The sequence below is a fragment of the Pseudophryne corroboree genome, chromosome 7 (assembly GCF_028390025.1).
Source record: "Pseudophryne corroboree isolate aPseCor3 chromosome 7, aPseCor3.hap2, whole genome shotgun sequence".
Classification (NCBI taxonomy): Eukaryota; Metazoa; Chordata; class Amphibia; order Anura; family Myobatrachidae; genus Pseudophryne; species Pseudophryne corroboree.
The window spans coordinates 445295721-445835207 of record NC_086450.1 but is presented as its reverse complement, the minus strand read 5'-3'; the positions used below and the strand labels follow the sequence as shown (position 1 = coordinate 445835207).

Genomic DNA, 539487 nt, shown 5'->3' with positions numbered 1-539487 from the left:
CTAGCCCCAAATGTTTCATTTTTTCCCTAAAAACAGCGATCGGGGGAAAAGGGAGGGGGGGGGGCCGGATGCTGCAGCTATGTCCCACTGTCCCAAATACAAGTCCCTGCTGTTTGGGAGGTATGACACAGCGAAACTCGGACACAGACGTGGGGCAGCCGCGTGACTCGCATCACACGCAGCGCTGCAATGACGAAACTGCCAGCTCTGCATACATAAGGTTGACCCCTGCATACGCAGCCAGGCAACGTAATTTCTGATTCTGTGATCGCAGGACGCAGATTAGCATGCTGGACGGCCCCGACCAGCGCTTTGCGGCCCCCAGCATGCGATCGTCAGCAGCAGCAGATTCTGCTATTTAGCGGAATCTACTTCTGAAGCGGAATAAGGTCCTTAATTCATAATCAAAATCTAACTATACAACTCGTCCATTTTTTTTTTTCTACCCCTGGCTTACTATTATACTCACGGGGATGCAGTCAAAAAGGTGAAAAAAATAAGTCTTGTTGACAATTATGTCAACATTTTTAAACTGTTGACAGTTGTGTCGACATTTCCATAATATCAACATGTGAAATGTTGTCATTGTCAGAATGTCGACATAAGTGTTAAGCTGCAGACGTGAGGGTTAGGGATAGTAGAAAAATAAGATTTTACTTACCGGTAAATCTATTTCTCGTAGTCCGTAGAGGATGCTGGGACTCCGTAAGGACCATGGGGAATAGACGGGCCCCGCAGGAGATAGGGCACTTTAAGAAAGCTTTGGACTCTGGGTGTGCACTGGCTCCTCCATCTATGCCCCTCCTCCAGACCTCAGTTAGGGAAACTGTGCCCAGAGGAGATGGACAGTACGAGGAAGGATTTTTGTAAATCTAAGGGTGAGATCGATACCAGCCACACCAATCACACCGTATAACTTGTGATACACAACCCAGTCAACAGTATGAACAACAACATAGCCTCGGTTCAACCGATAAACTATAACATAACCCTTAAGTAAGCAAAAACTATATACAAGTCTTGCAGAAGAAGTCCACACTTGGGACGGGCGCCCAGCATCCTCTACGGACTACGAGAAATAGATTTACCGGTAAGTAAAATCTTATTTTCTCTAACGTCCTTGAGGATGCTGGGACTCCGTAAGGACCATGGGGATTATACCAAAGCTCCCAAACGGGCGGGAGAGTGCGGATGACTCTGCAGCACCGATTTAGCAAACAGGAGGTCCTCCTCAGCCAGGGTATCAAACTTATAGAACTTTGCAAAGGTGTTTGTCCCCGACCAAGTAGCTGCTCGGCACAACTGTAATGCCGAGACCCCTCGGGCAGCCGCCCAAGAAGAGCCCACTTTCCTAGTGGAATGGGCCTTAACCGATTTCGGTAACGGCAATCCTGCCGTAGAATGCGCCTGCTGAATCGTGTTACAGATCCAGCTTTGAAGCAGGAGCGCCAACCTTGTTGGCTGCATACAGAACAAACAGAGCTTCAGTCTTCCTGATTCTAGCCGTTCTGGTCACATAAATCTTCAAAGCCCTAACCACATCCAGGGACTCAGAATCCTCCAAGTCCCGTGTAGCCACAGGCACAACAATAGGTTGGTTCATATGAAAAGATGAGACCACTTTTGGCAGAAATTGAGGACGAGTCCTCAACTCTGCCCTATCCACGTGAAAAACCAAGTATGGGCTTTTATGTGATAAAGCCGCCAATTCTGAAACACGTCTAGCCGAAGCTAATGCCAACAACATGACCACTTTCCACGTGAGGTATTTCAACTCCACAGTTTTGAGTGGTTCAAACCAAGGTTACTTGAGGAAACGTAACACCACGTTAAGATCCCAAGGCGCCACCGGAGGCACAAAGGGAGGCTGAATATGCAGCACCCCCTTCACAAAAGTCTGTACTTCAGGAAGAGAGGCTAATTCTCTTTGAAAGAAAATTGATAAGGCCGAAATTTGGACCTTTATGAACCCTAATTTTAGGCCCAAAGTCACTCCTGTTTGAAGGAAATGAAGCAGACGGCCCAAATGGAACTCCTCCGTAGGAGCAGCTCTGGCCTCACACCAAGAAACATTTCCGCCATATACGGTGATAATGTTTTAACGTCATGTCTTTTCTAGCCTTGATCAGGGTAGGAATGACCTCCTTCGGAATCCCTTTTTCAGCTAGGATCCGGCGTTCAACCGCCATGCCGTCAAACGCAGCCGCGGTAAGTCTTGGAACAGACAGGGCCCCTGCCGCAGCAGGTCCTGCCTTAGAGGAAGAGGCCACGGATCTTCTGTGAGCAACTCTTGCAGCTCCGGATACCAAGTCCTCCGTGGCCAGTCTGGAACAATGAGGATTGTTCTGACCCTGCTTATTCTTATTATTCTCAACACTTTGGGTATGAGAGGAAGAGGAGGAAACACATAGACCGATCTGAACACCCAAGGTGTCACCAGAGCGTCTACCGCTACCGCCTGAGGGTCCCTTGACCTGGCGCAATACCGCCTTAGCTTTTTGTTGAGACGGGATGCCATCATGTCTATTTGAGGCAGTCCCCACCGATCCGTGATCTGTGCGAAGACTTCTTGATGAAGTCCCCACTCTCCCGGATGCAGGTCGTGCCTGCTGAGGAAGTCCGCCTCCCAGTTGTCCACCCCCGGGATGAACACTGCTGACAGCGCGCTTACATGGCCTTCCGCCCAGCGTAGGATCCTGGTCAGGACGTTGATGTGGAGACAAGTCTCTAGATTTGACCAGAGACCTTGGAAATTTCTTCCCAGTGTGACTGCTCCCCAGCCTCGGAGGCTTGCGTCCGTAGTCACCAGGACCCAGTCCTGAATGCCGAACCTGCGACCCTCCAGTAGGTGAGCACTGTGCAGCTACCACAGGAGAGATACCCTGGTCCTGGGAGACAGGGTGATCCTTTGATGCATTTGTAAATGGGACCCGGACCACTTGTCCAAGAGGTCCCATTGAAAAGTCCTCGCATGGAACCTGCCGAAAGGGATGGCCTCGTATGAAGCCACCATCTTCCCCAGGACCCGCGTGCAATGATGCACTGAAACCTGTTTTGGTTTTAATAGGGCCCTGACCAAGGCTATGAGCTCCTGAACCTTTTCGATCGGAAGAAAAACCTTTTTCTGGTCCGTGTTTAGAATCAGGCCCAAAAAGGTCAGACCCGTTGTAGGGACTAGCTGGGACTTCGGTATATTGAGAATCCAGCCGTGTATCTGCAACGTCTTCATGGACAGAGACACGCTGTCCAGCAACTTCTCCCGAGATCTCGCCTTTATGAGGAGATCGTCCAAGTATGGGATGATTGTGACACCCTGCCTGCGCAGGAGCACCATCATTTCCGCCATTACCTTGGTGAAAATCCTCGGGGCCGTGGAAAGCCCAAACGGCAACGTCTGAAATTGGTAGTGACAGTCCTGCACTGCAAATCTCAGGAACGCCTGATGAGGGGGGAATATCGGAACATGAAGGTATGCATCCTTTATGTCCAGGGACACCATCCAATCCCCCCACTCCAGGCTGGCGATGGCCGCCCTGAGTGATTCCATTTTGAACTTGAACCTCTTCAAGTACAGGTTCAGAGATTTTAGGTTTAAAATGGGTCTGACCGAACCGTCCGGTTTCGGGACCACAAACAGGGTTGAGTAATATCCCTCTCCTTGCTGGAGATGAGGAACTGTGACAATCACCTGTTGAATATACAATTTCTGGATTGCTGCCAACACTAGCTCCCTCTCTGACGGGGAAGCTGGCAGAGCCGATTTGAAAAACCGGCGAGGAGGCAAGTCTTCGAATTCCAGCCTGTATCCCTGCGAAACAATCTCTAATGCCCAGGGATCCACCTGCGAGTGAACCCAGACGTGGCTGAAAAACCGAAGACGAGCCCCCACTAGATCTGCCTCACCCCGGGAAGCCCCAGCGTCATGAGGTGGACTTTGCAGACGCAGGGGAGGACTTCTGCTCTTGTGAACTAGCTGTGTGCAGCTTCTTTCCCCTGCCTTTCCCTCTGGCAACAAAGGACGATCCCCGTACCTTTTTGATTTTATTGGAACGAAAGGACTGCATTTGATAATGAGGTGCCTTTTTGTATGCTGCGAGGGGACATAAGGTAAGAAATTCGACTTACCAGCCGTAGCAGTAGAGACAAGGTCCGAGAGGCCGTCTCCAAACAACTCCTCCCCTTTGTAAGGCAAGGACTCCATATGCCGCTTAGAATCGGCGTCCCCCGTCCACTGTCGGGTCCACAAGAGCCACCTAGCAGAAATAGACATAGCATTTATTCTGGAGCTTAATAAACAAATGTCTCTTTGAGCATCTCTCATATACAAGGCAGCATCTCTGATATGCTCTATGGTCATTAAAATGGCATCCCTATCTAAGGTGTCAATCTCCGTAGATAAGGAATCTGCCCATGCCACCACAGCACTACAAACCCAGGCCGACGCCATAGCCAGTCTAACAATAGTACCTGAATGAGTGTAAATGTCCTTCATGGTAATTTCCTGCCTGCGATCAGCAGGATCCTCGAGGGAAGCCGTATCCTGAGAAGGCAGTGCCGCCTTTTTGGACAAGCGTGTCAGCGCCTTGTCTACTTTAGGCGAAGATTCCCATCGTATCCTATCCGTTTGTGGAAAAGGATACGCCATAAGAATCCTTTTGGGAACTTGTGGTCTCCTATCCGGAGATTCCCAAGCCTTTTCACACAATTCACTCAGTTCAAATGAGGACGGAAAGGTGACCTCAGGCTTTTTCCCTTTATACATGTGTACCCTCGTGTCAGGGACAGGGGTTCCTCAGTAATATGCAAAAGCTCTTTAATGCCAATAATCATGTACCGAATACCTTTTGCCACCCTCGGCTGTAATTTTGCATCTTCATAATCGACACTAGAGTCAGTATCCGTGTCGGTATCTGTGTCATCGATCTGGGAAATGGTGCGCTTCTGAGACCCCGAAGGGCCTGGCGCCACAGGGACAGGCATGGACTGGCTACCTGACTGATCCCTAGCTTCAGCCTTGTCTAACCTTTTATGCAATAGATTGACATTTGCATTTAAGACCTTCAGCATATCCACCCATTCCGGTGTCGGCGTTGCCGACGGCGACATGACATTCAAGCACTCCCCCTCCACATTAAGCGAGCCTTCCTCGTCAAACATGTCGACACACGCGTACCGACACACTTCACACACACAGGGAACCTCTTTTCTGAAGACAGTATCCCCTTCAAGGCCCTTTGGAGAGACAGAGAGAGAGTATGCCAGCACACACCCCAGCGCAATGACCCTGGAGACCAACACAATGTTTTTCCCCCAGCCGCGATGTACAATATAATATCCACCAATTATGTCCCCCCCCCCCCCTCTCTTTCAAACACCCCTTCACCGTGTGTAAGCAGGGGAGAGTCCGGGGAGCTTCCTCTCAGCGGTGCTGTGGAGAGAAAATGGCGCTGGTGAGTGCTGAGGGAGAAGCCCCGCCCCCTCGGCGGCAGGCTTCTGTCCCGCTCAAACTTATTAAAATATGGCAGGGCTCTTTTATATACATGTACAGTGCCCACCTGTACATGTACATTGCCTTTTGCCATCTTAGAGGTGTTATATTGCTGCCCAGGGCGCCCCCCCCCTGCGGCCTGCACCCTTACAGTGACCGGAGTATGTGAGGTGTATGGGAGCAATGACGCATAGCTGCATTGCTGTGCATTACCTCAGTGAAGCTGAAGGCTTCTGCCGCCTGATGTCTTCTGACTTCGTTCTTCTAGCTCTGTGAGGAGAACGGCGGCGCGGCTCCGGGGGTGGACGCCCAGTAAGAACCTGCGTTCACCCCCTCTGGATCTAATGGTGTCCAGTAGCCGAGGAAGCAGAGCCTATCTTAGACAAGAAGGTCTGCCCCTCTCTCCTCAGTCCCTCGATGCAGGGAGCCTGTTGCCAGCAGTGCTCTCTGTGAAAAAGTAGAAAAAAATCCAAACAAAAATGCTTCTAGGTAGAGAACTCAGGAGAGCTCTCTGCAGTGCACCCATCCTGCTCTGGGCACAGTGTAAAACTGAGGTCTGGAGGAGGGGCATAGAGGGAGGAGCCAGTGCACACCCAGAGTCCAAAGCTTTCTTAAAGTGCCCATGTCTCCTGCGGAGCCCGTCTATTCCCCATGGTCCTTACGGAGTCCCAGCATCCTCAAGGACGTTAGAGAAAATAATAAGAATTTACTCACCGGTAATTCTATTTCTCGTAGTCCGTAGTGGATGCTGGGAACTCCGTAAGGACCATGGGGAATAGCGGGCTCCGAAGGAGGCCGGGCACTCTAGAAAGATTTATGACTACCTGGTGTGCACTGGCTCCTCCCACTATGACCCCCCTCCAAGCCTCAGTCAGGACACTGTGCCCGGACGAGCAGACATAATAAGGAAGGATTTAGAATCCCGGGTAAGACTCTTACCAGCCACACCAATCACACCGTACAACTCGTGATACTATATCCAGTTTGACAGTATGAAAACAACTGAGCCTCTCAACAGATGGCTCAACAATAACCCTTTAGTTAACAATAACTATTTACAAGTATTGCAGACAATCCGCACTTGGGATGGGCGCCCAGCATCCACTACGGACTACGAGAAATAGAATTACCGGTGAGTAAATTCTTATTTTCTCTAACGTCCTAGTGGATGCTGGGAACTCCGTAAGGACCATGGGGATTATACCAAAGCTCCCAAACGGGCGGGAGAGTGCGGATGACTCTGTAGCACCGAATGAGAGAACTCCAGGTCCTCCTCAGCCAGGGTATCAAATTTGTAGAATTTTGCAAATGTGTTTGCCCCTGACCAAGTAGCTGCTCGGCAAAGTTGTAAAGCCGAGACCCCTCGGGCAGCCGCCCAAGATGAGCCCACCTTCCTTGTGGAATGGGCATTTACAGATTTTGGCTGTGGCATGCCTGCCACAGAATGTGCAAGCTGAATTGTACTACAAATCCAGCGAGCAATAGACTGCTTAGAAGCAGGAGCACCCAGCTTGTTGGGTGCATACAGGATAAACAGCGAGTCAGATTTTCTGACTCCAGCCGTCCTGGAAACGGGCCCTGACAACGTCTAGCAACTTGGAGTCCTCCAAATCCTTAGTAGCCGCAGGCACCACAATAGGCTGGTTCAGGTGAAACGCTGACACCACCTTAGGGAGAAACTGGGGACGAGTCCTCAATTCCGCCCTGTCCGAATGGAAAATCAGATAAGGGCTTTTACAGGATAAAGCCGCCAATTCTGACACGCGCCTGGCCCAGGCCAGGGCCAACAGCATGACCACTTTCCATGTGAGATATTTTAACTCCACCGATTTAAGTGGTTCAACCAATGTGACTTTTGGAACCCAAAAACTACATTGAGATCCCAAAGTGCCACTGGAGGCACAAAAGGAGGCTGTATATGCAGTACCCCTTTTACAAACGTCTGAACTTCAGGGACTGAAGCTAGTTCTTTTTGGAAGAAAATTGACAGGGCCGAAATTTGAACCTTAATGGACCCCAATTTCAGGCCCATAGACACTCCTGTTTGCAGGAAATGTAGGAATCGACCTAGTTGAATTTCCTCCGTCGGGCCTTACTGGCCTCGCACCACGCAACATATTTTCGCCAAATGCGGTGATAATGTTTTGCGGTTACATCCTTCCTGGCTTTGATCAGGATAGGGATGACTTCATCCGGAATGCCTTTTTTCCTTCAGGATCCGGCGTTCAACCGCCATGCCGTCAAACGCAGCCGCGGTAAGTCTTGGAACAGACAGGGTCCTTGCTGGAGCAGGTCCCTTCTTAGAGGTAGAGGCCACGGATCCTCCGTGAGCATCTCTTGAAGTTCCGGTTACCAAGTCCTTCTTGGCCAATCCGGAGCCACGAATATAGTGCTTACTCCTCTCCATCTTATCAATCTCAGTACCTTGGGTATGAGAGGCAGAGGAGGGAACACATACACTGACTGGTACACCCACGGTGTTACCAGAACGTCTACAGCTATTGCCTGAGGGTCCCTTGACCTGGCGCAATACCTGTCGAGTTTTTTCCAACGGTTTATAATCATGTGGAAAACTTCTGGGTGAAGTCCCCACTCTCCCGGGAGGAGGTCGTGCTGAGGAAGTCTGCTTCCCAGTTGTCCACTCCCGGAATGAATACTGGTGACAGTGCTATCACATCATTTTCCGCCCAGCGAAGAATCCTTGCAGCTTCTGCCATTGCCCTCCTGCTTCTTGTGCCACCCTGTCTGTTTACGTGGGTGACTGCCGTGATGTTGTCCGACTGGATCAACACCGGCTGACCTTGAAGCAGAGGTCTTGCTAAGCTTAGAGCATTGTAAATGGCCCTTAGCTTCAGGATATTTATGTGAAGTGATGTCTCCAGACTTGACCATAAGCCCTGGATATACCTTCCCTGTGTGACTGCTCCCCAGCCTTGCAGGCTGGCATCCGTGGTCACCAGGACCCAGTCCTGAATGCCGAATCTGCGGCCCTCTAGAAGATGAGCACTCTGCAACCACCACAGGAGGGACACCCTTGTCCTTGGTGACAGGGTTATCCGCTGATGCATCTGAAGATGTGACCCGGACCATTTGTCCAGCAGGTCCCACTGGAAAGTTCTTGCGTGGAATCTGCCGAATGGGATTGCTTCGTAGGAAGCCACCATTTTACCCAGAACCCTTGTGCATTGATGCACTGAGACTTGGCTCGGTTTTAGGAGGTTCCTGACTAGCTCGGATAACTCCCTGGCTTTCTTCTCCGGGAGAAAAGCCTTTTTCTGGACTGTGTCCAGGATCATCCCTAGGAACAGAAGACAAGTCGTCGGAACCAGCTGCGATTTTGGAATATTGAGAATCCAATCGTGCTGCCGCAACACTACCTGAAATAGTGCTACACCGACCTCCAACTGTTCCCTGGATCTTACCCTTATCAGGGAATCGTCCAAGTAAAGGATAACTAAAATTCCCTTCCCTCGAAGGAATATCATCATTTCGGCCATTACCTTGGTAAAGACCCGGGGTGCCGTGGACCATACGGCAGCGTCTGAACTGATAGTGACAGTTCTGTACCATAAACCTGAGGTACCCTTGATGAGAAGGGTAAATTTTGACATGAAGGTAAGCATCCTTGATGTCCCGAGACATCATGTAGTCCCCTTCTTCCAGGTTCGCAATCACTGCTCTGAGTGACTTAATCTTGAATTTGAACCTCTGTATGTAAGTGTTCAAAGATTTTAGATTTAGAATCGGTCTCACCGAGCCGTCCGGCTTCGGTACCACAACGGTGTGGAATAATACCCCGTTCCCTGTTGCATGAGGGGTACCTTGTTATCACCTGCTGGGAATACAGCTTGTGAATGGCTTCCAAAACAGTCTCCCTGTCAGAAGGAGACATCGGTAAAGCCGACTTTAGGAAACGGCGAGGGGGAGACGTCTCGAATTCTAATTTGTACCCCTGAGATATCACCTGAAGGATCCAGGGGTCTACTTGCGAGTGAGCCCACTGCGCGCTGAAATTCATTGAGACGGGCCCCCCACCGTGCCTGATTCTGCTTGTAAAGCCCCAGCGTCATACTGAGGGCTTGGCAGAGGCGGGAGAGGGTTTCTGTTCCTGGGAACTGGCTGATATCTGCAGCCTTTTTCCTCTCCCTCTGTCACGGGGCAGAAATGAGGAATCTTTTGCCCGCTTGTCCACGAAAAGACTGCGCCTGATAATACGGCGTCTTCTCATGTTGAGAGGCGACCTGGGGTACAAACGTGGATTTCCCAGCTGTTGCCGTGGCCACCAGGTCTGAAAGACCGACCCCAAATAACTCCTCCCTTTAATAAGGCAATACTTCCAAATGCCGTTTGGAATACGCATCACCTGACCACTGACGTGTCCATAACCCTCTACTGGTAGAAATGGACAACGCACTTAGACTTGATGCCAGTCGGCAAATATTCCGCTGTGCATCACGCATATATAGAAATGCATCTTTTAAATGCTCTATAGGCAAAAATATACTGTCCCTATCTAGGGTATCAATATTTTCAGTCAGGGAATCCGACCACGCCAACCCAGCACTGCACATCCAGGCTGAGGCGATTGCTGGTCGCAGTATAACACCAGTATGTGTGTAAATACATTTTAGGATACCCTTCTGCTTTCTATCAGCAGGATCCTTAAGGGCGGCCATCTCAGGAGAGGGTAGAGCCCTTACAAGCGTGTGAGCGCTTTATCCACCCTAGGGGGTGTTTCCCAACGCACCCTAACCTCTGGCGGGAAAGGATATAATGCCAATAACATTTTAGAAATTATCAGTTGTTATCGGGGGAAAACCACGCATCATCACACACCTCATTTAATTTCTCAGATTCAGGAAAACTACAGGTAGTTTTTCCTCACCGAACATAATACCCCTTTTTGGTGGTACTCGTAAAAACATTTTTCATTGCCTCAATCATGTAACGTATGGCCCTACGGGAAGTCACATTTGTCTCTTCACCGTCGACACTGGAGTCAGTATCCGTGTCGGCGTCTATATCTGCCATCTGAGGTAACGGGCGCTTTAGAGCCCCTGACGGCCTATGAGACGTCTGGACAGGCACAAGCTGAGTAGCCGGCTGTCTCATGTCAACCACTGTCTTTTATACAGAGCTGACACTGTCATGTAATTCCTTCCAACAGTTCATCCACTCAGGTGTCGACCCCCTAGGGGGTGACATCACTATTACAGGCAATCTGCTCCGTCTCCACATCATTTTTCTCCTCATACATGTCGACACAAATGTACCGACATACAGCACACACACAGGGAATGCTCTGATAGAGGACAGGACCCCACTAGCCCTTTGGGGAGACAGAGGGAGAGTTTGCCAGCACACACCAGAGCGCCATATATATACAGGGATAACCTTATATAAGTGTTTTTCCCCTTATAGCTGCTGTATATTTAATACTGCGCGTAATTAGTGCCCCCCCTCTCTTTTATAACCCTTTCTGTAGTGTAGTGACTGCAGGGGAGAGACAGGGAGCTTCCCTCCAACGGAGCTGTGAGGGAAAATGGCGCCAGTGTGCTGAGGAGATAGGCTCCGCCCCCTTATCGGCGGCCTTATCTCCCGTTTTTCTATGTATTTTGGCAGGGGTTAAATGCATCCATATAGCCCAGGAGCTATATGTGATGCATTTATTTGCCATCCAAGGTGTTTATTATTGCGTCTCAGGGCGCTCCCCCCCAGCGCCCTGCACCCTCAGTGACCGGAGTGTGAAGTGTGCTGAGAGCAATGGCGCACAGCTGCAGTGCTGTGCGCTACCTTGTTGAAGACAGGACGTCTTCTGCCGCCGATTTTCCGGACCTCTTCTGCCTTCTGGCTCTGTAAGGGGGCCGGCGGCGCGGCTCTGGGACCCATCCAGGCTGGGCCTGTGACCGTCCCTCTGGAGCTAATGTCCAGTAGCCTAAGAAGCCCAATCCACTCTGCACGCAGGTGAGTTCGCTTCTTCTCCCCTTAGTCCCTCGATGCAGTGAGCCTGTTGCCAGCAGGTCTCACTGAAAATAAAAAACCTAAACTAAAACTTTCACTAAGAAGCTCAGGAGAGCCCCTAGTGTGCACCCTTCTCGTTCGGGCACAGAGATCTAACTGAGGCTTGGAGGAGGGTCATAGGGGGAGGAGCCAGTGCACACCAGATAGTCCTAAAGCTTTCTTTAGATGTGCCCAGTCTCCTGCGGAGCCGCTATTCCCCATGGTCCTTACGGAGTCCCCAGCATCCACTTAGGACGTTAGAGAAAATAAGAATTTACTTACCGATAATTCTATTTCTCATAGTCCGTAGTGGATGCTGGGGACTCCGAAAGGACCATGGGGAATAGCGGCACCGCAGGAGACTGGGCACAAAGTAAAAGCTTTAGGACTAGCTGGTGTGCACTGGCTCCTCCCCCTATGACCCTCCTCCAAGCCTCAGTTAGGATACTGTGCCCGGACGAGCGTACACAATAAGGAAGGATTTTGAATCCCGGGTAAGACTCATACCAGCCACATCAATCACACCGTACAACTTGTGATCTGAACCCAGTTAACAGCATGATAACAGAGCCTCTGAAAAGATGTCTCACAACAACAATAACCCGATTTTTGTAACAATAACTATGTACAAGTAATGCAGACAATCCGCACTTGGGATGGGCGCCCAGCATCCACTACGGACTATGAGAAATAGAATTATCGGTAAGTAAATTCTTATTTTCTCTAACGTCCTAGTGGATGCTGGGGACTCCAAAAGGACCATGGGGATTATACCAAAGCTCCCAAACGGGCGGGAGAGTGCGGATGACTCTGCAGCACCGAATGAGAGAACTCCAGGTCCTCCTCAGCCAGGGTATCAAATTTGTAGAATTTAGCAAACGTGTTTGCCCCTGACCAAGTAGCTGCTCGGCAAAGTTGTAAAGCCGAGACCCCTCGGGCAGCCGCCCAAGATGAGCCCACTTTCCGTGTGGAATGGGCTTTTACAGATTTTGGCTGTGGCAGGCCTGCCACAGAATGTGCAAGCTGAATTGTACTACAAATCCAACGAGCAATCGTCTGCTTAGAAGCAGGAGCACCCAGCTTGCTGGGTGCATACAGGATAAACAGCGAATCAGATTTTCTGACTCCAGCCGTCCTGGAAACATATATTTTCAGGGCCCTGACTACGTCCAGCAACTTGGAATCCTCCAAGTCCCTAGTAGCCGCAGGCACCACAATAGGCTGGTTTAAGTGAAATGCTGAAACCACCTTAGGAAGAAATTGAGGACGAGTCCTCAATTCTGCCCTGTCCGTATGAAAAATTAGGTAAGGGCTTTTATAGGATAAAGCCGCCAATTCTGAGACACGCCTGGCTGAAGCCAGGGCTAACAGCATTACCACTTTCCATGTGAGATATTTTAAGTCCACAGTGGTGAGTGGTTCAAACCAATGTGATTTTAGGAATCCCAAAACTACATTGAGATCCCAAGGTGCCACTGGAGGCACAAAAGGAGGCTGTATATGCAGTACTCCCTTGACAAACGTCTGAACTTCAGGAACAGAAGCCAGTTCTTTTTGGAAGAATATTGACAGGGCCGAAATTTGAACCTTAATGGACCCTAATTTGAGGCCCATAGACAGTCCTGTTTGCAGGAAATGCAGGAAACGACCCAGTTGAAATTCCTCTGTAGGGGCCTTCCTGGCCTCGCACCACGCAACATATTTACGCCAAATACGGTGAAAATGTTGTATGGTTACATCCTTCCTGGCTTTGATCAGGGTAGGGATGACTTCATCCGGAATGCCTTTTTCCTTCAGGATCCGGCGTTCAACCGCCATGCCGTCAAACGCAGCCGCGGTAAGTCTTGGAACAGACATGGTCCCTGCTGGAGCAGGTCCTTTCTTAGAGGTAGAGGCCACGGGTCTTCCGTGAGCATCTCTTGAATTTCCGGGTACCAAGTCCTTCTTGGCCAATCCGGAGCCACGAGTATAGTCTTTACTCCTCTCCTTCTTATGATTCTCAGTACTTTTGGTATGAGAGGAAGAGGAGGGAACACATACACTGACTGGTACTCCCACGGTGTTACCAGAGCGTCCACAGCTATTGCCTGAGGGTCCCTTGACCTGGCGCAATATCTGTCCAGTTTTTTGTTGAGGCGGGACGCCATCATGTCCACCTTTGGTTTTTCCCAACGGTTCACAATCATGTGGAAGACTTCTGGGTGAAGTCCCCACTCCCCCGGGTGAAGATCGTGTCTGCTGAGGAAGTCTGCTTCCCAGTTGTCCACTCCCGGAATGAACACTGCTGACAGTGCTATCACATGATTCTCCGCCCAGCGAAGAATCCTTGCCACTTCCATCATTGCCCTCCTGCTTCTTGTGCCGCCCTGTCTGTTTACGTGGGCGACTGCCGTGATGTTGTCCGACTGGATCAACACCGGCTGACCCTGAAGCAGAGGTCTTGCCTGACTTAGGGCATTGTAAATGGCCCTTAGTTCCAGGATATTTATGTGAAGTGACGTTTCCATGCTTGACCACAAGCCCTGGAAATTTCTTCCCTGTGTGACTGCTCCCCAGCCTCTCAGGCTGGCATCCGTGGTCACCAGGACCCAATCCTGAATGCCGAATCTGCGGCCCTCTAGGAGATGAGCACTCTGTAACCACCACAGGAGAGACACCCTTGTCCTTGGAGACAGGGTTATCCGCTGATGCATTTGAAGATGCGATCCGGACCATTTGTCCAGCAGATCCCACTGAAAAGTTCTTGCGTGGAATCTGCCGAATGGAATCGCTTCGTAAGAAGCCACCATCTTTCCCAGGACCCTTGTGCATTGATGTACTGACACTTGGCCTGGTCTTAGGAGGTTCCTGACTAGGTCGGATAACTCCTTGGCTTTCTCCTCCGGGAGAAACACCTTTTTCTGTACTGTGTCCAGAATCATCCCTAGGAACAGCAGACGTGTCGTCGGAATCAGCTGTGATTTTGGAATATTTAGAATCCATCCGTGCTGTCGTAGTACTACTTGAGATAGTGCTACTCCGACCTCTAACTGTTCTCTGGACCTTGCCCTTATCAGGAGATCGTCCAAGTAAGGGATAATTAAGACGCCTTTTCTTCGAAGAAGAATCATCATTTCGGCCATTACCTTGGTAAAGACCAGGGGTGCCGTGGACAATCCAAACGGCAGCGTCTGAAACTGATAGTGACAGTTCTGTACCACAAACCTGAGGTACCCTTGGTGAGAAGGGCAAATTGGGACATGGAGGTAAGCATCCTTGATGTCCAGAGACACCATATAGTCCCCTTCTTCCAGGTTCGCTATCACTGCTCTGAGTGACTCCATCTTGAACTTGAACCTTTTTATGCAAGTGTTCAAGGATTTCAGATTTAAAATGGGTCTCACCGAGCCGTCCGGCTTCGGTACCACAAACAGCGTGGAATAATACCCCTTTCCCTGTTGTAGGAGGGGTACCTTGATTATCACCTGCTGGGAATACAGCTTGTGAATGGCTTCCAATACCGCCTCCCTGTCGGGGGGAGACGTTGGTAAAGCAGACTTCAGGAACCGGCGAGGGGGAGACGTCTCGAATTCCAATTTGTACCCCTGAGATACTACCTGCAGGATCCAGGGGTCCACTTGCGAGTGTGCCAACTGCGCGCTGAAATTCTTGAGACGGGCCCCCACCGTGCCTGAGTCCGCTTGTAAGGCCCAGCGTCATGCTGAGGACTTGGCAGAAGCGGGGGAGGGCTTCTGTTCGTGGGAAGAGGCTGTTTGCTGCAGTCTTTTTCCCCTTCCTCTGCCCCGGGGCAGATATGAGTGGCCTTTTGCCCGCTTGCCCTTATGGGGACGAAAGGACTGAGCCTGAAAAGACGGTATCTTTTTCTGCTGCGAGGTGACTTGGGGTAAAAAGGTGGATTTTCCAGCCGTTGCCGTGGCCACCAGGTCCGATAGACCGACCCCAAATAACTCCTCCCCTTTATACGGCAATACTTCCATATGCCGTTTGGAATCCGCATCCCCTGACCACTGTCGCGTCCATAATCCTCTTCTGGCAGAAATGGACATCGCACTTACTCTTGATGCCAGAGTGCAAATATCCCTCTGTGCATCTCGCATATATAGAAATGCATCCTTTAAATGCTCTATAGTCAATAATATATTGTCCCTGTCCAGGGTATCAATATTTTCAGTCAGGGAATCCGACAAGCCACCCCAGCACTGCACATCCAGGCTGAGGCGATTGCTAGTCGCAGTATAATACCAGTATGTGTGTATATACTTTTAAGGATATTTTCCAGCTTCCTATCAGCTGGTTCCTTGAGGGCGGCCGTATCAGGGGACGGTAACGCCACTTGTTTTGATAAGCGTGTGAGCGCCTTATCTACGCTAGGGGGTGTTTCCCAACGCGCCCTAACCTCTGGTGGGAAAGGGTATAATGCCAATAATTTTTTAGAAATTAGCAGTTTTTTATCGGGGGAAACCCACGCTTCATCACACACCTCATTTAATTCATCTGATTCAGGAAAAACTACGGGTAGTTTTTTCACACCCCACATAATACCCTTTTTTGTGGTACTTGTAGTATCAGAAATGTTCAAAACCTCCTTCATTGCCGTGATCATGTAACGTGTGGCCCTACTTGAAAATACGTTTGTTTCCTCACCGTCGACACTGGAGTCAGTGTCCGTGTCAGTGTCTGTATCGACCTGAGGTAACGGGCGTTTTATAGCCCCTGACGGTGTTTGAGACGCCTGTACAGGTATTAACTGATTTGCCGGCTGTCTCATGTCGTCAACAGTCTTTTGTAAAGTGCCGACACTATCACGTAATTCTTTCCATGAGACCATCCAGTCAGGTGTCGACTCCCTAGGGGGTGACATCACTAACACAGACAATTGCTCCGCATCCACACCATTTTCCTCCTCATACATGTCGACACAGCGTACCGACACACAGCACACACACAGGGAATGCTCTGATAGAGGACAGGACCCCACTAGCCCTTTGGGGAGACAGAGGGAGAGTTTGCCAGCACACACCAGAGCGCTATATATATATATATATATACAGGGATAACCTTATATAAGTGTTTTTCCCTAATATAGCTGCTGTATATATTAATATGCCAATTTAGTGCCCCCCCTCTCTTGTTTTACCCTGTTTCTGTTGTGCAGGACTGCAGGGGAGAGTCAGGGAGCCTTCCTCCAACGGAGCTGTGAGGAAAAAATGGCGCTTGTGTGCTGAGGAGATAGGCTCCGCCCCTTTTTCGGCGGCCTTTCTCCCGCTTTTTTGTGGAAAACTGGCAGGGGTTAAATACATCCATATAGCCCAGGAGCTATATGTGATGTATTTTTAGCCATTTAAGGTATTTTCATTGCGTCCCAGGGCGCCCCCCCCAGCGCCCTGCACCCTCAGTGACCGGAGTGTGAAGTGTGCGGAGAGCAATGGCGCACAGCTGCGGTGCTGTGCGCTACCTTATTGAAGACAGGACGTCTTCTGCCGCCGATTTTCCGGACCTCTTCACTCTTCTGGCTCTGTAAGGGGGCCGGCGGCGCGGCTCCGGGACCCATCCATGGCTGGGCCTGTGATCGTCCCTCTGGAGCTAATGTCCAGTAGCCTAAGAAGCCCAATCCACTCTGCACGCAGGTGAGTTCGCTTCTTCTCCCCTTAGTCCCTCGATGCAGTGAGCCTGTTGCCAGCAGGTCTCACTGAAAATAAAAAACCTAAACTAAAACTTTCACTAAGAAGCTCAGGAGAGCCCCTAGTGTGCACCCTTCTCGTTCGGGCACAGAGATCTAACTGAGGCTTGGAGGAGGGTCATAGGGGGAGGAGCCAGTGCACACCAGCTAGTCCTAAAGCTTTTACTTTGTGCCCAGTCTCCCGCGGAGCCGCTATTCCCCATGGTCCTTTCGGAGTCCCCAGCATCCACTAGGACGTTAGAGAAACTACGGGTAGTTTTTTCTCTCCAAACATAATACCCTTTTTAGTGGTACCTGTACTTATATCAGAAATGTGTAACACCTCTTTCATTGCCTCAATCATGCAGTAAATGGCCTTAGTAGGCATTATGTTAGACTCATCGTCGTCGACACTGGTGTCAGTATCAGTGTCAACATCTGGGTCTGTTTGTGGTAGCGGGCGTTTTAGAGCCCCTGACGACCCATGCGACGCCTGGGCAGGCACGAGCTGAGAAGTCGGCTGTCCCACATTAGGCATGTCATCAATTTTCTTATATAAGGAGTCTATACGTGCACTCATTACTTTCCATAAGCCCATCCACTCAGGTGTCTGCCCCGCAGGGGGTGACATCCCTTCTAAAGGCATCTGCTCCACCTCCACATCATTATCCTCATCAAACATGTCGACACAGCTGTACCGACACACCGCACACACACAAGGAATGCTCCGAATGAGGACAGGACCCACAAAAGCCCTTTGGGGGGACAGAGTGAGAGTATGCCAGCACACACCAGAGCGCTATATAATGCAGGGACTAACTGAGTTATGTCCCCTATAGCTGCTTTTTATATTATATATATATATATATATTGCGCCTAAATTTAGTGCCCCCCCTCTCTGTTTTTACCCTGTTCTGAAGTGTAGACTGCAGGGGAGAGCCAGGGAGCTTCCTTCCAGCGGATCTGTGAAGGAGAAATGGCGCCAGTGTGTCTGAGGGAGATAGCTCCACCCCTTTTCCGCGGCCTATTCTCCCGCTTTTTCCTGGATTCTGGCAGGGGTATGTACCACATATATAGCCTCTGGGGCTATATATTGTGGTATTTTTGCCAGCCAAGGTGTTTTTATTGCTGCTCAGGGCGCCCCCCCCCCAGCGCCCTGCACCCTCAGTGACCGGAGTGTGAAGTGTGCATGAGGAGCAATGGCGCACAGCTGCAGTGCTGTGCGCTACCTTGGTGAAGACTGATGTCTTCTGCCGCCGTTTTTCCGGACCTCTTCTTGCTTCTGGCTCTGTAAGGGGGACGGCGGCGCGGCTCCGGGACCGAACACCAAGGACTGGGCCTGCGGTCGATCCCTCTGGAGCTAATGGTGTCCAGTAGCCTAAGAAGCCCAATCCGGCTGCAAGCAGGCGAGTTCGCTTCTTCTCCCCTTAGTCCCTCGCTGCAGTGAGCCTGTTGCCAGCAGGTCTCACTGAAAATAAAAAACCTAAATCTATACTTTCTTTCTAAGGGCTCAGGAGAGTCCCTAGTGTGCATCCAACCTCGGCCGGGCACGAAATCTAACTGAGGCTTGGAGGGGGGTCATAGTGGGAGGAGCCAGTGCACACCAGGTAGTCATAAATCTTTCTAGAGTGCCCGGCCTCCTTCGGAGCCCGCTATTCCCCATGGTCCTTACGGAGTTCCCAGCATCCACTAGGACGTTAGAGAAAAGAATTTACTCACCGGTAATTCTATTTCTCGTAGTCCGTAGTGGATGCTGGGTACTCCAAAAGGACCATGGGGAATAGCGGGCTCCGAAGGAGGCTGGGCACTCTAGAAAGATTTATGACTACCTGGTGTGCACTGGCTCCTCCCACCATGACCCTCCTCCAAGCCTCAGTTAGGACACTGTGCCCGGACGAGCGTACACAATAAGGAAGGATTTTGAATCCCGGGTAAGACTCATACCAGCCACACCAATCACACCGTATAACTCGTGATATTATACCCAGTTAACAGTATGAAACAATTGAGCCTCTCAACAGATGGCTCAACAATAACCCGATGTAGTTAACAATAACTATGTACAAGTATTGCAGATAAACCGCACTTGGGATGGGCGCCCAGCATCCACTACGGACTACGAGAAATAGAATTACCGGTGAGTAAATTCTTATTTTCTCTGACGTCCTAGTGGATGCTGGGAACTCCGAAAGAACCATGGGGATTATACCAAAGCTCCCAAACGGGCGGGAGAGTGCGGATGACTCTGCAACACCGAATGAGAGAACTCCAGGTCCTCCTTAGCCAGGGTATCAAATTTGTAGAATTTTGCAAACGTGTTTGCCCCTGACCAAGTAGCAGCTCGGCAAAGTTGTAAAGCCAAGACCCCTCGGGCAGCCGCCCAAAATGAGCCCACCTTCCTTGTGGAATGGGCATTGACAGATTTTAGCTGTGGCAGGCCTGCCACAGAATGTGCAAGCTGAATTGTACTACAAATCCAACGAGCAATAGTCTGCTTAGAAGCAGGAGCACCCAGCTTGTTGGGTGCATATAAAATAAACAGCGAGTCAGATTTTCTGACTCCCGCTGTCCTGGAAACATATATTTTCCGGGTCCTGACAACGTCTAGCAACTTGGAGTCCTCCAAGTCCTTAGTAGCCGCAGGCACCACAATAGGCTGGTTCAGGTGAAACGCTGACACCACCTTAGGGATAAACTGGGGACGAGTCCTCAATTCTGCCCTATCCATATGGAAAATCAGATAAGGGCTTTTACATGATAAAGCCGCCAATTCTGATACTCGCCTGGCCGAAGCCAAGGCCAATAACATGACCACTTTCCACGTGAGATATTTCAGATCCACGGTCTTTAGTGGCTCAAACCAATGTGATTTTAAGAAAACTCAACACCACGTTGAGATCCCAAGGTGCCACAGGAGGCACAAATGGGGGCTGAATATGCAGCACTCCTTTTACAAATGTCTGAACTTCAGGTACTGAAGCTAGTTCTTTTTGAAAGAAAATCGACAGAGCCGAGATCTGTACCTTAATGGAACCTAATTTTAGGCCCATATTCACTCCTGCTTGCAGGAAATGCAGAAATCGACCTAGTTGAAATTCCTCTGTTGGGGCCCTTTCGGCCTCACACCATGCAACATATTTCCGCCATATGCGGTGATAATGATTTGCTGTAACCTCTTTCCTGGCTTTAATAAGCGTAGGAATGACTTCTTCCGGGATGCCCTTTTCCTTTAGGATCCGGCGTTCAACCGCCATGCCGTCAAACGCAGCCGCGGTAAGTCTTGGAACAGACAGGGCCCTTGCTGTAGCAGGTCTTGTCTGAGCGGCAGAGGCCACGGGTCCTCTGAGATCATCTCTTGAAGTTCCGGGTACCACGCTCGTCTTGGCCAATCCGGAACCCCGAAAATTGTGTTTATTCCTCGCCTTCTTATTATTCTCAATACCTTTGGTATGAGAGGCAGAGGAGGGAACACATAAACTGACTGATACACCCACGGTGTCACTAGAGCGTCCACAGCTATCGCCTGAGGGTCTCTTGACCTGACGCAACACCTCTCTAGTTTTTTGTTTAGGCGGGACGCCATCATGTCCACCTGTGGACAATCCCACAGATTTACAATCATTTGTGATTTTCCGCCCATCAGAGAATTCTTGTGGCTTCTGCCATTGCCATCCTGCTTCTTGTGCCGCCCTGTCGATTCACATGGGCGACTGCCGTGACGTTGTCTGACTGGATCAGCACCGGCTGGTGTAGGAGCAGGGATTTTGCTTGACTTAGGGCATTGTACATGGCCCTTAGTTCCAGAATATTTATGTGAAGGGAAGTCTCCTGACTTGACTATAGTCCTTGGAAGTTTCTTCCCCTTGTGACTGCCCCCCAGCCTCGAAGGCTGGCATCCGTGGTCACCAGGACCCAGTCCTGTATGCCGAATCTGTGGCCCTCTAGAAGATGAGCACCGTGCAGCCACCACAGAAGAGACACCCTGGTTCTTGGAGACAGGGTTATTAAACGATGCATCTGAATATGCGATTCTGGCATGGAACCTGCCGAATGGAATTGCCTCGTAAGAAGCTACCATCTTTCCCAGGACCCGCGTGCAGTGATGCACCGATACCTGTTTTGGTTTCAGGAGGTCTCTGACTAGAGAAGACAACTCCCTGGCTTTCTCCTCCGGGAGAAACACTTTTTTTCTGGACTGTGTCCAGAATCATACCCAGGAACAGTATACGTGTAGTCGGAACCAGCTGTGACTTTGGGATATTCAGAATCCAGCCGTGCTGGCGCAGCACTTCCTGAGATAGTGCTACTCCCACCAACAACTGTTCCTTGGACCGTGCCTTTATTAGGAGATCGTCCAAGTACGGGATTTTTTTATTTTTATTAAAAACTCCCTTTTTTTGAAGGAGTATCATCATTTCGGCCATTACCTTGGTAAACACCCTCGGTGCCATGTACAGTCCAAACGGCCGTGTCTGGACTTGGTAATGGCAAACCTGTACCACAAATCTGAGGTACTCCTGGCGAGGATGGTAAATGGGGACAAGCAGGTTAGCATCCTTGATGTCCCGGGATACCATGTAATCCCCCTCGTCCAGGCTTGCAATAACCGCCCTGAGCGATTCCATCTTGAACTTGAATTTTTTTATGTATGTGTTCAAGGATTTTAAATATAAAATGGGTCACACCGAACCATGCGGTTTCGGTACCCCAAACCGTGTGGAATAGTAACCCCGTCCTTGTTGAAGTAGGGGCACCTTGAGTATTACCTGCTGGGAATACCGCTTATTAATCGCCTCTAGCACAGCCTCCCTGCCTGAGGGAGTTGTCGGCAAGGCATATTTGAGGAAACGGCGGGGGGGAGACATCTCGAATTCCAGCTTGTACCCCTGAAATACTACTTGAAAGAAACAGGGATCCACGTGTGAACGAGCCCACTAATTGCTGAAATTTTTGAGACGGCCCCCCACCGTACCTGGCTACACCTGTGGAGCCCCCGCGTCATGCTGTGGACTCACAGGAAGCGGGGGAAGAATTTTGATTCTGGGAACAGGCTGACTGGTGCAGCTTTTTCCCTCTTCCCTTGTCTCTGTACAGAAAGGAAGTGCCATTTGACCAGCTTGCTTTTCTGAAGCCGAAAGGACTGTACCTGATAATACAGTGCTTTCTTAGTCTGTGAGGAAACCTGAGGTAAAAATATTTCTTCCCAGCAGTTGCTGTGGATACGAGGTCTCAGAGACCATCCCCAAATAATTCCTCACCCTTATAAGGCTCTATGCGCCTTTTAAATCAGCATCACCTGTCCATTGATAGGTCTCTAATACCCTCCTGACAGAATGGACATTACATTCATTTTGGATGCCAGCCGGCAAAATATCCCTCTGTGCATCCCTCACATATAAGACGACGTCTTTAATATGTTCTCATATTAGCAAACTAGTATGCTTGACAGGGTCACCGACCACGCTGCAGCAGCACGATCTGCAGGTCTCAGTCTAGTACCTGAGTGTGTAAATACAGACTTCAGGATAGCCTCCTGCTTTTTATCAACAGGTACCTTCAAAGTGGCCGTTCCTAAAACAGCAGTGCCACCTTTTTCTGACAACCGTGTGAGCGCCTTATCCACCCTAGGGGATATCTCCCAGCGTAACTTATCCTCCTGGCGGGAAAGGGTACGCCATCAGTAACTTTTTAGAAATTACCAGTTTCTTAACGGGGGAACCCACGCTTTTCACACACTTCATTTATTCATCTGATGGGGGAACAAAACACTGCCTGTTTTTTCTCCCCAACCTAAAACCCATTTTTAGAGGTGCTTGGGTTAATGTCAGAAATGTATAACACATTTCTTATTGCCGGGATCAAGTCACGGATGTTCCTAGTGGATTGTGTATAGGTCTCAACCTTGTCGACACTGGAGTCAGATTCCTTGTCGACATCTGTGTCTGCCATCTGAGAGAGCGGGCGTTTTTGAGCCCCTGATGGCCTTTGAGACGCCTGGGCAGGCGCGGGCTGAGAAGCCGGCTGTCCCACAGCTGTTACGTCATCCACCCTTTTATGTAAGGAGTTGACACTGTCGGTTAATACCTTTCAGCTATCCATCCACTCTGGTGTCGGCCCCACAGGGGGCGACATCACATATATCGGCCTCTGCTCCGTCACCATATAAGCCTCCTCATTCAACATGTCGATACAGCCGTACCGACACACCGCAGACACACAGGGAATGCTCTAAACGAGGACAGGACCCACAAAAGCCCTTTGGGGGGACAGAGTGAGAGTATGCCAGCACACACCAGAGCGCTATATAATGCAGGGACTAACTGAGTTATGTCCCCTATAGCTGCTGTTTCTATATAATGTATACTGCGCCTAAATTTTAGTGCCACCCCCCTCTTTTTTAACCCTTTTCTGTAGTGTAGACTGCAGGGGAGAGCTAGGGAGCTTCCTTCCAGCAGAGCTGTGAGGGAAAAATGGCGCCAGTGTGCTGACGGAGATAGCTCCGCCCCTTTTCCGCGGCCTATTCTCCCGCTTTTTTATGGTATCTGGCAGGGGTATTTACCTCATATATAGCCCCTGGGGCTATATATTGAGGTATTTGTGCCAGCCAAGGTGTTTTTATTGCTGCCTCAGGGCGCCCCCCCCAGCGCCCTGCACCCTCAGTGACCGGAGTGTGAAGTGTGTGAGAGGAGCAATGGCGCACAGCTGCAGTGCTGTGCGCTACCTTGGTGAAGACTGATGTCTTCATGCCGCCGATTTTCCGGACCATCTTCTTGCTTCTGGCTCTGTAAGGGGGACGGCGGCGCGGCTCCGGGACCGAACATCAAGGCTGGGCCTGCGGTCGATCCCTCTGGAGCTAATGGTGTCCAGTAGCCTAAGAAGCCCAATCCGGCTGCAAGCAGGCGAGTTCGCTTCTTCTCCCCTTAGTCCCTCGCTGCAGTGAGCCTGTTGCCAGCAGGTCTCACTGAAAATAAAAAACCTAAGTCTATCTTTCTTTCTAAGAGCTCAGGAGAGCCCCTAGTGTGCATCCAACCTCGGCCGGGCACAAAATCTAACTGAGGCTTGGAGGAGGGTCATGGTGGGAGGAGCCAGTGCACACCAGGTAGTCATAAATCTTTCTAGAGTGCCCAGTCTCCTTCGGAGCCCGCTATTCCCCATGGTCCTTTCGGAGTTCCCAGCATCCACTAGGACGTCAGAGAAAATACTTTCCCGAACGCCGGAGGATAGGAGATCTGACCTGGAAGTCAGTCACATGACCGCTGGGACCTGGAAGATGTCGCTGGAACGGCTACAGTTGTCGGGAGAAGGTACGTCATTGCTGGGCCACTAGGGATGATACTGTAGGTCGACATTCTAACATGCTGACATTTCATCACTGTCTACATGACATGGGGCCTAATTCAAACCTGATCGTAGCAGCAAATTTTTTAGCAGATGGGCAAAACCATGTGCACTGCAGGTGTGGCAGATGTAACATGTGCAGAGAGTTAGATTTGGGTGGGTTATTTTGTTTCTGTGCAGGGTAAATACTGGCTGCTTTATTTTTACACTACAAATTATATTTCAGTTTGAACACCCCCCCACCCAAATCTAACTCTCTCTGCACATGTTACATCTGCCCCACCTGCAGTGCAGCATGGTTTTGCCCATCTGCTAACAAATTTGCTGCTACGATCAGGTCTGAATTAGGCCCATTATGACAATGTTGACCTCATGACAGCTGCCATCTCGTGCCCAACCACAGACAAGATATTCGGTAGTGTTAACTGCAAATATGGCAAGAATAGAGATTTTGTTCTAACAAGAGTAGTTATCTTTACACACTTTGTTCCCCAGATCTAATGGTGCCCATACACTTATGAGATAATCGGTGCTATCCTTCGATTTCGACCACATCTGTGAAAGGAATAGAAGGATTGTATGCACATTTTAGGTACCTTGAGACGCGATGCGCGAGCACGCCGGTCGAATATCGCGTCTCAAGATATTATGTGCTGCACTTAATATTTGTTGCATCGCAGTGCGATCGCATGTGGTTTTACACTCACATGAGATATATCACACTGCGATGGGCACCCGCCGGGCCGCTCTCACTCGGCGGTGACGTGCCCATCACGTGATTACCATGCGATGTATCGCATGGTAATCACTTTGGCAGTTCAGGTGCGATGCCCCACGATGCACCTGAACTGCCGGTGCGATGCCCCACGATGTCGCGTCGTGGGGCATCGCACAAGTGTATGGCCAGCATAAGATGTGAGTTGCCCAGAGGCTCCCAATTCTCTGCCCCCACCAAAAAAAAAAAAGATAAGACTCAAAACTACTGTATAACAAGACGGGACTGAATGTCAGGGGGTAAACTGATAATGACAAGCTTTTCAACATGCTGAGGTCCGTTGTGTTCCATAAACACGTTGGGTTGAAAATGTCACTACAAAGGTTGCCCCATAACATATAACATTGGAGAGCGTAGTCTTCACAAAATATTTTGTATACTTTATTAGTTCTTACAAAGAAAGTGTGTGAGGTCCTACACATCTGCAGAGGGATATTTACGCTACACACATACAGTGAGGTCCAACAGGCAGTTTCCTAGATACAATGACAATTAAGGCAGAGATTCCGGCATTACACCCGCATTGCTAGCCAGGTCACAATTTAGGGCAGGTTACGGCTAGAATAAATTCCATCATCCACTTTGCTAGTTACGGCTTCCTCTGTTTTAGCCTTTCCATGTAGACCTGCAGAGACTTCTGGATGGAATCCTTTGCGATGAAGCCAACAAAATTGCTGATATCCGCATCCCTCTGTTTGAGGAGTCGGTCTATGGTGGGTTTGCGCATCATGGACTTAGTGAGCTGACGGGCATGATCTGCAAGGAAGGGAAAAAAGGCAAAACTGAAATACTGCCCGCTACACAGCCATCTAAGGTGGTTCTCATGTTGGCTTTCTACAATGCAGCAGCCAGGAGTGTGGTTCCCGGTTTCTCCTGTAAGGGCACAACTGCCAGCAGGAAGGCACCGCACCCCCCCATGCAGGAAGGCACCGCAACCCCCCCCCCCCTCCATGCAGGAAGGCACCGCACCACAACCCCCATGCAGGAAGGCACCGCACCCCCCCCCCCCCCCATATGCAGGAAGGCACCGCCCCCCCCCCCCCATATGCAGGAAGGCACCGCCCCCCCCCCCATGCAGGTAGGCATGCACCCCCCCCCCCCCCCCCCCCGTGCAGGAACGCACCGCCGCCCCCCCCCCCCCCCCCCATGCAGGAAGGCACCGCAACCCCCCCCATGCAGGAAGGCACCGCAAACCCCCCCCATGCAGGAAGGCACCGCACCCTCCCCCCCCCCATGCAGGAAGGTACTGCCCCCCCCCCCCCCCATGCAGGTACTGCAAGCCCCCCCCCCCCCCCATGCAGGAAGGCACCGAACCACCCCACCCCCCCAATGCAGGAAGGCACCGCTCTCCCTATGCAGGAGGGCACAACAAGACATACTAAAACATAAAAAATGTCTTACTACTTGAAACCAAGCTATGGACGCTGGCTGAAGAATAAGGGAAGATGGAGCAAACACATATTTGGAGTTCTTGTATTCATATATTTTCGGTTGACACCATGATTCTTACACAGAGGGGTCACCGGGTGTGGCGACACCTGGTGCGCAACCTTCATATGCCAGCACGCCGGAGTCAAAAAAGGGGGCAAGGCTGCAAAGAAAGGGGGCGTGGCCTTGCGGGTCATCACTTCGGGGGCGTGCCCAGCATCTCCGGGCTGGGCTGCCCTCGGAGACTGTCTGCAGCGCTGTCGGCTCCTCTGCTATGACAGGAGCTGGGTGCTATAGCAGAATTTCACACTGCAGCACCTGGCTCCTGTCACTGCGGAGGAGCCCACAGATTGGTGTCACCCCCTTCTAAGGGTCACACCCCCCCGCACCCGCCTTGTGACGCCACTGCCCTTACGAAGTTTAATGTTCTAGGATTCATTAATGGAGAGTGCAATACTTACCTGAACACCGGCGCATCAGAACGCTCCGCCGGAACTGGCGTCACATGGAACCCAGAAAAAGGTGCTGGAGAAACGGCCGCCACCCGGACCAGGGTCAACACTATACCATGTTATATTGTGTTGACATGTCATCCGTGTAGACATGGTGAATGTCGACTAAGCAAGTTGATATTCTGACCATGTCGAGATGAGAACCCTGGACTTAACGACTAAACATACTACAAACCCACTAAAGTTCCACTAATTAGAACAAGACAGTGCTTGTGGCTATATGGCACACCGCATGACACGCCAAAGCCACCATGCTGCCACGTAGCCTTTACCTGGGACGGAAAGCCACTGGGTCATGACCGCAGCTGCTGTGCTCTGCACCTTGTCCTCCGGGACGAGCTGGTCCACAAGGCCGACTTTAAGCGCAGCTGGAGCTGAATACATCTGGCCCAACTGGAGGGACTGCTCAGTCACACGATGACCCACGACGTTTGCCATGGTGTCCCTGAACCTAAGGGGGAGACAGGTAAGGTCGTTCAAATAACACAAATCCCTGACAATTGTTCTAAACATACAATAACTCCGATAGGTGTTCACTTTAGGAGTAAAAGAAAGAACGACAATGACAAGAGCTTTATCCGGGCAGCGGGGGCACAGAGAAGGAAGGGGGGGGGGGGGTACATGTTACACAAGCCCAGGTGAGCCGGCAAGGTGCAGAAACATCCTCCAACCCACCAGTCGCACACACTTGTACTACTGGAGAGTACGCAGAGTGGGTCTCTGGCTACGCCCCCATCAGGGACAGGCCCTGCCTGGCAGTACTGTGTGTATAGCTGGTCTGTAACAGAGATGCCGCAGATAAAACAGGTGATTGTCAGCAAGCATTACCTGACTTCACAGCGGCTATATTTCTAACAATTAAACGAATAGCTCATAGCACTTGTTTTCTAAAGCTATTCACAATACATTGTAGACTGGGAATACCAGAACGGTTGACTGTCTGAAAGAGCACACCCGTAATTATATGAACAATGGGTAAGGCTGAATTCCAAGCACGTCTGCGCGGCTTACACTGTTCAGCTCCCTAAATCAGAAGACACAAGCAAGCAGAACTCTATAACGTGTTCATACATTACCATATGGGGGCCACTATGCCCAGCTGAGTCTCGTTCAGGCCAATGGCAAATTTTGGATCTTCAGCCATGATGCGGTAGTCACAACACACAGCCATGAGGCACCCTCCAGCAGGGCTGGACCCCTGTGGAGTAAAAGACACCGTTTATTTCCATCACACGGCACTTACAGTTAGGTTTACAAAGTAGCTAAACCGGACATCCATACTGAAAGCCGATCTTCTTGCTCCACTAGGAGACAGAGATAACCATGGGTATAGCCTGGAGAGGAAGGGTCTGGGCACCAAATAGTTAAGTTTTGTTTCCCAGCAGCCCAGGCTCTATCTCCTCTATGCCCTGCCCCCAGCCATTGACAGTCAGTTTTAAATTTGGTGCCAGCAGCAGCGGACACCGTTTTGAGGGGGCTGCTCTAGGTGGTCCCTTACTGTTGTATTCCTTTCTTTTTTTTTTTTTTAAAGTACACTTAGAGGTCTATTTACTAAGTCCTGGATGGAGATAAAGTACCAGCCAACCAGCTCCTAACTGTCGTTTTTCAAAACACAGCCTGTGACATGGCAGTTAGAAGCCGATTGGCTGCTACTTTATCTCCATCCACTTTATCTCTCTCCAAAGCTTAGTACATAGATCCCTTATTCTTAAGACAACCATTTGTAAAATACAAGTGGTATGCATACCTCCCAACTGTCCCGATTTTCGCGGGACAGTCCCATTTTTTTGGGTCTGTCCCGCTGTCCCTCCCGTGGGCCGTAGTGTCCCGCGGTGGGGGGGAGGGGGCAGTTGGGAGGCTCCTGATCTTTCGCTGCTCTGCTCAATTCAGAGCAGAGGTGAATAGACAGCGTCTATTCCAGTGAGGCAGAGGAGATGGGGGTATGGCGAGCAGCTCACGGAGCGCTGGCCGTGCCCCCACTGTGATGGAAATTGGAGGCATGGCTCGTGATCGCTTCATCCACTCCCCCTTTTCAATAGACCACGCCCCCTTTTCGGCGCCATGCGGCTTCGCCGCGCCCAGGAGTCCCAGCTTCCCAAATCCAAATGTTGTGAGGTATGGGTATGAGAAGTGTCATTTACCCTGCCTGAAATCCAGCTGAAGGCTGCACATTTTTGTTGGGTGTTGCAAGGCCGGCAAATGGTTGTAAACTAAAATTAACTCTTCGGTGCCGAGGCTCCTCCGACTCACCCCATACACATGGTTTCCAGTGTCCCCCCTGGATCCTGGATGACAGAGAAACAAGCTTTTACATTGCCTGTGCACCAACTGTCCCTAATTTACGAAATGCAGTCATTAAGTAGACAATAACGACATTTATAACGTCAACACATCCATGCTGACAGTTATGATGTAGACACTGTTGAAATGTCAATAAACAACATGACAACATTCTCAGAATGTCGCCATTAGGGTTAGGGGTACGACCTTTATACTCACTGGAACACCATTCCCTCAGATTACTTCACCGGAACAGACAGTCACGTGACTGTCGGGACACGAAAATGCCCCTGGAGTCACCAGGAGCAGGTAAGTCACCACTTGGGCCACCAGGGAGTATATGTTGACATTTAATCAGTATTGACATTCTGCGTGTCAACGTTATGGCCATGTTGACATCATTCCACACCCGGAACTTACACTGTATTTGTACAGCTACATCAAATTGCCAGGAGCAATGCAAAAAATCCCTCAAAAAGGCATGAAACAAAACATTCACACATAGTTGGGCCGAGACTCACATGAGCTAATCCGCGCTGCAGAATATGCAGACGGAACGTGACACAAATCTGGTCAGGTATCTACTGAGATATTTAATCACTGCAGCAAGGAAGAGACCATGACAAAATGGCGTGCAATCAATGAAACCCTTGCCAGTGGTATTAATCCATAGGGAATGCAAAGAAAGTATTCCGCTCAGGTGACAAAGCCCCTTGACTGATACAGGAGATTATAATTTGGAACGTCTAGACATTTAATGCATGGATATAATAAACCGCAAGTAAAAATAAAAAAAAACACACCCAGGCAAGAGGCACTTACATTAATAGCCGCAATTACCGCCATATTGGACCCGTATAGCTTCAGCCACATGTCCTGTACAGCCCTCCAGAAAGCAGAGTAATGCTCGGCACTCTTCCCACACATCTCTGTGATATCCAGCCCAGCAGAGAAGATTTTGGGAAATGCCTAGGCAAATAATATTTAAAAGAAAAATAAAATAACAAAAATCTATCAACAGCCAATTAATAAAAAATAAAATAATATGTTCAACAGAGACAGCTCAGTTAGCAAGTCTACTGATATATGTGCAATGTGTTTTTCGGATTTCTGCTAATGTGTACTTAAGAATACTGGATAAATATAGCAAGCAAAGAAAAAAGAAAACTCTGCTAGGGGCACTCTGCAGTATATGTACGGTAGTAGTGTACAGACGGAGCCTCGCTCACCTAGCCTTCTCAGGTGCACCAAGGCTTATTAGCATAAGCCTTTCATCTATTGTTCTCAGCTGCAATACAATACAGAGAGAGCAATACAGCAGGGAATTAAAGGCCCGTACACACTGGTCGATATATCGGCCGTTCTCTTGAACGGCTGATATATCGCGGGACCGTCGGCCAGTGTGTACGGCCGATACGTCTGTGAACTCCGTCGTTCACAGACGTATCGCGTCGGCCGCGCAGCACAGCCGACGGCCAATATATCTACCGATATATTGGCGCGTTACTGTGTGTGTACGGGGCGGTCGGCCGACCGCCCGTACATATGCTGCGGCGACGGCGGTGATTGACAGCTGAACTGGGCGGGCGTGTGTACACGACCACCCAGTTCATGACATCAGCCCCCGACGGATCGGGCAGTGTGTATGCTCAACGCACTGCCCGATCCGTCCATAGATGTATCTGCAGATCAATTGATCTGCAGATATATCTATTAGTGTGTACCCACCTTAAGTCAATAGAGCGGGGGATTAAAGCCCTCATTCCGAGTTGATCGCTCGCTAGCTACTTTTAGCAGCCGTGGAAACGCATAGTCGCCGCCCACGGGGGAGTGTATTTTTGCTTTGCAAATGTGCGAACGCCTGCGCAGCCGAGCGGGTACAAACATTTTGTGCAGAACAAGACCAGCCCTGTAGTTACTTATTCTGTGCGATGATTGCAGCGACGAAGATCCCGGAATTGACGTCAGATACCCGCCCTGCAAACGCCTGGACACTCCTGCGTTTTTCCAAACACTCCCTGAAAACGGTCAGTTGACACACAAACTCCCACTTCCTGTCAATCTGTTTGCGATCGGCTGTGCGAATGGAATAGTCGCTATAAGCAGTGCAAAACAACGAAGCACATTGTACCCATACGCCACGTGTGCGCATTGCGCCCCATACGCATGCGTAGTTTTGCCATTTTTTTAAATGATCGCTACGCAACGAACATAGTCAGCTAGCAATCAACCTTGGAGTGACCCCCTAAATCCGATTGCACTGGCTCAATGAATCCAATTAAAGGGATAGATGGGAATCTTTTATTTCAAATTCAAATAGAGAAAGAGATAGAGTTTTAACCATTGAAGAACGCGTCTCTAGCGCAATAAACAATGTTAGAAATGGTTTGGTTAATACCAGAAATTGATACGCATCGAATTATTCAAAAGAACCTGAAGATTTCTAGTATTAACCAAGACATTTCTAACTTAGGGAGGCAACCTATTAGGGGCGATGCAATTTTGGCCAATTATAACGTCCGGATATCGCGATTAATGACCGATGGTCATTATCACGGTAACCAGTTAGAGGCTGTTTTAATCAGCCGAAATTGGACCCACGATTGCACGAACACACATGGGATTGGGGATAAGTCCCCGATCCCACCCATGTGTTATCGTGGCTCCGACGGACCCTTACTGCCCGAGGCACCCAAAACATATTCCCTGATAAGTGCCGGCACTGTGAGAAAACGATGCCGCATTGGGGCTAATATCATCACCACGGCGATCCTATTAGCAGGAGGAAAGTACCACTGCTAAGAGGATACCGCCCATAGTTTACCGCGCTAGAGACACGTTTTCCGTTCTTAAAACTCTGACTCATATTTATACTATATGACATTAAAGTTAAGTTTTAAGATAATTACACTATTACATACAGCAAAGAGTCTTCTTTTTTCCCTTTGCGTTCTATATTCGATATCTGACTCAAGGGAGCACCACAAACTCTAAAATATGTAATTTAGGATAACATTCATGCTAGTTAATTATTCAATGATCTGATTAGTTCTAAACCTCCTTGTCCCTAACTCTTAAATTGAGTGATACCCCTTTTCCACTAGCTTTAAAAACAGGGTTAAATGTGCGGGGGCGTGCATTTACCCGTGTTTTTTCTTAGTGGAAACGGTCCCCACTACAAATTCCCAGATCAAGTGATCCGGGAATACTACCCGGGTAGCTTGCCGGGTTGAACACGTGTTCAACCCGGCAAGCTGTGTAGTGTGAACGGAAGCCGTGTCGATGCGACGCGGCTCCCGTTCACAGTGTATGGAAGGGCGGAGCTGGGAGATCATGTGATCTCCCAGCGCCGCCCCTGCCGCGTCAGCAGCAGCGTCACCAACCCGGCTATATGCCGGGTTGGTGAGCGCTGTGGGAAAGGGGGCTGTAGCACGGGTCGCAGCCGTGTCAGGCTCCCGGCTGCGACCCATGCTACAGATGAAAAGGGGTATTAGTGATACTGGGGACAGGTGGGATGGGGTGCTATCTTGTGAGGACTCCGCTCCCCTTTTATCTCAGTATCTATTATTGGATAAGGAAAAAAAAACAAAAGAATTCTTTAACACTGCACACAACGGGCCTAATTCAGCTTAAGTTATAGTTTTGCGAAAAATCACAAAACTACAACAACTCCTTCCACTAACATGCGGGGGCCCGCCCAGCACAGGGCAAAGCCGCCCCACATGCCGGGTCTCTCCTCCCGCTAAAATGCAAGCGATTTGCTAAACAGCACAGTGCTCGCATCTTTAGGGTAGCCCCCTGCCTTTGCAGCCTAGCTGCGAAGGCAGTCGCTGGGCCACCATATTTTGGGTCGCAGCTGCTGCGTGACGTCACACGCAAACGGTCCGGACACGCCTCTGTTGTCCGGACCACGACCCCCCCAATGCCGCAATGTCAGCTAAACTGCTCATCAACAGCGATTTCGCAATTTCAGCGATCGATGCTGAATCGGGCCCAACCTACATAAAAAATGTGTTCCCTAAAATAAAATGGCTGTATGAGGTATAAAGCTGGAGGCAAAAGTGCTATGGGGGTCATTCCGAGTTGATCGCTCGCTAGCAACTTTTTGCAGCGCTGCGATCAGGTTAAATGTCGGCAAAACTGCACATGCACCGCAATGTAGGGATGGACATCGATGGTCGATGTTTCCGAACCATCGATGTTTTCGTTTCGATGGTAGTGTTTTTAGCATTTAATGGTGCCCTCCCGATGTTTTTCACCATCGAATGATAGTCATTCGATGGTCTTCCGATGGTGGCTTGTTTTTTTTCTAATTCCAAATAGCTATGCCTCCCCTTGCTGCTGTGTCTATCAGGGAAACTTCCTAAGTATGTTGGAGGCTGTTTGTTTCAGACATGATCCTGCTCAGACAGTCCCCTCACCCCCTCCTCTCTCTAGGTTGCTGCTAGGCAACAGGGCCCACTGCAAGCTATGATTGGCTCTCACTGACTCAGAGATCCAAACAGATCCCAGACCTTACCCTGCAGCAGCAGAAGCCACAGACACTCGGAGCTCAGGAGGATTCAGAGGAGACAGAGTGACCTCACTGATCTTTATATCACCCCAGCTATACACCACCACTGATCAGGGGGAATAATTTAGGAGGGCTATGGACAAAGTCCTTGCTTGAGTATGTTTTGGACTGTTTGAAAAACCAAGAGAAAACACAAAAACCATGGAAAGAACATACAAACTCCACACCATAATCATCGGAATTGGTCCCATGTGAGACAGCAACGCAAACCGCGCACTGAGCAAGTTGCCATCCACATTATTGTAAGAAATTCCCAGCCGGTACGCCGTACCGCCGGGTCGTCCACAATACTGCATTCCGCTGGCTTCGTTCTGTGTGAGGGGAGGAGAGCGCAGCGCAGTGCCTCTCCTGCCCCTCAATTCTCTTGGATGCCCAGTCTCACTCTCCATCGGCGGCGGCGCGGTCAATCTGAATAAGGCACCGGTTTACTAGCCAATCACAGCTCATGGACCGGCAGCCGTGGCTCCTGATTGGCTGGCGGTCCGCAAACTCTGGCTAACGAACCGGCGCATCATTTCAGATTGACCCTGCCGCCGTTGGAGAGTGAGACCGGGCATCAAAGAGAATTGAGAGGCAAGAGAGACGCTATGCTACGCTCTCCTCCCCTCACATAGAAGAAACAGAGCCAGCGGTAAGGGGTGGGGGGCAATGAGCGCACAGTGGGACAATGTATATCTGCCACAGGGGGGGCATTGTATATCTGACACAATGGGGGCATTGTATATCTGGCACAGTGGGGGCATTGTATATCTGGCACAGTGGGGGCATTGTATATCTGGCACAGTGGGGGCAATGTATATCTGGCACAGTGGGGGCAATGTATATCTGGCACAGTGGGGGCAATGTATATCTGGCACAGTGGGGGCATTGCATATCTGGCACTGTGAGGGCATTGCATATCTGGCACTGTGGGGGCAATGCATATCTGGCACAGTGGGGGTAATGTATATCTGGCACAGTGGGGGTAATGTATATCTGGCACAGTGGGGGCATTGTATATCTGGCACAGTGGGGGCATTGCATATCTGGCACTGTGGGGGCATTGCATATCTGGCACTGTGGGGGCATTGCATATCTGGCACTGTGGGGGCAATGCATATCTGGCACAGTGGGGGTAATGTATATCTGGCACAGTGGGGGTAATGTATATCTGGCACAGTGGGGGCATTGTATATCTGGCACTGTGGGGGCATTGCATATCTGGCACTGTGGGGGCATTGCATATCTGGCACTGTGGGGGCATTGTATAGCTGGCACAGTGGGGGCAATGTATCTCTGGCACTGTGAGGGCATTGTATATCTGGCACAGTGGGGGCATTGTATATTTGGCACTGAGGGGGCAATGTTACTTCATCATTGGGCATTGTATGTGTATATTATATATGTATATTATACACACAATGTCCAGTGATAAAGTAATATGTTGCTCAGAGTCTGGTCCTGCCCCCGATCCCAATTCCCACATTGCAAACGAAAATGCAGGCTTTTGCGCATGAACTAGTCATATAAATAGTTTTCACCATCGAATACTTTTGATGTGATGGTTAGTAACCATTGCATCGAAAGTTTCAATGGTGGAACATTGCCATCATATGATGGTTTGCTTTCGATGTCCATCCCTACCGCAATGCGCAGGCGAGTCATACGGGTACAAAGCGGATCGTTGCTGGGCGATGGATTTAACGAATAATCCATTTGCACAGCTGATCGCAAGGCGATTGACAGGAAGAAGGCGTTTGTGGGTGTCAACTGACCGTTTTCTGGGAGTGATTGGAAAAACGCAGGCGTGTCCAAGCGTTTGCAGGGCGGGTGTCCGACGTCAATTCCGGGACCCGACAGGCTGAAGTGATCGCAGCGGCTGAGTAAGTCCAGACCTACTCAGATACTGCAAAAAAAAAATTGTGCCGTCAGCTGCAAAAGCGATCGCACACTTGCAAAGCGAAAATACGCTCCCCCATAAGCGGCGACTATCTGATCGCAGCACAGCAAAAAGTTGCTAGCAAGCGATCAACTTGGAATGACCCCCTATGTGACGTAACTTATGGTAGCAGAGCAAAAAATGCGGCACAGACATCTATCTATACAGTACATAGCAGTTGTTCCCAAAATCGCTCCTCAACAGTGCATGTTTTCCAGCTCTCCTCACAGAAACACAAGTGAAATAATTCGCTCCACCTGTGTCAGTGAGTAATGAGTGCACCTGATAGGTAACCTGGAAAACATGAGCTGTCGGGGGGTCTTTGAGGACAGCGTTTGGGAACCACTGATATATAGTATAGGTAGGCCCAAATCAAGCAGACTATACTTTGGTCACTATAGTGCAGTGCAGGTATAACATACAGAAGTCAGGATAAGGCCCCGGCAGCCGCGGTCTAGTTCCAGCTTCTCCAGGCTGATAGAGAACTCAGTCAGGAACTCCAGGCTCAGGCTGTTGACTGGAGGATTATTCATCTTCATGACAGCAACGCCTGTGACAGACAAAGCTGCATCATGTCTTCCTTATCAGTAACTTGAGGCCTTAGCTGTGGCCTTTGATCAAAAAGCATAGCCCCCTAGCAGAAACCTGAGCCAAATATACCAGGGCCAGCTGCTCTGTGGCCTCTATGCAGTGATCAGAGTGGAGCTGAACACCTAGCTTTAGGAAGGTGGTCACAGGGTCCATAGCCTCATGTTCTTGCATCTTATCAGTAAATGTGCTGTATTTCAGGTGTGCAAAAATGCATGTGGCTTTAGGAATGGAAATGTGCATCAACGCAAAATCTCTAAAGTATCGGAGGATCAAAACTGACAGGATTGTTTTCAAGGATAACAGCTCCGTCGCATGGTGCACAGCAACACAGTTTACGTCATTGTGTAGTGGGACCACGATGACGCGTTTCACACTGAATTGCATCATCAAAGCCACGTCCACTTCCGAAGCAAAATTAATTGGGACCCAGGAGGGTAAGCATCCCGAAACCCTAGTCTCATGGATGTTGCACTGAAGTGGGCAAGTCTAAAGAGCTATAGAGACACACAGGGTTTTCTTTCCATAGCTTACCGCTTGCTTCATCCAATTCCACAAGGATCTTATTGTTACTGAAAGGCCGCCGACTCTGATGGTGATGCCATAACGCCAGCCCGCCATTACGTGCATACAATGAGCCTGGCAAATACAATAACAGTAAAAGCCATTAAAAAAAAAAAAAAAACCCAAAAAAAACTCACATTCCATCACAAACCCTCCAAATACAAATATTATTAACATCTATATAACAACTGAGTATGGCATGTCCTGAGACTAAGCTGTTAATGGGGGTCGCGTCCCTGCTCCAAATGAACAGCTGCCACAGTGGGGGAAAGAGGAAAGGGAGTCGCGGCCGGGGTAACTGCAGGGGCAGGATGAAAGGAGACCAGTCGACTAGACATTCTAGTAGGGATGGCCATCGACATTTCAAAATTGATGGTTTATGACCAATGTTAAATACTTTCACCATATACGGGGGATAACCAGATGGTTTCCCTCCATCGTTGGTAAGACGCTATTGAATATTCTAATTTTTTTCTCTCCAGGGTGTTGGGTACACGGAGCATAGCTCTGCCCCCTGACACCCGTAAAGCCACGCTCCTGGACCCTGATTGGCCCGCTACATGTCCAATATTAAAGTAGGGCTGACCATCGATGGTTTCCCACCATCGAGGGTATCCATCAATGGTACCATCGATGGTTAACCCACCGATGGCCATCCCTACATTCCAGGTCCAATCTACTAGTTTATTTATAGAACGTCACCATATACCATTGTGCTTTACAATTGAGAACATAATAGTAATAAAACGAGACTGGGTAAAGATAGACACAGAGGTAAGAGGGCCCTGCTCGCTGGCTTAACTACTATCAAGGTAGACTGCTACAGTATTAGGAATAGTAACTTGTGGCCAGTGAAGCAAGCCACGTTGGCCAGAGCGTGGCGAGCGTACTTTTTACTGTCCTGAAGCAGTTTAGTTATGCTAACCCAGGGGGTCGCCATGTTCTGAACTTGAGCCAAGTCACTTTGGTGTGGTGATAGAAAATGCTATTTACCGAGAACGGTTCCAGTACACTTCACAATTTTTGAACGTTTGGATGATTTCCGACGGATCGTAACAACAATTTGTTGACATCGGCCAGTGTTTGTGAACTACCATGCACTCCCATGAGTCATCGCATCTTCTGATTGGTCGTGCACCCAGGTCAATCTGGTACCGTTAACATAAATGCACGTAAAGCTACGTCATATACGCACTATATACACATATTCCCAATATATCATTAACGACCAAACTACCGAATGACGCACGTATATCGTTCAGTCGTCTGTAAGATTGCAGTGTGTACGCCCTGTATCGTCTGCCCGGAAGTTCAACGGGAAATTGGGACGACTGTGGCGGCGTTTGCACATTGTTTTATTTGTACCCAGCTATACAGTATCTCCAGGTGAATAACTTTATGTTAGAACGTGGAAGTTCTACAGAGCAGTAAGTAATGGTAATTACAGTCACTCTGATACAGCATTATTTAGTACTGTACATTATAATAGGTTAGACACCAGCAGGGAACACTATACTGTCTATGTATGACACCACTAGGGTCCCCAGAGGGCACCATGTCCGCCTCCCTCAATGTGTGTGACAGTGGCAGGGCACTGAGGGCAGCCGCAGCACCCTGCCAGAGCCCGACACAGCGCGGCAGGGTTGCGCGGGAAAGCGCGCTGGCGGCGCCAGTCAGTGGCGCGGGGAAGCAGCCTCACGGCGCGCGGGCTGCTGGCGGCCGCCGGGGGCGGGAACAACTCACGCACCTGAGAGTAGCCGGGCGGGAGTGGAAGCCCTCAGCAGCACAGCCAGCGCCGCCGCCATCTTGTGTAGTGTGACCTTCGGCTTCTACCCGGGCCAGCAGCAGAAGCAGATGGGTGTTATGTACCGAGACAGAGTCAGCTGCTCTGTATGACTGCATGCTGGGCTGCAGGGTGACACCTGCTGGTGGCTGCGTGACATGTCAGGTCTGCTGTAGGCCATTGATTCAGAAAGCTCGTTCACTAGGTAAACAGTGGAGAAAAGGATAGTCACTAGGATAAATGGAGGCCTATAGTAACAGTGTACAACTGTACATGTATTATAATACCCTGATGCCAGGGATAGTACATATACACAAAGTGCTACTTTAAAATATCCGCCCAGCTGGGTGTCCTGACTGACACACTAAGTGGCCGATTGGTAAGTGTATAGGTGGGCTCGGACAGGTGTGTACCCAGCTTTAGGGGCTCGGACAGGTGTGCACCCAGCTTTAGGGGCTCGGACAGGTGTGCACCCAGCTTTAGGGGCTCGGACAGGTGTGTACCCAGCTTTAGGGGCTCGGACAGGTGTGCACCCAGCTTTAGGGGCTCGGACAGGTGTGCACCCAGCTTTAGGGGCTCGGACAGGTGTGCACCCAGCTTTAGGGGCTCGGACAGGTGTGTACCCAGCTTTAGGGGCTCGGACAGGTGTGTACCCAGCTTTAGGGGCTCGGACAGGTGTGCACCCAGCTTTAGGGGCTCGGACAGGTGTGCACCCAGCTTTAGGGGCTCGGACAGGTGTGCACCCAGCTTTAGGGGCTCGGACAGGTGTGCACCCAGCTTTAGGGGCTCGGACAGGTGTGCACCCAGCTTTAGGGGCTCAGACAGGTGTGCACTCAGACAGGTGCATACCTCCCAACTGTCCTGATTTCAGCAGGACAGTCCCACTATTTGGACGCTGTCCCACCATCTAACAATGCGGGGGGTGCCCAGCTGCTATGGGAGTGCTGGGCACGCCCCTAAAGGGACGATAACGGGGGTCGGAAAGCGAGCCTCTGCACCCTTTATCTGAAGCTACACCCCATTACCTGAGGCTCCACACCCTTTTTGAGCGCGGTCGTGAAGAACGAAACTTCAAGTTGGGAGGTATGCATGTGTGTACCCAGCTTTAGGGGCTCGGACAGGTGTGTACCCAGCTTTAGGGGCATATCCAATTGGCTGGCATATTTTTTTATTTTTCCTGCAGCTGTGAGGTTTTTCATAGTCAACTTTGAGCAACATAATTTCAATTGGCTTTACAATGGCTTTTCTCTCGCTTGTCGTGGTATATTTACTAAAGTGCATTGTTATTAGAAGTGGAGATCATGCCCATAGCAAACAGATTCTAGCTAGTATCTTTTAGAAGGCACTAGAGAAATGATAAGCAGAATCTGGTTGCTATGGGCAACATCTCCACTTCTATAAATCCGCTCTTTAGTAAATATACCCCGCCAAGAGCGGGTGCATTGTCAGGGGAAATAGGTAATTTAATACCCCTTTTCTCTAACGTCCTAGTGGATGCTGGGAACTCCGAAAGGACCATGGGGAATAGCGGGCTCCGAAGGAGGCTGGGCACTCTAGAAAGATTTAGGACTACCTGGTGTGCACTGGCTCCTCCCACTATGACCCTCCTCCAAGCCTCAGTTAGATTTTGTGCCCGGCCGAGGTTGGATGCACACTAGGGGCTCTCCTGAGCTCTTAGAAGAAAGATAGTCTTAGGTTTATTATTTTCAGTGAGACCTGCTGGCAACAGGCTCACTGCAGCGAGGGACTAAGGGGAGAAGAAGCGAACTCGCCTGCTTGCAGCCGGATTGGGCTTCTTAGGCTACTGGACACCATTAGCTCCAGAGGGATCGACCGCAGGCCCAGCCTTGATGTTCGGCCCCGGAGCCGCGCCGCCGTCCCCCTTACAGAGCCAGAAGCAAGAAGATGGTCCGGAAAATCGGCGGCATGAAGACATCAGTCTTCACCAAGGTAGCGCACAGCACTGCAGCTGTGCGCCATTGCTCCTCTCACACTTCACACTCCGGTCACTGAGGGTGCAGTGCGCTGGGGGGGGGGCGCCCTGAGGCAGCAATAAAAACACCTTGGCTGGCAAAAATACCTCAATATATAGCCCCAGGGGCTATATATGAGGTAAATACCCCTGCCAGATTCCATAAAAAAGCGGGAGAATAGGCCGCGGAAAAGGGGCGGAGCTATCTCCCTCAGCACACTGGGCGCCATTTTTCCCTCACAGTTCCGCTGGAAGGAAGCTCCCTGGCTCTCCCCTGCAGACTACTCTACAGAAAAGGGTAAAAAAGAGAGAGGGGGGGCATTTAATTTGGCGCAGTATATAGTTTATATTAAAAAGCAGCTATAAGGGACATAACTCAGTTAGTCCCTGCCTTATATAGCGCTCTGGTGTGTGCTGGCATACTCTCACTCTGTCCCCCCAAAGGGCTTTTGTGGGTCCTGTCCTCTATATTGAGCATTCCCTGTGTGTGTGGAGTGTGTCGGTACGGCTGTGTCGACATGTTTGATGAGGATAATGAGGTGGAGGCGGAGCAGATGCCTTTAGAAGGGATGTCACCCCCTGGGGGGCAGACACCTGAGTGGATGTGCTTATGGAAGGAAATGAGTGCACGTATAGACTCATTACATAAGAAATTTGACGACATGCCGACTGCGGGACAGCCGAGTTCTCAGCTCGTGCCTGTCCAGGTGTCTCAAAAGTCTTCAGGGGCTCTGAAACGCCCGCTATCTCAGATGGCACAAGTAGATGTCGACACGGATACTGACACCAGTGTCGACGACGAGGAGTCAAATTTAATGCCCATTAAGGCCATTCACTGCATGATTGAGGCAATGAAAGAGGTGTTAAATATCTCTGATTTACATCCAGGTACCACAAAAAAGGGTATTATGTTTGGGGAGAAAAAACTACCTGTAGTTTTTCCCCCGTCAGATGAATTAAATGAAGTGTGTGAAGAAGCGTGGGCTTCCCCTGATAAGAAATTGGTAATTCCTAAGAAGGTACTAATGGCGTTCCCTTTCCCGCCAGAGGATAGGTTACGTTGGGAAACACCTCCTAGAGTGGATAAAGCGCTCACACGTTTGTCTAAAAAGGTGGCACTACCGTCTCAGGATACGGCCGCCCTTAAGGAACCTGCTGATAGAAAGCAGGAGGCGATCCTGAAGTCTGTATATACACACAGGCATTATACTCAGACCAGCTATTGCGTCAGCATGGATGTGCAGTGCTGCCGCTGCGTGGTCGGATAAACTGTCAGAAAATATTGACACACTAGACAGAGACACGATTCTGCTAACAATTGACCATATCAAAGACTCAGTCTTATATATGAGAGATGCACAGAGGGAAGTCTGCCGGCTGGCATCTAAAATAAGTGCATTGTCCATCTCTGCTAGGAGATGCTTATGGACTCGCCAGTGGACTGGAGATGCAGATTCCAAAAGGCACATGGAAGTTTTGCCTTATAAGGGGGAGGAATTATTTGGGGATGGTCTCTCCGACCTAGTTTCCACAGCAACGTCTGGGAAGTCAGCATTTTTACCCCATGTCCCCTCACAGCCTAAGAAGGCGCCATTTTATCAGGTTCAGTCCTTTCGGACCCAGAAAAACAAGCGGGGAAAAGGAGGGTCTTTTCTCTCTAGAGGCAGAGGTAGGGGAAAAAGGCTGCAACAAACAGCAGGTTCCCAGGAGCAAAAGTCCTCCCCCGCTTCCTCTTCCAAGTCCGCCGCATGACGGTGGGGCTCCACAGGCGGAGCCAGGTACGGTAGGGGCCCGCCTCATGAATTTCAGCGATCAGTGGGCTCGCTCACAGGTGGATCCCTGGATCCTTCAAATAGTATCTCAGGGGTACAAGCTAGAATTCGAGGCGGCTCCACCCCACCGGTTCCTAAAATCTGCCTTGCCGATTGCTCCCTCAGACAGGGAGGCGGTGCTAGCAGCGATTCACAAGCTGTATTCCCAGCAGGTGATAATCAAGGTACCCCTACTTCAACAAGGCCGGGGTTACTATTCCACACTATTTGTGGTGCCGAAACCGGACGGTTCGGTGAGACCCATTTTAAATTTGAAATCCTTGAACATATACATAAAAAAATTCAAGTTCAAGATGGAATCGCTCAGGGCGGTTATTGCAAGCCTGGAGGAGGGGGATTACATGGTATCCCTGGACATCAAGGATGCTTACCTGCATGTCCCCATTTACCATCCTCACCAGGAGTACCTCAGATTTGTGGTACAGGATTGCCATTACCAATTCCAGACGCTGCCGTTTGGACTCTCCACGGCACCGAGGGTATTTACCAAGGTTATGGCGGAAATGATGATACTCCTTCGAAAAAAGGGAGTTTTAATTATCCCATACTTGGACGATCTCCTAATAAAGGCACGATCCAAGGAACAGTTGTTAGTGGGAGTAGCACTATCTCAGGAAGTGCTGCGCCAGCACGGCTGGATTCTGAATATCCCAAAGTCACAGCTGGTCCCGACGACACGTCTAATGTTCCTGGGAATGATTCTGGACACAGACCAGAAAAAAGTGTTTCTCCCGGAGGAGAAAGCCAGGGAGTTGTCTTCTCTAGTCAGAGACCTCCTAAAACCAAAAAACCAGGGTGTCTCTTCTGTGGTGGCTGCAGAGTGCTCATCTTTTGGAGGGCCGCAGATTCGGCATACAGGACTGGGTCCCGGTGACCACGGATGCCAGCCTACGAGGCTGGGGGGCAGTCACAAAGGGAAGAAACTTCCAAGGACTATGGTCAAGTCAGGAGACTTCCCTTCACATAAATATTCTGGAACTAAGGGCCATTTACAATGCCCTAAGTCAAGCAAAATCCCTGCTCCTACACCAGCCGGTGCTGATCCAGTCAGACAACATCACGGCAGTCGCCCATGTGAATCGACAGGGCGGCAATGGCAGAAGCCACAAGGATTCTCCGATGGGCGGAAAATCATGTACTAGCACTGTTGGCAGTGTTCATCCCGGGAGTGGACAACTGGGAAGCAGACTTTCTCAGCAGGCACGACCTCCACCCGGGAGAGTGGGGACTTCATCCAGAAGTCTTCCAAATGATTGTAAATCAGTGGGGTCGTCCACAGGTGGACATGATGGCGTCCCGCCTAAACAAAAAACTAGAGAGGTATTGCGTCAGGTCAAGAGACCCTCAGGCGACAGCTGTGGACGCTCTAGTGACACCGTGGGTGTACCAGTCAGTTTATGTGTTCCCTCCTCTACCTCTCATACCAAAGGTATTGAGAATAATAAGAAAGCGAGGTGTAAACACAATTCTCGTGGTTCCGGATTGGCCAAGAAGAGCGTGGTACCCGGAACTTCAAGAGATGATCTCAGAGGACCCGTGGTCTCTGCCGCTCAGACAAGACCTGCTACAGCAGGGGCCCTGTCTGTTCCAAGACTTACCGCGGCTGCGTTTGACGGCATGGCGGTTGAACGCCGGATCCTGAAGGAAAAGGGCATTCCGGAGGAAGTCATTCCTACTCTTATTAAAGCTAGAAAAGAGTTTACAGCAAATCATTATCACCGCATATGGCGGAAGTATGTTGCATGGTGTGAGGCCGAAAAGGCCCCAACAGAGGAATTTCAACTAGGTCGATTTCTGCATTTCCTGCAAGCAGGAGTTAATATGGGCCTAAAACTAGGCTCCATTAAAGTACAGATCTCGGCTCTGTCGATTTTCTTTCAAAAAGAACTAGCTTCAGTACCTGAAGTTCAGACATTTGTGAAAGGAGTGCTGCATATTCAGCCCCCATTTGTGCCTCCTGTGGCACCTTGGGATCTCAACGTGATGTTGAGTTTCTTAAAATCACATTGGTTTGAGCCACTAAAAACCGTGGATCTGAAATATCTCACGTGGAAAGTGGTCATGTTATTGGCTTTGGCTTCAGCCAGGCGTGTGTCAGAATTGGCGGCTTTATCATGTAAAAGCCCTTATCTGATTCTCCATATGGATAGGGCAGAATTGAGGACTCGTCCCCAATTTCTCCCAAAGGTGGTGTCAGCGTTTCACCTGAACCAGCCTATTGTGGTGCCTGCGGCTACTAGGGACTTGGAGGACTCCAAGTTGCTAGACGTTGTCAGGGCCCTGAAAATATATGTTTCCAGGACGGCTGGAGTCAGAAAATCTGATTCGCTGTTTATCCTGTATGCACCCAACAAGCTGGGTGCTCCTGCTTCTAAGCAGACTATTGCTTGCTGGATTTGTAGTACAATTCAGCTTGCTCATTCTGTGGCAGGCCTGCCACAGCCAAAATCTGTAAATGCCCATTCCACTAGGAAGGTGGGCTCATCTTGGGCGGCTGCCCGAGGGGTCTCGGCTTTACAACTTTGCCGAGCAGCTACTTGGTCAGGGGCAAACACGTTTGCAAAATTCTACAAATTTGATACCCTGGCTGAGGAGGACCTGGAGTTCTCTCATTCGGTGCTACAGAGTCATCCGCACTCTCCCGCCCGTTTGGGAGCTTTGGTATAATCCCCATGGTCCTTTCGGAGTTCCCAGCATCCACTAGGACGTTAGAGAAAATAAGAATTTACTCACCGGTAATTCTATTTCTCGTAGTCCGTAGTGGATGCTGGGCGCCCATCCCAAGTGCGGTTTATCTGCAATACTTGTACATAGTTATTGTTAACTAAATCAGGTTATTGTTGAGCCATCTGTTGAGAGGCTCAGTTGTTTCATACTGTTAACTGGGATTCATATCACGAGTTGTACGGTGTGATTGGTGTGGCTGGTATGAGTCTTACCCGGGATTCAAAATCCTTCCTTATTGTGTACGCTCGTCCGGGCACAGTGTCCTAACTGAGGCTTGGAGGAGGGTCATAGTGGGAGGAGCCAGTGCACACCAGGTAGTCCTAAATCTTTCTAGAGTGCCCAGCCTCCTTCGGAGCCCGCTATTCCCCATGGTCCTTTCGGAGTTCCCAGCATCCACTACTGACTACGAGAAATAGAATTACCGGTGAGTAAATTCTTATTTCTCTATCGTCCTAGTGGATGCTGGGGTTCCTGAAAGGACCATGGGGAATAGCGGCTCCGCAGGAGACAGGGCACAAAAAGTAAAGCTTTTCCAGATCAGGTGGTGTGCACTGGCTCCTCCCCCTATGACCCTCCTCCAGACTCCAGTTAGATTTTTGTGCCCGGCCGAGAAGGGTGCAATCTAGGTGGCTCTCCTAAAGAGCTGCTTAGAGAAAGTTTAGCTTAGGTTTTTTATTTTACAGTGAGTCCTGCTGGCAACAGGATCACTGCAACGAGGGACTGAGGGGAGAAGAAGTGAACTCACCTGCGTGCAGGATGGATTGGCTTCTTGGCTACTGGACATTAGCTCCAGAGGGACGATCACAGGTACAGCCTGGATGGTCACCGGAGCCGCGCCGCCGGCCCCCTTGCAGATGCTGAAGTTAGAAGAGGTCCAGAATCGGCGGCTGAAGACTCTGACAGTCTTCTAAAGGTAGCGCACAGCACTGCAGCTGTGCGCCATTTTCCTCTCAGCACACTTCACACGCTGTCACTGAGGGTGCAGGGCGCTGGGGGGGGGCGCCCTGGGAGGCAAATGTAAACCTATATACTGGCTAAAAATACCTCACATATAGCCCCCAGAGGCTATATGGAGATATTTAACCCCTGCCAAACTTCACTAAAGAGCGGGAGACGAGCCCGCCGTAAAAGGGGCGGGGCCTATCTCCTCAGCACACAGCGCCATTTTTTCTCTCACAGAAAGGCTGGAGAGAAGGCTCCCAGGCTCTCCCCTGCACTGCACTACAGAAACAGGGTTTAAACAGAGAGGGGGGGCACAAATTGGCGATATAAATATATATATAAAGATGCTATTAGGGAGAAACACTTATATAAGGTTGTCCCTATGTAATTATAGCGTTTTTTGGTGTGTGCTGGCAAACTCTCCCTCTGTCTCTCCAAAGGGCTAGTGGGGTCCTGTCCTCTGTCAGAGCATTCCAGGTGTGTGTGCTGTGTGTCGGTACGTGTGTGTCGACATGTATGAGGACGATGCTGGAGGAGGCGGAGAAATTGCCTGTAATGGTGATGTCACTCTCTAGGGAGTCGACACCGGAATGGATGGCTTATTTAGGGAATTACGTGAGAATGTCAACACGCTGCAAGGTCGGTTGACGACATGAGACGGCCGACAAACAATTAGTAACGGTCCAGGCGTCTCAGAAACACCGTCAGGGTTTTTTTATAAAAAACGCCCATTTACCTCAGTCGGTCGACACAGACACGGACACTGAATCCAGTGTCGACGGTGAATAAACAAACGTATTCCTCATTAGGGCCACACGTTAAGGGCAATGAAGGAGCTGTTACATATTTCTGATACTACAAGTACCACAAAAAAGGGTATTATGTGGAAGTGAAAAAACTACCTGTAGTTTTTCCTGAATCAGATAAAATAAAATGAAGTGTGTGATGATGCGTGGGTTTACCCCGATAGCAAATATTGGCGTTATACCTTTTCCCGCCAGAAGTTAGGGCGCGCTGGGAAACACCCATTAGGGTGGATAAGGCGCTCACACGCTTATCAAGTGGCGTTACCGTCTCCAAATACGGCCGCCCTCAAGGAGCCAGCTGATAGGCAGCTGGAAAAATATCCTAAAAAGTATATACACACAGACGGTGGTTATACTGCGACCAGCGATCGCCATCAGCCTGGAGATGCAGTGCTGGGTTGGCTTGGTCGAATTCCCTGACTAAAAATATTTTATTGATATAGAGCATTTAATAGGATGCATTCTATATATATGTATGCGAGATGCACAGAGGGATATTTGCACTCTGGCATCAAGATAAGTGCGTTGTCCATATCTCCCAGAAGATGTCATGGACACGACAGTGGTCAGGTGATACAGATCCCATACGGCACATGGAAGTATTGCCGTATAAAGGGAAGGAGTTATTTGGGGTCGGTCCGTCGGACCTGGGGGCCACGGCCACAGCTGGGAAATCCAACCTTTTTACCCCAAGTTACATCTCAGCAGAAAAAGACACTGTCTTTTCAGCCTCAATCCTTCCGTTCCCATGTGGGCAAGCGGGCAAAAGGCCAGTCATATCTGCCCAGACATAGAGGAAAGGGAAGTAGACTGCAGCAGGCAGCCCCTTCCCAGGAAAAGAAGCCCTCCACCAGTGGGGGGGTAGTCTCAAGAGTCTCAGCGCGCAGTGGGATCACTCGCAAGTTGACCCCTAGATCATACAAGTATTATCCCAGGGGTACAGATTGGAGAGTCGAGACATTTTTTCCTCGCAGGTTCCTGAAGCCTGCTTTACCAACGGCTCCCTCCGACAAGGAGGCAGTATTGGGAAAAAATTCACAAGCTGTATTTCCAGCAGGTGATAATCAAAGTACCCCTCCTACAACAAGGAAAAGGGTATTAGTCCTCCACACTATATTGTGGTACTGAAGCCAGACGGCTTGGTGAGACATAGTCTAAATCTGAAATCTTTGAACACTTACATAAAAAGGTTCAAATCAAGATGGAGTCACTCAGAGCAGTGATAGAGAACCGGAAAAAAGGGGACTATATGGTGTCCCTGGACATCAAGGATTACCTCCATGTCCAAATTTGCCCTTCTCAACAAGGGTACCTCTGGTTCGTGATACAGAACTGTCAATATCAGTTTCAGACGCTGCCGTTGAATTATCCACGGCACCCCGGGCCTTTACCAAGGTAATGGCCGAAAAGATGATTCTTAAAAGAAGAAAGGCATCTAAATTATCCCTTACTTGGACGATATCCTGAAAGGGACAAGTTTCCAGAGAACAGTTGGAGGTCGGAAAAGAACTATCTAAAGTAGTTCTACGACAGCACGAGTGGATTCTAAATATTCCAAAAATCGCAGCTGTTTTCCGATGATACGTCTGCTGTTCCTAGGAATGATTCTGGGCATAGTCCAGAAAGAGGTATTTCTCCTGGAGGGGAAAGCCAGGGAGTTATCCGACCTAGTCAGAAACCTCCTAAATCCAGGCCAAGTATCAGTGCATCAATGCACAGGAGTCCTGGGAAAAATGGTGGCTTCTTACGAAGCGATTCCATTCGGCAGATCTCACGCAAAAACTTTTCAGGGGGATTTGCTGGACGAATGGTCCGGATCGCATCTTCAGATGCATCAGCGGATAACCCTGTCTCCAAGGACAAGGGTGTCTCTTCTGTGGGGGCTGCAGAGTGCTCATCTTCTAGAGGGCAGCACATTCAGCATTCAGGACTGTGTTCTGGTGACCACGGATGCCAGCCTGAGAGGCTGGGGAACAGTCACACAAGGAAGAAATTTCCAAGGAAGTGTGGTCAAGTCTGGAGATTTCTCTCCACATGAATATACTGGAGCTAAGGGCAATTTACGATGCTCTGAGCCTAGGAAGACCTCTGCTTCAAAGTCAACCGGTGCTGATCCAGTAGGACATCATCATGGCAGTCGCCCACGTAAACAGACGGGGCGGCACAAGAAGCAGGAGGGCAATGACAGCAAGGATTCTTCGCTGGGCGAAAGATCATGTGATAACACTGTCAGCAGTGTTCATTCCGGGAGTGGACAACTAGGAAGATTTCCTCAGCATAAATGAATTCCACCCGGAAAAGTGGGAACTTCATCTGGAAGTTTCCACATGTTTGTAAACCGTTGGGAAAGACCAAAGGTGGTTATGATGGCGTCCCACATGAGGCGCCAGGTCTAGAGACCCTCAGGCAATAGCTGGGACGCTCTGGTAACACCGTGGGTGTACCAGTCGGTGTATGTGTTCCCTCCTCTGCCTTTCATACCCAGTGTATGGAGAATGATAGGAAGGAGAGGAGTAAGAACTATACTCGTGGTTCCGGTTTGGGCCAAGAAGAACTTGGTACCCGGAACTTCAAGAGATACTAGAAAGGATCTTGATTCAGCAAGAATCATGTCTGTTCCATGACTTACCGCAGCTGCGTTGACGCCAGGGCGGGTGAACGCCGGATCCTAAGGGAAAAAGGCATTCCGGAAGAGGTCATCCCTACCCTGGTCAGAGCCAGGAAGGAGGTGACCGCACAACATTATCACCGCTTAGGTGAAAATATGTTCCATGGTGTGAGGCCAGGAAGGCTCCACGGAAGAATTTCAACTAGGTTAATTCCTACATTTCCTGCAAGCAGGAGTGTATATGGGTCTCAAATTGGGGTCCATTAAGGTTCAAATTTCGACCGGTCGATTTTCTTCCAGAAAGAAATTGGCTTCAGTTCCTGAAGTCCAGAAGTTGTTAAGGGAGTACTGCATATACAACCCCTTTTTGATGTCTCCAGTGGCACTGGGCGATCTCAACGTAGTTTGGGATTCCTAAAATCACATTGTTTTAAACAACTCAAATCTGTGGATTTGATATATCTCACATGGAAAGTGACCATGCTGTTGGTCCTGGCCTCGGCCAGGCGAGTGTCAGAATTGGCGGCTTTATCTCACAAAGCCATATCTGATTGTCCATTCGGACAGAGCAAAGCTGTGGACTCGTCCCCAGTTTCTCCCTAAGGTGGTGTCAGCGTTTCACCTGAACCAGCTTATTGTGGTGCCTGCGGCTACTAGGGACTTGGAGGACTCCAAGTTGCTGGATGTTGTCAGGGCCCTGAAAATATAGTTTCCAGGTCGGCTGGAGTCAGGAAATCTGACTTGCTGTTTATCCTGTATGCACCCAACAAGCTGGGTGCTCCTGCTTCTAAGCAGACTATTGCTCGTTGGATTTGTAGTACAATTCAGCTTGCACATTCTGTGGCAGGCTTGCCACAGCAAAAAATATGTAAATGCCCATTCCACAAGGAAGGTGGGCTCATCTTGGGCGGCTGCCTGAGGGGTCTCGGCATTACAACTCTGCCGAGCAGCTACGTGGTCGGGGGAGAACACGTTTGTAAAATTTTACAAATTTGATACCCTGGCAAAAGAGGACCTGGAGTTCTCTCATTCGGTGCTGCAGAGTCATCCGCACTCTCCCGCCCGTTTGGGAGCTTTGGTATAATCCCCATGGTCCTTTCAGGAACCCCAGCATCCACTAGGACGATAGAGAAAATAAGAATTTACTTACCGATAATTCTATTTCTCGGAGTCCGTAGTGGATGCTGGGCGCCCATCCCAAGTGCGGATTATTCTGCAATACTTGTACATAGTTATTGTTACAAAAATCGGGTTATTGTTGTAGGAAGCCGTCTTTCAGAGGCTCCTTTTGTTATCATACTGTTAACTGAGTTTAGATCACAAGTTGTACGGTGTGATTGGTGTGGCTGGTATGAGTCTTACCCGGGATTCAAAATCCTCCCTTATTGTGTACGCTCGTCCGGGCACAGTACCTAACTGGAGTCTGGAGGAGGGTCATAGGGGGAGGAGCCAGTGCACACCACCTGATCTGGAAAAGCTTTACTTTTTGTGCCCTGTCTCCTGCGGAGCCGCTATTCCCCATGGTCCTTTCAGGAACCCCAGCATCCACTACGGACTCCGAGAAATAGAATTATCGGTAAGTAAATTCTTATTTTCTCTATCGTCCTAGTGGATGCTGGGGTTCCTGAAAGGACCATGGGGAATAGCGGCTCCGCAGGAGACAGGGCACAAAAAGTAAAGCTTTTCCAGATCAGGTGGTGTGCACTGGCTCCTCCCCCTATGACCCTCCTCCAGACTCCAGTTAGATTTTTGTGCCCGGCCGAGAAGGGTGCAATCTAGGTGGCTCTCCTAAAGAGCTGCTTAGAAAAAGTTTAGCTTAGGTTTTTTATTTTACAGTGAGTCCTGCTGGCAACAGGATCACTGCAACGAGGGACTGAGGGGAGAAGAAGTGAACTCACCTGCGTGCAGGATGGATTGGCTTCTTGGCTACTGGACATCAGCTCCAGAGGGACGATCACAGGTACAGCCTGGATGGTCACCGGAGCCGCGCCGCCGGCCCCCTTACAGATGCTGAAGTCAGAAGAGGTCCAGAATCGGCGGCTGAAGACTCCTGCAGTCTTCTAAAGGTAGCGCACAGCACTGCAGCTGTGCGCCATTTTCCTCTCAGCACACTTCACACGCAGTCACTGAGGGTGCAGGGCGCTGGGGGGGGGCGCCTTGGGAGGCAAATGTAACCTATATAAAGGCTAAAAATACCTCACATATAGCCCCCAGAGGCTATATGGAGATATTTAACCCCTGCCTGGATTCACTAAATAGCGGGAGACGAGCCCGCCGGAAAAGGGGCGGGGCCTATCTCCTCAGCACACGGCGCCATTTCCTCTCACAGCTCCGCTGGTCAGGACGGCTCCCAGGTCTCTCCCCTGCACTGCACTACAGAAACAGGGTAAAACAGAGAGGGGGGGCAAATTTATGGTGATATTTTGATATATATAAAGCAGCTATAAGGGAGCACTTATTATAAGGCTATCCCTGTTATATATAGCGCTTTTGGTGTGTGCTGGCAAACTCTCCCTCTGTCTCCCCAAAGGGCTAGTGGGTCCTGTCTTCGTTAGGAGCATTCCCTGTGTGTCTGCTGTGTGTCGGTACGTGTGTGTCGACATGTATGAGGACGATATTGGTGTGGAGGCGGAGCAATTGCCAAATATGAGGATGTCACCCCCTAGGGAGTCGACACCAGAATGGATGCCTTTATTTATGGAACTACGGGATAGTGTCAACACGCTAAAGCAGTCGTTTGACGACATGAGACGGCCGGACAATCAATTAGTGCCTGTCCAGGCGACTCAAACACCGTCAGGGGCTGTGAAACGCCCTTTGCCTCAGTCGGTCGACACAGACCCAGACACAGGCACTGACTCCAGTGGTGACGGTGACGAATCAACCGTATTTTCCAGTAGGGCCACACGTTATATGATTTTGGCAATGAAGGAGGCGTTACATTTAGCTGATACTACAGGTACCACTAAACAGGGTATTATGTGGGGTGTGAAAAAACTACCTATAGTTTTTCCTGAATCAGAAGAATTAAATGACGTGTGTAATGAAGCGTGGGTTGCCCCTGATAAAAAGCTGATAATTTCAAAGAAATTATTGGCATTATACCCTTTCCCGCCAGAGGTTAGGGAGCGCTGGGAAACACCTCCTAGGGTGGACAAGGCGCTAACACGCTTATCTAAACAAGTGGCGTTACCCTCTCCTGAGACGGCCGCACTTAAAGATCCATCAGATAGGAGGATGGAAAATATCCAAAAAAGTATATACACACATGCAGGTGTTATACTACGACCAGCTATAGCGACTGCCTGGATGTGCAGTGCTGGGGTAGTTTGGTCAGAGTCCCTGATTGAAAATATTGATACCCTGGACAGGGACAATATTTTACTGTCGTTAGAACAAATAAAGGATGCATTTCTTTATATGCGTGATGCACAGAGGGATATCTGCACACTGGCATCACGGGTAAGTGCTATGTCCATTTCGGCCAGAAGAGCTTTATGGACGCGACAGTGGACAGGCGATGCGGATTCAAAACGACATATGGAAGTTTTGCCGTATAAAGGGGAGGAGTTATTTGGAGTCGGTCTATCAGATTTGGTGGCCACGGCTACAGCCGGGAAATCCACCTTTCTACCTCAAGTCACTCCCCAACAGAAAAAGGCACCGATTTTTCAACCGCAGCCCTTTCGTTCCTTTAAAAATAAGAGAGCAAAGGGCTATTCATATCTGCCACGAGGCAGAGGTCGAGGGAAGAGACAGCAACAGGCAGCTCCTTCCCAGGAACAGAAGCCTTCCCCGGCTTCTACAAAAGCCTCAGCATGACGCTGGGGCTTCTCAAGCGGACTCGGGGACGGTGGGTGGTCGTCTCAAAAATTACAGCGCGCAGTGGGCTCACTCGCAGGTAGATCCCTGGATCCTGCAGATAATATCTCAGGGGTACAGGTTGGAATTAGAGACAGATCCACCTCGCCGTTTCCTGAAGTCTGCTTTACCAACGTCCCCCTCCGAAAGGGAGACGGTTTTGGAAGCCATTCACAAGCTGTACTCTCAGCAGGTGATAGTCAAGGTACCTCTTCTACAACAAGGGAAGGGGTATTATTCCACTCTTTTTGTGGTACCGAAGCCGGATGGCTCGGTAAGGCCTATTCTAAATCTGAAGTCCTTGAACCTGTACATAAAGAAGTTCAAGTTCAAGATGGAGTCACTCAGAGCAGTGATAGCGAACCTGGAAGAGGGGGACTTTATGGTATCCTTGGACATCAAGGATGCGTATCTCCACGTTCCAATTTACCCCTCACACCAGGGGTACCTCAGGTTCGTTGTACAAAACTGTCACTATCAGTTTCAGACGCTGCCGTTCGGATTGTCCACGGCACCTCGGGTCTTTACAAAGGTAATGGCCGAGATGATGATTCTTCTTCGAAGAAAAGGCGTATTAATTATCCCATACTTGGACGATCTCCTAATAAGGGCAAGGTCCAGAGAACAGCTAGAGATGGGATTAGCACTGTCGCAAGAAGTGCTAAAACAGCACGGGTGGATTCTGAATATTCCAAAATCCCAGTTAATGCCGACAACTCGTCTGCTGTTCCTAGGGATGATTCTGGACACGGTTCAGAAAAAGGTTTTTCTCCCGGAGGAAAAAGCCAAGGAGTTATCCGAGCTTGTCAGGAACCTCCTAAAACCAGGAAAGGTGTCTGTACATCAATGCACAGGAAGAAACTTCCAGGGAGTATGGACGAGCCTGGAAACGTCTCTTCACATAAACATTCTGGAACTAAGAGCAATATACAATGCTCTAAGCCAGGCAGAACCTCTGCTTCAGGGAAAACCGGTGTTGATCCAGTCGGACAACATCACGGCAGTCGCCCATGTGAACAGACAGGGCGGCACAAGAAGCAGGAGTGCAATGGCAGAAGCTGCAAGGATTCTTCGCTGGGCAGAGAATCATGTGATAGCACTGTCAGCAGTGTTCATCCCGGGAGTGGACAACTGGGAAGCAGACTTCCTCAGCAGACACGATCTTCACCCGGGAGAGTGGGGACTTCATCCAGAAGTCTTCCACTTGCTGGTAACCCGTTGGGAAAGACCAATGGTGGACAGGATGGCGTCTCGCCTCAACAAAAAACTGGACAGGTATTGCGCCAGGTCAAGAGATCCGCAGGCAATAGCTGTGGACGCGCTGGTAACGCCTTGGGTGTACCAGTCGGTGTATGTGTTTCCTCCTCTGCCTCTCATACCAAAAGTATTGAGAATTATACGGCAAAGAGGCGTAAGGACGATACTAGTGGTTCCGGATTGGCCAAGAAGGACTTGGTACCCGGAACTTCAAGAGATGATCACGGAAGATCCGTGGCCTCTACCTCTAAGGAGGGACTTGCTTCAGCAGGGTCCCTGTCTGTTTCAAGACTTACCGCGGCTGCGTTTGACGGCATGGCGGTTGAACGCCGGATCCTAAAGGAAAAAGGCATGCCGGAAGAAGTCATTCCTACTTTGATTAAAGCAAGGAAGGAAGTAACCGTGCAACATTATCACCGAATTTGGCGAAAATATGTTGCGTGGTGCGAAGATCGGAGTGCTCCGACGGAGGAATTTCAACTGGGTCGATTCCTACATTTCCTGCAATCAGGATTGTCTATGGGTCTCAAATTGGGATCTATTAAGGTTCAAATTTCGGCCCTGTCGATTTTCTTTCAAAAAGAATTGGCTTCAGTCCCTGAAGTCCAGACCTTTGTTAAGGGAGTGCTACATATACAGCCTCCTGTGGTGCCTCCAGTGGCACCGTGGGATCTCAATGTGGTTTTGGACTTTCTAAAATCTCATTGGTTTGAACCACTAAAGAAGGTGGATTTGAAATATCTCACATGGAAAGTGACCATGCTTCTAGCCCTGGCTTCGGCCAGGAGAGTGTCAGAACTGGCGGCTTTATCTTACAAAAGCCCATATCTGATTTTCCATTCGGACAGGGCAGAACTGCGGACTCGTCCGCATTTTCTCCCTAAGGTGGTGTCAGCATTTCATCTGAACCAGCCTATTGTAGTGCCTGCGGCTACAAGTGACTTGGAGGACTCCAAGTTACTGGACGTTGTCAGAGCATTAAAAATATATATTGCAAGGACAGCTGGAGTCAGAAAATCTGACTCGTTGTTTATATTGTATGCACCCAACAAGATGGGTGCTCCTGCGTCTAAGCAGACGATTGCTCGTTGGATCTGTAGCACAATCCAACTTGCACATTCTGTGGCAGGCCTGCCACAGCCTAAATCTGTAAAGGCCCACTCCACAAGGAAGGTGGGCTCATCTTGGGCGGCTGCCCGAGGGGTCTCGGCATTACAACTTTGCCGAGCAGCTACGTGGTCAGGGGAGAACACGTTTGTAAAATTTTACAAATTTGATACTCTGGCTAAGGAGGACCTGGAGTTCTCTCATTCGGTGCTGCAGAGTCATCCGCACTCTCCCGCCCGTTTGGGAGCTTTGGTATAATCCCCATGGTCCTTTCAGGAACCCCAGCATCCACTAGGACGATAGAGAAAATAAGATTTTACTTACCGATAAATCTATTTCTCGGAGTCCGTAGTGGATGCTGGGCGCCCATCCCAAGTGCGGATTATCTGCAATAATTGTACATAGTTATTGTTAACTAATTCGGGTTATTGTTGAAGGAAGCCATCTTTCAGAGGCTCCGCTGTTATCATACTGTTAACTGGGTTTAGATCACAAGTTGTACGGTGTGATTGGTGTGGCTGGTATGAGTCTTACCCGGGATTCAAAATCCTCCCTTATTGTGTACGCTCGTCCGGGCACAGTACCTAACTGGAGTCTGGAGGAGGGTCATAGGGGGAGGAGCCAGTGCACACCACCTGATCTGGAAAAGCTTTACTTTTTGTGCCCTGTCTCCTGCGGAGCCGCTATTCCCCATGGTCCTTTCAGGAACCCCAGCATCCACTACGGACTCCGAGAAATAGATTTATCGGTAAGTAAAATCTTATTTTCTCTAACGTCCTAAGTGGATGCTGGGACTCCGTAAGGACCATGGGGAACAGCGGCTCCGCAGGAGACTGGGCACAAAAGTAAAAGCTTGAACTAGCTGGTGTGCACTGGCTCCTCCCCCTATGACCCTCCTCCAAGCCTCAGTTAGATTTTTGTGCCCGAACGAGAAGGGTGCATGCTAGGTGGCTCTCCTGAGCTGCTTAGAGTAAAAGTTTATTTTAGGTTTTTTATTTTCAGTGAGTCCTGCTGGCAACAGGCTCACTGCATCGTGGGACTAAGGGGAGAAGAAACGAACTCGCCTGCGTGCAGAGTGGATTGGGTTTCTTAGGCTACTGGACATTAGCTCCAGAGGGACGATCACAGGTTCAGCCTGGATGGGTCCCGGAGCCACGCCGCCGGCCCCCTTACAGAGCCAGAAGAACGAAGAGGTCCAGTGAAATCGGCGGCAGAAGACGTTCCTGTCTTCAACTAAGGTAGCGCACAGCACTGCAGCTGTGCGCCATTGCTCTCAGCACACTTCACACTCCGGTCACTGAGGGTGCAGGGCGCTGGGGGGGAGCGCCCTGAGACGCAATAAAAACAGAAATACCTTAGGATGGCAAAAGAAATACATCACATATAGCTCCTGGGCTATATGGATGTATTTAACCCCTGCCAGTTTTCCAGAAAAAAGCGGGAGATAAGGCCGTCGTGAAGGGGCGGAGCCTATCTCCTCAGCACACAAGCGCCATTTTCCCTCACAGTTCCGCTGGAAGGACGGCTCCCTGACTCTCCCCTGCAGTCCCTACAGAATCAGGGTAAAAACGAGAGAGGGGGGGCACTATTGGCAGCTAAATTATAAACAGCAGCTATAAAAGGGAGTAACACTTATATAAGGTTATCCCTATATATATATATATATAGCGCTCTGGTGTGTGCTGGCAAACTCTCCCTCTGTCTCCCCAAAGGGCTTGTGGGGTCCTGTCCTCTATCAGAGCATTCCCTGTGTGTGTGCTGGGTGTCGGTACGATTGTGTCGACATGTATGAGGAGGAAAATGATGTGGAAGCAGAGCAATTGCCTGTATTAGTGATGTCACCCCCTAGGGAGTCGACACCTGACTGGATGGTTGTATTTAAAGAACTACGTGACAATGTCAGCACTTTACAAAAAACTGTTGACGACATGAGACAGCCGACAAATCAATTAGTGCCTGTCCAGGCGTCTCAGACACCGTCAGGGGCGATAAAACGCCCGTTACCTCAGTGGGTCGACACAGACCCAGACACGGATACTGAGTCCAGCGTCGACGGTGAGGAGACAAACGTAATGTCCAGTAGGGCCACACGTTACATGATCACGGCAATGAAGGAGGCATTGAACATTTCTGACACTACAAGTACCACAAAGAAGGGTATTATGTGGGGAGTGAAAAAACTACCAGTAGCTTTTCCTGAGTCAGATGAATTAAATGAGGTGTGTGATAAAGCGTGGGTTTCCCCCGATAAAAAAGTGCTAATTTCTAATAAATTATTGGCACTATACCCTTTCCCGCCAGAGGTTAGGGCGCGTTGGGAAACACCCCCTAGAGTAGATAAAGCGCTCACACGTTTATCTAAACAAGTAGCGTTACCGTCTCCTGATACGGCCGCCCTCAAAGAACCAGCGGATAGAAGGCTGGAAAATATCCTGAAGGGTATATACACACATACTGGTGTTATACTGCGACCAGCAATCGCATCAGCCTGGATGTGCAGTGCTGGAGTTGCGTGGTCGGATTCCCTGACTGAAAATATTGATACCCTGGATAGGGACAGTATATTACTAACTATAGAGCATTTGAAGGATGCATTACTATATATGCGTGATGCACAGAGGGATATTTGCACCCTGGCATCAAGAGTGAGTGCTATGTCCATTTCTGCCAGAAGAGCGTTATGGACGCGACAGTGGTCAGGGGATGCGGATTCCAAACGACATATGGAAGTATTGCCGTTTAAAGGGGAGGAGTTATTTGGGGCCGGTCTATCGGACCTGGTGGCCACGGCAACGGCCGGAAAGTCCACCTTTTTACCCCAGGTCACCTCTCAGCAGAAAAAGACACCGTCTTTTCAAACTCAGTCCTTTCGTTCCCATAAGTACAGGCGGGCAAAAGGCCACTCATTTCTGCCCCGGGGCAGAGGAAGAGGAAAAAGACTGCACCAGGCAGCCTCTTCCCAGGAGCAGAAGCCCTCCTCTGCTTCTGCCAAGTCTTCAGCATGACGCTGGGGCTTTACAAGCGGACTCGGACACGGTGGGGGCCCGTCTCAAAAATTTCAACGCGCAGTGGGCTCACTCGCAAGTGGACCCCTGGATTCTGCAGGTAGTATCACAGGGGTACAAACTGGAATTCGAGACGTCTCCCCCTCGCCGGTTCCTGAAGTCTGCTCTACCAAAGTCTCCCTCCGACAGGGAGGCAGTTTTGGAAGCCATTCACAAGCTGTATTCCCAGCAGGTGATAATCAAGGTACCTCTCCTACAACAGGGAAAGGGGTATTATTCCACGCTGTTTGTGGTACCGAAGCCGGACGGCTCGGTGAGACCAATTTTAAATCTAAAATCCTTGAACACTTACATAAAGAGGTTCAAATTCAAGATGGAGTCACTCAGAGCAGTGATAGCAAACCTGGAAGAAGGGGATTATATGGTGTCTCTGGACATCAAAGATGCTTATCTCCACGTCCCAATCTACCCTTCTCACCAAGGGTACCTCAGGTTTGTAGTACAAAACTGTCATTATCAGTTTCAGACGCTGCCGTTTGGATTGTCCACGGCACCTCGGGTCTTTACCAAGGTAATGGCCGAAATGATGATTCTTCTTCGAAGAAAAGGCGTTTTAATTATCCCTTACTTGGACGATCTCCTGATAAGGGCAAGGTCCAGGGAACAGTTAGAAGTCGGAGTAGCACTATCTCAGTTAGTGTTACGTCAGCACGGGTGGATTCTAAATATTCCAAAATCGCAGCTGATTCCAACGACACGTCTCCTGTTCCTAGGAATGATTCTGGACACAGTCCAGAAAAAGGTGTTTCTCCCAGAGGAGAAGGCCAGGGAGTTATCCGAGCTAGTCAGGAATCTCCTAAAACCAGGCCAGGTGTCAGTGCATCAGTGCACGAGGGTCCTGGGAAAAATGGTGGCTTCTTACGAAGCGATTCCATTCGGAAGATTCCATGCAAGAACGTTTCAGTGGGATCTTCTGGACAAATGGTCCGGATCGCATCTTCAGATGCATCAGCGGATAACCCTGTCGCCAAGGACAAGGGTGTCTCTTCTGTGGTGGCTGCAGAGTGCTCATCTACTAGAGGGACGCAGATTCGGCATTCAGGATTGGATCCTGGTGACCACAGATGCCAGCCTGAGAGGCTGGGGAGCAGTCACACAGGGACAAAATTTCCAGGGCTTGTGGTCAAGCATGGAAACATCTCTTCATATAAACATTCTGGAACTAAGGGCCATTTACAATGCCCTAAGTCAAGCAAAACCCCTGCTTCAGGGTCAGGCGGTATTGATCCAATCGGACAACATCACGTCAGTCGCCCACGTAAACAGACAGGGCGGCACGAGAAGCAGGAGGGCGATGGCAGAAGCTGCAAGGATTCTTCGCTGGGCGGAGAATCATGTGATAGCACTGTCAGCAGTGTTCATTCCGGGAGTGGACAACTGGGAAGCGGACTTCCTCAGCAGACACGACCTTCACCCGGGGGAGTGGGGACTTCATCCAGAAGTCTTCCAAGAGATGGTAAACCGTTGGGAAAAACCAAAGGTGGACATGATGGCGTCCCGTCTCAACAAAAAACTAGACAGATATTGCGCCAGGTCAAGGGACCCTCAGGCAATAGCGGTGGACGCTCTGGTAACACCATGGGTGTACCAGTCAGTGTATGTGTTCCCTCCTCTGCCTCTCATACCAAAAGTACTGAGAATCATAAAAAGGAGAGGAGTAAGAACTATACTCGTGGTTCCGGATTGGCCAAGAAGGACTTGGTACCCGGAACTTCAAGAGATGCTCACGGAGGACCCGTGGCCTCTACCTCTAAGAAAGGACCTGCTCCAGCAGGGACCTTGTCTGTTCCAAGACTTACCGCGGCTGCGTTTGACGGCATGGCGGTTGAACGCCGGATCCTGAAGGAAAAAGGCATTCCAGAAGAAGTCATCCCTACCCTGATAAAGGCCAGGAAGGATGTAACCGCGAAACATTATCACCGCATTTGGCGAAAATATGTTGCGTGGTGTGAGGCCAAAGAGGCCCCTACAGAGGAATTTCAACTGGGTCGCTTCCTACATTTCCTGCAAACAGGACTGTCTATGGGCCTAAAATTAGGGTCCATTAAGGTTCAAATTTCGGCCCTGTCGATTTTCTTCCAAAAAGAACTGGCTTCAGTGCCTGAAGTCCAGACGTTTGTCAAAGGGGTACTGCATATACAGCCTCCTTTTGTGCCCCCGGTGGCACCTTGGGATCTCAATGTGGTTTTGGGGTTCCTAAAATCACATTGGTTTGAATCACTCACCACTGTGAAATAAAAATATCTCACATGGAAGGTGGTAATGCTGTTAGCCCTGGCTTCAGCCAGGCGTGTCTCAGAATTGGCGGCTTTATCTTATAAAAGCCCTTACCTGATTTTTCACACGGATAGGGCAGAATTGAGGACTCGTCCTCAATTTCTCCCAAAGGTGGTTTCAGCGTTGCACGTGAACCAGCCTATTGTGGTGCGTGCGGCTACTAGGGACTTGGAGGACTCCAAGTTACTGGACGTAGTCAGGGCCCTGAAAATATATATTTCCAAGACGGCTGGAGTCAGGAAATCTGACTCGCTGTTTATCCTGTATGCACCCAACAAGCTGGGTGCTCCTGCTTCTAAGCAGACGATTGCTCGTTGGATTTGTAGTACAATTCAGCTTGCACATTCTGTGGCAGGCCTGCCACAGCCAAAATCTGTAAAAGCCCATTCCACAAGGAAGGTGGGCTCATCTTGGGCGGCTGCCCGAGGGGTCTCGGCTTTACAACTTTGCCGAGCAGCTACTTGGTCAGGGGCAAACACGTTTGCTAAATTCTACAAATTTGATACCCTGGCTGAGGAGGACCTGGAGTTCTCTCATTCGGTGCTGCAGAGTCATCCGCACTCTCCCGCCCGTTTGGGAGCTTTGGTATAATCCCCATGGTCCTTACGGAGTCCCAGCATCCACTTAGGACGTTAGAGAAAATAAGAATTTACTTACCGATAATTCTATTTCTCATAGTCCGTAGTGGATGCTGGGCGCCCATCCCAAGTGCGGATTGTCTGCAATACTTGTATATAGTTATTGTTACAAAATTCGGGTTATTATTGTTGTGAGCCATCTTTTCAGAGGCTCTTTCGTTTATCATACTGTTAACTGGGTTCAGATCACAGGTTGTACGGTGTGATTGGTGTGGCTGGTATGAGTCTTACCCGGGATTCAATATCCTTCCTTATTATGTACGCTCGTCCGGGCACAGTGTCCTAACTGAGGCTTGGAGGAGGGTCATAGGGGGAGGAGCCAGTGCACACCAGCTAGTTCAAGCTTTTACTTTTGTGCCCAGTCTCCTGCGGAGCCGCTGTTCCCCATGGTCCTTACGGAGTCCCAGCATCCACTACGGACTATGAGAAATAGAATTATCGGTAAGTAAATTCTTATTTTTCCATGCCACTAAAACCCGGCTTATTGCCTTGATTACCCGGGAGCTGCTCAGTGAATAGGGGTTAACCTGGGTCCAGTGTCCCGGGAATCCAACCTGGCTAGCTTGCAGGGTTGGTCCCAGTAAGGACCCAGGTCGCAGTGCAGTGTGTCGTGATCCTGACTGTATTTCTCATATTCTGTGGCTTACCTCAGCATATCCTGAAACCTGCATCTGTTTCAGCTCAGCATGAAGACTGCAAATCTGTGTTGCTTACCCTTGATTAGCTACCTAAGTAGGAATTCCTCTTAGTAATCGGTAATCAGCTGTGTGCAGCATTGATTCTTCACTGTGTTGGAGTTTAGGCCTAAAAGTCAGCATCCTCTGTACATTTTTAGAAGTTCAGGCTTCAGTGTTTTTCTGGCCTGCTAGGCCTCACTCCACATCAGAGCCTAACCTGGAGTACTGACGTGACAGGGTCTCACCATGAGCTATCCAATCCTGTGCCAGCCACGAGACTCCCTGAACCACCTGATTCTATTCACCATCAAAGATCAGAAGGTATAATTAGAGAGACCTGTGTTTCAGAAGCTGCCCGTTCCTTGAGTCACACAGCTCAGTGGGAATTTAGCTGAGCTCCCTAAGAGGTAACACTAATGACCTAAATTCCTGTAAACCTCTGCTCTTTTGCTACCCAGTCCGGATTACAATTGTGTTACCAGTTATATCCGGTACCAGCCTGGATTACAGTTGCGTTACCAGTTATACCGGTACCCAGCCCGGTTCACAGTGCGTTACCAGTTATACCGATACCCAGCTCGGTTAACAGTGCGCTACCAGTCATATTTCCGGTAACCAGCCTTGTTCAGGTATATCCGGTATCCAGCCTGGTTCTCAGTCTCACCAGTAACCATCCTGGTTCAGGCACGCCGGTAACCAGCCCGGTTGCAGTCTCACCGATAGCCAATCCGGTTCAACTTCTTCAGCTCGCCTCCCAGATCTGCATAACCCCAGAGTACCTATTTCATAGTTAACTTTGGGTACACAAACAGCTAGTCCTGTGACAGTATATCCAGTTCGTTCTCACCAATACATTCACCATCCTGCTCTCAACACCAAGTCTCTGGTGATCCAGTGGTCAGGATACGGCTCCCTCTGCCGAGGCCCGGGTTCGACTCCCGGTCAGGGATTGCTCCTTCATCTCACTGATTCCACCAGACCAGCCACATATACACATAGTCCTCCAGTTACCCGCACGGACTTCACATATACGCCAGGTTCACAAAACTACAGTCATGACACAGTGTAAACCAGGTCCTGCCGCCAGTCTGAAAGGGGTCTCAGCTGGGTCGCACCCAGGTTGGACCCGTGTACAAAATCCTGGGTGCGACCCGGCATTATAGTCTAAAAGGTGTAAAAGATAAAAATGTACTTCATTTAGAATCTCTGGGACCCCTGTCCCCTATGACTAATTAGGCAATTGGAAGTTTTCATTATCATAATTAGTCCAATAATTACATGTCATTATTGGGCCGAAAGTTTTAAAACTGCAGAATAATGCGATCAGATAGTCGCCGCCTATGGGGGAGTGTATTTTAGCTATGCAAGTATGCAAACGCTTTTGCAGCCGACGGCACAAAAAAGTTTTTTACAGTTTCTGAGTAGCTCCGGACTTACTCAGCCGCTGCGATCACTTCAGTCTTTTTGGTCCCGGAATTGACGTCAGACACCCGCCCTACAAACGCTTTGACACACCTGCCTTTTTCCAAACACTCCCAGAAAACGGTCAGTTGACACCCACAGACGCCCTCTTTCTGTCAATCACCTTGCGATCGGCTGTGCGAATGTATTCGTTAAGTCCATCGCCCAGCACCGATCCTCTTTGTACCCGTACGACGCGCCTGCGCAATGCGGTGCATACGCATGCACAGTTTTGCCGAGATTTAACCTGATTGCAGCGCTGCAAAAAGTTGCTAGCGAGCGATCAGCTCGGAATTTCCCCTATGTCCGCTATTGCAATTGTCAAATCTGGACAAATGTAAAAGACCTTCAGGGAACAATAACTCTTTAGTAAAAGTAAAAAAACAAAACAAACCAACAACATTCTGTTATATTGTATAGACACATACAGTATGTGGAAAAACATTTTATTAATGTAATATATGCCTGTTGTGCCCCCTGGTGGTCTATAGCATGCCTGCTTTAAATGAAGTAGGAGTACAATTTTCAGCATTCTGAGAAGGTCTTATTATTTTATTTATTTATTACCAGTTTCTCATATAGCGCAGCATATTCCGTTGGACTGTACAATTGGAACAACAGTAATATAACAAAACTGGGTAATAACAGACAGACCTAGAGGTAGGATGGCCCTGCTCGCAACCATACAATCTATAGGTCTTCCAGAATGACACAATTGGAGGAGACTGTTGGCTGTCCTGGTCTCTTGTAGAGCCAGCCAGTAAAGAAGCCTACACACGGTGCAATTTTACCTCCGATATGTACTATATAGTCCATATCGAAAGTAAATATAGTGCATATCGCACCATGTGTATGCACCTTGCGATACTATATAGTGGGTGCAGGCAGGGCCGATTCTGACTATACCGGAGGCTCATGCCTCCAGCGTCAATATAGTCCGTATCGGCCACTGCATGGGTCGCACCGTGTGTACACTGCGTTAGTTGGGGAATGAGCCAGTCCCTGGATAATACATCGGCTACAACAGAGAAGGAAGAGAGAATGTCGTGTGCTGCAGGGAAGCGCTACAGAAGTGTAGAAAGGCAGGGAGCTTGAGCTGACAAGCGTGTAGATGGGTCTTCAAAGCTATCAGGTTAAGTAAAGTAAGGCACCGTCCTCCCTACTAAATTAGGGATCCGATCATGATCCTGACACTGCTCGGAATGCTGGCGCTGGCATTCCAACAAAGTTCACAAACCCACCGCCGGGATTCCGATTGAGCGTATGCCACTACAGGTACGTGCGGTGAGCTAAATGGCTCAGGAGGCACTGGCTAGCACTAGAGCCAGATTTACATGCAATATATGAGCCAAAGGGTGGATGTGTGGGCATTATACACAGGTGCAGCAGTATATAATCCTGGAAATTTGGTGAGTTTTGATCAGAGATGTGCAGAAAAAACAGGCAGGTGAGGCACTGCCCCACCTGCCATAGACTTTTCTCTTACGTCCTAGAGGATGCTGGGGACTCCAAAAGGACCATGGGGTATAGACGGGATCCGCAGGAGACATGGGCACACTATAAGACTTTGAATGGGTGTGAACTGGCTCCTCCCTCTATGCCCCTTCTCCAGACCTCAGTTAGATTCTGTGCCCAGAGAGACTGGACACACACTAGGGGAGCTCTCCTGAGTTTCTCTGAAAATACTTTATGTTAGGTTTTTTATTTTCAGGGAGACCTGCTGGCTACAGGCTCCCTGCTTCGTGGGACTGAGGGGAGAGAAGTCAGACCTACTTCTTCTGAGTTAAGGGCTCTGCTTCTTAGGCTACTGGACACCATTAGCTCCAGAGGGTTCGATCACTTGGTGCACCTAGCTGCTTGTTCCCGGAGCCGCGCCGTCACCCCCCTCACAGAAGCCAGAAGAAAGAAGCCGGGTGAGTATAGAGAAGATCAGAAGACTTCAGTGACGGCAGAAGACTTCAGTAACGAGGTACCGCGCAGCGGTCACGCTGCTCGCCATGCTCCCACACACACTTCCAACGGCACTTGCAGGGCGCAGGGGGGGTGCCCTTGGCAGCATGTTACTGGAGGTTAACTGGCAAAAGCATATTTATTATATGTGCCTAGGCACTAAATTATAACCCCCGCCAGTATAAATATTAAGAATTTGAGCGGGACTACAGCGCGCCAGTGAGGGGGCGTGGCTTAGCCCTCACAGCTTTCCAGCTCCATTTTCTCTTCACAGGCGGCAGAGAACGCTGGCCCGGACCTCCACTCTCCTGAACAAGTAACAGGGAGCAAAACGGGGGGGGGGGGGGGGGGGTACAGAAATTTGGTGCTATTAACTCTTTTTATGAACAGCGCTGACATCTGAGATTTGATTTCAGTGCTGAAATAGGCGCTGGGGTGTGAGCTGGTGAACTCCCTCTGTGTTTCTCTAACAGGCTTCCCTGTGGGTCTGTCCCCTATAGCCAGTGTGTTTGTGTGTGTCGGTACGTGTGTGTCGACATGTCTGAGGCTGAGTGCTCCTCCCCGGAGGAAGTTGCTGGGGGCGCAGATAAGGAGTTGGGAGTGACTCTGTCGGAATGTGTTGAGTACATTGAATGTGGCATTGTTGACTAAAAGACTGGATAAATCCGATTCTCAGACACAAACGTGGAGAAAATCCATGGAGGACACTTTGTCGCAGGTACAGGCTCCCTCAGGGTCACAAAAGCGTTCATTTACCCAGATGGCGGATACGGATACCGACACGGACTCTGATTTCAGTGTCGACTATAGTGAGGCCAGTTTACATCCGAAATTGGTGAAGAGTATTCAGTACATGATTGTGGCAATTAAAGATGTTTCTCCTTCATCCACTAGGGGCCACTGGAGCGTAGTTACAATGGGGAAATAGTAGGCAGTAATTGGGAGCTGGCACTTTAAATTTCTAACACTGTGGCTAGCTCCTCCCCTACTATCTCCCCTCCAAGCCAGTCTTAGTTAGTGCCCGAGGGAGCTGGTTCACTTGGGTTTTAGCTGAAGAAATTTTTCTTTTCATTTTTCTTTCTAACACACACAGACTGGCAGCTCTGCCACTGCCAGTCTGCACCGCGGGAGCTGCCGGCGGGGTCCCATCGCAGCTGCTTGCGGCTCGGGATGGGCCCCGGCTGAGGGAGACACTGAGCTCTCCTGAGCTGGCCGGACACCGCTGCGTGCGGCGCGTGTCGGGGCCGCTCCACCAGCAGAAGATTCCGGCAGCATGGCAGCGGTAAGTCTTAAAAGGGGCCGGACACCGCCGCGTGTCGGGGCCGATCTGTCGAGCAGTGTAAAGTGCGGCACCTGACGGAACTACAGGACAGCGGTGAGTACAATCTCCTCCAGACTGATTTATTATTTTACACTGTCAGTTTTAGTGGTTTAATTATGCATTATGTGGTGGTTGGACGGATCCCCTATACTCCCCAGTCATAGACAGGCTGGAGGGTATCAAAGGCGCACTTTGTATTTTAAACATTAGTGGGAGCTTCAGCCCGCTCTGTAAGCAGGCTCAGCGCTCTCCGCTCCCCAGCTGCAGCATACAGGCAGCCGGGTGATACACGCTTCCCGCTTATTTTTACAGCAGCAGCGGGTTTAAATTTGAATTGAGCGTCGAAAGGGGAGGGGGCGGAGCTAACTCCCGCTCCGTACGGCGGGCTCAGCGATTTCCGCTCCCCGGCCGCAGCATACAGGCGGCCGGGGAGATACAGGGCGCTTCCCGCTTAGTGAACAGCAGCGGGTTTCATTTTGAATTTGGCGCCGAAGCGGGGGGGGGGGGGGCGGAGCTAACTCCCGCTCTGTACGGCGGGCCTCAGCGCTCTCCGCTCCCCGGCCGCTACAGCACCGCTTACAAGTCCTCCGCTCCCCGGGCCGCTACAGCACCGCTTACAAGTCCTCCGCTCCCCGGGCCGCTGCAATGAGGTTATTTTACAGGTAACAAGGTGGGGGTGAAGCTTATTCCCGCTTTGCTCAGCGGGCTCCCGGCGGCGGCTCGCAGCGCTCATTGTCAGGCAACAGATCCTGTCTCAGGGGGATTTTAGTTTTTTCTGTGCAGGGAGATGCTGACATATTTATTTTATCTCACCTTGGCTACATTCCTCCCTGCAGGGGAGTCCTCTGCCAGGCATTTCATAAAGGCTGTAGATCAGGGAGCCTGCTCTATAACAGGAGCTGGGGCTCAGCTCATTAATGATTGAAATCTGGTATGCAATATTTATTTACCCTACAGTATTTCACATAGACAGTATTTAGCTACCCTGTTGGGTTCACTGTATGAGTGTGTGTGTATGTATGTATATATATATATATATATATATATATATATATATATGCATACAATACCATATATGGGGGGTAAAACCACTTCCGCAATGTTTTATAATAACAAAATACTGAAAACATCTGGTGCACCTAAATTAGCGGTACACTACATACAGGGCGGGGTGTTGCCTTCCCTTTATTATTCCTTGGTGTCACTGGGTACTAATGATATTGGTAATTTGGGGAATGTGTATATATGAGACAGTGTGGCTCAGCACACTAATCCCCTAAACACCCAACCACAGAGGCCTGGGTTCAAGTATCTCCACAGATACTTTATGGCATCAGACAAATAGCGCTGCGGCTCAGTACGCTAGTAGCGGGTATCTGAACAGGGGGACCAGGGTCTGAATCCCAACAAAAAAAAAACAAAAAAAACTTTAAAGGGAGCTCCTATAGCCTAGTGGCTAAGACTCCTGTCCCACAACGCAGCGCTACTGGTTCAGGTCTCCGCTGCTCCAGAAAGTTTATTTGAATCGTGTCGGTCACTACACATTATAGTGCAGACCTTACATAGGGCTCTGTTTATTTAACCCACCTTTTCTCCTTTCGTTTGTCTCACCTGGGATAGTCAAATAATTCCCTCTTAGGTATGAAGTATGCGGTGGAGCCATCTGCTTAGCCCTCCACACACCTGCAGGACACTCCTGTTTGAACAGCTCAGATTATACAGGTTTCTAAATGAATCTTGATAACCTTCCAGGTTACACAACTCGGCGGTGGAAAGGCCTCTCTGGGAGGAGGCGAGAGATGTCCAGGATACGGAGGATGTCTGTTTTCGGTGCAGTCTGAACCAGTGTCTCAGAATATCCAGGTGCATTATACAGCAGTTCGTCTGATACTGCAGGTAAAGGAGGCGGACACGTCAGGTCCATCAGGGTTCGACGCCGATGACGAAATGGTCCAGTTTCGGATGGGCTGGGCAGGCTCCGGTAGGCGGCTTGCAGACACCCGAATACACAATTTCAGGTATAAAACAATGTTGGTTTTCCCATCCTTTCACTGCAGACGGAAGGAAATGGCATCAGAACCTCTCCAGGTATACCCCTCAATGTATCACCGGTCCAACACGCTGCCGTTTTCCTGAGGCAACATTGCTCAGGTATCCATCGAAGCATATACGGCAGCGGGGTTCTACCTTGTCCGGAGCAGGTAGGTTGTGGAACAATTGTCCTCTAGGTTACAGGATATTTCGCATCAGGATCAATTGATACTTTGGGACAGATCAGAATCACGATTCTGCTTTATGTTCTTTTGAGGTCTCCACATCTGCAGACTCGGAACCTGCATTTTCGCTTGGGCTGTCTTAACCCGACGACCTCTGGGGCTGCGACAGTGACAGGTGAACATGAAATCCTACGGGGCAGATGGTTCAGGGGAAGGAACTTTCTGCAGGATTTCTTGAACCATTGGAGGTAAGTCCACTTTTCTTTCTCCTACTACTGCCCCAGTTCCAAGACGGACCTTTACCGGTCTTTCCTTTAGATCTTTCCGTGCCCTTTCAAGCTTTCGACTCCACACGGGCGATATCTCCGTCGCCAGGGGATCTCAGGGTAACAGGCTGAAGCAGAGGTTCAGCATCCTCGGTCCAGTCTGATTTTAGGTCATCCTATACACCCACTACAGGTTAGACCTTCCTACCACCTGGAGGGTCCCAGGGTAGGCGCAGGTCGGTGGTCCTACGGGGAGTACTGAGAAGGCTTGGGCGGTTACAGACTAGATTTTGGAGTACAGCCGTCTCAGGAGTCCTTGGGCATGGGTCGGCCGATTTACGATGACAAGAGAGTCATACTGCAGGCGGCGCTCCATATGCTTCTAACCGCAAAGGGTGTTAATCCCTGTTTCTCTATCGTCCTAAGTGGATGCTGGGGTTCCTGAAAGGACCATGGGGAATAGCGGCTCCGCAGGAGACAGGGCACAAAAGTAAAGCTTTTACAGGTCAGGTGGTGTGTACTGGCTCCTCCCCCTATGACCCTCCTCCAGACTCCAGTTAGATTTTTGTGCCCGGCCGAGAAGGGTGCAATTCTAGGTGGCTCTCATAAAGAGCTGCTTCGAGAGTTTAGCTTAGGTTTTTTATTTTACAGTGATTCCTGCTGGCAACAGGATCACTGCAACGAGGGACAGAGGGGAGAAGAAGTGAACTCACCTGCGTGCAGGATGGATTGGCTTCTTGGCTACTGGACATGAAGCTCCAGAGGGACGATCACAGGTACAGCCTGGATGGTCACCGGAGCCACGCCGCCGGCCCCCTCACAGATGCTGAAGCAAGAAGAGGTCCAGAATCGGCGGCTGAAGACTCCTGCAGTCTTCTTAAGGTAGCGCACAGCACTGCAGCTGTGCGCCATTTTCCTCTCAGCACACTTCACACGGCAGTCACTGAGGGTGCAGGGCGCTGGGAGGGGGGCGCCCTGGGAGGCAAATGAAAACCTTTAAAAAGGCTAAAAATACCTCACATATAGCCCCAGAGGCTATATGGAGATATTTACCCCTGCCTAAATGTACTAAATAGCGGGAGACGAGCCCGCCGGAAAAGGGGCGGGGCCTATCTCCTCAGCACACGGCGCCATTTTCTGTCACAGCTCCGCTGGTCAGGAAGGCTCCCAGGTCTCTCCCCTGCACTGCACTACAGAAACAGGGTATAACAGAGAGGGGGGGCAAAATAAATGGCAATATATCAATATAAAAGCAGCTATAAGGGAGCACTTAATCATAAGGCTATCCCTGTCATATATAGCGCTTTTTGGTGTGTGCTGGCAGACTCTCCCTCTGTCTCCCCAAAGGGCTAGTGGGTCCTGTCTTCGTATAGAGCATTCCCTGTGTGTCTGCTGTGTGTCGGTACGTGTGTGTCGACATGTATGAGGACGTTATTGGTGTGGAGGCGGAGCAATTGCCAAATATGAGGATGTCACCTCCTAGGGGGTCGACACCAGAATGGATGCCTTTATTTGTGGAATTACGGGATAGCGTCAACTCGCTTAAGCAGTCGTTTGCCGACATGAGGCGGCCGGACACTCAATTAGTGCCTGTCCAGGCGCCTCAAACACCGTCAGGGGCTGTAAAACGCCCCTTGCCTCAGTCGGTCGACACAGACCCAGACACAGGCACTGATTCCGGTGGTGAAGGTGACGAATCAACCGTATTTTCCAGTAGGGCCACACGTTATATGATTTTGGCAATAAAGGAGATGTTACATTTAGCTGATACTACAGGTACCACTAAACAGGGTATTATGTGGGGTGTGAAAAAACTACCAGTAGTTTTTACCGAATCAGAAGAATTAAATGACGTGTGTGATGAAGCGTGGGGTGCCCCGATAAAAAACTGCTAATTTCAAAGAAGTTATTGGCTTTATACCCTTTCCCGCCAGAGGTTAGGGAGCGCTGGGAAACACCTCCTAGGGTGGACAAAGCGCTAACACGCTTATCAAAACAAGTGGCGTTACCCTCTCCTGAGACGGCCGCACTTAAAGATCCATCAGATAGGAGGATGGAAAATATCCAAAAAGGTATATACACACATGCAGGTGTTATACTACGACCAGCTATTGCGACTGCCTGGATGTGCAGTGCTGGGGTAGTTTGGTCAGAGTCCCTGATCGAAAATATTGATACCCTGGACGGGGACAATATTTTACTGTCGTTAGAACAAATAAAGGATGCATTTCTTTATATGCGTGATGCACAGAGAGATATCTGCACACTGGCATCACGGGTAAGTGCTATGTCCATTTCGGCCAGAAGAGCTTTATGGACACGACAGTGGACAGGCGATGCGTAGAGGAGTTATTTGGGGTCGGTCTATCGGATTTGGTGGCCACGGCTACGGCCGGGAAATCCACCTTTCTACCTCAAGTCACTCCCCAACAGAAAAAGGCACCGACTTTTCAACCGCAGCCTTTTCGTTCCTTTAAAAATAAGAGAGCAAAGGGCTATTCATATCTGCCACGAGGCAGAGGACGAGGGAAGAGACAGCAACAGGCAGCTCCTTCCCAGGAACAGAAGCCCTCCCCGGCTTCTACAAAAGCCTCAGCATGACGCTGGGGCTTCGCAAGCGGACTTGGGGGCGGTAGGCGGTCGTCTCAAAAATTACAGCGCGCAGTGGGCTCACTCGCAGGTAAATCCCTGGATCCTGCAGATAATATCTCAGGGGTACAGGTTGAAATTAGAGACAAAGCCACCTCGCCGTTTCCTGAAGTCGGCTTTACCAACGTCCCCCTCAGAAAGGGAGACGGTTTTGGAAGCCATTCACAAGCTGTATTCTCAGCAGGTGATAGTCAAGGTACCTCTTCTACAACAAGGGAAGGGGTATTATTCCACTCTTTTTGTGGTACCGAAGCCGGATGGCTCGGTAAGGCCTATTCTAAATCTGAAGTCCTTGAACCTGTACATAAAGAAGTTCAAGTTCAAGATGGAGTCACTCAGAGCAGTGATAGCGAACCTGGAAGAAGGGGACTTTATGGTATCCTTGGACATCAAGGATGCGTATCTCCACGTTCCAATTACCCCTCACACCAGGGGTACCTCAGGTTCGTTGTACAAAACTGTCACTATCAGTTTCAGACGCTGCCGTTTGGTTTGTCCACGGCACCTCGGGTCTTTACAAAGGTAATGGCCGAGATAATATTTCTTCTTCGAAGAAAAGGCGTATTAATTATCCCATACTTGGACGATCTCCTAATAAGGACAAGGTCCAGAGAACAGCTAGAGATGGGTTTAGCACTATCTCAAGAGGTGCTAAAGCAGCACGGATGGATTCTGAATATTCCAAAATCCCAATTAATGCCGACAACTCGTCTGCTGTTCCTGGGGATGATTCTGGACACAGTTCAGAAAAAGGTTTTTCTTCCCGAAGAAAAAGCCAAGGAGTTATCTGACCTGGTCAGGAACCTCCTAAAACCAGGAAAGGTGTCTGTACATCAATGCACAAGAGTCCTGGGAAAAAATGGTAGCTTCTTACGAAGCAATCCCTTTCGGCAGATTCCATGCAAAGGGATCTGTTGGACAAATGGTCAGGGTCGCATCTTCAGATGCACCTGCGGATAACCCTGTCGCCGAGGACAAGGGTATCCCTTCTGTGGTGGTTGCAGGAGGCTCATCTATTGGAGGGCCGCAGATTCGGCATGCAGGATTGGATCCTGGTGACCACGGATGCCAGCCTGAGAGGCTGGGGAGCAGTCACACAGGGAAGAAATTTCCAGGGAGTGTGGTCGAGCCTGAAAAAGTCTCTTCACATAAGCATTCTGGAACTAAGAGCAATCTACAATGCTCTAAGCCAGGCGGAACCTCTGCTTCAAGGAAGACCGGTGTTGATCCAGTCGGACAACATCACGGCAGTCGCCCATGTAAACAGACAGGGCGGCACAAGAAACAGAATGGCAGAAGCTGCCAGGATCCTTCGCTGGGCGGAGAATCACGTGATAGCATTGTCAGCAGTATTCATCCCGGGCGTGGACAACTGGGAAGCAGACTTCCTCAGCAGACACGACCTTCACCCGGGAGAGTGGGTACTTCATCCAGAAGTTTTCCACATGCTATTAAACCGTTGGGTAAAACCAATGGTGGACATGATGGCGTCTCGCCTCAACAAGACACTGGACAGTTATTGCGCCAGGTCAAGAGATCCGCAGGCAATAGCTGTGGACGCGTTGGTAACACCTTGGGTGTACCAGTCCGTATATGTGTTTCCTCCTCTGCCTCTCATACCAAAGGTATTGAGGATTATACGGCAAAGAGGAGTAAGACTAGTGGCTCCGGATTGGCCAAGAAGGACTTGGTACCCGGAACTTCAAGAGATGGTCACGGACGATCCGTGGCCTCTACTTCTGAGAAGGGACCTGCTTCAGCAGGGTCCTTGTCTTTTTCAAGACTTACCGCGGCTGCGTTTGACGGCATGGCGTTTGAATGCCAGATCCTAAAAGGAAAAGGCATTCCAGAAGAAGTCATTCCTACCTTGATAAAGGCAAGGAAGGAAGTCACCGCGAAGCATTATCGCCGTATTTGGCGAAAATATGTTGCGTGGTGCGAGCAGCGGAGTGCTCCGATGGAGGAATTTCAACTGGGTCGTTTTCCTTCATTTCCTGCAATCAGGATTGTCTATGGGTCTCAAATTGGGATCTATTAAGGTTCAAATTTCGGCCCTATCAATATTCTTCCAAAAAGAATTGGCCTCAGTCCCTGAGGTCCAGATTTTTATCAAAGGAGTACTGCATATACAGCCTCCTGTGGTGCCTAAGGTGGCACCGTGGGATCTAAATGTAGTTTTAGATTTCCTCAAATCCAATTGGTTTGAACCACTAAAGAATGTGGATTTGAAATATCTCACATGGAAAGTGACTATGTTACTGGCCCTGGCTTCGGCCGGGAGAGTATCTGAACTGGCGGCTTTGTTTTATAAAAGCCCTTATTTAATTTTCCATTCGACATAGGGCAGAGCTGCGGACGCGTCCGCATTTTCTCCCTAAGGTGGTATCAGCGTTTCACCTGAACCAGCCTATTGTAGTGCCTGCGGCTACAGACGACTTGAAGGACTCCAAGTTGTTGGACGTTGTCAGAGCCTTAAAAATATACATTTAAAGGACGGCTGGAGTCAGAAAATCTGACTCGCTGTTTATACTGTATGCACCCAACAAGTTGGGTGCACCTGCTTCTAAGCAGTCGATTGCTCGTTGGATTTGTAACAAAATTCAACTTGTACATTCTGTGGCAGGCCTGCCACAGCCTAAATCTGTTAAGGCCCATTCCGCAAGGAAGGTGGGCTCATCTTGGGCGGCTGCCCGAGGGGTCTCGGCATTACAACTCTGCCGAGCAGCTACGTGGTCAGGGGAGAACACGTTTGTAAATTTTTACAAATTTGATACCCTGGCAAAGGAGGACCTGGAGTTCTCTCATTCGGTGCTGCAGAGTCATCCGCACTCTCCCGCCCGTTTGGGAGCTTTGGTATAATCCCCATGGTCCTTTCAGGAACCCCAGCATCCACTTAGGACGATAGAGAAAATAAGAATTTACTTACCGATAATTCTATTTCTCGGAGTCCGTAGTGGATGCTGGGCGCCCATCCCAAGTGCGGATTATCTGCAATACTTGTACATAGTTATTGTTAACTAATTCGGGTTATTGTTTAGGAAGCCATCTTTCAGAGGCTCCTCTGTTATCATACTGTTAACTGGGTTTAGATCACAAGTTGTACGGTGTGATTGGTGTGGCTGGTATGAGTCTTACCCGGGATTCAAAATCCTCCCTTATTGTGTACGCTCGTCCGGGCACAGTACCTAACTGGAGTCTGGAGGAGGGTCATAGGGGGAGGAGCCAGTACACACCACCTGACCTGTAAAAGCTTTACTTTTGTGCCCTGTCTCCTGCGGAGCCGCTATTCCCCATGGTCCTTTCAGGAACCCCAGCATCCACTACGGACTCCGAGAAATAGAATTATCGGTAAGTAAATTCTTATTTTTTCACATATCATTTGAATCGGGACAGTTCTCAGGCCTTAGTTTTCTTTTCACGTTCCGAAGCCAGTTGGCTCGGCCAGGCCTATTTTGGCCTTAGAATCCTTTCAGTCTGTGATTGCTAGTTTTGAACAAGAAAGGGGGTTTTACGCGTCCCTTGTCTTCAGGGATGCCTGTTTACTCATTTCCGTTGGGTTTTTCCTCATCGGGCTTTTCTCAGATTCGCATTACAGGATACTCATTTTCACTGTCAGTCCTTTCCATTCAGTCTCTCTTCCGCTCCCACAGGGTTCAGGAAGATCACAGAATAACTCTTTTTCAAGGGCAGGAAGTGACGTTGGTTCCCTAATGGGACAATCTACTGCTACTATCCCACTCTGTACATTAGGTGGCTTCTGAATATCCGGAGGATCCAGGAGTTTCTGGTTCGACACGGATCCAATTTATGCTCCTCGTATACGTTTCTCAACACGGTCCGTCAGAGGATTTTTCCTTCCTCGGCACCAGGTACTCTATTTCTTAAGTCAGGTTGCGACGCAATGAGTGGTCACCTACATTCCCCTCTGAGCGAAGGACAACAATCTTCTTTCCAGGTGAAGCCGCCAGGTCAGACTCCCGGGTGAGGGGACATTTCCCGGAGTTTTGTCAGCTGGTCCGCTGTTGGCGGAGATTTCGGATCGACCTCAGGGCGTTCTGACTGACTCTTTAACCCTTTGCTACTCTCGGACATGAGCTCTGGCGGCAGTAGCCGAGGATGCCCTCAGGGCTCCTGGGAGTTTCGGGTTATTCTATCCTGCCTCTTTTTCTATTTCTACCTCACTTTCGGTAACACAGGACGGGAATATGCGCGCTAGTCCTCTCGGTGGCTCCGGTTGGGCCACGCATGACTTGGAGATACAGCTACACCTGTTGTCAGTACAGGAGCCTTGGCTCCTACCTCGACTAGACTGTCTACTTCAACAGGGTCCTTTTCTTTGTTCATCTTAAACTGGTTTCGTTTAACCGCGTGACTGTTCACGAGACCTCAGAAGGGAGGAGTTCCCTAGTTCGGTTATGCCTACTGGGCCCCGATTTCAGAAGTCTGTTACCTCTTCTCGCTTTTGCCACTTTTGGAAAATCTTATGGGACATAGTGAGGATAAAAGGGGTTTTCCCCTTCTTTCAGTTACCATTCAGCCGTCATCTTTGGTTTCTCTGGGAGGTTTTGCTCGGCTGCGCTTCAAACCACATTGACCTGAATTTTAGGTCTCTGCCCTTTCGGTTTTCTTCCAAAAGAGATTAGCCTGGCGGCCGTAAGTTCGGGCTCTCTTTCAGGAAGTACTCTATTGGCAACTCCCCCGGCTGAGCTTCGGCCTCAGCGGTCGTTTCTTCCAGAGGGAATGTCCGTTTTTCATATAAATCTGACACTAGTGTTTTTCGGTCCTCTTTGAATGTTGTCAGGGCTCGCCGACTCTCTCTACAGAGGTCTTAGGCTATTCGACGAAGTGTTTTCTTCTTTGTTCTGTACGATGCTCCCGTACTAATAGACGGGGTCCCAGCATACGCTGGGACGTTGGATACATCTGACCATCAGACAGTCTTCTTGGCGGTTGCTCGGGAGCCTCCGTTTTCCATTTCAGCGCACTTTACGCGCGTTGTGGGACCTTCGTGGGCGACTGCCCGTGGGGTCTCCATGAATACTTTATGTTGGGCGGCTACTTGGTCGGACCGACATTCGTTTTGTCAAATTCTACAAGCTTGACACTTTCACGGCCTCTGCATCACAGTTTGGCCGAGCGGTTTTCCAGGACTCTCAGCGCTCTCCCACCCGGTTTGGGAGCTCTGGGACGTCCCCATTGTAAATACGCTCCAGTGGCCCCTAGTGGATGAAGGAGAAATCAGGATTTTGGTACTTACCGATAAATCCCTTTCTCCGATTCCACAGGGGCCACTGGACGCCCGCCCAGCGCTGTTCCTCCTTGTTTTTTGCTTAACGGTTTGCAGATCACCATATGACTGCTTGTTGAGTTCAGGCTAGCCTGTTTTTTGGCAGGTTCTGTTCCAGGTTTGGTTTGTGTTATCCTGGTTTACAGGGCGTCATTAACCTCCTCTACCTTAAGGTTTGTTTATTCCAGCTCTCCTCGGGCACAGTTTTACGTAGACTGGCTTGGAGGGGAGATAGTAGGGGAGGAGCTAGCCACAGTGTTAGAATTTTAAAGTGCCAGCTCCCAATTACTGCCTACTATTTCCCCATTGTAACTACGCTCCAGTGGCCCCTGTGGAATCGGAGAAAGGGATTTATCGGTAAGTACCAAAATCCTGATTTTACATATTTCTGAAGTGCCTGCTGTTCCAGATACAAGGGTTTGTTTGTATAAGTGAAAGAAGCCTGAGGTGACGTTTCCCCCCTCTCATGAACTGAACGCTCTTTGAGAAAAAGCTTGGGAATCTCCTGATAAAAGATGGCAGATTCCCAAGAGAATTCTAATGGCTTATCCTTTCCCCTCTGATAATAGGGAGAAGTGGGAGTCATCTCCCAATGTGGACAAGGCTCTATCACGGCTGTCCAAGAAGGTGGCGCTTCCGTCTCCCGACACGGCTGCCCTTAAGGACCCTGCGGATCGTAAACAGGAAACGACCTTAAAGTCCATTTATGTCACCATGGGTGCACTGCTCAGACCTGCCGTGGCGTCGGCATGGGCGAGTAGTGCTATTGGTAAGTGGGATGATAATTTGGCATCTGACATGGATTCCCTGGATAGGGATAACATTCTTTTGACTCTCGGTTATATCAGGGACGCTGCAGCTTACCTAAAGGATGCGGCGAGGGATATTGGCCTCTTGGCAGTCTCGGCCAGGAGAGCGCTGTGGATTCATCAATGGAATGCTGATGCCGACTCTAAGAAGGCTATGGAAGTTCTCCCATATAAAGGTAGTGTCTTGTTTGGTGACGGCCTCGCTGACCTGGTATCTACGGCTACAGCGGGTAAGTCATCCTTTCTTCCTTATGTTCCTGCACAACAGAAAAAGACACCCCTTTATCAGATGCAGTCCTTTCGGCCTAATAAATACAAAAAAGGAAGAGGGTCGTCCTTCCTTGCCTCTAAAGGTAGAGGAAGGGGAAAAAGGTCGCCTGCAGTGCCAGGCTCCCAGGACCAGAAGTCCTCCCCGGCTTCTGCCAAGTTCACCGCATGACGCTGGGGCTCCCCTACGGGAGTCCGTACCGGTGGGGGCGCGTCTCCGACTCTTCAGTCAGGTCTGGTTTCACTCGGGCCTAGATCCTTGGGTGTTAGACATAGTGTCCCAAGGGTACAAGCTGGAGTTTCAGGAGGTGCCCCCCCACCGATTTTTCAAATCAGCCTTGCCAGTTTCTATCCCAGAAAGAGAAGTAGTGAGTGCTGCGATACAAAAGTTGTGTCAACAGAGTGTCATTGTCGCGGTACCCCCGTCTCAACGGGGAGAAGGGTTTTATTCGAGCCTCTTTGTCGTACCAAAGCCGGACGGCTCAGTCAGACCGATCCTGAACCTAAAATCCCTCAATCTGTATTTGAAAACTTTCAAGTTCATGATGGAATCTCTTCGAGCAGTGATCTCCAGTCTAGAAGGGGGGGATTTTATGGCGTCAGTCGACATAAAAGATGCCTATTTACATGTCCCAATATATCATCTACATCAAGCTTTCATGAGGTTTGCGGTGCAGGATTGTCATTACCAATTTCAGACATTGCCGTTTGGTCTTTCCACGGCCCCGAGGGTCTTCACCAAAGTAATGGCGGAAATGATGGTACAACTACGCAAGCAGGGTGTCACAATTATCCCGTACTTGGACGATCACCTGATAAAGGCGAGATCAAGGGAGCAGTTGCTAAGAAACGTGGCACTCTCCCTGACGATTCTGCAACAACATGGTTGGATTCTATATTTGCCAAAATCGCAGTTGATTCCGACAACTCGGCTGTCTTTCCTGGGCATGATTCTGGACACGGAACTGCAGAAAGTATTTCTCCCAGCGGAAAAGGCTCTGGAAATCCAGACTATGGTCAAGGAGATTCTGAAACCGGCAAGGGTTTCGATTCATCAATGCACTCGGGTGCTGGGCAAGATGGTGGCAGCTTACGAAGCCATTCCGTTTGACAGGTTTCATGCCCGGATATTTCAGTGGGACCTGTTGGACAAGTGGTCCGGGTCTCACCTGCACATGCATCGGAAAATAAGTCTATCTTCCAGGACCAGAATATCTCTCCTGTGGTGGCTTCAAAGTTCTCACCTCCTAGAGGGACGCAGGTTCGGGATCCAGGATTGGGTCCTGGTGACAACGGATGCAAGTCTCCGAGGCTGGGAAGCAGTCACACAAGGAAGAAGTTTCCAGGGAAATTGATCAAGCCAGGAAGCTTGTCTACACATAAACATTCAGAAATAAAGGGCCATTTACAACGGCCTTCTGCAAGCGGAACACTTTCTTCAAGGTCTGCCTGTCCTGATTCAGTCGGACAACGTAACGGCGGTGGCGTACATAAACCTCCAGGGCGGAAAAAAGAGCAGAGTGGCGATGGCGGAGGCCACAAAAGTTCTCCGCTGGGCAGAAAAGCACGTGAGCGCTCTGTCAGCGGTCTTCCTTCCGGGCGTGGACAACTGGGAAGCAGACTTCCTCAGCAGACACGATCTCCATCCGGGAGAGTGGGGTCTTTATCAAGAGGTCTTTACAGAAGTGACAAGTCGTTGGGGAATTCCTCAAATAGACATGATGGCGTCTCGCCTCAACAAGAAGCTTCCGAAGTATTGTTCCAGATCAAGGGACCCTCAAGCCAGTGTAGTGGACGCCCTGGTAACTCCGTGGGTGTTTCAGTCGGTATATGTGTTCCCTCCACTTCCACTCATTCCAAAGGTGTTGAGGATCATAAGAAGAACAAGGGTTCAGACGGTACTCATCGTTCCAGATTGGCTGCGGAGGGCCTGGTATCCGGATCTTCAAGAATTGCTCATAGAAGATCCTTGGCCTCTTCCTCTCAGAGAGGATCTGTTACTACAGGGGCCATGCGTCTTACAGGACTTTACCGCGGCTGCGTTTGTCGGCGTGGAGGTTGAACGCCAAATCCTAGCTAGAAAGGGTATTCCCGGGAAGTCATCCCCACTCTCCTTAAGGCTAGAAAGGAGGTCACGGCGAAGCATTATCACCGTATTTGGAGAAAGTATGTGTCTTGGTGTGAAGCCAAGAAAGTTTCAGCTGGGTCGTTTCCTCCATTTTTTGCAGGCAGGCGTGTATGCAGGCCTGAAATTGGGTTCCATAAAAGTGCAGATTTCGGCATTATCTATTTTCTTTCAAAAAGAATTGTCCGCCCTTCCAGAGGTTCAGACGTTCGTGAAGGGAGTGCTGCACATCAATCCTCCGTTTGTGCCTCCCGTGGCACCGTGGGATCTTGACGTGGTGTTGCAATTTCTTAGGTCTCACTGGTTTGAACCTTTGCGAAAGGTTGAGTTGAAATTTCTCACTTGGAAAGTGGTCATGCTTTTGGCCTTTGCGTCCGCACGTCGGGTGTCGGAATTGGTGGCTTTGTCTTACAAGAGCCCCTATTTGATTTTCCATGTGGATAGAGCGGAATTGAGAACTCGTCAACAATTTCTGCCGAAGGTGGTTTCTTCGTTTCACATAAATCAACCTATTGTGGTGCCTGTGGCTACGGATGCCGTGGCAATACCAAAATCTCTCGATGTTGTAAGAGCTTTGAAAATTTATGTCGCAAGAACGGCTCAAATTAGGAAATCAGAGGATCTGTTTGTCCTATATGCTCCCAACAAAATTGGGGCTCCTGCTTCCAAGCAGACTATTGCACGCTGGATCTGTAATACGATTCAGCATGCCCATTCTACGGCTGGATTGCCGTTGCCGAAGTCAGTGAAAGCCCATTCTACCAGGAAGGTGGGCTCATCTTGGGCGGCTGCCCGAGGAGTCTCGGCGCTTCAACTTTGCCGAGCGGCTATGTGGTCGGGTTCAAACACTTTTGCTAAGTTCTACAAGTTTGATACCCTGGCTGATGAGGACCTCATGTTTGCTCAATCGGTGCTGCAGAGTTGTCCGCACTCTCCCGCCCGGTCTGGAGCTTTGGTATAGACCCCATGGTCCTTTTGGAGTCCCCAGCATCCTCTAGGACATAAGAGAAAATAGGATTTTAATACCTACCGGTAAATCCTTTTCTCCTAGTCCGTAGAGGATGCTGGGCGCCCGTCCCAGTGCGGACTGTTACTTGCAGTTGTATTGTTAGTTGTTGTTTTCGGTTACACGAAGGTTGTGTATCGATTATATTCAGCTTGTTGCTGTTTTTAGTTCATACTGTTAACTGGTATTGCTTGTAATCCATGTTATACGGTGTTTTGTGGTGTGAGCTGGTGTGTTCTCACCCTTAGTTAATAAAAATCCTTTTCCTCAAAATATCCGTCTCCCTGGGCACAGTTCCTATAACTGAGGTCTGGAGGAGGGGCATAGAGGGAGGAGCCAGTTCACACCCATTCAAAGTCTTATAGTGTGCCCATGTCTCCTGCGGATCCTGTCTGTACCCCATTGTCCTTTGGAGTCCCCAGCATCCTCTACGGACTAGGAGAAAAGGATTTACCGGTAGGTATTAAAATCCTATTTTTACTCCACAGTTTTGGCTATAAAAATTATTAGAATAATACAAGGAAGATATTTTAAACATATTCTTTGTATTTTTCATAAACTTCATACAGTCAAAACTCTGGTGCAAACGTACGTATGACAGGAAAGGCTCTGCCTCACCCCACCACACCTCACTGCTATGTTATGGTTAGGGGGACTTTGATGGCTCTCCAGGAATCCTGGAAATGTAAGCAAGTCTCTCAGAGTCTACCCACCACCCATTTCCATGTGAAGTGGCCTTTCCTGGGTGGCTTGGTGATGCGATTCACACTGAATTGCATCATCATAGCCACTTACCCTCTTCACAATTCCCAGAATTGCAGCTTTGTGCTCTCTGACATGTATACCCCTGTGCATCTGGGAATGCAGACCCTTTCACTGACATGTCCATGAGACAGACTTTTTTTGCATTCAGTTCTAGCTGCCTCCTAGCCACCACCGATCACTTTTCCACCCCAGTCTGTCCCTATCGCAACTGCATTTTCTCTTACGTGCTAGAGGATGCTGGGGTCCACATTAGTACCATGGGGTATAGACGGGTCCCTTGGGAGCCATGGGCACTTTAAGAGGTTATTAGTGTGGGCTGGCTCCTCCCTCTATGCCCCTTCTACCAGACTCAGTTTAGAAAATGTGCCCGGTGGAGCCGGTCACAGCTAGGGGAGCTCCTAGGAGTTCTTTTAGTTTTATTGTTTTGTTAGGTACAGGGAGGCTGCTGGCAACAGCCTTCCTGCTTCGTGGGACTTAGGGGGGGGGAGTAGGATCCAACCCTTGAGGTTGATGGCCCCTATCTCCGCTGACTGGACACTGAGCTCCTGAGGGTGATGATCGTAAGCCTCCGAGGCGACCGCTCACTCCCCCAGCACTGCCGCCACCCCCTAACAGAGCTAAAAGATGGAGTGGTGAGTATGATACCGGTGACCCGATAAGCGGGTCACCGGCGAGAATGTCGGCATAAGGGTCGGAGCACAGCGCTGACAGGCTACGCTCCGTAGGGCTCAGCAGTACCATAGGTGCGGCGCTGTGAGGGGTGCCCTGGGCCAGCGCAATACCCTAACACTGGTCAAACTAGGCTAACAGGGGCTAATCCCACTGTTAGCTGCAGCAAACCTCAGGCCAGTATAAAATAATAAATGCGGGGAGATCCGTCATTACAAGGGGCGGGGCTTCTCAGAGCGGATCCAGCACTCACCAGCACCATTTTCTCCCTGCAGATCACAGCTACAGAGACGCTGACACGGAGCGCTGATCCTCCTCATAACTCCAGCTACCCTGTGTGGTACCAGGGGGTTATAGAATGGGAGGGAGTGTGTTATTTACTGTTTAACCTATTAAGGTTACTCAGTCAGCGCCAGGCTTTTATCATATAACTGCCTACTGGGGCGCTGTGTGTGCTGGTTCCTTATAATCTGTGTCTCTCTGAAGGTACTCTTGGGGAAATTGTGTCTGACATTTTGTGTGTGTGTGTGTGTGTGTGTGTGTTTATATATATCTCGCATTACCATGTCTAGGGACTCTGTTTCTTGTGCTGCAGAGTGTGTATCTTCTCCAGGGGAGTCTATTCCATAGGGTGGTCTTCTGTATGCCGGCGGTCGGGCTCCCGGCGCTCAGTATACCGGCGCCGGGAGCCCGACAGCCGGCATACCGACACTTATTTTCCCTCGTGGGGGTCCACGACCCCCATAGAGGGAGAATAAAATAGTGTGGCGCGCGTAGCGCGCCACCGTGCCCGTAGCGTGGCGAGCGCAGCGAGCCCGCAAGGGGCTCATTTTGCGCTCGCCACGCTGTCGGTAAGCCGGCGGTCGGGCGCCGGGATGCTGGTCGCCGGGAGCCCGACCGCTGGCCAGCCGTAGTGAACCCTATTCCATATACTCAGGTATGCAATATACTGTCTCAGCCCTCTGACTCCGAACCCCAATGGGTGGCTTCTCATAAGGGAATGATATCCCAGATTTCTCCGGCAGGGTCCACAGGATAACAATGGGATATGATGGATCGACAGCGGATTGCCACCAAATGATCACAAGCTTTCAGTCCTCCCAGGATGCAACGGGCTTGTCCATATATCCCCGTCCATTGGCTCAGACAAATCAGTTTTTTGTTTGGTGCGGCAGGAGCCGGACCATTGTCAGAGGGCTGCTGTTCTTGGCAGCCCTTAGCCTTCTTATTTTATTTTTATAGTCTTACTATTTTTTGAGCGATCTTTCTTAACAGCGTCTTATACGCATATTGGAAAGAGTCGCTTCAACAACTCCGCTGGGTCGCAACAACGCTTACCCATGCGTACAGTGCTGTCTCGACGGGCGTCTGTGTCGGATATATTAGCAGGTCCAGCAGACGTTACCAGGCTGTGGCCGGAGCATGGGGAGAAGGTAAGGCATCGGTTCCATGTAGTCTGGTAATACGGACACAGCCGCACTGTATTGGGAGGAGACTACCAAACAGTAGCTGACGCGCCACCATCACATGTGCTCCAGTGCTAGGCCTTAGGGATCATAAGGCACCAGGATTAGTATGAGGCTGTGATCCCTAGGGTTGATGTCAGCGGTGGGGAGTTAGACGCTCTCCTGGTCCCCCCTCCCCCCAGTTCATGACCAGTTTCCGTGAGTCTCCCGCCATGAACTTGTAAATACTAAATTGCTTTATAACAAATATTTCTCTGACGTCCTAAGTGGATGCTGGGACTCCGTAAGGACTGATAAAGCCTATATATTTATCCTATTTAAAACACTCTAAAAGGTTAGGAGACACAGTACGCAATTGGCGCAAAAAGTACCGCAAGGGTACGCCCTTAGCGTAGCAGACGCTGTGCACAGGGTGTGAACACAGGCGTCGCAGATACTTACAGAATTAAACTTTAATAACTATACCTTAAGGAATGTACTTATACTGTAAACCTTTGTATCAGTGATAATGTGTAGATGTAATGCAGTGTAACCTTGTCAGCTTAAAAGCTGTATGAGCGGCTGTGATGCTCAGAGAACCCTTTAGCAATATAATAAACACTCAAATACCGGTCTAAGGTTCTAACACCTTTAAGGGAGAGAATGAACGTTCAATTGCAAAAGAATACACAATACAAGTTATACACTACCAAAATAACATAAAATACCTAACCGAATTACTACACATAAAATACAATAACGACACGATTACATTTAAGGGGAAGGAGAGAGAGAATGGCTTACAACATTAATAAGAGACAAAATGTCTGCAGAGAATTTACACATGTGGGAATGATCGCTGCGCAGTTAGTCAATGCTGAGAACCTTTGTGTTGAGAAACTTGAGCTCACCCAGGCTGGCTGTCCCTATATACACAACACACAGCAACAACACAATGGTCCCTACAATACCGCATGGGACAGAAGCTAGACTCCATTTTGGGAAAAACTCCCATGATTCCAAAGTCTGTAACATATGGTTCAAAAGGGAATGCCAGCAGCCATTTTAGATTTGCAAGTCCAAACACATGGCATTCTTTGCTACACCATAATCACATAGCAGAAGACATAAGACTCCACTATATTCCAAAATGTCTAAGCTTCAATATAATGCATATGTGCTGATTTTACAATTCCAAACCATCTAAATCACCTTTCACAATTTCAAGCCAACACAGTATCTCCATAACCAGAGCATATGGTATGCTGACTATGCTATCCTTCCAGAATCAGCACCACATATCTCATGCTGTCCATATGAGCCATCACAAGGCCAGATTACCAGGTACCCACAAGTATCAGCCTGCTATTGCTACAAGCACATGACTACAGTAACAAAAGGAAGTATGTTTTGACTTCTAACCTTCAGCAAGATGCATCATGTAAAACTACTATAATCTGTTATAAATCACCATCCATAAATGTATACCAGAAATGCTATGCTACAGATTGTCTACTGTTCCAATTCATTACAGATTTCATAGAGTATCATCACAACCATACAACAATCACATAACTGCACAAGCATCATTAACCTTAAGCCATTTGTATCTCCAAACTAATGCCAATCATTTCACAACTACTTTACCACAAACACATATTTAACTATTCTATGCCATTAAGCCATGTGTATACAATACTTAGCCTTCGTAAGGAGATCAGTCCTGGTGACGAGCAAGCCATGCTTCTGGATGCTAGGTTGGTCCTGAGTGAGTGAGCCCTGTGATTTCCAGTGGATATATCATACCTGCGTTCCAGCTGTGGGGGTGTGTGATCCACAGGAAGTGTGTGTCTTTCACAGCATGTGGGCTAGCTGTATCAGTGAGCTGAGCTGACCATGTGATCTTGGTTATTCAAATGCTAATTAGCCAAGGCTACAGTATAGGGATGTTAATTAGGCTTCAGGTTTCAGAAGCCAATACCACAAGAAAAAGACTCTGTAACATATCCCCCTGTATTGGCAATAATCTGGCATTCGACAGATTAAACTGATTTACTGACATTATTGAGGGGAATATTAACTTCTAAAATACATTATTTCTCTGACGTCCTAGTGGATGCTGGGAACTCCGTAAGGACCATGGGGAATAGCGGCTCCGCAGGAGACTGGGCACAAAAAGTAAAAGCTTTAGACTAGCTGGTGTGCACTGGCTCCTCCCCCTATGACCCTCCTCCAAGCCTCAGTTAGATTTTTGTGCCCGAACGAGAAGGGTGCAAGCTAGGTGGCTCTCCTGAGCTGCTTAGAAGTAAAAGTTTAAATAGGTTTTTTATTTTCAGTGAGTCCTGCTGGCAACAGGCTCACTGCATCGTGGGACTAAGGGGAGAAGAAGCGAACTCACCTGACTGCAGAGTGGATTGGGCTTCTTGGCTACTGGACATTAGCTCCAGAGGGACGATCACAGGTTCAGCCTGGATGGGTCCCGGAGCCGCGCCGCCGGCCCCCTTACAGAGCCAGAAGAGCGAAGAGGTCCGGAGAAAGCGGCGGCAGAAGACGTTCCTGTCTTCAAATAAGGTAGCGCACAGCACTGCAGCTGTGCGCCATTGCTCTCAGCACACTTCACACTCCGGTCACTGAGGGTGCAGGGCGCTGGGGGGGAGCGCCCTGAGACGCAATAAAAATGATATAAAAACCTTATATGGCTAAATAAAATGCATCACATATAGCTCCTGGGCTATATGGATGCATTTATCCCCTGCCAGTTTCCTGAAAAAAGCGGGAGAAAAGGCCGCCGTGAAGGGGGCGGAGCCTTTCTCCTCAGCACACAAGCGCCATTTTCTTTCACAGCTCCGCTGGAAGGACGGCTCCCATTTTTTATAAAAAATTTTTTTTTCTTTTACACTGTTTGATTTACACTTTGTAATAGAGTTTCACTCAGAAAGAGAATATAAAGAAGGGCATAATTGGGTCCTTTTTTGGCACAAATTTTATGTTTAGGTACGGCTTTTGATTTGGCTTTGTAGAATCCTTTTTAGCTCTACAAGGACGTTCTACACATTATTGTATTTTCATTTTTTTCACGGTAACACTGAATGTACAAGAATTCTGGGAGGAGAAGAGTCTGAGGGTCTACAATTTCTGAAAGATACCTTTATGAGAGTCATCCTTCTTTGGGCAGTGTGAGTTCGGGTACGCAGTACGCGACACCCTAAAGAAACCTAGATGTGTGTGCAATTTGCACTCTTTATGTGAGTCTGAGGGTACGCTCCCAGTCAGACTGTTCTTCCTTTGAGCACTTCACAGTATTGTCACATTGTAAGGTGAATTGAACACTGGATGAAAGAAAGAAACAAAAGATACCTTTATGAGCACATACTATCTTTATCTTGTGTGAGTCTTGGTACGCTGGAGTTAAGGCTGCAATATAAAGACAATTAATATAGGACTCACTACAAATTAGACAATACTACACATTGGTGGTTGTCATTTTTTATTTGTTTTCACATTTTGGAGTCCACGGAATAGAGATCAAGTCCTTAGAAGATCTGAAAGAAGGATTCATCAGCATCTGAGGAGAAGAAATAGAACAAAGGGACGTGTGTATATATCTATATATGGTTATTGCGCTGAGTGTGCAGTAGGGGCCTAACATTCTTGTATTGTATTCTTTGCTTTAAATGTGGTGACATTTACCTGGGCCTTTTACACCTTAGCTGCATTGCGCCCAGCTAATTATCTCTCCAAAACCTATTTGAATCCCTGACTCTCCCCTGCAGACTACACTACAGAAACAGGGTAAAACAGAGAGGGGGGCACTATTGGCAGCTAATATATAAATACAGCAGCTATAACAGGGAGTAACACTTATATAAGGTTATCCCTGTATATATATATAGCGCTCTGGTGTGTGCTGGCAAACTCTCCCTCTGTCTCCCCAAAGGGCTAGTGTGGTCCTGTCCTCTATCAGAGCATTCCCTGTGTGTGTGCTGGGTGTCGGTACGATTGTGTCGACATGTATGAGGAGGAAAATGATGTGGAAGCAGAGCAATTGCCTGTGTTAGTGATGTCACCCCCTAGGGAGTCGACACCTGACTGGATGGTAGTAATTAAAGAATTACGTGACAATGTCAGCACTTTGCAAAAAACTGTTGACGACATGAGACAGCCGACAAATCAATTAGTGCCTGTTCAGGCGTCTCAGACACCGTCAGGGGCGCTAAAACGCCCGTTACCTCAGATGGTCGACACAGACCCTGACACGGATACCGAATCCAGTGTCGACGGTGACGAGACGAACGTAATGTCCAGTAGGGCCACACGTTACATGATCACGGCAATGAAGGAGGCATTGCACATTTCTGACACTACAAGTACCACAAAAAAGGGTATTATGTGGGGTGTGAAAAAACTACCAGTGGTTTTTCCTGAGTCAGATGAATTAAATGAGGTGTGTGATAAAGTGTGGGTTTCCCCCGATAAAAAACTGCTGATTTCTAATAAATTATTGGCACTATACCCTTTCCCGCCAGAGGTTAGGGCACGTTGGGAAACACCCCCTAGGGTAGATAAGGCGCTCACACGCTTATCAAAACAAGTGGCGTTACCGTCTCCTGATACGGCCGCTCTCAAGGAACCAGCTGATAGAAGGCTGGAAAATATCTTAAAAGGTATATACACACATACCGGTGTTATACTGCGACCAGCGATCGCCTCAGCCTGGATGTGCAGCGCTGGAGTGGCTTGGTCGGATTCCCTGACTGAAAATATTGATACCCTGGATAGGGACAGTATATTGTTAACTATAGAGCATTTAAAGGATGCATTACTATATATGCGAGATGCACAGAGGGATATTTGCACCCTGGCATCTAGAGTAAGTGCGATGTCCATTTCTGCCAGAAGAACGTTATGGACACGACAGTGGTCAGGTGATGCGGATTCCAAACGACATATGGAAGTATTGCCGTATAAAGGGGAGGAGTTATTTGGGGTCGGTCTATCGGACCTGGTGGCCACAGCAACGGCTGGAAAATCCACCTTTTTACCCCAGGTCACCTCTCAGCAGAAAAAGACACCGTCTTTTCAAACCCAGTCCTTTCGTCCCTATAAGGGCAAGAGAGAAAAAGGCCGCTCGTTCCTGCCCCGGGGCAGAGGAAGGGCAAAAAGACTGCACCATACAGCCTCTTCCCAGGAGCAGAAGCCCTCCCCCGCTTCTGCCAAGTCCTCAGCATGACGCTGGGGCTCTGCAAGCAGACTCGGGCACGGTGGGGGGCCGTCTCAAGAATTTCAGCGCACAGTGGGCTCACTCGCAAGTGGACCCCTGGATCCTGCAGGTAGTATCACAGGGGTACAAATTGGAATTCGAGACGTCTCCCCCTCGCCGGTTCCTGAAGTCTGCTCTACCAACGTCTCCCTCCGACAGGGAGGCAGTATTGGAAGCTATTCACAAGCTGTATTCCCAGCAGGTGATAATCAAGGTACCCCTCCTACAACAGGGAAAGGGGTATTATTCCACGCTGTTTGTGGTACCGAAGCCGGACGGCTCGGTGAGACCAATTTTAAATCTAAAATCTTTGAACACTTACATAAAAAGGTTCAAATTCAAGATGGAGTCACTCAGAGCAGTGATAGCGAACCTGGAAGAAGGGGACTATATGGTATCTCTAGACATCAAGGATGCTTATCTCCATGTCCCAATCTACCCTTCTCACCAAGGGTACCTCAGGTTTGTGATACAAAACTGTCATTATCAGTTTCAGACGCTGCCGTTTGGATTGTCCACGGCACCACGGGTCTTTACCAAGGTAATGGCCGAAATGATGATTCTTCTTCGAAGAAAAGGCGTATTAATTATCCCTTACTTGGACGATCTCCTGATAAGGGCAAGGTCCAGGGAACAGTTAGAGGTCGGAGTAGCACTATCTCAGGTAGTGCTACGTCAGCACGGGTGGATTCTAAATATCCCAAAATCACAGCTGATTCCAACAACACGTCTACTGTTCCTAGGGATGATTCTGGACACAGTCCAGAAAAAGGTGTTTCTCCCGGAGGAGAAGGCCAGGGAGTTATCCGAGCTAGTCAGGAACCTCCTAAAACCAGGACAAGTGTCAGTGCATCAGTGCACGAGAGTCCTGGGAAAAATGGTGGCTTATTACGAAGCGATTCCATTCGGAAGATTCCATGCAAGAACTTTTCAGTGGGATCTGCTGGACAAATGGTCCGGATCGCATCTTCAGATGCATCAGCGGATAACCCTATCTCCAAGGACAAGGGTATCTCTCCTGTGGTGGTTACAGAAGGCTCATCTTCTAGAGGGCCGCAGATTCGGCATTCAGGATTGGATGCTGGTAACCACGGATGCCAGCCTGAGAGGCTGGGGAGCAGTCACACAGGGAAGAAATTTCCAGGGCTTGTGGTCAAGCATGGAAACGTCTCTTCACATAAATATCCTAGAGCTAAGGGCCATTTACAATGCCCTAAGTCAAGCAAGGCCTCTGCTTCAGGGTCAACCGGTATTGATCCAGTCGGACAACATCACGGCTGTCGCCCACGTAAACAGACAGGGCGGCACAAGAAGCAGGAGGGCAATGGCAGAAGCTGCAAGGATTCTCCGCTGGGCGGAAAATCATGTGATAGCACTGTCAGCAGTGTTCATTCCGGGAGTGGACAACTGGGAAGCAGACTTCCTCAGCAGACACGACCTCCACCCGGGGGAGTGGGGACTTCATCCAGAAGTCTTCCAAGTGATTGTAAACCGTTGGGAAAAACCAAAGGTGGACATGATGGCGTCCCGTCTCAACAAGAAACTGGACAGATATTGCGCCAGGTCAAGGGACCCTCAGGCAATAGCGGTGGACGCTCTGGTAACTCCGTGGGTGTTCCAGTCGGTATATGTGTTCCCTCCTCTTCCTCTCATACCAAAAGTACTGAGAATCATAAGAAGGAGAGGAGTAAGAACGATACTCGTGGCTCCGGATTGGCCAAGAAGAACTTTGTACCCGGAGCTGCAAGAGATGCTCACGGAGGACCCGTGGCCTCTACCTCTAAGGAAGGACCTGCTCCAGCAGGGACCTTGTCTGTTCCAAGACTTACCGCGGCTGCGTTTGACGGCATGGCGGTTGAACGCCGGATCCTGAAGGAAAAAGGCATTCCAGATGAAGTCATCCCTACCCTGATCATGGCCAGGAAGGATGTAACTGCAAAACATTATCATCGCATTTGGCGAAAATATGTTGCGTGGTGTGAGGCCAAGAAGGCCCCAACGGAGGAATTTCAACTGGGTCGTTTCCTACATTTCCTGCAAGCAGGATTGTCTATGGGCCTAAAATTAGGATCCATTAAGGTTCAAATTTCGGCCCTGTCGATCTTCTTCCAGAAAGAACTGGCTTCAGTGCCTGAAGTTCAGACGTTTGTCAAAGGGGTACTGCATATACAGCCTCCTTTTGTGCCTCCAGTGGCACCTTGGGATCTCAATGTAGTTTTAGGGTTCCTAAAATCACATTGGTTTGAACCACTTGCCACAGTGGATTTGAAATATCTCACATGGAAAGTGGTAATGCTGTTGGCCCTGGCTTCAGCCAGGCGCGTATCAGAATTGGCGGCTTTATCCTATAAAAGCCCTTACCTGATATTTCATTCGGATAGGGCGGAATTGAGGACTCGTCCTCAATTTCTCCCTAAGGTGGTTTCAGCGTTTCACATGAATCAACCTATTGTGGTACCTGTGGCTACTAGGGACTTGGAGGACTCCAAGTTGCTGGACGTAGTCAGGGCCCTAAAAATATATGTTTCCAGGACGGCTGGAGTCAGAAAATCTGACTCGCTGTTTATACTGTATGCACCCAACAAGCTGGGTGCTCCTGCTTCTAAGCAGACGATTGCTCGTTGGATTTGTAGTACAATTCAACTTGCACATTCTGTGGCAGGCCTGCCACAGCCAAAATCTGTAAAAGCCCATTCCACACGGAAGGTGGGCTCATCTTGGGCGGCTGCCCGAGGGGTCTCGGCTTTACAACTTTGCCGAGCAGCTACTTGGTCAGGGGCAAACACGTTTGCTAAATTCTACAAATTTGATACCCTGGCTGAGGAGGACCTGGAGTTCTCTCATTCGGTGCTGCAGAGTCATCCGCACTCTCCCGCCCGTTTGGGAGCTTTGGTATAATCCCCATGGTCCTTACGGAGTCCCCAGCATCCACTAGGACGTCAGAGAAAATAAGAATTTACTTACCGATAATTCTATTTCTCGTAGTCCGTAGTGGATGCTGGGCGCCCATCCCAAGTGCGGATTGTCTGCAATACTTGTATATAGTTATTGTTACAAACAAATCGGGTTGTTTATTGTTGGAAGCCATCTTTTCAGAGGCTCCTACGGTTATCATACTGTTAACTGGGTTCAGATCACGAGTTGTACGGTGTGATTCGTGTGGCTGGTATGAGTCTTACCCGGGATTCAAGATCCTTCCTTATTATGTACGCTCGTCCGGGCACAGTATCTTAACTGAGGCTTGGAGGAGGGTCATAGGGGGAGGAGCCAGTGCACACCAGCTAGTCTAAAGCTTTTACTTTTTGTGCCCAGTCTCCTGCGGAGCCGCTATTCCCCATGGTCCTTACGGAGTTCCCAGCATCCACTACGGACTACGAGAAATAGAACTATCGGTAAGTAAATTCTTATTTTTGATTAAATATGTAGCGATCGAGTTGCATACTAGACGCGCACAAACTCTACCGTAAATGCACATACCGTGCGCCTGAGCGTGCACGCGACTGCGAATATGCGCACACACGGGAGGGCCTGTGCACGTGCAGCGGGCACACGCATGAGGTGCATATATGGCAATGTGCAGCGTGATATTTTTCTGACTTTGACAGTCCACCCTTTGGCAGTCACCAATAACTGCCACTTCCTAAAACAGTTCAAAAAGAGAAAAATATATGTCATATGTAAATACATTTCTATGATTGGGTAAGGGAGGAGAGAAGAAGGTAGGAAAAGGGTATGACCTAGTGGGATAGCAGAAGCATGTGTGTATGAATCCATGTTTGGGGGGTCATGTATCATCGTGCCGTACGTGTTTTAAATCAAGCTTCGAGGTATTGCGAAGTATACATTTGAATTCCTTCTTATCCCGTATTACGGGCCTGTGGATGGGCTGTCAAACTTTACCGAGCTGTTTTCGGCTTTTGGTTGCAACAAAATGGGGGAGCACATTTTAGTTGATGATACATGAATGGGGGGATATGTGAGTGCTGATATCTGTGCCTGTATTCCCTATCGACTATGTGTGTCATTACCTGAAGGTTGTAGAAATGAAGATAAGGAGCAATTATGGCAAATGCAGTCATAAACTATGTGAGTTTAATATACATTTGTTGATTGAAGTCTTGTCTGGTGTCTTGTCTTGATGTACATGTTGACTGTAGTCTCTTTGGGCTTTTGCCAAAATGCGAGCAAAAAGCTTTCTCAATGTCCATAGACTTACAATTTTTAAAAGTGTTGGGCTAGCGTAAAGTTAAAGTTACTAGGGATATGGGGGGTCTATGGCATTGTCCATAAAAGAAAATCTTTGTATAAATGTGGTCCTCAAATTCTTCTTCCAAGCGAGTCCTTGTACCTTGGAGGAAAACAAAGGAGAAACGGGTGAAAGAAACAGGTCGTGGAATCACCTTTTATCACAGCGTGGTTTCAATGGTTGGGTCGTAAATCAAATCAATTTTGTTATGCGATACAGTCATTACTTCAGGCGGTACTTTTCCAATATAACATAATCCCTCTGAGTTTGGGGCAAGCCGCTCATACGCCTTTCTCCCGCATATGAAATATGCATCATCGGGGAGAACATATGGGACTGAATATGTCATTACCATGTTACACATTTTCCATGTGGACTCTCCTAACCCTAATTCTCCCATCTGTCTAGTACACGTATCCGGTTATATGATATGTGCACAGTATCCTGGTGATACTTCTCCAACTCTCATGGTCCTACTTCCTAGGGTATACCTATATCGGAAATATTTTCCACTATCGGCTATGTGGCGTATGAGCTCTGTATCTGTAGGCATTCTATCGGCTCTATATGAAAAGGTCATGGTTTTGTTATTCCATGACACTTCCCAATTTCCCGGCTTTCGGGGATTGGAAATGTTAAAACACACTAAGGACCTATCCACATGGTATTGGTGGAGCTTCAAACTAGGAGGACTAGAGATATTAAACCTCTTGTCCACCGGTCTCCCACCACTTAACTCAAGTACCTCCCCTATCGTTAAAGGAAATGGTACTAGTCCTGGCTTGCTGTGACCTTGAGGTACTTGAGAGCATACCCAACAGTCTGTTTGGTTTAACACCTTACCCACTAATGAGTTATAGTCACCCAATGGATGCCGGTCCATGTTAATGTTAAAACTGGACTGACATTTCTTGATGCACCCATCCTCAACTAAGTTATCACAATACATACAGATGCAATTTTCTTCAGCTAACAATCCTTCACAATTCCTTCTATGGTCAATGCTACCAGATTGTTTTCTGATACTCGCCTTTGCTTGGTGATTATGTTGTTCTTGGAAATCTACGCCTCCATCTCTGTCATCAGAACCTTTCTGGATCCTTTCTCGACCTCACTGGTACTCTCACCGAAACAGACTGCTCTGGTCAACATCAGGGTCGACATGAAAACACGGATCACAGTCTCTTGAGGCGAGTCCATCTTACAGGAGGAGAAAGGAGAAATTTGTAATGGGGGTACAGAAAAACAGTTTGAGGGGGAGAGAAACTTGTTACGATAATTAGTTCTCTAGTCTTGTTGTTCTTCTTGTTCTGCTGTCATCTCAAAGGAGCTGTCTCTCAGTCTTCTAAACATTCTGGTGATACAATGGGGGTAATTCCAAGTTGATGGCAGCAGGAAATTTTTTAGCAGTTGGGCAAAACCATGTGCACTGCAGGGGGGGCAGATATAACATGTGCAGAGAGAGTTAGATTTGGGTGGGTTATTTTGTTTCTGTGCAGGGTAAATACTGGCTGCTTTATTTTTACACTGCAATTTAGATTGCAGATTGAACTCACCACACCAAAATCTAACTCTCTCTGCAAATGTTGTATCTGCCCCCCTGCAGTGCACATGGTTTTGCCCAACTGCTGAAAAATTTCCTGCTGCGATCAACTTGGAATTACCCCCAATATTTCTTCTAGCTCAGCGCTCTTTCTGTAAGGAGAATAAATCTTGCATTACCATTTGTCCAACTAATGTGTGACATACCATCTGTAACGTTATGAGAACATGAGAAAGAAGAGAGAGAGAGAAAAAAACAACAAGAGAGAGAGAACCGTTCATATATATATGCATCACATAAATGAACAATAAACAACAACAGAAAAAAAAACATTTTTCAAACATTTTTCAGGAGAGAGAAAAAACATTGTCAGATCTTCCGTTCACCATCAGGCTGTCACATCTACATGTCCAATGGTATCCTTGCATAGTCTCTCCCACCAGTATTTCCATACTCCGCCCTTTGTATCTGGCCAGGATACATCGATGCTGGTAGGTCATACTGGGGTTAGGTAGACTTCTGCAAGGACCAAATAGCTATGTGATATTTGGGTCCTGCCGATGAACGTCAGAGATGGGGAAAAGAACATTTACAGATAAATTACAACGTCTACCCGGCCGTCCTTGTGCCTGCAAGGAACTGACCTCCCATTTCATTAACTGTAACCTCAGGCTTACTATCAGTCCTAATGATCACCTTTCCTGATTGCATGTTACAGGTGCGGCCCAAACTCCTTCCTATGTGATCTCTGATTACAATTTGGTGTGTCATAACTTTGCTCATATCTTTGTCTAGGGGGTTTATATGAATGGGCAGTACGGATGGTGTAATGGTTAGCATTACTGCCTCACAGCACTGAGGTCATGGGTTCGATTCCCACCATGGCCCTAGCTGTGCGGAGTTTGTATATTCTCCCCGTACTTTGCGTGGGTTTCCTCCGGGTACTCCGGTTTCCTCCCACAATCCAAAAATATACTGGTAGGTTAATTGGCTCCCAACAAAATTAACCCTAGTGTGTGTGTGTGTGTGTGTGTGTGTGTGTGTGTGTGTGTGTGTGTGTGTGTACATGTGGTAGGGAATATAGATTGTAAGCTCCATTGGGGCAGGGACTGCTGTGAATGTACAAATATTCTCTGTAAAGCGCTGCGGAACATGTGTGCGCTATATAAATAACTGGTAATAAATAAATAAATAAATTTGGTCTACTTCTTGATCTACAATCTCTTGCAAAATGACCTTCCTTCTGGCAATTATAACACCTTTTCACCTTTGACTTACCCACAGGGATCTGGGGCTTCTTTGTTTCCCTGTGCTTGATGATGTTTTGCTCATGCCCAACAGCGGAGTTCCTTAATGCAGTTACTGAGTTATTTCTCCAGTTAGGTAGAGAGGCTTGTATACTCGTTCTTAATACTTCCTTTAAACCATTTATTAACGCATAAACTGCTACTTTCCTGTAGTGTACATTTGTTTTAATATATTGTGTTCACCCTGACAGGATTTTGTTCCATTATGCTATTTTGTGTTAACTCTTTGGTGTAAGATGCATTTGTCTGTGAGTAACATACAATACCGTACTTACCTGTTGACACGACCTCACCTGACCCTCCGTTAGGGGGTTCTGCTATTGCCTTTACCAACTTGGCCGTGTCCCTCTGGATGTCTCGTATGATGACTGCTGGGTAGAGTGTTGACATCGTGTTGGTTTCACCTTCTCGCTGGTAATCCTGAGGGGAGCTTAACATGGGGTGCGACTTGCACAGGTTAACATTTGTAATTTTGACACTTTCATTTTTATAAACATTATTACATTTGTTACTTTCATTCTTAATACAGTTACTAAGTGCATTTTTATCGTACACCATCGCGCCATTCTCTGCAGCCATAATCCTCTCCATTGCCATGTCTCTCTTCCCAAGATGAGAGTCAGATATGCAAGTTAAATTTCTTTGCATTTCACTTTCCTGTTGCCACGATTTTAAATAATCATAATGTCTAATACGCCTTTTTGAAGATTTAATCAGGCAAACTCTTCTCCTTAAATTCTGTAATACTTCTGCGTTAAAACTACCTACCCGGGGAAACTTTTCCCCGTCATGCACAGTCATCCTTTCCCATTCATTACACAACATTTCTGTGTGATGACCATATTTCTCACACATGATATACCTTGCCGACCCGATTGGTCGGTTTACCAAATCAACCTGAACCTGGGTTGATCGCCCCTTACCTGAGCAACTGGCCCCCATCTCTGCAGGTGCTGCTTTCACTACCTCTGACTTCAAATCAGGGTCTTCGGCAACCCTTACAGAAACCAAGATGCTCGGGGTAAGGCTGCGGTGGGGGTTTTGCAACGAGGTCCGCCCACTTAACTCCGCCCACGTTGGCCAGTACTGCAATCACTGACTCAGAGCTGCTGTACCCAACCTAGGGCCCCTATGAACCTTTATTTACTGGGGCGTGTTGGACCTTCCAGTCCCCAGCAAGTATCGGTTGTTGGAATGTCCCTGAGTGATCAGGCTACTTCCCTTAAAATAAAAAAAATTACACAAATCACGTTAACAATGTGCAAGTAGCGTTCTTATGAATATTCAAGACACGCTAATGCACACAATCACATGCGGTACAATTGTATCTGCACACAAGCAACTAATCTTATGTGCGGAACGATCAGTGGAATCGAAAATTTCGGCTGCGAATTCCTTCAGCAATGAGCTTCTTTGGCCTATATGGGTCTCGCACCAACCCTCTTCGGTTGTGCTCTCTACTTCTAGTCTGCTGTACCTGAACCTCTTGTTCTGTGACCTCCTGGTCTGTGACCTCCTGGTCTGTTATGTACAGCAGACTCTACTGCTCATTAATATGTCGAGACTAACAAGGGACGCCTCCCAAGCCACCCCACGATATCACTCTCGCTGGTGTACCTCTTTCTACTGGCCTATGGTTCCCACTTCCGTAATAAAAGAAAAATCTTATATATACACACTCTTACATTCGAACACTCTTATTTCTGTACAGAATTCCTTTCATTCGGTATTAGCCTAACCCAGAAGAATTGCAACAGAGAAAGTCTTTTTTTTTTCTTTTAACTTTAAACTTTTGGATTTGAGATAGATTTGTGTTATTTTCGCGTTATTTCCTTATCGCCTACTAAACAATACTGTCGTGCGGTTTGTATTATGTGGGTGTATCCGTACGCTCCGTTGCGTAATATACTCTCCGTGCGTCGACCCTTGTTGCGTACGCCCTGCCCTTGTAAGGACACGTGTACACAGACCAAGTACGTCCACAGTAACACACTACACGTTTATCAATGTGAATGATTTTTTTAACAGTAATCATTCACTGAACACCACCCAAATCTCCCTTGTTTTCTAGGCGAGACTGTGTGCGTGCCTTTTACAATTATTCCCTTAAATATTACTTTTTATCTTTTAACTATTAATAACAACAAATGTCTCAGCACGTTATCACTAGTATGTGGCAATCAGGAGAATGATATGTGAAAATACACAGATGAAAATGCAATTCTAAATTTAATCTAATAACATACATTGATGTAAGCATACGCATATAGATATTACATATATGTACCAATCACTATTCCTTATGTGAGACCTTATTCAGTGCTTTTTTTTTTTTAACTAACTCTGTAAAGGCGATTTCTTTCACTGCTGGGAGAGAAAAAAAAACCAAAACCCAAAGGTTAATTTGCACTTCAATGGCTATCCTACACCAAGCAGAGTTAAAGCTCTTGAAGAGAGACAGTGACAAAACAAAAACAAAAAAAAAACTACGTTTTATTTGTGTATTTTCTAAATCAAATATTTAATTTATTATTAACTTTTATTAAACTCTATCTGAACCACTTATGATTGACTATGATATAGATTAAATAAATGCATTAAAAACAAAAACTCATTAAATGACGATTTCTTTTTGACAATGGATAGCTGATTATTTCCTGAGTCAACTGAAAATCAACCGCTTAGGGGAATTTTTTTTTTCTTCCAAAATGGCCGCTGCTCCTCCCCCTTCCACCTCCATGAGGTTTACACAAAATGGGGGACAGACCTTTTGTCACAAAGAAAATCATCATGCCAGCTCCTTTTAGTTATCACGCTATGCAGAGCGATTAAAAATAATTTTTAAACCTATTTAAACAGATAAACAATCTAATCTTAATCAAACACGATATGATCCATTTGAACCTTGTTTTGCAACAATAAAAATACATTTTAGCATCTTAAATATTATGAGTAACGCCTTGTCCCTTAAAATTTCCTATCAGCGTCTTACTGATACCACAACAATACATTAACGTGGATGTTTGTTTTTTTTCGTCAGCATTTTGCGATGCGTCCATCATTAGCCGGTCAATTACAGCCGGGTTTGTAATGTACAGTGCATCATTAAGAACGTGATATCCCGGACGAGCCCCCAATTGATAAAGCCTATATATTTATCCTATTTAAAACACTCTAAAAGGTTAGGAGACACAGTACGCAATTGGCGCAAAAAGTACCGCAAGGGTACGCCCTTAGCGTAGCAGACGCTGTGCACAGGGTGTGAACACAGGCGTCGCAGATACTTACAGAATTAAACTTTAATAACTATACCTTAAGGAATGTACTTATACTGTAAACCTTTGTATCAGTGATAATGTGTAGATGTAATGCAGTGTAACCTTGTCAGCTTAAAAGCTGTATGAGCGGCTGTGATGCTCAGAGAACCCTTTAGCAATATAATAAACACTCAAATACCGATCTAAGGTTCTAACACCTTTAAGGGAGAGAATGAACGTTCAATTGCAAAAGAATACACAATACAAGTTATACACTACCAAAATAACATAAAATACCTAACCGAATTACTACACATAAAATACAATAACGACACGATTACATTTAAGGGGAAGGAGAGAGAGAATGGCTTACAACATTAATAAGAGACAAAATGTCTGCAGAGAATTTACACATGTGGGAATGATCGCTGCGCAGTTAGTCAATGCTGAGAACCTTTGTGTTGAGAAACTTGAGCTCACCCAGGCTGGCTGTCCCTATATACACAACACACAGCAACAACACAATGGTCCCTACAATACCGCATGGGACAGAAGCTAGACTCCATTTTGGGAAAAACTCCCATGATTCCAAAGTCTGTAACATATGGTTCAAAAGGGAATGCCAGCAGCCATTTTAGATTTGCAAGTCCAAACACATGGCACTCTTTGCTACACCATAATCACATAGCAGAAGACATAAGACTCCACTATATTCCAAAATGTCTAAGCTTCAATATAATGCATATGTGCTGATTTTACAATTCCAAACCATCTAAATCACCTTTCACAATTTCAAGCCAACACAGTATCTCCATAACCAGAGCATATGGTATGCTGACTATGCTATCCTTCCAGAATCAGCACCACATATCTCATGCTGTCCATATGAGCCATCACAAGGCCAGATTACCAGGTACCCACAAGTATCAGCCTGCTATTGCTACAAGCACATGACTACAGTAACAAAAGGAAGTATGTTTTGACTTCTAACCTTCAGCAAGATGCATCATGTAAAAACTACTATAATCTGTTATAAATCACCATCCATAAATGTATACCAGAAATGCTATGCTACAGATTGTCTACTGTTCCAATTCATTACAGATTTCATAGAGTATCATCACAACCATACAACAATCACATAACTGCACAAGCATCATTAACCTTAAGCCATTTGTATCTCCAAACTAACTATTCTATGCCAATCATTTCACAACTACTTTACCACAAACACATATTTAACTATTCTATGCCATTAAGCCATGTGTATACAATACTTAGCCTTCGTAAGGAGATCAGTCCTGGTGACGAGCAAGCCATGCTTCTGGATGCTAGGTTGGTCCTGAGTGAGTGAGCCCTGTGATTTCCAGTGGATATATCATACCTGCGTTCCAGCTGTGGGGGTGTGTGATCCACAGGAAGTGTGTGTCTTTCACAGCATGTGGGCTAGCTGTATCAGTGAGCTGAGCTGACCATGTGATCTTGGTTATTCAAATGCTAATTAGCCAAGGCTACAGTATAGGGATGTTAATTAGGCTTCAGGTTTCAGAAGCCAATACCACAAGAAAAAGACTCTGTAACATATCCCCCTGTATTGGCAATAATCTGGCATTCGACAGATTAAACTGATTTACTGACATTATTGAGGGGAATATTATCTTCTAAAATACATTATTTTGATTAAATATGTAGCGATCGAGTCGCATGCTAGACGCGCACAAACTCTACCGTAAATGCACATACCGTGCGCCTGAGCGTGCACGCGACTGCGAATATGCGCACACACGGGAGGGCCTGTGCACGTGCAGCGGGCACACGCATGAGGTGCATATATGGCAATGTGCAGCGTGATATTTTTCTGACTTTGACAGGACCATGGGGAATAGCGGCTCCGCAGGAGACTGGGCACAACTAAAGAAAGCTTTAGGACTACCTGGTGTGCACTGGCTCCTCCCACTATGACCCTCCTCCAGACCTCAGTTAGAATCTTGTGCCCGGCTGAGCTGGATGCACACTAGGGGCTCTCCTGAGCTCCTAGAAAGAAAGTATAATTTAGGTTTTTTATTTTACAGTGAGATCTGCTGGCAACAGACTCACTGCAGCGAGGGACTAAGGGGAGAAGAAGTGAACCTACCTAACTGGTGGTAGTTTGGGCTTCTTAGGCTACTGGACACCATTAGCTCCAGAGGGATCGACCACAGGACCCGACCTTGGTCTTCGTTCTCGGAGCCGCGCCGCCGGCCCCCTTACAGAGCCAGAAGCAAGAAGTGTTCCGGAAAATCGTCGGCAGAAGACTTCTGTCTTCAACAAGGTAGCGCACAGCACTGCAGCTGTGCGCCATTGCTCCTCATGCACACCTCACACTCCGGTCACTGATGGGTGCAGGGCGCTGGGGGGGGGCGCCCTGAGGGCAATATAAACACCTTGGCTGGCAAATCATCACAATATATAGTCCCAGGGCTATATATGTGATAAATTACCCCTGCCAGAATCCATGAAAAAAGCGGGAGAAAAGTCAGCCGAAAAAGGGGCGGGGCTATCTCCCTCAGCACACTGGCGCCATTTTTTCTTCACAGTGCAGCTGGAAGACAGCTCCCCAGGCTCTCCCCTGTAGTTTTCAGGCTCAAAGGGTTAAAAAGAGAGGGGGGGGGCACTAAATTTAGGCGCAATATGTGTATACAAGCAGCTATTGGGGGAAAAATCACTCAGTTATAGTGTTAATCCCTGCATTATATAGCGCTCTGGTGTGTGCTGGCATACTCTCTCTCTGTCTCCCCAAAGGACTTTGTGGGGTCCTGTCCTCAGTCAGAGCATTCCCTGTGTGTGTGCGGTGTGTCGGTACGGCTGTGTCGACATGTTGGATGAGGAAGGTTACGTGGATGCGGAGCAGAGGCCGATAAATGGGATGTCGCCCCCTGTGGGGCCGACACCAGAGTGGATGGATAGGTGGAAGGTATTAACCGACAATGTCAACTCCTTACATAAAAGGCTGGATGACGTAACAGCTGTGGGACAGCCGGCTTCTCAGCCCGCGCCTGCCCAGGCGTCTCAAAGGCCATCAGGGGCTCAAAAAAAAAACGCCCGTTACCTCAGATGGCAGACACAGATGTCGACACGGAGTCTGACTCCAGTGTCGACGAGGTTGAGACATATACACAATCCACTAGGAACATCCGTTGCATGATCTCGGCAATGAAAAATGTGTTACACATTTCTGACATTAACCCAGGTACCACATAAAAGGGGTTGTATGTTTGGGGAGAAAAAGCAGCCAGTGTTTTGTTCCCCCATCAGATGAGTGAATGAAGTGTGTAAAGAAGCGTGGGTTCCCCCGATAAGAAACTGGTAATTTCTAAAAAGTTACTGCTGGCGTACCCTTTCCCGCCAGAGGATAGGTCACGTTGGGAGATATCCCCTAGGGTGGATAAGGCGCTCACACGTTTGTCAAAAAAGGTGGCACTGCCGTCTGGGGATACGGCCACTTTGAAGGAACCTGTTGATAAAAAGCAGGAGGCTATCCTGAAGTCTGTATATACACACTCAGGTACTATACTGAGACCTGCATTTGCCTCAGCATAAATAGTGCTGCTGCAGCGTGGTCTGATACCCTGTCAGATAATATTAATACCCTAGACAGGGATAATATTTTGCTAACATAGAGCATATTAAAGACGTCGTCTTATATATGAAGGATGCACAGAGGGATATTTGCCGGCTGGCATCCAGAATTAATGCAATGTCCATTCTGCCAGGAGGGTATTAGAGACCCGGCAGTGGACAGGTGATGCTGTCTTTAAAAGGCACATGGAGATTCTGCCTTATAAGGGTGAGGAATTGTTTGGGGATGGTCTCTGGGACCTCGTATCCACAGCAACAGCTGGGAAGAAAATTTTTTACCTCAGGTTTCCTCACAGCCTAAGAAAGCACCGTATTTTCAGGTACAGTCCTTTCGGCTTCAGAAAAGCAAGCGGGTCAAAGGCGCTTCCTTTCTGCACAGAGACAAGGGAAGAAGGAAAAAGCTGCACCAGACAGCCAGTTCCCAGGATCAAAAATCTTCCCCCGCTTCCTCTGAGTCCACCGCATGACGCTGGGGCTCCACAGGTGGAGACAGGTGCGGTGGGGGCGCGTCTCGGGAACTTCAGGGACCAGTGGGCTTGCCCACAGGTGGATCCCTAGGTTCTGCAAGTAGTATCACAGGGATACAGGCTGGAGTTCGAGGCAACTCCCCCTCGCCGTTACCTCACATCAGCCTTGCCTGCTGCCCTTGGAGAAAGGGAGGTAGTACTGGCGGTAATTCACAAGCTGTACTTCCAGCAGGTGAAATCAAGGTACCCCTCCTTCAACAAGGCCGGGGTTACTATTCCAGAATGTTGTGGTACCGAAACCAGACGGTTCGGTGAGACCCATTCTAAAATTGAAATCCTTGAACACTTATATACGTAGGTTCAAGTTCAAAATGGAATCGCTCAGGGCGATTATTGCAAGCCTGGAGAATTTCATGGTATCACTGGACATCAAGGATGCTTACCTGCATGTCCCTATTTACCCTCTTCACCAGGAGTACCTCAAAATTGTGGTACAGGATTGTCATTACCAATTCCAGACGTTGCCGTTGGTCTGTCCCCGGCACTGAGGGTATTTACCAAGGTAATGGCCGAAATAATTATCCCGTACTTGGACGATCTCCTTATAAAGGCGAGGTCCAGGGAGCAGTTGTTCGTCAGAGTAGCACTATCTCGGGAAGTGCTACAACAGCACGGCTGGATTCTGAATATTCCAAAGTCGCAGCTGGTTCCTACGACGCGTCTACTGTTCCTGGGTATGGTTCTGGACACAGAACAGGAAAAAAGGGTTTCTCCCGGAGGAGAAGTCCAAGGAGTTGTCGTCTCTAGACAGAGACCTCCTAATACAAATACAGGTGTCGGTGCATCAATGCACGCGAGCCCTGGGAAAGATGGTAGCTTCTTACGAAGAAATTCCATTCGCCAGGTCCCATGCAAGGATCTTCCAGTGGGATCTGTTGGACAAGTGGTCCGGATCGCATCTTCAGATGCATCGGCGGATAACCCTGTCTCCAAGGGCCAGGGTGTCGCTGTTGTGGTGGCTGCAGAGTGCTCATCTTCTAGGGGGCCGCAGATTCGGCATACAGGACTGGGTCCTGGTGACCACGGATGCCAGCCTTCGAGGCTAGGGGGCAGTCACACAGGGAAGAAACTTCCAAGGACTATGGAAAAGTCAGGAGACTTCCCTACACATAAATATTCTGGAACTAAGGGCCATTTACAATGCCCTAAGTCAGGCTAGACCCCTGCTTCAACACCGGCCGGTGCTGATCCAGTCAGACAACATCAGGGCGGTCGCTCATGTAAACCGACAGGGCGGCACAAGAAGCAGGATGGCGATGGCAGAAGCCACAAGGATTCTCCGATGGGCGAAAAATCATGTGTTAGCACTGTCAGCAGTGTTCATTCCCGGAGTGGACAACTGGGAAGCAGACTTTCTCAGCAGACACGACCTCCACCCGGGAGAGTGTGGACTTCATCCAGAAGTCTTCCAAATGATTGTACACCGTTGGGAAAGGCCACAGGTGGACATGATGGCGTCCCGCCTCAACAAAAAGCTACAAAGATATTGCGCCAGGTCAAGGGACCCTCAGGCGATAGCTGTGGACGCTCTGGTAACACCGTGGGTGTACCAGTCGGTGTATGTGTTCCCTTCTCTGCCTCTCATACCCAGGGTAATGAGAATAATAAGAAGGAGAGGAGTAAGAACTATACTCATTGTTCCGGATTGGCCAAGAAGAGCTTGGTACCCAGAACTCCAAGAAATGATCTCCGAGGACCCATGGCCTCTGCCGCTCAGACAGGACCTGCTGCAGCAGGGGGCCTGTCTGATCCAAGACGTACCGCGGCTGCGTTTGACGGCATGGCGGTTGAACGCCGGATCCTGAAGGAAAAAGGGCTTTCCGGAGGAAGTTATCCCTACGCTAATTAAAGCTAGGAAAGAAGTGAACGCAAACCATTATCACCGCATATGGCGGAAATATGTTGCGTGCTGTGAGGCCAGGAAGGCCCCAACGGAGGAATTTCAGCTAGGTCGATTTCTGCACTTCCTACAGTCAGGGGTGACTATGGGCCTAAAATTGGGTTCCATTAAGGTCCAGATTTCAGCTCTATCGATTTTCTTCCAAAATGGTACTGACTTCACTGCCTGAAGTTCAGACTTTTGTTAAGGGAGTGCTGCATAGTCAGCCCCCGTTTGTGCCTCCAGTGGCACCGTGGGATTTCAACGTGGTGTTGGATTTCCTGAAGTCGCATTGGGTTGAGCCACTTAAATCCGTGGAGCTAAAATACCTCACGTGGAAAGTGGTCATGCTGTTGGCCTTGGCGTCGGCCAGGCGTGTATTAGAATTAGCGGCTTTATCATGCAAAAGCCCTTATCTAATTTTTTTATATGGATAGGGCGGAATTGAGGACTCGTTCCCAATTCCTTCCTAAGGTGGTATCAGTTTTCATGTGAACCAACCTATTGTGGTGCCTGCGGCTACTTGGGACTTGGAGGATTCCAAGTTAATGGACGTAGTCAGGGCCCTGAAAAATATATGTTTCCAGGACGGCTGGAGTCAGGAAAACTGACTCGCTATTTATCCTGTATGCACCCAACAAGCTGGGTGCTCCTGCTTCTAAGCAGACTATTGCTCGCTGGATCTGTAGCACGATTCAACTTGCACATTCTGCGGCTGGACTGCCGCACCCTAAATCTGTAAAAGCCCATTCCACGAGGAAAGTGGGCTCTTCTTGGGCGGCTGCCCGAGGGGTCTCGGCTTTACAAATTTGCCGAGCTGTTACTTGGTCGGGTTCAAACACTTTTGCAAGAGTCTACAAGTTTGATACCCTGGCTGAGGAGGACCTAGAGTTTGCTCATTCGGGGCTGCAGAGTCATCCGCACTCTCCCGCCCGTTTGGGAGCTTTAGTATAATCCCCATGGTCCTTACGGAGTCCCAGCATCCACTTAGGACGTCAGAGAAAATAAGATTTTACTCACCGGTAAATCTATTTCTCGTAGTCCGTAGTGGATGCTGGGCGCCCATCCCAAGTGCGGATTGTCTGCAATACTTGTATATAGTTATTGCCTAACTAAAGGGTTATTGTTGAGCCATCTGTTGAGAGGCTCAGTTATATTTCATACTGTTAACTGGGTATAGTATCACGAGTTATACGGTGTGATTGGTGTGGCTGGTATGAGTCTTACCCGGGATTCAAAATCCTTCCTTATTGTGTCAGCTCTTCCGGGCACAGTATCCTAACTGAGGTCTGGAGGATGGTCATAGTGGGAGGAGCCAGTGCACACCAGGTAGTCCTAAAGCTTTCTTTAGTTGTGCCCAGTCTCCTGCGGAGCCGCTATTCCCCATGGTCCTTAATGAGTCCCAGCATCCACTACGGACTACGAGAAATAGATTTACCGGTGAGTATAATCTTATTTTAAAATGCCCGCTCTAATATATACTGCAGACGCCAGGCGCATCTTATTACCATATACGATAAAAGTGCGCTGTACATCTCAAAACACTACATCCCTTAAGAGAAAAGAATACACCCACACATTATCTGAGTTCCAAAGCTCATTGATGTATATATTTGTTATTAAAAGGATATGTAATCAATATATCACAATGTACAGTATACATATAGTTACATGGTTACAATTTATACAGTAATCAGTTAACACAAAATACAGTTACAGGCCAGCATACAATACCATTCCCTCAATGCATCCTCCTCTTAATATATCTCTCTCAGCAAATAAATACAGGAACTGGTCTGGCAACATCTCCACCATCGTCTGGGACAAAACAACTGACTCCTGTGTGATCAGCAATGTGTTATCTAGTTTGGGGGAGTGCACACATCTAGTCTAAGGGAGTGAACTTTCTTATTCATGATGAGTCACTGGTCTGTTCGTATGCTAACCAGGTTCAGCCTTGAAGACATCAAAAGGGCTGGCCTGAGTTTCCTGTCCACCACCTGTTTGGGATGTCCATTGTCCTAATAAGAGTGATTTTAGCTTTCATACATTTAATGATAACTACTTGTTGCAGTGTCCTACAACTTAATATCAAGTATCAAATGAATCAACACATTAATCTGGTTGCTTTAATACCAAATATGACATGTCTATCTTGCTCCGCTCCAATAATACGCATACATGACGTTACTCCATTATATAATTTTAAATCATTATGATGTCTGGCGCTTGATATGTTATAATTATGTGCTGTATGAAATAAGTGTCGAATCCATCTCTGTGGCATGTCCGTGTAAATGCGTGTGTTACCATATATTGCTGTGCTCGCTGCGCGTATTTGCAAGCATAGCGACTCATAATGTGTGTAGTCTGTATGTTCTCTCTATGTAATATTTTTTACTTCGACAGTCCACCCTTTTGCAGTAAACAATAACTGCCATCAATTATTAACATAAGAAAAAAAATATTTCAGACAATAATCGGTGACCTAGACACAAGTATGTATTCATTTCGCAAATCAGATGTTTGACCATATTTGGGTAAGACAGGGAGGAGGACGAGACATCCTCTATATGCACTCTGTGGTCACGGGACCACTGGTTGGGTGTGGGACAACATTCAACCTATAGAGTATGCTGGTACAGTGCTTTGGCCTATAATGTCTGATTTGGACGAACATTTCACACATACATGTACCTACGTCTTTGTACACTGATGTTTGGATTCGATTGAGGTTCTGCTGGGTAAATGAAGAAGACAAACAAATCTTGAAAGTGACATATAAAATTTTCATGATCTACATATTCCTATCCGTTTCTGAACATTGTTTCCATTTCTGGAACGTATACTAGGTCTGTTTAATAATTGAACAAGGGTTATAAGTAGTGTCCTTCCTAAATAACATAAACCTTCGGAGTTCGGGGAGAGCCACTCAAACCTTTCTTCCACATATATTAATGAGCTCTTTATCTGCAATGTGTGAATAGCCATTGTCTGATTGTTCCCGATTACCTCAGAACTCCATAACAACTGGACCTTTGCTTTTTCTCTGGCTTTAACAAACTGATCGGCTAATCCTGGGATCCTATAAGGAAATCACTCCTTCCTCCAGAACCAGTTCCAGTCCCACACTCGACTCCTCATAAAAAAAACCTCGCAAAAATAGAATGTCCTGAAAAAAAATGTTTGTCAGCGGGAAAGAGAGAAAAGAGAAATAGAACAAAACAACTCTTGTTCATAACAAATCAATTACAATGACTGGTCTTTCTGCAATCCTTTAGTACGCTCAGGTAGTGTTCAACAGTGCCGCCTCTCAGTCTTCACGGAACAGAGTGGTGGTGATACTTTTGCGATCTCACTCCATTTACGAGTTCCTTCCGGACTACCGACCTTCCTGCAATGGGAATCGTGGACCCAAGTCTCTCAGCTACTTTCACTGGAATAGTGCTGTCAACAAAACTTGGTATGGTCCTTCCCACCTATTAGGCAACCTGAGCGTAAGAACAATCACACAGTCTCTTGGTTCACAATCAAGACAGTTAGTATTTGGCATACCAGCAATCAACAGTTTCAAGTTCTTTTGTCAAGTTCTCAAATGCTGGCTCATCTCAATAAGGTACTGTACTGTCACCTCATTGGTGTATTTCTGATCATTGTGCGGATCAATCATGACATGAGGTTGTCTTCCAAAAACAACAAAAAAAAACACAAATACCAAAACAAAAACAAATTTCGAAGAGGGTGATTTGTTAAGTGAAGATCTGGGAGTGGTTCCGATGCTACATAATACTAGTGGCAGTATCTATGATCACAATAGTACAATTTCAAGCTTTGCTCCTACTTCTAGGGGTACCATTATCTACACACAAATTTCCGCGCAATTTTTTTCTTTGCGGTAAACAGCAGCATCCGTGGTGGCAGGAAATGCCTCTACCCAGTTTGAGAAAACATCAGTGCACACCAATACATAACAATAATTCCTAAAGGGTGTTAACTGTACGAAGTCGTTGTGTGTTTGCAGTGTAGAGTACCATGAGCATAACTCAAAAAAAAAAGAAAAAAAAAACATCTCTAGAGGAGAGAAAGTAGGAGAAAATGAAAAAGAAAAATGTCAGGTTTGCCATTCACCAACAGTCATATCAGTGTCTATACAAAATTTCCCTTCACCAGTATTCTCATCCTTCCTCCACCCTTTGTGCATGACAATGCACACTGCAGTAATACTGGTGTTATCATGCTGTTGGGATATACTGGGTTTGGGCAGAAATTCTGAAAGACCTAGGCATGTGGAGTTTGAACTGTAATTGGGTCCATGTATTGTACCACCCTGTGTGAACGCAAAAGGTGAAGAGGAAACTGTGGAGAAACAGAATAGAGGTTGGTGACAGATGAGTTTGTAGAGGTGGAGAAGATTGACAACTGGATTGGGCACTATTGGGAAGTGATTCTCTACTTGGTCTACTCCCCTAAAAAAAAATCTGTGTTTGTCGTATCGCTATTGGGACTATCCCAGCCATCAATCCAGTGTCCTGTCAATCCTAAATTCATAGGGAACCCGGTATCTGTGAGATAATTTCCTCTACCTGTGATGGACATGCATCTAGAACAGGGAAATGTAACATTAGTCTTCGTGGGTGTCTAACATACTTTGTACTTCCAGAGCGGGAGCACATTATTTCTCTAACGTCCTAGAGGATGCTGGGACTCCGTAAGGACCATGGGGAATAGACGGACTCCGCAGAAGACATGGGCACTTTAAGAAAGACTTTGGATCTGGGTGTGCACTGGCTCCTCCCTCTATGCCCCTCCTCCAGACCTCAGTTTGATACTGTGCCCAGAGGAGATGGGTGCACTTCAGGGAGCTCTCCTGAGCTTCCTGACAGAAAGTATATTTGTTAGGTTTTTTATTTTCAGGGAGCCTGCTGGCAACAGACTCCCTGCATCGAGGGACTGAGGGGAGAGAAGCAGACCTACTTCTGTGAGTTTCAAGGCTCTGCTTCTTAGGCTACTGGACACCATTAGCTCCAGAGGGAGTCAGAACACAGGGAATGGTATTGGAGTTCGTCCCAGAGCCGCGTTCGTCCCAGAGCCGCGACGCCGTCCTCCTCACAGAGCTGGAAGATAGAAACCGGGTGAGTATGAGAAGAAAAAGAAGACTTCAGAGGCGGCAGAAGACTTCATGATCTTCACTGAGGTAAGATCATTGCTCCCACACACCTCACACACGGCAGTCACTGTAAGGGTGCAGGGCGCATGGGGGGCGCCCTGGGCAGCAATATAAACCTAATTTCTCTATCGTCCTAGTGGATGCTGGGGTTCCTGAAAGGACCAAGGGGAATAGCGGCTCCGCAGGAGACAGGGCACAAAAAGTAAAGCTTTTCCAGATCAGGTGGTGTGCACTGGCTCCTCCCCCTATGACCCTCCTCCAGACTCCAGTTAGATTTTTGTGCCCGGCCGAGAAGGGTGCAATTCTAGGTGGCTCTCATAAAGAGCTGCTTAGAGAAAGTTTAGCTTAGGTTTTTTATTTTACAGTGATTCCTGCTGGCAACAGGATCACTGCAACGAGGGACAGAGGGGAGAAGAAGTGAACTCACCTGCGTGCAGGATGGATTGGCTTCTTGGCTACTGGACATCAGCTCCAGAGGGACGATCACAGGTACAGCCTGGATGGTCACCGGAGCCGCGCCGCCGGCCCCCTTGCAGATGCTGAAGTAAGAAGAGGTCCAGAATCGGCGGCTGAAGACTCCTGCAGTCTTCTAAAGGTAGCGCACAGCACTGCAGCTGTGCGCCATTTTCCTCTCAGCACACTTCACACGCAGTCACTGAGGGTGCAGGGCGCTGGGGGGGGCGCCCTGGGAGGCAAATGTAAACCTATATAAAGGCTAAAAATACCTCACATATAGCCCCCAGAGGCTATATGGAGATATTTAACCCCTGCCTGTATTCACAAAATAGCGGGAGACGAGCCCGCCGGAAAAGGGGCGGGGCCTATCTCCTCAGCACACGGCGCCATTTCCTCTCACAGCTCCGCTGGTCAGGACGGCTCCCAGGTCTCTCCCCTGCACTGCACTACAGAAACAGGGTAAAACAGAGAGGGGGGGCAAATTTAATGGCAATATCTTGATATATATAAAGCAGCTATATGGGAGCACTTATTATAAGGCTATCCCTGTCATATATAGCGCTTTTTGGTGTGTGCTGGCAGACTCTCCCTCTGTCTCCCCAAAGGGCTAGTGGGTCCTGTCTTCGTTTAGAGCATTCCCTGTGTGTCTGCTGTGTGTCGGTACGTGTGTGTCGACATGTATGAGGACGATATTGGTGTGGAGGCGGAGCAATTGCCAAATATGGGGATGTCACCTCCTAGGGGGTCGACACCAGAATGGATGCCTTTATTTATGGAATTACGGGATAGTGTCAACACGCTAAAGCAGTCGTTTGACGACATGAGGCGGCCGGACAATCAATTAGTGCCTGTCCAGGCGCCTCAAACACCGTCAGGGGCTGTAAAACGCCCTTTGCCTCAGTCGGTCGACACAGACCCAGACACAGGCACTGATTCCAGTGGTGACGAATCAACCGTATTTTCCAGTAGGGCCACACGTTATATGATTTTGGCAATGAAGGAGGCGTTACATTTAGCTGATACTACAGGTACCACTAAACAGGGTATTATGTGGGGTGTGAAAAAACTACCTATAGTTTTTCCTGAATCAGAAGAATTAAATGACGTGTGTGATGAAGCGTGGGTTGCCCCTGATAAAAAGCTGATAATTTCAAAGAAATTATTGGCATTATACCCTTTCCCGCCAGAGGTTAGGGAGCGCTGGGAAACACCTCCTAGGGTGGACAAGGCGCTAACACGCTTATCAAAACAAGTGGCGTTACCTTCTCCTGAGACGGCCGCACTTAAAGATCCATCAGATAGGAGGATGGAAAATATCCAAAAAAGTATATACACACATGCAGGTGTTATACTACGACCAGCTATAGCGACTGCCTGGATGTGCAGTGCTGGGGTAGTTTGGTCAGAGTCCCTGATTGAAAATATTGATACCCTGGACAGGGACAATATTTTACTGTCGTTAGAACAAATAAAGGATGCATTTCTTTATATGCGTGATGCACAGAGGGATATCTGCACACTGGCATCACGGGTAAGTGCTATGTCCATTTCGGCCAGAAGAGCTTTATGGACGCGACAGTGGACAGGCGATGCGGATTCAAAACGGCATATGGAAGTTTTGCCGTATAAAGGGGAGGAGTTATTTGGAGTCGGTCTATCAGATTTGGTGGCCACGGCTACAGCCGGGAAATCCACCTTTCTACCTCAAGTCACTCCCCAACAGAAAAAGGCACCGACTTTTCAACCGCAGCCCTTTCGTTCCTTTAAAAATAAGAGAGCAAAGGGCTATTCATATCTGCCACGAGGCAGAGGTCGAGGGAAGAAACAGCAACAGGCAGCTCCTTCCCAGGAACAGAAGCCCTCCCCGGCTTCTACAAAAGCCTCAGCATGACGCTGGGGCTTCTCAAGCGGACTCGGGGACGGTGGGAGGTCGTCTCAAAAATTACAGCGCGCAGTGGGCTCACTCGCAGGTAGATCCCTGGATCCTGCAGATAATATCTCAGGGGTACAGGTTGGAATTAGAGACAGATCCACCTCGCCGTTTCCTGAAGTCTGCTTTACCAACGTCCCCTTCCGAAAGGGAGACGGTTTTGGAAGCCATTCACAAGCTGTACTCTCAGCAGGTGATAGTCAAGGTACCTCTTCTACAACAAGGGAAGGGGTATTATTCCACTCTATTTGTGGTACCGAAGCCGGATGGCTCGGTAAGGCCTATTCTAAATCTGAAGTCCTTGAACCTGTACATAAAGAAGTTCAAGTTCAAGATGGAGTCACTCAGAGCAGTGATAGCGAACCTGGAAGAAGGGGACTTTATGGTATCCTTGGACATCAAGGATGCGTATCTCCACGTTCCAATTTACCCCTCACACCAGGGGTACCTCAGGTTCGTTGTACAAAACTGTCACTATCAGTTTCAGACGCTGCCGTTTGGTTTGTCCACGGCACCTCGGGTCTTTACAAAGGTAATGGCCGAGATGATGATTCTTCTTCGAAGAAAAGGCGTATTAATTATCCCATACTTGGACGATCTCCTAATAAGGGCAAGGTCCAGAGAACAGCTAGAGATGGGATTAGCAATATCTCAAGAGGTGCTAAAGCAGCACGGATGGATTCTGAATATTCCAAAATCCAAATTAATGCCGACAACTCGTCTGCTGTTCCTAGGGATGATTCTGGACACGGTTCAGGAAAAGGTTTTTCTTCCCGAGGAAAAAGCCAAGGAGTTATCCGACCTGGTCAGGAATCTCCTAAAACCAGGAAAGGTGTCTGTGCATCAATGCACGCATCTTCAGATGCACCTGCGGATAACCCTGTCTCCAAGGACAAGGGTATCTCTTCTGTGGTGGTTGCAGAGGGCTCATCTATTGGAGGGCCGCAGATTCGGCATACAGGATTGGATCCTGGTGACCACGGACGCCAGCCTGAGAGGCTGGGGAGCAGTCACACAAGGAAGAAACTTCCAGGGAGTGTGGTCGAGCCTGGAAAAGTCTCTTCACATAAACATTCTGGAACTAAGAGCAATCTACAATGCTCTAAGCCAGGCGGAACCTCTGCTTCAAGGAAGACCGGTGTTGATCCAGTCGGACAACATCACGGCAGTCGCCCATGTAAACAGACAGGGCGGCACAAGAAGCAGGAGTGCAATGGCAGAAGCTGCCAGGATCCTTCGCTGGGCAGAGAATCATGTGATAGCACTGTCAGCAGTGTTCATCCCGGGAGTGGACAACTGGGAAGCAGACTTCCTCAGCAGACACGATCTTCACCCGGGAGAGTGGGGACTTCATCCAGAAGTTTTCCACATGCTAATAAACCGTTGGGAAAGACCAATGGTGGACATGATGGCGTCTCGCCTCAACAAAAAACTGGACAGGTATTGCGCCAGGTCAAGAGATCCGCAGGCAATAGCTGTGGACGCGCTGGTAACACCTTGGGTGTACCAGTCGGTGTATGTGTTTCCTCCTCTGCCTCTCATACCAAAGGTATTGAGAATCATACGGCAAAGCGGAGTAAGAACGATACTAGTGGCTCCGGATTGGCCAAGAAGGTCTTGGTACCCGGAACTTCAAGAGATGGTCACGGACGATCCGTGGCCTCTACCTCTAAGACAGGACCTGCTTCAGCAGGGACCGTGTCTATTCCAAGACTTACCGCGGCTGCGTTTGACGGCATGGCGGTTGAACGCCAGATCCTAAAAGGAAAAGGCATTCCAGAAGAAGTCATTCCTACCTTGATTAAGGCAAGAAAGGAAGTCACCGCGAAGCATTATCACCGCATTTGGCGGAAATATGTTGCGTGGTGCGAGGATCGGAGTGCTCCGACGGAGGAATTTCAACTGGGTCGTTTCCTACATTTCCTGCAATCAGGATTGTCTATGGGTCTCAAATTGGGATCTATTAAGGTTCAAATTTCGGCCCTGTCAATATTCTTCCAAAAAGAATTGGCCTCAGTTCCTGAGGTCCAGACTTTTGTCAAAGGAGTACTGCATATACAGCCTCCTGTGGTGCCTCCGGTGGCACCGTGGGATCTAAATGTAGTTTTAGATTTCCTCAGATCCCATTGGTTTGAACCACTAAAAAATGTGGATTTGAAATATCTCACATGGAAAGTGACTATGTTACTGGCCCTGGCGTCCGCCAGGAGAGTATCTGAACTGGCGGCTTTATCTTATAAAAGCCCTTATTTAATTTTCCATTCGGATAGGGCAGAGCTGCGGACGCGTCCGCATTTTCTCCCTAAGGTGGTATCAGCGTTTCACCTGAACCAGCCTATTGTAGTGCCTGCGGCTACAAGCGACTTGGAGGACTCCAAGTTGTTGGACGTTGTCAGAGCTTTAAAAATATACATTTCAAGGACGGCTGGAGTCAGAAAATCTGACTCGCTGTTTATACTGTATGCACCCAACAAGTTGGGTGCGCCTGCTTCTAAGCAGTCGATTGCTCGTTGGATTTGTAACACAATTCAACTTGCACATTCTGTGGCAGGCCTGCCACAGCCTAAATCTGTTAAGGCCCATTCCACAAGGAAGGTGGGCTCATCTTGGGCGGCTGCCCGAGGGGTCTCGGCATTACAACTCTGCCGAGCAGCTACGTGGTCAGGGGAGAACACGTTTGTAAAATTCTACAAATTTGATACCCTGGCAAAGGAGGACCTGGAGTTCTCTCATTCGGTGCTGCAGAGTCATCCGCACTCTCCCGCCCGTTTGGGAGCTTTGGTATAATCCCCATGGTCCTTTCAGGAACCCCAGCATCCACTAGGACGATAGAGAAAATAAGAATTTACTTACCGATAATTCTATTTCTCGGAGTCCGTAGTGGATGCTGGGCGCCCATCCCAAGTGCGGATTATCTGCAATACTTGTACATAGTTATTGTTAACTAATTCGGGTTATTGTTTAGGGAGCCATCTTTCAGAGGCTCTTCTGTTATCATACTGTTAACTGGGTTTAGATCACAAGTTGTACGGTGTGATTGGTGTGGCTGGTATGAGTCTTACCCGGGATTCAAAATCCTCCCTTATTGTGTACGCTCGTCCGGGCACAGTACCTAACTGGAGTCTGGAGGAGGGTCATAGGGGGAGGAGCCAGTGCACACCACCTGATCTGGAAAAGCTTTACTTTTTGTGCCCTGTCTCCTGCGGAGCCGCTATTCCCCTTGGTCCTTTCGGGAACCCCAGCATCCACTACGGACTCCGAGAAATAGAATTATCGGTAAGTAAATTCTTATTTTCTGGCAAAAGAGATATATATAAAGCTAGGCAGTGTATATATAAAGAGCCCCCGCCAGTTTTTATTATATTTAAGCGGGACAGAAGCGCGCCGCCGAGGGGGTGGGGCTTCTACCTCAGCACTCACCAGCGCCATTTTCTCCACAGCACAGCTGAGAGGAAGCTCCCCGGACTCTCCCCTGCTTATCCACGGTGAAAGGGGGTTTCAGAGAGGAGGGGGGGGGGCACATAATTGGCAGCACATAATAGTATTACAGCGCTACTGGTTAAACACATTGTGTGTTTTTCCTGGGGTATTAGCGCTGGGTGTGTGCTGGCATACTCTCTCTCTGTCTCTCCAAAGGGCCTTGTGGGGGAACTGTCTTCAGATAAGAGGATTCCCTGAGTGTGTGGTGTGTCGGTACGTGTGTGTCGACATGTCTGAGGTAAAAGGCTCTTCTAAGGAGGAGATGGAGCAAATGTGTGTGTGTGGTGTCTCTGGCGACAACGCCGACACCTGACTGGGTATGTGGAATTAAGTGCTGAGGTAAATTTATTGCACAAAAGATTAGAGAACACACAGGGAATCTACCCATGTCTGTCCCTATGTCGCAGGGACCTTCAGAGTCTCAAAACGCCCACTATCCAAAATAATAGACACTGATACCGACACGGAATCTGACTCCAGTGTCGACTACGATGATGCAAAGTTACAGCCAAAACTGGCAGAAAAGTATTCAATATATGATTATTGTAATAAAGGATGTTTTGCATATCACTGATGACCCATCTGTCCCTGACACGAGGGTACACATGTTAAGGGGAAGAAAGCTGAGATAACATTTCGCCCCTCTCATGAACCAAATGAATTGTGTGAAAAAGAGCGGGAATCTCCAGACAAGAAACTGCAGTTTCCCAAAAGAATTCTCATGGCGTATCCTTTCCCTGCTAGGGCCAGGATACGATGGGAATCCTCCCCTAAGGTGGACAAGGCGTTGACATGTTTACCCAAAAGGTAACGCTGACATACCAAGATACAGCTACCCTCAGGGATCCTGCAGATAGCATGCAGAAAAGTACTTTGAAGTCCATTTACACACATTCTGGTACACTACTCAGACCGGTGATTGTGTCGGCAGGGGTTTATAGCGCTGTAGCAGCGTGGACAGATACCTTATCAGCGGAGATTGAAACCCTAGATAAGGATACCATGTTATTGACCCTAGGATGTATAAAAGATGCTGTCTTATATATAAGACATGCTCAAAGAGACATTGGTCTACTGGGTTCTAGAGTCAACGCTATGTCGATTTCTGCTAGATGTGTCCTGTGGAACATGCAATGGACAGGTGATGCCGACTAAAAGAGGCATATGGAGGTTTTACCTTACAAGGCTGAGGAATTGGGTGGAGAAGGGCTCTCGGACCTGGTCTCCACAGCTATAACTGGTAAATCTGATCTTTTACCTTATATTCCCTCACAGCCTAAGAAAGCACGACATTATCAAATGCAGTCCTTTCGGTCACAGAAAAACAAGAAAGTACGAGGAGCGTCCTTTCTTACCAGAGGTAAGGGCGCAGGGCACAGCTAGTTCCCAAGAACAGAAGTCCTCCCCGGCCTCTACTAAATCACCGCATGACGCTGGGGCTCCGCTAAGGGAGTCCGCCCCAGTGGGAGCACGTCTTCGACTCTTCAGCCACATCTGAGTTCACTCACAGGTGGATCCCTGGGCAATAGAAATTGTTTCTCAGGGTTACAAGCTGGAATTCGAAGAGGTGCCTCCTCGCCGGTTTTTCTTATCGGCCCTACCGGCTTCTCCCCCAGAAAGGCAGATAATATTAAATACAATTCACACATTGTATCTCCAACAGGTGGTGCTCAAGGTTCCCCTCCTTCAACAAGGAAGGGGATATTACTCAACCTTGGCTGTAGTCCCGAAACCGGATGGTTCGGTCAGACCTATTTTAAAATTAAAATCTCTGAACCTATACTTGAAAAGGTTCAAATTCAAGGTGGAATCGCTCAGAGCGATCATCGCCAGCCTGGAAGGTGGGGATTTTATGGTGTATCTAGACATAAAGGCTGCATACCTTCATGTTCCCATTTATCCACCCCATCAGGCGTACCTGAGAATTACGGTACAGTATTGTCATTACCAATTTCAGGGTATGGTGCTCCTACGCAAGCAAGGAGTCACAATTATCCCATACTTGGAAGATCTCCTAATAAGGGCGAGATCACTTTCACTGAAGGTTTTACAGAAACACGGCTGGATTCTCAATATCCCGATGTCACAGTTGGTTCCTACGACTCGTCTGACCTTCTTGGGCATGATTCTGGATACAGACCAGAAAAGGGGTTTTCTTCCGATAGAAAAAACTCAGGAACTCATGACTTTAGTCAAGAACCTGTTGAAGCCAAAACAAGTATCAGTGCATCATTGCACTCAAGTCCTGGGAAAAATGGTGGCGACGTACGAAACCATTCCCTTCGGCAGGTTCCATTCAAGGACTTTCCAATGGGACCTATTGGACAAATGGTCCGGGTCGCATCTGCAAATGCATCAGTGGATCACCCTGTCCCCCAGGGCCAGGGTATCTCTCTTGTGGTGGCTGCAGAGTGCTCACCTGCTAGAGGGCCGCATGTTCGGCATTCAGGATCGTATCCTGGTGACCAAGGACGCGAGCCTCCGAGGTGGGGGAGCAGTCACACAGGGAAGAAATTTCCAAGGCCTTTGGTCAAGTCAAGAGACTGGTCTTCACATCAACATCCTGGAACTAAGGGCCATATACAACGCCCTACGTCAAGCGGAGACCTTACTTCGCCACCGACCAGTTCTGATCTAGTCAGGCAACGTCACCGAAGTAGCTCATGTAAACCGCCAGGGCGGAACAAGGAGCTGAGTGGCGATCGCGGAAGCCACCAGAATTTTTCGCTGTGCGGAGAATCATGTAAGCGCACTGTCAGCAGTGTTCATTCTGGAAGTGGACAACTGGGAAGCAGACTTCCTCAGCAGATACGACCTGCATCCGGGAGAGTGGGGACTTCATCAGGAAGTCTTCGCACAGATTGCAAGTCGGTGGGGACTGCCCCAAATAGACATGATGGCGTCCAGTCTCAACAAAAAGCTACAAAGGTATTGCGCCAGGTCAAGAGATCCTCAGGCGGTAGCTGTGGACGCCCTAGTGACACCGTGGGTGTTTCAGTCGTCTATGTATTCCCTCCTCTTCCTCTCATACCCAAGGTGTTGAGAATAATAAGAAAAAGAGGAGTGAGGACAATAATCATTGTTCCGGATTGGCCACGAAAGGCCTGGTATCCGGATCTGCAGGAAATGCTCACAGAAGATCTGTGGCCTCTTCCTCTAAGACAGGACCTGTTGCAACAGGGTCCCTGTCTGTTCCAAGACTTACCGCGGCTGCATTTGACGGCATGGCGGTTGAACGCCGGATCCTAGCGGAAAAAGGTATTCCGGATGAGGTCATTCTTACGCTAATAATGGCTAGGAAGGACGTGACATCTAAACATTATCACCGAATATGGCGAAAATATGTTTCTTGGTGTGAGGCCAGGAATGCTCCTACGGAAGAATTCCATCTAGGCCGTTTTCTTCACTTCCTACAAACTGGAGTGAATTTGGGCCTAAAATTAGGCTCCATTAAAGTTCAGATTTCGGCCTTATCCATTTTCTTTCAAAAGGAATTGGCCTCTCTACCTGAAGTACAGACTTTTGTGAAGGGAGTACTGCATATTCAGCCTCCTTTTGTACCTCCGGTGGCGCCTTGGGACCTTAACGTGGTATTAAGTTTCCTTAAGTCACATTGGTTTGAACCACTTAGAACAGTGGAGTTGAAATTTCTCACTTGGAAGGTGGTCATGTTATCCTTGGCTTCAGCTAGGCGAGTTTCGGAATTAGCGGCTTTGTCACATAAAAGCCCCTATCTGGTTTTCCATATGGATAGAGCGGAATTGCGGACCCGTCCTCAATTCCTACCTAAGGTGGTCTCATCCTTTCATATGAACCAACATATTGTCGTGCCTGTGGCTACACGTGACTTGGAGGATTCCGAGTCCCTTGATGTGGTCAGGGGTTTGAAAATTGACGTGGCCAGAACGGCTAGGATCAGAAAAATAGAAGCACTGTTTGTCCTGTATGCAGCCAACAAGGTTGGCGGCCCTGCTTCAAAGCAGACTATTGCTCGCTGGATCTGTAACACGATTCAGCAGGCGCATTCTACGGCAGGATTGCCGTTACCAAAATCGAGGCCCATTCCACTAGGAAGGTGGCCTCATCTTGGGCGGCTGCCCGAGGGGTCTCGGCACTACAGCTGTGCCGAGCTGCTACTTGGTCGGGGTCAAACACCTTTGCAAAGTTCTACAAGTTTGATACCCTGGCTGAGGAGGACCTCCTGTTTACTCGATCGGTGCTGCAGAGTCATCCGCACTCTCCCGCCCGTTTGGGAGCTTTGGTATAATCCCCATGGTCCTTACGGAGTCCCAGCATCCTCTAGGACGTTAGAGAAAATAAGATTTTAAACCTACTGGTAAATCTTTTTCTCGTAGTCCGTAGAGGATGCTGGGCGCCCGTCCCAAGTGCGGACTTCTTCTGCAAGACTTGTATATAGTTTTGCTTACATAAGGGTTATGTTATAGTTTTCATCGGTCTTGGACTGATGCGATGTTGTTTTCATACTGTTAACTGGTTAGTATATCACAAGTTATACGGTGTGATTGGTGTGGCTGGTATGAATCTTGCCCTTGGATTAACAAAAATCCTTTCCTCGTACTGTCCGTCTCCTCTGTGCACAGTTTCTCTAACTGAGGTCTGGAGGAGGGGCATAGAGGAAGGAGCCAGTGCACACCCAGATTCAAAGTCTTTCTTAAAGTGCCCATGTCTCCTGCGGAGCCCGTCTATTCCTCATGGTCCTTACGGAGTCCCAGCATCCTCTACGGACTACGAGAAAAAGATTTACCGGTAGGTTTAAAATCTTATTATGTATATCATATCTAACAAAGCTCCTGTTAAGTTAATCAGGGGGCATTTCTGCTAGGAAAAAGAAGCAAATGTTTAGAGGCCCCATCTTAACCCCAGCAAGTTTTGTCAAAGGGTAATGTTGCATTTATTTTGTTCTTCCCATTAGCCGAATCTGTGTTTTCTATATGGCTCGTGATTCCTTACTATTTGTCCCTTGGTCCCGTCTATGTGTTTAATAATGTGGCTTGTGTTTTCTGTCTAGGGGGTCTATATTGACTATGTGTCCTACTACTCCTACAATCGCTGGCAAAATGCCCTTCCTTCCTACAAGTGTAACATATTATTGACCATTAGGGATCTGGGGTTTGGACTGATGGGTCTTTCCTGTATGTGCCTGTATACTTACCGTCCTCAACCTCTCCACCTGTTGTTCTCTGCGCCTAGCACTATTCTTGGGATGTTCAATAGCACACTCTCTAAGATTAGCTACTGTGACCCCTTTCCAATTTGGCAAAGAAGTCTGCACCCTGACCCTCAATGCCTTATTGAGCCCGTCCATTAGCACAGAGACAGCCACCTCCCATTTTACCGAATTAGTGTTTACCAGTGATCTTATCCAGACGGAGAGTTTTCTATTACTGCAAAAGAAAAAATTTAACAAGCTTCTAGGTCATGCGAAGTATTCATTCAATCCTTCTCATCCCGTATTAAGGGTCTGTACATGGTCCAACAAACATTTCCAAACTCATCTTGACTAGGGGCATTACTAGGAAAGGAATGAATACTTCTTATATGGTAACTAAAAGAAATACCCGGGGGTTACCCTGTCTCTGTCCGCTTTCCTACTGGCAAATACTAAAGACAGGTTTTTCTCCATTTCTGACGTTACTTTCTTGATTTTTATTTTATTTTTGGGTTTACTATATATGTACACGAATGATACCATACTTACCAGTTCCACTGGTCTCAGGCACTTCCCCCACAGGCTACTGCTCTTCTTTTATCGGTTGGATACTCCTCTAAGTGCATGAGAAATGGCTGAAAACAATCAGGTCACCTTCTCCGCCTAATTAAAACTTCAACATTCATTAGTACATATATAGGTTACAGTCATATTTTTCATATTTTTATTATTTTCTATAGTTTGTATGCTGGCCGTAACTGCTTCCACATCTACATATGGCGGTGTACTTGCATTCTCTTTTTTCTTCCTACTTGTTTATTGTTGCTATAAGTTCAAACAGTTATTATATTTCCGTTCTTGTCTTATATGACTTTGGTTAGACATACCACCTGCAATATCTTAGGATCAAACTCACCAACCCCTCTTGCTGCCACAGGTTTAAACAATTTGTATGTCTGACCCTTTGTTTTCTGGATTTTATCAGACATATTTCTCTAACGTCCTAGTGGATGCTGGGGACTCCGTCAGGACCATGGGGAATAGCGGCTCCGCAGGAGACAGGGCACATCTAAAGAAAGCTTTTAGGATCACATGGTGTGTACTGGCTCCTCCCCCTATGACCCTCCTCCAAGCCTCAGTTAGGTTTTTGTGCCCGTCCGAGCAGGGTGCAATCTAGGTGGCTCTCCTAAAGAGCTGCTTAGAAAAAGTTTTTTTAGGTTTTAAATCTCAGTGAGTCCTGCTAGCAACAGGCTCACTGCATCGAGGGACTTAGGGGAGAGATTTTCAACTCACCTGCGTGCAGGATGGATTGGAGTCTTAGGCTACTGGACATAGCTTCAGAGGGAGTCGGAACACAGGTCATCCTGGGGTTCGTCCCGGAGCCGCGCCGCCGACCCCCCTTACAGATGCTGAAGATCGGAGGTCCGGAAACAGGCGGCAGAAGACTCTTCAGTCTTCATGAAGGTAGCGCACAGCACGGCAGCTGTGCGCCATTGTTGCTACACACTTCTCACTGACCAGTCACGGAGGGTGCAGGGCGCTGCTGGGGGCGCCCTGGGCAGCAATATTAAATACCTTTAGTGGCAAAGAATACATCACATATAGCCATTAAGGCTATATGTATGTATTTAACCCAGGCCAGATTTCTCAAAACCCGGGAGAAAAGCCCGCCGAAAAGGGGGCGGAGCTTATTCTCCTCAGCACTCAGCGCCATTTTCCTGCTCAGCTCCGCTGTGAGGAAGGCTCCCAGGACTCTCCCCTGCACTGCACTACAGAAACAGGGTAACAAAGAGAAGGGGGGCATAAATTGGCGATATTTATATATTAAAAGCGCTTATAACAAAAACAACACCTTTTAGGGTTGTTTATATACATTTATAGCGCTTTTGGTGTGTGCTGGCAAACTCTCCCTCTGTCTCCCCAAAGGGCTAAGGGGGTCCTGTCTTCGATTAGAGCATTCCCTGTGTGGCTGCTGTGTGTCGGTACGTGTGTGTCGACATGTATGAGGACGATGTTGGTGTGGAGGCAGAGCAATTGCCGGTAATGGTGATGTCACCCCCTAGGGAGTCGACACCGGAATGGATGGCTTTAGTTATGGAATTACGTGATAATGTTAGTACATTACAAAAGTCAGTAGACGAAATGAGACGGCCGGAAAACTAGTCAGTACCGGCTCAGGCGTCTCAGACACCGTCAGGGGCTGTAAAACGTCCCTTACCTCAGTCAGTCGACACGGGTACCGACACAGATGAATCTAGTGTCGACGGTGAAGAAACAAACGTATTTTCCAACAGGGCCACACGTTATATGATCACGGCAATGAAGGAGGCTTTGCAGATCTCTGATACTGCTGGTACCTCAAAAAGGGGTATTATGTGGGGGGTGAAAAAACTACCTGTAGCTTTTCCAGAATCAGAGGAATTGAATGACGTGTGTGATGAAGCGTGGGTTAACCCAGATAGAAAACTGCTAATTTCTAAGAAGTTATTGGCATTATACCCTTTCCCACCAGAGGTTAGGACGCGCTGGGAAACACCCCCTAGGGTGGATAAGGCGCTCACACGTTTATCAAAGCAAGTGGCGTTGCCGTCTCCTGATACGGCCGCCCTCAAGGATCCAGCGGATAGGAGGCTGGAAACTACCCTGAAAAGTATATACACTCATACTGGTGTTATACTGCGACCGGCAATAGCCTCAGCCTGGATGTGCAGTGCTGGGGTAGTGTGGTTGGATTCCCTGACTGAAAATATTGATACCCTGGATAGGGACAGTATTTTATTGACTCTAGAGCAATTAAAGGATGCGTTTCTTTATATGCGAGATGCTCAGAGGGATATTTGTACTCTAGCATCAAGAGTAAGTGCGATGTCCATATCTGCCAGAAGAAGTTTATGGACGCGACAGTGGTCAGGTGATGCGGATTCCAAAAGGCATATGGAAGTATTGCCATATAAAGGAGAGGAATTATTTGGGGTCGGTCTATCGGATCTGGTGGCCACGGCAACTGCCGGCAAATCCACTTTTTTACCTCAGACCCCCTCCCAACAGAAAAAGACACCGTCTTTTCAGCCGCAGTCCTTTCGCTCCTATAAAAACAAGCGAGCAAAAGGACAGTCTTATCTGCCGCGAGGCAGAGGAAAGGGTAAGAGAGGGCAGCAAGCAGCCCCTGCCCAGGACCAGAAGCCCGCCCCGGGTTCTACAAAGCCATCAGCATGACGCTGGGGCTTTACAAGCGGACTCAGGAGCGGTGGGGGGTCGACTAAAGATTTTCAGCAATCAGTGGGCTCGCTCACAGGTGGACCCGTGGATCCTGCAGATAGTATCTCAGGGTTACATGTTGGAGTTCGAAAGGTCTCCCCCTCGCCGGTTCCTAAAGTCTGCTTTACCAACGTCTCCCTCAGAAAGGACGACGGTATTGGAAGCCATTCACAAGCTGTATTCTCAGCAGGTGATAGTCAAGGTACCCCTCCTACAACAGGGAAAGGGGTATTATTCCACACTATTTGTGGTACCGAAGCCGGACGGTTCGGTAAGACCTATTCTAAATCTGAAATCCTTGAACCTGTACATACAGAAATTCAAGTTCAAGATGGAGTCACTCAGAGCAGTGATAGCGAATCTGGAAGAAGGGGACTTCATGGTGTCCCTGGACATAAAAGATGCTTATCTGCATGTCCCAATTTACCCCTCACACCAAGGGTATCTCAGGTTCGTGATACAAGACTGTCATTATCAGTTTCAAACGCTGCCGTTTGGTTTGTCCACGGCCCCTCGGGTCTTTACCAAGGTAATGACCGAAATGATGGTTCTTCTACGAAGAAAAGGCGTATTAATTATCCCTTACTTGGACGATCTCCTGATAAGGGCAAAGTCCAGAGAACAGCTGGAAGTCGGTGTAGCACTAACCCAAGTAGTGCTTCAGCAACACGGGTGGATTCTGAATCTTCCAAAATCTCAATTGACCCCGACAACACGTCTGCTGTTCCTGGGAATGATTCTGGACACGGTTCAGAAAAAGGTGTTTCTCCCGGAGGAGAAAGCAAGGGAGTTATCCGAACTGGTCAGGAACCTCCTAAAACCAGGAACTGTGTCAGTACATCAATGCACAAGAGTCCTGGGAAAGATAATGGCTTCTTACGAAGCAATTCCATTCGGCAGATTCCATGCACGAACATTTCAGTGGGATCTGCTGGACAAATGGTCCGGATCGCATCTGCACATGCATCAGCGGATAACACTGTCACCAAGAACAAGGTTGTCTCTCCTGTGGTGGTTGCAGAGTGCCCATCTGTTAGAGGGTCGCAGGTTCGGCATACAGGACTGGGTCCTGGTGACTACGGATGCCAGCCTACGGGGCTGGGGAGCAGTCACACAGGGAAGAAACTTCCAGGGTGTATGGTCAGACCTGGAGACGTCTCTTCACATAAATATACTGGAGCTAAGAGCGATATACAATGCTCTAAGCTTGGCAAAACCGCTGCTTCAGGGTCAGCCGGTGTTGATCCAGTCGGACAACATCACGGCAGTCGCCCACGTAAACAGACAAGGCGGCACGAGAAGCAGAAGAGCAATGACAGAAGCTGCAAGGATTCTTCGCTGGGCGGAAAATCATGTCATAGCACTGTCAGCAGTGTTCATCCCGGGAGTGGACAACTGGGAAGCAGACTTCCTCAGCAGACACGACCTTCACCCGGGAGAGTGGGGACTTCATCCGGAAGTTTTCCACATGATTGTGAACCGTTGGGAAAAACCAAAGGTGGATATGATGGCGTCTCGCCTCAACAAAAAACTGGACAGATATTGCGCCAGGTCAAGAGACCCTCAGGCAATAGCTGTGGACGCTCTGGTAACACCATGGGTGTACCAGTCAGTGTATGTGTTTCCTCCTCTGCCTCTCATACCAAAGGTACTGAGAATTATTCGGAAAAGGGGAGTAAGAACAATACTAGTGGCTCCGGATTGGCCAAGAAGAACTTGGTATCCGGAACTTCAAGAGATGCTCACGGAGGATCCGTGGCCTCTACCTCTAAGAAGGGATCTGCTTCAGCAGGGACCTTGTATGTTCCAAGACTTACCGCGACTGCGTTTGACGGCATGGCGGTTGAACGCCGGATTCTAAAAGAAAAGGGCATTCCAGAGGAAGTTATTCCTACCTTGATTAAGGCTAGGAAGGAAGTGACCGCACAACATTATCACCGCATTTGGAGAAAATATGTTGCGTGGTGTGAAGCCAAGAAGGCCCCAACGGAAGAATTTCAATTGGGTCGATTCTTACATTTCCTGCAGGCAGGATTGTCTATGGGCCTCAAATTGGGGTCTATTAAAGTTCAAATTTCGGCCTTATCAATCTTCTTCCAGAAGGAATTGGCTTCAGTGCCTGAAGTACAAACTGTTGTCAAGGGTGTACTACATATACAGCCCCCGATTGTGCCCCCAGTGGCACCGTGGGATCTAAACGTAGTTTTGGATTTTCTCAAATCTCATTGGTTTGAGCCTCTCAAATCTGTAGATTTGAAGTATCTTACATGGAAAGTAACCATGCTACTGGCCCTGGCTTCAGCCAGGAGAGTTTCAGAGTTGGCGGCTTTATCGTACAAAAGCCCATATCTGATTTTCCATTCGGACAGGGCAGAACTGCGGACACGTCCTCATTTTCTCCCTAAGGTGGTTTCGGCTTTTCACTTGAACCAGCCTATTGTGGTGCCTGCGGCTACTAGCGACTTGGAGGACTCCAAGTTACTGGACGTTGTCAGAGCATTAAAAATATATATTTCAAGGACAGCTGGAGTCAGAAAATCTGACTCGTTGTTTATATTGTATGCACCCAACAAGATGGGTGCTCCTGCGTCTAAGCAGACGATTGCGCGTTGGATCTGTAGCACAATCCAACTTGCACATTCTGTGGCAGGCCTGCCACAGCCTAAATCTGTAAAGGCCCACTCCACAAGGAAGGTGGGCTCATCTTGGGCGGCTGCCCGAGGGGTCTCGGCATTACAACTTTGCCGAGCAGCTACGTGGTCAGGGGAGAACACGTTTGTAAAATTTTACAAATTTGATACTCTGGCTAAGGAGGACCTGGAGTTCTCTCATTCGGTGCTGCAGAGTCATCCGCACTCTCCCGCCCGTTTGGGAGCTTTGGTATAATCCCCATGGTCCTGACGGAGTCCCCAGCATCCACTAGGACGTTAGAGAAAATAAAAATTTACTTACCGATAATTCTATTTCTCATAGTCCGTAGTGGATGCTGGGCGCCCATCCCAAGTGCGGATTGTCTGCAATACTTGTACATAGTTATTGTTACAAAAATCGGGTTATTATTATTGTTGTGAGCCATCTTTTCAGAGGCTACTTCGTTTGTTATCATACTGTTAACTGGGTTCAGATCACAAGTTGTACAGTGTGATTGGTGTGGCTGGTATGAGTCTTACCCGGGATTCAAGATCCTTCCTTATTGTGTACGCTCGTCCGGGCACAGTACCTAACTGAGGCTTGGAGGAGGGTCATAGGGGGAGGAGCCAGTACACACCATGTGATCCTAAAAGCTTTCTTTAGATGTGCCCTGTCTCCTGCGGAGCCGCTATTCCCCATGGTCCTGACGGAGTCCCCAGCATCCACTACGGACTATGAGAAATAGAATTATCGGTAAGTAAATTCTTATTTTTAATACCTACATTCTGCAGTACCTCTGGTTCAAAGCTGCCCACCCTAGGGAATGATACCCTATCTTTGTCAGTCATACGTACTCACTCATTGCAAAAATACTTCCGTGTGTGAACCATATTTCTATGATGTCCTAGTGGATGCTGGGAACTCCGTAAGGACCATGGGGAATAGACGGGCTCCACAGGAGACTGGGCACTCTAAAAGAAAGATTAGGTACTATCTGGTGTGCACTGGCTCCTCCCTCTATGCCCCTCCTCCAGACCTCAGTTAGAATCTGTGCCCGGCCAGAGCTGGGTGCTCCTAGTGGGCTCTCCTGAGCTTGCTAGAAAGAAAGTATTTGTTAGGTTTTTTATTTTCAGTGAGATCTGCTGGCAACAGACTCACTGCTACGAGGGACTGAGGGGAGAGAAGCAAACCTACCTGCGTGCAGCTAGCTTGTGCTTCTTAGGCTACTGGACACCATTAGCTCCAGAGGGTTCGAACACAGGGCCTGACCTCGATCGTCCGTTACCGGAGCCGCGCCGCCGTCCCCCTTGCAGAGCCAGAAGACAGAAGAAGGAGATAAAATCGGCGGCAGAAGACTCCGGTCTTTATTAAGGTAGCGCACTGCACTGCAGCTGTGCGCCATTGCTCCCACTGCACACCACACACTCCGGTCACTGTAGGGTGCAGGGCGCTGGGGGGGGGGGGCGCCCTGGGCAGCAATAAGTATATCTTTTGGCAATATATACACATAATACAGTCTGGAAAACTGTATATGTGTAAAACCCCCGCCATTTTTAGTCAGAAACAGGACAGAAGCCCGCCGCTGAGGGGGCCGGGCCTTCTTCCTCAGCACACCAGCGCCATTTTCTCTTCATAGCTCCGCTGGAAGGAAGCTCCCCAGGCTCTCCCCGGCAGTATCCTGGTACACAAAGGGTGAAAAGAGAGGGGGGGGGGGGGGGCACATAAATTTAGGCACAAAAATTTGTATATACAGCAGCTACTGGGTAAACACTGAGCTGTAGTGTAATCCCTGGGTTATATAGCACTGGGGTGTGTGCTGGCATACTCTCTCTCTGTCTCTCCAAAGGGCCTTGTGGGGGAACTGTCCTCAAATAGAGCATCCCCTGTGTGTGTGGTGTGTCGGTACGCGTGTGTCGACATGTCTGAGGTAAAAGGCTCCTCTAAGGAGGTGATAGAGTGGATATGTGTGTGAGAAGGTGTCTCCGTCGACAACGCCGACACCTGTTTGGATATGTGTAAGTGCTAAGGTGAATTTATTGCACAAAAGGTTAGGGAACAGACAGGAAATCTACCCATGTCTGTCCCTATGTCACAGAGACCTTCAGAGTCTCTCAATGCTCACTATCCATAATAACAAACACTGGTATCGACATGGAGTTTAACTCCACTGTCGACTATGATAATGCAAAGTTACAGCCAAGATGGCTATAAGGTATTCAATATATGATTATTGAAATAATAGATGATTTGCATATCACTGATGACTCATCTGTCCCTGACACGAGAGTACACATGTTTAAGGGGAAGAATGCTGTGGTAAATTTCCCTCCTCTCATGAGAAAAAAGAGCGGGAATCTCCAGACAAGAGACGGCAGCTTCCCACAAGAGAATTCTCAGGCTGTATCCTTTCCCCACTAGGGCCAGGATATGTTGAGAATCTTCCCCTGGGGTGTCCTGTTTGCACAGAAGGTAGCACTTGCTATTCTCAGGGATCCTGCAGATAGCATGCACATTATAGTATACTACCCAGACCGGCGATTGTGTCGGCATGGGTTTATAGCGCTGTGGCAGTGTGGACAGGTACCTTATCAGCAGAGATGAGACCCTAGTATGCAATATAAATATATTAAAGATGCTGTCTTAAGTGATAGATATATAGTTTTCTCTAACGTCCTAAGTGGATGCTGGGGACTCCGTCAGGACCATGGGGTTTAGCGGCTCCGCAGGAGACAGGGCACAATAATAAAAGCTTTAGGATCAGGTGGTGTGCACTGGCTCCTCCCCCTATGACCCTCCTCCAAGCCTCAGTTAGATTTTTGTGCCCGGCCGAGAAGGGTGCAATCTAGGTGGCTCTCCTGAGCTGCTTAGAATAAAAGTTTAAGTTAGGTTTTTTATTTTCAGTGAGTCCTGCTGGCAACAGGCTCACTGCTACGAGGGACTTAGGGGAGAGAAGTAAACTCACCTGCGTGCAGGATGGATTTGCTTCTTAGGCTACTGGACACCATTAGCTCCAGAGGGAGTCGGAACACAGGTCTCACCCTGGGGTTCGTCCCGGAGCCGTGCCGCCGACCCCCCTTGCAGATGCCGAAGTTGAAGAGGTCCAGAGGTCCAGAAACAGGCGGCAGAAGACTTTCAGTCTTCATAAGGTAGCGCACAGCACTGCAGCTGTGCGCCATTGTAGTCAGCACACTTCATACCAGCGGTCACTGAGGGTGCAGGGCGCTGGGGGGGGCGCCCTGGGCAGCAATGTATTATACCTTTTTTATGGCTAAAATACATCACATATAGCCCTTGAGGCTATATGGATGTATTTAACACCTGCCAGAACTCACAAACTCCGGGAGAAGAGCCCGCCGTTTTAGGGGGCGGGGCCTATTCTCCTCAGCACACGGTGCCATTTTCCTGCTCAGCTCTGCTGTGAGGAAGGCTCCCAGGCTCTCCCCTGCACTGCACTACAGAAACAGGGTTAAAACAGAGAGGGGGGGCACTTATTTGGCGATATGATTACATATGTGAAAATGCTATAAGGGAAAACACTTGTATAAGGGGTTGTCCCTGTATAATTATAGCGTTTTTGGTGTGTGCTGGCAAACTCTCCCTCTGTCTCCCCAAAGGGCTAGTGGGGTCCTGTCCTCTATCAGAGCATTCCCTGTGTGTGTGCTGTGTGTCGGTACGTGTGTGTCGACATGTAGGAGGACGATGTTGATGAGGAGGCGGAGCAAATTGCCTGTATTGGTGATGTCACTCTCTAGGGAGTCGACACCGGAATGGATGGCTTATTTAGGAATTACGTGATAATGTCAACACGATGCAAGGTCGGTTGACGACATGAGACGGCCGGCAAACAAATTAGTACCTGTCCAGGCGTCTCAGACACCGTCAGGGGCTTGTAAAAACGCCCATTTACCTCAGTTGGTCGACACAGACACGGACACTGACTTCAGTGTCGACGGTGAAGAAACAAACGTATTTTCCTTTAGGGCCACACGTTACATGTTAAGGGCAATGAAGGAGGTGTAACATATTTCTGATACTACAAGTACCACAAATAAGGGTATTATGTAGGGTGGGAATAATCTACTTGTAGTTTTTCCTGAATCAGATAAATTAAAGTGTGTGATGATACGTGGGTTTCCTCCGATAGAAAATTATTGGAGGTATACCTTTTCCCGCCAGAAGTGAGGGCGAGTTGGGAAACACACCTTAGGGTGGATAAGGCGCTCACACGCTTATAAAAACAAGTGGCGTTACCATCTCCAGATACGGCCGCCCTCAAAGAGCCAGCTGATAGGAAGCTGAAAAATATCCTAAAAAGTATATACACACATACTGGTGTTATACTACGACCAGCAATCGCCTCAGCCTGGATGTGCAGCGCTGGGGGGGCTTGGTCGGATTTCCTGACTGAAAATATTGATACCCTTGACAGGAACAATATTTTATTGACTATAGAGCATTTTAAGGGTGCATTTCTATATATGCGAGATGCGCAGAGGGATATTTGCATTCTGGCATCAAGAGTAGATGTGATGTCCATATCTGCCAGACGATGTTTATAGACACGACAGTGGTCAGGTGATGCAGATTCCAGACGGCACATGGAAGTATTGCCGTATAAAGGGGCGGTCCATCGGACCTGGTGGCCATGGCAACAGCTGGAAAATCCACTTTTGTTACCCCAAGTCACATCTCAGCAGAAAAGGACACAGTCTTTTCAGTCTCAGTCCTTTCGTACCCATAAAGGCAGGCGGGCGGGCAAAAGGCCAGTCATATCTGCCCAGGGTTAGAGGAAAGGGAAGAAGACTGCAGCAGGCAGCCCATTCCCAGGAACAGAAGTCCTCCACAGCTTCTGCCAAGTCCGCAGCATGACGCTGGGGCCATACAAGCGGACTCAGGTGCGGTGGGGGGTCATCTCAAGAGTTTCAGCACGCAGTGGGCTCACTCGCAAGTGGACTCCTGGATCCTACACGTAGTATCCCAGGTGTACATTGGAAATTCGAGACGTCTTCCCCTCACAAGTTCCTGAAGTCTGCTTTACCAACGTCTCCCTCCGACAGGGAGGCAGTATTGGGAAAAAATTCACAGGCTGTATTCCCAGCAGGTGATAATCAAAGTACCCCTCCTACAACAAGGGAAGGGGTATTATTCCACACTATATTGTGGTACTGAAGCCAAACGGCTCGGTGAGATCTAAAAGATTTGAACAATTACATACAAGGGTTCAAATCAAGATGGAGTCACTCAGAGCAGTGATAGCGAACCAGGACGATATGGTGTCACTGGATATCAGGGACGCTTACCTACATGTCCAAATTTTGCCCTTCTCACCAAGGGTATCTCAGGTTCGTGGTACAGAACTGTCACTATCAGTTCAGAAGCTGCCGTTTGGATTGTCCACGGCACCCCGGGTCTTTACCATGGTAATGGCCGAAATGATGATTCTTCCTAAAAGAAATATGGACGCTTTCCTGATAAGGGCAAGGTCCAGAGAACAGTTGGCGGTCGGAGTAGCACTATCTCAAGTAGTTCTACGACAGCACGAGTGGATTCTAAATATTCCAAAATCGCAGCTTTTTCTGACGACACGTCTAATGTTCCTAGGAATGATTCTGGACACAGTCCAGAAAAGGATGTTTTCTCCCGGAGAAGAAGGCCAGGGAGTTATCCGAGCTAGTCAGGAACCTCCTAAAACCAGGAAAAGTATCAGTGCATCATTGCACAAGGGTCCTGTGAAAAATGGTGGTTTCTTACAAAGCGATCCCATTCGGTAGATTTCACGCAAGAACCTTTCAGTGGAATCTGCTGGGAAAATGGTCCGGATCGCATCTTCAGATGCATCAGCGGATAACCCTGTCTCCAAGGACAAGGGTGTTTTCTTCTGCGGTGGCTGCAGAGTGCTCATCTATGAAAGGGCCGCAGATTCGACATTCAGGACTGGGTCCTGGTGACCACGGATGCCAGCCTGAGTGGCTGGGGAGCAGTCACACAAGGAAAAAAATTTCCAGGGAGTGTGATCAAGTCTGGAGACTTCTCTCCACATAAATATACTGGAGCTAAGGGCAATTTACAAGGCTCTAAGCTTAGCAAGACCTCTGCTTCAAGGTCAGCCGGTATTGATCCAGTGGGACAACATCACGGCAGTCGCCCACGTAAACAGACAGGGTGGCACATGAAGCAGGAGGGAAATGGCAGAAACTGCAAGGATTCTTCGCTGGGCGAAAAATCATGTGATAACACTCTCAGCAGTGTTAATTCCGGGAGTGGAAAACTGGGAAGCAGACTTCCTCAGCAGGCATAACCTCCACCCGGGAGAGTGGGGACTTCAGCGGGAAGTCTTCCACATGATTGTAAACCGTTGGGAAAAACCAAAGGTGGACATGATGGCGTCCCGCCTGAACAAAAAACTAGACAAATATTGCGCCAGGTCAAGGGACCCTCAGGCAATAGCGGTGGACGCTCTGGTAACACTGTGGGTGTACCAGTCAGGGTATGTGTTCCCTCATATGCATCTCATACCAAAAGTACTGAGAATCATAAGAAGGAGATGAGTAAGAACGATACTCGTGGTTCCGGATGGGTCAAGAAGGACTTGGTACCCGGAACTTCAAGAGATGCTCACGGAAGAACCGTGGCCTCTACCTTTAAGAAAGGACCTGCTCCAGCAGGGGCCTTGTCTGTTCCAAGACTTACCGCGGCTGCGTTTGACGGCATGGCAGTTGAACGCCGGATCCTGAAAGGGCATTCCAGATGAAGTCATCCCTACCCTGGTCGAAGCCAGGAAGGATGTAACCGCAAAACATTTTCACCGCATTTGGCGAAAATATGTTGCGTGGTGTGAGGCCAAGAAGGTCCCTACAGAGGAATTCCAACTGGGTCGTTTCCTACATTTCCTGAAAACAGGACTGTCTATGGGCCTAAAATTAGGGTCCATTAAGGTTCAAATTTCGACCCTGTCGAATTTCTTCCAGAAAGAACTGGCTTCAGTGCCTGAAGTTCAGACGTTTGTAAAAGGGGTACTGCATATACAGCCTCCTTTTGTGCCTCCAGTGGCACCTTGGGATCTCAATGTTGTTTTGAGTTTCCTAAAGTCACATTGGTTTGATCCACTCACCACTGTGGAATTAAAATATTTCACATGGAAGGTGAAGATTCTATTAGCCCTGGCTTCAGCCAGGCGTGTGTCAGAATGGGCGGCTTTATCATATAAAAGCCCTTACTTAATTTTTCATTCTGACAGGGCAGAATTGAGGACTCGTCCTCAATTTCTCCTTAAGGTGTTTTCTGTTTTTCACATGAACCAACCTATTGTGGTACCTGCGGCTACTAGGGACTTGGAGGACTCCAAGTTACTTGACGTTGTCAGGGCCCTGAAAATATATGTTTCCAGGACGACTGGAGTCAGAAAATCTGACTCGCTGTTTAGCCTGTATGCACCCAACAAGATGGGTGTTCCTGCTTCTAAGCAGACGATTGCTCGCTGGATTTGTAGTACAATTCAGCTTGCACATTCTGTGGCAGGCTTGCCACAGCCAAAATCAGTAAAAGCCCATTCCACAAGGAAGTGGGCTCATCTTGGGCGGCTGCCCGAGGGGTCTCGGCTTTACAACTTTGCCGAGCTGCTACTTGGTCAGGGGCACACCCTGACTGAGGAGGACCTGGAGTTCTCTCATTCGGTGCTGCAGAGTCATCCGCACTCTCCCGCCCGTTTGGGAGCTTTGGTATAATCCCCATGGTCCTGACGGAGTCCCCAGCATCCACTTAGGACGTTAGAGAAAATAAGAATTTACTTACCGATAATTCTATTTCTCGTAGTCCGTAGTGGATGCTGGGCGCCCATCCCAAGTGCGGATTGTCTGCAATACTTGTACATAGTTATTGTTACAAAAATCGGGTTATTCTTGTTGTGAGCCATCTTTTCAGAGGCTCCTTCGTTGTTATCATACTGTTAACTGGGTTCAGATCACAGGTTGTACGGTGTGATTGGTGTGGCTGGTATGAGTCTTACCCGGGATTCAATATCCTTCCTTATTATGCACGCTCGTCCGGGCACAGTATCCTAACTGAGGCTTGGAGGAGGGTCATAGGGGGAGGAGCCAGTGCACACCACCTGATCCTAAAGCTTTTATTATTGTGCCCTGTCTCCTGCGGAGCCGCTAAACCCCATGGTCCTGACGGAGTCCCCAGCATCCACTACGGACTACGAGAAATAGAATTATCGGTAAGTAAATTCTTATTATAAAGCATGCCCAAAGAGACATGAGTATACTGGGTCCTAGAGTCAAAGCTATGTCGATCTCTGCTTGACATGTCCTGTAGAATATGCATTGGACAGATGATGCCGACTTAAGAGGCATATGGAAGGCTGAGGATTGTGTGGAGAAGGGTTCTCGGGCCTGGTCTCCACAGCTATAGCTGGTAATTCTGCTAGTTTGCCTTATATTCCTGCACAGCCTAAGAAAGCACGACATTATTAAATGCAGCCTTTCGTATAAAGAAACAAGAAAGTCTGAGGGGCGTCCTTTCTTGTCAGAGCCGGGCAGCTAGTTCCCAGGAACAGAAGTCCTCCCCGGCCCCTACAAAAATCCACCAATGTCGCTGGGGCTCCACAGGCGGAGCTAGGCCCGGTGGGGACACGCCTTCGTAAGTTCAGCCACAAGTGGGTTCACTCCCTGTTCGATCCCTGGGCAATAGATATTGTGTCTCAGGGATACAAGCTGGACTGTGAGAAGATGCCCCCTCACCGACGGCCCTGCGGGCTTCCCCCCAAGAGAGGGAGCCAGTGTTATCTGCAATTCACAAATTGTATCTTTAACAGGTGGTGGTCAAGGGTCCCCTCCTTCAACAAGAGGGTGTTATTATTAGACCATGTTGTAATCCCGAAACCAGACGGTTCGGTCAGACCCATATTGAATTAAAAATCCCTGAACATATACCTGAGAAGGTTCAAGTTCAAGATGGAATCGCTAAGAGCGGTCAGTGCAAGCCTAAAAAGGGGGAGACTTTATTGTGAATCGGGACATAAGGGATGCATACCTTCAGGTCCCCATTTATCCACCTCATTAGGCGTACCTCAGAATTGCGGTACGGGATTGTCATTACCAATTTCAGATGTTGCCGTTTGGTCTCTCCACGGCCCCGAGAATATTCACCATGGTAATGGCGGATATGATTGTGCTCCTGCGGAAGCAAGGTGTCACTATTATCACGTACTTGGACGATCTCCTCATAAAAGCGAGATCAAGAGAGCAGTTGCTGAACAGCGTATCACTTTCTCTGGAAGTGTAACGGCAACACGGCTGGATTCTATATATTCCAAAGTCGCAGTTGTTTCCTACAGCTCATCTGCCTCTCCTAGGCACGATCCTAGACACAGACCAGAAAAGGGTTATCACCTGATAGAGAGAGCTCAGGAGCTCATGACACTGGTCAGGAATCTATTAAAACCAAAACAGGTGTCAGTGCATCACTGCACTCGAGTCCTGGGAAGGATGGTGGCATCATACGAGGCCATCCCCTTAGTCAGGTTCCATGCGAGGACCTTCCAATGGGACGTACTAGACAAGCGGTCCGGATCACCTCTTCAGAGGCATCGGTTAATCACCCTATCCCCCAGGGCCAGGGTGTCTCTCCTGTGGTGGCTGCAGCGTGCTCACCTTCTCGAGGGCCGCAGATTCGGCATTCAGGACTGGATCCTGGTGACCACGGATGCAAGCCTCCGAGGGTGGGGGGCAGTTACACAGGGAAGAAATTTCCAAGGTCTGTGGTCAAGTCAACTGACTTGCCTTTACATCAATATCCTGGAACTAAGGGCCATATACAACGCCCTAAGTCAAGCGGAGATCCTGCTTCGCGACCAACCGGTTCTGATCCAGTCAGACCGCAGGGGTTCATGTAAACCGCCAAGGCGGCACAAGGAGCAGGGTGGCGAGGGTAGAAGCCACCAGAATTCTTTGCTGGGCGGAGAATCAAGTAAGCGCACTGTCAGCAGTGTTCGCTCCGGGAGTGGACATCTGGGAAGCAGACTTCCTCAGCAGGCACGACCTCCACCCGGGAAAGTGGGGACTTCATCAGGAAGTCTTCACGCAGTTTGCAAATTGATGGGAACTGCCTAAGGTGGACTAGATGGCGTCCCACCTCAATAAAAAGCTAAAAAAGGTTTTACGCCGGGTCAAGGGACCCTCAGGTGATAGCTGTGGTCGCACTAGTAACACCGTGGGTGTTCCAGTCGGTCTCTGTATTCCCTCCTCTTCCTCTCATACCCAAGGGCTGAGAATTGTAATAAAAGGAGGAGTGAAAACAATATTCTTTGCTCCGAATTGGCCAAGAAGGACTCGGTACCCGGAGCTGCAGGAAATGCTCTCAGAGGACCCAGGGCTTCTGCCTCTCAGACAGGACATGTTGCAACAGGGGCCCTGTCTGTTCCAAAATTTACCGCGGCTGCATTTGACGGCATGGCGGTTGAACGCCGGATCCTAGCGGAAAAGGGCATTCCGGATGCAGTTATTCCTACGCTGATAAAGGCTAGGAAAGACGTGACAGCAAGACTTTTTCACTGTATATGGCGAAAATAGGTTGCTTGGTGTGAGGCCGGGAAGGCCCTACAGAGGAATTCCAGCGGGGTCGATTCCTGCACTTCCTACAGTCGGGAGTGACTATGGGCCTAAAATTAGGATCCATAAAGGTCAAGATTTCGGCCCTATACATTTTCTCTAAAAATGAACTGGCTTCACTGCCTGAAGTTCAGACGTTGTTCCGGGGGTGCTGCATATTCAGCCTCCTTTTGTGCCACCGGTGGCACCTTGGGATCTTAACGTTGTGTTGGATTTCCTGAAATCCCACTGGTTTGAGCCACTTAAGACCATGGAGCTAAAATATCTCACGTGGAAAGTGGTCATGCTATTGGCCTTAGCTTCGGCTAGGCATGTGTCAGTATTGGCGGTTTTGTCATGTAAAAACCCTTATCTGATCTTCCTTATGGACAGGGCAGAATTGAGGACTCGTCCCCAATTTCTTCCTAGGGTGGTATCATCGTTTCATTTGAACCAGCCTATTGTGGTGCCTGCGGCTACTAGGGACTTGGAAGATTCCAAGTTGCTGGACGTAGTCCGGGCTTTGAAAATGTATGTTTCAAGAAAGGCGGGAGTCAGAAAGTCTGACTCGCTGTTTATTCTGTATGCAGCCAACAAGGTTGGCGCTCCTGCTTCGAAGCAGACTATTGTTCGCTGGATCTATAGCACGATTCAGCTGGTTCACTCTGCGGCTGGATTGCCGCATCCAAAATGGTGAAAGCCCATTCCACAAGGAAGGTGGGCTCTTCTTGGGCGGCTGCCCGAGGGGTCTCGGCTTTACAGCTTTGCCGAGCTGCTACTTGGTCGGGGTCAAACAAGTTTGCTAAGTTCTACAAGTTTGATACCCTGGCTGAGGAGGACCTTGAGTTTGCTCATGCGGTGCTGCAGAGTCATCTGCACTCTCCCGCCCGTTTGGGAGCTTTGGTATAATCCCCATGGTCCTTACGGAGTTCCCAGCATCCACTAGGACGTCAGAGAAAATAAGAATTTACTCACCGGTAATTCTATTTCTCGTAGTCCGTAGTGGATGCTGGGCGCCCGTCCCAAGTGCGGACTCTCTGCAATACATGTATATAGTTATTGCTTAACTAAAGGGTTATTGTTATGAGCCATCTGTTACTGAGGCTCAGTTGTTGTTCATACTGTTAACTGGGTATGGTTATCACAAGTTGTACGGTGTGATTGGTGTGGCTGGTATGAGTCTTACCCTGGATTCCAAATCCTTTCCTTGTTGTGTCAGCTCTTCCGGGCACAGTTTCCTTAACTGAGGTCTGGAGGAGGGGCATAGGGGGAGGAGCCAGTGCACACCATATAGTACCTAATCTTTCTTTGAGTGCCCAGTCTCCTGCGGAGCCCGTCTATTCCCCATGGTCCTTACGGAGTTCCCAGCATCCACTACGGACTACGAGAAATAGAATTACCGGTGAGTAAATTCTTATTTTTTCACACATGATAAACCTTGCTGACCCTTTTGGTCTTTCTTCAGCCTGAACCCTGCACAAACGTCTCTCACTTGAGCAACTGGCTCCCATATTAGTGGGTGTTTTTAATAACTAAAAATTCCCACAAATACCAAAATACTCAATGCAAGTAGACGGTGGAAGTATCTCCAAGCGCCTTCCACTCGCTCTCGCCCACGCTGGCCAGTACTACGATACACTATTGATAGTGGATCGCGATGTACCCAACTTAGGGCTCCTATCAGACCTTACAGCACCGTGATTTCTCTCGGTGGAGGTTCTGTTGGAATATTTTCCTGAGAGAGGCAGCGAAAAATTCCTTTTTGGTATCTTTCTACTGGAATTTTTGTAGGGTGAAAAACAGAGAAATTGGATAACTATTCTTCACCCTTTCCAGTGGAAGCCCACCAGGGAGATTTCCCAACGTTATCAAAGAAAAACCCCTTTGTCTATACAATCACGTCTGCGTATGCTTTTCCACAGCGCATATGACACAATGGTATCACGTTGTGCTGTGCAGAACACACTGACATGCGATGCAGTCGCACAGCCTATAGATACTAGTTATCTATATGCCCTACGATTGCTGTAGACCACCTAGAAACACCTAGAAATCACCTAGTTGTATGCTACACCTAGACCACCTCAGATCACCTACACCACCTAGTTCTAATCACGCAAGGTAGCGAACCCTACGCCACTGGGCCTCTACTACCCCAGTGTTACCACTCCAGAATATCACCTAGACCACCTAGTTCCCGGGTTCAGCTCCACTCACTCTGCTTTCACTCACTCAAATACACCTTGTTTTACTGTACAGAAAATTGTTTTACTCCCTTTAGGTCAGTAGCTTTGTTCCAGAGGTGCTTACAGTTTTTAAACTAAATTTTAGCGTAACCTGCTTTTGAAATCAGATAGTTATGTGCTATTGTATTAAATGTCTACTATCCCACCTTAATTGAACAAACATTGTGTGCTTTGTACTTAGCGTCCGTATTCCTACACAACCTTGCGTAACCACGCGATCAGCGTGCCTTTTACACTACGAGCGCTCTACCACACAGTCTCTATAAATGTGAGCAATACTAACTATAATCACTCACAAGCACAATCCCACGCTTGTTCTGAGTAACCCTTTATGACTGGGCCAGACCTGCGTGTTGTGCTTTATACTTACTTCCTTAAATACTTTTATTTCAAATTTAACTATATAGCGACAAATGTATCCGATTTCACACAGATCTATAATGACTGCAATAATCTATAATTTAAATGATATGATTCAGATTGGATAGCTATCTTGCAGAACATACACTGATATAAATATACACATAATTATAATAATAATATTATATATATGTACCATTCACTGGCCTCCTATGAGACACCTTACCTCTAATTTGCATATCAAAGATATTTGCTTTTCAGTGCTAAAAAAAAAGTAGTTACACAGGTTAATTTGCATTTCAATGGCTATCCTCCCTAGTAAGCAGATTCTACAAGTCTTGGAAGAAAAAGAAAAAAAACAACCAAAACCAAAACTCTTTCTTTCCTTTTTCTATCTGTGTGCAATACCCCACTTGATGTAAAGTAATTACGCACAGACAAGAAGGAAAAAACAAACAAACAAACATTTATCTCACCATTTACTCTCACTAGGCCCAATTGAAACTATTTGTAATTGACTATGGCATGGGTTAAATAAATGCATTGGTAACTCATAAATGGTGCTATGAATGTGACAAAGGAAACTGATTGTTCTGAGTACACTGAAAATCAGCTATTTAGAAAGTGACCTTCCTAAAATGGCCACTGCTCCTCCCCCTTCCACATCCATGAGGTTTACAGAAGATGGTGGACAGGCCATGTGGTTAGGCCAAAATGGAGGACAAACCATGTGGCTTCTTTGTCACAAAGAAATCACAAATTATACAGGCACCAGAAGTTACTTTAGGCCTGAGTGGTTTTTTTTTTAAACTATATCAAGGCTATGCAGCAACTTTTAAATGTACTTTTAAATCTACTTAACAGCTAAACCAATCTGAATCAAACACAATATGACTTATTTGAACTTTGTTTTGCAACAATAAAAATACATTTTAGCATTTTAAATATTATGAAAAACACATTGTCCCTTGAATTTCATATCAGCGGCTTACTGATAACACAACAGAACACACGGATATGATTTCTCAGCGTCATGATGCGTCCACCATAAGCTGATCGACCACAGCGTTGCGTTTGTAATGTACAGTGCATCATTAAGACCGTGATATCCCGGACGAGCCCCCATCTGTAAATACCAAATTGCTTTCTAACAATTATTTAAAATGCCCGCTCTAATAAATACTGCAGACGCCAGGCGCATCTTATTACCATATACGATAAAAGTGCGCTATACATCTCAAAACACTACATCCCTTAAGAGAAAAGAATACACCCACACATTATCTGAGTTCCAAAGCTCATTGATGTATATATTTGTTATTAAAAGGATATGTATTCAATATATCACAATGTACAGTATACATATAGTTACATGGTTACAATTTATACAGTAATCAGTTAATACAAAATACATACAGTTACAGGCCAGCATACAATACCATTCCCTCAATGCATCCTCCTCTTAATATATCTCTCTCTCTCAGCAAATAAATACAGGAACTGGTCTGGCAACATCTCCACCATCGTCTGGGACAAAACAGCAACTGACTCCTGTGTGATCAGCAATGTGTTATTTAGTTTGGGGGAGTGCACACATCTAGTCTAAGGGAGTGAACTTTCTTATTTATGATGAGTCACTGGTCTGTTCGTATGCTAACCAGGTTCAGCCTTGAAGACATCAAAAGGGCTGGCCTGAGTTTCCTGTCCACCACCTGTTTGGGATGTCCATTGTCCTAATAAGAGTGATTTTAGCTTTCATACATTTAATCATAACTACTTGTTGCAATGTCTTACAACTTAATATCAAGTATCAAATGAATCTACACATTAATCTGGTTGCTTTAATACCAAATATGACATGTCTATCTTGCTCCGCTCCAATAATACGCATACATGACGTTACTCCATTATATAATTTTAAATCATTATGATGTCTGGCGCTTGATATGTTATAATTATGTGCTGTATGAAATAAGTGTCGAATCCATCTCTGTGGCATGTCCGTGTAAATGCGTGTGTTACCATATATTGCTGTGCTCGCTGCAGCGACTCATAATGTGTGTAGTCTGTATGTTCTCTCTATGTAATATTTTTGACTTCGACAAACTGTTGCCTAACTTCCATATCAGACGCTACCACGAGGGGTCTCGGTCGCAGCATAGGCGGCTGCGTCTGTGTTCACTAAGCGCTACCGCGAGGAGACCCGGTCGCAGTACGGGCGTCTGTATGACCTGTGCATCTGTGTCCACTTAAGAGTTCCCGGAGTGGTAGTGTACACTAGTAGCGTCTGGATCCTCTCAGCGTTCGCTAACGTATTGATCGATCTTGGAAGTGAGGTCTCCCTGTATCCCACTCTACTGAGTACGGGTTATACAGCACTAAATTTATATCTACTTTTGTCAGTATGAATAGTTAAATTTAGGTGCCTATTGCATATGACTCTGTGTACATTACTGTAGTTTTCTTCACATTGCGTCTGAATACTTTAATATCTGTATAAAACAGAATTCAGTAATATGTACTCCTACATACTTTAAAATGTGTTTGTAGTTGATTATGTGCTCATGTGACTAATATATAACATGTGACTGACTGCTAGTGTGATTGCTGACTTTAATATAGGTTTGTCAGTTGTTTCTTCTGATCCTCAATGCCGGTGCATGGGTAGGGTCAGATTGATATCACTTTAGACTGTTAAAGTGATTACAGTCACAAATTGTGTAGTACACTGTGAAAGTGCTGATTATTTATCATATCTAAGAGCGGCAAAGGTGACAAGGGTACACTCACAGTAACACCAACACTCATATCATGTTTGTCTTGCAAAACTGTATTATCCTCTCAGGATCTGGTACAGGATGGTTTATGTGCAAATTGTTTTGCGTTTCAGCAGATTACAAGGCAGATCCCTGTTCAAAGTCAGGTACAGATAGATCCACCTTGGGCGATGTTTGCACAGACCTTGTCCAGTATAGCTGAATGGGTAATCCCTACAGCTTCGCTACCAGGAATGGGGTACACTAATAACCCATACATGCAGCTCCCTACTTACGGTATATAATTTCTCTTACGTCCTAGAGGATGCTGGGGACTCCAAAAGGACCATGGGGGTATAGACGGGATACGCAGGAGCTTGGGCACACTGAAAATACTTTGGGTGTGAACTGGCTCCTCCCTCTATGCCCCTCCTCCAGACCTCAGTTAGACTTTGTGCCCAGGAGTGACTGGACACTCACTAGGGGAGCTCTACTGAGTTTCTCTAGAAAAGACTTTTGTTAGGTTTTTTATTTTCAGGGAGACCTGCTGGCTACAGGCTCCCTGCAGCGTGGGAGTGAGGGTAGAGAAGTCAGACCTACTTCTACTTAGTTAAGGGCTCTGCTTCTTAGGCTACTGGATACCATTAGCTCCAGAGGGTTCGGTCACTTGGTTCGCCTAGCTGCTTGTTCCCGGAGCCGCGCCGTCACCCCCCTCACAGAAGCCAGAAGAAAGAAGCCGGGTTAGTATGTGAAGATCCGAAGATATCAGACGGCAGAAGACTTCAGTAACGAGGTAGCAGCGCAGCGGTAGCGCTGCGCTCCATGCTCCCACACACTTCACCAACGACACTTGCGGGTGCAGGGCGCTGGGGGGGAAGCGCCCTGGGCAGCATGTTACTGGGTCTTTTTAAGGGCTGGCAGAAGGCATTTTCGGTGCCCGGGCACCGTTTTCCACACCCCCGCCAGCATTTCAAGTTTAAATTTTTGCGGGACTGAAGCGTGCCGGGAAGGGGCGGGGCTTAGCCGCACAGCTCACCAGTGCCATTTTCTCTCATCCACTGCCGCTGCATGAGACGCTGGCCCGGGACCTCCAAGCTCCATTCAAGTAAAGGGGAGCGGGGGGGGGGGGCGGGGCACAGATAATTGGTGCATATATATATATATATATATATATATAGTGGGGGGATAAGGGCACCGGCGACTTGTGTTGTTTTCTCTGACGTCCTAGTGGATGCTGGGGACTCCGTAAGGACCATGGGGAATAGACGGGCTCCGCAGGAGACTGGGCACTCTATAAGAAAGATTTGGTACTATCTGGTGTGCACTGGCTCCTCCCTCTATGCCCCTCCTCCAGACCTCAGTTAGATTTCTGTGCCCGGCCCGAGCTGGTTGCACACTAGGAGCTCTCCTGAGCTTCTAGAAAGAAAGTTTAAATTAGGTTTTTTATTTTACAGTGAGACCTGCTGGCAACAGGCTCACTGCATCGAGGGACTAAGGGGAGAAGAAGCGAACCTACCTGCTTGCAGCTAGCTTGGGCTTCTTAGGCTACTGGACACCATTAGCTCCAGAGGGATCGACCGCAGGACCTGTCCTTGGTGTTCGTTCCCGGAGCCGCGCCGCCGTCCCTCTTACAGAGCCAGAAGCATGAAGATGGTCCGGAAAATCGGCGGCAGAAGACTTCAGTCTTCACCAAGGTAGCGCACAGCACTGCAGCTGTGCGCCATTGCTCCTCATACACACTTCACACTCCGGTCACTGAGGGTGCAGGGCGCTGGGGGGGGGGCGCCCTGAGCAGCAATAATATCACCTTGGCTGGAAAAATAACCACAATATATAGCCCCAGAGGCTATATATGTGGTAATTACCCCTGCCAGAATACAGAAAAAAGCGGGAGAAAAGTCCGCCGAAAAAGGGGCGGAGCCATCTCCCTCAGCACACTGGCGCCATTATTCCCTCACAGTTCCGCTGGAAGGAAGCTCCCTGACTCTCCCCTGCAGTCTACACTACAGAAAGGGTAAAAAAGAGAGGGGGGCACTAAATTTGGGCGCAGTTTAATACAATAAGCAGCTATAAAGGGTCATAATTCAGTTAGTCCCTGCATTATTATAGCGCTCTGGTGTATGCTGGCATACTCTCTCTCTGTCTCCCCAAAGGGATTTTGTGGAGTCCTGTCTCCTTTAAGAGCATTCCCTGTGTGTGTGCGGTGTGTCGGTACGGCTGTGTCGACATGTTTGATGAGGAGACTTATGTGGAGGCGGAGCAGATGCCTATAAATGTGTTGTCACCCCCTGCGGGGCAGACACCTGAGTGGATGGACTTATGGAAGGAATTACGTGCAAGTGTCGACTCCTTACATAAAAAATTTGACGACATGCCAAATGCGGGACAGCCGGCTTCTCAGCTCGTGCCTGCCCAGACGATTCAAAGGCCGTCAGGGGCCCTGAAACGACCACTACCTCAGATGGCAGACACAGATGTCGACACGGATACTGATGCAAGTGTCGACGACGATGAGTCAAATTTAATGTCCACTAGGGCCATTTGTGGCATGATTGAGGCAATGAAAGAGGTATTACACCTTTCTGATATAAACCCAGGTACCTCAAAAAAGGGTATTATGTTTGGGGAGAAAAAACTACCAATAGTTTTTCCCCCGTCTGAGGAATTGAATGATGTGTGTGAAGAAGCGTGGGCTTTCCCCGATAAAAAATTGGTGATTTCAAAAAAATTACTAATGGCGTTCCCTTTCTCGCCAGAGGATAGGTCACGTTGGGAAACTCCCCCTAGGGTGGATAAAGCGCTCACACGTTTGTCTAAAAAGGTGGCACTACCGTCTTCGGATACGGCCGCCCTAAAGGAACCTGCTGATAGAAAGCAGGAGGCTATCCTAAAATCTATATACACACACACTGGTGTTATACTGAGACCAGCTATTGCTTCAGCCTGGATGTGCAGTGCTGCTGCTGCTTGGTCAGATTACCTGTCGGAAAATATTGACACCCTAGACAGAGACACTATATTGCTAACCATAGAGCATATAAAAGACTCAGTCTTATACATGAGAGATGCACAGAGGGAGATCTGCCGGCTGGCATCTAGAATAAGTGCATTGTCCATTTCTGCTAGGAGAGGCTTATGGACTCGGCAGTGGACAGGAGATGCAGATTCTAAAAGGCACATGGAAGTTTTGCCTTATAAGGGTGAGGAGTTATTCGGGGACGGTCTCTCAGACCTTGTTTCCACAGCAACAGCTGGGAAGTCTGCATTTTTGCCCCATGTCCCCTCACAGCCTAAGAAAGCACCGTATTACCAAGTACAGTCCTTTCGACCCCAGAAAAACAGGCGGGGAAAAGGCGGGTCCTTTCTGTCTAGAGGCAGAGGGAAAAAGCTGCAACACACAGCAGGTTCCCAGGACCAAAAGTCCTCCCCCGCTTCTTCCAAATCCGCCGCATGACGGTGGGGCTCCACAGGCGGAGCCAGGTACGGTGGGGGGCCGCCTCAAGAATTTCAGCGATCAGTGGGCTCGCTCACGGGTGGATCCCTGGATCCTTCAAGTAGTATCTCAGGGGTACAAGCTGGAATTCGAGGCGCCTCCCCCCCGCCGTTTCCTCAAATCGGCCTTACCGACGACTCCCTCGGGCAGGGAGGCTGTGCTAGAGGCCATTCACAAGCTGTATTCCCAGCAGGTGATAGTCAAGGTACCCCTACTTCAACAAGGCCGGGGCTACTATTCCACACTGTTTGTGGTACCGAAACCAGACGGTTCGGTGAGACCCATTTTAAATTTGAAATCCTTGAACGCTTACATAACAAAATTCAAGTTCAAGATGGAATCGCTCAGGGCGGTTATTGCAAGCCTGGACGAGGGGGATTACATGGTATCCCTGGACATCAAGGATGCTTACCTGCATGTCCCCATTTACCTTCCTCACCAGGAGTACCTCAGATTTGTGGTACAGGATTGCCATTACCAATTCCAGACACTACCGTTTGGACTGTCCACGGCACCGAGGGTGTTTACCAAAGTAATGGCAGAAATGATGATACTCCTTCGAAAAAAGGGAGTTTTAATTATCCCGTACTTGGACGATCTCCTTATAAAGGCGAGGTCCAGGGAGCAGTTACTGGTCGAAGTAGCACTATCTCGGGAAGTGCTACAACAGCATGGCTGGATTCTAAACATTCCAAAGTCACAACTGGTTCCTTCCACTCGCTTACTGTTCCTGGGGATGATTTTGGACACAGAACTGAAAAAAGTGTTTCTCCCTCAGGAGAAAGCCAAGGAGCTGTCATCTCTAGTCAGAGACCTCCTAAAACCGAAACGGGTATCGGTGCATCACTGCACACGAGTCCTGGGAAAAATGGTGGCTTCATACGAAGCAATTCCATTCGGCAGGTTCCATGCGAGGACCTTCCAGTGGGACCTCTTGGACAAGTGGTCGGGATCGCATCTTCAGATGCATCAACTGATAACCCTGTCTCCAAGGACCAGGGTGTCTCTACTGTGGTGGCTGCAGAGTGCTCATCTTCTAGAGGGCCGCAGTTTCGGCATACAGGACTGGGTCCTGGTGACCACGGATGCCAGCCTTCGAGGCTGGGGAGCAGTCACACAGGGAAGAAACTTCCAAGGACTATGGTCAAGTCAGGAGACTTCCCTACACATAAATATTCTGGAACTGAGGGCCATTTACAATGCCCTAAGTCAGGCAAAACCCCTGCTTCAAAACCAGCCCGTACTGATCCAGTCAGACATCACGGCAGTCGCCCATGTGAATCGACAGGGTGGCACAAGAAGCAGGATGGCGATGGCAGAAGCCACAAGGATTCTCCGATGGGCGGAAAATCACGTCTTAGCACTGTCAGCGGTGTTCATTCCGGGAGTGGACAACTGGGAAGCAGACTTCCTCAGCAGACACGACCTACACCCGGGAGAGTGGGGACTTCATCCAGAAGTCTTCCTACTGTTGGTAAACCGTTGGGAAAGGCCACAGGTGGACATGATGGCGTCCCGCCTCAACAAAAAGCTAAAGAGATATTGCGACAGGTCAAGGGACCCTCAGGCGATAGCTGTGGACGCTCTAGTGACACCGTGGGTGTACCAGTCGGTTTATGTGTTCCCTCCTCTGCCTCTCATACCAAAGGTACTGAGAATAATAAGAAGGCGAGGAGTAAGAACAATACTCGTGGTTCCGGATTGGCCAAGAAGGGCTTGGTACCCAGAACTTCAAGAAATGATATCAGAGGACCCATGGCCTCTACCGCTCAGACAGGATCTGCTACAGCAGGGGCCCTGTCTGTTTCAAGACTTACCGCGGCTGCGTTTGACGGCATGGCGGTTGAATTCCGGATCCTAAAGGAAAAGGGCATTCCGGAGGAAGTCATTCCTACGCTGATAAAAGCCAGGAAAGAAGTAACCGCGAACCATTATCACCGTATTTGGCGAAAATATGTTGCGTGGTGTGAGGCCAGGAAGGCCCCAACAGAGGAATTTCAGCTGGGTCGGTTTCTGCACTTCCTACAGTCGGGAGTGACTATGGGCCTAAAATTGGGTTCCATTAAGGTCCAGATTTCGGCCCTGTCGATTTTCTTCCAGAAAGAACTGGCTTCACTGCCTGAAGTTCAGACTTTTGTAAAGGGAGTGCTTCATATTCAGCCCCCTTTTGTGCCTCCCGTGGCACCTTGGGATCTCAATGTGGTGTTGAGTTTCCTAAAATCACATTGGTTTGAACCACTTAAAACTGTGGATCTGAAATATCTCACGTGGAAAGTGGTCATGTTATTGGCCTTGGCTTCGGCCAGGCGTGTGTCAGAATTGGCGGCTTTGTCTTGTAAAAGCCCTTATCTGATTTTCCATATGGATAGGGCAGAATTGAGGACTCGTCCCCAGTTTCTCCCTAAGGTGGTATCTGCTTTTCACTTGAACCAACCTATTGTGGTGCCTGCGGCTACTAGGGACTTGGAGGATTCCAAGTTACTGGATGTAGTCAGGGCCTTGAAACTTTATGTTTCCAGGACGGCTGGAGTCAGGAAGACTGACTCGCTTTTTGTCCTGTATGCACCCAACAAGATAGGTGCTCCTGCTTCTAAGCAGACTATTGCTCGCTGGATTTGTAGCACAATTCAGCTGGCGCATTCTGCGGCTGGATTGCCGCATCCTAAATCAGTGAAAGCCCATTCCACGAGGAAAGTGGGCTCATCTTGGGCGGCTGCCCGAGGGGTCTCGGCTTTACAACTTTGCCGAGCTGCAACTTGGTCAGGGGCAAACACGTTTGCTAAATTCTACAAATTTGATACCCTGGCTGAGGAGGACCTTGAGTTCTCTCATTCGGTGCTGCAGAGTCATCCGCACTCTCCTGCCCGTTTGGGAGCTTTGGTATAATCCCCATGGTCCTTACGGAGTCCCCAGCATCCACTAGGACGTCAGAGAAAATAAGATTTTACTCACCGGTAAATCTATTTCTCGTAGTCCGTAGTGGATGCTGGGCGCCCATCCCAAGTGCGGATTGTCTGCAATACATGTATATAGTTATTGCCTAACTAAAGGGTTATTGTTGAGCCATCTGTTGAGAGGCTCTGTTATATTTCATACTGTTAACTGGGTATAGTATCACGAGTTATACGGTGTGATTGGTGTGGCTGGTATGAGTCTTACCCGGGATTCAAAATCCTTCCTTATTGTGTCAGCTCTTCCGGGCACAGTATCCTAACTGAGGTCTGGAGGAGGGGCATAGAGGGAGGAGCCAGTGCACACCAGATAGTACCAAATCTTTCTTATAGAGTGCCCAGTCTCCTGCGGAGCCCGTCTATTCCCCATGGTCCTTACGGAGTCCCCAGCATCCACTACGGACTACGAGAAATAGATTTACCGGTGAGTAAAATCTTATTTAAAACATGATCATTAAAACTTAAAATTTATGAGCCAAAAAATATATAATATTACAAACAAGTTTTTTAATAATATATAAAAGTGGAATAAAACATACAAAGTTTCACAAACACTGGTAAAAGCATAAAGGTCTTTGTAAAAGGTAAGGAATTCTGACTTAACTTTAAGATAGGCAAGGGGGTCGCTGCAGGGACCCCCTTGCCTATCTTAAAGTTAAGTCAGAATTCCTTACCTTTTACAAAGACCTTTATGCTTTTACCAGTGTTTGTGAAACTTTTTATGTTTTATTCCACTTTTATATATTATTAAAAAACTTGTTTGTAATATTATATATTTTTTGGCTCATAAATTTTAAGTTTTAATGATCATGTTTTAAACAACACAAGTCGCCGGTACCCTTATCCCCCACTCTATACTCTTTTTAGCAGTACTGTACCAGTACTGCACTCTTAAGGGTTGACAGACACCTACAGTTAGGTTACGTGTGTGTGTTTTTAGTTCTTTAATTATTTTAAGTGATTTTTAATTCACTTCCCTTACTGAGACTATACCCCACAAGTGGCGCTGTATCATTTTTCTGCTACACATATATACACTGCTCAAAAAAATAAAGGGAACATTTAAACAACACATTGTAACTCCAAGTCAATCACACTTCCGTGAAATCAAACTGTCCACTTAGGAAGCAACACTTATTGACAATCAATTTCACATGCTGTTGTGCAAATGGAATAGACAACAGGTGGAAATTATAGGCAATTAGCAAGACACCCCCAATAAAGGAGTTGTTCTGCAGGTGGTGACCACAGACCACTTCTCAGCTCCTATGCTTTCTGTCTGATGTTTTGGTCACTTTTGAAAACTGGCTGTGCTTTCACTCTAGTGGTAGCATGAGATGGAGTCTAAAACTCACACAAGTGGCTCAGGTAGTACAGCTCATCCAGGATGGCACATCAATGCGAGCTGTGGCAAGAAGGTTTGTTGTGTCTGTCAGCATAGTGTCCAGAGCATGGAGGCGCTACCAGGAGACAGGCCAGTACATCAGGAGACGTGGAGGAGGCCGTAGGAGAGCAACAACCCAGCAGCAGGACCGCTTCCTCCGTCTTTGTGCAAGGAGGAACAGGAGGATCACTGCCAGAGCCCTGCAAAATTACCTCCAGCAAGCCACAAATGTGCATGTGTCTACTCAAATTATCAGAAACAGACTCCATGAGGGTGGTATGAGGGCCCGACGTCCACAGGTGGGGGTTGTGCTTACAGCCCAACACCGTGCAGGACGTTTGCCATTTGCCAGAGAACACCAATATTGGCAAATTCGCCATTGGCGCCCTGTGCTCTTCACAGATGAAAGCAGGTTCTCACTGAGCACATGTGACAGACGTGACAGAGTCTGGAGACGCCAAGGAGAACGTTCTGCTGCCTGCAACATCCTCCAGCATGACTGGTTTGGCAGTGGGTCAGTAATGGTGTGGGTGGCATTTCTTTGGGGGGCCGCACAGCCCTCCATGTGCTCGCCAGAGGTAGCCTGATGCCATTAGGTACCGAGATGAGATCCTCAGACCCCTTGTGAGACCATATGCTGGTGCGGTTGGCCCTGGGTTTCTCCTAATGCAAGACAATGCTAGACCTCATGTGGCTGGAGTGTGTCAGCAGTTCCTGCAAGACGAAGGCATTGATGCTATGGACTGGCCCGCCCATTCCCCAGACCTGAATCCAATTGAGCACATCTGGGACATCATGTCTCGCTCCATCCAATACGCCACGTTGCACCACAGACTGTCCAGGAGTTGGTGGATGCTTTAGTCCAGGTCTGGGAGGAGATCCCTCAGGAGATCATCCGCCACCTCATCAGGTTCATGCCCAGGCGTTGTAGGGAGGTCATACAGGCACGCGGAGGCCACAAACTACTGAGCCTCATTTTGACTTGTTTTAAGGACATTACATCAAAGTTTGATCAGCCTGTAGTGTGTTTTTCCACATTAATTTTGAGTGTGACTCCAAATCCAGACCTCCATGGGTTAATAAATTTGATTTCCATTGATCATTTTTGTGTGATTTCGCTGTCAGCACATTCAACTATGTAAAGAACAAAGTATTTAATAAGAATATTTCATTCATTCAGATCTAGGATGTGTTATTTTAGTGTTCCCTTTATTTTTTTGAGCAGTATATATATATATATATATATATATATATATATATTTATTGTAATTAACAGCAGCGCTTCTCCACATATATCGTTTGGTGGGATATATGGGCGCTGGGGTGTGAGCTGGCATACTCCCTCTGTGGTTTATCCGGGCTTCCTTGTGGGTCTGTCCCCTAGCTGAGACAGTGTGTGTGTGTTGGTGTGTCGGTACTCCGTGTCGGCATGTCTGAAGCTGAGTGTTACTCCCCGGAGGAGGTGGCTGGGGGCGCAGATACGGGTCTGGAGATGGCTCTGTCGGCACAGCCGACACCTGATTTGCTTACGATGTTAAGTGCACTTAATACAAATGTGGCCTCATTGTCTAAGAGATTGGTTAAATCGGAGTCTCAGACACAGGTGTGGAGGAAATCCATGGAGGATGCTTTGTCTCAGGTGCAGGCCCCGTCAGGGTTGCAAAAGCGTTCGTTTACCCAGATGGTAGATACGGATACCGACACGGATTCTGATTCCGATTGTCGACTTCACTGAGGCTACCTTACACCCAAGGCTAGTTAAGAGTATTCAGTACATGATTGTGGCTATTAAAGATGTTTTACATATCTCTGACGAACCTGCGGTGCAGGAAACAAGGATTTGTTTGTTTAAAGGGAAAAAACCTGAGGTGAAGTTTCCCCCCTCTCATGAAATGAATAATCTTTGTGAAAAGGCTTGGGAGTCGCCGGACAAGAGGTGGCAGATTCCCAAGAGAATTTTCATGGTGTATCCTTTCCCCTCTGATGACAGGGACAAATGGGAGTCGTCTCCGAATGTCGACAAGGCTCTATCCCGTTTGTCTAAGAAGGTGGCGCTTCCGTCTCCTGACACGGCAGCTCTCAGGGATCCGGCGGATCGCAAGCTGGAGACGTCTCTGAAGGCCATTTTCGCTAATATGGGTGCATTGCTCAGACCTGCTGTGGCGTCGGTATGGGTGAGTAGTGCTATTGCTAAATGGGCTGAGAATTTAGCTTCTGATATGGATACCCTTGATAAAGATAATGTTCTTTTGACTCTTGGTTATATCAAGGATGATGCAGATTACCTGAAGGATGCAGCAAGGGATGTTGGACTCTTGGGATCAAGAGCCAATGCCATGGCGATCTCGGCCAGGAGGGCGCTGTGGATCCATCAATGGAATGCTGATGCCGACTCCAAGAAAGCTATGGAAGCTCTCCCCTTCAAAGGTAGTGTCTTGTTTGGTGACGGCTTGGCTGACCTGGTGTCTACCGCGACTGCGGGTAAGTCATCTTTTCTTCCTTATGTTCCCACACAGCCGAAAAAGGCACCCCATCAGCAGATACAGTCCTTTCGTCCAAATAAATACAAGCGAGGAAAAGGCTCGTCCTTCCTCGCTTCAAAGGGTAGAGGACGGGGAAGAAAGTCGCCTGCAGTATCAGGCGCACAGGACCAAAAGTCCTCCCCCGCCTCTACCAAGTCCACCGCATGATGCTGGGGCTCCCCTGGGGGAGTCCGGATTCTATTCGAGCTTCTTTGTTGTACCGAAGCCGGACGGTTCGGTCAGACCTATTCTGAACCTAAAATCCCTCAATCCTTACTTGAAAGTTTTCAAGTTCAAGATGGAATCTCTTCGAGCTGTGATTTCCAGCCTAGAAGGGGGGGATTTTATGGCGTCAGTCGATATAAAGGATGCCTACTTACACGTCCCGATATATCCTCCGCATCAGGCTTTCCTCAGGTTTGCGATACAGGATTGTCATTACCAATTTCAGACGTTGCCGTTTGGGCTTTCCACGGCCCCGATGATGGTTCTCCTTCGCAAACAAGGGGATTCAATTATCCCGTACTTGCACGATCTCCTGATAAAGGCGAGGTCCAGGGAAAAATTGTTAAGAAATCTGGAATTGTCTCTGTCGGTTCTGCGACAACACGGTTGGGTTCTAAATTTACCAAAATCTCAGTTGATTCCGACCACTCGGCAGCCCTTTCTGGGCATGATTCTAGATACGGAGTTACAGAAAGTGTTTCTTCCGGAAGACAAAGCTCTAGAACTACAGAGCTTCTGAGGCCGACAAGTGTATCAATTCATCAGTGTACTCGGGTTCTGGGGAAAATGGTTGCGGCGTACGAAGCCATTCCGTTTGGCAGGTTTCATGCCCGGGTGTTTCAGTGGGATCTGCTGAGCAAGTGGTCCGGGGCTCACCTGCACATGCACCGGAAAATAAGTCTATCTTCCAGGGCCAGGATTTCTTTCCTGTGGTGGCTACAAAGTTCTCACCTTCTAGGAGGGCGCCGATTCGGAATCCAGGACTGGGTCCTACTGACAACAGATGCAAGTCTCCAAGGCTGGGCGCAGTTACCCAAGGAAGAAATTTCCAGGGGAAATGGTCAGACCAGGAATCTTGTCTCCACATAAATGTCCTCGAGTTAAGAGCCATTTACAACGGCCTGCTACAAGCAAAGAGCCTTCTTCAGGGTTGACCTGTCCTGATCCAGTCGGACAACATAACAGCGGTGGCGCATGTAAACCATCAAGGTGGAACAAGAAGCAGGGCGGCTATGGTGGAGGCCACAAGAATCCTTCGCTGGGCGGAACAGCACGTGAGCGCTCTGTCAGCAGTTTTCCTCCCGGGAGTGGACAACTGGGAAGCAGACTTCCTCAGCAGACACGATCTCCATCCGGGAGAGTGGGCTCTTCACCTAGAGGTATTTGCAGAAGTAACGAGGCGTTGGGGAATTCCTCTGATAGACATGATGGCGTCTCGCCTCAACAAGTAGCTTCCAAGGTATTGTTCCAGGTCAAGGGACCCTCAAGCCAGTGCAGTGGACGCCGTGGTGACTCCGTGGGTGTTTCAGTCGGTATATGTGTTCCCTCCGCTTCCTCTCATTCCAAAGGTGCTGGGAATCATACGACGAGCAAGGGTTCAGGCGATTCTCGTAGTTCCAGATTGGCCGCGCAGGGCCTGGTATCCGGATCTTCAGGAATTATTGGTGGAAGATCCTTGGCCGCTCCCTCTAAGAGAGGACCTGTTATTGCAGGGTCCATGCGTATTTCCAGACTTACCGTGGCTGCGTTTGACGGCATGGAAGTTGAGCGCCAAATTTTAGCTCGAAAAGGTATTCCTGGGGAGGTCGTCCCCACTCTCCTTAAGGCGAGGAAGGAGGTTACGGCGAAACATTATCACCGTATTTGGAGAAAGTATGTTTCATGGTGTGAGACCAAAACTGCTCCGGCGGAGGAATTTCACTTGGGTCGGTTCCTACATTTTTTGCAGGCAGGTGTCGATGCAGGCCTGAAACTGGGTTCCATCAAAGTGCAGATTTCGGCTTTATCTATTTTCTTTCAGAATGAATTGGCCGTCCTTCCAGAGGTTTAGACTTTTGTGAAGGGAGTGCTGCATATCCATCCTCCATTTGCACCGCCTGTGGCGCCGTGGGATCTTGAAGTGGTCTTGCAGTTTCTTATGTCTCCCTGGTTTGAAGCTTTGCGTAAGGTTGAGTTAAAATTTCTCACTTGGAAGGTAGTCATGCTTTTGGCTCTGGCGTCTGCCAGGCGAGTGTCAGAGTTGGCGGCCTTATCTCACAAGAGACCATATTTGATCTTCCATTCGGATAGAGCAGAATTGAGGACTCGTCAACACTTTCTGCCGAAGGTGGTTTCTTCCTATCACATTAACCAACCGATTGTGGTACCTGTGGCTACGGATGCTGTGGCTGTTCCAAAGTCTCTTGATGTTATAAGAGCTTTGAAGATTTACATCGCCAGAACGGCTCTTGCCGTTGCCGAAGTCAGTAAAGGCCCATTCTACCAAAAAAGTGGGCTCGCTTGGGCGGCTGCCCGAGGGGTCTCGGCACTTCAGGTTTGCCGAGCTGCTACTTGGTCGGGTTCAAACACCTTTGCTAAGTTTTACAAGTTTGATACCCTGGCTGGTGAGGACCTCATGTTTGCTCAATCGATGCTGCAGAGTCGTCCGCACTCTCCCGCCCGTTCTGGAGCTTTGGTATAGACCCCATGGTCCCTTTGGAGTCCCCAGCATCCTCTAGGACGTAAGAGAAAATAGGATTTTAGTACCTACCGGTAAATCCTTTTCTCCTAGTCCGTAGAGGATGCTGGGCGCCCTTCCCAGTGCGGACTGTTACTTGCAGGGTATTATTGCTGGTTAAATTTGTTTACACGCGGGTTGTGTATTAGTTGTTTTTAGCTTGTTGCTGTTGTTAATTCATACTGTTATCTGGTTTCCTGATACTCCGGTTGTACGGTATGTTGTGGTGTGGGCTGGTAGGTTTTCTCGCCCTTGGTTAAACAAAAATCCTTTCCTCGAAATGTCAGTCTCTCCTGGGCACAGTACCTATAACTGAGGTCTGGAGGAGGGGCATAGAAGGAGGAGCCAGTTCACACCTAATCAAAGTCTTTTCAGTGTGCCCAAGCTCCTGCAGATCCCGTCTATACCCCCATGGTCCTTTTGGAGTCCCAAGCATCCTCTACGGACTAGGAGAAAAGGATTTACCGGTAAGTACTAAAATCCTATATTCCCTCACCAGCTTCTCCTAAAAGACAAGCTGATAAACCAAGTGTAAGTAAACTGTCAACTTCACAGGCTACACAGGATGATTCATCGGACGATGAAAGCTCTATATACTCTACTTCGGCATACGAAGAACAAGTAGAAGGTCTCAGCTCAGTGGATATAGCTGAGCTAATTAGAGAAATAAAGGCCATTCTATCCTTAGAGGATTCAGCAGAGCCTGTGTTAAAAACCAAGGCACCTGTATTTAAATGGCCCAAAGGAGGTAAGACTGAGTTTCCAGGATCAGACCAGCTTACGGAAATCATGGAAGAGGCTTGGGCTACACCCAGTAAAAAATATAGAATTCCCAAAAAATGGGATTCCAATTATCCTTTTCCAGCTGGGGACTGTTTAAAATGGGAAATGGCTCCCAAAGTAGATAAGCATGTCATTCCATTAGTGCGAAAATCTATATTGCCTTTGCCATCAACGTCATTGGATGATGTCATGGATAGGAAAGTGGATGGTTTTCTGAAAACCATATTTTCTCTGTCTGGGGCAGTCATAAGGCTAGCCATGGCTTCAGCTTGGATGGCAAAAGCAGTTGCTGCCTGGATAGGTACTGGAAGACAGTCTTTCAGAACCTTCAAGGGAGCAAGAATCCTATGTAGCTCACATTTTCTGCCTGGATAGAGGTACTGGAAGACGGTCTTTCAGCACCTTCAAGGGAGCAAGAATCCTATATAGCTCACATAAAACAGGCTGCAATATTCTTGGAAGAAGCAGAATTAGATATGGGCACTATCGCCTCCAGGGCATCAGCTTCAACAATAGCTGCTCGCAGAGCACTTTGGTTACGTACATGAAAAGCTGATTCAGAATCTAAGAAGGTTCTGGAATCTTTGCCTTTTACAGGAAGCATTCTGTTTGGTAAAGAATTGGCAGATATTCTGGAGTCAGAAGCAGACTCCAAAAAGGTAACATTTCCTCCCACATATAACCCCAAATGTAGGGGTCCCGCTTTTCAGCCCTTTGGGTCACAAGGAAAAGTAAAAGGAAAAAGTGATTGTAAGCAGCCCCAATACAATAAATTTGGTAAGGCAAAAAAGCAATGAGCTACCAGAACGCCAGCCTCAAAACCAGAGAATAAGCCATCAGTTTGATGGTGTGGGCCTCCTCCTGGGGGACCCCATGGTAGGGGGCCGACATCTTCAGTTTGCACAGATATGGCAGCAGTCTACAACAGATGCCTGGGTGCAAGAAGTGGTATCTCTGGGTTATGTTTTTCCTTTCAAGAAACATCCTCCTCGAAGGTTCTTCTGCACCAGCCCATCTCGGATAGAGAGGAAGGCCAGGGCTTTGCAAGAAGCAGTTCAGAAATTGCTTCAGTCAGGAGTAATCACTCCAGTACCCCCTGCACAACAGGGACAGAGGTTTTACTCCAACCTGTTTTTGGTTCAGAAGCCAAATGGGTCATTCCGGCCAATTCTCAATCTCAAAATGCTGAACAAATACATTTGGGTATCTCGGTTTCACATGGAGACGTTACGCTCCATAGTTTTGGCCATGGAACCAGGGGATTATATGGTATCCCTGGATATTCAGGATGCTTACCTGCATGTTCCTAAAGCACTGTCCCATCAGTGCTATCTCAGGTTCGCTATCCTCCAGCAGCCTTTTCAGTTCCAGGCAATACCTTTGGGTTATCCACGGCACGCTGAGTGTTTACCAAAATCATGGTGGTTATGACAGTTTATCTTCGCAAGCAGGGGATAATAATTTTTCCATACCTCGTTGACCTGTTAATTCTAGCACAATCACAGGAAGGCTCCTGGACCATCTCCAACAGACAATAACATGTCTGCAGAGGCACGGATGGCTCATAAATTGGGCAAAATCGTCTCTAGTTCCGTCACAACGGATGACTCACTTGGGGGCTGTGTAAGGATGTGCCCTGTGGGCACATCCGCGCTGGGTGCGTGGCGGCGGCGGGTGTCCGGTGCAGGGATTACCCTTTTCCCTGCACCGGACCCCAGGCTGGAGGGTTTGAATGTTGGCGCCCTCCGGGAGCCAATCGCGGCTCCCGGAGCGGCAGCCAATCGTGGAGAGACGCGGCGAGCCAATCGGCGCTCGCCGCGTCATAGGCCCCGCCTCCGGCGTCTGACGTCAGACGCCGGGCGGGAGCCTGAAGAGGAGGCCGCGCCGAAGAGCGGCGAAGAGGAGGAGCCCGCGCGCAGGAGCGCGAAGAGGATCGGGTGGCTGAGGAGACATCGCGGGCGGGAGAAGAGGACAGCGCGCGCGCGGAAGAGCGCAAAGAAGGAGGGAGATGTCCAGCGGCGGCTGGACGCGGAGGAGAGACGGCGGCGCCGCTGGCCAGGACGGGTCAGCGGCAGAAGACTGTGCCGGAGGCCCCCGGGTTAGGTAAGGCCTCAGTGAGGCATCCTGCCCCCCTCCTCTTTTCCTCCCTCGACCACCAGGGACGGGCATTAGGCCCGAGGGCACGAGTCAGGCACTAGGCCTGTGGCACAGTTAGGAGATTGGGGCTAATATTTCTGATTAGGTGGTTCGGGCATTAGGCCCAAGCCACCCTATACCTGGGGCCCTGTTAGGCGGGCATTAGGCCCGAGGCGCAATCCAGGCACTAGGCCTGTGGGGACAATAGAGGGCGTTAGGCCCTAGCGTGTTGTTGGCCATTAGGGATACGATAAGGTGACCCTGGGCACAAGGCCCAGGTCACCCGACGGGCGGCAAGTAGGCGGGCGCTAGGCCCGTGGGCAAAGTCAGGCCTCCGGCCTGTGGGCAGTTAGGGGGCGCTAGGCCCAGCGAAGCAGTGTTTCCCTGACGGGAGTAAAGGTGGTACTGGGCGCTAGGCTCAGGCCACCCTGAGAGTACGGTAGGTGGGTGAGCTGTGCGGTCCCCACTACTGGGTGTTCTGGGTCGGGTAGATAAAAGGGACAGCACCGTTTTATGTTGTAACTCCGATAGTGTGATATGTGTTGTTACCGTGCAGGGCAAAGTGTATTTGTTGTTTAAGTTGTGCATAGTTGTGTCGCACCACCCACACGAGTTAGTTTGAGGGCTCTGTCTATGTAGCTAGTGTAGCGGACGCACACTAGGGTAGTTCTTGGCCCTGCACGGCTGTTTCCCTTTGCCTCCTTACAGGGACCTGTAAGTGGAGAAGATCGGAGTGCAAGACTTGTGACGGTGAGTAGCATCCGTGTACGTCTGTCCCTTGTTTGTCCCCGAGCGCCGGAGTTAGGATTGCTCACGGACGTGAGAATCCCTTTCATCACACTACGTGCGAAAGCGCGAGTGTGTGAAAGCTGGGTAGCTGAGGCTTTGTGCCGGTGATGACCATTCACCCAGCCGGTGAAGGTCGCAGCCACCCCTGGGGTATCCCCTGTTCCACCGGAAGCAGGGTCGATACCCCTTTAATGTAAACCCTTCTCTCCTCAGCTAGGTCGACGGTCAGCTCCAAGAGGGAATCGCCGTGTCCGGATCCGACTGAAGAATTCCAGGTCCGTTGAAGGTTCCGGTACCTGAAGGTGAGAGAGAGCGGCGCCTGGTGAGTACCGCGTCTACACCTGCACGGCAGCAGGCACCACCACACGCACCGCACCTCTCGCACTTGGCGTAGTCGGCAGGATAAAAGAGACCGGATCACGGACACGATGTGGAACGCCACCAAGAAGACCTCCCTGCAGACGGCTCCGGAGAAGACTCACCCCCGGATGTGTGTGGACCAGAGCGACTGGGTGACGGTGTCTGGGGCAGACATCCTGAAGATGGTGCAGCGGTCGGTCCAGCGTGGAAAAGAAGAGCGCCGGGAGAAGGGGCGCAAGAAAGCCGCTGTGACGCCCTGCAAGAGATGTCGGCAGACAGGGCACTTTGCCAGCGAGTGCACTTGGCGAGAGACGTCCCCAAAGAAGGTGGTCCAGGAAGCGGACCGAAGACGTCAGCAGGGCCAAGTGAAGAAGGAGTCCCGATGTTTGCTCTGCGGAAACTACGGGCATGAGCACAACAGTTGTCCTTGGGACGAAGAGTTGAGCGAAGACGAGGTTGATTCCCGGTGTGAAAGCTGTGGAGATCCCCGACATCGGCTCCTGGAATGTCCATGGACTGAAGACAGGACGGACTACGAGGCCACGGTGAAGCAGATGACGGAGTCTCGTCATCAGCTTTGGGACCGGGTGGCTGCAGAGCCTGTGTGTGCGCTCTGCGAGGCGAGAGGACATGCGCTTCCCGATTGTCCGTGGAATGAAGACCGGATGATTGCGGATGGTCACGCCCAGAGATGGGAGGAGGAAACCAGGGAAATGGAGCGGAAGACCCTGCTTGAAGGTAGTTCGCAGGTACCCATTTCCTCTGAGCCAGAACCAACGGGTGAAGATTCCCCAGTGAAGGAGGTGGACCAGGAACCCGTATTGGAGAAGGTGGCAGTGGCCCTCCCTTGTTGGAAGTGTCGGCGACCAGGACATGCGGCCAGTGAGTGCCCCTGGGAAGATGCTGCGGACCTACTCTGTCCCAAGAAAGTGACCCCAGTAAGGCAGAATCCTTTCCCGCATGAGGCGGAGGTGGACGACTGGGAGGTGAAGAGACCACGCTGCGAAGAAAAGCGTGAAGACCCAGTGACGGAGACGTCCGGAATCTACCCGCGATGGAACCGTCCACGTCCAGGACGTGCGGAACAGGAGTGTCCTGGGTACCAAAAGATGCCAGCGGAAGCGAAGGTGTACGCTGAGGAAGTCACGATGCCAGCGGAAGCGAAGGAGTACGCTGAGGAAGAAGAGATGCCAGCGGAAGCGAAGGAGTACGCTGAGGAAACAGAGGTGCCAGCGGAAAGGAAGAAGTACGCTGAGGAGGAAAATAATACCCCAGTCCAGATATCGGAGGAAGACTCGGACTACGGTGAGCTGTCCGCCGACGAATCCCTCCCAGAACAGATGGAGGATGACTCTGGCATCGGAAGCGCCGACGAGAGTGACTGGCAGGATCGGGTGGAGTCATGCTCCCAGTTGAATGCCCTCCGCGAAAAGGAGGAGATAGTCCTGGAGCAAGAGTACCTGCCGGGAGTGCCGAAATGGACCGACGTACGGGGACAGGACTGCGATGCCGTGGGAGGACCCGTTCCAGAGGAAGACACAGGACCTTTGGAGATGCCCCACGAGGAAATGCGACATGTGGTGGCTGTTGCCCGGGAGGAAACGGATGCCCCGGAGGATTCCGCTGTTGGGTGGTGGTCGATACCACACCCGGACGACAGGGACGAAGCCACAGACGGTATCGGAGGCCAAGAGTGGGTGACTGTTGTCCCCGTGGAGGAAGATTCCCCTTGGTGGCCAACGTCGAGTGGCCGTGAAGTGATGTCACTCCCCCAGAGGATCCGCCGACGGAGGTCAGGACGCAAGAGGAACCCGGAGCTGGAGGAGGAAGGATGTGGGGTCACAGCTGGTCCAGGCTGGGCCCCCGAATGCACCCTCGCCGGAAGGACCTTGGAATTCCCTGACCCGCGGACGATAGACGTCGTAAGGAACTTTGTAGGGACTACAAAGGAAAAAGGGGGGGGAAATGTAAGGATGTGCCCTGTGGGCACATCCGCGCTGGGTGCGTGGCGGCGGCGGGTGTCCGGTGCAGGGATTACCCTTTTCCCTGCACCGGACCCCAGGCTGGAGGGTTTGAATGTTGGCGCCCTCCGGGAGCCAATCGCGGCTCCCGGAGCGGCAGCCAATCGTGGAGAGACGCGGCGAGCCAATCGGCGCTCGCCGCGTCATAGGCCCCGCCTCCGGCGTCTGACGTCAGACGCCGGGCGGGAGCCTGAAGAGGAGGCCGCGCCGAAGAGCGGCGAAGAGGAGGAGCCCGCGCGCAGGAGCGCGAAGAGGATCGGGTGGCTGAGGAGACATCGCGGGCGGGAGAAGAGGACAGCGCGCGCGCGGAAGAGCGCAAAGAAGGAGGGAGATGTCCAGCGGCGGCTGGACGCGGAGGAGAGACGGCGGCGCCGCTGGCCAGGACGGGTCAGCGGCAGAAGACTGTGCCGGAGGCCCCCGGGTTAGGTAAGGCCTCAGTGAGGCATCCTGCCCCCCTCCTCTTTTCCTCCCTCGACCACCAGGGACGGGCATTAGGCCCGAGGGCACGAGTCAGGCACTAGGCCTGTGGCACAGTTAGGAGATTGGGGCTAATATTTCTGATTAGGTGGTTCGGGCATTAGGCCCAAGCCACCCTATACCTGGGGCCCTGTTAGGCGGGCATTAGGCCCGAGGCGCAATCCAGGCACTAGGCCTGTGGGGACAATAGAGGGCGTTAGGCCCTAGCGTGTTGTTGGCCATTAGGGATACGATAAGGTGACCCTGGGCACAAGGCCCAGGTCACCCGACGGGCGGCAAGTAGGCGGGCGCTAGGCCCGTGGGCAAAGTCAGGCCTCCGGCCTGTGGGCAGTTAGGGGGCGCTAGGCCCAGCGAAGCAGTGTTTCCCTGACGGGAGTAAAGGTGGTACTGGGCGCTAGGCTCAGGCCACCCTGAGAGTACGGTAGGTGGGTGAGCTGTGCGGTCCCCACTACTGGGTGTTCTGGGTCGGGTAGATAAAAGGGACAGCACCGTTTTATGTTGTAACTCCGATAGTGTGATATGTGTTGTTACCGTGCAGGGCAAAGTGTATTTGTTGTTTAAGTTGTGCATAGTTGTGTCGCACCACCCACACGAGTTAGTTTGAGGGCTCTGTCTATGTAGCTAGTGTAGCGGACGCACACTAGGGTAGTTCTTGGCCCTGCACGGCTGTTTCCCTTTGCCTCCTTACAGGGACCTGTAAGTGGAGAAGATCGGAGTGCAAGACTTGTGACGGTGAGTAGCATCCGTGTACGTCTGTCCCTTGTTTGTCCCCGAGCGCCGGAGTTAGGATTGCTCACGGACGTGAGAATCCCTTTCATCACACTACGTGCGAAAGCGCGAGTGTGTGAAAGCTGGGTAGCTGAGGCTTTGTGCCGGTGATGACCATTCACCCAGCCGGTGAAGGTCGCAGCCACCCCTGGGGTATCCCCTGTTCCACCGGAAGCAGGGTCGATACCCCTTTAATGTAAACCCTTCTCTCCTCAGCTAGGTCGACGGTCAGCTCCAAGAGGGAATCGCCGTGTCCGGATCCGACTGAAGAATTCCAGGTCCGTTGAAGGTTCCGGTACCTGAAGGTGAGAGAGAGCGGCGCCTGGTGAGTACCGCGTCTACACCTGCACGGCAGCAGGCACCACCACACGCACCGCACCTCTCGCAGCTGTACTGGATTCAAGTCTGCAGAAAATATTTTTACCTCGGGACAAGATAGCCATGGTACAGTCAAGGACTCAGGAGTTGTTACACAGTCAAACAATATCAATCCACGCAGCGATGCGACTAATGGGTTTGATGGTGTCAACATTCAACATGGTGGAGTATGCACAATTCCACTCAAGACCTCTGCAGCGTCTGATGGAATGGAATACATCAGACAATAAAGAAACAGACTATGGGACTTTCACACAAGGTAAGAAAGTCATTAGCCTGGTGGCTACAAACATCTCATCTAAACAAAGGGAGACCCTTTTGGATATCAGATTGGGAGATCCTGACAACAGATGCCAGTCTTCAGGGCTGGGGAGCAGTGTCCGGAAGGTTCCAGGGACAATGGACCGCAGAAGAAAGTTGCCTGCCAATAACAGAGTATAAATAGATTGTCTGCTAAAGGAGCGCCTCTATAAATAAAATACCACATGAAATATATGTATATAATTAATACATTTCTGAGTTACTGCGCTTGCCGACCAACTATGTGTAGTTGAAAAACAAAGAGAAAAAAATCCATAAAAAACGGCTGCGCTGTATATCAGAAATGAGAGATAAAAGAGAGAGCCAACATATAAAATTAGAATGTTTAATAACAATGATATTAAGATGATTCCAATATGGTAATACCAGTAAGCAACAACGTGAATAAAAAACCACACAACACTTGTCACAGAGTGTCAGAAAGAACTTGAAACCTTCCAATAAGTAATGACTGAGATGAAGACTGCAGTCTCTATCCACAGCTGCCGATGCTAGCTGCTGATCAGACGCTGGGGGATCAGTAAAACAAATGGAGTTCCAGAGCTGAATGTCTGTGCAACACCCGTACAATGCAGTAGTTAATACCTCTCCGATGGGCTGGTTAGTGAACCGGGCGTCCCCGGTCAGATGTCCTGCGTTGCCCACGCAAGCTGTGCAGCGGAGAGGAGATGCTGCGCCGTGTGCTGTTTAGCTGGCTGAAGCGCTGTGATCCGTAGCGGCTGCTACTGGCATGAAGGCATCAGAGGTGTAACCATCAGGGTGTATGGGAGATGCAGTAGTGGAGACACCTGTGCAAGGTGTGTGGAAAGGCAGGTCCTAACGCGTTTCGTCACGCTCCACGTGACTTTTTCAAAGGTGATTTCCTGCTTCCAGAATATGCAGTATTTAAGCTCTGAACTAATCAGAGTAAACAGCTGTCAAGAATCAGTATCTAATTACAATGGTGCTTAATAACGTTGGCTCTCTTTTCAGTATAGCAATACTTAATATTTGAACACGGCAGACATGACTTGCAATAAATTCCAAAATCATCTAAATCAGACAAAAAGGACCTCTTGTTCCCTTTATATGATTAGAATATTAGACCTTATAGGTGTGTCAGAGGGTACTATAATAGAAAAGTAGTCTCTGACATGAAGTTCAAGCATCCAATTAATAAGCCTCTGCATCCAATCTAATATACCTAATGATTCAGATAGTCAGATGTATTACAATAAATGCGACAAAAATAATTCAAAAACTGACTAAAAAAAATAATAATAATAAACAATATTAACAGTATGTGTATACCCCATCAGAAACGTAAATATAAAATAAAAAAATACAAGATTTACAATCTATCATCCTCTTTTGGATTAGAACATAGGAACCTCCAAATTCAGAGATTAGTGACTTAACAGAGTGCGCCACTGGGCAGGACAAGTGCTCAGTGTGCACATTTCCATCTTATGCTACGTTCTCATTTGTTAAACTATCGATTGAGCGAGGAACTGAGGAGACTAGAGAACTAGAGGGACCCGATGACTAGTATAACTAGTAAACAGCAATGTGTCTGTATACAAACTCCACCAATATATATATATATCGGGACTGGTCTCCTATTACCGGATATTATTTGATGACCATTATGTATAATAGTTAAAAGTATAAATAATATGAAATAATAATAATGAATTATAAGAAAAATGGACATATATAAAAAAATATACGAATAAATAAAAATTAAACACAAATGACTGCTAAAGCCAGTAAATAAGATGAACGTAATTGGATCAGGATAGATCAAATTCAATGCATTCATTCAATCCTTCGGGAGTAAGAGTTCTTAATTTATGAATCCAGTAGTTCTCTCTGAGACATAATTTCCTATATCTATCCCCTCCCCGTACTGTGGGTTTGATGGTTTCAATACCTATTAGTCGAACATCTTCTGGATTTTTTTGGTGTTTGTCAAGAAAGTGTCTCGAGACACTATGAAACAAGAAACCTTTCTGGATGTTGCGTCTATGTTCAAGAAATCTGATCTTTAATTTCCGTGTCGTTCTACCGACATATATTAAGTTGCATTTACAGACCAATATGTAAATAACAAAGGAACTGTTACAGTTGATATGTGAACATATCTCAAATTGTGAGGAATCAGTGGAAAAAAACCCATTTAGTGTTGTTCTGAATGTAAGAACAAGTTATGCATTGATTCGCACCACATTTGTAGCATCCTACTATTTTAGGTAACCATTGATCACTTTTAGCAAGAGCTACAGAAGTATTGGTATTTCTCTTATCTACAAAAAGACTAGGGGCAAGGTGTCGTTGCAAACTATTGGATTTCTTAAAGATAACTGATGGAGTATCTTTCAGTTGAGATCTGAGAACCTGATCTGTAAGAAGAATAGGATAATTATTGCGAATAATGTTCCTAATCTTAGACGAGGAACAATTGTTTTGGGACATAAAATGAGGTTGATCTGATTCAAATTTCAAAGGATGATTTTTAGATGCTAGAAGATCCTTTCTATCCAGAGCATCTACCTTCTCCCGTGCAGTTTTAATTAATTCTACTGGATAACCCCTGCTCTGAAAAGATCGTGAAAGTTCATCTGCTTGTAGCTGGTAGTCCAGTTTATCACTACAATTCCGCTTGATGCATCTCAGCTGTCCAAAAGGAATATTATTAAGCCAAGGTTTATGATGTGAACTATGGTAATGGATAAAGTTTAAAGTGTCCACCTCCTTACGAAACGTTTTAGTGGAGATTCTACCCTCAACTATATTCACGGAGATATCAAGAAAAGAAATAGATAATTGGTGCGCAGTGCCAGTGAACCGCAAATTGAAATTATTATCATTAAGTGAATTAATAATATGAGATGATTAAGAAATATCACCATCAAAAATGAAAAACAAGTCGTCTATATAACGGCCATAGTAGACGAGGTCCACGCCAAAGCTCCCCCCCCCAAACATGGGGGTCCTCAAAGGCGCCCATGTAGAGGTTTGCGAAGCTCGGCGCGAACCTCGTCCCCATGGCCGTTCCGAGGATCTGTAAATAATATGATTTATTAAAAACAAAATAATTATGCGAAAGTATGAATGCAATCGAGTCCAATAAGAATTTCTGTAGTTCTGAATCAATGGAATCTGTTTTCAAAAGAAAGTCAACAATAGTGGATATACCTTTATGGTGTGGAATATTGGAATAAAGTGCCTGTACATCACAGGTCATAAAGAAAAATGAACTCTTCCATTCAATATTTGCTATCGCATTCAGAAAAAAAGTGGTGTCTTTAATATGTGAACGTAAAGATGTAGCAAGTGGCTGCAAGAAATAATCAATGAAATGGGATAAATTAGAGGTGAGGGACCCAACACCAGAAATTATGGGACGACCAGGAGGTGCAGTGAGTGATTTATGAATCTTAGGTAAGTGATAATATGTGGGGGTGACCGGGTGGGTTGGGACTAAATATCTAAATTCTTCCTTAGTGATAATATCCCAATCTAGGGCCCCCTTGACTAACGTCATTAGATTTCTATGAAAATCCTGCGTAGGATTGGTGGGCAACTTAACATAAGTAATGCCGTCATCAAGCTGCCTATAGGCCTCAGATAGATAATCCTCAGTATTCTGAATAACAATGCCCCCCCCTTGTCCGCCGGCTTGATGACAAGGGAGGGGTCATTGGCAAGTTTCTGCAAAGCCAATCTCTCCTGGACAGAAAGATTATGTCTATACTTAAATTTCCTCATCTCCTTTTGACATAGATTATTAAAATCATCAATTGTCTTTCTATAAAATATGTCAATAGGAGGACTCCTATGATGTAAGGGAAAAAATTGAGATTTATTCCTGAATTTATAAGTACGATTATTAGTGCGTTCTTGATTATAAATCTGCACAGGAGAGATGGATGAATCATTTTCAAGAAGAAGAGATTCCAACATATTCAGGCTAGTTCTATCCTGATCATCCAGTAGGATGGGTGAGCCATCTTGTTTGCGTCTCGTGAGATTCTTAGTGGCAAAATATCTCTTGCGTGCTAGAGTTCGTATATAAGTATTAAGTTCCACAAATAAATTGAAGAAAGCAGGTGGTCTGGAAGGGGCAAATTTAAGGCCTTTAGCTAATAGTTTGGACTCAGGCTCACTGATTTGTGTTGAGGACAAATTATAAATGTTAGTTTGACTTACGGTCTCAGATCTCGCTTTTTTTCTTTGTAGCCTACTGCCTCCTCTGCATCCTCTATATTTTCTTCCCTTGCTCTTTTTGGAGAATATACTCTGAGTACCTCGTACCGATTTTGTATATGGTAAGGAAGTCTGTATTTTAGAAGCTTCTGTTCCTTCTCTAAAAAAAGATTAGAGTTGGTAGCCGACTTCCCATTTTTTAAGGGGGAATGTGTTTTTGTAAGAGTTTTAGGCTTAACCGATAAATCTATCAAGGAGTCTTTCTGTAAGGTCGTTTGTCTAAAGTCCTGTCTGGGTGCAGTGAAGGAGTTAAGGTGTCTCTCAGACTGATATTTCTGTTCTTTATAAGCCATTATATTATTATGGGAACTCTTATTTCTAAAGGGTCTCTGGTTAGAGATACTCCTTGGTCTCCCTCTATTGGATGAATGAAATTACTTATTATAACTACGAACTTTATCCTGATTGTAATAAATCTGTTAGAACTTCGGGCCATATATATGGCACTAATTCAGGCAAAGGACACTCTTCAAGGAAGACCAGTCCAGATCCGCTCAGACAATGTAACGGCGGTAGCGTACCTCAACCATCGGGGAGGAGCGCGCAGTCAAACAGCAATGAAGAAGATAAGTCACATACTAAAATGGGCAGAACTCCATCTTCCAGCATTGTCTGCAGTATTTGTTCCGGGAGTCCTAAACTGGGAAGCAGACTTTCTCAGTTGACACGCCATTCAAGCAAGCGAATGGGCTCTACATCCGGAAGTCTTTCAGACTCTAGTAGACAAGTGGGGTTTGCCAGAGATAGATCTCATGGCGTCCCGTCTGAACAACAAAGTACACGTCTACGGGTCAAGAACAAAGGATCCCGGAGCGATCTTTGTGGACGCCCTGTCAGTGAAATGGGATTTTCATCTGGCGTAACTGTTTCCTCCGATCATCCTGCTACCCAGGGTGGTGAGGAAGATAAAAGAAGCAGAGGGTGCCGTGATTCTAATAGCTCCGGCTTGGCCCAGAAGGCATTGGTTCACAGATCTGCAGAGAATGTCGATGGATGCTCCACTTCCCTCAACGTCTAGATCTACTAATGCAGGGTCTTTGTTACCACAGGCATCTGGATCGACTTTCGTTGACGGCGTGGCTCTTGAAACCTCTATCCTGAAGTCAAGAGGATTCTCACAACAGGTAGTTCAAACAATGCTCAGAGCAAGGAAACCCTCCTCAGCTCGCATTTATCACCGAATATGGCAGGCCTATATTCATTGGTGCAGTGAAAGTAATATGGAACCGAAATCTTTCCAAATTTCTAGGGTCTTAGATTTCCTTCAGGCAGGAATGGATAAAGGTTTGAAGGTGGCTTCCTTGAGAGTACAAGTATCAGCATTGATTGTATGATTCCAAAAGAAAATTGCCAATTTACAGAATTTTCATACTTTTTTTCCAGGGAATGCTGCGCATTCAACCTCCCTTTGTTCCTCCTACAGTGCCTTGGGACTTAAATTTAGTCCTGAAAGCCCTTCAAGTTGCTCCATTTGAACCACTTAATAAAGTGGATCTTAAATGGTTGACAGCTAAAGTTCTCTTTCTACTGACTATGGAATCAGCTAGAAGAGTATCAGATTTAGGAGCGCTGTCTTGTCGTTCTCCTTTTCTGATTTTTTATCCAGATAGAGCAGTTCTTAGAACTAGGTCTGGGTATCTTCCGAAGGTGGTGTCTAAATTCCACCTTAATGAAGAAATTGTAGTCCCGGCTTTTCAGGTATCGGGACTTTCTGCGGGAGATGCGCCGCTGGACATAGTCCGGGCATTAAGGATCTACGTGGATCCTACCAGTGCCATCAGAAAGACAGATTCTCTCTTCATTCTCTACGGATTTTACAAGAGAGGATGGCCTGCTACTAAACAGACGCTGGCAAGATGGCTTCAAATGACGATTTCAGAAGCATATTCTCGAGCTGATCTCCCTGTTCCGGATAATGTCTCTGCTCACTCTACTCGTAAGGTAGGTCCTTCATGGGCAGTACAAAATGGTGCTTCAGCAGAACAGATATGTAAGGCAGCCACATGGTCTTCCATTAACACATTCATTAGACATTATTCCTTGGATACTTTTGCCACTCATGACGCTGAATTCGGGTGAAAGGTTTTCCTGTCTAATCAGGAGCGTCCCCACCACTAAATTGCTTTGGGAAATCCCATTGTTATCCTGTGGATAACCTGTGGACCCTGCCGGAGAAATATACGTTATAGTAAGAACTTACCGTTGATAACGGTATTTCTCCTAAGTCCACAGGTTCCACAGGGATCAAACCCTGATGCACCTGATTTGAGGTTCTTTCTACTCACTAAACCTCTTCCTTCTTGTATGGAAGGGTGTGCATGTGTGTTCTTCTCACCTGATTAGGGCTCTACATGATGCTCTTGCCCAAATGCTTTGGAATACAACTGATTTGCCTGAGCCAGTGGGCGGGGATATATGGACGAGCCCGTTCCTTCCTGGGAGGACTGAAAGCTTGTGATCGTTTGGTGCCATTTCCACTGTCGCTCCATCTTATCCCATTGTTATCCTGTGGAACCTGTGGACTTAGGATATTGAGACTGAAACTCAGGTTTTGAAAAAAATGTGTAGAGGTTTTGTCGTATTCTGCTCCCGCTACCTCATCCAAAACCCCTGATATATACAGTTGTGCTCATAAGTTTACATACCCTAGCAGAATTTGAGATTTTCTGGCCATTTGTCAGAGAATATGAATGATAACTCACAAACTTTTCTTTCACTCATGGTTAGTGGTTGGGTGAAGCCATTTATCGTCAAACAACTGTGTTTACTCTTTTTAAAACATAATGACAACAGAAACTACCCAAATGACCCTGATCATAAGTTTACATACCCCAGTTCTTAATACCGTGTATTGCCCCCTTTAACATCAATGACAGCTTGAAGTCTTTTGTGGTAGTTGTGGATGAGGCTCTTTATTTTCTCAGATGGTAAAGCTGCCCATTCTTCTTGGCAAAAAGCCTCCAGTTCCTGTAAATTCTTGGGCTGTCTTGCATGAACTGCATGTTTGAGATCTCGCCAGAGTGGCTCAATGATATTGAGGTCAGGAGACTGAGATGGCCACTCCAGAACCTTCACTTTATTCTGCTGTAGCCAATGACAGGTTGACTTGGCCTTGTGTTTTGGATCATTGTCATGTTGGAACGTCCAAGTGCGTCCCATGTGCAGCTTCCGGGCTGATGAGTGCAAATTTTCCTCCAGTATTTTCTGATTTTGACCAAGTTTCCAGTGCCTTTGTAGCTCACACATCCCCAAAACATCAGCGATCCACCTCTGTGTTTCACAGTAGGAATGGTGTACCTTTCATCATAGGCCTTGCTGACTCCTCTCCAAATGTAACGTTTATGGTTGTGTCCAAAAAGTTACATTTTGGTCTCATCACTCCAAATGACTTTGTTCCAGAAGTTTTGAGGCTTGTCTTTGTGCTGTTTGGAGTATTGTAAGCGGGATGCTTTGTGGCATTTGCGTAGTAATGGCTTTCATCTGGCGACTCGACCATGCAGCCCATTTTACTTCAAATGCCTCCTTATTGTGCATCTTTAAACAACCACACCACTTTTTTTCAGAGAGTCCTGTATTTCAGCTGAAGTTATTTGTGGATTTTTTTTTGCATCCCGAACAATTTTCCTGGCAGTTGTGGCTGAAATTTTTGTTGGTCTACCTGACCGTGATTTAGTTTCCACAGAATCCCTCATTTTCCACTTCTTAATTAGAGTTTGAACACTGCTGATTGGCATTCTCAGTTGCTTGGATATCTTTTTATATCCCTTTCCTGTTTTATACAGTTCAATTACCTTTTCCCGCAGATCTTGACAATTCTTTTGCTTTCCCCATGACTCAGAATCCAGACACGTTAGTGCAGCACTGGATGAAAGATGCAAGGGTCTTTCAGGAGTCCAGAAACTCACTGACCTTTTATACACACACACTGATTACAAGCAAACAGATCACAGGTGAGGATGGTTACCTTTAGTAGCCATTCAAACCCGTTTGTGTCAACTTGTGTGCATGTTATCAGGCCAAAATCTCCAGGGTATGTAAACTTTTGATCAGGGTCATCTGGGTAGTTTCTGTTGTCATTATGATTTAAAAAGAGTAAACACAGTAGTTTTACAATAAATGGCAAAGCATCCCGCTTACAATACTCCAAACAGCACAGAGACAAGCCTCAAAACTTCTGGAACAAAGTCATTTGGAGTGATGAGACCAAAATTTAACTTTTTGGCCACAACCATAAACGTTACATTTGGAGAGGAGTCAGCAAGGCCTATGATGAAAGGTACACCATTCCTACTGTGAAACACGGAGGTAGATCGCTGATGTTTTGGGGATGTGTGAGCTACAAAGGCACTGGTAACTTGGTCAAAATTGATGGCAAGATGAATGCAGCATGTAATAAGAAAATACTGGAGGAAAATTTGCACTCATCAGCCCGGAAGCTGCGCTTAGGACGTACTTGGACGTTCCAACATGACAATGATCCAAAACACAAGGCCAAGTCGACCTGTCATTGGCTACAGCAGAATAAAGTGAAGGTTCTGGAGTGGCCATCTCAGTCTCTTGACCTCAATATCATTGAGCCACTCTGGGGAGATCTCAAACGTGCAGTTCATGCAAGACAGCCCAAGAATTTACAGGAACTGGAGGCTTTTTGCCAAGAAGAATGGGCAGCTTTACCATCTGAGAAAATAAAGAGCCTCATCCACAACTACCACAAAAGACTTCAAGCTGTCATTGATGTTAAAGGGGGCAATACACGGTATTAAGAACTGGGGTATGTAAACTTTTGATCAGGGTCATTTGGGTAGTTTCTGTTGTCATTATGATTTACAAAGAGTAAACACAGTTGTTTTACAATAAATGGCATCACCCAACCACTAACCACGAGTGAAAGAAAAGTTTGTGAGTTATCATTCATATTCTCTGACAAATGGCCATAAAATCACAAATTCTGCTAGGGTATGTAAACTTATGAGCACAACTGTATCCTAAGAAGCATGCTCTTGCCCAAATAATGCAAGTCGACACAGATACCAACTCTGATACAGGAGACAGTGAGGGGGATATCCTAGGGGGTGATGCATCCCTTGCTAAGGGGGTGCAACTCATGATCGAGGCTATTAGGGACATTTTACACATTACTGATAAGGTACCTGAGCAGGTAGAGGAGGCTTACTTTACTGACACTAAGAAATCCTCCCTTACATTCCCTGCGTCTAAGGAATTAAACGCATTGTTTGAAAAATCCTGGGAAAACCCAGAGAAAAAAATCCAGATCCCTAAAAGGGTTCTCTTTGCTTTTCCTTTCCCTGAGGAAGATAGAAAAAGTGGGAAAACCCGCCAGTAGTAAACGCTTCTGTTTCTAGGTTGTCTAAGAAAGTGGTTTTACCTGTCCCTGGGTCCACCGCTTTAAAAGAGCCGGCCGACCGCAAGATTGAGACTACACTCAAATCTTTATACACAGCAAATGGCGTAGCTTTAAGACCCACTTTTGCTTGTGCATGGATTTCTAAAGCCATAGTAAAGTGGTCAGGCACTTTACTAGAGGAGTTGGATTCTATGGATAGAAGTGACATTGAATTGTTTTTACGTCACATACAGGATTCTGCAGGTTTCATGGTGGAAGCCATGAAAGACCTTGGACATCTGAATGCGAGGGCTTCTTCCATAGCTGTCTCGGTACGCAGAGGACTCTGGCTGCGCCAATGGTCTGCGGATGCTGAATGCAAGAAGAGTGTGGAGAACCTACCCTTCACAGGTCAGGCTCTGTTTGGGGAAGCGTTAGATGCGTGGATCTCCACAGCAACTGCATGTACGTCAACTTTTCTTCCCTCTGCTACACCACCGACTAGGAAATCATATCCTAAGTCTGCGATGCAGTCCTTTCGGGCCACTAAAGTTAAAAAGTCCAAATCCCCCTCCACTTTCTTTAGAGGTGGTCGGGGGAAATCCCGAAAACCTGCACCCGCAGGCTCCCAGGGACAGAAACCTGGTTCTGTTTCATCAAAATCCTCAGCATGACGGTGGACCTCCCAGCCTGGAAATCGGGCAGGTGGGAGCAAGACTAAGAAATTTCAGTCATGTCTGGGCATCCTCATGCCTGGATCCTTGGGAACAAGATATTGTTACCATGGGGTACAGACTGGAGTTTCAAGAACTCCCACCTCACAGATTCTTCAAATCAGGCTTGCCAGCTTCGCTGTCAGAACGTGCTATCCTACGGGAAGCCATTCAAAAATTGCTAAGGTCAAATGTCATTGTTCCAGTTCCTCCTCTCCTACAACACAAGGGTTATTACTCAAACCTGTTTGTGGTGCTGAAACCGGACGGTTCGGTAAGACCGATATTAAAACTAAAGTCATTGAACCCCTACTTGAGGGAATTCAAATTCAAGATGGAATCTCTGAGAGCTGTGATCTCAGGTCTGGAGGAGGGGGAATTCCTGGTATCCCTGGATATCAAGGATGCGTACCTTCACATCCCGATCTGGCCGCCTCGCCAGGCTTATCTCAGATTTGCGCTACTGGACTGTCATTATCAGTTCCAGGCACTGCCATTTGACCTCTCCACGGCACCAAGAATGTTCACCAAGGTAATGGCGGAGATGATGCTACTCCTCCGCAAGCAGGGTGTGAACATAATTCCTTATCTGGACGAGCTACTAATAAAAGCATCTTCCAGGGAAAAGCTGTTACAGAGTATTGCTCTCTCAACTTAACTGCTCCAGGATCATGGATGGATCCTGAACCTTCCAAAGTCGAATTTGGAGCCGACAAGGAGGCTGTCCTTCCGGGGGATGATCCTCGACACGGAAGTTCAGAGGGTGTTTCTGCTAGAAGAGAAGGCATTTGTGATACAAGCAATGGTCCGGGATGTCTTGAAGCCAACCCGGGTATCGGTTCATCAGTGCATTCGCCTTCTGGGGAAGATGGTAGCCTCCGACGAGGCTCTACAGTACGGAAGGTTTCATGCACAGTCTTTTCAACTGGATCTCCTGGACAAATGGTTGGGATCTCATGTCCACATGCTCAGAGGATACGTCTGTCACCGAAGGCCAGAATCGCGCTCCTCTGGTGGCTGCAAACCTCTCACCTACTAGAGTGCCGCAGGTTCGGGATTCAGAATTGGATCCTTCTAACTAAGGATGCACGTCTCAGAGGTTGGGGGGCAGTCACTGATAATGTCGGTATTATCTTAGACCGCAAAGCTATACCCCTTTGTACACTATTACCGTTGAGCCGCTATGGCTGCTAGACCACGTGCATGTGCTACGCACTTTGTACGCTATTTGCGTACAGAGTCCTGCACGTGGTACGCACTTGGCATACACACGCTGCGCTGAGTGTACACACAGCGGGCGCGCACACAGTTGATAACCTTTAAACCTTGTTAATGATACAATGTAATGATATGCTTATACTTTAAACCTTTGGCAGCAATGTACTGTAACGATGTTAATACCTTTAAACCTTAAGTAGCGCTGGCGATACTAAGTATCCGCAGTGCATACACCTTAACAATGCTTATACACTTTATACAGAAAAATCTACTTTAAATCCCAGGCAGGAAAGTGAAAACACAACACCGTTTGTAGTTTAAACCACAGGGTTCTAAGGCCTCCGTGGATTGATTCCAAAAAAGATAAAACAGTACAATTTATACACTACAGACTAACAAGTAAATCTAAACAGAAATAATGGCTACAGATAATGTACGTACGTGAGAATATTCGCAAGCGCAACCCGAACTCGGTCCTCCGCTCGTCATGCAGATAGCGTTTAGAGTCATCTGACCGGCCAGGCAACAATGGTCCTTATATACACAACATGCATACACAATACAATGGTCACTGTAATCTCATTGTTCAGTGGACACAGAGATATGTCTCCACATTACAGCAAAAGTCATAGGTGGATTTGAAAAGGTGGGCTATGTCATTCTCAACTGCTCTTGTGGGTGGTATCCTTTGGATTCCCGCAGCATATGTAATTTACAGTAAATACAGTTAATGTTCATAATCTACTTTTGTACATAACTATACGCAGGAGCAAGCGATCTTTCTCTAACTAACACCGGAATGTTACCCTCAAAATGCCCTACAGCTGGATACTAGACATCACCTTCCAACCTTTATCTGACCCTTCCTATCATGCAAAGGCGAATCCCTTTGTCCAGGAACTGTTTAGACTAATAATACTCGCTGTCATGGTCTAGGGGAACTATATCTACAAAATACGCTATATGGGTTAATTATGCTATGTTCTAATAACACGCTACACGCTCACAAACTCCACCGTAAATACCCATATCATGCGCACGATCGCCGGAGCGATCTTACGCAACTTGCGGATATGTGCACGTACGGCGGACTGTGTGCACGAGCAGCGGGCATGTGCATGGGGTTAGTACAAGTCATATGCATTATGATATTTTTCGACTTTGACAGTCCACTCTTTGGCAATCAACAATAACTGCCACTATCTGAACATTTAAACAGAAAAATATACACTACAATATCTATAAATGATTGGGTGGTAGGAGGAGAGGAGTAGGCAGAAAATGTATGACCTAGTGGGATAGTAAAAGCATGTATGTATGAACTTCATGTCTGAGGGGCATGTATCATCGTGCCGTACATGTTCTAGATAAGCTTCGAGGTATTGCGAAGTATACATTAAATCCTTCTTACCCCGTATTAAGGGTCTGTAAGTGGGCCAACAAACACTACCGAGCTCTTTTCGGCTTCTTGTTCCAACAAATGGGGTGCACATTTAGTTGATGATACATGGAGGGGAAAAAACATGTGAGTGCTAATATATGTATCTATATCACCTGTCGACTATGTGTGTCACTACCTGAAGGTTGAAGAGATGAAGATAAGAAACATCACAAATACATTCACATAATAATGTGTGCAATCATCCTTGGGTGTAGGTTGAAGTCTTGTCCGGATGGGTGTATCCTTGCGGTGGGTGGTAATCAAAGTGTTTCAAGTGTCCATAAAAAGTCTTTAAAGTCTTTAAAGTGTCTATCAAAGTCTTTAGAATGTCCATCAAAGTCTGTAGAAATGTCCATCAAAGTCTGTAGAATGTCCATCAAAGTCTGTAGAATGTCCATCAAAGTCTTCCGAATGGATGTATTTTTGCTTGGGAGAAAAACAAAGGAGAAACGGGTGAAAGAAACGGACCGTGGAATCACGTCTTATCACAACATTGTCTCAATTGATGGGTCATAAATTAAACCAGTTTGTGTAACAATGCCCCCGCTCCTCAAACTCATCACTTTGGTACTGCGCTTGCACTGCATTAAAATCCGAACACATCTAAATATCAAACCAATCATTATGACAACTCCCAGGATACAAAGGAGAAACTTTCCTACATTCACGATAACATTTTGAGCCCATTCTCCTAAACCAGAGAACCAATTGCGTGGGTTCAACCATGAGACCCAGCCGGTCAGTTCATTACTCACAGCAGTAAGGGTAAGGTTGTGTCTCCTTCGGAACTCCCATTTCAACTGCAATATATCGTCCATCTTTTGATCTATGACCTCGGTGGGGTCATCAGTGCGGTTTGTAATATACGTGCAGCACTTCACACCATACTGAGTTGCTAGGGTGACACAATACCCGCCTGTCACCGCTGTGATGTAATTGAGAACCATCCTGTGCTGGATCAGTTCCGTTTTGTAAGCTTGCAATTCCCTCCCAGTATACCTGAAGGTGTCATCATACATCTCGGTGATATTGTCTATCAGGTTCGCTAGCTCATGAATATACCTAAAATTTATAATTCCTCTGGCGGTATGGGTGATATCTAACGCGAGTAGGAATTGAATCCCGGTGGATTCGTGGATCAAATCAGAGGCTGCGTGCTCTGTCCTATCTATAAGGTGTCTCTTAACGATGTGTTCATAGTGAGTGTAAGGAGCTTGAGCATTGCGGTGAACGTCTTTCATCTTATTATGGGTTATGGTCATTACTTCTGGTAACACTCTTCCAATGTAATACAATCCCTCTGAGTTTGGGGCAAGCCACTTATACGCCTTCCTCCCACATATGAAATATGCATCATCGGGGAGAACATATGGGACAGAATATGACATTACCATATTGCAAACCTTCCAGGTGAAAAATCCTACCCCTAACTCTCTCATCTGTTCAGTACACCTATCAGTCTGTATGATATGCGCACAGTACCCTGGAGATACTTCTCCAACCCGCATGGTCCTACTTCCTAGCGTATACCTGTACCGAAAATATCTCCCACCGTCGGCTATTTGGCGTATAAGTTCTGGGTCTACGGGCATTCAATCGGCTCTGTGTGAAAATGCCATGGTTTGGTTATTCCATGTCACTTCCCAATTTCCCGGCTTTCGGGGATTGGAAATGTTGAAACATACTAAGGACCTATCCACATGATATTGATGGAGCTTCAAACTAGGGCGCCTAGAAATATTAAATTTCTTGTCCACCGGTCTCCCGCCCCTTAATTCAAGTACCTCATCTATTGTTAAGGGATACGGTACTAGTCCTGACTTGCTCTGACCTTGAGGTACTTGTGAGCACACCCAGCATTCTGTTTGGTTTAAAACCTTACCCACTAATGAGTGATAGTCACTCAATGGATGACGGTCCATGTTGATATTAAGGCTGGACTGACATCTCTGGATGCACCCGTCCTCAACTATGTTTTCACAGTTTCTACAAACACATTTTTCCTCAGCCAATAACCCTTCACAGTGCCTCCTAGTTTCATGATTATCAGATTGTTTTCTGATACTCGCCTTTGCTCGGTGAATGTGTTGCTCTTGGAATTCTATCAATCCGTCCTTGCCATCAGAACCCATTCCAGATCCTTTCTCGACCTCTCTGGTACTCTCACCGAAACAGACTGCTCTGGTCAACAACAGGGTCAACAGGAAAACCCGGAATGCAGTCTCTTGGGATAAGTCCATCTTGCTAGGGGGGGAGAAAAAGGAGCAAGGAAGGGGGAAAGGAGGGTAATGGGCGATGGAGAAAATAATAAAAAGGAAAAAGAAATTTGGTGCGACAACCGCCTCTGGTCTTGTAGTTCTCTGTGCTCAGGTGCCGTGACAACAGTCCTGCCTCTCAACCTTCCCGGAACAGGCACTCCAGTGATACGATTTCCTCCACACTCTGCTCTTTGTCACGGGCTTTCTCTGGGTCAGCGACCTTCTTACAGTGGGACGAGTGGACCCAAGTCTCTCTCTCGGCAACCTTCAATGCTGTTGTGCTGGTCAGTAAGACTTGGTACGGTCCTTCCCACCGGTCAATAAGGCAACCTGAGCGTAGAAAATTTTGAATCATTACATAATCCCCAGGTTCAATGTCATGACAATTACTGTCTGGCAGGTCAGGAATCACCAGCTTTAGATTGCTGTTTTGACTCCTCAACTGCTTGCTCATCTTAACCAGGTATTTCACAGTCACTTCATTATTGCATTTCAAATCATCCTGGGGGTCAATCATTACATGGGGTTGTCGACCAAAAAGAATCTCAAATGGTGATAGGTTAAGAGGGGACCTGGGAGTGGTTCTGATGCTGTACAGTACAAGTGGCAAAGCTTCTGGCCACAACAATCCAGTTTCAGCCATCACTTTGCTCAACTTGTTCTTAATAGTGCTGTTTACTCTTTCCACTTTTGCACTCGCCTGTGGGCGGTACGGAGTATGCAGCTTACTATTAATTCCCATTAATTTGCACATAACCTGAAAGACTTCACCTGTAAAATGGGTACCCCTATCACTTTCAATTATCCTAGGGATACCATATCTGCACACAAATTCCTGCACGATCTTCTTTGCAGTAAATGTAGCAGTATTTGTGGCAGCGGGGAATGCTTCTACCCAATTTGAAAACACATCAATACAAACTAACACATACTTTAAATTTCTGCAGGGTGGCAATTGTATGAAATCAATTTGTATTACCTGAAAAGGGCCGTCTGTTGGCGGGATATGGGATGGTTCTGTTGGTATTGACTTTCCAATATTCTTCCTCAAGCAGGTAAGGCATGTCATTGCTCTCTTACCCGCATGAGAAGAGAATCCTGGCGCGCACCAGTAGGCTCTTACCAACTTGCACATACCCTCTTTGCCCAGATGAGTCAGACCATGTGCCGCCTCAGCTAAACTTGGAAGGTATGCTCTGGGAGCTACTGGCTTACCCTGTCCATCTGTCCAGAGTCCTGAGGACTCCTGGCCATACCCTTTTGACCTCCAGACTGCCTTTTCCTGTGGAGAACACAAATTTTGCATTTCACTCAATTTTTGTGTGTTGACGGTATTGAATACCATCAGTTGTGTGATGTCTGTCTGTATGGGGGTGCTGGCTGCTGATTTAGCAGCTTCGTCTGCCCGGCTGTTACCAAGTGACACTGGGTCTTGGCTGTAAGTGTGGGCTTTGCACTTGATAACAGCCACTCTGTCAGGTTCCTGTATCGCTGCTAGAAGTCTTTTGATGTGGGTCGCATGCGCCACGGGTGTGCCAGCTGCCGTCATGAAATTTCTGAGGCGCCATAGGGCCCCGAAATCCTGCACTACTCCAAAGGCATACCTAGAATCCGTGTAGATATTGGCTGACTTACCCTTAGCCAATTCACACGCTCTGGTTAGGGCGACCAGCTCAGCAACTTGTGCTGAGTGAGGTGGGCCCAGGGGTTCCGCTTCTATGGTACCTTTGTCATCTACGACTGCGTATCCAGTACACAAGTCTCTCGAGTCCGTCTGTCTGAGGCAACTACCGTCAGTGTAAAAAGTAAAATCTACGCCTTCCAGTGGGTTGTCACTGATGTCGGGCCTTGCAGTGAAAGTTTGGTTCAAATATTCCATACAATCATGTGTGTCAGTGTCTGTACTAAATCCTCCTTCACCATCACTCTCATCCCCCACCCTTTGTGCCTGTCCAGGCACACCTGGGAGATACGTTGCAGGATTTAGTGCGCTGCATCTCCTTATGGTGATGTTTACAGGGGCCATTAGTGCTAATTCCCACCTTGTAAACCGTGCTGATGAGACGTGTCTGGTTTGGGCAGAATTCAGTAAGGCTGACACTGCATGAGGTGTATGGATGGTCAGGTTGTGTCCTAACACTACATCTTCGCTTTTACTCACTAGCAATGCTATCGCTGCAACACTTCGCAAGCATGTGGGGAGAGACCGTGCCACGGTGTCCAATTGTGCACTGTAGTAAGCTACCGGCCTGCTGGCATCACCATGTCTCTGGGTTAAAACACCTGCCGCACACCCAGCACTCTCCGTACCGTATAATTCAAAGGGTTTCCCATAATCTGGCATACCTAATGCAGGTGCCTGTTTGAGTCTCTCAAATGCCAGTTCGGACTCATCTGTGTGCGAAATCCGATCTGGTTTGTTTGACGAGACCATCTCTTGCAAAGGTAAGGCTAGTATGGAGAACCCTGGGATCCAGTTTCGGCAGTATCCACACATTCCAAGGAAAGTGCGGATCTGCTGCTGGGTTTGTGGCAGAGTCATGTCGCGAATCGCCTGTATTCTATCAGCGGTGAGGTGTCTCAGTCCTTGTGTCAAGCAATGTCCCAAATATTTCACCTTGGTCTGGCACAACTGTAACTTATCCTTTGAAACCTTGTGTCCCGTATTAGAAAGGTGAAACAGAAGCTGTTTCGTGTCTTTCAAGGACGATTCGAGTGAATCAGAACACAGCAGTAAGTCATCTACATACTGTATTAATACTGTTCCGCTCTCAGGTTGAAAGGATTGTAAACAGTCATGCAAAGCCTGGGAGAAAATACTTGGGCTGTCAATGAAACCTTGGGGTAAGCGAGTCCAGGTGTACTGTACTCCTCTGTATGTAAATGCAAACAAGTATTGGCTGTCAGGGTGCAGAGGGACCGAAAAGAAAGCAGAACAGAGGTCAATGACAGTGAAAAACTTTGCAGTAGGAGGAATTTGCATGAGGATGACAGCTGGATTTGGCACTACGGGGAATTGGCTCTCAACTATCTTGTTTATCCCCCTTAGATCCTGCACTAGCCTGTAACCCCTCCCCCCACTCTTTTTCACAGGGAAGATGGGACTATTGGCAGTGCTGGACGTCCTAACTAGGATGCCCTGTTGTAGCAAGCGCTCTATGACTGGATACACTCCTATTTCGACCTCTGGCTTCAGAGGATACTATGGGATTTTTGGAGCTATCCTACCATCTTTTACTTGCACCACTACAGGAGCTACATTTGCCATCAATCCAGTGTCATGTCCATCTTTGGTCCAGAGGGACTCCGGTATCTGGGAGATAATTTCCTCTACCTTGGATGGACACCTGTCTATAACAGCAGAGTGTGACATTAACCTTTGTGGAGTGTCTAACATATCCTGCACTTCCTGAACGTGATTCTCGGGTATATCTAAGAAGACACCCTCAGGAGTACAATATATGACACACCCCATCTTGCACAATAAATCTCTCCCAAGTAGATTAGTCGGAGCCGATGCAGCCAGCAAAAAGGAGTGCTTAGTCTGCAAAGGCCCTATCGTAATCTCTGCTGGTTTACTTAAAGGATAGTGTTGCACTACTCCTGTTACCCCCATTGCTGAAATTGTTTTACCCGTGGTCTTCATACCTACCGTTGAATTTAACACTGACCTGGCCGCCCCTGTATCTACAAGGAAAGGTAGTGATCTACCAGCTACATCAACTGTAACCTCGGGTTCATTTCCAAGGCTAGCAATCAACTTCACTGGCTGCAAACTACAGGTGTGGCCTGACCCCTATTGTAAGTTGTGACCCTCCCGCAGCGCGGTGGCAGCTACAATATGTGAGGGGGGTAGCTGAAAATTTCCTGAGGTCTGCCAGTCCTTCCTAGGTGGGTACCTCCTTGTTTCCCCTGCATGTGGCTCATAATTCCTCCTATGCGGTCCCTGATCCCAATTACGTGTGTCATACTGTGAGTCATGTTCTGGTCTAGGGGGTCGATATACCTTATGTGGGTCTTTAAAATTACAGTTTCGTGCGTAATGTCCTTCCCTCTGACATTTAAAACATTTTACCACATACGACTTACCATCAGGGGTCTGGGGTTTAGGCTGATGTGGCTTCGTTGTCAGGGCTTTTATACTTACTGTCATCAGCTTATCCCCCTGTGACTCCCTGTGCCTAATGATGTTCAGATCATGCTCAATAGCGGACTCTCTTAATGCAGCCACCGAGATACCTCTCCAACTTGGTTGAGTGGTTTGTACCCTTGTTCTCAACATTTCCTTTAAACCGTCCATTAATACGGACACCGCTACCTCCCTATGATGCACATTTTCCTTAATGTCCGCAACCCCAGTATATCTAGCCATTTCCTGCAGTGCTCGATGGAAATAGTCAGAAGCAGTTTCACCTTCTTTTTGTCTAATGGAGAAGATTTTATTCCACTTGACAACAGTTGGGAAATATACTCCTAATTGCAGATTGATCTGTTTTACGTTCTCCTGATTGTATTCATCAGTGAGAGGTACCTCTGCATCTAATTTACAGTCAGCAATGAATTTCACAGGGTCAATATTAGAGGGAAAACATGCCCGTAGCACTGTCCGCCAATCTTTGTTATTGGGTTCGGTGGCGTTACCTAGTTCTCTAATAAACCTCTGACATGCGGCTAGATCTTTCCTGGGATCGGGAAATTCAGACATAATTGTCCTCAATTCTGTCCGGGACCAGGGGCAATGCATAGCAATGTTCCTGACGGGAGTGATTCCCAGAGTGTCAGTCTTCCCATTGGGGACTGCGATCACCCTGACAGGATTCAGTTCAATTACATCATTCTGGGTTGCTTCTACAATGTGAGGTGCAATTGTCTCTGCATAATGTACTGTACCGTACTTACCTGTGGACACGACCTCACCTGTCCCTCCGCTAGGGGCCTTTGCTACTGCTCTTACTGGTTGGGCCGTGCCCACTTGTGTGTCTTGTATGGTGGCTGCTAGAGAGAGTGCCGATATCGTGGTGGGCTCATCTTCTTGGTAGCAGTCCTGAGGGAAGTTTAAGATGGGATACAACTTGCATGGGTTAGTATTAATACATTTATTAAGTTCACTCTTATCATATATTAGTACGCCATTCTCTGTAGCCACTTTCTCTCCTGTAATGTACGGTGGTGGTGGTGCAGTTGCTATCAGTTTCCTGCTAGGGTTGGAACTAGCTGCTTGAGCTAATCCCCGTTGTATATCACCCTCCTGTTGCCGTAACTGTAAACAATCATAATGTCTAATCCTTTGTTTTCCGGATTTTATCAGACATATCCTTCTCCTTAAATTTTGCAACACCTCAGGACTAAAACTGCCTACCTTAGGGAACGGTTCCCTATCTTCCACAGTCATACGTTCCCATTCATTGCATAAGACCTCTGCGTGTGATCCATATTTCTCACACATTATGTACCTCGCCGATCCTTTGGGCCGCGGAATATCAACCTGAACCCTGGTTGATCGTCCCTTACTTGAGCAACTGGCCCCCATTCTTTGCAGGTATTGCCTTCTCAGCAAATTCCTACAAAAAACAAATTACTCAGAGGTTAAGGCGACGGTGAAAGTTCTCCGAGCGCTCTCACCCACTCACGCCCACGTTGGCCAATACACCTACACACTGTCCTCAGCGCTGGTCGTACCCAACCTAGGGCCCTGCGTAACCTCTATTTACTGAGAGTGTGTGGGAGTGACTTACCCTTCCCAGTAAATATCAGTCGGAGATTTCCTGAGTGACCAGCGAAACTCCCTTAAAATAAAAAAACTGTTACACAAATCACGTTGCGTGTACAATTACCGTCTATGATCCTGCAATTTTACGCAAATGGCGTAATGGGTATCAAGTTGAACTAACTAATGCACACACTAACGCGCGGTACAATCGCACGGCGTATAAGTAACTGTTACTTATCCGCTATACGACCAATGGAATCGTTTTTTCAGGCTGCGAAACCTCAGCCGGAGCGTATCTGAACGGGCCTATATGGGTACTACGCAAACCCCCGGGGCTGCGCTCTCACCGCTGACCTTTCTCAGGCCACGGTTTTCAGAGCTTCGCTTGACTTAGTCAGCGGATTTCTGACTTTGCTGACCTCTTGGTCTGCTGTTATACTAATTGCTCCTTTATACCTTAAACAATGTTAACGTGAGAAAGCCACTCCCACGCCACCAAGTGTCCACTCACCTGATGTAGTCTCCTACGGGATCCCGAATTCTGGGTTCACAAAACCTTTATTTGCACACTCACGCTCGTTCACTCATATACACTTTGATTTTTCTGTACAGAAAATTAACTTTCATTCAGATAAAACAGCCTAGTCCCAGAGGTGACACAATAAGAGAAGGTTCTTTTAAACTAAATATTGGAAACTGAACAAATTTGTGCTATTATCGGGTGGCTACCGTCTCGCCTAAACTGAAACAATGCTATTGTGTAATTTGTATTAAGTGGGCGTATCTGTACGCACGTTGCGTAAACACGCCACGTGTTTAGGCCTTTACGTTGCGTACGCAGTCTCGAACGCTGTCCGAGACACGTGTACACAGGCCGTACATCCGCAGTACTACAAATCCCACACTTCTATAAATGTAAGCGATATTTAACTATAATCGCTCACTTAACGCTACACACAGTTTCCACTGTATCAACCTTTACAACTAGGCCAGGCTGCGTGTGCGTTTTACACTTACTCCCTTAAATATTAACTCTATATGTTAACTAAATAGCAACAAATTTTCCAGTACAGGTCAAAATAAACCTAGTAATCAGTAATTACGGCAACAGTGTGAGCAGATATGCAAAGTACAAAATACAGGTGTGTGCGTGTGATGCTTGCGCATTTGGCGCCAAAACAGAAGTTTACTGATTTTAAAAAGAAAAATAGCTTTTGCGTTCTTACCTTACGGATCCCTCCAGCATTCCTTCAAACCATGCAGGGCAGATGCTTATCTAATCAGCACTTATTATATCCCCGACCATGAAAAGGCTACAGGGGATACTCCGCCCTTTGCTGATAGATAAAGTCTGCGAAAACTCTGCTAGGCTGCGGGTATGAGAAAGAACCGGACGAGCCCTCAATTGATAATGTCGGTATTATCTTAGACCGCAAAGCTATACCCCTTTGTACACTATTACCGTTGAGCCGCTATGGCTGCTAGACCACGTGCACGTGCTACGCATTTGTACGCTATTTGCGTACAGAGTCCTGCACGTGGTACGCACTTGGCGTACACACGCTGCGCTGAGTGTACGGAGTACACACAGCGGGCGCACACACAGTTGATAACCTTTAAACCTTGTTAATGATACAATGTAATGATATGCTTATACTTTAAACCTTTGGCAGCAATGTACTGTAACGATGTTAATACCTTTAAACCTTAAGTAGCGCTGGCGATACTAAGTATCCGCAATGCATACACCTTAACAATGCTTATACACTTTATACAGAAAAATGTACTTTAAATCCCAGGCAGGAAAGTGAAAACACAACACCGTTTGTAGTTTAAACCACAGGGTTCTAAGGCCTCCGTAGATTGATTCCAAAAAAGGTAAAACAGTACAATTTATACACTACAGACTAACAAGTAAATCTAAACAGAAATAATGGCTACAGAGAATGTACGTACGTGAGAATATTCGCAAGCGCAACCCGAACTCGGTCCTCCGCTCGTCATGCAGATAGCGTTTAGAGTCATCTGACCGGCCAGGCAACAATGGTCCTTATATACACAACATGCATACACAATACAATGGTCACTGTAATCTCATTGTTCAGTGGACACAGAGATATGTCTCCACATTACAGCAAAGGTCATAGGTGGATTTGAAAAGGTGGGCGATGTCATTCTCAACTGCTCTTGTGGGTGGTATCCTTTGGATTCCCGCCGCATATGTAATTTACAGTAAATACAGTTAATGTTCATAATCTACTTTTGTACATAACTATACGCAGGAGCAAGCGATCTTTCTCTAACTAACACCGGAATGTTACCCTCAAAATGCCCTACAGCTGGATACTAGACATCACCTTCCAACCTTTATGTGACCCTTCCTATCATGCAAAGGCGAATCCCTCTGTCCAGGAACTGTTTAAACTAATAATACTCGCTGTCATGGTCTAGGGGAACTATATCTACAAAATACGCTATATGGGTTAAATATGCTATGTTCTAATAACACGCTACACGCTCACAAACTCCACCGTAAATACCCATATCATGCGCACGATCGCCAGAGCGATCTTACGCAACTTGCGGATATGTGCACGTACGGCAGACTGTGTGCACGAGCAGCGGGCATGTGCATGGGGTTAGTACAAGTCATATGCATTATGATATTTTTTGACTTTGACATCACCCAAGGGGAAAACTTCCAAGGAAGGTGGTCAAATCTGGAATCTATCTTTCCAATAAACATTCTGGAACTAAGAGCCGTGTACAACGGTCTTCTACAAGCGGCACATCTTCTGAAAGATCAGGCCATTCAAGTTCAGTCAGACAATGTACGGTGGCGCTGTCAGCAATCTTCATTTCAGGAGTGGACAACTGGGAAGCGGGCTTTCTCAGCAGACACGATCTCCATCCGGGAGAGTGGGGCCTCTACCCAGAGGTGACAAGTTTTTGGGGCGTACCTCAAATAGACATGATGGCCTCATGCCTCAACAAGAAGCTTCGGAGGTATTGTTCCAGGTCGAGGGATCCACAGGCAGTGGCAGTGGACGCCCTGGTAACTCCGTGGGTGTTCAAGTCAGTGTATGTGTTCCCTCCACTTCCACTCATCCCAAGGATTCTCAAAATAATCAAAAGAACAAGAGTTCAGGCGATCCTCATTGCTCTGGACTGGCCAAGAAGGGCTTGGTACGCGGATCTTCTGGAGTTACTGCTGGAAGATCCGAGGCCTCTTCCTCTTTGCTTATCAAGACTTACCACGGTTACGTTTGATGGCATGGAGGTTGAACGTCAGATCTTAGCTTGGAAGGGCATTCCGAACAAAGTTATTCCTACCCTGATACAGGCTAGGAAAGGAGTAACTTCAAAACATTACCATCGGATTTCGAAAAAGTACGTGTCTTGGTGTGAATCCAAGAAGTTTCCTACGGTGGAGTTTCAACTTGGACGGTTTCTCCTCTTCCTGCAAGCAGGGGTGGATGTGGGCCTGCGCCTGGGCTCCATAAAAGTCCAGATTTCGGCCTTGTCCATTTTCTTCCAGAAACAATTGGCTGCCCTCCCTGAGGTTCAGACTTTCTTGAAAGGGGTTCTGCACATCCAACCTCCCTTTGTGCTTCCTATGGCACCTTGGGATCTTAACGTGGTACTGCAGTTCCTGTAATCGGATTGGTTCGAGCCTTTACAGGAGGTTGAGCTCAAGTTTCTTACTTGGAAGACTGTCACACTGTTGGCATTGGCATCTGCTAGACATGTGTCAGAATTGGGGGCATTGTCCTGCAAGTGCCCCTACTTGATTTCCCATGAAGATAGAGATGAGCTCAGGCTGTGTCGGCTTTTCATATCAACCAACCTATTGTGCCAGTGACTACTGACTCCTCAATTACCTCAAAGTCCTTGGATGTTGTATGGGCTTTGAAGATTTATGTGAAGAGAGCTTCTCGTCACAGAAAGTCGAACGCTCTGTTTATCCTTTATGATCCCAACAAGGTTGGGTGGACTGCTTCTAAGCAGATGATTTCTCACTGGATCAGGTTTACTATTCAGCATGCTTATTCTACAGCAGGATTGCCGTGTCCGAAATCCGTTAAGGCCCACTCTACTCGTAAAGTGGGTTCTTCCTGGTCGGCTGCTCAGGGTGTCTCGGCTTTACAGCTTTGCCGAGCAGCTACTTGGTCTGGGTCGAACATGTTTGCTAAGTTCTACAAGTTCGATACTTTGGCCTCTGAGGACCTAAAGTTTGGTCAATTGGTTCTGCGGGAGCCTCCGCGCTCTCCCTCCCGTACTGGGAGCTTTGGACAATCCCCATGGTACTAATGTGGACCCCAGCATCCTCTAGGACGTAAGAGAAAATAGGATTTTAATTACCTACCGGTAAATCCTTTTCTCGTAGTCCGTAGAGGATGCTGGGCGCCCGCCCAGCGCTTCGTTTTCCTGCAGTTGTTCCTTGCTTCAGTACTGCCTTGTTACTTGGCTGAGTACTGCATTGTTACTTGGTTAAGTACTGTTGTTCAGCCGTTGCCGACTTGTTTCAAACTGGTTGCTTGATTTTCTGTTGTTGTGTGTGAGCTGGTGTGAATCTCGCCACTATCTGTGTATTTCCTTCTCTCGAAGTATGTCCGTCTCCTCGGGCACAGTTTCTAGACTGAGTCTGGTAGGAGTGGCGTAGAGGGAGGAGCCAGCCCACACTATTAAACTCTTAAAGTGCCCATGGCTCCCAAAGGACCCGTCTATACCCCATGTTACTAATGTGGACCCCAGCATCCTCTAAGGACTACGAGAAAAGGATTTACCGGTAGCTAATTAAAATCCTGTTTTCGTTCCTTTCGACCTCAAGGGAAAGCAAAAGGGCAGGCATACCCGAGACAAGCTTGTGCTTCCAAAACCACTAAGACCAATGCAAAACAATCCTGGGCTGCCCGTCAGCCTGCTTCCAAACAAGACAAGCCTGCTGCATGACGGGGCGGACCTCCCCCTGGGGGATCCCAGGGTGGGAGGCCAACTTCTACAATTCACCCAGGTCTGGTTAAAGACCACTTCAGATGCATGGGTGCATGAAGTCGTCTCTCACGGATACGCAGTCTCTTTCAAGAGACGTCCCCCCTCGCCATTTCCGAACAACAGTTATCCCTTCAGACCCGTTTGAAAGCGCAAGCTCTACACCTGGTTGTGCTTTCCCTCCTGGATACAGGAGTGGTAGTGCCGGTACCTCTGTCCCAGAGAGGCAGAGGACACTACTCGACCCTGTTTCTAGTCCAGAAACCAAATGGGTCTTTCCGGCCTATACTTGACCTCAAATCACTGAACAAATTTGTGAGAGTGTCCAAGTTTAGTATGGAAACGCTGGGCTCAATTGTACTGGCCATGGAACCTGGAGACTATATGGTATCCCTGGATATACAGGATGCTTATCTGCATATACCTATTGCCATGTCGCATCAGCAATTTCTGCAGTTTGCTATTGGCAACCTTCATTATCAATTCCAGGCTCTGCCGTTTGGACTGGCCACAGCTCCTCGGATCTTCACCAAGGTTATGGCCGTGATGACGGCTTATCTCCGCCATCAGGGAATCAGGATCCTGCCGTATCTAGACAACTTGCTGATCCTGGTGAATTCCCAAGATGTCCTCCTCAGTCATCTACAACTGACGATACTCTTCCTACAAGCCCACGGGTGGCTCGTCAACTGGAAGAAGTCCCCGCTGGTCCCTGCTCGGAGCATGGTGCACCTGGGAGCACTACTGGATACACACAGCCAAAGACTGTTTCTTTCTCCAGAGTAAATCCTGAAACTCCAGGACTGGATAAGATACTTCCTCTCTCGCCCAAGAGTGTCGATACACTCAGCGATGCAAGTACTAGGCCTCATGGCGTCGGCATTCGACATGGTAGAGTATGCTCAATTTCATTCCCGCCCACTACAGAGGTTAATCCTTTCCAAGTGGGACGGCCTGCCTCATCGGATCAGGTCTCAAATGATCTCCTTGACTCTGGAGGTTTGTCTGTCACTGAACTGGTGTCTACAGGATTTCATTCCCGCCCACTACAGAGGTTAATCCTTTCCAAGTGGGACGGCCTGCCTCATCGGATCAGGTCTCAAATGATCTCCTTGACTCTGGAGGTTTGTCTGTCACTGAACTGGTGTCTACAGGACCAGCAGTTGACCAATGGCCGTCCCTTCTGGATTCCCAACTGGGTCCTACTGACAATGGTCGCCAGTCTGAGGGGTTGGGGTGCGGTGTTGAAGCAACACTCTCTCCAGGGTCAGCGGACCAAGGAGGAATCTCTCCTCCCGATAAACATTCTGGATTTGCGGGCAGTGTTCAATGCCTTGACTCTTGCCCTGCCTCTGATACAGAACAGGCCTGTTCAAGTACAATCAGACAACCACCATGGTGGCTTACATAAATCATCAAGGCGACACTCGAAGCCGCATGGCTATGATGGAGGTGTCAAAAATCCTCCGTTGGGCGGAATGCCATTTGCCAACAATATCGGCAGTGTTCATTCCGGGAGTCCTCAACTGGGAAGCGTATTTCCTCAGTCGTCAGGACGTGCACGCCGGGGAGTGGAGTCATCATCAGGAAGTCTTTCAACTCCTAGTGGACAAGTGGGGCCTACCAGATATAGATCTGATGGCGTCTCGACACAATCACAAAGTTCCGGTCTTCAGATCAAGAACCAGGGATCCTTAAGCAGCGTTCGTGGACGCACTGGCAATTCCATGGAACTTTCGGCTGCCCTACGTGTTCCCTCAAGTGTCACTCCTGTCCAGGGTACTACGGAAGTTCAAGCAAGAAAGAGGAATACTACTTCTAATCGCTCCAGCGTGGCCCAGACGGCACTGGTTGTCAGACCTGCAGGGTCTATCGATAGAGCGTCATCTTCTACTTCTTCAGTGCCCAGACCTTCTCGTTCAGGGCCCTTGTGTCTAACACCTGACCACACTGGCTTTGACGGCGTGGCTCTTGAAGCTTCACTCCTGTGGGCCAAAGGATTTTCTGAGGCGGTTATCCAAACTATGCTGAAGGCCCGCAAACCGGCTTCTGCTCGGATTTATTAAAGGGTCTGGAATTCTTACTTCACCTGGTGTGCTGCTAAGAATTACGATGCTTGCAAGTTTAGTCCATCCAGACTTCTGGCATTTTTGCAACAAGGCCTGGATTTAGGACTTCGTCTGGCCTCCCTCAAGGTTCACATTTCTGCCTTGTCGGTGTGGTTTCAGCGAAAAATTGCATCTATACCTGACGCTCATACATTCATTCAGGGCGTACTGCGGATTCAGCCTCCGTATGTCCCTCCTGTCGCTCCATGGGATTTGTCTGTTGTCCTGAGTGCCCTGCAAGAGTCTCCATTTTAACCTCTTGAGACAGTGGACCTTAAATGGCTCATGGTCAAGGTCTTGTTTCTACTGGCTATTGCCTCTGCTAGAAGGGTTTCAGACTTAGGTGCTTTGTCCTGTCATCCACCATTTCTGATATTTCATTGTGACCAGGCAGTCCTCCGAACTCGCCCAGGTTATTTGCCTAAGGTGGTATATTTTCACCTTAACCAAGAGATTGTGGTTACAGCCTTCATCTCTTCTGATTTGTCCTCCAAAGAGCGGTCCTTGGATGTGGTAAGGCCTCTCCGTATATATGTGGAGAGGACTGCCTCTATCAGGAGGTCAGATACCCTTTTTGTACTATTTGGTTTCCACAAACGTGGCTGGCCTGCGAATAAGCAAACCTTGGCCAGATGGATTAGAATGGTTATTGCACAAGCTTATGCGCAGACTAGACTCCCAGCTCCTGCTGCTATTAGAGCCCATTCTACTCGGTCTGTTGGACCTTCTTGGGCGGCCTGCCGTGGCGCGTTCGCAGAACAATTGTGCAAATGTGGTCCTCAGTGAACACATTCATTAGGTTCTATGCCTTTGATACTTCCGCCTCCCAGGATGCTTCCTTTGGACTCCGGGTTCTCATACTTGCTATGGCACATACCCTCCCATGAGGAACTGCTTTAGGACATCCCTGATGTATTCCCTATGGAACACAGTGTACCCCGCTGCAGAAAAGACTTACCATGGTTAAATCTCTTTCTGCGAGGTACACTGGGTTCCACAGGGCGCCCACCCTGACATACTTAGCTTATTTGGGTTTGTAAGGCATTAGCTGCTGGTCCCGTCTCCTGTAGTGAGAACGTGGTTCTATGTGACTAACACCTGCCTTCTCTCTTACCTGCTACTCCATGGGACTGGTTAACTAAAACTGAGCTCCAAGTGCTGGAGGCGTGGTTATATAGAGGAGGCCCTGCAATGCATCCTGGGACAGTTTAAAGCTTTAGCCTGTTGGTGCCTCTAGATCAAGATCTATCTCTACACCCCGATGTATTCCCTGTGGAACCCAGTATACCTTGCAGAAAGAGCTTTAACAATGGTAAGTCTACCATAAATCTCCTTTCAGTACAGGTGAGTCTCCCATATCCAAAAGTCTCATAAACAGGTGGGATGGGGCCCCAGTGCATTGCTTTGCCCAGGGGCCTACACTCCTGTTAAGATGGCCCCGGACCTGTCCCTGTCCCCTCTCATTCCTTCATCCTAATCCTCTCCAATCTTACCCTCTTTTCCCAATGTGGTGCGCTCAGATAGAGAATCATCTCTACTCGCTGAAGACCAGGAGAGGCGAGGTTACAAATTGTGGCAAAGACACAGATAATGATGTTAATGGAAAGCGATCTTTTATTATTATGCTATGTGGTTTTCCAGCAGATGGTACACATTATATATACAGTATTGAACAAGGTGGTACTCCAGCAGGTGGTATAGGTTTATACAAGAACTACGTATCAGAGAGTCGCCAAATATTAAGTACGTCTTAAAGTTACAGAAAATTTGGTGGCATTCCGCTACTTGACTGCAGATTGCTTGGAGTTATAGAGAGTCTGTATATAACGGAAGATGACAGCCGGTGGTATAGGCTTTGAACTGGATACATCACATGATGACAGCCGGTGGTATAGGCTTTGCATATAGCGTAGATTTACAGCAGATGTTTCAGTTTATGCTGGATCGCTTTCCTCTACGCGTCATCTACCATGGGGCGTATGCTCCTCCACGGCGTCTGTTCTTGTATGGTCTAAATTAGAATATTAAAAAAGAGAACAATGTTGGTAATAAGCTCTACAAATGGGTGATTGCTATTAGACAAATAATGAGAGAACATCTATAAAGGCACAATCATCATTTTTATCATATTCTCATTAGGACTTTCTATGATAAGGAATTGTAGCTGTCACTTTTTCATCTACCTTACAATGATGCAGCTACATGTGTACATTTTACTAAAACATATAAAAGGGAAATTCACTAGCGAAGCTCTGCGATTTTATATACTATATGCATTTTTCTACTGGCACCATGGGGAGTTTTTTTGGTTTTGTATGGGGGAAACATTTACTATAAAGAGGCGTCAGGGTTTGGGGCACATAAAACTCTTATTGGCAGACAAATAATCATGCAGATACTAATAAGCAGAGCTCATTTATTGATTGGTTCCCTTTCAACACTTAATATTACAAAGTCAGTGTTAGTAGGCCTTAGAGGATTTCACCACCACAGTGCAAGTAAAAAAACTAAATTGTCAATCGTCCATTCAAACACCATTGCCTGCTTACTGGCCTAGCCATCTGTATGCTCTCTGGCCAGGAGCAGTACTGCAGCTCAGCCTAGAGGGGGCAGACCAGCTAACTCTAGCTGTAACTTTATCTTGTTGTACCGGCTGCTGCCGCTAGAACACATGGTACAAAGCCTCCAGATGGGCAGAAGGGATGGATAATAAGTGCTACTGAGAACAGGACTCGGCAAGTTTATAGTTAATTAAAAAAAAAGCTTTTTGGGTAGGACCGACACTTACTATAAGGAAAAGCAAATACACATAAGGGTACTGCTACACAGGCGTACAGGGACACCAAGGGTACGTCATAGCTACTAATGGGGATACGATTGTCTAATAGCACTCAGGCATGCTTAGGGGGTCTATTCATTAAGCAGTGAAAAGTGTGGAGAAGTGAGCCAGTGGAGAAGTCGCCCATGGCAACCAATCAGCATTGACGTAACATTTATAATTTGCATACTATGCAATTGTACGGAGCAGCTGATTGGTTGCCATGGGCAACTTCTCCACAGGCTCACTTCTCCACACTTTTCACTGTTTCATGAATAGACTCCTTAATCACTTACATTTGCATTTTATTTTTTTCAGAACATATAATTTAGCATTTGCCAGTGAATAGTATGTAACAGTACACACAGATGTCAGGTTCTGAATGGCAAGTTTCTAGGGCTTTAAATACGTTGAAGTTCAAAATACGTTCATAAATGGGCAGTGGGTGTATGCTGACATAAAGCTGTTATGTCCATAGCGTAATACATGGATTGTTAATGTATATAAAGATGAAGCAGCTGGAAAGTTGTAGGTGACCATTACAGAGCCCCAGCTGTTCCTGCGCCTGTACCATCTGAAGCACAAAGAATGGCGGCTGTGCTACTCACCCCGCTGGTAAGAATTACACAAGTTTAGAAAACCCAAACACAAAATTTGCACACTCACGGTTAGTGACAAGAAAATGTCTCGCAGTCACATGACCGTAGCCCAACACAGAATTAATTGTGATATCTCCCTTCAGCTATCAATAGATGTTTACAGATGATAGCACACAGCACTGAGGTCGGCCTGGTGGGTAAGACAGCCCAAACCCCTATTCAGACAATTTGCCAGGTAAATGTATGGGAATGGTCATGTGACCAGTGTGTATGCAAATATCCTGTTTCTAGTAATAAAGCCATGTAATTGTATTCTTAGTTGTCCTAGCATACTTTTATAATGAACCAAAATGCAACATTTACTATTCAGCCAGCTTACCCATTGCGGCCCCTGCGTCGTGCAGTAAGGACATCTCTCAGGTCCTGGGAGGTGGCACAGCTTCGGAAGTTCTGCAAAGCAAAATATGGATATTAGATGTTCTGTTTGTACAGACAAAACAGACGAGACTAACACAAGCCCAATGGGTTCTTATGGCAGAAGAAAGCAGAAAGCCAAGATATATGAAGTATCAGAACTACAGAGGAATATCACACTTCAGCATCTGGAAAATGAGTGGGATTATTATAGGACTATATGTGGCCACGATTAGAATATTCCCAACAGCCATTACCTGGATCAGCATATCATGGGGGATGGGGAGGTGCTGACTCTAGATTGGTCTGCATGCATGCACGCACAATTTAGACATTTCGCTCACTTCACTGCTGAGTGAAGTGAGCGTCCCCCATCTCCCCCCTTGCTCAGCACACATCGTGCTGTGTGCTGAAGGGCAGAGATGTTTGCTAAGCGATCTGTGCTAGATCGCTCAGCACACATCTCTGGCACAGATCTGTAAGTGTGTATGGCCCATTAGGATAACAGTCTCTGTGTGGCCAGGGAAGAGATGGTAAGCTGCAGCTTCCCTGAAACCCCCTGAGCTTGAGATGAAGGTAGACTGCCATCCTGCAACTGCAGGTGAGCGATAATTTTAAGCACAACCTTCTTTACATGGCCGGGAGGTGGATCCTGGGGGGGAAGGGGGTGGTGTTTCCACAGCAGCGGAGAGGCTGACTGGGTGTGCAGAACCCGGCAGCTGACAGAAGATTACCTTCCAGCAGCCACCGGTGGACATTTCTGACACTGTTGCATCAGATGGAAGTCACAGCTCAGCAGATGTGACGACACCAGGCACGTCGTTACAGCCATGACAACAGAACACTAATGGGCCCTACACACCTGGCGATTGGCCACCGTGGTGCCCGACGGCCGATACGGCCGGCGGGCAACCCGGCAGTGGGGGAGGAGGTGACGGGGTTTAGTGAAGTTTCACAAGATTGTCCATATTGGCATGCATGTGTAAGTGATCCTGGCACCAATGATGAATGAGCGCGGGGCCGCGCATCGTTTATCATTGGTGCATACACACTGAAAGATATGAATGATATCTCATTCATTAATGAACGAGATCGTTCATATCTTTCAGTGTTATCACGTAGTGTGTACTGCCTATACGGCCTGCACTCAGATACATGACAATTGTTGAAAGAAAAAAATAAAATAACTTAAAAATCTTTATATAATTGAACATTTGTGAATGTGACATGAAACCCATTTATTTCTAAATTACTTTATGTGAAATGTCCTCCAGTGTTGCAAATATCATTACCTCAATGCCTCTGTACCGGCCATAGGCAATGGTACGGTTGTTTTGGCTATTGATGTTTTTCTTCCTTCTCAGGATGTCCCTGAGGTCCTTAATATGCCTGTAACATTAAGTAAAGAAAGTTAACCCAGTCAAGGGTTTTTTTCATACAAGACAAGTGACAAGAAAATGTCTCTCAATCACATTACTGTAGCCCAATCAGGTAACTAAAACTTTTAACTTTAGAATAGCTAATTTCAACACGCTGAAACAAGAACTAAATGACATAGATTGGGAAATTCTGTTTCATGGTAAGAATAGGACTGAAATGTGTGATGCTTTTAAAATTTTGCTCAATAAACACACTTATATGTTCATTCCCATGGGCAGCAAATGCAGGAGTATTAAATTAAAACCTTAATAACGCTAATATGGCTTAATAAGAAGGTTAGGGAAGAAATGGATAAAAAGAGGAGGGCTTTCAAAGCGTTTAAATCTGACGGGAAGACAGGGTCATTCCAGTACTACAACGAATGTAACAAAAAATGGAATAAAGGAATCAGATCAAATTAAGATAAATAAATCTCCAGGTCCGGATGAACTTCACCCAAGGGTTCTTATGGAGCTTAACTCAGAACTAGCAAGGCCTTTATAATTGATTTTTTTGTGTGATTCAATTACTTCAGGCATAATACCGAAGGACTGGTGAATAGCAAAGGTAGTCCCAGTATTCAAAAAGAGAATTAAATCTCATCCAGATCTATAGTGGGGAAATTACTGAAAGGTATAATAAGGGATAGCATTCAAGAATACTTATTAATAATAACCAGCATGGTTTTGTGAGGGACAGATCATGTCTAACTAACTTAATTAGATTCTATGAGAAAGTGAGCAAAATATTAATCAGGTAAAGCAGTGGATATGGTCTTGCAAAAACCTTCGACACAGTGCCACACATGATTTTCAAATTAAGAGACCTTGGTTTAGGAAACAATATTTGTACTTGGGTAAGTTATTGGCTGGATAACAGGGAACAGCGAGTGGTCAGGGCCGGTTCGAGCCCTCTCTGCGACCCGGGCAGGAAATGGGGGCGTGGCTTAATACAGGGGGCGTGGTCATTTACGCCCCCTGTACAGTAGCAGCGCCGCTTAAATGCTGAGTGGTGCGCGATGACGTCATCGCGCACAGCAAAAGGTCCTCTCCACGAAGGGAAACTAGACGCGTAGCGTCTAGTTCCCTTCGTGGAGAGGACCTTTGCTGTGCGGTGCGCGATGATGTCATCGCGCACCGCTCAGCAAAGGTCCTCTCCACGAAGGGAAACTAGGCGTCTAGTTCCCTTCACAGGGGACACAGCCGGGGGACGCAGCGGAGGGCACAGCAGTGGCGGATCTTGCCATGGTGCGGCGCCCTCCGGAAGGCGGCGCCCCCGGGCAAAAGTCCTGCTTGCCCGTGGCAAGATCCGCTACTGCGAGTGGTGGGTAACAGGATGTTTTCCGACTGGGCCCCAGTACTCTGTGGAATACTGGAATTCACTGCCTGAGAAGGTAGTAATGGTGGACTCAATCAATATGTTTACAAATGGTTTAGATAAATTCCTAACTGAAAGAAATATCCAAGGATATAGCATTTAAAGTGAGTGTATTTTAGAAAAAGCATGATTTATAGTGTTAGTTAGACTAATAACTTAACTCCTTCTGGGTCAGTATAGTAAAATAGTGTTAAACAGAGATAAGTGTAAGAATTATAAAAAAGGTTGAACTAGATGGACATTATGTCTTTTTTTCAACCTCAGTAACTATGATACTATGTTACTGAGGTAGACAGCATTTTCCAGCTTCACCAAAACATAGAATTAATGGTGACATACTGTAACCCCTCAGAGATTAAGAGACGCTTACAGCTGATGGCACAGAGCACTGAGGTCGGCCTGGTGGGTAAGACAGCCCAAGACCCTATTCACACAATTTAGGTCAGTGCTCTCTTGTGTTTGCCAGGTAATTGTATGGGGATTGTCATGTGACCAGTGTGTATGCAAATATCCTGTTTCTAGTAATAAAGCCCTGTAATTATATTCTTAGTTGTCCTAGCGTACTTTTATAATGAACTATAATACAACCTAAACTATTCAGCCAGCTTACCCATTATTGCCTTGGCTCCGGCGTGCGTTGATCACATCCCTCAGGTCCTGAGGGGCGGCACAGGGTCTGCGGTTCTGCAAAGCAAAATATGGATATTAGCTGTTCTGTTTGTAAGGACAAAATAGACAAGACTAACACAAGCACAACGGGTTCTTATGGGAGAAGAAAGCAGGAAGCCAGGATATATGTCAGAACTACACAGGAATGTCACACTTCAGCATCTGGACAATGGCCCTCATTCCGAGTTGTTCACTCGTTATTTTCCTTCGCATCGGTGCGATTTTACGCTAACTGCGCATGCCCAATGTTCGCACTGCGGCTGCGTCAAGTAAATTTGCTAAGAAGTTTGGTATTTTACTCACGGCATTACGAGGTTTTTTCTTCGTTCTGGTGATCGTAGTGTGATTGACAGGAAGTGGGTGTTTCTGGGTGGAAACTGGCCGTTTTATGGGTGTGTGTGAAAAAACGCTGCCGTTTCTGGGAAAAACGCGGGAGTGTCTGAAGAAACGGGGGAGTGTCTGGGCCAGGCCCGGCGCTACCCGCTCAGCGAAGGGATGCAGTGCAGGGAGGCGCTGGGATGGAGAGGCGCTCCCCCTGCTCTGCATTCCTTCCCTGCTGCGCCGTCCTGTCCCCACTGCTGCTGCTGCTGCCAGTGCTGTGTCTGTCACTGTATGACAGGCACTGGCAGCGGGCACCTGCAGCATGAAAAGCTTCCTCCCTCCCTTCCCCTCCCCTCTCCTGTGACAGCGCCGAGTACGGGACACAAGGGGGCGGAGCTACACTGGCCGGAAGGGGGCGGAGCTACACGGACCAGGCTGCTGTACAGAGGGAGACTGGCTTAGGTAAGTGGAGGGTGAGAGAGAACTTGAAGTGTGTATGTGACGTGTGTGTATATGGTGGGTGTATATATGTGTGAATTGTGTGTGTGTGTGTGTGTGTGTGTGTGAGGTATGTCTGTGCGCGCGCTTTATGGACGCTACTACTGGGGGGGCATTACATGTAAGAACGCTACTACTACTGGGAAGGGCATTACATATAAGGACGCTATTACTACAGGGGTGCACTACGTATAAGGACGCTACTACTACTGGCGGGGCATTACGTATAAGGACGCTACTACTACTGTGGGGGGCATTACGTATAAGAACGCTACTACTACTGGGGGGCATTACGTATAAGGACGCTACTACTACTGTGGGGGGCATTCCGTATAAGAACGCTACTACTACTGGGGGGCATTACGTATAAGGACGCTACTACTACTGTGGGGGGCATTACGTATAAGGACGCTATTACTACAGGGGTGCACTACGTATAAGGACGCTACTACTACTGGCGGGGCATTACGTATAAGGACGCTACTACTACTGTGGGGGGCATTACGTATAAGAACGCTACTACTATTGGGGGGCATTACGTATAAGGACGCTACTACTACTGTGGGGGGCATTACGTATAAGGACGCTACTACTACTGGGAGGGGCATTACATATAAGGACGCTATTACTACAGGGGTGCACTACGTATAAGGACGCTACTACTACTGGCGGGGCATTACGTATAAGGACGCTACTACTACTGTGGGGGGCATTACGTATAAGAACGCTACTACTATTGGGGGGCATTACGTATAAGGACGCTACTACTACTGTGGGGGGCATTACGTATAAGGACGCTACTACTACGGGTGGGGCATTACGTATAAGATTAATAAGATTGTACTACATTGTGGCGTAATTTTAAATGGGGGTACTACTGTGTGGCCATGCCCCTTACTTGTGAGACCACAACCCTTTTCCCGGCGCGCGCTAAAGGAATATTGGAGGGCGCAAATTTATAGTTTGCAGGGGGGCGCCGAACACCCTAGCACCGGCCCTGGTCTGGGCGAACGCTGTGTGTGTTTGTGACGTCAAACCAGGAACGAAACTGACTGAACTGATCGCAGTGGCAGAGTAAGTCTCGAGCTACTCAGAAACTGCTAAGAAATGTCTATTCGCAATTTTGCAAATCTTTCGTTCGCAATTCTGCTAAGCTAAGATTCACTCCCAGAGGGCGGCGGCTTAGCGTGTGCACTGCTGCGAAAAGCGGCTAGCGAGCGAACAACTCGGAATGAGGGCCAATGAGTGGGATTATTATAGGCCTATATGTGGCCTCGATTAGAATATTCCCAACAGCTATTACCTGGATCAGCATATCATATAATCCCATACTTATATGCTGGACTGTCTGATTACAGAGAGTGGCCTTACAGTAATCTGATCTCAATGACAACATATATCAGGCACCATGTAGGGTTACCAGACCGTTCCCCTTTTACACATTGTTTTTTTCAGTACCTCTCTGATAATGAATAAGGGGGGTCATTCCGAGTTGATCGCTAGCTGCTGTTGTTTGCAGCGATCAGGCTAAAAATCGGCATATATGCTCATGCACCGCAATGCGCAGGCGTGTCGTACAGGTACAATGAGGATCGTGGGTTTGCACAGAGTCTAACGAACATTCCTGTCGCACAGCTGAACGCAGGAAGATTGACATGACGTGGGCGTTTCTGGGTGGCAACTGACCGTTTTCAGGGAGTGTTTGGCAAAACGCAGTCGTGGCTGAAAAAAGGCAGTCCTGGCTGGGCGTTCGCTTGGCGGGTGTGTGACATCAAAAGCCGTCGTTACAATCAACGCACACGAAGAGTAACTACAGGGGCGGTCTTGTTTTGCACAAAAAGATTTTGCAGGCGCTCTGTTGCACAGGCGTTCACACTTCTGCAAAGAGAAAATACACTCCCCGGTGGGCGGTGACAATGCGTTTGCACGGCTGCTAAAAACTGCTAGCGAGCAATCAACTCGGAATGACCCCCAAGATCCAGTAATACTACACATGCTTCCATAGATGTACCAAGGGGAACAGTGTGACTTATCTCCGCATCAGGGATATATGTATTTACTATTGTCTTTCATTGCATAACAAATTTACAGCTATTACACATTGCAACAAAAGAAATACAATTCCTCATATAGCGTTTGTCAGTCCTACATATAGATAACAAACTACATTTTTCCAGTGTCCCTAGTGGATGAAGGAGAAAACGGAGATAAGGTGCAGAGATTCAAAAGCCTGATAACCAAACACTAAAGAGAACAGCATCAGTATGGGTCAGATCTGCTCAGTCTGTACATCTATGGGCTGCATGCCTATCACAGTATCTTATATCTAAAGGCCCATACACACTAGCCGATAAAATGAGCGTCGTCGCTCATTTTCCCCCTCCCTGAGCGACGACGCTCATTTTGTCAGCAAGTGTGTATGCCGCCAGTTACGACTGATGTGCGGCCCCGCGGCTCGGCAACGATCGTCGCTGTCAGCAGTGCATGCATGCTCTATCTGGACTGTCGTCCAGGAGCTGCATGCACGGCTGGTGGAGGCGTGACGTCACTGAGTGATATGAGCGGTCATATCACTCGGCGTGTACAGGCGGCCACCGACCAGCTGGCCCGATAGGGGAAACACTAGACGACATCGCTCACAGAGTGGCAGATCACAGTTGCTATAAACAATCTGTAAATAAATACCAATATAACTAAACATCTAAGAAGCATCTCCTGTTATTATGATTGGCGGTGTACAGAAGACAGTGTGCTTAAGGTAAGTATAGAATATCTCACCTCCGCTCGCAGTGGACGCCTCTTGGGCCCAGCACTGATCCCAGGTAGAGTGTTTTGCACCCGGTGGGCTGGTTGAGTGCGAGATGGACTCACTCCATTTGTTTTTTTCTCAGCAACTACGTGACAAATACAACCATCAAAAAAGTGTCTTTCCTTAGGATTCTGACAGCCTATAACATGCGTGATGGATGAAAGCAGTAACAGCTGGAGGTTATTGACATGTCACAGATATCCCATGTTTCATTCTTACAACAAAATGAGGCTTTGAAGACCCCCTTCAGTTACAGACTATGACCGCAATTTCAGCGTTGGGGGAGGCGCCGGTCAGCATGCTGGGTGGCCTTGCCCTGCGATGGGTGGCTCCCAGCATGCAATTCAAAGGACTGGAAATTTTGCTAGTTAGAGGAATTTGCAATCCTTACTGAATCAGGTCCATAATGCTAAAATACATCATGTATTAGGAAAGAAGAACACAAGTATACAATGGAGACTATCAGCATTGCCCTTGTGCGGAAAGACTGACAGTGGGGTAATACAGGCTGAAATATAAATACGTACCTCTGGCCACAGATTGCTGGGGCGCCATGTCACTTCTAAGTTCATCTGCAGCAAACAGAAAAGTAAATGAAGAAAATGCAATATAAATATACAGCATGCCGCTAATCAACAACTATTATTAATAGCACTAAATAGTTCTAAATGGTATGATGTAACGGCTAAATTCATCAGATGATTTTAGATAATTGAAAGAAAAATCCCCCATACAACATATAAATAAATAGGAAGCACAAGTAACCTTCCAAATAAAGAAGTAGAAATAATCAGCGTGCCCATGCACAGTGCCACACAGCTCGCCCACTAGTAGCGGGGAAAGATGTAACAACAAGGGCTCCCTCACCAGGTGATGGCAGATCTTCCAAGGATAAGAAATCCATCAGGTCACACAGCTCTTCCATGTTCTCTGATAATTTAGCCATGATGGCAGCAGCGCCTGTCAAGATGCTGCTCGAACTCAGAATGAAGACAACCGATGCAGCCGAGTAGTCTAAACCCTTCTGCTGATCTGTAACATCACAAAGGGCCTATGCCCACTACAGCCATCTATGACATCATAAAGGGCATTTGGAACACTGCAGAGCTAAGCAGCAGCCATCTTTGTGAGGCGCTGCTGCTGCTGACGTGCGCCCCCAGTGACAGTGTGTGAGGCCGCACATGTATAATCGGTTTCGAACTGGGGCATGTAGGGCCCACCAGGGGGAATGCAGTGGTAGGAGTCCATGTTAGGGGTGTGGCCAATCCACAGAGGGTGTGTGGCCTGCCACCTCATTGGTTTGACTAACCATTAGAGAGTGCAACGACTGGGCCCCTTCATAAATATATACAGTAAATGACTGCTGCATGCATGATAATGTACCAGATTAATAACAGATTAATAACAGCAATGCACTGCAGAAAATACACCCTAGTCCAGTATAAGGTAACATATGTATAATGTATAATTCAAGTGCACAGTCTAGAACCTGATCCTTAGAGCAGGAGGTGGGCCCCCAGGCAGTGGGGCCCACTGGTGGTTTCCCCTGTACTGCTGTGGGCCAGCCCAAGCCTGTGTATAATAACCTGTACTCATTGGAGTGGCCCTATAGAATGATATGGAATGTTTTAATTTTGTATCAGTGTCATCAGTAAATTACTTTCGCTTAACAAATATCATTGATGCTATATCCCATGGGGTTCCCTGCCAGCAGCCACATTAACCACGTGGAAGGTACATAAACCCTGGGCACGCTTTCACAGATGAACACATGGTTGGAACGTTAATTACTATATGATGAACATACAATACAACTGTATGTGACACATCTAGAAATTATAGGATATAATCCAAGATATTAACAAATGACTCTGCTGTGCCCCAATGTTTGCATCTTTTTGCCAAATCACATAGATGCAGTTTCCTAATATTGTTTAATTGAACAACTCATTAAAACTCCCATTACAATTTTATTAAAAACTAGTTGCCAGCGGTCAAAATTATGGAACAATATAACAGTAATGTCATCACCAATGCCTGTGCGCGCCTGAATAAAACAATTGACTTGCTCCATCAGACGCCATTTAGTGGACGCCAGCGCGCAAAACAATTATATTCCCCCCAACTTTAATTACTAGCACTAAATAAATCTAAATGGTATAACAGGTATAAATAAATAGGAAGCACAAGTAACCGTACAAATAAAAAAGTACAAATAATCAGAGCACACACACGTACAGTGCCACACAGCTCGCTCACTAGTAGTGGGGAAAGCTATAACAACAAGGGCTCGCTCACCAGGTGATGGTAGATCTTCCAATGTTAGAAAATCCATCAAGTCGCTCAGTTGTTCCATTGCTTGTGAAAACACAGCCATGATGGCAACAACACCTCCAGCAACGCTGTTCGAACTCAGAATAAGGACAACTGATGCAGCCGCGTAGTCTAAACCCTTCTGCTGATCTGTGACATCACAAAGGGCCTTTGCTCACTACAGCCATCTGTGACATCATAAAGGGCATTTGGAACACTGCAGAGCTAAGCAGCAGCCATCTTTGTGAGGTGCTGCTGCTGCTGATGTGCCCCCAGCGGCAGTGTTTATGGCCGCACACCCAACCTGACAACGTCACTAAACACCACGCACACCCACATGTAGGGCATACACACTGCCCGATATGTACCAGTGTGAGCCACATGTTGGTCCAATCCGCCAGATCGAGTGTGTAGCCAGCTTTACACACCAACTGCAAATCCTCTTTTCTACATAAAGAAGCATTTTACATCATCAGCAATCTGGAAGTACAGCAAACTAAAGACACTGCAAATACATCTTCACCAATGCCATTTTTTAATAACAAATAGATAAATACTTTGCAAGGTCCAATTAAATGTAATTTCCCAATATTAAAACCTCATCATAGCTGTTATTCCCTCTATTTACTTTTTCCTACGCTTGTAGTTGACAACTTCTGGCTCTCCGGGTGTTGTGGGACTACACGTACCACCATGCTTGCAGTCAGCTGGCCGATGTCAAAGTCAGAAAAATATCACGCTACACACTGCCATATATGCACCTCATGCGAGTGCCTGCTGCGAGTGCATGAGCTCTCCCGTGCGTGCGCATACTCGCTGTTGCGTGCACCCGCAGGCGCACGGGAAGCGCATTTACGGTAAAGTTTATGTGCGTCTAGCGGGCGACTCAATCGTTACATATTTTAACCATATAATGTATTTTGTAGATTATGGTCCCTTTGATAGAATCTGAAAGTTTAGTTAATGTAGCATGTTCATAGACAAACATTTTGTTTGATACGAAGGGTCAGACAGGGGTTATACAGTGGTGTTTAGTATCCATCGGAAGAGTATTTAATTAGCAATATTCCGGTGTTGGTTTGAAGCGGATTAATCGCTCATGCGAATAGTTATGGACATAAGAAGTTTATGAACATTTACTGTATTTGCACTTTATTATCCATGCGGCGGGAAACCTAGTTTCCCACCCACCTGAGCAGTTGGAAATAGTCACAGCCCACCTGTATGAATCAACCTATGACCTTTTGTTATAATGCGAAGACGAATTCCTGTGTCCAATGAACAATAAGAATATAGGGACCATTGTACTGTATTGTGTGTAGTGTATAAAAGGACAAGCCGATCTGGGCCAGCTCTCTATTCTCTTCAACGGTTCTCATTGCTGATAATCGGGAGCTGGATATCCAGAAGGCGCATGCGATTGTTTCCCTTTGTGCGTAAGTTTCTCTGCAATCATATTGTCTTTATTGTTATAAGCCATTCTCTCTCGTTCTCTCTCACTTTCTCTCTCTCTCTCCCCTTTCCCCCTTTAAAAGTAATTGTATCTTTATTGTATTTTATGTGTAGTTACTTGGTTAGATATTCTATGTTATTTTGGTAGTGTATAACTTGTATTGTATTATTCTTTTTGAACGTTCATTCATTTCCTTAAAAGGCGTTAGACCCTTAGACCGGTATTTGATTGTTTATTATATTGCTAAGGGGTTCTCTGATCGTCACATACGCTCATACAGCTTTTAAACTAACAAGGTTACACTGTGTTGCATTTACACCTTATCACCAAACAAGGGTTTACAGCATAAGTATATTGTGTATGGTATAGTTATAAAGGTTTAACACTGTGAGCGTCAGCGCCGTTTGTGATCTCCTCGTGGTCCCAAGCATCCGCTACGCTGATAGCGTATCATTACGTTAGTCGACAGCCTATAGCGTGCTTGCCTGTACGCTCTAAGCCGTGAGCGAACGTGCCGCTCGTGCGTCTCGACCACGGCTAAGCGTTAGATACGCAACGTGCGTACCCTTACGGTATTCCATACGCCAATAGCGTACTGTGTTCTTTAACCTTTTAGAGGGTTTTCAATAAGATAAATATTTGGCTTTATCAATTGGCGGCTCGTCCGTCCTTCACATATCTGCACTAGGTAATTTCAGCAGACATTATCGGTCAGCAAAGGGCGGGAGGTAATATTCCTCGTAGTGCTGCCCAGATAAGCGTCTGCTTCGCTTAGTAAAGGGTGCTGAAGGAATCCGGAACCGGAGGTAAGAACAATACGCTAGTGTCTTTTAAAAAAAAAACAAAAAACTTTTTTTCCCCTGTTCTGTCTTGCGTACGCACGCACGCATATATCTGCATTTCTTTTAATTCGTGTATTTTCACATATCACTCTCCTGTTTGCCATTTCACAATTGATAACGTGCTAAGAAAGATTTGTTGCTATTAGTAGTTAAAGAGTAAAAGTAATACATTAAGGGATAATTTGTAAAGCACGCACACGGCTTTGCCTAAAGATACAAGGAAAGACCTGTGTGGTGCTCGGTAGATGATTACAATTAAAGATCATCTACATTGATAAACGTGTTAACTGTATTTCTGTGGACATATCTGGCTGGCATACACGTGTCTCTAACAAAAGGGCGAGACAAGCGTATGCAAATCAAAGGCCGACGCACGCAGCGTATATTACGCAACGGAGCGTCCGGGTACGCCCACATAATTCAAATCACACGATAGTATTATTTTTAACAGGCGAAAAGGAGGCAACGCGATAAATAGCGCAAGTCAATTTTAGTGTCCAAAATTTTAAGCTAATAGATCCTTCTCCAATTTGCGACTCATCTGGTCTAGACTATTTACTGAATGAAAGGAATTTCTGTGCAGAAATAAAAATTAAAGTGTACATGTGGTGAGTGTTTGTATATATAAGTTTTTACAATTTTTGGGTTGAACCACAAGAAGTCGAGTTCTCGTGAGGTACATACATGTAAGTGACGTGCATGGTGGCTGGGGAGGCATCCCTTGTTAAACATTAAAAAAAAAGAGCATTAGAGTATAGCAGACCAGAAGGTCTACTGTAGAACAGACCAGGAGGTCATACAGACCAGGAGGTCTAGGTACAGCAGACTAAGAAGTCTGCTATAGATAGAAAAGAGCACAACCCAGGGGGTTAGTGCAAAACCCATATAGGCCATTGAAGCTCAGGCTGAAGGAATTCGCAGCCATAATTTTCAATTCCACTAGTCGCTCCGCACATAAGATTAGTTGCTTATGTGCCGAACGATTGTACCGCACGTAATTGTGTGCATTAGTTAGTAACCTGACCAGTACCATTTGCGTACGAAAGGGGTCATAAACGCTATTTGTACACTCTAACGTGATTTGTGTAATTTTTTTTATTTTAAGGGAGGTTCGCTGGTCACTCAGGAACTATCCAGCAACCAATAGTTACTGGAAAGGGTTAAGTGCTCTGCGGATCACACTCGCATGTTCCAGTAAATAGCGGTTCAGGTCGCAGGGGCCCTAGGTCGAGTACGCCAGCGCTAAAGTAGTGTGTGGGCGTATTGGTCGGCGTGGGCGAGTGAGTGGAGTACTCGGTAAACTGCCACCGTCGGCCTACCCCGAACATCTTGGTTTTGTAAGGGTTCGCTGAAGACCCTGATTTGAAGGTCAGAGGTAGTGAAAGCAACACCTGCAAGTATGGGGGCCAGTTGTTCAGGTAGGGGGCGATCAACCTCGGTTCGGGTTGATTCAGTAAACCGGCCAATCGGGTCGGCAAGGTATGTAATGTGTGAAAAATACGGTTCACACACAGAGGTTTTATGTGATGAATGGGAAAGAATGACTGTGCATGACGGGGAGAAGTTTCCCCGGGTAGGTAGCTTTAGCCCAGATGTGTTACAAAATCTTAGGAGAAGGATATGTCTCATTAAATCAACCAAGAGACGGATCAAACATTATGACTACTTACAGTTATGGCAACAGGAGGGTGAAATTCAGAGAGGATTGGCTCAGGCGGCTGGATCTAACCCTATCAGGAAACTGATAGCTACGGCACCACCGCCACCTTACATAACGGGAGAGAGTTGGTTGCAGAGAATGATGCACTAATGTGTAATAAACAGGCACTTAGTAACGGTATAAATGTTAAGGATAATATGAGTAAGATGAGTAATGCAAATATTAACCCGTGCAAGTTGTACCCTGTTTTAAACTTTCCCCAGGAGTGTGATCAAGAGGACGAGTCAACAACAATATCGGCACTCTCTCTAGCAGCCACCATATCAGAAACAGCAGTGGGCACGACCCAACCCGTAAGATTAGTATCCAAGGCCCCTAGCGGAGGGACAGGTGAGGTCGTATCAACGGGTAAGTACGGCACCATACACTATGCTGAAACCATTTCACCACAAGCTGTAGAATCTATTCAGAATGATGTTAGTAGACTTAACCCCGTTAGGGTAATAGCAGTGCCAAATGGGAAAACGGACACTTCAGGAGTCACTCCTGTCAGAAACATTGCCATGCACTGTCCATTTTCCCGAATGGAATTAAGAGCAATAGTGTCTGAATTCCCTGATCCTAGGAAGGATCTAGTTGCTAGCCAGAAATACATTAGAGATCTAGGGAATACTGTAGAGCCCAATAACAAAGACTGGCAGATATTGCTGAGGGCATGTTTACCCTCCAATGTCGACTCAGCACAATTCTTAGCTGACTGTAAATTAGATGAGGATGTACCCCTTACGGATGTGTACAACCAAGACAATGTAAAGAGAATAAATTTACAGTTAAAAGAGTATTTCCCAGCTGTTGTCAAATGGAACAAGATTTTCTCCATTAAACAAAAAGAGGCAGAAACAGCTACTGACTATTTTCACAGGGCAATACTGGAAATGGCCAGGTATACAGGCATAGAAGACATTAAGACAAATGCAAATCATAGAGAAGTAGCAGTCTCGGTGTTAATGGATGGTTTAAAAGAGGTGTTGAAGACAAGGGTACAGACCACGCAACCATGTTGGCGAGGTCTGTCGGTGGCTACTTTGAGAGAGGCTGCTATTGATCACGATCGAAATATCACCAGACACAGGGAGTCACAAAGTGATAAGTTAATGGCCGTAAGTATACAGGCCCTGACCACAAGGCCACCTTTGTATAAATCTCCAAACCCTGTGGGTAAGTCAAATGTGGTAACTTGTTATTCCTGTCATAAAGAGGGACATTTTGCACGAGACTGTAGAATGAAAAACACACAAAAATCATATCAACCCCCTAGACAACGACATGACACACGAAATTGGGATAAGGGACCGCAGAGACGGAGTCATGAGCCACATGCAGGGGAAACAAAAAGGTATCCCCCAAAAAGAGACTGGCAAGTCTCTGGTAGTTCCCATTTACCCCCTTCTCAAGTAGTTGCTGCCAGCGCGATTCAGGGAGGTCACCATAACCAATAGGGGTGTGGCCATACCTGTAATCTGCAGCCAGTGAAATTGATTGCAAGCCTTGGAAGTGAACCCGAGGTCACAATTGATGTAGCTGGTAAATCATTAAACTTCCTTGTAGATACGGGGGCGGCCAAATCAGTGATAAATTCGACAGTGGGCATGAGAACCACTGGTAAGACAATTCCAGCCATGGGAGTAACGGGAGTAGTCCAGCACTACCCTGTTAGCAAACCAGCAGAGATTACAATAGGGCCTTTGCATACCAAGCATTCCTTTTTGCTGGCGGCATCGGCACCGACTAATCTCCTGGGAAGAGATTTATTGTGTTAAATGGGGTGCGTCATTTATTGCACTCCTGAAGGTGTATTCTTAGACATACCTGAGAATCACGCTCAGGAAGTGCGAGACATGCTAGACTCCCCATCAAAATTAATGTCCCACACTGTTATGTTAAATAGGAATCCATCCCAGGTAGAAGAAATGACATCCCAAATACCAGAGTCACTGTGGACTAAAGATGGACAAGACACTGGATTAATGGCAAACGTAGCTCCAGTAGTTGTGCAAGTAAAAGATGGTAGGATAGCTCCAAAAATCCCGCAATACCCTCTGAAGCCAGAGGTGGAATTAGGAGTATACCCCGTAATAGAGCGCTTGCTACAACAGGGCATTCTGGTAAGAACATCCAGCACTGCCAATAGTCCCATCTTCCCTGTGAAAAAGAGTGGGGGGAGGGGTTACAGGCTAGTACAGGATCTAAGAGGGATTAACAAAATAGTTGAGAGTCAGTTCCCCGTAGTGCCAAATCCAGCTGTCATCCTTATGCAGATCCCTCCCACTGCGAAATTTTTCACTGTTATTGACCTCTGCTCCGCCTTTTTCTCGGTACCCCTGCATCCTGACAGCCAATATTTGTTTGCATTTACATACAGAGGAGTCCAATACACATGGACTCGATTACCGCAAGGTTTCATAGACAGTCCAAGTATATTTTCACAGGCTTTGCATGATTGTTTACAGTCTTTCCAACCAGAGAGTGGATCAATATTGATACAGTATGTGGACGATTTACTCCTGTGTTCAGATTCACTGGAAGCGTCCCTGAAAGATACGAAACAGCTCCTGTTTCATCTTTCAGACACAGGACACAAGGTTTCCAAAGACAAACTACAATTATGCCAGCCTAAAGTAAAATATCTGGGACACTGTCTAACACAAGGACTGAGACACCTGACCGCTGATAGAATTCAAGCAATTAGAGACATGACTCTGCCACAAACCCAACAACAGATCAGAACGTTTTTAGGAATGTGTGGGTATTGCCGTAACTGGATCCCAGGGTTTTCCATTCTAGCATTACCTTTGCAGGAGATGGTTTCATCAAACAAACCTGATCGGATTTCGCATACAGACGAATCCGAGATGGCATTTGAGAGACTCAAACAGTGCCTAACGCAGGCACCAGCATTAGGTATGCCAGACTATGGGAAACCCTTTGAGCTGTACGGAACAGAAAGTGCTGGTTGCGCGGCAGGCGTCCTAACCCAAAAGCACGGTGATGCCAGCAGGCCGGTAGCATACTATAGCGCTCAGCTAGATACGGTAGCGCGATCCCTCCCCACATGCTTGCGAAGTGTCGCTGCGATAGCATTGCTAGTTACAAAAAGCGAAGATGTAGTGCTAGGACACAACCTCACAATTCATACGCCACATGCAGTGTCAGCCTTGTTGAATTCTGCCCAAACCAGGCACGTCTCATCAGCGCGGTTTACAAGATGGGAATTGGCATTAATGGCCCCCGTAAACATCACCATAAGGAGATGCAGTGCATTAAATCCTGCAACATATCTCCCAGGTGTGCCTGGACAGGCACAAAGGGTGGAGGACGAGAGTGATGGGGAAGGAGGATTTAATACAAGGGATGACACACATGATTGTATGGAATATTTGACCCAAAATTTCACGGCAAGGCCTGACATCAGTGACAACCCACTGGAAGATGTAGATTTTACTTTCTACACTGACGGTAGTTGTCACAGACAGACGGACTCGGGAGACTTGTGTACTGGATACGCAGTCGTAGATGACCAAGGCACCATAGAAGCAGAACCGCTAGGCCCACCTCACTCAGCCCAGGTTGCTGAACTGGTTGCCCTAACCAGAGCATGTGAATTGGCTAAGGGAAAGTCAGCCAATATCTACACCGATTCTAGATACGCCTTCGGGGTAGTCCATGATTTCGGAGCCCTATGGCGCCTCAGAAATTTCATGACGGCAGCTGGTACACCGATAGCGCATGCAGCTCACATCAAAAGACTTCTAACAGCGATACAGGAACCCGACAGAGTGGCTGTTATCAAGTGTAAAGCACATACATATAGCCAAGACCCAGTATCACTTGGTAACAGCCGAGCAGACGAAGCTGCTAAGTTAGCAGCTGGTACCCCCAGACAGACAGACACCACACAATTGATGGTATTCAATACCATCAACACACAGAAGTTGTGTGAAATGCAAAATTTGTGTTCCAAACAGGAAAAGGCAGTTTGGAGGTCAAAAGGATATGTCCAGGAGTCCTCAGGACTCTGGACAGATGGACAGGGTAAACCAGTGGCACCCAGAGCATACCTTCCATGTTTAGCTGAAGCAGCACATGGGCTGACTCATCTGGGCAAGGAAGGAATGTGCAAGTTGGTAAGAGCATATTGGTGCGCCCCAGGATTCTCATCCCATGCAGGTAAGAGAGCAATGTCATGCCTTACCTGCTTGAGGAAGAACATCGGAAAGGCAATACCAACAGAACCATCTCATATCCCACCTACAGGCGGCCCTTTTCAGGTAATACAGATTGATTTTATACAATTACCCCCTTGTCGAAATTTGAAATATGTACTTGTTTGTATAGATGTGTTTTCAAATTGGGTCGAAGCATTTCCTGCGGCCACAAATACCGCTATGTTTACTGCTAAGAAAATTGTGCAGGAATTTGTGTGTAGATACGGTATCCCTAGAATAATTGAAAGTGATAGGGGTACCCAGTTTACAGGTGATGTCTTTCAAGGAATGTGTAAGTTGATGGGAATTGATAGTAAGCTGCACACTCCGTACCGCCCCCAGGCGAGTGCGAAAGTAGAAAGAGTGAACAGCACTATTAAAAATAAATTGAGCAAAATTATGGCAGAAACAGGATTAACATGGCCAGAAGCTTTACCCATTGTACTATACAGCATCAGAACCACTCCCAGGTCCCCTCTTAATCTGTCCCCCTTTGAAATTCTGTTTGGTCGACAACCGCATGTTATGATTAACCCTCAGGATGATTTCAAGTGTAACAATGAAGTGACTGTAAAATACCTGGTTAACATGAGTAAACAGCCAAGGAATCAGAATGACAATCTGAAGTTAGTGATTCCTGATTTGCCAGATAGTAATTGTCATGACATTGAACCTGGGGATTATGTAATGATACGGAATTTTCTACGCTCAGGTTGCCTTATTGACAGATGGGAAGGACCATACCAAGTCTTATTGATTAGCACGACAGCATTGAAGGTTGCAGAGAGAGAGACTTGGGTCCATTCGTCCCATTGTAAGAAGGTTGCTGATCCAGAGAGGTCCCGTGATAAAGAACAGACGGTAGAGGAAGTTGTATCACTGGAGTGTCTGTTTCAGGAGGACTGAGACGGCACCTGAGCATTGAAAATAATAAGATCAGAGGCAGTTGTCGATCCCCGGTTCCCTTTTATTGTTTTTCTCCACTTCCCATCCCATCTCCCTCAATTATTTCTTTCCCCCTTCTCATTCTTCTCCATTTCCTCCTATAAGATGGACTTGCCCCAAGAGAGTGTGATCCGGATTTTCCTGTTGACCATGATGTTGACCAGAGCAGTCTGTTCCGGCGAGAGTACCATGGAGGTCGAGAGAGGTTCTGGAATGGGCTCTGATGACAAAGATGGAGGCGTAGTTTTCCAAGAACAACATAATCAACAAGCAAAGGCGAGTATCAGAAAACGATCCGATAGCATTGACAATAGGAGAAATTGTGAAGGATTGTTAGCTGAAGAGAACTGTATCTGTAGACTCTGTGACAGTGTAGTTGAGGATGGGTGTATCAAGAAATGCCAATCCAGTTTTAATATCCACATGGACCGGCATCCATTGAGTGACTATCACTCCTTAGTGGGTAAAGTGTTAAATCAGACAGATTGTTGGGTATGCTCTCAAGTACCTCAAGGCCATAGCAAATCAGGATTAGTGCCCTTCCCGTTAACTATAGGGGAGGTACTTGAGCTAAGTGGTGGGAGACCGGTGGACAGGAGGTTTAATATCTCCAGTCCTTCTAGTTTGAAGCTCCACCAATATCATGTGGATAGATCCCTAGTATGTTTTAACATTTCCAATCCCCGAAAGCCGGGAAATTGGGAAGTGTCATGGAATAACCAAACCATGACCTTTTCATACAGAGCCGATAGAATGCCAACAGATACAGAACTTATACGCCACATAGCCGGTAGTGGAAAATATTTCCGATATAGGTATACCCTAGGAAGTAGGACCATGAGAGTTGGAGAGGTATCACCAGGATACTGTGCACACATCGTACAAACCGATACGTGTACTAAACAGATGGGAGAATTAGGGCTAGGAAATTTCATATGGAAAATGTGTAATATGGTAATGTCCTACTCCGTCCCATATGTTCTCCCCGATGATGCATATTTCATATGCGGGAGGAAGGCGTATAAGTAGCTTGCCCCAAACTCAGAAGGGTTGTGTTATATTGGAAAAGTACTGCCTGAGGTAATGACCGTATCCCACACTAAAATGAAGGATATTCACCGCAGTGCCCAAGCTCCTTATACTCACACTCATTATGAGCACATCGTTAAACGGCACCTGATAGAGAGAACAGAGCATCCGGCCTCTGACCTGATCAGTGAATCCACCGGGATTCAATTCCTAATCGCGTTAGATATCACTCGCACCGCCAGAGGAGTGATAAATTATAAATATACATCTGCGCTTGCAAATTTATTAGACAACATCACTGAAATGTATGATGACACATTCAGGTATACTGGAAGGGAGCTCCAAGCTTATAAAACAGAACTGGTTCAGCATAGGATGATTCTCAATTATCTCACAGCAGTGACGGGTGGGTATTGTGTTACCCTAGCGACTCAGTATGGAATAAAGTGCTGCACATATATCACAAACAGCACCGAGGACCCGGTCGAGGTCATAGACAAAAAGATGGATGACATTTTGCAATTAAAATGGGAGTTCCGAAGGAAACACAATCTCACCCTTGCCGCTGTGGGTAATGAGCTGACCAGTTGGGTGTCATGGTTGAAACCGCGAAATTGGTTCTCTGGTTGAGGAGAATGGACCCAAGGTATTATCATGGATGTAGGGAAATTCCTTTTGTGTGTTCTGGGTGTCATCATATTGGTCGGTCTGATATTTAGATGCGTTCGGGTTTTAACAAAGTGTAAACGTAGCGCCCGAGTGATGAGTTTAAGGAGTGAAGATACTGTAATAACAACGACTGATGTGATTTATGACCCAACGATAGAGACAATGTTGTGATGAAAATGTGATTCCACGGTCCGTTTCTTTCACCCGTTTCTCCTTTGTTTTCCTCCAAGGTAAAAAGACATCCGCCTGGAAGAAGAATTTGACAACCTTTTACACAGACAACTGATGGACTATGCCATAGACCCCCATATCCCTAGTCACGTTAATTTTACGCTAGCCCAACACTTTTTGTAAGTCTATGGACATTGATAAAGCTTTGCCTGCGTTTATTGGCAAAAGCACAAAGAGACTACAGTCAACATGTACATCGAGACAAGACAAGACAAGACAAGACACAAGACAAGACCTCAATCGGCAAATGTATATTAAACTCACATAGTTTATCACTGCATTTACCATAATTGTTTCTTATCTTCATCTCTACAACCTTCAGGTAATGACACACATAGTCGATAGGGAACACAGGCACAGATATCAGCATTCACATATCCCCCAATCATGTATCATCAACTAAAATGTGCTCCCCCATTTTGTTGCAACCAAAAGCCGAAGAGAGCTCGGTAAAGTTTGACAGCCCATCCACAGACCCGTACCACGGGATAAGAAGGAAATCAAATGTATACTTCGCAATACCTCGAAGCTTGATTTAAAACACGTACGGCACGATGATACATGACCCCCCAAACATGGATTCATACACACATGCTTCTGCTATCTCACTAGGTCATACCCTTTTCCTACCTTCTCCTCTCCTCCCCTACCCAATCACAGAAATGTATTTACACATGACATATATTTTTCTCTTTTTGAAATGTTTTAGAAAGTGGCAGTTATTGGTGACTGCCAAAGGGTGGACTGTCAAAGTCAGAAAAATATCACGCTACACACTGCCATATATGCACCTCATGCGAGTGCCTGCTGCGAGTGCATGAGCTCTCCCGTGCGTGCGCATACTCGCTGTTGCGTGCACCCGCAGGCGCACGGTATGCGCATTTACGGTAAAGTTTATGTGCGTCTAGCGGGCGACTCAATCGTTACATATTTTAACCATATAATGTATTTTGTAGATTATGGTCCCTTTGATAGAATCTGAAAGTTTAGTTAATGTAGCATGTTCATAGACAAAGAGATCCCTCTTTGTTTGATACGAAGGGTCAGACAGGGGTTATACAGTGGTGTTTAGTATCCATCGGAAGAGTATTTAATTAGCAATATTCCGGTGTTGGTTTGAAGCGGATTAATCGCTCATGCGAATAGTTATGGACATAAGAAGTTTATGAACATTTACTGTATTTGCACTTTATTATCCATGCGGCGGGAAACCTAGTTTCCCACCCACCTGAGCAGTCGGAAATAGTCACAGCCCACCTGTATGAATCAACCTATGACCTTTTGTTATAATGCGAAGACGAATTCCTGTGTCCAATGAACAATAAGAATATAGGGACCATTGTACTGTATTGTGTGTAGTGTATAAAAGGACAAGCCGATCTGGGCCAGCTCTCTATTCTCTTCAACGGTTCTCATTGCTGATAATCGGGAGCTGGATATCCAGAAGGCGCATGCGATTGTTTCCCTTTGTGCGTAAGTTTCTCTGCAATCATATTGTCTTTATTGTTATAAGCCATTCTCTCTCGTTCTCTCTCACTTTCTCTCTCTCTCTCCCCTTTCCCCCTTTAAAAGTAATTGTATCTTTATTGTATTTTATGTGTAGTTACTTGGTTAGATATTCTATGTTATTTTGGTAGTGTATAACTTGTATTGTATTATTCTTTTTGAACGTTCATTCATTTCCTTAAAAGGCGTTAGACCCTTAGACCGGTATTTGATTGTTTATTATATTGCTAAGGGGTTCTCTGAGCGTCACATACGCTCATACAGCTTTTAAACTAACAAGGTTACACTGTGTTGCATTTACACCTTATCACCAAACAAGGGTTTACAGCATAAGTATATTGTGTATGGTATAGTTATAAAGGTGTCACGATCCGGGTATCTGGGCGCCATTTCTTACCCATCAGATGCCTCCTAAGGCTGGCTCAGCGCTCCAGGACCGGATCCCATCTGTTATCCTAATGTTCACATTCCTGCATCCTCTCCTGTCTCTCTGAGACGCTGTCACAGTAACGCCTTATTACATCTGGCATGGCGTCTCCCGCGGCCTCCGCCGCCGTCCCTGAGCTTCTGCATGCAGAGTGTCAGAGTGGCGATTACGTCAGCCGCGGCCTCCGCTGTGTCCGCGTGGTTGGATGTGCACTTGTCAGCCTGGCGTCTCCTGTCTCCAGTGGCCGGCGCCGCCATTACTGTTTTCATTACCACATGGATTACAAACCAAACTTCCCTCCAAGTGTCTGCATGGGCACAGCCATCTTGGATTCTGTCAGCTGATCATTTCCTCCAATCTGTTGTCAGTATTGTTAATCTGCATAATTGCCTAGCCAATCCCTTCCTTGCTGCAGGTATAAATACACTGTGCCTGAGCAAGGAAGGCATCAGTGCTTTGGTTGTCAAACCTAGTTCCTGTTTGTCTCTCTCCTGTGATTGTCTTCCAGGTTCCAGCTCCTGTCTCAAGACTTCCACCATAGAGACCCGCACCAGCATTCCACCTGCGGTGTAGCCTGACTCTCCAATCCATTGTGGATTCATCTGTTTCCAGCTACAACATTACCTGCTTCCAGCCCAGCTTCCAGCAGAGTACAGCTTCTCTTAAAGGGCCGGTGTCCTTTCTACACTTTACCACTCTCCACCGGTATTATTATTTCTCCGCTCTCAAGTTCTACATTTCAGCTCATATTTCATCGCTCCCAAGTTCATTTATTATTTAACTGGTTCCAGCCAGTATCCACTCCGTGCTAACAACAGTCTGGTTCCAGCCAGTATCCACAGCAGCCGTTTTATCTTCAGCAACCCAGCTTTTCCTGGAACACCAGCTGGTACAATCCTGGGTTATCTCCATTGCTACAGTCGGGCCTGGTAAGGACTTTCCATCTAGAAGATTATAAGAACTATCTCACACTACCAGTGCCCTGTGGCTCCTGCCATCCTGTAGTACCCAGGAACTGTATTTATTCTTTGCTGACTTTTACGTTTTCTTTTACTGCTGCTGTGTTGCGGAGTTGTCATAATAAACATCATTGACTTTTATCCAAGTTGTCGTGGTCACGCCTTCGGGCAGTTATTATTCATGTTACTTACATGTCTAGGGGTCTGATACAACCTCCCAGGTTCCGGTACATCTCAGCCCCTACAACGGAGGCTGCCTCCCGTCAGCTCAGGCCCTCAGTTGTGACAGTAAGCACTGACCTAATGAATCCAGCCGGAGACCAGGATCAAGCGGCCAGGCCGATGCAAGAACTGGCAGCCCGACTAGAACATCAGGAGGCTGCACAGGGCCACATCATCCGCTGTCTCCAGGATTTCTCTACTCGGCTGGATGGGATTCAGACAACTCTCCGTGGATCAGGCGCGTCTGGTGCGTCAACCACAGTGACTCCAGCTATAACCCCACCCACCTTACCCATTTCTGCTCCACGTCTTCATCTTCCAACGCCAGCAAAATTTGACGGATCTCCAAGATTCTGCAGGGGATTTCTCAACCAGTGTGAGATTCAGTTTGAGCTACAACCTGGCAATTTTCCCAGTGACCGTACAAAAATTGCCTACATTATTTCTCCTCTCAGTGGCTCAGCCCTTGATTGGGCATCACCGTTATGGGAGAGGTCCGACACCCTGCTATCTTCCTACACTGCCTTCGTGTCAACATTCAGGCGCATCTTCGACGAGCCAGGCCGGGTAACCTCAGCTTCATCCGAGATTCTCAGTTTACGCCAGGGGTCACGTACTGTAGGACAATATCTGATACAGTTCCAGATCCTGGCATCCGAACTGGCATGGAACGACGAGGCCCTGTATGCTGCATTCTGGCATGGCTTATCTGAGCGTATTAAAGATGAGTTAGCTACCAGAGACTTACCCTCTAAGTTAGATGAGCTAATCTCACTCTGCACGAAAGTTGATTTACGTTTCAGAGAGAGAGCAACTGAGCGTGGAAGATCATCTGCTCCAAAATCTTCTGCTCCTCCTCCTTGCCAACTGTCACCAACTAAAGATGAGCCCATGCAAATTGGCCGTTCCCGTTTAACTCCTGCTGAGCGCCGAAGACGTCTCTCCGAGTCTCTCTGTCTTTATTGTGCAGCTCCGTCTCACACCATTAATGCCTGTCCCAAACGTCCGGGAAACTTCAAATCCTAGCTCGCCAAGGAGAGGGCCGGCTAGGAGTAATGATCTCCTCTCCATCTCCTCAAGATTGTAATCTCCCAGTCTCGCTTCAAGTTGCTCAACGTTATCGGAACGTCATTGCCCTCCTTGATTCCGGAGCAGCTGGGAACTTTATTACCGAAGCCTATGTTAAACGGTGGTCCCTACCCACCGAGAGACTTCCTTCGTCCATTTCTTTAACTGCCGTGGATGGCAGCAAAATTTTTGATGCAGTTATTTCTTTAAGGACTCTACCAGTTCGTCTGAGAGTGGGAGTTCTTCATTCCGAACTTATTTCTTTTTTAGTGATTCCAAGAGCCACACATCCTGTGGTCCTGGGCCTTCCATGGCTCCGTCTTCACAATCCTACAATTGATTGGACGACTACGCAAATCCTGGCATGGGGTTCCTCCTGTGCTGAGACATGTTTGTTTAAAGTATTGCCTGTCTGTTCTTCCTCCCCCAGGTCGTCTGATGTTCCACCTCCTCCATATCAAGATTTCACGGATGTGTTCAGTAAAGCTTCTGCTGATATCCTTCCTCCTCATAGAGAATGGGACTGCCCGATTGATCTCGTTCCAGGGAAGGTTCCACCTCGAGGCCGAACTTATCCGTTGTCTCTGCCTGAGACGCATTCTATGGAGGAATACATTAAAGAGAACCTAGCAAAGGGGTTCATTCGACCTTCTTCTTCCCCAGCCGGCGCAGGCTTCTTTTTTGTAAAAAAGAAAGATGGTGGTCTGCGGCCGTGCATCGACTACAGAGGTTTGAACGACATTACCATCAAGAACCGTTATCCTTTACCCCTGATTACTGAGCTCTTTGACAGAGTTAGCGGAGCTACCATCTTTACAAAGCTGGACTTGAGAGGTGCATACAATCTCATCCGGATCCGTGAGGGTGACGAGTGGAAGACCGCCTTTAACACCCGTGACGGACATTATGAGTACCTCGTCATGCCCTTCGGATTGAGCAATGCTCCAGCTGTCTTCCAGCATTTTGTCAATGAGATCTTCAGAGACATTCTATACCGTCATGTCGTGGTCTATCTAGACGATATCCTCATTTTTGCCAACGATTTAGAGGAACATCGTTTTTGGGTTAAAGAGGTTCTGTCCCGTCTCCGTGTCAATCATCTCTATTGCAAATTAGAGAAATGCGTCTTTGAAGTCAAGTCCATTCCGTTTCTAGGGTACATTGTGTCCGGTTCCGGACTAGAGATGGATCCTGAGAAACTACAAGCAATCCAAAATTGGCCGATACCCTTAACCCTCAAAGGGGTCCAGAGGTTCTTGGGGTTCGCCAACTATTACCGAAAGTTTATACGAGACTTTTCCACCATTGTGGCGCCTATTACTGCTTTCACTAAGAAGGGTGCTAACCCGTCCAAGTGGTCTGAAGAAGCCATGCAAGCATTTCATCTTTTAAAACAAAGGTTCATCTCTGCGCCTGTTCTGAAACAGCCTGACATCGACTCTCCTTTCAACTTAGAGGTGGTTGCCTCCTCCGTTGGAGTAGGAGCGGTGTTATCTCAGAGGGCTAAAGATGGCCATTTACACCCTTGCAGTTTCTTCTCCCGGAAGTTCTCCCCAGCTGAGCGCAACTATGCCATTGGCGACCAGGAGTTGCTAGCCATCAAGCTCGCTCTAGAAGAGTGGAGGTATCTGTTGGAGGGAGCTTCTCATTCAATCACCATACTTACAGACCACAAGAACCTTTTATATCTGAAAGGCGCACAATGTCTCAACCCTCGTCAGGCCAGATGGGCACTTTTCTTTTCCAGGTTCGACTTTAAACTCCAGTTCTGTCCGGGCTCTCAGAATCGCAAGGCCGATGCCCTTTCCCGCTCATGGGAGCAAGAAAATGAGTCAGAGTCTTCAGACAAGCATCCTATTATAAATCCGTTGGCATTCTCCACAGTAGGGATGGACTCTACGCCCCCATCAGGGAAAAGTTTTGTGAAACCGATGCTAAGGAAGAAGCTCATGCATTGGGCCCATGCTTCCCGTTTTGCCGGACATACAGGTATCCAAAAAACCCTGGAGTTTATCTCTAGGTCCTATTGGTGGCCAACACTGAAAAAGGACGTCTTGGAGTTTATTGCATCTTGCCCAAAGTGTGCCCAACATAAAGTATCCCGCCAGTCGCCTGCGGGGCAACTGGTTCCACTATCCGTTCCCCGTCGACCATGGACCCATTTGTCGATGGATTTCATTACAGACTTACCCATGTGCAACAAGTTCAATACCATCTGGGTGGTAGTTGACCGGTTCACCAAGATGGCACACTTCATTCCTCTCACCGGTCTTCCGTCAGCTTCCAAGTTGGCTCAAGTGTTCATACAAGAGATCTTCCGACTCCACGGTCTGCCTGAAGAAATTATCTCAGATCGAGGAGTTCAATTCACAGCCAAATTCTGGCGAAGTTTATGTCAAGTCCTCCAAGTCAAGCTAAAGTTTTCCACGGCTTACCATCCTCAGACCAATGGTCAAACCGAGAGGGTGAATCAGGACTTGGAGGCCTTCCTCCGCATCTATGTGTCCTCCTCTCAAGATGACTGGGTTCAATTACTTCCCTGGGCCGAGTTCTGTCATAACAACCAGTATCATTCTTCATCTGCTTCAACACCATTCTTCACTAACTTTGGATTCCACCCTAAAGTCCCTGAGTTCCAACCGCTTCCAGCAACTTCTGTTCCCGCAGTGGATATCACCTTGCATCAGTTTGCCAATATCTGGAAGAGCGTACGATCAGCTCTGCTCAAGGCATCGTTCAGGTACAAGAAGTTTGCGGATAAGAAGCGTCGAGCAGTTCCTGCTCTCAAGGTGGGTGATCGGGTATGGTTATCCACGAAGAATTTGAGGTTAAGAGTTCCCAGTATGAAGTTTGCACCTCGCTATATCGGTCCTTTCAAGATTGAACAAGTCATCAATCCTGTTGCTTACAGACTTCAGTTGCCTCCCTTCTTAAAAATACCCAGGACATTCCATGTTTCCCTGTTGAAACCGCTGATCTTGAATCGGTTTCATTCCTCACTTCCTCCAACTCTGAAAGTCCAAACTCAACGAGGCATTGAGTATGAAGTGGCCAAGATCCTGGACTCACGTCACCGTTACGGTCAACTACAGTATCTTATTGACTGGAAGGGTTACGGCCCTGAGGAACGTTCATGGACCAATGCTTCTGACGTCCATGCTCCTGCCTTGGTCCGGAGATTCCATTCCAAGTTTCCTCAAAAGCCAAAGAAGTGTCCTGGGGCCACTCCTAAAGGGGGGGGTGCTGTCACGATCCGGGTATCTGGACGCCATTTCTTACCCATCAGATGCCTCCTAAGGCTGGCTCAGCGCTCCAGGACCGGATCCCATCTGTTATCCTAATGTTCACATTCCTGCATCCTCTCCTGTCTCTCTGAGACGCTGTCACAGTAACGCCTTATTACATCTGGCATGGCGTCTCCCGCGGCCTCTGCCGCCGTCCCTGAGCTTCTGCATGCAGAGTGTCAGAGTGGCGATTACGTCAGCCGCGGCCTCCGCTGTGTCCGCGTGGTTGGATGTGCACTTGTCAGCCTGGCGTCTCCTGTCTCCAGTGGCCGGCGCCGCCATTACTGTTTTCATTACCACATGGATTACAAACCAAACTTCCCTCCAAGTGTCTGCATGGGCGCAGCCATCTTGGATTCTGTCAGCTGATCATTTCCTCCAATCTGTTGTCAGTATTGTTAATCTGCATAATTGCCTAGCCAATCCCTTCCTTGCTGCAGGTATAAATACACTGTGCCTGAGCAAGGAAGGCGTCAGTGCTTTGGTTGTCAAACCTAGTTCCTGTTTGTCTCTCTCCTGTGATTGTCTTCCAGGTTCCAGCTCCTGTCTCAAGACTTCCACCATAGAGACCCGCACCAGCATTCCACCTGCGGTGTAGCCTGACTCTCCAATCCATTGTGGATTCATCTGTTTCCAGCTACAACATTACCTGCTTCCAGCCCAGCTTCCAGCAGAGTACAGCTTCTCTTAAAGGGCCGGTGTCCTTTCTACACTTTACCACTCTCCACCGGTATTATTATTTCTCCGCTCTCAAGTTCTACATTTCAGATCATATTTCATCGCTCCCAAGTTCATTTATTATTTAACTGGTTCCAGCCAGTATCCACTCCGTGCTAACAACAGTCTGGTTCCAGCCAGTATCCACAGCAGCCATTTTATCTTCAGCAACCCAGCTTTTCCTGGAACACCAGCTGGTACAATCCTGGGTTATCTCCATTGCTACAGTCGGGCCTGGTAAGGACTTTCCATCTAGAAGATTATAAGAACTATCTCACACTACCAGTGCCCTGTGGCTCCTGCCATCCTGTAGTACCCAGGAACTGTATTTATTCTTTGCTGACTTTTACGTTTTCTTTTACTGCTGCTGTGTTGCGGAGTTGTCATAATAAACATCATTGACTTTTATCCAAGTTGTCGTGGTCACGCCTTCGGGCAGTTATTATTCATGTTACTTACATGTCTAGGGGTCTGATACAACCTCCCAGGTTCCGGTACATCTCAGCCCCTACAACTGAGGCTGCCTCCCGTCAGCTCAGGCCCTCAGTTGTGACAAAAGGTTTAACACTGTGAGCGTCAGCGCCGCTTGTGATCTACTCGTGGTCCCAAGCATCCGCTACGCTGATAGCGTATCATTACGTTAGTCGACAGCCTATAGCGTGCTTGCCTGTACGCTCTAAGCCATGAGTGAACGTGCCGCTCGTGCGTCTCGACCACGGCTAAGCGTTATATACGCAACGTGCGTACCCTTACGGTATTCCATACGCCAATAGCGTACTGTGTTCTTTAACCTTTTAGAGGGTTTTCAATAAGATAAATATTTGGCTTTATCACCGACTAGTCCTGAACTTGTAGCCATAGGCAGCCTGCATCATGAATACATAGCTAAGCACATATGGTACGCATCGGAAAGCTAGGTTTATAAATGTATTACTCCATCTAATAATGTTTTTGTTACTGGATTTTATATATACAATATATAATATATGCAGCACAACAGGTCCGGCTCTCCCATTGCTAAATGACGCTAAGCACAGAGTGCCCGTACATGATAAGATACAAGCTGGCGGGCGGTACGGCACGCCTGGTGGCTAACACAACGTGGCGGCAAGTTAGTGTGGCAACATTTCAATGCCTTTATTGCGGCATTTTCGTCAGGTCAATAGTGCATAAAAAGTCTTACCTTTTAAAAGACAGTGACACCCGGTGACCCGCCACGTCCGGGAGGTGGGTCAGATGCTCGCTCCAGGTGGCGCACAGACAGTGATGTTTCACACCCCTCCATCATAGTGGTGATCCCCATCACCATAGCAACTGGGTACACATAGCTAAAATAGCAGTACACACAAAAGTGTAGAAAATTCATACAAATACAAAACTAAACAATAATATTAATCTATACATCATACAGTAAACTCCTAAACAGCCTAAGTCATCCCCAAATCGCTGTTAGTATATAAGAGGATTTACAGTTATGCATTTATAAATTGTATTGTTGTTTTGTTAGCAATTTTAAGTCCTGCTTTCCCCATATAGAGTATCTCATTTCACTCCTCTTATTATTATTTTAGTGCCATTATTGTGAATTTTAGTGCTATTATTATAAGACCATGTATATTTTTTATCATATCAAATGAGTAAGCAGTCTACCTATATATGTATGTCACCAATGGTCGCTTAAAGGCATCTTATCAGCTTTTCCCAATAAATAAATATATATATATATATATATACATACACACACAGTATAAAGCACAGCACGGTCCTAGAACGGAGGTATATATCAGAGTACTCGTACAAAGGGGGTAATTCCAAGTTGATTGCAGCAGGAAATTTTTTAGCAGTTGGGCAAAACCATGTGCACTGCAGGGGGAGGCAGATATAACATGTGCAGAGAGAGAGAGATTTGGGTGTGGTGAGTTCAATCTGCAATCTAAATTGCAGTGTAAAACTAAAGCAGCCAGTATTTACCCTGCACAGAAACAAAATAACCCACCCTAATCTAACTTTCTCTGCAAATGTTATATCTGCCTCCCCTGCAGTGCACATGGTTTTACCCAACTGCTAAAAAATTTCCTGCTGCGATCACCTTGGAATTACCCCCAATATACACTTTTTCTTAACTAACGCTGTCTGTATTAAGACATGTAGAATACTGAAGTGTTTCTAAAGTCTCAGCACTGTATACAGGTACTTTACAAGGGAGACCTTGCCCTGCAGTCCCGTAGACCAGCCGCAACTATGCTTATAAGATGGCGCCCAACGTCTCAGTCAGGGAGTGAGGGAGAGTGTGAGGAAGCTCCAGGGCAGGAAAATCTGCAGTAGATGTCATCCTGGGCCGGGGATGGGCTACAGGTCAAGCGCCATCTCCCCTATGCTGGGCCTGACTGCCGGTATTACGGAGCCTTATTAACAGGGGCGTTAGTACACCCGACTTGTACTCCTATGCTCTGGCAGATATAGTGGGGTCCCTGCTCGGTGACGGTGTCCACGCCAGCGTCGCAGTCTAGTAACATAGTAACATAGTATCTGAGGTTGAGAAAAAGACAATTGTCTATCGAGTTCAACCTATTTGTGGTCTCCTATGCACAATGATTTGTCTAAAATGTTGTCTGATGCTGATGTCAGCCGTTGCATTTTATTCCTTTTTATAGTAACTATAGTGCGTGACTATGCACCATAAACCTGGATATCCTTATCCATTAGGAATTTATCTAACCCATTCTTAAAGGTGTTGACAGAGTCCGCCATTACAACTCCCTCAGGCAGGGAATTCCAAACACGTATTGTCCTTACCGTGAAAAAGCCTTTATGACGTATTGTGCGGAATCTCCTCTTCTCTAACCTGAGTGAGTGTCCACGAGTCCTATGTGTTGATCTGCCCAAAAACAGGTCCCGCGCAATCTCTGTGTATTGTTCCCTTATATATTTGTAGATGTTGATCATATCCCCTCTTAGTCTCCTCTTTTCCATTGTAAACATGCCTAGTCTTTCAAGCCTTTCCTTGTATTCCTATGTCTCCATGCCCTTTATTAGTTTGGTCGCCCTCCTCTGAACCTTATCTAGCTCCAGGATATCCTTTTTGTAGTACGGTGCCCAGAATTGTACACAGTATTCAAGGTGTGGCTTCACTAGGATTTATATAACGAGAGTATAATACCCTCGTCCCTTGCATCAATTTCCCGTTTTATGCATGCTAGTATCTTATTAGCCTTCTTTGCTGCAATCCTACTTTGGGAACTGCTGCTTAGTTTGCTATCTATGAGAACACCTAAGTCTATTTCCAGTACAGTATCCCCTAATTTTACCCCATTCAGTATGTAGGTGTTATTTTTGTTCTTGCTACCACAGTGCATTATCTTACACTTGTCTGTGTTGAAGCGCATTCTCCATTTGGCTGCCCATGCTTCTACTTTAACTAAGTCGTTCTGAAGAGACTCCTCCGTATTTATAGCCTTACACAATTTGGTATCATCTGCAAAAATTGACACCATGCTCTCTAGACCTACTGTTAGATCGTTAATGAAAATGTTGAACAATAGCGGTCCTAATACCGAGCCTTGTAGCACACCACTTAACACTTCAGTCCAATTTGAAAGAGATCCATTAACCACAACGCGCTGCTCCCTATTATCTAACCAATTCTTGACCCAAGTGCATATTGTGCTTCCTAGCCCTGATTCTTGTAGCTTGTAGATAAGTCTCATGTGTGGTACAGTATCGAACGCTTTGGCAAAGTCTAAAAAGATTACATCCACCTCTTTACCCTGATCTAGGTTTGCACTTACTGTTTCATAAAAACCAAGTAAGTTGGTTTGACAGGATCTGTCCTTCACGAATCCATGTTGATTCCTTTTAATCATTTTATTGGCTTCAAGGAACTTCTGAATACTATCCCTTAGAATACCTTCCAGTACTTTCCCCACTATAGATGTAAGACAAACTGGTCTATAGTTACCCGGTTCAGCTTTACTTCCTTTTTTGAATATAGGCACTACTTCCACTATGCACCAGTCTTTGGGAACCATACCTGATATAACTGAATCCTTAAAAATAAAAAATAGCGGTTTTGCAAATTCAGAGTGATGCTCCATTAGAACCCTTGGGTGAATTCCATCGGGCCCCGGTGACTTATTAATCTTTAAATGTTTTAATCGGTCACAGACTACCTCCTCACTTAAATAAGTACCTATCAGTGGGATATTCTCATTATTGAGATTGTGTGTTAGTCCCTGAATTGGGTCCTCTCTAGTAAATACTGTTGAAAAAAATTCATTAAGTATGTCCGCTATGTTATTATAATTTTTGATTAAGACTCCCGACTTGTCTTTTACAGGGCCTATACTCTCCTTCTTTAATCTCTTGCTATTAATGTATTTAAATAATTTTTTGGGATTTGATTTGCTTTCCTTTGCTACTAGTTTTTCTGTTTCTACTTTAGCCGCTCTTATTTCTTTTTTGCATTTTGTTACAGTCCTTATAGTGCTGAAATGATTCTGCATTCCCATCAGATTTGTATTTTTTTTAAATGCTCGCCTTTTCTAGCCCATAAATTCCTTTATTTTTTTATTAAGCCACATTGGTTTATTATTGTTAATCCTTTTTTTGCTGCTCGTAGGAACAAATTTGAGAGTATTTTTAGCTAGTAGTGATTTTAATACATCCCATTTCTCTGTAGTATTTTTTCCTAGAAACAAACCTTCCCAATCAATATCCTTTAAAGTTTCCCTCATAATTTCAAAGTTGGCTTTGCTAAAGTTTAGAGTCCTAGTTGAGCCAGTATAGGACTGTTTATGAAAACTTATATTGAATGTGACCTTATTGTGGTCGCTGTTTCCTATGGGCACCCCCACTTTAATATCTGATACCAATTCCCCATTGTTTGTTAATACCAGGTCTAAGATTGCATTGTACCAGGTGGGTTCCTCAATTAGTTGAACTAAGTAGTTATCATTAAGTGTGTTTAAAAACATATTGCCCCTAGCAGTATCACATGAATCGTTTTTCCAGTTTATCTCTGGATAGTTAAAATCTCCCATCACTACTATGTCTCCTACTCCTGCTGCTCTTTCAATTTGCTTCAGTAACAATTCCTTGTCAGATACATTAATACCAGGCGGCCTGTAGCATACCCCAAATACTAACTTTTTTATTCCCTTTTCGCCACATGCAATTTCTACCCATAGCGTCTCGACCCTATATCTACAGTCCTCTCCTGCAAATCCTCCCATATATCAGGTTTTAAAAATGGTTTTACGTAAAGACACACCCCTCCACCCCTTTTATTAAGTCTGTCTCTTCTAAACAGCGTATAGCCTTCTAGATTGACTGTCCAGTCATGAGATTCGTCCCACCAAGTTTCAGTAATGCCTATAATATCTTGTTTGCTTGCTGCAAGTATTTCTAGTTCGCCCTTTTTACCAGTAAGGCTTCTAGCGTTCACATACATACAACTAAGATAAGTATTTTCCCTTTACGTTAGGGACATCTTTCACCTTATGTAGCAACGATGACCTGTAATTGTTATTAGTCAGTGCTTTGGTAAAACCTCTTTTAGTACCCATGTTGATACCTTTACCGGCTGCTCTTACCCTCCCCCCAACTTCTCCCCCATTTCGTTTACTACCGCCATCCACACTATTCTCACTGCACACCCCGTAGTTTCTAGCTAAACCCTCCCCCCAGGCTCCTAGTTTAAAATCTCCTCCAACCTTCTAACCATCCTTCCCCCCAGCACCGCTGCCCCCTCCTCAGTCAGGTGCAATCCGTCACGACAAAAGAGATGGCGCCTGACTGAGAAGTCTGCCCTGTGTTCCAGGAACATGAACAGCTCTTTTCTGCACCAGTCTCTGAGCCACACATTTACCTCCCTAATCTCCCTCTGCCTCCCTGGACTAGCGCGTGGCACGGGTAATATTTCAGCGAATATTACCTTAGATGTCCTTTCCTTAAGTTTCTTGCCAAATTCCCTATAGGCTTTCTTAAGGACATCCCGTCTTCCGCTGACTTTGTCATTGGTGCCAACATGCACCAAGACCGCCGGGTCTTTCCCAGCCCCTCCCAACAATCTATCTACCCGGTCCGCGATGTGCCGCACCCGAGCACCCGGGAGACAACAGACTGTACGGCGATCACGGTCCCGGTAGCAGATTGCCCTATCTGCCTTCCTGATGATAGAGTCCCCTACCACCACCATCTGACTAGGTACCTCACTATCTTTTGTCCTAACTGCGCCAGAGGGTCCGCTCCTCTGGATGCTGGAGGAAACAGTCCCCTCCGGCACCGTCATTTCCTCACTATCATCCTCCGAATCCTCGTCCTGTCGTGCAAAGTTATTCGGGTTTGATAGTCCGGAGATGTCGAGCCTCCCCCTCTTTTTCTTCCTTCTAACTGTGACCCAGCTGGCTCCCTAATTTTCCTCTTCTACCGGTGACCCTTCCAGCAGCTCCTCCACCATTCTATCTAAATCTTGCTCGAGAGTGTGAATCGCCCTCAGTCGCGTAACGGTTTGCTCTAGATCCGTTACCTGGGCTTCCAGGGCAACCGTTCGCACACATCTCGTGCAGATGAAATCACACTGGGACAGTTGCTCCAGGAGTGCGTACATTTTGCACGACATGCACTGAGTGAGGTCCCCAATCACAGCCCCTCCCATATTGTTTGTAAGGTCTAACTCCCTGTTACTCTCAACAGAAAAGAAGCAAAAAAAAAAAGAATAAAGAAAAACAATCTGGGAGAAAACACTTACTTATACAATAATTAAGTTGGGTTTATACTTATCTGTCTTTGCGCGGCCCTTGATCCTTCGCTTTTATGCAGCCGTAGTCTCCAGTTCCTCCAGTGGCAGCAGTTGTAATGGATGCAGTCTCCATCCCCTTCTGTCCTTTCCTCTGATGACTGCAGCAGCCGACTTCCTCGTCCCCTTGTGCAGCTCAGTAGAGGGTTCTGACCCCACAGGCAGGTTGTGGTGAAATACAATATGCAGCAGCGTCCCTGAAGATTTCTAGCACACACACAAAAACACAGAAACAAACCAGAACAGGCACCCTACACACCAAAAAACTCTGCGCCTCACACACTCTCAAAACTCACCCCCTTGCTCACACACACACAGTAAACTCACCCCCTCACTCACATACTACTGAGAGCGGCAGCAGCTGTTAGACTTACTGCGCTCCGCTCTGACACCCCTTGCTGTGCTCCGCTCTGACACCCCTTGCTGTGCTCCGGTCTGACCGGCTCCCTATCCCTCAATCCAACGCCCTATACCTCTGTCCTCGATCCGGCACCCCCTCTGGCCCGATCCGGCAGCTTCTCTCCCTCACATACACTCACACACGCGATCGCACACGTGCCTGACCCCCGCACTGTCACTTCCGGTCTCAGCGTCTCCTCCGCCCTAGACATGCGATCGGAATGCGATTTAATGGCGGGTCCCACCTGGGGGACCCTCTTACCTCCTCCCCGTAGCAGCAGCGAACCAGGAGAGCGTCTGCGTCTGTGTGTCTAAAGCCGAAGAGTTCCCGCCGCAAGTAGCCGGGAACAGGCCGCGGGAGTATTCGACGCCGCTTGGGAGGCGATGGAGCTGCAGCGCTGAAGTGTCACCATGACATACAGCGCTGACAGCCCAGTTTTTAAGAAATTTTCTGTCAGAAAAAGCTTTTTCAGGGCTGCCAAGTGCAGCCCTCCTGTTACGGTGACCTGCTACTGCAGCTCCCCAACTGAAAAACTGAGCTCACAGTGCCTGGAGGCAGGGTTATAGAGGAGGCTGCAATAGGAGAGCCTAAAGCTTTAGCATGTTGGTGCCTCTGGATCAAGATCCACGCTACACCCGATTTTTCCCTGTGGAAACCAATGTACCCTGCTGCAGAAAAAGAGGATTTTGGTACTTACCAATACATCCATTTCTCTGAATCCACTCGAGGACACTGGAACAGCTTATACAGTAGGGGTGTGAAGCTTGCAAACCGAAGGTGTGGCACAAATTAAAAATTAAACATGGTCTGTACAGCCGGCTCCTCCTCCTTCACGCCCCTCATCCCTCAGTTTGGAAAATTTGACGGAGAGAATAGGACATGAGACTACAAACCAATGGCGAGGCTCCTACCCTAACAACAAAACAAACAGCATCCAAGAACTCTGTTAACAGAACTAACGATGTCTGCACGAGCTGTTTAATAAGAACCTTGAACACAGCAGGTTGACAGCACCGAGGCGGGCGTCCAGTGTCCCCTAGAGGATTCAGAGAAATGGATTTATCGTTAAGTACCAAAATCCTCTTTTCTCTTTCATCCACTAGGGGACACTGGAACAGCTTATACAGTAGGGGACGTCCCAAAGTTACACCCAAGGGTGGGAGTGCTGTCAGTGTCCTGCAAAACTAAGCGTCCAAACCTTGAATCTCCGGACTCAAACGTATTAAACTTGTAGAATCTCGTGAACGTGTGTGCTGATGACCACGTTGCCGCTCTGCAAAGCTGAGTAGTAGAGGCACCTCTGACCGCCGCCCATGAAGCACCCACTGATCCGGTGGTATGGGCACCAACCTGAACCGGAACCCATTTATGACAGAGTAAGTATGTTTGCCTAATGGTAGGCCTAATCCAACTGGCCTGAGTTTGTGGAGATGTTGGCCATCCCTTCTCTGGACCATCATCAAGAACAAACAAATGGTGCGACCTTCTGATGTACGACCTAACCTCTATGTATATCCGTAGAGCTATTACAATGTCCAAAGACACGTCCCCATCTGCAACTCCTTGAGACGATGGGACCACAATTGGCTGGTTCACATGAAAATCCCGAAATTACCCTAGGCTGAAACTCTGCTCTCGTACGGAGGTCTGCCCTATCTTCATGGAAAATTATAAAAGGACTCTAACACGATAAGGCTCCCCACTCAGAGACCCAGCTGGCCGAAGCCAAGGCAAGCAACCGCGTGACCGTCCAGGAGAGATATTTCAATTCTGGTCTCTACAAAGGCTCAAAAGTTGTTGGTTTTAAATATTCCAACACCAAGTTCAGGTCCCACGGCGCCGTGGGAGGGCGGAAAGGAGATTGTATCGTCAGAGCTCCCTGTAAGAAAGTCTAAACATCCTGTAAGGATGGTAGGCGCTGTTGAAATAGAATGGAGAGAGCCCAATTATGAAACTTCAAGAAACCTAAACGTAGGCCTCCATCCCAAACCGGCTTGGAGAAAATGAAAAAGTTGAGACAGATGGAATTCTTTCGAATCCACCCCCGTAACTGACACCAGTCCATATATCTCTTCCATATTCTTGAAGTAGTGCGTGGCCGTGACCGGTTTCCGAGCTGCTATCCTTGTAGGAATAGCCGCCTTTGGTATCTGTCTATTTCTCAAGATCCCGGTCTCAATAGTTTTGCCGTTAAACACAGCCTGTTCAGGTCTGGGCGGAGGAACGGCCCCTGTGACAGCAGGTCTTCTCTCTGAGGTAGCCTCCAGGGATCTTCCGCTAGTAGCTCCCTCAAGTCCGAGTACCAACTCCTGCGGGGCCAGTCTGGTGCAATGAGAATTGCCCACACTCTTTCCAGTTTCGCCTTCTTTAGTACTCTGGGTATGAGAGGAAACAGTGGAAAGATGTAAACTCTTTTGTAAGACCAAGGAAGTGACAATGCGTCTACTCCTTCCGCTGCTGGATCTCTCATTCTGGCCACATACCTGGGCAGCTGATAGTTGTTTTGAGGGGCCATCAGGTCCTCTTGAGGCAGGCCTCATCTCCTCACCACCATCTCGAAGACTTGTGGGTGTAGACACCATGCTCCTGGATGCATGCCCTGGCGACTGAGATCATTTGCTTCCCAGTTTGTCACTCCTGGAATGAACACCGCCGAGAGGACGATGTTGCGCCTTTTTGCCCACAACAAGATCCCTGTGGCTTCCTTTAATTCCATCCTGCTTTTTGTTCCTCATTGACGGTTATGTATGGCGTCGTTGTGACCTTGTCCGACTGTATCTTCCAGTGTTGACCCTTCACCAGGTCCTTGGCTAAGAGAAGAGCATTGTAAAGTGCTCTCAGTTCTAGAATGTTCTCTCCTTCTGCCCTTAAACTGATGCTCCTCCAGGATGGCACCGCAACCTGAGACTGGCATCCGTTGTGAGGATCCTCCAATCCCAAATGCCGAATCTCTTGCCTGCTGCGAGATTCTTGTGTAACAACCACCAAAGTAACGAGGTCCTGACCTGACCCATCATTTTCCTTATATCTTGGATCTTGTTTTCTGGGAGAAACACCCTCAATTGCCTTGTGTCTAGTATTAGACTTAGGAATTGAAGTCTCTGCACTGGGAACAAGGTGGATTTCTGGAATTTCCCAATCCAGCCGTGTTGAATAAGAAATTGATGTGTTGTCTGAGTATCCCTGACCAGCTGTTCCTGAGAATGGGCCTTGATCAGCAGATCGTCCTGGTAAGGTATGATCATAACTCCTAAGGCTCTCAATCTCGCGACTATTATCTATATAAAGCTCCGGTCTGGAATTGGACTCGAACCTAGGACCTTATGCTATGTGTACTCTAGCAGAGTCCACTGAGCCATAGCTCCTAATGATCTTTTTACAAATTCTCGGGCTGATGATAGGCCAAATGGCAAAGCTCTGTACTGGAAATTACTCCTTTCCAACGCGAATAATAAGTACGCTTGCTGAGGAGTTCAAATTTGTACATGAAGGTATGCATCCTCTAGGTCCATGGACACCTTTTGTTCCAAACCTGCTAAAACTGACTGGATTAACTCCATCTTGAATCTCTGGATAAAATCCCGTTCCTCTTTGAGAATCCGGAACTGGAAAAATTATATTTGTGTGCCCTAGCTTTTGTATTGCCATTTGTAGTGCTCCTGCCTTCAGCGGGCACCGAGGCAATCCTGTTGTAAAGAAACGACTGTGAGGGTGTCCTTGACAGTCTATTTCAAGTTTTTGACAGGATCTGAACCTTGCACCTTTTGTTGATGTAACTGAGGGATAAGTCCACTAGGCTATTCCCCAGCACATTCTTGTTACCCTGGGAAATAATCTAGTTGACCCAGACTACTGCCAAACGGCATATCTCTATGATCCTGGTAGGCAGACTGATTGATTCTTCCTCTGATTTGTGGACCAAGGAAAGCTTCCCCTCCCAGGGAAATCACTGTAACTATAGCCTTTTTACCGAAGCACAAACCTCCTTCTGTGAGAAGTAGTTCCTTGTGCGATTTCAATGTCAAATCCAAGTTACATACGACACCTCGCTTTCCAGTGTGTCCCCATTTGTAGTAAGTAAGATTACCCTGTTGCCAGACTAAACAGGGTTGAGCCCACCATCGTTGTGGGATCTTTTCCCCTCTTTGGAATCAGAAATACTGTTAGCCCCATAAACCTTTGAGCGATATGGCTGAGATGTGGGGATGCTAAAATCCTTAGTAGCCTTGCAAATATATGTGGTTAACTCTCAGATATGCACTGCTAGTCAACAATATATTTGGGAATTTGGAAGCATTTACTGGCTGCTTCTTGTCAATTAATGTTTCTAACGGCTCAACTTCCTTTATGAGAGCCACCTCCTCATCCCACTCCTACTGTAGGCTAGGGAGGGGTCTTTTCGCACATTTTGTTATACCTGTGCGGATGGAGTAGTCCTAATTATGAATTCCTCCCTGGTCCTGGATGGGCCCGTAGCCCATACTCAAATGTAGAAATATATGTCAGAGTATGTTTTCCTGACCTTGACGGACTACTGTCCCCTGGTTGTGTGCCCATTCTCAACTGTTGCACACCCCTGGGCTGGTAACCGTAGTGCTCGTTTTATTTGAGACACCAAAAGAAATCCTTGTGGTCCTGTTGACCTTAGATAAACATATACATACCACTCAGCTGGACTTCCACCATATTTAATTAGGAGAAAGGCTGATGTATTGGGAGCTCTGAAGAGTTTTCATACAGCTGGAAATATTCATTCTTCCTACTAAAAAAATAAATATTTAAATAATAAGATTTTACTCACCGGTAAATCTATTTCTCGTAGTCCGTAGTGGATGCTGGGGACTCTGTAAGGACCATGGGGAATAGACGGGCTCCGCAGGAGACATGGGCACTCTAAAGAAAGATTTAGTACTAGCTGGTGTGCACTGGCCCCTCCTCCAGACCTCAGTTAAGGAAACTGTGCCCGGAAGAGCTGACATTATAAAGAAAGGATTTTGGAATCCAGGGTAAGACTCATACCAGCCACACCAATCACACCGTACAACTTGTGATAACATATCCAGTTAACAGTATGAACAACAAACGAGCATCACTCAACGGATGCCACATAACATAACCCTTTATTAATTAAAGATATTTTTCACGTGTTCAATCCTGCGCTTTTTCACGTGAAAAATATCTTTAATTATTCAGTTTCTTTGAGTGTTGGATGAATACTCTGTTCACGTGTGTTTCTGCTGCATAACTCTGTTTTTAATTGCGCATATCTGTAACACCACAATATTTTTTACTTGGTCTAAATAACCCTTTATTAAGCAATAACTATATACACGTATTGCAGAAAGTCCGCACTTGGGACGGGCGCCCAGCATCCACTACGGACTACGAGAAATAGAATTACCGGTGAGTAAAATCTTATTTTCTCTAACGTCCTAGTGGATGCTGGGTACTCCGTAAGGACCATGGGGATTAACCAAAGCTCCCAAACGGGCGGGAGAGTGCGGATGACTCTGCAGCACGAATGTGCAAATACAAGGTCCTCCTCAGCCAGGGTATCAAACTTGTAGAATTTTGCAAATGTGTTTGAACCCGACCAAGTAGCCGCTGTAATGCCGAGACCCCTCGGGCAGCCGCCCAAGAAGAGCCCACCTTCCTTGTGGAATGGGCTTTTACAGATTTTGGATGCGGCAATCTCGCCGCAGAATGAGCCTGCTGAATCGTGCTACAGATCCAGCGAGCAATGGTTTGCTTTGAAGCAGGAGTACCCAACTTGTTGGATGCATACAGGATAAACAGCGAGTCAGTCTTCCTGACTCCAGCTGTCCTGGCTACATAGATCTTCAAAGCCCTGACTACATCAAGCAACTTGGAGTCCTCCAAGTCACGAGTAGCCGCAGGCACCACAATACGTTGGTTCAAATGAAAAGAGGACACCACCTTCGGCAGAAATTGCGGCCGAGTCCGCAATTCTGCCCTGTCCATATGGAAAACCAGATATGGGCCTTTACATGACAAAGCCGCCAATTCTGACACACGCCTAGCCGAAGCTAAGGCCAATAGCATGACCACTTTCCACGTGAGATACTTTAGCTCCACGGTCTTAAGTGGCTCAAACCAGTGAGATTTCAGGAAACTCAACACCACTTTAAGATCCCAAGGTGCCACTGGTGGCACAAAAGGGGGCTGAATATGCAGCACTCCCTTAACAAACGTCTGAACCTCAGGCAGTGAATCCAGTTCTTTTTAAAGAAAATGGATAGGACCGAAATCTGGACCTTTATGGACCCTAATTTTAGGCCCATAGTCACTCCAGACTGTAGGAAGTGCAGGAACCGGCCCAGCTGGAATTCCTCTGTAGAGGCATTCCTGGCCTCACACCAAGCAACATATTTTCGCCATATACGGTGATAATGCTTCACTGTCACGTCCTTCCTAGCTTTTATCAGTGTAGGAATAACTTCCTCCGAAATGCCTTTTTCCGCTAGGATCCTGCGTTTAACCACCATGCCGTCAAACGCAGCCGCGGTAAGTCTTGGAACAGACAGGGTCCCTGTTGCAACAGGTCCTGTCTGAGAGGTAGAGGCCACGGGTCCTCTGTGAGCATTTCTTGAAGTTCCGGGTACCAAGTCCTTCTTGGCCAATCTGGAACAATTAGTATTGTTCTCACTCCTCTTCGACTTACGATTCTCAGTACCTTGGGTATGAGAGGAAGAGGAGGAAACACATAGACCAACTGGAACACCCACGGTGTTACCAGTGCGTCCACAGCTATCGCCTGAGGGTCTCATGACCTGGCGCAATACCTTTGTAGTTTTTTGTTGAGACGGGACGCCATCATGTCTACCTGTGGCAGTTCCCATCGATTTGTAATCTGAGTGAAGACTTCGTGATGAAGTCCCCACTCTCCCGGGTGGAGGTCGTGTCTGCTGAGGAAGTCTGCTTCCCAGTTGTCCACTCCCGGAATGAACACTGCTGACAGTGCTTGCACGTGATTCTCCGCCCACCGAAGAATCCTGGTGGCTTTCCGCCATCGCGACTCTGCTTCTTGTGCCGCCCTGGCGGTTTACATGAGCCACTGCGGTGATGTTGTCTGACTTAATCAGCACCGGTTGGTTGCGAAGCAGGGGCTCCGCTTGACTCAGGGCGTTGTATATGGCCCTTAGTTCCAGGATATTTATGTGCAGACAAGCCTCCTGACTTGACCACAACCCTTGGAAGTTTCTTCCCTGAGTGACTGCCACCCAACCTCGGAGGCTCGCATCCGTGGTCACCAGGATCCAGTCCTGTATGCCGAACCTGCGGCCCTCGAGAAGGTGAGCACTCTGCAGCCACCACAGAAGAGACACCCTGGCCCTGGGGGACAGGGTGATCAGCCGATGCATCTGAAGATGCGATCCGGACCACTTGTCCAACAGATCCCATTGAAAGATCCTCGCATGGAACCTGCCGAAGGGAATGGCTTCGTACGATGCCACCATCTTTCCCAGGACTCGCGTGCAGTGATGCACCGACACCTGTTTCGGTTTTAAGAGGTCTCTGACTAGAGTCACTAGCTCTTGAGCCTTCTCCGCCGGGAGAAACACCTTCTTCTGGTCTGTGTCCAGAATCATGCCCAGAAAGGGCAGACGCGTCGTAGGAATCAGCTGCGACTTTGGGATATTCAGAATCCAGCCATGCTGCTGCAACACTTCCTGAGAGTGTGCTACGCTGATCTGCAACTGCTCTCTGGACCTCGCCTTTATGAGGAGATCGTCCAAGTATGGGATAACTGTGACTCCTTGCTTTCTCAGGATCACCATCATTTCTGCCATTACCTTGGTAAATATTCTCGGTGCCGTGAAGAGCCCAAATGGCAACGTCTGGAATTGGTAATGACAGTCCTGTACCACAAATCTGAGGTACTCCTGATGAGGTGGATAAATGGGGACATGCAAGTAAGCATCCTTGATGTCCAGAGACACCATAAAATCCCCCTCTTCCAGGCTTGCAATGACCGCTCTGAGTGATTCCATTTTGAACTTGAATCTTTTCAGATAAATGTTCAGGGACTTTAAATTCAATATGGGTCTGACCGAACCGTCCGGTTTCGGTACCACAAACATTGTGGAATAGTATCCCTTTCCCTGTTGAAGAAGGGGAACCTTTACCACCACCTGCTGGAGAAATAGCTTGTGAATTGCCGCTAACACTACTTCCCTTTCTATGGGGGAAGCTGGCAGGGCCGATTTGAGGTAACGGTGAGGGGGCATCACTTCGAATTCTAGCTTGTATCCCTGAGACACAATCTGTATAGCCCAGGGATCCACCTGTGAGCGAACCCACTGGTGGCTGAAATGTCGGAGACGCGCCCCCACAGCTCCTGGCTCCACCCGTGGAGCCCCAGCGTCATGCGGTGGATTTAGTGGAAGCCGGGGAGGACTTCTGTTCCTGGGAACTAGCTGTAAGGTGCACCTCTGACCTTCTTTCTTCTTTGTGAGCGAAAGGACTGCATTTGGTAATACGGTGCTTTCTTAGGTTGTGAGGGAATATATGGCAAAAAGTTTGACTTCCCAGCAGTAGCTGTGGAAACCAGGTCCGAGAGACCGTCTCCAAACAATTCCTCACCCTTGTAAGGTAACACCTCCATGTGTTTCTTGGAGTCGGCGTCACCTGTCCACTGCCGAGTCCACAGGACCCTCCTGGCAGAAATTGACATTGCATTAATTCTAGAGCCCAGTAGGCAAATGTCCCTCTGGGCATCCCTCATATATAGGACAGTGTCTTTTATATGCCCCAGGGTCAACATAATGGTATCCCTGTCTAAGGTATCCATTTCCTCAGACAGATTATATGTCCACGCTGCTACAGCACTACACATCCAAGCCGACGCAATTGCCGGCCTCAGTAGAGTACCTGAATGTGTATAAACAGATTTCAGGATACTTTCTTGCTTTCTATCTGTAGGATCCTTCAGGGCGGCCGTATCCTGTGACGGAAGGGCCACCTTCTTAGATAAGCGTGTGAGAGCTTTATCTACCCTAGGGGAGGATTCCCAGCGCATCCTGTCCATTGGCGGGAAGGGGTACGCCATAAGTAACCTTTTGGAAATCAGCACCTTCTTATCGGGGGAATCCCACGCTCTTTCACATAATTCATTCAACTCATGTGAAGGGGGAAAAGTCACCTCTTGCTTTTTCTCCCCATACATATAAACCCTCTTGTCAGGGACAGGGTCTACCTCTGAAATGTGCAAAACATCCTTCATTGCTATAATCATGTAGCGGATGGCTTTAGTCATTTTAGGTTGCAATTTTGCATCATCGTCATCGACACTGGAGTCAGAATCCGTGTCGATATCTGTGTCAACCATTTTGGATAGTGGGCGCTTTTGAGACCCTGAGGGCCTCTGCGCTGTAGGATCAGGCATGGTTTGAGACCCTGACTGCCCCAAGGTATCAGCTTTATCCAACCTTTTATGTAAGGAGTTTACATTATCATTTAACACCTTCCACATATCCATCCAATCAGGTGTCGGCACCGTCGGTGGCGGCACGTCATTCATCTGCACTTGCTCTGCCTCCACATAGCCCTCTTCGTCAAACATGTCGACACACGCGTACCGACACACCACACACACAGGGGAAGCTCTAAATGAGGACAGGACCCCCACAAGGTCTTTTGAACGACAGAGAGAGAGTATCCCAGCACACACCCCAGCGCTATATGACCCAGGAATCACACAGTAACTTAGTGTTTACCCAGTAGCTGCTGTATTATGATTAATGCGCCTAAATTTATGTGCCCCCCCTCTCTTTTTCACCCTCTCTATCGTGCTTCTGCAGGGGAGAGCTTCCTCTCAGCGGAGCTGTGGAGAGAAAATGGCGATGGTGAGTGCTGAGGAAGAAGGCCCCGCCCCCTCAGCGGCAGGCTTCTGTCCCGCGGTTTTGTGTAAAAAATAATGGCGGGGGCTCATGCATATAACAGTGTCCAACTGTATATATGCTGCTTTTGCCAGGAAGTACTTAATTGCTGCCCAGGGCGCCCGCCCCCTGCGCCCTACAGTGACCAGAGTGTGTGGGTTAGTGTGGGCGCAATGGCGCACAGCTGCAGTGCTGTGCGCTACCTCATATGAAGACAGGAGTCTTCTGCCGCCGATTTTGACGTCTTCTTGCTTCAACCCGCCGGCTTCTGGCTCTGCGAGGGGGACGGCGGCGCGGCTCCGGACGACAAGGTCAGGTCCTGTGTTCGATCCCTCTGGAGCTAATGGTGTCCAGTAGCCTAAGAAGCGCAACCTAGCCGCAGTTAGTAGGTTTGCTTCTCTCCCCTCAGTCCCACGTAGCAGGGAGTCTGTTGCCAGCAGATCTCTCTGAAAATAAAAAACCTGACAAAATACTTTATTAGCAAGCTCAGGAGAGCTCACTAAAATGCACCCAGCTCTGTCCGGGCACAGATTCTAACTGAGGTCTGGAGGAGGGGCATAGAGGGAAGAGCCAGTGCACACCAGTAGTAATAAATCTTTCTTAGAGTGCCCAGTCTCCTGCGGAGCCCGTCTATTCCCCATGGTCCTTACGGAGTCCCCAGCATCCACTAGGACGTTAGAGAAAATCAGCTATCACCCACAAACCACCAATTGTTGATACAGTTAAAGTTGAATGGGTTGATATTTTCTCACGCTCCCTCCTCCGCCGGACCTATCTGCAGCATCCGCTGGGGTTATTATGTATAAATAAATTTAGAATTTGATGGAAGTCCAAGGTAGACTGGAGTTATCTTGCAGGAAATATGTTTTAGTGTTCTTGGTTGGTGCTTTGTTGAAAACGCACCCCCACAGATCACTCTGCAGTGCTTTCTCCTTTTATAATAGGAACGAAAGACCATAAAGGATGATGGGAACAAGGTACACTGGATTCATCTGGCTGTATTCTTCTACATACTGAAGAGTAAAAATAAATAAATTAAACACCAGCCTCGTTGCAACCCTCGTATACCCAACTGTGATTCAGCACTGGGGTCGGGGTTGATATCCATTCGTTCCCTTTATTTTCACAGGATCTTTGTATTAGAAGTCCCTTAAAAATATAATGCATAAACTTGCTTATTTAAAACATATGGAAAATCCTTTGCATCAGAGAAATCAGAATTTTGGTACTTACCGATAAATCCCTTTCTCCGATTCCACAGGGGCCACTGGAGTGTAGTTACAATGGGGAGATAGTAGGTGGTATTGGTAGCTGGCACTTTAAAAATTCTCACACTGTGGCTAGCTCCTCCCCTACTATCTCCCCTCCAAGCCAGTCTACGTTAAACTGTGCCCGAGGAGAGCTGTAATAAACAAACAAACAAACCGTAAGGTAGAGGAGGTTAGCGATGCCCTGTAAACCAGGCGAACACAAACTAAACCTGGAACAGAACCTGACAAAAACCAGGCTAGCCTGAACCCAACAAGCAGTCATATGGTGATCTGCAATCGTTAATCAAACAAAAATCAGGAGAAACAGTGCTGGGCGGGCGTCCAGTGGCCCCTGTGGAATCGGAGAAAGGGATTTATCGGTAAGTACCAAAATCCTGATTTCTCCTTCATCCACTAGGGGCCACTGGAGTGTAGTTACAATGGGGACGTCCCAGAGCTCCCAAAAAACGGGTGGGAAAGCGCTGAGAGTCCTGTAAAAACTGCTCGGCCAAACAGTGATGCAGAGGCCGTAAAAGTGTCAAACTTGTAGAATTTGACAAAACGAATGTCGGTTTGACCAAGTAGCCGCCCGACAAAATATTCATGGAGACCCCGCGGGCGGCTGCCCATGAAGGTCTTACAATGCGCGTAAAGCGCGCTGAAATGGAAAACGGAGGCTCCCTAGTAACCGCCAAGAAGACTGTCTGATGATCAGATGTATCCAACTGTCCAGCATATGCTGGGACCCTGGCTATTTAGTACGGGAGCATCGTCCAGAGAAAAGAAGAAAAAAAACACTTCATCGAATAGCCTGAGACCTCTGTAGAGAGAGTTGACGAGCCCTGACAACATTCAGAGAGGATTGAAAACCACTAGTGTCAGATTTATATGAAAAATGGACATCCCCTCTGGAAGAAACGACCGCTGAGGCCGAAGCATAGCCAGGGTAGTTGCCAGTAGAGTACTCCCTGAACAAGAGGCCGAACTTACGGCCGCTAGGCTAATATCATTTGGAAGAAAAGCGAAAAAGGCAGAGACCTAAAATTCCGGTCAGTGTGGTTTGAAGCGCAGCGGAGCAAAAAAAACCTCCCAGAGAAACCAAAGATGAATGGTAACTGGAAGAAGGGGGAAAAACCCCTTTTATCTTCATTATGTCCCATAAAGTTTTCCCAAAGTGGCAAAAGCGAGAAGAGGTAACAGATTTCTGAAATCGGGGCCCAGTAGGCCTAACCGAACTAGGGAACTCCTCCCTTCTGAGGTCTCGTGAACAGTCACACGGGTAACCGAAACCAGTGTAAAATTGAACAAGGAGAAAAAAGGAGCCTGTTGAAGTAGACAGTCCAGTCGAGGTAGGAGCCAAGGCTCCTCTACTGACAACAGGCGTATCTGTATCTTCAAGTCATGCGTGGCCCAACCAGCGCCACCGAGAGGACTAGCACGCATAATCCCCTCCTGTGTTACTGAACATGAAGTAGAAATAGAAAAGGAGGCAGGATAGAATAACCAGAAAACTCCCCGGAGCCCTGAGGGCCTCCACGGCTACTGCCGTCCAAGAGTAATAAAGGGTTAAAGAGTCAGTCAGAACGCCCTGAGGTCGATCCGAAATCTCCGCCCACAGCGGACCAGCTGACAAAAACTCCGGGGCATGTTCCCTCACCCAGGAGTCTGACCTGGTGGCTTGATCTGGAAACAAGATTGTTGTCCCCCGCTCCGAGTGGAATGGAGGCGACCACTCATTGCGTCGCAACTTGACTGAAGAAATAGAGTCTCTGGTGCCGAGGAATGAAAAATCCTCTGACGGACCGTGTTGAGAAACGTCTATGCGGAGCATAAATTGGATCTGTGTCGAATCAGAAGCTCGTGGATCCTCCGGATATTCAGAAGCCACCTAATGTACAGAGTGGGATAGTAGCAGTAAATTGTCCCATTAGGGAACCAACGTCACCCACTGCCCTTGAAAAAGAGTTATTCTGTTATCTTCCTAAACTCTGTGGGAGCGGAAGAGAGAAGAGTAAAGGACTTACAGTGAAAATGAGAATCCTGTTAAGGGGGAATCTGAGAAAAGCCTGTCCAACGGAAATCAGTAAACAGGCATCTCTGAAGACAAGGGACACGTAAAACTCCCTTTCTTGTTTAAACTAGCAATCACAGACTAAAAGGATTGTAAGGCCAGAATAGGCCTGTCCGAGCCACTTGGCTTCGGAACGTGAAAAGAAAACAAAGGCCTGAGAACTGTCCTAATTCAAATGATATGTGAAAAACAGGGATCAACACCCTTTGCGGTTAGAAACCTATGGAGCGCAGCCTGCAGTATGACTCTCTTGTCATCGTAAATCAGCCGACCCATGCCGAGGGACTCCTGAGACGGTTGTAACCGCCCAAGCCTTCTCCCATCGACCTGCGCCTACCCTGGGACCCTGCAGGTGGTAGAAAAGTCTGTGTAATGGGTGTATAGGATGACATAAAATCAGACTGGACCGAGGATGTTGAACCTCTGCTTCAGCCTTTTTACCCTGAGAACCCCTGGGGACGAAGATATCACCCGTGTGGAGTCAAAAGCCTGAAAGGGCACGGAAAAATCTAAAGGGAAGACCAGTAAAGGTCTGTCTTGGAGCTGGGGCAGTAGTATGATAAATCAAAGTGGACCTACCTCCATTGGTTCAAGAAATCCTGCAGAAAGTTCCTTCCCCAGAACCATCTGCCCCGTAGGATTTCATGTTTACTTGTCACTGTCGCAGCCCCAGAGGTCGTCGGGTTAAGACAGCCCAAGCGAAGATGCAGGGTCCGAGTCTGTAGACATGGAGACCTCCAAGGAACATAAAGCAGAATCGTGATTCTGACCTGTATCAAAGTATCAATTGATCCTGATGCGAAGCATCCTGTAACCTAGAGGACAATTGTTCCCCAACCTACCTGCTCCGGACACGGTAGAACCATGCTGCCGCATATGTCGATGGATCCCTGAGCAAGGTTGCCTCAGGAAAACGGCGGCTTGATGGACCGGCGATACACCGAGGTGTATACCCTAGAGAGGTTCTGATACCATCTCCTGCCATCTGCGGGGAAAAGATAGGAAAACAAACCTTGTTTGATACCTGATATTGTGTATTCGGGTGTCTGTCGGCCGCCTACCGGAGCCCTCATCCGAAACTGAACCAGTCGCTGTCATTTTCGTCAATGGCGTGGAACCCTGATGGACTTGACGTGTCCTCCTCCTTTACCTGCAGTATCAGATGAACTGCTGTATTATGTACCTGTATATTCTGAGACACTGGTTCAGATCCACAGAAAACAGACATCAGTAATGCATGGAATGTTAGCAAAGTTTCTTTTTGGAAAGGTGTGTTTGGTCCCGCTGTGATTTGATCCTGTGACCTTGGAAACCAAAGTCCAAGGGCTTACCTGATGAGCTATTGTCTGGTTAATAGTGACATTACCTGCATCATTGATCAAACAGGGGTGTGCAGGTGCGTGGAGGGCGAAGCAGATGGCTCCGCCGCATACTTCACACCTCAGAGGGAATTCTTCGACGATCCCAGGAGAGACAAACGAAAGGAGAAAAGGTGGGTTAAATAAACAGAGCCCTACGTAAGGTCTGCACTATAATGTGTAGTGACCGATACGATTAAAATAAACTTTCTGGAGCAGCGGAGACCTGAACCAGTAACGCTGCGCTGTGGGACAGGAGTCTTAGCCCTAGGCTATAGGAGTTCTCCTTAAAGTTTTGTTTGGATTCAAACCCCTGTTCAGATACCCGCTACTAGCGTACTGAGCCGCAGCGCTATCTGTCTGATGCCTTACACGCATTCCACAATTACAAATAGCATTAGTAACTAGTGACACCAAGGAATAATAAAGGGAAGGCAACACCCCGCCCTGTATTTAGTGCACCGCTAATTAAGGTGCACCAGATGTTTCTCGGAGGTTCCGCTGGCTTTTCAAAATGGTGACCAGCCTGTGAGAAAGATGGGGGAAAATGTTATGTGCAAGATGTTATTAGAAAACATTGCGGAAGTTTTGTTTTATCCCCTATATCTGGTATTTTATGGATATATCTATATACATACCTACACGCACTTAAATATATATATCTATATATATACATGCACAAACATAACTATATATGTATATATACACACACACACACCGTAGGTAAATAAATACTGCACAGTAGATTCTTTTAATTATTATTGAGCTGAGTCCCAGCTACTGTAATAGAGCAGGTTCCCTGATTTGCAAGTAGGGAAATGCTGGGTAGAGGACTCTACTGCAGGAGGAATGTATCTATATTTCAGCAGCCTGAAGTATCGAAAAGTTACAAATCCCAGAGACAGGGTCTGTTGCCTAGCGACGGGGAGACCTGGGAGCCCGCTGAGTAAAGCGGGTTATCTGTTAATATACCTGGGACTTTATTTGTATTTGTCTCTGAGTATGCAAGATTAGCCCACTGGGCTATAGGAGACACTGCAAATATGAAGCCAGGTCTGTGCAGGGAGGAAATGGCCGCCAGAGTGAAACTCCTCTGGGCTATGCGATAAAATCTATATAGTGGATAACTGGATTAGTGCTGAGCCACTCTGACTATATCACATTCTCCCCAGCACCATGTGCATTAAACTCACATAAATGCCTATTACACTATAACAGTGGCCGGGGAGCGGAGAATGCTGAGCCCGCTGTACAGAGCGGGAGTTAGCTCCGCCCCCCGGCTATGGCGCCTTATTGCAAAACTAAGCGGGAAGCGAGCTGTACCCTCCGCTGGGCCTGCGAGTCACCGCCGGGGAGTGCTGAGCCCGCTATACAGCGCTAGTAGAGCCCTGTATCTGCTAGCCGCCGCCGGGGAGTGTTGCGCTGAGCCCGCTCTACAGAGCGGGACTTAGCTCCGCCCCCTCCGTACAAGGCGCCAAATTTAAACATTGCTTTGCGCTCGAGCGGGATCCCTGTGCCGGCTCTGTGAGTCGCGCTGAGTGGGGATGCGGGGAGCTGGGGGAGCGGAGGGTTATCAGAATGACACACACCCGTTTTTCAGTCAGGGTTGTATAAACACATACTCAGCCTCCCCCAATCATCCTGTCTGTTTCTCCATAAGGAGGACAGGTAAGGATACAATAAAATAAGAATTTACTTACCGATAATTCTATTTCTCGGAGTCCGTAGTGGATGCTGGGGTTCCTGAAAGGACCATGGGGAATAGCGGCTCCGCAGGAGACAGGGCACAAAAAAGTAAAGCTTTTACCAGATCAGGTGGTGTGCACTGGCTCCTCCCCCTATGACCCTCCTCCAGACTCCAGTTAGGTACTGTGCCCGGACGAGCGTACACAATAAGGGAGGCAATTTGAATCCCGGGTAAGACTCATACCAGCCACACCAATCACACCGTACAACTTGTGATCTAAACCCAGTTAACAGTATGATAACAGAAAGAGCCTCTTAAAGATGGCTCCTTAACAATATAACCCGAATTTGTTAACAATAACTATGTACAGTATTGCAGATAATCCGCACTTGGGATGGGCGCCCAGCATCCACTACGGACTCCGAGAAATAGAATTATCGGTAAGTAAATTCTTATTTTCTCTATCGTCCTAAGTGGATGCTGGGGTTCCTGAAAGGACCATGGGGATTATACCAAAGCTCCCAAACGGGCGGGAGAGTGCGGATGACTCTGCAGCACCGAATGAGAGAATTCCAAGTCCTCTTTTGCCAGGGTATCAAATTTGTAGAATTTTACAAACGTGTTTTCCCCCGACCACGTAGCTGCTCGGCAGAATTGTAATGCCGAGACCCCTCGGGCAGCCGCCCAAGATGAGCCCACCTTCCTTGTGGAATGGGCCTTAACAGATTTAGGCTGTGGCAGGCCTGCCACAGAATGAGCAAGTTGAATTGTGTTACAAATCCAACGAGCAATCGTCTGCTTAGAAGCAGGGGCACCCAACTTGTTGGGTGCATATAGTAACAACAGCGAGTCAGATTTTCTGACTTCAGCCGTCCTTGAAATGTATATTTTTAAGGCTCTGACAACGTCCAACAACTTGGAGTCCTCCAAGTCGCCAGTGGCCGCAGGCACCACAATAGGTTGGTTCAGGTGAAACGCTGATACCACCTTAGGGAGAAAATGCGGACGAGTCCTCAGTTCTGCCCTATCCGAATGGAAGATTAGATAAGGGCTTTTATAAGATAAAGCCGCCAATTCAGATACTCTCCTGGCGGAAGCCAGGGCCAGTAACATAGTCACTTTCCATGTGAGATATTTAAAATCCACCTTTTTCAATGGTTCAAACCAATGGGATTTGAGGAAATCTAAAACTACATTTAGATCCCACGGTGCCACCGGAGGCACCACAGGAGGCTGTATATGCAGTACTCCTTTAACAAAAGTCTGTACCTCAGGAACTGAGGCCAATTCTTTTTGGAAGAATATTGACAGGGCCGAAATTTGAACCTTAATAGATCTCAATTTGAGACCCATAGACAATCCTGATTGTAGGAAATGTAGGAAACGACCCAGTTGAAATTCCTCCGTCGGAACACTCCGATCCTCGCACCACGCGACATATTTTCGCCAAATGCGGTGATAATGTTTCGCGGTGACTTCCTTCCTTGCCTTAATCAAGGTAGGAATGACTTCTTCTGGAATGCCTTTCCCTTTTAGGATCTGGCGTTCAACCGCCATGCCGTCAAACGCAGCCGCGGTAAGTCTTGAAAGAGACAGGGACCCTGTTGTAGCAGGTCCCTTCTCAGAAGTAGAGGGCACGGGTCGTCCGTGACCAACTCTTGAAGTTCCGGGTACCAAGTCCTTCTTGGCCAATCCGGAGCCACTAGTATTGTTCTTACTCCTCCTCACCGTATAATCTTCAATACCTTTGGTATGAGAGGCAGAGGAGGAAACACATATACTGATTTATACACCCAAGGTGTTACCAGTGCGTCCACAGCTATTGCCTGTGGATCTCTTGACCTGGCGCAATACTTGTCCAGTTTCTTGTTGAGGCGAGACGCCATCATGTCTACCATTGGTCTTTCCCAACAGTTTATTAGCATGTGGAAGACTTCTGGATGAAGACCCCCCTCTCCCGGGTGAATATCGTGTCTGCTGAGGAAGTCTGCTTCCCAGTTGTCCACGCCCGGGAAGAACACTGCTGACAGTGCTATTACGTGATTCTCCGCCCAGCGAAGAATCTTGGCAGCTTCTGCCATTGCACTCCTGCTTCTTGTGCCGCCCTGTCTGTTTACATGGGCGACCGCCGTGATGTTGTCCGACTGAATCAACACCGGTTTTCCTTGCAGGAGTGGTTCCGCCTGGCTTAGAGCATTTTAGATTGCTCTTAGTACCAGAATGTTTATGTGAAGAGACTTTTCCAGGTTCGTCCATACCCCCTGGAAGTTTCTTCCTTGTGTGACTGCTCCCCAACCTCTCAGGCTGGCGTCCGTGGTCACCAGGATCAAATCCTGTATGCCGAATCTGCGGCCCTCCAATAGATGAGCCTTTTGCAACCACCACAGAAGATATACCCTTGTCCTTGGCGACAGGGTTATTCGCAGGTACATCTGAGGATGCGACCCTGACCATTTGTCCAACAGATCCCTTTGGAAAATTCTTGCATGGAATCTGCCGAATGGAATTGCTTCGTAAAAAGCCACCATTTTTCCCAGGACTCTTGTGCATTGATGTACAGACACCTTTCCTGGTTTTAGGAGGTTCCTGACAGGTCGGATAACTCCTTGGCTTTTTCCTCGGGAAGAAAAACCTTTTTCTGAACCGTGTCCAGAATCATCCCTAGGAACAGCAGACGTATCGTCGGAAAACAGCTGCGATTCTTGGAATATTTAGAATCCAGTCGTGCCGTCGAAGAACTACTTTAGATAGTGCTCTTCCGACCTCCAACTGTTCTCTGGAACTTGCCCTTTTTAGGTCGTGCAAGTAAGGGATAATTTAGATGCCTTTTTTCTTTGAAGAAACATCTTTTCGGCCATTACCTTGGTAAAAAGGCCCGGGGTGCCGTGGATAATTCAAACGGCATCGTCTGAAACTGATATTGACAGTTCTGTACCACGAACCAGAGGTACCCTTGATGAGAAGGACAAAATTTGGACATGGAGGTAATCCTTGATGTCCAGGGACATTCCGGTTCGCTATCACTGCTCTGAGTGACTTTATCTCGATTTGAACCTTTTATGTAAGTGTTCAAAACATTTTAGATTTAGACTATGTGTCACCAAGCCGTCTGGCTTCAGTACCACAATATAGTGTGGAAAAATAATACCCTTTTCCTTGTCGTAGGAGGGGTACTTTGATTATCACCTGCTGGATATACAGCTTGTGAATTGTTTCCAATGCTGCCTCCCTGTCGGAGGGAGCCGTTGGTAAAGCAGACTTCAGGAACCTGCGAGGAGAAGATGTCTCGACTCTCCAATCTTTACCCCTGGGATAATACTCGTACGATCTAGGGGTCAACTTGCGAGTGATCCCACTGCGTCCTGAGACTCTTGAGACTACCCCCCCACCTTGAGTCCGCTTGCACGGCCCCAGCGTCATGCTGAGGACTTGGCAGACGCGGTGGAGGACTTCTTTTCCTGGGAAAGGGCTGCCTGCTGCAGTCTACTTCCCTTACCTCTATGTCTGGGCAGATATGACTGGCCTTTTGCCTGCATGCCCTCATGGGAAAGGAAAGATTGAGGCTGAAAAGACGGTGTCTTTTTTAGCTGAGATGTAACTTGGGGTAAAAAAGGTTGGATTTCCCAGCTGTTGCTGTGGTCCCCAGGTCCGATGGACCGACCCCCAAATAACTCCTTCCCTTTATACAGCAATATTTCCATCTGCCGTATGGGATCTGTATCACCTGACCACTGTCGTGTCCCTGACATCTTCTGGGAGATATGGACAACGCACTTATCTTGATGCCAGAGAGCAAATATCCCTCTGTGCATCTCACATACATATATATAGAATGCATCCTATTAAATGCTCTACATGAATAAAATATTTTCAGTCAGGGAATCCGACCAAGCCAACCCAGCACTGCATCTCCAGGCTGATGGCGATCGCTGGTCGCAGTATAACCACCGTATGTGTGTATATACTTTTTAGGATATTTTTCCAGCTTCCTATCAGCTGGCTCCTTGAGGGCGGCCGTATCTGGAGACGGTAACGCCACTTGATAAGCGTGTGAGCGCCTTATCACCCTAAGGGGTGTTTCCCAACGTACCCTAATTTCTGGCGGGAAAGGGTATAACGCCAATATTTGCTATCGGGGTAACCCTACGCATCATCACACACTTCATTTTATTTTATCTGATTCAGGAAAAACTACAGGTAGTTTTTTCACTCCCACATAATACCCTTTCTTGTGGTACTTGTAGTATCAGAAACACGTAACACCTCCTTCATTGCCCTTAACGTGTGGCCCTAATGAGAAATACGTTTGTTTATTCACCGTCGACACTGTATTCAGTGTCCGTGTCTGTGTCGACCGACTGAGGTAAATGGGCGTTTTTAAAACCCCTGACGGTGTTTCTGAGACGCCTGAACCGGTCCTAATAGATTGTCGGCCGTCTCATGTCGTCAACCGACCTTGCAGCGTGTTGACATTCTCACGTAATTCTCTAAATAAGCCATCCATTCCGGTGTCGACTCCCTAGAGAGTGACATCACCATTACAGGCAATTTCTCCGCCTCCTCACCAACATCGTCCTCATACATGTCGACACACACGTACCGACACACAGCACACACACCGGGAATGCTCTGACAGAGGACAGGACCCACTAGCCCTTTGGGGAGACAGAGGGAGAGTCTGCCAGCACACACCAAAAACGCTATAATTATATAGGGACAACCTTATATAAGTGTTTCTCCCTTATAGCATCTTTTATATATATACAATATCGCCAAAATCAGTGCCCCCCCTCTCTGTTTTAACCCTGTTTCTGTAGTGCAGTGCAGGGGAGAGCCTGGGAGCCTTCTCTCCAGCTTTTCTGTGAGAGAAAATGGCGCTGTGTGCTGAGGAGATAGGCCCCGCCCCTTTTTCGGCGGGCTCGTCTCCCGCTATTTTTGAAGTTAGGCAGGGGTTAAATATCTCCATATAGCCTCTGTGGGCTATATGTGAGGTATTTTTTGCCTCTAATAAGGTTTTTATTTGCCTCTCAGAGCGCCCCCCCCAGCGCTCTGCACCCTCAGTGACTGTTGTGTGAAGTGTGCTGAGAGGAAAATGGCGCACAGCTGCAGTGCTGTGCGCTACCTTTATGAAGACTCAGGAGTCTTCAGCCGCCGATTTTGGACCTCTTCTCTCTTCAGCGTCTGCAAGGGGGCCGGCGGCGCGGCTCCGGTGACCATCCAGGCTGTACCTGTGATCGTCCCTCTGGAGCTAGTGTCCAGTAGCCAAGCAGCAAATCCACTCTGCACGCAGGTGAGTTCACTACTTCTCCCCTAAGTCCCTCGTTGCAGTGATCCTGTTGCCAGCAGGACTCACTGTAAAGTAAAAAACCTAAGCTAAACTTTCTCTAAGCAGCTCTTTAGGAGAGCCACCTAGATTGCACCCTTCTCGTTCGGGCACAAAATCTAACTGGAGTCTGGAGGAGGGTCATAGGGGGAGGAGCCAGTGCACACCACCTGATCTGGTAAAAGCTTTACTTTTTTGTGCCCTGTCTCCTGCGGAGCCGCTATTCCCCATGGTCCTTTCAGGAACCCCAGCATCCACTTAGGACGATAGAGAAAGTACATTACAGCCCCAGAGAGCCCTTCTGGAGTGGGTTGTACAACAATAAACAGTGCATTGCTCTAAAAACATACATAGCCACCACAAATAAAGTACACTTCACTCACCACTGTGTTCTTGGTGGATCGGCCCCGACACACGCCGCACGCAGCGGTGTCCGGCCGGAATCTTCTGATGTAGTGGTCCCGACACACGCCGCACGCAGCGGTGTCCGACCATTTTTGATACTCACCGCTGCCATGCTGCCGGAATCTTCTGCTGGATGGAGTGGCCGCGACACGCGCCGCACGCAGCGGTGTCCGCCAACTCAGGAGAGCTCAGTGTCTCCCTCAGCCGGGGCCCATCCCTAGCCGCACGCAGCTGCGATGGGACCCCGCCGGCAGCTCCCACGGTGCAGACTGGCAGTGGCAGAGCTGCCAGTCTGTGAGTGTGTGTAAGAAAAATAAGAAAAAAGAAGAAAATTCTTCAGCTAAACCCAAGTGAACCAGCTACCTCGGGCACTTAACGTAGACTGGCTTGGAAGGGAGATAGTAGGGGAGGAGCTAGCCACAGTGTGAGAATTTTTAAAGTGCCAGCTACCAATACCACCTACTATCTCCCCATTGTAACTACACTCCAGTGGCCCCTAGTGGATGAAGGAGAAACATACAAGTGACCAGAGGGAGTAAAACTCTGTTATAAACCCCCTCCCCCTGTTCTGCGCTGCCTGCCATGTGAGGTAATGGGAGCGCTCTCTGCCCTGTGTGGAGCGGAAGGCAGCAACGTGTGGCGCAGGTCTGCGGAGCTAGCCTCTGTACGCATACCCGGTTTACTTATAGGCTATAGCCTTTGTACTGAAGCTCTCAGTCTAAGCCGTGCCAGCATTTTATTAAAGTGGGTAAAGACCCCAGTATCTATTAATTAGGGCCCTCATTACCATCAGTACTCACAGTTAATTAGGGGCACCGGAAGGCAAAAAAGAAATCCGACCCTGATGCTTCGGATTTTTCTGAAGGAGAGATGCAGATCCCCTTTAGTAGGGATCAGTCTCTCTATTATCAAGACATTTGTCCCCCTTTGCATTAGGTTGACGCAACCTTAGGTATTTTCTTTTGTAATGGAGCAGGAGCTCCCTTCTGTGCTTGTACCTCCTAGGCACAATTTTTCAAACTGAGGGATGAGGGGCGTCAAGGGGGAGGAGCCGGCTGTTCAGACAATGTGTAATTTTTAGATTGTGCCACACCTCCAGTTTACAAGCTTCACACCCCTACTGTATAAGCTGTTCCAGTGTCCCCCTAGTGGATGAAAGAGAAAGTACTGTACCTATGGTAAATCATTTGATGGCCAGCCATACTTCAACTCACTGAGTGGGTTTAGTTTTGTTTTTTAAACTGCGTCTGCGGCTTCCACTGGTTCTTTTCCTCTGTTGTGGTACCTTGTATCTCTCCTCCTCTCCCCCTTATGTGCCACGTCTGAGAAGGGCAATAATTGCAAGCCTGCTAAGACTGGAGGTATTTCTGCAGTAACCATTAATAAATGTGTTTAATCCCATTGTAAGTCACTCAGGGGTAGTTGTTTGATGGTTTGCATTGCTATCATTATTTGCCTGGCTCCGCTTCTCCCATTTAGCATGGTGAACTAGGTCCTGACACCAGCAGGATGTATTACTCTTTGTTTTGCCAAAGAAGGAAAGTATTTACCTCTTGGCCGCTGTAGCTTCTATCATAGATTTAATTCCAGGTGAAGTGAGCGAATTGTCGTTTCTGCGGCGTTTAAACACTGGGAACGGCACCCCCTCTCACACCCTTCACCCGACTGGCCAAATCGCACAATAAAGTGTTTGCACTTATGTGGAAGATCGGGTTACTGTACAGTGCGGCATTTTCATTATAGCCAAATCTTTTAAACTCTTCAGGAATGAACGCAAAGGAGACTGAATGTTGGAAATTTTATAGGCTAATTGGAATAAGAGCAGCAGCAAAACATCTACATTAGATGAGCATTGGAAAAAAACACATTATGGACCTGGACTGCAACAAAATGACATTGACCTAAAATGAGCATTAATGTTACAATTTAGTAGTCTACACGCCATAGTCCTTTGTAGCCCCCTCTAGGAGAGGAACTCTCAATTTTATCCATACTCCAAGAGCAGGACATTTTCAGTCACAGAGAAGACAGACGTGCATTGCTCCCTTCCGACAGGAACACAAGGTATGCCAAGATTTATTACTGAAATTAATACTTGCGCATATAACAGCGCAAATGCGGATATCTGTATACAGTAAGGGTTAACAGATTTTGGGTTTTAAAATAAAACAGAAAATACACAGCAAAAAGCTTAGAACATGGGCCATATATTCTAATTCAAGTCTACAGTAGTTCTTATCCACAAACTGTGTGGCCAAAGCTTCCCAATCACGTATTTTGCCAGCAAGTGAACACAAGTTATCGTTTAGGAAGAGTCACAGCCAGTGGCTTACCTATGTAATAACACCTGCAGTAATCTATCCTAGTGGCTGTAGAACATAAGAACGTTCAGGTGCCAGGCTACCACATCCAAATCTCAGTGCAGTAAATTATGCTTCACATCAGCTATAACTGGATCATTTATTTTCCTATTAACATGTTCTATTAATCATTTTCTGTATCAGGAGGAGAAAGTATTGCATTTTATAATCTTGACCCTTGTGGCATACCAAGTAAAGCTTAGTTTGGGTACCTAGAACAGTGGACCTTACCGTTTTCATAGTGAGAACTAACAGGTCTGTTATAGGAGTCAGCACTACAACTTTGCCATGAAGGAACAATGAATGAATTACACAAAAGGGATTTGAATTGAAAGGAACTAAAGCTTGGCCAGTCCCGGAAAGTCCTTCATTTACAGAGCGGAGCCCCAGGTGGAAGAGCAGAAGGCAGCGTGCTGATGAGGTCTTGCTGGTCCGCCTGGTGTCGGACAAGGAAAGTTCCAGACGTTAAGGTGCCACATTACAAAGTTCTATGGATCCACGGACAGAAGAGTCCAAACTATTTCTTAGTTTCCCGTTGATCTCTTCTTTCCTGCACAGGAGAGAAAGAAGTCATCAGCCACCACTGTGTAACAAAGACATCTAGCAGTGTTTAGCCTAAGGAACTGGTTTCGCTCCTGTGGCACTACTGGTAAAAGGATACTCTAACAGCATCTGTGTCCATCTTTCAAACAGAGAAAGAACTACAAAATCCAGCATGCTGGAACTATTGATTATGTGGCACCCATAGTGCTCTTCTAGGTGCCCATCAGATGCTAACTTGTGCCACCTAACATGGCTGAATGCACTAAGCAACATGTGAGAGTCATACACTATAATGTACAAATACAGCCCAGCAGTTTACATAACCAGTAAGTAACAGATTGTCAGGACCGGTACGCAGACGTTAGCTTAGGAAATCTCCCTAGCAGAAAGCTGCAGCTGGTAGTAACAAGGGTCTGGGACCTGAGCTCAGGCATTCAGTCCCTGACGTTATTCTCTTCCAGAATGTCTGGTCTAGTAACAGAATCAGCATCTACACTGTATGTGCGATGGTTTTAGAACTGCTGCCTGTGTGGCTAAAGGTAAAATAAAAGTAGCCGATCTGATTGTGGTCAGCGTCTAAAACAGGCATGTCCAAACTGTGGCCCTCCAGCTGTTGAGAAACTACACATCCCAGCATGCCCCGACACAGCATTCTCTGACAGCAAAACTGAGTCAGGGCATGCAGGGAAGTGTAGTCTCTCAACAGCTGGAGGGCCGCAGTTTGGACATGCCTGGTCTAACAATACATACATCAATGTATGGTGTAAAGAGAGAGAATAATAAATTACTACTAAACAAAGACAGGCTCATGCACAGTTGGGCATAACCACTGTGGTTATTGCACCCCCTAAAAAATGTTTCTTATCGCACTGCGGTAGTGTTTCAGAGTTGATCGTAGCTGTGCTAAATTTAGCACGGCTAAGATCAGGCACACTGACATGCGGGGGGGGGGGGACGCCCCACATGTCACGCCCTACCTCGTCGCAGAAGTGCAAAAGCATCGCACAGTGGTGATGCTTTTGTACTGTAGGAGTAACTCCCAGCCAGCGCAGCTACTGCGCGCTGGCAGGAGCTACTAGTCGCTGCCTGGGTCGCAGTGGCTATGTGACGTCACGCAGCCGCCGCAGCCTGCCCCCCCCAACGGTCCGGCCAGGCCTGTGTTGCTCGGACCGCGCCCCCTAAACGGCAGACAAACGCCGTCCCCACCCCCTCCCGCCCAGCAACCGCCTCTTCCTGTCAATCAGGCAGAGGCGATCGCTAGCCTAAGACAGCCGTCGGCTTGTCACGAAAACGTACAGCAGCGATCGGGTCTGAACGACCCCCTTTGTATGCATACAAAATCGCAGTATGCAAGCTGACCGATTTAGCACTTATGACACGAAGATGGGGCTGAGACAGGGATCGGAAGGGACAGTCGGTGTACAGTAAAGATGCACTCATGTAAACACAGAGTACTAAAGAGGTGCTTACGTAGAGGTGGGATCAGTTGCAGGTACTCCACTAAGGCTGCATGTGATTGGCCGAATGCCTCTAAACTCCTCCCAGCTATGCTAACCTTCTCACAACGATAATTACACATCAATCTATTTGCAAGATTACTGTGAAATAAGTGGTCGGTTTGACGTAATAAAACATTTTTTCGTCAGTTTGTAATGGGGAACGCTACTAATAGGTTTATTATTTACTTAAAGTAGTTATGTATTTGTGCCTTGCTCAATCTTTTCTTGGACATGCTACCTGTGACTTTACTGCCTATACATCACACTGCCCGGCAAAGTACGGTTAATGCTTATGCATATTTTAGAGATTTTTAAGCATATCTTATTATCATTGCGTAGCCAATAACACCTGCAATTAGACGCAACTTGTGTGTCTACACTGAATTATGATTGGAGGGAAGATTTCATTCGATGTAACGTAGCGAGACCATGTTCTGTAAGAGACAAATAAAAACGGGCTACTCCTACCGTCAAGAACTAAACATTTTCTTTAGTTTGTTTAGGAATCCCTCCTTGTTCTCCCCTGCCTGCTCAGCCTCAGGACTGTCCTCAACAGCTGCAGATCTCTGCTGGGCGCTGCCTAGTGGGCACAAACAGCAAACAGTCACCATCCCAAGTCAATCTGTTCCACTGTACTAATTCACCCAAATTGTCTAGGGATATTCATCCTAAAATAGACCTGGCAATCAGGAATAAAAGCCCTTTATTCCTGCGGACCACACCCTGTATTTCTTTTAATGCGCCAATCCCGCAATGAATCTGAGATAATGGGAGGTCATTTCTACACCCGCCCAGTTTAAATCACTTTACAATATATGACACACGCGCTGATAGGGGAAACAGAAATAACGGCAAGTCCTTTTAAGTAGCGTCATTTGTATGTGTTACACATTTTCTGTACTTCCCCTTCGCAGAATATTCATACCGACAGTTATACTGGATTACAGAGCTTTACGCTACCTGTATTTGTGTTTGTAATCCCGTTCACTGTGCCGTCCACGTCAGTCTCCTCCTCTGCGAAGCTCAGCATCAGTGCCCGCTGACTGTCTGTCAGGTTCCTATGGGGAAGCGGAGAAGTGAGTGGTCCAGACGCCTCATGTCACAGCGCAGCGGGAACGGCAGTGACATCTCCCTAGCTCACTCACCTTGGAATCTTCAACTTGATATGGATGTAGTGGTCACCATAGCCGTAACTGTTCATTCTTGTGATGCCCTTGCCACTGATCCTAATGCTCTGATCTGGCTGTGTGCCAGCTGGTATCTGGGAAGAAGCAGAGCTGGGTGAGAAGGATACATGAACACACCAGACAGATGGGCAAAGGTGGATAGGCGGTGGAGGCTGAACACTTACGGCGACATTGATCGGTTCATACAGTCCTTGCGCCCGGGACGTCCCACCTAAGACTGCTTGCGTGATGGAAATATTCAGGTCCGAGTGGATATCTGCCCCATCACGCCTGAAGACGGGACTCCTCTGAACCTGTAAAGTAACGTCAGCATCGCAACATTTTACAATGGTGAGCTAATTTCAGAACCATTACCAAGGAGCTACCCAAATGCCATTCTAAAACCCTTGGACTGCACCACAAGTAACGTCAAGATGTAGCCAAGTTTAGGTCAACGTGGAGTAACACATACAAGTCTTCTCCTAAATCCCGGAAACATTCTATATTACAAACCATTTATACGTAGTCATTTATAAAATGAGAAATACGGACCTTATCTAAATATTGAATAGAACCGCATGATACATGAATTGGGCGCAATGTTAGTTTGCGTAACACAAAAGGAGATATTTTACTGGAAAGCCTTTCCGGGAAATCCAGAACTCCAGCACATCCCTTAATCAGGTGTGTGGGACTCTTTAAAAGGAAATGAAAATGAATTTGCAGACTGTGTATAATCCACTCACTTTTCCAGTACTACAACCCTGAACGGACAGAGTTAGGGCTCAGACACGTACACTGTTAGAGTGATGTGGGTGCCCTGATATCGGCAGAGTACTGTGTATTTGTGTGACTCTTCCCAAATATCGGTCATGTTGAATCGTCCGATGCAATATTTCTGGAGTTTCAATTCGGCCGCATCAGGCTGTGTATGCACTATTTCCTGTGTTCCTTCACATGGCACGAACGGGGAAATGTCGCAAGTGGAATATATACGTGCAAAGGAACCCACGAATCATGACTGTACACACGAGATATATCAGTGTGTATGGAAAGGATATCTGCTGGGTAACAGGCTGTCAGATAAAATCTCTGTTGGTCTGATAGTCATTTTCTCAGTATCTCCAGCATTAATGATTGTAAATACAAAAAGATTTAGAAATGATGAATTTATAGTTTTGCTTAATAAGATGTAATTTATGTATTGATACAATTGAAAGAAGGAAGCATGTCTGTATGCTAGAAGTCAGCACCAACGTACTGTCCCCCCTGCCATAAACTGTCTTTCCACTAATTACTTGTAGCTCAGAGACTGCAGCAAGATACAGGATTGAGCAAAGAAGAAAATCCCGCCAGTAGCGCCACCACCCATTCACCCAGGAATTCTACAGATGTGAAATTGGAGTTGAGAACAGAAGCGGATTAGAATTCTAACCTGATACAACACAGATACTTGAACTTTAGGCTATGGTGTTCATCAAAACACACCATATGCATTTCTGCTTTCCTCAATTCATACACTTGGCTTAAATATACGTTTAGTTGAATTTCACATATTTATTGTAGTGCTTAACTTATCAGCATAATAAATAAAAAAAGAAATCAGTGACTGATGCAAGACCCTGCAACATGAATCAGTTTTGCAGTGCACAGTGCTGCCCTCTGCTGGAGACAATCCAGAACACTTTCCAAAGCATCAAGAACTTAACTCTGTAACTAACCAGAGAAAGTCACCGACAATGGCGAAAAAGACAATAATAAAAGTCATCTGACTATACTAACCCGAAACGTGATGAAGATTTCCTTCTTTCCCACCGGCATCCGAACAGTCTGCCCATCTTCCACACCTGATGGAGACAAAGTAGATGTTCTTCCATTTCACACCAGAATAGATAATTGCCAATGGGCAACTGCCGGTATGTATGTTAGTAAATAACCACTATGCTGTGTATAAAACTGTAGTGAACACGGAGCGAGCCGTGTATGCACACTTACCAGCAGGCACCGGCACGGTTACAGACTTCCTCTGCTTCGTCTCTCCACTCCCATGGCAGGACATACAGGGATTGGTCATGGTGGAACCCCGCCCACCACAGCGCCGACACGTCGATCGCATTACAAAGGGGCCGGTGTTAATAGTCTCCTACAAAGATACAGTATGAACATATGGTTGGCCTGATACGCAACACATTATAATGGAGGCTGCGGCCTGAGAAAAGTGGGGATGATATTTGCTCCCCTTACCATGCCAGTGCTACTGCAGGTACGATACATTGTGTTGGAGGCTATGGCCTGAGAAGTGTGGATGATGTGTTACCCTTACCATGCCAGTGCCGTTGCAGTAGTGACAGCGCTGAAGTTTCGTGCCAGGCTCATTTCCTTTCCCATTGCACCTCTGACAGCTCTCTGTGATGTTAACCGACAGCTCTTTGTTCACCCCCTTGGCTGCCTGGGTAAACGTGAGGTCCATGATGTACTGAAGAGAAAAGTGAAAGCAGAGGATTGCTTATATCTGCAGAAGAATTGTTCCTCAGTTAAGATTATCCCTAGTGCTCCAGTTATGTCGCTGGTCCCATACATAATCTGCTTCCAGGGTGTGTAGCGGACAGAAACTCTTTACTTGTCGTGATAAGAGAACATTTACACACATGGAGTGGATGAGCAACAAACCCCTCACCTCTTGTGGCTGATCGAAGGCGCTACTGAAGTCGCCAAAGGGCGATCCTGAAAACTCCCCAAAGATCTTGCGGAATAGTTCTTCCGGATCGACGGTGGGACCACCTCTCCAATACTGCTGTCCACCTCCGCTGGCACCCGCTGCAAAATCAGCAGTGCCGTACGCGTCATACTGCTTGCGCTTCACTTCATCGCTGAGAACCTGAAAGCAGTCAGAGGTTTGTAAGCAGGATTACATACGTTTTACCGGTGGACGGGATGCCGGCTGTCAATATCCTAACAGCAGCATCCCGCTCGCCCACGAGTGGGAATAGCCCTGGTGCGCCGGGATTCCGTCTGTCGGGATTTCCCCGTCGGTATCCTGAACACCGGGATCCCAACAGCCAGCATTTTAACTGCAACCCTGTAAACAGAAGCTTGCAACATGGAGACCAGAAGCACTGCTTTTGGGTTAACACACAGTAGAGATCAACTAATTATTTCCAACACCAGACACATTTTTCCGTGCATGCAAGAACACACAGATTACGACGCACTTGTAGAATGCAGCACAAATACAGTGCTGCAAAAAGAAAATTACTTACAGCGCACGGCTACAGCATTAGGCAAATTTCCAGATTTAAAAGAACCGCTTATCTAAAGGAGATTACGGATTGTATACATAGTATGTATTAGGAAGTCATTTGGCCGGGTCACAAATCATTTTTGAGTATCGTAATCTTTATTGAGGGTTATTTCCAGCCAGTCCTTTTTTGGAAAGGGGGTTTATGTACTAACAGTAAATGTATATCTCAGTCTGTAATCAGATTCTGATGGGTTATGTTTCTCCCACTAGGAGGCATCAATTGCTCATCTCTCCTATGATCTCCCTGCGCCTCATCAGTTTACAAGTAGCCCAGAAAGGGGGCAATAAGACAGGCAGAACAGAGGGCATGCAATTGTGCGCGAGTTAGTCTTCAATGGCAAATGTGAAAGTCCTATACTGCCCATGTGTAATGGCTGCGGATGAAGACTCGCCCGGCAGTACCTTCTTACCAAATAATAGGCACTTTGTAATCTGGAAAAATTATGTGGGGACATTCAGGTATCAATTGACAACTTGGTCCAAAGTCACCCCCTCACATAGCTAGCACCCAAGGAAGACCTGCCAACTTGGTTAAGTGTGCCATCAAGTAGAGAGGAAACCAGCCCCCCTGTCTCTAGACTTGCCATCCTGCTACAATGGGACGCTGACTAGGAGCCTTTGCTTTTGGTCCAGCGTAATGCTTTATTAAAGGCAGTAGCTGCTGTCCCCTGCTCAGCAGCATGGAGTAATAACACACACAAGCAGAGGTGATATTGGTGCTAGACTCTTGTCCCAGGAAGTGGAAGGTGGACTGTCACATATCCATGCCATAAAGCTGCCAGATTATAAAGATGAAGGGTAATATGTTTTGGGGGTCAAATACAGAAGCATTGCGCCATAAATTAAAGTTATATGGGATACTGCACTCTCTGCTGTAATTTATATGGATATTACAAGCCACTAAACAGTTATGTGACAAAATAAAAAAGAAGGATGTAGGCCAAGGGCTTTAAATCACAGACATCCAACAAGACTGCTACCATCCGTAATAATGGAGGCGGTTATTCAGAGTTGTTAGCAAACCAAAACAGCAAGCAACTGGGCAAAACCATGTGCACTGCAAGTGGGGCAGATGTAACAGAGTTAGATTTAGGAGGGTTATATTGTTTCTGTGCAGGGTAAATACTGGCTGCTTTTTATTTTGACACTAAAATTTAGATTTCAGTTTGAACACAACCCACCCAAATATAACTCTCTCTGCACATGTTATATCATCTGCCCAGTTGCTTTTTTTTTTTTTGGGTTGCTAACAAACCTGAATAAGGCCCGGAGTGCAGTACTCATACTACACACGTCTCATAATGTACGATGAAACAACGACACCACAACTTTCCAATTACACCGATATCCATTGTAGTTTATACGTATCATATTACCACTTCTGTATATAAACCAGGGGTCATCAGGAGGGTGTAAACAGTTACCTCATATGCTTCTGCCAACTGAGAGAACTTCTCCTTGGCCTGAGGGTCCTCCTTGTTTGTGTCTGGATGGTATTTTTTGGCCAGCTGAAACAAAAACACTGATCATTTACTTACAAAATGGCAACAGTCTTATATACACTTAAGCTGGGTACACACTGGCAGATATATTGGGCATTCGAGCTAAGGGCCGATATATCACAAGCCTGTCAGTAGGTGACAGACATATCGCATTGGCTGTGCAGCGCAGCCAATGGCTGATATGCCCTTCTCAGAGGGCAGGTATTCTATATAGATTTGGCCTTTATAAAGGAGAAGCCCAGCACAGCTAGTTACCTACAGACCTATTTCCAATAAACTTTTTCTGCACAGAAGAGTCAGTCATTAGCACTGACCTGAAGGGTACAGAGATATGGTGGCAGGCAGGGATATGGATCCGGTCAGGGGCAGCTGGATGCTTTCTTCAGTAAGCCATTGCATACTTATAAGACTTAAACTACTGTGATTAATGATTTATAACTGCAGATTCTCCATGTTGTGTAACTACCACATTCACATGACACAATGAGCAGAGCGGATTTAGCAGACATTCTCCTACTCCCTACTCTGCCATGACATGGCACGGTGAGACCTGTGTCTGACAGTCATGCTTGTTTTCCCTCCAGAGAGATTTAGAAAAGGAGATGATTTGTAGAGGGACACAAGATGCATGCTGAATAAGATGCTTCATTTACGATTTAAAAGAAGAAGAAAAGAAAACCTAGGTGGGCGCTACTGCTTTAAATATTATTACACAAGTGGTTTGAACATTTCACTATGGGTAAAAATAAGATTTTACTCACCGGTAAATCTATTTCTCGTAGTCCGTAGTGGATGCTGGGGACTCCGTAAGGACCATGGGGAATAGACGGGCTCCGCAGGAGACTGGGCACTCTATAAGAAAGATTTGGTACTATCTGGTGTGCACTGGCTCCTCCCTCTATGCCCCTCCTCCAGACCTCAGTTAGGATACTGTGCCCGGAAGAGCTGACACAATAAGGAAGGATTTTTTTGAATCCCGGTTAAGACTCATACCAGCCACACCAATCACACCGTATAACTCGTGATACTATACCCAGTTAACAGTATGAAATATAACTGAGCCTCTCAACAGATGGCTCAATAATAACCCTTTAGTTAGGCAATAACTATATACAAGTATTGCAGACAATCCGCACTTGGGACGGGCGCCCAGCATCCACTACGGACTATGAGAAATAGATTTACCGGTGAGTAAAATCTTATTTTCTCTAACGTCCTAGTGGATGCTGGGGACTCCGTAAGGACCATGGGGATTATACCAAAGCTCCCAAACAGGCGGGAGAGTGCGGATGACTCTGCAGCACCGAATGAGAGAACTCAAGGTCCTCCTCAGCCAGAGTATCAAATTTGTAGAATTTTGCAAACGTGTTTGCCCCTGACCAAGTAGCAGCTCGGCAAAGTTGTAAAGCCGAGACCCCTCGGGCAGCCGCCCAAGATGAGCCCACCTTCCGCGTGGAATGGGCTTTTACAGATTTAGGCTGCGGTAAGCCTACCGCAGAATGCGCCAGCTGAATAGTGCTACAAATCCAGCGCGCAATAGACTGCTTAGAAGCAGGAGCACCTATCTTGTTGGGTGCGTACAGGACAAAAAGCGGGTCAGTCTTTCTGACTCCAGCCGTCCTGGAAACAAAGTTTCAGGGCCCTGACTACATCCAGTAACTTGGAATCCTCCAAGTCCCCAGTAGCCGCAGGCACCACAATAGGTTGGTTCAAGTGAAAAGCAGATACCACCTTAGGGAGAAACTGGGGACGAGTCCTCAATTCTGCCCTATCCATATGAAAAATCAGATAAGGGCTTTTACAAGACAAAGCCGCCAATTCTGACACACGCCTGGCCGAAGCCAAGGCCAATAACATGACCACTTTCCACGTGAGATATTTCAGATCCACAGTTTTAAGTGGTTCAAACCAATGTGATTTTAGGAAATTCAACACCACATTGAGATCCCAAGGTGCCACGGGAGGCACAAAAGGGGGCTGAATATGAAGCACTCCCTTTACAAAAGTCTGAACTTCAGGCAGTGAAGCCAGTTCTTTCTGGAAGAAAATCGACAGGGCCGAAATCTGGACTTTAATGGAACCCAATTTTAGGCCCATAGTCACTCCCGACTGCAGGAAGTGTAGAAAGCGACCCAGCTGAAATTCCTCTGTTGGGGCCTTCTGAGCCTCACACCACGCAACATATCTTCGCCAAATACGGTGATAATGGTTCGCGGTTACTTCTTTCCTGGCTTTTATTAGCGTAGGAATGACTTCCACCGGAATGCTCTTTTCCTTTAGGATCCGGAATTCAACTGCCATGCCGTCAAACGCAGCCGCGGTAAGTCTTGGAACAGACCGGGCCCCTGCTGCAGCAGATCCTGTCTGAGCGGTAGAGGCCATGGGTCCTCTGATATCATTTCCTGAAGTTCCGGGTACCAAGCCCTTCTTGGCCAATCCGGAACCACGAGTATCGTTCTTACTCCTCGCCTTCTTATTATTCTCAGTACCTTTGGTATGAGAGGCAGAGGAGGGAACACAAACCGACTGGTACACCCACGGTGTCACTAGAGCGTCCACAGCTATCGCCTGAGGGTCCCTTGACCTGGCGCAATATCTCTTTAGCTTTTTGTTGAGGCGGGACGCCATCATGTCCACCTGTGGCCTTTCCCAACGGTTTACCAACAGTAGGAAGACTTCTGGATGAAGTCCCCACTCTCCCGGGTGTAGGTCGTGTCTGCTGAGGAAGTCTGCTTCCCAGTTGTCCACTCCCGGAATGAACACTGCTGACAGTGCTAGTACGTGATTTTCCGCCCATCGGAGAATCCTTGTGGCTTCTGCCATTGCCATCCTGCTTCTTGTGCCGCCCTGTCGGTTCACATGGGCGACTGCCGTGATGTTGTCTGACTGGATCAGTACCGGCTGGTTTTGAAGCAGGGGTCTTGCCTGACTTAGGGCATTGTAAATGGCCCTTAGTTCCAGAATATTTATATGTAGGGAAGTCTCCTGACTTGACCATAGTCCTTGGAAGTTTCTTCCCTGTGTGACTGCTCCCCAGCCTCGAAGGCTGGCATCCGTGGTCACCAGGACCCAGTCCTGTATGCCAAATCTGCGGCCCTCTAGAAGATGAGCACTCTGCAGCCACCACAGTAGAGACACCCTGGTTCTTGGAAACAGGGTTATCATTGGATGCATCTGAAGATGCGATCCCGACCACTTGTCCAAGAGGTCCCACTGGAAGGTCCTCACATGGAACCTGCCGAATGGAATGGCTTCGTATGAAGCCACCATTTTTCCCAGGACTCGTGTGCAACGATGCACCGATACCCGTTTTGGTTTTAGGAGGTCTCTGACTAGAGATGACAGCTCCTTGGCTTTCTCCTGCGGGAGAAACACTTTTTTCAGTTCTGTGTCCAAAATCATCCCCAGGAACAGTAAGCGAGTGGAAGGAACCAGCTGTGACTTTGGAATGTTCAGAATCCAGCCATGCTGTTGTAGCACCTCCTGAGATAGTGCTACTCCGACCAGTAACTGCTCCCTGGACCTCGCCTTTATAAGGAGATCGTCCAAGTATGGGATAATTAAAACTCCCTTTTTTCGAAGGAGTATCATCATTTCTGCCATTACCTTGGTAAACACCCTCGGTGCCGTGGACAGTCCAAACGGTAGTGTCTGGAATTGGTAATGGCAATCCTGTACCACAAATCTGAGGTACTCCTGGTGAGGAAGGTAAATAGGGACATGCAGGTAAGCATCCTTGATGTCCAGGGATACCATGTAATCCCCCTCGTCCAGGCTTGCAATAACCGCCCTGAGCGATTCCATCTTGAACTTGAATTTTGTTATGTAAGTGTTCAAGGATTTCAAATTTAAAATGTTTCTCATCGAACCGTCTGGTTTCGGTACCACAAACAGTGTGGAATAGTAGCCCCGGCCTTGTTGAAGTAGGGGTACCTTGACTATCACCTGCTGGGAATACAGCTTGTGAATGGCCTCTAGCACAGCCTCCCTGCCCGATGGAGTTGTCGGTAAGGCTGATTTGAGGAAACGGCGGGGGGGCGGCGCCTCGAATTCCAGCTTGTACCCCTGAGATACTACTTGAAGGATCCAGGGATCCACCCGTGAGCGAGCCCACTGATCGCTGAAATTTTTGAGGCGGCCCCCCACCGTACCTGGCTCCGCCTGTGGAGCCCCACCGTCATGCGGCTGATTTGGAAGAAGCGGGGGAGGACTTTTGGTCCTGGGAACCGGCTGTGTGTTGCAGCTTTTTCCCCCTTCCTCTGCCTCTAGACAGAAAGGACCCGCCTTTTCCGCGCCTGTTTTTCTGGGGTCGAAAGGACTGTACTTGGTAATACGGTGCTTTCTTAGGCTGTGAGGGGACATGGGGCAAAAATGCAGACTCCCCAGCCGTTGCTGTGGAAACAAGGTCTGAGAGACCATCCCCGAATAACTCCTCACCCTTATAAGCCAAAACTTCCATGTGCCTTTTAGAATCTGCATCTCCTGTCCACTGCCGAGTCCATAAGCCTCTCCTAGCAGAGATGGACAAAGCACTTATTCTAGATGCCAGCCGGCAGATCTCCCTCTGTGCATCTCTCATGTATAAGACCGAGTCTTTTATATGCTCTATGGTTAGCAATATAGTGTCTCTGTCTAGGGTGTCAATATTTTCCGACAGGGAATCTGACCAAGCAGCACTGCACATCCAGGCTGAGGCAATAGCTGGTCTCAGTATAACACCAGTGTGTGTGTAAATAGATTTTAGGATAGCCTCCTGCTTTCTATCAGCAGGTTCCTTTAGGGCGGCCGTATCCGGAGACGGTAGTGCCACCTTTTTAGACAAACGTGTGAGCGCTTTATCCACCCTAGGGGGAGTTTCCCAACGTGACCTATCCTCTGACGAGAAAGGGAACGCCATTAGTAATTTTTTTGAAATCACCAATTTTTTATCGGGGAAAGCCCACGCTTCTTCACACACCTCATTCAATTCCTCAGATGGGGGAAAAACTATAGGTAGTTTTTTCTCCCCAAACATAATACCCTTCTTTGAGGTACCCGGGTTTATATCAGTAAGGTGTAATACCTCTTTCATTGCCTCAATCATGCCACAAATGGCCCTAGTGGACATTAAATTTGACTCATCGTCGTCGACACTTGCATCAGTATCCGTGTCGACATCTGTGTCTGCCATCTGAGGTAGTGGTCGTTTCAGGGCCCCTGACGGCCTTTGAATCATCTGGGCAGGCACGAGCTGAGAAGCCGGCTGTCCCGCATTTGGCATGTCGTCAAATTTTTTTTATGTAAGGAGTCGACACTTGCACGTAATTCCTTCCATAAATCCATCCACTCAGGTGTCTGCCCCGCAGGGGGTGACATCACATTAATAGGCATCTGCTCCGCCTCCACATAAGTCTCCTCATCAAACATGTCGACACAGCCGTACCGACACACCGCACACACACAGGGAATGCTCTTACAAGGAGACAGGACCCCACAAAAGCCCTTTGGGGAGACAGAGAGAAAGTATGCCAGCACACACCAGAGCGCTATAATAATACAGGGACTAACTGAATTATGACCCTTTATAGCTGCTTATTATATTAAACTGCGCCCAAATTTAGTGCCCCCCTCTCTTTTTTACCCTTTCCGTAGTGTAGACTGCAGGGGAGAGTCAGGGAGCTTCCTTCCAGCGGAACTGTGAGGGAATAATGGCGCCAGTGTGTTGAGGGAGAAGGCTCCGCCCCTTTTCCGGCGGCCTTTCTCCCGCTTTTTTCTGTAATTCTGGCAGGGGTAATTACCACATATATAGCCTCTGGGACTATATATTGTGGTTATTTTTGCCAGCCAAGGTGATATTATTGCTGCTCAGGGCGCCCCCCCCCAGCGCCCTGCACCCTCAGTGACCGGAGTGTGAAGTGTGTATGAGGAGCAATGGCGCACAGCTGCAGTGCTGTGCGCTACCTTGGTGAAGACTGATGTCTTCTGCCGCCGATTTTCCGGACCATCTTCAGGCTTCTGGCTCTGTAAGGGGGACGGCGGCGCGGCTCCGGGAACGAACACCAAGGACGAGTCATGCGGTCGATCCCTCTGGAGCTAATGGTGTCCAGTAGCCTAAGAAGCCCAAGCTAGCTGCAAGCAGGTAGGTTCGCTTCTTCTCCCCTTAGTCCCACGATGCAGTGAGCCTGTTGCCAGCAGGTCTCACTGTAAAATAAAAAACCTAATTTTAAACTTTCTTTCTAGCAGCTCAGGAGAGCTCCTAGTGTGCAACCAGCTCGGGCCGGGCACAGAAATCTAACTGAGGTCTGGAGGAGGGGCATAGAGGGAGGAGCCAGTGCACACCAGATAGTACCAAATCTTTCTTATAGAGTGCCCAGTCTCCTGCGGAGCCCGTCTATTCCCCATGGTCCTTATGGAGTCCCCAGCATCCACTAGGACGTTAGAGAAAATAAGAATTTACTTACCGATAATTCTATTTCTCATAGTCCGTAGTGGATGCTGGGAACTCCGTAAGGACCATGGGGAATAGCGGCTCCGCAGGAGACTGGGCACAAAAAGTAAAAGCTTTAGACTAGCTGGTGTGCACTGGCTCCTCCCCCTATGACCCTCCTCCAAGCCTCAGTTAAGATACTGTGCCCGGACGAGCGTACATAATAAGGAAGGATCTTGAATCCCGGGTAAGACTCATACCAGCCACACCAATCACACCGTACAACTCGTGATCTGAACCCAGTTAACAGTATGATAACCGTAGGAGCCTCTGAAAAGATGGCTTCCAACAATAAACAACCCGATTTGTTTGTAACAATAACTATATACAAGTATTGCAGACAATCCGCACTTGGGATGGGCGCCCAGCATCCACTACGGACTATGAGAAATAGAATTATCGGTAAGTAAATTCTTATTTTCTCTGACGTCCTAGTGGATGCTGGGAACTCCGTAAGGACCATGGGGATTATACCAAAGCTCCCAAACGGGCGGGAGAGTGCGGATGACTCTGCAGCACCGAATGAGAGAACTCCAGGTCCTCCTCAGCCAGGGTATCAAATTTGTAGAATTTAGCAAACGTGTTTGCCCCTGACCAAGTAGCTGCTCGGCAAAGCTGTAAAGCCGAGACCCCTCGGGCAGCCGCCCAAGATGAGCCCACCTTCCTTGTGGAATGGGCTTTTACAGATTTTGGCTGTGGCAGGCCTGCCACAGAATGTGCAAGTTGAATTGTACTACAAATCCAACGAGCAATCGTCTGCTTAGAAGCAGGAGCACCCAGCTTGTTGGGTGCATACAGTATAAACAGCGAGTCAGATTTTCTGACTCCAGCCGTCCTGGAAAATAAGATTTTACTTACCGATAAATCTATTTCTCGGAGTCCGTAGTGGATGCTGGGGTTCCTGAAAGGACCATGGGGAATAGCGGCTCCGCAGGAGACAGGGCACAAAAAGTAAAGCTTTTTCAGATCAGGTGGTGTGCACTGGCTCCTCCCCCTATGACCCTCCTCCAGACTCCAGTTAGGTACTGTGCCCGGACGAGCGTACACAATAAGGGAGGATTTTGAATCCCGGGTAAGACTCATACCAGCCACACCAATCACACCGTACAACTTGTGATCTAAACCCAGTTAACAGTATGATAACAGCGGAGCCTCTGAAAGATGGCTTCCTTCAACAATAACCCGAATTAGTTAACAATAACTATGTACAATTTATGCAGATAATCCGCACTTGGGATGGGCGCCCAGCATCCACTACGGACTCCGAGAAATAGATTTATCGGTAAGTAAAATCTTATTTTCTCTATCGTCCTAGTGGATGCTGGGGTTCCTGAAAGGACCATGGGGATTATACCAAAGCTCCCAAACGGGCGGGAGAGTGCGGATGACTCTGCAGCACCGAATGAGAGAACTCCAGGTCCTCCTTAGCCAGAGTATCAAATTTGTAAAATTTTACAAACGTGTTCTCCCCTGACCACGTAGCTGCTCGGCAAAGTTGTAATGCCGAGACCCCTCGGGCAGCCGCCCAAGATGAGCCCACCTTCCTTGTGGAGTGGGCCTTTACAGATTTAGGCTGTGGCAGGCCTGCCACAGAATGTGCAAGTTGGATTGTGCTACAGATCCAACGAGCAATCGTCTGCTTAGACGCAGGAGCACCCATCTTGTTGGGTGCATACAATATAAACAACGAGTCAGATTTTCTGACTCCAGCTGTCCTTGCAATATATATTTTTAATGCTCTGACAACGTCCAGTAACTTGGAGTCCTCCAAGTCACTTGTAGCCGCAGGCACTACAATAGGCTGGTTCAGATGAAATGCTGACACCACCTTAGGGAGAAAATGCGGACGAGTCCGCAGTTCTGCCCTGTCCGAATGGAAAATCAGATATGGGCTTTTGTAAGATAAAGCTGCCAATTCTGATACTCTCCTGGCAGAAGCCAGGGCTAGAAGCATGGTCACTTTCCAAGTGAGATATTTCAAATCCACCTTATTTAGTGGTTCAAACCAATGAGATTTTAGAAAGTCCAAAACCACATTGAGATCCCACGGTGCCACTGGAGGCACCACAGGAGGCTGTATATGCAGCACTCCCTTAACAAAGGTCTGGACTTCAGGGACTGAAGCCAATTCTTTTTGAAAGAAAATCGACAGGGCCGAAATGTGAACCTTAATAGATCCCAATTTGAGACCCATAGACAATCCTGATTGCAGGAAATGTAGGAATCGACCCAGTTGAAATTCCTCCGTCGGAGCACTCCGATCTTCGCACCACGCAACATATTTTCGCCAAATTCGGTGATAATGTTGCACGGTTACTTCCTTCCTTGCTTTAATCAAAGTAGGAATTACTTCTTCCGGCATGCCTTTTTCCTTTAGGATCCGGCGTTCAACCGCCATGCCGTCAAACGCAGCCGCGGTAAGTCTTGAAACAGACAGGGACCCTGCTGAAGCAAGTCCCTCCTTAGAGGTAGAGGCCACGGATCTTCCGTGATCATCTCTTGAAGTTCCGGGTACCAAGTCCTTCTTGGCCAATCCGGAACCACTAGTATCGTTCTTACGCCTCTTTGCCGTATAATTCTCAATACTTTTGGTATGAGAGGCAGAGGAGGAAACACATACACCGACTGGTACACCCAAGGCGTTACCAGCGCGTCCACAGCTATTGCCTGCGGATCTCTTGACCTGGCGCAATACCTGTCCAGTTTTTTGTTGAGGCGAGACGCCATCATGTCCACCATTGGTCTTTCCCAACGGGTTACCAGCATGTGGAAGACTTCTGGATGAAGTCCCCACTCTCCCGGGTGAAGATCGTGTCTGCTGAGGAAGTCTGCTTCCCAGTTGTCCACTCCCGGGATGAACACTGCTGACAGTGCTATCACATGATTCTCTGCCCAGCGAAGAATCCTTGCAGCTTCTGCCATTGCACTCCTGCTTCTTGTGCCGCCCTGTCTGTTCACATGGGCGACTGCCGTGATGTTGTCCGACTGGATCAATACCGGTTTTCCCTGAAGCAGAGGTTCTGCCTGGCTTAGAGCATTGTATATTGCTCTTAGTTCCAGAATGTTTATGTGAAGAGACGTTTCCAGGCTCGTCCATACTCCCTGGAAGTTTCTTCCTTGTGTGACTGCTCCCCAGCCTCTCAGGCTGGCGTCCGTGGTCACCAGGATCCAATCCTGTATGCCGAATCTGCGGCCCTCCAATAGATGAGGACTCTGCAACCACCACAGAAGAGACACCCTTGTCCTTGGAGACAGGGTTATCCGTAGGTGCATCTGAAGATGCGACCCTGACCATTTGTCCAACAGATCCCTTTGGAAAATTCTTGCGTGGAATCTGCCGAATGGAATTGCTTCGTAAGAAGCCACCATTTTTCCCAGGACTCTTGTGCATTGATGTACAGACACCTTTCCTGGTTTTAGGAGGTTCCTGACAAGGTCGGATAACTCCTTGGCTTTTTCCTCCGGGAGAAAAACCTTTTTCTGAACCGTGTCCAGAATCATCCCTAGGAACAGCAGACGAGTTGTCGGCATTAACTGGGATTTTGGAATATTCAGAATCCACCCGTGCTGTTTTAGCACTTCTTGAGACAGTGCTAATCCCATCTCTAGCTGTTCTCTGGACCTCGCCCTTATTAGGAGATCGTCCAAGTATGGGATAATTAATATGCCTTTTCTTCGAAGAAGAATCATCATCTCGGCCATTACCTTTGTAAAGATCCGAGGTGCCGTGGACAATCCGAACGGCAGCGTCTGAAACTGATAGTGACAGTTTTGTACAACGAACCTGAGGTACCCCTGGTGTGAGGGGTAAATTGGAACGTGGAGATACGCATCCTTGATGTCCAAGGATACCATAAAGTCCCCCTCTTCCAGGTTCGCTATCACTGCTCTGAGTGACTCCATCTTGAACTTGAACTTCTTTATGTACAGGTTCAAGGACTTCAGATTTAGAATAGGCCTTACCGAGCCATCCGGCTTCGGTACCACAAAAAAAGTGGAATAATACCCCTTCCCTTGTTGTAGAAGAGGTACCTTGACTATCACCTGCTGAGAGTACAGCTTGTGAATGGCTTCCAAAACCGTCTCCCTTTCGGAGGGGGACGTTGGTAAAGCAGACTTCAGGAAACGGCGAGGTGGATCTGTCTCTAATTCCAACCTGTACCCTTGAGATATTATCTGCAGGATCCAGGGATCTACCTGCGAGTGAGCCCACTGCGCGCTGTAATTTTTGAGACGACCGCCCACCGTCCCCGAGTCCGCTTGAGAAGCCCCAGCGTCATGCTGAGGCTTTTGTAGAAGCCGGGGAGGGCTTCTGTTCCTGGGAAGGAGCTGCGTGTTGCTGTCTCTTCCCTCGACCTCTGCCTCGTGGCAGATATGAATAGCCCTTTGCTCTCTTATTTTTAAAGGAACGAAAGGGCTGCGGTTGAAAAGTCGGTGCCTTTTTCTGTTGGGGAGTGACTTGAGGTAGAAAGGTGGATTTCCCGGCTGTAGCCGTGGCCACCAAATCTGATAGACCGACTCCAAATAACTCCTCCCCTTTATACGGCAAAACTTCCATATGCCGTTTTGAATCCGCATCGCCTGTCCACTGTCGCGTCCATAAAGCTCTTCTGGCCGAAATGGACATAGCACTTACCCGTGATGCCAGTGTGCAGATATCCCTCTGTGCATCACGCATATAAAGAAATGCATCCTTTATTTGTTCTAACGACAGTAAAATATTGTCCCTGTCCAGGGTATCAATATTTTCAATCAGGGACTCTGACCAAACTACCCCAGCACTGCCCATCCAGGCAGTCGCTACAGCTGGTCGTAGTATAACACCTGCATGTGTGTATATACTTTTTTGGATATTTTCCATCCTCCTATCTGATGGATCTTTAAGTGCGGCCGTCTCAGGAGAGGGTAACGCCACTTGTTTAGATAAGCGTGTTAGCGCCTTGTCCACCCTAGGAGGTGTTTCCCAGCGCTCCCTAACCTCTGGCGGGAAAGGGTATAATGCCAATAATTTCTTTGAAATTATCAGCTTTTTATCAGGGGCAACCCACGCTTCATTACACACGTCATTTAATTCTTCTGATTCAGGAAAAACTATAGGTAGTTTTTTCACACCCCACATAATACCCTGTTTAGTGGTACCTGTAGTATCAGCTAAATGTAACGCCTCCTTCATTGCCAAAATCATATAACGTGTGGCCCTACTGGAAAATACGGTTGAATCGTCACCGTCACCACTGGAGTCAGTGCCTGCGTCTGGGTCTGTGTCGACCGACTGAGGCAAAGGGCGTTTCACAGCCCCTGACGGTGTTTGAGTCGCCTGGACAGGCACTAATTGATTGTCCGGCCGCCTCATGTCGTCAAACGACTGCTTTAGCGTGTTGACACTATCCCGTAGTTCCATAAATAAAGGCATCCATTCTGGTGTCGACTCCCTAGGGGGTGACATCCTCATATTTGGCAATTGCTCCGCCTCCACACCAATATCGTCCTCATACATGTCGACACACACGTACCGACACACAGCAGACACACAGGGAATGCTCCTAACGAAGACAGGACCCACTAGCCCTTTGGGGAGACAGAGGGAGAGTTTGCCAGCACACACCAAAAGCGCTATATATATATCAGGGATAGCCTTATAATAAGTGCTCCCTTATAGCGGCTTTGTTATATCAAAATATCGCCATAAATTTGCCCCCCCCTCTCTGTTTTACCCTGTTTCTGTAGTGCAGTGCAGGGGAGAGACTTGGGAGCCGTCCTGACCAGCGGAGCTGTGAGAGGAAATGGCGCCGTGTGCTGAGGAGATAGGCCCCGCCCCTTTTCTGGCGGGCTCGTCTCCCGCTATTTAGAAAAATCAGGCAGGGGTTAAATATCTCCATATAGCCTCTAGGGGCTATATGTGAGGTATTTTTAGCCAAAATAGGTATTCATTTGCCTCCCAGGGCGCCCCCCTCCCAGCGCCCTGCACCCTCAGTGACTGCCGTGTGAAGTGTGCTGAGAGGAAAATGGCGCACAGCTGCAGTGCTGTGCGCTACCTTTAGAAGACTGCAGGAGTCTTCAGCCGCCGATTCTGGACCTCTTCTGACTTCAGCATCTGCAAGGGGGCCGGCGGCGCGGCTCCGGTGACCATCCAGGCTGTACCTGTGATCGTCCCTCTGGAGCTTGATGTCCAGTAGCCAAGAAGCCAATCCATCCTGCACGCAGGTGAGTTGACTCCTTCTCCCCTCAGTCCCTCGCTGCAGTGATCCTGTTGCCAGCAGGAATCACTGTAAAATAAAAAACCTAGCTAAACTTTTTCTAAGCAGCTCTTTAGGAGAGCCACCTAGATTGCACCCTTCTCGGCCGGGCACAAAAATCTAACTGGAGTCTGGAGGAGGGTCATAGGGGGAGGAGCCAGTGCACACCACCTGATCTGAAAAAGCTTTACTTTTTGTGCCCTGTCTCCTGCGGAGCCGCTATTCCCCATGGTCCTTTCAGGAACCCCAGCATCCACTAGGACGATAGAGAAACATATTTTCAGGGCCCTGACTACGTCCAGCAACTTGGAGTCCTCCAAGTCCCTAGTAGCCACAGGTACCACAATAGGTTGATTCATGTGAAACGCTGAAACCACCTTAGGGAGAAATTGAGGACGAGTCCTCAATTCCGCCCTATCCGAATGAAATATCAGGTAAGGGCTTTTATAGGATAAAGCCGCCAATTCTGATACGCGCCTGGCTGAAGCCAGGGCCAACAGCATTACCACTTTCCATGTGAGATATTTCAAATCCACTGTGGCAAGTGGTTCAAACCAATGTGATTTTAGGAACCCTAAAACTACATTGAGATCCCAAGGTGCCACTGGAGGCACAAAAGGAGGCTGTATATGCAGTACCCCTTTGACAAACGTCTGAACTTCAGGCACTGAAGCCAGTTCTTTCTGGAAGAAGATCGACAGGGCCGAGATTTGAACCTTAATGGATCCTAATTTTAGGCCCAAAGACAATCCTGCTTGCAGGAAATGTAGGAAACGACCCAGTTGAAATTCCTCCGTAGGGGCCTTCTTGGCCTCACACCACGCAACATATTTTCGCCAAATGCGATGATAATGTTTTGCAGTTACATCCTTCCTGGCCTTGATCAGGGTAGGGATGACTTCATCTGGAATGCCTTTTTCCTTAAGGATCCGGCGTTCAACCGCCATGCCGTCAAACGCAGCCGCGGTAAGTCTTGGAACAGACAAGGTCCCTGCTGGAGCAGGTCCTTCCTTAGAGGTAGAGGCCACGGGTCCTCCGTGAGCATCTCTTGCAGCTCCGGGTACCAAGTTCTTCTTGGCCAATCCGGAGCCACGAGTATCGTTCTTACTCCTCTCCTTCTTATGATTCTCAGTACTTTTGGTATGAGAGGAAGAGGAGGGAACACATATACCGACTGGAACACCCACGGAGTTACCAGAGCGTCCACCGCTATTGCCTGAGGGTCCCTTGACCTGGCGCAATATCTGTCCAGTTTCTTGTTGAGACGGGACGCCATCATGTCCACCTTTGGTTTTTCCCAACGGTTTACAATCACTTGGAAGACTTCTGGATGAAGTCCCCACTCCCCCGGGTGAAGGTCGTGTCTGCTGAGGAAGTCTGCTTCCCAGTTGTCCACTCCCGGAATGAACACTGCTGACAGTGCTATCACATGATTTTCCGCCCATCGGAGAATCCTTGCAGCTTCTGCCATTGCCCTCCTGCTTCTTGTGCCGCCCTGTCTGTTTACGTGGGCGACAGCCGTGATGTTGTCCGACTGGATCAATACCGGTTGACCCTGAAGCAGAGGCCTTCCTTGACTTAGGGCATTGTAAATGGCCCTTAGCTCTAGGATATTTATGTGAAGAGACGTTTCCATGCTTGACCACAAGCCCTGGAAATTTCTTCCCTGTGTGACTGCTCCCCAGCCTCTCAGGCTGGCATCCGTGGTTACCAGCATCCAATCCTGAATGCCGAATCTGCGGCCCTCTAGAAGATGATCCTTCTGTAACCACCACAGGAGAGATACCCTTGTCCTTGGAGATAGGGTTATCCGCTGATGCATCTGAAGATGCGATCCGGACCATTTGTCCAGCAGATCCCACTGAAAAGTTCTTGCATGGAATCTTCCGAATGGAATCGCTTCGTAAGAAGCCACCATTTTTCCCAGGACTCTCGTGCACTGATGCACTGACACTTGTCCTGGTTTTAGGAGGTTCCTGACTAGCTCGGATAACTCCCTGGCCTTCTCCTCCGGGAGAAACCCCTTTTTCTGGACTGTGTCCAGAATCATCCCTAGGAACAGTAGACGTGTTGTTGGAATCAGCTGTGATTTTGGGATATTTAGAATCCACCCGTGCTGACGTAGCACTACCTGAGATAGTGCTACTCCGACCTCTAACTGTTCCCTGGACCTTGCCCTTATCAGGAGATCGTCCAAGTAAGGGATAATTAATACGCCTTTTCTTCGAAGAAGAATCATCATTTCGGCCATTTCCTTGGTAAAGACCCGTGGTGCCGTGGACAATCCAAACGGCAGCGTCTGAAACTGATAATGACAGTTTTGTATCACAAACCTGAGGTACCCTTGGTGAGAAGGGTAGATTGGGACATGGAGATAAGCATCCTTGATGTCTAGAGATACCATATAGTCCCCTTCTTCCAGGTTCGCTATCACTGCTCTGAGTGACTCCATCTTGAATTTGAACCTTTTTATGTAAGTGTTCAAAGATTTTAGATTTAAAATTGGTCTCACCGAGCCGTCCGGCTTCGGTACCACAAACAGCGTGGAATAATACCCCTTTCCCTGTTGTAGGAGGGGTACCTTGATTATCACCTGCTGGGAATACAGCTTGTGAATAGCTTCCAATACTGCCTCCCTGTCGGAGGGAGACGTTGGTAGAGCAGACTTCAGGAACCGGCGAGGGGGAGACGTCTCGAATTCCAATTTGTACCCCTGTGATACTACCTGCAGGATCCAGGGGTCCACTTGCGAGTGAGCCCACTGCGCGCTGAAATTCTTGAGACGGCCCCCCACCGTGCCCGAGTCTGCTTGCAGAGCCCCAGCGTCATGCTGAGGACTTGGCAGAAGCGGGGGAGGGCTTCTGCTCCTGGGAAGAGGCTGCATGGTGCAGTCTTTTTCCCCTTCCTCTGCCCCGGGCAGGAACGAGCGGCCTTTTTCCCTCTTGCCCTTATAGGGACGAAAGGACTGGGTTTGAAAAGACGGTGTCTTTTTCTGCTGAGAGGTGACCTGGGGTAAAAAGGTGGATTTTCCAGCCGTTGCCGTGGCCACCAGGTCCGATAGACCGACCCCAAATAACTCCTCCCCTTTATACGGCAATACTTCCATATGTCGTTTGGAATCCGCATCACCTGACCACTGTCGCGTCCATAACGTTCTTCTGGCAGAAATGGACATCGCACTTACTCTAGATGCCAGGGTGCAAATATCCCTCTGTGCATCTCGCATATATAGTAATGCATCCTTTAAATGCTCTATAGTTAATAATAAGAATTTACTTACCGATAATTCTATTTCTCGGAGTCCGTAGTGGATGCTGGGGTTCCTGAAAGGACCATGGGGAATAGCGGCTCCGCAGGAGACAGGGCACAAAAAGTAAAGCTTTAGGATCAGGTGGTGTGCACTGGCTCCTCCCCCTATGACCCTCCTCCAAGTTAGATTTTGTGCCCGGCCGAGAAGGGTGCAATCTAGGTGGCTCTCCTAAAGAGCTGCTTAGGAAAGTTTAGCTTAGGTTTTTTATTTTACAGTGAGTCCTGCTGGCAACAGGATCACTGCAACGAGGGACTTAGGGGAGAAGAAGTGAACTCACCTGCGTGCAGGATGGATTGGCTTCTTGGCTACTGGACATCAGCTCCAGAGGGACGATCACAGGTACAGCCTGGATGGTCACCGGAGCCTTGCCGCCGGCCCCCTTGCAGATGCTGAAGTAAGAAGAGGTCCAGAATCGGCGGCAGAAGACTCCTCGGTCTTCTAAAGGTAGCGCACAGCACTGCAGCTGTGCGCCATTTTCCTCTCAGCACACTTCACACGGCAGTCACTGAGGGTGCAGGGCGCTGGGAGGGGGGCGCCCTGGGAGGCAAATGAATACCTATTTTGGCTAAAAATACCTCACATATAGCCTCCGGAGGCTATATGGAGATATTTAACCCCTGCCAGAATCCGTTAAGAGCGGGAGACGAGGCCGCCCGAAAAAGGGGCGGGGCCTATCTCCTCAGCACACAGCGCCATTTTCCCTCACAGAAAGGCTGGAGGGAAGGCTCCCAGGCTCTCCCCTGCACTGCACTACAGAAACAGGGTTAAAACAGAGAGGGGGGGCACTAATTTGGCGATATGCTTATATATATATTAAGATGCTATAAGGGAAAACACTTATATAAGGTTGTCCCTATATAATTATAGCGTTTTTGGTGTGTGCTGGCAAACTCTCCCTCTGTCTCTCCAAAGGGCTAGTGGGTCCTGTCCTCTATCAGAGCATTCCCTGTGTGTGTGCTGTGTGTCGGTACGTGTGTGTCGACAGGTAGGAGGACGATGTTGGTGAGGAGGCGGAGCAATTGCCTGTAATGGTGATGTCACTCTCTAGGGAGTCGACACCGGAATGGATGGCTTATTTAGGAAATTACGTGATAATGTCAACACGCTGCAAGGTCGGTTGACGACATGAGACGGCCGACAAACAATTAGTACGGTCCAGACGTCTCAAAAACACCGTCAAGGGTTTTTAAAACGCCCGTTTACTTTAGTCGGTCGACACAGACACAGACAGGGACACTGAATCCAGTGTCGACGGTGAATAAACAAACGTATTCCTTATTAGGGCCACACGTTAAAGGCAATGAAGGAGGTGTTACGTATTTCTGATACTACAAGTACCACAAAAGAGGGTATTATGTGGGATGTGAAAAAACTACCATAGTAGCCGCTATTCCCCATGGTCCTTTCAGGAACCCCAGCATCCACTAGGACGATAGAGAAATAAAGCTTAACTAAACTAATCAATATGTTAAGCCTCTGGACATCAAAAGAATCTATACACATATTAGTACTATGACCATTGTGCAACCAGTTCACATGAGGAGAGAACACGCCCCCCAGACATCCAAATAGCTTCCAATTATTAAGTCAGATCCCCCTCAGAATATTAGCAGGACAAGGCTCCACTTCAGACAACTGGACAATACCCTATAGCAGTGGTATCCAAACTTTTTTGAATCACGGCGCCCTAGAATATCCGAATTTTTTTCACGGCACCACTAGGCCAAAAATTTCTTATTGACAAATTTAGAAATAAATATTACATTAAGTAGATCGCGTTTATATGTCATCCTTAGGATCAGATGTGTGGTGAGGGACAAGATTTGCTTCTATTTGGCCATATATTTTATGACTGGCAGCCACCAGCGCTGGTTTTGCCTATTATATTGACCATGAATAATTTGAATTGGTCCTGGACCACCAACCCAGGACACCCCTGCAAGTGTCCCGAGGCACCCCAGGGAGCCACGGCACACAGTTTGGGAACCTCTGCCCTATAGAAAGGTTTCTGCATCAAGCCCTGTGTATCAGCAACCCAACCAAGCAGGAAAAACATTTTTGATTGCATGTGAATATATCTCTATTGCATTTCTCTTTTTTAGAACCTTCTGGAAAGTCCATTCATCAAGTTTTTAGACATCAGTAATTTATAATTGCAAAATGGTCAGGTCTAGTTTTACAAACACAAGCAATGTTACGGAAAACGCTAGTCATTTTGAAAGCTATACTCCGAAATCCTAAAATAAACAATTAAAACTGTGAAGTTTTGGGTTACAGATATGTAAGATGCCAGCTGGCTGCAACTACAGTTTCTTGTAATACCCAGAAAGACGTTTCCCACTTCAATCCTATTAATAATCACCTGGTAATACGCCTTCTTGATCTCTTTCTGGCTGGCGTTCCTCGGGACCCCCAAAACCTGGTAAAAGTCTGTCTTGCTGCAGACTGAGGAACTTGTGTGAAACTGTGAGACATGTCCCGCGTAGGCTACAGAAAAATGGCAGCAGACGATACACAGTGGTTACAGGACACCTGCTTCAATGATCAGTCAATAAAAGCCTACCCAGATAAATCAGGGAAATCCTGTTTACCAGGCCTGGCCAACCTGTGGCTCTCCAGCTGTTGTAAGACTACAAGTCCCAGCATGCTCTGACACAGTTTTGCTATTAGGGAATGCTAAAACTGTGGCACAGCATGCTGGGACTTGTAGTTTCACAACAGCTGGAAAGCCACAGGCTGGCCAGGCCTAGTTTAGACGTTTCCCGTAAAGATATACAGGTTCAGTCTCCCATATCCAGAATTACGAAATACGGAATATTCCTAAATACTGATTTTTTTTTTAGATTTTTTTTTTTTTTTTTAGCATGACTGAGATAGTGAAACCTTTGATTTCTGATGGTTTAATGTAGACCTACTTTGTTAACTGCACACATTAAAAATATTGTATAAAATTACCTTCAGGCTGTGTATAGAAGGGGATCCGGTCTGAAGATCGACAGTGTCTAGGTCGACAATGTTTAGGTTGACCACTATAGGTCGACATGGATGGAAGGTCAACAGGGTTTCTAGGTCGACAGGTCTAAAGGTCGACAGGTCTAAAGGTCGACATGAGTTTTTCACATTTTTTTATTTTTCAATACTTAACGATCCACGTGGACTACGATTGGAACGGTAAAGTGTGCCGAGCGAAGCAAAGGCACCATGCCCGAAGCATGGCGAGCGAAGCGAGCCATGCGAGGGGACGCGGTGCACTAATTTGGGATCCCGGTCACTCTACCAAGAAAACGACACACACACAAAAAAAAATCCTCATGTCGACCTTTAGACCTGTCGACCTAGCACATGTCGACCTTCCATCCATGTCGACCTAGTGACTGTCGACCTATAGTGGTCGACCTAGACACTGTCGATTTGATGAACCACACCCGTATAGAAGGTGTATATAAAGCATAAATGAATTCTGTGTATGTAGACAAACTTTGTTCAATGCACAAAATATTGTATAAATTGACCTTCAGGCTATGAGTGGAATTCAGTTGATTATCGCGCCCGATCTCATGTCTAACGTGACGGGAGATTGTGGGGGCGATATTCAATTGAGTCAATTAAGCTCAATTCAGCTCGCACCTGGGGAAGGGGGGTGCGAGCTGAAATGCAGACAGCCATTGAACTGCTCCATTTGGCACCGTCTGCTGGCTGCCAGCAGTGGAACAATTGAATTCCGCCCTGAGAGAGCTATTCAATTGTTTTGCCGATCGGGCGTGACTACATTACTTATCGCGTCCAAATACACAGGGGTTCAGAGGAGTGAAGCAGCTAAACCTGTGTTAAGTGCTGGGCGGCCAAAACAGCCAACTCTTCCGCTCGCCACCTCAGGGTGCAGAAAAATAACGCAATCGCGCCCAACTGGCACAACAACTGAATAGCTCCATCGTGCGACCATTACTTATGGGCACTCAAAACACCAGTTGCATTTCCCCTTTAGTTTCCACGTTTGTGGTGGAGTCAGGATGACTTCCCCACTCCCTAATGTTCTGTGGTAATAACCAGCGCATCACCGCCATGCCCACAACTGGAATTACGCCTTCAAGGCACGCCATTTAAGTCATGGCTTTGCACTACGTGAATAGTTACAAGCCAAATTGCTTGAGATGTTTTAATAGAGCGAATAATGGGCTTTATTGGGCACACATGAGTCCAAGAGATGCAGGATTTTTAGATGAAGCTGGACCTGTCCCTGCACACTGGCAGCTATGGAGAGATGGCCACATACATATATATATATATATTATACATACACACATACTCACACAACTACAATATAGCAGTGCACCCTTCCCTGCCAGCACTGGGCCCTTCAGCCCTGATGTAGAACTACAAGTCCCAGCATCACCAGATGGCGTGTCACTGTCAGCGAGCAGAATAACCTTGGAGCAGCCAGCACATGTTAACAGAGCCCAGGCACTCACCTCCTGCAGATACCCGGGGGGCGGCCGCCCGCAGGCTCAGCAGCAGCACCAAGGCTCCCTCCCCCCGGCGCCAGCAATGGGACGCCGGTGTGAGCTGACTCCGAGCCCCGCTCAGAGCAACGGAGAACCAGCGCGAGGAGCAGCGGGCCGCCATCTTGCCGGAGACACAGAGCCTGCGTCACTCACACCGGGGGAGAAAGGGGAGGGGGGAATGTCACTGGGACACCGGAAATCCGCCATCTTACGCCACCCAACGGCAATCCATGCCATAGTGGAAAACTAGTGGCCGCCATCTTTGTACTCCCTCCGCCATCTTACGCCACCCAGGCGCTCCATTACATAGTGGAAGGCTAGTGGCCGCCATCTTTGTACTCCCTCCGCCATCTTACGCCACCCAGGCTCCCCATGCCATAGTGGCCGCCATATTTGTACTCCCTTCCTGTGTGTGGACTGGCGAACAAACTAATGTAACTCGTGAACAAAATTAAAATTACACGTGATTTACAAGAAATCTGGCAATATTTTCTAAACTGCGCATGCGCTGCACCATGTATGTATGTATGTACACATTTGTGCAGACAGTACTCACTGTACGTGAAGTGTGCATTTATCGGTGTCAACTGTGTGACTACTTTGCACTGCAGACGCACATAACGTATCCGTTTCGTGGGAGCGCCGGAGGTGTGTAGCCGCCATACACTAAAGAGAACATTTTCGTGACCTCTATAAAATACAGAGAGCATTTTTGTGAACATCATATACCAAAGAGAGCATTTTCGCAACCGCCATACATATGAGAGCATTTTTGTAAACGCCATACAACACTAAGATAATTTTTTGTGACTGTCATACACTTAACAACCCCCCTCCCTCGGGGTGCCTAATCCCAACCCCCACTCCCCACAGCCTACCCCTCCCCTCCCGAAGCTTAACCCTAATCCCCCCCCCTCACCCTGATGTCGCCTACACCAACCCCACCCCCTGCAGTCAAATCCTACCCCTCCCGGCTATACTTACCTCTGGGATCCCAGCTGTCGGTAATCCGACATCGGGATGCTGACCTGGTTGGGACTCCGGGTCCAGTGATCTGACGGTGTCAGTATTTTGACGTCGGTATTTCACTGCTGGGATCTTGAATGTATACCGTCTAGGATTGCTGTAAGGATCCCACAGACTCAATGATTTCTTCTCATGATATTTTCCTAGTACATGACATTTTACAGCTAACTGTATGGGATAAATGTAGTAGGCTGCGACGGGAAGCAGTCACGATGCCGCTGGATAGGAGCCTGGCGGACAAAATACTGATGTCGGAATCTCGACTTGCAGCCACAATCCCGACGAGGGGGGGAATCCCGGCATCAAAATACAGAGCCAGGAATCCCGATCGTCCTCTCAGTGGGACACGCTCGCATCCTGCCGCTCAAGCCGGGTTAGGTTTAGTCAGAAGGGGAGGTTAGGGTTTGTGTGTAGGGACGGGAAGTTAGGGTTAGGTACCGGGGAGGGAGGGTTAGTTTTAGGCACTTAGAAGGAGAGGTACCGGTTAGGCAGCAAGCAGGGAGGGTTAGGTTTAGGCAGCGGGGAAGGGAGGGTTAGGCATCCACAAGGGAGGGTTAGGGAGGGGGCAGGGGAGGGTTATTGTCTTAACGAGAGAGAGAGAGAGAGAGAGAGAGAGAGTAGTGTGCATAAAAAAAAAAAGTGACCCGGTGCCCTCCAGGCAAAAACTTGCTAAAAATAGAGACTAGGATTGGCGGCACTCAAAAGGTCTTGACTTAAACGAAAAAAACATACTGTAGCAACAGTAGAAGTTACTAACGTTTCGGATGGATGAAATCCGTCATCATCTCTGATAACGGATTTAATAAATCCGAAACGTTAGTAACTTCTACTGTTGCCACAGTATGTTCTTTTCGTTTGAGCTAAGTCTTGGATGGTGATAAAATCCACGGTGATAAAGTACCAACCAATCAACAACTACCTGGCATGTCACAGGTTGCGTTTGAAAAATGACAGAAGCTGGTTGGCTGCTACTTTATCTCTGGACTTTATCTCCATCCAAGGCTTAGTAAATAGACCCCTTTGAGTGCAGCCAATCCGTCTCTCTCTCTCTCTCTCTTTATACACATATTATACACATATTATATATATATATATATATATATATAAAAAAAACACACACGCACACACACTCACTCTCTCTCTGTGTGTGTGTGTATGTGTGTGTGTATATATATATATATATATATATATATATATATATAAACACACTTTTATGTTTTCTATTTATTTATTAATATATAAACGACTGGAATAGTCATTACAGGTTACAGTTTATTATCAGGAGACATGCGTAGCAGATGTCAGAGTAGAATAGGACGGCAGCAGGGCAGAGCAATCCATTACCGATCAGATCGCTGGGCATCGCTGTCTCTTGGGCTGGGAGGGGCTCCAGAGACAGCAGCAGCAGCAGCAGCAGCAGCAGCAACGGAGTGAGAGTTTGAAGCAGAGCAGACAGCTCATCTGATTGAGAGGCAGGGAGACAGCCTACTGTAGCTCAGGGAGTGACAGCCAGTGAGGGTCAGAGTGACAGTCACTGGGAGGTAGGCAGCCTGCCACCGTCATGAATCGCTTCAAGACTTCCAAGTTCAAGAACTGCATCCCCAAAATCCCCAAAAAGGAGGTAAGAGGGTGAGAGGTGGGCAGTGGTGGAGGCAGTGCCTGCAGGAGAAGGAGAGCTGTATGCACCCTCAGGGGAAATGCTTATGGTGCAGGAAGGATTGCATAACCTGGGGCAGGGGAGGGTCGGTAGCACAGCCATGCTTTGTAGTGTGTCAGCAGGGCAGGGTTTACATGCTCTCCTGGTGGGGCAGAGTCACTTGTGCAGGCTCAGGCAGTTTAGTAGTGTGCTGTTGCCCAGCATAGGGCTGTAATACTCTGTCTCAGCCTTTGCACTGCTATACTGAGGGTGTATTATCTCCGCTCCTGGGTTCAGGTGCAATCACAGTGACTGATCTCTGGTTGATACATCTGTTCTCAAGCACAGCTGTCCGTTACCTGACCTGTGAGTGGCCCATGTGTGTGTAGGGGCAGAGGAAACCATTCCTATAAAGCAGCCGCAGCGCTTCTCGCTCCTTGTCCACCTGGTCGCCCGGGCCCCTCTCTCCTGGCAGGCCATTTGCGTTATTTATTTATTTATTAACAGTTTCTTATATAGCGCAGCATATTCCGTTGCGCTTTACAATTAGAACAACAGTAATAGAACAAAACTGGGTAAAAACAGACAGAGGTAGGAAGGCCCTGCTCGCAAGCTTACAATCTATAGATGTGTGACCCCCTCATTTGCAAAGCAGGACATATGTAATGAACATGATTTGCTATTAAATAAAGTGTTATGCTTTGCAGTACAAATGTAATGCTATATATAAAAGCAATACATGATATTAAAAAGGTAATAAAATAGAATGAATTGTGCATTTGTATTTCTTACATACTACAATTTAGGAAAAATGGAAATTGACACTAAAACTGTTGCACATCGGCCTTATACAGGGGTATAACTTTGTGACAAGGGTCCTGCTGTGGTGCGTGGGTTATAGATCCCTAGGGCCCTGCTCTCCCTGTGTCTATCACCTGGATGACCCTCCTTACCATTGCAGGACATTCTTCATTGACTCTTGGGGATGCAAGAACCACAGCTGTTTAGGATACTATGGGGTGTATCCAGGTTGTAGTTGTGTATTTGCAGTTGTCTCCTCTTGTACATTTACTTTACGGCATTTCGGTCCCCGATTTGCATCATTGCATATTCCAGCAACGTCCTATACCTGCCAGCTCTGTGTATCGCTGCTGCTGCTGCATACATGAATAAAAATACCACGGTATTGGGGTAAATAAATCCATAATAAGACGCTTAGAAGGTACAAGGAGCTATTTCTGGATGCCCATACATCAGTGCAGCTGTAACACAGGGACTGGGGCCGCCCACGCAATGAATGCCTTCTGTCAGTAAGCCCACATAAGAAACACACTGCCGTAGCTAGGTTTGTGCCCAAGCTGTGAGCACTGTTATACAGGGAGATCTGCAGATTTCCGCTGCCTGTCTGTCTGGACATGTCATAAGATGCTCATTTCCTCCTGCACTTCCTATGCTGCATAGCTCTCCTAGCTCTATAGACTGCCAGGGCACAACACTGATGACTGGCAAATGGAGCAGATCTAGGCTGTTGGTAAAGTCCTTCATGCACATATAGCTACATTCCTAATCATCAACCCAAACCAATGTTGCATTGTGGCTGCCTCACACAGGGCACTGTGGGTTTGATTCAGAGACGGACAGTATTGTACAGACGCTACGTCTTTGTAGGTAGCAGCTGTGCTGGGATATGTTAAAGAAGCAGGAGGTGTCTGTATAGAAAGACGCCCACTGCCTGCTTCTATAATCTGCTGCTACGTCCAAAGACACTTCATCTGATCACCTACATGAACATCGGACTTCTGAGTGATCCTCGGGTTACTCAGGATGACCAGGAAAGTCACGCTGCTGAAGCAGGTGAAGCTGTGTCCCAGGATGCAGCCACGGTCTTCAGCACGCCCAGAATACGGGACTGACGCTCCCACGTTTTCGGCAGTGCTGCTTCCAGATGCCAGCAGCGGCGTTTGGGGTACTGCGGGAGACATTGCAGCCCCAACTCTGCACATGAGCAGAACCAAAAACATTGGAGCTGTACGTACCCATCGGGTTTAGGTACATCCCTGAATCAGGCCTTGCCTACACATTGCAGTCTGACTTGAGCAATAGGCAGTACGTAACACTGTAGCGCCTGTAGGTTGTAAGCGTGGGGGCTTGGCCCTCTCACCCAGTTTTGGATTAATACCCAGGATGTATGGCTGGAACTGGTCTTGCAATTGCATTTAATAAATGGGGTCGCCTTAAGTGAAATTTCAACCTATATGGAGGTTTCTTTTCTTTTAAAAATAAATAAAACATGTTTAGGGATTTTCTGTTTTCTTGTGCAGAATTGATCCTGGGATTCTTATCCTCTCTGCAGCTATTTGCCAGGGCAGCCATCGAGGGGGGGACTTTGGGGACTGGTGTCCCGGCCCCGTACAGAGAGGGGGCCCAACCCTGGCTCCTCCCGCCAATACTTGGAGAGCTGCACCAGTCTGTCAATCAACAGCAGTCTGATGCGCAAGGAGGACTTCTTAAAACAATGACATCACATAGGGGTGGAGCAGTGTGGCAGAATTAGGTTGTTTGGGGAGAGGGAGGGGCCCTGCCTATTCTGTCAGTCCCGGGCCCCATAATTTCTGATGGCAGCCTGCTATTTACTATAAGGTATTGCTAGTAGAGTGTATGTAGTACTTACCACTCCTGCCATCTGTGGTGAGTCCTCTGTATACAGCTGGCTTCCACCTCCGCATAGTCATGCCAGCACATTACTCTATTTATACCCAATGGTGTTGGGTTTATGATGTGGTGGCTGTATAACTTGCCCACCGAAGATGGCAGTAGCTGCAGAAAGTGGAGGTGTTACAGACGCTGCATAGTCCCAAAATTGGTCCTCAGAGCCCCCTAACAGCCCAGGTTTTAAGGATATCCATGCTTGAGCATGGGTCATGTACGGTAGCGCAGCTGTCAGCAAATACACGCCCCAAAGACGCACATGACACACGTTTTCCGACCCAACCTGTAACTCCCTGTTACCACCTCCAAACTCCCACTTCCTGTCAGTCACTCTACTACAAAGTCCTCAGTGTGAGCGGGATTGCAGCGGCGCCCTCACGCATGCGCCTTGCGATCGCAGCACATGCGCAGTCTGATGATAATCGCTCCGTTCTGCGAACATCGGTCATTGCGTACAAACATGAATTTGGCCGTGACTTTGTAATAGGGAAGACTATTAGAAGATTAACCATCGATGGAGACATCGGTGCTTAGCATTGATGGAATGAGATCTCTAGAGAGTTTACCCATCGATGGACATCCCTGCTTGTCCAACAGAGCATGCGGAAGGCCAGTCGAGATGGGGCAGGACTTAACAGCATTTGGTGGGGGGTGGGGTTTGGGGATAAATTCCATTCCCCCAGCACTGGCTAAAAAAAATAACACCAAAGACATTATAGCCCCTGTGCCACTGATGATGGAGGGGGTTATTCAGGTTTGTTAGCAATTGGGCAAAACCATGTGCACTGCAGGGGAGGCAGATATAACATGTGCAGAGAGAGTTAGATTTGGGTGGGTTATATTGTTTCTGTGCAGGGTAAATACTGGCTGATTTATTTCTACACTGCAATTTAGATTTCCGTTTGAACACACCACACCCAAATCTATAGCTGGGCATACACTATACAATTATCTGTCAGATAATCTGCTAGATCTGAGTGGTTGGAATGAAAATCTGGTAATGGATGAGACACCCATCACCCATTTGCTCCCAAACACTGGAAAATGGACAAAAAGTGTAATTCAGACAAATTTGTTAAAACACAGGTTTAATCAATTTGTTTGAATGACAGGTTTTGTCCGTTTTCAAGTGTTAGGGAGCAAATGGGTGATGGGTGTCTCATCCATTACCAGATTTTCATTCCAACCACTCAAGGGCCCTACTCACTGGCCGACCCGCCGCCGAGCTGCCCGACGGCGGATACGGCCAACGAGCGACCCGGCGGCGGGGGGGCAGTGACGGGGGGAGTGAAGTTTCTTCACTCCACCCGTCACGCGGCTGCATTGAAGTGCAGGCAAATATGGACGAGATCGTCCATATTGGCCTGCATGCACAGCCGACGGGAGACCTGCGATGAACGAGCGCGGGGCCGCGCATCGTTCATCGCAGGAGTCTCCACACTGAAAGATATGAACGAGTTCTCGTTCATTTATGAACAAGATCGTTCATATCTTTCAGAAAATCGGCCAGTGTGTAGGGCCCTTCAGATCTAGCAGATTATCTGACAGATAATTGTATAGTGTATGCCCAGCTTTCCTCTCTCTGCACATGTTACATTTGCCCCACCTGCACTGCAACATGGTTTTGCCCAACTGTTATTTTTTTTGTGTTTGCTAACAAACCTGAATAAGGCTCAGAGACCCATTGGTGGCAAAACCTTTACTCATTCGTGGCAAACTCTATGACCATTCCTAGTTTGGGAGACACTGATATAAACATTTCATGAGAGAGCTATAGGCCCATACACACTGGGCGATGTTGAGCTGAGAGCAGGTCACTTTTGGTGTGTTGAGCTGCTTTCAGCTCAAAGCCGCCCAGTGTGTATGCCCAAACGAGCGGTGAGCGCTGATGCGCGCTCCCGCTTCATCACTGGCGGCTGCCGTTCATCTGCTGGTATCACCAGCAGATGAACGGCGGGGTGAGCGGCTTTCCATAGCGTCCTGATATGGAAAGCTGCTCACCCACGCTGACATCGCTGGGCAGCAGGGAAAAGCGCTCAGTGTGTATGCACCTTAAGAAACATTGGGGGTAATTCTGAGTTGATTGCAGCAGGAATTTTTTTAGCAGTTGGGCAAAACCATGTGCACTGCAGGGGAGGCAGATATAACATGTGCAGAAAGAGATAGATTTGGGTGGGGTGTGTTCAATCTGCAATCTAATTTGCAGTGTAAAAATAAAGCAGCCAGTATTTACCCTGCACAGAAACAAAATAACCCACCCAAATCTAACTCTCTTTCTGCACATGTTATATCTGCCTTCCCTGCAGTGCACATGGTTTTGCCCAACTGCTAAAAAATTTCCTGCTGCGATCAACTTGGAATTACCCCCATTGTTAGATCAAAGATTTGGGATCAGGAGAAACATTAGTTAGAAAGTGCCCTGAATGCCGCAGTGAAGAAAATAAGCGCCAAGGGTTGTGATAGGAGGGGCCGAGGGGACAAATGAAGGATTTCTGGAGGGGGGTTCAAATTGTTTGATCTTAGAGCGATTGTTGCCAGCCCACGAAGGATGCATAATTTGCATGTAACAGTTTATAGTCTGCCCCAAAATGCAGTGTTTGTAATACAGTACTACAGTCATACTGTATGCAGGCCTGTGATCACGGGAAGCCACTTACCAGATTCTTTCTCTCTGGTGCGATGATGGAGACACTCAGATCCACAGCCAGGCTGTCGAGAAGTGGGGTTTCCGGGCAACTGGTAACACCACCTGCATTTTCCTATGGGGACATGGGTGTAGACAGGCCGTAAATAACAGACCCAGAGGCGTAGCAATAAACCCCCGCAGTGGCTTGGAGTTACTGAGTGTCTTGTGGGTGCTGGGTGTCTGTGGGGCGCTATTGCTATGGGGACAGACGTGACTGGACCACAGCGCAGACAAATATCTGCAGGCTTTGGTCCTGTCGTGCTTGCTCCCATTGAAAATGTCTCTCCCAAAATGGCTGCCGCCTCATAAGAGACCGTTATTAAGGATGCCAGAGGAGGTGGTGGTCATTTTGGGATGGGCATTTTCAAAGGGGGCAGCGTCTGAAACATTTTGGGCGGGGATATGCCTCATTTGAAGTTACGCCACTGAACAGCCTGTCTACCTTTACTGTCCTGCACCTGCATGTGTTGTCTCACCTTGTGTCATGTGATTTTAGGGTTGGATTGGGGACATTGGAGGCGCATCCACTGCAGCCACTGGAAACAACATACAGTGCGGACATAGTTGGATTGTGTATAACACAGACAGCTCAGGTAGGTCTGTTGTTTTATGTTCTTCAGGGTGTCTTGCTGAGTGCTAGACCCATTTGTTGCACTCTCGTTGTCTGTCGTTATGCACTCAGTAAGCAGACTCCGCCCAGGTGCCGGCTATAATGCTGAAATTGGTGGTATTTGTAACACAATGAGAGATGTAACCCGCACCTCATTACGTCGGCCCCCTCCTAAACTTGTGCCCGGGTGGCACAAAAGTACTTCTGATTATAGCTCATTGTTTCCTATGGGCTTTGCTACACAGGTGGTGTTTAATCGCTGTGTAGGGCATTGATCTCGCAGTCTCCTCCGCAATGTGATCCCCTCTCATCCGCCCCAGGCAGCTAATCTCCTGGAGTTTAATGGGATGAGCAATTCCTTCAGGATATGGTAGGTGATAATTGTAGGACATGGCCCCCGAGATACAGAACACAGGTTTTGTTCTTTCTTTCTTTCTTTCTTTCTTTCTTTCTTTCTTTCTTTCTTTCTTTCTTTCTTCTCTTTCTCTCTTTCTCTCTTTCTCTCTTTCTCTCTTTCTCTCTTTCTCTCTTTCTCTCTTTCTCTCTTTCTCTCTTTCTCTCTTTCTCTCTTTCTCTCTCTCTCTCTCTCTCTCTCTCTCTCTCTCTCTCTCTCTCTCTCTCTCTCTCTCTCTCTCTCTCTCTCTCTCTCTCTCTCTCTCTCTCTCTCTCTCATTATCGTTGTGAGGTTGATAAAAATAAAACGCATTGGGGCAAATTTACTAAGATTGGAGTTCTATTTAAGATGTGATGTTGCCCATAGCAACCAATCAGATTCTACTTCTCATCTATCTTGCACCTTCTAGAATATAATACCTGGAATCTGGTTGGTTGCTATGGGCAACATCCCATCTTACATAGAACTCCCATCTTAGTAAATTTACCCCATTGTGTTTTATTCAGCGATTAATCCCTTGAAATTTAGTGTCGGAGGCTGAAAATCGTCCATGAAGCCTTCGTTTATTGTAGAGATTTGTTTTGTGATCAGGGTGATTGGCCTGAGCTTTATCAGTCATCAAAACTAAGGGGGACATGTACAAAGCAGTGATAAAAGTGGAGAAGTTGCCCATGACAACCAATCAGCTGCTCTGTATAATTTTATAGTAGGCAAATTATAAATGTTACCTCAATGCTGATTGGTTGTCATGGGCACCTTCTCCACTGGCTCACGTCTCTACTTTTATCACGGTTTAGTACATGTCCCCCCTATATTAGTTAAGAAATGAATGACTTATTATTAATGACATTTCCTTCTCCCAATCCTTTACCTGCCCAATGTACACTGTATGCCTGACCATTTTCAATAGTAATTACCATCCCTGCACTAGGGTCATATACAGGGTTGCGGAGTAAATAATTGGTGTCATTTTAAACAAAACGTAATAACGTAAGTATTTATAGCCATTCGGTGTAAGCCATGGTTCTCATTGAGACCTCCTGTAGGGGTTTATTTATCAATAATCGCGTACGCAGTGCGGTCTGGGAGCGATATTAGCACGCTGAATTGGATTGCAGTATGTGATTACACTGGGCACATATATGAATGTTCAGATTTGGTGCAGGGATCCTGCACATACATGGGCAGTCCAGGAAGCAGTCAGGATCCCGGCAATCATGTTACCGTTGCCAGAATGCCGACCCGATTCTGAATGCTGACACCGGCATCCATAATGGCTACACCATCCCGGCGCCGGGATTCCGACAGCTGGAATCCCAAATGAAAAGAGACCGCGGTGCAAGGCCGGTACGCCGCAGGGTGGGGTTGTTATGTTTAGGCTGCGGGGGCGCGCGCGGTTAGGGTTACGTTGCGGGGAGGGGGGGTTAGGGTCAGACACGCCCCTCGGAGGGTTAGGGTTAGGCTGCGAGAGGGGAGGCTTAGTTCAGACAGTGGGGACAGGGGGTTAGGTTTAGGCACCTACAGGGGTTGGTTAGGGTTAGGCACCAAGGGGGGAGTTTAGGGTTAGGCTACGGGGAGGGAGGGTTAGGGGGTTGGGGAGAGCGAAGAACCCCCCACCCCCTTACTCACCTCTGTCGGCTTCATTACAATTGAGTATTTCTCTTACGTCCTACAGGATGCTGGGGTCCACATTAGTACCATGGGGTATAGACGGGTCCGCTAGGAGCTATGGGCACTTTAAGAGTTTGAGAGTGTGGGCTGGCTCCTCCCTCTATGCCCCTCCTACCAGACCCAGAAATTGTGCCCGGAGGAGCCGGTCACAGCTAGGGGAGCTCCATAGGAGTTTTTCTAGTTTTATTACTTTTATTAGAGTTAGGCACAGGGAGGTTTCGTGGGACTTAGAGAGTTGGACATTACTCCCCCCCCACCCCACTAGGCCACTAGCTCCGCTGACAGGACACTGATCTCCTGCGTGTGTCGATCGCAAGCCCCCGAGGCTCCCGCAGCACTGCCGCCACTCCCTATTAGAGTCAGAAGACGTCGGTGGTGAGTTGGACACCGGCGCCCCGACAAGCGGGGATCTGGTGAGAATGGCGGCATCAGGGTGGGAGCGCAGTGCTGAGGCTGCGCTCCAGAGGGCTCAGAGTTACAGAGTGCAGCGCTGTGAGGGGCACCCTGGACCAGCGCAAACACCCTTACACTTGTCACTTTCGCTATCGAGGATATATGTACTGCTGCTAGCGCCATTACCTCAGGCCAGTATAATCTGTTTAAGTACGGGAAGACGTGCCATTTTAGGGGGCGGAGCTTCTCCTCAGAGCGGATCCAACACTCACCAGCGCCATTTTCTCCCTGCAGTTCACACTAAAGAGACGCTGACAGAGAGCGCTGACCCTCCACATAACTCCAGCTATCCTGTGCGGTACAAGGGGGTTATAGAAGGGGGGGGGGAGTGTTTATTCACATTACTGTGTAGTCTATTAAGGTTGCACAGTCAGCGCCAGGCATTTATTTTATAACTGTCTACTGGGGCGCTGTGTGGGCTGGCTCCATAACTCTGTGTCTCTCTGAAGGTACTTGGGGGAAACTGTGTCTGACATTTTCGTGTGTGTGTGTGTGTGTGTGTGTGTGTGTGTCTGTATATCTCACATTACCATGTCCAGGGACTCTGTATCTTGTGCTGCAGAGTGTGTATCTTCTCCAGAAGAGTCTATTCCATGTACTCAGGAATGCAATATACTGTCTCAGCCCTCTGAACCCGAACCCAAGTGGGTGGCTTCTATTAAGGGTATGATATCCCAGATTTCATCTAGGATAGCTCATTATGAGACTGAAACACAGGTTTTAAAAAACCCTGTAGAGGTTTTGTCATATTCTGCTCCCACTACCTCAACAATCTCCACTAATATATGCCCAAAGAAGCGTGCTTTTGCCCAGGTAATGCAAGTCGACACGGATATGGGTGACGGTGATGGGGACATACTGCGGGGGGGAGGCATCCCTTGCTAAAGGGGTGCAGCTAATGATTGAGGCCATTCGGGACGTTTTACACATTACTGACAAGGTACCTGAACAGGTCGAGGAGGCTTTCTTTACAGACAATAAGAAAGTCTCCCTTACCTTTCCTGCGTCTAGGGAATTAAACGCATTATTTGAAAAACCCTGGGAAAACCCAGAGAAAAAATTCCAGATCCCAAAGAGGGTTCTGGTTGCTTTTCCTTTCACTGAAGAGGATAGGAAAAGGTGGGAAAACCCTCCTATAGTAGACGCTTCTGTTTCTAGATTGTCTAAAAAGGTGGTTTTACCTGTCCCTGGGTCTACCGCTTTGAAAGAGCCGGCAGACCGTAAGATTGAGACTATGCTCAAATCCATATACACTGCTTCAGGTGTGGCGCTTCGGCCCACTATTGCTTGTGCATGGATTTCTAAAGCCATAGTAAAGTGGTCGGGCACGTTACTAGAGGATTTAGATACTATGGATAGAAGTGACATTGAAATGTTTTTACGTCACATACAGGATTCTGTGGGTTTCATGGTGGAGGCTATGAAGGACCTTGGTAATCTGACTGCACGGACGTCTTCCATGGCTGTCTCGGCACGCAGGGGACTCTGGCTGCGCCAATGGTCTGCGGATGCGGTATCCAAGAAGAGTGTGGAGAACCTACCCTTCACAGGTCAGGCTCTATTTGGGGAAGCTTTGGATGCTTGGATCTGCACGACAACCGCGGGTAAGTCAACCTTTCTTCCCTCAGCAACTCTGACGCCAAAGAAATCCTTCTCTGCCTCTACAGTGCAGTCCTTTCGGACCGCAAAGGTTAAGAAGTCCAAGTTCCCTTCCACCTTCCTCAGAGGTGGTCGGGGAAAATCCAGAAAACCTGCACCATCAGGTTCCCAAGAACAGAAGCCGGTCTTTGTTTCCTCAAAATCCTCAGCATGACTGTGTACCTCCCAGCCTGGAGGTCGGGCAGGTGGGTGCACGTCTACGAAATTTCAGTCAGGTCTGGGCGTCCTCAGGCCTGGACCCCTGGGTACAAGATATTGTATCTCAGGGGTACAGACTGGAGTTTCAAGAGCTCCCACCTCACAAACTTTTCAAATCAGACTTACCAGCTTTGCTGACAGAAAGGGCTATCTTACAAGAAGCCATTCAAAAATTGGAAGGGGCAAATGTCATTGTTCCAGTTCCATCTCACATCCCTGGAAAACAAGGGTTACTACTCAAACCTTTTTGTGGTACCGAAGCCGGACGGTTCAGTCAGACCAATATTGAACCTCAAATCGTTGAATCCATATTTGAGGGAATTCAAGTTTAAGATGGAATCTCTGAGAGCGGTGAGCTCAGGTCTGGAGGAGGGGGGAATTCCTGTTATCCTTAGATATCAAGGATGCATACCTTCACATTCCTGTTTTGCCGCCACACCAGGCTTATCTCAGGTTTGCGCTGTTGGACCTATCCACTGCACCGAGGGTATTCACCAAGGTAATGGCAGAGATGATGCTTCTACTCCGCAAGCAGGGTGTGAACATAATTCCATATCTGGACGATCTGCTGATAAAAGCATCGTCCAGGGAGAAGTTGTTGCAGTCCATTGCTCTCACAACTCGACTGCTCCGGGATCATGGTTGAATCCTGAATCTTCCAAAGTCACATATGGAGCTGCCGAGAAGACTGTCCTTCCTGGGGATGATTCTCGACACGGAGGTGCAGAGGGTGTTTCTTCTGGTGGAGAAAGCATTGGTGATCCAATCAATGGTCCAGGATGTCCTGAAGCCAGCCCGAGTATCTGTTCATCAGTGCATTCGTCTTCTGGGGAAGATGGTTGCCTCCTACGAGGCTCTACAGTACGGAAGATTTCATGCACGGTCTTTCCAGCTGGATATCGTGGACAAATGGTCGGGATCTCATCTTCACATGCCCCAAAAGATACGTCTGTCGCCGAAAGCCATAATCTCGCTCCTCTGGTGGCTGCAAACTTCTCACCTACTGGAGGGCCGCAGGTTCGGGATTCAGACTTGGATCTTCCTAATCACGGATGCAAGTCTCAGAGGTTGGGGAGCAGTCACCCAGGGGGAAAACTTCCAAGGAAGGTGGTCAAGTCTGGAATCCATCCTTCCGATAAACATTCTGGAACTAAGAGTTGTGTACAACGGTCTTCTACAGGCAGCACATCTTCTAAAAGATCGGGCCATTCCAGTTCAGTCAAACAATGTAACGACAGTGGCCTACAGAAATCGACAAGGCAGAACGAAGAGCAGAGATGCAATGTCAAAGGTAACAAGAATCATCCTCTGGGTGGAAAAACACGTGGTGGCGCTGTCAGCAATCTTCATTCCGGGAGTGGACAACTAGTAAGCGGACTTCCTCAGCAGACACGATCTCCATCCAGGAGAGTGGGGTCTCCACCTAGAGGTGTTTGCAGAGGTGACAAGTCTTTTGGGTGTACCTCAAATAGACATGATGGCCTCACGCCTCAACAAGAAGCTTCGGAGGTATTGTTCCAGGTCGAGGGACCCACAGGCAGTGGCAGTGGACGCCCTGGTAACTCCGTGGGTGTTCAAGTCAGTAGTGTATGTGTTTCCTCCACTTCCACTCATCCCAAAGATTCTCAAAATAATCAAAAGAACAAGAGTTCAGGCAATCCTCATTGCTCCGGACTGGCCAAGACGTGCTTGGTACGCGGATCTTCTGGAGTTACTGCTGGAAGATCCTCTTCCTCTTCGAGAGGACCTTCTGCAACAGGGGCTGTTCGCTTATCAAGACTTACTACGGCTACGTTTGACGGCATGGAGGTTGAACGCCAGATCCTACCTCTGAAAGGCATTTTCGAAAAAGGTTATTCCTACCCTGATCCAGGCTAGGAAAGGAGTAACGTCTAAACATTACCATTGCATTTGGAAAAAGTATGTGTCTTGGTGTGAATCCAAGAAGTTTCCTACAGTGGAGTAGGCGGTTTCTCCTCTCACACAGGTGTGGATGTGGGCCTAAGTTTGGGCTCCATAAAAGTCCAGATTTCGGCCTTGTCCATTTTCTTCCAGAAACAGTTGGCTTCCCGCCCTGAGGTTCAGACTATCTTGAAAGGGGTGCTACAAATCCAGCCTCCCTTTGTGCCTCCTACTGCACCTTGGGATCTTAACGTGGTGTTACAGTTCCTGCAATCAGATTGGTTCGAGCCTTTACAGGAGGTTGAGGTCAAGTTTCTCACTTGGAAGACGGTCACACTGTTGGCATTAGCTTCTGCTAGGCGTGTGTATGAATTGGGGGCATTGTCCTCCAAGAGCCCCTACTTGATTTTCCATGAAGATAGAGCTGAGCTTAGGACGCGTCAGCAGTTTCTTCCAAAGGTTGTGTCGGCTTTTCATATCAACCAACCTATTGTGGTGCCAGTGGCTACTGACTCCTCAATTACCTCAAAGTCCTTGGATGTTGTGAGGGCTTTGAGGATTTATGTGAAGAGATCTTCACGTCACAGAAAGTTGGACTCTCTGTTTGTCCTTTATGATCCCAACAAGATTGGGTGTCTTGCTTCTAAGCAGACGATTTCTCGCTGGATCAGGTTCACTATCCAGCATGCTTATTTTACGGCAGGCTTGCTGTGTCCAAAATCAGTTAAGGCCCACTCTACACGTAAGGTGGGTTCTTCCTGGGCGGCTGCCCGGGGTGTCTCGGCTTTACAGCTTTGCCGAGCGGCTACTTGGTCGGGGTCAAACACGTTCGTTAAGTTCTACTAGTTCGATACTTTGGCTTCTGAGGACCTAAAGTTTGGTCAATCAGTTCTTCAGGAGCCTCCGCACTCTCCCTCCCATACTGAGAGCTTTGGTACATCCCCATGGTAGTAACGTGGACCCCAGCATCCTCTAGGACGTAAGAAAAAAAATAGGATTTTAATTACCTACCGGTAAATCCTTTTCTCGTAGTCCGTAGAAGATGCTGGGCGCCTGCCCAGTGCTTCGTTTTCCTGCAGTTGTTACTTGGTTCAGTACTGCCTTGTTACTTGGTTACGTACTGCATTGTTACTTGGTTAAGTACTGTTGTTCAGCTGTTGCTGAATTGTTTCTAGCAGGTTAGCTTGGTTTGCCTTGTTATGTGTGAGCTGGTGTGAATCTCACCACTATCTGTGTATTTCCTTCTCTCGAAGTATGTCGTCTCCTCGGGCACAGTTTCTAGACTGGGTCTGGTAGGAGGGGCATAGAGGGAGGAGCCACTCCACACTATTAAACTCTTAAAGTGCCCATGGCTCCTAGTGGACCCGTCTATACCCCATGGTACTAATGTGGGCCCCAGCATCCTCTACGGACTACGAGAAAAGGATTTACCGGTGGGTAATTAAAATCCTATTTTCGAGCGCCGGGACACCATAAGCCGGTAATTCATACTGCTCCTGGCAGTCCCGCTGACTGTGTATGCACAGCGGCCATTGCTGGAGGGGGTTCCCAGGAAACCCTCTGCCGGCTAAATTTGCGATCTGTAGCCCAATGGCTAGGGTGGGCTAATGCCATCTTCAGATGACAGTAGCTGCAGGGGGCAAACTCAGGAATGATTCACAGTCTGTGTGTACTGTGTTTATTTTAATATTTCCTTTTCAGGGGTACTATAGGTACCAACAGGCTCTTAATGTCCGTACTTGCTGGCACTTGTGATTCTCTAAGTGCCACCAAATAGGGCAGGCTTGCTAGAATCTATAGTCCTACTGTAAAGGACAGTATTACTTTAATTCTGTAATTCACTGCTGTCACCCTCGCACCCACCGGCAAGGGATGCAGGGGATTGCCCCGGGCTCCAGCCCAAGCCTGGGGTATACATGATAGGGAGGACCCCTTTATTCGGGGAAACCCCACTACCATAGAAATCCCTTTCCTGGGCTGACTAGTAGGGGGGGTTAATGCTTTGGCTGGGGTGACCCTTTCAAGTGTGTCCCCTGGCTGTGGCATTACCAGTCTAGTGGAGCTCGGTGCTGGTTCTTTAAATACGGGGGACACCTATGCAATTTTTCCCCATTGTTTTTAGGACCAGGGCCGCTCAAAGGGCCCTGTGCTTGTTTATGTTTTTGGTGGGGGGGCAGTTGAGACCACCTGTCGTCACAATGCCGCCGCCGGAATACCGACGCCACAAGCTTTTCTCCCTCTGTGGGTGTCCACAACACCCATAGAGGGAGAATTTAACCCGTGACGAGTACATTGAGCCACCGTGCACGCAGCATGATGAGCGCAGCGAGCCCGCAAGGGGCATTCTAGCGCTCGCTCGCTGCCGGTATCCCGGACACCGGTAAATAGTTGTATTGTGCAATTTTGTTTTCCTGATTTTTAACTCTTTCTTTACACTTACATATCGCACTGATGGTGTCGGCTTCTCTAAACACACTGCTCACAGGCACTTTTGCAGCCAGTCAGCTCCAATATGTAAATTGGCAGTTAGGAGATGACTGGCTGGTGCGTTATCACCTGGTTTATCACCGCTTTATCACTACTCCAGGCTTAATGCATCTGCCCCAGTGTTCCAAATCCCGGGCCGGACCTGGGATTTTGGTATGACTGGTTATAGATCTCAGAGTTTAGATAAATGTCCAAAGACCATTAATAATGCAAACTCAGACCAACATGATATTTAGTAAATTTACCCCTGGAAAACACTGCTATATAGAGTAATAGCATTTCCTTCTTTATAGGAAAAGAGGCGCGTGCTGACCGCAGTAATAAAGCGTCAGCTCTTCCTCTCCTGCACCTCCTCTGCTCCTGCTGTCGCTCACAGTGCCTGCAGGAGAAAACGCTCAGTGATCAGCCTGCACTGACACTATGAGGGTCATTCCGACCCATTTGCACACAGCGGTTCTTCGCTGCGGTGCGAACGGGTTGGAAATGCGCACGTGCGGCGTTGCCTGGCGACGATCGTTGCCGAGCAACGACGACCCCAGCGACAAATGTGATCACAGCGGCGATCGCAAGAAGATGGACAGGCGGGAGGCGTTCCGGGGCGGATACTCACCGTTTCCAGCCGTTTTCGAGGAGTGGTAAGAAGAACACAGGCGTGTCCAGGCGAACGGAGGGCGGATGTCTGACGTCAGGTCCGGGACCTTCATCGCTGGATCCGTCGCACTGGGTAAGTAGGGGCAGCCCTGGTCTTGTTTTGAGTGAAATTTTTTTAGCATAGCAGGGCAGCACAAGCCATCGCAGCCCTGCTATGCTAAAATACACTCCCCCATAGGCGGCGTCAGGTTGATCGCACGAGCAGCAAAAAGTTGCTAGTGCGATCAACTCGGAATGACCACCTATGGTCAGTACACGAGGGGAGAGATGCTGGAGGTAAGGTGAGTAAGTCTTTGGGTCTGATGTAGGGTGAGTAAAACGCCAGCTTACATGGTGTATATTGCATGATTTCACACACGGCACATGTGGGCCCAAACATATCCATCCATGCAGACTCATGTGAATCAGGCACTAGGGCCAGCTTGCACCTGGGTAGGTGAGGAGGGGGCTCTCTAATATGGTCCAAAATACAATAAGTGCATGTGTGCTCAAGGGTTGGGTATGTGTGACCGATCACAATACTGCCGCCTGGATCCCGGCTGTTAGGTGGCTGATAGGGGGGGCGAGTGCAATGAAGCCCTTTGCGGGCTCGCTGCGCTTGCCACAGGTTCTATTCCCACTCTATGGGTGTCGCGCAATTGCAAACACATGCAGATTGATGCAAAATCTGCAAATAGCGGAGGATGATCCTTGTCGTGAGCAAATTGCTGCCGGGTAGATGACTGCGAATACTCCGCTGATGCTTATTGGTGATTTCTTCATAGCTCATGCATATATCATGTCTTTGTGTGACTATATTAAAGATTTTTCTCTAACGTCCTAGTGGATGCTGGGGACTCCGTAAGGACCATGTGGAACAGACGGGCTCCGCAGGAGACATGGGCACTTTAAGAAAGAATTTGGATTCTGGTGTGCTCTGGCTCCTCCCTCTATGTCCCTCCTCCAGACCTCAGTTTGAATCTGTGCCCGGATGAGCTGGGTGCTGTTTAGTGAGCTCTCCTGAGCTTGCTATAAGAAAGTATTTTGTTAGGTTTTTTTTATTTTCAGGGAGCTCTGCTGGCAACAAACTCTCTGCTACGTGGGACTGAGGAGAGAGAAGCAGCCCTACTCTCTGCAGATAGGTCCTGCTTCTTAGGCTACTGGACACCATTAGCTCCAGAGGGATCGTACACAGGATCTCACCCTTTGTCGTCCGATACCGGAGCCGCGCCGCCGTCCCCCTCGCAGAGCCAGAAGACAGAAGCCGGGTGAAAGAAGCAAGAAGACTTCGAAATCGGCGGCAGAAGACTCCAGTCTTCACTGAGGTAGCGCACAGCACTGCAGCTGTGCGCCATTGCTCCCACACTACACCCACATACTCCAGTCACTGTAGGGTGCAGGGCGCAGGGGGGGGCGCCCTGTGCAGCAATTAGGACCTCTTGGCAAAAGTTGGACACATATACAGTAGAGATGAGCGGGTTCGGTTTCTCTGAATCCGAACCCGCCAGAACTTCATGTTTTTTTTCACGGGTCCGAGCGACTCGGATCTTCCCGCCTTGCTCGGTTAACCCGAGCGCGCCCGAACGTCATCATGACGCTGTCGGATTCTCGCGAGGCTCGGATTCTATCGCGAGACTCGGATTCTATATAAGGAGCCGCGCGTCGCCGCCATTTTCACACGTGCATTGAGATTGATAGGGAGAGGACGTGGCTGGCGTCCTCTCCATTTAGATTATAAGAGACTGAGAGAGATTTACTGGAGCTGACTAGGAGGAGTACTGTTACTGTAGAAGTGTAGAGACTGAGTGGAGAGAGTTTACTAGTGAGGACAGTGCAGTTTACTTTATAATCCGTTCTCTGCCTGAAAAAAGCGATACACAGCACACAGTGACTCAGTCACATACCTTATCTGTGTGCACTGCTCAGGCTCAGGCCAGTGTGCTGCATCATCTATTATCTATATATAATATTATATATATCTGTCTGACTGCTCAGCTCACACAGCTTATAATTGTGGGGGAGACTGGGGAGCACTACTGCAGTGCCAGTTATAGGTTATAGCAGGAGCCAGGAGTACATAATATATTATATAGTGAGTGACCACCAGACACACAGTGCAGTTTATTTAATATATCCGTTCTCTGCCTGAAAAAAGCGATACACACAGTGACTCAGTCAGTCACATACCATATCTGTGTGCACTGCTCAGGCTCAGGCCAGTGTGCTGCATCATCTATTATCTATATATAATATTATATATATCTGTCTGACTGCTCAGCTCACACAGCTTATAATTGTGGGGGAGACTGGGGAGCACTACTGCAGTGCCAGTTATAGGTTATAGCAGGAGCCAGGAGTACATAATATATTATATAGTGAGTGACCACCAGACACACAGTGCAGTTTATTTAATATATCCGTTCTCTGCCTGAAAAAAGCGATACACACAGTGACTCAGTCAGTCACATACCATATCTGTGTGCACTGCTCAGGCTCAGGCCAGTGTGCTGCATCATCTATTATCTATATATAATATTATATATATCTGTCTGACTGCTCAGCTCACACAGCTTATAATTGTGGGGGAGACTGGGGAGCACTACTGCAGTGCCAGTTATAGGTTATAGCAGGAGCCAGGAGTACATAATATATTATATAGTGAGTGACCACCAGACACACAGTGCAGTTTATTTAATATATCCGTTCTCTGCCTGAAAAAAGCGATACACACAGTGACTCAGTCAGTCACATACCATATCTGTGTGCACTGCTCAGGCTCAGGCCAGTGTGCTGCATCATCTATATATATTATATATCTGTCTGACTGCTCAGCTCACACAGCTTATAATTGTGGGGGAGACTGGGGAGCACTACTGCAGTGCCAGTTATAGGTTATAGCAGGAGCCAGGAGTACATATTATATTAAAATTAAACAGTGCACACTTTTGCTGCAGGAGTGCCACTGCCAGTGTGACTGACCAGTGACCTGACCACACTGACCACCAGTATAGTTAGTAGTATACTTATATTGTGATTGCCTGAAAAAGTTAAACACTCGTCGTGTGACTTCACTTGTGTGTTTTTTTTTTTTTTATTCTATAAAAATAAAACTCATTCTGCTGACAGACAGTGTCCAGCAGGTCCGTCATTATATAATATATAATATATACCTGTCCGGCTGCAGTAGTGATATATATATATTTTTTATATCATTTATCATCCAGTCGCAGCAGACACAGTACGGTAGTTCACGGCTGTGGCTACCTCTGTGTCTCTGCACTCGGCAGGCAGTCCGTCCATAATTGTAATACCACCTAACCGTGGATTTTTTTCATTCTTCTTTATACATACATAGTTACATAGACATCTTCTCTTTATCAACCAGTCTATATTAGCTGCAGACACAGTACAGTACGGTAGTTCACGGCTGTGGCTACCTCTGTGTCTGCACTCGGCAGGCAGTCCGTCCATAATTGTATACCACCTAACCGTGGTTTTTTTTCATTCTTCTTTATACATACATAGTTACATAGACATCTTCTCTTTATCAACCAGTCTATATTAGCTGCAGACACAGTACAGTACGGTAGTTCACGGCTGTGGCTACCTCTGTGTCTGCACTCGGCAGGCAGTCCGTCCATAATTGTATACCACCTAACCGTGGATTTTTTTCAGTCTTCTTTATACATACATAGTTACATAGACATCTTCTCTTTATCAACCAGTCTATATTAGCTGCAGACACAGTACAGTACGGTAGTTCACGGCTGTGGCTACCTCTGTGTCTGCAGTCGGCAGGCAGTCCATAATTGTATACTAGTATCCATCTCCATTGTTTACCTGAGGTGCCTTTTAGTTGTGCCTATTAAAATATGGAGAACAAAAATGTTGAGGTTCCAAAATTAGGGAAAGATCAAGATCCACTTCCACCTCGTGCTGAAGCTGCTGCCACTAGTCATGGCCGAGACGATGAAATGCCAGCAACGTCGTCTGCCAAGGCCGATGCCCAATGTCATAGTACAGAGCATGTCAAATCCAAAACACCAAATATCAGAAAAAAAAGGACTCCAAAACCTAAAATAAAATTGTCGTCGGAGAAGCGTAAACTTGCCAATATGCCATTTACCACACGGAGTGGCAAGGAACGGCTGAGGCCCTGGCCTATGTTCATGGCTAGTGGTTCAGCTTCACATGAGGATGGAAGCACTCAGCCTCTCGCTAGAAAAATGAAAAGACTCAAGCTGGCAAAAGCAGCACAGCAAAGAACTGTGCATTCTTCGAAATCCCAAATCCACAAGGAGAGTCCAATTGTGTCGGTTGCGATGCCTGACCTTCCCAACACTGGACGTGAAGAGCATGCGCCTTCCACCATTTGCACGCCCCCTGCAAGTGCTGGAAGGAGCACCCGCAGTCCAGTTCCTGATAGTCAGATTGAAGATGTCAGTGTTGAAGTACACCAGGATGAGGAGGATATGGGTGTTGCTGGCGCTGGGGAGGAAATTGACCAGGAGGATTCTGATGGTGAGGTGGTTTGTTTAAGTCAGGCACCCGGGGAGACACCTGTTGTCCGTGGGAGGAATATGGCCGTTGACATGCCAGGTGAAAATACCAAAAAAATCAGCTCTTCGGTGTGGAGGTATTTCACCAGAAATGCGGACAACAGGTGTCAAGCCGTGTGTTCCCTTTGTCAAGCTGTAATAAGTAGGGGTAAGGACGTTAACCACCTCGGAACATCCTCCCTTATACGTCACCTGCAGCGCATTCATAATAAGTCAGTGACAAGTTCAAAAACTTTGGGTGACAGCGGAAGCAGTCCACTGACCAGTAAATCCCTTCCTCTTGTAACCAAGCTCACGCAAACCACCCCACCAACTCCCTCAGTGTCAATTTCCTCCTTCCCCAGGAATGCCAATAGTCCTGCATGCCATGTCACTGGCAATTCTGACGAGTCCTCTCCTGCCTGGGATTCCTCCGATGCATCCTTGCGTGTAACGCCTACTGCTGCTGGCGCTGCTGTTGTTGCCGCTGGGAGTCGATGGTCATCCCAGAGGGGAAGTCGTAAGCCCACTTGTACTACTTCCAGTAAGCAATTGACTGTTCAACAGTCCTTTGCGAGGAAGATGAAATATCACAGCAGTCATCCTACTGCAAAGCGGATAACTGAGGCCTTGGCATCCTGGGTGGTGAGAAACGTGGTTCCGGTATCCATCATTACTGCAGAGCCAACTAGAGACTTGTTGGAGGTACTGTGTCCCCGGTACCAAATACCATCTAGGTTCCATTTCTCTAGGCAGGCGATACCGAAAATGTACACAGACCTCAGAAAAAGAGTCACCAGTGTCCTAAAAAATGCAGCTGTACCCAATGTCCACTTAACCACGGACATGTGGACAAGTGGAGCAGGGCAGGGTCAGGACTATATGACTGTGACAGCCCACTGGGTAGATGTATGGACTCCCGCCGCAAGAACAGCAGCGGCGGCACCAGTAGCAGCATCTCGCAAACGCCAACTCTTTCCTAGGCAGGCTACGCTTTGTATCACCGGTTTCCAGAATACGCACACAGCTGAAAACCTCTTACGGCAGCTGAGGAAGATCATCGCGGAATGGCTTACCCCAATTGGACTCTCCTGTGGATTTGTGGCATCGGACAACGCCAGCAATATTGTGTGTGCATTAAATATGGGCAAATTCCAGCACGTCCCATGTTTTGCACATACCTTGAATTTGGTGGTGCAGAATTTTTTAAAAAACGACAGGGGCGTGCAAGAGATGCTGTCGGTGGCCAGAAGAATTGCGGGACACTTTCGGCGTACAGGCACCACGTACAGAAGACTGGAGCACCACCAAAAACTACTGAACCTGCCCTGCCATCATCTGAAGCAAGAAGTGGTAACGAGGTGGAATTCAACCCTCTATATGCTTCAGAGGTTGGAGGAGCAGCAAAAGGCCATTCAAGCCTATACAATTGAGCACGATATAGGAGGTGGAATGCACCTGTCTCAAGTGCAGTGGAGAATGATTTCAACGTTGTGCAAGGTTCTGATGCCCTTTGAACTTGCCACACGTGAAGTCAGTTCAGACACTGCCAGCCTGAGTCAGGTCATTCCCCTCATCAGGCTTTTGCAGAAGAAGCTGGAGGCATTGAAGAAGGAGCTAAAAGGGAGCGATTCCGCTAGGCATGTGGGACTTGTGGATGCAGCCCTTAATTCGCTTAACAAGGATTCACGGGTGGTCAATCTGTTGAAATCAGAGCACTACATTTTGGCCACCGTGCTCGATCCTAGATTTAAAGCCTACCTTGGATCTCTCTTTCCGGCAGACACAAGTCTGCTGGGGTTGAAAGACCTGCTGGTGACAAAATTGTCAAGTCAAGCGGAACGCGACCTGTCAACATCTCCTCCTTCACATTCTCCCGCAACTGGGGGTGCGAGGAAAAGGCTCAGAATTCCGAGCCCACCCGCTGGCGGTGATGCAGGGCAGTCTGGAGCGACTGCTGATGCTGACATCTGGTCCGGACTGAAGGACCTGACAACGATTACGGACATGTCGTCTACTGTCACTGCATATGATTCTCTCAACATTGATAGAATGGTGGAGGATTATATGAGTGACCGCATCCAAGTAGGCACGTCACACAGTCCGTACTTATACTGGCAGGAAAAAGAGGCAATTTGGAGGCCCTTGCACAAACTGGCTTTATTCTACCTAAGTTGCCCTCCCACAAGTGTGTACTCCGAAAGAGTGTTTAGTGCCGCCGCTCACCTTGTCAGCAATCGGCGTACGAGGTTACATCCAGAAAATGTGGAGAAGATGATGTTCATTAAAATGAATTATAATCAATTCCTCCGCGGAGACATTGACCAGCAGCAATTGCCTCCACAAAGTACACAGGGAGCTGAGATGGTGGATTCCAGTGGGGACGAATTGATAATCTGTGAGGAGGGGGATGTACACGGTGATATATCGGAGGGTGAAGATGAGGTGGACATCTTGCCTCTGTAGAGCCAGTTTGTGCAAGGAGAGATTAATTGCTTCTTTTTTGGGGGGGGTCCAAACCAACCCGTCATATCAGTCACAGTCGTGTGGCAGACCCTGTCACTGAAATGATGGGTTGGTTAAAGTGTGCATGTCCTGTTTTGTTTATACAACATGAGGGTGGGCCCAAGGACAATTCCATCTTGCACCTCTTTTTTCTTTTCTTTTTCTTTGCATCATGTGCTGATTGGGGAGGGTTTTTTGGAAGGGACATCCTGCGTGACACTGCAGTGCCACTCCTAGATGGGCCCGGTGTTTGTGTCGGCCACTAGGGTCGCTAATCTTACTCACACAGTCAGCTACCTCATTGCGCCTCTTTTTTTCTTTGCGTCATGTGCTGTTTGGGGAGGGTTTTTTGGAAGGGACATCCTGCGTGACACTGCAGTGCCACTCCTAGATGGGCCCGGTGTTTGTGTCGGCCACTAGGGTCGCTAATCTTACTCACACAGCTACCTCATTGCGCCTCTTTTTTTCTTTGCGTCATGTGCTGTTTGGGGAGGGTTTTTTGGAAGGGCCATCCTGCGTGACACTGCAGTGCCACTCCTAGATGGGCCCGGTGTTTGTGTCGGCCACTAGGGTCGCTAATCTTACTCACACAGCTACCTCATTGCGCCTCTTTTTTTCTTTGCGTCATGTGCTGTTTGGGGAGGGTTTTTTGGAAGGGACATCCTGCGTGACACTGCAGTGCCACTCCTAGATGGGCCCGGTGTTTGTGTCGGCCACTAGGGTCGCTTATCTTACTCACACAGCGACCTCGGTGCAAATTTTAGGACTAAAAATAATATTGTGAGGTGTGAGGTATTCAGAATAGACTGAAAATGAGTGTAAATTATGGTTTTTGAGGTTAATAATACTTTGGGATCAAAATGACCCCCAAATTCTATGATTTAAGCTGTTTTTTAGTGTTTTTTGAAAAAAACACCCGAATCCAAAACGCACCCGAATCCGACAAAAAAAATTCGGTGAGGTTTTGCCAAAACGCGTTCGAACCCAAAACACGGCCGCGGAACCGAACCCAAAACCAAAACACAAAACCCGAAAAATTTCAGGCGCTCATCTCTAATATACAGTTGGGCACTGTATCTGTGTATGAGCCCCCGCCATAATATAGTACATAAACGCGGGACAGAAGCCTGCCGCTGAGGGGGCGGGGCTTCTTCCTCAGCACTCACCAGCGCCATTTTTTCTCCACAGCTCCGCTGAGAGGAAGCTCCCCAGGCTCTCCCCTGCAGATTCACGGTAGAAGAGGGTAAAAAGAGAGGGGGGGCACATAAATTAGGCGCAAAAACATAATTTCTCTGACGTCCTAGTGGATGCTGGGAACTCCGTAAGGACCATGGGGAATAGACGGGCTCCGCAGGAGACTGGGCACTCTAAAAGAAAGATTAGGTACTATCTGGTGTGCACTGGCTCCTCCCACTATGACCCTCCTTCAGACCTCAGTTAGATTTCTGTGCCCGGCCGAGCTGGATGCACATTAAGGGCTCTCCTGAGCTCCTAGAAAGAAAGTTTATTTTAGGTTTTTTATTTTACAGTGAGACCTGCTGGCAACAGGCTCACTGCATCGAGGGACTAAGGGGAGAAGAAGCGAACCTACCTGCTTGCAGCTAGCTTGGGCTTCTTAGGCTACTGGACACCATTAGCTCCAGAGGGATCGACCGCATGGAACTGGCCTTGGTGTTCGTTCCCGGAGCCGCGCCGCCGTCCCCCTTACAGAGCCAGAAGCAAGAAGAGGTCCGGAAAATCGGCGGCAGAAGACTTCGGTCTTCACCAAGGTAGCGCACAGCACTGCAGCTGTGCGCCATTGCTCCTCATGCACACTTCACACTCCGGTCACTGAGGGTGCAGGGCGCTGGGGGGGGCGCCCTGAGGGCAATATATGACACATTGGCTGGCAAATCTACATCATATATAGTCCTAGAGGCTATATAGATGTAAAATTACCCCTGCCAGTATTCCAGAAAAAGCGGGAGAAAGTCAGTTGAAAAAGGGGCGGGGCTTCTCCCTCAGCACACTGGCGCCATTTTCTCTTCACAGTGCAGCTGGAAGACAGCTCCCCAGGCTCTCCCCTGTAGTTTTCAGGCTCAAAGGGTTAAAAAGAGAGGGGGGGGGGGCACAAAATTTAGGCGCAATATTGTATATACAAGCAGCTATTGGGAAAAATTCACTCAATATAGTGTTAATCCCAAAATTATATAGCGCTCTGGTGTGTGCTGGCATACTCTCTCTCTGTCTCCCCAAAGGGCTGTGTGGGGTCCTGTCCTCAGTCAGAGCATTCCCTGTGTGTGTGTGCGGTGTGTCGGTACGGCTGTGTCGACACGTTTGATGAGGAGGCTTATGTGATGGCAGAGCAGATGCCGATAAATGTGATGTCGCCCCCTGTGGGGCCGACACCAGAGTGGATGGATAGGTGGAAGGTATAAACCGACAGTGTCAACTCCTTACATAAAGGCTGGATGACGTAACAGCTATGGGACAGCCGGCTTCTCAGCCCACGCCTGCCCAGGCGTCTCAAAGGCCATCAGGGGCTCAAAAACGCCCGCTCCCTCAGATGGCAGATACAGATGTCGACACGGAGTCTGACTCCAGTGTCGACGAGGTTGAGACATATACACAATCCACTAGGAACATCCGTTACATGATGCCGGCAATAAAAAATGTGTTACACATTTCTGACATTAACCCAAGTACCACTAAAAAAGGGTTTTATGTTTGGGGAGAAAAAGCAGGCAGTGTTTTGTTCCCCCATCAAATGAGTGAATGAAGTGTGAAAAAGCGTGGGTCCTCCGATAAGAAACTGGTAATTTCTAAAAAGTTACTGATGGCGTACCCTTTCCCGCCAGAGGATAAGTTACGCTGGGAGATATCCCCTAGGGTGGATAAGGCGCTCACACGTTTGTCAAAAAAGGTGGCACTGCCGTCTTAGGATACGGCCACTTTGAAGGTACCTGCTGATAAAAAGCAGGAGGCTATCCTGAAGTCTGTATTTACACACTCAGGTACTAGACTGAGACCTGCAGATAGTGCTGCTGCAGCGTGGTCTGTAACCCTGTCAAACAGGGATACTATTTTGCGAACATAAGACGTCGTCTTATATATGAGGGATGCACAGAGGGATATTTTGCCGGCTGGCATCCAGAATTAATGCAATGTCCAGTCTGTCAGGAGGGTATTAGAGACCCGACACTGGACAGGTGATGCTGACTTTAAAAGGCACATAGAGCCTTATAAGGGTGAGGATTTGTTTGGGGATGGTCTCTGAGACCTCGTATCCACAGCAACAGCTGGGAAGAAAATGTTTTACCTCCGGTTTCCTCACAGCCTAAGAAAGCACTGTATTATCAGATACAGTCCTTTCGGCTTCAGAAAAGCTAGCGGGTCAAAGGCGCTTCCTTTCTGCACAGAGACAAGGGAAGAGGGAAAAAGCTGCACCAGTCAGCCAGTTCCCAGAATCAAAATTCTTCCCCCGCTTCCTCTGAGTCCACCGCATGACGCGGGGGCTCCACAGGCGTAGCCAGGTACGGTGGGGGGCCGCCTCAAAAATGTCAGCGATCAGTGGGCTCGCTCACAGGTGGATCCCTGGATCCTTCAAGTAGTATCTCAGGGGTACAAGCTGGAATTCGAGGCGTCCCCCCCCCCCGCCGTTTCCTCAAATCTGCCTTGCCGACAACTCCCTCAGGCAGGGAGGCTGTGCTAGAGGCAATTCACAAGCTGTATTCCCAGCAGGTGATAGTCAAGGTGCCCCTACTTCAACAAGGACGGGGTTACTATTCCACACTGTTTGTGGTACCGAAACCGAACGGTTCGGTGAGACCCATTTTAAATTTGAAATCCTTGAACACATACATAAAAAAATTCAAGTTCAAGATGGAATCGCTCAGGGCGGTTATTGCAAGCCTGGAGGAGGGGGATTACATGGTATCCCTGGACATCAAGGATGCTTACCTGCATGTCCCCATTTACCATCCTTACCAGGAGTACCTCAGATTTGTGGTACAGGATTGCCATTACCAATTCCAAACACTGCCGTTTGGACTGTCCACGGCACTGAGGGTCTTTACCAAGGTAATGGCAGAAATGATGATACTCCTTCGAAAAAAGGGATTTTTAATTATCCCGTACTTGGACGATCTCCTTATAAAGGCGAGGTCCAAGGAGCAGTTGTTGGTCGGAGTAGCACTATCTCGGGAAGTGCTACAGCACGGATGGATTCTATACATTCCAAAGTCACAGCTGGTTCCTACCACACGCCTACTGTTCCTGGGGATGGTTCTGGACACAGAACAGAAAAAAGTGTTTCTCCCGCAGGAGAAAGCCAAGGAGCTGTCATCTCTAGTCAGAGACCTCCTGAAACCAAAACAGGTATCGGTGCATCACTGCACACGAGTCCTGGGAAAAATGGTAGCTTCTTACGAAGCAAAATTCCATTCGGCAGGTTCCAGCAAGAACCTTTCAGTGGGACCTCTTGGACAAGTGGTCGGGATCGCATCTTCAGATGCATCGGCTGATAACCCTGTCTCCAAGGACCAGGGTATCTCTACTGTGGTGGCTGCAGAGTGCTCATCTTCAAGAGGGCGCAGATTCGGCATACAGGACTGGGTCCTGGTAACCACGGATGCCAGCCTTCGAGGCTGGGGGGCAGTCACACAGGGAAGAAATTTCCAAGGACTTTGGTCAAGTCAGGAGTCGTCCCTACACATAAATATTCTGGAACTGAGGGCCATTTACAATGCCCTAAGTCTGGCAAGGCCTCTGCTTCAAAACCAGCCGGTACTGATCCAATCAGACAACATCACGGCAGTCGCCCATGTAAACCGACAGGGCGGCACAAGAAGCAGGATGGCGATGGCAGAAGCCACAAGGATTCTCCGATGGGCGGAAAATCACGTCTTAGCACTGTCAGCAGTGTTCATTCCGGGAGTGGACAACTGGGAAGCAGACTTCCTCAGCAGACACGACCTACACCCGGGAGAGTGGGGACTTCATCCAGAAGTCTTCCAACTGTTGGTAAACCGTTGGGAAAGGCCACAGGTGGACATGATGGCGTCCCGCCTAAACAAAAAACTAGATATTGCGCCAGGTCAAGGGACCCTCAGGCAATAGCTGTGGACGCTCTAGTGACACCGTGGGTGTACCAGTCGGTTTATGTATTCCCTCCTCTGCCTCTCATACCAAAGGTACTGAGAATAATAAGAAAACGAGGAGTAAGAACGATACTCGTGGTTCCGGATGGGCCAAGAAGAGCTTGGTACCCAGAACTTCAAGAAATGATATCAGAGGACCCATGGCCTCTACCGCTCAGACAGGATCTGCTACAGCAGGGGCCCTGTCTGTTCCAAGACTTACCGTGGCTGCGTTTGACGGCATGGCGGTTGAATTCCGGATCCTAAAGGAAAAGGGCATTCCGGAAGAAGTCATTCCTACGCTGATAAAAGCCAGGAAAGAAGTAACCGAAAACCATTATCACCGTATTTGGCGAAAATATGTTGCGTGGTGTGAGGCCAGGAAGGCCCCAACAGAGGAATTTCAGCTGGGTCGTTTTCTGCACTTCCTACAGTCAGGGGTGACTATGGGCCTAAAATTGGGTTCCATTAAGGTCCAGATTTCGGCTCTGTCGATTTTCTTCCAGAAAGAACTGGCTTCACTGCCTGGAGTTCAGACATTTGTAAAGGGAGTGCTACATATTCAGCCCCCTTTTGTGCCTCCTGTGGCACCTTGGGATCTCAACGTGGTGTTGAGTTTCTTAAAATCACATTGGTTTGAGCCACTTAAAACTGTGGATTTGAAATATCTCACGTGGAAAGTGGTCATGTTATTGGCCTTGGGTTCGGCCAGGCGTGTGTCAGAATTGGCGGCTTTGTCATGTAAAAGCCCTTATCTGATTTTCCATATGGATAGGGCAGAATTGAGGACTCGTCCCCAGTTTCTCCCTAAGGTGGTATCAGCTTTTCACTTGAACCAACCTATTGTAGTGCCTGCGGCTACTAGGGACTTGGAAGATTCCAAGTTACTGGACGTAGTCAGGGCCTTAAAAATTTATATTTCCAGGACGGCTGGAGTCAGGAAAACTGACTCGCTTTTTATCCTGTAGGCACCCAACAAAATAGGTGCTCCTGCTTCTAAGCAGGAGATATTGCTCGCTGAATTTGTAGCACAATTCAGCTGGAGCATTCTGCGGCTGGATTGCCGCATCCTAAATCAGTAAAAGCCCATTCCACGAGGAAAGTGGGCTCATCTTGGGCGGCTGCCCGAGGGGTCTCGGCTTTACAATTTTGCCGAGCTGCAACTTGGTCAGGGGCAAACACGTTTGCTAAATTCTACAAAATTGATACCGTGGCTGAGGAGGACCTTGAGTTCTCTCATTCGGTGCTGCAGAGTCATCCGCACTCTCCCGCCCGTTTGGGAGCTTTGGTATAATCCCCATGGTCCTTACGGAGTTCCCAGCATCCACTAGGACGTCAGAGAAAATAAGATTTTACTCACTGGTAAATCTATTTCTCGTAGTCCGTAGTGGATGCTGGGCGCCCATCCCAAGTGCGGATTGTCTGCAATACTTGTATGTAGTTATTGCCTAACTAAGGGTTATTGTTGAGCCATCTATTGAGAGGCTCAGTTATATTTCATACTGTTAACTGGGTGTAGTATCACGAGTTATACGGTGTGATTGGTGTGGCTGGTATGAGTCTTACCCGGGATTCAAAATCCTTCCTTATTGTGTCAGCTCTTCCGGGCGCAGTATCCTAACTGAGGTCTGAAGGAGGGTCATAGTGGGAGGAGCCAGTGCACACCAGATAGTACCTAATCTTTCTTTTAGAGTGCCCAGTCTCCTGCGGAGCCCGTCTATTCCCCATGGTCCTTACGGAGTTCCCAGCATCCACTACAGACTACGAGAAATAGATTTACCGGTGAGTAAAATCTTATTATACAGCAGCTACTGGGTTAACACTAAGTTACTGTGTGATTCCTGGGACATATAGCGCTGGGGTGTGTGCTAGCATACTCTCTCTCTGTCTCTCCAAAGGGCCTTGTGGGGGAACTGTTTTCAAAAAGAGCATCCCCTGTGTGTGTGGTGTGTCGGTACGCTTGTGTCAACATGTTTGACGAGGAAGGCTATTTGGAAGCAGAGCGGGAGCAAATGAATGTGGTGTCTCCGCCGACGGCGCCGACACCTGATTGGATGGATATGTGGAAAATGATAATGTTAATTCCTTGCATAAAAGGTTGGATAAAGCTGAAACCTTAGGACAGTCGGGGTCTCAGCCCATGCCTGATCCTATGTCGCAGAGGCCGTCAGGGTCTCAGAAGCGCCCACTATCCCAAATTGTTGACACGGATACCGACATGGATTCTGACTCCAGTGTCGATTACGATGATGCAAAGTTACAGCCTAAATTGGCTAAATCCATCCGTTATATGATTATAGCAATTAAGGATGTGTTGCACATCACAGAGGAAACCCCAGGCCCTGACAAGAGGGTTCATATGTATGGGGAAAAAAGGCAGGTGGTGACCTTTCCCCCTTCACACGAGCTAAATGAGTTATGTGAAAAGGCTTGGGAATCTCCAGATAAAAAACTGCAGATTTCCAAACTGATGCTTATGGCGTATCCTTTCCCGCCAACGGACAGGTTACGCTGGGAATCCTCCCCTAGGGTGGACAAAGCTTTAACACGCTTATCCAAGAGGGTAGCCCTGCCGTCACAAGATACGGCCACCCTAAAAGATGCTGCGGATAGAAAGCAAGAGGCAATTGCGTCGGCCTGGGTGTGTAGGGCTGTAGCAGCATGGACGGATACCTTATCTGAGGAACTTGATACCGTAGACAAGGACACTATATTAATGACCCTGGGGCATATAAAAGACGCTGTCCTATATATGAGAGATGCTCAAAGAGACATTAGCCTACTGGGCTCTAGAATAAATGCAATGTCGATTTCTGCCAGAAGGGTCCTGTGGACTCTGCAATGGACAGGTGATGCCGACTCAAAAAGGCATATGGAGGTTTTACCTTACAAGGGTGAGGAATTGTTTGGGGAGGGTCTCTCGGACCTTGTCTCCACAGCTACTGCTGGAAAGTCAAACTTTTTGCCATATGTTTCCTCACAACCTGAGAAAGCACCGTATTACCAAATGCAGTCCTTTCGATCACAAAAAGGCAAGAAAGTCCGAGGGGCGTCCTTTCTTGCCAGAGGCAGGGGCAGAGGAAGGAAGCTGCACAATACAGCTAGTTCCCAGGAACAGAAGTCCTCCCCGGCTTCCACTAAATCCACCGCATGACGCTGGGGCTCCACAGGCGGAGCTAGTCCCGGTGGGGGCGCGTCTCCGAAATTTCAGCCACAAGTGGGTTCACTCCCAGGTGGATCCCTGGGCGATAGAGATTGTGTCTCAGGGATACAAGCTGGTATTCGAAGAGATGCCCCCTCACCGATACCTCAAATCGGCCCTGCCAGCTTCCCCCCCACGAGAGGGAAATAGTGTTAACTGCAATTCACAAATTGTATCTGCAACAGGTGGTGGTCAAGGTTCCCCTCCTTCAACAAGGTAAGGGTTATTATTCAATACAGGGTTAGGTGCGCCAAATGGACAATTTCTTTTGGTGCAAAAAGGATGATGTTGTTATAATAACACTCAGACTAATTATTTTAAATGTCAAAAATGTCTTTTATTTTTTTATTTAGGCTAAAAATACGTCTTCATTTACTGCACGCACTAAGAACTTATGCAGTTCTATGAAGGGTTGTGATTTAGAGATTGGGGAAGGGGACTGGATGGTGAGGGATGTTGGAGGGGGGGGGGAAGAAGAAAGAGATATCCGTGTGCTTTGGATATATAACAAGTCTGTTACTGTAAAGGAGTGGAGACACTCAGGTCGGTGGTGTCCGTCCCACCTCTGTAGTGCCTATAGTCCTGTTGGAATGTCCAGAGCCTATGATCAGTATTTATGATTTGTCCAATTGGAAGAAGTTTCGAAACAAAAGGGGTACCCCCGGAGGGTCGGTGCGGCAAGGGTTGCTAATAGTCAGGTAGTGAGGGCTCCGGACATACCGTCCACCCCTGTGCTCTGACAGTTCACGGTGTCGTTCTTCTGAGCGCACCGTGGTTGTCTGTGCGAATGGGGAAGCGGTCACCGTCTTGGAGAGGGAGAAAGACAACTGCTTCTAGCCCTGCTGGGCTGTCTGCCGTATCTTTTCGTCTCCTACAGAGTCCCTTACCTTATCCTCGTAGCTCTGTCTTGTACCCTCTTGCCGGCGGCCTGCTCCGTTCTCCTTCAGCGGCGCTGTCCTCCTCTTGCTTCCGGGTTGTCCTGATCACGTGTTTAGGTTACGAGGTCGCGAAAATAAGAAAATAAGATTTTACTTACCGGTAAATCTATTTCTCGTAGTCCGTAGTGGATGCTGGGCGCCCGTCCCAAGTGCGGACTTCTTCTGCAATGCTTGTATATAGTTATTGCTTAAGTAAGGGTTATGTATAGTTGCATCAGGGTGGATCTGTTGCTCTGTTGTTGTTCATACTGTTAACTGGGTAAGTTTATCACAAGTTATACGGTGTGATTGGTGTGGCTGGTATGAGTCTTACCCTGGATTCCCAAAATCCTTTCCTTGTACTGTCAGCTCTTCCGGGGGGTGGTCTTCTGTATGCCGGCGGTCGGGCTCCCGGCGCTCAGTATACCGGCGCCGGGAGCCCGACCGCCGGCATACCGACACTTATTTTCCCTCGTGGGGGTCCACGACCCCCATAGAGGGAGAATAAAATAGTGTGGCGCGCGTAGCGCGCCACCGTGCCCGTAGCGTGGCGAGCGCAGCGAGCCCGCAAGGGGCTCATTTGCGCTCGCCACACTGTCGGTCAGCCGGCGGTCGGGCTCCCGGTGCCGGTATGCTGGGCGCCGGGAGCCCGACCGCCGGCCAGCCGTAGTGAACCCCTTCCGGGCACAGATTCTCTAACTGAGGTCTGGAGGAGGGACATAGAGGGAGGAGCCAGAGCACACCAGAATCCAAATTCTTTCTTAAAGTGCCCATGTCTCCTGCGGAGCCCGTCTATTCCCCATGGTCCTTACTGAGTCCCCAGCATCCACTACGGACTACGAGAAATAGATTTACCGGTAAGTAAAATCTTATTTATTTTTTTTTGTGATGTATAAGAGCGGTTTTAGAAGCTTTATGCATGATACCAAGTGCATTTGTTGAAACTCAAGTGGCTAAAACCATGGGCACGTGAGCGAAGTACATGATGTGCGTCTGGGTGTAAAGCAGGCGGCCATGCTGTTTTTGTGATAGTTGCTGCATTACATATGGGGCCTAATTCAGCATGGGTTGAAGTGCAAAAACCTGCACAACTACAACCCTTTTCTCTAACATGCAGAGAGGCGACCAGCACAGGGCAAGACTGCCCCGCATGCCAGTTCCTGCCCCCTTCCCCTCTCCTGCGCTAACATGCATGATTAGGGTTTCCCCATGCCTATGCAGCGCAGCCTATCTGCGAAGACAGTCGGAGTGCATCTAACTTTCTGACATCACGCAGCCGCTGCGGCCTGCCCTGCAAACGGTTTGGACATTCCTGCATTGTCCGGACCACTCACACCAAACGGTGCATCGACGCCCCGTCACTGCCACCCGCCGGGTCTTAAGCTGCGATTGCAGTTTAAGACTTCACGCATGCATGCACCGCCTTGCGTGCAAGCGCATAAGTGTGGAAATTGGCAAATTTCTTCACTTCTGCGGGGCTTGCTGAATTAGCCCTATGGTCGCAATTGTGGCTTTCTCCACCAATTTAAGTCCAGCTCTTTGTTTACCTCTTGTCCTTCCCCTGCTTCTGTGAGCCCCTCCCCCCTGCTTCTGTGAGCCCCTCCCCCTGCTTCTGTGAGTTCCCCCCACTGCTTCTGTGAGTTCCCCCCACTGCTTCTGTGAGTTCCCCCCACTGCTTCTGTGAGTTCCTCCGCCTGCTTCTGTGAGCTCCTCCCCCTGCTTCTGTGAGCCCCTGCTTCTGTGAGCCCCTCCCCCTGCTTCTGTGAGCTCCTCCCTCGTGCTTCTGTGAGCCCCTGCTTCTGTAAGCCCCTCCCCCGCCTTCCTTGAGAAGTCTCTCACTTCATCTCATCACTGGAGTGGACCCGGGCTACAAGATAAAACTGTTTATTAACCCCCAGCTTCATTTTATTATGGAAAGTCACGTCCAGATGGTTACTCTGTTATCCCTTTTATCAAGGAGTGCTGTATTTAGCCATGTCTGTACTATAAATGTCAGCACGTAAGACGTGATATAACGTGTGTTATAGCTGTGTCTGAGACATTTGTCTGTGGCGGTTTGTTACTCTGTGCTGTGTGTGTACTTGCAGGGGTGCTGGGGATCACCTCCGTCCAGGTGGAGGAAGGAGAGAAGAGGACGTCCTCTCGGCTGCACTGTCACTCAGGTGCGTGCTGGTTTAGGTCTCCGTTAGTCTCCTCCCTGTATCCATCATTCACCATCTCTCTTCTTTTCTATAATGCGTATTCTTTGCATTATTGTGGTTACATCTATAAAATAACCCTCGGTGCTTCATGCCTGTGTTTCCCCCCTTCACTCCCTCAGATGTTGTGACAGACTTCGCCTTTTCTCCGTTTGACGACCGTGTCCTCGCCACTGGATCTGCTGACCAAACAGTGAGTGGAAACATTGCTGGGTACTTTCCCGTATTTGTTTGTAATTCTAATGCTGTCATTAGGTGGGCACACTTTTTTTCTGTTTTTTTTGTAACTACTGTAGAACTTAACAAGGCTGATGTGAATTGTTTTCCAAGGTTCACTACTTAAAGGAGATGCATACTAACAGCGATCTGAGCAGGGATTGCCCTGTGCCTGTATGCAGTGAGTCCCTCCCCTTCTGTTTTGTGCCTGTATGCAGTGAGTCCCTCCCCTTCTGCCCTGTCCCTGTATGCAGTGAGTCCCTCCCCTTCTGTTCTGTGCCTGTATGCAGTGAGTCCCCCCTTCTGCCCTGTCCCTGTATGCAGTGAGTCCCCCCTTCTGTTCTGTGCCTGTATGCAGTGAGTCCCTCCCCTTCTGCCCTGTGCCTGTATGCAGTGAGTCCCCCCTTCTGCCCTGTGCCTGTATGCAGTGAGTCCCCCCTTCTGCCCTGTGCCTGTATGCAGTGAGTCCCTCCCCTTCTGCCCTGTGCCTGTATGCAGTGAGTCCCCCCTTCTGCCCTGTGCCTGTATGCAGTGAGTCCCCCCTTCTGCCCTGTGCCTGTATGCAGTGAGTCCCCCCTTCTGTTCTGTGCCTGTATGCAGTGAGTCCCCCCTTCTGCCCTGTGCCTGTATGCAGTGAGTCCCCCCTTCTGCCCTGTGCCTGTATGCAGTGAGTCCCCCCCTTCTGTTCTGTGCCTGTATGCAGTGAGTCCCCCCTTCTGCCCTGTGCCTGTATGCAGTGAGTCCCCCCTTCTGCCCTGTGCCTGTATGCAGTGAGTTCCACCCCTTCTGCCCTGTGCCTGTGTGGAGTGCACAAGACCCCCACCCGCTCTCTGCCTGTATGGAGTGAACCCCTCCTTCTGCCCTGCGCTTGTGTGGAGTGTGGCCACCCGTCTACCCTGTGCCCGACCCGAGTGCATTTCACCTTCTGGCCTGTGCTTTAGTGGAGCATGAGGGATGTACCTGAGTGGAGTGCGCCCCGCCGCCACCCCTCCCCCTCCCCTGCCCTGAGTGGAAGGCACCCCCTCTCCTGCCCTGAGTGGACGGCACCCCCTCCCTGCCCTGTGCCTGAGTGTACTGTGCCCCTCCCCAGAGTGGACTGCCCCGAGCCTGAGTGGACTGCACCCCCTCCCTCCCTGCCCCGTGCCTGAGTGTACTGTGCCCCTCCCCAGAGTGGACGGCACCCCTTCCCCTGCCCTGAGTGGACTGCACCCCCTCTCTCCCTGCCCCGTGCCTGTGTGGACTGCACCCCCTCCCTCCTTGCCCCGTGCCTGAGTGGACTGCACCCCCTCCCCTGCCCTGTTCCTGAGTGGACTGAACCCCCTCCACTGCCCTGTGCCTGAGTGTACTGTGCCCCTTCCCCTGCCCTGAGTGGACTGCACCCCCTCCCCTGCCCTGTGCCTGAGTGGACTGCACCCCCTCCCCTGCCCTGAGTGGACTGCACCCCCTCCCCTGCCCTGAGTGGACTGCACCCCCTCCCCTGCCCTGAGTGGACTGCACCCCCTCCCCTGCCCTGAGTGGACTGCACCCCCTCCCCTGCCCTGAGTGGACTGCACCCCTCCCCTGCCCTGAGTGGACTGCACCCCCTCCCCTGCCCCGAGTGGAGAGCGTTTCCTCCTGAATTCCTAGCAATTGGCTATTACAATAAGTAGTCTGTTCTAGCACTTTAGTTATAGGTTTATGCTGAGTGACATTTGGATTCCGCTTCTCACATATGGATGGGGATTGGTGAATGCTCTTAAAGTTTGAATTCTAATGTTGTTAATTTACTGTTTCAGTTTCTCTTCACATGTAATGAAATTGTCTTAATGCTGCGTGCTGTGAATAGATCAGGTGAAAGTCCTATGTAATAATCCAGATAGCTAACATTGAGTCACATAGTGGTGAACTTACCCCCACGTTATTCATTTGCTGGACCTACCTTCAAAGTATCAAATCTGACTAGTCGGAGAGACAAATACAGAACCTGGGGAGACTGCAGCATCAAGCAGAAAGTGTGTGCGTATGTACAAATAGCAAAGGGGCGTGATACAGGCTGGGCTGGTCAGGGAACCACATACGGGTACTTACATTACAGATCTGTTGAGTTTAGACCTTCTAAACATTTACCAAATAAAATGTGTGAAGGCGTTCTCTTTACGACAGTGCATTGACAGCGCGGGGGGCATAGTGGTTAACATATATCTCAGTGTTGACGTTTTGAGTTCAGTTTCTGAACAAGGCGCTATGGGTGTGGAGTTTGTATGTTCTCCCTGTGTTTATGGGAGTTTCTTCCCACACGTCAATAACATACTGGTAGGTTAGTCAGATTCTGACAAAGTAATGAAACCTAGCTATGTGACAGGGAATGTATAGATTGCAAGCTCTGCTGGTGCAGGGACTGGTGTGACTGACTGGTATCTATAAAGTGTGCACCACATGAACTATGGTAAAATAGCAGTGTCTGTGGGAGCGCTAATGTTAGTGTAGACGAGCTGGGTGATAAAGGACGTTCCTTGCCTGTTGCCTTTTGTTTGTGTAGAAACGAGATGTCATTTTGTGGGCCGGGTTTACTTAGGTGGCAATGGACGCCCGGTACTTCTGAGTTGCTCCTAGATGAGTAGTGTAATGCATTTCTCTTTCAATTTTGCATCTTATTTATGTTGCAAACGCAGTGAAAAGCTGCTTCCAGGACGCTGGGCTGCAACTGTAACCGTAGATGTAGCACAACTGATCCTGGCGTGAGATAAAGCCGGGGTCATCCTTCTTACACAGATTCAGACTCGGTCACACACAGATGTACAAGTGTCACTCATCAAACTAATCAAGTAATGCAGTTTTTTTGCTCCCAGTTTTATATATGTGAATAAGATGCACATTTTGGGGTGTCGCTCTTTGCTCTGGTGCTCCTAGCACACTCTGATCTGTAACAGCGCTAAGAAACAGACCAGAGTGTTCTAGAAGCACCAGAGCAGAGAACGACACCCCAGGCAGTAAAGAGGAACTGCACGGGTTGTGACAGGTGCAGGGTGCTAGAATGAATACTACTCTGGTTGGCCAAGTCCCACAAGCCCTGGCACTCAGAGAGGGGCTATTTTGTGCGACTTGAGCCACAGTATAAAGGGCACATCTGTAGTAGTAGGTAGGGCACATTTATGAACAAAATAATTTGCACTCATCCATTTTTCACCCAGGGAAACAAAGCTAAAATTTGCACCAGCCTACAAAGATCAGATTCAATTATATGCGTGCACTCTAACATAACGCAGGTTATCCGGGAAGGAAATCTAGAACATTTCTGTTGCATCCCTTAAAGATTTGAGCCAAAACAACCGACCTCACGCTTCATTAAGTCTCTCCGCCATAAATAAGCAATTATGTGTGTGTACATATGGGGCAATTGCAGCAATGTGCTGACTGATATTACCAGCTATGCACATTATCACTTAGCATGTTTATTAACCTTTGCCGTTTTGGCAGGACTCGGCTCAGGTTGTTCTGAATTGGTTTGCCCCTATAGATGTATGGGGTCAAACCAATGCAAACCGGCGTCTGCATTCTATCTACACTTGTTTTGCAGGTAAAGCTGTGGCACGTGTCAGAGGCGGGGGAAGTGAGTGATCCTACAGGGATCCTGACTGTGAAAGGAGGTTCTGTGAAAGCCTTGCAGTTCCACCCCTCAGCTGATGGCCTATTGGTGTCTGCAGCCAACAAATCTGCTCAAATCTGGGATCTCTCCAGGAAAACTGCCCTTGCAGGTAACAATCTTGTTTTTGCATATGTCCCACATGCTACTGGGACTTGCGACCAGTTTGAGAATTTTTTAAAGGGTTTTTAATTAGCAGCGTAACCACGTGCTGACTTCAGGACCTGACAACGTCCTGGAAAATGACCTCCTAAATCGGGCATATCCATGACAGGGTATGGGACTCAGGGTTGACAGTGTCTAGGTTGGCACCTATTAGTCGACAGTGGGTAGGTCGACAGCCATTAGGCCGACATGAGCACGGTCAACATGAGTTTTTCATGTTTTATTGGTGTCGTTTTCTTCATAAAGTGACCGGGAACCCCAATTAGTGTGCCGTGTCCCCTCGCATGTCTCGTTTCGCTCGCCATGCTTCGGGCAAGGTGCCTCGCTCCGCTACCGCTGCGCTTGGCACAGGTTTCTGTTCCGAGTCTTAGTCCACATGGATCGTAAACGATGATTTTTTTTTTTTAAAAAGAACAAAAATGTGAAAAACTCATGTTGGCCTTTTTTTGTATGTCGACCTAATGGCAGTGTCGACCTAATGGCAGTGTCGACCTAATGGCAGTGTCGACCAATGGGTGTCAACCCAGAGTCCGGATACCCGATGACGTTGGATGGAAACTTGTATAGCTTGCATATCCGAATGTTAGAGAAAGCAAAACAATGTATACAGTTATTTCTCATACGTCCTAGAGGATGCTGGGGTCCATTTCATGACCATGGGGTATAGACGGTTCCGCTGGAGCCATGGGCACTTTAAGACTTTTCAAGGGTGTGAACTGGCTCCTCCCTCTATGCCCCTCCTCCAGACCTCAGTTTTAGAAATGTGCCAAGGCAGACTGGATGCACACTGAGGAGCTCTACTGAGTTTCTCTGAAAAGACTTATGTTAGGTTTTTTATTTTCAGGGAGAACTGCTGGCAACAATCTCCCTGTTTCGTGGGACTGAGGGGCCAGAAGTAGGAACCAACTTCCTAAAGAGTTTCATGGCTCTGCTTCTGGCTGACAGGACACCATTAGCTCCTGAAGGGAACTGAACGCTAGCCGTGTCTAGATGCTCACTCCCACAGCACGCCGTCACCCCCCTCACAGAGCCAGAAGTCAGAAGACAGGTGAGTGTTAGAAGACAGATCTTCAATCAAGAAAGTGACGGCTAAAGGTACCGCGCGGCTAGCGGGAGCACATCACGCCATGTATTACACAGGCACTGCAGGGTGCAAGGCGTGGGGGGGGGGGTGCGCGCCCTGGGCAGCATGAAACCTATGAAAACTGGCATAAATAAGGGGCATAAGTTGCTGAGGCACAGTCCTACCCCCGCCAGTAAAAAAAATTACCTCTTAAAAGCTGAGGAGAAACACGCCATTGAAGAGTGGAGCTTCCTCCTCAGTCAGCCAGCACACTGCTCAGCGCCATTTTCTCTCTCTCCTCAGGCTGCAGAGACAACGCTGGTTCTCCTCCACTACTGAACAAGTATCAGGGTGTTAAACAGGGGGGGCCACAGTGAATTTGGTGCTATATAATTGTGTGATTAGCATTATAAAAGCGCTGCATGTCCGTGGGCATTTTGTGTTCACAGACATTGTGTTACTGGCGCTGGGTTGTGAGCTAGCAAATCCTATCTGTGTCCCTCTGACGGATTTTACTGTGGGTCTGTCCCCTATAAGTCCCGGTGTGGTTGTGCACGTGTGTGACATGTCTGTGGCAGGGAATTCTTCCTCTGTGGGAGACATGTTAGACACAGAGGTGTAATATGACACCAAGAGCATGACTGGGTGAAAAGTTACATGATAGTGTGAATCATATCAGTAAGAGGTTGGACTGAATCTCATACAGAAAACTGAATATAATCTGTTGAAGATGTGATTTTTAATAGTTCGGCCTTTCATCCACAGGGACCCCTCTGGGTCACATACAAATTTGCACAAGTAGTACAAACTGATACCGACACGGATTCTGATTCCTGTGTCGACACTATTGATTCCAGGGGAATAGGTCCTAAGTTAGCAAAAAGCATTCAAAACATGTTTTAGCTATAAAGGAGGTGTTAGAAGTTACAAAGCCCCTCTTTTACCACAAGGAGAGGGTTTACTTAAGTAAAGAAGTAATGTAATTTTCCCTCCACCTCAGGAGTTGAACAGTCTCTTGGAGGGAGTCTGATTTAACCTGAAAAGAAATTTCAGATTCCCAAAAGGAATTCAGACAGCTTACCTTTTTCCAAAAGGTGGGAGTCACCCCGCATTTTAGGCAGGGCCCTGTCATAAAAGAGAAAAGGTGTTTCTCCCTGCTCCTGGAATGGCTTCACCTAAAGAGCCGACAGACCGCAAGTGAGTGAGGTGATCTATTGATGTGGCCAATGGGACACCAATCGGGCCTACCATTGTCTGTGCGTGGGTGAGTAGTGCTATTGAAAAATGGTCAGAAAACTTGTCATTAGACATTAACACAATAGATGGAGACGAGATACTCCTAACGTTAGGTCATATTAAAGACGCTGCTGCGTACGTACTAGAAACCATGAAATATATCTGTCTCTTGGGATCAAGAACCGCTACCATGGCAGTATCGGTTTGGAGTGCATTGTGGATTCGCCAGTGGAATGCTGATGCAGATTCCAAAAGAAATATGGAGGCTCTCCCGTATAAAGGTGAGGCCTTGTTTGGTGATGGGCTGGATGCGTTAGTCTCGGCGGCTACCGAAGGTAAGTTGACATTCTTGCCTTATGCTCCTACACCGGCGAAAAAGACACATCACTCTCACATGCAGTCCTTTCGGCCCAACAAATACAAAAAGGCCAAAGGTTCACCCTTTTTTGCAGGTAGAGGGAAGGGGAAAAGGAAAGAAATCCGCAGCGTCTCCCGGATCGCAGTAGCAGAAGTCCACCCCTGCTTCTGCCAAATCTGCAGCATAACGCTGGGGCTCCCTTGCGGGAGTCTGCTCGGGTGGGAACACGTCTGAAACTTTTCAGCCAAATCTGGATTCAATCTGGCCTGGACCAATGGGTCTTACAAATAGTCCCATAGGTACAAACTAGAGTTTCAAGACGTCCCCCCATGACGATTTTTCAAATCGACCTTGCCAGCTTCTTTTCCGGGAAGAGAGGCAGTAACAACGGCAATTCAAAAATTATGTCAGGATCAGGTCATTGTCCTGGTACCCTTGGCACAGCAAGGAGAAGGTTTTTATTCAAGCCTCTTCTTAGTTCCGAAACCGGACGGCTTGGTCAGACCGATTTTAAACCTGAAAAATCTGAATCTCTACCTGAAAAGGTTCAAGTTCAAGATGGAATCCCTGAGGGTAGTGATTTCCAGTCTGGAGGAGGGGGACTTCATGGTGTCAGTAGACCTAAAGGATGCTTACTTGCATGTTCCCATTTATCCTCCTCACCAAGCTTATCTGAGATTCGCAGTGCAGGATTGCCATTTCCAGTTCCAGACGTTGCCGTTCGGACTTTCCACGACACCCAGGGTATTCACCAAGGTGATGGCGGAGATGATGGTCCTCCTTCGTTAAAAAGGAATCAATATAATTCCTTTTCTGGACGATCTGATTAAAGCGAGATCCAGGGAACAGTTGGTGCAGAACATCGCACTCTCCCGGTCAATACTCCAACAACACGGTTGGATCATGAATTTTCCAAAGTCGCAGTTGGAACCGACGACAAGATTGTCCTTTTTAGGGATGATTCTGGACACAGAAGTACGGAGAGTATTTCTTCCAGTGGAAAAGGCTCTGGAAATCCAGAAAATGGTCAAACAAATATTGAAACCAACAAGCGTGTTGATCCATCAATGCATTCGGTTGTTGGGGGAAAATGGTTGTGGCCTACGAGGCCATACAGTTTGGCCGATTTCATGCCAGAGTATTCCAGTGGGACCTGTTGGACAAGTGGTCCGGAACCCACCTACACATGCACCGGAAAATAATCCTGTCCCCCAAAGCCAGGATTTCGCTCCTGTGGTGGCTACACAGTTTTCACCTACTAGAGGGACGAAGGTTTGGGATTCACGACTGGGTCCTAATAACCACGGAAGCAAGTCTCAGAGGCTGGGGAGCTGTCACACGGGGAAAGCTTCCAAGGAAAATGGTCAAGTCAGGAAGCCTGCCTTCACATACACGTTCTGGAATTGAGAGCCTTCTACAAGCGGTACATCTTCTTCAAGATCTCGTGCAGATCCAGTCAGACAATGTAACAGCAGTCGCGCACATAAACAGGCAAGGCGGAACGGAAAGCAGAGCGGCAATGGCAGAGGTGACAAGGATTCTCCTCTGGGCAGAAAGACATGTTAGAGCTCTGTCAGCAATTTTCATTCCGGGAGTGGACAACTGGGAAGCAGACTTCCTCAGCAGACACGATCTCCATCCAGGAGAGTGGGGCCTCCACCAAGAAGTCTTCGCAGAGGTGACAAGTCTTTGGGGAGTTCCTCAAGTAGACATGATGGCATCTCGTTTAAACAAGTAGCTTCAGAGATATTGTTCCAGGTCGAGAGACCCTCAAGCAATAGCAGTGGATGCATTGGTGACCCAGTGGGTGTTTCGGTCGGTATATGTTTTCCCTCCACTTCCACTGATTCCAAAAGTTCTCAAAATAATAAGAAGAACAAGAGTTTGAGCAATCTTCATTGCCCCAGACTGGCCAAGAGGGCTTGGTATCCAGATCTTCAGGAGTTGCTCATAGAAGACCCTCGGCCTCTTCCTCCTCGAGAGGACCTACTACAGCAAAGACTTACCGCGGCTACGTTTGACGGCATGGCTGTTGAGCGTCGGATCCTAGCCCGAAAGGGTATTCCCAAGGAAGTCATCCCCACTCTTATTCAGGCCAGGAAAGGAGTAACGTCTAAACATTACCACCGTATTTGGAGAAAATATGTGTCTTTGTGTGAATCCAAGAAGGCTCCTACAGAAGAGTTGAGTTGGGACGTTTTCTCCATTTTCTGCAGGCTGGTGTGGATGCGGGCTTTAGTTTGGGGTCAATCAAGGTCCAGATTTCGGCCTTATCAGTTTTCTTTCAAAAACAATTGGCCTCCTTTCCAGAAGTTCAGACGTTCGTGAAAGGGGTTCTGCACATCCAGCCTCCATTTGTGCCTCCAGTGGCACCATGGGACCTTAATGTGGTGTTGCAGTTCCTTCAATCAGATTGGTTTGAACCTCTGCAGGAGATAGAATTTAAGTTTCTCATTTGGAAAGTGGTGATGCTTTTGGCCTTGGCATCCGCAAGGCGGGTGTCTGAGTTGGGGGCCTTGTTTCACAAGAGCTGTTACCTGATCTTTCATGAAGATAGGGCAGAGTTAAGAACTCGTCAACAATTTCTTCCAAAAGTGGTTTCGTCTTTCCATATAAACCAACCTATTGTGGTGCCAGTGGCTACTGACACGTTCTCTGAGTCAAAGTCTCTAGATGTGGTTAGAGCTGTCCTGCTTCCAAGCAGACCATTGTGCGCTGGATCAGAGGTACGATTCAGCACGCTCATTCTTCGGCTGGTTTGCCGTTGCCGAAGTCGGTGAAGGCCCATTCTACTAGGAAGGTGGGCTCGTCCTGGGCGGCCTCGGCATTGCAACTTTGCCGAGCAGCTACTTGGTCAGGGTCAAACACTTTTGCTAAATTTTATAAGTTTGACACTTTGCCCGATGAGGACCTCAAGTTTGGTCAATCGGTGCTGCAGGGTCATCCGCACTCTCCTGCCCGTACTGGAGCTTTGGTATAAACCCCATGGTCATGAAATGGACCCCAGCATCCTCTAGGACGTATGAGAAAACAGGATTTTAATACCTACCGGTTAATCCTTTTCTCCTAGTCCATAGAGGATGCTGGGCGCCCGGCCCAGTGCGTACTTTACCTGCAGTTTTGTTCAGTTAGTTACACAAGTGTGTTACATTTGTTTTCAGCATGTTGCTGTAAATGGTTCATGCCTGTTAGCGTGTGTTATGTTGAATGCCATGTTGTGCGGCATGGTTGAGGTGTGAGCTGGTATGAATCTCACCATTAGTATAAAAGTAAATCCTTTCCTCGAAATGTTGTCTCCCTTGGCACAGTTCCTATACTGAGGTCTGGAGGAGGGGCCTAGAGGGAGGAGCCAGTTCACACTCTAGAAAAGTCTTACAGTGCCCATGGCTCCTGCGGAACCGTCTATACCCCATGGTCATGAAATGGACCCCAGCATCCTCTATGGACTAAGAGAAAGGATTTACCGGTCGGTATTAAAATCCTGTTTATTCCTGCATGTTTAGACAGGAGCACAATTAATTGTCAATTAAATTAATTTCCAGTGCGGTTGGTTTGCTTTTCTTTTTTTTTTATTCCCCATAACCTATTGGTCAGGAACCAAAACACAAGTGGGCAAAGAAATTCAGGTTCATAACTACTAATAAAGTTACCAGTAAAAAAAAAAGTTCCATTAGTTAAAATAATCAGAATTTCTAGGCTTTAAATTGAAGAGCATAGTTAATTGTAAAGTTGATCATTGCAGATCTGCAAAGTACTGATGAACAGATCTGTGACCAAGGATCTCACGCCGGTTTCTTTCTTCCTGTCTGTAGCACTGGATGATCATGGGGACCAGGTGCAGAGCATTTGCTGGAGTCAGGATGGTGTCCTGTTAGGGACATCCTCGAAGGTAAGCGCACAGCCTTATACATTACTAGCCTTTTGCAATGTACTCTTTCGTGTGTTATGTCCTAATCCTCATTCAGGTAAATGCAGCATTGTCTGCGCACTGACTGCTGTGACTTTCAGAATCTTTACTTCAAAATCAGATTTATTATACTAAAATATATCTTCAAACGAGCGTGCTAACAGAGTAATAAAGACAGCAGGTGGTAAATAGCTCCTTCATTCTAAAAGCAGATCATAATGGCTGAGAGAAATGCTTAGCAACTAATTAGGCTAGTTCAGTCTGTCTTAAGGGATCTCATGGATAGAACTCTGAATAGAAGAATTATGCCTTGCTGGTCCACAAACGCAGAATCTGAGGACTGCACACTGATTGGGTTTTCAAACTTGCACAAAAGCACTGACGCGTTTCAGTGCAGAGCAGCAGTCTCTTAAGAAAGTATGTAATCAGTGCGCAACCAAGTCCCCTTCTCATTTTTACTTCATTGTGTAATCCTTTGCACCAAAGGCAGGGGTTCTTTTCTATTCCTAGGGCCTAATGTAGACCTGACCGATATAGCACATCTATGATCAGTTTCACAGACCTGCAGGGGGACGCCCAGCACAGGGCTGGTCCGCCCCACATGTCTTGCTCGCCCCCCCCCCCCACCCGCACAGGTACAAAAGCATCACACGTCAGGTACAAAAGCACTGCCGCCAAGTAGCTCCCTACCAGCGCAGCTCCTGGGTCGCAGTGGCTGCGTGTGACGTCACGTAGCCGTAGCGGCCCGCCCCGCACACGGAGCGGGCATGCCTGCGTTGCCCGGACCACGCCCCCAAAACAGCAGCCAAACGCCCCCAGCCCCTCCCGCCCAGTGAACTGATTGACAGGCAGAGGCGACCGCTGGGCTGAGATGGCCATCGGCTCTCAGGCATGTGCCGGCACATGTGCAGTTCAGACCTGATCGCCCGCTGAGCGAAGAGGCACAGAAGCGATCAGGTCTGAATTAGGCCCTTATCCCTCTCCTGCATTTTGTCACGGAGAAGTGATCCAACCATAGCCCTGCCAACCAAATGCTTTTATACATCCATGGAAAACTGAGCTGAATTATAAACATCTGGTATAATTTCCAGTACTGGTTACATTTTTTTTTTTTGTGTACTTTTTATTTATTTTTATTTTTTTTATTTAATTGTATTTGCTAAATATTTTATTTTATTATCATAAAAAATGTCTGTGTTGGCCGCCACACAAAGCATGTTCATGACTGCTCGCGCTATGTCAGAGCACATTACCGCCTCTCACTGCAGAGCGCGTTTCCCCTGGTGCTAGAATGTTTATAGGGCTAATTAATAAGTTATTTAATAAGATATTTTCCACTACAAGTAAAGAAAATAATTTAAATGAAAAATGAATTTCTGTAATATTATTTAACATGTTGGGTCACCATATAGGCTGAATGACCGATACAGGCCGGAGGCAGAGATGGGAGTAAATTGTTTGTGCATTACATCCAGACTGCATGCACACACGTATGTCACATCCAGACTGCATGCACACACGTATGTCACAGCCATACTGCATGCACACACGTACGTCACAGCCAGACTGCATGCACACACGTACGTCACAGCCAGACTGCATGCACACACGTATGTCACAGCCAGACTGCATGCACACACGTACGTCACAGCCAGACTGCATGCACACACGTACGTCACAGCCAGACTGCATGCACACACGTACGTCACAGCCAGACTGCATGCACACACGTACGTCACAGCCAGGCTGCATGCACACACGTACGTCACACCCAGGCTGCATGCACGCACTTACGTCACACCCAGGCTGCATGCACACACGTACGTCACAGCCAGACTGCATGCACACACGTATGTCACAGCCAGACTGCATGCACACACGTACGTCACAGCCAGACTGCATGCACACACGTACGTCACAGCCAGACTGCATGCACACACGTATGTCACAGCCAGACTGCATGCACACACGTACGTCACAGCCAGACTGCATGCACACACGTACGTCACAGCCAGACTGCATGCACACACGTACGTCACAGCCAGACTGCATGCACGCACGTACGTCACAGCCAGACTGCATGCACACACGTACGTCACAGCCAGGCTGCATGCACACACGTACGTCACAGCCAGGCTGCATGCACGCACGTACGTCACAGCCAGGCTGCATGCACACACGTACGTCACACCCAGGCTGCATGCACGCACGTATGTCACACGCAGACTGCATGCACGCACGTATGTGTCACGCAGACTGCATGCACTCACGTATGTCACACGCAGACTGCATGCACTCACGTATGTCACACGCAGACTGCATGCACTCGCGTATGTCACACGCAGACTGCATGCACTCACGTATGTCGCACGCAGACTGCATGCACAGAAAAATTGTGCAATTTCAGAATTGTACACATCGTGTACTGCACTGGATCCCTACGTGCACACTCTAGTCACCATCAGTGTGCACTCATAGTAACCCGGTGCGAGATGCGGCTGTTGCGCCACCAGCCAGGTGTTGTTTCACTTACTACACGCGAGGACGCCCATTTACAACCCAAAAACTCCTGCTCATTTGTAAGTGTGGGTGTGATGTGACTCTGCACCACCCGTACTCGCATTGCGAGTATAGGTGGAACTGTCCAGTTCCCCAGTGAGAAAATCCGCAGGATATGCTCCGCAAACCGCTGCACATTCAGCTCTGCATCAGCAGTCCTAGTAATATCTAGATCCAGTATAAATTGCTGGGTAGGGGACTCAGGGTCGACATTGTCTAGATCGACACCTATTGGTCGACAGTGAGTAGGTCGACACAGGAAATGGTTCAACACGGCTATTAGATCGACATTAACAAAGTAGACATGGAAAAAGGTCGAAATAAAATTTTTATGTTTTTTTTTTGGTGTAGTTTTCTTCGTAAAGTGACGAGGAACCCCAATTAGTGCACAGTGTCCCCTCGCATTGCTATCTTCGCTCGCCATGCTTTGGGCAAGGTGCCTCGCTCCACTACCGCTGCGCTTGGCACAGGTTGCCGTTCCCAGTTGTATTCCACGTGGATCGTAAAGTATGAAAAAGTTCAAAAAATGAAGAAAAAAAAAGAAGGTGAAAAAGCATGTCGACCATTTTTCCATGTCGACCTAATGGTCACGTCGACCCATTTCCTGTGTTGACCTACTCACTGTCGACCAATAGGCGTCGACCTAATGCGTGTCAACCTAGACACTGTCGATCTAGAGTCCGGACACCCAAATTGCTACCTTGTGAGCCACCACATTGTGAGAATTGGGTCTTGTTTAGCCATATAGCGCATTGCGAGCGCATGTTCTCCGATGGATGATTTCTGTACAGACATGCCTGACTGTGTGATGTTTCCCTTCTCGCAGGACAAGAGGCTGAGGGTTTTCGATATCCGGAAGAGCACCGGAGCCAGCCAGGTACAGACTTAGAATCTCTCCGCCATGGTAGAAATTCATGGGACAAAACAACGGCTTCTATAGAGACCAGGGGAGGGAGGAGATGCCATATAATAATACTCTTTTATACGGTACATGTTATAGTACCTTGCTTTAGGGCATGTGCTGTTACCGATATCATTGGTTAGCAAGTGATAACAAGCCGATACGTCCTGTGAACAACATAGATAAGATCTGCGCTGCGTGCCACAACGGGGGAGGATAGGGGTCATCCGTAGCCCTTACATGATTCAGTTTTACCTTTGTCTTCTCTCCTCCTGTTATCTGATCCCCCGCTGTATAAATCTGTTATTGGGACTGAAATACTGCTGGTAATTCTATCTCGCTCACTGCTGTACCCACAGACTGATATTAATGTCGAATTTATAAAAAAATGGATTCCTGCCCGTTATTTCAAAATGAATGAAATGAAGACATTTACTCCACATTCTAGTTGCTGGACTATTGGGTTTGCGCTATAATGTCAGGGGGGAAGGCGGTGCTGGTGATGTGACGAGACCAGCCTGAATTAGATTTGGGAGTACTTTTACTCGTACAGTGTTGCAGATATGACTTAAGCATAAGATACTTTGGTGAAAGGTCCACGTCGATCAGATATGCAAACACAAACCTGGTCATTTAAAATTCTGTCATTGGTTTCAAACGCACATTACGGCACACGCCTTGCATGCATAGAGTGGACGCATACTTTTGATTGGCCCATAGCGATATTCATAAGGACGCATCTAGGTTAATGGATAATGAGTTCTGGCCGCAGATTAGCTCTCAGGTGTAACACATCTGTATAAGTACTGTATGTCCTGGCTCCTTACTCTTCATTCTAACTCACTTCTGTCTCCGCTGAATAAAATTCTGCGACAGATACGTCTAAGGGCATGAGTTCTTACAGCCCCTTGCTGACACAGATTGTCTACCTACTTGACAGCCTGTTTCATCCCTGTGTGAGCTCCTTGGTGCAGGCTGTTCTTGTCGGCACTTTAGCACCAGCCTCATTTAATCTCCCTAATGGTTCATTCATATATACTAGCTCTCCAGCCCATTAATGTAGGAACGCAGGTGCTATTTTATACCATGACCGGATACATAACGGGTAGAAGTCGCACTAGGTCAACACAAGCTGTGCTCGTGAAAGGATGTTTATTAATATCATGGTTTGCAGCGATACTTCATGCATGAAAGCTTATCTAGATTTCTCTAACGTCCTAGAGGATGCTGGGGACTCCGTAAGGACCATGGGGAATAGACTGGCTCCGCAGGAGATAGGGCACTGGAAGAAAGCTTTGGATTCTGGGTGTGCACTGGCTCCTCCCTCTATGCCCCTCCTCCAGACCTCAGTTTTACACTGTGACCAGAGGAGAATGGGTGCACTGCAGGGAGCTCCCCTGAGTTCTCTGCCTAGAAAGCATTTTTGTTTGGATTTTTTCAGTATTTCTCTATCGTCCTAAGTGGATGCTGGGGTTCCTGAAAGGACCATGGGGAATAGCGGCTCCGCAGGAGACAGGGCACAAAAGTAAAGCTTTTACAGGTCAGGTGGTGTGTACTGGCTCCTCCCCCTATGACCCTCCTCCAGACTCCAGTTAGATTTTTGTGCCCGGCCGAGAAGGGTGCAATTCTAGGTGGCTCTCATAAAGAGCTGCTTAGAGAGTTTAGCTTAGGTTTTTTATTTTACAGTGATTCCTGCTGGCAACAGGATCACTGCAACGAGGGACAGAGGGGAGAAGAAGTGAACTCACCTGCGTGCAGGATGGATTGGCTTCTTGGCTACTGGACATGAAGCTCCAGAGGGACGATCACAGGTACAGCCTGGATGGTCACCGGAGCCACGCCGCCGGCCCCCTCACAGATGCTGAAGCAAGAAGAGGTCCAGAATCGGCGGCTGAAGACTCCTGCAGTCTTCTTAAGGTAGCGCACAGCACTGCAGCTGTGCGCCATTTTCCTCTCAGCACACTTCACACGGCAGTCACTGAGGGTGCAGGGCGCTGGGGGGGGGCGCCCTGGGAGGCAAATGTAAACCTTTAAAAAGGCTAAAAATACCTCACATATAGCCCCAGAGGCTATATGGAGATATTTACCCCTGCCTAAATGTACTAAATAGCGGGAGACGAGCCCGCCGGAAAAGGGGCGGGGCCTATCTCCTCAGCACACGGCGCCATTTTCTGTCACAGCTCCGCTGGTCAGGAAGGCTCCCAGGTCTCTCCCCTGCACTGCACTACAGAAACAGGGTATAACAGAGAGGGGGGGCAAAATAAATGGCAATATATTAATATAAAAGCAGCTATAAGGGAGCACTTAATCATAAGGCTATCCCTGTCATATATAGCGCTTTTTGGTGTGTGCTGGCAGACTCTCCCTCTGTCTCCCCAAAGGGCTAGTGGGTCCTGTCTTCGTATAGAGCATTCCCTGTGTGTCTGCTGTGTGTCGGTACGTGTGTGTCGACATGTATGAGGACGTTATTGGTGTGGAGGCGGAGCAATTGCCAAATATGAGGATGTCACCTTCTAGGGGGTCGACACCAGAATGGATGCCTTATTTGTGGAATTACGGGATAGCGTCAACTCGCTTAAGCAGTCGTTTGCCGACATGAGGCGGCCGGACACTCACTTAGTGCCTGTCCAGGCGCCTCAAACACCGTCAGGGGCTGTAAAACGCCCCTTGCCTCAGTCGGTCGACACAGACCCAGACACAGGCACTGATTCCGGTAGTGAAGGTGACGAATCAACCGTATTTTCCAAAAGGGCCACACGTTATATGATTTTGGCAATAAAGGAGATGTTACATTTAGCTGATACTACAGGTACCACTAAACAGGGTATTATGTGGGGTGTGAAAAAACTACCAGTAGTTTTTACCGAATCAGAAGAATTAAATGACGTGTGTGATGAAGCGTGGGGTGCCCCGATAAAAAACTGCTAATTTCAAAGAAGTTATTGGCTTTATACCCTTTCCCGCCAGAGGTTAGGGAGCGCTGGGAAACACCTCCTAGGGTGGACAAAGCGCTAACACGCTTATCAAAACAAGTGGCGTTACCCTCTCCTGAGACGGCCGCACTTAAAGATCCATCAGATAGGTGGAAAATATCCAAAAAGGTATATACACACATGCAGGTGTTATACTACGACCAGCTATTGCGACTGCCTGGATGTGCAGTGCTGGGGTAGTTTGGTCAGAGTCCCTGATCGAAAATATTGATACCCTGGACAGGGACAATATTTTACTGTCGTTAGAACAAATAAAGGATGCATTTCTTTATATGCGTGATGCACAGAGAGATATCTGCACACTGGCATCACGGGTAAGTGCTATGTCCATTTCGGCCAGAAGAGCTTTATGGACACGACAGTGGACAGGCGATGCGTAGAGGAGTTATTTGGGGTCGGTCTATCGGATTTGGTGGCCACGGCTACGGCCGGGAAATCCACCTTTCTACCTCAAGTCACTCCCCAACAGAAAAAGGCACCGACCTTTCAACCGCAGCCTTTTCGTTCCTTTAAAAATAAGAGAGCAAAGGGCTATTCATATCTGCCACGAGGCAGAGGACGAGGGAAGAGACAGCAACAGGCAGCTCCTTCCCAGGAACAGAAGCCCTCCCCGGCTTCTACAAAAGCCTCAGCATGACGCTGGGGCTTCGCAAGCGGACTCGGGGGCGGTAGGCGGTCGTCTCAAGAATTACAGCGCGCAGTGGGCTCACTCGCAGGTAAATCCCTGGATCCTGCAGATAATATCTCAGGGGTACAGGTTGAAATTAGAGACAGAGCCACCTCGCCGTTTCCTGAAGTCTGCTTTACCAACGTCCCCCTCAGAAAGGGAGACGGTTTTGGAAGCCATTCACAAGCTGTATTCTCAGCAGGTGATAGTCAAGGTACCTCTTCTACAACAAGGGAAGGGGTATTATTCCACTCTTTTTGTGGTACCGAAGCCGGATGGCTCGGTAAGGCCTATTCTAAATCTGAAGTCCTTGAACCTGTACATAAAGAAGTTCAAGTTCAAGATGGAGTCACTCAGAGCAGTGATAAGCGAACCTGGAAGAAGGGGACTTTATGGTATCCTTGGACATCAAGGATGCGTATCTCCACGTTCCAATTACCCCTCACACCAGGGGTACCTCAGGTTCGTTGTACAAAACTGTCACTATCAGTTTCAGACGCTGCCGTTTGGTTTGTCCACGGCACCTCGGGTCTTTACAAAGGTAATGGCCGAGATAATATTTCTTCTTCGAAGAAAAGGCGTATTAATTATCCCATACTTGGACGATCTCCTAATAAGGGCAAGGTCCAGAGAACAGCTAGAGATGGGTTTAGCACTATCTCAAGAGGTGCTAAAGCAGCACGGATGGATTCTGAATATTCCAAAATCCCAATTAATGCCGACAACTCGTCTGCTGTTCCTGGGGATGATTCTGGACACAGTTCAGAAAAGGTTTTTCTTCCCGAAGAAAAAGCCAAGGAGTTATCTGACCTGGTCAGGAACCTCCTAAAACCAGGAAAGGTGTCTGTACATCAATGCACAAGAGTCCTGGGAAAAAATGGTAGCTTCTTACGAAGCAATCCCTTTCGGCAGATTCCATGCAAAGGGATCTGTTGGACAAATGGTCAGGGTCGCATCTTCAGATGCACCTGCGGATAACCCTGTCGCCGAGGACAAGGGTATCCTTTCTGTGGTGGTTGCAGGAGGCTCATCTATTGGAGGGCCGCAGATTCGGCATGCAGGATTGGATCCTGGTGACCACGGGTGCCAGCCAGAGAGGCTGGGGAGCAGTCACACAGGGAAGAAATTTCCAGGGAGTGTGGTCGAGCCTGAAAAAGTCTCTTCACATAAGCATTCTGGAACTAAGAGCAATCTACAATGCTCTAAGCCAGGCGGAACCTCTGCTTCAAGGAAGACCGGTGTTGATCCAGTCGGACAACATCACGGCAGTCGCCCATGTAAACAGACAGGGCGGCACAAGAAGCAGGAGGGCAATGGCAGAAGCTGCCAGGATCCTTCGCTGGGCGGAGAATCACGTGATAGCACTGTCAGCAGTATTCATCCCGGGCGTGGACAACTGGGAAGCAGACTTCCTCAGCAGACACGACCTTCACCCGGGAGAGTGGAGACTTCATCCAGAAGTTTTCCACATGCTATTAAACCGTTGGGTAAAACCAATGGTGGACATGATGGCGTCTCGCCTCAACAAAACACTGGACAGGTATTGCGCCAGGTCAAGAGATCCGCAGGCAATAGCTGTGGACGCGCTGGTAACACCTTGGGTGTACCAGTCGGTATATGTGTTTCCTCCTCTGCCTCTCATACCAAAGGTATTGAGGATTATACGGCAAAGTGGAGTAAGACTAGTGGCTCCGGATTGGCCAAGAAGGACTTGGTACCCGGAACTTCAAGAGATGGTCACGGACGATCCGTGGCCTCTACTTCTGAGAAGGGACCTGCTTCAGCAGGGTACTTGTCTTTTTCAAGACTTACCGCGGCTGCGTTTGACGGCATGGCGTTTGAATGCCAGATCCTAAAAGGAAAAGGCATTCCAGAAGAAGTCATTCCTACCTTGATAAAGGCAAGGAAGGAAGTCACCGCGAAGCTTTATCGCCGTATTTGGCGAAAATATGTTGCGTGGTGCGAGCAGCGGAGTGCTCCGATGGAGGAATTTCAACTGGGTCGTTTTCCTACATTTCCTGCAATCAGGATTGTCTATGGGTCTCAAATTGGGATCTATTAAGGTTCAAATTTCGGCCCTATCAATATTCTTCCAAAAAGAATTGGCCTCAGTCCCTGAGGTCCAGATTTTTATCACAGGAGTACTGCATATACAGCCTCCTGTGGTGCCTAAGGTGGCACCGTGGGATCTAAATGTAGTTTTAGATTTCCTCAAATCAAATTGGTTTGAACCACTAAAGAAGGTGGATTTGAAATATCTCACATGGAAAGTGACTATGTTACTGGCCCTGGCTTCGGCCGGGAGAGTATCTGAACTGGCGGCTTTGTTTTATAAAAGCCCTTATTTAATTTTCCATTCGACATAGGGCAGAGCTGCGGACGCGTCCGCATTTTCTCCCTAAGGTGGTATCAGCGTTTCACCTGAACCAGCCGATTGTAGTGCCTGCGGCTACAGACGACTTGAAGGACTCCAAGTTGTTGGACGTTGTCAGAGCCTTAAAAATATACATTTAAAGGACGGCTGGAGTCAGAAAATCTGACTCGCTGTTTATACTGTATGCACCCAACAAGTTGGGTGCACCTGCTTCTAAGCAGTCGATTGCTCGTTGGATTTGTAACAAAATTCAACTTGTACATTCTGTGGCAGGCCTGCCACAGCCTAAATCTGTTAAGGCCCATTCCGCAAGGAAGGTGGGCTCATCTTGGGCGGCTGCCCGAGGGGTCTCGGCATTACTACTCTGCCGAGCAGCTACGTGGTCAGGGGAGAACACGTTTGTAAATTTTTACAAATTTGATACCCTGGCAAAGGAGGACCTGGAGTTCTCTCATTCGGTGCTGCAGAGTCATCCGCACTCTCCCGCCCGTTTGGGAGCTTTGGTATAATCCCCATGGTCCTTTCAGGAACCCCAGCATCCACTTAGGACGATAGAGAAAATAAGAATTTACTTACCGATAATTCTATTTCTCGGAGTCCGTAGTGGATGCTGGGCGCCCATCCCAAGTGCGGATTATCTGCAATACTTGTACATAGTTATTGTTAACTAATTCGGGTTATTGTTTAGGAAGCCATCTTTCAGAGGCTCCTCTGTTATCATACTGTTAACTGGGTTTAGATCACAAGTTGTACGGTGTGATTGGTGTGGCTGGTATGAGTCTTACCCGGGATTCAAAATCCTCCCTTATTGTGTACGCTCGTCCGGGCACAGTACCTAACTGGAGTCTGGAGGAGGGTCATAGGGGGAGGAGCCAGTACACACCACCTGACCTGTAAAAGCTTTACTTTTGTGCCCTGTCTCCTGCGGAGCCGCTATTCCCCATGGTCCTTTCAGGAACCCCAGCATCCACTACGGACTCCGAGAAATAGAATTATCGGTAAGTAAATTCTTATTTTTTACAGGGAGCACTGCTGGCAACAGGCTCCCTGCATCGAGGGACTGAGGAGAGAGGAGCAGACCTACTTAAATGATAGGCTCTGCTACCTCGGCTACTGGACACCATTAGCTCCAGAGGGGGTGAACACAGGTTCGTCCTGGGCGTTCACTCCCAGAGCCGCGCCGCCGTTCTCCTCACAGAGCCAGAAGAAACGAAGTCAGAAGACGTCTCAGGCGGCAGAAGCCTTCAGAGCTTCACTGAGGTAACGCACAGCACCGCAGCTGTGCGTCATTGCTCCACACACCTCACACACTCCGGTCACTGTATGGGTGCAGGGCGCAGGGGGGGCGCCCTGGGCAGCAATATAACACCTCTCTTATGGCAAAAGACTATATACAAGTACAGGTGGGGACTGTACATGTATATAAAAGAGCCCCCGCCATTTTTTAATAACTTTGAGCGGGACAGAAGCCCGCCGCCGAGGGGGCGGGGCTTCTCCCTCAGCACTCACCAGCGCCATTTTCTCTCCACAGCACCGCTGAGAGGAAGCTCCCGGACTCTCCCCTGCTTTACACACGGTGAAAGGGGGTTTTGAAGGAGAGGGGGGGGGCACATATTTGGCGTTTAATTACTACTGCAGCGCTACTGGGAAGAGGCATTCTGTGTTTCTTTCCAGGGGGTATAACTCTGGGGTGTGTGCTGGCATACTCTCTCTCTGTCTCTCCAAAGGGCCTGAAAGGGGATACTGTCTTCAGAAAAGAGTTTCCCTGTGTGGGTGAAGTGTGTCGGTACGCGTGTGTCGACATGTTTGACGAGGAAGGCTCGCTTAATGTGGAAGGGGAGTGCTTGAATGTCAGGTCGCCGTCGGCAACGCCGACACCGGACTGGGTGGATATGCTGAATGTCTTAAATGCAAATGTAAATCTACTGCATAAAAGGTTAGACAAGGCTGAAGCTAGGGATCAGTCAGGTAGCCAGTCCATGCCTGTCCCTGTGGCGCCAGGACCTTCGGGGTCTCAGAAGCGCACCATATCCCAGATCGATGACACAGATACCGACACGGATACTGACTCTAGTGTCGACTATGAAGATGCAAAACTACAGCCGAGGGTGGCAAAAGGTATTCGGTACATGATTATTGCCATTAAAGAGGTTTTGCATATTACTGAGGAACCCCCTGTCCCTGACACGAGGGTACACATGTATAAAGGGAAAAAACCTGAGGTCACTTTTCCGTCCTCATTTGAGCTAAGCGAATTGTGCGAAAAGGCTTTGGAATCTACAGATAGGAGACTGCACGTTCCCAAAAGGATTCTTATGGCGTATCCCTTTCCACAAACGGATAGGATACGATGGGAATCTTCGCCTAAAGTAGACAAGGCGCTGACACGCTTATCCAAAAAGGTGGCACTGCCTTCTCAGGATACAGCTTCCCTCAAGGATCCTGCTGATCGCAAGCAGGAACTTACCATGAAGCAAATTTACACACATTCAGGTACGATTGTTAGACCGGCTATGGCGTCGGCCTGGGTTTGTAGTGCTGTCGTGGCATGGGCAGATTCCTTATCTACGGAAATTGACACCTTAGATGGGGATGCCATTTTAATGACCATAGAGCATATCAGAGATTCTGCCTTGTATATGAGGGATGCTCAGAGAGACATTTGTTTATTAAGCTCCAGAATAAACGCTATGCCTATTTCTGCTAGGCGGTTCTTGTGGACCCGACAGTGGACGGGAGACGCCGTTTCCAAGCGGCATATGGAGTCCTTGCCTTACAAGGGGGAGGAGTTGTTTGGAGACGGCCTCTCGGACCTTGTCTCTACTGCTACGGCCGGTAAATCGAATTTCTTACCTTATGTCCCCCCGCAGCATACTAAAAAGGCACCTCATTATCAAATGCAGTCCTTTCGTTCCAATAAGAGCAAGAAGGTACGGGGATCGTCCTTTGTTGCCAGAGGTAAAGGCAAGGGAAAAAAGCTGCACACAGCTAGTTCCCAGGAGCAGAAGTCCTCCCCTACATCTGCAAAGTCCACCGCATGACGCTGGGGCTTCCCGGGGGGAGGCAGATCTAGTGGGGGCACGTCTTCGGTTTTTCAGCCACGTCTGGGTTTACTCGCAGGTGGATCCCTGGGCATTAGAGATTGTTTCTCAGGGATACAGGCTGGAATTCGAAGACTTGCCTCCTCGCCAGTTTTTCAAATTGGCTCTGCCGGCTTCCCCGTCAGAGAGGGAGCTAGTGTTAGCCGCAATCCAAAAATTGTATATTCAACAGGTGATAGTCACAGTTCCTCATCTCCAGCAAGGAGAGGGATATTATTCAACCCTGCTTGTGGTCCTGAAACCGGACGGTTCGTTCAGACCCATTTTAAATCTAAAATCCCTGAACCTGTACTAGAAGAGGTTCAAGTTCAAAATGGAATCACTCAGGGCGGTCATCGCCAGCCTGGAGGGGGGGGATTGGATGGTGTCCCTGGACATAAAGGATGCATACCTTCATGTTCCGATATTCCCCCCTCACCAGGCGTTCCTGAGATTTGCAGTACAGGACTGTCACTACCAATTTCAGACGTTGCCGTTTGGGCTTTCCACGTCCCCGAGAATTTTCACCAAGGTAATGGCGGAAATGATGGTACTCCTGCGCAAGCAGGGTGTCACAATTATCCCATACTTGGACGATCTCCTCATAAAGGCGAGATCTCGGGAGAAGTTGCTGGACAGCGTGTCTCTGTCCATGAAGACGTTGAAGTTGCACGGCTGGATTCTCAATATACCGAAGTCCCAGCTAGTCCCTGCAACGCGTCTGACCTTTTTGGGCCTGATTCTAGACACAGACCAGAAAAAGGTTTTTCTTCCGATGGAAAAGGTTCAGGAGCTCATAGCTCTGGTCAGGAACCTATTAAAGCCAAAAAAGGTTTCAGTGCATCATTGCACACGGGTTCTGGGGAAGATGGTGGCTTCATACGAGGCCATCCCCTTCAGCAGGTTCCATGCGAGGACTTTTCAATGGGATCTCTTGGACAAATGGTCCGGGTCCCATTTACAAATGCATCAAAGGATCACCCTGTCTCCCAGGACCAGGGTATCTCTCCTGTGGTGGCTGCACAGTGCTCACCTACTAGAGGGTCGCAGGTTCGGCATTCAGGACTGGGTCCTGGTGACCACGGACGCAAGCCTCCGAAGCTGGGGAGCAGTCACGCTGGGAAGAAATTTCCAAGGTCTCTGGTCAAATCTAGAGACTTGTCTCCACATCAACGTCCTGGAGTTGAGGGCCATATACAACGCCCTACGTCAGGCGGAGGAATTGCTTCAGGAAAAAACGGTTCTGATTCAGTCAGACAATGTCACGGCAGTGGCTCATATAAACCGCCAAGGCGGGACAAGGAGCAGAGTGGCCATGGCAGAAGCGACCAGGATTCTACGCTGGGCGGAAGGCCATGTAAGCGCACTATCAGCAGTGTTCATCCCGGGGGTGGACAACTGGGAGGCGGACTTCCTCAGCAGGCACGACCTGCATCCGGGAGAGTAGGGACTTCATCAAGAAGTCTTCGCACAGATCACGGGTCGGTGGGAACTGCCTCAAATAGACATGATGGCATCCCGTCTCAACAAAAAGCTAAAGCGGTATTGCGCCAGGTCAAGGGACCCTCAGGCGGTAGCGGTAGACGCTCTGGTGACACCTTGGGTGTTCAGATCGGTCTATGTGTTTCCTCCTCTTCCTCTCATACCCAAGGTGTTGAGAATAATAAGAATAAGCAGGGTCAGAACAATTCTCATTGTTCCAGATTGGCCACGGAGGACTTGGTATCCGGAGCTGCAAGAGTTGCTCACAGAAGATCCGTGGCCTCTTCCTCTAAGGCAGGACCTGCTGCAGCAGGGGCCCTGTCTGTTCCAAGAATTACCGCGGCTGCGTTTGACGGCATTGCTGATTGAACGCCGGATCCTAGCGGAAAAAGGGATTCCGGAGGAGGTCATTCCTACCCTGATCAAGGCTAGGAAAGACGTGACGTTGAAAAATTATCACCGTATATGGCGAAAATATGTTTCTTGGTGTGAGGCCAGAGCTGCTCCTACGGAGGAGTTCCATTTGGGCCGTTTACTTCACTTCCTTCAAACAGGAGTGAATTTGGGCCTAAAATTAGGGTCCATAAAGGTCCAAATTTCGGCCTTATCCATTTTCTTTCAAAGAGAATTGGCCTCTCTTCCTGAAGTACAGACTTTTGTGAAGGGGGTGCTGCATATTCAGCCTCCTTTTGTACCTCCGTTGGCGCCTTGGGATCTTAACGTGGTATTACGTTTCCTCAAGTCACCTTGGTTTGAACCACTCAAAACAGTGGAGTTGAAATACCTCACGTGGAAAGTGGTCATGTTGTTGGCATTAGCTGCGGCAAGGCGTGTTTCAGAATTGGCGGCTTTATCACATAAAAGCCTATACTTGGTTTTTCACGTGGATAGGGCAGAGTTGAGGACTCGTCCTCAATTTCTGCCAAAAGTGGTCTCATCTTTTCATGTGAACCAACCTATTGTCGTGCCTGTGGCTACACGGGACTTGGGGGATTCAGAGTCCCTGGATGTGGTCAGGGCTTTGAAGATTTATGTGACCAGACCGGCTAGGATCAGGAAGACTGAAGCTCTGTTTGTTCTGTATGCGGCCAACAAGGTTGGCGCTCCTGCTTCAAAGCAGACTATTGCTCGCTGGATCTGTAACACGATTCAGCAGGCGCATTCTACGGCAGGATTGCCATTGCCTAAATCGGTTAAGGCCCATTCCACTAGGAAGGTGGGCTCTTCCTGGGCGGCTGCCCGAGGGGTCTCGGCATTACAGTTGTGCCGAGCTGCTACTTGGTCGGGGTCAAACACCTTTGCAAAGTTCTATAAGTTTGATACCCTGGCTGAGGAGGACCTCCTGTTTGCTCAATCGGTGCTGCAGAGTCATCCGCACTCTCCCGCCCGTTTGGGAGCTTTGGTATAATCCCCATGGTCCTTACGGAGTCCCCAGCATCCTCTAGGACGTTAGAGAAAATAAGATTTTACTTACCGGTAAATCTATTTCTCGTAGTCCGTAGAGGATGCTGGGCGCCCGTCCCAAGTGCGGACTTCTTCTGCAAGACTTGTATATAGTTATTGCTTACATAAGGGTTATGTTATAGTTTTCTCGGTTGAACCGAGGCTATGTGTTGTTCATACTGTTAACTGGGTAGTTTATCACAAGTTATACGGTGTGATTGGTGTGGCTGGTATGAATCTCGCCCTTAGATTTACAAAAATCCTTCCTCGTACTGTCCATCTCCTCTGGGCACAGTTTCCCTAACTGAGGTCTGGAGGAGGGGCATAGAGGGAGGAGCCAGTGCACACCCAGAATCCAAAGCTTTCTTAAAGTGCCCTATCTCCTGCGGAGCCCGTCTATTCCCCATGGTCCTTACGGAGTCCCCAGCATCCTCTACGGACTACGAGAAATAGATTTACCGGTAAGTAAAATCTTATTTTGTCTCTTCATTTCATTTTTTCTTTGTGGAAAAAAATGTCACCGAAATGTTGCAGCTTTGTTAAATATGTCACAGGCTCCCGTCCAAACCAGTATGTAGTCATTACGTCGACAGTCGGCATATATACAGTCAAAAGGTCAACCCCTTAATGTTGACTGTCTGTCAACATGGTTAAATGTCTACACCATCATTATGGGGTGTATTCAATAGCTGTCGGAAAGCTGCTATCTTGTCGGAAAGACGGCAGCTTCCAACAGATTTCGGTCGGAAGGGGTTCCGACCTATTCAAAAAGTGCAGTTTTTTTCCGAATTCCCAACTTGTTGGAATACACGTGGATTGGCGGAATAGCTTCTGATTGAGGTGAGGAGACGAGGAGCGGTGCGGCGGGCTACGGGGAGCGGGGATGAGAGGTACCTTGACGGTCGTCCCCTGGCCAGGCACCCCTCTCCCTACAGCGCGGCATTGGGCGGCCGTGATGTGCGGCTCCAGGAGCTCCCTGTGTTCTCACACACGGGAAGCTGCTGATGGCCACACAGACACCGGCCAAATCCGACAGTGGATTTGGCCACTTTATCGAATAGGGGTTGTCTGATCCGTTCCGACAAATGCATATGGGAATGGATCCGACTCTTATTGAATATACCCCTATGTTGACAATTGAAATTTTAGGATTAGTAGCTGTTGATTTTATGTAGCTGTCGACTTTATTAGCGGTCGATATTACGTAGCTGTCGACTTTATGAAATTCTGTCATTGTCGGTTTTTTTCATGTGGACATTGTAGTTGTCGTCATTTTGTACCTATCCACAGTATGATTTCTAGATAATGAATGTCGACAATGAACCTTTCCAAACTATGCCCCTTTAAGCGAAATCTATCTGGCACCATCATAGTTAATACACCCAATTAAATGCCCCACTGTTTCAGTAGAACTACCTCACTGTATGCAGTGTTGAGTTCTGGTCACCACCAGAGGGCGTCCTGCATGCAGGCTGTGGAGTTTCATTCCTAAGCATCTGTGAGAAGTCACCGCCTACGTCCCAACGTCATCCCTCCAAGCACTCGTTAGCAGTTGCAATAAATTTTCGAGCATTTGAAATGCGCTGACAGACGTGTTGGAGAGAGTCGGATGTCTGATAAGTGGCAGGACAGGATTTCAGTCTGACGCTGCAGGGAACGTGTGCTCTATAGATGAGACTTCTGCAAACCAGTTTCTTCAAGATAAAATGTGCAGTGAAAGGGATTTTTATTTGGGGGGGGGGGGACAATCGCCAATAAAAATTCATAGAAAACATCACATGATAAAAGTATGTAATAGAACTTGTACCGCAGAGCACATTCCGAGCTGAGCCAGTGGAAACAGTGAGACACAATATGTGGTCAGCAGACTATACGGTAATGGGAATGATTTACTTGTAGCATAGTTGTGTGCTGCGGTGCATAGTGGTATAGACTGGAGTATTCTGTATGCACCTAATGCATTGCCTATATATTAATACTGATATCGTACCCCCATCACGTGCGGACTGTAAATCATTAATTGTGTTCTCCTACGCCCTTTGGTCATACACAGAACATATCACCTTTCTCTATTATATACCCAGGGGTCAGCATAAGGCTGGGCCGGGCACCTCCTGTGTGTCCTGTGTACGTTGGCACAGCCGGTGCCACATGTAATAGGATGAAATTGGGCAGCCTCATCCCTGAGTGTGTGGGTGAACTGGCCGCAGAAACTGCTTCCAGATGTTGCAGGGCGGCCCAGCATCCTCCAGCACTCGGGGCGGACAGGAGGAGGGAGGAGAAGAGAAATTCTTTCCTCCAGCATCATGAAATTCCTGCTAACCTCTTCTCTGTTTCCTCTTCCTTGAGGGAATGCTCTGCAGGTCTGGATGGTTTGCACAGATGGGGCAGCGGTGGGGAGGGAGGTGCAGAATCTGCAGACCTGGCACTTCAGTACCTCAATGCCTGAGGTGAAAGGGATACCGGCTGTTCATTTCCTCTCCCGAAGCCTTCCTGGGCACAGAGGGATTCATGGGCTGCTTGTACTGGCATTGAGGGGTTAATGCCAGGATCTGTGTGTTGAAACTATTAGCGCAGGAATGTTCTGCAGATCTGGCTTTGAAGAAAGGGTTTAATTTCAGTATATTCTTCTACTTGGCGCAAAAATGCTTCAGCACATGTTCCCTATTAGCCACTCAAACCAGGCTTCTCATGAGAAAAGCCTCATCCCCCTCTCACAGTAGCCTGCATGCTCTCCTAATGTACAGGCACTGGGACAAAGACCGGATCAGTTTACCCAATTCACAGCACTCTCTACCTTATACACAGGCATCTGGACGCAGACTTCTCATCCTAATACACAGACATCAGGACACTAACCCCCCCCCCTCCTAATACACAGACATCAGGACACACTGACCTCTACCCTCCTCCTAATACACAGACATCAGGACACACTGACCTCTCCCCTCCTAATACACAGACATCAGGACACACTGACTTCTCCACTCCTAATACACAGACATCAGGACACACTGACCTCTCCCCTCCTCCTAATACACAGACATCAGGACACTGACCACTCCCCTCCTCCTAATACACAGGCATCAGGACACCCTGACCTCTCCCCTCCTCCTAATACACAGGAATCAGGACACGCTGACCTCTCCCTCCTAATACACAGGCATCAGGACATGCTCACCTCTCCCCTCCTCCTAATACACAGACATCAGGACACACTGACCTCTCCTCCTAATACACAGACATCAGGACACTGACCTCTACCCTCCTTCTAATACACAGACATCAGGACACTGACCACTCCCCTCCTCCTAATACACAGGCATCAGGACACCCTGACCTCTCCCCTCCTCCTAATACACAGGAATCAGGACACGCTGACCTCTCCCTCCTAATACACAGGCATCAGGACATGCTCACCTCTCCCCTCCTCCTAATACACAGACATCAGGACACACTGACCTCTCCTCCTAATACACAGGCATCAGGACATGCTGACATCTCCCCTCCTCCTAATACAAAGACATCAGGGCACTTAACTCTCCCCTCCTCCTAATACACAGACATCAGGACACGCTGACCTATACCCTCCTCCTAATACACAGACATTGGGACACCCTGACCTCTACCCTCCTCCTAATACACAGACATCAGGACGCACTGACCTCTCCCCTCCTCCTAATACACAGACATCAGGACACGCTGACGTCTACCCTCCTCCTAATACACAGACATCAGGACACAGTGACATCTCCCCTCCTCCTAATACACAGACATCAGGACACACTGACCTCTCCCCTCCTCCTAATACACAGACATCAGGGCACACTGACCTCCTCTCCTCCTAATACACAGACATCAGGACACAGTGACCTCTCCCCTTCTAATACACAGACATCAGGACACGCTGACCACCTCCTAATACACAGACACCAGGACACTGACCTCTCCCCTCCTCGTAATACACAGGCATCAGGACACTGACCTCTCCCCTTTGCCTAATACACAGACATCAGGACACTGACCTCTCCCCTCCTCCTAATACACAGGCATCGTAACACACTGACCTCTCCCCTCCCCCTAATACACAGACATCAGGACACACTGACCTCTCCCCTCCTCGTAATACACAGACATCAGGGCACACTGACCTCCTCTCCTCCTAATACACAGACATCAGGACACAGTGACCTCTCCCCTTCTAATACACAGACATCAGGACACGCTGACCACCTCCTAATACACAGACACCAGGACACTGACCTCTCCCCTCCTCGTAATACACAGGCATCAGGACACTGACCTCTCCCCTTTGCCTAATACACAGACATCAGGACACTGACCTCTCCCCTCCTCCTAATACACAGGCATCGTAACACACTGACCTCTCCCCTCCCCCTAATACACAGACATCAGGACACACTGACCTCTCCCCTCCTCGTAATACACAGACATCAGGACACACTGACCTCTCCCCTCCCCCTAATACACAGACATCAGGTCACACTGACCTCTCCCCTCCTCCTAATACACAGACATCAGGCCTCTGACCTCTCCCCTCCCCCTAATACACAGACATCAGGACTCTGACCTCTACCCTTTTCCTAATACACAGACATCAGGACACTGACCTCTACCCTTCTCTTAATACAAAGGCATCAGGGGACACTGGCCTCTCCCCTACTCCTAATACACAGACATCAGGCCTCTGACCTCTCCCCTCCTCCTAATACACAGACATCAGGACACTGGCCTCTCCCCTACTCCTAATACACAGACATTAGGACACAGCCCCCTCCTCCTAATACACAGACGTCAGGACACAGATCCCTCCTCCTAATACACAGACATCTCGTAGTTTTACAAAGCCATAAGATCACAGCTGACGCTCCTCCTGATACATAGTACATAGACCCAATGACACAGAGCTCTCCTCCCCTATTACAGAGGGATGCTGGACATACAGTACTCATGTCATTTCCAGCATACAGTCACTTCCATGGTGACCAGCTAGGTGGGGGTAGAAGCGAGTTATAGCTGTGGTGACCGGCCCTAGACTGTGTATTAGCTGTTCATCTAGACAGGGTCCCAGCGGTTCTGCTGCTCAGTGTGATTCATTATATCATAACATCATAACATTCCTGGAAGATTCAGCACTATTTCACAATGGTGGATATGAGAAATCCAAACACTTAAGGCCGTCCCACAGAAACCCTTACAAGACACAATGCAGAAGTTTGATGGCAGTCAAATTACGTCAACAAGATGGCTCCTGGGCTGTTCCTATAATCTCCCAGCATGCTCTGCTGCCCTTCATGTTTTTATTTTTTTTATTTTTTTGTGCCATGAAGATTTCTCAGCCTAGGAACGCCACCTCATAAATCATTTTGTTTGAGGATGGCAGAGTTGACTGTTCTCACTAAAATCTACAATCCAGATTGAGGAGTCTGAATTCTGGAGAAATTGGCATTATCTGGTATAGATTTCCTATGGGGACATTTTTTTTATTAAAAATGCATTTGTCACTTACACAGACACACATAGTAGAAGCCATTTTATGTACGGAGTCAGTAGTCATTAATGCAGCCTGATGATGTTCCATGACTGTAATAATGCTGCGCTGTTGCGATGCGCCTGACTGGTTCAGTGACACCTCTGGGGTTCTAGAGATAGGGTCTCATTCCTGTCTTTATAATAAGACGCAATTTGCACCTCTCATTTATACTTCTGACCGCACTTCATGTAAAGTAATGAAAAGCTTCAGACGCACAGAAGTGGTGAACGTAATAAAGTCACAGTGTTCCTAAACCTAGCAGAATTTATGTGAAGATCAGAAATATTTAAATGAATAAAGAGGTTGGTCCTGAAGTTATACAGATGTGTACTCATACAGTTTTCCTTTATGCGCCATATGGCGCAATTTCCACGCTGTGCACTTTTTCCTCAATATTGCTACTTTTTCCTCAGTTTTGTGCCTTAGGGCCTAATTCATGTTTGTACACACATGCCTACCCTGCTGCCATTTTGGTTACAGAATTGCCAAGCGCATGTAAGGCTACCGCCCAGAAGAGAAGACAGCTGCTGCTAGGGTTGCACTATAGCTACGCAGACCGGACAAAGCAGCAGGGACACAGGAGCCATGTGTCTCTGTGTACGTTCTCGCAGCTGACAGAAGGCACACGCCCCGAAAACGGCTGTGACACACCTGTGTTTCTGCTGCGGGGTACACTGGGTTCCACAGGGAATAACATCTGGGTGTAGAGTAGGATATTGATCCGAGGCACCAACAGGCTAAAAGCTTTGACTGTTCCCAGAATGCACAGCGCCGCCTCCTCTATAACCCCGCCTCCGTGCACAGGAGCTCAGTTTTGTAGTTGGTGCCATGCAGTGCAGGCATACATACAACAGGTGGGCTGCTCCAGCAGCCCTCAGAAGAGCTTTCTTAGATGAATATTGAAGACCTCAAGGGCTCCAGCAGAGAGACTGTGAGTGTTAGATGTCAGTCAGACATCTCCTGCTACAGCTCCATCCCCTCCCCCAGCGGCGCTGTATACTCCCGTGTCCTGGTTGCCGGGTACTTACAGCGGAGGCTCCTGTTTTTCATCTGTCAGGCACACATACCACCGAAGCTCTCCAGGATCGCGTGGCCGCACTCAGGGAGGAGGTAAGAGGGTCCCCCAGGTGGGACTCGTTGGAAACCACGTTCCGGTGCAGCCGGTGGGAGGCGGGCCCCGCGCGCTGGCGTGGACACTGTGGCAGTATAGGGACCCCACTAGACCACCAGGGCAAGGGCACAGGTCGGTTTTACTAAAAACTGTTTGCTACACCACCGTCAAGGGGTCAGGATCCTCCCGTATCTGGACGACTTGTTGATCTTGGCGAATTCCCCAGAAATCCTCATACGCCATCTAGAAATGATGCTCCAGTTTCTGCAATCCCACGGGTGGCTAATCAACTGGAAGAAATCTTCCCTGGTCCCTGCTCAGAGCATGGTGCACCTGGGGGCGTTGTTGGACAGGAGAAGGTCCTGAAACTTGAGGACAAGATAAGATGCTTCCTGTCTCGTCCGCAAGTGTCGATACATTCGGCAATGCAAGTGCTAGGTCTCATGGTGTCTGCTTTCGACATGGTGGAGTACGCTCCATTCCATTCCCGCCCTCTACAGAAATTGATTCTTGCCAAGTGGGACGGCCTGCCTCACCGGATCAGATCTCATATGATCTCCTTGTCTCCGGAAGTCTGTCTGTCATGGTGGCTGCAGGACCAACGATTGTGCAGGGGTCGTCCCTTCTGGATCTCTAACTGGGTCCTTCTGACAACGGATGCCAGTCTGAGAGATTGGGGCGTGGTGTTGGAGCAACACTCCGTTCAGGGTCGGTGGACTAAGGAGGAGTCTCTCCTCCCGATAAACATTCTGGAACTGCGGGCTGTGTTCAACTCATTGAACTTGGCCCAGCATTTAATACAGAACAGACCTGTTCAAGTACAATTGGACAACGCCACCACGGTGGCGTACATAAATCATCAAGGCGGCACTCGAAGCCGCATGGCAATGAGGGAACTATCAAGAATTCTTCAGTGGGCAGAACGCCATCTGCCAGCCATATCGGCAGTGTTCATTCCGGGGGTCCTAAACTGGAAAGCGGACTTCCTCAGTCGTCAGGACGTACACGCCGGAGAGTGGAGCCTCCATCCAGAAGTATTTCAACTCCTAGTGGACAAGTGGGGCCTCCCAGATGTGGACCTGATGGCGTCTCGACACAATCACAAGGTTCCAGTCTTCGGAGCAAGGACAAGGGATCCTCCAGCAGCGTTCGTGGATGCACTGGCAATTCCATGGAACTTTCGGCTGCCCTACATGTTCCCTCCGGTGTTACTCCTGCCCAGAATACTAAGGAAATTCAAGCAAGAAAGGGGAATCTTACTTCTGATCGCTACAGCGTGGCCCAGACTGCATTGCTTCTCAGACATTCAGGGTCTATCGTTAGAGCGTCCTCTTCTACTTCCACAACAACCAGACCTCCTCGTTCAGGGCCCTTGTGTCTACCAGGTTCTGGCCTGGCTGGCTTTGACGGTGTGGCTCTTGAAGCTTCCGTACTGAGGGCCAAAGGTTTTTCTGAGGCGGTCATTCAGACTATGTTGAAGGTCCGTAAGCCGGCTTCTGCCCGGATTTACCATAGGGTCTGGAATTCTTACTTTGCTTGGTGCGCATCTAATCATATGACGCTTACAAGTTTAGTACGTCCAAACTTTTGGCCTTTCTACAACAAGGCCTGGACTTGGGCCTTCGTCTGGACTCCATCAAGGTTCATATTTCTGCCTTGTCAGTTTGGTTTCAGAGTAAAATTGCCACTGCCTGATGTTCATACATTCACTCAGGGTGTGTTACGGATTCAACCTCCCTATGTTCCGCCTGTGGCTCCTTGGGATTTGTTGATGGTTCTGGAGGCATTACAGGAGTCTCCGTTTGAGCCTTTTGAATCTGCAGACCTTAAGTGGCATTCTCTTAAGGTGTTGTTTCTGCTGGCTATTGCCTCTGCCGGACGGGTGTCGGATTTGCGTGCCTTGTCTTGTAGGTTTCCCTATCTGATTTTTCACCGTGATCGGGCGGTTCTTAGAACACATCCCGGATAGCTACAGTACCTAAGGTGGTGTCTTCTTTCCACCTTAATCAGGAGATTGTGGTTCCGGCCTTTGCCTCTCCTGAATTGTCTTCCAAAGAGCGGTCTTTGGATGTGGTACAGGCTCTCCGTATTTATGTGAAGAGAACTGCCTCCATTCAGAAGTCTGATTCTCTATTTGTATTGTTTGGTTTTCACAAACGTGGCTGGCCTGCTCACAAGCAGACCCTGGCCAGATGGATTAGAATGGTGATTGTACACGCTTAGGTAAAGGCTGGTCGTCCCATGAGGTACTGCTTTAGGACATCCCAGATGTTATTCCCTGTGGAACCCAGTGTATCCCGCAGCAGAAAACGAGATTTATGGTAAGAACTTACCGTTGTTAAATCTCTTTCTGCGAGGTACACTGGGTTCCACAGGGCGCCCACCCTAACACACTTAGCTTCTTTGGGTTGGTATGGCATTAGCCGCTGACACCTTCTCCTGTCATGAGAATGTGGTATATGTGGCTACTAACGGTTGTCTTCTCTCTTGCCTGCTACTGCATTGGACTGGTTAACAAAAACTGAGCTCCTGTGCACGGAGGCGGGGTTATAGAGGAGGCGGCGCTATGCATTCTGGGAACAGTCAAAGCTTTGAGCCTGTTGGTGCTTCAGATAAAGATCCTACTCTACACCCCGATGTTATTCCCTGTGGAACCCAGTGTACCTCACAGAAAGATATTTAACAACGGTAAGTTCTAACCATAAATCTCGTTTTTTGGCACCACTTCCTGTTACCTCCCCCAAACGGTCACTTCCTGTCATTCGCCCTGCGATGAAATCCTCACTGCGAGCAGAATCTTGACACCTGCACACTACGATAATCTGCCTGTTGCGCTTGGCATTGCGTACAAACATGAATTAGTCCCTAAGGGGCCCATTTATCGAGTGATGAAACTCGTTGTGAATGATAAAACTCATTGCGTATGAAAAATGGTGGTCCATACAATCTGCTCACAGCCAGGGACGGATCTAGACTTTTCTTTAGGGGGGGCGGTTTACTGTTTAATCTTGACTCCTCCCTCTACAGTCCCAACTCCTCCCATCTGCAATCCTAACTCCTCCTCCTCTCAATTCTGACTGAACTTTTTGAGTGAGACTGAGATAGAGCTTTGTGATTGTTCTATGTACATGTGACTGTGCTATGGTGTAATTGTATTTATTAGCCCTAGTACCCACACAACAGCAAGTGAGGGGCAAGTGCTCTGTAACCCTTGCTCTCCTTGCTCCTCTGTGCTGCTGTGGTATAAGCTGCAGCACATCGTTCTGCCTCAGGCTCTGCCCCCTTGCCCCCCCCCTCCTATATCCGGCCCTGCTCACAGCTGTCATTTTTCAAACACATGACAATTAGGAACTGATTGTCACCCTTTATCATATGCAACCAGTTTTATCATCCACAACTAGTTGTATCACTCATTGATAAATGAGCCCCTTGGTTTCTTTATAGGTTATTAGGATTAGTGTTTTGGCACGGCTATGTCCTTGGCGTGCTAAATGGGGCTATTTGGCGCAATTTGAGGATAAATGTATGTGGACACATCTTTAGGTTTTGATTTTGATGTGCAGCTGGGATTCACCATATTTATCGAAGTTATTTTTTGGCAAATACCCTCAAAACTAAAATTATTATCTGAGGTAAAATCTCCCCGTCCTATCAATGCAAGGCTCTAGCTGAATTACAGACGGCTATTTTTAGTTATGTTTTGAATGAATTTAAAAAACGATTAGTGTTCTACAATTTGTACTTTTTCCAGGCAGTTTCATCTCTTCTGGAACTGATGTCATAACGCTCGCCGTTTCCTATACACCAAACTAAAGGAATGCTGGCCACTAGTTATTTGCTGCATAGGGGACGTATTTGTTGTAGGGGGGCTCTGTGACAGTTACAGCTGGTTCTCTGGTCGCAAATTCCCAAGGGTCCGGTGTTTGCATGTCTGTTTCCCCACGGAGAGACCCAAGATGACGGACCTCTGTTACCATGGCGACATTTAAACATGCCCCCCTGTGTATATACTGAGCTGGGGCTGGCCAAACATTAATTACACTCTGTGTTATTGAGACTGTATCTGTATAGACGGGTATGTGTGCTCCCGGGAGCTGAGCATATATTTGTGGGCCAGGTGTGACACATGAGCTGACAGAAGTATATAGACAGTCTGTAGCTGTGACAGCTTGTAGCGACAGAATGGGAATTACTGTAATAACTGTGTGTAAGGGCATTCGCTAGTCTTTCTATCCCCCCTCTGCCTGCAGGAAGTGTGTGGGATTAGAGGGTCCGGGGCCGTGGGAAGTGAGGACGGAGCTGAGGTGATATCTATAAATAGTAACAGCGATATCGCCTCCCATTTTAACCATTAATATCCAAGGCCATAGCTATACGTTCATATATAAATGTGCGTTAAATGGGGTTAAACTGGACATTTAACTATGTTAATTTGTGAATATAGACCTAATTTCCACGTCGACATTCAGAACCTGCCGACACTGATGTTGACATTCTCACTTTTAACATTAGGAACGTTGACATATAAATACCACAGCCAGCCTGAGAAGTGAAATGTTATGGGCAGTAGATAGTATTCTGTACTTACAAGGGCCCCGATTGCATGGGCCACGCTACAGCCACGTGTGTGGATAGAAGCGCTCGCCGGTATAAATGTTTATTTTCTATAGTCCTCTGGCTTTCGCACACTTGCACACACCTGTACACGCCATCCAGAATATTGTGCTATTGACACATGCACCGCACATAATGAGGCATATAAACATTTACATGCACACCCCTGCACGCTCCCTAGCCTGCATGTAGTGTGTATACACAAGCGTCTCCCCTTCCAGCTGCAGGAGAAGTAGCATGCGCTGCAGCGAGGCCTGAGTGCGGAGATCTGACACGGCTGACAGAAGTGACGGCTGTGGCAGTGCCAGCACAAGCCATTGACACGCTCACAGCAGGAGGCAGCGGCCGGGCAGGCAGCAGCCTGGTCTGTGGTAGCACGGAGATCACATTACATAAGTGGCAGCGCTGCGTTTGGCTCAGTGTGGGGTCACAATGAGTGACAGAAGAATTTGTTGCTGCCTGAAGTGTAGTGACAGGTCCGGCACCGATGGGGTCTGCTGGGCAGCTGGGGGCAGCTCTGATACAGTCTGACTCAGCCTAAAGGGACATTATACTGAGCTATTGTCATGCTTTTAAAGTTAACATTTGTGATTCTCTTGTCCCTTGGTTAAAAAAAATATATTAATATTGCCCTTATCACACTTGTATGTGGCCGGCACTAGAAACCCGCGTCATCACCGTAACACTGCAGTGTGGTGGTTAGCTGTGTTTCCTCACAGATGGCACAGACTCTTATTAAATCTGCTGCGTTCTCACTTTGTGCCTCATGCCTCACTGATGTCACAGACTCTTATTAAATCTGCTGCGTTCTCACTTTGTGCCTCATGCCTCACTGATGCTATTGACTCCTGTTAAATCTACTGCATTCTTACTTTGTGCCTCAGTGATGCCACTGACTCCTATTCAATTGGTTGCATTCTCACTTTGTACCTCATGCCCCACTGATGCCACTGACTCGTATTCAATTGACTGCATTCTCACTTTGTGCCTCACTGATTTCACTGACTCCTGTTCAATTGACGTCTCACTGATTTCACTAACTCCATTTCAGTTAAGTGCATTGTCACTGTGTGCTTCATGCGTCACTGATGTCACTGAGTCCTAATCAATTGGCTGTATTCTCACTTTGTGCCTCACGCCTCACTAATGCCCTTGACTCTTATAAAATTGACTGTAATTCTCAATTTGTGCCTCACTGATGCCACGGACTCATTCAATTGACTGCATTCTCCCTGTGCCTCATGCTTCACTGATGCCACTGACTACTATTCAATTGACTGCATTCTCACTTTGTGCATCATTGATGCACGGACTACTCTTAATTTTACTGCATACTCCCTTTCATGCCTCATGCCTCTGTGATGTCACCTTTTCTTTGCGAACCCTTTGACTGAATACTGGGTTCATCCACTGTGGGCAGGTGACGGTATAAGGTATATTTTATACGTCGCCTGTACTCACCAGTAACCGTGCCTTGTTGTATTTCAGGATGCGCAGGGACATGATAATAATAAGGACTCTCGGGTGGTCTGGACAAATTCCAACAACCATCTCCTAACATCTGGCTTCAACCAGGTAGAGTACCTCATGCCTCCGCAGCCCACTCACTGGGCCCTGCCTCTGTCTACCTGAGCCTAATATAACCATAGTCCATAGTGAGAGACGGGAAAATTCCTAACCAAGATAGGAGCCAGACACGGGACCTAATTCAGACCTGATCGCAGCAGCAAATTTGTTAGCTAGCGGGCAAAACCATGTGCAGTGCAGGGGGGGGGGGGGCAGATATAACATGTGCAGAGAGAGTTAGATTTGGGTGGGTTATATTGTTTCTGTGCAGGGTAAATACTGGCTGCTTTATTTTTACACTGCAATTTAGATTTCAGTTTGAACACACCACACCCAAATCTAACTTTTTACACATGTTACATCTGCCCCCCCTGCAGTTCACATGGGGGGTCATTCAGAGTTGATCGCACGTAGCAACTTCTTGCTGCTCGTGCGATCAACTAGACGCCGCCTATGGCGGAGTGTATTTTAGCATAGCAGGGCTGCGATCGCTTGTTCAGCCCTGCTATGCTAAAAAAGTTTCCTGCAAAACAAGACCAGGGTCAGACCTACTTACCCTGTGCGACGGATCCAGCAACGAAGGTCTCGGGATTGACGTCAGACGTCCGCCCTCCAAACGCCTGCACACGCCTGTGTTCGGATCTCCATGCCCGGAAAACGGTGAGTAGACACCCCGGAACGCCTACCCGCCGTCAGTCTTCTTGCGATTGCTGCTGCGATCACTTTTAGCGCTGCCGGCGACGACGCGCGTGCTCATTGCTGGTGCCGCGCAGCCGCAGTCCCGACCCATTCGCACCACAGCGAAGAACCGCTGTGTGTGAACGGGTCGGAATGACCCCCACGGTTTTGCCCATTTGCTAACAAATTTGCTGCTGCGATCAGGTCTGAATTAGGCCCACAGAACATTGTCTTCATAGCAGATATATACAGATGGATGTAGATGATTACAATTATGCCCTGTATACAGACGTGTTCAGCCTCATCGTACCCACCATTATTCGCAGTCGTGGGTGGTTTGCAGCGACTGGTGTGCCCCTGAACATGCGTGTATGCTGTGTGCTTAGTACTTACCTGTGACCCGTAGGATTGCACTGCTTCTGCACGTGTTATACAGTCTTGTTAAAATGCTGCATCTCCCGCGGTTGCCCACACACAGGCTGGTACTGCCACTTGGCACAAGCACCGGGTGACGGTGATTAGGAGAGCCATCTGAGTATGGGCAGATTATACGGACTGATAGAGCCCTGGTCTCAACCGATCCCAGGGCTCCAGCGCTGCAAGCCAGCAATGCTAACCACTATGCCGTCCAATCACTGTAGGTCTCCGTCTCGCTCTCCCAGCTCTCGGTAATTCCCTGTCTACAACAGTATGTGTGTTTAACCACTGACTCTCTCCATGTCACGCTAGGTCAGGGAGCGAGAGATACTGCTCTGGGATCTTCGCAGTTTCAGCCGCCCGGTAACCTACTTCTCCCTGGATGCATCCTCAGGGTAGGAATATGTTTTTGCTTTGTGGTTACAGATTTGTTATGTAAGTAAATATATTTAAGGCCAGTTTTATAGGTTGCTGACATTGCAATAAACCCGTTGCCTTTCTGGTATAACCCATGCATATTGGGCAGTTCAGAGTCATAGATGACAAATCTTTAACTTATGGAGCCGGTTCAATCAATAGAGAGTTCTTGTTGTAGCCTCGCGCCCCGTGCTTCTGCGCACGTTTCCGGTAATTAAGTTACCTAAACCATTGCTTATTTTGCTTGTACTAATATGATGTACGAGAATAAACGTTTATTGCCGTAATCGCCCCATGCGGCTACAGTAGGACCTAGCTCTTGGGGATATCCAATTAGCCCCAGTAATTTACCAGTGCTAATTGCCCCGCCGGGGGCTATCTAATTAGCCCCGATAAGCCGACACGAGACGCGGCTTATCAGGGATTTTGTTTCACCCGCCTCAGCCAGGCGAAACCAAATCTCCGGAAACAGCCCTGTTTTCATGCGAAAACGGGGCTGTTTCCGCCAAAAACACACATGTTTCACTGAACCTGTGTGTTTACGGGAGGTCAGCTTTTTTTTCTTTATTTTAATCCATATTGAATAACCTGTAAAAAAAAAAAAAAAAAAATATTACAAAAAGAATCGGTGAAACATTGGAAAAAATGTTAATTCACCTGTAATTGGATATCTCCCTTAATTGGATCATCTGTGAGTGGAGCTTGGAGTTGTGAAATGCCAGCACCTGATTGGCCAAGGTGAACTGTTGTGGCATCACAGCCAATAGGAAAACAGGGAATCACACCAACTATTTTATGTTCAAAAGAACCTGCACAAGTGTGAACATTCCAGAGCTGGTTCCCGCCCAGTGATCCTGGCCTCTCTTGCTTGGATGCGTTATTGTGTAACTCGGCTATAGTCATTCGTTCTGCCGTATTCCTTCCTCCCTCCAAACATTTACAACAAAAATACAGAGGCAAAATAATCCCCACTTGTAAATCAAGGAAGCCCGCCCCAGGGCACATCCCCGCTACCAGAAACTGTACCCTCATCCTGATGGACCACGACCCTTTTGGGGTCCAGGCATTGATTGTCCCAGCACACATAGGACCATTGGGAGATGTGATCATGTTTAGCTTGTTATGTCCCTTCCCAGGAGCGCTGTCTCCACCTTTCTGCCCACACACAATATTGTGTTTTATGGCTGCTTTTGGGTATATTGGTGTCTCATAAACCCGATGACTTAAGGACAGATGAGACCGATTAAAGATGCTCTGTAAGCGCTGTGTGATATGATGTCGCTCTATAAATAAAGGTGACTGGTACAGTTGATCCCTCGCCCTGTAAAAGAGGGACTTTCCATTGTTTATAAGTGTGACAATATTTTATGATCTATTATAAATGACCGTCCTATCTAAGAGCATGCAGGGTGTGCTCCTGTCTCCGCATGCCTTCTGCACTAGTGACCTGCTGGCAGAACTATGGAACCGCTTTCTGTGATATAATGTTACGTTCCAGACTGCCTGCCATATAGCACTGCTCTCCATGCAGGTATATTAATCGTATCAATAATCCATAGTGTACCGGACAGTCTGTACACACTTACATTCCGCATACATTGACCTTCAGACCTCCAGATGGATTGCTAGGCTCTACCTGTCAACACTCCCAGTTTATAAATAGACTCTGTTATAGAGCTGTAGATTTCATGTTCTGCCGTTCTCCTTTCTGACTGAGACAGATACAATACGTGGTGCACGTAATTACAGCAACGATGTGGAGCACAAGCCCAGTTTGGGATGTTTCAACGTATATACTAGAGTCTAACTACAGATGCGTCTATAGGTCATGAGGAGCGAGATGCTTGGCGCAACTGAGACGCTCCGACGCGGTACTTTTTTCCCAAAAATATTCCGTCTTATTCGCATCATAGCTGCGTACAAAGCCACGAACAGTGAACCAGAGACGCTAGATTGAGACTGTTGTCACAAAGGAATTGGTATAACATATGTTCAAAGTAGCAGATTTGGCATAGCTGAACTTGGGGGGGTTGGGTTTAGGATGCAGGTGGAGAGGGTTAGAGTCAGGCTGCGTCCTGGGTGGTTAGGGTTAGGCAGCTATGTGGGGGGGTTAGGGTTAGGCACCCCCCTCGGAGGAGGGTTAGGGTTAGGCTGCGGGGGAGGGTTAGGGTTAGGTTGGAGGGTTAGGTTAGGTTTAGGTTTCAGGTTCACAGGGCTAGGTTTAGGCACCTCCGGGGGGTGGTTAGGGTTAGGCAGCTATGTGGGGGGGTTAGGGTTAGGCACCACCCCTCGGAGGGTTAGGGTTAGGCTGCGGGGGGGTGGAGGGTTAGGTTGGGTTTCGGGTTCACAGGGCTAGGTTTAGGCACCTCCGGGGGATGGTTAGGTTTAGGCACCTCCGGGGGGTGGTTAGGGTTAGGCTGCAGGTAGGGAGGGATAGGGTTAGGGGTTGGGGAGAGGGGAGAACACCCCTTACTCACCCCTGTCTGCTTCTTCCACATCGGGCTCCTGGCATCGGTATTTTGAACGCTGGGATCCCATGTTCCGGCATCTCATACTGATGCCCTCCTACAGCGTCATCCCCCTACTTGTACGGCAGGACTGGACTGTTGGATGACTCTTTCCCAGCTCTGTATTATCGGTGCTGTAATGCAACAACAATATACAGTAGAACACATATAAATGCTTTGTAATTTTATAGCGTGTTATTTTCCCACCGCGATCTGATCCGGACTATCTGTCCCTTTGCATAGAACTAGTACTGGGGAATTTCACCGTTCTCTTGGTTTGCACTGCGACAGTCAGTCCTCGGTATCGGAGAACGTTTGTAAACCCGTAGGAAGACGCGCTGCTGTTTTCTCATGGAAAAGTAATTTCTCTAATGTCCTAGTGGATGCTGGGGACTCCGTAAGGACTATGGGGAATAGACGGGCTCCGCAGGAGACAGGGCACTTTAAGAAAGAATTTGGATTCTGGTGTGCTCTGGCTCCTCCCTCTATGTCCCTCCTCCAGACCTCAGTTTGAATCTGTGCCCGGACGAGCTGGGTGCTACTTAGTGAGCTCTCCTGAGCTTGCTATAAAAGAAAGTATTTTGTTAGGTTTTTTTATTTTCAGTGAGATCTGCTGGCAACAGACTCTCTGCTACGTGGGACTGAGGGGAGAGAAGCAGCCCTACTCACCGAAGATAGGTCCTGCTTCTTAGGCTACTGGACACCATTAGCACCAGAGGGATCGTACACAGGATCGCACCCTTGGTCGTCTGATCCCGGAGACGCGCCGCCGTCCCCCTCGCAGAGACAGAAGACAGAAGCCGGTGCCTGAAGCAAGAAGACGTCGAAATCGGCGGCAGAAGACTCCAGTCTTCATATGGGGTAGCGCACAGCACTGCAGCTGTGCGCCATTGCTCCCACATTAACCCACACACTCCGGTCACTGTAGGGTGCAGGGCGCAGGGGGGGGCGCCCTGGGCAGCAATTAGGAACCTCTTGGCAAAAAGCAGCATATGTACAGTTGGGCACTGTATATATGCATGAGCCCCCGCCATTATTTTACACACAAACGCGGGACAGAAGCCCGCCGCTGAGGGGGCGGGGCTTCTTCCTGAGCACTCACCAGCGCCATTTTCTCTCCATAGCTCCGCTGAGAGGAAGCTCCCCAGGCTCTCCCCTGCAGAATCACGGTAGAAGAGGGTAAAAAAAGAGGGGGGGGCACATAAATTTGGCGCAAAAACAGTATATACAGCAGCTACTGGGTTAACACTAAGTTACTGTGTGATTCCTGGGTCATATAGCGCTGGGGTGTGTGCTGGCATACGCTCTCTCTCTCTCCAAAAGGCCTTGTGGGCGAACTGTCTTCAAATAGAGCATTCCCTGTGTGTGTGGTGTGTCGGTACGCTTGTGTCGGCATGTTTGACGAGGAAGGCTATGTGGAAACAGAGCGAGAACAAATGAATGTGGGGTCGCCGCCGACACCCGATTGGATGGATATGTGGAAGGTTTTAAATGATAATGTTAATTCCTTGCATAAAAGGTTGGATAAAGCTGAAGCCTTGGGACAGTCAGGGTCTCAACCCATGCCTGATCCTATGTCGCAGAGGCCGTCAGGGTCTCAGAAGCGCCCACTTTCCCAAATTGTTGACACAGGTATCGACACGGATTCTGACTCCAGTGTCGATGGCGATGAGGCAAAGTTACAGCCTAAAATGGCTAAAGCCATCCGTTACATGATTATAGCAATGAAAGATGTGTTGCACATCACAGAGGAAACCCCAGTCCATGACAAGAGGGTTTATATGTATGGGGAAAAAAGGCAAGAGGTGACCTTTCCCCCTTCACATGAGTTAAATGAGTTATGTGAAAAGGCTTGGGAAACTGCAGATTTCCAAACGGATGCTTATGGCGTATCCCTTCCCGCCAACGGACAGGCTACGCTGGGAATCCTCCCCTAGGGTGGACAAAGCTCTAACACGCTTATCCAAGAAGGTAGCCCTGCCGTCACAGGATACGGCCACCCTAAAGGATGCTGCTGATAGAAAGCAGGAGGGTATCCTGAAGTACATTTATACACATTCAGGTACCTCACTAAGGCCGGCGATTGTGTCGGCCTGGATGTGTAGTGCGGTAGCAGCATGGACAGATACCTTATCTGAGGAACTTGATACCTTGGATAAGGATACTATATTACTAACCCTGGGGCATATAAAAGACGCTGTCCTATATATGAGAGATGCTCAAAGAGACATTAGCCTACTGGGCTCTAGAATAAATGCAATGTCGATTTCTGCCAGAAGGGTCCTGTGGACTCGGCAATGGACAGGCGATGCCGACTCAAAAAGGCACATGGAGGTTTTACCTTACAAGGGTGAGGAATTGTTTGGGGACGGTCTCTCGGACCTGGTCTTAACAGCTACGGCTGGAAAGTCAAATTTTTTGCCATATGTTCCCTCACAACCTAAGAAAGCACCGTATTACCAAATGCAGTCCTTTCGATCACAAAAAGGCAAGAAAGTCCGAGGTGCGTCCTTTCTTGCCAGAGGCAGGGGTAGAGGAAAGAAGCTGCACAATACAGCTAGTTCCCAGGAACAGAAGTCCTCCCCGGCTTCCACTAAATCCACCGCATGACGCTGGGGCTCCACAGGCGGAGCTAGGCCCGGTGGGGGCGCGTCTCCGAAATTTCAGCCACAAGTGGGTTCACTCCCAGGTGGATCCCTGGGCTATAGAGATTGTGTCTCAGGGATACAAGCTGGAATTCGAAGAGATGCCCCCTCACCGTTACCTCAAATCGGCCCTGCCAGCTTCCCCCTTAGAGAGGGAAATAGTGTTAGCTGCAATTCACAAATTGTATCTTCAGCAGGTGGTGGTAAAGGTTCCCCTCCTTCAACAGGGAAGGCGTTACTATTCGACCATGTTTGTGGTACCGAAACCGGACGGTTTGGTCAGACCCATATTGAATTTAAAATCCCTGAACATATACCTGAAAAGGTTCAAGTTCAAAATGGAATCGCTCAGAGTGGTCATCGCAAGCCTGGAAGGGGGGGATTTTATGGTGTCTCTGGACATAAAGGATGCATACCTTCATGTCCCCATTTATCCACCTCATCAGGCGTACCTCAGATTTGTGGTACAGGATTGTCATTACCAATTCCAGACGTTGCCGTTTGGCCTCTCCACGGCACCGAGAATATTTACTAAGGTAATGGCAGAAATGATGGTGCTCCTGCGAAAGCAAGGGGTCACAATTATCCCATACTTGGACGATCTCCTCATAAAGGCGAGGTCCAGAGAGCAGTTGCTGATCAGCGTAGAACGCTCTCGGGAAGTGTTACAACAGCACGGCTGGATTCTGAATATTCCAAAGTCGCAGTTGATTCCTACGACGCGTCTGCCCTTCCTGGGCATGATTCTGGACACAGACCAGAAGAAGGTTTTTCTCCCGACGGAGAAGGCTCAGAAACTCATGACACTGGTCAGAGACCTCTTAAAACCAAAACAGGTGTCGGTGCATCACTGCACGCGAGTCCTGGGAAAGATGGTGGCATCGTACGAGGCCATTCCCTTTGGCAGGTTCCATGCGAGGACCTTTCAATGGGATCTGTTGGACAAGTGGTCCGGATCACATCTACAGATGCATCGGCTGATCACCCTATCCCCCAGGGCCAGGGTTTCTCTGCTGTGGTGGCTGCAGAGTGCTCACCTTCTCAAAGGCCGCAGATTCGGCATTGAGGACTGGGTCCTGGTGACCACGGATGCAAGCCTCCGAGGGTGGGGGGCAGTCACACAGGGAAGAAATTTCCAAGGGGTGTGGTCAAGTCAGGAGACTTGCCTTCACATCAATATCCTGGAACTAAGGGCCATATACAACGCCCTAAGTCAAGCGGAGAACCTGCTTCGCGACCAATCGGTGCTGATCCAGTCAGACAACATCACCGCAGTGGCTCATGTAAACCGCCAAGGCGGCACAAGGAGCAGGGTGGCGATGGCGGAAGCCACCAGAATTCTTCGCTGGGCGGAGAATCACGTAAGAGCACTGTCAGCAGTGTTCATTCCGGGAGTGGACAACTGGGAAGCAGACTTCCTCAGCAGGCACGACCTCCACTCGGGAGAGTGGGGACTTCATCAAGAAGTCTTCGCGCAGATTGCAGGTCGGTGGGAACTGCCACAGGTGGACATGATGGCATCCCGCCTCAACAAAAAGCTACAGAGGTATTGCGCCAGGTCAAGAGACCCTCAGGCGATAGCTGTAGACGCACTAGTGACACCGTGGGTGTTCCAGTCGGTTTATGTATTTCCTCCTCTTCCTCTCATACCCAAGGTGCTGAGAATCATAAGAAAAAGAGGAGTGAGGACAATACTCGTTGTCCGGATTGGCCAAGAAGGACTTGGTATCCAGAGCTGCAAGAAATGCTCACAGAGGACCCATGGCCTCTGCCTCTAAGACAGGACCTGTTGCAACAGGAACCCTCTCTATTCCAAGACTTACCGCGGCTGCGTTTGACGGCATGGCGGTTGAACGCCGGATCCTAGCAGAAAAAGGCATTCCGGATGAGGTTATTCCTACGCTGATAAAGGCTAGGAAGGACGTGACGGCTAAACATTATCACCGTATATGGCGAAAATATGTTGCTTGGTGTGAGGCCAGGAAGGCCCCTACGGAGGAATTCCAGCTGGGCCTGTTCCTTCACTTCCTACAGTCGGGAGTGACTTTGGGCCTAAAATTGGGTTCCATTAAGGTCCAGATTTCGGCCCTATCCATTTTCTTTCAAAAGGAACTGGCTTATCTTCCTGAAGTCCAGACATTTGTAAAGGGAGTGCTGCATATTCAGCCTCCTTTTGTGCCTCCAGTGGCACCTTGGGATCTTAACGTGGTGTTGAGTTTCCTGAAGTCACACTGGTTTGAGCCACTCAAAACCGTGGAGTTAAAATTTCTCACCTGGAAGGTGGTCATGCTATTAGCCTTGGCTTCAGCAAGGCGTGTGTCAGAATTAGCGGCTCTGTCACATAAAAGCCCCTATCTGGTTTTCCATATGGACAGGGCAGAATTGCGGACCCGTCCACAATTTCTGCCAAAGGTGGTGTCATCCTTTCATATGAACCAACCTATTGTGGTGCCTGTGGCTACTCGTGACTTGGAGGATTCCGAGTTACTAGATGTGGTCAGGGCTTTGAAGGTTTATGTAGCCAGAACGGCTAGAGTCAGGAAAACTGAGTCGCTGTTTATCCTGTATGCACCCAACAAGCTGGGTGCTCCTGCTTCAAAGCAAACTATTGCTCGCTGGATCTGTAACACGATTCAGCAAGCTCATTCTGCGGCTGGATTGCCGCTTCCAAAATCAGTAAAAGCCCACTCCACAAGGAAGGTGGGCTCTTCTTGGGCGGCTGCCCGAGGGGTCTCGGCATTACAGCTTTGCCGAGCGGCTACTTGGTCAGGTTCAAACACCTTTGCAAAGTTTTACAAGTTTGATACCCTGGCTGAGGAAGACCTTGTGTTTGCTCATTCGGTGCTGCAGAGTCATCCGCACTCTCCCGCCCGTTTGGGAGCTTTGGTATAATCCCCATGGTCCTTACGGAGTCCCCAGCATCCACTAGGACGTTAGAGAAAATAAGATTTTACTTACCGGTAAATCTATTTCTCGTAGTCCGTAGTGGATGCTGGGCGCCCGTCCCAAGTGCGGACTTCTTCTGCAATACTTGTATATAGTAATTGCTTAAATAAGGGTTACGTTGGTTGCATCAGGGTTGTTCTGATGCTCCGTTGTTGTTCATACTGTTAACTGGGTAAGTTTATCACAAGTTATACGGTGTGATTGGTGTGGCTGGTATGAGTCTTGCCCTGGATTCCAAAATCCTTTCCTTGTACTGTCAGCTCTTCCGGGCACAGTTTCTTTAACTGAGGTCTGGAGGAGGGACATAGAGGGAGGAGCCAGAGCACACCAGTATCCAAATTCTTTCTTAAAGTGCCCTGTCTCCTGCGGAGCCCGTCTATTCCCCATGGTCCTTACGGAGTCCCCAGCATCCACTACGGACTACGAGAAATAGATTTACCGGTAAGTAAAATCTTATTTTCCTCTTCATGCATTCTCGTGATTCCCGATCTCGTCTGATATCTGCCACTGTCACGTTGTCACATACTTGGCACGAAACTGACGCGTTTTGCCACCAGCTGAGGAATGATCCCAAGAAAACTTGCAACTCTACCCAGCTCGCTAACAGATCCTGGTGCCTTCCCTCTCATCATGGGTGCCGCACTTCCGCATGTGGCATTATGTCGCCTCACTGGAAACGTTTAAGTGGAGGGAAGCGATCGGCTCAATTTGGGCAAGGAAGATTGGTATGTGATACATGTAAAGTACACTCCTTTGTCTCGCAGTTCCTGATGTAACATATTCACCGTTCTTCGCACTACAAGGACATCCACTATCTATAGCAGGGGGAGCTGCTCATGTTGAAAGCTTTCTCTAGATAAGTAGAGACAAGGGGGACTCAGCTGGACGTACTTCTGTTTTATTTGTGTAATATCCGCGTTTTCGCACTGAAGAAATTTACACGTGTGTCCGTGTGTCTGCAGCCTACACTTAAGATTCATTAGGGACAGCGGGGGAGGGAAGGGCGAGTGTAGGCCCAGTACCGTGTGCGCCTCTCCTAACAATTTGAGTAGACCTAAAGCAAATGCAGATACATACCTGTCAGGAGGCCTCTCTCTTATTGGTGCAGTGATTCTCAGTGGCACTCTCTCACTGCTTCTGATTGGCTGATTGTGGGTTACAGTGTTGTATTGTGCACAAATAGGGTAACGTAGCTCAGCAGCCAGATCTGTACGGTGTCTCTGCGCCTCCTCATCCAAATTGTCTTTTGACGTGTCTCTTCTTGCGTACGTTTGACGAGCAAATGCATTCAGCTCCACAACCCACATTTACCATGCTCTGATCGTAGTACAGTCATCTGGAATACATGAATACAGAGATATGTAGGAAAGGGACCATCACCAGTACCGCAGTCTGCTATTATGGGAGAATTGTAACATCTCTTGGGAGAGCATAGATCGGTCTATGAGACCCGCAGGCTGCTGCACCCTTCCCCTTAGTAGGGTTCTATCAGTGCCTCTCATAAAGGCTCTGGGCTCTACGAGTCAGGGTGCAGCCAGGTTCTTGTAGACAGGTTGTAAATCTGAGTATATACAGCTGTGACTATAGCTGCAGAACCCGTTCTCCGAAGCCCCGTTGTCTTCCGCCAGCAGGTTGTGAGGAGCACGATTTTACATTCTTGCAATCTCTACCCAGCTACCTTCGTAGGCGCACCCGTCTACCCCCCTAACTCAGGGAACCTTTCACTTCCCTTTCATTGACCCATAGAGAATAATAAGATAACATGTAAATCCCCCCATATTTCCTGATTGATAAAAGGTAAAACTGCCGTATAAGCCGTTCTCGGCTGTGCTGAAGTTCAGGGTAAAAATCTGATTTGTCTGATAACCACGAGCCTGTGGGAGCTGCACCATGTGAGCACAGGTAGTATACTTGCAGGAGTTTTCCATTAACTTGTACTGTACAGAGGATCAAGGCGCCAGGATGCACAGAGAATGGGGGAGCAGAGTGCGGCTTGTGTTTTGCACAATCAAAAATACATTTATGGCACATCAGTTATGTATTTCATTAAGAGGAACGGGAACATCCTGAAATAATGCTTAACCTCAATAGTAGGCCCACATCCAAGTATGTGAATTCCTTCAGAAGAAAGAAAGCTATGGAGTGTTTTAACCACATTCCCCAAATTGACCCTCCAGGCTAATTAATCCCAATACAAATATGAAGCATTGTTTCTTGTTCGACAAACTGCACACACTACTTGTAACATGCATAGGAAGGAACAGTACATTTTAATGAGGCTTCAGCCCAATAAGTCACCGGGAACCGGTGATCTCCCATCTGAACGTATGGGGTTGCAAGCACCCTCATGCAGCTTTTACTACACACAGTGCCTTTTCCCTATTCCGTGCTGCGGTTGTGTTATTTACATCGTTAAGTACTGTAGAAGACACCAACCTGGATACAGTGATATCCAGTAGCAGCTGTGACATACCCCAGGGCACAGAATGGCTGTCTTACCTTGTAATAACAACGCATTGCCAAGAAACATGCAATGTGCCAAGTAAAAGCTGCAGGAGAACAGATACATGCTAATAAGTAAAGTCGTCTGGAGGTTAAAGTGAAGTATGGATTATGCTAAAGTATAGAAAAGTACAATTATTTATTTTCACGTCTGGATATCATGGGAGAGAAAGATATGACATCTGTGATACAGGTCAGACTGTTGTACTGTATGTATATGACAGTCCATAAAAGTCCAAAAATGTAGTACTGTAACTCTAGAATTTACTACAAACACTGTCGACACGTATACTGCGGTTTTACTGCGGCGCAAAACTAGCATGGCGCTACACTTGCAGAATGCATCATAAAGATTTGCCCAGGTCTACAAACTTCGCAAAATAAGCCTTTTCTTCATGCACGTTTTGGTCCTCCTTTTTGGGGGAACAGCTACATCAGCCTCAATGGGGTAAATTTACTAAGGTGGGAGTTTTCTTTAGAACTGGTGATGTTGCCCGTAGCAGATTCTATCTACTATTTTCTAGAAGCAGCTAGATAAATATTAAGTAGAATTTGATTGGTTGCTATAGGCAAACGTCACCAGTTCTAAAAAAATAAATAAAAAGCTCCCACCTTAGTAAATTTAGCCCAGTGTGTGTAATATAAATATATTGACTGTCACACCTGGACACTGGTAGAAAGTATTCAAGGGAGAGAAAAATAAAATCTGAAATATGTGGTACAAGTTCTGCAAGTATATTGGTGAGTGACATGTTTTTGACTGATTCATATTTTAGAATTCATTCAGAGAATTCAGTGTTGGGTGTAAGCTGCAGTTTATGACAAGGAGCTCGAGGAATGTAATTAAACTGTGAGGCGTCACAGCGGACAAGTACAGATAATAATCCGCAAGTAAAGTAGGCCACGCCGCCCGGCTCCCATAGAAGTTATTGATCAGGGTGCTACACTACAGAGGAATCAGAGTTCAGGGATGAGGCAGGTTCTCCCCCAAACTGACTTCCTGTAATATAAAGGGGGGCGGGGCTCTTTTAAATGATGAGCCACCGTAGAAGGTAAGTATAGTAATTGTCTGGTGACCACCTGTGATAGCTATTGGACAGTTACAGGATAAGGTTTGCGGCGTAATATTGCCTGGTGGGGGTACTGTCATTAGGTCGACATGCATTTTTCAATTTTTTCCCAATTTTTTGAACTTTTTCATACTTTACTATCCACGTGGACTACGAGTGGGAATAGTAATCTTTGCCGAGCGCAGCGGTAGTGGAAGCGAGGCACCTTGCCCGAAGCATGGCGAGCGGACACGGTGCACTAATTGGGGTTGCCCGTCACTTTGACGAAGAAAACGACACCAAAAAAAAGTTTAAAAAAATGAATGTTGACCTTGTTCACGTCGACCTAATGACTGTGACGACCTAATGCATGTCGACCAATAATGACTGTCGACCCAAGTGGTCGACCTAATGGTATCCGTTTGGATGGAACATGGTCGACAGTCATTAGGTCAACCACTATTGGTCGACATTAGCACATGGTCGACACATGAAAAGGTCGACATGAGTTTTTCAATTTTTTTTCCTTTTGGGGAACTTTTCCATACTTTATTAGTGTTCATTCTAGCACCCTGCACCTTTCAAATCCTGTGCAGTTCCTCTTTCCTGCCTGCGATGTCGCTCTCTGCTCTGGTGCTTCTCAGCACACACAGGTCTGTATCACAGCAGTGAGTAACAGATCAGAGTGTGCTGAGAAGCACCAGAGCAGAGAGCGACACCCCAGGCTGGAAAGAGGAACTGCACAGGATTGGAAAGGTGCAGGGTGCTAGAATGAACACTACTTTATGATCCACGTGGACTACGATTGGGAACGGTAATCTGTGCCGAGCGAGGCACCTTGCCCGAAGCATGGCGAACGAAGCGAGCCATGCGAGGGGACGCGGTGCACTAATTGGGGTTCCCCGTCACTTTACGCAGAAGATGACACCAAAAAAGGTAAAAAAACTCATGTCGACCTTTTCATGTGTTGACCATTTTCATGTGTCGACCATTTATCCACATCGACCATGCCAATGTCGACCAATAGTGGTCGACCTAATGACTGTTGACCATAACATGGTCGACCATTCATACCGGAACCGACCTAATGACCCATATCTGCCTGGTGAGCCACCTAGTAGATCAGGCATAGTTATAGGATGACTAGCTGTCGTACCCGTTCTTCGCACAGGAGTTTCTGATTGTGTCGGTTGTAAATATAAATGAGTGTTAAAAACGTGGTAAATCTATAGAGATGTGAATTTGAGATGTCTTAATATAAGTAGCACCCGTAGCAGATACAGTAAAAAGTGACAGAACCATTTTTGTAGTTTTATTAAATTCTGCACACTGGAGGTGCAATCCACATTTTGATCCGATTGTCCGTTTGGGTGTTATCGTTCACGCAACGCAAGCCACGCATAGGTAATTACGTCATTCTGTCAATACCCTTTTCATCCCCATAGGGAAGGTTTATTAAAACTCTAATTACGTAGATTTCCTATTTCCCATCTGAAGAATACCTATGTTGAATTTCAGCTCGCTAACATATTGGGAAGTAATAGAATCATAGGGAGATGTACTAAGCAGTGATAAAAGTGGAGATGTGAGCAAGTGGAGAAGTTGCCCATAGCAACCAATCAGCACTGAAGAGGGATGGGGGGGGGGGGGGAGCTGGGCGTATGATAATATTACTGGTGGACTTCTTGTTGGAGAACAGTTCCAAAATAAGATCTCCACTTTACTGGGTATTATGAGAGGAAGAGGAGGAAAGGAGTGTGCATTTTAAGGGAGAGTTCCTTGTTGTTCCAGCTCTGCAGAAGCACTCTAATTGTGCATCAGCTTATGGCTGGCATTGATCGCATTTCTTGCAATACGTTTTAAGCGCCTCCATATTGCACTTTGGTGGGGCACTGCATTTCCAGGCAAGCCCTTCACACACACACACACACACACACACACACACACACACACACACACACACACACACACACAATTGCGTCGCCAAGTCCCCAGGTGGCCATACTTTCCTTACTATATCCCAGTACCTCAGCGCTCAAGGTACCCTAACGACCCAGTCTTTGAGGATATCCATAATTTGAGCACAGGCGAGTTAAGTAGTAGCTTAGTGATTGTGATTTAACTATACGTGCTCAGCCATGGATATCCTTAAAACCTGGACAGTTAGAGTGCCACAAGGACCATGTTTGGGAACATTGGCATAAGCCATATATAAAATGAAACCAAGCAGAGTTTTAGTACAAAAGCGGGCGTTTATTTGATGAAGAAGCGCCCTAATAGTGAGGCTGGAGAGTGATGTGAAGTTGATACTTTTGCGCGGTACACGTCTGTGCAAGTTCCTGGCCACAGCATCGCATCAATGGGTTTAGAACTGTAGATTTCCATCTCTGCCTGCCTTCCGCCCCCCCTTTCCCCTCCTTTCCTGGTGTCCTGCACTAGGTTTATTTAGCAGAAGCTCAGACAGCGGGCTGATCTCCATAGCAATCGCTAAATAAACAGGTCAGTGCCAGACCTAAAGCATCCTGACTTGTAATTCGGTCAGGGCAAGGGACATCGCCCATCTTGTGGTGTGTGTGTGTGTGTGTGTGTGTGTATATATATATACATATATATGTATATACGGCTCACCTCTAAGTATGCCTGCAAACCCCAGAGTGCTGATTAAATGTTGATTTCTAGGTGAACCGCCGTGCGCTGCTAACTCCGCTACCTCCCTCCCCCCCCCCTTCTTTCCACATAGCCCTCAGTCTCCGTCCCAATGGGACCAAGCTGACCCCATAATTATACTAGAAATAAGTTTTCTTACCACACCACCCCCTTCTCTCCTGTCTGAGTTCTGGCAGATTTTAATGTCCGCTCAGAAATGGCTCCCAGATGCTAAAGTTGGTCTAGTTAATGAAGGGTATAAATTAAGCTGAAGCATTCAATCATATGAAAACGTTAACCCGGTGTGTGCCAGAGGGTATTGCACGGCAAAGCTCAGGCACCGTAAAATGTTAACAGTCATTGTTCTGTAAGACGATAAAAAGGTTGTTTAATAAAGGGTGTATTAATATTTGTTCTGCGGCCGTTGTAGGTTTCCAGTAGCAGAGCATTTATTCCTGGTGCAATGTGCTGCAGATGTTGCTTGTAAGTGGCTGTAATTCTTTGTGTGTGCGAAAGTTCGCTTTTCTGGTACGCAGTGGCACTGATGCATGAGAGAGACACAATAGAGTCACCCAGTGGGTCGGATACAATAGGTGGTTGGGGAGGTGAATGAGTAATCCTATATTGCAGGTATATAGGTGAAAGTTAATTACCCCACAATCCGCAAGCCCCTGAAGTAATTTGGTTCTCCAACAGAAGGGTTAATGCAGAACTGCAGGGTTCTGGCTCTCCCCCAGACCGCAGAGAGTTAATAACAAGACATAGGAAAGCTTTGTGCGGGGTACAATATCCCAGCATGCTTTTCAGCACTGAGTCTGGTTTTTAATTTGAGGCTAGAAGTTGGCGCAGATTTAAGGGATTGGAAGAGAGACGCGTCCAGAGTGAAAATATTTACACAGCAGCAAATTCCAGCAGGAATCCAGGGGCCGGTGTCTGAGAGCCAAACAAAGGCCTCATTCTGAGGTTTCACTCCTCCGTTCTGTCTTACTCACTCACTCCTGTGTATTGTGTGCTGCACTCAGTGCTCTGCATCGTGCGCTGTGCTCATCTTCTCTCATTATACTGCACTCACTCTCCGGTCACTGCTGTACTCACTCATATCCTGTGCTGCTGTCATTCCTCTGCGCCGGGTACTGTAACTCACTATCACTCAGTGCTGCTGTCATTCCTCTGCACCGGGTACTGTAACTCACTATCACTCAGTGCTGCTGTCATTCCTCTGCACCGGGTACTGTAACTCACTATCACTCAGTGCTGCTGTCATTCCTCTGCACCGGGTACTGTAACTCACTATCACTCAGTGCTGCTGTCATTCCTCTGCACCGGGTACTGTAACTCACTATCACTCAGTGCTGCTGTCATTCCTCTGCGCCGGGTACTGTAACTCACTATCACTCAGTGCTGCTGTCATTCCTCTGCACCGGGTACTGTAACTCACTATCACTCAGTGCTGCTGTCATTCCTCTGCACCGGGTACTGTAACTCACTATCACTCAGTGCTGCTGTCATTCCTCTGCACCGGGTACTGTAACTCACTATCACTCAGTGCTGCTGTCATTCCTCTGCACCATGTACTGTAACTCACTATCACTCAGTGCTGCTGTCATTCCTCTGCACCATGTACTGTAACTCACTATCACTCAGTGCTGCTGTCATTCCTCTGCACCGGGTACTGTAACTCACTATCACTCAGTGCTGCTGTCATTCCTCTGCACCGGGTACTGTAACTCACTATCACTCAGTGCTGCTGTCATTCCTCTGCACCATGTACTGTAACTCACTATCACTCAGTGCTGCTGTCATTCCTCTGCGCCGGGTACTGTAACTCACTGTCACTCAGTGCTGCTGTCATTCCTCTCTATTGTGTGATCTAACTCACTCCTACTGTCGCTCACATCCTGTGATGCTGTGCCCTGGGTACTGTAACTCACTATCACTCAGTGCTGCTGTCATTCCTTTGCGCCGGGTACTGTAACTCACTATCACTCAGTGCTGCTGTCATTCCTCTCTATTGTGTGATCTAACTCACTCCTACTGTCGCTCACATCCTGTGATGCTGTGCCCTGGGTACTGTAACTCACTATCACTCAGTGCTGCTGTCATTCCTTTGCGCCGGGTACTGTAACTCACTATCACTCAGTGCTGCTGTCATTCCTCTCTATTGTGTGATCTAACTCACTCCTACTGTCGCTCACATCCTGTGATTCTGTGCCCTGGGTACTGTAAGTCACTCCTGCACTCACTCACTCACTCCTTGTGATGCTGTACTGCAACTCACTCCTACACTCACTCACACTCTGTACTGCTGTCATTGATCTCTGCTGTGTAATGTAACTCACTCCTACTATCACTCCACATCCTGTGATGCTGTGCCCTGGGTACTGTAAGTCACTCCTGCACTCACTCACTCACTCACTGTGATGCTGTACTGCAACTCACTCTTACACTCGCTCACTTTCTGTACTGATGTCATTCCTCTCTGCTGTGTAATGTAACTCCTACTATCACTCACATCCTGTAATACTGTGTACTGAGTACTGTAACAGACTCATACAATCACACATTCCCTGTGATGCTGTCATCCCACTATGCTGTACTACAACTCACGCCTACACTCACTCACACCCTTTGATGCTATTATTCCTCTTTACCAGGTACTCTAACTCACTCCTGTGCTCACTCAGGCCCTCTAATGTTGTCATTCTTCTATACTGTAACTCACTCTTGCAATCACTCACATCTTGTGCTGCTGTAATCCCCCATTACTGTGTACTGTAACTCATTCCTTCACTCGCTGGCACTTTGTACTGCTCTCATTCCTCTATACCCAAGTACTGTAATTCACTCCTGAACTCACTCATACCTTGTGCTGCTGTCATTCCACTGTACCAAGTGAGTCATTCCGAGTTGATCGCTCGCTAGCAACTTTTTGGAGCGCAGCGATCATCTCAACCGCGGCTAAACTGCGCATGCGTATGCACCGCAATGCGCAGGCGCGTCGTACAAGTACAAAGCGGTTCGTTGCTGAGCGATGGATTTAATGAAGAATCCATTTGCACAGCTGAACGCACGGTGATTGACAGGAAGAGGGCGTTTATGGGTGTCAACTGACCGTTTTCAGGGAGTGGTTGGAAAAAAACGCAGGCGTTTGCAGGGCGGGTGTCTGACGTCAAATCCGGACCAGACACGCTGAAATGATCGCAAGGGCTGAGTAAGTCTAGAGCTACTTAGAAACTGCACAAAAATTTTCGGCCCGCTTGGCAGCACACGCGTTCGCACACTTGCAAAGTGAAAATACACTTCCCCATAGGCGGCGAATATTTGATCGCAAGCCAGCAAAAAGTTGCTAGCAGGCGATCAACTCGGAATGACCCCCCATGTACTGTAACTCACTCCAATACTCACTCACCCTGTGCTGCTGTCATTCCACTGTGCCGTGTACTGTAACTCACTCCAACACTCTCTCATACCCTGTGCTGTAATTCCACTGTACTATGTACTGTAATTCACTCCAACACTCACTCACCCTATGATGCTGTCATTTCACTGTACCATGTACTGTAACTCACTCCAACACACTCTCATACCCTGTGATGCTGTCATTCCACTGTGCCATGTACTGTAACTCACTCCAACACTCTCACTCACTCACCCTGTGTTGCTGTCATTCCACTGTACCATGTACTGTAACTCACTCCAACACTCACTCACCCTGTGTTGCTGTCATTCCACTGTACTATGTACTGTAACTCACTCTGACACTCTCTCACCCTGTGTTGCTGTCATTCCACTGTGCCATGTACTATAACTCACTCCAACACTCACTCACCCTGTGCTGCTGTCATTCCACTGTGCCATGTATTGTAACTCACTCCAACACTCTCTCATACCCTGTGCTGTAATTCCACTGTACTATGTACTGTAATTCACTCCAACACTCACTCACCCTGTGATGCTGTCATTTCACTGTACCATGTACTATAACTCACTCCAACACTCACTCACCCTGTGTTGCTGTCATTCCACTGTGCCATGTACTGTAATTCACTCCAACACTCACTCACCCTGTGATGCTGTCATTTCACTGTACCATGTACTGTAACTCACTCCAACACTCACTCACCCTGTGTTGCTGTCATTCCACTGTGCCATGTACTGTAATTCACTCCAACACTCACTCACCCTGTGATGCTGTCATTTCACTGTACCATGTACTGTAACTCACTCCAACACTCTCTCATACCCTGTGTTGCTGTCATTCCACTGTGCCATGTACTATAACTCACTCCAACACTCACTCACCCTGTGCTGCTGTCATTCCACTGTGCCTTGTACTGTAACTCACTCTGACACTCTATCATACCTTGTTGCTGTCATTCCATTGTACCATGTACTGTAACTCACTCCAACACTCTCACCCTGTGCTGCTGTCATTCCACTGTACCATGTACTGTAACTCACTCCAACACTCACTCATACCCTGTGCTGCTGCCATTCCACTGTACCATGTACTGTAACTCACTCCAACACTCACTCACCCTGTGCTGCTGTCATTCCACTGTACTGTAACTCACTCTGACACTCTCTCATACCCTGTGCTGCTGTTATTCCACTGTACCATGTACTGTAACTAACTCCAACACTCACTCACCCTGTGTTGATGTCATTCAACTGTACCATGTACTGTAACTCACTCTGACACTCTCTCTCACCCTGTGTTGCTGTCATTCCACTGTGCCATGTACTATAACTCACTCCAACACTCACTCACCCTGTGCTGCTGTCATTCCACTGTGCCTTGTACTGTAACTCACTCTGACACTCTATCATACCTTGTTGCTGTCATTCCATTGTACCATGTACTGTAACTCACTCCAACACTCACCCTGTGCTGCTGTCATTCCACTGTACCATGTACTGTAACTCACTCCAACACTCACTCATACCCTGTGCTGCTGTCATTCCACTGTACCATGTACTGTAACTCACTCCAACACTCTCTCATACCCTGTGCTGCTGTCATTCCACTGTATCATGTATTGTAACTCACTCCAACACTCACTCACCCTGTGCTGCTGTCATTCCACTGTACCATGTACTGTAACTCACTCCAACACTCACTCATACCCTGTGCTGCTGTCATTCCACTGTACCATGTACTGTAACTCACTCCAACACTCACTCATACCCTGTGCTGCTGCCATTCTACTGTACCATGTACTGTAACTCACTCCAACACTCACTCACCCTGTGCTGCTGTCATTCCACTGTATCATGTATTGTAACTCACTCCAACACTCTCTCATAACCTGTGCTGCTGCCATTCCACTGTACCATGTACTGTAACTCACTCCAACACTCACTCACCCTGTGCTGCTGTCATTTCACTGTACTGTAACTCACTCTGACACTCTATCATACCCTGTGCTGCTGTCATTCCACAGTACCATGTACTGTAACTCACTCCAACACTCACTCATACCCTGTGCTGCTGTCATTCCACTGTACCATGTACTGTAACTCACTCCAACACTTTCTCATACCCTGTGCTGCTGCCATTCCACTATACCATGTACTGTAACTCACTCCAACACTCTCTCATACCCTGTGCTGCTGTCATTCCACTGTATCATGTATTGTAACTCACTCCAACACTCACTCATACCCTGTGCTGCTGTCATTCCACTGTACCATGTACTGTAACTCACTCCAACACTCACTCATACCCTGTGCTGCTGCCATTCCACTGTACCATGTACTGTAACTCACTCCAACACTCACTCATACCCTGTGCTGCTGTCATTCCACTGTACCATGTACTGTAACTCACTCCAACACTCACTCATACCCTGTGCAGCTGTCATTCCACTGTATCATGTACTGTAACTCACTCCAACACTCACCCTGTGCTGCTGTCATTCCACTGTACCATGTACTGTAACTCACTCCAATACTCACTCATACCCTGTGCTGCTGTCATTCCACTGTATCATGTACTGTAACTCACTCCAACACTCACTCACCCTGTGCTGCTGTCATTCCACTGTACCATGTACTGTAACTCACTCCAATACTCACTCACCCTGTGCTGCTGTCATTCCACTGTACCATGTACTGTAACTCACTCCAACACTCGCTCATACCCTGTGCTGCTGTCATTCCACTGTACCATGTACTGTAACTCACTCCAACACTCTCTCATACCCTGTGCTGCTGTCATTCCACTGTACCATGTACTGTAACTCACTCCAACACTCTCTCATACCCTGTGCTGCTGTCATTCCACTGTACCATGTACTGTAACTCACTCCAATACTCACTCACCCTGTGCTGCTGTCATTCCACTGTACCATGTACTGTAACTCACTCCAACACTCACTCATACCCTGTGCAGCTGTCATTCCACTGTATCATGTACTGTAACTCACTCCAACACTCACTCACCCTGTGCTGCTGTCATTCCACTGTACCATGTACTGTAACTCACTCCAATACTCACTCACCCTGTGCTGCTGTCATTCCACTGTACCATGTACTGTAACTCACTCCAACACTCGCTCATACCCTGTGCTGCTGTCATTCCACTGTACCATGTACTGTAACTCACTCCAACACTCTCTCATACCCTGTGCTGCTGTCATTCCACTGTACCATGTACTGTAACTCACTCCAACACTCACTCATACCCTGTGCAGCTGTCATTCCACTGTATCATGTACTGTAACTCACTCCAATACTCACTCACCCTGTGCTGCTGTCATTCCACTGTACCATGTACTGTAACTCACTCCAACACTCACTCACCCTGTGCTGCTGTCATTCCACTGTACCATGTACTGTAACTCACTCCAACACTCACTCACCCTGTGCTGCTGTCATTCCACTGTATCATGTATTGTAACTCACTCCAACACTCTCATACCCTGTGCTGCTGTCATTCCACTGTACCATGTACTGTAACTCACTCCCAACACTCACTCATACCCTGTGCTGCTGTCATTCTTCTATATATTTCTTCATCTGTAAATAACAGGTACAAATTAATTACCTCAGAAAATATACTTCCTCATTCATACATAACAGGTACTAATTCACTACCGACTAGAGGGCATATGTATGCCGGCCGATCTCAGATGTTTTTTTTAAAGGGGCAATTATTTACAAGGCAAAACCATGCCTTGTAAATGATTGCCGCTTTAAAAAAACGTCTGAGATCAGTCAGCATCCCGCACCTCCGGAAAACTCAGACCCCATTACATATCTTTCTTCATTCATACATAGCCAGCACTAACTCGTTACCTCTGTCTGTCTCTCTGGTCATTCATACATAACCAGCACTAACTCGTTACCTCTGTCTGTCTCTCTCCTCGTTCATACATAACCAGCACTAACTCGTTACCTCTGTCTGTCTCTCTCCTCATTCATACATAGCCAGCACTAACTCGTTACCTCTGTCTGTCTCTCTCCTCGTTCATACATAACCAGCACTAACTCGTTACCTCTGTCTGTCTCTCTCCTCGTTCATACATAGCCAGCACTAACTCGTTACCTCTGTCTGTATCTCTCCTCGTTCATACATAGCCAGCACTAACTCGTTACCTCTGTCTGTCTCTCTCCTCATTCATACATAGCCAGCACTAACTCGTTACCTCTGTCTGTCTCTCTCCTCGTTCATACATAGCCAGCACTAACTCGTTACCTCTGTCTGTCTCTCTCCTCGTTCATACATAGCCAGCACTAACTCGTTACCTCTGTCTGTCTCTCTCCTCGTTCATACATAGCCAGCACTAACTCGTTACCTCTGTCTGTCTCTCTCCTCGTTCATACATAACCAGCACTAACTCGTTACCTCTGTCTGTCTCTCTCCTCGTTCATACATAACCAGCACTAACTCGTTACCTCTGTCTGTCTCTCTCCTCGTTCATACATAGCCAGCACTAACTCGTCACCTCTGTCTGTATCTCTCGTCATTCATACATAGCCAGCACTAACTCGTCACCTCTGTCTGTATCTCTCGTCATTCATACATAACCAGCACTAACTCGTTACCTGTCTGTATCTCTCGTCATTCATACATAACCAGCACTAACTCGTTACCTCTGTCTGTCTCTCTCCTCGTTCATACATAGCCAGCACTAACTCGTTACCTCTGTCTGTCTCTCTCCTCGTTCATACATAGCCAGCACTAACTCGTCACCTCTGTCTGTATCTCTCGTCATTCATACATAACCAGCACTAACTCGTTACCTCTGTCTGTATCTCTCGTCATTCATACATAACAAGCACTTACTCGTTACCTGTCTGTATCTCTCGTCATTCATACATAACCAGCACTAACTCGTTACCTCTGTCTGTCTCTCTCCTCGTTCATACATAGCCAGCACTAACTCGTTACCTCTGTCTGTCTCTCTCCTCGTTCATACATAGCCAGCACTAACTCGTCACCTCTGTCTGTATCTCTCGTCATTCATACATAACCAGCACTAACTCGTTACCTGTCTGTATCTCTCGTCATTCATACATAACCAGCACTAACTCGTTACCTCTGTCTGTATCTCTCCTCGTTCATACATAGCCAGCACTAACTCGTTACCTCTGTCTGTATCTCTCGTCATTCATACATAGCCAGCACTAACTCGTTACCTCTGTCTGTATCTCTCCTCATTCATACATAGCCAGCACTAACTCGTTACCTCTGTCTGTCTCTCTCCTCATTCATACATAGCCAGCACTAACTCGTTACCTCTGTCTGTATCTCTCGTCATTCATACATAGCCAGCACTAACTCGTTACCTCTGTCTGTATCTGTCGTCATTCATACATAGCCAGCACTAACTCGTTACCTCTGTCTGTATCTCTCCTCGTTCATACATAACCAGCACTAACTCGTTACCTCTGTCTGTCTCTCTCCTCGTTCATACATAGCCAGCACTAACTCGTTACCTCTGTCTGTCTCTCTCCTCATTCATACATAGCCAGCACTAACTCGTTACCTCTGTCTGTATCTCTCGTCATTCATACATAGCCAGCACTAACTCGTTACCTCTGTCTGTATCTGTCGTCATTCATACATAACCAGCACTAACTCGTTACCTCTGTCTGTATCTCTCCTCGTTCATACATAGCCAGCACTAACTCGTTACCTCTGTCTGTCTCTCTCCTCATTCATACATAGCCAGCACTAACTCGTTACCTCTGTCTGTATCTCTCGTCATTCATACATAGCCAGCACTAACTCGTTACCTCTGTCTGTATCTCTGGTCATTCATACATAGCCAGCACTAACTCGTTACCTCTGTCTGTATCTCTCGTCATTCATACATAACCAGCACTAACTCACCTCTGTCTGTCTCTCTCCTCGTTCATACATAACCAGCACTAACTCGTTACCTCTGTCTGTCTCTCTGGTCATTCATACATAGCCAGCACTAACTCGTTACCTCTGTCTGTCTCTCTCCTCGTTCATACATAGCCAGCACTAACTCGTTACCTCTGTCTGTCTCTCTCCTCGTTCATACATAGCCAGCACTAACTCGTTACCTCTGTCTGTCTCTCTCCTCGTTCATACATAACCAGCACTAACTCGTTACCTCTGTCTGTATCTCTCCTCGTTCATACATAGCCAGCACTAACTCGTTACCTCTGTCTGTCTCTCTCCTCGTTCATACATAACCAGCACTAACTCGTTACCTCTGTCTGTCTGTATCTGTCGTCATTCATACATAGCCAGCACTAACTCGTTACCTCTGTCTGTCTCTCTCCTCGTTCATACATAACCAGCACTAACTCGTTACCTCTGTCTGTCTCTCTCCTCGTTCATACATAACCAGCACTAACTCGTTACCTCTGTCTGTATCTCTCCTCGTTCATACATAGCCAGCACTAACTCGTTACCTCTGTCTGTATCTCTCCTCGTTCATACATAACCAGCACTAACTCGTTACCTCTGTCTGTCTCTCTCCTCGTTCATACATAGCCAGCACTAACTCGTTACCTCTGTCTGTATCTCTCCTCGTTCATACATAACCAGCACTAACTCGTTACCTCTGTCTGTCTCTCTCCTCGTTCATACATAGCCAGCACTAACTCGTTACCTCTGTCTGTATCTCTTGTCATTCATACATAACCAGCACTAACTCGTTACCTCTGTCTGTATCTCTCCTCGTTCATACATAGCCAGCACTAACTCGTTACCTCTGTCTGTCTCTCTCCTCGTTCATACATAACCAGCACTAACTCGTTACCTCTGTCTGTCTCTCTCCTCGTTCATACATAACCAGCACTAACTCGTTACCTCTGTCTGTATCTCTCCTCGTTCATACATAACCAGCACTAACTCGTTACCTCTGTCTGTATCTCTCCTCGTTCATACATAACCAGCACTAACTCGTTACCTCTGTCTGTCTCTCTCCTCGTTCATACATAGCCAGCACTAACTCGTTACCTCTGTCTGTATCTCTTGTCATTCATACATAACCAGCACTAACTCGTTACCTCTGTCTGTATCTCTCCTCGTTCATACATAGCCAGCAATAACTCGTTACCTCTGTCTGTATCTCTCCTCGTTCATACATAACCAGCACTAACTCGTTACCTCTGTCTGTCTCTCTCCTCGTTCATACATAGCCAGCACTAACTCGTTACCTCTGTCTGTATCTCTTGTCATTCATACATAGCCAGCACTAACTCGTCACCTCTGTCTGTATCTCTCGTCATTCATACATAACCAGCACTAACTCGTTACCTCTGTCTGTCTCTCTCCTCGTTCATACATAACCAGCACTAACTCGTTACCTCTGTCTGTCTCTCTCCTCGTTCATACATAACCAGCACTAACTCGTTACCTCTGTCTGTATCTCTCCTCGTTCATACATAACCAGCACTAACTCGTTACCTCTGTCTGTATCTGTCGTCATTCATACATAGCCAGCACTAACTCGTTACCTCTGTCTGTCTCTCTCCTCGTTCATACATAACCAGCACTAACTCGTTACCTCTGTCTGTCTCTCTCCTCGTTCATACATAACCAGCACTAACTCGTTACCTCTGTCTGTATCTCTCCTCGTTCATACATAGCCAGCACTAACTCGTTACCTCTGTCTGTCTCTCTCCTCGTTCATACATAACCAGCACTAACTCGTTACCTCTGTCTGTCTCTCTCCTCGTTCATACATAACCAGCACTAACTCGTTACCTCTGTCTGTATCTCTCCTCGTTCATACATAGCCAGCACTAACTCGTTACCTCTGTCTGTCTCTCTCCTCGTTCATACATAACCAGCACTAACTCGTTACCTCTGTCTGTATCTCTTGTCATTCATACATAACCAGCACTAACTCGTTACCTCTGTCTGTATCTCTTGTCATTCATACATAACCAGCACTAACTCGTTACCTCTGTCTGTATCTCTTGTCATTCATACATAACCAGCACTAACTCGTTACCTCTGTCTGTATCTCTGGTCATTCATACATAGCCAGCACTAACTCGTTACCTCTGTCTGTATCTCTTGTCATTCATACATAACCAGCACTAACTCGTTACCTCTGTCTGTATCTCTTGTCATTCATACATAACCAGCACTAACTCGTTACCTCTGTCTGTATCTCTTGTCATTCATACATAGCCAGCACTAACTCGTTACCTCTGTCTGTATCTCTCCTCGTTCATACATAGCCAGCACTAACTCGTTACCTCTGTCTGTATCTCTCCTCATTCATACATAACCAGCACTAACTCACCTCTGTCTGTCTCTCTCCTCGTTCATACATAGCCAGCACTAACTCGTTACCTCTGTCTGTATCTCTCCTCGTTCATACATAGCCAGCACTAACTCGTTACCTCTGTCTGTATCTCTTGTCATTCATACATAACCAGCACTAACTCGTTACCTCTGTCTGTATCTCTGGTCATTCATACATAGCCAGCACTAACTCGTTACCTCTGTCTGTATCTCTTGTCATTCATACATAACCAGCACTAACTCGTTACCTCTGTCTGTATCTCTCCTCGTTCATACATAGCCAGCACTAACTCGTTACCTGTCTGTATCTCTCCTCGTTCATACATAGCCAGCACTAACTCGTTACCTCTGTCTGTATCTCTCCTCGTTCATACATAGCCAGCACTAACTCGTTACCTGTCTGTATCTCTCCTCGTTCATACATAGCCAGCACTAACTCGTTACCTGTCTGTATCTCTCCTCGTTCATACATAGCCAGCACTAACTCGTTACCTGTCTGTCTCTCTCCTCGTTCATACATAACAATCACTGCCTTGTTACTTATCTATATCTCTTGTCAATCATACATGACAAGCACTGTCTACCTATGTGGGCTATTTATTAAAGTAGATTTGCATTCATCGTCCAAAGCCAGATATTTTCGGATCCTTGACGCAGTTGTTGCGTGGCACGCCTTTTTATTGCAACTCCCCTCTGTATCATTTTCACAGCATGATAATATTTAGTTGGCATTAGCCTGTTGCAGCCTCTGAACTACGATATTGCTAAATGTTTTTGAGAGGGTTCTATCAGCCCATACGCATTAGGTAGGCCGGGTCCGCACTCTTCACTGTATCCTGGCAAGTGACACTTGTTAAATCCCATACTAAAACAATTTCTTATTTCTGGAATATGCTGCTCTAGAAAATTATATCTAACAGGGCAAACTCCAAAATATTGTTAAATAGGCCCCTTCATTCATAGATAACCAGCGTGGCCTAGCTACTTCTGCCTACACCTCTCTTCATTCATAAAAGCCAGTGACCGTCTATATGGGATATTTATCAAAACTTGGAGAGAGAGATAAAGCACTAATCAGCTCCTACCTGTAATTTTTCAAACACAGAGTCTAATTCAGACTGATCGCTCCTCTGCAAATTTGTAGAGGTCTGCGATCAGATAGTCGCCGCCCAGGGAGAAAAGAAAACCCGCTCCGTGCAAGTGTGCGAATGCATGTGTACGCCGTGCCAAAACTTTGCCAGGCAGCGAACATCTGCAAATCCGTTCGCAACTCACTCACCATCGAATGATTTGTGCAGTCTGAGCGCAGCCCAGGACTTACTCCTACAGTGCGATACAAACAGGATGATCGGGTCCGGAGCCGACGTCGCACACCCTCCCTGAAAACGCTTGGGAACGCCTGCGTTTTTCCTGACACTCCCAGAATACGTTCAGTTACCGGCCACAAACGCCCGCTTCCTGTCAGTCACCTTGCGTGCGCTGTGCGATTGAAATTTTCGCACCATTCTATCGCTGTTTGGGCATGCGCATTGCGGTGCATACGCAGTCATTCGATAATTGGCCGCGGTCTGAATCGGGTCCACGGCCTGTCACATGGCAGTTAGGAGCTGATTGGTTGGTACTTTATCTCTCTCCAAGCTCTGATTCATCTCGCCCTCTATCTCGGAAGTTCTCTCCCTGTCTGTTTTTCCTCCTCCTCCCTCTGTGCTGCAGTGCGCTGCCCCCTGCTTCTCCCCCCCCCCCCACCCCCACCCCACTGATATTTGGATAATATCTCTCCTTCACAGAGAGACCTTTCTTTCCCTGTAATATAAAACATTGCCTCAGGATGCACACACCTGCCCCCTCCCTCCTACCCACTGCCTGCACACTCGCCACAGATTAGCCGCAGACCTCCTGCCCAGTGCAGATAATGACTTCCAGACCCCCATCCCCCTTCTTACTCCTGAACTAGCACATAAGCACTCCTGCAGGCCTGGCTCACAGGTACAGGGATTAGGGAGGCTGATTGCACAGTAAGATGACAGAGCCCACCTCAAATGGAAGAGGCCCTGAGCTTATATACAGCCAGCGGAAATGCACTTTTCAGATTTTAAGGGATCACGGGCGGAAGATCATTTTTACAGGGAGGCTGCAGAGATGAAAGCCCTGATTATTTGTACACATCCCCGGCAGCAGCCTGCTCACTGGCTGGGAGTTAAGTCATTAGCATGATCTGGTAAATGTTACGCAGAGCTCTGGAGATGCACACATGGCTGTGACACTGTACAGGTCTGCGGAAGGGGCTTGACGTTATAGTGGAAGAGAACATTAATCAGTGCACTCCAGATCCTCCATTCCCGCCCGGCCGAACCACAATGTTCTTTTGCAAGGAAACGGTTAATAAATAGTCATAGCTCCGCTTATGGGCCCACATGTCAGCCCCCCCTTTCATATCATCCCCTATACTTAATTTACACACACGCCTTCCAGTTGGAACGGTCTGGGGCTAATGGCTTCAGCAGATGAGCCGATACCTCACTTTTTCCCCCTTACTTTTTAGCTGTTGGAAAAAAATATGAAAGCGAGAACTTGGCAGACGGTTGTAGCCTGCGGGATGGCCACGTACCCTTGTCTGCAGTGTGGTGTCTGACCTGCAGGACCGTGTGCGGGTTCCGCCAAGCAGTCTACCCTTGGTGTTTATGCAGCCAGTAGCTCTCCAGGGAATGTGGAACTACAAGTGCCAGAATGTCTTGCCTCTAGTTCATTACAGAACGATAACCCTGTACAGCATGAGCAACGGACAAAATAAATTGAACTAAATAAATGCAAAAAAACAGACACATAAAAAGAATCAATATTTATTACATGGCGGACAATTATTACGGATTGGCGCCACCTTGTCCAGCAATCGGCGCCTTGTACCCCGCCATCCCCAAATTTCCATGACATTAATGTTCATTTGTCAGGAGAAATTGTTCATCCTCATAGAATTAGGGTGCATGCTTTTAAGTTTTAACAATGTAATGGAATGCTGTTCTGTCCAGTCATGTAAGTGCCCCTCCGTGTTAGAAGGTTTGTAAGTTGTTTTTTTGTCTTTTTTTTTAGCTGGAATGTCTCTCCAGGACCCTGCGTGGCCTGTAGGCACAAACCAAGCTGTGCTTTCAGGGCACTGGTTCTCCTGGCCTGAGTCTGGGCCCCAGCCCTGAGCGTCCTCCCAGCTTAGAAACATCTGTCTCTCCGATGCCGTAAGAAAGGCCGCATCGGTCGCAGGGCCTTTCGGGCTCCATAATGTTATTAAACATACGAGCGGTGGCTGTTTGTTTATTACCCCAGCTCGTCATTTGTATTTTGGAACTCCAAGATTTTGAGCCCTTCCTTTGTTGTCCGCTGCCCAAAAAGCTTAGACAGCACAGCTGTCATCTCGGCAGGACTCCCAGCAAGCTCAGACTTGCCCGTATGAGAGATCTCTTGGGAATTCCCATTGCCTGGTACTGGGAGTGTGTAAGGGTCCATAAGTTTTGGCGTCGGTCTACAGCCTAAAAGTAAGAGTGTGGAATCCGACCTGTTGGTGCGTCATTGTTATTTGCGACCCTGTGCATGAGAGGCTCATCGGACTCCACACCTCTTTCGAGGCCGCTTGGACTCTCGGGTAGTTTCTTTAACTCTTCTTTCTCTTCAAATGCCGTTTTAACACCTTCCAGCTCCAGCGGACCTCCGTTCTCACCATTGTGCGCCTTCTCTCTGCGTCTCCGTGTATAGCAGACTGCGCTGACTATGACAACCAAGAGTAGGATACCGGCAGCGACAGCAGGCACCAGAACTAAAGTCAGATTTCCCTCCTGGGTGTGGGTGATGTGGGCGCTATGCTTTGGAGATTCTCCTGTAGTCTGAGCCTCGGTACATAGCTCGGTCTGTGGGTTTACATCACGCATGGTTCCAAGACAGAGTTTGTAAGTGCTGTTAGCAGTCAGATCCATCAGTGTGTAGTGCTGGAGTGTTGGCGGCAGCTGGTAGATAAATGGCCGATTGTCTGGTCCAGAGAGATTTTGGACCGTCAGCCTAAGTCCTGGAATATGTTTCTTACTTTGGATATAGCTTTGTAGGTCCACTTTGAGGGAACTGCTAGTCACTTCAAGGACTTGCAGCTGCATCGAGGGTTGCTCCGGAAAAACTACAGGGGTTAGCGATAACATCTCGCAGTACATCCCGTAGAATCCAGTTGGACAGTCGCATTCCAGTTCCCCGAGTGAATCCAAGCGGCAGAAGCCACCGTTTAAGCAAGTTTGAGGGGGACACAGTTGATCATATAGAGTGGGTGGAGCAAGTTCCTCATCTATTGGGTGATACGGTGAAAGCGTGGTGGTAGTGACAGTGGTCGGAATATGTGTTGGCCTAGGATTGGTGGTTGTAGTTGGTGCAGCTGTACTGCTAGGCGCTACGGTCGTTGGCACAAAGACCGTTGTTGGTACAGGGCATCCGAATTCAGAGGTCTGTAGATTACGCAAGATTTTGCCAGCGTTTTTGGGAGGGAAGTGGCAGCGCGTTTCATCTGAGCGCAGAAGGGCAACCCCGCTGACCCTCAGCCAATCTGTTAGCCAGCTTAACAGGCACACACAATTGAAAGGATTTTGTGCCAGGCTCACCCCACGGAGGCGTGATGAAAATTGGAATAGACCCTTTGGCAAAGTGCGTAGGCTTAACCCACTTAAGTCTAAATCTTGTAATCCAGTAAGGCCAGAAAAGTCTTCAGTTTGAAGCTGAGAAATTGCAGTGTTGCCGGCAAGATTGAGTTTGGTTAAGCCACGTAGACCAGCAGGCACCTTGCTGAGCTGATTGTCCGATAGGTCCAGTTCATGAAGATTCTTAAGGCCATTGAGAAGATCTGTTGGTACCTCTTTCAAACCTAAACCAGCCAACCGTAGAGTCTCAATATTGCTGGCATGGAATGCTCCAGGATGAATGGCAGGGATAGCGTTATAGCTCAGTTCCAGGAGCAGGAGGTAGGGGAGGGAGAAGGCTGGAGGGACAACCAATTGGTTTTTTGTCAACTTGAGCTCCAGTAGGTTCTCAAGGCCCCTGAAGGCATCTGGGTGAATGCTGCGAATGTGGTTCTCGCTGAGGTATAATCTCTCCAGTCGGCCCAGCCCCTGAAAGGTCTCTGCAGAGATCTCGGTAATCTGGTTGGATGAAAGGTCTAGATTGCTGAGGTTTGCCAGGCTTTTGAAGACCCCTCCGGGTAGCTTAGACAGCTTGTTATGAGACAGGTCTAATAGCTGCAGGTCCCACAGGCCGGAGAAGCTGCTTTCCTCCACCAAACTGATGCCATTTTCAAAGAGGTACAGGCTGATGGTGTTCTGGGGTATGGTGCGGGGAAAGCTGGGGCTCTTGCGGTTCATGCAGAAGATGGTAAACGGCTGGTTGCATTGGCAGCCGTCTGGGCAGCCTTCAGCGAGGACGGTGATAGCCGTGCTAAGCAGGACAGTCCGTGCGAAGAGGAGATAATACATGTTGCAAATTCTGTTAAAACAAAAAATAAAAGCGATTATTAATACACTGTACTGTGACCACTGGCAATAAACCGTGCCCTGAGCGTGAAGATAGCTAAACAATGCTAGGATGGCGTGTGCCGACGTGAAATAGTTAACAATATATCCTGGTATTTGTACCCCTATCATTATGGTTAGATGACCTTTCATCTCCAGCACAAGAAAGGCTTGTGCCTGTCAGGCCATGCCCTGTGTGTATAAACAGAGCCCATACCGGTATGTAGGCCCCCCTTCCCTATCTGTCACTTCTAAAACATCATGTAGATAAAAGGCAGTGTCCCAGGCCACACAGCCCTGCACAGAGGGGCTGGCGCTGACACCTAACCCCTGTCCCCAGTCACTGCCTCACATACACTCCGACTGCTTCATTTACACACTGTGCCTCGCACAGAGACACACTTCTATAGTCACCTCTACGCACTGTGCCTCGCACAGACACACTTCTATAGTCACCTCTCTACACACTGTGCCTCGCACAGACACACTTCTATAGTCACCTCTCTACACACTGTGCCTCGCACAGACACACTTCTATAGTCACCTCTCTACACACTGTGCCTCGCACAGACACACTTCTATAGTCACCTCTCTACACACTGTGCCTCGCACAGACACACTTCTATAGTCACCTCTCTACACACTGTGCCTCGCACAGGCACACTTCTGTAGTCACCTCTCCACACACTGTGCCTCGCACAGGCACACTTCTGTAGTCCCCTCTGTATAGTCTCTGTCTTGCACAGACATTGCTGCTATAGTCCCCTCTGTATAGTCTCTGCCTCACAGACATTGGGGGTCATTCCGAGTTGTTCGCCCGTTGCAGATTTTCGCTGTGCTGCGATTCGTTGCTAATTGCGCATGCGCAAGGCACGCAGGGCGCATGCGCTTAGTTATTTAACTAAAAACTTAGCAGATTTGCTGTGGATCCTGCAGCGCTTTTCAGTCGCACTGCTGATAGGTGAATGATTGACAGGAAAAGGGCGTTTCTGGGTGGTAACTCAGCGTTTTCCGGGAGTGTGCTAAAAAACGCAGGCGTGTCAGGGAAAAACGCGGGAGTGTCTGGAGAAACGGGGGAGTGGCTGGCCGAACGCAGGGCGTGTTTGTGACGTCAAACCAGGAACTAAACGGACTGAGCTGATCGTAATCTGTGAGTAGGTCCGGAGCTATTTAGAAACTGCAAGGAATTATTTAGTAGCAGTTCTGCTAACCTTTCGTTCGCTATTCTGCTAAGCTAAGATACACTCCCAGAGGGCGGCGGCTTAGCGTGTGCAATGCTGCTAAAAGCAGCTAGCGAGCGAACAACTTGGAATGAGGGCCGTTGCTTCTATAGTCCCCTCTTGTGTGTACATAAAGTAGTTTCTTGAGAATTCCCCCAGTTCCCCTGCAGATCCCGGCAGTGTATGGCAGCATTCTTACATGAGTGCACAGTGCCAGAGCTCTCATCCGCATGAGTACATCTTAGATCAGCACAGATAGAGTGTGTGTAGGGTCTGTATCAGTGCCTGTACTGACAGAGTTAAGGAAGGGGTCAGTAGGAGGCAGGTAATATCCTGAGGAATGTGCAGCTGTGAGAGGGGGGGCAGAGGTGAGAGGGAGAATGGACTAGGATAGAGAGGAATCAGTGCAGAGATGTTGCAGATGGTGCTGAGAGGAGGGGCAGTTGGGTAATTGCTATCAGAGGGGCATGCAAGGCTTGTGTGTCTGGAGAAATGGGGTGGGGGAGTGTCATCCTGTCAGGAGTAAACTTTACACATAAAGCACCCAGATCATTTTTTTTCCTTCATAAAAGCCTCACAGTATTTAAAGGTCCAGCATTGCTACCATTAAGAGCAAGTTACAGACTAGTTAGGCATGATGGGTGTCTCTGGTTTCCTTTTCTGATCAGACACATTGGTCGCTATGGGTTACAGCATACTTCTCATCATTTGTTCTAAAATGTCCCGTTCCCATTTTCCCACTTCTTTTCTAGTCTAAATAATCTGTTCTGAATTAGAGGTGTTTATTACATTTTACTCAGACCCTTGCCCTTGGTACATCTCGCTCTTACGCAAGCCTGCTACCTCTGTGTCATCTTTGACTTCTCCATCAGCTTCACCCAACACATCCAGTCCCTCTGACTGACCAGCTGCTTCCCCCTTCACAACACCAACAAAATCCATCCCTGTCTCACTAAGGGGCAGATTTATTAACCTCGGTGAAGTGATGAAGGACCAGCCAATCAGATCCTAACTACCATGTCACAGGCTGGGTTTGAAAAATGACAGGAGCTGACTGGTTGGTCCTTTATCACCTTCAAATGTATCACTTCACCGAGCTTAATAAATCTGCCGCTAAGTGACCAAAACATTCATCCATTCATTTAATAATCTCTCCCGCTTGGACTACTGCAACCTCCTATTTCCCTCTCCCATCCGAGGCCTAGCTTCCTCTCCTGCTGCTCCGCAGCGCTGCGCTGAAATCCGTTCACGGTCTACCTGTCCCATCCTATTTACTGCCGCATCACAGTCACAATCTGTCCTTTTTACAGCTGCACACCTATGTGCAGCTACACTAAACTGCACAAACCTGAACGCGAGTTTGTTTGCGGTTCGTATATTGTGTGTTGTTGCACTGCGCACGCGATGCAGATTCTTACGCAGTGTAGGTACATCCCCCCCGGCTGACTGAAGAGCTTTAACTGGGCTGTAATGGATATGTTCAGTAAGGTCGTATGGACAGAATTGCGGTTGTGCGCACATGTAAATACGCCTGTTTTCAGCCAGCGTGCGCTGATGTTGATAACAGGTGTCAAAGCAGTGTACGGATTACCACCAAGCTATTACAGCCGAAGCGGCTTCCGCCCACTGGGCCTTCCAGCAATATGAGCTGCGCGCTATCCAGCGTCAGATAATGGGGGGAATATATAAGGTGGGTTATGCTAATTATATTTAAGGTCAGTTATTTTATTCCTTCTACGGGGGAGATGTATCAGACCTTAGAGAGAGATAAAGGGGCAGATGTATTAAGCCTGGAGAAGGTATAAAGAAGTGATAAGTGCAAGGTGATAACGCACCAGCCAATCAGCTCCAATATGTAAATTGGCAGTTAGGAGCTGATTGACTGGTGCGTTATCACCTTACACTTATCACTTCTTTATCCCTTCTCCAGGCTTAATACATCTGCCCCAAAGTACCATCCAATCCATTTCTGTCATTTTTCAAACACAACCTTTAAAATGCCAGTTGGAAGTTGATTGGTTAATACTTTATCGCTCTCCAAGGTTTGACACATCTCACCCTAAATTAGGTACATTTTAGCAGCATGCTATTTTATGGCTTGGCGGAGGGAAGCTGCTAATAAAACACATTTAATAATCTTGGTAAAAGCACACGCGTGATACAGCACCAAACCCTGATGTCATGAGCAATAGGGACTGTCCTTACTCATCTGTTTCTGTCAGTGTTAGAGTCACTGTCTCATTGAAGAGAAGGACTCGGGAGGAAACTCACCCTTCTTATATCACGCCCTTCTTATTAACGTTTTAACTAGTTCTCCTAAAGCCTGACTTGTGTGAACGCTTCATATGTCTGCAAGCCTTGTTAACACAGCAGGCTTCCTTAGTGGGGCTGCTATCCCTATCATGCACATTGCAAATAATTCCTGGTTGCTGCTCATTCAGTCTCCAGGGTTCTATCTACACAGAGTTTGTTCCATTGGGGTCTCCTCAGGGTGCCCTGATTTTCTTGTACTGTTCAAAGGCCGTCTCCTCTGTTTACAGGCTATATTGCCGATAATGTGTATTAATCTACTCCGTCGGCACAGGCACTGATGTGGCTGAGTACATCGCTCTGTAACAGGGGTGGGCAACGCCTGGCACTCCAGCTGCTGTGGGACTACACATACCAGCAGGCCCTGCTACACTAGCATTCCCTAACAGGAAAATGTGGCATGCTGGGATTTGCAGTTCCACAGCAACTGGAGTACAGGTCTGGAATATGTTGGTGTCTTTTTAATAAAACAATATTAATAATTATGTAACATTTAGGTGCTAGGTGGATTTCATACCCAAAGGATTGTTCTCTGGTAATTAGAAAGTACAAACATTCTGAACACTGTAACCCAAAGCGGCCAATCACAAATCTGCTTTCATGTTTTCACTTTCACTAGAACCATCAAAGCTCACTTCTCATTGTTTTCTATCAATTCCTGCACATTTTTACTTTTGCACTTTCTTAGTAAATATCATCCATTGAATAAAGACGTATAGAGATCTATTACCTTGCGAGCTCTTCCTTTGGAGAAATTTTCGCTGCAGTAAATGTGCTCTAAGCCTATTACGAAATGCACAAATAAATAGCCTTTTGTCCAGTGATAAATGGCTGTATATCCTTGTGTGATTCCAGGTGTGGGTATGCAATTCTTCCTGTGGCTATAGGAGGTGTGCAGCTAGAAACAGCATCCTGAAGGGTTGTAATGTAAGTGGCCTAGGGCAAGCCCTATTGTAGGAATGTCCCTTTAGGCCTTTTCTTTCTGCCCCTGCCTGTCTAGGGACATCTGCAGCAGCCTAATGCTCAGGTCAGGACATGAGGACCTTCTGGTGCGGAGTCTGGCTGCCCCTCTTGCACCCAGAGACACGGCTCTTACAGACTCACCCAAATCATGGTAACATGTAACGTGTGCAGCACATGGGTAATGGAGAACTGCCTTAGCTATAAGCTGACTTTGTACCCTTAGTGGATATCATCATCCAGGATTATGAACTGTATATAAATATCCGGCTAGATAAAAACCAGCTTATTTCATCCAAGCAGAAGACCGGTTGGGAATTTTAGCCACTGAGCTAATCTGGGTCGCTGGAATCTTCTGGTAGGTGATGGGTTAATATAGCAAAAGTGGAGGGGTCAGCGATCTCCGGGACACTTTTCACTGATAGGAAGAATAAACTTTAGGACAGTGACATTGTGTCAGATCATTAAGCTTCCTACGCTGATTGGCCTGCAGAACATGGCAAATCAATAGGTCTGCAGAACGTCTTGCAAACTGTTTCCTGCTGCACTAGTCTATGGTCTATGCGGAGCTTTCCAGCGCCAGTGGTCTATGCGGAGCTTTCCAGCGCCAGTGGTCTATGCGGAGCTTTCCAGCGCCAGTGGTCTATGCAGAGCTTTCCAGCGCCAGTGGTCTATGCAGAGCTATCCTGCACTAATGGTCTATGCAGAGCTTTCCAGCTCCAGTAGTTTATGCGGAGCTTTCCCGCACCAATGGTCTATGTAGAGCTTTCCTGTGCCAATGGTCTCTGCAGAGCTTTCCTGTGCTAATGGTCTATGCAGAGCTTTCCAGCTCCAATGGTTTATGTGGAGCATTCCTGCACCAATGGTCTATGCAGAGCTTTCCTGCACGCCAATGGTCTATGTGGAGCTTTCCTGCACGCCAATGGTCTATGCGGAGCTTCCCTGCGCCAATGGGCTATGCGGAGCTTTCCTGTGCTAATGGTGTATGCAGAGCTTTCTTTCGCCAAAGGTCTTTACGGCGCTTGCCTGTACTAATATCTAGTGGACCATGGTTATCGCATGTAGTCCAGCATATGAAATCATAACATCCTGTTGCAGTGACCCTCCTTGTGCCCCACAGCCAAGTATTGCACATTAATGACAATTAGCATGCTGTGTTTCCAGACGGAAGAACTATGTCTTTCATAAAGCGTATCAGTTGACACAGAAGTAGTGCCTCATGCCTCAGTCACGTCAGGAGTGTCTAGTGAATTGATGGACTGATTTTTTATTAGGTTCAGCCCACAAAATGGCTGCCGCCATGGTGTGTGGATGACAGGCATACTCAGAAGGACTTTGTGAGAATAGTTCTTTCTACAGAGTTGATGGACTGTGTTCTGTAGAGTGTTGCAGACTTTCCCAAACTCTGCAATTCCAGTCCAGGTTTTTCAGGATATCTTAAAGTCCAGATGGTTAAATCAAATGATTGAGTTACTGTACTAATTAAGCCTGTGCTCAAGCACAGATATCCTTAAAACCTGGTCTGTAGTGGCAGACTTTGGGAAACTCTGGAATATTATTGTATATAACTAATAATATTCTATAACTAAATCATGTCTATGCCAGTGATCATTACCTATACCTGGCATACCATTGTATATCAGTCCCCTCCAATACCTCCGAAACCAATGTTCTTCTGCAGAGTATCCTGCACGGACTTGCACAGCTGCAGAGTACTGCACTTCAAGTATTCAGTAACCATAAAATATTACCCACTATAGCCCTGGGGTGAGTATAATTATGCTTTGTGATTTCCTAAGACTTTGCAATACAATGCCTATTATAAGTGAGCTAGGATGAGTTCCAGCCGCCTACTCCTTAGCCACCTATGTGATACATTGCCCTATTGTCTTGTTCTCCCTTAATGACGCCCTACCTGTCTATACATCGGCTCGCTGTATGTTTTGGCCGTAAAATCACAGCAGCTTAAGATATTAAAGCTTTATAAAGATCTGCGGAGAAGCCTCTTTCCCTGCTCTTGGTAATGATAGGGAGTTGGGACACAGCCCTTGGTGCGTTATGGGGATGATGCTTCGTCTGTTGTGGCCCTGTCTTGTTAACGCCTTCCTTGCCAAATGGATTGCTGACTGTATAGGTAGTGTAAGATGCTTGGAACAAGGCTAAAGCAGCATTCATTTAAAATGGTCTTATTTAAGGAGCTGAGTTGCATTCAATGTATGTCCTGAAAATGGGAAATCCTATTTTGGAGTTAGCTGTGACTCCTGGCAGGTGTAATGCTAAATTTAGGTACAGTATATATGTAAGCCGATGCTAGCTTGCTACAGTCCCTTGTGGTCTATGGACACTGTATTTGCCTCCTGCTACTGCTGAGGTACTAGCGGAGTACTGCCTTCCAGCAGTCTGACATAAATTCTGCACTTTACCCCAGTGTAAGCACTAGCCATAGTCTCACAAAGGTTACATTTTCACTTTACAAAGGTATCTGATGCTTTGTAAATGAGGAAATATTTAGCTGTGTACATAAGATGGGAGGGTTCGATGTGAGAACCTTTACACAGATCCCATACAAATCAGGGGTCGGGGGTGTGCCGCTAAGGCCTCTGGGTAAACACTAAGGAATAGCCATGTTTGTTTGGTAATCTCCTTGCAGAGGAGAGACATTTGGCAGAGACGTCACGCATTAAGCCACTGAAGAAAGTACAACAGAGAAGCTTTGCCGGAACGGTGCCAGAATAAACTGCAGGGTGTGAGGAAGCACTTAATACAAATAATTGTGTAGTTAACAATATAATTCCCAGCTGACAGAAGTCAGATATAAATACTACTTTCTATATGCCCTTAATAGAATATGGTGACGTGATCTAGGTTAGGCAACCGATGGAGCTCTAGTTGCTGCAGAACTACAAGTCCTATCATGCCTTGAGAGACTAGTGGTGCATGCTGGTACCTCTATAACTATGGGGAGCTGGAAGCTGGGCGGTCATTTGGGGACTTGCAGTTGGACAGCCATTGGAATGCCACTGTATGGTTATGCAGAGACTTGTAGTTCCACAGCCATTGGGATGTCGATGTATGGCAGGTTATGCTGGGGCTTGTAGTTCCACAGCCATAGGAAGTCAAATTATGGAAGAGCATGCAGGGACTTGTAGTTACACAACAGCTAAAGACTCGCAGCTTGCCACAGAAGCAGGGAAACTGATGTTACCCCACACGTGCAGAGCAGCAGGTAGGAATGTGTACAGACAGGGTAGGCTGATATGTTATCTGCTCACTATAACCTAGCGCCTGCAGAACAGCAGCTGGCTGTGGTGTGTGGGTAAGCCAGCAAGCACTCAGGCTAATATAAAAAAAAAAAATTTGAGCAGAGCATGCTGGCACTTGTAGTTCACCAAACGCTGTAGTGCTAGAGGCTGAGTTTTGGATAGCGTCCAGCCATCGCTCCCTTTACTCATGTTGGCTTGCACCGGGTAGAGAGAGTTTAGCACCCATGTGTTTGTATACTCACAAACAAGCATGGGGGGGGGAGGGGGGGGGGCTCCTCTCCCCCCTGCCCAAACCATTCTGGGCACTGCTTCACATGCTGCCTGTCCCACCCAGCCTGTAATTATCGCCACTCCCCGCGGTCCAGCCACAAAGGCTGGGATGAGGCTCAGAGTTGTCAGCTGTATTATTACACCCACCCAGCATATAAATAAACATGGGGGTCCCAGGGGTTAGAAGACTTCCAAGATCTGACCCCTGCTCTCATATTGGCTGCGTGATACTGGCCATTGCTCCTCTGAAGTTCCTGCGCTAACACTGTAGCTCGCTGCGCGTGTGACCCCGGCGGTGGCCCTTAGTCTGCTTGTATGACCCCCCATAGTAGGATACAAGCTTCCGTGGTTGTGACCCGGTTACCGAGCCACTGAGCAAGTCTGATGACACATAGAGAGAGTTAGGCGTTGTTGTCTGTATTCATCTGACCTGCACAATGCTGTGTTTCCTGATTCCTGTCCCTATCCCTCTATTCTTGGCTCGGCTGCAGCCTCTGAGTAATCTTGATTGCTGTCAGATGAAGAGCTTGGTGTGCGTTCTGTCAGGCGAGCTGAACTGCCCCCTATGTGTACCACCGCTGCTTTGCCAGGCCCACCAGTAAGGCTGTTACTAGGAACACCACAGTCTTGCTATGTCTCCTGCCCACTGTTAGGCTGTACCTTTACACGGGTTAAAGGAGAACTCCACCTGTACAAAATTCTGTTGTCCAGACACATTTGATTATTTTAGTTGTCTTTGGGTATGATAACAGAGTTCCCTATTGAATGGTGACAGACAATTGTCACTAGTAATACCTGGTAACAGTCTACAGGAGTGTATGAGAGGTCTGGGTGATGGGGAATAGAGTGGTACATTATCTGTCTGTCTGTCAGTGCATTGTGAGCTTCTATAGTATGAGTGACCAGTTACATGTGGAACCCGGACGATGTACCTGTACAGGGAACATGGGGAGGATAGAGGAGCTATAAGGAAAGGACATCACAGCAAGACACGGGATAGGAAGAATAGGGGATATATTACGGAATGCCAGGAGTAACAGTGGATACTGGATGGTGGCATTGGGGTATCGGGGAGAGTGAGAGCCAGGTAACGGCAATAGCGTATGAGACGGCTATGATGTGATGAGTACATACGTAATGTGGTGCTTGTGCTGAGTAGAGGCGATGGGGGGAAGTCAGGGAGAGAAACGACGGTTAGAGGCAATGAGGATATAGTATGTAGGGGGAGGGGGCTGCATGGATGGAAATACTGAGGTAACGGAGAACCAATGATATGGGATTAGTGGCTGGGATAAATGGTGGGGAGCAGGGGGTGATGTTGGAGCTAGTAATAACCAGATGTGATAGGTGCAGGCTAGCAGGGGACAGGTACCGTGCAGTGATTGGTGGATTGCACCCTCATACTAAGGGTAAGCGGAAGATAACAGAATTCTTGGAAAACTACTACTCTACATTAAGGATTTGGGTCAGAAAACTGACTGTCCCTGGACGTGTAGTGACCATAGCTAAATCTCAAACATACAAGAGATTATTCAGGGAAGTTAAGCAAAGGGTTAATCCCATCCAGTATATCACTGACCCAGATGTGCTGTATGCATCAATAGAAAACAGCGGTACCATGCTCTGCTAGAGAATACCGTGCTTCGCTAGGGGGTACTACTATCCTCTGCCTGTGTTGTGCTATGTCGTGGGGGTACTGTGTACTGCTGATGGGTTACTGTGTACTGCCGGGATACTGTGCTCTGCTAATGGGGGTACTGTGCACTGCCGGGGATACTGTGCTCTGCCAGTGGTGGTACTGCACACTGCTGTAGTGGGGTACTGTGCACTGCTGTGGTGGGGTACTGCGCTCTGCTGTGGTGGGGTACTGCGCTCTGCTGTGGTGGGGTACTGCGCTCTGCTGTGGTGGGGTACTGCGCTCTGCTGTGGTGGGGTACTGCGCTCTGCTGTGGTGGGGTACTACGCTCTGCTGTGGTGGGGTACTGCGCTCTGCTGTAGTGGGGTACTGCGCTCTGCTGTGGTGGGGTACTGCACACTGCTGTATGGGGCACTGCACGATGCTGTAGTGGGTTTCTGTGCTGTGTGGTACTGTGCACTGTGGTGGGATACTGTGCACTGCGGTGTTGTACTGTGCTTTGCTGTGGGGTACTTCTGTGGGGTACTATGCTCTACTGTGGAGTGCTTGCACTGTGGTGAAGTACTTACACTGCTGTGGGGTACTGTGCTCTGCTGTAAGTTACGGTGCACTGCTGTGGGGTACTGTGCACTGTAGTGGAGTACTGTGCTCTGCTGTGGGGTACGGTGCACTGCGGTGGGGTTCTGTGCTCTGCCCGGTATACCCTCTGTGCATGTGTCAGCTTTGTACAGCTTCCAGGCCGCCTCCTCTGCACAGCCAGCTTGCGCTGTGTGTGGGAAGCAGACAGAAGGACTCTGTGTGTAATATGTGTCGGTATGTACTGCTGTGTACCAGTGCATCGCATCACACCACAGCCCTGAATATCTGTGTGCCGGTGCTAATTTCTGCAGTGTCTGCAGAATGTGCTGGCTGAGAGTAGGTGAGCAGAGCACAGGCAATGCTGTGCTCTCCAGCTGTTCAGCCGTCACAGGAGAGACGCAACCTCGGGCACATCAGCTGTTGCTGCAGAGATGGGCGCTGTGGCTGAGCTATACCTGCCCTGAGTCTCGTCTGTCCCACCTCTGCCATATGCTCTGCTGTATATGGATGTGTTTGTGTAGCCGGCTGAGGATGCTGCTATAGATGTTGTGTTACTGCTGTGTGTACCTCAGCATCAGGTGAAGCCACATCTGCATTGTGTGTTTGTTCCCCACAGCACTGTTATTTCTGTACCTTGGAGGTAACACCAGCATTAAGTAGTTTACACTGTTCCGCGACCTGTCCTGCTTCTGTTTGTGTACTGTCAGGCTGTGTGCGTTGACAGCGTGTGCAGCGGTGTGTAATTACGTGTGCCGATGCCGGCGTTGTACAAATAAGATCGCATGTAGGAGGTAAAACGAGAGAGACCGTCTTACCGTCTGTCCCAGGTCTGTGAAGGGCCCCAAAATAATCAAATGACATCCAGATGAGTGACGTCCTGACTTCTTCTCTTCCTCTCTGACTCCTTGAAGTTAACTTTTCGCCTCCTTGCTTCACACCTTTTATTAGTTCTTCAACTTCAAAACTTTGCTGAGCCGCCTTTGTCCTCCCAGACTCTTCCCCTCCTTCTTCTTCTTTTTTTTTTCATCCAAGTTTGCTCTCTCTTCTTCTTCTCCTGCTCCCCCCCCAAGCTGTGTCCTGCTTTTCCCTACTCTCCTACACTGGCTGCTGCTGACTCTTTCTGGCTGGGGAAGTGATAGTTTAGCTGTTCCAATGCTGTTTGCCTGGGGCAGTGAAGGCGTCACCAGGACAGAGGCAGGACTAAGCTTCCCTCCAGTGCTTCCTAGCTAACCATTGGCCCGGATTAACCCCCCTAACTCATACACCTCCCACCTCCACCTTTCCACTGACCCCATACCTACAGCCTGCCCAGGGATGCTGTATGTGTGCTCATCTTGCACCTCTATGCTTTCCATAACTGGCAGTGTGCACAGTGTGACCTCCACGTGCCAGGCTGCACACATAGCCATGGATATTGCTTAGCAGGGCAAATCTTATCTCCCAAACCATCGCACTGAGGATAAACTTTAACTAAAATCACATTAAATGTTACACTACTTGTTTTTTACGTCGACCATGGTCTGTGGCTGCTTTTCCAGTTTATGTTACAACGCCAGTAAAGTATACGCTAGGTGGAATTAGCATTTATGCCCAGATTTATACGCTAGGTAGAATTAGCATTTATGCTCAGATTTATACGCTAGGTAGAATTAGCATTTATGCCCAGATTTATACGCTAGGTAGAATTAGCATTTATGCCCAGATTTATACGCTAGGTGGAATTAGCATTTATGCCCAGATTTATACGCTAGGTGGAATTAGCATTTATGCCCAGATTTATACGCTAGGTGGAATTAGCATTTATGCCCGGATTTATACGATAGGTGGAATTGGCATTTATGCCCGGATTTATACGCTAGGTGGAATTGGCATTTATGCCCGGATTTATACGCTAGGTGGAATTAGCATTTATGCCCAGATTTATACGCTAGGTGGAATTAGCATTTCTCTATCGTCCTAGTGGATGCTGGGGTTCCTGAAAGGACCATGGGGAATAGCGGCTCCGCAGGAGACAGGGCACAAAAAGTAAAGCTTTTCCGATCAGGTGGTGTGCACTGGCTCCTCCCCCTATGACCCTCCTCCAGACTCCAGTTAGATTTTTGTGCCCGGCCGAGAAGGGTGCAATCTAGGTGGCTCTCCTAAAGAGCTGCTTAGAGAAAGTTTAGCTAGGTTTTTTATGTTACAGTGATTCCTGCTGGCAACAGGATCACTGCAGCGAGGGACTGAGGGGAGAAGGAGTCAACTCACCTGCGTGCAGGATGGATTGGCTTCTTGGCTACTGGACATCAAGCTCCAGAGGGACGATCACAGGTACAGCCTGGATGGTCACCGGAGCCGCGCCGCCGGCCCCCTTGCAGATGCTGAAGACAGAAGAGGTCCAGAATCGGCGGCTGAAGACTCCTGCAGTCTTCTAAAGGTAGCGCACAGCACTGCAGCTGTGCGCCATTTTCCTCTCAGCACACTTCACACGGCAGTCACTGAGGGTGCAGGGCGCTGGGAGGGGGGCGCCCTGGGAGGCAAATGAGTACCTATAAAGGCTAAAAATACCTCACATATAGCCCTAGAGGCTATATGGAGATATTTAACCCCTGCCTGATTTCTCAAAATAGCGGGAGACGAGCCCGCCGGAAAAGGGGCGGGGCCTATCTCCTCAGCACACGGCGCCATTTCCTCTCACAGCTCCGCTGGTCAGGACGGCTCCCAGGTCTCTCCCCTGCACTGCACTACAGAAACAGGGTAAAACAGAGAGGGGGGGCAAATTTATGGCGATATTTTTATATAACAAAGCAGCTATAGGGGAGCACTTATTATAAGGCTATCCCTGATATATATATAGCGCTTTTGGTGTGTGCTGGCAAACTCTCCCTCTGTCTCCCCAAAGGGCTAGTGGGTCCTGTCTTCATTAGGAGCATTCCCTGTGTGTCTGCTGTGTGTCGGTACGTGTGTGTCGACATGTATGAGGACGATATTGGTGTGGAGGCGGAGCAATTGCCAAATATGGGGATGTCACCTCCTAGGGGGTCGACACCAGAATGGATGCCTTTATTTATGGAACTACGGGATAGTGTCAACACGCTAAAGCAGTCGTTTGACGACATGAGACGGCCGGACAATCAATTAGTGCCTGTCCAGGCGACTCAAACACCGTCAGGGGCTGTGAAACGCCCTTTGCCTCAGTCGGTCGACACAGACCCAGACACAGGCGATGACTCCAGTGGTGACGGTGACGAATCAACCGTATTTTCCAGTAGGGCCACACGTTATATGATTTTGGCAATGAAGGAGGCGTTACATTTAGCTGATACTACAGGTACCACTAAACAGGGTATTATGTGGGGTATGAAAAAACTACCTATAGTTTTTCCTGAATCAGAAGAACTAAATGACGTGTGTAATGAAGCGTGGGTTGCCCCTGATAAAAAGCTGATAATTTCAAAGAAATTATTGGCATTATACCCTTTCCCGCCAGAGGTTAGGGAGCGCTGGGAAACACCTCCTAGGGTGGACAAGGCGCTAACACGCTTATCTAAACAAGTGGCGTTACCCTCTCCTGAGACGGCCGCACTTAAAGATCCATCAGATAGGAGGATGGAAAATATCCAAAAAAGTATATACACACATGCAGGTGTTATACTACGACCAGCTGTAGCAACTGCCTGGATGGGCAGTGCGGGGGTAGTTTGGTCAGAATCCCTGATTGAAAATATTGATACCCTGGACAGGGACAATATTTTACTGTCGTTAGAACAAATAAAGGATGCATTTCTTTATATGCGTGATGCACAGAGGGATATATGCACACTGGCATCACGGGTAAGTGCTATGTCCATTTCGGCCAGAAGAGCTTTATGGACGCGACAGTGGACAGGCGATGCGGATTCAAAACGGCATATGGAAGTTTTGCCGTATAAGGGGGAGGAGTTATTTGGAGTCGGTCTATCAGATTTGGTGGCCACGGCTACAGCCGGGAAATCCACCTTTCTACCTCAAGTCACTCCCCAACAGAAAAAGGCACCGACTTTTCAACCGCAGCCCTTTCGTTCCTTTAAAAATAAGAGAGCAAAGGGCTATTCATATTTGCCACGAGGCAAAGGTCGAGGGAAGAGACAGCAACACGCAGCTCCTTCCCAGGATCAGAAGCCCTCCCCGGCTTCTACAAAAGCCTCAGCATGACGCTGGGGCTTCTCAAGCGGACTCGGGGACGGTGGGCGGTCGTCTCAAAAATTACAGCGCGCAGTGGGCTCACTCGCAAGTAGATCCCTGGATCCTGCAGATAATATCTCAGGGATACAGGTTGGAATTAGAGACAGATCCACCTCGCCGTTTCCTGAGGTCTGCTTTACCAACGTCCCCCTCCGAAAGGGAGACGGTGTTGGAAGCCATTCACAAGCTGTACTCTCAGCAGGTGATAGTCAAGGTACCTCTTCTGCAACAAGGGAAGGGGTATTATTCCACTCTTTTTGTGGTACCGAAGCCGGATGGCTCGGTAAGGCCTATTCTAAATCTGAAGTCCTTGAACCTGTACATAAAGAAGTTCAAGTTCAAAATGGAGTCACTCAGAGCAGTGATAGCGAACCTGGAAGAGGGGGACTTTATGGTATCCTTGGACATCAAGGATGCGTATCTCCACGTTCCAATTTACCCCTCACACCAGGGGTACCTCAGGTTCGTTGTACAAAACTGTCACTATCAGTTTCAGACGCTGCCGTTCGGATTGTCCACGGCACCTCGGATCTTTACAAAGGTAATGGCCGAGATGATGATTCTTCTTCGAAGAAAAGGCGTATTAATTATCCCATACTTGGACGATCTCCTAATAAGGGCGAGGTCCAGAGAACAGCTAGAGATGGGATTAGCACTGTCTCAAGAAGTGCTAAAACAGCACGGGTGGATTCTGAATATTCCAAAATCCCAGTTAATGCCGACAACTCGTCTGCTGTTCCTAGGGATGATTCTGGACACGGTTCAGAAAAAGGTTTTTCTCCCGGAGGAAAAAGCCAAGGAGTTATCCGAGCTTGTCAGGAACCTCCTAAAACCAGGAAAGGTGTCTGTACATCAATGCACAAGAGTCCTGGGAAAAATGGTGGCTTCTTACGAAGCGATTCCATTCGGCAGATTCCACGCAAGAATTTTCCAAAGGGATCTGTTGGACAAATGGTCAGGGTCGCATCTTCAGATGCACCTACGGATAACCCTGTCTCCAAGGACAAGGGTGTCTCTTCTGTGGTGGTTGCAGAGTGCTCATCTATTGGAGGGCCGCAGATTCGGCATACAGGATTGGATCCTGGTGACCACGGACGCCAGCCTGAGAGGCTGGGGAGCAGTCACACAAGGAAGAAACTTCCAGGGAGTATGGACGAGCCTGGAAACGTCTCTTCACATAAACATTCTGGAACTAAGAGCAATATACAATGCTCTAAACCAGGCAGAACCTCTGCTTCAGGGAAAACCGGTATTGATCCAGTCGGACAACATCACGGCAGTCGCCCATGTGAACAGACAGGGCGGCACAAGAAGCAGGAGGGCAATGGCAGAAGCTGCAAGGATTCTTCGCTGGGCAGAGAATCATGTGATAGCACTGTCAGCAGTGTTCATCCCGGGAGTGGACAACTGGGAAGCAGACTTCCTCAGCAGACACGATCTTCACCCGGGAGAGTGGGGACTTCATCCAGAAGTCTTCCACATGCTGGTAACCCGTTGGGAAAGACCAATGGTGGACATGATGGCGTCTCGCCTCAACAAAAAACTGGACAGGTATTGCGCCAGGTCAAGAGATCCGCAGGCAATAGCTGTGGACGCGCTGGTAACGCCTTGGGTGTACCAGTCGGTGTATGTGTTTCCTCCTCTGCCTCTCATACCAAAAGTATTGAGAATTATACGGCAAAGAGGCGTAAGAACGATACTAGTGGTTCCGGATTGGCCAAGGAGGACTTGGTACCCGGAACTTCAAGAGATGATCACGGAAGATCCGTGGCCTCTACCTCTAAGGAGGGACTTGCTTCAGCAGGGTCCCTGTCTGTTTCAAGACTTACCGCGGCTGCGTTTGACGGCATGGCGGTTGAACGCCGGATCCTAAAGGAAAGAGGCATGCCGGAAGAAGTCATTCCTACTTTGATTAAAGCAAGGAAGGAAGTAACCGTGCAACATTATCACCGAATTTGGCGAAAATATGTTGCGTGGTGCGAAGATCGGAGTGCTCCGACGGAGGAATTTCAACTGGGTCGATTCCTACATTTCCTGCAATCAGGATTGTCAATGGGTCTCAAATTGGGATCTATTAAGGTTCAAATTTCGGCCCTGTCGATTTTCTTTCAAAAAGAATTGGCTTCAGTCCCTGAAGTCCAGACCTTTGTTAAGGGAGTGCTGCATATACAGCCTCCTGTGGTGCCTCCAGTGGCACCGTGGGATCTAAATGTGGTTTTGGACTTCCTAAAATCTCATTGGTTTGAACCACTAAAAAAGGTGGATTTGAAATATCTCACATGGAAAGTGACCATGCTTCTAGCCCTGGCTTCTGCCAGGAGAGTGTCAGAATTGGCAGCTTTATCTTACAAAAGCCCATATCTGATTTTCCATTCGGACAGGGCAGAACTGCGGACTCGTCCGCATTTTCTCCCTAAGGTGGTGTCAGCATTTCATCTGAACCAGCCTATTGTAGTGCCTGCGGCTACAAGTGACTTGGAGGACTCCAAGTTACTGGACGTTGTCAGAGCATTAAAAATATATATTGCAAGGACAGCTGGAGTCAGAAAATCTGACTCGTTGTTTATATTGTATGCACCCAACAAGATGGGTGCTCCTGCGTCTAAGCAGACGATTGCTCGTTGGATCTGTAGCACAATCCAACTTGCACATTCTGTGGCAGGCTTGCCACAGCCTAAATCTGTAAAGGCCCACTCCACAAGGAAGGTGGGCTCATCTTGGGCGGCTGCCCGAGGGGTCTCGGCATTACAACTTTGCCGAGCAGCTACGTGGTCAGGGGAGAACACGTTTGTAAAATTTTACAAATTTGATACTCTGGCTAAGGAGGACCTGGAGTTTTCTCATTCGGTGCTGCAGAGTCATCCGCACTCTCCCGCCCGTTTGGGAGCTTTGGTATAATCCCCATGGTCCTTTCAGGAACCCCAGCATCCACTAGGACGATAGAGAAAATAAGATTTTACTTACCGATAAATCTATTTCTCGGAGTCCGTAGTGGATGCTGGGCGCCCATCCCAAGTGCGGATTATCTGCATAAATTGTACATAGTTATTGTTAACTAATTCGGGTTATTGTTGAAGGAAGCCATCTTTCAGAGGCTCCGCTGTTATCATACTGTTAACTGGGTTTAGATCACAAGTTGTACGGTGTGATTGGTGTGGCTGGTATGAGTCTTACCCGGGATTCAAAATCCTCCCTTATTGTGTACGCTCGTCCGGGCACAGTACCTAACTGGAGTCTGGAGGAGGGTCATAGGGGGAGGAGCCAGTGCACACCACCTGATCGGAAAAGCTTTACTTTTTGTGCCCTGTCTCCTGCGGAGCCGCTATTCCCCATGGTCCTTTCAGGAACCCCAGCATCCACTACGGACTCCGAGAAATAGATTTATCGGTAAGTAAAATCTTATTTTATGCCCGGATTTATACGCTAGGTGGAATTGGCATTTATGCCCAGATTTATACGCTAGGTGGAATTAGCATTTATGCCCAGATTTATACGCTAGGTGGAATTAGCATTTATGCCCAGATTTATACGCTAGGTGGAATTAGGTGCATTTATGCCCAGATTTATACGCATTTATACGCTAGGTGAAATTAGCATTTATGTCCAGATTTATACGCTAGATGGAATTAGCATTTATACGCTAGGTGGAATTAGCATTTATGCCCAGATTTATACACTAGGTGGAATTAGCATTTATGTCCAGATTTATACGCTAGATGGAATTAGCATTTATACGCTAGGTGGAATTAGCATTTATGCCCAGATTTATACGCTAGATGGAATTAGCATTTATACGCTAGGTGGAATTAGCATTTATGCCCAGATTTATACACTAGGTGGAATTAGCATTTATGTCCAGATTTATACGATAGGTGGAATTAGCATTTATGCCCAGATTTATACGCTAGGTGGAATTAGCATTTATGCCCAGATTTATACGCTAGGTGGAATTAGCATTTATGCCCAGATTTATACGCTAGGTGGAATTACATTTATGCCCAGATTTATACGCTAGGTGGAATTACATTTATGACCAGATTTATACGATAGGTAGAATTAGCATTTATGCCCAGATTTATACGCTAGGTGGAATTAGGTACATTTATGCCCAGATTTATACGCATTTATACGCTAGGTGGAATTAGCATTTATGCCCAGATTTATACGCTAGGTGGAATTAGCATTTATGACCAGATTTATACGCTAGGTGGAATTAGCATTTATGACCAGATTTATACGCTAGGTGGAATTAGCATTTATGCCCAGATTTATACGCTAGGTGGAATTAGCATTTATGCCCAGATTTATACACTAGGTGGAATTAGCATTTATGCCCAGATTTATACGCTTGGTGGAATTAGCATTTATGCCCAGATTTATACGCTAGGTGGAATTAGCATTTATGCCCAGATTTATACGCTAGGTGGAATTAGCATTTATGTCCAGATTTATACGCTAGGTGGAATTAGCATTTATGCCCAGATTTATACACTAGGTTGAATTAGCATTTATGCCCAGATTTATACGCTAGATGGAATTAGCATTTATACGCTAGGTGGAATTAGCATTTATGCCCAGATTTATACGCTAGGTGGAGTTAGCATTTATGCCCAGATTTATACGCTAGGTGGAATTAGCATTTATGCCCAGATTTATACGCTTGGTGGAATTAGCATTTATGCCCAGATTTATACGCTAGGTGGAATTAGCATTTATGCCCAGATTTATACGCTAGGTGGAATTAGCATTTATGCCCAGATTTATACGCTAGGTGGAATTAGCATTTATGTCCAGATTTATATACGCTAGGTGGAATTAGCATTTATGCCCAGATTTATACGCTAGGTGAAATTAGCATTTATACGCTAGGTGGAATTAGCATTTATGCCCAGATTTATACACTAGGTGGAATTAGCAGATATGTCCAGATTTATACGCTAGATGGAATTAGCATTTATACGCTAGGTGGAATTAGCATTTATGCCCAGATTTATACGCTAGATGGAATTAGCATTTATACGCTAGGTGGAATTAGCATTTATGCCCAGATTTATACACTAGGTGGAATTAGCATTTATGTCCAGATTTATACGCTAGATGGAATTAGCATTTATACGCTAGGTGGAATTTGCATTTATGCCCAGATTTATACGCTAGGTGGAATTAGCATTTATGCCCAGATTTATACGCTAGGTGGAATTAGCATTTATGACCAGATTTATACGCTAGGTGGAATTAGCATTTATGCCCAGATTTATACGCTAGGTGGAATTAGCATTTATGCCCAGATTTATACGCTAGGTGGAATTAGCATTTATGCCCAGATTTATACGCTAGGTGGAATTAGGTGCATTTATGCCCAGATTTATACGCTTGGTGGAATTAGCATTTATGCCCAGATTTATACGCTAGGTGGAATTAGCATTTATGCCCAGATTTATACGCTAGGTGGAATTAGCATTTATGCCCAGATTTATACTCTAGGTGGAATTAGCATTTATGTCCAGATTTATACGCTAGGTGGAATTAGCATTTATACGGTAGGTGGAATTAGCATTTATGCCCAGATTTATACACTAGGTGGAATTAGCATTTATGCCCAGATTTATACGCTAGATGGAATTAGCATTTATGCCCAGATTTATACGCTAGGTGGAGTTAGCATTTATGCCCAGATTTATACGCTAGGTGGAATTAGCATTTATGCCCAGATTTATACGCTTGGTGGAATTAGCATTTATGCCCAGATTTATACGCTAGGTGGAATTAGCATTTATGCCCAGATTTATACGCTAGGTGGAATTAGCATTTATGCCCAGATTTATACGCTAGGTGGAATTAGCATTTATGTCCAGATTTATATACGCTAGGTGGAATTAGCATTTATGCCCAGATTTATACGCTAGGTGAAATTAGCATTTATGTCCAGATTTATACGCTAGATGGAATTAGCATTTATACGCTAGGTGGAATTAGCATTTATGCCCAGATTTATACACTAGGTGGAATTAGCATTTATGTCCAGATTTATACGCTAGATGGAATTAGCATTTATACGCTAGGTGGAATTAGCATTTATGCCCAGATTTATACGCTAGATGGAATTAGCATTTATACGCTAGGTGGAATTAGCATTTATGCCCAGATTTATACGCTAGGTGGAATTAGCATTTATGACCAGATTTATACGTTAGGTGGAATTAGCATTTATGCCCTGATTTATACGCTAGGTGGAATTAGCATTTATGACCAGATTTATACGCTAGGTGGAATTAGCATTTATGCCCAGATTTATACGCTAGGTGGAATTAGCATTTATGCCCAGATTTATACGCTAGGTGGAATTAGCATTTATGCCCAGATTTATACACTAGGTGGAATTAGCATTTATGCCCACATTTATGCCCAGATTTATACGCTTGGTGGAATTAGCATTTATGCCCAGATTTATACGCTAGGTGGAATTAGCATTTATGCCCAGATTTATACGCTAGGTGGAATTAGCATTTATGCCCAGATTTATACTCTAGGTGGAATTAGCATTTATGTCCAGATTTATACGCTAGGTGGAATTAGCATTTATACGGTAGGTGGAATTAGCATTTATGCCCAGATTTATACACTAGGTGGAATTAGCATTTATGCCCAGATTTATACGCTAGATGGAATTAGCATTTCTCTAACGTCCTAAGTGGATGCTGGGGACTCCGTAAGGACCATGGGGAATAGCGGCTCCGCAGGAGTCTGGGCACAAAAGTAAAGCTTTAGAACTACCTGGTGTGCACTGGCTCCTCCCCCTATGACCCTCCTCCAAGCCTCAGTTAAGATTTTGTGCCCGAACGAGAAGGGTGCACACTAGGTGGCTCTCCTGAGCTGCTTAGTGAAAAGTTTAGTTTTAGGTTTTTTATTTTCAGTGAGACTTGCTGGCAACAGGCTCACTGCATCGAGGGACTAAGGGGAGAAGAAGCGAACTCACCTGCGTGCAGAGTGGATTGGGCTTCTTAGGCTACTGGACATTAGCTCCAGAGGGACGATCACAGGCCCAGCCATGGATGGGTCCCAGAGCCGCGCCGCCGGACCCCTTCCAGAGCCAGAAGACAGAAGAGGTCCGGAAAATCGGCGGCAGAAGACGTCCTGTCTTCAACAAGGTAGCGCACAGCACTGCAGCTGTGCGCCATTGTTCTCAGCACACTTCACACTCCGGTCACTGAGGGTGCAGGGCGCTGGGGGGGGGCGCCCTGAGACGCAATAAAAACACCTTGGATGGCAAAAAATGCATCACATATAGCTCCTGGGCTATATGGATGCATTTAACCCCTGCCAGAATACATAGAAAAACGGGAGATAAGGCCGCCGATAAGGGGGCGGAGCCTATCTCCTCAGCACACTGGCGCCATTTTCCCTCACAGCTCCGTTGGAGGGAAGCTCCCTGGCTCTCCCCTGCAGTCACTACACTACAGAAAGCGTTAAAAAAGAGAGGGGGGCACTAATTAGGCGCAGTATAAACAATACAGCAGCTATAAGGGGAAAAACACTTATATAAGGTTATCCCTGTATATATATAGCGCTCTGGTGTGTGCTGGCAAACTCTCCCTCTGTCTCCCCAAAGGGCTAGTGGGGTCCTGTCCTCTATCAGAGCATTCCCTGTGTGTGTGCTGTGTGTCGGTACGTTTGTGTCGACATGTATGAGGAGAAAAATGATGTGGAGACGGAGCAGATTGCCTGTAATAGTGATGTCACCCCCTAGGGGGTCGACACCTGAGTGGATGGACTGTTGGAAGGAATTACGTGACAGTGTCAGCTCTGTATAAAAGACAGTGGTTGACATGAGACAGCCGGCTACTCAGCTTGTGCCTGTCCAGACGTCTCATAGGCCGTCAGGGGCTCTAAAGCGCCCGTTACCTCAGATGGCAGATATAGACGCCGACACGGATACTGACTCCAGTGTCGACGGTGAAGAGACAAATGTGACTTCCAGTAGGGCCACACGTTACATGATAGAGGCAATGAAAAATGTTTTACACATTTCTGATAATACGAGTACCACCAAAAAGGGGTATTATGTTCGGTGAGGAAAAACTACCTGTAGTTTTCCTGAATCTGAGAAATTAAATGAGGTGTGTGATGATGCGTGGGTTTCCCCCGATAACAAATGATAATTTCTAAAATGTTATTGGCATTATATCCTTTCCCGCCAGAGGTTAGGGTGCGTTGGGAAACACCCCCTAGGGTGGATAAAGCGCTCACACGCTTGTAAGGGCTCTACCCTCTCCTGAGATGGCCGCCCTTAAGGATCCTGCTGATAGAAAGCAGGAGGGTATCCTAAAATGTATTTACACACATACTGGTGTTATACTGCGACCAGCAATCGCCTCAGCCTGGATGTGCAGTGCTGGGTTGGCGTGGTCGGATTCCCTGACTGAAAATATTGATACCCTAGATAGGGACAGTATATTATTGCCTATAGAGCATTTAAAAGATGCATTTCTATATATGCGTGATGCACAGCGGAATATTTGCCGACTGGCATCAAGTCTAAGTGCGTTGTCCATTTCTACCAGTAGAGGGTTATGGACACGACAGTGGTCAGGTGATGCGGATTTCAAATGGCATTTGGAAGCAACATGAGAAGACGCCGTATTATCAGGCGCAGTCTTTTCGTGGACAAGCGGGCAAAAGGTTCCTCATTCTGCCCCGTGACAGAGGGAGAGGAAAAAGGCTGCAGAAATCAGCCAGTTCCCAGGAACAGAAACCTTTTCCCGCCTCTGCCAAGCCCTCAGTATGACGCTGGGGCTTTACAAGCAGAATCAGGCACGGTGGGGGGCCCGTCTCAATCAATTTCAGCGCGCAGTGGGCTCACTCGCAAGTAGACCCCTGGATCCTTCAGTGATATCTCAGGGGTACAAATTGGAATTCGAGATGTCTCCCCCTCGCCGTTTCCTAAAGTCGGCTTTACCGATGTCTCCTTCTGACAGGGAGACAGTTTTGGAAGCCATTCACAAGCTGTATTCCCAGCAGGTGATAATCAAGGTACCCCTCCTGCAACAGGGAACGGGGTATTATTCCACACTGTTGTGGTACCGAAGCCGGACGGCTCGGTGAGACCGATTCTAAATCTAAAATCTTTGAACACTTACATACAGAGGTTCAAATTCAAGATTGAGTCACTCAGAGCAGTGATTGCGAACCTGGAAGAAGGGGACTACATGATGTCTCGGGACATCGAGGATGCTTACCTTCATGTCCAAAATTTACCCTTCTCACCAAGGGTACCTCAGGTTTATGGTACAGAACTGTCACTATCAGTTCAGACGCTGCCGTATGGATGGTCCACGGCACCCCGGGTCTTTACCAAGGTAATGGCCGAAATGATGATATTCCTTCGAAGGAAGGGAATTTTAGTTATCCCTTACTTGGACGATTCCCTGATAAGGGTAAGATCCAGGGAACAGTTGGAGGTCGGTGTAGCACTATCTCAGGTAGTGTTGCGGCAGCACGATTGGATGCTCAATATTCCAAAATCGCAGCTGGTTCCGACGACTCGTCTTCTGTTCCTAGGGATGATCCTGGACACAGTCCAGAAAAAGGTGTTTCTCCCGGAGGAGAAAGCCAGGGAGTTATCCGAGCTAGTCAGGAACCTCCTAAAACCGAGCCAAGTCTCAGTGCATCAATGCACAAGGGTTCTGGGTAAAATGGTGGCTTCCTACGAAGCAATCCCATTCGGCAGATTCCACGCAAGAACTTTCCAGTGGGACCTGCTGGACAAATGGTCCGGGTCGCATCTTCAGATGCATCAGTGGATAACCCTGTCACCAAGAACAAGGGTGTCCCTCCTGTGTTGGTTGCAGAGTGCTCATCTTCTAGAGGGCCGCAGATTCGGCATTCAGGACTGGGTCCTGGTGACCACGGATGCCAGCCTGCAAAGCTGGGGAGCAGTCACACAGGGAAGGAATTTCCAGGGCTTATGGTCAAGCCTGGAGACATCACTTCACATAAATATCCTGAAGCTAAGGGCCATTTACAATGCTCTAAGCTTAGCAAGACCTCTGCTTCAAGGTCAGCCGGTGTTGATCCAGTCGGACAACATCACGGCAGTCACCCACGTAAACAGACAGGGTGGCACAAGAAGCAGGAGGGCAATGGCAGAAGCTGCAAGGATTCTTCGCTGGGCGGAAAATCATGTGATAGCACTGTCAGCAATTCCGGGAGTGGACAACTGGGAAGCAGACTTCCTCAGCAGACACGACCTCCACCCGGGAGAGTGGGGACTTCACCCAGAAGTCTTCCACATGATTATAAACCGTTGGGAAAAACTCGACAGGTATTGCGCCAGGTCAAGGGACCCTCAGGCAATAGCTGTAGACGCTCTGGTAACACCGTGGGTGTACCAGTCAGTGTATGTGTTCCCTCATCTGCCTCTCATACCCAAGGTACTGAGATTGATAAGATGGAGAGGAGTAAGCACTATATTCGTGGCTCCGGATTGGCCAAGAAGGACTTGTTAACCGGAACTTCAAGAGATGCTCACGGAGGATCCGTGGCCTCTACCTCTAAGAAGGGACCTGCTCCAGCAAGGACCCTGTCTGTTCCAAGACTTACCGCGGCTGCGTTTGACGGCATGGCGGTTGAACGCCGGATCCTGAAGGAAAAAAGGCATTCCGGATGAAGTCATCCCTATCCTGATCAAAGCCAGGAAGGATGTAACCGCAAAACATTATCACCGCATTTGGCGAAAATATGTTGCGTGGTGCGAGGCCAGTAAGGCCCGACGGAGGAAATTCAACTGGGTCGATTCCTACATTTCCTGCAAACAGGAGTGTCTATGGGCCTGAAATTGGGGTCCATTAAGGTTCAAATTTCGGCCCTGTCAATTTTCTTCCAAAAAGAACTAGCTTCAGTCCCTGAAGTTCAGACGTTGTAAAAGGGGTACTGCATATACAGCCTCCTTTTGTGCCTCCAGTGGCACCTTGAGATCTCAATGTAGTTTTTGGGTTCCAAAAGTCACATTGGTTTGAACCACTTAAATCTGTGGAGTTAAAATATCTCACATGGAAAGTGGTCATGCTGTTGGCCCTGGCCTGGGCCAGGCGCGTGTCAGAATTGGCGGCTTTATCCTGTAAAAGCCCTTATCTGATTTTCCATTCGGACAGGGCGGAATTGAGGACTCGTCCTCAGTTTCTCCCTAAGGTGGTTTCAGCGTTTCACCTGAACCAACCTATTGTGGTGCCTGCGGCTACTAGGGACTTGGAGGACTCCAAGTTGCTAGACGTTATCAGGGCCCTGAAAATATGTTTCCAGGACGGCTGGAGTCAGAAAATCTGACTCGCTGTTTATCCTGTGTTCACCCAACAAGCTGGGTGCTCCTGCTTCTAAGCAGACTATTGCTCGTTGGATTTGTAGTACAATTCAGCTTGCACATTCTGTGGCAGGCCTGCCACAGCCAAAAATCTGTAAATGCCCACTCCACAAGGAAGATGGGCTCATCTGGGGCGGCTGCCCGAGGGGTCTCGGCTTTACAACTTTGCCGAGCAGCTACTTGGTCAGGAGCAAATACGTTTGTAAAATTCTACAAAATTGATACCCTGGCTGAGGAGGACCTGGAGTTCTCTCAATTGGTGCTGCAGAGTCATCCGCACTCTCCCGCCCGTTTGGGAGCTTTGGTATAATCCCCATGGTCCTTACGGAGTCCCCAGCATCCACTTAGGACGTTAGAGAAAATAAGAATTTACTTACCGATAATTCTATTTCTCGTAGTCCGTAGTGGATGCTGGGCGCCCATCCCAAGTGCGGATTGTCTGCAATACTGGTACATAGTTATTGTTACCAAAAAATCGGGTTATTGCTGTAGTGAGCCATCTTTTCTAGAGGCTCCTCTGTTATCATGCTGTTAACTGGGTTTAGATCACGAGTTGTACGGTGTGATTGGTGTGGCTGGTATGAGTCTTACCCGGGATTCAAAATCCTTCCTTATTGTGTACGCTCGTCCGGGCACAGTATCCTAACTGAGGCTTGGAGGAGGGTCATAGGGGGAGGAGCCAGTGCACACCAGGTAGTTCTAAAGCTTTACTTTTGTGCCCAGACTTCTGCGGAGCCGCTATTCCCCATGGTCCTTACGGAGTCCCCAGCATCCACTACGGACTACGAGAAATAGAATTTTCGGTAAGTAAATTCTTATTTTATACGCTAGGTGGAATTAGCATTTATGCCCAGATTTATACGCTAGGTGGAGTTAGCATTTATGCCCAGATTTATACGCTAGGTGGAATTAGCATTTATGCCCAGATTTATACGCTTGGTGGAATTAGTATTTATGCCCAGATTTATACGCTAGGTGGAATTAGCATTTATGCCCAGATTTATACGCTAGGTGGAATTAGCATTTATGCCCAGATTTATACGCTAGGTGGAATTAGCATTTATGCCCAGATTTATACGCTAGGTGTAATTAGTATTTATGCCCAGATTTATACGCTAGGTGGAATTAGCATTTATGACCAGATTTATACGCTAGGTGGAATTAGCATTTATGCCCAGATTTATACGCTAGGTGGAATTAGCATTTATGCCCAGATTTATACGCTAGGTGGAATTAGTATTTATGCCCAGATTTATACGCTAGGTGGAATTAGCATTTATGCCCAGATTTATACGCTAGGTGGAATTAGCATTTATGCCCAGATTTATACGCTAGGTGGAATTAGCATTTATGCCCAGATTTATACGCTAGGTGGAATTAGCATTTATGTCCAGATTTATATACGCTAGGTGAAATTAGCATTTATGCCCAGATTTATACGCTAGGTAGAATTAGCATTTATGCCCAGATTTATACGCTAGGTAGAATTAGCATTTATGTCCAGATTTATACACTACCGTGTTTCCCCGATAATAAGACCTATCCCGAAAATAAGCCCTCCCCTTACTGTGTAAGATTCCTCTAAAATAAGCCCTCCCCCAAAAATAAGCCCTATCGAGATTGCTACTGTAGTGAAGGTGATCCCCTGCGCTACACGCGACATTACGGTACCCTCTGTATGCACCGTCCCCCCCCCCCCCCCCCCGGGTGAAACGCACGCCGCGCTCCGAGCTGCATCCAATCAGAGCTGCAGCAGTGAGCGCGTCATCCTGTTCTTCCCCAGTGATTTGCTTGCTGGCGCCATTGAGAGCAGTGCCGCGGAGGAGAGCTGAGGCAGGACAACATAAAAACCCAGTATGTAAGCGGGAGTGAGGGGGCATGATGGAGAATAAAAGGGGCATGATGGAGGATAAAAGGGGCATGATGGAGGATAAAAGGGGCATGATGGAGGATAAAAGGGGCATGATGGAGGATAAAAGGGGCATGATGGAGAATAAAAGGGGCATGATGGAGGATAAAAGGGGCATGATGGAGGATAAAAGGGGCATGATGGAGGATAGAAGAAGAACTCAGGGGGCATGATGGAGGATAAAATAAGCACTCAGGGGGCATGATGGAGGATAAAAGAAGAACTCAGGGGGCATGATGGAGGATAAAATAAGCCCTCCCCTGAAAATAAGCCCTCTGGTGTTTTTCTGTCCAAAAAAAATAATAAGACAGTGTCTTATTATCGGGGAAACACGGTAGGTGGAATTAGCCTTTATGCCCAGATTTATACGCTAGATGGAATTAGTATTTATGCCCAGATTTATACGCTAGGTGGGATTAGCATTTATGCCCAGATTTATACGCTAGGGTCAGTGATGGCTAACCTTGACACTCCAGCTGTTGTTGAACTACACATCCCAGCATGCCCTGCATCCTGTTTTAGCATGGCCAAATAGCAAAACTGTAGCAGGGCATGCTGGGATGTGTAGTTCAACAACAGCTGGAGTGTCATGGTTAGCCATCACTGCGCTAGGTGGAATTAGCATTTATGCCCAGATTTATCATGCCTTGGAGAGTGATAAATTAAACGGTGATAAAGTACCAACCAATCAGCTCATAGCTGTCATTTTTCAAACACAGCCTGTAGCATGGCAGTTAGGAGCTGATTGGCTGGTACTTTACAACGGTGCAATTTATCACTCTCCAAGGCTTGATAAATCTGGGCATTAATTCCTTCCGTCAGTGTTTACCCTTTCGCCAGCGCAGGGCGTTTAGTGCCAGTAACCTAACTACTACCCATCACCCAGTGGTAACCATTTGGAAGGGTAGTTGTAAGCTGCGCTGCGTTCGTTTGTAAAACAACGGATGACTGCAGGCAGTTGAGTCAGAGCCTGCGGGTAACGCTGACACAGTGCTGTGTGTGTGTGTGGGGGGGGGAGAAAAAATATTTTTGGGTGGAATCGTACTTTTAGTTGATAGTAGAAAACAACTTTTAACTGTATTCACTGCAATTTGCAAATAAGTGGGAAAAGCAAGATATTCTCACGCTAGAAAACCTGGAATCCCGCTGTGGAAGGTTGGGTGGACTTCATATTTAGCTGAATTATTCATTTATTGCTTTGTATGTTTTCCACATACAGTATAACACAGCGACTAATCTAGCAAGCGGAATAGGTGGCACCAAACTCATAACAAGGACTGTTTGAGTATTGCCCACTGTCCATTTACAGGTTATAAGAGTCGTGTTTTCCCTGCCCCCTATTCTGGTACTCCAGCTGAAATCCTTCTGGATGGAGTTAATTAGGGGAAAACGCTCCGTGGGGCCTGCTGCAATCCCACTGACTTTCTTGGGATTTTGCCAGCGTAATATCTGTAATATTGGCGAGATTTCGGCACAGCGTCACATCCCCTGCAGTTTATTATCTGGTACAAAACTGTCAGGGCTCCTCCATGGATATGAAAATAGTGACCCCGTTTTATATGTATGCAATAAGTATTAGTTCAGTCTGTGCGCATATATATATATATATATATATATATATATATATAATGTAAACACACACACATTATGGTATACACACGAATGCATACACACCAGCTGATCTAATGCTATTGCCTTGCCTACTGTGTAAAGTACGGCTTCAGTGCATGCCGGTGTGCTAGGGGTGGTTTGTCCGCCACCCCCTCTCTCTCCCCTGGATTATGAAGCAGCGTTAGTGATTTAGAGAGGTTGATTAGAAGAGGCTTCCTCTAGCTCTTGTGCAGTCTGTAGCAGCTGTTGCTAAGTACACTACCCTGGCTAGCTGTTAGTGTCAAGGGGAGTTGTAGTCCCAGCCCCAGTTCTAAGACCATGGTGAATCATGAGTTTGCAGAGAGATACAGGGGTCTGTTTACTAAGATTTTTCAAACGCCTGTAACTTGACAGGAGCCGGTTGATTGGTACTTGGTATGTCTCTCCACTTTATCTCCCTTTCTCTCTCTGCAGCTTAGTAAGTAGACCCCATTGTACTAACCAATCAGCTGCTAACTGCCATGTTACAGACTGTGCTAGACTAACGACAGGAGCTGATTGGTTGGTACTTTAACTCCACTTTATCTCTCCTGGGCAGTCCCCGTACACACAGCACGATGCAGCGATATATCTGTGAATGACGTCGCTCACAGTCATATGGGGGGTATATGGGTGTATACAGCCACCGACGGATGGGCTCACGATGTATCTGCCAGTGTGTAGCCAGCTTTACACTACAGCGCTACCCATCCCTCATTTCTCTGACGTCCTAGTGGATGCTGGGAACTCCGAAAGGACCATGGGGAATAGCGGCTCCGCAGGAGACTGGGCACAACTAAAGAAAGCTTGCAGGTCACCTGGTGTGCACTGGCTCCTCCCACTATGACCCTCCTCCAAGCCTCAGTTAGATTTTGTGCCCGGCCGAGGTTGGATGCACACTAGGGGCTCTCCTGAGCTTCTAAAAAGAAAGTATATAATTAGGTTTATTTTACAGTGAGACCTGCTGGCAACAGGCTCACTGCAGCGAGGGACTAAGGGGAGAAGAAGCGGACCTACCTGCTTGCAGCTAGCTTGGGCTTCTTAGGCTACTGGACACCATTAGCTCCAGAGGGATCGACCGCATGGAACTGGCCTTGGTGTTCGGTCCCGGAGCCGCGCCGCCGTCCCCCTTACAGAGCCAGAAGCAAGAAGAGGTCCGGAAAATCGTCGGCAGAAGACATCAGTCTTCACCAAGGTAGCGCACAGCACTGCAGCTGTGCGCCATTGCTCCTCATACACACTTCACACTCCGGTCACTGAGGGTGCAGGGCGCTAGGGGGGGGCGCCCTGAGCAGCAATAAAAACACCTTGGCTGGCAAAAATACCACAATATATAGCCCCAGAGGCTATATATGTGATAATTACCCCTGCCAGAATCCATAAAAAAGCGGGAGAATAGTCCCCGAAAAAGGGGCGGAGCTATCTCCTTCAGCACACTGGCGCCATTTCTCCCTCACAGCTCCGCTGGAAGGAAGCTCCCTGGCTCTCCCCTGCAGTCTACACTACAGAAAAGGGTAAAAAAGAGAGGGGGGGCACTAAATTTAGGCGCAGTATATATAATAGCAGCTATAGGGGACATAATTCAGTTAGTCCCTGCATTATATAGCGCTCTGGTGTGTGCTGGCATACTCTCACTCTGTCTCCCCAAAAGGCTTTTGTGGGTCCTGTCCTCTGTTAGAGCATTCCCTGTGTGTGTGCGGTGTGTCGGTACGGCTGTGTCGACATGTTTGATGAGGATAATGATGTGGAGGCGGAGCAGATGCCTATAGAAGGGATGTCACCCCCTGCGGGGCAGACACCTGAGTGGAAGGACTTATGGAAGGAATTGCGTGCACGTGTCGACTCCTTACACAAAAAATTTGACGACATGCCAAATGCGGGACAGCCGGCTTCTCAGCTCGTGCCTGTCCAGGCGTCTCAAAGGCCATCGGGGGCTCTAAAACGCCCGCTACCTCAGATGGCAGACGCGGATGTCGACACGGATACTGACACCAGTGTCGACGACGATGAGTCTAGTCTAATGTCCACTAAGGCCATTCGTTGCATGATTGAAGCAATGAAAGAGGTGTTACAAATTTCTGATATAAACCCAGGTACCACTAAAAGGGTATTATGTTTGGGGAGAAAAAACTACCCGTAGTTTTTCCCCCATCAGAAGAATTAAATGAAGTGTGTGAAGAAGCGTGGGCTTTCCCTGATAAAAGATTGGTAATCTCTAAGAAGTTACTAATGGCGTTCCCTTTCCCGCCAGAGGATAGGTCACGTTGGGAGACACCCCCTAGGGTGGATAAAGCGCTCACACGTTTGTCTAAAAAGGTGGCACTACCGTCTCCGGATACGGCCGCCCTCAAGGAACCTGCTGATAGAAAGCAGGAGGCGATCCTGAAGTCTGTATATACACACTCAGGCATTATACTTAGACCAGCTATTGCGTCAGCATGGATGTGCAGTGCTGCCGCTGCGTGGTCAGATTCCCTGTCAGAAAATATTGACACCCTAGACAGGGACACTATTCTGCTAACCATAGAGCATATAAAAGACTCAGTCTTATACATGAGAGATGCACAGAGGGAGATCTGCCGGCTGGCATCTAAAATAAGTGCATTGTCCATTTCTGCTAGGAGAGGCTTATGGACTCGCCAGTGGACAGGGGATGCAGATTCAAAAAGGCACATGGAAGTTTTGCCTTATAAGGGTGAGGAGTTATTTGGGGATGGTCTCTCGGACCTAGTTTCCACAGCAACTGCTGGGAAGTCAGCATTTTTATCCCATGTTCCCTCACAGCCTAAAAAGGCGCCGTTTTATCAGGTACAGTCCTTTCGGACTCAGAAAAACAGGCGTGGAAAAGGCGGGTCCTTTCTGTCCAGAGGCAGAGGTAGGGGAAAAAGGCTGCAACAAACAGCAGGTTCCCAGGAGCAAAAGTCCTCCCCCGCTTCTTCCAAGTCCGCCGCATGACGGTGGGGCTCCACAGGCGGAGCCAGGTACGGTGGGGGGCCGCCTCAAAAATTTCAGCGATCAGTGGGCTCGCTCACAGGTGGATCCCTGGATCCTGCAAATAGTATCTCAAGGGTACAAACTGGAATTCGAGGCGTCTCCACCCCACCGGTTCCTAAAATCTGCCTTGCCGTTTACTCCTTCAGACAGGGAGGCTGTGCTAGCGGCAATTCACAAGCTGTATTCCCAGCAGGTGATAATCAAGGTGCCCCTACTTCAACAAGGACGGGGTTACTATTCCACACTGTTTGTGGTACCGAAACCAGACTGTTCCGTGAGACCCATTTTAAATTTGAAATCCTTGAACACATACATAAAAAAAATTCAAGTTCAAGATGGTATCGCTCAGGGCGGTTATTGCAAGCCTGGACGAGGGGGATTACATGGTATCCCTGGACATCAAGGATGCTTACCTGCATGTCCCCATTTACTATCCTCACCAGGAGTACCTCAGATTTGTGGTACAGGATTGCCATTACCAATTCCAGACGCTGCCGTTTGGACTCTCCACGGCACCGAGGGTGTTTACCAAGGTAATGGCGGAAATGATGATACTCCTTCGAAGAAAGGGAGTTTTAATTATCCCGTACTTGGACGATCTCCTAATAAAGGCGAGGTCCAAGGAGCAGTTGTTGGTGGGAGTAGCACTATCTCAGGAGGTGCTACACCAGCACGGTTGGATTCTGAATATTCCAAAATCACAGCTGGTTCCGACGACACGTCTACTGTTCCTGGGTATGATTCTGGATACAGTCCAGAAAAAAGCGTTTCTCCCGGAGGAGAAAGCCAAGGAGCTGTCATCTCTAGTCAGAGACCTCCTGAAACCAAAACAGGTATCGGTGCATCACTGCACGCGGGTCCTGGGAAAGATGGTGGCTTCTTACGAAGCAATTCCTTTCGGCAGGTTCCATGCCAGAATCTTTCAGTGGGACCTGTTGGACCAATGGTCCGGATCGCATCTTCAGATGCATCGCCTAATAACCCTGTCTCCAAGAACCAGGGTGTCTCTGCTGTGGTGGCTGCAGAGTGCTCATCTTCTAGAGGGCCGCAGATTCGGCATACAGGACTGGGTCCTGGTGACCACGGATGCCAGCCTTCGAGGCTGGGGGGCAGTCACACAGGGAAGAAACTTTCAAGGACTATGGTCGAGTCAGGAGACTTCCCTACACATAAATATTCTGGAACTAAGGGCCATTTACAATGCCCTAAGTCAGGCAAAATCCCTGCTTCTACACCAGCCGGTACTGATCCAGTCAGACAACATCACGGCAGTTGCCCATGTAAATCGACAGGGCGGCACAAGAAGCAGGATGGCAATGGCAGAAGCCACAAGGATTCTCCGATGGGCGGAAAATCACGTACTAGCACTGTCAGCAGTGTTCATTCCGGGAGTGGACAACTGGAAAGCAGACTTTCTCAGCAGGCACGACCTCCACCCGGGAGAGTGGGGACTTCATCCAGAAGTCTTCACGCTGATTGTAAATTGATGGGAACGGCCACAGGTGGACATGATGGCGTCCCGCCTAAACAAAAAACTAGAGAGATATTGCGCCAGGTCAAGGGACCCTCAGGCGATAGCTGTGGACGCTCTAGTGACACCGTGGGTGTACCAGTCAGTTTATGTGTTCCCTCCTCTGCCTCTCATACCAAGGGTAATGAGAATAATAAGAAAACGAGGAGTGAGAACAATACTCGTGGTTCCGGATTGGCCAAGACGAGCGTGGTACCCGGAACTTCAAGAGATGATCTCAGAGGACCCATGGCCTCTGCCGCTCAGACAGGACCTGCTGCAGCAGGGGCCCTGTCTGTTCCAAGACTTACCGCGGCTGCGTTTGACGGCATGGCGGTTGAACGCCGGATCCTGAAGGAAAAGGGCATTCCGGAGGAAGTCATTCCTACGCTGATTAAAGCCAGGAAAGATGTAACTGCAAAGCATTATCACCGCATATGGCGGAAATATGTTGCTTGGTGTGAGGCCAAAAAGGCCCCAACAGAGGAATTTCAACTAGGTCGATTTCTGCATTTCCTACAAGCAGGAGTGACTATGGGCCTGAAATTAGGCTCCATTAAGGTACAGATCTCGGCTCTGTCGATTTTCTTCCAGAAAGAACTAGCTTCACTACCTGAAGTTCAGACGTTTGTGAAAGGAGTGCTGCATATTCAGCCCCCGTTTGTGCCTCCAGTGGCACCTTGGGATCTCAACGTGGTGTTGAGTTTCTTAAAATCACATTGGTTTGAGCCACTTAAAACCGTGGATCTAAAATATCTCACGTGGAAAGTGGTCATGTTATTGGCCTTGGCTTCAGCCAGGCGTGTGTCAGAATTGGCAGCTTTGTCATGTAAAAGCCCTTATCTGATTTTCCATATGGATAGGGCGGAATTGAGGACTCGTCCCCAGTTTCTCCCTAAGGTGGTATCAGCTTTTCACTTGAACCAACCTATTGTGGTGCCTGCGGCTACTAGGGACTTGGAGGATTCCAAGTTACTGGACGTAGTCAGGGCCTTGAAAATTTATGTTTCCAGGACGGCTAGAGTCAGGAAAACTGACTCGCTATTTATCCTGTATGCACCCAACAAACTGGGTGCTCCTGCTTCTAAGCAGACTATTGCTCGCTGGATTTGTAGCACAATTCAATTCAGCTGGCGCATTCTGCGGCTGAACTGCCGCATCCTAAATCAGTAAAAGCCCATTCCACAAGGAAGGTGGGCTCATCTTGGGCGGCTGCCCGAGGGGTCTCGGCTTTACAACTTTGCCGAGCTGCTACTTGGTCGGGGGCAAACACGTTTGCAAAATTCTACAAATTTGATACCCTGGCTGAGGAGGACCTTGAGTTCTCTCATTCGGTGCTGCAGGGTCATCCGCACTCTCCCGCCCGTTTGGGAGCTTTGGTATAATCCCCATGGTCCTTTCGGAGTTCCCAGCATCCACTAGGACGTCAGAGAAAATAAGATTTTACTCACCGGTAAATCTATTTCTCGTAGTCCGTAGTGGATGCTGGGCGCCCATCCCAAGTGCGGATTGTCTGCAATACTTGTACATAGTTATTGTTAACTAAAGGGTTATTGTTGAGCCATCTGTTGAGAGGCTCAGTTGTTTTCATACTGTTAAACTGGGTATAGTATCACGAGTTATACGGTGTGATTGGTGTGGCTGGTAGGAGTCTTACCCGGGATTCAAAATCCTTCCTTATTATGTCAGCTCGTCCGGGCACAGTGTCCTAACTGAGGCTTGGAGGAGGGTCATAGTGGGAGGAGCCAGTGCACACCAGGTGACCTAAAAGCTTTCTTTAGTTGTGCCCAGTCTCCTGCGGAGCCGCTATTCCCCATGGTCCTTTCGGAGTTCCCAGCATCCACTACGGACTACGAGAAATAGATTTACCGGTGAGTAAAATCTTATTTTCTCTAACGTCCTAAGTGGATGCTGGGGACTCCGTAAGGACCATGGGGAATAGCGGCTCCGCAGGAGACTGGGCACATCTAAAGAAAGCTTTAGGACTATCTGGTGTGCACTGGCTCCTCCCCCTATGACCCTTCTCCAAGCCTCAGTTAGATCTTTGTGCCCGAACGAGAAGGGTGCACACTAGGGGCTCTCCTGAGCTTCTTAGTGAAAGTTTTAGTTTAGGTTTTTTATTTTCAGTGAGACCTGCTGGCAACAGGCTCACTGCATCGAGGGACTAAGGGGAGAAGAAGCGAACTCACCTGCGTGCAGAGTGGATTGGGCTTCTTAGGCTACTGGACATTAGCTCCAGAGGGACGATCACAGGCCCAGCCTGGATGGGTCCCAGAGCCGCGCCGCCGGCCCCCTTACAGAGCCAGAAGGCAGAAGAGGTCCGGAAAATCGGCGGCAGAAGACGTCCTGTCTTCAACAAGGTAGCGCACAGCACTGCAGCTGTGCGCCATTGCTCTTAGCACACTTCACACTCCGGTCACTGAGGGTGCAGGGCGCTGGGGGGGGGCGCCCTGAGACGCAATAAAAAACACCTTGGATGGCAAAAAATGCATCACATATAGCTCCTGGGCTATATGGATGCATTTAACCCCTGCCAGAATACATAAAAAAACGGGAGATAAGGCCGCCGATAAGGGGGCGGTGCCTATCTCCTCAGCACACTGGCGCCATTTTCCCTCACAGCTCCGTTGGAGGGAAGCTCCCTGTCTCTCCCCTGCAGTCATTACACTACAGAAAGGGTTAAAAAAGAGAGGGGGGGCACAAATTACGCGCAGTATTAAAGATACAGCAGCTATAAGGGGAAAAACACTTATATAAGGTTATCCCTGTATATATATAGCGCTCTGGTGTGTGCTGGCAAACTCTCCCTCTGTCTCCCCAAAGGGCTAGTGGGGTCCTGTCCTCTATCAGAGCATTCCCTGTGTGTGTGCTGTGTGTCGGTACGTTTGTGTCGACATGTATGAGGAGAAAAATGATGTGGAGACGGAGCAGATTGCCTGTAATAGTGATGTCACCCCCTAGGGGGTCGACACCTGAGTGGATGAAATGTTGGAAGGAATTACGTGACAGTGTCAGCTCTGTATAAAAGACAGTGGTTGACATGAGACAGCCGGCTACTCAGCTTGGGCCTGTCCAGACGTCTCATAGGCCGTCAGGGGCTCTAAAGCGCCCGTTACCTCAGATGGCAGATATAGACGCCGACACGGATACTGACTCCAGTGTCGACGGTGAAGAGACAAATGTGACTTCCAGTAGGGCCACACGTTACATGATTGAGGCAATGAAAAATGTTTTACACATTTCTGATAATACGAGTACCACCAAAAAGGGGTATTATGTTCGGTGAGGAAAAGCTACCTGTAGTTTTCCTGAATCTGAGAAATTAAATGAGGTGTGTGATGATGCGTGGTTTTCCCCCGATAACAACTGATAATTTCTAAAATGTTATTGGCATTATATCCTTTCCCGCCAGAGGTTAGGGTGCGTTGGGAAACACCCCCTAGGGTGGATAAAGCGCTCACACGCTTGTAAGGGCTCTACCCTCTCCTGAGATGGCCGCCCTTAAGGATCCTGCTGATAGAAAGCAGGAGGGTATCCTAAAATGTATTTACACACATACTGGTGTTATACTGCGACCAGCAATCGCCTCAGCCTGGATGTGCAGTGCTGGGTTGGCGTGGTCGGATTCCCTGACTAAAAATATTGATACCCTAGATAGGGACAGTATATTTTTGCCTATAGAGCATTTAAAAGATGCATTTCTATATATGCGTGATACAAAGCGGAATATTTGCCGACTGGCATCAAGTCTAAGTGCGTTGTCCATTTCTACCAGTAGAAGGTTATGGACACGTCAGTGGTCAGGTGATGCGTATTCCAAACGGCATTTGGAAGTATTGCCTTATTAAAGGGAGGAGTTATTTGGGGTCGGTCTTTCAGACCTGGTGGCCACGGCAACAGCTGGTAAATCCACGTTTGTACCCCAGGTCGCCTCTCAACATAAGAAGACGCCGTATTATCAGGCGCAGTCTTTTCGTGGACAAGCGGGCAAAAGGTTCCTCATTTCTGCCCCGTGACAGAGGGAGAGGAAAAAGGCTGCAGAAATCAGCCAGTTCCCAGGAACAGAAACCCTCTCCCGCCTCTGCCAAGCCCTCAGTATGACGCTAGGGCTTTACAAGCAGAATCAGGCACGGTGGGGGGCCCGTCTCAATGAATTTCAGCGCGCAGTGGGCTCACTCGCAAGTAGACCCCTGGATCCTTCAGGTGATATCTCAGGGGTACAAATTACAATTCGAGACGTCTCCCCCTCGCCGTTTCCTAAAGTCGGCTTTACCGATGTCTCCTTCTGACAGGGAGACCGTTTTGGAAGCCATTCACAAGCTGTATTCCCAGCAGGCGATAATCAAGGTACCCCTCCTGCAACAGGGAACGGGGTATTATTCCACACTGTTGTGGTACCGAAGCCGGACGGCTCGGTGAGACCGATTCTAAATCTAAAATCTTTGAACACTTACATACAGAGGTTCAAATTCAAGATTGAGTCACTCAGAGCAGTGATTGCGAACCTGGAAGAAGGGGACTACATGATATCTCGGGACATCGAGGATGCTTACCTTCATGTCAAAATTTACCCTTCTCATCAAGGGTACCTCAGGTTTATGGTACAGAACTGTCACTATCAGTTCAGACGCTGCCGTATGGATGGTCCACGGCACCCCGGGTCTTTACCAAGGTAATGGCCGAAATTATGATATTCCTTCGAAGGAAGGGAATTTTAGTTATCCCTTACTTGGACGATTCCCTGATAAGGGTAAGATCCAGGGAACAGTTGGAGGTCGGTGTAGCACTATCTCAGGTAGTGTTGCGGCAGCACGATTGGATTCTCAATATTCCAAAATCGCAGCTGGTTCCGACGACTTGTCTTCTGTTCCTAGGGATGATCCTGGACACAGTCCAGAAAAAGGTGTTTCTCCCGGAGGAGAAAGCCAGGGAGTTATCCGAGCTAGTCAGGAACCTCCTAAAACCGAGCCAAGTCTCAGTGCATCAATGCACAAGGGTTCTGGGTAAAATGGTGGCTTCCTACGAAGCAATCCCATTCGTCAGATTCCACGCAAGAACTTTCCAGTGGGACCTGCTGGACAAATGGTCCGGGTCGCATCTTCAGATACATCAGCGGATAACCCTGTCACCAAGGACAAGGGTGTCCCTCCTGTGGTGGTTGCAGAGTGCTCATCTTCTAGAGGGCCGCAGATTCGGCATTCAGGACTGGGTCCTGGTGACCACGGATGCCAGCCTGCGAGGCTGGGGAGCAGTCACACAGGGAAGGAATATCCAGGGCTTATGGTCAAGCCTGGAGACATCACTTCACATAAATATCCTGAAGCTAAGGGCCATTTACAATGCTCTAAGCTTAGCAAGACCTCTGCTTCAAGGTCAGCCGGTGTTGATCCAGTCGAACAACATCACGGCAGTCACCCACGTAAACAGACAGGGTGGCACAAGAAGCAGGAGGGCAATGGCAGAAGCTGCAAGGATTCTTCGCTGGGCGGAAAATCATGTGATAGCACTGTCAGCAGTATTCATTCCGGGAGTGGACAACTGGGAAGCAGACTTCCTCAGCACGACCTCCACCCGGGAGAGTGGGGACTTCACCCAGAAGTCGTCCACATGATTATAAACCGTTGGGAAAAACTCGACAGGTATTGCGCCAGGTCAAGGGACCCTCAGGCAATAGCTGTAGACGCTCTGGTAACACCGTGGGTGTACCAGTCAGTGTATGTGTTCCCTCCTCTGCCTCTCATACCCAAGGTACTGAGATTGATAAGATGGAGAGGAGTAAGCACTATATTCGTGGCTCCGGATTGGCCAAGAAGGACTTGGTAACCGGAACTTCAAGAGATGCTCACGGAGGATCCGTGGCCTCTACCTCTAAGAAGGGACCTGCTCCAGCAAGGACCCTGTCTGTTCCAAGACTTACCGCGGCTGCTTTTGACGGCATGGCGGTTGAACGCCGGATCCTGAAGGAAAAAAGGCATTCCGGATGAAGTCATCCCTATCCTGATCAAAGCCAGGAAGGATGTAACCGCAAAACATTATCACCGCATTTGGCGAAAATATGTTGCGTGGTGCGAGGCCAGTAAGGCCCGACGCAGGAAATTCAACTGGGTCGATTCCTACATTTCCTGCAAACAGGAGTGTCTATGGGCCTGAAATTGGGGTCCATTAAGGTTCAAATTTCGGCCCTGTCAATTTTCTTCCAAAAAGAACTAGCTTCAGTCCCTGAAGTTCAGACGTTTGTAAAAGGGGTACTGCATATACAGCCTCCTTTTGTGCCTCCAGTGGCACTTTGGGATCTCAATGTAGTTTTTGGGTTCCAAAAGTCACATTGGTTTGAACCACTTAAATCTGTGGAGTTAAAATATCTCACATGGAAAGTGGTCATGCTGTTGGCCCTGGCCTGGGCCAGGCGCGTGTCAGAATTGGCGGCTTTATCCTGTAAAAGCCCTTATCTGATTTTCCATTCGGACAGGGCGGAATTGAGGACTCGTCCTCAGTTTCTCCCTAAGGTGGTTTCAGCGTTTCACCTGAACCAACCTATTGTGGTGCCTGCGGCTACTAGGGACTTGGAGGACTCCAAGTTGCTAGACGTTGTCAGGGCCCTAAAAAAATATGTTTCCAGGACGGCTGGAGTCAGGAAAACTGACTCGCTGTTTATCCTGTATGCACCCAACAAGCTGGGTGCTCCTGCTTCTAAGCAGACTATTGCTCGTTGGATTTGTAGTACAATTCAGCTTGCACATTCTGTGGCAGGCCTGCCACAGCCAAAAGTCTGTAAATGCCCACTCCACAAGGAAGGTGGGCTCATCTTGGGCGGCTGCCCGAGGGGTCTCGGCTTTACAACTTTGCCGAGCAGCTACTTGGTCAGGAGCAAATACGTTTGTAAAATTCTACAAAATTGATACCCTGGCTGAGGAGGACCTGGAGTTCTCTCATTTGGTGCTGCAGAGTCATCCGCACTCTCCCGCCCGTTTGGGAGCTTTGGTATAATCCCCATGGTCCTTACGGAGTCCCCAGCATCCACTTAGGACGTTAGAGAAAATAAGAATTTACTTACCGATAATTCTATTTCTCGTAGTCCGTAGTGTATGCTGGGCGCCCATCCCAAGTGCGGATTGTCTGCAATACTGGTACATAGTTATTGTTACCAAAAAATCGGGTTATTGCTGTAGTGAGCCATCTTTTCTAGAGGCTCCTCTGTTATCATGCTGTTAACTGGGTTCAGATCACAAGTTGTACGGTGTGATTGGTGTGGCTGGTATGAGTCTTACCCGGGATTCAAGATCCTTCCTTATTGTGTACGCTCGTCCGGGCACAGTATCCTAACTGAGGCTTGGAGGAGGGTCATAGGGGGAGGAGCCAGTGCACACCAGATAGTCCTAAAGCTTTCTTTAGATGTGCCCAGTCTCCTGCGGAGCCGCTATTCCCCATGGTCCTTACGGAGTCCCCAGCATCCACTACGGACTACGAGAAATAGAATTATCGGTAAGTAAATTCTTATTTTTTTACCCGCTCCTGTTGTACAGTATTGCGTTCTTCCATAGGTAACAATTGTTATAGTCTGAGCTGATCTCAACGTTAGAAGGCTCAGAAGCTTAAATAGTCCAGAAATTCAATGGTGTGGTTCTTCTGTGTACAATACTATTGTGTGAGGAAAATATTGCTTTTAATGTTTTTTTTTTGTTTTTTTCAGCGACTGTTAAAAATATGTGTGTATGTATGTATGTATATATATAAATAATATTTCACTGCTTATATACTCACTAGCAGGTCAATCTTAAACTGTCCGTGTATTTAGAGTCACCTCATTTGGCAAAAGAGACAAGAAAAAATGATTTCAGTTTGAAAACAATTCTCAAATCTTTTGCATCTTTAGTGAAATGAAACCTAAATATTTTCTTGTCTTTAGTCAGGAGGACGTAGGGATACTAAGGTACAGGGATTAGCGCCCTGTATGTTGGACAGCGCACACTGCGTCGGGGTAAAGGTCTGTAAGAGAGTGGGTGATCTTGTCCAGATTGTGAGGTTCTAAGATCCCCGTGAATCAGGATCCAGTAATACCAGGATGTGGACCTGCTACTCCCAGCACTCGCTGGGGGATTATTTTACCAGTTTTTGAGGACTGGGTGGAGATCAACAAAAAACAAGTTTATAGCAACACTCCTGCCTAATAATCTCCGCTTGCCTAATAATCTCCGGCTGTTCCTCTGCTATATCTAGCAGATTTATTGTGTTTAAGCCAATAAAAGTGGGTGAGCCAAAGGGAGAGGCTTTTATGCCGTCTGTGACCTCTGAATCTTCTCAGTGTTATGATGCTGAGCTCGTAACCTGAATGCGGACAGTCTAATAGCACATAGGTGTCACTCGTAGACCTGGTTAGGTGACTAGGATTATCAGAGCCCTGTGATGTTCCGTTTGTCTCCATAGCTGTCACTTACTACAGTCTCCCTGGCTGTCACTTATTACAGTCTCCCTGGCTGTCACTTACTATAGTCTCCCTAGCTGTCACTTACTATAGTCTCCCTGGCTGTCACTTACTATAGTCTCCCTGGCTGTCGCTTACTATAGTCTCCCTAGCTGTCGCTTACTACAGTCTCCATAGCTGTCGCTTACTACAGTCTCAGTAGCTGTCACTTACTACCATAGCTTTCGCTTACTATAGTCTCCATAGCTGTCGCTTACTACAGTATCCCTGGCTGTCAGTTACTACAGTCTCCCTAGCTGTCGCTTACTACAGTCTCCCTAGCTGTCACTTACTACAGTATCCCTGGCTGTCGCTTACTACAGTCTCTCTGGCTGTCACTTACTACAGTCTCTCTGGCTGTCACTTACTACCTTCTCTCTGGCTGTCGCTTACTACAGTCTCCATAGCTGTCACTTACTACAGTCTCCATAACTGTCACTTACTACAGTCTTCCTGGCTGTCACTTACTACAGTCTCCTTGGTTGTCGCTTACTACAGTCTCCATAACTGTCACTTGCTACAGTCTCCCTGGCTGTCCCTTACTACAGTATCCCTGGCTGTCACTTACTACAGTCTCCTTGGTTGTCGCTTACTACAGTCTCCATAACTGTCACTTGCTACAGTCTCCCTGGCTGTCCCTTACTACAGTATCCCTGGCTGTCACTTACTACAGTCTCCATAGCTGGTCACTTACTACAGTCTCCATAGCTGGTCACTTACTACAGTCTCCATAGCTGGTCACTTACTACAGTCTCCATAGCTGGTCACTTACTACAGTCTCCATAGCTGGTCACTTACTACAGTCTCCATAGCTGGTCATTTACTACAGTCTCCATAGCTGGTCACTTACTACAGTCTCCATAGCTGGTCACTTACTACAGTCTCCATAGCTGGTCACTTACTACAGTCTCCATAGCTGGTCACTTACTACAGTCTCCATAGCTGGTCACTTACTACAGTCTCCATAACTGTCACTTACTACAGTCTCCCTGGCTGTCACTTACTACAGTCTCCTTGGTTGTCGCTTACTACAGTCTCCATAACTGTCACTTGCTACAGTCTCCCTGGCTGTCCCTTACTACAGTATCCCTGGCTGTCACTTACTACAGTCTCCTTGGTTGTCGCTTACTACAGTCTCCATAACTGTCACTTGCTACAGTCTCCCTGGCTGTCCCTTACTACAGTATCCCTGGCTGTCACTTACTACAGTCTCCATAGCTGGTCACTTACTACAGTCTCCATAGCTGGTCACTTACTACAGTCTCCATAGCTGGTCACTTACTACAGTCTCCATAGCTGGTCACTTACTACAGTCTCCATAGCTGGTCACTTACTACAGTCTCCATAGCTGGTCATTTACTACAGTCTCCATAGCTGGTCACTTACTACAGTCTCCATAGCTGGTCACTTACTACAGTCTCCATAGCTGTCACTTACTACAGTCTCCATAGCTGGTCACTTACTACAGTCTCCATAGCTGGTCACTTACTACAGTCTCCATAGCTGGTCACTTACTACAGTCTCCATAGCTGTCACTTACTACAGTCTCCATAGCTGGTCACTTACTACAGTCTCCATAGCTGTCACTTACTACAGTCTCCATAGCTGGTCACTTACTACAGTCTCCATAGCTGGTCATTTACTACAGTCTCCCTGGCTGTCACTTATTACAGCGTTTGCAGGATTCTCCCCGCAGTCCTTGCACCCAAACCACTGGTGCTTCTTCTGTACCTTTTTGATTGTCCTTGATGTTCACTTAGAGGATATACAAAGAGGCGTAACACTGGCATTACCTGTAAATTACAATGGGCCTGCTTTATTTGTAATCTTTAATCATCTAGATGCGCAAAAGGCACCAATATCGTTTTCAGTACGTTGTGGGTGCTGAACCAGTCTCATGATTCCCCCACATAACGTTTGGGGAGATATTGAAGACCTCCTGCCCTGAACTTTCTCCGATATAGGTCAGGTCCTGCCTCTTTGCTTCCTAATTATAGAACACCTCTCATTCTTCTTAGGAAGAAATTACACTAGGGCAGGTGCATGCTGATTCTTGCCAAGGATCTAGGTGACATTTCTGGGACCGGGAAGACCGGTTCCTGTGTGTCAGGACAGCAGGTGTAACACGTGTGTGTCAGTATGCTGACACAGGACAGGTGTGTGTAGGTGGGGTGAGGGGGGGGGGGGGTTGCTCATCACAAAAGCACAAATGAATTATCGGACTGCTGCAGAACAGAGTTTGAGTCAGCAAGCCTTGCATGCATTTACAGCTAATATTGATCTACCTGAGTCATATAGAAGAGTGTGAATTTAATCTCGTATATTGCTAAATATTTTTCTGCCTTTTTCAGGCACCTGTAGTTACGTTGGCCATAATCATTGGACATTTATCGTATGAGATTTCTAGGGCAGTGTTCCTCAAACCCAGTCCTCCGTGACACTAACGGCGTATAATTTCCAGGTCTCCCTAGAATTCCAAGCACTTAATTCCCTCAGATGATCTGCCAAAAGTCATCCATACATTTGTATCATCTCAATTAGACTACTGTAATGCCCTCTACCTTGGTCTCCCAGCAGAAGAATTGCAGCACTTACAGCTGGTGCAAAACACAGCTGCCAGGCTGTTAACCAACCAGCCCCGTTCTAGCCACATAACACCCATCCTCTACTCCCTTCACTGGCTGCCTGTAAGATGGTGAATCATCTTCAAGATTGGCTTACTGAGCTTCAAAGCACTACATGACAAGGGCCCAAGGTACCTGAAGCAGCTTATGACCCCATACTGCACCACTCGATTACTGCAATCTGTAGATGAAGGACTTTTAGCAGGACCGAGAATCACCCGTAATTCATCTGGGGGTCAAGCTATTAGACATGCTGCTCCGACTCTATGGAACTCACTTCCCCGCACAGTGCGAGAGGCCCCAACTATAGAATCCTTCAAAAGCAGACTCAAGACTTTCCTGTTTACTCAGCATTTCCATAATGTCTCTTTAGTATCTCCATGCTTCTGTATTTTATGAGAAGCTGATCTGTACTTCATTGTTTTCTGTACTATATTATGCTATGTGTCTGTTACGCACCTTGAGTCCTATTGGAGAAAGAGCGCTATATAAATAAAATGATTATTAAATCATTAGTCACCTCTGAGTCTTATGGGGATGATTATCATCCATGCACAGTAGACAATCTGCCCTTAAATAAAACTTATAATGGAAGCTATGTGTTGGATAGAGTAGTGTGTTTGTAGAAATACAGTAATCTCCTATAAAATAGCCCAGATCTGTGACTCTGTGCCTGTGTGTATAACGTTGGGCGTGGCTAAGAGCTCTCATTGGGTTAGCAGCAGGTCTATCACACCCAGTCCACAGCTGATTGGGCGAGAAACGCTCTCCCACACAGGTTACAGCCAATGGGAGGCTCTGCCCTCTGGCTGCTGTGTTTTCCCAGAGCAGGATTAACAATGGGACTGATGGAGCTGCAGCTCCAGGTCCAAACCCCAAAATAGGCCCCCTGCATCTGCAGCAACATACCCTCCAACAATTTACACACAAACATCACTACAAATTCCAAAAGGGGGCGTGGCCACGGGTACAGCTGTGTGGCCACGCCCCTTTTCCTATACTTTCAATGGAAGTTTGGAGAGTCAAAAATCGGTACAGACCATAAAAAAAGGTCCTGTACCTGCCAAAAAGGTGCAGCTGGAGGGTATGCACTATGCATCTGCAGCAAGTCTCTGCACTGTATATAGGGAAAAAATCCTTTTACTGCAGCGCCCTATGTCCTGCTGCCAGTCTGCCTGCCCCCTCCGCCATCTACAATCCCCACTCCCTAGCCGCGGCGCAGGTGGAACAAAAGCTGCTGCGGCCACCGGCATAGATGTGTATGAAAGCGACGCAGCGGAAGGCTTTTATAGCCCTCCCTGCACCGCATACTCTCTGAGCCCCGGGAGCCTCCTCTGCGCGTGATGTCACAGAAGTGCCTCCCCGCCACAGCTGCGCCCAGATCCCCAGAGGCCCTGACTCCGCAACACAGCACCTGGCCTGCCGGCCTGGAAGCCCCAAGATGGCTAATGTAACGGATAGAGTGGGTGATATCGCGGAGGGTAATGTCTGGACGCTGAATCAATGTAAAAGGTGACAATGCTGTGCAGTGCAGTGGGTGTGCAGTGTCACTGACACTGCACAGCACTCACCTTTTACATTCATTCAGCCAGTCAGTCAGCTCTGCCAGCCAGTCACTATTGTTAGCGCCGGTGTCCCAACGCGCCGCATTACAGGGAAGTAGATGCACTAAATACACTACACCTCCCAGCAGCCCTTAGTGCAGGAGCATTCCGGCCCTTAGGGCTGCTGGGAGCTGTATTTTATTGAGTGCATCTTCTTCCCTGTAATGCGGCGCGTTGGGTCACCGGCGCTAACAATAGTGACTGGCTGCTTGGCTGCTGTGCGAGTCTCCGGGAGAGCCACTGCCAAAGGGAGGACAGCAGCTTAGCTGCTTCCAGGAGAAGCATTACCCGCCCCTCCCCCACTCGCAGTACCTCCGAGCCCCATCCGTGGCACCCCCACACACCCCCTCCCCCACCCGCAGCAACCCCACACCCGCCCCTCCCGCCGCACCACCGCATTCGCCCCTCCCCCACTCGGGGCACCCCCGCAACTGCTCCTCTTCCACCCACGGTGGCTCCGGACCCCCACCTGCGGCACCAGCCCCTCCCCCACCTGCGGCACCACCGCAACCGTCCCTCCCGTGGCACCCCCGGATCCCATCCGCGTCTTCCTGGCACCCGCCACTCCCCCAACCAAAGCACCTACTAGGTGATTCATCAGGCCCTGTGTGCGCTGTTCACGCCGCTGCCATGGGCTTCGACCCCTTAACCATCGCACGCCCTTTGTCCGTGCAATATTTAACCACTCACACAATTATGATTGGAGGTAATACTCCATATAATAAAAATATTGCACTTGACAAGGGTGTGCAAGGGTTAAGGGGGCGTAGCCCCTTATGGCGGTGTGAAGAGCGCCCGTAGGACGCGATGAATCACCTAGTATAGGGTAATAATGAAGGATTAGGACTGTTATCAATAATGGAATAATGTGGTATGTGATTAGAGAAGTTTGCAAGAACCTATGACTATAGGGAACTAAGGCTTGCCATCCAGGAACAGCTGATAGTATAGGCATCAGCCTTCCTGGACAAGCACGGGCTGCCGGATGCTTTTGGCATTTACACTGCCCTGGGCTGGACAGGCTGACAGGCTTGTATGTGACGGGCACATGTATGTTAGTATAGTGGAGACTGTGTGACCCACTCAAGTACTCTTCGGATTTTATGTCTGCTTACGTTCTTGAGAGAGACCCCAGCAGAAAATATTACGACACTTTGTTGCAGTCGGAATATGTCTATTTTCTTAAACATGAGCTTTAAGTAGCAAAGTGCAGAGGAATATACTGGTGAATATAACTAAAATGTAAAAAAAAGTAATGTTAATAAGTAACTGTAGAAAACTAGCCGGTGCTCCATGACTCTGTATGAACCATTATTTATTGCTCTTTGGTTTCTAGCTGATCCTGAAGAACACAAAATACAAGTACCTGTGTAAAGAGAAGCACCAGGAGTAAATACAAGAGGGAGGGTGGGAGGGCGATCGCTGCAGCAAGCCTAGAACAACTTAAGTTGCAAATCATAAATTCCTGCAAACTTCTCCTTTTTGTTCTATGGGAAAGGTTACCAGCTGGCACCAACTAACGGGCAGGAGAGGGCTCACATTTAGCTGCTCTGAGGGATAGTAACCTTTGCAATGCTGATAGTGTCCAACTGTGGGCCTAATTCAGGGGTGTAGTATGGTATGCCGGCAGTCTGGCTCCCGGCGACCAGCATACAGGTGCCAGAATCCCGACCGCCGGCATACCGACAGCTGGGCAAGCGCAAATGAGCCCCTTGCGGGCACGGTGGCGTGCTACGCGCGCCACACTATCTATTCTCCCTCCAGTGGGGTCGTGGACCCCCAAGCAGGAGAAGAACTGTCGGGATGCCGTCGGTCGGGTTTCTGGCGCCAGTATGCTGGTCGCCGGGAGTTCGACCGCCGGCAAAGTGAAGACCACCCCTAATTCAGACCTGATCGTAGCAGCAAATTTGGTAGCAGATGGGAAAAACCATGTGCACTACAGGAGGGCAGATATAACATGTGCAGAGAGAGATAGATTTGGGTGGGCTGTGTTAAAACTGAAATCTAAATTGCAGTGTAAAAATAAAGCTGCCAGTATTTACCCTGCACAGAAACAATATAACCCACCCAAACCTAACTCTCTCTGCACATGTTATATCTACCCCAACGCCCGCCCTGCAGTGCACATGGTTTTGCCCATCTGCTAACAAATTTGATGCTGTGATCAGGTCCAAATCAGGCCCAGAGTTTTACTAAGTTGCTGTCCCTCTGCCTGAGTGGGTTTTAAACTGGGGAGTGTTTATACTGCTTTTTCTCACAGCTGTTTGTATCTAGCTCCTAATCATGTTACCCTTGTTTGAAAAGCAAACGTATTCCTTCGGGATGCGTTTGCAATCCTGGCAGTCTGGAGTCGTGACCAATGCTGGAATCCCGCCACACCACTTGAGAGACCGGCGCCGGAACACAGACCAACGGAATGGCGAAGGTGAGCATCAGGGTTAAGGCCCGGTGGGGGAGGGTTAGGCACTAGGAGGGTGGTTAGCCATAGCCGCCACCCCGCGAGGATTAGCCTTAGCTGCCCCCCGAGGGTTAGGGTAGGGGTATTACCTACCCTTTCCTCTGTGCAGTGTCAGGAACCTCTTGACTTCTGCAGAAGATTGTTGGCCTTCTCTTTGATCTTGGGTTCCTCAGCAAATGAAGTGTGAGTTCTGGAAGTACTGAGACTTTGGTGCTGAGGCTCTTGTAAGCCATCTTGTTCTGTGAGCATTTTAAACAGAATGTGTTGCACTATATCAAGTGGCACCATGCTTATCTCTGGAGGAGCTAACCTGTCCTTCTCTTCCAGCCTTGTCCAGCATCCGTAACAGTGAGCCAGCAGTCCCTACTTTCAGATGTAGATTAATTGTCCAGTGAGTGCTATAAAGTGTAGTGGTAGTATTTATGCCACCCATACTCACCCTGGGTACTTGCCAGTCGTTCCTCTCCTGAGGGGACCTGGTAATGACCACAGTCTGTCTGCGGAGGTTACATAGTCTCATGGTTCTCTGGAGAGGACACCAACGGAGGGAGAATATGTTGGACACCCACGGAGGGAGAATATGTTGGGATTGTGCTGGTCGGGATTCCGGCGTCTGTATTTCGACCGCCGGGATTCCGTTCTGCGGGATCTTGACCGCATCCCTTGTCAGCCTAACCAATGTTATACAATAGTTCCCCCGCCCATCAGTACTGGTGACAAACACAGGAGCTAGTTCTCCTGTCCTTACATCTACGGAATCTAAATCCAGGGAAATGTAGGTGGCATTATTTTTTAATGTTTTTTTATTTTAGTTTTTTTGATTGAAAAGAAATTCACACAGCCGTCAGCCAATCAGTATGCCAAGTGTAGCTTTCAAAGTCAATATTCCAAAACAGGTCAAGCTGGAGTGTGTTGAGGATATTTATGTAAACCGGAGGCACGCAGGGATATTACTAGTGCACGTTATAGTTATAGGGGTGTATTCAATACTTGTCGGATCCTTTCCGACGGAAAGGATCCGTAGAGGTCAGTATTCAATGCCGAGCCAAACCCGACAGGTTTGGGCCGGTCCCGACAATGGCAATCCAACTTTTTTTAAAAGTCTGAGTGACATTGTCGGAAACGGGGCTAAAACTTGTTTAATAGGTTGGAACCCCTTCCGACCTAAACCTGTCGGAAGCTGCCGTCTTTCTGACAAGCCGGCAGCTTCTGACAATTATTGAATACACCCCGGTATTAAGGTGTTAAACTGTAAACCTATAAATCATGGATTATATTCAAATAAGCGACAAGTGACATTGTTACCCACAGCAACCAATTTCCTCCACTTGTCCCGCTTTGTTTATTCAAATAAACTTTATTATAAATGTACAAATATCTTATGTATAGTATAACATCATATTAACCATATAGATTTAAAACAGCTGGAACTTTGGACATTCTGCATCTTCCAGATATCGTCCATAAACTAGGACTGTCCTGCTTTTTATAATACAAACCAAATATAACATGCTCCTCCAGTGGTCACCACGGCTACAAATAACATGAAAAGAAGCCAAAACATACAAAGAACCCCCCTTCCTGCATTGCTCCCTAAGAGACTGCAGTAACCTACCAATACCATGGAAGCTTCCTTAGCTCCTCTGCATAAGTGTTATGTGATTATGTTACCAGTCTCTCTCAGGTGCCTGCACTTCTCATCCATCATCATAGGCAGTGTTTAATGTTACACTGAGTTTCCACTTTAGCACTGCTCAGATCTATGATTAACTATTTTACCCTCTCCCCTCACAATCTGCAAAATTACCATTTCCAGCGCGTGCAGTGAGCGATTCAGCAACTGCTGAGGTGGCTAAAAACGCTCGGCGAGCCAAGTGGGGAATGGTCAGATGACTCCCCAGATAAAATTATTTCCATTTACATTCGTGAGAGGACTACTGATTGGGCAGAGCGGCCCTCCAAGCCTTCACCTGCGGCCCCCTCCTTCCTGCTTTCAGCCTCAGAATTGTTTGTTAGAGCTTGTAACACTTGCGTAACATGCCTGCTGGTGCATTATTATAGATAGGTGTCTCTTTCTGAGGTTAATCTCTATTGTGTGAGCTCATTACTGGGAATAAGTGTAGTTTGTGGCCCATTTTAAGGTTAGAGGGCTGCCCAATGGGTATCCGGACTCCAGGTCGACAACAAAAAGGTCGACACACCTTAGGTCGACGTGGACAAAAGGTCGACAGGAACAAGGTCGACATGGAAAAAGGTCAACATGAGTTTTTCACAATTCTTTTCTTTTTTGGAACCTTTTCATACTTAACGATCCACGTGGACTACGATTGGAACGGTAATCTGTGCCGAGCGAAGCGGTAGCGGAGCGAAGGCACCATGCCCGAAGCATGGCGAGCGAAGCGGTGCACTAATTTGGGATCCCGGTCACTCTACGAAGAAAACGACACCAAAAAAACATAAAAAAAATCATGTCGACCTTTTTCCATGTCGACCTTTTGTCAATGTCGACATAAGGTGTGTCGACCAATTGGCGTCGACCTTTTTGTTGTCGACCCTGAGTCCCAGACCCTGCCCAATGCTGACCCTGAATTGTACATTTGTAGAAATGATGGAGAATTTACATTTCTGCAGCAGGGCACACTGTGATTCCAAAGGGAATTACATCGGGGTGTAGAGTTGGATCTTGATCCGAGGCACCAACAAGCTATAAAGCTTTGACTGTTCCCAGGATGCATAGCGCCGCCTCCTCTATATCCCCGCCTCCAGGCACTGGAGCTCAAGTTGGTGCCTTGAAGAAAGAAGACTTCAAGGGCCGCAGCACAGGCACTTAGAAGTGCTATATGTCAGTCTGACATATCGTGCTGCGGCTCCCTCACCTCCCCCAGCGCCGCTGTATACTCCCGCGCTCTGGTTGCCGGGTACTTACAGCAGGAGGGCTCCGGTCTCATCAGGCACACACTCGCCGCTGCTCTCCTGGATCGCGTGGCCGCATCTACAAGGGAGCAGGTAAGAGGGTCCCCCAGGCGGGACCCGCTGAAATCGCGATTCGGCACGGTCTTTAGGAGATGGACCGCGCACGCTGGCGTGGACACTGTGGCCGTACAGGGACCCCACTAGACCACCAGGGCAAGGGGCACAGGTCGGATTTATTAAAATCCGTTTCAAATAGGCCCCACAGTACACGGTGGTGAAGTCCAGCAAGGGAATAAGGCTCTGACCTGTAGCCCCGCCCCCAGGCGCCATTTACTGCAAATATTTCCGCCCTGGAGCTGCATCTCTCTCTCCCTCACTCCCTGTCAGCGTTTGGGCGCCATTACACACAGCTGAGCTGATTCTGGGACTGCTGGGCACCGTCTCCTCTGTAAAGCCGCCTGCATCATCAGCGCTGTGCATTTACAGGACACTTAAGTATTCTACATATCGTTTAGACAGTGTAGGTTAAGAACAAGTGCATAACTACAGGGATATTTAGTTCAAGTATTCTGTGATATACATCCAGTATTTACTGTGCATTGTTATACCTGTATACATACATCGCTTTACGTAGTATTGCTGGTCCAGTGCAGTTTTATTGTTTGTAATAATTTCTGCATTGTATATGTGACCGAGTGTGTGCCAATAGCTGCTGTGTGGTCTATATTCCATGTATCTCACACATATTGCTATCCCTATATTCTATACCCTGAAGGGGGCTAAGTGCATCAGGGTTCTCATATGATATAGTGTATCACAGGATATACTACTTTGGTATTTTTCCTTGTGTGTTTCAGTCACCATATACCTCTTAAGTTCTCTGTTTGTGCTCTGCTCTGCAGTCACACTATACAGGGGGGTTTTTGTCAGGTATTTTGTCTGCTTTTATTGTACTATTACACCCTAAGGTTACACGTACAAATGTCTGCTAAACAGGGTGGTAGATCCATGGCTGATCCTGCACCGTGCAGTGATGACGCCACGGATTACTCAGAGGAAAACATAGCAGCTGAGGGTTCAGGTAGTGGGAGTTCTATACCCTTCTGTCAGTCTGCAGCACCGGGGGCACACCACGACCCACCTTGGGCAGCCTTTTCTAGTTTACTGACTACGCTAATAACAAGACTTGCGCCCCTTGTGGGACCTCCTGTTCCATTACAGCCACATATTGGCCATGGGCAGATAATCTGTCCTCTCAGTTACAGCAATTAAATAAGTATTTGACAAAACAAAAACCTGACCCTCGCCCCGCCTAAGACCAAGGGGTCCTCTAAGCGGGCCATTACTTCCTCACAATCCACACATGTTTCGAATACTTGTTTCGGCACATATACTGACCCCACAGACACTGATGCAGACGCTTCTGATGAGGAATCTATTACACAGGTGGATGTTCCTGACCTCTTGGAGGTTATCAGGCTGATCCTTCAGATTGATGATGAATCTGCACCTCCAGATACGTCTAAGAAACCTGACAAATTCAAGCATCAAAAGGTTACTAAATTAGTTTTACCCCATTCTGACCATTTGGTTGACATATGTCAGGAATCCTGGGAGTATCCAGGAAAGAAATTCTCCCTGTCTAAGAAGATGCTAGCTCGTTATCACCTTGCTGCAGAGTTTAGTAAAAATTGGGAAACACCGCCGCCGGTGGACTCACAGGTCGCGCATCTGGTGGTGTCATCTGCTCTGCCTGTCACTACTGTCACCTCTCTGAAGGAACCGACGGATAAGCGTGTGGAGGGTTGCTTGAAGTCTATTTACACTCTTGCAGGGGGATCAGTGCTAAATCCCGCTGGACGGGATCCCGGCGGTCGAAATAACAACGCCGGAATCCCGACCACACAATCCCGACAGGGGTGGCGAGCGGAATGCGGCCCCTTGCGGGCTCGCTTTGCTCGCCACGCTCGGCACACTATTGTATTCTCCCTCTATGGGTGTCGTGGACACCCACGGAGGGAGAATATGTCGGGATTGTGCTGGTCGGGATTCCGGCGTCTGTATTTCGACCGTTGGGATCCCGTCCAGCGGGATCTTGACCGCCTCCCCTTGCAGGAGCTGTGCATAGGCCCACTATTGCGGCTTCTTGGGCTGCAAAAGCTATTGAAGCCTGAGTTCAGGAAGTTGAAGCGGAACTACCGTCTGATTTTCCTGATAATGCTAGACAATGTCTTTCATATATTATTACAGACTCTCATTATATTCAGGAGGCGGCCTCTGATGCTAGTGTCCTGGTGGCCAAAGCGGCTACTACGTCCATTCTGGCTCGCCGGATTCTCTGGTCTGTAGATCTAGACTCTAAAAAGACCTTGGAGGTGATCCCCTTTAAGGGAAACATCCTTTTTGGGGAGGATCTCAACAAGATTGTTGCTGACTTAGCATCCGCTAAGACTGCCTGTCTGCCTAGTACTAATCCTTCGGCTCCAAAGCCTAAAAGTACTTCCTTTCGCTCCTTTCAACCTCCAACTAAAGCAAAGGGTCAGGCATATCTGAAACAGGCTCGCACTTCCAAACCCACTAAGCCCAAACCTAAACATTCCTCTGCTGCCTGTCAACCTGCTTCCAAAACAGACAAGCCTGCTGCATGACGGGGCGGGCCTCCTCCTGGGGGACTCCAGGGTGGGAGGCCGACTTCTGCGGTTTGCCCAGGTATGGTTACAGACCACTTCGGATGCCTGGGTACAGGAAGTCGTCACTCACGGATACGCCATCTCTTTCAAGAAACGCCCCCCTCGCCAGTTTTGGTCAACAAACATCCCTTCGGGTCCGGTAAAAGCAAAAACTCCATTTGGTGGTACAATCCCTCCTAGACAGAGGGGTGATAGTACCGGTGCCTCTGGCTCAGAGAGGCAGGGGGTACTACTTAACGTTGTTCCTAGTTCCGAAACTGAATGGGTCTTCCCGGCCCATTCTCAACCTCAAGTCATTGAACAAATTTGTGAATGTTTCCAAATTCCGTATGGAAACTCTTCGCTCTATTGTTCTGGCTTTGGAGCCCATGGGCTATATGGTATCCCTGGACATTCAGGATGCTTACCTACATATACCTATTGCTATTTTGCTATTGGAAACCTACATTTTCAATTCCAGGCCTTTCCTTTTGGTCTGATCACAGCTCCGAGAATCTTCACCAAGGTCATGGTGGTCATTACGGCTATGCTCCGCCGTCAGGGGATCAGGATCCTGACGTATCTGGACGACTTGTTGATCCTGGCGAACTCTCCAGAGATTCTCCTCCGTCATCTGGAACTGACGGTCCAATTCCTGCAAGGCCACAGGTGGCTCATCAACTGGAAGAAATCCCCACTGGTCCCTGCTCAGAGCATGGTGCACCTGGGGACGTTATTGGACACCCACAACCAACGGTTGTTCTTGTTTCCAGAGAAAGTCCTGAAACTTCAGGAAAAGATAAGATGCTTCATATCTCAGCCACGTATGTCGATACACTCGGCGATACAAGTACAAGGCCTCATGGTGTCGGCTTTCGACATGGTGGAGTACACTCAATTTCATTCCCGCCCTCTGCAGAGGTTAATCCTTTACAGTTCCTGCCACACCGGATCAGGACTCACATGATCTCCTTGACTCCAGAGATTCGCCTGTCACTGACCTGGTGGCTACAGGACAAGCAATTGAGCAGGGGTCATCCCTTCTGGATCTCCAACTGGGTCCTTCTAACAACGGATACCAGTCTGCGGGGTTGGGGCGCGGTGTTCGAGCAACACTCTCTTCAGGGTCGATGGACCAGGGAGGAATCTCTCCTCCCGATAAACATTCTGGAGTTGCGGGCAGTGTTCAATGCTTTGAAACTGGCCCTGCCTCTGGTACAGAACGGGCCTGTTTAAGTACAGTCGGACAACGCCACCACGGTGGCGTACATAAATCATCAAGGCGGCACTCGAAGCCGCATGACAATGAAGGAAGTGTCAAAGATTCTTCTATGGGCAGAACGCCATCTGCCAGCCATAGCGGCAGTGTTCATTCCGGGGGTCCTCAACTGGGAAGTGGACTTCCTCAGTCGTCAGGATGTACACGCCGGAGAGTGCAGCCATTGGTTCTCAGACCTGCAGGGTCTCTCGATAGAGTGTCCTCTTCTACTTCCGCAACGCCCAGACCTCCTCGTTCAGGAGCTTGTGTCTACCAGGATCTGGCCAGACTGGCTTTGACCGTGTGGCTCTTGAAGCTTCAGTTCTGAGGTCCAAGGGATTCTCTGAGGCGGTCATTCAAACTATGTTGAAAGCCCGTAAACCGGCCTCGGCTCGGATTCATTATATGGTCTGGAATTCTTACTTCGCCTGGTGTGCGGCTAAGAATTATGATGCGTATAAGTTCAGTACTGCCAAACTTTTGGCTTTTCTGTAATAGGGCCTGGACGTAGGCCTTCGACTGGCCTCCCTCAAGGTTCACATTTCGGCCTTGTCGGTGTGGTTTCAGAGAAAAATTGCGACTCTGCCTGACGTCCATACTTTCACCTTTACGGATTCAACCTCCCTATGTTCCTCCTGTGGCTCCTTGGGATTTCTCGGTTGTCCTGGATGCCCTACAAGAGTCTCCATTTGAACCTCTTGTGTCTGTGGACCTTAAGTGGCTTACCCTTAAGGTCTTGTTTTTGCTGGCTATTGCTTCTGCTAGACTGGTTTCAGACTTGGGTGCCTTATCCTGTCGGGCACCCTTTCTGATTTTTCACTGTGACCGGGCGGTTCTTAGAACTCGCCCTAGTTATCTGCCTAAGGTGGTGTCATCTTTCCACCTTAACCAAGAGATTGTGGTTCCGGCCTTTACCTCTCCTGGTTTATCCTCCAAAGGGCGGTCTTTGGATGTGGTACGGGCTCTCCTTTGGACGCCGGGTTCTTGTGCCCGCTACAGTGCGTCCCATCCCATGAGGAACTGCTTTAGGACATCCCCGATGTAATTCCCTGTGGAATACCAGTGTACCCCGCTGCAGAAAAGGAGATTTATGGTAAGAACTTACCGTTGTTAAATCTCTTTCTGCGAGGTACACTGGATTCCACAAGGCGCTCACCGTGACGCACTTAGCTTCTTTGGTTTTGTATGGCATTAGCCGCTGGTACCTTCTCCTGTCGTGAGAGTGTGGTGTATGTGGCTACTAACTTTTGTCGTCTCTTACCTGCTACTGCATTGGACTGGTTAACAAAACTGAGCTCCAGTGCCTGGAGGCGGGGATATAAAGGAGGCGGCGCTATGCATCCTGGGAACAGTCAAAGGTTTTAGCCTGTTGGTGCCTCGGATCAAGATCCAGCTCTACACCCTGATGTAATTCCCTGTGGAATCCAGTGTACCTCGCAGAAAGAGATTTAACAACGGTAAGTTCTTACCATAAATCTCCTTTTTATTCTCCTCTACGAGCTACAAATTGTCTGTTCCCACACTTAGCAAACTGTGTATGTGATTCATGTTTGTAATACCTCTTTCCACTTAAGTCCCGGGTCTGACCCGAGATTTGGAACACCGTTCCAAACTGGGTAAGAGCAGTGAGAGACCCATTTCCACTGCGGTGATTGGCGCCGTTCACACTGCACATAGAATCAGTGCCTGCGCTTGGGGTCGACATAATCTCCTTCGCCGGGTTGGTGGCTCTACCCATCCTGCAAACAGGGTCCAGGTTGGAAAACTCTGGTTACCCAATTACACTGCATCTTACCCAGGACCTTACCTGGTAAAATCCCGCTTGGTACCCGGGAAGGATTCCCAGGTGTCTGGACCCAGGTGGACCCTTTTTCCACTGGCCTAAATCCTAGGTTGCTGTGCAGTAACCCAGGATTTTCAGGTCCGTGAAAAAGGGGCAAAGCAAAAGCAAGTAAAGCAAAAAAGCAAGCAGCTGGGCAAAACCATGCTGCAATGCAGGTGGGGCAGATGTAACATGTGCAGAGAGAGTTAGATTTGGGTGGGGTGTGCGCAAACTGAAATCTAAATAGAAATGTATAAATTTAAGCTCTCTAACATTTGTGGACTACATGCAGAAGCAGACAGTGTTTACCCTGGACAGGAACAATATAAATTTAATTCCTCCCCTTGCATTGCTAAATGGTTTGTTCCAGACACTGTTACTTTTTATTGCTTTACTTACAAAGATGAATCGGGCCTTAATTTATAAGCAGAGGATATTTTACCTTTAAGATCAAGATGTAACCTACATACAAGACAGATGATAAGACGTTGGGGGCATGTTGTCTTCTGCTCCCCCTCGCCTCCCTCAGAACGGTATACTTTTCCCAATCCAACCTTCTCACAGTTTGTTTTCATCATGGTCACGTGGTTCTTATTGCGTTTATTCGCTGAAACATCCACGTTCATGCCTTTTCCTTGCTCCTCTCTCTCACGCCCCCCACTATACTTGAGATATTTCCAGAGATAAATCTCCCCATGAATGTTTGACAGGAGAGAAAGCGAGATGTGTGAGAGAATTCCTACTAGGACCAACAGGGTCACTTAAAAAATGGCCGCCTGCCTGTGCACAGCTCCTGAGTCAAAAAACACACCAGACCAATTAGCCTCTAGTCTTCCCGTCTGCCCATCCAGATTTGTACTTACTCAACAGCTCAAATATAAATAAATCTATATACCGCCTCTAGGCCTCAGGACGCTGGTGAGCCCATCGCCATGGCGACCGATGCAAGCGTCCACCCTTCTCCTCTGTGAAAGGCTTTTATTTGTTTAATTTACAATCTTTGTTTATCCGTCCGTTCAAAAAGCTCATCTGCGCGGCTCCATGTTTCCCGTTTTACAAGGACAAATGGCAGAACCATCAGCGCTTGAGAACCGTGTTTACTGTATTTTCTGAATAAACCGTTCACTTTATTGCCGGCCTCCATGAGAGGAAAGGGTTTAAAGCGTTAAGGGATTTCCTGGTGGGGAGGATTTTTAATCATTTCAGTGGCTTGCGAGTGTACGTAACGTGGGTGAGTTGCAGCATTGACTTCCCACGGGCCTGTAGTTCTAGGGGAAGATTTCCCAGCCCTGGGGGGGAATGGAGAAGGAGGTGATTAGAGCAGAGGTAGAGGATGGTGCGGGGGGATCTGGGAGAGAAGTCTGTGTGGGGTGACGTAAGAATGGAGAGAAGAGGGGCCCAGCAGGAAACAGGCTGGGATGGAGCTAACCTCTCCGCTGCAGCAGGAATCAAAAACGCAGGATCCCCCCTGACTGTCTGTGAGACCCCATCAGAGGTCGCTGTCCCTGCGTCCCCTCTGGACTAACTGACCTAGTTCTGCTGCTGCTGCAATCAACCTCTATTATAATCCTGTTCCCATTACATCTGCGGCTGCTTCTCTGTGTGACCTTAGGTAGCATCCTGCAGCCTCCCATATGATGCTCGGTTCTTCTAACGCACAGCCTCTAACTTAGTCCCGGAGGTGCGAATGGATTGTGTACGTTTACTACTGCAGCATGCTGTAACATTGTACACTCCAGAGGGAAATAGAATATAGGAACATTGAACGTTATTGCAGAAAAGAACCCGTGGGTCCATTTTATTGCGCATTTGTTTTGTATTTGTAGATAGAAGCCTTAATAATAGCCATATGGTCTCGATTTGTGTTATTGTGTGAGAGCCCACCACAGCTGCACGGAACTGTTTCTATAGATCCATCACCATAACTGACTGTAAAAAAAGAAATAAAAGACTGTACCTTATGTATACCCTCTTTTACATAACTTTTTAGAACCTCCAAAAATCTCCTTCAGAACATCCTCTTAAAATGTTATACTTCTAATTCTATCAGTCTCCCTGGACCAGGAGCGTCCAATCTTTGTCTTGGAGTGCCAGGTTAAGAAAATGATTTTTGACGGCGGGCCACAAATATCTTCTCACAGTTAGCCTCCCAACAATTGGGTTAGAATTTCTTTGCTGAGGCATCGTAAAACTAATAAAAATATCTTGAAATAAATGTATTAAAAATTTTTTTTAATGAGAAATGTTATTATCAAATAACGATAACTAACAGTGTGCCCCCGTGTTCACATTATGCCACACTGTATTGCCCCCTGTTCACATTATGCCACACTGTATTGCCCCCTGTTCACAGTATGCAAAACTATTTTGCCCCCTGTTCACATTATGCCACACCAGTGGCTTGCGGTGAGGTGAGGCAGTGCCTTTCCTGTCATACGAACGTATAAGTCAGAGTTTTAACTATAAAGTATATGAAAAATACAAAGAATATGTCAGAAATATCTTCTTTGTATTATTTTAATTATTTTAATAGTCAAAACTCTGGAGTAAAAAGTCTGACAGGTGAGGCAGTGCCCCCCTCCTGCCTACTTTTTTGCACATCTCTGATCACAACTCACCAAATGTGTATAATGCCCACATGAATCCTCTGGCTCATATATTGTGTGTAAATCTGGCTCTGGAACTAGCCAGTGCCTCCCGAGCCATTTACCTCACCATACGTGCCTGTGCCACACTGTATTGCCCCAGTTCACATTATGCCACACTGTATTGCCCCCTGTTCACATTATGCTACACTGTATTGCCCTCAGTTAACATTATGTCACACTGTATTGCCCCCAGTTCACTTTATACCACACTGCATTGACCCATGTTCACATTATGCCACACTGGAATGCTCCCAGTTCACATTGCCACACTGCATTGCCCCCAATTCACATTATGCCACATTGCATTGCCCCCAGTTCACATTATGCCAAATTGCGTTGCCCCCAGTTCACATCATGCCACACTATATTGCTACACCCTCTCTCTATTTGAATAGTAGTACATCTCCTAGTTGGCAATATGGATAGGACAATCGGTAGCAGGGAGAGGAGGATGGGCATTAGGGATAGAAGAGTGAGGACCAGGGACAGGAGAGTTGGCAGTATGGATAGGAGAGTGAGGAGCAGGGACAGGAGAGTTGGCAGTATTGATAGGAGAGTGAGGAGCCAGGAGAGGAGAGTTCGCAGTATGGATAGGAGAGTGAGGAGACGTGGTCAGGAGGGTTGGCAGTAGGGATAGGAGAGTGAGGAGCCAGGACAAGAGAGTTGGCAGTATGGATAGGAAAGTGAGCAGACGGGGACAGAAGAGTTGGCAGTATGGATAGGAGAGTGAGGAGACGGGGACAGGAGAGTTGGCAGTAGGGATAAGAGAGTGAGATGACGGGGACAGGAGAGTTGGCAGTATGGATAGGAAAGTGAGGGGCTGGGACAGGAGATCTGGCAGTATGGATAGGAAAGTGAGCAGACGGGATAGGAGATTTGGCATTTTGGATAAGAGAGTGAGGAGCCAGGACAGGAGAGTTTGCAGTATGGATAGGAGAATGAGGAGCCAGGACAGGAGAGTTGGCAGTATGGATAGGAGAGTGAGCAGACAGGGACAGGACAGTTGGCAGTATGGATAGGAGAGTGAGCAGACAGGGACAGTAAAGTTGGCAGTATGGGTAGGAGAGTGAGGAGCCAGGACAGGAGAGTTGGCAGTATGGGTAGGAGAGTGAGGAGCCAGGACAGGAGAGTTGGCAGTATGGGTAGGAGAATGAGGAGCCAGGACAGGAGAGTTGGCAATATGGATAGGAGAGTGAGGAGCCAGGACAGGAGAGTTGGCAGTATGGGTAGGAGAGTGAGGAGCCAGGACAGGAGAGTTGGCAGTATGGGTAGGAAAGTGAGGAGCCAGGACAGGAGAGTTGGCTGTATGGATAGGAAAGTAATGGAGGACAGGAGAGTTGGCAGTATGGCTAGGAGACTGAGGAGCCAGGACAGGAGAGGTGGCAGTATGGATAGGAGAGTGAGGAGCCAGGACAGGAGAGTTGGCAGTATGGATAGGAGAGTGAGGAGCCAGGACAGGAGAGTTGGCAGTATGGGTAGGAAAGTAATGGATACAGGAGAGTTGGCAGTATTGATAGGAGAGTGAGGAGCCAGGACAGGAGAGGTGGCAGTATGGATAGGAGAGTGAGGAGCCAGACAGGAGAGTTGGCAGTATGGATAGGAGAGTGAGGAGCCAGGTCAGGAGAGTTGGCAGTATGGGTAGGAGTATGAGGAGCCAGGACAGGAGAGTTGGCAGTATGAATAGGAGAGTGAGGAGCCAGGACTGGAGAGTTGGCAGTATGGGTAGGAAAGTAATGGATACAGGAGAGTTGGCAGTATTGATAGGAGAGTGAGGAGCCAGGAGAGGAGAGTTGGTAGTATGGATAGGAGAGTGAGGAGCCAGACAGGAGAGTTGTCAGTATGGATAGGAGAGTGAGGAGCCAGGACAGGAGAGTTGGCAGTATGGATAGGAGAGTAAGGAGCCAGGACAGGAGAGTTGGCAGTATGGATTGGAGAGTGAGGAGCCAGGACAGGAGAGTTGGCAGTATGGGTAGGAGAATGAGGTGCCAGGACAGGAGAGTTGGCAGTATGGATAGGAGAGTGAGGAGCCAGGACAGGAGAGTTGGCAGTATGGATTGGAGAGTGAGGAGCCAGGACTGGAGAGTTGGCAGTATGGGTAGGAAAGTAATGGATACAGGAGAGTTGGCAGTATTGATAGGAGAGTGAGGAGCCAGGAGAGGAGAGTTGGTAGTATGGATAGGAGAGTGAGGAGCCAGACAGGAGAGTTGTCAGTATGGATAGGAGAGTGAGGAGCCAGGACAGGAGAGTTGGCAGTATGGATAGGAGAGTAAGGAGCCAGGACAGGAGAGTTGGCAGTATGGATTGGAGAGTGAGGAGCCAGGACAGGAGAGTTGGCAGTATGGGTAGGAGAATGAGGTGCCAGGACAGGAGAGTTGGCAGTATGGATAGGAGAGTGAGGAGCCAGGACAGGAGAGTTGGCAGTATGGATAGGAGAGTGACGAGCCAGACAGGAGAGTTGGCAGTATGGGTAGGAGAGTGAGGAGCCAGGACAGGAGAGTTGGCAGTATGGATAGGAGAGTGAGGAGCCAGGACAGGAGAGTTGTCAGTATGGATAGGAGAGTGAGGAGCCAGGACAGGAGAGTTGGCAGTATGGGTAGGAGAATGAGGAGCCAGGACAGGAGAGTTGGCAGTATGGATAGGAGAGTGAGGAGCCAGGACAGGAGAGTTGGCAGTATGGATAGGAGAGTGAGGAGCCAGGACAGGAGAGTTCGCAGTATGGATAGGAGAGTGAGGAGCCAGGACAGGAGAGTTGGCAGTATGGGTAGCAGAATGAGGAGCCAGGACAGGAGAGTTGGCAGTATGGATAGGAGAGTGAGGAGCCAGGGCAAGAGAGTTTGCAGTATGGATAGGAAGGTGAGCAGACGGGGACAGGAGAGTTGGCAGTATGGATAGGTGAGTGAGGAGACGGGGACAGGAGAGTTGGCAGTATGGATAGGTGAGTGAGGAGACGGGGACAGGAGAGTTGGCAGTATGGATAGGTGAGTGAGGAGACGGGGACAGGAGAGTTGGCAGTATGGATAGGTGAGTGAGGAGACGGGGACAGGAGAGTTGGCAGTATGGATAGGTGAGTGAGGAGACGGGGACAGGAGAGTTGGCAGTATGGATAGGTGAGTGAGGAGACGGGGACAGGAGAGTTGGCAGTAGGGATAGGAGAGGGAGGTGACGGGGACAGGAGAGTTGGCAGTATGGATAGGAGAGTGAGGGGACAGGACAGGAGAGTTGGCAGTATGGATAGGAAAGTGAGGGGCTGGGACAGGAGATCTGGCAGCATGGATAGGAATGTGAGCAGACGGGATAGGAGATTGGACATTTTGGATAAGAGAGTGAGGAGCCGGGACAGGAGAGTTGGCAGTATGGATAGGAGAATGAGGAGCCAGGACAGGAGAGTTGGCAGTATGGATAGGAGAGTGAGGAGCCAGGACAGGAGAGTTGGCAGTATGGGTAGGAGAGTGAGGAGCCAGGTCAGGAGAGTTGGCAGTATGGGTAGGAGTATGAGGAGCCAGGACAGGAGAGTTGGCAGTATGGATAGGAGAGTGAGGAGCCAGGACAGGAGAGTTGGCAGTATGGGTAGGAGAGTGAGGAGCCAGGACAGGTGATTTGGCAGTATGAGTAGGAGAATGAGGAGCCAGGCAGGAGAGTTGGCAGTATGGATAGGAAAGTAATGGAGGACAGGAGTGGTGGCAGTATGGCTAGGAGAGTGAGGAGCCAGGACAGGAGAGTTGGCAGTATGGATAGGAGAGTGATGAGCCAGGACAGGAGAGTTGGCAGTATGGATAGGTGAGTGAGGAGACGGGGACAGGAGAGTTGGCAGTATGGGTAGGAGAGTGAGGAGCCAGGACAGGAGAGTTGGCAGTATGGGTAGGAGTATGAGGAGCCAGGACAGGAGAGTTGGCAGTATGGATAGGAAAGTAATGGAGGACAGGAGAGGTGGCAGTATGGCTAGGAGAGTGAGGAGCCAGGACAGGAGAGTTGGCAGTATGGATAGGAGAGTGATGAGCCAGGACAGGACAGGAGAGTTGGCAGTATGGATAGGAGAGTGAGGAGCCAGGACAGGAGAGTTGGCAGTATGGGTAGGAGAGTGAGGAGCCAGGACAGGTGATTTGGCAGTATGAGTAGGAGAATGAGGAGCCAGGACAGGAGAGTTGGCAGTATGGATAGGAAAGTAATGGAGGACAGGAGAGGTGGCAGTATGACTAGGAGAGTGAGGAGCCAGGACAGGAGAGTTGGCAGTATGGATAGGAGAGTGATGAGCCAGGACAGGAGAGTTGGCAGTATGAGTAGGAGAATGAGGAGCCAGGACAGGAGAGTTGGCAGTATGGATAGGAAAGTAATGGATACAGGAGAGGTGGCAGTATGGATAGGAGAGTGAGGAGCCAGGAGAGGAGAGTTGGCAGTATGGATAGGAGAGTGAGGAGCCAGGACAGGAGAGTTGGCAGTATGGATAGGAGAGTGAGGATCCAGGACAGGAGAGTTGGCCGTATGGATAGGAGAGTGAGGAGCCAGGACAGGAGAGTTGGCAGTATGGATAGGAGAGTGAGGAGCCAGGACAGGAGAGTTGGCAGTATGGATAGGAGAGTGAGGAGCCAGGACAGGAAAGTTGGCAGTATGGATAGGAGAGTGAGGAGCCAGGACAGGAAAGTTGGCAGTAGGGATAGGAGAGTGAGGGGTCAGGACAGAAGAGTTATCTGTATGCATAGGAGAGGGGCCAGGAGAGGAGAGTTGGCAGTATGGACTGGAGAGTGATGAGCCAGGACAGGAGAGTTGGCAGTATGGATAGGAGAGTGAGGAGCTAGAAATAGTTGGCAGTAGGTGAGACGGAGTGGACAGTGGTGGAAACACATACCTGCTGTGGCGTCTGCACAGATCTCCGTCTTGGGCTGTAAAACTTTTAGTAGCCCATTTATCATTAAATATTTGTAGCATATTCCCCCAAAACACCTATTTTCAGGGAATACCCGCAAATATCATCACCTGTATGTATGAAGGAGGGAGTGCTGCTGCAGTCCCTACATTTCCTATAGCAACCACAGCCCTCATAGGTTTCTATGAGAGATGCAATGCTGCCAGATTTACCAGGGAGGTTGGCCCCCACAGCTAAGGCCATCTGAAGATAGGGTACACTTCTCAAAATTAGCTGGCAGAGGGTTCCACTGGATTCTTCCCCAGCAATGGCTGGCACACATGCATGGTCTGTAGTATTGGGTTAGTGGAGTGAAAAGACTGCTGATGTGATCTCTTCACTTCAGGCACATCACAGGGGCTGGCTCTGTTACATCCATGCGGTGCAATTGCATCCTAAAATGTGGTTCTGAACGCTAATATGGCATCCAGATCGCAATGCAAATACTATTATTGCTAAATAGGCCCCTTAGTAGCGCACACAGCTGCCTCTCTGTCACTCACATCACTATTGGGGCTGTACCCATTAAGCCCCGGGTAGCAACCCCTGCTATGTAATTTCCTACCGGTGGATGGGTTGCTCTGACATCCAAACCGTGGTCCGGTCAGTGGTATGGATTGCAACAGGAGGCACTTCCAAGTTTTGCTTGTGGGCCTTAGCTTTGATGCCCCTGCTCTAGAGATCTGCAAAACAGAATTTTTTTCATCAATATGTTCATCTTCCAACCCCCCTTCCCCCGGCCCTAATGTTGTGAATCGGCCATCCAATGGGCCAAGTGGCTGGATTGGCCCACATATGGCTGTCTATACTTTATAATGTATCATGGTGTTTTCTTGTCGCTATATATACAACTTGTGGCAAACCTATCATATTGTGAATGAGGTTATTCATTTGTAGGCTAAAGCTATATGTGTAGTGATCACAGTAGGTGTACCATTAGCTGACCTCTCTTCTATGGGACCCCACAGAGCCACCTGCTTAGCATGTTTTCTCATATGTCCTAGAGGATGCTGGGGTCCACTTCATGACCATGGGGTAAAGACGGTTCCGCAGGAGCCATGGGCACTTTAAGACTTTTCAAGGGTGTGAACTGGCTCCTCCCTCTATGCCCCTCCTCCAGACCTCAGTTTTAGAATTGTGCCCAGGCAGACTGGATGCAGTCCAGGGGAGCACTACTGAGCTTCTCTGAAAAGACTTATGTTAGGTTTTTTATTTTCAGGGAGAACTGCTGGCAACAGTCTCCCTGCTTCGTGGGACTGTGGGGGCAGAAGTAGGAACCAACTTCCTAAAGAGTTTCATGGCTCTGCTTCTGCCTGACAGGACACCATTAGCTCCTGAAGGGAACTGAACGCTAGCCGTGCCTAGATGCTCACTCCCACAGCACGCCGTCACCCCCCTCACAGAGCCAGAAGACAGGTGAGCGTAAGAAAACAGATCTTCAATCAAGTAAAATGACGGCTGACGTACCGCACGGCTGGCGGGAGCGCAGCGCGCCATTGCTGCCCACACATACACAGGCACTGCAGGGTGCAGGGCGCTGGGGGAGGCGCCCTGGGCAGCAAATAACCTCGTAAACTGGAAAAAAAGGGGGCATAAGATGCCAAGGCACAGCCCTGCCCCCGCCAGTATAAATATTATGTGAAAAATCTCTGAGGAGAAACGCGCCATTGTGGGGGCGGAGCTTCCTCAGTCAGCCAGCACACTGTTCAGCGCCATTTTCTCTCATTCACAGCCCGCAGAGAAGAAGCTGGTCCTCCTACACTTCTGAACAAGTTTCAGGGTGAAAAAAAGGGGGGACCTGGGTGCTAAAACATATTATTCATAATATAATTGCGCTTAAAGGTTTCTGTGTACGGAGTACGCGACACAGGGATTTTGTCTCTGTGTACAAAGTACGCGGCACAGGGATTTTTTCTTTGGCGTTGGGTTGTGAACTGGCTGCTCCTAAACTGTGTCCCTCTGACAGATTTTACTGTGGGTCTGTCCCCTATAAGTCTCAGTGTGTCTGTGAGTGTGTGTTGTACACGTGTGTAAGACATGTCTGAGGCAGGGAGTTCCTCCCCGGAGGAATGCATTTTAGGGACACAGAATTGTAATGTGGTGGCGCTGCCGGCACACCAAGGGGTAAATTTACGAAGATGGGAGTTCTATTTAAGATGGGATGTTGCCCATAGCAACCAATCAGATTCTACTTCTCATTTATCTAGAACATTCTTGAAGATAATACCTGGAATCTGATTGGTTGCTATGGGCAACATCACATCTTAAATAGAACTCCCATCTTAGTAAATTTACCCCCAAGAGCCTGCATGGGTGAAAGAAATACGTGATAGTATGCATCATACCAATAGGAGATTAGATAAGTCTGAATCTCATGCTGAGTGCTGGAAAAAATCAGTGGAGGATGTAATTTTTCAGGGCTCTGTTCTTCCATCCGCAGGCGACCCCTCTGGGTCACATTAGAAACCATTTGCGAATATTGTGAATACTGATACCGACACGGACACTGATTCTTGTGTCGACGACAGTGACTCCAGAGAAATAGATCATAATTGGCAAAAAATATACAATATATGATTGTAGCTATAAGGGAAGTTCTGGAAGTCACGGAAGCCACTCCTGTACCTCAGGAGAAGGCTTATTTCTATAAAGAAAAGAAATCCAAGGTCACTTTCCCTCCTTCCCACGAGCTTAATACTCTCTTTGAAGGGATGTGGGTGAATCCCGAAAAGAAATTTCGTATTCCCAAGAGAATTCAGATAGCTTATCCTTTCCCGGTGGAGGACAGGAAAAAATGGGTGTCACCCCCTGTGTTAGACAGTGCTCTGTCCAGGTTGACAAAGAAGGTAATTCTCCCTGCACCTGGCACGGCTTCACTAAAGGAGCCAGCAGACCGCAAACTGGAGACGACATTGAAATCCATTTATGTTGCCAGTGGTACGCTGCTCAGGCCCACAATTGCTTGCGCGTGGGTGAGTCGCACTATTGAAAAATGGTCAGACAGCGTGTCATCAGAAATTGACACGATTGATAAAGATGAGATACTCCTTAAGTTAGGGAATATCAAAGACGCTGCCGCATACATGCTAGAAGCGATGAAAGATATTGGACTCGAGTTCACAAGCCGCTACCATGGCAGTATCGGCTCGGTGGGCGTTGTGGATTCGCCAGTGGAGCGCGGATGCAGATTCCAAAAGAAATATGGAGGCTCTCCCATGTAAAGGTGAGGCCTTATTTGGCGATGGACTGGATACGTTAGTCTCGGCGGCTACCGCAGGTAAGTCGACATTTTTGCCCTATGCGCCTGCACCGGCATAAAAGACACATCACTCTCACATGCAGTCCTTTCGGCCCAGTAAATACAAAAAAGCGAGAGGTTCCCCCTTCTTTACAGGTAGGGGAAGGGAAAGAAGTCCACAGCGGCTCCAGGTTCCCAGGAGCAGAAGTCTACCCCTACTTCTGCCAAATCTACAGCATGACGCTGGAACTCCCTTGCGGGAGGCCGCTCGGGTGGGGGCATGTCTCAAACTGTTCCGTCAGGGTTGGATTCAATCTGGCCTAGATCCCTGGGTTTTACTAATAGTGTCCCAGGGGTACAAACTGGAGTTTCAAGACGTTCCCCCATGCCGATTTTTCAAATCAACCTTGCCAGCTTCTCTTCCAGAAAGAGAAGCAGTAACGACGGCAATTAAAAAATTATGTCAGGACCAGGTCATAGTCCTGGTACCTTTGCAACAACAAGGGGAGGGGTTTTATTCAATCCTCTTTGTAGTTCCGAAGCCGGACGGCTCGGTCAGACCGATCTTAAACCTAAAAAATCTGAATCTCTACTTAAAACGGTTCAAGTTCAAGATGGAATCACTCAGGTCAGTGATTTCCAGTCTGGAGGAGGGGGATTACATGGTGTCGGTAGACATAAAGGATGCTTACCTGCATGTTCCCATTTATCCTCTTCACCAGGCTTATCTGAGATTCGCGGTTCAGGTTCGGTTGTTGGGGAAAATGGTGGCGGCCTATGAGGCCATACAGTTTGGCAGGTTCCATGCCAGAATATTCCAGTGGGACCTGTTGGACAAGTGTTCGGGATCCCACCTAGACATGCACCGGAAGCTAGTCCTGTCGTCAAAAGCCAGGATTTCGCTCCTGCGGTGGCTACACAGTTCGCACCTACTCGAGGGACGCAGGTTCGGGATTCAGGACTGGGTCCTGGTAACCACGGATGCAAGTCTCCGAGGCTGGGGAGCTGTCACTCAGGGGGAAAGCTTCCAAGGAAAATGGTCAAGTCAGGAAGCCTGCCTTCACATAAACGTGCTGGAATTGAGAGCCATTTACAACGGCCTTCAACAAGCGGTACATTTTCTTCAAGATCATCCCGTGCAGATCCAGTCGGACAATGTAACAGCAGTCGCGTACATAAACAGGCAGGGTGGAACGAAAAGCAGAGCGGCAATGGCAGAGGTGGCGAAGATCCTCCTCTGTGCAGAAAAGCATGTACAGGCTCTGTCGGCAATTTTCATTCCGGGAGTAGACAACTGGGAAGCAGACTTCCTCAGCAGACACGATCTCCATCCAGGAAAGTGGGGCCTCCATCAAGAAGTCTTCGGAGAGGTGACTAGTCTTTGGGGAGTTCCTCAAGTAGACATGATAGCATCTCATCTCAACAAGAAGCTTCAGAGATATTGTTCCAGGTCGAGAGACCCTCAAGCAATAGCGGTGGATGCGCTATTGACACAGTGGGTATTCCGGTCAGTGTATGTCTTCCCTCCACTTCCGCTGATCCCAAAAGTTCTCAGGATCATAAGAAGAACAAGGGTTCGAGCAATCTTCATTGCCCAAGACTGGCCAAGGAGGACTTGGTACCCAGATCTTCAGAAGTTGCTCATAGAAGATCCTCGGCCTCTTCCTCTTCGCGAGGACCTGCTGCAGCAGGGGCCGTGCGTGTATCAAGACTTACCGCGGCTACGTTTGACGGCATGGCTGTTGAGCGCCGGATCCTATCCCGCAGAGGGTATTACGAAAGAAGTCATTCCCACACTTATTCAGGCCAGGAAGGGAGTAACGTCGAAACATTACCACCGTATTTGGAGAAAATATGTGTCTTGGTGTGAATCCAAGAAGGCTCCTACGGCAGAGTTTCAGTTGGGACGTTTTCTCCATTTTCTGCAGGCTGGTGTGGAGGCGGGCCTCCGATTGGGGTCAATCAAGGTCCAGATTTTGGCCTTGTCAGTGTTCTTCCAAAAACAATTGGCCTCTCTTCCAGAGGTTCAGACCTTCATGAAAGGGGTTCTGCACATCCAGCCTCCATTTGTGCCTCCAGTGGCACCATGAGACCTTAATGTGGTGTTGCAGTTCCTTCAATCGGATTGGTTTGATCCTCTACGAAAGATAGAGTTGAAGTTTCTCACTTGGAAAGTGGTGATGCTTTTGGCATTGGCATCTGCACGGCGGGTGTCTGAATTGGGGGCCTTGTCTCACAAGAGCCCTTACCTGATCTTCCATGAAGATAGGGCAGAGTTGAGAACTCGTCAACATTTTCTTCCAAAGGTGGTTTCATCTTTCCACATAACCAACCTATTGTGGTGCCAGTAGTTACTGACATGTTCACTGAGTCACAGTCACTAGATGTGGCTAGAGCTTTGAAGATTTATGTAGCTAGAACAGCTCGAATTCGGAAAACAGAGTCTTTGTTTGTCCTGTATGCTCCCAATAAGATTGGGTGTCCTGTTTCCAAGCAGACTATTGCGCGTTGGATCAGAGGTACGATTCAGCAAGCTCATACTATGGCTGGATTGCCGTTACCGACGTCAGTGAAGGCCCATTCCTCTAGGAAGGTGGGCTCATCCTGGGCGGCTGCCCGGGGGGTCTCGGCATTACAGCTTTGCCGAGCAGCTACTTGGTCGGGGTCAAACACATTTGCAAAATTCTACAAGTTTGACACCTTGGCTGATGAAGACCTCAAGTTCGGCCAATCGGTGCTGCAGGGTCATCCGCACTCTCCCGCCCGTACTGGAGCTTTGGTATAAACCCCATGGTCAAGAAGTGGACCCCAGCATACCTCTAGGATGTATGAGAAAACAGGATTTTAATACCTACCGGTAAATCCTTTTCTCCTAGTCCATAGAGGATGCTGGGCGCCGTCCCAGTGCGTACTTTACCTGCAGTTTAGTTCATTAGAGCTACACATGTTGTGTTATATTCGTTTCAGCATGTTGCTGTAATTGGTTCATGCCTGTTGGCGTGTATTATGTTGAATGCCATGTTGTGCGGCATGGTTGAGGCGTGAGCTGGTATGTATCTCACCACTAGTATTAAAGTAAATCCTTTCCTCGAAATGTCCGTCTCCCCGGGCACAGTTCCTAAAACTGAGGTCCGGAGGAGGGGCATAGAGGGAGGAGCCAGTTCACACCCTTGAAAAGTCTTAAAGTGCCCATGGCTCCTGAGGAACCGTCTATACCCCATGGTCATGAAGTGGACCCCAGCATTCTCTACGGACTAGGAGAAAAGGATTTACCGGTAGGTATTAAAATCCTGTTTTCTGAGGGGGATTTGCCTGTTTTCATAGAAATGGGACTGAAAGAGAAGAGAAGGCTATATTGCAGCCTCCAGCTGTATTGCACAGTAATACTCTTTAAATATCACTAATAAAACCAGGGAGGTCATGTTGGCCTCAGTGCATCCAGAAAGAAGGTTTGATAACATTCCTCCTACAGCTGCTGTGATTTTCTTAAGTCCATAGACAATTAAGCTGTGTGGAGCAACTCCCGATTCCCTAATCATCTCCGTGCACACGCTCATAACCAATCTGTCATTGCTAACATCTGGAGCAAAGTAAAATGAGCGCGATGCGTCTCTCCTGCCCCCTGGTGCATACTCCATGTAAATGCAGTTTAATGGGTGCAGTAGAGTATATGCAGAAGAACATTAATTATGCTTTCTCACCACAGACTTCTCATCCCACTATATGACGCTGACACCGGCCTACTCATTCTCGCTGCTCAGGTAAACATGGCTGACTAGCTGCCTTACCCAGAAGTCTTAGCTACGTAAAGCAGCCAAAGCATAGGCCCTCAATCCGAGTTGTTCGCCCGCTAGCCGCTTTTCGCAGCAGTACACACGCTAAGCCGCCGCCTACTGGGAGTTAATCTTAGCATAGTAGAATTGCGAACGAAGTATTCGCAGTATTGCAAAAAGATTTTTCTGTGCAGTTTCTGAGTAGCTCGAGACTTACTCTTCCAGTGCGATCAGTTCAGTGCTTGTCGTTCCTGGTTTGACGTCACAAACACACCCAGCGTTCGCCCAGACACTCCCCCGTTTCTCCAGCCACTCCCGCGTTTTTCCCAGAAACCGCAGCGTTTTTTCACACACTCCCATAAAACGACCAGTTTCCGCCCAGAAACACCCAGTTCCTGTCAATCACACTACGATCACCAGAACGAAGAAAAAACCTTGTAATGCCGTGAGTAAAATACCAAACTTCTTAGCAAATTTACTTGGCGCAGTCGCAGTGCGAAGATTGCGCATGCGCAATTAGCGGAAATTCGCTGCGATGCAAAGAAAATTACCGAGCGAACAACTCGGAATGAGGGCCATAGTCTCTAGCTAACCTGACAATGGCTGACTGGAATTTATCAGTGGGTGCTTATGGAAATAGTGTATTATTACATTATGACATATTTGCTTATGTGAATGATTAGGGTTGAAATCTGAATATTAGATTAGTGGCAGTTTAAAGTAGAAAGTACGAAATGGGGTTGGTAAAGGTTATAATTAATGACCGCTGGTATGGGTGCATAACCTACAGTAAAATGTATTGGTTTATTGCAAGGCAAAAAATGTTCTAAACTGCACTAAACTAATTACTGATCTATACTGGTTGCTAGGGGTTACAGCACCTCTTTATTGTGCATCAGTGAGATATTTATATCATTGATGCCCTCCACTGACAGCAGAATGTTACAGGGCAGTAAGGGCTAGATTTGTCTCTGAGTACAGTGCATGTTTGCGATTTGTCCATTTCCTCTGCAGGGTGAAGGTACAATGTATTGTATGGAGGTCACCACGGAGCCCCCGTCTCTTATGCAGCGTAAGATTACTTTGTGTTATCTTGTTAGTCCATCATTTGTTTGGTTATGCCTTGATGAAGTGAATCTCTGTGTCTTGCAGTCTCGCAGTGTGTGACAGAACAGCAGACCCGTGGCCTGGCCTTGGTCCCCAAGCTTTCCCTTGATGTCCTGAGCTGTGAGCTCCTGCGCCTCCTCCAGCTGACTGACAGGTTCATCATTCCTATCAGTTATACCGTCCCACGCAAGGTACCACGGGCTGTCTGCCACACGTACGCTTACTGTATCCCCTGGCTGTCTGCCACACGTACACTTACTGTATCCACTGGCTGTCTGCCATACGTACACTTGCTGTATCCCCTGCCTGTCTGCCACACATACACTTGCTGTATATCCTGCCTGTCTGCCACACATACACTTGCTGTATCCACTGGATGTCTGCCGCATGTACACTTCCTGTGTCCCCTGCCTATTTGCAGCATGTACACTTCCTGTGTCCCCTGCCTATTTGCAGCATGTACACTTCCTGTGTCCCCTGCCTATTTGCAGCATGTATGCTTCCTGTATCCCCTGCCTGTTTGCCACACATACACTTGCTGTATCCACTGGATGTCTGCCGCATGTACACTTCCTGTGTCCCCTGCCTATTTGCAGCATGTTTGCTTCCTGTATCCCCTGCCTATTTGCCGCATGTACACTTCCTGTATCCCCTGCCTGTCTGCTGCATGTACACTTCCTGTATCCCCTGCCTGTCTGCTGCATGTACACTTCCTGTATCCCCTGCCTGTCTGCTTCTCATGGATTTTCTGTATCCTCTGCCTGTCTGCTGTTCAAGCACTTCCTGTATCCTCTGCCTGTCTGTCGCTCATACACTTCCTGTATGCCCTGCCTGTCTGTCGCTCATACACTTCCTGTATGCCCTGCCATCTGTCGCTCATACACTTCCTGTATGCCCTGCCTGTCTGTCGCTCATACACTTTCTGTATGCCCTGCCTGTCTGTCGCTCATACACTTCCTGTATGCCCTGCCTGTCTGTCGTTCATACACTTCCTGTATGCCCTGCCTGTCTGTCGCTCATACACTTCCTGTATGCCCTGCCTGTCTGTCGCTCATACACTTCCTGTATGCCCTGCCTGTCTGTCGCTCATACACTTCCTGTATGCCCTGCCTGTCTGTCGCTCATACACTTCCTGTATGCCCTGCCTGTCTGTCGCTCATACACTTCCTGTATCCTCTGCCTGTCTGTCGCTCATACACTTCCTGTATCCCCTGCCTGTCTGTCGCTCATACACTTCCTGTATCCCCTGTCTGTCTGTCGCTCATACACTTCCTGTATCCCCTGCATGTCTGTCGCTCATACACTTCCTGTATCCCCTGCATGTCTGCCTCTCGTGGATTTTCTGTATCCTCTGCCTGTCTGCTGTTCAAGCACTTATTTATTTATTAACAGGTTCTTATATAGTGCAGCATATTCCTTTGCGCTTTACACTTCCTGTATCCCCTGCCTGTCTGTCGCCCATACACTTCCTGTATCCCCTGCCTGTCTGCCGCCCATACACTTCCTGTATCCCCTGCCTGTCTGTCGCCCATACACTTCCGGTAGATGCTAGAATCAAGTAGGCTAAGGGACCTTTTCCGTCTGGGGGAGGAGTCACAACACAAGGGGGAGGAGCAAGGCCAGCGGGATAGTTCCTCTACTATCCACGCCACCAACTATTACCTTTAGTAATCAGGTGGCGAGCGAAGCGGAGCGGAGCGAGCCACCGAAGCGAGCCCGCGAGGGTACTTTTCGGGTACCCTGTTCGCCCGTAGCTCCTCCCCCTGGTGACGTGTCTCCTCCCCTAGATACGTCAGAAGGTCCCTTCTCCCACTCCGAAATAGAATCAACCATAAAATTCCTGTATCCCCTGCCTGTCTGTTGCTCATACACTTCCTGTATCCCCTGCCTGTCTTTCAGATGTACACTTCCTGTGTCCCCTCTCTGCAGCATGTACACATCCTGTATCTACAGGCTGTCTGCTACTTCCTGTATTCTCGGGAGGTCTGCCCCATGTACACTTCCTGTAGGTACAGGCCGCCTGCTGTGCGTTCACTGTATGCATTACCTGTTCTATATATGCACACAAGATCCACATCTTCTCACTCATACCATGCATGTTCCACAGGGCTGCCTACCATGAAACACATACAGGGACATTATAAAACTGGTGCTGTAGCAACATATAATGAATTTGCTATAAGTTTCTAAACTGTATTGGAAAACTATGTTAGTATGGCTTGGTGGCTGCCATTTTGCTCATGGCTGTACTTTCTGCTGCGGGGTACACTTGGCTCCACAAGGATTGGACAATGGGGTGTAGAGTAGGATCCTGATCCGAGGCACCAACAGGCTCAAAGCTTTGACTGTTCCCAGAATGCACAGCGCCGCCTCCCCTATAACCCCGCTTCCCTGCACAGGAGCTCAGTTTTGTAAGTTGGTGCTGCAGTAAGCAGGCACTTAACAGAGGGGCTGCTCCAGGCAGCCCTAAGAAAAGCTTTTTATGAACCTGTGTCATCTGGATATGACGGTCCGGTTTCTAAAAGCCCACGGGTGGCTCATCAACTGGAAGAAATCCTCCCTGGTCCCTGCTCAGAGCATGGTGCACCTGGGAGCGCTATTGGACACTCACAACCAGCGGTTGTTCTTGTCTCAGGAGAAAGTCCTGAAGCTTCAGGACAGGATTTGTTGCTTTCTTTCTCGTCCGCAAGTGTCGATACATTCGGCAATGCAGGTGCTAGGCCTCATGGTCACAGCATTCGACATGGTGGAGTATGCCCAATTCCATTCTCGCCCCCTCCAGAGGCTGATTCTAGCCAAGTGGGACAGCCTGCCTCACCGAATCAGGTCTCAGATGATCTCATTGACTCCGGAGGTCCGTTTGTCGCTACTTTGGTGGCTCCGGGACCAACAGTTGTGCAGGGGCCGTCCCTTCTGGATATCCAATTGAGTCCTGTTGACGACAGATGCCAGTCTAAGAGGTTGGGACACGGTGCTTTAGCAACACTCCCTTCAGGGTCGGTGGACCAAGGAGGAATCTCTCCTCTCAATCAACATTCTGGAATTGCGGGCGGTCTTCAATGCCCAGCATTTAATTCAGAACCGTCCTGTTCAAGTGCAGTCGGACAACGCCACCACAGTGGCTTACATAAATCATCAAGGTGGCACTCAAAGCCGTTTGGCAATGAAGGAAGTCTCACGGATTCTACGTTGGGCGGAATGCCATCTACCGGCCATATCGGCAAAATTCATTCCGGGAGTCCTGAATTGGGAAGCAAACTTTTTCAGTCGTCAGGACGTGCATGCCAGCAAGTGGAGCCTCCATCCAGAAGTGTTTCAACTCCTAGTGGAAAAGTGGGGTCTTCCACATGTAGATTTGATGGCGTCTCGACACAATCACAAGGTTCCGGTCTTCGGAGCAAGGACAAGGGATCCTCAAGCAGCATTCGTGGATGCGCTGGCGGTGCCGTGGAGGTTTCGGCTGCCGTACGTGTTCCTTCCGGTGTCACTCCTGCCCAGGGTAATTCGGAAGTTCAAGCAAGAAAAAGGAAATCTGCTTCTCATAGCTCCGGCGTGGCCCAGATGGCACTGGTTCTCAGACTTGCAAGGCCTATCGTCAGAGCTTCCACTTCTGCTTCCACAACGCCCAGACCTCCTCGTTCAGGGCCCCTGTGTCTGCCAGGACCTAGCCCGGCTGTCTTTGACGGCGTGGCTCTTGAAGCTTCCGTCTTGAGGGCTAAGGGTTTTTCTGAAGAGGTAATTAAAACTATGTTGCGGGCCTGGAAACCGGCTTCTGCTCGGATTTACCATAGGGTCTGGCATTCCTACTTTGTTTGGTGCGCATCTCATAATTATGACGCTTCCAAGTTTAGTACAGCCAAACTTTTGGCTTTTCTGCAGCAGGGCCTAGATTTAGGCCTGCGTCTGGCCTCCCTCAAGGTTCATATTTCTGCCTTGTCGGTGTGGTTTCAGAGAAAAATTGCAACCTTACCTGATGTTCATACTTTCACTCAGGGTGTGTTGCGTATCCAACCTCCCTATGTCCCGCCTGTGGCTCCTTGGGACTTGTCGGTGGTTTTGGAGGCGTTACAGGAGCCTCCGTTTGAACCCCTGGGTTCAGCTGACCTTAAGTGGCTTTCCCTTAAGGTGGTGTTCTTGCTGGCTATTGCCTCTGCTAGAAGAGTGTCGGATCTGGGTGCCTTGTCTTGTAGTTCCCCATATCTGATTTTTCACCGTGACCGGGCGGTTCTTAGGACTCGTCCCGGGTATTTACCTAAGGTGGTTTCTTCGTTCCACCTTAATCAGGAGATTGTGGTTCCGGCCTTTGTCTCTCCTGATTTGTCTCCCAAAGAGCGGTCTTTGGATGTGGTACGGGCTCTCCGTATCTATGTGAAGAGATCTGCTTCTATTCAAAAAATCTGATTCTCTCTTTGTTTTGTTTGGATTTCACAAACGTGGCTGGCCTGCTCACAAGCAGACCCTGGCCAGATGGATTAGAATGGTGATTGCACATGCTTATGTGAGGGCTGGTTTGTCAGCTCCTGCTCACATTACGGCCCATTCTACTCGGTCTGTTGGACCCTCTTGGGCGGCCCAACGTGGTGCGACCTTAGATCAATTGTGCAAGGCGGCTACGTGGTCCTCTGGGAACACGTTCATAAGGTTCTATGCCTTCGATACTGCCGCTTCCCAGGATGCTTCCTTTGGACGCCGGGTTCTTGTGCCCGCTACAGTGCGTCCCCTCCCATAAGGAACTGCTTTAGGACATCCCCATTGTCCAATCCTTGTGGAGCCCAGTGTACCCCGCAGCAGAAAATGAGATTAATGGTAAGAACTTACCTTTGTTAAATCTCTTTCTGCGAGGTACACTGGGCTCCACAAGGCGCCCACCCTGACGCACTTAGCTTCTTTGGGTTGGTATGGCATTAGCCGCTGACACTTCTCTTGTCGTGAGAGTGTGGTGTATGTGACTACTAACCGTTGTCGTCTCTTTTCCTGTTACTGCATTGGGCTGGTTAACTAAAAACTGAGCTCCTGTGCAGGGAGGCGGGGTTATAGAGGAGGCGGCGCTGTGCATTCTGGGAACAGTCAAAGCTTTGAGCCTGTTGGTGCCTCGGATCAGGATCCTACTCTACACCCCATTGTCCAATCCTTGTGGAGCCCAGTGTACCTCGCAGAAAGAGATTTAACGAAGGTAAGTTCTTACCATAAATCTTGTTTTTGCTGTCTGTGTGTCATGTCCGTGCTTCATTTCAGTGATGGAAGCATTGTTACCTGTATGTATCTGAGTAATGTATGTATTATGCGTAACACCTCGGTAAATACAGTGGGTTTATGTCTTGATGGCGTACATTGAGCCATTATGAGCCCTGTTTAGCACATGACCTTCCTGAATTTGCATTGCGTGGCTCTTAAAATATGTCGGCCATTAGCACAAAGGTGAGGCATATGTAGGTGACAATATTCTGCATTTCTGTGCATTAGGAAGTGGTGACATCACTGAGGCACAGAGTCGAAATTATATTGGAGCTAATTTAGAGGTGGATCCAACATCGATTCGAACGCAGTGGGGCAATGTTTTCCTACTGAGCATACTCCAAATCCGTACTGCGCACATGGCGACGAAGGATCAGTGACGGCGTGCGCACAGAGGAATTATAGGCAGACAGCCAGAGTTTCGGGGACTGTCTTAGAGTATCTCTGCGAATTCGGGGCCCGGTGTCTTAGGAGACCATACAGGGTTCCTCAGATATCCGATGCTGCGACCGATATTCCGGCCACAATATCTATACCCAGAATACTCATCGTGAATACACTTCTCAATTTTGAGCAGATCCTGAGCTGGACACTAGTTGGCTGTGATTGCTGCTGCTTTGCGTCCACAGAACTAAGTGCATATACAAGTCTACGTCATCCTCCTGTGATTGCACCACGTCTGCATTATTTAGGCTCCTCTTTGAACAAAATTTTATTACTTACTCTGTTACACTGTCACATATGCTGCCCGACTTTTGTGATGCTGTCTCTTCCCCGCCTGTCACACAGTCTGTCTGTCTCACTGCCTGGTGTGCCCTCCCTTACTCTGTTCCTTGACCTGCAGGCCGCCCAGGACCTCCAAACTGACCTGTTCCCAGATACGGCCAGCTGCAGTGCGGCGCTCTCTGCCCAGAGCTGGTGGGCCGGAGACAACAAGCAGGTAAGTGACAGCCCGTTGGTAATACCAGGTTACCATTGAGGCATGGCGAGCTTTGGTGTATTCAGCAAATAGTGCACCCAGCCTGAGATGGACGTATTCTGTCTCCATCGTGGAACTGATAAATCTGAGTAGCACCACGTCTAGTTCTAGTTTTGGTATGTGCAGAGAGTATATAGGACGGGATGTAGTCAGGTGACCGGCGGTCGGGATCCCGGTGGCCAGCATGCCGACGCCTATAGAGATCAGTAACGGCTGCATCAGACACCTGGACTGGGGGTAAAGCACTCTTGGTTCCTGTCTCTGCATGTCACACACAGTCTCTGATTACCCTCAGGTACAGAAGGTGTCCCTAGACCCAGCCCTGAGGTCACTTCCTTCCTGTCAGCTCAGCAAGGGGAAAGCGACCAGTCATCCTGAGCAGAGTGCAGCGTCCCCGGAGCCAAGCGTGAGTGTGTGCTGTATTCTGTATCTGGCTGTGCTGTGACCCATGTAATGGGGATGCTGCTGTTACAGTGTTACCAGGGTTCCCATCTCTTCTAGCTTCTAACTGATACTTATCTACAGTCCATATCCTGAGGCTGGAGAAAATGTGCTTCAGTAGGGACATCTCTGTTTTACTGCACACACACACCTGCAACATGCTAATACACCTGCAACACACTAACACACATACACCTGCAACATGCTAATACACCTGCAACACACTAACACACATACACCTGCAACATGCTAATACACCTGCAACACACTAACACACATACACCTGCAACATGCTAATACACCTGCAACACACTAACACACATACACCTGCAACACAGTAACACCTACACCTGTAATACACTAACACCTACACCTGTAATACACTAACACCTACACCATGCTAATACACCTGCAATACACTAACACACATACACCTGCAACACACTAACACACCATACACCTGTAATACACTAACACCTACACCTGCAACATGCTAATACACCTGCAGCACACTAACACACATACACCTGCAACACACTAACACCTACACCTGTAATACACTAACACCTACACCTGCAACATGCTAATACACCTGCAATACACTAACACACATACACCTGCAACACACTAACACACATACACCTGTAATACACTAACACCTACACCTGCAACATGCTAATACACCTGCAACACACTAACACCTGCAACATGCTAATACACCTGCAACACACTAACACACACACCTGCAACATGCTAATACACCTGCAACACACTAACACACATACACCTGCAACATGCTAATACACCTGCAACACACTAACACACATACACCTGCAAAATGCTAATACACCTGCAACACACTAACACACATACACCTGCAACATGCTAATACACCTGCAACACACTAACACACATACACCTGCAACATGCTAATACACCTGCAACACACTAACACACATACACCTGCAACACACTAACACCTACACCTGTAATACACCTGCAATACACTAACACACATACACCTGCAACACACTAACACACATACACCTGTAATACACTAACACACATACACCTGTAATACACTAACACCTACACCTGCAACATGCTATTACACCTGCAATACACTAACACACATACACCTGCAACACACTAACACACATACACCTGTAATACACTAACACCTACACCTGCAACATGCTATTACACCTGCAATACACTAACACACATACACCTGCAACACACTAACACACATACACCTGTAATACACTAACACCTACACCTGCAACATGCTAATACACCTGCAACACACTAACACACATACACCTGCAACACACTAACACCTACACCTGCAACATGCTAATACACCTGCAACACACTAACACACATACACCTGTAATACACTAACACCTACACCTGTAATACACTAACACCTACACCTGCAACATGCTAATACACCTGCAACACACTAACACACATACACCTGTAATACACTAACACCTACACCTGTAATACACTAACACCTACACCTGCAACATGCTAATACACCTGCAACACACTAACACACATACACCTGTAATACACTAACACCTACACCTGCAACATGCTAATACACCTGCAACACACTAACACACATACACCTGTAATACACCTACACCTGCAACATGCTAATACACCTGCAACACACTAACACACATACACCTGTAATACACTAACACCTACACCTGCAATATGCTAATACACCTGCAACACACTAACACACATACACCTGTAATACACTAACACCTACACCTGCAACATGCTAATACACCTGCAACACACTAACACACATACACCTGTAATACACTAACACCTGCAACATGCTAATACACCTGCAACACACTAACACACATACACCTGTAATACACTAACACCTACACCTGTAATACACTAACACCTACACCTGCAACATGCTAATACACCTGCAACACACTAACACACATACACCTGTAATACACTAACACCTACACCTGCAACATGCTAATACACCTGCAACACACTAACACACATACACCTGTAATACACCTACACCTGCAACATGCTAATACACCTGCAACACACTAACACACATACACCTGTAATACACTAACACCTACACCTGCAATATGCTAATACACCTGCAACACACTAACACACATACACCTGTAATACACTAACACCTACACCTGTAATACACTAACACCTACACCTGTAATACACTAACACCTACACCTGCAACACGCTAACACACATACACCTGCAACACACTAACACCTACACCTGCAACATGCTAATACACCTGCAACACACAAACACATATACACCTGTAATACACTAACACCTACACCTGCAATATGCTAATACACCTGCAACACACTAACACACATACACCTGTAATACACTAACACCTGCAACATGCTAATACACCTGCAACACACTAACACACATACACCTGTAATACACTAACACCTACAACACACTAACACACATACACCTGTAATACACTAACACCTACACCTGCAACACACTAACACACATACACCTGTAATACACTAACACACATACACCTGTAATACACTAACACCTACACATGTAATACACTAACACCTACACCTGCAACATGCTAATACACATACACCTGTAATACACTAACACCTACACCTGCAACATGCTAATACACCTGCAACACACTAACACACATACACCTGTAATACACTAACACCTACACCTGCAACATGCTAATACACCTGCAACACACTAACACACATACACCTGTAATACACTAACACCTACACCTGCAACATGCTAATACACCTGCAACACACTAACACACATACACCTGTAATACACTAACACCTGCAACATGCTAATACACCTGCAACACACTAACACACATACACCTGTAATACACTAACACCTACACCTGTAATACACTAACACCTACACCTGCAACATGCTAATACACCTGCAACACACTAACACACATACACCTGTAATACACTAACACCTACACCTGCAATATGCTAATACACCTGCAACACACTAACACACATACACCTGTAATACACTAACACCTACACCTGTAATACACTAACACCTACACCTGCAACATGCTAATACACCTGCAACACACTAACACACATACACCTGTAATACACCTACACCTGCAACATGCTAATACACCTGCAACACACTAACACACATACACCTGTAATACACTAACACCTACACCTGCAACATGCTAATACACTTGCAACATGCTAATACACCTGCAACACACTAACACACATACACCTGTAATACACTAACACCTACACCTGCAACATGCTAATATACACCTGCAACACACTAACACACATACACCTGTAATACACTAACACCTACACCTGCAGCATGCTAATACACCTGCAACACACTAACACACATACACCTGTAATACACTAACACCTACACCTGCAACATGCTAATACACCTGCAACACACTAACACACATACACCTGTAATACACTAACACCTACACCTGCAACATGCTAATACACCTGCAACACACTAACACACATACACCTGTAATACACTAACACCTACACCTGCAACATGCTAATATACACCTGCAACACACTAACACACATACACCTGTAATACACTAACACCTACACCTGCAACATGCTAATACACCTGCAACACACTAACACACATACACCTGTAATACACTAACACCTGCAACATGCTAATACACCTGCAACACACTAACACACATACACCTGTAATACACTAACACCTACACCTGCAACATGCTAATACACCTGCAACACACTAACACACATACACCTGTAATACACTGACACCTACACCTGCAACATGCTAATACACCTGCAACACACTAACACACATACACCTGTAATACACTAACACCTACACCTGCAACATGCTAACACACATACACCTGTAATACACTAACACCTACACCTGCAACATGCTAACACACCTCTAACACACATACACCTGTAATACACTAACACCTACACCTGCAACGTGCTAACACACATACACCTGTAATACACTAACACCTACACCTGCAACATGCTAATACACCTGCAACACACTAACACACATACACCTGTAATACACTAACATCTACACCTGCAACATGCTAATACACCTGCAAAACACTGACACACATACACCTGCAACACACTAACACCTACACCTGTAATACACTATCACCTACACCTGCAGCATGCTAATACACCTGCAACACACTAACACACCTACACCTGTAATACACTATCACCTACACCTGCAGCATGCTAATACACCTGCAACACACTAACACACATACACCTGTAATACACTAACACCTACACCTGCAACATGCTAATATACACCTGCAACACACTAACACACATACACCTGTAATACACTAACACCTACACCTGCAACATGCTAATACACCTGCAACACACTAACACACATACACCTGTAATACACTAACACCTGCAACATGCTAATACACCTGCAACACACTAACACACATACACCTGTAATACACTAACACCTACACCTGCAACATGTTAATACACCTGCAACACACTAACACACATACACCTGTAATACACTAACACCTACACCTGCAACATGCTAATATACACCTGCAACACACTAACACACATACACCTGTAATACACTAACACCTACACCTGCAACATGCTAATACACCTGCAACACACTAACACACATACACCTGTAATACACTAACACCTGCAACATGCTAATACACCTGCAACACACTAACACACATACACCTGTAATACACTAACACCTACACCTGCAACATGTTAATACACCTGCAACACACTAACACACATACACCTGTAATACACTGACACCTACACCTGCAACATGCTAATACACCTGCAACACACTAACACACATACACCTGTAATACACTAACACCTACACCTGCAACATGCTAACACACCTACACCTGTAATACACTAACACCTACACCTGCAACATGCTAATACACCTGCAACACACTAACACACATACACCTGTAATACACTAACACCTGCACCTGCAACATGCTAATACACCTGCAACACACTAACACACATACACCTGTAATACACTAACACCTACACCTGCAACATGCTAATACACCTGCAACACACTAACACACATACACCTGCAACACACTAACACCTACACCTGTAATACACTAACACCTACACCTGCAGCATGCTAATACACCTGCAACACACTAACACACCTACACCTGTAATACACTATCACCTACACCTGCAGCATGCTAATACACCTGCAACACACTAACACACATACACCTGTAATACACTAACACCTACACCTGCAGCATGCTAATACACCTGCAACACACTAACACACATACACCTGTAATACACTAACACCTACACCTGCAACATGCTAATATACACCTGCAACACACTAACACACATACACCTGTAATACACTAACACCTACACCTGCAGCATGCTAATACACCTGCAACACACTAACACACATACACCTGTAATACACTAACACCTACACCTGCAACATGCTAATACACCTGCAACACACTAACACACATACACCTGCAACACACTAACACCTACACCTGTAATACACTAACACCTACACCTGCAGCATGCTAATACACATGCAACACACTAACACACATACACCTGCAACACACTAACACCTACACCTGTAATACACTAACACCTGCAACATGCTAATACACCTGCAATACACTAACACACATACACCTGCAACACACTAACACCTACACCTGTAATACACTAACACCTACACCTGCAGCATGCTAATACACCTGCAACACACTAACACACATACACCTGTAATACACCAACACCTGCAACATGCTAATACACCTGCAACACACTAACATACACCTGCAGCATGCTAATACACCTGCAGCACACTAACACCTACACCTGCAACACAGTAACACCTACACCTGCAATACATTAACACCTACACCTGCAATACACTAACATACACTTGCAACAAACTAACACATAAACCTGCAATACACTGACATTACACCTGCAACACACTAACATCTACACCTGCAGCATGCTAATACACTTGCAACACACTAACACACATACACCTGTAATACACTAACACCTACACCTGCAACATGCTAATACACCTGCAACACACTAACACACATACACCTGCAATACACTAACATAGACCTGCAACAAACTAACACATACACCTGCAATACACTAACATCTACACCTGCAACATGCTAATACACCTGCAATACGCTAACACACATACACCTGCAACACACTAACACACATACACCTGCAACACACTAACACCTACACCTGTAATACATGAATGCCTTCACCTGTAATACACTGACATCTACACCTGCAACACACTAACACCTACACCTGCAATACACTAACATCTACACCTGCAACATGCTAATAAACCTGCAATACACTAACACACATACACCTGTAATACACTAACACCTACACCTGCAACATGCTAATACACCTGCAACACACTAACACACATACACCTGTAATACACTAACACCTATACCTGCAACATGCTAATACACCTGCAACATGCTAATACACCTGCAACACACTAACACACATACACCTGTAATACACTAACACCTGCAACATGCTAATACACCTGCAACACACTAACACACATACACCTGTAATACACTAACACCTACACCTGCAACATGCTAATACACCTGCAACACACTAACACACATACACCTGTAATACACTAACACCTACACCTGCAACATGCTAACACACCTGCAACACACTAACACACATACACCTGTAATACACTAACACCTACACCTGCAACATGCTAACACACATACACCTGCAACACACTAACACCTACACCTGTAATACACTAACACCTACACCTGCAGCATGCTAATACACCTGCAACACACTAACACCTGCACCTGCAATACACTAACATACACCTGCAGCATGCTAATACACCTGCAGCACACTAACACCTACACCTGCAACACAGTAACACCTACACCTGCAATACATTAACACCTACACCTGCAATACACTAACATACACTTGCAACAAACTAACACATAGACCTGCAATACACTGACATTACACCTGCAACACACTAACATCTACACCTGCAGCATGCTAATACACCTGCAACACACTAACACCTACACCTGCAATACACTAACATAGACCTGCAACAAACTAACACATACACCTGCAATACACTAACACCTACACCTGCAATACACTAACATAGACCTGCAACAAACTAACACATACACCTGCAATACACTAACATCTACACCTGCAACATGCTAATACACCTGCAATACACTAACACACATACACCTGCAACACACTAACACACATACACCTGCAACACACTAACACACATACACCTGCAACACACTAACACACATACACCTGCAACACACTAACACCTACACCTGTAATACACTAACATCTACACCTGCAACACACTAACACCTAAACCTGCAATACACTAACATCTACACCTGCAACGTGCTAATAAACCTGCAATACACTAACATACATACACCTGCAACACACTAACACCTACATCTGTAATACAGTAATGCCTACACCTGTAATACACTAACATCTACAACACACTAACACCTACACCTGCAACACACTAACACCTACACCTGCAATACACTAACATCTACACCTGTAACATGCTAATACACCTGCAATACACTAACACACACATACACCTGCAACACACAAACACCTACATGTGCAATACACTAACATCTACACCTGCAGGATGTTAATACACCTGCAACACACTGACATCTACATCTGCAATACACGAACACCTAAACCTGCACTAACATCTACACCTGCGATACACTAACACCTGCAGCATGCTAATACACCTGCAACACACTAACATCTACACCTGCAATACACTAACACCTACACCTGCAGCATTCTAATACACCTGCAGCACACTAACATCTACACTTGTAACACACTAACATGTACACCTGCAGCAAGCTAATACATCTGCAACACACTGACACCTACACTGCAGCTAGCTAATACACCTGCAACACACTAACACCTACACCTGCAATACACTAACACCTACACCTGCAACATGCTAATACACCTGCAACACACTAACACACATATACATGTAATACACTAACACCTACACCTGCAACATGCTAACACACATACACCTGCAATACACTAACACCTACACCTGCAACATGCTAATACACCTGCAACACACTAACACACATACAACTGTAATACACTAACACCTGCACCTGCAACATGCTAATACACCTGCAACACACTAACACACATACACCTGCAACACACTAACACCTACACCTGTAATACACTAACACCTACACCTGCAACATGCTAATACACCTGCAACACACTAACACACATACACCTGTAATACACACCTACACCTACACCTGCAACATGCTAACACACATACACCTGCAATACACTAACACCTGCAACATGCTAATACACCTGCAACACACTAACACACATACACCTGTAATACACTAACACCTGCACCTGCAACATGCTAATACACCTGCAACACACTAACACACATACACCTGCAACACACTAACACCTACACCTGTAATACACTAACACCTACACCTGCAGCATGCTAATACACCTGCAACACACTAAAACCTGCACCTGCAATACACTAACATACACCTGCAGCATGCTAATACACCTACAGCACACTAACACCTACACCTGCAACACAGTTTCACCTACACCTGCAATACACTAACATACACTTGCAACAAACTAACACATAAACCTGCAATACACTGACATTACACCTGCAACACACTAACATCTACACCTGCAGCATGCTAATACACCTGCAACACACTAACACCTACACCTGCAATACACTAACACCTACACCTGCAATACACTAACATAGACCTGCAACAAACTAACACATACACCTGCAATACACTAACATCTACACCTGCAACATGCTAATACACCTGCAATACACTAACACACATACACCTGCAACACACTAACACACACACACCTGCAACACACTAACACCTACACCTGTAATACACGAACGCCTACACCTGTAATACACTAACAGCTACACCTACAACACACTAACACCTAAACCTGCAATACACTAACATCTACACCTGCAACATGCTAATAAACCTGCAATACACTAACATACATACACCTGCAACACACTAACACACATACACCTGCAACACACTAACACCTACATCTGTAATACAGTAATGCCTACACCTGTAATACACTAACATCTACAACACACTAACACCTACACCTGCAATACACTAACATCTACACCTGTAACATGCTAATACACCTGCAATACACTAACACACACATACACCTGCAACACACAAACACCTACATGTGCAGTACACTAACATCTACACCTGCAGGATGTTAATACACCTGCAACACACTGACATCTACATCTGCAATACACTAACATCTAAACCTGCACTAACATCTACACCTGCGATACACTAACACCTGCAGCATGCTAATACACCTGCAACACACTAACATCTACACCTGCAATATACTAACACCTACACCTGCAGCATTCTAATACACCTGCAGCACACTAACATCTACACTTGTAACACACTAACATGTACACCTGCAGCAAGCTAATACATCTGCAACACACTGACACCTACACTGCAGCTAGCTAATACACCTGCAACACACTAACACCTACAATACACTAACATCTACACTTGTAACACACTAACATGAACACCTGCAGCTAGCTAATACACCTGCAACACACTAACACGTACACTTGCAGCAAGCTAATACACCTGCAACACACTAACATCTACACCTGCAACACACGAACACCTACACTTGCAATACACTAACATCTACACCTGCAGCATGCTAATACACTTGCAACACACTAACACACATGTACCTGCAATACACTAACATCTGCAGCATGCTAATACACCTACAATACACTAACACCTACACCTGCTGACAGACCTACACTGTAACACGTTAACACACCTACACCATGCCCACACATATACCTGCAACATGCTAAAACGCATATACCTGCAACATGCTAAAACACATATACCTGCAACATGCTAAAACACACATACCTGCAACATGCTAAAACACATGCACCTGCAAAACACACACACACACACACACACACACACACACACACACACACACACACACACACACACACACACACACACAACATGGTAACTCACATTTACCTGCAACATACTAAAACACCTACACCTGTAACATGCTAGCACGTATGCACCTGCATCATGCTAACACACACCTGTTACATGCTTACACACATATACCTGCAACACCTCAACACGCCTACACCTGCAACATGCTAACACACATAAACCTGCAACAGTCTGACACACCTACACACATACACCTGCAACATGCTGATACACCTACACTTGCAACACGCCTGCAACATTCTAACACACACACATCTGCAACACGCTAACACACATATACCTGCAATACACTAACACCTACATCTGCAACACACTTGCAACATGCTGACACCTACACCTGCAACATGCTGAAACACCTTCTTCTGGCTGCAACATGCTGACACACATATTCCTGCAACATGCTACCACACATATACCTGAAACACGCTAAAACACATACCCCTGCAGCATGCTAACACACACACACACACACACACCTGCAGTACACTAACACCTATACCTGCAACATACTAATCATGCAACACGCTAACACACACACTCTTGCAACATGCTAACACACACACACACACACACACACACACACACACACACCTGCAGTACACTAGCACCTATATCTGCAACATGCTAACACACCTAGTGCACACTAATATACACACCACTGCAACATGCTAACACACATACACCAGCAACGCACTAATGTACACACACCTACAGCACACTAATATACACATACCTACTCCAGGAACACACTAACATACACACACAGATGTGCAACACACATACACAGATATACCGGCAACATACTAATCATGCAACACGCTAACACACACACTCCCGCAACATGCTAACACACACACACCTGCAGTACACTAACACCTATATCTGCAACATGCTAACACACCTAGTGCACACTAATATACACACCACTGCAACATGCTAACACACATACACCAGCAACGCACTAATGTACACACACCTACAGCACACTAATATACACATACCTACTCCTGGAACACACTAACATACACACACATATGTGCAACACACATACACAGATATACCTGCAACATATACACCTATACCTGCTACACACTAACACACACATTTCTACAACACACGTACATGTGAAACACACTCCATGTATATTATATATTGTGCATGTTCTTTGTCAGGTCCTTGTTTTTGTTTTGTTTACTTCGTAGTTGCTTTTTTTTTTTCTTATTTAGCGCTAATCTCGTTATAATACCAATAATACAAATACCAATAATATAATAATAATAATTTTTTTTTTAGCGATGATCTAGTTATAATACCAATAATACAATAAAATTTCTTATTATTTAGCGATGATCTAGTTATACAAATAATTTATTTATAATACCATTAATATAATAATCATCTTATTTTTTTATCAATAATCTAGTTATAATACCATTCCAGTGTCAGGGTTCCCTGCACCTAACCGGAGCTGTGTATTTGTAGTAACATACCCGCAGTGTCCCCCCATTTCCTCTGCATGACTAGCCACATGTCACCGTGTTCTCTCCACCTCTGTCTCTTAGGATGGCAGTGCCCTTTCTTCTCCCACAAGCTCTGCAACGTCCCCCTCCAGCGGTATTGTCTCCAGCACCAGTCAGCGCTCCTTGCAGGGCATTCTGGGTAAGTGATGGTCACTCAGCTGTGTCAACTGTGTTTTCCCTGTGGGCACCGTGGGATTTTCGCAGCGTGGTGTATTCAGTCAAAGTATAATGATTGAAGTCTTCGTCGGGTGCAATATTGGTGTTCGTCCGCCAGGTGTCGCTTTTGAAAACTACCATTGCGCATGTGTGAAGTCTCCATTGTAAAGTCAAACTATGCTTTTTTAGATGATCTCTACATTAATTAGAAATTTGAACACAGAAAAAGATTTGCTCTGTGGCTCCAACACACACAAAGAAAAGCACAGTTCAGAGGTCTACACAGCTCTCTGTCAGAAAAAATACTAATTACAATCAGCGATAGAGTTGGGACACACAGCACTATAAAAACGAGAAGTATAGTAGACTTTGTGTGTCCGCCGAGCAAATGTGCAAGGTGGCTACGTGGTCTTCGTTCCACGCGTTTCTTAAGTTTTATGCCTTTGATACGTTCGCCTCTCAGGATGCTTCTTTTGGACGCTGGATTTTTGTATCCTCTCAGGCGCATCCCCTCCCTTAAACCACTGCTTTAGAACATCCCCGATGTTCCCTGTGAAACCCCTATGAACCCTGAAGAAGAAAACGCCAGTTATGGTAGACTTACCTTTGTTAACTCTCTTTCTTTGAAGTGCCTAGGGATCACCTGTCCTTTCTCTTTCCCTTATGGACGAAAGGTACGAAAAGTGGAACTTTTGACCCGCTGGGTAAGAGCCGGTGGCAAAAAAGCGTATATCACCCGGAAAGGGTAGAATTTTCAATGTTTTCTTGGAATCTATATCTACTTTCCAAGAACATAGCCAAAAAATAGGGCGTGCCAGCACAGAGGTTGCTGATGCCCTTGCTGCTAGAACTCCAGCCTCTGATAATGCCTCCCCAATGTAAGAAGTCGCTGTCTTAACATGTGTCAGGTAGATTCTGCATTCATCAGACATATCTGAAGGCAGTTCCTCTTCAAGTGCCTGTAACCATGCTTTGATAGCCTTTGCTGCTCGTGAAGCTGCCACTGTAGGCCTATGAATAGCCCCCGTGAGAGAATAAATAGATTTCAGACTATTTTGTATTCGTCCTTCAGTCGGTTCCTTCAGTGAGGAGACGGTTGTGACAAGCAAAGTGGACGTCACAACAAGACGTGTGACATGGGAATCCACTGGAGGTGGAATTTCCCACTTTGCACACATTGCTGCTGGGAGAGGATAGCGAGCTAACGCACGCTTAGATGAAGGGGACTTCTTACCAAGAGTGTTCCAGGGTTCCTGTCTAATTTCCTTTAAATGATCAGAATGTGGGAATTCTGATTTATCTTTTGCTTTTTACACACTTCAGTTTTCTTAGCAACAGGTGCGGGTTCCTCTTCAGAAAGTTGAATTTTTTTTTAATAGTCTCAACTGGGGCAGGCACATCTACTAGAATGGGAGCTTCCACCTCTGCTGCACAAGTAGTCTGTGACCGGAAGAGCTGTATCCTCACCCTCTTCCTCAGATGACGCATCAGAATCTGATAATGCCGTGGATTGAGAGGAAAAAGTAGCTTGCCTAGAGGAACCAGTGGCATATTTATACCCTGTTAGGGCCTTATGTCTAGTCAGAGTTTGCGTTAGCTGTTGACAGTAGACAGGGTATCCACCCATGGTGGATTCACTATTGGTACTATATGGGTGGTAGCAACAAAGGGGGCCCATGGTGGATGTGGTATCTGGACTCTGGGTCGACAGTGGCTAGGTCGACACGGAAATTAGGTCGACATAAACAAGGTCAACATGCAAAAAGCTCGAAATGAGTTTTTCACATTTTTTTGTCCTTTTTTTAAAACTTTTTCATACTTTATGAGCCACATGGACTACGATTGGGAATGGTAACCTTCCCGAAGCAGGGGACACGGTGCACTAATTGGGGTTCCTGGTCACTTTTTGAAGAAAACGACACCAAAAAAACACGAAAAACTCATTTCGACCTAATGGCCGTGTCGACCTAGCCACTGTCGACAAATAGGTGTCGACCTAGACACTGTCAACCCTGAGTCCCATACCCGGTGGTTGTAAGTCGGTCCACGAGAGTACCTAATAGTTTAGTGAACACTGCCCAGAGAGGCTCCTGCGTAGGAGCAGGAGGTGTGGACTGACTAGGAGGTGTGTAACAGCACAGTGGCCCTCCTATATAACATCCTCCGCAGATAACCCTGCCAGGCAAACTCTACATGAGAATAGCACAGGGGATTCTGCTTTTTGTTAGACACGTTAGTACAACAATATGGGCGCCATTACACTCTGAAATAATATGATATAGATAGTCAGAGTGTAGCATGTGACTGAACACAGACAAGTATGTGCTGTGAGAAATAGCCCTGAAAGCACCTGTGTATAGGGTATAGAAATAACAGAGATAGGTATATATGATATAGCTGAAAGGAAAGTCAGACAGCAGAACTAGCACACAGTCACATACAATGCAAATAAATATACAATTTCTCTTACGTCCTAAAGGATGCTGGGGACTCCGTAAGGACCATGGGGTATAGACGGGCTCCGCAGGAGACATGGGCACTCTAAAGAACTTTAGAATGGGTGTGCACTGGCTCCTCCCTCTATGCCCCTCCTCCAGACCTCAGTTAGATCCTGTGCCCAGAGGAGACTGGGTGCATTACAGGGAGCTCTCCTGAGTTTCTCTGTAAAAAGAATTTTGTTAGGTTTTTTATTTTCAGGGAGCACTGCTGGCAACAGGCTCCCTGCATCGTGGGACTGAGGAGAGAGAAGCAGACCTACTTAAATGATGGGCTCTGCTTCTTAGGCTACTGGACACCATTAGCTCCAGAGGGATTCGGAACGCAGGTCTCACCTCACCGTTCGTCCCGGAGCCGCGCCGCCGTCCTCCTCGCAGAGCCGGAAGATAGAAGCCGGGTGAGTATACGAAGAAAGAAGACTTCAAAGGCGGCTGAAGACTTCGGATCTTCTATGAGGTAACGCTGCGCGCCATTGCTCCCACACACTACACACACTGCAGGCACGGATGGGTGCAGGGCGCAGGGGGGGCGCCCTGGGCAGCAATAAACCTCTAGGACTGGCTCATATGAATATATAGGCTGTGGTGGCAATATATTTTATAATCCCCCACCAGTATAAATAAATTTGAGCGGGACCGAAGCCCGCCGCTGAGGGGGCGGAGCTTGATCTCACAGCACTAACCAGCGCCATTTTCTCCACAGCACACTGCAGAAGCTGGCTCCCCGGACTCCACCGCTGAACACGGTGACAGAGGGCTCAAAAAGAGGGGGGGGGGGGGGCACTTGTAAGGCGCAGTGAGTGTATAGATTTATCTATATGATTATATAAATGCGCTGTTTATCTGGGAATTTTGTTTCCAGGGTTATTGGGGCCGGGTGTGTGCTGGCATACTCTCTGTCTCTCCAAAAGGCCTTATCGGGGGGAACTGTCTCTCTCTCTCTCTCTCTCTCTCTCTATATATATATATATATATATATATATATATATATATACAATCCCTGTGTGTGTGGAAGGGGGGGGGGGGGTGTCGGTACGCCTTTGTCGGCATGTTTGAGACAGAAGGCTCTTCTAGAAAGGAGGTGGAGCAGATGATTGTGGTGTCTCCGTCGGCAACGCCGACACCTGATTGTGGTTGGACATGTGGAATGCTTTAAATGCAAATGTGACCTTGTTACATAAGAGATTGGACAAAGTAGAGACCAGGGATTATACGGGGAGTCAATCGATGGCTTTGACGGTGTCACAGGGCCCTTCAGGGTCTCAAAAACGTCCCCTATCCCAAATAGCAGACACTGATACCGACACGGATTTTGACTCCAGTGTCGACTACGATGATGCAAGGCTACACCCAAGGGTGGCCAAAAGTATTCATTATATGATTATTGCAATAAAAGATGTTTCTTTTTCATCCACTAGGGGTCACTGGAGTACTCTTGGGTTATGGACTGGGCGTAGCCGGAAATGGCACATATTTAAATATTTAAATTAGTAACTGGCCATCCCCTCCATAATCCCATAGAGCCTCCAGTATTTTTCTGTGCCTCTAGCGGAAGGTACTGAGGACTGAATGTCCTGCGATTCTTCAAGCAAGATTATTTCAAACAAGTTTATTTTTGGTTTTCTACCTGATCCCTTCCCAACTTATCAGAGAAGTTCGGGTTAGGGATCATTGGTGCTGCATTAGCAGCAGATGGTCTGCCGGCGCTCATACAAAGGGCCCCGCCATTGACTAAAATCAGCGCAGCTGATTGCAGCCACGGGCTGCACAAGGACGCAGGACGGCGCTTACAGAAAGGTCCCGTCATGGCCTCCGCAGGTGGTGCAGGTACTGAGCGGTAGGCAGCTCTCACTGCCGCCGCTCACTTACTTACTTTTTTTCTGTCTATTGCGAGCGGTCAGCTCACGCTGCCGCCCATTATGTGGCGACTGTGTGTATTTATATACTTTAATGGCGTTCCCCTGCTGCCTGCCACTAGTAAAACCTTGATAATTCTCCACTTGCACGGGGCGAGCGAACCCCGGCACTGCGCAGGCCGCTCGACGCTTCCTGGGTCACCCGGCGCCGCTGGACGCTTGCAGGGGTAGCTAGCGAGCAGCTCCCGCCATTACCGCCGGAACGCTCGCCGCTTCCCGTCGCGCCAGTGTCCGCGCAATCCGTCCTCCTCCCTACCCTGGTACGGCTCTGATGGGGTGTGCGGCCGAGCTGACCGCGGACAGCTGCTGCCGCGGCCCGCTCTGGCAGCCGCTCACCTATCTCCGACGTGCAGTCCTTCACACGGCCGCGGTAAGACTTGCACTCCCCGTCTCCCGTCTGCTGAACAACGGGGGGGGAGCAGTGTGGGGGAAATCGGCAGCCATAATAAAGGCTGCACCTGCAAATAAGACTCTTCTGCAGGAGAGAGAGGGGGAGAGGAAGCCCGCAGGGAGGCCCCAATAACTAAGCTGCGTTTAGGCAGTAAAATCATCAGGAATTTTAAGCCTGTGGCCAATATCAGTGTCTGTTACATATACAATATAACTGTTGTATATATATATATATATATATATATATATGTGTATATTTATATATATATATGTGTGTGTGTATATGTGTTTGTGTGTTTACACACTGATAGTATACAGTGTCTGTGTATATACATGTGCATGTATTACTATATATCTCTGTGTTTATATTTATATATATATATATATATATGGAACTTGGTGTATCAGCAATCTTGCACTAAGCAAGCACATGGCCGGGCACCATTTTAACATTACTTCCTGGTTCTTCCCAGGAAGTTGCTGCCCTACAACACTCGGCCTCTAGAGGAGCCGGGGTGTTGTTAGGAATTTTATTTTCTTGCTTTTGTACAGCACAAGATGAACACGTGTGTTGTAATGTAGATTTATACACACTTTATTTACGTGGTACTAAGTCACGGTACTGGTCTATCCTTCTGTACTTGTTTGTCCGTGTACATAAGGAGTAAGGCTAAGACATAGCAGCTTCGCTGCAGAGTCCGTCGGACAAATAAGACTGCACATACGCACTATTGCCGTTCCTCGTTGGGGGAGGCTGGCGTATATACTGACTGTGAACAATTGTTATTATTGTTTTCTAATTTGACAGTTTCAGAGATACCCGTCGCAGTGTGTCCTACAGTATACAGCAGTAGGGGTGTTGTTTAACCTGGTTTGGGCCCGGTTTCGGCTTAACAGGGCAGTGGTTGCATGGCAAAACAGTTCACGTTTGCCCTACAAGAAGCACACCTTACGCTTCTCGCTGATCACACTTGTGATTCTGCTCAATATCTAGGTACAGTTTCTGTGGATGTCAGCCAGTTTAGTTCTCGCTTTTCAGTTTCACTAGTGCGGCACGACGTGTTTTTCGCTACGTGCTTAACAGGACGGTGTCCGTTTCTAAACGAGAATAGAAACATTACCTTACGCTGCCCACATGTTTCGTCCTGTCTTGGACAAATTCCTAAATAAATAGATTCAGGATATAGTTTTTACATCTCGGTCCTTTCGGGGCCGTGCTACAGGAACATCCACAGACGGGTCAGGTGGTAGTGAACGTGGTTTTCGATAACCTCTAATTGTCTGATTGTCGTCAATATACGGTTAAAGGCTGCCACCTACTTCCAGGCATCTTTAACCAGGGTTTCAGTGGCGTTTACAGCTAAGCCAATGAAAAGCCAGGGCTAGAATGAGTTTCCAGGCCATTGCCGATCGTCAGTTGTGGGCATCCACAGTTGGGGGATCCGCAATTTTTGGGTTCGCAGTTTATCAGACAAAGGTTGATTGTTTTCCACCATTGCAATTTGCAAGACGGGTCTGCCTGGGTCAGAAGATAAAATCGCGGTTCTGCACACCGCCATACAAGCTCTAGTAGATTGAGCACTTTGACTGCAGTCAACAACTGAGTCACGGTCATTATTCCAGTTTGGGGTAGTTCCAAAGCTGGCTGAATCTGTCAGTCCGATACTGACCCTTCAGGTCAATCAGGGCGTCACTTATACTACACATTCATGACTACCTGCAGTTGATGACTACAGATTGAAAATCACAGTGATTCTGGATTTCAACAAGAATAGGTACTTAGACGCATCAGGCCTACTTAAGTTGGCAGTAAAAACCATTCTCGCTTTTGAGCGCTACCGTTTTGGCTTCGTATGGCGCCTAGGGTTGTCACAAGTAATGGCTATCGTGATAGCTCATCCCTGGAAGTGATAACAGTTCAGTGTTTTGCAGATCTGCTCATTAAAGCTCCGTCTCAAAACTTCGTCATGCAACGGCCCTTACTAACGTACAAGGGTGTCGTTCAGCACGGTTAGATTGTTAACCTAGAGATATCAAGCCTCATTCCGTAACAACGGACTCATGCATAGGGATAATTCCGTGATTACACGGATTTACCTGCCTGAACATACCACACAAACTGTTCGTCATCACGTACAGTTCGTACGCAAGCCACGTACAGTCTTGATCCGGTTGGCCTTTTGCCTATTGGTAAGGAGAGTGACGTCTTTCGACGCACTCTACTTCGCAAGGAGTCACTCAGGTAATTTTCATCTGGAAGTTCTTGCACGCTCCTACAAGTTCATCAAATAGTACGGTTGTCTCTAAGGGCCACAGTTTCACTACTCTAGTGGCTCCAAGTACATAATTTTACCGCAGGGACAATGTTCGGCGTCTGGAATTGGATAATTCTAAATATGAACGCGAGTCTCAGAGGTTGGGGACCTGGGGTCCCAAAAATTAATAACTTCACAAATCACGGAGATTTCGGTCAAACGCGCTGCGGCAAGCGGGCCACATGCTCCGTTCTCAGACTGTCCAAGTGCGGTCAGACAACACAACGGCGATCGCATACATAACCGATCAAGGACGGAATCGAAGTCGCATGACCATGCGGCAAGTTGCTCCATGTTCATTCTGGGAGTGAACAGCTTGAAGGCAGCTTATTCCAGGACACTGAGCATTGAATTCTTAAGTGTTCCAGATGTCGGTCCAGCGGTGGAGTTACCCACAGGGGTATCTATTGGCATCTCGCAAAAACAAATAAAAAAAACACAAAAAAAACAACAACAAAAAAACATCCAAGTATGTGTCCATCCCAGTATGTGTCCAGTACAAGGGCTCCGAAGGCAGCAGCTGTAGATGCTCTGATGCTCTCACGATCGCGTGGCTGTACAGCATTGTGAATCTGTTACAACGGTTACGCTGCTTCCTCGGGTACTAAAATGGATCATACAAGACTCCATGGCAGTCATACTAGTGGCGCCACATTGGCCTCGGAGGCCATGATTCTTGGATCTCCGCAAACTACTCGCAGCCGATCCTTCACCGCTCTCGCCACGTCCGGACCTATCCCACTAGGGTCAGTTCTTTTACCCCGTTTTAGCGCGGCAGCGTTTCACGGGGTGGCTGTTCAAAGCGCTCTCAAGAACGGAGGGCATTCCAGAATCTGGTATACAAACCATGTTAGGAGCTGGGAAGCCAGTACGGCAGCTCATTATCACAAGGTTTAGCGTGCCTCTATAGGTTGGTGTGACGCTCAGAAGTTTCCAACATCATTTTCAAGTTATCCCGTCTTTTATTATATTTACAGACTGGGTTTGGTGAAGGATTATATTCTACACTCAAGGTGCAGGTCTCTGCATGTCAATTTACCTGCAAAGGTGTTTGGCTCCTTTGCCGATTGTACACACTTTCCTGCACGGTGTCCTCAGACGACCTCCATTTATACCACCTACAGCGCCATGGGACGTGATCTGGTTTTACCACCTACAGCGCCAGGGGACGTGATCTGGTTTTAGGTTTTTTATTTACAGTCTTCATTTGTTGAATTCTTACAACAAGTGGATGTTACGTTTATCAATTGGTAAACACTTTTCTCTTAGCCTTAGCCTCTCAGCAAGGCGTGTTTTTAACATAGGGTGGCTTGCATGTCAAGGCCCCAAATCTGGTGTTTTATGGTCATAGGGCGGAACTTCGCACAAATTCCGTGTTCCAGTCAAAGATCGTATAATGTCACGCATCAACTAATTAATGTAGTTCCTCGGTTATCAATATGTTCGAGAACTTAAGTTACTTTGAATGTGGTACGCGCACTACGCGTTTATGTAACCCAAACAATTGTACGTAGACCAGACACATTGTTCTCTATAATGTAGTGAAGATGGCTTTACAAGCTTCCAAGCAGTCCTTATGTCATACGTCAGGCTTAGCTTCATAATAGGCTACAACGCCTACATCAAGGTCAGACCATTCCAAACGTTCTAGTGAACGTCATAAGCGGGCTTCAACCGCCTACATCAGTGTCAGACCATTCCATACGTTCTTTGGGAACGTCAGGAGCAGCAGGTCGTGGAGTTTCTACGAAACAGCGTAGACGAGCTGCTACATGGTCATCAGTGCATGACCATCTGTGCGCATGTTGGTGCGCTTTTACAGGTTGGCTACGTTTGCGGCATCAGCATTTAGCTTTGGCCGTCTAGTATTACAGGTGCCAAACTGCTCTCCCGCCCAAGGGGGAAACTTTGGTACGTCCCAAGAGTACTCCAGTGACCCCTAGTGGATGAAAAAGAAAATAGGATCTTGGTACTTACCAGGTAAATCCTTTTCTTTGAATCCATAGGGGGCACTGGACGCCCACCCAGAGCAGTTTACCTGTCTTGTGGTAAGGTCTGTGGATCTTATGGTAACACTTCATCACCAATGCATTCGATGTTATGGTATCAACTGATTGTTATCAGTTCCGTTATGTGTCAACTTTAGGGTTGACCATTATATTATAATGTTATAGGTTCATATAATGTTATATGTAATTCTCTATGGTTCATCCTCTCTATCACTCCTGTTCGGCCCAGTAAAAATACTGAAGGCTCTATGGGATTATGGAGGGGATGGCCAGTTACTAATTTAAATATTTAAATATGTGCCATTTCCGGCTACGCCCAGTCCATAACCCAAGAGTACTCCAGTGCCCCCTATGGATTCAAAGAAAAGGATTTACCTGGTAAGTACCAAAATCCTATTTTTGCATATCACAGATGACCCCTCGGTCCCTGACACGAGGGTGCGCATGTATAAGGAAAAGAAACCTGAGGTAACCTTTCCCCCATCTTATGAGCTGAACGTGTTATTTGAAAAAGCTTGGGAAACTCCAGATAAAAAACTGCAGATTCCCAAAAGAGTTCTTATTGCGTACCCTTTCCCAGCACAGGAGAGGGTACGGTGGGAATCCTCGCCCAGGGTGGACAAAGCTTTGACGCGCTTATCCAAAAAGGTGTCGCTACCGTCCCCAGACACGGCAGCTCTCAAAGTTCCTGCTGATCGCAGACAGGAAACGACTTTAAAATCAATTTATACGGGATGAGTACTAAATGCCACCGGCCGGAATCCCGGCGTTCAAAATACCGACGCCGGAATCCCGACAGGGGTGGCGAGCAGAACACAGCCCCTTGCGGGCACGGTGCCTCGCTACGCTCAGCACACTATTATATTCTCCCTCTATGGGTGTCGTGGACACCCACGGAGGGAGAATATGTTGGGATTGTGGCGGCCGGGATTCCGGCGTCGGTATATCGACCGCCGGGATTCCGGCCGGCGGCATCTTGACCGCATCCCATTTATACACATACTGGTGCTTTACTCAGACCGGCTATAGCATCGGCTTGGGTCTGTAGCGCGGTAGCAGCTTGGACAGATACCTTGTCAGCTGATCTTGATACCCTAGATAGGGATACCATCTTGTTGACCGTAGGTCACATCAAAGACGCAGTCTTATATATGAGAGACGCTCAGTAAGATGTCGGACTACTAGGTTCAAGGGCCAACGCGATGGCGGTCTCGGCTAGGCGAGCACTGTGGACCCGCCATTGGATGGGTGATGCCGACTCAAAGAGGCATATGGAAGTTTTACCCTACAAGGGTGAGGTTTTATTTGGGGAAGGTCTCGCGGACCTGGTTTCCACAGCTACTGCGGGTAAATCTACCTTTTTGCCTTATGTTCCCCCACAGCAAAAGAAAACTCCTCAATATCAGATGCAGTCCTTTCGGTCGCATAAGTCCAGAAGAGGACGGGGCTCTTCCTTCCTCGCCAGAGGTAAGGGTAGAGGGAAGAGAATGCCTGCTACGGCCAGTTCCCAGGAACAGAAGTCCTCCCCGGCTTCTACTAAATCCACCGCATGACGCTGGGGCTCTCCTGAGGGAGGCCGCATCGGTGGGGGCACGTCTTCGACTCTTCAGCCACGTCTGGGTTCAGTCGGACGTGGATCCTTGGGCGATGGAAATTGTATCCCAGGGCTACAAGCTGGAATTCGAAGACGTGTCTCCTCGTCGATTCTTCAAATCGGCTTTACCAGCTTCTCCCCCAGAGAGGGAGATAATTTTAGCTGCAATTCAAAAGCTGTGTCAACAGCAAGTGATTATCAAGGTTCCCCTAACGCAACAGGGGAAGGGGTACTATTCAACCATATTTGTGGTCCCAAAACCGGATGGCTCGGTCAGACCCATTCTAAATCTAAAATCCCTGAACCTGTTTTTAAAAAGGTTCAAGTTCAAGATGGAATCGCTCAGGGCAGTCATCTCCAGCCTGGAAGGGGGGGATTTTATGGTGTCATTGGACATAAAGGATGCATACCTTCACATCCCCATATATCCTCCTCATCAGGCATACCTGAGATTCGCTGTACAGGACTGTCATTACCAGTTTCAGACGTTGCCATTTGGGCTTTCCACGGCCCCGAGGGTGTTCACCAAAGTAATGGCGGAAATAATGGTGCTCCTACGCAGGCAAGGAGTCAAAATGATCCCGTACTTGGACGATCTCCTGATAAAAGCGAGATCAAAGGAACAGTTGCAGAAAAGCGTGTCGCTCTCCCTGGGAGTGCTACAGCAACATGGATGGATTCTAAATCTACCGAAGTCGCAGTTGGTTCCAACGACTCGGCTGTCTTTCTTAGGCATGATTCTGGACACAGAACAAAAGAGGGTTTTTCTCCCGAGGGAAAAAGCCCAAGAACTCCAGAACATGGTAAGAGACCTGTTAAAACCGAAAAGTGTGTCAGTCCATCAGTGCACTCGAGTACTGGGAAAAATGGTGGCGACCTACGAGGCCATCCCCTTCGGCAGGTTTCATGCGAGGACTTTTCAGTGGGATCCCACCTTCAAATACATCAGAAAATAACTCTGTCCCCCAGGGCCAGGGTGTCTCTCCTGTGGTGGCTCCAGAGTGCTCACCTTCTAGAGGGTCGCAGGTTCGGCATCCAGGACTGGGTTCTGATGACCACGGACGCGAGCCTCAGAGGATGGGGAGCAGTCACACGAGGAAGGAATTTTCAGGGACTGTGGTCAAGCCAGGAGGCTTGTCTACACATCAACATACTGGAATTGAGGGCCATATACAACGGCCTACGACAAGCGGAGAATATTCTTTGCGACCTACCGGTTCTGATTCAATCAGACAACGTCACAGCCGTGGCTCATGTAAACCGCCAAGGCGGGACAAGGAGCAGAGTGGCAATGGCGGAAGCCACCAGGATTCTGCGCTGGGCAGAAAATCACGTAAGCGCTCTGTCAGCGGTATTCATTCCGGGAGTGGACAACTGGGAAGCAGACTTCCTCAGCAGACGCGATCTCCATCCAGGAGAGTGGGGACTTCATCAAGAAGTTTTTGCAGAGATAACAAGTCTTTGGGGAATTCCTCAAATAGACATGATGGCGTCACACCTCAACAAGAAGCTTCGGAGGTATTGTGCCAGGTCAAGGGACCCTCAGGCAGTAGCGGTGGACGCTCTCGTGACACCATGGGTTTTTCAGTCGGTCTATGTGTTCCCTCCTCTTCTTTTCATCTCAAAGATACTGAGAATCATAAGGCGAAAAAGAGTGCAGACAATACTCATTGTTCCAGATTGGCCTCGAAGGGCCTGGTATTCATATCTTCAGGAGCTGCTCACAGAAGATCCATGGCCTCTTCCTCTCAGGGAGGATCTGTTACAGCAGGGGCCCTGCGTGTTCCAAGACTTAACGCGGTTACGTTTGACGGCATGGCGGTTGAACACCAAATCCTAGCTGGGAAGGGTATTCCGGAGGAAGTCATCCCTACTCTGATAAAGGCTAAGAAGGAGGTGACAGCGAAACATTATCACCGTATCTGGAGGAAGTATGTTTCTTGGTGTGAAGCCAAGAATGCTCCTACGGAAGACTTCCTCTTGTGCCGGTTTCTCCACTTTCTACAGACTGGAGTGGATATGGGCCTAAAGTTAGGCTCCATTAAGGTACAGATTTCGGCCCTTTCTATATTCTTCCAAAAAGAATTGGCTTCTCTCCCAGAAGTCCAGACTTTTGTATAGGGAGTGCTGCACATTCAGCCTCCTTTTGTGCCCCCAGTGGCACCATGGGACCTTAACGTGGTGTTACAGTTCCTAAAATCTCACTGGTTTGAGCCCCTTCAAACTGTTGAGTTAAAATTTCTAACTTGGAAGGTGGTCATGATATTGGCCTTGGCATCTGCAAGACGGGTGTCAGACTTGGCGGCCTTGTCTCATAAAACCCCCTATCTCATTTTCCATGTGGATAGAGCAGAGTTGAGGACTCGTTCTCAATTTTTGCCTAAGGTGGTGTCATCGTTTCATATGAACCAACCTATTGTGGTGCCTGTGGCTACGGGAGATTTGGAGGATTCCAAACCCCTTGATGTAGTCAGGGCCTTAAAAATGTATGTAGCCAGAACGGCTCGAATTAGGAAAACAGAAGCTCTGTTTGTCCTGTATGCAGCCAACAAGGTTGGCGCGCCTGCTTCTAAGCAGACTATTGCTCGCTGGATCTGCAACACTATTCAGCAGGCTCATTCTACGGCTGGATTGCCGGTACCAAATTCAGTAAAGGCCCATTCCACTAGGAAGGTGGGCTCTTCTTGGGCGGCTGCCCGAGGCTTCTCTGCTTTACAGCTTTGCCGAGCAGCTACTAGGTTGGGTTCAAACATTTTTGCTAAATTCTACAAGTTTGATACCGTGGCTGATGAGGACCTCATGTTTGCTCAATCGATGCTGCAGAGTCATCCGCACTCTCCCGCCCGGTCTGGAGCTTTGGAATAATCCCCATGGTCCTTACGGAGTCCCCAGCATCCTCTAGGACGTAAGAGAAAATAAGGTTTTAAACCTACCTGTAAATCTTTTTCTCCTAGTCCGTAGAGCAGTGTTTGCCAACCACGGTCCTCAAGGCACACTAACAGTCCTGGTTTTTATTGATATCCAGGCTTGAACACAGGTGACTTAATTAGTACCTCCGTTATTTTGATGTAACCACCTGTGCTGAAGCCTGGATATCACTAAAACCTGCACTGTTGGTGTGCCTTGAGGACCGTGGTTGGGAATGCCTGCCGTAGAGGATGCTGGGTGCCCGTCCCAGTGCGGACTAAATTCTGCAAGACTTGTATATAGTTTTGGCTTACATAAGGGTTATGTTACAGTTTTGATCAGTCTCGGGCTGATGCTGTTTTGTTTCATACTATTAACAGGTTAGTATATTCCATGTTATACGGTGTGGATGGTGTGGGCTGGTATGAATCTTGCCCTTAGATTAACAAAATCCTTTCCTCGTACTGTCCGTCTCCTCTGGGCACAGTTTCTCTAACTGAGGTCTGGAGGAGGGGCATAGAGGGAGGAGCCAGTGCACACCCATTCTAAAGTTCTTTATAGTGCCCATGTCTCCTGCGGAGCCCGTCTATACCCCATGGTCCTTACGGAGTCCCCAGCATCCTCTACGGACTAGGAGAAAAAGATTTACCGGTAGGTTTAAAATCTTATTATTACTGCAATGAACACTTGAATCAACTACTCAGCTTGTTTTGAAGCAGGTAGGATATAAGTGATTGTAAAAACCTGGCGTGCTGCAGACGTTTTTACAGGGAGACTGAGCCCAGCGTTCCCGGAGACCTGCCTGCTGTAAGATGGCTGCCCGGGTCTCTGAGGAAGGAGGGAGTGTGAGGTAGTTCAAGAGCGGGAAATCTGCAGTAGACTGGCGCCCAGACCTGGGGGAGGGGCTACAGGTCAAGCACCACCTCCTCTATGCTGGCCTTCTACCCAAGGTACTAAAAGGGCCTTAATAAATAGGTATTTCTTTTTCATCCACTAGGGGTCACTGGAGTACTCTTGGGATATGGACTGGGCGTAGCCGGGAATGGCACATTTAAATATTTAAATTAGCAACTGGTTACCCCCTCCATACTCCCATAGAGACTTCAGTATTTTTCTGTGCCTCCAGTCGGGAAGGTACTAGTGGATGTCAGCTCCACAGAAAACTTCAAGGTTTTTATTTTTATTTTTTATTTTTTTTATATTTATCCACATCCCTTCCCCCCCTTCCAAAAAGGCGTGGGTCCGGGATAGTGGAAGCTGCTATACGCAGCTACTGGCGTGTCGGTCCTCTCTAAAAAGAGCACCCTCTCAGCCACGTGCGGACTACCTGCAGAATATATTTAGATTTTTTCAAAGAGCTGTCTGCAGCCTCCGTCGGCACATGGAAGCGGGACGGTGCTTAGCAAAGAAGCCCCGTCATGGCCTCCACGGGTGGTGCAGGTACTGAGCGGTTAGGCAGCTCTCACTGCCGCCGCTCACTCATTTATTTACTATGTGACTTTTTATTTATTAATGTCTGCATGTGTTTTTAACTGAATTTCCTGCTGCCTGCCACACTCTCCCCACACATCAGAGCAGAGACTCTTTTCTTTATTAAATAGCGGGGAGGTAGTGGGCAAGTGACAGGATACGCACTGAGCTCTCCGGTCACAGCCGCCAGTGCCGTAGTAATAGAGTATGCCGCTGGGCGCCTGCAGGGGGAAGTCTGCAAGCAATCCCCGACACTACCGCAGGGACGCTCGCTGCTCCCCGTATCTCCGATGCCGCCCTCTTCACTTCCGGATTCACACAGCGGCTCGGGAGGGGAGAGCGGACGAGCTGACCGCGGACAGCTACTGCCGCGGCCTGCTCTTTCCTCCGCTCCCCAATCTCCGGCAGGTCCGCTCCGGCCACCAGCCGCTCCAGTCCTGCCGCTCCCCGGTCCCTACTTCCGCCGCTCCCTGGCTCCTGTCTACACAATACACGGAGCTCAAGGGGAGGCAGCAGGGAGGGGGTAAGTCTGCAATGACCACGGACAGCTCTCATAGCTGCCGTGGTCCAACGCTGCAGGAGAGATGGGGGGAGGAATGCCCGCAGGATGCCCCAATAACTAAGCTGCGTTTAGGCAGCAAACAGCTCAGGCTATTAAGCCTGTGAGGGGGCCACAATTTTATATATATATATATATATATATATATATATATATATATATATCTCTATCTGGTGGTGTGTATGTGGATATATGTATATATATATATTTACAGAGGTCTGTTTGTGTGATATATTGTACGTGTATGTGTATATCGAGTTTGGTGTATCAGATAACATTACTATTCTTGCAATAAGCAAGCACATGGCTGGACACCATTTTAAACATTACTTCCTGGTTCTTCCCAGGAAGTTGCTGCCCTACTACACTCAGCCTCTGGAGGAGCCGAGGTGTTGTTAAGAATTTTAATTTGTTTTGTACAAGCACACGTGCACTGTAATGCAGATTTATACGCGCTTTACTTACGTGGTACCAAGTCCCGGTACGGGTCTGTCCTTCTGTACTTGCTGCTCGGTGTACATAATCAGTCAGTCTAATGCAAAATCAAACAAGCAGCTTCGCTGCAAAGTTGGTCAGACTGTATGTCGGACAAATTCGGCTGCACGGGCGGACCTTTGCCGATCCTCTTTGGAGGAATGCAGGCGCGTGTACTGCCTGAGGGGACATAGTGTGCTTATTTGTCTTATAAATTGACTGTTTCAGCCAGATTAGTTGCGGTCAATTCACCGCCAGCCCAATAGGCCAGTACATCAGGTTCTCAACTGTTATCCCTTGTCAGTTTCAGCCTACGACATTTTATTACCCGTCGGAGCATACCTTACAGTATACAGCAGTAGGGGTGTGGCTTCGCTCTGCTTTGGGGGGAGTTTGGGTTAACAAGGCTGTAGGGCATGGCACTCCAGTTCACGTTGCCCTACAAAGAAGAACACCTTACACTTATCGCTGATTACAGCTTCTGTGGCTGTCGGACGGTTTTGTACTCTCTTTTCAGCTTCACTAGTTGTGGCACGACGTTCACTTTGGCTACGTTTTTAACAGGCGGAGTCTGCTTTCAAACGAGAATAGAGGCTTTACCTTGCGCTGGCTAGGGGTTTGGTCCTGTCTTAGACACTTGCTTTTAGCAGAGGATAATCTGTTTTCCTATCATTGTATACGCAATTCCTGAAGGGAACTACTCAGGATATTGTCTTTACGCCTCAGTTCATTCGGCGCCTGCTACAGGAGCAGTCATACACAGAACATGTGGTGGACTACGGTTATGGGACTGCCACCTACTTCCAGATCTCTCTAACCAGGTTCAGTGGCTTTTACACCTAAGTCACTGACAAGACAGTGCCATAATGGGGTTCCAGCTTCTCTAATCGTCAGTTGTGGACATCCACAGTTGGGTGGATCCGCAGAGTTGGATTCACAGATTGATAAAATCCAGTCAACAGTTTCCTTTCATTGCCATTGGCAAGACAGGTCTGCCTAGGTCAGAGGACAAGTCGGCGGTCCTGCAGAGGACACAGACTCTAGTAGTCTCAGTAGTTTGATACCGCAGCCAACACCCAAGTCGCGGTTATATTTCGGTTTGGGATAGTTCCAAAAATGGAAGACTGTCAGTCCGATACTGACCCTGCAGACAGTGCGTTGTTTGCTACAGAGTCGTCATGGAATACTTGCAGTCGGTGACTACAGGTTGGATCCGCAGTAGTACCGGATTACGATGGATCTCGTATTTAGACGAATCAGGTGTACTTATGGTTTGCTGTAAAAACTTTCTTGCTTTCAAACGCTACCGTTTGGCTTCTTATCGGCGCCTCGGGTAGTCACAAGTAAAGGCTGTTATGATAGTTCATCTCAGATCCCGGAGAGGGATAACAGTTCCGTACTTTGTAGAGCTGCTCATCAATGCTCCGTCTCAATGCTTATTCCTGCAACGTGCCTTATTAACGTACAATGGCGTCGGTCAGCGCGGTTGAATTGTCAACCACAGGAGATCAACCCTCATTCCGTCACACGGATTTATGCATAGGAATGATTCCGGGATACACGGTTTTCCCTGACTGAACACAACACAAAGGGTTCGTCATCATGTACGGTTAGTACGCAATTCCACGGACTGACTCAGTGCATTTGTGCCATTCCTCTTTTTGGAAGGAGAGTGGCATCTTTCCACGCACTCCAGTTCGCAGGAGTTCACTCAGGTCATTTTCACCTGGATGTCATTGCACGCATCTACTGCCAAGTGCAGTCAGACAACGCGACGGCGGTCGCATACACATTCTTCAGGAAGTGCGGTTGTCTCCAAGGGCCAGAGTATCACTACCCTGGTGGCTACAAGTACACAATCTCACCGCAGGGAGAAAGTTCGGCGTCTGCAATTGGATAATTCTTGCAACGGACGCGAGTCTCAAAGGTTGGGGGACCTGTGGTCCAAACTGGTCAACTTCAGAGTCTCTGGTCAGATCACGGAAGATTGCTGTCAATTAACTGACCTAGTACTCAGGCCAATTTCCAACGCACTGCACCAAGCGGTGCGCATGCTCCGATCTCAGAGACAAGGAGAAATTCGAGGTCGCATGGCCATGTGGGAGGTGGCTCGAATCCTCAATTGGGTCGACGCGTCACCAGGTGATATTGTCACCAGTGTTTGTTCTGGAAGGACAACTGGAAGGCAGCTTATCCGGCTGTCAACATGTTCATCCAGGCAACTGGGATTTGGCTTTTCAAGCGTTCCAGATGATGGTCCAGCAGTGGAATTACCCAGGGATCTAATGGCATGTCGCCAACAGTCATCAAACATTCCAGTTTGTGGCCACAACAAGAGCTCCAGAGGCTGTGACAGTGGATGCTCTCACAATTGCGTGGCCGTACAATTTTGTGCATCTGTTTCCACCGTTTCCGCTGTTTTCTCGGTTGCTAAAGTGAACCACACAAGAGTCCACGACGGTCAGACTAGTGGTGCCGCATTTGCCTGGAAGAGCATGGTTCTCGGATCTCCGCGACCTACTCGCAGCCGAGCCTTGACCGCTTCCGCCACGTGAATACCTGTTACAACAAGGTCTGTTCTTTTACCCCGATTTAACGTGGCTGCGTTTGACGGGGTAGGTGTTATAACCGTCCTCTTCAGCAGAGAGAACGTTCTGTAATTTGTTCTACCAACCATGTTACGGGCTAAGAAGCCAGTTACGGCAGCTCAGTAGCGTGTCTATATAGGTTGGTGTGAAGCTCGGAAGGTTCCGACATAATCTTTCAGGTTAACCATCTTTTTGTTTTTAATATTTTTTACAGACTGGGTTAGGTGGAGGACTAAAAGCCAAAGTGCAGGTCTTTGCTTTGTCAATTTACCTTTAAAGGCGTTTCGCTCTTTTGCCGATTGTACACACCTTCCTGCAAGGTGTCCTCAGAGGACGGCCTTTGAGTTAGATTTGGTACAATGTTCATATTTTGAACCCTTGCATCCAGTGGAAGTTAAGTTCATTTGGAAAACAGGTTGTCTTAGCCGTGGCATCAGCAAGACGTGTTTTTTAACATTGGGTGCTTTGTCATCCAACCCACCGTATCTGGTGTTTTATCATCATAGAGCGGAACTTCGTACGAATTCCGTTGTTCTGACCAAAGATGTTACACATCACTAAATCAATCGTAGTTCCTGTGTTATCAGACGGTTCAGGAATTTCAGTTACTTTAGATGTGGTACGCACAATACGCGTTGATGTAGTCCAAACCTCAAGTGTACGTAAAACAGACACATTGTTTGTTCTCTATTATGTAGTAAGATGGCTTGGCCAGCTTCCAAGCAGACCTTATGCCATACGTCAGATTTAGCTTCATCATAGGCTAAGTTCTTCGTAACTTCATGGGCAGACTACAACCGCCTACATTAGGGTCAGACCATTTCACACGTTCTTAGGAACGTCATGGTCAGGCTACAACCGCCTACGTCAGTGTCAGACCATGCCACACGTTCTTTGGGAACGTCAGGGGCAGCAGGTCATGGAGCGTCTACGACGCAACTTAGACGAGCTGCGACATGACCATCTGTGCATGACCATCAGTACGCTTTTTGGTGCGCTTTTCCAAGTTGGCTATGTTTACGGCATCAGCATTTAGCTTTGGCCGTATAGTGTTACAGGTGCCATAACTGCTCTCCCGCCCACGGGGGAAGCTTTGGTACGTCCCAAGAGTACTCCAGTGACCCCTAGTGGATAAAAAAGAAAATAGGATTTCTCTTTCATCCATCTGGGGGACGCTGCGCACTTACTAATGGGTTAGAGTGTGTGGGATGGGAGTTTGGCACAGAACCTATAAAAAACTAACTCCTCCCCCCTCTAACCCCTCCCATCTCCTTCCTGCTCAGCAGATTACCTCAGTTTTAGTTTTGTGCCTTGGAGGACAGGCACAGTTTTCCTTTGCTCTTAGATTTTAATAGGTTTTTGTTTCCTATCTGTTTTGATTTTATGTTTAGTCCCTGTATACAGGCGACAAGCATATTGTGAGTGGGGTTAAGTTAATAGAAGGCGGCTGTGTGCCTTATTTCTCACTCACCCAGCCTCTAGAAAGTCACCATGCCAGAGGTCTCTGGGGCTTTCTGTTACCGGACACAGCACCGAGGAGGCACTATATCAGGTAGGACAGGCAACTTGCCCTGGCAGTGTTGAACAGTGTCCCATTATTACGATTTACATTTAGACTGCAGTGGCGCGCAGCAGGATACTGAGAGCGGCTAGGATCACGCCGCTGACAGGAGGTTGGTTGTCGCTCCCCGCTACTTCGGATCCTGCCATTGCCGCTTCAGGGCAGGCGGCGGCGGGACTGCAGCGGAAGGGGAGCGGTTGTCGCGTCTGTGCTTTAACTGAAGTTTTACGGCTGCTACAGTCTGTTCTCCTAAAGGGGATTTTGGAGCGTAGAGGCTTCCCGCCGAGCTCTTCCCGCATTGCTAGTCTTTACTGTTCCGCCCATCACTGTCTGTGGGGGCGGACTCAACCAGCGGGCGCCATTTTACTACCCACTCCCTCGGTATCAACGCTGTCTGAAAGGGACTGCACAACAGAGGAGGAGATTATCTGACAGAAACCTGACTCACCCTGTTATTATACAGGCGGGGATCAGAAAATACAGGTGTTATTGGGTTAAATCAGAAATCTGCATCACCCAATTTTATTTCTTGTCTGCCTATATTTCGGTAGTCTCACTGTAAAAAAGTTATTTTTACCTCACCCTGTTTATTACACAGGCGGGAATCATTTCTTAACTAGTGTTGTGCTATTCTGACATAGACAACAGTGGTTTACCTGTTTACAAACATCATGTTATAAAAAGGAGCGGTTATAGCTCAGTCGGTAGAGCTGGACTACAGCACACAGAGTTATGAGGAACATTATTATGTGCTTTGGTTGTGGCATTGTATATTCCATGGTCTGTAAACCAGAAAATCTCCTAAAGGAACGACAAGTTCAGTAGTTTACTACACAGGAGCTCCGATAGCTTTGTGGGCTAATGCTGTGTATTAGTAAGATAGAGTAGACAGGTTTGATTCCCATATACATTAAATTACATGTTCCAAATGTGGCTCCAGACTTCCAAAAGGTAGCACGGACACAGGTACCCCATGCTCCAGGACACCAGTTGCGGAGCAGCCGGGAGGTTCCAGGGATCAGTTTATGCCTCTGTGGGCCAAGCACACCTCAATCCAAAATAATACAGATGGAGTAGTGGTTAGCATTGCTGCCTGACAGCACTGAGTCCATGAGCTTGTTTACATAGAAGTATATGTATATACCGAGCAGGTTTAAATTGCTCTACAGTCTTAGTCTCTACCACCTCTCATGGGAGGCTATTCCACTTATCCACTACCCCTTCTGTGAAGAAATATTTTCCTTAAATTTCCCCTGAACCGGCCTCCCTCCAGTTCAGTGTATGCCCCTAACTGTGTGAAGTTATATATATATATTCCCTGCACTTGCAGGGATTGGGGTTCCAGGACCGGTCCACAAATACCGGTATTCTTTGAGTCTACTTTTCCTTACACTATGTCAATGTAATGGGTCTGGTACTCTGTTTACTACTTAGCCGCTAGTCTTGGTAAAAAGATCACTACTTGGCCTTTTGGCTAAGATCAAGTGTAGTATCTGTTCTTATCAGTTTAATATCTGATACGCCCCCTATCTGGGGGCCCATGTATTAAATATATTTAAAATGGATTGCTCTGTCCACTCCACGCATTGATCCGGTATTGCAGTACCTCCGGGACCGGTGCGCCTTTCAAAACAGGACAGACTATTTCTATTTCTTGTACTCTATGTACTTATGAATTGCCAAATGGCTGGACAAAGCTTCTTAATCAGTTCATACTGGGCAGCGAGCCTGGTCTTTGACAGACAATATAGCTCCTTTACTTCAGAGGCGTTTTGAGGATAAATCCTGTCAGTGAGGATCCTTCAGGATAGAAATAAGAAATAATCTACTGAATTTCTTGTTTTCCACCTCTTCCTTCCCGTGAGAGAATGTTGATGGAAGTCTGACTACACACCTGATGCAAAAGTTTATATTTCCAGGGAAATGTGTCTGTCTCTCGTACATACTGTTTTCAGTTCAGTTTCGGTGTCTCATTATTAGAGACAGTATTTCTTTATCCTTTCGCTGATGAAGACACTGATCTAATGAAGGTTCCAATAATTATTAGTGGACGCATCCATCATGGGAGAGCCTAGGGCGACTGTCTTTACTAAAGTACAGTATGTGACCTTGACAGTCACCACAGATTGACAACGGTGAGACCGTTATTATATTGGTATTCATTCTGACAGGAATATTCCTACGCCCTCTCCTGGCTTATCCATGAATCTTTAAACCGGTTGCATAATGCAAGTTGTTCATTCTTGTGGCAGCTGATCCTTTTCAAATTATCCATTGACGGGTTTGGTCTCTCAAGCTCTATTCCCTATCTACTCAATGTTGCATTTTTTCCCAGGCTATGACACCCTTCTATCCATTTTGGTTGCGAATCATGAAATTCTGCTTCCAAATTAAAGCAGGAGCAAATAACTCTATCAGTAAGGTGTATGCCTGCGGTATAACAGGTCGTGGGTTCTCATCCTGAGTATAATAGCTGAGAAATGGTTTTTGTTTTTGTTTTTATTACCTATGTCAGGAAAATGTGTACTCTTTTGGGAGGCATTTGTCGACCTAGAACACGGACTTCCGATGTGCCCTCTGCAGGGACCACGGAGTCGGACAGTCTGATTCCCAAGGGGGAGGGCACCAACTTTCTCAGAGTCCACTGGTCCGTTGGATGTACTGAATTTGTAGCACGAACATATATTCTGAATCTTGGGGAACACGTACCAAGCAAGAATCTTTAGTGCCCATCTTAGACGGGCTCTAATCATTGCAGTCTGTTCGCTATCCGCCACAGGAGTATTCAGTCCAATCCTTTGCCCGTCATCTGGGCATCGCTACAATTTTGGGTCAGTTGTTGCAAAAAAAAAAAAAAAAAATCCTCTCTCGTGCACTGTTTGTTTCTACAGCGGACCTTGGTTCTGGATTTCTTCCTTCGCAGATGATGTTATTCATGGGTATTCTTTTCGACACCTGATATCTCAAACCTTGGCGGAGTGCAGGATTTACTGACCAGAATAGACTCAGGGGTCAAGCATACACTTACTCTGCAGGACAGTGGTGATTTTATAGGTGGCTCCATCTCCCCGGTCTTCTGCCTAGTTTCTTCAATCTCAGATTCAATGTTATTAATCTCAGGCAGGATTGAGTTTACATAAACAGCAGTTTAGTTTCTCTATTAAAATACGAAAATATTTTCATTGGTCGATCTTTTCGTTGGGCTACACAATCCAGATCTGACTCATAGGATTTCATTCTGTCTCGACATGGAGGGTCATAACCACAGTCAAAAGTTTCAGACATTACGGTTTTTGGTTTCAACTCTGGAGTTTTCAATGAAACTGATGTCCGAAGTGGAAATGTCACTTCCGATACGGGCGATCCACAACGCCTTGACTCCAGCTCAATGTCTTCTACAAGGTCTTTCCACTGTGGCCTATATCAATTGTTTTGTGGCACTTGTAGCTGGAGAGCCATCGGAGCAGTATCTAACATATGCAGAGGGCGGAATTTTGGATTCCGGCAATATCTATCATCTCCAGTTCCAGAATGGGCAACTGGGAAGCGGACTTCCTGGATCGTCAGGCTGTTCTTCCTTAAAGTATGTGAAATCATCCGGGATTTCTGGCTTTGGTGTGTCTATGACTAGCTGACATAGACCTCAGGACTTCATTTGTACTGTGATCGCTCCGGAAATCCTCTTGTGGAATTCGTGGACGCCGTGTCAGCTCCTTGTCACTTTCATCTAGCATAGTTATTCTGCCTCTTGCAAAATCTAGTGAGTACTTCAACACATTTGACCAGTGGCTCTTTCGGTAATCCGCTTCGGATTTGCCTGTTGCCTCTGTTCTGCAATGCTATAGGCCAGGGTGACCAGGGCTCCTTACAGGGTGCCTTTCCGGCCAGCTCTCCACTCTCAACCTTTGCGTCATCACCGGGATTTTGTCTATTCTGACTGTGACGGCGTGATTGTGGAGAACAACGTCATCAAGCCCTACTACGTTTCTGGCTCTCTAACCAATCACAGTGCCAGAACGTTTGTCATCGTTTATGTGTATTTAACGGTCACTCAGCTGGAGTTCTTAGTACTTTCCGCCTCTTAGCTTTTCTATAACACAGTTGTCAGAACTACTTTGTCTTCTTATCTTAGCAGACTGGGTTCTGCTCTAAAATTTACTTTCCAGAATGGCTCCTGTTTCTCCTTTCCGGCCTCTGGTTGAGTTGCGGTTTCTTTTCTCTTACAGTGTTTTTGTTTATACAGTTAGGGTGGTTTTACTTACAAACCACAAGTTATATCGGTTTTTCCTCTTCTTCAGCACATTGTGCTTCTTGTGTCGTCCCGGGCTCGTCCGGGGCGGGTCGATACTTGGCCTTATTGGTTGGCGTTTAAACCTTAAATCTTACCTTGTTGGGTTTGTTTGCTGCGCCCAAGCGTGGCTGACTGGCCAATAAGAACACGGTAATGTGCTGGGTTAATTCTGCTATTCAGCAGGCTTAGGTTCTTAGGCGTTGCCTGTTCCTGAGTCCTTAGGGGCTCATCCGACTCGACCTGTTGGAGCCTCTTGGGCGGTTCGCAGTGGTGTATTCGTCGAGCAGCTGTGTAGAGCGGCGACCTGGTCGTCCGTACATACCTTCACGAAGTTATTCCGTTTTTCAAACTTTTGGTTTGGAGACTGCCTTTGTTGGGCATCAAATTTTGCAGACGGCTATGTCGTCTGTGTCTCCCTCCTCTAATTAGCTTGCTTTGGGAAATCCCATTAGTAAGTGCGCAGCGTCCCCCAGATGGATGAAAGAGAAATAGGGATGTTTACTTACCGTAAAATCTCTTTCTCTGATTCCATCTGGGGGACGCTGCGACCCCTCCCGTATATTTATATATATATATTATGTTCTGTCTCTTCCGGCTTTGCTAAACGTTAACTGAGGTAATCTGCTGAGCAGGAAGGAGATGGGAGGGGTTAGAGGGGGGAGGAGTTAGTTTTTTATAGGTTCTGTGCCAAACTCCCATCCCACACACTCTAACCCATTAGTAAGTGCGCAGCGTCCCCCAGATGGAATCAGAGAAAGAGATTTTACGGTAAGTAAACAAAAATCCCTATTTTGGTACTTACCAGGTAAATCCTTTTCTTTGAATCCATAGGGGGCATTGGACGCCCACCCAGAGCAGTTTACCTGTCTTGTGGTAAGTTCAGTGGATCTTATGGTAACACAGTATCACCAATGGTCACGATGTTAGGGTGATATCTGTTATGGTGTCATCTGATAGTTATCAGTTACGTTATGTGTCAACTTTAGTGTTGACCATTATATTATAATGTTGTATGTAATTCTCTAGGGTTCATATAATGTTATATGTAATTCGCTATGGTTCATCCTCTCTATCGCTCCTGTTCGGCTCAGTAAAAATACTGAAGTCTCTATGGGAGTATGGAGGGGGTAACCAGTTGCTAATTTAAATATTTAAATGTGCCATTCCCGGCTACGCCCAGTCCATATCCCAAGAGTACTCCAGTGACCCCTATGGATTCAAAGAAAAGGATTTACCTGGTAAGTACCAAAATCCTATTTCTCTGACGTCCTAAGTGGATGCTGGGGACTCCGTCAGGACCATGGGGATTAGCGGCTCCGCAGGAGACAGGGCACAAAAGTAAAAGCTTTTAGGATCAGGTGGTGTGCACTGGCTCCTCCCCCTATGACCCTCCTCCAAGCCTCAGTTAGATTTTTGTGCCCGGCCGAGAAGGGTGCAATCTAGGTGGCTCTCCTAAAGAGCTGCTTAGAGTAAAAGTTTTGTTAGGTTTTTTATTTTCAGTGAGTCCTGCTGGCAACAGGCTCACTGCATCGAGGGACTTAGGGGAGAGAAGTGAACTCACCTGCGTGCAGGATGGATTGGCTTCTTAGGCTACTGGACACCATTAGCTCCAGAGGGAGTCGGAACACAGGTCTCACCCTGGGGTTCGTCCCGGAGCCGCGCCGCCTATCCCCCTTGCAGATGCCGAAAAATGAAGGGGTCCAGAAACCGGCGGCAGAAGACTTTTCAGTCTTCATAAGGTAGCGCACAGCACTGCAGCTGTGCGCCATTGTTGTCAGCACACTTCATAGCAGCGGTCACTGAGGGTGCAGGGCGCTGGGGGGGGCGCCCTGGGCAGCAATGATAGTACCTTATTCTGGCTAAAAATACATCACATATAGCCCCTGGGGGCTATATGGATGTATTTAACCCCTGCCAGGTCTCAGAAAAACGGGAGAAGAAGCCCGCCGAAAAGGGGGCGGGGCCTATTCTCCTCAGCACACAGCGCCATTTTCCCTCACAGAAATGCTGGTGGGAAGGCTCCCAGGCTCTCCCCTGCACTGCACTACAGAAACAGGGTTAAAACAGAGAGGGGGGGGCACTTATTTGGCGATATAACTATATATATTAAAATGCTATAAGGGAAAAACACTTATATAAAGGTTGTCCCTGTATAATTATAGCGTTTTTGGTGTGTGCTGGCAAACTCTCCCTCTGTCTCCCCAAAGCGCTAGTGGGGTCCTGTCCTCTATCAGAGCATTCCCTGTGTGTGTGCTGTGTGTCGGTACGTGTGTGTCGACATGTATGAGGACGATGTTGGTGAGGAGGCGGAGCAATTGCCTGTAATGGTGATGTCACTCTCTAGGGAGTCGACACCGGAATGGATGGCTTATTCAAGGAATTACGTGATAATGTCAACAGAGACGGCCGGCAAACAAAATAGTACCTGTCCAGGCGTCTCAAACACCGTCAGGGGCTTTAAAACGCCCATTTACCTCAGTCGGTCGACACAGACACGGACACTGATTTCAGTGTCGACGGTGAAGAAACAAACGTATTTTCCTTCAGGGCCACACGTTACTTGTTAAGGGCAATGAAGGAGGTGTTACATATTTCTGATACTACAAGTACCACAAAAAAGGGTATTATGTGGGGTGTGAAAAAACTACCTGTAGTTTTTCCTGAATCAGATAAATTAAATGAAGTGTGTGATGATGCGTGGGTTTCCCCCGATAGAAAATTATTGGCGGTATACCCTTTCCCGCCAGAAGTTAGGGCGCGTTGGGAAACACCCCTTAGGGTGGATAAGGCGCTCACACGCTTATCAAAACAAGTGGCGGTACCGTCTCCAGATAGGGCCGTCCTCAAGGAAAATATCCTAAGAAGTATATACACACATACTGGTGTTATACTGCGACCAGCGATCGCCTCAGCCTGGATGTGCAGAGCTGGGGTGGCTTGGTCGGATTCCCTGACTAAAAATATTGATACCCTTGACAGGGACAGTATTTTATTGACTATAGAGCATTTAAAGGATGCATTTCTATATATGCGAGATGCACAGAGGGATATTTGCACTCTGGCATCAAGAGTAAGTGCGATGTCCATATCTGCCAGAAGATGTTTATGGACACGACAGTGGTCAGGTGATGCAGATTCCAAACGGCACAAAGAAGTATTGCCGTATAAAGGGGAGGAGTTATTTGGGGTCGGTCCATCGGACCTGGTGGCCACGGCAACTGCTGGAAAATCCACCGTTTTTACCCTAAGTCACATCTCTGCAGAAAAAGACACCGTCTTTTCAGCCTCAGTCCTTTCGTCCCCATAAGAGTCATATCTGCCCAGGGATAGAGGAAAGGGAAGAAGACTGCAGCAGGCAGCCCATTCCCAGGAACAGAAGCCCTCCACCGCTTCTGCCAAGTTTCTCAGCATGACGCTGGGGCCGTACAGGACCCCTGGATCCTACAAGTAGTATCCCAGGGGTACAGATTGGAAAGTCGAGACGTTTCCCCCTCGCAGGTTCCTGAAGTCTGCTTTACCAACGTCTCCCTCCGACAGGGAGGCAGTATTGGAAACAATTCACAAGCTGTATTCCCAGCAGGTGATAATCAAAGTACCCCTCCTACAACAAGGAAAGGGGTATTATTCCACACTATGTTGTGGTACTGAAGCCAGAAGGCTCGGTGAGACCTATTCTAAATCTGAAATATTTGAACACTTACAAAGGTTCAAATCAAGATGGAGTCACTCAGAGCAGTGATAGCGAACCAGGAAGAAGGGGACTATAGGGTGTCCCGGGACATCAGGGATACTTACCTCCATGTCTCAATTTGCCCTTCTCACCAAGGGTACCTCAGGTTCGTGGTACAGAACTGTCACTATCAGTTTCAGACGCTGCCGTTTGGATTGTCCACGGCACCCCGGGTCTTTACCAAGGTAATGGCCGAAATGATGATTCTTCTTCAAAGAAAATGGACGACCTCCTGATAAGAGCAAGGTCCAGAGAACAATTGGAGGTCGGAGTAGCACTATCTCAAGTAGTTCTACGACAGCACGGGTGGATTCTAAATATTCCAAAACCGCAGTTGTTTCCGACGACACATCGGCTGTTCCTAGGGATGATTCTGGACACAGTCCAGAAAAGAGTGTTTCTCCCGGAGAAGAAAGCCAGGGAGTTATCCGAGCTAGTCAGGAACCTCCTAAAACCAGGAAAAGTGTCAGTGCATCATTGCACAAGGGTCCTGGGAAAAATGGTGGCTTCTTACGAAGCGATTCCATTCGGCAGTTTTCACGCAAGAACTTTTCAGTGGGATCTGCTGGAAAAATGGTCCGGATCGCATCTTCAGATGCATCAGCGGATAACCCTGTCTCCAAGGACAAGGGTGTTTCTTCTGCGGTGGCTGCAAAGTACTCATCTACTAATGGGCCGCAGATTCGGCATTCAGGAAGGGTCCTGGTGACCAGGGATGCCAGCCTGAGAGGCTGGGGAGCAGTCACACAGGGAAAAAATTTCCAGGGAGTGTGATCAAGTCTGGAGAATTATCTCCACATAAATATACTGGAGCTAAGGGCAAGTTACAATGCTCTAAGCTTAGCAAGACCTCTGCTTCAAGGTCAGCCGGTATTGATCCAGTGGGACAACATCACGGCAGTCGCCCACGTAAACAGACAGGGCGGCACAAGAAGCAGAAGGGCAATAGCAGAAACTGCAAGGATTCTTCGCTGGGCGGAAAATCAGGTGATAGCACTGTCAGCAGTGTTCATTCCGACGCCCGGGAGAGTGGGGACTTCATCCGGAAGTCTTCCACATGATTGTGAACCATTGGGAAAGACCAAAGGTGGACATGATGGCGTCCCGCCTGAACAAAAAACTGGACAGGTATTGCGCCAGGTCAAGAGACCCTCAGGCAATAGCTGTGGACGCTCTGGTAACACCGTGGGTGTACCAGTCAGTGTATGTGTTCCCTCCTCTGCCTCTCATACACAAGGAACTGAGAATTATAAGACGGAGAGGAGTAAGAACTATACTCGTGGCTCTGGATTGGCCAAGAAGGACTTGGTACCCGGAACTTCAAGAGATGCTCACAGAGGACTCATGGCCTCTGCCGCTAAGAAGGGACCTGCTTCAGCAGGGACCCTGTCTGTTCCAAGACTTACCGCGGCTGCGTTTGACGGCATGGCGGTTGAACGCCGGATCCTGAAGGAAAAAGGCATTCCGGAGGAAGTCATTCCTATCCTGATCAAAGCCAGGAAGGAGGGGACCGCACAACATTATCACCGTATTTGGCGAAAAATTGTTGCGTGGTGTGAGGCCAGGAGGGCCCCCACGGAGGAATTTTAACTCGGTCGATTCCTGCATTTCCTGAAGACGGGAGTGTCTATGGGCCTCAAATTGGGGTCCATTAAGGTTCAGATTTCGGCCCTGTCGATTTTCTTCCAGAAAGAATTGGCTTCAGTTCCTGAAGTCCAGACGTTTGTTAAGGGAGTATTGCATATACAGCCCCTTTTGTGCCTCCAGTGGCACCGTGGGATCTCAACGTAGTGTTGGGATTCCTCAAATCACATTGGTTTGAACCGCTCAAATCTGTGGATTTTAAATATCTCACATGGAAAGTGACCATGCGGTTGGCCCTGGCCTCGGCCAGGCGAGTGTCAGAATTGGTGGCTTTGTCTTACAAAAGCCCATATCTGATTTTCCATTCGGACAGGGCAGAACTGCGGACTCGTCCCCAGTTTCTTCCTAAGGTGGTGTCGGCGTTTTCACCTGAACCAACCTATTGTGGTACCTGCGGATACTAGGGACTTGGAGGACTCCAAGTTGCTAGACGTTCTCAGGGCCCTGAAAATATATGTTCCAGGACGGCTGGAGTCAGAAAGTCTGACTCGCTGTTTATACTTTATGCACCCAACAAGCTGGGTGCTCCTGCTTCTAAGCAGACGATTGCTCGTTGAATTTGTAGTACAATTCAGCTCGCACATTCTGTGGCAGGCCTGCCACAGCCAAAATCTGTAAATGCCCAATCCACAAGGAAGGTGGGCTCATCTTGGGCGGCTGCCCGAGGGGTCTCGGCTTTACAACTTTGCCGAGCTGCTACTTGGTCAGGGGCAAACACGTTTGCAAAATTCTACAAATTTGATACCCTGGCTGAGGAGGACCTGGAGTTCTCTCGTTCGGTGCTGCAGAGTCATCCGCACTCTCCCGCCCGTTTGGGAGCTTTGGTATAATCCCCATGGTCCTGACGGAGTCCCCAGCATCCACTTAGGACGTCAGAGAAAATAAGAATTTACTTACCGATAATTCTATTTCTCGTAGTCCGTAGTGGATGCTGGGCGCCCATCCCAAGTGCGGATTGTCTGCAATACTTGTACATAGTTATTGTTACAAAAATCGGGTTATTATTGTTGTGAGCCATCTTTTCAGAGGCTCCGCTGTTATCATGCTGTTAACTGGGTTCAGATCACAGGTTGTACAGTGTGATTGGTGTGGCTGGTATGAGTCTTACCCGGGATTCAAAATCCTTCCTTATTGTGTACGCTCGTCCGGGCACAGTATCCTAACTGAGGCTTGGAGGAGGGTCATAGGGGGAGGAGCCAGTGCACACCACCTGATCCTAAAAGCTTTTACTTTTGTGCCCTGTCTCCTGCGGAGCCGCTAATCCCCATGGTCCTGACGGAGTCCCCAGCATCCACTACGGACTACGAGAAATAGAATTATCGGTAAGTAAATTCTTATTTTTTACCAACTGAATCTGTGCCCATAAATCCCCTTTTCGTCTAGTGGAGTCCCTGCCCACAGACAGTGTCCACGCTAGCGCCACAGTCTGAATGGACGTGCGGCAGACCGCGATTTACACGCGGTTCCTGGTAAGGGGGCCCTCTTACCTGCCCCCTGTTGACGGCGACGCAGTCCCGGGATCTCAGCAGCAAGCGGTGTAGGTTGCAGTGTGTGGTCCCCTGCTGCAAGTTCCCATCTCAGGCTCTGGCCAAGTGGGAGATTCGGCACCAGCAGGGGGAGGGTGATGGAGCTGCAGCTTTGAAGTCTGCCAGACTTACAGCACTGACAGCGCCAAAAAAAAAATCACTTCAAAAAAGTGATAAGTAAAAACCTTTGGGGCTGCTTCAGCAGCCCCCTGTCACCGTGTACCTGCTTCCTTCAGGCACCAACTAAAAACTGAATGCCTGAGCATTGAGGCGTGGTTATAGGGGAAGGAGCCGAGCATTCTGGGATATGCTGAAAGCTTTAACTGTTTGCTGCCTGGTCTCTCATCCACCACCTGCAACCCAGTGTTTCTGTGGAACACCTATGAACCCTGAAGAAAAAAAAAATTACAATGAGCAACATCACTATGTCAGTCACCTGTCTCCATACCTCTCTTGGCATAGTGGTATCGACGATGGTTACCATGCCCGTGAGCTAGGGTTCGATTCCCACAAAGGACACACTTGTATATCTGTGTCAAAAGTAGCATTTACAGTTTTTTGGGTTTTTTTGTTTTAGAATTTTCCCAAAACAAGCTCTGTTGAGCTTCAAATACAGAATCAGACATGCACACAGATATAGTCAAAATTAGACAGAAACTGTAGATGCTACTTTTTACATAGATATACAAGTGTGACTTTTCAAATTACGAGAGTCTCATCTTTATGAGGCTGAGTTTACTGTCCTATTTCCCAGACCTCCCCGTTGCTTTAACAGGCAGCCTCCCCCGCCCCTAATTTCACCCCCTGTGAGACTGGTGATTTTACGGACTGGGTATATTGCTTAGTAAATTCCAAACACAACACGGCCGGTACACTGTATGTAAATGAATGGCTCATGCTGTCATTTACTAAGCAGTACACCCAATCCGTGAAATCAGAAGTCTCACCGGGGTAGGATTGGGGGTGGGGAAGGCTGCCTATTAAAGCAGTGGGGAGACCCAGGAAGAACTACAGTGACATAGCAGTGACGTAGCGATGTCGCTTGTTGTCATTTTTTTTTTATAGTTCTGTGTCCCAACTCGCTGATTGTAATGATTTATTTTAGAAAACTGTGTGGAACTCTGAGCTGCACTTTTCTTTGTGTGCGTTGGAGACGCTGAGCAAATCTTTTTCTGAGTTCAAATTTCTACTTAATGGGGTATATTCAATACCTGTCAGATCCTTTCCAACCTGACAATGGCAATCAAACTTTCTTTAAAGTCGGATTGACATTGTCGGAAACGGGGCTAAAACCTGTCTGGTTTGGCCGCGCTTCCAACAGCCAACGTGGATTCCGACAATCCACGTGGTTTCCTTCAAGCCCGGAATTCCCGACGTGTTGGGAAAAAACTGCCGGCATTGAATAGGTCGGAACCCCTTCCGACCTAAACCTGTCGGAAGCTGTTGTCTTTCCGACAAGACGGCAGCTTCTGACTAATTATTGAATACACCCCCATGTAGGGATCGTTTTATACAGCGCACCAGGGGAACTTTCAGTTGTAAGGTGTGTTGTCCCTGGGTACCTGCCATTACAATGATTTCGTGCTCCGCCCTGCAGTATTAATGTATTAAAACAGAACTATTATATTTAATGTACACTGGCCCGCTTGTGAGGGCTTGCTACATTGTTCAGTATTCTGTAGTGCCATATCCATCCGCCGCTATACATCACTGTACTGTAGTTTTCATTAGTGGGACAATTGCCACCCGGTGGTGAAACTGTGTATTGCATGCTGTGGATCCTCTTGTGCCTTCTCATGCCTTACTTCGCCTACCTGCGCTATTTGTATGGTGCGACTAGGACGTCTGTATGGCGCAGCAGCAACGATGAGCGTGGCTACATCTGTAGCTTTATACAAAAGCCCATTAATGCATAGGCAGATAAGTAAATGTGATTTGTTTGGAATTAAAACCCTACAGGGTCTATATACTAATCCTTGGAGAGAGATAAAATGGAGGGAGATAAAGTACCAGCCAATCAGCTCATAACTGCCATGTCACAGGATGTGTTTGAAAAATGACAGGAGCTGATTGGCTGGTACTTAATCTCCGTCTATTTTATCACTCTCCGAGGCTTTGTACATAAACCTTATTGTAATAGGTGGATGAGGATAACCGTGTGATAACTGCATATGTACCCGTGTAAAATATGTGGCATCCAGAGTCTGCTGTATTATAGGTGGATGAGGATAACCGTGTGATAACTGCATATGTGGCATCCAGAGTCTGCTGTATTATAGGTGGATTACACAAACTATTGTGCGTAGTTCACCGATATGAATAGTAGTGGAATGGAATTAAACCAGTAAAAGAGCGGAACTGCTTGGGATCTGACAGATATATAGCACTGCTGTGCAATGAAAAGTCTTAAGAAATGGGTGTATCCTGTAACATGGACTGTACAATACTCACCGGTTCTACTTTTAGTTTATATTGAAAAAGAGACGTTTTGTCTGGTTATGTAAGATCGAAACCCTCCAATCATCAGTTGGTTGATGAAGAATTTTGTGCAACTTTATGTCCTGGGTAAAACCCTAATTGGAGGTCCCACCGGTTTCTGGAACTGCTCACCCCTGCCGGAACCTGCAGTCCCATGATGCTCCATTGGGTACCTTGAGGTTGTCAACATTGGTATCAGCTACAGCAGTTTTTCTCTTAGGCCCAGGGCCTTGGCTCATCATGTAGCCTACAGGCAAACAGAGGGGCGAGCGAGGTTTTTATAGCGAATAGACTAAGCTGTAGTCATTACGTTATTCTGATATCTGGTTCCCGCAGGTCCCAGCTCACGGTTCCGTCACACTCAGGGGATTGTCCTCCACCGTGACAGTCACATTACTAACCTGCGGGGGGTGAGCCAGAGCACGCCGGGGGAGAGTGATGGCTTCTGTGTAAATCACCAGCGACTGGCGCTTCCAATGGCTGCTCCTGGGGGTCAGGTGGCTGTGCTGGAGGTAAGTGGCCTCCCAAATATGTCTATAATATGCTGTTTGTTTGTCACAATGCTTTCAACTGTACAGAGCTGCAAACTATGATTGGCATGCAAATAATAATTCTACTGCCTCTCCTGTTTCTGCACTGCCCCGCTTCCCTCTTCCAATGTGATACAAAATAAAGAAGCACCACCCTCCTTAGATTTAGTATCCATCTGACTTCCACCAATCGATGGAACGTTAGACATTTGTATTTACGCTTATGTAGTCATTTCTGGTTTCTTATTTGGCCTAGTATTACCAATGAATAGTATGTTTATCTACTCTCTAATCTACAGATAAGTAAGAAAATAAAAAGTTATAATTTGTGGCAGCTTTAGCAGTCAGCAGTGTCTTCCTAGAGTCCAGGAAACTGTTCCGTACAGAAGATAGTTCCATGCAGATTGTTCCGTGCAGAAGATAGTTCCATGCAGATTGTGATTGTCCTGTGCAGAAGATAGTTCCATGCAGATTGTGATTGTCCTGTGCAGAAGATAGTTCCATGCAGATTGTGATTGTCCTGTGCAGAAGATAGTTCCATGCAGATTGTGATTGTCCTGTGCAGAAGATAGTTCCATGCAGATTGTGATTGTCCTGTGCAGAAGATAGTTCCATGCAGATTGTCCTGTGCAGAAGATAGTTCCATGCAGATTGTGATTGTCCTGTGCAGAAGATAGTTCCATGCAGATTGTCCTGTGCAGAAGATAGTTCCATGCAGAAGATAGTTCCATGCAGATTGTGATTGTCCTGTGCAGAAAATAGTTCTGTCACACTTGGAGAATGTTTGACCTATTTCAGGAAGAAAAGCAGCGGCAGCGATCGCAGTCTGAATTGCTTTGTGGAGTGCGCACGCGCAGCATCTCAGGGCTGCGATCGCCCCTGCCTGATTGACAGGCAGAGGTGGTTGCGGGGCGGGAGGGGGCGTGGCAACTGTTAGAACTCTGTTAGCGGGGTGCGATCCGAACAACGGAGGCGTGTCCGGACCGTTGGGGAGGGGGGGGCGGCAGGCCGCAGAGGCTGCGTGATGTCACACGCTGTCGCTGCGATCCGGGACACAGCGAGTAGCGGCCTGCCAGAATGCAGGTGCTGCGCTGGCAAGGAGCTACTTGTCAGGTATAGAAGCATCGCCGCCGTGCGATGCTTTTGTACCTGTGTGGGGGTAGGGGGGACAGAGGCGGACTAGCCCTGTTCTGGGCGTCCCCCTGCATGTCTGTGAAACTGATTGTAGATGTGCTAAATTTAGGCCGATAACCTGCAATATAGGACTGTGTGCTGTCTGGATAATTTATTAATGATTATATGTCACCCACAGCTGCGGCAGGCCGGACGTCTCCCAGATACACTGCCTACTGTCCAGAACACCGTGCCCGTCATGGATCTCACGTGGGACCCATTCAACCCTCATCGGTTGGCCATTGGTATGACACTGACTGTATTACCGTGCCACATCTAAAGCTTACATTACCACATAAAGTGATGAACATTTATGAGCACAGAAGTGTGATTTGAGTGCGTGAGCCAATCAGAATGTGCAGTGTACAGTTTTTAATATCGAGGCTTCTGATTGGTCCTTTCGCTCACATAGTCTATAGTGACACACGGTCCCGGCTTTCGGCGCTAACCACCAGTCTCGAGGGAATAGCGGCATGTGCTTGTGCCCCCCAAAATAGGCAGCTCCTAATAGAATATGCTGAATATCTGACATTCAGAGAACCCCAGAAACCAGAATGCGGAACCCCGCAGGTCTCTGGTGTAGATAGCACAGTATGGCCCATTTAGAGGATCCCTCGCTCAGAGATTGTAGGACCACCATAAAACACTCGTGCCCACCTATTGTATATAACACAGGTGGAGAGAATATTTTTTACCCGTGTATGCCAGTAATTATAGTTTTTTGAAAAAATGTTGCTGTATTACTTCATTTAAATCTTTTTTATTTTATTTATTTTTTTATACCAGGTGGAGAGGACGGGAGGATACGAGTGTGGACAATTCCACAGGATGGGCTCAAAGAGACCCTGACTGAACCCCCACTTGTTCTTACGGGTAAGATCATATGGAAGTTTATACTGGGACAGAGGGTGAGACTAGTGCATGTTTGTGTAGTAGCGTACTGGGGCACACACACGGTACAGCCAGGACTGATCACACACACACGGTACAGCCAGGACTGATCACACACACACATGGTACAGCCAGGACTGATCACACACACACACGGTACAGCCAGGACTGATCACACACACACGGTACAGCCAGGACTGATCACACACACACATGGTACAGTCAGGACTGATCACACACACATGGGCAGCCAAAACTGATCACACACACACACGGTACAGCCAGGACTGATCACACACACACACGGTACAGCCAGGACTGATCACACACACACACATGGTACAGTCAGGACTGATCACACACACATGGGCAGCCAAAACTGATCACACACACACACACACACACACACACACACGGTACAGCCAGGACTGATCACACACACACGGTACAGCCAGGACTGATCACACACACACACATGGTACAGTCAAGACTGATCACACACACATGGGCAGCCAAAACTGATCACACACACACGGTAGAGCCAAGACTAATCACACACACACACACACACACACACACACACACACACACACACACACACACAGTACAGCCAGGACTGATCACACACACACATGGTACAGCCAGGACTGATCACACGCACACGGTACAGCCAGGACTGATAACACACGCACACGGTACAGCCAAGACTGATCACACACGGTACAGCCAGGACTGATCACACACGGTACAGCCAGGACTGATCACACACGGTACAGCCAGGACTGATCACACACGGTACAGCCAGGACTGATCACACACGGTACAGCCAGGACTGATCACACACGGTACAGCCAGGACTGATCACACACGGTACAGCCAGGACTGATCACACACACACACGGTATAGCCAAAACTGATCACACACACACACTGTAGAGCCAGGACTGATCACACACACACACATGGTACAGCCAGGACTGATCACACATGCACACGGTACAGCCAGGAGAGATCACACGCACACAATACAGCCAGTACTGATCTCACACACACACACACACACACACACACACACACACACACACACACACACACACACGGTACAGCCAGGACTGATAACACACACAGATACGATACAGCCAGGACTGATCACACACACACACACGGTACAGCCAGGACTGATCACACACACCCGGTACAGCCAGGACCGATCACACACTGGGACACATGCGGTACAGCCAGGACTGATCACACACACGCGGTACAGCCAGGACCGATCACAGACTGGGACACATGCGGTACAGCCAGGACTGATCACACACATGCGGAGACAGCCAGGACTGATCACACACACGCGGTACAGCCAGGACTGATCACACACGCGCGGTACAGCCAGGACCGATCACACACTGGGACACATGCAGTACAGCCAGGACTGATCACACAAACGCGGTACAGCAAGGACTGATCACACACACACACATGGTACAGCCAGGACTGATCACACACTGGGACATACACACACACACACACACATGGTACAGCCAGGACTGATCCCACACACACACGGTACGGCCAGGACTGATCACACACTGGGACACACACGCGGTACAGCCAGGACTGTTCACACGCTCACACATGGTATGGCCAGGACTGATCACACACACACACGGTACTGCCAGGACTGATCACACACACACACACACACACCCACGGTACGGCCAGGACTGATCACACACTGGGACACACACACACACACACAGTACAGCCAGGACTGATCACATACACACATGGTATGGCCAGGACTGATCACACACTGACACACACGCGGTACAGCCAGGACTGTTCACACGCACACACATGGTATGGCCAGGACTGATCACACACACACACACGGTACGGCCAGGACTCATCACACACTGGGACACACACACACATGGTACAGCCAGGACTGATTGATGTGAGCCAGAAGAGACAGGATGGCTGTGGAATGCTCCTGGACCAGCACAAGCAGCCCGGTTACCCCTCAGTGTGAGTTAACTATGAAAGGGGATTACACACCTTCCAGTGTAAATAAAAGGGGAATAGTTTCACTTCAGACACAAAAGGCAGATTATTCTCAGCATATTTCCAGTGTAACCCTTATGCGTCCGGAGCAGAGAGCTACAACCAGTGGGAAATGTACTTATCTCCTCCTTACTCCTCAGCCCACAACGAGCGGATATACACAGTGCGCTTCCACCCCTGCGCCTCCGATATCCTCGTCTCCTCCTCCTATGACCTTACCGTGCGAGTGTGGAACCTGAAGACTGGAAAAGATGTCATAACCCTGCAAGGTCACAAGGATCAGGTGACTCCTCCAGACACAAGCGTATGCATGCAGAGTGCTACACGTAAAGCCATGCTATAAACCACAAGGATAGTGCAGTCAGCCCTAATATATCACAGCGGTTATGATAACCTGATTATAAGAATACTACATCCTTAAGTTAGCTAACAGAAAACCGTATCTGGCAGAAAGAAATGTCAGTGTTGGCATTTAATTCCTATATCTCCTGGGTTAAATGCGGATGGCTGCCATTGACAGCAATTGTGTGGGAGGAGTTAAGAAAAGAGGGTGTGCATTTAGTACTGGAGCAGGAGACATTGGATTGTGAAAGTGACACTTAGTGACCAAGGGGCTGGATTCGGAGATCTACGTATACCCAATGGTTTAAGTACATCTGTAATGGTGAGTCCTGCCTCCTTATATTTAGTGCCCCCAAGCTACGAGCTGATTGACAGGCTGCCAGCATTTGGGAAGGGAGTGGGCGCATTGGGAAGGGAGTGGGCGGAGCTGGGCAGTGTTTGCAGAAGACGGGGGTAGGGTTCTGGGAGTTGCGAGACCGGGGTTTGCGTCTTCTGACTTCCTGGCCCCAGCAGAGTGAACTGCCTGGCCATTCTGTGTAACCTCGGGGCTATTCAGATGGCCGATGTTCACCCAGCTGAACCGATGCTGCTTTCACAGGTACTTCTATGAATCAGGCAATGGTCAGGTGTCTCCTTTTCTGATACTAAACGCGGCCTCAATGGAAATATGTATCCTTACTAGTGTGGCAATTGCAGTGTCCTAGAAGACCACAAAACCTCACAATGGCCCTGATTCTGTATTGGGGCGAACAAAGTAAAAGTAACTTTATGCCTTGGATAAGACGGGTGGGGGGTTGGCGAGCAGATACAAGATGTGCTGGGAGTTTGTGAAGGGGCGCGTCTTAGCTCAGATCTAAACTGCACCATAAGGCTGGGCAACATGCAGCTAGTATTTACCCTGCATGCAAACATAATACTTGTATTTGACACCCACCCCCTTACATTGCAGCATGGTTTGTCCAGTGTTACTTGTTTTTTTTTTTTTGCCTTGCTTCCAGAATCCGCCCCATTGTATCTGGAGAAAATAAAAATAAAGAAAAAATAATGTTACTAAACTAATAAAGACTAAAATATTCCATAGAGTTGTAAAAACAAAGTGGGTGTAAATGTCCCCTTACTCGCACCTGGTGCTTGTTCTAAAAGCGGTCCAACTTGTCATTGGAAATAGGTGTTTTATAGGTGGCAGAGTAGCTTTCCCACCGTTACTGCTGCCGCCTCCTCTCTTATTATTATTATGTATCCTGTTATGTGGCTGGACGCATTGGGGAGAGGCTTTCGGAATTGACACTGGCGTACTGTTAGGGTTAATGTTCCTTTAGAGGGAAGAGAGCCTCCACAGCGCAGACATATGACCTTTGTGTCCTCTACAGATCTTCTCCTTAGCATGGAGTCCGGACGGCAAATTCTTGGCAACGTGCAGCAAAGACCAGCGCATTCGCATATACGAGCCACGGGTTTCCAGCCAGCCGAAGCAGGTCAGTCCTTGTCTGGTGACAACTGCTGTAACTAAAATTTTCTACGTTTGTTGCTACGCGTTTCATAACTTTTTCTGCGCTGTGACTTGTGCACCGCAGCGGCCTTTATAGTGTTATTCCGGGCGCATCATGTGATTCTCCTCCTGCATCCACTCACAGGAGGGGGCTGGACCTGAAGGCGCCCGCGGAGCTCGCATCCTCTGGGTGTGTGATGGCAAGTATCTGCTCGTGTCTGGATTTGACAGGTGAGAGTCCTCCCTGATACTCCGTCCCTGAGTAACTCTGACAGCCCCACGCGTACGCATCATAGAAAAATGTCATTTTTCACAGTCGCAGCGAACGTCAGCTGACCCTGCACAGCACGGAGGACTTGTCCCGAGGTCCTGTCAGCACCCTCTCTATTGACGTGTCGCCCGCCACACTCATCCCACACTATGACCCGGACACCGGGCTCCTACTGCTCACTGGGAAGGTGATGTTTTGGGGTCATTTACGTGTTACTTATTTCACAATCTGATAAAGCGTCACAGTACTGAGAACGTGTGTGATACATAAGAAAGACATTAGAAAGGTCAACACAAAAAAAGTCGCCTTTTGTGTTTTTAAATATATTTCACCCAAATTTGTTGAAATTTGTCCCCAAGCGGGCCCGCTTTGCTCGCCACACGGTTACTAAAGGGAATAGATTGTGACTTGGATAGTAAATGTAGCAAATGTTGTAAAGTATAAAAAAAAAATAATATGTCGACTGTGTGTGTCTACCTTTTTTCATGTCGACTTTTTTACCCTGTTGGCCTATTGACTGTCGACCTTTTAACTATCTAACAACCGCCTCCTCTGAGCGGAGGTGTACGCTGCTGTATTAATAGTAGCGCCACTGTAGCCCACCCACTGTTATTTTTAGGATATCTGCCTAACATAATGTCTCTCCATAATTATACCCCTCCAGTGTATACAAATGCATGGAAACTAAGACACTCGCTTGCCCCAGTACTATACACATCACAGACAACATGCTGCATTATAGAGTCTTAGGGGGAATTCAATTGTTTACTCGTGCACGATCTCCCGTCTAAAATGACGGGAGATCTTGGGGCGATATTCAGTTGATCACCCTTATCGTGACCATGTTAGTCGGTTTAGACGCATAAAGCGGCAAAACCTGACTAAACGAATGGGGGCGACGTGAAAAGTCCAGTTTGTGCTCCAAAATGGGTTACTTTTCACACATTTCAGTTTGCCACCCCTGGGGGTAGCGAAATTAAATGAAGTTCTCGCGCCCGTCGGCAGCAACTTTTGAATAGCTGCCAGCGGGCGGGTGCGGGGACCCGCGATAAGATTTGAATTCCGCCCTTAGTATAAAGACTTTAGTTTATTTCACAGTGCTTAAGAACCACGTCACTGCCTCAGCTTTCTGTGGAAGTTCTTCCTGCAGCCATTTTGTGGCCCATATCTGTTCTGAAGAGCGTGCACTCACCAGACGCTAGTGCCATTACGAAGACACAATGTTCCTTCATAAAGTCTCTAGTTCCTTATAAATGGTAGGGCAGACATTCATTGTGTCTCAGGTGTGTGATGCTCAGGCAGTGCCACAGTGTGATCTCTTACTAGGACTGTACTTCTCCCCAGGGTGACAGCAGAGTGTTCCTGTACGAGGTGATAGCGGAACCCCCCTACTTCCTGGAGTGTAACTGCTTCGTCTCCAATGAGCCGCACAAGGTGACAGCGACCAGCCGCCACGCCCATCGCTTCCTATGTATATTGCCTGAGAGCTGAGCCTAACAAAAGCACTCCCTATAATACCCATTGGTCGGATACAAAGGAACATCCACTAATAGAGATATAGTAATGATATATTCCTGTGCTCGGCTAGATACATCGCTGTATAATGTATGATGGGATATGGCTTTTGTTACTGCAGGGCTTCCAGTACCTGCGGAAATTGGATTGCGCTGTGCGGGAGGTGGAGGTTCTCCGCGCCATACGTCTCTCTTCTAGTTCGCTGGAGCCCGTGGCTTTCCGGGTGCCACGTGTGAAGGTTGGTACTGTCTCCACGGGTAGCTATAAGATGAACTAAGAAACACCCTGCTGGCTTAGGCCATGTACTAAGGATATATTGTCTCTTCCGTGTAGAAAGAGTTCTTCCAAGAAGACGTGTTCCCAGCGTCACGCGTGACATGGGAGCCAGCCTTGTCGTCAGAGGAGTGGCTCAGTGGTAAAGACAAGCAACAGCGCAGCATCAGCCTCTGCCCTGAGGGCATGATTCCAGGTAATCCCCCCCGGTGGAGCATTGCTGCTGAGGCCTCTGGCGTCCATCAGACGTGCTGTGCTGAGCACAGCATTGCACCGCTCCCGAGTACACGCTCGCCATTCTCCACTGCATCCATCCCTCTATGCTGGCAAATGTTACCCATAATTCTCCTCTCTCTCCTCAGTCAGCCAAGCTCCGAAAGAGGCACCAACCAAAAAGGTCCCCTCTTCCGTGTACATCCAGGAGAAGACGGACGAGCAGAAGAAAGAGGAGGTCAGATCCCAAACTCACATGTCTCTTTCAGCAATATCACAGCAGCGGAGACCGTGTTAGAGAATACGACTAAATTATAACCATTGTCTATGTGGAGGGCAGCCATATTGTATCCTAAACCAATACTTACAAGAAAGCATGCTGTCATACTAGGAATCATTAGCAGCACAGAGGCACGAGGCACTGATTCCAGCTGCGCTCTACTGAGCACAGGTGATAGGTCCATAAATGCATAGAGCTAAAATCTCTCTCCTTTCCTCAGCTCCTGAATGCCATGGTGGCAAAACTGGGGAACCGGGATGACCCTCTGCCCCAGGACGCTTTTGAAGGAGTGGATGAGGACGAGTGGGTGAGTGAATTGTACAAGATGTTTTGGATTGTGGGAAAAAACACGGGGATAACATACAAACGCCATACAGTTAGGTCCTTAGTGGGATTCAAACCCAAGACCTCACTGCTGTGAGGCAGTAATGCTAACCACCACTCCAACTATGCTACTTACATTTATTCATTATTCCTTTCTTTTGGAAAGTTTGGAAAAGACCTAAAAGACCAGTAAAGCGCCCGCAGAGGACGTGGCCATGCATGGAATGCAGACAGGCTGCGGTCCAGGGCAGTTATGTTTGCGGTGTAAGGACGCCCCAGTCTGCAGTGGTTCTGGGCTCTTTCTCTGCATTTCCAATACCGTATCTAACTGTTATAAACATTCATTACAAAAGATCATTATTACAATTATCTCCTGATTGGATTTTCATAATCCCAGTCAGTCGCTTCAGCTCTGCTTGCACTGGATCTGTCACATGTACAATGCATCAGATTTCAGTGTGTTCTTCACATTATCATAGGAACACATGTACACACCCTCTGCTCTCCTTACACGTCTGTGTTTTGTCTCTTTCAGGATTAGACGTGACCCTCCATGCTCCCAGCTGCCTGCTCACCCCTCACCTCTCACCCGTGTAACTGGAAATGGCTTAGCAGCCAGCCCTGCTTCCGATACATTCCAATCCTAGGCATAAATAAACCCGGTCCAACTGTTTACACGTTCCCAGCATTCCTGGCTGTCAGACGCTGGATGACGCCACCGGATCACGGAGCGGACGGCACACGGCGTCTGATGATGTCACTTCCTGTTTGCCTTGTGTGTGTGTGTGTGTATATGACATTGGGTGCACTGGGAATTTTGTTAGCACAATCTTTATCTAGTTTACAGACCTGTATTTTTTCCAGTGCTCAACTGTGTGTGTTTATTCAGTCAGGGACACAATCTGCGTTTCTTCTCAGTGACCTAGTTTTGAATAGGGGAAGAAATATAATGAGATCTCCTGGTCTAATGTTTACCTGCCATGTAGAAGCCATATATGTTACTAACACAGGGACTAATCGCAACATTGCCAAATCTGCCCGCTGAGCCGGGCCTGCCTTATCTTCTAATAAAACTGTCAAAACATCACCGTCTCTGCCTGCTGTGTTCAGTCTGCTCTGCCCGGCTGGGGAATTATGTTACATACAGTATTAGGGAACCAGTAACAACACAAATAACCGTGTCCGTTGTGTGCTACACCTGTGATTCCACGTACTGACCAGTCCAGCAGAGGTGTGTAGCAGTATGACTGGAGCCTATCTCTACATTGTGCACTTGTCAGACCCTGCTCCTTCCACTATATAACTCTCGGTCTGTGGCTTCCTGCTACCTCCATTCCCCTCCCCACATGTCACTGTTCCTGTCACATGCAGCCCTGTCCTCACTAACACATCACTCATCTCCTGATATACTCTGTGCTGCTGGGTACCCTGCTCCTCCCACTATATAACTTTCAGTCTGTGGCTTCCTGCTGCCCATTCTCCTCCTCACATCATGTCACCACCCCTGTCACATGCAGATATACTCTGTGCTGCTGGGGGATCCTGCTCCTTCCTCTATATAACTCTTGGTCTGTGGCTTCCTGCTGCCTCCATTCCCCTCCTCACATCATGTCACTGCCCGTCGTATGCAGCTCTATCCTACCTTACACATCACTCATCTCCTGATATACTCTGTGCTACTGGGGACCCTGCTCCTTCCACTATATAACTTTCAGTCTGCGGCTTTGTACTGCCTCCATTCCTCATGTCACATCCCACTTGGAGGCTAGGTGTATGAGGACGCATCTGTAATTCTTCTGGTGCATATATCAGCCTTTCCAACAAACAGCTTTGGTAGAAGCAATTACCTGGAGCTTTTCGTTGGCCATTTGCAGCAGCTGTATTTCCTTACAGGAATGGCAAAGGCTTTCTCCAGGAGCTTCAAAGGAGACAGAGCCTTGCCAATGTCCCTTACAAACTCCTGGATGTCTCTTTTCACATTGCTGGACTCCATGGGCTGGCTGCCCCTCACCTTGTGGAAGAACTTGAGTAGATCCATTGCTACCCTGAACAGCACTTTATAGCCCTCCACTAAAAACACATACATGTGCAATATAGGCTAAGAATAGATCTGCAAAGAGCCACCTCTGCCAGTCCAAGTAGACCTCCAAGACTTCCTCAAACACAGCCACCACAAGCTTATGGGGCCCCTGGCAGTATTTGCCAGCAAGATCTCCGAAAGTCATGCAAGAAGATTCAAATGCTAAGAAGGTTTGATCAACAAGTCACCTGTTGGGGTTATTGCAAGCACGTATTTGAGAGATGTTCTCAAAGCATGCCGCCTCATCCTGGCTATAATAAAAGGAGCAGTGCCACCAGGGAAGGGAGGATAGGACAGACGGAAATGTCCGGGAACTGGTTTGAGATGCAGAGAATATTTTTCCTCACAGCTCCAATCCCTTCAGCCATGAGACAGAAGATGGGAACTTGGTGGTCATCCACGAATTCTGGCAGAGGGTAGGGTGCTTGCATTCCACTTCCCCACAATCTTTCCCACAATGTCATGGTTTACTGTTGTCAGGCGTTACTGTGCGACATGGGATGTCCTTTATCAGTTTTTGATACACCTTGGCCCATAATGAATGGCTCTTTGCCCAATATCCCTGGTGGGACATGTTTTAGCTCCTGGAAGTCTTTACAGGTCAGTAGTATGGAGTTCTGTTGTTTACCGTCCACCTAACTCCTTTTCTCTTGGGGATACTGGAAGTCTTTACAGTTGGTGTGAAGTATGCAGACCGGAGGTGGCACAATCTAACTTAAAAAAAATTATGCACAGCTGGCTCCTCCCCTTTCACGCCCCCCATTCCTCAGTTTGAAAAATTGTGCTGGGAGAAGAAAAGGAGCTCTTGCTCCACTAAGAATATCCTGATCAGAAAAAGCTCTGGGGCCGAGCCAACCTGTTCAAAAGGGGGGCAAAGTCTTCCATGAAGTTGAGAGACAAAGACCCTGACTGAAGGGGTCTGCATCTCTCCCAAGAGACAGCAGCAGCATCAAACAGTGAGTTGCATTACATGGGCTGTTAGGCAAAGGCAGTGGGTATAGACGCTGCCTGACAGAGCAGCGTAAGTTAGTTAGAGTTAGCACTCCTTAGGGGCAGCGTTTATTAGGCTGAGGGGGGAGCGCACGTTAGTCACAGCATGGAGGCAGCCTTATTGTACAGCAGCATTCGATACCCTGTAGCCGCGCACAGTGTGTAAGCGTGCGGGGGGAGGGGGGGAAGAAGGCAGCGGTCACTAGCGGAGCTAACGTATCCTCAGGAGGGATAAGCCACGGAGCTCGCTGCACGGAGCAAGGTTCCGGGGGCTCCATGTTATGATGATCAGATAGAAGAGCCGCACACTGCTAAACATTACAGAGTCAGACAGGACACATAAAGGATAGAGAGGTGACCAAAAATGTTTTATTTGCGGCCATATTAGATATTCTAACCTGCAGTTAGAAGCTTTCTGAGGTGATTCCTCAGCTACCAGTCACTGTTAAGCATACTGCAACATATGTATACATTCAGGTCCTGAGGAGAACAGCCTGAGATTAATTTGCATACTGCTGGTGTTGCTAGGGAAAAACTTTGCTGCTGCTGAATCTTTGAATAAAGAACTATGTGGTTTTCTTTGTCTTCCAAAGGACTCTACTAAAAAGGTCCTGAGGAGGAGGAGCAACAGAAGTACAATCCAGTCAACCCAAGCTGTTCTAATAGTTGGTGCTGTGAGGATTGCAGACGTCAGGCTGGTTTTAATTTATTATTATTTTTTAATATATAGAATTAGTTCCAGCTGTGTATCTCCGGTTTCACTTGCTTCCTATAGTCCTACAGTCTTTCTCTTCCTACTTTAATAGGGGGAAAGCACTGCTGACTGTTGGTGGCGTGTATGTTAAACATGTCAAAAGCCCCAACCAAGACTACCATGACATGTTATGTATGCTCAAAATGTGGTACAAAGAGCAGTAATGTTGGCAGTACCAGGTTGTGCGCCTCATGCTTAGGAATGGACGCTCAACCTAGGAGTAGTGGTCAGTCGGCATCATGGGAAAGTGCCCTAGCCGATATTTCCAGAGAGATAGCGGAATCGCGCAAGCAGCATTTAGAATGGGCAGTAGGTTTTCCAAAACTATGGAGGAATTCTTAATTAGAATGACTCTGCCTGCACAAGCAGAAAAGACTGTTCGTAAGGCAGTGAAGAGACCACTCCCAATCCTACAGGAAGAGTCGGAGGATCTTGTAATTGATGAAGAGGAAGGTGAGGCAGTAGAGGTGATACTGGACACCAGTCCACAAGTCTCTGAGGTTAAGGGATCTCTTATTGAGGCGGTAAAACAGGTCCTTAACTTCAATGAGGAAGACGTTAAGGAACCTGAAGGATTTATTTGAATTGCAAAAACCATTAACAGCTGTTTTTCCAATTCCTCAGACACTCCAGGTTCAAATGGGAGAAGCATGGAAGCAGCCTGATAAACGCTTTCAAAGTCCAAAGAAGTTTGAGGTAAATTACCCATTACCAAAGTCTGTCATGTCTAAGTGGGAGGTTCCGCAGATTGTGGATGCCTCACTGGCCAGACTGTCAAAAAAGACAATCTTGCCGATACCAAATGTGACTACTTTAAAGGATGCATCAGAACGTAAGTTTGACACACACCCTAAATCTATTTTTGTAGCGGCTGGTGCATCACACAGACCTACAATTGTTAGTGCTTGGGTTACCAAGGCTATCGTAGCATGGGCTGGTCGTATTGTTCAGGCTGTAGAAGAAGATCACTTTCAGGAGGACGTAGTTAGACTTGCAGAGCATATTTGCGAGTCAGCAACATACATTTGCCAGGCAGTAAAGGATGCTAGCAGAATAGCATCATGCATCTCGACTTCGGCCATATCTGACTCGAAAAGGCAGGTGAGGCGATCCCCTTTGTAGGAGAGGCGTTATTTCGTCCGGAGTTAGACAAGTGGATTTCTCAGGCAACAGCAGGGAAGACTACTTTTCTACCAACCACGTATCCTAGGACCACCCCACCGGCCAGAAAAAAATATTTGGGACTGGTGTTTAACTCCTTTAGGTCTCAATTCTTTCGAGCCAGAGGAAGGTAGAGGCTGCTCCCCTGCTACAACCAAAAAGCAGGACCCTAAGCCTGCCGACAAGACCGTGGCATGACTGTTTACCTGCTCACCTTGGGTCTCCATTGGTGGGGGCACGGCTGGAAAGGTTTCGGGACACCTGGGCAGAAACCTCTCCAGAAGTCTGGGTCAACAGGATTATATCCCAGGGATACCAAATAGATTTTCTACAATGTCCCCACAGTCAGTTCTTTACATCAGGTCTTCCTCTGTGTCCTCAGAAGCGAGGGCATTAGAAGCGGCAACTCAAAAGTTACTTCAGACGGGAGTAATTATTCCAGTTCCGACTCCTCAAAGAGGAACAGGATTTTATTACAATCTTTTTGTGGTACCAAAACCGGATGGGTTTTTCAGGCCAATCTTCAATTTAACAGTTTTAAATCAGTTCCTGAATGTTTACAGGTTCAAGATGGCGTCAATTCAGTCGGTTATTGCAGGACTGGAACAAGAGGAGTTTATGGTGTCCATGGACATAAAGGATGCATACCTTCATGTTCCGATTTGGTGCCCACATCAAGCTTACCTACGATTTGCAGTGGACAAGAATCACTACCAGTTCAGAGCCCTACCATTCGGCTTATGATCAGCCCCGAGAGTCTTCACAAAGATCATGGTTATAATGGTCGCGAAATTGAGATCATCTGGGGTAATGATCATCCCATATCTGGACGACTTTCTAATCATGGCTCCCTCTCAGGACCAACTGATCCGGGATGTTCAGACTACTCATCAATTTTTGATTTGACACAGCTGGATCGTGAATTTCAAGAAATCCAACCTTCAACCAACACAGAGGATTCAATTCCTGGGTCTCATTTTAGATACGATACATCTGAAGGTGTTTCTCCCAGAAGACAAAATTCGAGACATCAGGGAAATAGTACGTCAGGTTCTGAAGAACCAGACGGTTTCACTGCATCTTTGTGTAAAGCTTCTGGGAAAGATGGTGGCATGAAGCGATTCAATACGGTAGGCATCACTCCAGAATTTTCCAGATGAATCTTATTGCTCAGGGGGCAGGCATGCATTGGCTTCTCCACCGAAGGATTAATTTGTCGCCCCAGGCTAAGACCTCGTTAATTTGGTGGTCGGTCCACAGGAATCTTGCGGCAGAAAAGAGGTTTGGAATCTGGGATTGGAAGATTCTAACAAAAGATGCCAGTCTCAGAGGATGGGGAGCAGTACTGGAGAAACCTCAATTTCAGGGAAGATGGTCACCGCAGGAGAGCAGTCTTCCAATAAATATTCTGGAACTAAGAGCCATTTACAATGCTCTTCTTCTGGCAGAGGACCTAGAGAGGGCTCAATATGTGAGAACACAATCAGACAATGTGACTGCAACGGCCTACATAAACCGTCGGGGAAGAACAAAGATCCGTATGACTTTAAGGGAGGCCACAAAAATCCTGTCTTGGACAGAAAAGCGCACCATAATTCTGTCAGCAGTCTTCATACCAGGAGTGGAAAACTGGGAAGCAGACTATCTCATTCGCCAGGATATGCATCCAGGAGAGTGGTGTCTACACCCGCAGGTGTTCGAGGCAGTAGCGCGACGGTGGGGGTCTACCACAGATAGACCGAATGGCCTCTCGACACAACCATCAGTTACCAAGGTATGTGGCCAGAGCACGGGATCCAGCAGCAGAAGCAGTAAACGTACTGGCGATTCCCTGGACATACGACCTGGTGTACATCTTCCCACCGTTTCCCCTTTTACCAAGAGTGTTAAAGAAGATGAAAAAGGACAGATATAGGTTTTTACGATTTCTCCAAGTTGGGCTACACGGAGGTTTGAGTTTGGGATCCTTGAAGGTACAAGTCTTAGCCCTCTCTATTCTATTTCAGCAACGTCTAGCATCCTTGCAAGAGGTCCAGACATTTTTGCAGGTGTGTTGAGAATCCAACCACCTTTTTATCCTCCCACGGCCCCGTGGGACCTTAATTTAGTGCTCGAATTTCTGAAATCTGCAGTTTTTGAGCCTTTAGAGACAACAGGTCTAAAATATATATCCTGGAAAGTTACCCTGTTACTAGTTTTAGCATCAGCAAGAAGGATCTCAGAGTTGGGAGTTCTGTCTTGTAAGACTCCTTTCCTCGTTTTCCATGAGGACAGAGAGGAGCTCCGTACAAAAGCGGAGTTTCTAACTAAGGTGGTTTCGGTTTCCACATTAACCAGCCCATTGTTTCTTCTTTCCAGAGATCTGCGGAAGGGGACTTGTCCTTAGATGTGGTCAGAGCCTTGAGGATCTATGTACAAGCTACGTCCTCTAATAGAAAGTGACTCTCTATGTGTTCTCTATGATGGACCTAGGAAGGGTTGGCCGGCTTCAAAGCAGACCCTAGCCAGATGGATACGATGTACTATCAGACAGGATTATGTCTCAAATAGGAAGAATGTTCCATTTCGGGTAGGTGCCCATACCACCAGATCAGTGGGTGCTTCATGGGCGGCGGCTAGAGGAGCCTCCACTACTAAACTTTGCACAGCGGCAACGTGGTCATCTGCACACACGTTCACTCGTTTCTACAGATTTGATACCTTTGTATCCAGGGATACAAGGTTTGGACGCTTGTTTCTGCAGGCTTCAGACAGCACTCCCACCCATGGGAGTATCTTTGGGACGTCCCTAGCTGTAAAGACTGTTCCAGTGTCCCCTAGTGGATAAAAGAGAAAAGAGGATTTTGGTACTTACCGATAAATCCATTTCTCTGAATCCACTCGGGGACACTGGACGCCCACCTCCGTGCTGTCAACCTGCAGTGTTCTTGTTAAATTTAGTTCAAACAGTTTGAATTATTCTGTAATGGGTCTTGGTTGCTATTTCACTTGTTGTTATGGTTGGTTCCTCTCCATAGGGCTTTGTTTTCATGTTCCCTCTTCTCTCCATCTAATTTTTCAAACGGAGGGATGGGGGCGTGAAGGGGAGGAGCCGGCTGTGCATAATTTTTTTTAAAGTTAGATTGTGCCACCTCCGATATGCATACTTCACACCCCAGCTGTAAAGACTGTTCCAGTGTCCCAGAGTGAATTCAGAGAAATTGATTTATCGGTAAGTACCAAAATCCTCTTTTTATCCCAGTCCACGAATGTGCCATAGTCAGTGTCATCCATTGTAACTCTTTGTGGTAAAAACATGGCCACTGTATATTAGGTGTAATATATTGTTTCTTTTCTTGCATTTAGGGTCAAACTGACCCACAGGTGTACAGACAGTACATCACCTGCTGTCATCCTACGTTATATACACTACAAAGCTATACTACTTGCTGTCATCCTGCATTATATACAGGCTCTCTAATTCCAAGCAGTCTACAGTAAGAACTACTTATCGGCATGTCGCCAAATTTTCAGTACTTCTTTTTTTTTTTTGAGAAAAAAGTTTTATTGATTTTTGATTTTTAACAGTTAACAAGATATCTGTAAAACAGGAGTTACAAGTAACAAACAATGGCACACATCGCACTCAATAGCTAAATATTAGTAACAGAATATCTACCTGGAGACAATAGCGTGAGTGCGGTAGGCCAAACATATAAGCGTGCCTATGCATAAGGAACCACATAAAGGTGGTTTTGCGCATCAAGTATGAACTGTAGTTAAAGGCAGAGGGATATCTCTCGGTGAGACAATACAAACTACAAGAGAAGAGCAAGAGGTAAACGTAGCAATAGAAAAAAGAGAAAAAAGAAAGAGCATAAGAGGGGGAAAGGAATAGAAGGTGGGGGGGAGGGGGATGGACGGTCGGTCCCAACCGCCGGAGCAATGCGTCGGGTTAGTACAGATTGGGTAAGATATTATATTAAATTATATTATATTAAATGGTAGCTAACGGAGGTTCAGCACCAAAATATGTCGTCCAGGGAGACCATGTGGCAATAAAGTTCTCTGGGGTGTCACGGAGTACCGCAGTAATGCGTTCTAGTCTGTAGGTTTGCCATAAAGCATTTATGGTAGCAGGGATCGTAGGGGGTGTCATAGATTTCCAGTTAGCCGCAATTTGGCATTTGGCCGTATTTAGAATATGCTTAGTTAGCTTCTGCTGTTGGCGAGGAGCGTAAGGTACTGGGCGAGAGAGCAGTGAATAGAAAGGTGACATCGGGATCGCTAGGCCAAGGACATTAAATATAAGTTTATGGACCCTAGTCCAATATCCCTTAATCCGCGG

The 539487-nt window shown here is 47.9% G+C and overlaps 4 protein-coding genes and 2 pseudogenes across 5 annotated transcripts; 2 read left to right on the top strand and 4 right to left on the bottom strand.

Moving 5' to 3' along the window:
* Positions 1 to 25619: 25619 nt before the first annotated feature.
* On the bottom strand, positions 25620 to 38989 carry ECI1 (enoyl-CoA delta isomerase 1). Its single transcript, XM_063934979.1, has 7 exons — positions 38871 to 38989; positions 37094 to 37198; positions 36394 to 36521; positions 30303 to 30449; positions 28277 to 28398; positions 27473 to 27651; positions 25620 to 26016 (listed from the first exon to the last, which is right to left on the bottom strand). The coding sequence occupies exons 1-7, from the start codon at positions 38926 to 38928 to the stop codon at positions 25850 to 25852; spliced, it is 906 nt and encodes a 301-aa protein (XP_063791049.1). The 5' UTR covers positions 38929 to 38989; the 3' UTR covers positions 25620 to 25849.
* A 218226-nt stretch (positions 38990 to 257215) lies between these two features.
* Positions 257216 to 286499, bottom strand: DNAJA3 (DnaJ heat shock protein family (Hsp40) member A3). 2 transcript variants are annotated; one of them, XM_063934977.1, is made up of 12 exons: positions 286284 to 286499; positions 284177 to 284301; positions 265725 to 265808; positions 263677 to 263877; positions 263323 to 263475; positions 262995 to 263142; positions 262782 to 262846; positions 261185 to 261313; positions 260979 to 261094; positions 260794 to 260891; positions 260302 to 260413; positions 257216 to 258341 (listed from the first exon to the last, which is right to left on the bottom strand). In XM_063934977.1, the coding sequence occupies exons 1-11, from the start codon at positions 286435 to 286437 to the stop codon at positions 260304 to 260306; spliced, it is 1383 nt and encodes a 460-aa protein (XP_063791047.1). In that variant the 5' UTR covers positions 286438 to 286499; the 3' UTR covers positions 257216 to 258341; positions 260302 to 260303. The 2 variants fall into 2 exon arrangements, with proteins under 2 accessions (XP_063791047.1, XP_063791048.1); XM_063934978.1 differs by lacking the exon at positions 260302 to 260413 and having other exon boundaries at positions 286284 to 286496.
* Positions 286500 to 288673: 2174 nt separating this feature from the next.
* Positions 288674 to 531262, top strand: CORO7 (coronin 7). The gene is made up of 28 exons (XM_063934975.1): positions 288674 to 288963; positions 294870 to 294966; positions 322744 to 322818; positions 322977 to 323047; positions 326627 to 326804; positions 333327 to 333403; positions 336807 to 336857; positions 361688 to 361774; positions 363173 to 363255; positions 466981 to 467035; positions 468062 to 468119; positions 468200 to 468345; positions 474234 to 474329; positions 474664 to 474774; positions 486747 to 486843; positions 521144 to 521319; positions 522650 to 522755; positions 523297 to 523383; positions 525609 to 525751; positions 527181 to 527285; positions 527445 to 527530; positions 527616 to 527757; positions 528915 to 529004; positions 529207 to 529323; positions 529419 to 529554; positions 529721 to 529809; positions 530072 to 530158; positions 530711 to 531262. The coding sequence occupies exons 1-28, from the start codon at positions 288904 to 288906 to the stop codon at positions 530714 to 530716; spliced, it is 2712 nt and encodes a 903-aa protein (XP_063791045.1). The 5' UTR covers positions 288674 to 288903; the 3' UTR covers positions 530717 to 531262.
* On the bottom strand, positions 392140 to 406251 carry VASN (vasorin). The gene is made up of 2 exons (XM_063934976.1): positions 405894 to 406251; positions 392140 to 394814 (listed from the first exon to the last, which is right to left on the bottom strand). Exon 2 carries the CDS (start codon positions 394802 to 394804, stop codon positions 392834 to 392836), a length of 1971 nt encoding a protein of 656 aa, XP_063791046.1. The 5' UTR covers positions 394805 to 394814; positions 405894 to 406251; the 3' UTR covers positions 392140 to 392833.
* Positions 508593 to 508766, top strand: LOC134946667 (U2 spliceosomal RNA; annotated as a pseudogene).
* On the bottom strand, positions 531140 to 538433 carry LOC134944260 (TBC1 domain family member 24-like; annotated as a pseudogene).
* Positions 538434 to 539487: the final 1054 nt, after the last annotated feature.

What these genes read in the sequence shown, in the direction of transcription:
- CORO7 (XM_063934975.1), top strand. Translation starts at nt 288,904, where the DNA reads ATGAATCGCTTCAAGACTTCCAAGTTCAAGAACTGCATCCCCAAAATC. An exon ending in GTCAGGTGGCTGTGCTGGAG is followed by an intron (nt 521,320 to 522,649) that starts GTAAGTGGCCTC and finishes TGTCACCCACAG; the next exon opens with CTGCGGCAGGCCGGACGTCT. An exon ending in ACCCCCACTTGTTCTTACGG is followed by an intron (nt 523,384 to 525,608) that starts GTAAGATCATAT and finishes CTTACTCCTCAG; the next exon opens with CCCACAACGAGCGGATATAC.
- ECI1 (XM_063934979.1), bottom strand. Translation starts at nt 38,928, where the DNA reads ATGGCGGCGGCGCTGGCTGTGCTGCTGAGGGCTTCCACTCCCGCCCGG. An exon ending in GGAATTGGATGAAGCAAGCG is followed by an intron (nt 36,522 to 37,093) that starts GTAAGCTATGGA and finishes TGTCTGTCACAG; the next exon opens with GCGTTGCTGTCATGAAGATG. An exon ending in GGCATAGTGGCCCCCATATG is followed by an intron (nt 27,652 to 28,276) that starts GTAATGTATGAA and finishes TCTCCCCCTTAG; the next exon opens with GTTCAGGGACACCATGGCAA.
- DNAJA3 (XM_063934977.1), bottom strand. Translation starts at nt 286,437, where the DNA reads ATGGCGGCCCGCTGCTCCTCGCGCTGGTTCTCCGTTGCTCTGAGCGGG. An exon ending in ACTGCAACGGCACTGGCATG is followed by an intron (nt 263,143 to 263,322) that starts GTAAGGGTAACA and finishes GTATCTTTGTAG; the next exon opens with GAGACTATTAACACCGGCCC. An exon ending in AACCGTGCCGGTGCCTGCTG is followed by an intron (nt 262,847 to 262,994) that starts GTAAGTGTGCAT and finishes TGTCTCCATCAG; the next exon opens with GTGTGGAAGATGGGCAGACT.
- VASN (XM_063934976.1), bottom strand. Translation starts at nt 394,804, where the DNA reads ATGTATTATCTCCTCTTCGCACGGACTGTCCTGCTTAGCACGGCTATC.